Source organism: Pezoporus occidentalis, unplaced genomic scaffold (assembly GCF_034315485.1).
Source record: "Pezoporus occidentalis ecotype Australia unplaced genomic scaffold, CSIRO_AGI_Poc_V1 ctg10, whole genome shotgun sequence".
NCBI classification, from domain to species: Eukaryota; Metazoa; Chordata; class Aves; order Psittaciformes; family Psittacidae; genus Pezoporus; species Pezoporus occidentalis.
In genome coordinates, this window is record NW_026912779.1 from 2,138,713 (window position 1) to 2,715,428 (window position 576,716).

At 43.6% G+C, this 576,716-nt stretch overlaps 5 protein-coding genes and 4 long non-coding RNA genes across 25 annotated transcripts; 5 read left to right on the plus strand and 4 right to left on the minus strand.

Annotated features, from left to right (window-relative positions):
- Positions 1-257: 257 nt before the first annotated feature.
- Positions 258-14,934, plus strand: CFAP36 (cilia and flagella associated protein 36). Its single transcript, XM_062609382.1, has 10 exons — positions 258-405; positions 4,589-4,653; positions 5,274-5,375; positions 6,224-6,338; positions 7,286-7,373; positions 8,249-8,300; positions 11,139-11,265; positions 12,097-12,266; positions 12,680-12,835; positions 13,812-14,934. Exons 1-10 carry the CDS (start codon positions 288-290, stop codon positions 13,896-13,898), a joined length of 1,080 nt encoding a protein of 359 aa, XP_062465366.1. The 5' UTR covers positions 258-287; the 3' UTR covers positions 13,899-14,934.
- A 911-nt stretch (positions 14,935-15,845) lies between these two features.
- Positions 15,846-41,045, minus strand: PPP4R3B (protein phosphatase 4 regulatory subunit 3B). 4 transcript variants are annotated; one of them, XM_062609347.1, is made up of 16 exons: positions 40,653-41,045; positions 39,561-39,616; positions 32,978-33,076; positions 31,100-31,720; positions 27,736-27,813; positions 26,836-26,952; positions 25,742-25,858; positions 25,290-25,421; positions 24,281-24,383; positions 23,199-23,240; positions 22,380-22,538; positions 21,546-21,715; positions 20,044-20,183; positions 19,432-19,595; positions 18,772-18,974; positions 15,846-17,530 (listed from the first exon to the last, which is right to left on the minus strand). In XM_062609347.1, the coding sequence occupies exons 1-16, from the start codon at positions 40,792-40,794 to the stop codon at positions 17,435-17,437; spliced, it is 2,439 nt and encodes an 812-aa protein (XP_062465331.1). In that variant the 5' UTR covers positions 40,795-41,045; the 3' UTR covers positions 15,846-17,434. The 4 variants fall into 4 exon arrangements, with proteins under 4 accessions (XP_062465331.1, XP_062465352.1, XP_062465341.1 ...); XM_062609368.1 differs by having other exon boundaries at positions 18,772-18,896; positions 19,432-19,616; XM_062609357.1 differs by having other exon boundaries at positions 19,432-19,616; positions 40,672-41,044.
- Positions 41,046-45,753: 4,708 nt separating this feature from the next.
- On the minus strand, positions 45,754-65,020 carry PNPT1 (polyribonucleotide nucleotidyltransferase 1). The gene is made up of 29 exons (XM_062609332.1): positions 64,649-65,020; positions 63,622-63,682; positions 63,264-63,338; positions 62,398-62,503; positions 61,439-61,488; positions 60,894-60,957; positions 60,759-60,806; positions 59,952-60,065; positions 59,510-59,696; positions 58,962-59,013; positions 58,348-58,405; positions 58,085-58,181; positions 57,886-57,988; positions 56,974-57,044; positions 55,501-55,537; positions 54,518-54,584; positions 54,334-54,423; positions 53,435-53,488; positions 52,648-52,754; positions 51,923-51,994; positions 51,765-51,828; positions 50,269-50,352; positions 49,759-49,842; positions 48,703-48,809; positions 48,565-48,620; positions 47,973-48,051; positions 47,508-47,555; positions 46,991-47,149; positions 45,754-45,933 (listed from the first exon to the last, which is right to left on the minus strand). The coding sequence occupies exons 1-28, from the start codon at positions 64,990-64,992 to the stop codon at positions 46,994-46,996; spliced, it is 2,535 nt and encodes an 844-aa protein (XP_062465316.1). The 5' UTR covers positions 64,993-65,020; the 3' UTR covers positions 45,754-45,933; positions 46,991-46,993.
- A 3,449-nt stretch (positions 65,021-68,469) lies between these two features.
- Positions 68,470-71,958, plus strand: LOC134158153 (uncharacterized). 3 transcript variants are annotated; one of them, XR_009962620.1, is made up of 2 exons: positions 68,470-68,529; positions 70,615-71,958. It is a non-coding gene; the product is annotated as an uncharacterized LOC134158153 (long non-coding RNA). The 3 variants fall into 3 exon arrangements; XR_009962619.1 differs by having other exon boundaries at positions 68,479-68,533; XR_009962615.1 differs by lacking the exon at positions 68,470-68,529 and adding an exon at positions 69,174-69,765.
- Positions 71,959-86,733: 14,775 nt separating this feature from the next.
- EFEMP1 (EGF containing fibulin extracellular matrix protein 1) lies at positions 86,734-465,219 on the minus strand. 2 transcript variants are annotated; one of them, XM_062609499.1, is made up of 12 exons: positions 465,215-465,219; positions 138,034-138,097; positions 137,642-137,730; positions 134,678-134,726; positions 134,239-134,499; positions 100,408-100,530; positions 96,403-96,522; positions 93,958-94,077; positions 92,418-92,537; positions 90,867-90,990; positions 90,553-90,748; positions 86,734-87,966 (listed from the first exon to the last, which is right to left on the minus strand). In XM_062609499.1, the coding sequence occupies exons 3-12, from the start codon at positions 137,720-137,722 to the stop codon at positions 87,808-87,810; spliced, it is 1,353 nt and encodes a 450-aa protein (XP_062465483.1). In that variant the 5' UTR covers positions 137,723-137,730; positions 138,034-138,097; positions 465,215-465,219; the 3' UTR covers positions 86,734-87,807. The 2 variants fall into 2 exon arrangements, with proteins under 2 accessions (XP_062465483.1, XP_062465479.1); XM_062609495.1 differs by lacking the exon at positions 465,215-465,219 and having other exon boundaries at positions 138,034-138,213.
- On the plus strand, positions 246,938-330,807 carry CCDC85A (coiled-coil domain containing 85A). 6 transcript variants are annotated; one of them, XM_062609437.1, is made up of 5 exons: positions 246,938-247,624; positions 250,203-251,118; positions 310,741-310,817; positions 321,883-322,002; positions 328,773-330,807. In XM_062609437.1, exons 1-5 carry the CDS (start codon positions 247,406-247,408, stop codon positions 328,860-328,862), a joined length of 1,422 nt encoding a protein of 473 aa, XP_062465421.1. In that variant the 5' UTR covers positions 246,938-247,405; the 3' UTR covers positions 328,863-330,807. The 6 variants fall into 6 exon arrangements, with proteins under 6 accessions (XP_062465421.1, XP_062465438.1, XP_062465468.1 ...); XM_062609454.1 differs by lacking the exons at positions 321,883-322,002; positions 328,773-330,807 and adding an exon at positions 311,059-311,346; XM_062609446.1 differs by lacking the exon at positions 321,883-322,002 and having other exon boundaries at positions 246,939-247,624.
- LOC134159044 (uncharacterized) lies at positions 333,793-399,182 on the plus strand. Of its 2 annotated transcripts, XR_009963012.1 has the most exons (5): positions 333,793-334,890; positions 344,935-345,064; positions 394,436-394,515; positions 397,755-398,058; positions 398,823-399,182. It is a non-coding gene; the product is annotated as an uncharacterized LOC134159044 (long non-coding RNA). The 2 variants fall into 2 exon arrangements; XR_009963013.1 differs by lacking the exons at positions 333,793-334,890; positions 344,935-345,064 and adding an exon at positions 388,819-388,884.
- Positions 401,077-411,727, plus strand: LOC134159026 (uncharacterized). Of its 5 annotated transcripts, none has more exons than XR_009963000.1 (5): positions 401,077-401,989; positions 403,474-403,648; positions 403,735-403,806; positions 404,296-404,363; positions 406,934-407,786. It is a non-coding gene; the product is annotated as an uncharacterized LOC134159026 (long non-coding RNA). The 5 variants fall into 5 exon arrangements; XR_009962997.1 differs by lacking the exon at positions 401,077-401,989 and adding an exon at positions 403,093-403,214; XR_009963004.1 differs by lacking the exons at positions 401,077-401,989; positions 404,296-404,363; positions 406,934-407,786 and adding exons at positions 405,341-405,469; positions 411,621-411,727 and having other exon boundaries at positions 403,249-403,648.
- Positions 465,220-488,810: 23,591 nt separating the features above from the next.
- On the minus strand, positions 488,811-570,999 carry LOC134159054 (uncharacterized). The gene is made up of 5 exons (XR_009963015.1): positions 570,886-570,999; positions 544,906-545,007; positions 507,494-507,607; positions 507,238-507,317; positions 488,811-489,092 (listed from the first exon to the last, which is right to left on the minus strand). It is a non-coding gene; the product is annotated as an uncharacterized LOC134159054 (long non-coding RNA).
- Positions 571,000-576,716: the final 5,717 nt, after the last annotated feature.

Consider the following 576,716-nt stretch of genomic DNA (forward strand, 5'->3'; position numbering starts at 1 on the left):
CCCGGACCTCCACGGCGAGCATCCCCACCCGCTCCTCCACGGCGAGCATCCCCACCCGCTCCTCCACGGCGAGCATCCCCACCCGGACCTCCACGGCGAGCATCCCCACCCGCTCCTCCACGGCGAGCATCCCCACCCGCTCGCACCGGCCGCCGCGGCCCTGCACACCTCTACCCCCGCCTCCCCGTTACGCTCCCGCGGCCGCCATCCGCGCTCCGCCCCGCCCCGTGACGCCGGTTGCCAGAGAGCCGGGCGGGCGCTCCAACCGCGGCGGACCCGGCCCGGCTATGGCGGCCGAGGAAGAGGAGGGCGACTTGGAGTGGGTGGTGGACACCATCGCCGGGTTCCTGCGGGGGCCCGCCTGGTCCATCCCCATCCTGGAGTTCATGGAGCAGAAGTGCGACGGTGAGCAGCGGGGAGCGGCCTCGGTGCGGGCACACCGGGGGTGACTCTGCCCGCGGGTTTGTGCGGGCACCGGGCGGTTGGCACGGCCGGGCCGTGGCCGTGGCGCCCCTCGGGAGCATCCCCGCTGCGGGCTCGTCGGGGTTTGCTTAGCCACAGCCTGCGCTTTGGGACCGGTTTTGGGGGGGGGAATGGGGGTGTGATCCGGGAAGGTCGGTGACCCCCCGCAAGCCTTTAGTCGGGCTATGGCAATTTGCGCTCATTAGCTCGTACAGGGGATTATGGCATGAGCTTATAGTGTGGCACCCGAGCGGGTCCTGCGCTCTGCTGTGTAATACCCTGGTGTGCTAGAAAGGGGGTAGAGGCCTTTAATGCTTTCCCATAGCTGAATGTTTTCCCCAGGAAGCTGGACAGCACAATTAAAATCACTGGTCAGTGGGACAGAAGGTAGGAGGCAGTTAAATTCCTGCAACTGGCAGTTAAGAGATGAGAAACCGTAAGTTAATACCTCTCAAAAAATGACAGCACTGAAAAGCCAGTGGCTACCGGTTGTGTTTTGTAGGTCATCCTAGGCATCAGCTTAGCTCAGAAGCAACTCCAGTTGAACTTGCTTTTCTTCCTCAAGAAGAACCTGAGGGAATCACGGGATAAGCTGGGTAGTACAGACAGCGAGAGGGGGACTGGAGCAGACCTGTTGCTCCATGAAAGGGTGCCTGAGGAGACGGGTATAGGTCTCAAACACATGTTTGAGAACACGGTACAGTAGCCCGTGATCTTGCCCACACATGAGAAGTATTAAAGCATGTTGCCATAGACTAATTTAGGATCATTTTCTATGGCTACTATGAGTAAACCTGTCCCTTCAGTATCACCCGACAGGACGTAGGACTCCTAGCAATTTTAACTTTAAAATACAGATGTCATGAAATGAAGGCTTTCGTTTATTTCATTTCATTATTGCTAGGGACTTACCAATGGTTCTTACTATTAACATATTGTACCTGCTTGGGCATACTCCTTCCTCCCCTTCGTCCTGCTGTGGGCTCTGGAACAGCTTCTGTAATGGTTGTTCAGGGGGGCCACTGTCTTCTGTTGTACAGTTGTTCTTGTTAGGGCCCATTAAGAGGTTTTATTTCATAGTCAGTGAAATAGACACACCTCTGATTCAGACCAGCCTCTAAACAAGTAGCTTCTCAGTTACCCTGAACCAGTTCTACCCTTTCCAAGCAAGATCATCATCACATCATAGAATCAACCAGGGTGGAAAAGACCCTTGGATCATCAAGTCCGACTGTTACCTGAGGACTGCCGAGACCACCACTAAACCCTGTCACCCAGGGCCTCTCCCTTGTATACTGGGAAAAGAGAAGGGTGAAGCTGCTGGACTCTTTACAGTGAAGAAGACAGAGTGAAATCTAGACTAGAAGTTTCTCTTGAGAAGTGCTTCAGCACTGTGACGCACTTTGGTTATCATGCAGAAGTTCTAGTTTAGGGACCGAGGGAATCGATTGTCCCTCTCTGGAGCAATGATCTCTCTTTAGAAGGCTGAGGGGCATTTACTGGCAGGAAGATTTGGGGAACCTCTGTGAATTTTCACTTAGTGTGGGTCAGGCTTGTGCAGTGGCCAATGCCCCATGTTGCTTTCTACCTGGAGGAACAAAGGAGAGAAATCCCTTGAATAAATGATCACTTGTGCTACAGATGGGCATTAGGCAACTTTTTTAGCAAAAAAAGCTAAAGAAGTGTTAACTGCAATGCTAGGGTTGATAAGAGGCACAGCTAAAGACATTTGAGATTTCAGTTGCAGATACCTGTGCTGTTTGCTTTTCCTTTCTATAAATGTACGGTGCTGAGCCCATTGCTGTATTTTGTCAGGAAAGAATTCCTTTCGTTCTCCAAGCATTTAGTCTTTGGGCTGAGCAAGCAAATGAGCAACATTTTATAAGATGGCAGTAATTTGTGATTCCTCAAAAATACCATGCAAGTGTTGGCAGTTGGTGTGTAAGGCATTTACCTTGGCACTACAGTTACTTAGGCCAGGGCTTTGCTACGACTCGTAAATGAGTGCAATGGATTTGTATCTGCTGACAGCTTGCTTTTTCTCCCTGGCTTGATTAATCTCCTTTTATGTGGCTGTAAAATTGAAGTGAAATCCGTGGGTAACGTACTTAAGGCAAGAGGGCTTTTCAGTTTTATTCACGTGTTCCAAGGTGTTAAATGAAACATCATTTGGACATAGGTACACTTGAGAATAGCTCTGAGCACCAGAAGATAAAGACAAAGGAATAAGCAAATATTGCTGGGGACTGGGGGAGAAAGATGAGAGTTCCCTCAGGTTTGCTTACCTTGTCTGCAACAAGGAGAATGAGACTTAACACTCATCCTGTTTGAGGGGTCCTGGCAAAGATTTCCAGCTTCAGCCGGAAAATGAGGAGCTTGTCTCCCAGGATATCCAGGTCCCCTGGCTGACCTCAATCCAGTGCTGCTTCAGGCATTTGTTCCCCTCAGGTGATCGAAGACTGTTCCAGAACCTTAAAGGAAATGATGATTACTTGGTTTAGGAGCTATGGCTCAAGACAATCCAAGGTCTCCAGTCAAAGTACTCCTTAATGCCACTTAACTCAGAGGAGATGCTGACTGCAGCTTGCTCTACTTGGAACTTAACTTCATCCCCTTTTAGTTCAGAGCCTGAGAACAGAGAGCAGTTTGTGCAGGCTTTCCAGCCTGCTTTCCACGTTGTCCTGTAGCTGTGGAAGGAGGAGGAGGACTCGGAAGCATCCCTTTGGCAGTGTGAGGTTAGCTGTTGGTGTGGACGCTGGCTGTGGAGTAACATCCCTGTGTCACCCCTTCTTTAGGTGCCCAGGGTGGGGAGGAACAGCAGGAGGTAAAAGGGAACAGAGAAACTAAGACAAAGGTTGGGGACTGGAAGAGCTGTCAGGGAGATCCCCCAGGGGCCAGGAAGAGATGCAGAAGACAATAGAGGCAGTTAAGTGTCTTCACCCTCTTGTTTGGTCATACAGCTGAGATTTATAGTGCTTTTCTACCGTTTGAATTTATTCCTAGAGATTTTTAAAGCTTTTGTTTTAATCCTGTTCTAAAAAAAAAAAAAATTCCTTTGGGCAAAACTGAAACCAAAGCAAATGTTGCTTTTCCAGATTATGCCATTTAAAAAGTCACTCTAAATGGGTGTGAAAGTTAGACTAATCCTCTGTGCATCAGCACGATCTTCCATCAGAGATGGCGGGTATAGGTGAAGAATAAATCACACTCATTCACATATTTAAGCAGAATTCCCATCCTTAAAACGACTTCAAAGCCAGGACGTGGGAAGTGACTTGTCCAACATATAGTGGCTAATCTTGAAGGGGATTGAGGAAGTCTTATTGCTAAGCCTCTGCTTTAATTGCTGGGTTTGACATTACCTCTGTTCCTGTTGACATGAAAACCCCATGAATTAAACCCTCCCAAACCCTAGTTTTCAGTTTCCCTTCTTTTCTGCTTCTTCCATCTATTCTGCAGTGTAGAGACCATTAGCTTGATACTTCCAGTCAAGAGTTTTTAATACGAACTTATATGAATATGATTAATATGGGCTGTACTATACAGATGGCCATTTTGTCTGAATCAGGATAGAGATCATTAGAAAATAACCTACCCGCATCAGGTTTTCTCTTTGGGGTTATCTCTTTTCTGCAGACAGGGTCTGATTTCCTGCATCACTTTCGCTCTTGCTAAATGAATAGCATTTAAAAGAAACTTGGTTTAAGTCATTAATAAATCCTCCATGTAAATACATGGAGAGAGGGAGAAATTTCCTGCTTTATGTCTGTCATCTACCACCTTAGAACAACCTTATGCAAGTTCGCACGGTAGTTATATTAAACCTGATATTAAAAACATATTAAACCTCACTTTTTAGCGTCCATATCTGCTGAATCCTCAACTTGCTTAAAAATCTGCTTCTACTCTGAAGATACGTTTTCCTGGGCTGAAATTTAGTGACATTAAATTACCAGGAGTATATGCTTAACCTGAATGTGTGGAAACTATTATTATTATTATCAGTCATGGCCTGTGTTTTAATATGATCCAATATATAACCTTGTAAAGGTTAATCCTTTAAGGCGTAAGTTAGTCTGTGGTGCATCACTAACTCTAAAATGTGTGTGTGTGTTTTGCCCCCCAGTTTTTGATGATGAAGAAGAAAGCAAGTTGTCTTACACAGAAATCTATCAGGAGTACCAAGCTCTGGTGAGTGTTATTCACTGTGTGGGGTGGGTTTCTAAGAAATCTAATTTAAAACGTTAAAAGTAGGATTTAGATGAACTCCTGATGGGGCTATCTTTGTTACTCAGAATTTTGTAGTATTGCCTGTTATGGGTGTCACTCAGAAATCCTTTGAGTCACAGGAGTCATGCTTAAACACAAGATAAATAGAAAAGAAACCAATGCACAGTCATATCTGTTATGCTGTGTAACGTATTTTTCATTAAAATTAACATATCCACTAGCTAAAATCCTGTACTTAAAGCTTGATAATGTCCATCTTAGGGTGGTGGAATGGGTTGCCCAGGGAGGTTGGGAATGCTCCATCCCTGCCAGTGTTCAAGGCCAGGGTGGACGAGGCCTGGGTTTAGTGTGAGGTGTCCCCCCCATGGCAGGGGGCTTGGACCTAGATGATCTTAAGGTCCTTTCCAACCCAAACTATTCTATGGTTCTGTGATCTTTTCTGTCAAGTTAAAATGCCCAACAACACGATGTCTGACACGTGTAACTTGTGTTTTGTTCGCTAATGAGTCTCATAAATCTTTTGAATTAACTTGCAATAATGGGAGACGAACTGAATTAGTAAGGCTTGTATTTTCTTTCAGGTTGAAAAATTATTAGAAGACTATCTTAAAGAAGTGGGAATTAATGAAGAGAAATTTCAAGCAGCTTTTTCATCTCCTCTTGCAAAGACACATACTTCCCAGGTATTTCCCTTTGTTAAGGAATGTGGAGATTGACTTCTTAGCTTTGTATTTTCACTAACGTAGCAGGGTGGAGGTGAAACTTTGCAAAGTTTTCTTTTTAAGAGTGTAACTGTATAAAAGATAATGTTTTTAGTTGAACTTTGAAAATAATGACAGCTATTTGTGTGGTGGACCCCTTCTGAGATTCATCTTCTATGCTTTATGTTTTCTAAAGCAAACCTCTTAAGCTTAGGGTGTTTCTGCCACTTTTGTTTGCATATTTGTCAGCATTATGTTAGTCTTCAGTCATTCACAGCAACACACTTAAAAAATAGATCTATTCCATGAAATAAAAGACGTTTTCCTCTGATTTTATCATAAAACAGTAAAATCTGTCAGAGAAGCATTGGCCTTGAGAAGAGAAGACTTGGGTGGGCAGCTCTTCCCCTGCTCAAAGAGACCTTTCAGGTATTTTGGGCAGAGCAGTGGGAGCTTCTGCTGCCAGTTGAAGCTGGGCTCTGTTGACACACCTCCTCCTCGATGTGTAACCAGCTTCTTCAGAGCACACATTCCTCACTCCAGCTTTTGCATTTACGCAGGAAGTCACGTTGCAGTTGGCAACTTACACTGGAAAGCTCCAGGTTTTGTGCTAATGTTACTGTAGACATATTGATCTCAAGACATAAACCATCAAGTTATTTTCTTGACCATCAGCTCAACCTGTATGGCTGGAAAAATACCTAGGAGAATTAAATCTAACTATTAAAAACATGCTGCACAGAATTTAAACCTTCGCGTCATTCCAAGCAGCCTGTGTTGGTTATGGTTCCTCTATGATTTTTAACCCTGGGCATGCTTTCTCCCCGCAGGCCATCCTGCAAACAGTGTTGGCAGCAGAAGATTTTAGACTGTTTAAAAAAATGATGGTGCAGAAAAATATTGAAATGCAATTGCAAGCTCTTCGAATCATTAAAGAAAGGAATGGTAAGAAGTGGTGAGCGTGGGGTTTCACTTCCACCTTTTCAGTGTTCTGTTGATGACTCCGTAATCCTTTTGCAACCGGGGATGGAACACTGGTTCAGCTCCAGTTCAAGTTAATGGAAAACATGCAGCTGATGGTACTGGGGCTGGGATTCCAATACTCAGCCCCTGGCCTGTATTCTCAGTGAGAGCTGTCTGTAGTCCTTTTTAAATTAACAGGTTTTTCAGCTCTGTTTGTCTGAATCTCGCTGTGAAACTTGACTTAGTTTGTTGGTACATAATTTTGGTGATAATTTTGGGTGTTAAAGCAATTACATCAGTTCATCAACAGTGGCAGTATCGATAATTTGAATTCTCAATGATGCTGTACTATCTGCTGTGCCTGCTTTGCAGTTCAGGCTGTACAGTTGCATATGAATAACCCAGAAAGCAGAAGTTATGGCTCCAGCATGCTAATACATGCTTCTAAAGAAGAGGAATTAATTTACACAGAGCTTTGCTGCTCTGCTGATGTTTCTGAAAGGATTTTCATCTACCTGCTCCTTTATTTCATGTCTTCAGTTTTACCTTTTTGTTTTGTCTCCTTCCTGCGTGATGATTTTTGAGAATCATTTCTGAATGTCAACTTTCATGTAACAGCTAAATGTGAAAATGGTTCAGTTGGCCACGGCCCAATTGAGTCTGTGGGGAATGCCATGTCATGGTCAATGCAGGGTATGGCTTATGCTTTACCCTTACATGTCTGAACCTTATGGGTCAGAAACCTTTGCCTTTTTGCTGCTAGCAGTGATGCCCAGGATATAGAGTCTTTTTGGAGGCAGTTACATAGAGGAAGAATTGAATGGGTTTGAGTTTGTTTTCTTTCTGTTCGCTACCTGAAGATGATGCCAAATGGACTACAAAATAACTTTCTTTAGAGAAATGCATAAATTTTGCCATGATTTTTGTAGGTGTCTTGCCTGACTGCTTGACGGAGGGTTCTGATGTATTCAGTGAAATTGAGCAAGAAGAAATGAAAATACTGAGGGAGGTTCTAAGGTAAAAAATGAATCAGTTCTACTTTGTCCATTGTTCTACAATAAAATAAAGGTACGTAGGGCATAACTGCTCCAGCCTCTCCTAGGAAACTGCCTTCAGCTTATAGATGACATGAATGTTCTTGGCAAAGCCCTGCCTAAGAGAACATGAATGGTGCTAGATGGTGGGTGTGATCAGGAGTATTTAAAGACTGAGAGATAACTGCTCCACCGTGATGGTGGATGCATGGAATGATGTGCAGCTTGAAGAGCCCCATCATTTCCATTCTCCCTGAATCTACAAGTAGACTTAGACGTGGGTTAGATGTCTGTGGACCAGAGGAGCACACTGGCTGTAACCCATTCAGGGAACACACTACACATCAAAGCCTTGGGAAGACAAAGTGTGCTTTTTCAGTAGGCTTTTTTCCTTTCCTTCTTAGCTGTGTTCAATGACTGTTGCTGTGATCCAAGAAGATGTGTGAGGACTGATACACTTCTACAGACACTCCTCCACTCCCAGTTCACATATATATAAACATAGACAAATAATAGCAGATTAATACATTCACATATTAAATCATGCTGTTTTCCCTCTGTATTCAGAAAATACTTCCCTTCTTGACTTTAACGGAGCAAATGAAACAAGCCCTGGAAATTCTTGCACAATTGTTTTTGCACAGCCAATGACAGACTGAGGATGGTGGGTTCTGTACGGTTATCATAAGTATTTCTATTAAGAGTGCATTTGAATTTAAGTCATGGAAGTATTTTGTATACGAACAATTATTCTATAATGGTTCTGATAGTCCTCAAATATTTAAGCAGTGCTAAATTTACCTAAAAGTCAGTAACAATGAAGAAGTTTTGAGCATTTACTTCTATTTTGTGCTACAGAAAATCTAAGGAAGAATATGAACTAGAGCAAGAAAGAAAGAGGACTGAAGAAGTGAGTATCTTACCTTTCCAGATGAGTTACGTTGATGATTAAGGAATACTCTGATCTTCTGTCCTGGCTGTCAGCTGCATCACTTTCAGGCCGTGTGTACCATCCTAAGCAAACAAAGGGGCTGTCAGGAGGGTCTGCCTGATACTGCTCTTGGAAAGGTCTGTTATGTATGTTTTTCTTGATGGTAGCATTGACACCATCAGCCATTTGGTGCAGTTCATGTGAAAGCACACTCCCACTCCAGTATCGGAATTCCAAAATCCTGCTAACGGATGTAAACCTTTCAGATCCAGAGAACATCTGAATTACTAATATTGTCAAGATCAAAGAGGCTTCAAAGTATAAGCTTCTTAGAGATTACAGCATTCATAATCCTTCAGGAATTTTAAGGATCACTTCATAGACAGTGAAGTTATTCATTAAGTCTGCACAATACTGCCAGAACCTAATCACCAGGAGCCAGAAATCCTCTCCAAATGAGACCCTCACTTGGTCTCAGTCAGAGTAAACTCTATAGAAAGGTGAATTCAGAAAACTGAATGTAAACAGGGATGGGCTCAATTGGCAATTGCTCAGCAACAAACTGAAACTGAAATTGGTTTTTACAAGGGCCTGTAGGGACAGGCCAAGGGGAATGGCTTGAACCTGCCCGAGGGGAGACTGAGCTGAGCTCTTAGGCAGAAGCTCTTCCCTGTGAGGGTGCTGAGGCGCTGGCACAGGTTGCCCAGAGAAGCTGTGGCTGCCCCATCCCTGGCAGTGTTCAAGGGCAGGTTGGACACAGGGGCTTGGAGCAAGCTGCTCTAGTGGAAGGGGTCCCTGCCCGTGGCAGGGGCTGGAGCTGGAGGAGCTTTAAGGTCCCTTCCAACACAAAACCAGGATGGGATTCTATGAAATCAACTGCAGTGGAATAGTGGCAATAAACGTCCCTTTCCCTGGGAGGACATAGACACATAGCTGGAACTGTGGGCTGTTTCAGAAGAGAGCAGAATCACCCTGCTAGTCTTTTCTGCCATTAGGAAATGGAGCATAATACATTTTGAAAGAGAAAACACTTCCTTAAACCTAAACTGACAAAGGAAAGCACCTGCAGACCAAATGCAGCTACTTTGTGGTTGACATCGTGCTGCTAATCCTACTCCCCGGTTCAAACCCGTGGTAGCGATGCTATTGAAAGCAAGTCCTGAACACTTGTGATATTCTACCAAATTAAATCCCTGCCCCAGTGTCTGTCACTGTAGAAGAGTGGTGAGAAAACTCTTCCCTCCCATATTGCAATGACAGTCCAGGAAACGAGTCACCTCTTCGACTGGATTTCTTACAAAACTACTGGGAAAGTCAAACTTTAGGAACTGAAGTTGTATTAAAATGCAGGCTTACCCAAATCTGCATAGACCAGCCAAGAATATCAATGTTCTTGATAAAAAGGCCCACTCAAGTTTACCTTGATAGTTACTGTTCAATAATATGGTTTTGTTAGAGAACGTCTTAATACAACATAATTCAATCTTGGATGGATGCTGGAGGGTTTTGACGTGAATTAGATGGTTGAGGAACAGTGTAGACATTTCCAGGGCAAATCCCAGTTGTCTTTATTTTGAGACGTGGGTTGTGTTGTCCAGGTGTTACTCAATGGAGTCAGAGATTACCCAGACCTGTTGTTCCCATTCAGCCGAGGATCTCTCTGTTTCTGTGGAAACTTCGCTGTGTGGTCCTGCTTCTCCTATCGCACTGTATTTTTCTGGTGGACAACAGAGGTTTGCTAAGTTGGCAAAAAAAGCCCAACTCCAAATTATCTCTTTGGGAAACAACAGTCTACCCAATATCCCAAACTCCCATTGTTGTTTAGGGAACAGGTTTTGAACTAAACCACAGAATAATGACTGTAAGCCAGTAAGAACCATCCTGTTAGTAAACCAAAATAGGCAGTTTGCTTTTGTTCACTTTGACAATGCAGCATGTATGTAAACAGCACTGGTTTATCTACACCTGGGTCGGAGCAATCCCAGGCACAGCTACAGGTTGGGCAGAGAAGAGATTCAGAGCAGCCCTGCGGAGAAGGACTTGGGGGTGTTGGTTGATGAGAAAATGAACATGAGCCGGCTTCAGTGTGCGCTCACAGCCCAGAAAGCAACCGTATCCTGGGCTGCATCCAAAGGAGCGTGACCAGCAGGGCGAAGGAGGTGATCCTGCCCCTCTGCTCTGCTCTCGTGAGACCTCACCTGGAGCATTGTGTGCAGTTCTGGTGTCCTCAACATAAAAAGGACATGGAACTGTTGGAACAAGTCCAGAGGAGGCCACGAGGATGATCAGGGGCTGGAGCACCTCCTGTATGAAGACAGGCTGAGAAAGTTGGGGCTGTTCAGCCTGGAGAAGAGAAGCTGCGTGGAGACCTCAGAGCAGCTTCCAGTATCTGAAGGGGGGCTATAGGGATGCTGGGGAGGGATTCTTCATTAGGGACTGTAGTGACAGGACAAGGGGTAACGGGGTCAAACTTAAACAGGGGAAGTTTAGATTGGATATAAGGAGGAAATTCTTTCCTGTGAGGGTGGTGAGGCACTGGAATGGGTTGCCCAGGGAAGTTGTGAATGCTCCATCCCTGGCAGTGTTCAAGGCCAGGTTGGACAAAGCCTTGGGTTTAGTGTGAGGTGTCCCTGCCCGTGGCAGGGGGGTTGGAACTGGATGACCTCAAGGTCCTTTCCAACCCTAACTATCCTATCTTATTCTATTCCATTCCATTCTATCTCAGAGTTCTCTTGGGAGCTTTCTTTGTGTTGACAGCTGGACTGTAGTGCCAGGAAATGGAATGCTTGGTTTTGTCTGTTTCTCCTTTAATTTAAGGCACGTGATAGAACGAAGTCACCAGCTGTTACCTGCAGTGTTCCAGGAGATTCGAGGGAAGCTGTTAAATCCAAGGAAGCCAGCGAGGGAGCTCCCAATCCTGAAGAAATCCCAAGACCTCGATTAGGTAATCTGCTGGCAAGGTGCAATGCTGAGTGTGCAATGTGATACTGCTTTTGAGTTGTGGAAGACTCCACGGATATAAAGGTTTGAAGAACCTGGCTGGATAGGCTGTGAGGAAAGCATCCTAGCTTTGAAGTCCACCCTGCTTTGAGCAGGATATTTGCAGTGGGAGACCTGCAGAAATGCCTCCAACCAGAGTCGGTTTATTACTCAGTGATGTTCTAAGTCACCTCCAACTGGAGGAAGCTTCTCTGGGCACCCTGTGCCAGCGCCTCAGCACCCTCACAGGGAAGAGCTTCTGCCTAAGAGCTCAGCTCAGTCTCCCCTCGGGCAGGTTAAAGCCATTGCCCTTGGCCTGTCCCTACAGGCCCTTGTCCAAAGTCTCTCTTTTTAGGGGCCTACAATTTCTCCCCTTTTTATTACTAGCTTTCAAAAATCAGATACTGTATTTGCACTCTGAGAAAGATTAAATAATGCTTTATACCGTAAGTACCTCTACTGCAATGAATTATAAATTGTCAAATGCCTGGAACGTAATTTCATATTCAGTGTTCCAATAGGCACTGGCACAGGGTGCCCAGAGAAGCTGCAGCTGCTCCATCCCTGGCAGTGTTCAAGGCCAGGTTGAGACCCAGGGGCTCTAGTGGAAGGTGTCCCTGCCAGTGGCAGGGGTTGGAGCTGGATGAGCTTTAAGGTCCCTTCCAACCCAAACCATTCCATGATTCTATAAATGTGATTTTCATTTTTTGAAGTCTTTGGGTTTTGAAGAGGCATCTCCCTGGTGGAAGAAACACAATTTCTTTATCTATTCCTATTCTTTCCCATTGCTACTTAGAGGAATCTCAGAAACCCGTGAAGGAAGACTTAAAACCCGTCCGCCCATCACCCAAAGGAGCAGAAAGCTCACCTCAGCCATGTGGCACCAAAGGGAAAGGCGACAGTAAGAAAAGGTCAGCTGGAAAGTGTCCCGAAAATGCAGCACAAAAAGCTGGGATGAAAGGACCTGTAAGTTCAAAACAAAGAAGGAAAAACCCCAAACTCAGAACTAGAACACAAAAAGACAGGATGACATTTCGAATATATATTGAAGACAGTATTGCATTTAATTATATATTTTCTGTTCTTTTAATCAGGTGGTTTTAGTTTGGGTTGGTTTGTTTTTAACACAGAGTGCAAACACTATTTTCTGGTTTAATTTGCATGACATTCGGATCATCATTCTAGTTTTAGAATAGAACCCAGTACTCAGCATTTGTCCTGTGATCATTTCTTAGTAGACAGCTCTGGCTTCAAACCTCAACTTGGATTTTTGTCTTTCACCTAGTGATTTTGGAGGCAAATAGGATGTAAATGCTTTTATCTGACAGAACATGCACTCCAAAAAGTGATTTCAAACCCTATTTAAAAACCAATTCCAGGGTTCCTCAGAGGTTGAAAAGCAGGAGTTGAAGCAACGCGAGGACTACCTGAAGAAAAAACGAGACATGCTGATGGCTACAAAGAAAGAGTCAAGAAACAACGTACTGTTACCAACAGACACTGCACAGAAAGAAGAGGAATCACCTCCTAAAGAGGTGAACATTCAAACATGTGTATTGTACCTGGCAGCATTTTCAAGTTACTACCTTTGAAGCAGCTTACAGGCTAGACGTTTCAGTGATTAAGTCAGCATTACCCTGCTTCAGTATCATCAAATCCTCAGGGGTAATTGTATTTATGGACAGCTTAAATGCTGGTTTTCTCCTTGTTTGTTCATTTGAGAGTTTTGTGCCAGTTCCAAATGAAGAAATCCTTCTTTTCTACCCATCAACCACTGCAATAGAAGCCCCATACCATTTAGAAAGACAAAGCACTCTGAAAGATGGATACTGCTGGCTGTCACCTACCCATTTGCCTCCAATAGAAATAAACCCAAGTCTGTATGAGAGTTGGAGGCATAGGACAGGGTGAAAACAGAATCCTGTGACAGGATAAACCCCTACCAGTAGAGAGGTCGTCTTCAGAGGAAAAACAATAACAAAACTGGTTTTTGTTCCCCAATGTTGCGGTCAGTACAACTTAATGCATTTACCGCATCAGGCCTGATGTACATCTGTATGAAAAGAAACGCCTGAAAACTCTCCACACAAATGAGGAAACTAGTAGACCTTAAACCTTACACAAATCAATGCGATACCTGTTGTGTCATTACTCCTCTCTGCAGAGCATGTACTTAAAACCTCGTGTTGCCTCAGGTGTTTCTCAGAGTTGCTGAGCATTTTATCACTCTCAGAACACGCCAAAGTTGGTGGGGAACTCCCCTCACAAGTAAGCAGCACCAGTTCAAGCTGAGGTTAGTCCTTTCAAGAAGAGTGGTACAGTGCAGTGCAGTGGAAAAGAGGCAGAGGGATGCACAGAGCCAGTTCCCCACATCCTGGGATCCACTTCACAAAACACGGGATATAACACGGTTTAACATCACTCTGGAGAGCCCGTGAGGCAGCCTCAGCTTTGCCACCGACAGCACTTGCCCTGTGGTTCACTGCAGTGTTTGTTCACTTTGCTTTTTAGGAGATGTCAGAAGAGAAACAGAAGTTGCTCCAGAAGAGGAAGATGCTGGCAGAAAAGCTAAAGGAAGAAGTTATCAATAAGCGGTAATTTTAAGCAGCTCGTGGCAGACCCCAAGAACATGAGTATGTTTTTAGAGTAAGTTACAGACCCAGCAACTGAATGGAGTTGCTTTTCAGCATTACACTTAGTTTTCTAGAACTTGCAGACGGGCAACTCAGTACTTTGTATGTATTTAAAATTACACCGAAATACACTAAAACCACTTCTTTTCCAGAATGCTGGAAACTCACTTTCACTGGAACATGTTCAGCCGTTCAGTATCACTGCAACACACAGATCAGTTTCTAAACTACTGGCCTCAGACTTCGGTATTCCATAGAGCAAAAGCGGATCCTGAGATCTGTTCAAGTAATTCCTACAGGAACAGCTCTGAGTTAGGAACGTTTCAATTCTAAAATGATAGAATTTGGTTCCTTTTATTCGCATCTAGAATCATAGAATGGTTTGCCTTGGAAAGGACCTTAAAGATCATCCAGTTCTTCCCCTGCCCTGGGCAGGAACACCTCACACTAGACCAAATCACCCAAGGCTCTGTCCAAAACTGTTTTTCATCTGCACGATGTAATAAAGTCCCATTTAACAAGGAAATGCAACTACAACCATCTTATTCTTAATGAAGGTAACACTTGGAGTCCAGGCATTTACATAGTAACTCAGGATTCCATTGGCTTATGTATTTTGGGGGCAGTTTACCAGTCTTTAGTTCTAATTTTGCTATAAATGCAACTAATTGCTTTAGTTGCACGGCTCAGGAAGGTTTCAAAGTGGAAATCCTTTAAAGTTAACTCTTTATAGTGGTTTGGCATTGACAGACTTGGGACAATACCCTTTGCACAATGGCACAGAATCACAGACTGGTTTGGGTTGGAAAGGACCTTGAGATCATCCAGTTCCAACTCTCTGTCACGAGCAGGGACACCCTCCACTAGACCAGGCTGCTCAAGGCCACGTCCAACCGCATCATTGCATAGTTGGCTGCAACACTTAACACGCATTAAAAGAACAAACCGAAACACTTCATATTTCATGTAACTTTTTATTAAAATAGCATTTATAACTGGTACACGTTGGCAGATGTTCTGTTCTTTCCCCAAAAGAGCAGCCGTGGAAGGACTCCAGGCACGGGAACACAGCTGCCCGCAGGCAGAACCCAGCAGCACCAACCAGGTCAGGCTGGGAACAGCACCCACAGGGTGGGGGGGACAGACCCAGGTGAAAAGGGTGCTGCTGCACCTCATCTGCTACAGGGATTTTAGGGCTTTTCCTTAAATGGGACATCTAATGCCACTTTACACAGTCTGCTTCTAGTAACTATAAAAATTCATTACATTCTTATTCTTGCTGTAAAAATCCTCATGTTGGTCTGAGTGTGGTTTTAAAGCTCCTGCCAGTACTTGAGGGACAAGACGTGGTGGTGGTGAGCAGGGGAAGGACACAGTTCAGGCAGAGACCCTCGGAGAGCTTGGTTTGGGTAGTGGTGAAAGCATCAGAACAGTTCAGGTCCACAGACCAGATGACATTCTCCAGCCTCAGGTTAGTAAAGGCACATACACCTCTCGAGTAGCATGTGTGGTGCTGGAAGAAGTTAAATCATCTTTACCACGGGCAGAAGACTCCTCAGGAAGGAAAGCAGATGATCACCAACTCACGATGATGCTGCTGCAGCTCCCCTTTAACAGCAAACACTTCCTTGTGCATCAGCAGCACTTCATTCCATGGGTGAAGGAGTCCCATTCCTGGCTGCCTGGAGCCACAAAGGGCACCACCACTGTCCCCAGGTCCACTCGTCCATCAATGCTCATGGATAGCTTATGCACTGGGAGGAGCTCACACATTCCCTTTGGGATTTCATCTAGTGGTATAGAGTTACTTTCCAAACTGCATGGACAACTAACTTTAAAAATCCTCTAAAATGGCCACATTTAAAATTCAGAGTTAACTTCCCATGTGTAACAAACCAAACCAAAGCAATACTTATGGAATTACAGGGTCACATTTTAATTCCTGAATTTTACAGTTCAGCATTAATATCACCACATGTATACAAATGGTGTAAAACAAGTACAGTGGTATTTTTAATACAAAATAAACTTCTGTTTTATGGAAAAAAAAAACTATACTTCATATCTACACAGACAGCCCATCTTTTTCCAAACAATAGCTAAAACTAAAACTACCTACAAAAAATCTCCAAAACAGAGAAACTGCTTCAGTTTAAACTATTCCAGGAGAAATGGACCCATAACACGTATTACGAGTGATCTATGCGGTGGACTGCAGCTGGTTTTAACCTCTCTGACACGTCAGTTGTCACTGGGAAATCTCCTTTCGCTTCCTCATGATCTCAGATCACACGTGGGCAAGCTAACATTAAAATATTTACAGTTCACTCGCTGCTCTTGGACATAAAACCTGCACTGTTTGCCTCTATCCACTCGCCGCCAACTCACCTCGACTTGTCACCTACGTGGAATGTGCTTTGATGGGTTAAAAAAGCAGCTTTCGTGTGACACCCAGGTTCAGGTGCTGCTTGTGGATCCCGCCTCAGAGCCCGGTGTTCTGTGAGGAACAATTTCATCTTGGTCCAAAGTGACTTTGGTGTTCAAAGCGCTGCTCAGCTCGTGGCGGTGACCAGTGCGGTAGTGCTGCCCATGACCACCTCAGTTACACCTCACCAACACTGCTGCTCCATGGAGAGACAGCTCACCCCACATCCCAGACAGCAATTCCAATCGGGATCCTTCCCACCGCGAAGGCCCGGCGCACCGCTGCCACACGAGCAGCTCCTGGAGGTACTGTGGAAGCGCCTGTTCCTTGGCATGGCTATTACTGGATGTTGAATTGGAAAACCAAGCAAAACCATCTGTTTGGCATCCAGCTTCCATTTGCTCCTCTTGAAAAACACAAATTAAAACCTTCTTTTGAACTGGTTGAAACAACTCGACATGCACTGGAACTGCAGTGTCCCTCCCTCCGACCAACCCCGAGAAATGTCACTGAATTGCTAAGAAACGGTCCCCAAATCTGGATTGTTCTGCAAACAGAGTTAGTTTTCCCTTAAGTTTTAAAAGAGGCATTGCTAAAAGAACACAACGGACAGCACCATTACAAAATTAAGATTACCAGGTTTGAAATTGAAGCTTGAATTGTTATTTTTTTTCTCTCCTAGTTCTGTTAAACACTGGGGAAACCCTGCAATAGTATTTAAAAAGTGTTTACACCCCCTTCCCTCCCTGCCCTCCCGACACCTGAGCCTTTCCTCGCTGAGGAGCCAGCATCCAGGTTCGCTGAATACCAACCCGCTGCTTTTGATTTCATTTTGCTGACAGCCTGAATGGCAGACTCCTGACTTACTAGAAAGATATTCAGTTCCTTGGAAGCTTCGTGTTGACAGAACTAACCCTTTCTAGCTGATACACCGAGTTTCTTTTGCTACTCCTTGTATTATCTTATATACTCATGGGAGAAAGCTTTCTGAATCAGATTCCTTTTTAGCTCTTAAAACAGTTGCAGCATTTGAAACCCCATAGTAAAAAGTTTTTATTCCAAAGTTTTGGTTTCATTTATGAACCCAAACGAGGTCTTTTTCTTGGAGAGGCCTCCTCCTCTTCGTCATCATCTTCATCATCGGGATAATCCACGAGGCCAACCAGGCTTCCCTGCCGATTCAAGAAAGAAGGAAAAAAGAAAACCCCACACTGAAAAGCATAGCCACGAACAGGCAATGTTAGTTCCTAACCCCCACCAACCTGCCCAGGACACCCACGCTTGCTGCAGAAGGTTTCCTGGTGATGCCTTTTTCATTCAAGACCCATTTGTCTTGAGAATGTTTCAGAACCTTGAGGTTAAAAAAAAACACTGGAATCATGCCTCTGGATCTGGCCGCAGGATTATTGAGAAATGACTTTTTAAGCTCTGAGCTGGACAGTCCAAATCTCATGTGCACAAAGCACATCCCTTCTGCTGCCCAGTCGTAGGGGACTCGCTGTTCTGTAGCCTCTTGGGAGCTCACAGCTGAAGACTGAAGCAATGCATGAGTGAGTAAGAGGGAACAGAGGGATCACCTACTGCATTTCATCTGCTTAGAAACCCTTAATAATTCCCCTATGGGGAGGAGCACTAACATAATTCAGAAAAAAAACATCTTGCACACACAGAGCATTAACTGGATAGTTAAAAAAGGGAAGGACTGGGCATTATGTGGAAGATGTGAAATTAAAACTGTGCCTACCAGATCACCAAAGGACTCTAGTCCCATCTAGTACTTAATTAAACCTTACCCCAGACTAGCACGGGTTTAACTAGATAGGACTTTGGATGAATTCATACACAAAAAGAATCACAGAATCCCGGCCTGGTTTGGGTTGGAAAGGACCTTAAAGCTCCAACCCCTGCCACAGGCAGGGACACCTTCCACTAGCGCAGCTTGCTCCAAGCCCCTGTGTCCAACCTGCCCTTGAACATTGCCAGGGATGGGGCAGCCACAGCTTCTCTGGGCACCCTGTGCCAGCGCCTCAGCACCCTCACAGGGAAGAGCTACTGCCTAAGAGCTCAGCTCAGTCTCCCCTCTGCCAGGTTACAGGCATTCCTCTTGTCCTGTCCCTACAGGCCCTTGTCCCAAGCCCCTCTCCAGCTTTCCTGCAGCCCCTTCAGGCACTGGAGCTGCTCTCAGGTCTCCCCTTCAGGAGCCTTCTCTTCTCCAGGCTGACTCAGCCCAGCTCTCTCAGCCTGGCTCCAGAGCAGAGCTGCTCCAGCCCTCACAGCATCTCCATGGCCTGCTCTGCACTCGCTCCAGCAGGTCCTGACTCTACCCATGCCATACCACACCCCATAGGTAAAGCCTCACAATTCTGCTCTGTGCCCTACACGAGGACAGCAGCTTTTGTCCAAGTTCTCCCACCTTGGTGGCTGTCACCGCTGTGGTCAGGGTTGTGTTCTTTGATGAGGAGCCATTTGAACTTGCTGGTGATGTCTGAGCTGCCACAGATTTACTGTTTGCACCGTTTGCACCGTTGGCTGTGCTGGCTGAGTGGGAAAAAGTGAATTTGAATCCCCCAGCTGAAGTCCTTTTTGGAAGATTCTCTTTGTCTTCACTCTCCTTAGCTGAAGGACAAACAGTGTCACACTTAAGTATCCGCTGTACACCATGGAGCACAATCCACATCACAGCACAAAACCCATCTTATTTCTTTAACTCAGGTTAAATCAACAGCTGCCCAGTAGCCTCATGGAGAGCACGCCAGCATTCAGACTGTGAATGGCACAGATGCTGCAGAGACAGGGACACTGCTCACCCAGCACACACAGTACATACAAAGTTCTGCTTCTGAGTGTCATTTAAATTCGATGCATGCTTGGAGCAACTGAAGTCATTACTTTAATCCTAAGCTAACTTGCAAAGACATGTTAGGAATTCATTACCTCCTAATATTCATTATTACAATGAATACCCTTACTCCTTCCTATGATACAGAGCATGTGCAACTGGTTTGTTTACAAGACACCCCATGCATCTGCCACAGAGAATTCCGGCACTGAAAAGCTGAAATCGAGCCAATACCTTTTTTAGTTTCCATAAATTTTTCATAGCTATCTGGAAAATCATCCTCCTGTTTGGACTTCTCAACCGGAGGCACAACAGCTTCACCTTCTTCCTCTTCGTCTTCATTGAACCACATTTCTTCATCCTCCTCTAAGGCTCTTGCATCTCTGCGAAATCTATTGCTACGCAATATAGATGGAACACTGTAAGAGACACAGGACAAGTGATTCCAGTTTTGCCTGCTGGTTAACACTCAGCTGGGATCACAAGTGGCTTCTCACACTTCAGAGTGCATTCAATTCACCTGACAAAGCAGTCCAGCTCCATCCCTGGGCCTAGCATCACCGTAAGCATCACCAAACCCCAGCTGGCAGGAAGGCAGACTGGATCCTAACTGGGAGCGACAGAAGATCCTGCTCTTTGTAAGCTCAGAGTTTTCTGAACATGACATTTAATATACTGACAAATAGGATCTGGACCTCAGGAGGGCCACACAGCAAGTCAGCTGGGGTTTACTCTGACTAGAGAAGCTTTCATCAGCAATCAAGGACCACCCCAATCCCATCCTTCTGCCTTCATCTGCCATTTAGGGAAGAAGGAAAGTTTCAGACTACCTAACCTGGGTCATACCTGTTCAGCTTCTGGTTTTGTCGGTCTTTCTCTTGCTCATATTTTGTCTTGAGTCCCTTGAATGTCTGAACATACTCAATAGATTCAAGTGCATTATAAAAGTTTTCAACTATATGTGCAATAAGGGACTTAATATCTTCCTGCAGAGGAACAGAACAGGGTTTCAGAGTCAAATATTAACACGCAGAAGTTGGGAAAGCTTTACAGTTTAGTTTTAGAAGTAAGGGGATCATTGTCCAGAGTCAAATCATGATTGTAAAGAATGAATGTGAAGTAACCACATTAGTTAATAAATTATTAATTAATAAAAAAGCTAAGATTGAGAATTAACTGTTAATTCCCCCTATAAACAGACAATACACTCAGTACTGTCCCAATTCTAGCTGTGATAGTTTGATAAAACCATGATGCTTGCTCTCTAGGATTAACCTTCTTGAGAGAAGCACGAGTTTAGCTGTGCCCTGCCCTCCACAGAGGTTTAAGCTCTTTCCAGTCCTCAGTAACTAAAACAGCACCATGGGATGAGGTACCTTCTGGTCACTCACCCTCTAACAAGGCTCACCAAATCGAGCAATCTAATGTTCTACCACACTGGAAGTCACCCAGAGACACCACACATTTCCTTCTTGCTGGAAGACAGCAGCTAGGATACCCTAAGACTAAAATCCACCCTTCATTTTCACAGACCACAAAGACTCCCTGAGAAAGCTCCCACACACCGAAACATTTGCACTGACAGGCTCAGAAGCTGTTGCAAGTCCTTGTTTTGCACCCCAACAATACAACCAACTGGGTGCTCCTGCTCAGCCTGTCTGCCCTGTCCACATCCACAGGGTTCCCACAAACACTGCCAGTGGAAGAGCTATTGATTCAAAGCTGACACTGGCCAAATGTGTCGGATTTTAAAGGACAACGATCATTCACATTTACACTCAAACTGATCTGATTTAGAGGCAACAACCACAGAACCTCAGCCTGGTTTGTGTAGGAAGGGACCTTAAAGCTCCTCCAGCTCCAACCCCTGCCACAGGCAGGGACCCCTTCCACTAGAGCAGCTTGCTCCAAGCCCCTGTGTCCAACCTGCCCTTGAACACTGCCAGGGATGGGACAGCCACAGCTTCTCTGGGCACCCTGTGCCAGCGCCTCAGCACCCTCACAGGGAAGAGCTTCTGCCTAAGAGCTCATCTCAATCTCCCCTGTTCTGGCAGGTTCAAGCCATTCCCCTTGGCCTGTCCCTACAGGCCCTTGTCCAAAGCCTCTCTCCAGGTTTACTCACATATAAAATACTTCACTGAATTCCTCAAAGTGTGGTCCAGAAACAAGTCTGTGACGGGACAATGCAGCAAAACAAGCACAAAGCAGCTGACTGGTTCCTCTCTATTTGGATATTCATCTATGGGATTTTTAGGTTGTGATTTTAAGTAGTGATACTCTGTTTCAGGGAAAGATCTGCAGCCTTTCTACCTGAGGCATCACATACATGGAAGAGCTGCTCAACTTACCACTCTGATGAATTCAAACAGCTCAATCACAGCAGAGTTGAGCAGATTGTACCTAGTTCCATTATCCAACAGAGCATTTATAACTGGTTCAAACAGGTTCCCCTTGATGATGTAACGGTTATAAAATTCATCTTTTAGGCCAATTATCCTCCTCATAAAGCGAAGAGCACCTGTATGAAGAAAGAAATTCAAGGACTTAATAACCACATGCCAGGACTCCAAACCTGCTCTTCCTGGAAAGAAACCTGCAGTCATCGAGAAGATGATGTGCCCCAAAGCAAGAGCATTAAAACTCACTGTCTGATAGTTCAGAAGATGCACTGGCTGACAGGTAACCTTTATGTCTTTTTTTGACTTCCCTGTGCATTTGAATTGACCAGGGTCCATTAATTTCTGTTTGATATACAGCAGCAATAAACTTCAGCACAAGCAAAGTTCAATTCTTAGCTCATTCCTGTGCTTTTCTGTGTTCCCCTCCTGGAAGCAGTCCCTAATCTTTAAATTCAGAACGTTTCCTTTGCTCTCCACATTCCTGACATTAAGAAATTACAGTATTTCCATTTAAATAAGACAACTGATCACAAGTGATCCTCAAGCCATCAAGACTTGAGGATCACTGTGGACTTCGAAAGATATACCTCCTCCCACCACAATGGCACTGGTCTACATCAACAGGCATCTGCCACCTTTTCTTCAACATTACTTAACAGCTAGTCAGACATAAACAGCAAATTAACATGAATTTGGAACTGAAGTATAAACTTTTACTCCTACACATTCCAAACAGCACCTAAAATGCCTCAAAGAAGGAAACTGCAACAGCTCCATACTCACACAAGGCCAGAAACGTGTGTTTTGAATTCATCAAGACCAGTACTCTCCTTAGCAAATCTTTGTTCATAATGTAGTTCTTGATGTGATATGTGTGGTGCTCCACACAAAAAGTCAGCAGCTCCAAAATTAAGGCAAGCAGTTGTGCCGTTTGGTAATTATCTGCAGGAAAAGTTAATACCTTAAGTTATATAAAGAAATCAAAGTACTGTCATGCACCAAATCATCACTAAGCTCGGCTGCTCTTCCAGCTCCTGACACTGGATTGCTTTAGGAAATGGGATGTTGGGACAGAACAAAACAACCACCATGAATTTGGCTTTATTTTCCCCTTCAGTCACAAGAATCACCCTGAACTGGCAGCAGGGCTTGTCCAGGACCAGTGGAGTCACTGCTTATGGCAATCCAGACTGACTGTATGCAGTTAACAGGACAGAGCCAGTCAGACCTGCAGTCCTGTGAACCTAGTTAGCAATGGCTTTTCATAAGCTCAAAAAGCCTGCACAGATAAAAATCCAGCCTGTAAAAGCTCAGCGTGCTCCTTAGTACATGTTCTGCTAAAAAAAAATCAAATTCAGTAGCTCAAAAGTAGGTAAAATGTTCAAAATCATACAATTATAGAACGATTCGGGCTGGAAACGACATGAAAGATCATTCCTTCAGCTTCCCATCATCTCAGGTGAAGCAAAGCACTAGCACCTACTTCAATAAAGACTATTTAAAAGATAAAGTGTGGACATACCTAACTTTTTGGGGGTTGTTTTAAATAAAACCACCACACAGAGCAAACAAAACAAGTTTAGAAACTCAGTCAAAACTTACCAGGACAAACTGTATTACTCTTTGTGGACCCAACTACTGCGTCTGACAAAGAGAAAAGAAAGCCAAAAATCAGGAAAAGGTTTTCAAACACTGCCAATATTTAACAGAAGGGGCTAAATGATCAGTTCAAACTTTTCATCGAATCCCAGGTTTCTGTTAGCTGCAGGGAAATAAAGATACAGCAAAAATGCACTTTTTTATAGTCAATTTACACTGCAAAGCTTCGAAGTCAATCAGGTGAAAACACACAATCCAATACTTAGGAACATTATTCCTACCTAGGCTGAAAGAAAGTGCCTGGTCTCAGTTTTTCAAATAAGATTATGAGTTCTACAGACACTCTGCAAGTTCTGTGTTTGTATAAACCCCATAAACCATTTATTTTTGACTTAATGCAAGATGGGTGAGATGAAATAATGTTTTTGCCAACTACATATGGCTTTGATTTAATCTCTGGAAAGAACACTGGGAACAAAGTGACTGAAGAGGCTGTAATGATGTTACATTTCAGTATGCAAAGCACCAGAGGCAAACTGGTGAGCGTTTGTTATCTGCTGTGCCCACAGAGATTCCAGTTCTGCTACTGTGGCCAGGGAAAGTTAGAAAGGAAACAAGAGAAAGGAGTTCCACTTGTATTGCTTTGAAGAGATTTCTTTTAGCATTTCTATATACAGCCAAGGGAAAACCAGTCTTAGCAGTTCATCACCTGAGCACCCAGCACCTGGAATCACGTAACCACTGATGTAACAGGGTTTTGTAAGCTTTCAGATAAAATTACCACTCAACTAAACACACTCTCTGCTTTACAGCAAATATCCTCTAAAATTATACTAGTAAAATAAGTACACAAGTAACAAAGCACATCCAGGAGACACATCTGTCACAAAGCACAGGGTAAATACACATTAATGCTCAAAGCTGTAAAGAAAGCTACTCAAACTCTGCCCACAGAACCCCATCACTGGGGGAACACCAGCTGTCAGCAAGTGTATTCCCAGCTCACACCATGGGCTCAGCCCTGCTACCAGGACTGTAAAGCACTTGGAAACACTACAGGACTTAAAGGGAAAAATGAACATTACCTTTTTCACATTTATCTTCTGCTGTATTGGCCAGAAGTGGTGCAGTGAGAACATGCATACAATGGTTGTAGAAGAAATTGAGAAATTCACTTTTTTCTGTTTTCTGAAACAAAAATACCTTTATTAGACCCTGGCATTTGTATATAACCCTTTAAATAAGAAACAGTAACCTAAGAAATAGCCAACAAAGAATTCTATGGACTCCTTCAGTTCTGGCTGTATCTATTTGGTTGGGCCTGCAACACTGTCACTAAAGAAAGATCTGTTTCTTTATTTTGGGAAAAGATCTGCGAGACATCAAACCAACCCAGCTATCACCAAAACAATCCCCACCACGGATGCAAACATACACTGAAAATACATCAGTGACTCAAAGTGCTTGGCAGAATTTGCTTAAACTGTTCTTAAATGCAGTAATTTTATCCACAACAACCTGCAAACCTTTTTACACTGAACAAGTATCATTTGGTGCATTCTATACAAAATATGTGTATCAATATGGGACTAAGAGTACAATCTGTTTTCTTACACGGAGTGTGCATTTAATTACAAATACATTGGACTTTGGTTTGGATTCAGAATGTCAGCAGCTGAAACAAAGGAGTGATCCAAGTTTTAAAGCGACATCAGAACACGTGTGCCATTTGGACCCCAACAATACAAATAAATCCTTTGGTATGGCACTGCTTGGATCAAGTTGCATCTTAATTGTGCCACTGGTATTTAAACACTGATTTGGTTGCAAGCAAACTCTACCAGATTCTCTTCTTTCACTATGCATCAGCTAAGAGGAGTTATGACCAGACTGGTGCTGTTTCACTGAAGCACAGGACTGCCTGGTTGCATAAATACTTGTACAATGCCACATGCTTTTGATTATCAAAAGTTGATGGAACTTTTAGCTTAAATTCACACTTAAATTCATCAAAAGTGTGATGAATTTAGCTTAAATTCAGCACACCACTTTGCTCAGACATTAAAGTGCCTTTGCCCCTTTGGATTTTCTTACATTAGCTGTGGCCAACATATTCTCTGGATCTATCAGAGTCCGCAAAAGCCCCATCAGCTGCACAGCACCCCCGAGCTCAGGATCGGTGTCACAGATCATCTGCTCAATGACCACGTTGATGAGGAGGATATCCTGCAACAGAGCCCAAGCAAACCACAGGGGAATCAGACACAGTTTCAGCAGCAGAATGAGTTTCTGTATTAGGTTTCTCTTTTTGCACAACCCTTCTCACCTAAAATCATCGTCAGGCTCAAATACAGTCTTATTACTGGGAATACCAACATGCTCAGAAATCTTAGTACTTTAGATCTACATTTTCTCATGTTCCTAATACCTACATTCCAGGGCTAACTGTACCCCACATTGTGCAGAGGTTGGTTTTGCTGTGGGGCTTTTTTTTCCCTATTAGCTCTAAAACTTTAATATTCAAACTCCAAACCACTTCTACTTACATCATCACTCTGCTGAGCCTCTTGCATTACAAATTCTCGGACCATGGATGGACTAAATTCTACTAGATAAGAAAATATATCTGTAGCAGCAGATCTAACTTGCAGATCATCCATTCCCTAATAGAAAAAAAGAGGACAATTTATTAGAGTAAATCAAGTTTGGGATTTATTATCTATTTTCCCACTTTAGAAAAGGTGCAAGGCTTTCTGTGAATCCAACAGCTCTAATTAGGAAGGAATCATTTCTCTCCTACTTGCTGGAATACGTAAGACACTAATATTCTGTACCTATTATCCACAGTTTATTGATTTCATACAAAAGGCCCAACTGCACAAATCAATTCATACAGAAGTTTCTGTGCTCATTTATAGACAAGAATTAATAATTTCCCCTAAAGCACGACATTTTCTCTGATAACTGAACAATTCCTAAGCCTAAAATATTGACATAACAGGAAACATTTGGACTGGTCCAGCCCTGGAAAAGAATAATAAGATTAGGGTTCATCTAATCACTGAACATCTTAACAGCCCATGTCCTTCAGGGAGTTCACAGGTTGTTACTCTACAATATAAACCTCCTTGAATTTACAGTTTCTGAGTCACAGCAGCACTGGCACATGAATGACAAGAGTCAGGCAGCAAGAGCTGCTCCAACCAAAGGAGTGAAAAAACCCATGTTCTCACATTGCTGATTAAGATGGATTAATCTGCTTTAGACCTCTGCAAAGACAGGATTAGGTGATCTTAAGATAGGAACAAGATAACAGGTCAAGATCAGCTAAAAATACTTCTTTGGCATCCTCCCAATAACAACAACAGAAAAGACACCCATCAAGCTGCCACATGAGAAAGACCAGCCTTCAGCTGTCACACTGAGTTTACTACAGACTTCTCCAGTGTGCAAAGTAAAATAGCATTAGGAATAAATATCTTTTGGCTTCTGAATTGGAAGCTGAATAAACTTCAGCTTTCAGCAGAGTGAAACTGTGCAAACTTACACACAGGGACTAAGCAGCACTGAAAACATGGTTAAATGGCTGTGTGTGGGGGGTGTTTACTGTTGTTAACATCAGCTCTAAGTTCTCACTCACCATTACAATTTCAAGGGCTGGAAGAATTCCCAACTTTGCCAAAGTTTTGAAAAATGCATCTCTGTTCTGAGGTTGTAATGTCTGGGAAAACGCACAGAATTCCTTGAAAAAGTTAACCTGCAACAGGGAAAAAGTCATTTAAGGTGTATTTGATTCAAGAAACTCTCTGGAAGTAAGAAACTACTACCATGTGTAACAGGGTTTGTGTACTGGCTGGCATGGTCCTTCCTAGAAAACGGTTTATTCTAGCTCTCTCCTCCAACCTTCACCAACATCAATAAAGTTAAAGACAGTAAAAATGAACTAACAGAAGTTTAAGGGTTGAAACTGACTTCAGAAAGAAACACAAGGACCTTGTGGTGACTCCTTTATCACAGCCAGCACATGAAGGGTTTATCCTCCTGCCTGGTGTGCCTTTTGTTGAGGAGACCAAAGATGCTTCCCTTGCCGAGAGCAAGATTTCAACAAGGCTATTAAAGCTGATAAACATATTGAAAGAGAAATGTTTGTAATATACATATATTCAGGGACTAGTGGCAATCCTCAGTCATAGGACTTAAAAGATCTTTGTTGAATGCACAAAGAATAGTGACAAAAGCAGTGTTCAGCTGACAAACAGAAGTGATGTGGTACATTGAAGAATACTTGGAGGAAACTATACCCTGAAGTCTAGGATGTCAGCTCTGTGCTAGTACTTTCTCAACGATAAAGTTATCATTTAGAACAAACAAATCAGAGTGAGAACTATTTGTCTAGTACATAAAGGAAGACTGAGCTACACTGGAAACGGTTCTGGGGTTACAGAAACGCCCCAGCGACTGCAGCACAGTTTCTGTCCCTATTTGTACGTAATCTTTGTAGTTTAAAGCATTCAGAGAACCACCCCAAGCACTGACTTACCAGTTCACACCGTTTGTCATCGTCTGTAGCTTCATCTGTTAACTGTGCAAAAACTTCAGACAAAAATTTCTCGTCTTCCTGCATGACACATAAGAGGAACAGGATTTACACAATGCCTCTGGAGAGACAAACCACCCATCTCTATGGGATCCCACACTGCAGGAAGGCAAACTTAACTACGATGCTTAATGACAAACAAAACCCCATGCACTAGATTTGGTAGATACGGAGTTTTTCTTCCTTTTCTCTCCACACCTCCACGACTTTATCACAAAAAGGGAAATGCAGGAGCACACACCCAGGAGGATCATTTCCAGTGCATTATTTCAAGATTCACTCTGTGCTGGAGGCAGAGAATAGGTGATAACTACAGAAACTGCTCTCTGAACGACCTCTGATTTGTCCCAAACTACAGACAATGTCAGTCTTTCACACAGTCCCAGACTGGTTTGTGCTGGAAGGGACCTTGAAGCTCATTCAGTTCTAAACCCCTGCCACGGGCAGGGACACCTTCCACTAGAGCAGCTTGCTCCACGCCCCTGTGTCCAACCTGGCCTTGAACACTGCCAGGGATGGGGCAGCCACAGCTTCTCCGGGCCCCCTGTGCCAGACTATCACTTTTGCTCCAGGCTCCCTCCCTGCACCTTCATGAAACCTTACAGGGAACACGTATTTTGGCAAGTGTAAGCCTTTTTACACTCTTAACTTCTTTCTATACCCTAGAAACTGCCAACCAAGACAGTTTTACCTGCTGCACCTATGCTGCTCACACCACAGGGTTAACATGTCCTGTGTAGCAGTTACCCTATCCTGGGTCTGCAGAATCACAAGCATTTTGCCCAGCCACCTATGTGTGTGTGTGCCTAGATGAACACATGATGAGTTTGCTGCAAAAGCTCCCCCCACTTGTAGTTCAGCTTTTTCAATTTGGGAAACTTGAGTATCTCTTGCTTTTCATATTCAGATCCTCTACTACTTATTTTAAAGTATACATAGGACAACGTTTCACTTCTTGTTACGCATTTCAAGTCACACCACTGCTCAGTATCAAGAGGTACTAGAAAACGAGGGTGAACATCATCTCTCAGCTCTTGGGGCACTTTCTGCCTGCTCTGTACATCAGTTTCTCTCCATGGAAACAGTGTTGGCATTCTCTCACATCAACTGCCTCTATTACCTTTTAAAACACAATACAAATCCTAAAGCAAACAGTAACGTTACGCCACAGCATTACAAAATGATGCATCACTGCTGATTCAACTCTGCAAACTTTACTTATGCACTGAACAAACACGAATGGAATAGCAGCATGCCAATAGATATAGAAACGTTACATTGCATAATGCAGAGGGGGATTATTCTCTGTTTTCCTGTGTGCTGCTGTTATAACCTGGTTGCTTTTTAGGCTGTGACAGAAGACAGAATTTCTCCAGTTACAGGAATACCAGCCAAAGGTTCACCATTGAATTATTGAAAATTGTAAAAGGTGGGGAAAGAAGTGCTTTACAGCCAAATGATACCTGGAATCAGCTTCAGAGAGAGCACAACATACACTCACCAAGAAGTTCACTCTGCCTTTTACAGCTTAATTAAGCCTGTTAACAAAAAATAACCCTACCACAACCAACCTCAGACAGGCTACAGACTCCCTGCTGCAGAACACCCGGAAATGGAAACATCTCTTGCTTGTCTAAGGCTGCTGCACAGTGTAGTCCTGATATCCTAAGCACAGGATGGATCTAGGATTGTTTTCCGTGCTCACCCCATGCCCTTCATCCACAGCAGCACTGGAATCTATTGCTTCACAGCACAGGAAGGAGCTTTACTACCACAGCAAACACAACCTGTTACTTCTATAAACTCCACTCTCATAGGGGGCTTTGCTGATGCAATTAGGGTGAGACAACTTCCAACACATTCACCAAACCCAAAGGAGCTTTAGAGTCCTTGTGCCACAACAAAAAGGTGATTTATTCCAGGGGACTGTGAAAACAGTCTTAGACCTGAGGTCCACACTACCATGTAACCCTCCTCCTCTTCCACACTATCTCTCTCACACATGCTTTTTCCTTAGCTTGCAACTCTCAAAGCAGCTCAAAGGATCCAAGTATCAACATTATTTGTAAACCATCACACAAGTCTTCAAAACAAGCAGCCCTATGTGCCACATCCTTTCTCCACTGTGGCAAGGACAGCAGCGACAGAGCAGCAAAGAACTGACAAAGGATTTCAGAACCTTCTCCAGAGAGTACTGCAGGTAACAGGGAACCATAGTGCTCTGTTAAGGCACAATCAAATATCCAGTACAGTAAAGCCTAGACGAAAAATAAAGAACTTCACAGAGTTAAATATCCCTAACTGGAAACAGGACTGTGGCCTCAGGAGACTAACAGTAATACATGCAAAAGAATAAAAAGGGACATCTTTATTTAACACAAAGTCATTAATTCTGCACGTGGGATTTACTTTCTATTTTCTGGCTGAACAGCAGAAAGAAGCTGGAAAGAAGCCCCAAAGCTTATTCAGGCAATTCTCTGCAGTTCTCCAGTTTTGGTTTTTTCCCCAGTCCTCTATGGCATTCTTTAGCAATATTCCTGATGGTAATGTCACTGCTCCAGTGCCCCTCTCCTTCCACAATTTCAACCACTCTCCTCTCATGTATCTTCCTATTTCACAGACTATCCACACTCAAGCCCCACAGCTTTGTGGTATTCTCTCCTAAGGACACAGGCCAGAAACAGAATAAATCCACTTGGGTATCCATCAGTCTGCACAACAAAATGGGAAGTGAAAATACCCCAATTGTCATGTTCACACTCAGCTCTTTACCACGGCTCCTTCCACAGGCCCTCCTGGTTGCCACACCTAACTATTCTTAAGCCTGCTTCTGATCACAAAGTGTGCAGTAAGTTTTTCAATGTAGTAATGTGCTGATCATTAATTAATTAGTACTTTTGGATATCAATATGAAGGAAAAAACCCAACAAATTATATACATATATATATTACATGAACGTTTGAAATTACCATAAAGTAATAGTAGTACAGCAGGAACAGTTCCAAACATGCTCTTCTGAATCAGATTCAGAATGTGTTATGTGTTAAAAAGTTGCTTGTTCCCTAAAATCCTACATAAAACCAGCTCAAAATGCTCAATATGGTGCTTGTGAAGCAAGAACCTTTGACTGTTTCCTGAAAATTTTACCATTTCTAAAATACAGTAAGGGGAAACACTGAAACCGTTACACAAATGAAAACATCAATCATTAACTTACACAGTGCTAAAGAGCTGTAACTGACTGTGAAACTATAGCTAGAGGTTATCTATAGATGATCCATCTATAGCATACTGAAACCCACTTACCTGCAACATACTGACAATCTCAACTTTGTTGAAGAAAATAAAGGAAGTGAGGGTAGAGAGAAAATTCTCTTCAAAAACAGACGGTGTGGGCAAGATGATGTCCTGAATGTACTGTACCCTGTAAGTCTGGTGGATTTTTTGCCTGAGTTCAGAGTCTGTTATAGGAATAACCTCCTTAAATTTTGCGGTTTTGGTCAAGAACTCCCTGTGCCGTTTTGGCTGAGCCAAAGAAGGATCGTATTCCAGGCATCCAACAACATCCATAATACACTCATCTGAAAACATCACCTCAAACAGAGTTGCTTTGTTGAGGAACAAAATTCCTCTAATAATTTCATACAAATGATGTAAGCCTTCGGTGTTCTCCAGATTCTCACACACTTGGAAGAGCTGTAGTAGTTTTTTAATGTAGCCTTCATTCTCCAAGGCCAGTGCCAGCTTTTCCCTACGGATGGGCGAGGAGAGGACAGAGGTAACTAGGTCAGCAATCTCTTCAAGTTTGTTGAGTTCACAAGTAGGAAGGTCGATCAAAGGACTAGTTTCAGGCATTTCTTCTATGTGCTCCTCTTCTGACTCAATGAGGTCCTGCGTAACTTCCACTGAAGGATCCTTACCTTGGACCTAAGGAGAGAGTGTGCACAATTACCCACTCATCCCAAAACACAGATAAAAATCATCAAGTCACTAAACGAAACAGTATGTGCAGAAGCACTTCTATACCTTCAGTTGCATGGAAAACATTTGGCCATGCAGAGGACTAAGTTCACTGACTTTAAGTTCTCCAGTCATTGCTATTATTTGGGGGTTGGAACTGGATGATCTTAAGTTCCTTTCTAACCCAACTGTTCTATGATTATCCTCAACAGTATCAAAACCCAAATAAAACCAAACCCTAACAGCATCCCTGCAGTCACAAAGGCTGAAGAACCTTCAGACAAGCACAGAAAGGCATAAAGAAGAAGGGCATCAGAACACCTTTCGTTTTCTCAACCATGGCTGACATGGTCTGATCACACAAAAACCTTCCTCTCAGACTGGTCACCACCTCAGTTCCAATTTAAAACCAGTTTAAAACCTGGACTATGTATTAGACACATCTACTTGTCGTTACTAGCATCAGTTCCTTTCAACAACAGCACTTCACAACTGGCTGAGAAAACACTGTATCCCAAAGCACACCAAGATTAAACTGCATCTAAATGGCCTAGCTGGGAAACCGGTAGGAAATCAGAGTTGTGTTCCTTTAGATAACAGCTTCACATTGCACCATTTCAAAACCTGAGAGTAAACCAAATTCCAACACCAACGCCCAGGTTTCCTCTTTTAAGTACACTCAGGTGGGATTCCATTGACTTGTTACTTCCAGAAAGCAGAAGATCTAAACTATTTTGTAATGAATTAATGAAGATTGAAACATCCATAACACACAGATATTCAGCAAGACTTAAATCTTGATTAGGTAAATGTCACTGACAATTCTGAGCTCCTACAGCACCTCTTTGTCTCTCAGTGAATCATCTACATCCTTACTCATTACAACACATTTTCAGGCCCACCACGGTCCAACAGGCCACCTGGGAGAAGGACAATTAAAATGCGGTACTTTGGCATTCCCCTTTTTAATAAAGACAACAAACCAACCCTTCTAAAATGCCCAAGACCTGAGTTTCATCACTGCACTGATTTCCAGAAGCATGAAATCCAATTATGAAAACAACAACTTGTGTCAACAGTGGCAACCTATGACCTGACACAGAAAAGCCATGGAAAATAATAGAATATGTGCTTATTTTACAAAGTAGGTTGAAAAATCACAGCACAAATACATGAAGTCACTAAAACATCTGGAAGGAACAGAATATGTAAAGCGAGCTGTACCTGGCAGATTTTCTCCCAGATTTCATCACAACCAGCTTTTTCTTGAAAACTCAGTGCTAAATCATAGTTCTCTGCTTCTGACCAAACAATCAGGGTGTCCTGTTTAAGAGAAAAGCAGAAAAATAAGTGATGCTGAAGCAGGTCCACACTTAGTATCAACCTGTATTCTCCTAAGTCATAGGCTTGAAGAAGGAATAAATTAAAGTTACACTTGTCCAAACAGAATTTAAGACACTAAAACATTAAATCGCCTTTTCTTCCATAAGGGACATCACCTTCCTTTTTTGCTATTTTATGACCACTACCTTACCTATTAGATGTTTAAATACACTTTTTTTCATAGCCAAAACACTTATAATGACATTTTTCCACAACATAATTGTGCGCCAACAGTCGTGGAAAGGGAATGTAGGAGATGAAGAAAACCTGCAATGTAATGACTTAAGCCTTTTCATATTTAGTACAGTAGAAACAAAAACCCAAGATGACAGTGTTTCCTCCTCAAAAGGGTTTAACAGAGCCTTGCCAATGTGAGAAATAATGCCAAACTAATGCTAATCTATTCTCTTCTGAGTTAAACAACATACAGTGAGACAAAAATTCTTACTAAGCTACAAACAGTTGCCAACAGGTATTTTCAAGTGAGCAAGGATTTTTCCTGTTACCACTGGCTCCATCAATCATTTGCACAGTATGTCTGGAAGATTTGCTGGAATTTATGAATAAACTAAAAGTGTTTCTTTATGAGGCTGTATTAGGACGCTTGCTGTAGTGTGAGGACTGTAAGCCTGTGCTTCCACATTCAGATATGTAACTGTCCTGGCTTAACCTCAGCTGTCAATGAAGGACCACACAGCAGCTCACTCAGATAGCTGGGAAAAGGTACAACCCCATGGGCTGAGAGATGAACAGTTTAATAATGGAAATAAAAGATAATAATAATAATAATGAAGAAAAGGGAGGTAACAAAACCAGAGGACTAAACCCCAAGACAATCAAGTGATGCTCAACACAGTTGCTCACTACTCACTGATGCATGCTCAGCCTGACCCAAGCACAGCTCCCATGCAACTCCCCCCTAGTTTCTGTACTGAGCTTGAGGTTCCATGGTCTGGAATATCCCTTTGGCCAGTTCAGGTCAGGTGCTCTGGTTCTGCTGCCTTCCAGCTTCTTCTGCCTCTCTCTCTCTGCTGGCAGAGCATGGGAAAAGTCCTTGACTCAGGGTAAGCAACAACTAAAACATCCCTGTGTTATCAGCATTATTCTCATCCTAAATCCAAAACACAGCACTGTGCCAGCTACGAGGAGGAAAATACCTCTATCCCAGCCAAACCCAGCACACAATAGTTCAGCATCCTGCAGTAAACTCATCTTCATGCCAAACTGTGCAAACAGAACATCTCTCTAACGCTGCAGTACATTTGATGAGCTCCAGCAAAACAGTTCCACATTCCAGCGAGTTTCTTGACTAAAAAAAAACCCCAAACCAAACCATGAGCAAGCCCTTGCTGAATGGTCAATAAAGTAATTTACCTCCCTCATTCACAAAGGTCAATGTTCACCACGCAACTCACAATGGCTTCTAAGTCTTTACTTTCTGCATGACTTCTGTTGTAAATGAAATATTCAAAGTGATATCTTTAAGCTAAGCAACCAGAACCAAACAATATCCCAGTGGCTTACAGATACCTCATACACCTTAGGAAACTGCAGGGGCAACGAGAAACAGACCCTGCCACTGCCCCTTAACAGCTTCACTCCAAAAGAGCTTCTTGGTTCTCTCTGTGCACCAAGTGACAGGAAACCAGGAAGCTGACTGTTATGTGCAATATAGGCGATGATGATTAAGCTGACTGGTTACTATCTGTGTGGTGATGACAATGAAGCTGATTGATTGCTACTTGTAAGGTATCCAGCAGGCTAAAAGGCCAACCCATGACATGGTATCATACAACTACCCTGTCACAATCCTTCATGTATCCACCAAAGACAGGGACAAAAACAATTACTACCAAGTGACTGCTGCTACTCTTGAACCTGTCAGCCAGTGTTCCTTAATAGGTTTTGATCAAAATCAGGTTAGATGCTTAAGCAGATCTTTATTAATGCACTTCTGTGCTTACACAGGTCAGGGAGCACTCTGTATACACAGGGAGCCACTATTTCCACTGGCAGATGAGAGGGGACTAGCGTTTGGGACAGGACTGCTGACAGCATGGACAGCAGAGAAACTCCTCCACCAGCACGGCCATCTAAAACACACACCTCTGCCTCCACTAGCACCACTCTGCAGGTACAGTTATCACTATGGAACAGGCATGAAAATCAGCACTGCTGATATGGCATTAATTCTTCATTTCTACAGTCTCTCTCAATATCCATCTGCAGTTGTGTGTTTTGGAGGGGGAGGATGTCTTTGCCTTTTTTCCTTAGAATAGTTTAGCATAACATCTTCTTACAGCAACACTGTTGAAAGTGCCTACCAACAGGTCAGTAGATCAGCTTCCTTCTCCCAAAACCATCACAGGTCACATGAAAACCATTTGCACAAGTTAAGTTTTTCTCCCCTTTCTCATGCTTATATATTCCTTCCCTGTTCTGGAAAGAACTGAGCTCACTGCACTACGGTTTTAATGCTATTTATGAGAGTTCATTTATACTGCAGTGTCCTACATTACACTTCCACTTCTATCCTACAATCACAAATATGAAGAAGTAGTGTCTCTGCTTTCGGGCTGTGATTCATATGAGCAAATGGTACAGCTTCATATAGCTGCCATGGCTTGTGCCTACAGCTGTCCACCCTCACCTCCTCCTCGCCAACAGCTGAATCTCCATGTGCCCTTTTAGAGCGAGCAGTTGAACTAGGATTCATGGAAAAACAGTAACTGTCAGCTGCAGGCAGTGAAAAGTCCCATCAGCTCCATGGCCAGGCTCTCTTTCAGAGGTTAATCAGAACACGAGTGTTCACAGGTACAGTTTTATGGCTGTTCCAAACCCAAAACCTGAAATGTTTACCTTGAAACCTTCTGCAAAATTACCAGTGCCCTGACGCTTCAAATCAACCCACTTCCAGGTAATGTGAGACTCAAGAGGTGCCTCAATGAACAAAGAAGGACACACACAAGAAGAAGTTCTTATTCACAACCCAGAGTGACTCAGGTAAGAGATAACAGTGCCGTAACTTAAAATGACTGCATGCATCCATCAAGGCTGCACCCGAAATCCGGTGCGAACTCTTGAGTTACTGAGTGGTGCTTGTTACAATGGTGCCCACACACAGCACAAGTCACATTTCTCCAAAAATACTTCTGAAAGATGGTTTAGTCAGAAAATAATTGTCTAATATCAATAGAAAACCTACCCATCTGGCACACACTTCCTGCATGACCTAAGACAACCCACAAAGCCCACAGACAGACATTCTCTGGGCCTAGCTGCTGCAAGAGGCTCCCACTCCACCTGCTTAGATCAGCACCCACAACGTGCCCCACTGACAATCAGTGCTCCTTAATTCCATCAAACACAATAGAAAACCAAAGAGGTGAATTCAGAACAACTTAAACTAAGAGAGGCGTTCAACCCCTCTTTGGTGTTGGTCCTGGTTTGCACAGCATCTGCTCTTCCACACCCCTCTGGCAAAAATAAGTGTTTCAGTGGAATCAGTTCCTACATGGAACCTGCCACACAGTAACACCAATACTCACACTGGCATGAAAAAGGAGTGAAGCAGCCCCTTGGCAACACTCAGGCTGGTTGTTAATAACACCCCTGCAACTGTGTTACATCCCAGCCTCAAGGAACTCAGATTCTGCCTGGAGCAAACTGCTCTGCTGCCACATGAGCCATGGCAGCTCTGCAAGAGGCAGTATTTGCACACACTGTTCATCTCAGCTCTGGAAAGAGGGCACAGCTCAAGGAGTCAGCAGCAGAAGGCAGTGCTCACAGCCAGGATCTCTGCAGCAGTTTGGAGCCGTGCAGCCAACGCAGCTGAGAACTGCCACCCTCGGAGCGGAGCTGGAGGAACAAAGCAGAGGAACGGATCCATCTGACTCCAGCAGAGGACACGCTCTGCTGCCAACAGTGCCAGGGAACAGTAACCTCCAACACAGGGTGGAACAACACTGGGTGTGGTAACAACTTCAACTGCTCCTGCTGGAGCCTCCAGAAGCAGCTGACCTGCTCCTTGGCCAACACAGGGTGTCTGGTGGAGGTGTGAAACTCTCAAAGCCTACACCCTGAAATCCAGGGGCTCGAAAGCTCTTCAGGCTCTAGAGTTCTCTGCACACATGCCATTAGAGATTCTTTCATGCTGTGTGCTGTGTCTAATCCAAGTCCCATTTCTCTTGAGAATGAGGCCACAATGACAGTCTGCCCAGCACCCAGCAGAACTGGATTCTGCACAGAAGCTGGTGACCACAAACCCGATGTGAGAAGGCAGACACAGGCCTGCCCTGTTCAGTTAGCCAATAGTTACAGCATTGCTGAGCACAAACAGCGCAATCCTGGGAATCACACAATGATACCCAGCAACTAGAAATCAGTTGGTTCTCTTTGTTCAGAGTGTTGCTATGCAAATCACAATGTGATAACCACACTGTAAGTCTATTCAAGTGATTCATATGAAAACAAACGTATGGGGAGGGGACGCTTCCTCTCCATCAAGCTGCACCATCTCCTGGTTTTCTCCAAACCCAAAATGATCAGCACCTTAATGACAACCTGAGACTAAACTCTGGAAGTGAAGGGAGAGCTTCCCCCACGCTGCCATTCACCTGCAAGTACCTGCCCTGGGCACATCAGTACAGCCTCCAGGTCCTCAGGCTACCTATGCAACTGATATCAAACATGCACGTAAGGATGCTGAAGAAAGTCCACCCCTCTTCATCTCTGGTTATCCAAAACACTTTGCCTAAATCTTTCCACTGGTTTAAAAAGGATCTGTTCCTAAGATGCCCAGGTTTGAATACACCAATCTTTCAGCAATGAGACGGGAATGCTACATTAAGGTCTGCGTTTTACTGCTCTACTCAGAAAGAGGCACATAAAATTGGAGACAGAGCTCTGTCAACTGAAAGCTGCACGATTTCAGAGGTCAGACAAACCCAGAAGTTGTCTCTGGAAATCCCCAGTCATTATTCCTCTTCAAAAAACCCACCCTAACCCAAACTTCTTCAAGAGAGAGCAAGCACTTTCAATCACAAAAGCATTAGAATCAGTAATAAAAGCCAACCAAAATAAGCCTAAAACTACAATCCACAAAGGCTTCCTCAAGAAAAAAAGACAACAAAAAGCTACTTAAGTCACTTGAAACTTTGCTACCCATTAAGTAAAGGCTTTCAAATGATCAGTTGTATGGAGTTACAAAAACAGGCTGCAAAAGGAGGTGCTTTAAGCTTGCACAGCAACATAATGTGCACTCATATTTCATTACGTATCGGTTTCCTCCGCTAAACAGGAAGCAGCTTGAGGCTCTTGACTTTCAGATCTCTGCAGTGCTCCATAAAGACCACCCTCTGATGAAAGGCCATGACTGTCACCCCAGCTAAAACCACCAACACCTATTGAGTAAAAGGTGGAAACCACAGAAAGCAGCTTGCTGAAAAGCCAGGCCCAAGTCTCCAACCTGCTCCTAAACTAAAGTGAGCCAACCTGCGCTCAAGAGCTTACATAAGCTCTTTCCTCAAGTTCTCAAAGCATGCCTTGTCACCAAAACAAACCAAATCCTTCAAGATTCGTCTCTTTGCGATTTAGAAAGAACAAAATCCCTGTTTTCTAGTGCTGAAACACTTCTGGATACCCTAATGATGGAGAACAATGTGAAATACTGAACAAAAGGATCAGAATCTGCTGCAGAACAAAGGAAGAGACAGGAAGAACCCCAGTAACACTCACGAGAACAATGCAGGCAGAGACACCAAAAATTCATGCACAAAGAGGGAAAAGACATTAAAAGTGACAGAAGCAAAAGAGATTTAGCAAGCTGATTTGTTCAGTGGATGAAACAAAAATGACTCCCAACTGTTCGGCTCCTCTGTTTTGCACAAGGCTTACCCCTAGGAAAGGCAACCACGTGAGTAAGTCTCACCATGGCCACTCACTTCACTCAGGAGAGCAGCAGTTTTCAAGGCTTCAAACAAAAACTGAGAGCAACAACGAAAGAAGTCCCACAAAGACTATCTCCAGAGGAAGAACTCCAGAAGTAAATATGCTGCAACAGAACTGGCCACATTCTACCTTCCTCATTCAACAATTATTTCATATGAGGTGGGATGGGAGAGAGAAGTTAGGCATTTGTGTTTGTTTCTCCCGTAATAAGGTCAGTATCTATCTGGATCACACATAGTCTCTTTAGAGCCTGAAGTCCACAAGGGTTTTTTAGAAGATCCACATTTTCATCTCTAGAATGCAAAGTATCACAGCACATCCAGGCTTCCAAGCAAGTTGTTCACCTATATGGAAACCACCACTGACAATTCCACATTGTGTCACTTCTCTTTTTCCCTGGAAAAGGCAATCAGAGCATAAACCAATCCCTCAGCATCAGTAACCATAAAGGTTAAAGCCCAGCAGTAATACTTGCCTGCTGTTTCTGATATGCAGTATTTGGATTTATCTTCGATTCTAACAGTAGTGAACCTGCAAAAGGTATGAAGAGACACCGAGTTTAACAAAAGAAACATCTGCATACACCTTACAACCACCTCCCATGTGCCACGTGCTCAGCTTCGTCCAGAACCATCTTCCCTAAACACAATTCCTTAGCGTAAGCCAGGTAAGACAAAATACAACAGAAAGACCCATATTAAGATGTATTTTTCTCCTCTAATTTAAAGCCGAATTGTCCGGGCAGTGTTTCTGGGGTGACAATCAGCTTGTTCACAGGCCTTCCAGCAAACCCACATCAACCAGCACCAGGTAAGATGCTGCCCAGCTCAGAAATGCTTTTCCCCACAGGAGCCACGTGGGCCGTTTGCTTTTATTTCCTTCAACTGTCCTTCAGAAGTGAATCATCCGGACACCGTGAGCCGGAGGACTAAACCTTGTGTATGCAAGCAGTGTATGTATCCTGGCAACAACTCGGCAGTAAGTTACACCAGGCTTAGGTGGTTTATTTAGCACATTAGCACCTGTTGGCTGACAAAGCGGCAAGCTTGTACCCCCCCCCCCCCCCCCCCCCCCCCCCCAACAAAGAACCTTAAGGTGACTTTAAAGTGCAACAGAACATAAGGGATGCCCCATAACTTGGACAGAAACGACATTTCTGGGGAAAAACATAAATAAGCAAGCAACTTTTTATGGGAGAAGGAAGAGCACAAAAGAGCAGACAAAAATCACCCTGAAAGAGAACAAAATGTCGCCACACGTAACGAGCTCCTTCAGCCCAAAAAGATGCTGCCGGGTAGGGTAAGGGAGGGAGCTAAGGCACCGCTGCGGCTCACGGGGGAGGAAACCGAACGGAGCCAAGAGCTAAAGGGAATAAAGGGGATAATAACAACAACGATAACAACAAAGAGCCCGGGGTCTCCCCTGACGGACAAGGGCGGGGGGGACAGCGGCAGCCGAGCCCGCAGCGGCGCGGTCCCACAGGCGAGGGTCGGGGCCGGGACCCCGGGGAGCGATGCAGGAGGCCCGGGCGGCCTAGGCCTGCGCTCGGCCCCGGCCACGCTCTCACCGTCCGACTCGGCGCGCACCAGCAGCGACATCCCCTTGAGCCGCTCCACGTATGTGGAGGAGACGTGCCCGGTGCCCCTGTCGTCCCATTGCCGATCCTCGTTGAGGGTGTACACCTTCACCCGCCGACGGGTGTCCGACATGGTGCAGCCCCGGCCTCGGGCCTCCGCGCCGGGGCCCGCTCCGCCTGCCGGAGGGCGATGGAGCGAGGGGGAAGCGGGGCCGCCGGGCAGCTCAGGGGCACCGCGGGGCCTTTAACGCGCCGCTTCCCATGGCTCCCCTTCGGCCACAGAGCGCCGCGGCCACGGCCCTCGCTGGCGCCGCTCCGCCGCCTCAGCAGCTACCGCGGCGCCGCCGCCATCTTGTAACCCGACTCTCGCCGCCTTTCTCTTCCTCCCCGCCCGGCCACGGGCTCCCCTCGCAGGGGCTACGGCGGCCGAGAGCTGCCAACAAACCTGCGGCGGGGAGGGCGGGGCGGGACGGGACGGGGCGGGGCAGCGGCAGGGACCGCCCGCGGGCCCCGGGAGGAGAGGAGGCTGCTCCCAAGGAACACGGGATGGGACAAGAGGAAAGGGCCTCAAGCTGCACCAGGGCAGGTTTAGATGGAGCTGAGGAACAATTCCTGCCCCAGAGGGTGCTCAGGCATTGGAACAGGCTGCCCAGGGCAGGGCTGCAGTCACCGTCCCTGCAAGGGTTCACAGCCCGTGGAGACGAGGCCTCAGCACCATGGGTTAGTGGTGGCCTTGGCAGTGCTGGGCAATGGTTGGACTGGAGGAGCTTGAAGGGCTTTTCCAACCTGGTTGAATCTGTGGTTCAATCACCTCCTCTCCTGGCCTTGGGAGTGCTGGGGAACGGTTGGACTGGAGGAGCTTGAAGGGCTTTTCCAACCTGGCTGATTCTGTGATTCAGTCCCGTGTGTTTACAGCCTCCATGAGAACAGCTTCACCTCTACAAAACACCCTTAAAATTACTATTATATATATAATATATATATATATATATATATATATATACACACACACATACACACCCTGCACACTGGGCATTCCCTAAGGCATCCCCTCTTGCACCACCACCATGGCACACAGCAGTGGGCAACATCCACACACACACCAGGGTGAGGTCTCAGCCCAGTCCATGCTCACAGGGACAGTGTGGAAGTGCTGGAGGAAAAGGTGCCCCTGCACCACAGAGCAGCAGCGAGGCTGTTCTGCACCATTCCAACCCCTCACCAGCAAACACCTGCCCCATGATGCTCAATGCACAGCCATACAGGAGGCTCAGCAGCCAAAGGGAAGATGAAGCTGGTCTGTGAAGCTTCCCAATGAGAGAAATGTGCGTCCTTACAGACCCCGTGCAATGTAAGACAGACCTCTCAGGCATTGTGCAGGCTGTAAATCTTCAGCTTTCCATACAAAAACCAGCCAATTTCCTCTGTACCGAGTAACAAATCATTACATCTCAGCGTTTGCATGGGAACGAGGGAAAAGGACACAAAGGCATGCAAGGAGTCAAGCTGTGTGGAGCACTGGGGACGTGGGGAGGCTTCAAAGTGCCTCACAACATCATCTCAGGCTGGGAAGGGAAGGGAGATGGGAGGACAAGAGCTCCCCAGGCCAGGGCGGGTCCTGTTCCCAGACAAAGCAAGGCTCTTCCAGCATTGCCCAATGGTGAAAGCAGTTCCACCGGTACAGCTCTTACTTACGGGCCTGGTGCTGCTCTGGTGTGAGTTCAGTCTTGTTCTGGAGGAAGGGAAGGAAAAGGTTCACTATGGAATACACCACAATACACAGGCACCTTTCCCTATGTTAAACACACATTCTCTGGGCAGGCTTGGGAAGTTCCCTCTGTTACAGACAGCTTTTGCTCTGGCATCCATTGTAACAGGCCTCTCTCAAGGGTTACTGCCATTCAGCACACTGAGTGTGACAGCCACTGAAGAGACACACTCATGAGCTTTCCCTGCAGACAGTGGCAACTGGAATACACCTCCAAGCCCCATCACATACACATCTCTTCCGCTGCAGAGAAACTGTGTAGAAACAGACGGTAGGGTAAGTCAGTAACTGGACAAAAGGCCACGTTACACTGATGGTTTCACCACCCATGGCTTGGGAGTCACATTAAACAGGTTACAGTTGGGTTCCACATAAGCCTTCCCTGCTATGTGTAAGGCCTCATCTCATCCAGGCTTACATGGCCTGATCTTCTCAAGGTTTATACCCACTGGACCTCAGTGAAACCAACACAAAATCCACAAGAATAAAGACAAAACCCAATGGCCACGGCACCTTGCTGCTTCAGGGTGTCTGCTGCTGCAAATGCTCGTCCCACTCTGCAAGGCTTCTACAAGTGCTCTTTAGCTCTTCACACCAAGTGTGTAAAGCTAAGCGTGACCTCTCCTATTGCAGATGAGATGCAGTACTTCTCCAGGGACACAGAACAGCAAGAAACCACAGCAGCATGTTCTGAAGCACATTCTTACCTATCATGGTGAACAGGAGATACACAAGCCAAGAACTGGCATAAAAACTATTCCTTCTGCTTGAAATAAATCCGTGCTCTCTCCAGGCATGACATCAATGACCTCTGGAAAACCACCATCCCAGAACACACCCAGACTGCACACCCTCGGATACAGGGCTCCTTTTTGCACTGAACTGCATCCAGGCCTCTGCAGCCTGGCATGTTCGAAACTGCAGCATGAGCTTGTCATCTCTGCTAATAAAAAGCAAGTCAGATCTGGGGGGGGGCTTCAGCAAAACAGTGGGTTTTGGTAGGAGAGGCTGCAGACAATGAGGAAATCCTCATTGTCACAACACAGAGCAGCAGGGAGCTCTGATTTCTGTTGTTTTCAGAAGCAAGACAGACAACTCATTCCTAAACCATGTCCAATTTCTTGGAGTGGAATGAAGAGACTGTATCGCTCCCTCTGGCACGTAATCCCAGAAGTACAATTAGGCCAGCTCTTAATGCTTTTACTACAGTACTCATAATATTTATTGCTGGTGTTTAAAGCCACCCCAGCTCCTGATCCTCTGTGCCTGTGTGAATACTTCAGCTTTGTCAAATAAAGGCATTCCTGACCTGGTGGAATGCTGCAGCTGCCCAGCTTCGCTTTCCAAAGCAATTCCTTTCAATGGCTCCATTTAAGACAGGTCATTACAGAAGCTACCTCGGGCAGCAGACAAAAATCACCATTTCAACATGAAAACACAAGGACTGCAGTGAGGCTGAGCTCTCTTTCAAGCACTATCGACCTACCTGCTCTCTGATCACAGCTGATGGCACCAGAGAGCCAAGTACCTCCTGCCACAGCCCAACCTGCTGCTACTGCCTGGGTGCAGCCAGCCTGCCTTCCCTCCAGGAGAGCTCACACCAGCACACTCAGCCTTGGCTCCATTGGAGCTGCTCAGGTGAAGGTAAGCTGGGTGTGCTCCTCCCAGACAGCTCCCAAACCAGGCTGACTGCACAGGTCCTGCCACAGGAACACAGGAGTCTTTCTCCTACTTTATCATTCATGAAACAAAGTCGACCAAGCACTGCAATAGCTGATTTACTGAGACCACCACCTACCACACAAACAGTGCTCCTGTTGCTGCAGGTAGGAAACGCCTTTCCAGGAAAGAATGGGATTCTTTTGGCTCCTAAGTCATTGATTTTCATGGATTCACATGCAAGCATCCTACTGGTAATGTGCTAGCTAAAAAAAAGGCTTCCAAAGTTAGTATTTTATGTAATATTTTAGTAACTGGAGCATCCATCTGTTCTACAAATGGAGCCCCACAGAAATGATTTTACAATAAAAGCAATCAAACCTTGGAAAACCACTTGGATTTGGGAGGTCAGCTTCTGAGAACAGTTATGAGAAGTGGAAACATCTCTGCTTCTCCTCAGGGACACCAGCATTTGCCTACATAATATCATTAACACAGTCCAGGATAAGTAATGAACACAGTCTCAATCAACTAAGTCATAGTAAAGCAAGGACACTGGAATTCTTACTAAGAAACAGGACCCCAGCCTGGTTTGTGTTGGAAGGGACCTTAAAGCTCCTCCAGCGCCAACCTCTGCCACGGGCAGGGACCCCTTCCACTAGAGCAGCTTGCTCCAAGCCCCTGTGTCCAACCTGGCCTTGAACACTGCCAGGGATGGGGCAGCCAGAGCTTCCTTGAGAACACAGTCCTCAAAGAGGAAAAGACTGCTAAGGAAAACCTTTCCCATCTCATATGATGAAAGACACGAGTACAGGAGTGGCACAGTCGGTTCTTTCTTCTTTAATATTGTAACTTAGAATAGAAAAAGAATGAGCAATTGTTCCTGTACATTCACATTTCTCCTTCTCCAGTGCTTTGGTTTTCCTTTCAGGAGGCTCAGAGCCCACCTGCCATCAGGTGGGAAGTTGGTATTGGCTCAAGTACAAACTGGTGAACAGCAGAAGGGTCTCCCCTCTTTCATTTGCAAACCTGTACCTCACAGGAGAAAACCGAGTGGCTCTGTGAGCCCCTGCTGAATGGTCTGAAGGCTACAAGAGGCCAATGATTCCAGAGGCCATATTCCACTGATGGAATATAATCAGTAAAGGGATTCTGACACCCTTAGTGAGGGTGTTTTAGGGGGAAGATTTATCCCATCAGTTGCTTATTCCAAACCAATCATTTTTAATGTTTTAATGATGTATTTTCCAATGAATTCTTAATGAACCCAGATAATAATGATGTTTCAGCCAGGTCCTTCATTTTGTCCCCCTTCTGCTCGGACACTTTAGCAATCTGAACCCTATCACAGTTATCGATGTATTCGTGTGAAACAGTGTCGATCATGTTAAAGGCATCACTTTAAGTCTCTGTGTTTTGCTCAACACTTCAGTCTTGCACCCTGACAAGCCAGTAAAACTCGGCTCAAGCGTGTGTCTCAACCAAGTAACAGGATAATTCCTTTTCCCAGGAATACTTGCTTCTCATCTTTACAGTTTTGAGAGGACAGTGAGAACAACATTAAGCACTGCAATGTAAACTGCTCTTCAGCCTACACAATTCCACGCTCTTAAGAGCCTCACCTCACCCTCGTTACACGTGAGAAAAGCATCGCTTGGTTCTGGGTTTATTTTAAAAGGGTTTTTAATCAATTTGAAGACTCTGAGGTTCCACATCACCTTGAAGCATAAATAGTGTCTGTTTTAACGTATGATTCACTACCATCCAGCTGCAGATCCTTGTGCAGACATCTACAGATTGTAGCAAAGGTCGCTTGGGTTTCCATCAACTATCCCAGCTTGCTTCCTGAAAGAGACAGAAAATCCCCAGTAACCAACTGCTCGCATCAGGGCACAGCATTCACACATTCCTTCAAATCATTCATTCATTCATTCATTTTAATTTCTTCCAGGGCTGTGAATCATTCCTAAAGATTGCCACAGATGGCCTCAAGTTACCACTGGTGCATTGCACTCCTGTGTGCCAGTCTCACTGCGTAACCGGTCTTGGTTTTATGATCAGACACCTTTGTGTTATAGTAGATTCCCAATGAAAACCAATGTAGACAACAGCGAGGGGAAAGGTAGAACTCTTTTTATGGGCTTAAACTAAACCAGAGGAAGTTCAAGTTGGAGATAAGGCAGAAGCTCTTCCCTGTGAGGGTGCTGAGGTGCTGGCACAGGGTGCCCAGAGAAGCTGTGGCTGCCTCATTCCTGGCAGTGCTCAAGGCCAGGTTGGACACAGGGGCTTGGAGCAAGCTGCTCTAGAGGAAGGGGTCCCTGCCTGTGGCAGGGGTTGCCGCTGGAGGAGCTTTAAGGTCCTTTCCAGCCCAAACCAGGCTGGGATTCTATGATAACTCTATTAACAGTCAAATACATGCTGGAAAACTAGTTCTAGGGAAGAGCCTTGGGCATTCCATCAACTGAGATTGCCTGAGAAAGTCTCCACTAAGTGACTCAAAACTTTCAAAACAAGCATCTTCTTTTTTCTTCTCTTCACCTCCCTTCTTTACCCCCCACCTTTAAAAAAAAGGATGGCAAGGAAGAGAAGAGGGAATGCTCCCATGGATGTTGCAGATGAACAAATGAGTTTGTATTGGAGGAAGTAGGCTGTGTAGAATGCCTTAAACTGTCAAGGCACTTGAACCAGTTTTAAATATCAAGCTCTTTACCTCTGCAGCACACGAAAGTGTGTGATAAAGCCATGGATAACTTACAACATGCTGCAACATAAGTGGCAAGCAGTACTTGCACACCACTGAAGGGTAACTGTACTGTAGAAAACCAAGACTGATACAATTCTTCACAACAGCTGTAAAGAAAGCACTGTACTGAGTCACCTGAAGCTGTTCCTATGGCCTTACCTGTCACTGGGATGAAGTTGATGACTGTGGAACGGTGCCTCCCAGGACAATGCTGTTTTTGTCACTCAGGGTTTTAAGCACTGTTGTGGCTGGTGCCTGCAGAATCTTACGTGAGAGCCTCATTCTGCCATCAGTTGGGTCACGTCCAAAGTATTTAACCTGTGGGGAAAACGAACCACTTTCAGACTGATCAACTTGGAGAGCTGGAGACAGAATTTTCCTTGAAAGGTGGTGTTTTGGTCTGTTTTTTCAATATGATGCTAGCAAAGTTATAAACAACAGGCACATTTAGCCTATATTGCTGCTGAATTCATGTGGTACCCTAATAGCAAGAGCTGGACACTCAATAAATCTAACTTGAAATGATCAGACCTTTAACCAGCAGAGAAAGGAAATGTAACAGGGAAAATACTTTCTTTATACACACCAGAACAAAAAAAAAAAAACAAACAATTCACTCAAATTCTACAATAGCAACAACAGTTTGGTTGCATTTTAAAGTTAGAGAAATATTTACCTGAATTTCTTGTCCAACTTCTAATCCCAGGGCACTTGGATGTTTAATCTAGAACACAGTGAGTTTGGGAAGAGGTTATTTCAGTGTGACTGATTGTGTTAGCTGTAAAAGTTCTTTCTTTTAGGGATTCTTCATGCTACACTTCAGACAATCACAGCAACTCAACGCTACCTTATGAACGGCAGGTTTCTAAGTGTTACATAGTAAAGGGACTGCAGATCTAAAGAACCCGGTGATGTGCATGAAAGCACAAAGAATAAAACCATAGTAGACATATAGTTAGGCTGTTTGCAGCTCTAAGTACAGCAGAGGTTAACCAAAAAGGTGCTGCTCATTTAACACAGCTTTTAACATGAAAACAGTCTCCACAATAGCACATGTGTTACAGCTAAAGCAGACTGTTTAGTGAGAACTGATGAAAACCAAATCTAAGCGTCCAGTTTGTCCTTGCTAAGCAGGCATTACCTTTCTCTGATCGAGTTGTGAGTTATGCAGTAACACTGGTGTCATGTTTGGATACAGTTTTACCATCACTCCAGAGTCCCTGCAACAGAAAACAGCACTGATACAGGTCTATGTATTTTACTCTGCATATTGACCCCAAGGCAAGCATTAGAAAACTTGTCATAAACAAGATTTTATTCCTCCCTTTAAAAAAAAATCTTATCTCAACCATAACATGTCCTCTCATTTTTCCTCAGTTGGGAGTGCATGGAAATCAGTTATTTCAGGACTGTGTATTTCAGTAACTACCACCCAAAAGTACATGAAGTTTTTGCAAGACCTATTGGATTGAGAAGTGAAAAGCAAATTCCTACCACATCAGATACAAAGACAAAAAAGCCTTAGGTTTTATTATACAAACATCCCAATAACTAGACAAGCAGCAAAAATAAATAGACATACTAAGAAACAGAGTATTTTCAGCTAAGAAAATATCAGGAATGATGCAGGTGTCACTGATACAGGTTTGGCAATCATTTTACATCATATTTAGGTACCAGGAATACAGCCACATAAACTGATTTCTACTTTAACTCCAGAGCAGGTTTCATACCTTATTTCAGTTATCGTGGCTGTATAAACTGCACCGAACTCCAAATTCACTTCTTGCTGTAGGGGGAAAAGAGAAACCAGTCAGATACATGTTCACCAAATGCAAACTGAAAGAGCCAACAACAGAATTCTCCCTTACATCATCTTTGCAGATGTCACGGATAAACTCTCTTGCTTCATGCATGGCAATAGGGGTGGGGGCAAACACAGAATATGTCTCTTCATCCAGCTGACTTACAGTTACACCTTCGAAAGAGGATGGAATAAGAGGTTTTAGGTGAACAGTGCTACTGCTTCAGCAAGCAGAAGTTATATTCAGTAAAGACTTGAATAGAGCAAAATGATTTTGCACAGACTCATTAAGATCTCAAGAGCAAAAAGGCTTTAGTACATAGGCAGAGCAGCTGCACAGACACTTCAGCATATTCATGATCACACTTGCTTAGCTTTATACCTTGCATTCAACACTATCTTTTTCAAGGCCAGGTTGGACGAAGCCTTGGATGAGATGGTTTAGTGTGAGGTGTCCCTGCCCATGGCAGGGGGGCTGGAACTGGATGATCTTAAGGTCCTTTCCAACCCTAACTATTCTATGATTCCATGATCTGCAAAACTGCCCCTAAGCAACCCTTCAACTGCATCTTCCCTAAGCCCTGAAAAGCACCATGACACATGCACCACACTGGGAATTCCTGCTGTGAGACAAACTGCAAGCACTTTTACAGAGAGAATCTACACAAGTAAGTAAGGTGAAGCTCACCTCACCTCAGCCACATCAGCACTTCAAAACACATGCATCTATTACCCAATACACAGCACAGACTCACTTTGTACCGAGCATTGGAACACCTAATCATACAAGTCTGAAAAGACAGTGTTTTGCAGCCTGCAGCATAAAGCACAAATTAAAACTGCCCTTTTCTCTTGGTATTTCCTCCTGTCTACTTACTAGGTCATTGCTGAAGCACAAATGCCAGTTTCATGGAGATGGCCTATAGAAAAATCTGGGAAGTTTAAGTTCAGCTACTTACAGTTTCTAAAAGGGCATAAAGATGGCATTAAAATTCAGCAATAGCCGTGCTAATAATACCTATGCTACTAAGATGCACTAACCAAAAGCTCCACACTAGCAATATTCATATAGAGAAGCTAATAGCACATTAGGATAGTATCAGAGGAAGCAAGAATGTCTTACCAGTCTGTGCTTGAAGCTTTTTCAGATTATAGCCCCCAGGACCAACAAATCTTAATCTTTTTGATAGTGGAACATGGATAGTTTCTGAAAGAAAATGTAGAAGTACTTTTGAAATGCTTAATATAATCATCTTGTAAGCTGTCACAAACTATGTCATGTTCATTTAGGTTTTAATCTTCTAGAGCTGCTGTACTGGCTGAACATTGATGTAATTACACTGTAGACCTGAAGTGAAAACATGGAACAGAAACACTTTGATGAGTGTAAATTACCTTAAGCCGTACCAATACTGACACCTTTACCCACTCTGATTGTTCCATATAACTTCGGTTTAATTCTGTTTTCTGGTATACAGCAGTTTACTGCTCCCACAGTGGCAGTAAAACCCTCCCAAATTCACCTCAACAGTGAACAGACATTCATTAAAAACCAACTGGTTTAAGCAGCAGCTTATTGCTAAAAGGTAATTATAAAATAGGTGAGTTCATATCAACATACAATGAGCATTACCTACAACGGGTCCACTTTCTTTCCTATTAGGTCTGGGTTTCGCCAGTGTTTGGTTCATAATTTGCAAGATCTCCCTCTTTGCAGCTGTGGGGTTGAGGGAGAGAGGAGGAGGAAGGACAAAGTAAAGAGTTTTGTGTAAGATGAAAATGAATGTATGAAAATAAATGTAGGTTTTGTTATAAAGTAGATAAACATCCATACATAGAAACCTGCCTCCTGCCTAACTTGAGAACGTAGCATGGTTACACCTAACACATTTCAGGCAGTGCATGTTCGCTGCAGTACAACCTTCTGCTCTGAGCATATAAACTCCATCCCTTGAGCACACTCAATGATTCTATGCAGCCTAGAACACACATACAGTTCTGTTTCAGGGTATTATTCAGATGAAGCAGAGTGCTGATAAGCTGTACTTTTGATCAGTTGTGATACACTGGCCTGGAACTTTAGCTGAGCTGCTTCAAGTAAACCACCACTGAATAGGAATTAGGAGTTCTTACATTTTAATAAGGGTCAGAATACAGACAGCAGTAAACTTCAATAGTAAATATAGCTGAATTTATGGTAAATGAGAAAGAGTTTGCTGTTCTTTTTGTACCAGTACTCTGTTAGACTTAGAAGCCACGCAATAAGGTGCTTGCGTGTCAGTCCAAATCCATTTCAGATGCTTCCTCCCCTTCCCAACTTTCACCAACCAAAAGCAATCCAGAGTTTCCGTGCACAAACCTGCATCTCAGCCTTCACTACCTGTGTTACTCATAAGGAATCGAACTGCTAGATCTTAACCATGAACACAAGGTTTTACTTCAGCTCTAAGAACCCACTGCTCAAAAGACATTTAAAAATTGGTGTAAAGTTACTTTAAAGTTAGCCTGGAGTTTATTTATCAGCCCTTTTTACTGATGTATTGCACAGCAAAGAGCAAGCCTTTTTCCCCCAACTTACCACATTTGTTTCAATACTGTATGACAAATATGTTATCAACTGAGGTGGCTCAGTAATGCTGTATCAGTCACACACAAACTACTGCATGCAAATATTTCACAATGTATTACCCTGATGCTCCTCTTTTGCACATTAGTTTGCTATGCCACTGATTTTACTGCAACTTCTCCAAACAAAATACTTGTACCCAACTGGTGACCATTAGAACCATACCAGTTTGTTCTGGTTTAGTAACAGGAACCCCAGGAGCAGTGGACACTGTCACTGGGACCGTGTACAATAACATGCAACTTAACAGCGGTGGAAAGGGCCTGGAGTTTTGGCGACTGAACGCTCTCCTGTGACACAAAAAGCTCTTTATTTGGTATGAAGTGCCTGTATTGAAGTATGACAGGCAACACCCAAACCAGACCAGTTCTTTCTGAAGACAGAAGCTTCTCCACAACAAGAACAGAAAAAAAAAAAAATTATTTAGTTTCATAAAACTTAGAATTTAGTATAATTTATCATATTATATGATGAAATGGGTGCAAATACAAATATGGACCTACCTGTAGCTTGCTGAATAGCTTCCATTACAATTTTTATTGGTATTCCTGGCAGTTTTAGATCAACCTAATAGGAAAAGGGTTAAGTGACATCAGTATGCAAGAAAAGGTTTAGATACCTTGGCACAGTTTCATTTTGGGAAGATTTGATGTTACAATACCTGTAAGGCAGTTATTCCTTTATTAGTCCCTGCCATCTTGAAATCCATATCGCCATAGTAATCTTCAATTCCCTACCAGCATAGACAGAAAGAAAACAAATTGGAGTAACTTAATCCCAGTGCCAAGTCTCACTATACTAAAAGTACATCCTGTGTTTCAATAAGCCACCAAGCAGTTCTGCAGACTTGGAATTGTTTCCAAGACTTGCATGGTTTTCTTCAGCCTTATTTTGCTGCCCAGGATTAACACTGCTTCTTTCTCTCATCATAAATTAAGAGCTTTGTGGACTAGCTCTGAATAACTGGTCCACAGCTGATTTTGCACTATCAGTGGATGCCAGTGTGCAGCAGCAGCAGTGTGATAACATTCATTCTTCCCCCTTTAGCAATTTTCCGTATGTCCATTCAATATACTGTGGCTTTCAGTAAGTTATTCAAGAATTATTAATACAGAGAAAAGACAAAATTGATTGGAAAGAGAGCTTGTGAGGGTTTAAAAGAAACAATTGAGTAATTACAAAAAACTGAGACACATGACCAGACATTTCAGCGAGACTTTTTGAAATAGGGAAGGAATTTGGGAGACAAAAAAGAGAAGATGAAACTATTTGGTATTTCCAGTAGTGCATGTTCCAGGCCTGACTGGGTAAAACACTACACAAAAGGCCATAGAGAGCATTTAGAGAAATAAGCAGCAATAACCACTGCAGTGCTAGGACACTCACCAGGATGTCTGTCAACAAACGATAGTCCTCAATATCTCCATTTTCCGGACTGCATTTGGTAATGAGCCCTATGGCTACACCTGCAACTGCATTTGATACTGGAACTCCTAATAGTGGTAAATAAAAAGACATTTTTATAACCTTTGGTCATTTCCAGATCCTGTAACACATTATCGTGACCAGCAGGTCAAAGGAGGTGATCCTGCCCCTCTGCTCTGCTCTCATAAGACCTCACTTGGAGCATTGTGTGCAGTTCTGGTGTCCTCAACATAAAAAGGACATGGAACTGTTGGAACGAGTCCAGAAGAAGCCACGAGGATGATCAGGGGCTGGAGCACCTCCTGTATGAAGATGGGCTGAGAAGGCTGGGGCTGTTCCGCCTTGGAGAAGAGAAGCTGCATGGAGACCTCATAGCATCTTCCAGTATCTGAGGGGGGCCTATAGGGATGCTGGAGAGGGACTCTTCATTAGGGACTGTAGTGACAGGACAAGGGGTAACGGGTTCAAACTTAAACAGGGGAAGTTTAGATTGGATATAAGGAGGAAATTCTTTATTGTGAGGGTGGTGAGGCACTGGAAAGGGTTGCCCAGGAAAGTTCTGAATGCTCCATCCCTGGCAGTGTTCAAGGCCAGGGTGGACAGAGCCTTGGGTGGCATGCTTTAGTGTGAGGTGTCCCTGCCCGTGGCAGGGGGGTTGGAACTGGATGATCTTAAGGTCCTTTCCAACCCTAACTATTCTATGATTCTATCATATGTAGTTTATCCTATTAAGTGTTGTTTTTTGTACCTGCATCCATTAGCGCCAAACTTCCACCACATGCAGAAGCCATTGAAGAGGACCCTAAGGAGTTAGAATACAAAGAAAAAGAAAGTATTAAACACTGGTCAGAAGTACCTGAACCAAAACTTGCCAGGGATATCCTTCAATGACAGCTTGAAACTTAAATTGTTCCAGAAAATCCTGTGCAGCAGCACTTATACTACCATCAATAACTGCAATTAGAAGGTCTCTGTGGGAGAAGTATTTTAACAAGAAATGGGTAATACAGTTTGAATCTTTCATGGTACCAACACCAAAAAAGCTCAACAGGCATCACTAATAATACTCTAGGTAAAGAATTTGTGGGCTTGCAAGCTGCAAATGGGACCCCCTCTCTCCACTGATCCCTTCTCCCAGCCACCTCATCTCACTGCACTGCTAGTGAGAAGTTCCTCAGGGAACTTCTTGCCACACACACAGGGGCATCTGCAGGGACGTGACATGGAGAGAGCTCTCTCCCAGACTGGAGATGGGAAAGAACAAATACAGACAGCCAGGAGAAGTTACCTCTCAGGCAGTGAGGGTACGAGCTGTGATTAAACACTGAAGAATGGGGCTCAATATATGCTGACTTACTTTCCTCACTCCACAGCATAAAAATGCCCCCAAATACTATTAAACTCAGATTTCCTGTTTACATTTCATACTGGTACTGTGCTGCTACACAAAGTGAAAGAAAGGTCCATTGCTCATGACCATATACATCCTTTTTAAGTACTTCAGGTAACAGAGCTATCAAGATTAAGAATGTTAAAAATGAAATGTATTAACTATAATGCCTACAACTCAAGCTTCTCAAACCTGAGCTTTTTGAAGAACCAAATTTAGTCTCTGGCACTAGGTTAAAAGTCAGAAAACCGTAATACCATTTGACTCCAAGACTTCAGAAGTAACTCGTATTGTGAATGGGAAATCCTGAGGGATAACTGGTTTCAAAGCTCTCTCTGCCAGTGCACCTGGTTATAAAAAACACCAAGTCACCCATAAATAAAACCAATCAGATAAAACGTTACAGTTTAGGAGCACGAGACTGCTCTAGTCTGAACTCACCATGTCCAAGTTCTCTTCTGTTCATACCACTCACTTTGCCAATCTCATTAGTTGCATAAGGTGGAAACTACAAAGTAAAAAATGTGTAGAGAGAAAATCAGCTAGGTTTTTTTCAATGATTATTTTAAAACATACACTTAGTAAAGATCCTTTGAAGTTTTGGAGAATCTTATGGTAAAAACACATTAAAAAAAAAAAAAAAAAATCAAACCAGCACACTTCTATTTCCATGCTGCAGACTGAGTTCTATTAGTCACTCAGTCTGAAACCACGAACACTTTAGGTAGTGATTAGTGAATCATAGAATAGTTAGGGTTGAAAAGGACCCTAAGATCATCAAGTTCCAACCCCCCTGCCATGGCCATGGACACCTTCCACTAAACCATATCACTCAAGGCCTCGTCCAACCTGGTCTTGAGCACTGCCAGGGATGGAGCATTCTGTTTTACTTCCAATAAATAAAGCAGTCACAAAGTAGTTGAGAAACAGCACAACAAGTTTACTCCAATCAAACTTGACAAACAACATATCAGAAAGCTTGTTTCTGTCGTACAGATAACAGGACAAGGTGTGCCTGTTGCCTATATGAAATACTCTGGGCAACTTCAAAAGGCTGAGAGAGATCCAAGATGCAAAAGGACTTATGGACTATTGATGTAGTACGTCAGCTGAACATATTAAGAGTTGACTAAAAATAATATAGCAGATTAATCCTGTTTTCAGCAATAACCCATTCTTAAGGAGCTCACCTAATGTTAAGATATTAAAAAGACTGTATCAGATGGCAGTTTACCTATTATCGAGTGCTTTTTTAGGAAACCAACAGTTTTGTTCATAAAGTGCAATATAAATTCACGTAAGAACTTTAATTCAGAAGCTTTAGCAAATCTAGAGATAATCTGTGTCCTTGGAAGTGATCAGTATCTCCTTTAAAAGCCCTTCTGTGAATCATGCCGAAAGCTGGGACACAGTAAAGCTCTTACCTCATAATGCAGCATGAAGTTTTTATCTTTTATCCCACTAAGAATTAAAAACAAGAGCATGTCAAAAAAGAGCCATCAAACATACAATACAATAAGCAACTTGTAAGATCACATGCAGTTATGCTTACAAATAAACCCATCCAGAACCATGAATCAATAGATTTGCTGATCACCCACATTTTTCCTAAGCTTTTCTATGTAGAAAACAAATTGAAAAGCACAGTCTACAAAGAAAAACCCCCATATGTTAATCATCATCATCATTAAAACAGTGCTCCTGGCTGTTCTGAAGAGAATAGGCCTTGTCAGTGCTACATGCTGGTTTTGGTGTGTCTGAAGGAGCAATAACAAACAAAAAAAATCAAACTCTCAGAACATCAGCATCTTAACTGCACACAATGCAGTACGGACTCAGAAGCTTCAGCACTCAGAAGAACTGAGAATCTCTGTAACCACAAAATAGCTTTTGATTCAAACAAAAAGTGCGCTCAAAAAAGTTACTAAAGTACCAGAAGATCTGACTCAGCAATAAAGACAAAAAGCTCATCTATGAAGAAAGCTGCATCAAGTCAAGACTTGTACACAATTTCATACAGAGGCATTGATGAAGCAACCCACTGACTGCTAATTAAGCTCCATTATTTAAACACAGGAACTGATTTCCAAGAATACCAAAGTTACAGAATAGGGACAAACAGCTCCAGGCCAAAAGAGCGTCAGCTTTGCTTCAGTTAAGATGTAAACCTCCCACACTGGTGGGATGAGATCACTGAACTGCAGCTTTAAAGGGAAGGAGTTTCCCCTCTCAACAGGGTAGCCCTCAGCAATAAAATGTTAATGGTACAAGGACTTGCTACATGGCAAGTTAAATTTTCCTCACTCCATTAACAAAGAACACATTTCACCCTCTGAACTTCTTCATTTTGAGACAAAATGAGAATGTTTAGATAGACTGATACAGCTGGGGGGGGGGGAAAGCCCATCATCCAGTTATCTGCATTTTAGCCTGCTTTCCACTCAAACCAAACTTGAAACAGCACTTCATGGGCTACATGCATCCAACCTATCAAGCAAAACTGCCAAACTTGTGAGAAACGGATTGAGTAAACTCTATCAAGTTCCAAGTGTGATGATAAATACTTGGAATGAAGAGAGAATGAACTTTCATCAACTGTTTTATTTAAAGAGGCTTGACATATGGACACAGTTTTGCAGATTCAAGAGTAATTCACTATTTCCCTTCTGTCTCAGCTGGACTGGATGCTGTTACTTTTCATACTTCCCACTTTCAAATGTGCATCTATGGAATTAATGCCACCTTAAAAAGCAATAGCCAAGATCACTTCAAAGTCTAGTTTTACACATTTTCAGTCCTAATGGATATGGATAGCGAAGATCAAGGAACTTATCAACTGTACTTAAACGCTCACCCTCTTTTTATTACCACTGAGAAAACGCCATAGAGAAGCATACCTCACTGCAGTTGAGATAACGTCCGATTTTACACTTGATTCTATAGAGTCAAATGTAACCGTACAGAGAACCTAAAATAAAAGGACAAAGGGTAAATAAACTGCTCATACACACTTCCATCATTGCCAACTTTTACTGTATATGAAGAATCAAAAAGAATGATTTCAGCAACAAACACGCTGTCATCTGCAAACCTCTTCCTTCATTGCACAAATTTATTAGTATCTGCAAAGATTATACAATCACATTTAAAAGTTAGTAATTTAATGCTTCTTAAACCTGGAACAGTTTGCTCCCTAAAAAGCACACTACTTCATTTAAGAGCCTGGGCCAGATGTCATGCAAAAGAGCAAACCTGTTTATCAGATGGACTGGCAGTATGTGTTATTTTTAGTGGGGACAGCACTGAGGAGTATATCACTGTTTGCCACTCCCTGTGTTCCCTGCAGTAAATCAGATCAATGGCTGACAGTCTTCTACGAAAATGAGCTATAAAAATATAGCAGACCCAATCTCACATACAATTTTACTTTAATCCCTCCAACAACATCTGACACTTTAAGCAAAGAAGAGAAAAGAAGTCTCACTAATATGATTTTTTTGGGGTACAGTCTCCTTATTCAGTCCACGTTACATATGAAGTTCCTTTTAAAAGATGCACAGTTCAACACTGCTCTGCACAGCAATGACCCATTCACTGAGTCACCCATTTTTCTAAAAGCAAACAGGATTATGTTTTACATTAAAAGCTTTTGTTTCAACAAATATCTTTAACATAGAAATCTACACAGAGGGGTGAAAAGATACAACTTTAGGACTTGCTCTCTTCTCAAACCACCTCCCCCCCAAAACAATGAAAGACACAAATCAGCTTTTAATTGATTAAGAGTTTCTGATGTTTCAAGATATTACCTGTGTTTGGCCTCTCTGAAATAAGGCTGATCCATGGAGCATTTTGAACATGTCCACTTCACATTTAATATCTCTGAGGGAAGTCAAATCCCTCCCATCACACCTAAAGTAACAAGCAGAAATTATGAGATCAACGAAACTATAGCCTTGCATAGAAAGTCAACAGAAATGTTATTCAGTAGCAGTTTGACCTCCTTACCTTCTGTATTCATTCAGAACAAGGTTTCGGAAGATATCCTTTGAAACCACATTGAAGGATTCGATGATTTCGTAAGGTTCAGCCTCTGGAAATTTTTCTGGGTATAAAAAAGAAATTGCATCTCAAGTTGGAAAATGCATTTTATGTGTCTTTTACTAAAATAGTTGGGCTATTTTAGTAAAATAGCCCAGCACACTGTAGCTCTAAGTAGCATCAGCTCCAGGTAAGCATTCTCTAACCATTAAGAAAGCAGAAAATCTTACCTTTTAGCTGTTCTTCTGTTTCAAGCCTTATTTTGTTAATTGCTTCATCTCTGGAAATCTAGAACACATGATTTGCAGCCAGTTAACTCTACAGAGCAAAAGAATGCAAGTTGTTGGGTTTTTGTTGGGTCTGAAATTCTGTAAAACTCAGGGAATAAGGACTAGGATTGTCACACAAACACCGGGTTGGAAGGGACTTCAGGGATCATCTGGTCCAACCTTTCTTGACAAAAGCATGGTCTAGACAAGATGTCCCAGCACCCTGTCCAGCCCAGTCTTAAAGCGTGTCCAGTGCTGGGGAACCCACCATCTCTCTGGGGAGATTATTCCAATGACTGATGCTCTCATTGTGAAAGATTTTCCTCTTCTCTCCAACCAGAATCTCCCCAGGAGTAACTTGCACCTCTAATCCTTTCTATGTGACTCCTTGTAAAAAGGGAGTCTCCATCTCCATACAGCAAACTTATATTCTTATATTCTGATATATAAGAATTTACAGAACAATTTACTATAACTACTGCAGAGAAGAGTTCTTATTATCATTAAAGAACTAAATCTTACTACAGCTTCATTATGATATTAATAATTGTATCATGTTTGAATCGACCACTTACTTTATCATGGCCTGAATCCGTGAACACCGCGTAGATCTTGCTGGAAGCAAGACTTTGGGAAGAAAAGAAAGAACTTTTGAAAACACAGCTTATAAACCGCTTACATAAATAGGTTTTGAGGACTAAATGTATGTCTTTGTTAGCAGTAGGAAAGCCCCAGGCTGACATTTATAAACATTACTAGCTCCAGCTGCATTTCCTGCCTGCTCTCCTGCCAGCTCTCTGGAATTAGTTATCACTTCCACCAGACAACATCCCAACTTCTCTTGTCACCCTTCCACAGGAAGGGCATACTAACTTACACTACCTCCACTGGGTTTTCAGGGTGGTTGTTTTAACCTGTTCTTTTCACTAAGTATAAAAGAGAGCTGAAGGCTGTGTTACTAAGGTTCCATGGAAAAACATAACAAGTACTGAACATTCAAAACATGCTATTTTGTTAACCCCCCCCAACTATCTGATCAGAGCTCAGCAAATTAAATCCTGGTTAAATAACCACTTTGAGTCACTTCACGGAATTCAGACCAAATTATTTGGTCTGGACGTACTTCTTTGCACATTCCACAATCTCTTCAGGAGCAACGTACAACTTCTGAACAGTTCTCTTGACAACACCCCGTTCTTTCACTAGCTGCTGAATTCCCTGGATTATATTCTGGGTTTGCTTCACCCCTACTTTGATGGCGTGACAGAAGTCTTGTTGCAATATATTCTCAGCAGTTGCTTCCAACATAACTGTGAATGGAAAGTTAAAAAGTAAGTATTATTTTATTGCTCAAAAGCAATCTAACTCAACTGAAGAAATACAGATTAACATTGAACTGGACAGATACAACGGAATTTACTTTATCTAACCAAAAGTTAAACCTACCACTCTTATTTACTCCTGATACTGTGTAAAAATACAGGTTTCAAAGATGAGGAGAGCTTCAAAGAGACACTAACTTGATTTTCAAGCCCTCAACAGCTATTAATCATTAACTTACTTACCAACTTGATTTTGTGGAGCTCCAGCAACAACTAAATTTAAAGTACTAGAAGACAACTGTTTTCGAGTTGGATTGATAACAGTTTCTCCATCAACCAGTCCTACTCTTACTGCACCTACAAAGAAACTCCAGATTATTATTGTTATAATACAGAAGTTCTTTAAGACACCATTTTACAGTAATTTTTGGGTTTAGATGTATAAGTTTCAAAGCCAAGGGTTCATTGTTAAATAGTAGCATGTTAGCTATACACCAAGAACAAATGGGTAAGGCAGAATTATCTATTCTTGAATTTCTTCTGGTAAGGCATATAATGCTTAGTAACACTATACACAAGGCTGTAAGTCTGCTGGGGTTTAAGTCATTTAGGCACATCTTCTAGAATACAGGCAGGTGAAAGGAAAACACAGCTAAATATTTACTTTGGTCTAGATCATTTCCCCCAAAATATCAACAATGAAATAAAGCTCTTCTTAAGCTTGAGTTCCTGGAAAAAAAAGCTGTATTCCTATCTAGCTGTTTTCAAAATGGTGTTTTTCAAGACCAAGTTTCTCTGAAGAAAAATTAAAGTGAATGGTCTCTATATTATACTATTTCTGGACTATAAATCCATCCAGAAATACATGTAGCACAGGAAAAATAATGCTCTGAATTGCAATAACCCTACCCATTGCAAAATTATTTTTAATACTTGAAACAAAAGATAGTGGACTTCAGATTCAGAGTCTTATTAAAAAGGAAAGCATGAACTGTGGTTTAAGCCTTCCATTATGTTCAAATCATCCATCACTTCAAAATAGTCACTTACCAATAGGACCATTCCATGGGATATCAGATAATGCAAGTGCTGCAGAAGCTGGAATGGAGAGATAAAAATCTGTATTAGAAATAATGGATCATATTAAATCACACACAAGCAGGCAATTTTTAGCAGTCCTCTTACCTCCATTAATTGCCAGAACATCAGGGTCATTTACACCATCTACTGCTAAAAGATTACAAAGGATCTGGCATAAGATAAAAGACAATGAATCATTTTGACCTACACATTTTTATTAGCTGTCAATAAAGGACAATAAAGCAAAATTTTCCACAGATTTATACAAATCTATATTGCAAGTAAAAATTTGATCAGGTATTTAAACTGGAAAGCTCACAGAAAACTCACTAATGTAAATGCATAGTATCATATCATACAATAGAGAGTATTAGCTTTTCTTTCGTCTGTTGTACAGAAGATATTTGAATGTTGTTCCTCTACAACAAAATTTGGAAACTAGTATGTAATAAAAATAATTTGAGACAAGGAAACAACAAACTAAAAAGCAGCATTTCTCTATTAGACTCTTTCAAAGTATAAACCCTTCCTTGATGCTCATGGAAACTGCTTTACTTAAAACACTGCCTAGGTCATGTAATTTTCACTGGCTATACCCAAGATTTCCATTCTGAAGGTAACTATAGTTAACGACAATGAGCACGACCTACCTGTGTATCATAAAAGTAGCCTGCTGGAAAGAGTGGTCTGATTGACCGATCTGCAAAAGAAATAGTCAATGTCTAAGAAGTATTTGGGTTTCAGTAGTTAGTATTCAGTTTGTACTGTAATAACCTCATGAGAAGCTGACAAATGGTTTAAATGAGACCCAAACCAACAAAAAAGGCAGAGAACTCGGATGGAAATGTAGCATGACATATAATCAAGTCTAATATTTTACTCTGCCACACTGAAATAAGAGGTATTTGGGTGAGCAAACAAATCATTGGAAAAAGTCTATGCTTTAGGGTACACACAACCTGTTAGTCAGAAGTACCCTCAATTAAGGGACACAGTCCTCAAAGAAAAGCAACAAAGGCATGTTTCCATGATTTCCCATTAATCTTATTTCAGTCTGAAGCATACAAGACTCTGTGTAACAGCCTGGGCCTTATAGGCCGTTCCCTCTCCTAATTGTTTTCATTGCTGCCTCAAGATGCTGATATATATATATGTAAATGTTGAATTCCAAAGAGCTCTCTTATGCATGAATGGAAATAGCCATGATGAAAATAACTTTTCTAGCAGGATCATGAGGAAGAGAATGAGTGTATACCAATCAGTAAGTCTGCCTCTGTATTTCAGAGTTTAGCTTGGTTGCCTCTTCCACCCATCCAGAGATGGGCAACAGCAGAGGTAACATCTCTACAGTTAGGATGAGATCTTAATATCCACAAACATGACAACAAGCTTTCTCAAGATCCAGGCTTACATATAAAGTCATATGCACACAGCATTGTTTTGAAAATCAGTACTGATAAACAAAAAACCACAAGTTTGTTTCCCTCTGACATTACTGCAAATCAACTCTGCAAACAGCAGTTAGAAATCACCACCTTTTCAAACACCCGTATTATTTAAATATTCCAAAATAGTTAAAATAAATTGTAAATGAAATGTTGCAGCCTACCTATTACTCTGCTTGTAAGAATTTCTTTATCAGTGGAACCAAGCTCTCTCCTTAGATAGTTCGTAGGAATTCTCCCTGCTGCAGCAGCTTTCTGGCGGTAGTCAACCTTTTAAAAACAAAACAGGGATTCCTAAAGGCAACAGATCACTTATTTCAGAGCCACAGATTCATTCAGTTTAGAAGGGACACTGCCAAAGGCCTGTAATGCTCAGAACAGGGTCAGTTCTGAATTCAGATGACATTATTCAAGCTCTATCTTGATGCTCAAATGGACCCTCCCATTCTACATTGAATATAGACTGCTCGGCCAGTCATTTCGCAGTCTGAGCTGTGCAGAGCACTACTGCACCCCAAGTTCAGAGGGATTCCAGGGCACTGCTACAAGTACGAAACAGGCCATGTTCCAGGACAGATCCCTGAGGAACTATTATTCAGCCTGAGCATAAGTCATTAACCCTTAACAATCACAGCCTCCTGAGCCTCATGACCCAACCAGTTTTCCACACATCTGAAATGTAAGAGCTGAACTTGGATGTTGGGTGACATGGTTTAGTGGGAGGTGTCCCTGCCCATGGCAGGGAGGTTGGAACTGGATGATCTTAAGGTCCTTTCCAACCCTAACTGTTCTATGAAGTTCATAAGGCTCCTGTGAAAAGCCTTGCTAAAGTCAACATAGACAACATCCACACTCATCCCTCACAAACAGACATAGTTGTTTTATCAGACTGCTACTCCAAGGTCAAGAGTCTGTAATCTGCTCTTTGCATTCCCCATTACCCCAGCATCTTGAACTCCACTACTCAATCATTACCACTGCTAAGGTTACCACTGATGATCACAAAACTCATTTTGTCGTTTGTACTTACCACTAATGGCATAAACTGAGATGCAGAAGGCTTGGTTTTACTGACTGCTGTGACCATTACTGCTGTGTCACCTAGCTGGATTGAGAAAAAAAAAATAAAATGAAATGACCTGCAAACAAAATAATGCCTGAATCCCTAAACTTATTCAGACTAAAACTCCTGAATATTCTTTGCAAAAAAACAACCACACAAATCCATGCTTCAAACCATTGTTTGCTTTCCAAAACACAGCTGTTGGTTAATGAGGGATTAAATTGCCACTTGAGGCTCTCTATCTTTTTAACAGGCTCTGATGTTCTAACAATGACTGTTCAGATGCAGACATAATGAAGTTGCCCAAATTTCGACTGTTTTTTACCTGAACAACAGCAGATCCATCAGCAAACCTTGCCAGTTTTCCAGAAGATAATTCCATCTTTCTGTGGGAAAGAAATAAACTATTACTCATGGTGAATCCAAACATACTTTCCAGTAAGTTCTGTGTTCATCTACAGCACTGGCTGCATAGAATACAGGCTACGCTTCATACTGGACACAAAAATCCCCAATAGATAGAGAAATTGGAACTCTTTGCCCAAAAGTCCCCTTAAAAGTGCTTTTGGCTCAAACGTCCTACTTCGTCACCTTGCAGCAAAGACCTGCAGCTACACTGGATCTCACCTGAACTCACACGTATGGCTTAGAGGCAAGATATTTTGCTCATACCAAAGATGAATCATCCACTTGTTCTAGGTGGAGGTTGGTCTTCACAGAATCCCAGCCTGGTTTGGGTTGGAAAGGACCTTAAAGCTCATCCAGCCCCAACCCCTGCCACAGGCAGAGCCACCTTCCACTAGAGCAGCTTGCTCCAAGCCCCTGTGTCCAACCTGCCCTTGAACACTGCCAGGGATGGGGCAGCCACAGCTTCTCTGGGCACCCTGTGCCAGCGCCTCAGCACCCTCACAGGGAAGAGCTTCTGCCTAAGAGCTCCTCTCAGTCTCCCCTCGGGCAGGTTAAAGCCATTCCCCTTGGCCTGTCCCTACAGGCCCTTGTCCCAAGCCCCTCTCCAGGTTTCCTGCAGCCCCTGCAGGCACTGGAGCTGCTCTCAGGTTTCCCCTTCAGGAGCCTTCTCTTCTCCAGGCTGGCCCAGCCCAGCTCTCTCAGCCTGTGTTACCGCTACAAAACAAAAGTGCGCACCCGCTGTACCCGCACAAACAGGGAAATCCACTCGGGCACCCACAGAGCCCCTTTCCCCACCTCAGCCATAGCACACTGCCTCCTCCGTGCGGAACTACCCCTGCCCCGTTCCCACAGCGCAGCAGCACTGCCGGCGGCACTTTCTCCTCACGGTTGTTGAACCCGCCGACCCAGAGCCGGTACCGAGAGCCGCCTCCTGACCCCCTCACCTGCCTCCCACCTCCACCGTGAGGGTGCGGCAGGCCCCGGCCGCCACCCGCAGCACGCAGCCCTCCGGCAGCAGCGGCCGCCGCCATCGCGCCGCGGCCCCGCCGCCAAGGGCCCAACCGCGGAGCGCGGCGCGGCGGCAGCTCGTGGTGGCGGCGGCCATGGCGAGACAAGCCCCGCCGGTAGCCACCATCCGATTGGTTCTGGGAAGCGGCTGGAGGCGGATTCCGCGCAGTAAGGTGGAAGCGGATTGGCTTTGGTGCCGGTGGTAGAGTTTCGATTCCGCAGCGCGGAGCCTTGCCGGCGACGGCGGCTGAGGAGGGTCAGGCCGCGCACGGCTCCTCATCGGAGCCGGCCCGGGAAGTCTGAGGTAAAAAGTGACGCAAAAAGCCCCACGGAGGCCCTTGTCTCTAAAGAGACAGCTTTAGAGCTAAAACTAATTAAAATGTGGGTGGCCACGAGCACAAATGGGGGTCAGGCTGAGGGAGGGCACACCTGCACCATGGCTGCAGCCTCCTTCCCGCCACTGGTGCCTCAGGAGACCTTGTGGCACCTTCAGACCCGTGAAGCTTCATCCGGCTGCCACCACCTCAGTGTTGCTGCTGAGTGACAGCAGCCTGGCGTGGGGACGGTGTTACATGTGACAGGTCAGAAATCACAGCCTGGTTTGGGTTGGAAGGGACCTCAAAGCTCCTCCAGCTCCAAGCCCTGCCATGGGCAGGGACCCCTTCCACTAGAGCAGCTTGCTCCAAGCCCCTGTGTCCAACCTGGCCTTGAACACTGCCAGGGATGGGGCAGCCACAGCTTCTCTGGGCACCCTGTGCCAGCGCCTCAGCACCCTCACAGGGAAGAGCTTCTGCCTTATTTTTCGAAGTGCAAGAGGAGGGTTACAGCCGTTGTTAGTGCTTATCACAAAGAATTGCCAGTTAAAGTATTTGTTGCCCTGTTACATGCTCAGAGTGTATCCAAAGGTTACACTTACAGGAGAGTGCTTTTTCCTTACAATAATTGTTTCTCAGACATTATTTCTTAGTTGCACAATGCAAAAAATATTAGTAATTATTGTTATTTATGTCTGGGAGCATAACTGAACAGTAACACGATAGTGGAGACTTGATCACTCCAACAGTGAGAGCCATGTAGGATTAAATGAATACAAACTGTGACACTTCATCCTAAATTCATCTGTCATCTGGAGTTAACAGTTTAAATTTGGGGGATATTTAATATAAAATTGATGCCATTTATTACTAGTTTGTTTCTAATGCTATTTTTATATTACTTGTATAGCAATCTGTTAACTGTATTTTTCTATTAAAGTTGCATGTATAGAAAACACATCATTAGCTGGGAGCACTGTCCAAGTAATCATTTTACTTCTGTGCCAATGTGGTTCTTATTTTTTGGCAAAACACAGAAGAGAGAAATGAGTGATCCAGAAACTTAGGATTTGGCCTGGTCAAAGGGCTGTTAGCTTTAGCCAGATTAGAAGTCATTGGTGCAGTTTTGTTTGGGACAAAAATATTTTAGGTGGCAGAGCAAGCATGTTCACTGTGTGTATGTCTGAATTCACATTTGCTTTGCTGCTGACAAACAGAGGATTGCTTGGAAAGATTTTTGTCATTATTACTTATTAAAATTGTTGTTCTCTAGCTCATGGCAAGTAACTTTTCAAAGCTCTATACTGTTCAAATACATTAAAATGTATTTGATTTTCTAGAAGTGGTAAAGGAGTGATTGGAAGCATTCATATAATACAAGAGACCTGAGCAACACAAGTGGTGTCTTCTGTTAAGCACAGAGGTGGTCAGTGGGAGCTTTTAAAGCCTAAATTCAATGGGAAAGCCAACATACTTAAAGCAGAGAATTGCATGATATAAATGACAAGCAAAGAAGAGACAGCAGGGCAGCAGTTCATGGAGAATGCAAAGCTATATATGTATCTTGAGGTTGCAGAAGTTAGAAAGAATCGAAACAAAGGTGTAGAGAAATACATGGGGATGACTTAAAAGTGATATATAAGTGAAGATCTTTCTAACAGGCACTGTGCATTCACCACAAAGGGCAAAGCCGCACAGAATTAGCATGAAAAGTGTTTTGCTTGAACACTTCTGCTGTCAACAGTAACTAGCACACAACACTTCTGCATTACTATAAATACGTGACATTTTGTCCAGGTAAAAGAAACTGAGGCGTGTTGTCCTCCTGGCTCTGTCACCAGTGATACTACACAATCATAACTATTCTGATGTTGTTCCGAGTTCTTAGAGAAATGCCATAACTTTTAAACTCTTGAGAAGCAGCCATGCAAAATATATGCTTCAGCTTCAAAAAAAGCTATTCATCCACATGACTCGTACCAAAGACTGAATTCTATAGCTGAGATTATGTATGGTTGTAAAAATGTCCAGAATAAACATAACAAAATGTTCTTCAGATGATGCTTTTAAAAGTGATGATCAACCTTGTTATTTTTTCCATTCAAACATGCATGAGAAGAGTTAAACAGTTCACAAACAGCCATAAGCATTGAAAATAGAGCTCTTGACTTAAACCAAAATTATTAGATAGCTTTTCCCACACTCACCAAAATGAGAATCCTGAAGTGTACATGTTCTGTAACCATCATGGGCTTAAGCAGCTCACTTTTAGCCTGTACGTCTGTGCCCCATCCTCTCCAGCTCGCCAAGCATGCTGGTGCAACTTATGTGATAGCAGCAGCAAACTTGTTTATATTAAACTTTCCCAAGTTGTGTGGAAGTTAGTTATGATCCATTTAGTCAAATTCTGTGGCAAGAAGCAGCTACCATTTGGCATACACTCGTCCACTGGGTGCCTTCTCATTGTCCTAATTTCTCCTGGGCTTAATCTTATAGTATAAAATAGAACATAAACTTAAATTGTGCTCCTTAAATGGTTTTGATGGGAAATTACATGCACTTACTATTTTATTTGTTGTATTTAATGTTTAAGTGGAACCCATTACACAAATCTGGCTCTATGAAAGCAACTCATAGGGAATGATAAAGATAGCACTTACCTTAAAATAAAATAAACCCTCTTAATAATAATATTCCTCTTTTTGTTATTGTTGCAGACAAGGACAATGCTGGAAAGAAATAGTGTCTGTTACTGCTCCAACAAAGCTTCCAGTAGTACCCCAGCCATAGCACCACACACAGGTAGGATATATCAAGCTACTGATTTCATTACAAGCTCTGAAGAATAATTAGGGATGTGACAAGGGCCAGCATTAAATAGCCCAGGTGCCTGTTCACATGCGATGCCTGAGCCAGTAACATTTTGAACTAGTAAACTTGTTCCAGTAGGATATATCTCTCTCATTCTAATTTTCTAAAGAAGCCTTAAGAACATACATTGGAATAGCATGATTTTAAAGAAACTTCTTTTCTCTTTCAGTTGTTCTTCTCCCCCTGTTCTTGTCATGTTTAGCTCTACCTGAATTCCCTGCTGTATCTCTTGTGATAGCTTTCAGATGCTGCTAGAATTTCATTAAACTTGCATTAGCTGCAGTGATTACTTGATTAAATCTTACTGTTTTCTTCAGAAAACTAATTTGAGGAGTAATCAAAGCTTCTGTGGCAGGTGAAATCTTTGATTTAAATGGTTTCAGAGTAAAATTAAGAAGGTAGGTTGATTGTATCAAGTAAACTACCCAGCCACAGTCATCTGACTCTTGGCTTGCGTTATCTTTGTGGGGCACCTGTGTCTCATCTTATTTTAGGACAGCACCGAAGGTGCTTTCTTCTTTTGGTAGTTGGGAGTTCCATGCTGCTGTGTTCCTGAGCAGGAAGGAGGTGTGATGTAGCAGCACAGTGTGTGCTTTACTTATGGGAATGGAGCATCAATTCAAGCAGAGGATGTAGGTAAATTTGAACCTGTAATCATCCTAAGCATTGCTGGTCTTTTGACTAAGCTGTAGATGTCTACAACCAAGGATTTTCTAAAGTGGGTGCTTGAATCTGTGAAAACCAGTTACAGATGAAAATCCTAGACCAGTGCTGTGATTTCAGAAGTAAGTTATATTTTTTGCACTGTATAAAGTGCAGCTAAGGTAGAGGATTGAACAATTGTCAGAGGACATTCTTTTTTTCTTTAAGAAAAGTAGTTAGGAGTGTGCATATATACAGCTTATGTGTTTACATCCTATCTACTATACCCAATATACACACTTGCAGTAGACACACTCTTTAATGTTTCTGTTGAGTAAGAAGCTTTCAAGACATTTGAGTCATGACTGTTACTACTGAGAAATCTGAAACTAGTGGAAGAGTTGAGGAAAGCACTTGCTTCCCCCCTAGTTGTGGTAGAAAGCGACACAGACAAACAGACAAGAGAGACTTCTTCATGTCTGTCTGGGCTATCTTTGTCTTATCTTTTGTATTAAGTTGAGGATCAACTGGTTTGATATTTAGCAAACTTTTAAACCAAGGTGTCCTGCTGGTGTATGGGATGTCAGCTTTAAGATACACTTTCTGTGAGGAGAAAAAGACAACAACTGGGAAGTTGGGTCTTTTGCAGCCTCCTGGCAGGTTAGAAACAGCCTCAGCAGATGCATTGAGTGGGAGCAGTCTTAAAACTGAGGGTTTGTAGTGAAAGCTTGTAAATGCAGGTGCAGGGGCTTTACTGTGCACAGGCTTTGACTAAAATGTGTTAATGTGAGCTGGCAGGAGCAGTTCTGTGGGATGATGGGGGGTGTCTGTTTCTAATAGCAGTTGTTATATATGCTGATGGAAACCCCTCTATACTACTTGGAAGGAAGGACATGGTTTGTAGTTCTTCTTTCCAGGAACATTAATGTCCTTGGCCAGGTATTGAAGTGGAGCTGTAGCAGCTTCTGGAAGCCCTGGATTTGGGTCTTTTTTTGGTTTGGTAAACCACCCCTGTTCATTGATCTGATGCCTTAAGTCCATGTTCCTCTGAAATCATTATTCACACATGCTGTGAGATTGTATTAATGAGTATTTCCATCCCCTGCTTAAAGGAAAACTATTCTCTGTAACAAAGTCTCTCCAAGAAGTTACCCTCATATTTCATGCTACTTTTTTGTTGAACTGCTTTCTCTTTGCCCAACTCCCTGGAAACAAGAATATTTGAGGTCAGTGTTTGGGACAGGCAGTGGTACCATATGGGTGCCCTGTTTGTAAGTATGTGTGTATTTACTTACTACTTGTGTATTTGTATACATGTGTGTTTACTTACTAAATGTGTAGGCCTATTTGGTGTAGCATTTGAGAATCTGATAATATTTCTTTTAAGTATTTATATAGTATCTTTGAAGTAAATACCTCTTTTGAAGTGGTAAATATGCTTTGGGGGTAGGTATTGAGCTGGGGCTAAGGCTTGTGCTGAAAGATGCTCATGGACAGAGGAAAGGCATGAGTAGATGGACCTGAAACACTTTTAATTTGTTATGTTGTCATAAATGAGGGCATTTGGGTTGGAAATAGGAGGAATGTCATAAAGTGGGGGGAGAGTTATAACTGGAGTAACTTTTGAAAGCTGGGCGAGTACTACCAGGTGTAAATGAGTGTGGGAGAGTGCCTTTAGCTGAGGCAGCAGCTGGTGAGGGTGGAGGAACAATATAGAGGGAAAGAGTCTTTTAATAAAGAAAAGCCTGCAAGCAGGAAGAGCATCTCTCAGAGCAGTGCAGTGATGGTCCTGGAGGTCTCAGGCAGCACTATTGTTCATGTTTAGAATTCCCTTTCTCTTGTTTTCCCAGCTCCTGGCTGAGAAGTGCCCTGCAAAGCTCAGTAAAAGGCTTTAGAAGTTACCTCATCTGACAACAAAGTTTCTCTTATCTTTGGATGTGTTGCTTACTCATCTTTGGCTTCGGGAGAAAATCAGAGGGATGAGCATCTCCAGTGAGAGTTACTGGTTTTAAACAGTTCTCTGGGTTACAATATGTTTCCTCCAGAGCCTGTGAAGATTCCCATTTTCATCCCAGAGACTGTCCCTTGTGCTACGTGCCTTTGCTGGAGTCTTTTTGGAAGACCCTTGGAGGGGTCTCATCGTTGCTTTCCATGGTGAAGAAATTGATACTACCCTGGGCACATCTGCAGCGAGCTCCCTGCCCAGAAAAAGACCCTAAAATGGGTTATTTCGTGCATCTCTCTCTATTTAATCTTCTGCCGTAGGGTGGCACTGGTGAGCTGACCAAGGGATTCGCTTCTGGTGCAGTCCAAGCGGTGCTAGGGCTGTTTTGTGGTGATTCCTGCAGAGTGCAGCTTCTGCCCACACAACTCCTCCACAGCTTGCTTGGAAACTTCAGAAAATAGACTGAATATTTGTGGAACCCTAGAAAATAAGTTTGTTTTTTCATTGCATATTATCACACCGCTCTCTAATCCTTCACACAACCCCCCAGCTTGGCTCTTCAGTGAGATCAAATGAAACATGGATAGTTTTTCACTTGCAGGGATGAATGAGTGGCACAGAAAACAATTCTTTTATTTGAAATGAAGGGGGAAATCTGCACAAATGGTGAATTCTACAACGTTTACAAGGGACAGTGGTGTCCCCTTTGGGCAGTCAGAGTGAAGAGTGGATGAAGAGCCACTGGTTTAAAAAGGAGGACCTAGAGGTGTGATTTTAAGCTTTTTTCAGGCATTTACATGACCTCTGAGCATTCAGCGCTGTATTCTTAACAAAACAGCCAGAGTTTAACATAAATGCAAAAGCACTGCCTGATAGGGATGATTTTTAGACACCTGTTCTCAAAACTGAATTAGCACCACTTCTAACATGACAAATGACTTTTGTGACCTGTATCTTCAGTTGATTTAGAAAGAAATGCAACTGAACGCCATGTGCAATGCACAGAGCTTCCAGATGTGTGTGCTGGTTTGCTTTTGATTTAGTTCTTGTGTGCCCAAGTTAAAATGATTTGAACTCTGGCAACTTCTCCCCCAGTGTTCCAACCAAGGCCTGAGCACAGCTCAGGGCTCCTCTCTGTACAAACCTGTGAAGCCATGCAGAACTTTGTTGGCTGTGAAGAGCCAAAGGTATAATTTTAACTGATTATGATAGGAATGATGATAAATATCAAGGATACAAATAGCTCTGAAACAACCTGAGACCCTGAATTATTTGCCCAGGGCTGAAAACTGAGCAAATGGCAGTGGCAGACTGAGGGTGGGCATCCTTTTGGGAAGGTGGTTTCTGAAACAGAGATCCCTGTTTGATGGGCAAATAGCTGTCTGGTCCAGCATGCAGTGCAAAGAAAATGCATGTAAAATGAAATACATATGTATTTTATGCGTTGAAAAAGTAAAAACCTGTCATAGTCTGGGATTTTCCTGTGTGGTAACCCACAAACCAGTGGGGCTACACTCACTATTGCCTTAAATCCTTCACAAATTTTAAAGGAATTACACCTTAAGGCTTGATGTCTTTCCGTTACTGCTTTCCTCTTTCTGTTAGGGAGAAACATGAGCTGTCCCTTGCTGTCATGTGAGGAGGCATTTGCCTGATTGACATCCTTTTGGACACTGCTCACTTGGGAGTGTGGATGTGAATTTGGGGTCTGTGCCTGTCCTGCAGCACTTTGTGAGGATGTTGCCTGTTTTGGGGCAAGACAGTGCGGAAAGGCTGAGGGTTAGTGAACCAAATGGATGAGTAAAAGGTAAGTAAGATGATGGGATGGAGGAAGGCAGCAATGAGGATTGATGGCATGGCTCAAGCTGGCAATGGAGAATGGAGTGAAGACGGGTGATTGAAAGGCCAAATGATTGATCTGTGTTGTGTCAGGTGATGGCACAATCAAAAAGGTACATTTGGAACTCTTAGAATCCTTTGTTGAAAAGCTGGTTGTGATGATTTAGCTGTGGATGTGACATATGAATTAGCTATTTAATGATTATTTAGACTTTCGCATTGGACATACTTTCTTTTAGCTTAGTGATTTCACTTTAAAAAGCAGTTTCAAGTAAGAAAATAAAAAAGACAGTGATTAATAGGGCATCTCTAACAGAGCAAAGCTCAGGAGCCTCAAAGGTGCTGGTGGTGCCATGCGGAAAGGCTTTGGTAGTGTCAGAGAAGGAGGATGTAATGTGAAAATCAGAAAGAAGGCAAGAAATGATGGCTTGCCTACAGCTTGTCAATGATTAAAATAGGCATGAAATCCTTTGAATCCTTTTTATTTTTGCTTTCTGTGGAACTCAAGGAAAGAGTCTTTGCAGCTTTGTCAAAAGCTGGCCATTGACAAAGTCTGAACTTGCAGCAGTGCTGTGTGTGGTGGACAGCACACTTGAGATAAAGCAGCAGCCTTACAGCTTGGAGTCCTATGGGCTGTATCTGTTCCCTCTCGTTCCCCGTTGGCATGCTGGTTTGCATTTTTCCCCTATAATTTCAAAGTCAAACTATAAATAGGAGTTGAGAACTGTGGGGATGTAGTGATTGATATGGGGTTTGTTTGCTGTTCTCACCCACTCACCTTATAAAGGAGGTTTAAGCTTAAATTAAGAGCTAATGATGGAGCGCTTTGTCAGCCCGTGCCATGCCCTTGATCTGTTTCCAGTGCATTGGCTCCATCCTCTGCTGTGACAAATGTCATTGATTTCAGTGGGGCCGGTCAAGCCTTTTGTACTGAGCTTTCCAATTCTACCATGAACACAAATATAGCCTCAAAATACACTTATTTTTTCAAAATGACTCCTTGGAATCCCTAAATGTTTACTTTCATTTTTACTTTTGCTTAGGAGACATAATATCTTTTAGCTTTCGGGGCACATAGTAAGAGCTACACCTTGGTATAGGCCCTGCTTTAAAATGAAGGATGAAAAAAGCAATAAAAAGTTTCTAAGGCTGATAAAAAGCATGATTTATAGTCAGGACCCAGTTATAAATCCCATCAACACTTACTGTAGTTATACTTGCACGTTGCTGTGCTGTTGAAAGCAAGGTTGGTAAAGGAATTAATATGGTTACTAACACAAGTTGCAACTAGCTTGAAAAATACCAGTGTTGTTAGTAGTAGAATAGTGATGATGTTAATAGTTATAAGGATATCTGCCATTTAAAACAGTATAGTTAACGTGTTTTAGGACCTGAAATGTGTAGAACAACATATAACATTTTGATAGGGTAGTAGCAGCTGTAGAAGTCAAAGCAGTAGAGTCAGAGGGAATACTTCAGCTCGTGGTGGCATCTGCTCCACAGCTGATAACACTCCAGTGATTCCACTTCAGCCTTTGGTTTATCTCCTTTAACTTCATACTGTGTGTTTGGCTGTGAGCTTTATTTTAGGTGTTGCCTTGTCCTAAAAGCATCCTAAACTCCCAATTTAACCTTTGTAAGTTGTTTGTAAGTCTTTGTGTAGTGGGTGTAAAGGGCATCTAAAGGAAAGGCAGGAGCTTCTCAGTGCTACGCTCTGATTTTTAACTCTGTGTCACTGGACTGCTCTTTATTAACAACTCTCAACATATTATTCCCAGGGCAGGTGATCTATATCACTGTCTTTGGCTTGCGAGGTTACACTCCACTTCTGAAAAACACACCTATTATTAAATGCTTTTTAATTGTTACTGCTGTTTTCAAGATATTAAAATGATTGTGGGCGTCCAGGCAAGTATAAACACACAAACTCAGGGCAGCAATACCTGGTGTATCATGTTAGCTATGTACTCTTGTTTACTTAATCTTCTCAATGATATATTTTTTTCCAATTCCAAGCAGTTGTTGGGTAGTTTCTACTTGCCAAATCCTCACACAGATGTAATTCTGCCCCTGCCGTGATCGACAAACAAGCTGTCATCTGGAAATCTCTTGTATTTTCTTTCTGAACCTGCTTTGGGCTGATACTTGTATTTTTGACAGGACTAGCTGTACAAGTCTGCTAGTAAAACCTCTAGTCTGCTGTGTCAAAAGCTCATGCCATGTAGACCTATCTCCTGGCTGTTGCTGTAACCCACTCCCATCACTCACATGCATGTTAGCTTCCCTGTGGCAGTGACCCTGAAGCTTTGGGTTTTGTGGCCAAGTGTGCAGAAGGAGATGTTAAAAACCCCACCAGGGTATCTCTGATGTTGCCTTTGTGGGTGTGTGTTGTGTTAGAGGCTTTAACTGTACGGCTGCAAAATGTTTCTCAAATGCACCAGAATCAGCATTTTAGTGCTTGAGTTTAATCTCTTCTTTTGAGCTATTTCACTTTCTGCATACCGTACTGAAGCTGATGCCTGCCTGGCAGTGGCATGTGGCCAGTTGTACTTGCACGGCAGTTTCCACATAGAACAGTGGTACAGTGTAAGATGCTGATGGGCACCAGTGAACTTGCAGCCCCTAAGGGTGAAAAGAATCCTCTCTTGCCTCTGCTTTGCGCTCTGTGAAGGAGTTTGGCTTGCCATGCCACACAGTTTTGGGGCTAGGGCTGAGTTCTCACCCCTGGGGAAGGGTTTAAAGCCTCCATGAGGTTGTGAGCATCTCACCCTGAGTGGCTGAGCTGGAACAAAACTGAATTTCTTGGCTGAGTCTGCAAGGTTTGGGGATTGTTGGCCTCTGCAATGGGATCCCTGGCCAGGGCTGGCCCTGATCACCAGTGGCTCCTGTGCCTTGCTTACATGCAGGAGGGATTATGCTTTTGAGGACTGCAGTAAAATACTGTTAAAGGTACATTTTGGGGTCTGTGTTCGGTACCTGCCTCTTCCTGGGTGCTAGTTAATGCTTCCTGGAGGGAATTTCTCTTCCGTGACCAGGCAGCTGGTGATAGCACCTCCTAGCCTGCAGGACACATACTGCAATCCCAAAATGCCTGAGGAGGCTGTTGGGTGTCCATCTCTGTGTCCCCTGACTATGTTGCTGATGGCAGAAGGATGGCATGGGGCACCCTATGTGCCTGGTTGTGCTGGTTTGGGCTGGTGTAGGCTTTGGTCTCAATGCTGAGCAAAACCTTGTGTAGAATTATTCTCATTCAGGGAAATGTGCAAGTCTTGGCTACAAAATTAGGAGCACAAATGCTTGTGAGACCACAGCTGTGCCTCCAGATTGAGCTGATTTATGGGTACACTGCCTCAGCCTCCTGTTCCCTGCAAATTTTCCTATACTCCATGAAAACATGCACCTTGTTCCCATTGTCCGAGTTAGGTGGAGCAAAACCTGCCCTAAATAATACTGTGGAGGAAAGTTTCAGTTGTAATTTGTTGCGATGAGCTTTGCCATATTAACAACATTAAAATTGGTTATTGCAATAGAGTTTGCTTTAGATTTTCTTGCTTTTATTGGCTGTTGTATTCAGTTGATTTACTGAAGTGGAGTTCCTGAATACAGACTTTTAATGTTCTTGGTTTGCCAACCTTCCAAAAGAACTTCAGCAGGTATCTTGAGGCCTGAGAGCTTCACAAATGCAGGAAACAGCACTCTTACTTCGTAGTGAAGACACTGGAGATGTTATTGAGTAAACTAATGATCTCTGTAGCGCAGGTTCACATGCAGATGTCTTGCAAGCTATTCCTCACCAGTTGCTGTAAATCCAGTGCTTTCTGCTGTGCTGGTCCAGAGACCTGAGCATGGACTCTTCGCATGGAGGAATTGATAACGTTGATATTCTTGTAAATGTTTTTCCTTGTGAATCTATTCTTTGCACCAACCTAGTGCTGATTCTGTTATAAATGTGTCTGCTTTTAGAGGAAACTCTTCCAGTGTTACGGGTAGACAACAGCCTTTCTTGTGGATCCTGGACCTGGTCTGGTACAAACTGATTGTATAGGCAAAAACTGTGTGTAGCTGTTGCCATCTTCATGATTTGTGCTCTCCAACCTTTGTTGTCTCTGGATCATGGCAAACAGATGGTGTTCAAGTTGTATTTGAATATCTGACTACACTGGAACTGAAGCAAAATGCATTCAGCTAAGAATACTAAGAATAATGATGCCAAACCCTTTGGAAGTTTCTTTCCTCAGTTTTTCCATAGTCTTGTTTGTAACTTACTTTGTTATACAACTATGCTTCATCTGAATGGCTTAACCATTGGCTTTGGAGATGCACCTGCCCAGTTTCTTGGTGTTTTGTTGAGTTGAATCATGATGCTCGTGGTCACTGTGCACACAAATGTCCCTTTAGATCTTCTATCTTCTTGGTGAGTATAGAACCTGGATTTAATGCAGAAAAACACATCTCCATCAAATAGAGTTACTGTTCTGGCCAGAAAATGCAGTTGTATTTGTGATTTGAGCCCAAGCAGTTGTGTATAAATAACTCTCTTCCTCACAGCAATAACCAGCAGCAACTGCAGGGATCGAGCTTTACATCTAATCCAATTTCAGAAGAATTGGTTAGCAATGGAAGCGAATGGCTGGCTGGTACTTGCATAGAGTCCAAGTTCAACTGTACCTTTGCCTTTCACTGAGCAGACTTACAAACAAGATCTGGCACCCAAACAGGCCTGTGCTAGGCTGGAATTATTCATGTGCAGTCACATAAGTAAACAAATAAGGAATCTGGAGACTTTCTGGATTATTGAGTTTTTCTTTTCATTTGGTATCTGCCTTTTTAACTTGAAGCCACCCAGGATGGTCTTGAAATGAGGCTTTTTATGCTTAAAAGCTCATTTGTTTGTTTCTAAGATGTATTATAACATTGTAATAACCTAATGGGATTTAATGAACCCAGAACAGTCTCGGAAAGGGGAGCTGTTCATTAGTTTGGCCATATCTAAGCGAAGAGGTCCTCTACTTTGCTTTCCCTTTGATGCCCCTGCAGAGTTGTATGGTACTGATGGCTCAGTTCTGCTCTTCAGTGAAATATTATTTTCTTGAATCCCTTGAATTACTTTTGATGTTTCAAAGCCCCAAAAGGGACTAATCAAAAGGTGTGAGCTCTTAAATGGGACCTAATGCCTTTGCAAGGGTGACACGAGGTGAAGAGGGGAAGCGGCAGCACACGGACTGTGCCGCCAGAGCTGCAGAACAGAGAAAATGCTCCAAATATCAGCTGTGTAAGTTGAAATTGCCTCAAGGCAGCTTAATCTTATTTGGGAGGAATTGGCATGGTACGTAAACCAAGCAGAAATGGGCCTTGGCAGCAGCGAGGAGCAGCAGCGTCTCTGGGACAAGCTGTTCCCAACAGTTTATCGCTCGCGTGAGCTCACGCTCGCTGCGTTGCTGACCTGGGGAATGTGGCTTCTGGTTTGAGCTCAGCCTGATATTGCCCTCAGCAGGGTAATCCTGAGCTTTGTTCAACACTGAACTGGGCTTTCAGAGAAAATCCTCGATGGCTGCTTCCTCCCTGCGCTTTGAGGTGCCAGGGAGGCTGTAGCAGTGCCCCTGGGGTGGTGGAAGCAGGCAGCAGCAGCCTTAGAGCTAGAAGAGGGAAGAAAAGAGTCTAATAAAAGTAATACTTTTTCTCAAATACAAGTTATTCTTTGCTTTTTGTCTCAAATATAGGTTATTGCTTTTTGTCTCTATTTTCACTCCCCTGGGATCAGGATGGGGCAGGCAGGTTTTGCAGTGGTCTGCGCATCCCAATATTCACATCAACTTGGGCGGTTTGGTGCCTCAGGACTCATTTCTGCTTTGTGATTGCTTCATGCTGGGACATTGCAGTGGGGTTATTTGGGGGAGAATTAAAAGCTTTTTTGTTGTTCTTCTGGATGGGTTTTGGCACTGGGAAAACCTGTAGCTCTTGCAAAACGTTCAGCATCCCTGAACTTAAACACTATCGTAACATCAGACCTCACTGGATTTTGGCTTGAGGCTTGCATTCGGAAGTATTAAAATGCTTGTGTTAGACAGGAATGTTACCCTTGATATAAGTTTCCATATAAAACCCTCGACTTGTCCTTTCTCCATATATTCCCCCTGCTTGTCTCACCCTTATTTCTTTTTATTGCTGTTTCTGCTTGGCAAGCACCACCATGGTCCCTAGAAGAGGGAGCTTCTGCAGGGATATGGCACATATATACATATATATGTGACATAAATACAAATATAGTTTTTAGTCTTTCTATGGGCTCTCTAGGGCTTTTTGCCCCCTTCTGAAGGAAATATGTGAGCAGTGAGATGAGGCTTTGGGTTGGGGGATAACATAGAGGGGATCCTTATAGACTTCTCCCAGTGTCTGCCTGGCCACCACTGTGGCTTTTCCCCCTGTGGTGGGGCACCCTATCCCTGCCTGGTCTCCCCTGCACCCTCCCAGTCCTGCTGTGACAGGCAAGGATGGCATTTGCACCTTTAAAGCCTCCTCAGCTCTGTCCTGGCGAAGGCCTGTGTGGTTGTTGGCTTCGGCCTCAGCGCTTCAGGGCATGATTTCAACCATGTCTATGGAGACCAATTTTCAACATCAAAACAAACCAGCGTAAGTGGAATTTATATTACCTTTTAAAAACACAAGTCAACAGAACTGAGGACTCTGCTTCGAGGAAGCCTCTTGGGTTTGTTCAGGGAATTACTACAAATATTTTACATCCTTTTTGAGACTCCAGGCAACCTCAGGAAGCATCTGCTGAGGACAGCTGTTGAAATAGCCCAGGTTGCATAGCTGAGCAGGGGGATATGGGGGCCTGCGGTGTGAGAAAGCACCCCCCTGTCACCACATATCCTACACTGCTTGAAAGCACCGTCTCATTTTCAGAGTCAGGCTGATCTTTCTAAACATCTAGATAGTATTTCCACCCAGCACAGTGGTTTCAGCTCGGACGGTGGTGGTCAAGAGCAATCCGAGCAAAAGCCTTGACCTCAAGTGCCTGAGTGTGTGCAAATTTGGGTAAGCCCAAAGGTGGAGAAATATGTGACCATCCAGAGAAGGAAAATATCCCTGCAGCACTGTCACAGCAGTGGAAGGGCTGGATTCAGGTAGAAAAGGCTGCAGGCAAATGTGTCGGGATGGTGCTCAAAGCCTATGGAAGAGGCAAGGTAAAGATGGGCGAGAGTGTGTCCAGGGTGTCCCAGCCCCTCCAAAATGTGCCTTGAGCACTTGGTGCTCAGGCTGGGAACTCAATAATAGAGTTACATAGAACTTAAAACCAGAATCTGGAAATGATACCTGTGTATGGTGTGATTTCCCTAAGCTGATTAGAACTGATGCCATCTCCCACAGCAGAGGAAGAGAAATACACACCAAGCTACTGGACTTAACATTGACAATAACCTGGTTTAGGGATTTTGGCCTAGGTACAAGCATCAAATGATGTCAAGGTGAATAGTGACTTAGCTGCTGAATCGGATAGGAGAAGGCTGTGCCAACAAGCTGCCAGCTTATAGACGTGGTTATGTTGGTACCTCACAGGCGGGTGGATTTAAGCAGGATGTTGGTACTGGCTGGATCCTTGTTTCTTTACGTATCAGCGCTGCATGTATGTATCATACATCTGTAATGTGTATGTGTGCATGATCTTTTAGGGGAGCTTTAATTTCAACCTTGATGGCCATGATGTGAATGAAGCTTTTCCTTACGGTTGTATGCAAGCAGCCTTTTATGCAAAGCATGTGTTGAAGCTTCACAAATGTCACTGTGGCATCTTAATTTCTGCCCACTCCACAAATGGGGGGGGGGGGAGGGAAGAGATTCTTAAACTGAGCAAGGAAACGTGTTCCTGAAAACATCTACTTGTGATGGAACTGAGCAGCTTCAAACCTGTATGGTGGGAATTTTAACACCAGTGATGCCTCTGATCTATATCAAGGGGAAAAAAGGGTTGTGGGAGAGGGGGGGAGCTTCCAGATGGAAGTGGGAAGCTGAACTGGAGCCAGTTTGCCTAGAGACAGAGTGAGCTCTCAAAATGTGATGCTTTTGCAAAGGTTTCGGTGTGGTTTCTGTCTATTTCCCAGCACTAGTGGGGACAGTGATGCACAGGCCTGGCTCATAGGACATGAGCATATGTCAGCTTGATCTGCTCCATGTTTGCAGAGAACAGAAGAAACTGTGGCCTTTTGTGATACGTTAGAAGAAATTACTGCTTGATTGTCCATGAAATTTTAGCACTTTATTGGAGATATTCACTGCATAATTTGTGTTTTCCCTCTTCGGCAAAGGCAGAAATCTTCTGACCCCATTGAAGTTTCATGTTGCTGTTTTGATTCTTGTGATTTGGTTTCTAGTACAAAATCACTGGCCTTGCAGCATGTTGCTTCATGTTTTCCACTGCCTTCCCATCTCTGCCTGTGTTCAAAGCTCTCGTGAAGCAAAACAGCCCTACTCAGTATTGGGAGTAGTCTTTAGGCTGCCCGTGCATTGCAGAATTGACTGGAAACTGGTTCACTGGGGAGGAGAAAGCAGCAAACACAACTTCAGCCTCAGACTTCAAATCACTTCAAGGGTCAATTGATGTCTAATAGGTGTGTCCCGAAATGGCTTTCCTGGAAACACCACTGTTAGCAATGATCTGGTTCCTTCCTCCAGGCAGTGCCTTTAAACTGGGCAGAAATTTAAGTTTTCTTCCCTTGAAGTTGATTTCTGTTGTAAACATTTGCTGCTCAGTTTGCTTTAGTGGCTTTATGGCCACCTCTGTGCTGGGTGCGATGGTTGGTCACCGTGGGCTGAATACACCAACCACACAAGAACATTACTAATGCAAATGATGGATGTAGCATCAAAATGCTTCCCTTGTGCCTGCAGGTGCCAGAGGAAGAGCTGCTGCTCAGGACAGCCACACATTTAATGGATCTGAATTCGTTCAGTTCTTTTTCAGGCTGATCTGAGATTTGTCATCCCCAACATCCTGCCCTAAGAAGGGGTTGAGGAAATGGGACCCAAACTGCATGCTGTGCTTAAGATGTAGTGGATTTGTATGACTCTGTAAATGTTCAACTTCATTCCCTGCTACATCCCAGTTATTCCTGATGCTGAAATAGCTTTCTGGAGCTGTGGTTTCCTTTGAATGGTCTGTCATGACTTTGATACTATTCCAGGAGGTGCTGGTCAATCCAGAGGCTTTTGCTGTTCAAATAAAGCTGGGATAACTTCCCCCCTATGTTCATTACTTTGCATTTATCCACTTTGGTTTTATTTGGCACTTTTTGCTCAATATTCAGAGCATATAAAGGCAGAGGATGCTCATCTTTACCTGAATAACTGGATATCATTAGCAAAATCTGCTGTTCCCCTTCTTCTATCCACTTCTTACTTGGAGGCAGGTCCTTTGGTATGTTGCTCTGGCATAGTGGTATTGCCAAATTCCTCCTCCAGGAACATGATAGAAAGCTTCATTTCGTTTTCCTGCCATGGCATTAACCTTTTTGCCCGTTCCTGTGATGTGTGGGTCACTCCTTGGCCTCACCAGCCTCCAGGGAGGTTGCTTCTGCTGTGGTTGGAGGAGGTTTGATTTGCTGGTCCAGGCATTTGCAAGTCGCTCCTTTTGGCCTCCCTTGTTTGCTTTTACGTGTGACCTTCCAGATCTCAAGAACATTTCTATTTTCCTCATTCGTATACAACCTCAGCTTCTCTGAGGATGACTTATTGATTTTAATAATGCCTTTTACCCTGCTGTTTTGGTATGTTGGCTTCCCCCTCTGCAGCCCGTGCTCCAAGCTTCCCAAATCTGTTTGTTTTCCTAGTTTCCATGCCGCCTGAAAGAATTCCGCTCTTTTGACTTCCCACTTGGGTGTTTGTTGTATATATTCTGTATAGGAAACATTCCTACATATTGCACATAGATACTCCAGAAACACTCCAAGTGCAAGAAGAAAACGTGACCCTCAAGAGGAGGCAGTCGCAGGTTCAGATGTCTCTGAAGTGGCATCGGCAGGGTTTGGACCTTGAGGTGCCTCTGTGGCTTTTTGTAGTTGTGGTTTGAGAGTTGAACAGTATAAATATGTTACTTTTGTCACCCCAGCTGGCAGGCTGCTTAATGTGAGAGCCTCTCTGTATGCTTGTGTTGAGTGTATGGGAATGGAACATGCCTTTGCATAGTGAGCTTATAGACCAGAACTGCAGAGGCTTTAGGGGGTATCTTCTGGGGTGGGGTGGGGAGAAAACAAATAAGTATTTCATTAAAGCTGTGCAATGGGTGAGCCCGAGTGTGTGTTTGCAGGGCAGGAGCTGCTGAAGTCTTGGAGAGCTGCACCTTTTTCTGTCAAAGATCTGATCTGAAGCATGTTAGGAGCAATATTTCCCCTGTTTGGGTATATACATAGGGTGTGGTGACGGAGAAATGTCAGAAATATGAAAATTAAAAATATTAATTATCCAGATGTGTTTCTGGGAGGGAGCAGGGATGCAGAGCACAGAGGTAGCTGCTGGGATTCTGGATCAGAAGTGAAATAGTCTCTCTCAAGCAAGAGCAGAAACAGCACACACTGGGACTGTGTGACTGGTTACAAACCAAACCTGGACCTGCTTGAGTGAGTCTAGAGGAGGCCACGGAGATGCTGCGAGGGCTGGAGCAGCTCTGCTCTGGAGCCGGGCTGAGAGAGCTGGGCTGGGGCAGCCTGGAGAAGAGAAGGCTCCTGAAGGGGAGACCTGAGAGCAGCTTCAGTGCCTAAAGGGGCTGCAGGAAACCTGGAGAGGGGCTTGGGACAAGGGATGGAGGGACAGGCCAAGGGGAATGGCTTGAACCTGCCAGAACAGGGGAGACTGAGCTGAGCTCTTAGGCAGAAGCTCTTCCCTGTGAGGGTGCTGAGGCGCTGGCACAGGGTGCCCAGAGAAGCTGTGGCTGCCCCATCCCTGGCAGTGTTCAAGGCCAGGTTGGACACAGGGTCTTGAAGCAAGCTGCTCTAGTGGAAGGTGTCCCTGCCCGTGGCAGGGGTTGGAACTGGATGAGCTTTAAGGTCCCTTCCAACCTAAACCATTCCATGATTCTTAGAAACCTGGAGCTCACCTAAGTCCAGTATTGTGATCTCCAGGAAGCATTGCTGGGCCTTGGCCACACAGCCCTTTATTCAGTAGCAAGGTGTTTGCTGAGATACCAGAGAATAAATGGGGGGAAGCCTTTAATAAAACTTTGTCATGTTGTTGTGACACAATGTTTGCAGCATTTTCTGCTGAGCAAGTACACACAGTAAATGGGAGGCTTTAAAAAGAGTTAAGAAAACCTTTTACTTGAGAAAAAATAGAATTACTTGTCCAATGTACATGCTCTATGTCAGTGTAAAGTCAGGCTGTATTTTTTTCCCATGCAGAAATGACAAAAGCTGTTGTACTGTCCTTCAAATTTGCTTTGGCAACTGTAAACCAACTCTGTTTTATTAAACAGCTCTCTTTCCTCCTAATATATACAGAAATGTTTGCAGTATAAACATCTTAACTACACATCTGCTTTTCCCCAGATATGAAACACAGCTCCCTCTGCCCTGTTTCTGTTTGCTGGGGCTGATAACTTTTTCTGCTGGCCAGATGAAATCAAACTGGGTTTGGTACCAGATGCAGCACAGTTCAGTTGTGCATTACGCAGGTGTTCCCCCAGCTGGGAAGTGTGGAAATGTGCCATTTCTCCGGGATGATGGTGAGGTTTAGAAATGTGAGGGCGTTAAGAATCATTCTCCCTGTTAACAGTGGGCTTTGTCCCTGGTGGGCTCCATGTGCCGAACAGCTGAGTGGGGCAGCAGCTGTTCTATATTTTAATAGGAGAGTTATAAAGTTAGAAACACGGATGATCGTTCAAAACACAAGCAACTCTTTGCAGCCATGGAAACGGGATTCAACAATAAACTTGCATTTGTGAGCCTTCCAAACAAAATAATCCCACTGCACTCTGTTCAGGTGGTCTCGGGGAAGTGCATTTCTATTTCCTTAAGTTCTGTTTACTCAAAGTCCTATTTTTATTTTTACTTCATTTTTTTTTTTCTCTCCCTGTTTTTTATTTCTCAGAAGATACTAAACTTTGCATGTGAGCCTAGTTTAGATTCTGCTCCAGCAGTGACAGAGATTTATATGGGAATCTTTCCTGGAGTGTCTTATCGATGATGGTCATGCCAGTAGGATACAGTGAAACACTTTGCTCTCATATGATTTCTTGGTGTTTCAGTGTCCCTTTTAACCCAAGGAGCTATTCAAACTCTTGTTGCATGTTTGCTGCAGCTCCATATCCTTTGCAAGGAACATCAAGTCCTGCTTTCCTGGAGAATGGGGTGAACCTGTGGGTTTTCCTCCAAACAACATGCAGGTTTTCTGGCATGGTGTGATGTACAAAAGCTCCTTGTTCGGGCTCTGAACCATCTTCTCATTGTTATTATGGGATTCTCTTGGACACTCTTACTGGATCATGTACCGCACCCCTATCCAAAACAATACCAGGCACCCCCTTCCAACTTGTGCTGCAGTGCCTGGCTTGCTCTGCTTGCCTGCTTGTGTTTTGCTTTGGAGGGGCTGCTGTTATTTCAGCTCCCCGCTTCCATAAGAGCACCATGATTTAAAGGCATGTGCAGAGAGTGGTGCCCACACCCAGCAACTGCCTTTAGGTCTCTACCAACCCATAGCACCATAGTGGCAAGTGGCTGGATCTGTGCTGCTGAGCTGTGTGACAAAAGCTCTGATTTGGCTGTTTTGGGCTGTAAGTGGTCTTATATAGACATGAATATTGCAAACAGATAGCGAGAGAGGTGCTTGGCAGGACGATGTGTGAAAGCAGAATGGGTTAAGCCAAGTCTATGAGCACGATGAGATGTGGAGGAATCAGTGAGCGGAATATGGCTCGGGCACATGTACAAGCTACAATACCTCTGCTGTTCATGCTGTTTGAGAAGTATGTAGATATTTTTTTATATATATAGGATGATCAATTTTGGGTGATTGTCAGTTAAGCACAGATTTAAAAGTGCTGGTGATGTAACTGGTATAAATACTGGCAAAGCATGAACGTAGAGTAACTCCTTAAGGCAGAGTCTGGCAGCTTGGGGATGATTTGTGGCTTCTTAGTTCGCTACAGGGACCATCCTGGTGCTCTGCAGGTCCCAGGACTGAAGGAGGCAAAGCCACCAGGTGCCTATCAAGAGAAAATTGCCCATTTTAAATAGAAACAACAAAATTGATAGTTTCTTGGAATGGGAAAAGCTGAATGACACAGTTTGGGGAATTGAACGTCAGTGTAAAAGAAGAGTGCTGATGCTGGGGAGTGAAGGGGATGCTTGAGGCACTGCTCCTCTGTGAGGACAGATTACATGGGGAGAAAATGTTAGTTGACAGCCTCCCTGCTTGCCACAAGAACTGCAGGGAGGAGGAGGTTGGAGGCATTTTGCTTAGTACATGTGCGGGGTGAGGAGTTGCCTTTCAAACTGAGCAGATTTGTAACGATGATGAATGGGGAGGAATCCCTCTGGGGAGAGGAAGGAGCTTCCTACAAGCCAAATTCTCTGTATCACAGAATTTTCACCATGGAAAACGCCAGTTAAATCCCTCTACAAAGCAACTGGGTTTGCATTGCTGAGCTTCTCTTTGCCAAGGGGGTGAAGGCTACCTGGGGTCTCACCCCACAGCTCCGGGGCCCCAGGCAAAGCAAATGTGACCCAGAGCCAGCACTGGTTTTTTGGCCTGTTACACCCATGTGCTCTGTCCCTTCTGGCAGAAGAAGTATTTGTTTAAAGCCACAAATGAGTGCCTGAAGGAATGATCATTGGATAATGGGGTCCTGCTCTGCAATTTGTCTGAGCGTGGGGGATGTGTCACCCTAAACCAGAGCCTTTGTGGCCTGTTCTAAGTTATACACTGGAGCAAATCTTGGCTGTCTTGTTGCAGGACTTCTGGGTGCCAAGTCCTCCAGCCAAGCTTTTTGCTTTGGGCACATCTCTTGAAAGCAATCGCTGATGGTGATTGACATACTCAGTTTGAATCTGTGGGTCTGCACCCACAGATTTTTTTGTGTATAATGCATGTTTTTGTGTTTAATGCATATGCTATTCACAAATAAATTCTATAGAAAATGAATTTTAAATAGAAAAGAGGCTCCTTCCTGTAAATCAGCAACTATGTGTGAATGTTGTGTATTTATCCTCTTTTAATGTCAGTAAAACTAAAACTCACTGGGAAATGCCTTTGTCCTTCTACAACAGAATTGTGTTTTTAGTCTTCCGTGAACTAACACTGTGTGGACCAACATCTGGGTCCTTCTGACTCTGCAGAACTCAATGGGTCTTTGCTGACTTCCCCAGTAGCTGCCAATTCACCCCTCTAATGTACTTATAAACTACCACGAAAAAAGACTGAATTCAATATGGTAAGAGATCTTTATTAAAAATTTTGTACATCAAAGGAATAACTAGTACATTTTTAAACAAGAAATACGATTTGACATATTACAAAAGGTGTTATTAGTTCTTGAATTAGAAATAAACTTTATGAACACTGTACATGATACATCTGAGTTGTAAGAGCAGAAATAGGACCGAGTGCCTGACAATGATATAACTTACTAAGCAAATGCACTCAATTCTTAGTATAAAACATAATATTGCTGGAGAAAGTAGCATGTTAACTTCTGTCTGCAAACGCTGTGTCCCTCTAACCAGTAACTACCAACAGTGTTCTCAGGAGAAAGTACAGACACACGTGCCTTGTGCGGTGATTTTTCCATTTGGAGTTTCTTTCCTTCTTGGAGTTTTCTTCCTATGGTCTGTTTATCTTGGAGGGAGCAGAATGTTATTCCATGGTATGGTTAGCACAATCTGCATAGAAAAACCCAATGCCAAACATTTCTTACCATCTCGCCTCCAAAACAGATTAGAAAAACCAACTGTGATAGCACATAAATGTCTACAGAAAGAGGTTTTTATTGACTGTTAGCTTTTGTTACAAAGTAGTTAAAAAGAAGAAATACATTTTAGCTTATCAGATAACCATTCCTTGTGTATCATTCATACTATATCATTTATTCTTGTTGAGATTGTCAGTGTAGCTGCATTAGAATTTAAAATCAGAACAACACAGAAGATCACCTTTTAACTGCATGACCTATTTGCCTAGGGAGGGGGTGTGAAGCTTTACAGGAGAGTATGAACATACAGGTCTCATACAAAAGCAGGGTATGTATCTAGTCCAAGAAAGGTAATAAAAAAAGATTTAAATCTTTATACAGAAAGTGACAATGCCCATGTTATACTATGGAACACATCTACTAATTTTGAATTACAGGTGTAATGTGTGGATTACAGGTATCAACTTACTAAACAAATCTTGAAAATAAAACCAAGAGAGCAAACTCTATAAATAAAATAGTAAGTGCTTTCTTTAAGAGAATATTCTTTGGCTGCTTTAAGTGCCAGTGAAGGGTTATTGAAAACCACTAAAATGCATAAGGTCCCACTATTATTGTTAATCTTAACACCGAGCTGGTACGATAATTCAAGCTGTTGACTGTTAACATCTCCAGGTCCACAATGTGTTCTCTTGGTCCTGAGAGTGATTTCACCAGTACAAGCATTGCACTCACGGCGCTTGTTTGCTGAAAGAACAACAGAAAACCACTCAGTTTAATTCAGTTCAACCTAAAACGAGTCCCCTGTTGCATCAGGAGAGGGCTGGGGTGTTACTACACTGTAAAAATGCTCTGTCTCAGCACAGAGATACACAATGCAAGTATTCTTTTAACGTTTTGAAACAGCCATGACTAATCTCACACCTGGCTTTGCTGCAGGGAAAGCTTTACCTGACCAGGGCTCAGAGGAATAAACTGCACTGCAAAATCTGTTCCTGGTTATGCTGACTCTCCTCAAGGACATGGGAATTGGTAATCTATCCCAGGATGGTCTTTATTTCTTAGCCCCATCTATCAGCTTTTAAAACAGAGAGAGAATAAGTAAAACAAGAGAGACCTAATGTCTTTAACAGGGATGTAGCGTGTTCAGTGGAGAGAAACTAAGCCTGTCTCAATGTTCATGCTCTAGAAGTCATGCTCCTCTTGTAAACACTGGGAATTCTTGCAACCGGTGTGCCTGTTGCCATCCCCATCTTGTACTGCTCCAAAGCTCTTTTCCCAGCTTGGGATAGTGCTGCCGGGGAGCACTGACAGACCTTGTCTGTGGCATGCTGCCAGTCTGTTAAACGGCTTCATCATTTACAGGTGATAGTAAAAGGGTAAGCTCCATCTCTCCCTTCACTTACTACGTATCAAACTGAATCCAGTCCATCTGCTGTATCCCAGACCCAGCTCCAAGTTTTTGTACAACAATAAGAATAACTTCCAAGTAAGCCTTTGTTTACCAGAGTCCCTTGCCAGGAATAAACACACGCTTCCTTATTTAAGGCCTGTGACTTCTTGTTGGGTGGCAACAGAAGGTTGGAATTGTTAGTCTGACACTCAGTTTAAAGGCTAGACTGAGATCTAACCCAAAACTAGAGCTGGTGATATCTTCTTCTTTTTTAAGGGGGGGTAGGTATGGGGGCTTGATGTGTAGTACATCCATGGAAAAGCATTGGGTTATAGGTTATACCACAAGTGAGATATCGGTGAGTAATTCCATATTCCTGTCTTGGGGAAACATGGCATAAATAGGCAATGCCATCTCTAGGTATACTTTTGAGATTTACTATCATTCCCTCCATCTTCAGATTTGAGTTAAAATAGAAAAACCTTCCAATGATGTATTTCTGGGTGAAGCTTTTTATGCTGATTCTCTTCTACTGAGTGTAAAGCCCATATACGAAGCAAAAAGGATTTTCCAGGGATTTGCAAATATTACAAGTGTTCAAGAAAATCAGATTTCTTCCCCCCCAAAAAAAAGCTCAAAGAGCAGATGTTAGGGACACTTTCATTCATGTGGATCTGCTTGACTGCATGATACCAACAGGAAATGCTGCTGTCGTCAGTCACTTGAACTTTTGTGGTTTTCTGAAATAGTTGCAGCACTATGGGAAAGTGAAGGTTGGAGTAAATCAGGACACAAAGCCCTTGTAAACTACCCTGAACTTAGCACTCCACAAACCAGTGCCTCATCCCAAGCTGCTCTTGATTTCCTTACTTTTTTTTTGAGAAATGAGAAATTTAAATTGCATATTTTATATTGTTAATACTGTTGCAGCCCAGAACCGCCCCCATGTGCTGAGCTGCACCCCCAGAGCATGAGCAGCAGGTTAAGGGAGGGGATTTTCCCCTCTGGGAAGACCCCCCCTACCCCTTCCTGCAGTCCTGGTCCAGCTCTGGGGCAGCAGCACAAGAGGGATGTGGAGCTGTTGGAGTGAGGCCAGAGGAGGCCATGGAGATGCTGCGAGGGCTGGAGCAGCTCTGCTCTGGAGCCAGGCTGAGAGAGCTGGGCTGGGGCAGCCTGGAGAAGAGAAGGCTCCTGAAGGGGAGACCTGAGAGCAGCTCCAGTGCCTGAAGGGGCTGCAGGAAAGAGGGGCTTGGAGACAAGGGCCTGTAGGGACAGGCCAAGGGGAATGGCTTGAACCTGCCAGAGGGGAGACTGAGATGAGCTCTTAGGCAGAAGCTCTTCCCTGTGAGGGTGCTGAGGCGCTGGCACAGGGTGCCCAGAGAAGCTGTGGCTGCCCCATCCCTGGCAGTGTTCAAGGGCAGGTTGGACACAGGGGCTTGGAGCAAGCTGCTCTAGTGGAAGGTGTCCCTGCCCATGGCAGGGGTTGGAGCTGGATGAGCTTTAAGGTCCCTTCCAACCCAAACCAGGCTGGGATTCTGTGATTATTGTACTCGGAATATTTCTATAATCCTCTGCTAAATACACATGTGTGGCTGTTGGTTCAGAGTGAAAAGCATGGAGGTACCTCATTTGAATTTGACATGGGTATCCCAAGGTTGGTAAATATTCATGATCATTACTAGCGTTGTGTTCATTTGAAAGAAGCAGGCTGATTCTCAATGTAGCGTTTTTAGGTAGAAAAGTAAAAGGCTTTTTAAAATTTGGAAACCAAGCACATTTGAAAAGGAAGACCCAAAATTTGATCAACTTTGGGATGCAATGATACTCTTTCAGGGCCATTTGATGGCTTTGCCAAAAGGCCAGGCACTAGTGCAACTTTTGGTGTTACAACCCAGTGGTTTTTATCCCCTGCTGAGGGTCCTACTCCCACCGATACTCACTCTCAGGTAAAACTCTCCATTTTCATTCCCAGACTTGATCCGGAATGTGTTAATGGTATTAGGGTAGATGGTGGTTGCCTGGATCTGGAAGATGTCGGAGGGCACCGTTCGGTCAGAGCGGATGCTCATGTATTTGTACACCACAGAGTAGGGCAGCTCCCGGCAAATGGTGTTTGATACAGGGCAGACACAGCGGCTGGAAGACACAAAAGGATGAAACTGATAGCTGCAGACACTTGGTATTTGCTTTCTAATGTGTCTCCTCATGTTGCCTGATGAGGATCATTCTACAAAAGACTATTGTCTCCTCTTACTTCTCAGATGTGAGGACATAGGGCTCTTGACAAGGATTTCTTGGGTAACAACGAAATCCTCCGTGGTAATTCCAGCAAATTTCATCCTCTCTGCATTCATTAGTGGTCTCACACTCATTTATATCTAGGAGGAAGGAAAAGGGACCGTATCAAAGCAGATGGAAATGAATTTGCTGCAAAACCAAACACAGTGTCTTCAAAACAACCACCTGCCTGTCTGTTGAAACCCAACAGGTTCCTGTGTTCTTTGTTCTTTACCTGCTCTTCTGAGGCCTGGCTTGAAAGGCTTTCCCTATGCAGAAATGGGATAAATGTGTTTATTAACACATTAAATGTGTTTATTGACACATAAAGTCTGAAGATTTTTTTTTTTGCTGACTAAAGGTATGCTTTAACCGTAATACAGCTGTGGAAATACTATAAAGCTTTTAAGTAGCAAAGTATGATTTCATAGCAGAAGATACCTTGCAGACAGAGGAAAAAGGTTTTGAGGAAAAATTGTGATTTTTCCACCTTTTCTCGTTTGATGGTATAAATGCTTAGTTAATGGCTACAGTTAAACTAAAATAGCTTTGAAAGGAATAAGGAAAACTTGTTTATTGTCCCAAGCAGAGCTTCCTTTTGTGCCTGGGAAAATAACCCTGAATGGAGGTCGGGACTGTCAGACTCACACTGTATTAATGCTCTATTATCCAGCCAGTGCCAGAACCCCACTGGTGTCTACCTACATGATCTCCTGAAATGCACAGTCACAGAAAGGGTTTAGTTATGGAAGGCACAAACCGATGTACGTGGTCATGCTACCCCATGATATTTAGTATTAGCAAATTAATCTGGATTTTATAAAAAATGTTAATAAACCCTGATGTATTTTCTCATCCCTTCTGCCAGCAATTAGCACCTATTTCTATAGATAATGACCATTAAATTGGCTTCTGGATGACAGAAGCAATAGTTCTTGCACTTGGTATGTTGTTCTGCAATATTCTCTCATAAGATACAGAGACATTTAGCACCAGTGAAGAAAACCCAGACTTCAAAATCCTGGCTTTTGGTGGCACCAGAACATTTAGTTTCTAAGCACAGATTATCAAAGCTGCTCAAGTCTTGTGTATTATTTTTCCCTCCTGTTATCAGAAGAAACATCTTTCATTTCTACTGTGGCTGGAGTTAGGAATCTCTATAAAATGAAACATCATATAAAGGCACATTTAATGTCTGTAAAAAATGCTCTAATTTCCTTTTCCAGAGACATTTATCTCATCTCTGAAACTTAGACTCCTACCTAGATATCCAACACCAGTTTTACCCAAGGGTTGCAAGAACTGACACTTTGTCCTAGGAATTTGAAGGACTTAAGAGTTTGAGCTGCAGGATTCAAGCAGGAATTAATACAAGAGATGCAATTAATCATCAAATGCTTTATCAACATATCTTTTGCTAGCATAATGTCACGAGATATAAATATTTAGATAGCAAGCATTCTTAGCCTTGCCTGAAATGGTGGTGTTACTAATGCAGTATTGAGGCTGCTAAGCTGAGGGCACTCACCTTGACAGGTTCTGCTTCCTACTACCTGGTATCCTTCAGGGCAGACACAGGAGAATTTTCCTGGTTCATTGACACACTGGTACTGACATATATAACTTGAAGTTCTGCATTCGTCAGTGTCTGCAGAGACAGAAGAGCTTAACGGTATCGTTGTCTAACTCTTACCTTGTTACAGAACTAAATATACTGGCCAAATTCTGGTAACAGGGAAAGAAAAGAGTTCTGTCTAAAAGGAAGGAGGTAGCAAAGTGCAGAAATGTACTGCTTAACACCATAAAGTTGCAAACAGCAGGGCAAGTTCTGCTGGTGTTTTATCAACAACGTTGAGAACTTTGGATTTGAGGAGGCAGAAGCTAAGTTTAGACTTCAGAACAGATTTGGGAAAATAACTCTTGAAAGAATTTATTCTTTCAGTATTCCAAAATGTGGTTACTTTCACAAACCCCCACAGATGGGAGATTAGTTAGTAAGGCAAAAATATTGCCTTTGTACTCGTGCCCTACGCTAACGGAGTAGCTCTTTGGGGAAGAGGGGAAGGCCTCTTTTTGTCTTCAAATTACAATCAGTGCGTACCATTCTCTTTTGCTTGTTTAAATCCTTGTGTAACCATCAGTCCCTTGCTAGAAAGTGTAATGTGAAACAGAATTGAACAGTATATGCCATTAACTGGAAATGAAATTAAACCTATCAAAACTAGGGAATGGCTTGGAAAACAACCCAACTCCCTCCTACTGCCTCTGAGGTTTGAGCCCAGTTCTTGATTCCATGTCAAGGCTGTCCTTGGAGGCTGCATACTTGCTGCTCCCTGTTCTGTTCACTTGCAAATAGGATTAGCTTAAGAAGCTTGGAGTGGGAGCATCTGTAATAGCTCTGCTAGCTTGTTTAGCAGGGCAGTGGTAAACCAAAAAGCCCTCTTTGGCTCAAAGACTGGTAGAAGGGATATTGGCTTTATGGGTGAGATCATCATGTGTCCAAAAGGAGATTAGAGAACCCCTGTGGAGACTCTGGCAGAGGAAATAAAGTGTTGATTGTATAATCATCAGGAGACGTGCTGTTTGGATACACAGGCTTGAAAGCCCCTCAAAAGCACAATTGTCGCTTCCTTAAAATCAGAAATGGGAGGTTTTATTTTCAGAGGAGCTCAACAACACACAAACTTGCACTTGTTTTTGGTTTGCATTCCTTTCCGATTCATTTCATGGTCATCAGCATTAGACCACACACAAGCCCAATGAGTTTGTGAAATAAGCATTCAGAAGCCTTATTCTTCCCAGCTGTGGTCTGAAACGTAGTAATGTCTGTCCTGCTTTGCACTTACTGTTAAAGAGAGATACCTGTACCTGTGTGTACCTGAGTGCAGCTACTAAGATGTGCATTAACAACCACATTTATAACAGAAAAGCTAAATATCTTAAGGTTTTGGCTATAAACTGCACCTGCAGGGTGGCTCCACTCGAATTATCTCTTAGTTCACAAAAAGACCTCTGGGAAAATCATTTAAACCAAGAAATCCCTCTTCCAAGACACACAAATTGCTTACCTTCACAGTTGATTCTGTCACTGCTCAACTCAAACCCTGGATTACACTGACAGATGAAAGAACCCAGTATATTGTAACACTGTTGTGCACACGGGTTATTGGCATCACATTCGTTGATGTCTGAAAGGAGAAGTTACAGATCTTCATCCTGTGTAGCTGGTATAAGGCTGATTAAATGGGTTAGTCCTTAGTCTGGGTCTAGTGCTTAGCAGGAGCTCAGTTGGCTGTATCAATATAGATTCTGCATCACTGGAATGTCAGATCTATGCTTTACATTCCATGTAACAAAAAGAGTATTTTTCCAGGAATGAGAGTTATTCTAATGTGTGATGGGTTCTTCCAAAAATGTTCAGTGTGGCTATTAAACTCCACATTCCAGGCTCTTTTTTTCAGGTATGAAATGCCAAGTCTCTATAAATAATTGATATAAGGAACACATACTGATAAGAGCTCTCAGCATGCAGTGGTTAGGATTTATTGGAGCTATTTATTACTCTTAAAATTTGTTCTTTTAAATTCCATTACAATTATAACATGAGCCTTTGAGGCCAGTGGAGTTTTGCAATGCTCAAAGACCTAGACCATATTGGGGGAAGGTATGTTTCTGTGCTGGGCTTTTTCCATGATGTGCCCATCCTATGAACATATGTGAGAACACTGGTATGAGAAGCAATTTTTAATGGAAGTTTATATAACTGGAATCAACTCTGGAATCTATAACACTTATTTTCACAGGCTGTTGACTAACTGCTGCTCCTCTGTTATTTAGTCTGTGTTTTCCCATGTATTCCTCCCATATTCCATTCATATTTGTGTGTATCAGATATAATCAGTAGAGGAGAGATGCATTTTAAAAGGTCTTGAGCTCATGGGTTTTGTGAATGCTTATTGATGTCAGCATCCCTCAGTTATTTACAGATACAGCTAAAGGCTGACAAAGATGACTAAGATCAGGCACTAAAACAATAAGGAGGATTCTCTATATGTTGAACCTCCTAGTCTTGAAAATGAATGGCAATAGGGCAAAACTGATTACAAAGGGATTTTTTTCTTCCTCCTTTTAGTTAATTTCTGGCAACAGTGCAAAGAGTATTCATCATGGTAATGCTACCAGAAGGAATAAATAAGCTGGTCAAGAATTAAATAAGCTAGCCAAAGCCACAGCTCTGTTTTCCTTCTGTGAAATATAGACCTGCTTTCAATGTATGCTGAAGTTGTAACACCAATGCGATTGGTATAGTATCAAGTACCACTTCTGGCAGATGACTGTTGGGATGTCAAAGTCTGTCCTGATGCAATAGCCATTCATTTACAAATTTTCTGCTTAAGATTTACTTCACCTTTCCTACTAGGAGTATGCATTATCAGGCTGTGAGGCCAGCAAATCACAGAAGAGGTGTTTTGGTGATGCATTTGGTGAACTTGGAGCTGTCACGGATTTGTGAGTCTAACTGCAAGAATATACCTTGCTACGCATTTGAGCTATGGAAAGGGTCAGATAAGTAACAGCAGGCCACATGGTTATGTACTGTCCATGGTCAATTTTGTACCCTATCATTTGGTGAAAACCAGCAATTCCTCCTTTAGTCCTATGCTGCGTGCCAAGGATAAGATATGGCAACACTTGGAAGTAATGGTAAAAGCTGGAAAACCCAGATCAATTTTTCTATCTATCTATATAAAAATATAATATAGATTTTTTTAGATATATCCATAAAGAACTATCTCCACCACCAGTCTCTTTGTGTTTTATGGCCATTCTCTCTGCACTTCACTAGTTAACTTTTTATTATTACTCTAATTCTTCTAGAACAGAACTTATGATTTCAAACTTAACAGCAGTCTTAAAGATCTCTGCAAGGTTTCCCTTAGTGTTTTACTACTAAAGGGAGGATCAGTTCTAAAGGGTCGCTAAAAGTGACCCTGGTTTTCATTTTTAACATTACTTTATAGATATTCTAATGTGACTTAGATGTTTTCTTTCATCACTAATGCTTATCATGTGCTGAGGATAAGTACACTAATGCAGAGGTATAGCACTGCTTCCCCTGGTTTCCGGTCCCAGCCTTTGTTGCATGAACTGGGAATAATATCGTGAAAGCCAATGACAATGCAAAGCAATCCGCCTCAGCTGAAAGAATGAATAAATCTAAGGTTAGATAATGAATATAAGCCTCCAGGGTTCCAGTTGCCAAACTGCATGTTCTTTGGAAAACTATTGCACCAACAAAATAACAGCTTTTCAATAAGGTTCCAATTTACTCTCTAACCCTCCTGTACTGGATCACCTGCAGAACAGCCTCTCAATACAGCAGCTGGTACGTCTTACTGTTGATAGGTATTTCCTCTAAGTTGGGAGGAAGATACTTAAATTTCAACTGTGGCAAGGCATGTGTCAGCATTTGTCTCTACACTGAGTGTAAGTACACACAGAGGAGTTCTTACCTACACAGGTGTGGTTGTTGGATGCTAACTGGAACCCAGCATTGCACTGACAATAATAGGAACCCGGGGTGTTCACACATCGATGATGGCAGTACGGAGGAAGGGTGCACTCGTCAATGTCTGAGTTACCAAAGGAGAGACATTAGTTCAGATGGAATCATGGCAATTCACTGCTGCTGTCTGGTGTCCAAAGAAACTGGAAAGTTAATGGCACTTGATTAAAAGTGGGGCTGGGGGGGGAGCTTATGTGAGTGAGGTACTGCTGCTATGGGTATTAACAGGAATATAAGGCTGTGTGGAGACCTCAGAGCAGCCTTCCAATATCTGAAGGGGGGTTATAAGGATGCTGGTGAGGGACTCTTCATCAGGGACTGCAGCGACAGGACGAGGGGTGATGGGTTCAAACTGAAACAGGGGAAGTTCAGGTTGGAGATAAGGAAGAAGTTCTCTGCTGTGAGGGTGCTGAGGCGCTGGCACAGGGTGCCCAAAGAAGTGGTAAATGCTCCATCCCTGGCGGTGTTCAAGGCCAGGTTGGACAGAGCCTTGGGCAACACTGTCTAGTGTGGGGTGTCCTTGCCCATGGCAGGGGGTTGGAACTGGATGATCTTAAGGTCCTTTCCAGCCCAAACCATTCTATGATAACTTTAATTTCTCTTTTATAAAATCTGTGTTATGATGATTGTCTTCCAATGAGATCAGTCCACATTCCAACTTCATTTTCTATTCAGTTCCACAGTACTGCTTAGTCTGGTTTATTTTGCATAGGTAAACCCCACTATGTTCTACTTTTCAACCAAGATTTCTCCTGATCAGACGTAACACCAACCAACACAGTGAGTGTGGCTTGCAGCTCTTGTTTTTCCTAAGAATTCCCCCACAGAACTCTTAACATGTACTAAATCTTTTCAGCTCCATTAAGAAAAGTCCAAGTTTTCTGTACAAGAACAGTGGAATGGTGAGGACAGAAGATTAATGGGCCTGAAAAGGAAACAGGTTTTTGGGCTTCCACAGAAACCGGTTTGCTCCCCAAGAGGCTGCTCTGCTCCCATTCCCCTCCCTGCCTTTCCTGCCCACCTTCCCGTGCAGCAGCCACACCTCCTGCCTGTGCTCCCTGGTGCAGGGGAAGGTGGTCAGATTAAAGCTGGTGCTGTCTGAGGCAGGATGAACTTTCCCAGCCTCTCCTTGCAGCTTAGCCTGGAGATGAGGTGGAGCATGCTGCCTTTTTCCAAGTTTCAGCATTCCTAATGTGCACTGGAGCAGGGTTTTCACCTGTGAACCATACAAAATGTGCAACAGCCCATTCTTTTACCTCTCTCCATTCTACAAGGTTTCCTTGTGCTCTGGAGGAGCTGCTGCCTCCGGTTTTGCCCGGAAAGCATCTTATTTCTCAGGGCACTGATGGTTCATGTATGTGCAGCAGCCTTCTTTAGCTGTGGCCTGCTTGAGTTTGGTGAAGAAATCCAGGCCGTGTTCTGTACATGTACACAATGGGAGATTTCAAAGGCTCAACCCTCAGACAAATAAGACCAGTTTGCACTGGAACAAAGGCAGGCACTTCCCATATCCATGCCAGATCTTGAGTTTCCTACCTCCAGCTGTTTCCACCATAGATGTGTTTAAAAAGAGGCCAAGGCTTTTTTTTTTTATATGATGAGGAAAGTGTTTGTTTTAATATCAAGTGAAAAAATAATCTTTAGAAGTTAACCCTTTCTCTGTCAGATCTGAAGTCACTCTTCAGGGCTGAACTTAGCAGAGGAGTCTTTTGGATGGTTCTGAATGAAAAGGCTCATGCTGGAACATTCCTGCCTCTCCGTACAGTAGCGACTGTCTGTAACTCTTATTGCAGAGGGATATTTGGAAGTAGAAAAGGAATAAATCAGGAGGCTCAGTAGGTCTCATCCATCCTTGACTTTTACAGGACTAAGATCTGTTTGAAGCCCTGATTATACAGTACAGACATGAGCAATGCTTTGCTGCTCAGGCACTGCACTTCTGCACAGAAATGCTTCCAGGATCTGACTGTAATTCAGTGGGAGTTTTCCTGGCGGGATTAGGCACATCCATACTAAGCATTATCTAATCAATTCAGCCAAATCTTCACTTTGAAGTAATGTTGGAAAAGTTCCTTCTATCTGCAGCCTTGTATTTTAGAAAGGATTAATTTTGCAATATGTGAACAAGCAAAAAGGAATCAAAAAATAGTGAATTTAGACCAGAATCAATCGTCAGAAATAAACTTTTTTTTTTTCCCCTTTACCTTGAAGCCAAAATAGTCTGGAAAAATTTCTTTCAAATTTAAGGAACATTTCCTCCCATATGGAGAACCTCTATCAAGATCTGGCCCCAAGAACATCTTCTGGCAAAGTGGTTATAAAATCCCCAAAGACAGCCTTTATCCTGAAACACTGACAGCCCAAAGAGTACAGATGGACCTAGAATTTAGGTCAGTGTGTAATATGTAACACAGGTGTTACTCTTGGTTTTGACCTAAATGGGAGAAGGGAATTTTCGCTCTCCAGACATCTTCATGCATAGATTTGGGGGCATAAATGTATTCACATGGGGATGTAAGGGTGTGCTGTTGTGCTGCTTTTCATCTATAACACCTGCTATAACATGTCCTGTGAGACTTTCAGTTAGTACCATGGGTCTTGCCACTCAAAGTGCTGTTACACAGCAGTGATATGCTTTACCTGCTCTAAACATAATGAGATAAACCCCAGCTATTAAAAAGCCCTATCAAAACTCTTCCTCTACCTACATTTTGAACTGCCTGACTCTTGCACTGAGAACTGAGAGAAATTAGACCCATCTGTGTTTACAGCAGTTTGACAGTTGAGGGCCTGATCCTTGTCTCTTAGGAAAGAGATAAGAATTTTTGGGTTGATTTTGACAGCCCTTGGCTCAGAACCCTGCAGAAAGAGCCATGCCCAGAAACTGAAGTTAGTCTAGATGTGGACTGAAGCTTCCCCTGCTTCCTTCCTGCAGTGACTACCTACAGCCGTAGCAAGGCTTTTGGGAAGAGAATATAAATAAAAATCAAAGAATTCTTCAACACTTTCAAGTGCAAGATCCTGAACACAAAGAGGAAAACCTGAAGTTCTGTTGTTCCTCTTCTGCTGAAGACATAAAAACCCAAATGCTTTTCTCCTAGGCTGCATAAAAGCAGTCTTGTGTCTTCTAAGAGGCAGTCTTGACTATCACCTCATGGTGTATATATTTGCTTCTCTTATTTCATAGGTGTTTTTATTATCTCTGACAAACCAAAGCCTTAAGGCTGCAGTGCCTATAAAAGCAATTCATCCATCAAAATCATGATGAAGGAGGTGTTGAATAATGGCTGAAGGAGGACTGCAGGAACAGGGTAATGGCACTTTTGCATAATGTCCCCAAATGAGGATGGAATAGGAAAGATGCAGTGTTTGTACTGCACTTGGATTTCATTTCATGCTATACTTGTATAGGTCCCAAGGGTGCTAATAGTTTATTTGGCACAAAGAATAAAGTGCAGCAGTTTGTAAGTTGCAAATATCATATACCTGCATTCAGAGTTTCCATCTCTTTCATGTGTACTCATAAAGCTGAGCACTGAACCAGACTGTGTGAGGGGGCTCTGCAGGGCTGGGATTAGGGCTGTGTGAAGGTAGAGCTTTATTCTCCAGACCTGGACTCAAGTCTCCCTGAGGTCAGTGGAAAGACATGCTCTGCTTTGCTGCTACAGTAGACTTATGACTGTATCCGGGCCATTAGGCAATACCCCAATACAAACAATAAACACAATGGTAACTGTTAGCAAAATTAATCTTGTGAATATCAACTCCAAGTGTTGATTGTACTTAAAATAGTTTCTAGTTCCATGGTTTAGTGATTAATCCTTGTGATAAAGTGACTACTCCATTGCATTTCACAGTTACATAGCTATTTTACCCATATACTTTATAATCAATATAAAGTTTGCAACTGTAGATAATGACAGAAAATCATTTAGTCCAGAGGAACACTTACCAACACACTGGTCCCCTCGTTTCTGATAGCCTGGAGGACACTGGCAGCTGAAGGAGCCTCTTAAATTGACACATACTTGATCAGCTCTACAATTGTGGGTTCCAGTTGCACATTCATCTATATCTTTATAGGCAAAACAAATGCAATATTAGTCCTAAAGTTTACTTAAAACAGATTTTAGCCGATTGAAATGTTTTATGTATCTTCTAGCTTCCTCTAAGTGAAGGCAGCAAAGTTCAAATATATCCAAAGATGTAATGTCAGGGCTTATTCCACTTGCAGGATGTAAAATCTTATCAGATTTCTAATAACTCTTGATTCTGATTTACTGCATTTGTAACTATTTTCAGATATGGTTATTTTAAACATTTAGACACTTTTATTTGTCAAATACCATTAATATTTTGTACTTAGCACTATAAAACATTCCATAAACTTCTTGCAACTTTATCATAATTTAATCATTTGACTTTTTTTGCCTTGTGTTTTGTTTCCCATGCTGGTTGGTTGTTGAATGCTGAATCACTGCAGAAAACTTCAGCAAGCATAGTTCAGCCCTTTCTCAAGGATGAGTTAGAAATGTTGTTTTGCTGATACTAAAGAGACTCTGGTGATCTCTTCTGCATGGCTCCCATGCTCCATACTTTGGACAGGGACTTGGAACTTGGTATGTGGTGGCCTTCTCAGGAAGAGATCTGCCTCTTGTCATTCCCATGAAAACTTCCCTAATTCAATCTGCTAAAGCCTTTGGAAAGAGTTCAGGTATGTGTGCATTTTTGAAAAAAATACAAGTACTAGACTGATACTTTTCAGGGTAATTCACACTAAATGCAGGTTTCTACAAGTAGAACCCCACCATTCTGATTTTGCCTATTCATTATAACTGCTGGAGGTACTTAATTAGAATTAAACTGCATGTGCTGACAAATAGGTTGCTGAAAATGGCATTGCAGTTTGCTTTCTCATCGGAACATCCCAAATGTTGGAGAGCTTTTTAGTGTAACCTGACACAGTACAGTGAGAGGACTTTTTAGTTTTGGCATTGGACACCATTTGGAGACTCTAGGCTGAATAAACAAATTCCTTCAAACTTATGATCTCCAGTTTACAAATCTCAACTGACCTCTCTATTTGTATAGGCACTGGGGATGTTAGAACATCACCAGTGGCAGATTCTGGGTGGTGCTTTGGAAAAAATGATGGATTCTTTCTCATAGCAAAGGAAAACAATTTTGACCACAAGATTCAATAAAAAATAAACCATCAACAGTTTGAATTAATTCTCAATGTTTGCCCTTCCCCCAAATGTCCAAATATTTTACAGCTATCTTCTCTTTATCACAGGGAAAATAAAGCCCTTTTCTGTTAGGCCCCTCTTTGCATTTCTGTGTAATACCTGAAGCTGCTGTGTTGATGCAGGACTTGCTGACTGTGTTGTTTTGTCCTGACAGCTGAAAAGCACATTCTCAGGTGTAAAGACTTTCAGGGACTAGAGCTGCTGCCTCATACCAACCTGACACATCATTAAACACTCAAGCCAAAGCACGGTGGAGTTCCATGCAAGTCTTTGCAAGGACATCACTGGGCTTTGCATATACTCCTCGTTTCTACAAAAGCTGAGTTAGATGGCTATGATAGTCATAGAGTTCAAATCCTTCTTGTGCAGGGTGTGCAGGAACAAAGGCAGTTTGTTTGATCTTTAAGAACTTCATATATGAGTAAACTTAACACGAGTTGCGTTTTAAGATAGATCAGTTAAAATGCAGTAAGTCCTTATGTTGCCATTTGCATCTATGGCCTGATTTCCATTTAGTTTAACTTCTATGGAGTAATAAGCCACTCCAGCTAAAAGAAAGCAAACTAGATTGACTTATGCACTGAGGGGCTTTGATTTGTCCCAGTGGTAAGTTCAGTTTGAAAGAAAAACCACTATTGAAAAGCAGAATTTGACTGCTGGCTGTGTCCTGATCTGGAAACTCTTGCAGAATTTGATGCTATGGCCCCAGAGACCTGTGTTTAGAACAAACATTTGAGACTGGCTTCAAGGAATCCTTTAGAGCTCTCCTAATCTTATTACTCAATTTAGGATCCTGAACTGGGTTGTGTATTAGCTGTGACTGCCCTGTCTGTTACAGAGTAGTATGTGGTGTGTTCTTGGTGGACTTCAGAAGAGCTTTGTCAGTGCTGTCACTCTGCATGGCCACGGTGCTTTTTGCTGGCTTTTCTGTCTTTGGATGGCTTTCATTGAGATGCAAGTCCCTAGGCAAGCTGGGGAAATGGATACATGGAATTGATGGGAGTTTGTTTGTGGACTTTACTCAAGGTGGGAAGTAAAGGTGGACAGAAGAGCAGCCTCTAGCCTGCATGGGGAAGGGCAGTAGGTTGCCATGCTCGGAGGAGTTCTGCTCACATCTGTGCAAAGAAAACAATGCTGTTAGAGGAAACCTGATGGCCTAAAGATCCTCTTAAAGTGCTTCAAGTAAAATATAGTGGGAGGAGAACTGCAGGCAGCGAGAAAGGTTTCAGTGCTGGAACATTCAGTTCTGACATCTCTATTGCAATAATTACAGATATGTCTACTGTTGTGAGTGATACAAGGGTGAGGAAGCGAGTGGAAGTTTTCAGCACTGAAAATGATGCCAAATGTGAATTGTATTGGTGGGATACCAGAAGCAGCCCAGCCCTTGTGGAGTATGGCAAGCAGCACTGGTGGATTTTGCAATGTGATGTTGCTGCACAGATCTCTGCATCTATGCCTTTGAGTGAGGCCCAGAGAGAAGTCTTCAGCTTCTTGGCACTCGATGTGACCTGAATCATCCTCCATTAGAGAAACAGTCTTTTTTCTAACTGTCCTGAGAGTTACTGGAGCAATAGAGGAGTGGAAGTCATAGGAAGGAAGCAGCTTCGATGTTGGAGGTCTTGGGATGAGGCAGATCAGCTCCAGTTTTCTCTGAGGTGGCCAAGGCAGAGTTGTCTACCAATACACACACACGCACACTTCTCTCCCCATATGAAATAGCATAACCTTACACTGGTGGTGCCAGTGTTGATCTGGGATTCCCACTTACATGTCCATGCTTCTTGAACGGGTAGGCTGTCTTATCTGTCAGGGTCTGACTGCTCTCTGGTATCAAGCTTTCAGATTGTTTTCCCAGTTATGACCTCTCTGTGTGGAAATCCATAACTCCCAGGTCTTCATTCCATTACTCTAAGGATTATTTTCCCAGTTTAAATTAGACTTTTCCAGTCCATTAGATTCCTGCACAGTGCCCTCTGCTTCTGTGACAGTGGTTTGGAAGCTGCATCAATTCCTGCTTTTAGCCTGCATTAAATGCAGGGATGAAATGATGGATATACAAGGCACATGTTTTCCCTTAAATTCTACCATCTCATTCCGTTTGATCTTTCTTGACAAAATCCCCGCACTTCAGTGTGAACAGTAAATGAGGGTATTGAGAATCCATATGTTTGTTTTCTGCCTGCTGCAGACACCCGTGAGCAGCCTGATTTGGTATCTCTGAAGACAGAAGGATCTGGGTGTGATAGAAACTCCCACAGGAAGATCACAGAGGTCACCAGCTTTAATCCTAAGAGCAAGATAAATTTGTCTGCCCTCTCCTCCCCAGCACCAGCGTTTAATCATGTGTGTTACGTGCATGTGTATTTATAATAATTAAAAAAATTAAAACAAGGCACTGCACTGCACACACTTGTGTCTCTGGGGAGAGGGTGAGAGAACAAACATGTGACAGATGTTTGTCATGTTGCTTAATGCACTACTGGAAAGCACTCAAGATACCACAGTGATGAGTGCAGTATAAGAAACAGATCTAGAAAGAAAATAATGGGCTTTTACAAGCTCATTCTTGAGCATCTTTCCTCTGCATCCTCTTGTCCAAATTTAGTGTCATCATGATAAAGTTTGTTCCCATGAGTGTTTCAGAAGCTGATGACATAGCTGAGGCTTCTACCTTAAGCAAGTAGTTTGTAAGTGATGCCTGAAAACACCCTCAACTCATTCCTCATCCTTTCTCATGCCTTAGATTTCATTTCTAGATGTTAAACATACCTATGTTCACCCAGGTAAAATCACACTGGTAACCTGTAATGCAAGTGAACTTCTCTTAGAATCAGAGAATAGTTAGGATTGGAAAGGACCTTAAGATCATCCAGTTCCAACCCCCCACCCATGGGCAGGGACACCTCACACTAAACTATGCCACCCAAGGCTCTGTCCAGCCTGGCCTTGAACACCGCCAGGGATGGAGCATTCCCAACCTCCCTGGGCAACCCATTCCAGTGCCTCACCACCCTCACTATAAAGAACTTCTTCCTTATATCCAATCTAAACTTCCCCTGTTTAAGTTTGAACCCGTTACCCCTTGTCCTGTCACTACAGTCCCTAATGAAGAGTCCCTCTTTTAACCTTACCCTTTTTTTCTTTCTATTTTCAAATCTCAGCTAACATTTAAAAGGTTTATCTATAGGGAGCAGCACAAAAGAGCTGGAAGTTTGTATTACATCATTAAACAACCTGAATGGTATTTGGTTATTGATTCATGCAACCTGTGAAATACAGATCAATCCTTACACTCACTGTAGCTCTGGGTCTGATCTAAGAAGTTGCTGAGATTTTTATTCCCAGATAGTTATTCTCTGGACAGTTATAACCTGTGTACTTGGAAAATTTCCTTTAAAATAGCCTGAGCATCTCTAACAGTCCTTTTGCAGATTAATTTGATTTGGAAATGGAGCTGGGCTACCTTCCGTGTTTTGAGCATTGTAATAATTGAACTCCAATAATGATTCAGCCTTTCAATAGGCCACTCAAAACCAAGCTTCTGATGGGATTTATTTGTACTTGAAATAGTTATGAAATATTAACAGAACTTGTAAAATGAGTTTGGATTGACTACTTTAATCCCCATATGTTGTTTATAGGTGTTACATCCAGAATACTACACTGTAAGAACATGATCATTTCAAAGTACTCTGGGAATTGCAAACCACAGCATTCAGGTTCTCTGACCAGTCTGCATTCAGATCCATGAAGCGTCATGACACAGTCTTTAATTATATGGATCTCATACTCTGCTTCTCCCGCAGGCTTGTGCTCAGTCAAACCATACCATTCCCCAAATGGGTGAGGTGGTGTGGGCCTCTATCAAGTTGTAATGATTACTGCTATCTAAAAACCTTAAATTGATGTAAAGTCAAAGGCAATAGAGCAATGGGGGGAGGAACATTGCAATTGAGGGCACTGGTCTCTCAATGGAATTACATGGAAGCCATGCTGCTTTTTCAGAACTGTTTATGGAAGTCCTCAACTGTACCATGGTACATACGGCCATCAGACCCCAGTGACTCATCCTAACACAATTACCACTGCTTGCAGTACTATGCAGGGTTATTCTAGAAGTTCATTTTGGAAGAGAGCTGGCTTGTTCAGTCTAGAGAAGGCTCCTAATGGAAGACCTTTAGCACCAGTGCTCAAAGGGGCTCCAGGAAACCTGGAGAAGGGCTTTGGACAAGGGCCTGTAGGGACAGGCCAAGGGGAATGGCTTGAACCTGCCAGAGGGGAGACTGAGCTGAGCTCTTAGGCAGAAGCTCTTCCCTGTGAGGGTGCTGAGGTGCTGGCACAGGGTGCCCAGAGAAGCTGTGGCTGCCCCATCCCTGGCAGTGCTCAAGGCCAGGTTGGACACAGGGGCTTGGAGCAAGCTGCTCTGGTGGAAGGTGTCCCTGCCCGTGGCAGGGGTTGGAACTGGAGGAGCTTTGAGGTCCCTTCCAACCCAAACCAGTCTGGGATTCTATGATACTGGCAACTATTTGCAGGTGAAGGTAACGCTCTGATGTGCATCACTTACTGTTTGAAGTTTGCAGGGCGCTACAGCAATAATGTGAGCACCCTGGAGGGCAGCAGAGCTTGCTCCCGTGTTCCTTCACAATATAAATCAACTTGCATTTCATAGTTTTAATTCCACAAGCCTCACTAATAGCTATACCCAGTGATTCCCTCATTTTCCAAAAATGTACCCGCACTCCCTCTTGAAGTGATTTACACAATTATGTCCTTCCACTGCTGACTTTGGCAGCTTCCTCTCCACTCCAACCACCACTTGTGTACAGACGTTTCTCCTGACCTGCTTTTTAGCTATAGCTTTCTCTACATCTAGTGTATGGTTCCCTGGTTAGAGCTAGTTAGTTTTTCTCCTTCTCCACTGCAATCCATTCTGTCAGGCTCTTATCTACATCCATAAAATTCTTTCCCAGTCTCCCTCTTGGAGCTCCAAACCTGGCTCCGTTCCCTTCCCGCTGTGACTCATTTTTCCCAAACCCCCTGACTCATGCTGCTTGCTCACTTATGCAACAGCTTAATCTCTGTAATTTGCTTCGTATCATTATGAGAAGGACATAAATTCATGAGATGCATTTCCCCACTGCTGCAAGCTTTTGTAGGGAAAAGAAAATGCAATCCCCATCTATCCTTCGTCTTATTTTAGCCGCTTAGAGCTTTTCTCCTCTAGTGCATACCTGTGTGTCCTGCTTGGAGCTGGAGAGCTGTGCCCTTAACTAACAAGAGTTAGTTAAGGATAACTGTATCTTTATCTTAACTCCTGTTAGTTAACAGCATGTTAGTTAAGGATAACTGTATCTTTATCTTACTCCTGTTAGTTAACAACTTGTTAGTCAGGGATAACTGTATCTTTGTCTTACTCCTGTTGGTTAACAACTTGTTAGGTAAGTTGGTTAACAACTTGTTTATCTTACTCCAATGTGTGAAGTGCGCTCAGCTTCTTGCTGCTCACTGCTCTCAATATATAGTGGTTTCCTACAGCATGTTCATGCTCTCCCTGTCTGTATAGATTTTCATCTGTTCAGACAAGTCACAGAGTGTTTGTAGGTTGCTTTATTCTGGTCTGTAGCAATCTTGTAAGCAGAATATTCCACCAGATCAAAAAGAGGACTCTTCAAATAAACTTATGGGATTTGAGTTCTTGTTTCTGCCCCTACTGCAGCACTGATGGACCAGCTTCTGAATGCTTTATACCAATCTAATCCCAGAATGAGCCCACTAGTGCCCGTGTTGCACTTGTCCCTGGCTCAAGCCAAGCTGTTCTTCATTTGTTTTGAATGGAAACAATAAATATTTTAGTTAATCAGTTTAAATTTTTTGAGTTCTCAGTGTGAAAGACACCAGAAAATGACTTGGTCTATTTTTCTAATAGATTCATCTGACCTCCAAACACCACTTCCCACATAAGAGATGGCACCAGCAAGTCTGATACCAGGCATACGGTGATCTGCACAGGACTGCAGGTATCCTGGACAATTCATCTCAGGATTCTACAAAACCTTCCACTTTTCCCACCTCTGTAGCTTTCCCTCAGTCTGTAAGGCATTTTATGTCAGTGTTTTTCAGAGCTAACCAGCTAAAGGTAAATTACTTGGAGAAATCAGACCCTTCTGGTTCTTCTATGAGTATGGGCTCACTTTATTTTACCAGATCAAGTATTCTGTCCCTTATTTATGTTTCTTACATTGTTCTTGCAACTGAAGCCAAACTCACTGCTATGTCGTTTCCTGGATCCTCCCTGATCCTTTCTTACACATAGGAACAACATTAGCAACCTCCAAATTCCCTGGTTCCCTCCCCAGCCTTAGCAAGCTATCAACAATTTCTGTCAAAGGCTTTTCTATTTCCCTTGCTACTTCCTTCAACATTTGGGATGTTATTCATCTGGGCTGGATGCCCAGACAACTTTTAACTCATTGGTGTTGGGAGGCTGCGCTTTGCGGTGGGAAATACCAGCACAGAATCTGTTACAGAGCTCCAGGTCAGCAGGTACCAAAAGACTCAATATTTAGGGAAATCTCTCCCTTCTGGAGTGGCAAAACCTCCTAATAGCAAGACCTGAGCTCTAAATGCAGTCACTACCCTGTAGTGTCATGAGGTAGTGTCTCTAGTTCTATATAACTCCGTGGCAGCCCATAAACTTCCTCTTTATTGCTTCTGTTTCTCTTTCCCCTTTGAATTTTCCTTTGGCTCTTTGATGTGAAGTCTATTGGACAGATTGCCCTGGTAACAAGTTGTCACAGTTGAGCGAAGGTAACCTGCACAAATACTTGTTTGCACAGGAAAAATAGATGGTGAGAGCCAAGACCTACATTTTAAGCAAATATGTGAGGTAGAAGGTTGAAATGAATGAGATTTTCATGAAAAACGGCACGACTGCTTTTGGCGTGCTGGAACACTTCCCCTCTGCAGTGAGAGAGCACAGCAAGGCAAGCTCCTTGTGGATTTGTCTTTTAGTATTCCTGGATATCATGGCACAACAAAACAGAAGTCATGCAAAGCATTAACGTAGAAAATGTATAAAGAAGATTAAACAAAGTGCAGCTTAGAGTTTCTTGATGCATGATTTCTGCCTTTGGAGAACTGTTAGCAACTGCCATGAGGCAAGTTACCCAACCACAGTGACTTCATGAATATGGAAGTACAGGAAAAGCATCCTTCTAGTCACTCAACAGAGTTAAGAAGGGATGAAGCTGTAATAGTCAAGTCTGGACTGCAGTACTTTGTCACCATTATGTATTGTCTTTGGTATGTCCAAACTGAATTGACTTATCGCATAGAAAATAGCTAAATGGAGGAGTGAGCCATAGCTTTCAGCACTAGAACATCTCCCACATGTTTGGGAGTGGCAGGCAGCTGAAAAGGGGGGAGGGAAATGAATGAAGGTTTGAATTGATGCATGACTTCCTTTCTTCTCATCTGTGATGCTACCTGCCTTCTCTAGTGTATGCCCCACAGGCTGTAAATCACATTGCAAAAGGGAAATTGCTTTTAATTAGGAGAGAGTTTTGACTTTGAAGGCAGAGATGGCATAAGATGCTTCTTCTATCCTGTATCTTAACATAAAACTGTCTTTAGAACCGTTACATTCAGCATAGCATTTCAGTGGTGACCAGTTGAGGTGCTTAACCTGAATCAGTGCCTGAACACGTATTCTGCTTCCCTGCCTCATGCACAGTAGCTATCCGTGCTTGAAGTGGTGTGTATGGCAAGTGAGAAAGACTAAACGCTGTATTACAGGTTCATGCTGTGCTCTTTTGCAGGCTCCACCAGTACAGCCATGGTTAAACACAGCTTGTAGGAATGTGTCTGATAGAAAGATATTCTTCATTATAGAATCACAACCATAGCAGATCAAATGAATGTGACACATAAAACACCATTCAAGCAATACACTAATTAAAGTGATTATTCCAAATGGAAGTGGTATGGTTCCTATAACAACAGTGTTAGTATGATACAAGGCCACAAAAGCTATTCCTCAAAGACATTCAGCAGTAGGATTTTCTATCCAACGTTACTTCAACATGTATGCTTAAAACAAGAGCAGACATTAATGTATATGTCTGTGTTTAAAGTTGCTCAAAGGGAAGGATACTTTTCTCCCAATGGAAGACCACAATGTTAACTATTGGTCCTCCTGCTCATCAAAAAGAAAAATATTCCATGGGTTTGATCTATATTAATTTAAAATATGTATTTTTTGCTTTATTTGTGCTGAGACCATAAATGGAGCCATACTTGCTTTCAAGTTACAACCCGGTAATTCAGTGCAATATATCTCCAAGTCTCAGAGTGCTTCACAATGCAAGTGGTCACAATGGTAAACTTTGTGATTTACATTGCAATGGCTTATTTTTACTTTCAGTAGAGTGTTTCCTGCTGTTGCTTTCTTGTGACTTGATGCTAGAGGTCTAACAACTTGTGCTTTTTGGTTCATGCCTGCCTAAGTGAGGATCACCCACCCATGATGACCAATACACTTGGACTATACTCAAAAACAACAAGGGTGGATTAAACTATTCCATTATTGCAGATGAAAGAGTTCGCCCCGACATCTGGCATAGCATCTTCAAAACTGATATGGAACACTTCCATAAATTCAGCTTAACATTGTTTTTGTGAGTGTTCCAAAGTATTTTTAACATGAAGAAATAGCATGCAAACCAATTTCCTATTTGAAAGTAAATGTCTCTTTCTTATTTCTAATTCACCCAGTTATTAAAAAGAAAGAAGGGGGGGGGGAACGGGACGGGGGGGGACGAAGAGAGAAAGATGTTCACTTAACTTGAAGCATACTGGTTTGTTTATTTAAGTTAATGGAAAAGCTAGTCAGTGTTTCATGTAAAGCTGCCCCCTTGCTTGAAAGAAAACCAAACAACTGGTTATGAATTATGAATATCTCCTAATAGTTTCCAGAATTATCTGAAGGATGTCTTTTTTTTTTCTTCTTAATTACATACACTTAAAAGTTCCAAGTTCTCTATTCATTCCCATTCTGTTTATTTCTCTCCTTGGAAACCCTCATAAGCATTTTCCTTTCGCTAGGCTTGACTGAACAAAATATTACTGCTACAACCTGTAATATTAGGGAAATAAAGGCCTGAAAGCTCCTTGTGGTTATTTAATTAGGAAGTTGAAGAATCGCTCATTAAATCTTTGCAAGCCTTTTCCCAGCACTTGCACTGGCAGCTGCTGGGTCCCTGCAAAGGAAAACACCAACTTCTACTCAAACTATGTGCTGCAGAGTATGCTTTAAACCAACTTTGATCCTGCAGAAAATCTTGCTTTTCTGGTACATTGGCATGGCTTCAAGTGGTTTAGCCCTAATCAGAGCATTCCTCTTGTGAGGAAGCACAAGACTCCTGATGGTGAGGGAGGTATCTCCGTGTGGGAGCTGCTGGCAAAGGTCCTGCAATGGGGGATGCAGGCAGGTGAAAGCCTGGTTGGTCTGTCTGGCACTACCTGTATGTTCTTCTGACAGTAAGGGCAGCTAGTTATCAACTGAACAAAACCTAACTAACACAGCAAGCAAACCAATGCACTGAGCAGACACTAGGTGATATCCAACCCATGCCTGAAGTACAATAGCTTGATGGTTTTGAGTAGTGAACTTCTGCACACAGTGCTAACTTAAACAGGGGACCTTAAGGTATAAGGGATCTAAGATACAAGACAAAAGAGTTAAAATGCTTAATAAAAGGGACCAATTTTATCAATAAAATCTCCTCCTTCAGCTTTTGCAGGCTGAATGAGCTGGTTTAGGAATTATAACTGTAGTTCCCTAGCTGAGAACATTTAAGTTCAAGTCGAGTTCAATAGCAACTATCAGAAGGAGAAGGCTTATCTAAATGATGATATTGTTTTTAGCACTAATCATCCTATCTGTTGGCAGTACCAACATGCTGCAATCTCCACAGTTCCCTACATAAATAAGCAGATTCCTGAGGCTGTTCCAACTCCAGAAATGCCTTTGAAGGCATTATTTAGTTATGAATTTTTCCTGCATGGTTATGTGATCCTTTTAGCATGTTGCTGTATGTACCCACAGATGCCTTGCTCTGAAGAAATGTGTTTAAAACCTGTTTACTTTCAAAGTACAGTTGGCACCACTGGTCTCTATTTTATCATCTTGTGAAATATGAAGTGAAATGGTTTAAAGAAATTCATGTTCACGCCTTCTACAACTTTTGAATGAGAGAACAATAGAAGCAAAGCATGGAAATAGTACTTAAAATAAGACACATCAGTTGGTTTGGTCCAAAATAGACTCTAGGGATGGGAGGGGATTGGAAGAGCTGGGATAGAAAAACACAATGTTCAGGTTGCGCAGTTCAAGTGAAGTAAAGTGGATGTGCAAACGTTCAGATCTCTGTGGCAATATCAGTTGGAGTATGCCACAAATAAGCTGTGCTGTACAGTCCTGATCTAACAAACCCATCAGGAACAGTATCTTGTAAACTTCTGCCTGGCCTTAAGAAGTCCCATTAACTGGCTCTCTGTTTGAATAGAAGTGGAAAATCCAATTTTCCATGTCATTCTTAACATGAAGAGGGCTTAAAATGAAGTTTTAATACGTTCTTTGTTTGAAAGGGAAAAGCAAGGCACATACATAAGAGCCCTACAAACATAGCTGCTTTTCACTTGCAGTGATAGTTTTTATTATCCACAGATGAGCAGTGTGATCTGGTCAGATCACCATCGGATTTGATGCTCAGTTTTTGACCACAGAGCTCCTATGTACCTGCCTACCTCTGTCTCTTGCTGCTGTTGTTTCTGATTCAAAGTATCATAGAATCATGGAATCATGGAATGGTTTGGGTTGGAAAGGACCTTAAGGTCATCCAGTTCCACCCCCCCTGCCATGGGCAGGTGCACCTCACACTAAACCATGTCACCCAAGGCCCTGTCCAAAAATCAGAGCTGTTGGAAGAAGGCCTAAAGAGCAAGTGCCGAGGTGGTACCGTGCACCCTGAGTAGCCCTGAAGAACATGTCCTGTTGTGGGTGCAGCTATATGGGATGTGACAAGAGCAACACATGAGCCCAAGGGATGTTATGATGGGCTGTGGCAATGTGGGGATGGCCAAGGAGGAAAACTGAAAGAAGTTGAGGGTGTGCAGTCTGTTGAAGATCGTAAGTTGGTGCTTGGGAAGCAGTTGTTCCTTCAAAAACCTGACAAAAAATCCCAAAAACCTTAAAACTGAAAATTGTTATTATTTCTGGCCCCAAACTAAGATTTTTCTGGGGTTTTGCCACTTTTTTTTTCTGTGTTCAGGAACAAAAAAAGACACCAAAAAATGACTTTGTTCTTTCAATGCGCCTGTAATAAATAAAACTGAACATTTTAAACCCAGAAGTTTCCTTGGGAAGAGAGAGCTATTTTTTCGTCCAAAATTACTTTGCCTTAAAACCATGATGGGCTCTGCTCTCAGGCTTGGGATCTCACTTCCCAGCTGCCCTTAAGCAATCAAGTAGAAGTAGCAACTGGGACAGCTCTTCTCTTTTTTCCCTTTGGCTGGGAAGTTACATAGGTTTGCCTCGGAATAGATGCTGTGCTACCATAACCCTGGCGCTTTTCACTGCAACTGACGTTTCAGCAGTGTTTCCTAGAGGAAGGAGAGTCCTCCTGAAGCCTGCTTGCAGGGCTGTGGGGATGGTGGAATGCAGCAACCTGCTTTTGTTTGCCTGAGCGTGTGATTTTTATTCCTTTGCTTTCTTTTTCTACCTTGTGATCTTCACAGCCTTCTGGCGAAGCTTAAAAGGTTACCGAGAGCAGGGAGTGGCCAGCATTTGTTTAGAAAATAAATAGGAAAAAGTAGGCCAAATACCAGTAAAGTTCCAGTTTTAAAATATTAAGCTAACACACAACATTGCTGACCTGAAAAGGTCACTTGAAGTGGGAGAAAGGATGTATTTAGACTGATTGCCAGGCAGGACGTGGGATCTCTCACTGACTTGGCAGTAGATACTTCAGCTCTATTTGCTGTTAGTGCTGTTTCTAATGCTCCTTATTTGCAAAGTTCTTAAGTTTGACAAGATCCATGCTTTATTTTCCAGTATTTACACAGTATTAAGCAAGTGTGTAAATCCAGTCAGAGAGCAACCAAGGTCGACACCGCTCCCTGTTTTCGGCTTCCTCTTTGGTTAGGAGGGAGGATGCTCAGAAAGCTGGGAAAGCAGGAGGTTTGAGGGGTTTTCCTTTGGGGTGTGCTATCAGATAACAAGGTTGTTTGTAACGTGTTTCAACTTGCTAAATATGGTGGAATAGGGCCCTTTGCTCCCAAATTTATTAGTGAGAGAGAGGAAACAAATGACTACTTAAACTACACCAGAGCTGTTACCATTTCTTCAGAAGAATTCATAAGATTTGATGAAAATGGAAGCATCCCTTTCTATGGTCTGACTTTAGGGTACTTGGCCAGCATCAAGGAGAAAACCTAACGCAGCAGATAAATAATTGCTGCCACATCATCTAAGCACATCATTATCACTGCTGGATGAGATGAAAGGTATTTACAAGTGAGAGTCTGCCAGGAGAACACAGTCAGCTCAGGCTTGATCCAGCTCCAGCTGTAATCAATAGGAGCCTTCAACTCAACTGAAGCTTAAAAGAACAAACTAACTTCTTGAAATGTATTACACTTTGCATTTTGCTAAATGAAAGCTGGAGCTCATCACAAGTGAGGCACAGAGGGATCCCGGGCCCAACAGAGCCCCTTGGTTTACTCCACACAATGTCTGATGCTCTTCAGAATTACACTTTCCACTCTGATTCAAGCCCCCATTTTTCTTTCTTCCCTTAAATCCCCAACTTTGACTTGCCTTCTGTTTTTCTTTCCCTATTCCTCTGCATTCTGCCCTTCTAAGTTTTCAAGGTGGAGAATGTGCCTTTGTTTGTGAAGAGCAAAGTGAGTTTATGGCACCCTATTCATTATATTTATGAATCATATCTAACTGGATTTTTCCCATAGCCCAAAGGTGGCTGTTTGCCCAAAGGCAACGCTCTCAGTGCCTGTATTTTCTATTTATAAGGTGTATTTTAGTTTACATCAGGAGCTGAGGGAAAAGACTTCTGCTTGATATCACTTCTGCCAAACGAAACCCACAGAGAAGCTGTGGCCAGAGGAACTCTGTACAAAAGTTGTCCGGGCTCTGTAATTTCGTTCACGTGGGTGCATGGTAGTATACATGAGCTGCCAATAAAAACATAGCTAAAATAGATACAGCCCTGTGCAAGTCTCGAGACGATCTTCAAATGTACAGAACACAGGTAAGGCAGCACTGAGAGAGAAACATAGGTTGGCAAAACACGCTCTGGTGAGAAAATCAGCTTTGCAAGGTGATCATGGAAGGAGGAGAGGCTCCTCTGGCAATCCCTTCTACTCCTGAAATGCCTGAAAGAGCACTTTACAACCTAAGGAAAGAAAATTGCTGTTTTTGAAACTGTTTGTGGTTGTGACAAAGTGCGAGCGCTCCGCAGAGCATGATGATGATGGTACGTAGGCAATGGAGCCAAGGACATGGAGGCATTAACCATTTCAGCCCTCAGAGGGGTGACTGCTATTAGCCATTGCTAGATGTTTGGCAGGCTGGACGTGAGGAAGAAATTTGCTACATTGAGGATGGTGAAACACTGGCACAGGTTGCCCAGAGAGGTGGTGGAGGTCCCAGGCCAGGCTGGATGTGGTTCGGGGCAACCACAATCTGAAGGGGGCCTATAGGGATGCTGGGGAGGGACTCTTCATTAGGGACTGTAGTGACAGGACAAGGGATAACGGGTTCAAACTTAAACAGGGGAAGTTTAGATTGGATATAATGAGGAAATTCTTTCCTGTTAGGGTGGTGAGGCACTGGAATGGGTTGCCCAGGGAGGTTGTGAATGCTCCATCCCTGGCGGTGTTCAAGGCCAGGTTGGACGAGGCCTTGGGTGCTATGGTTTAGTGTGAAGTGGCCCTGCCCAGGCAGGGGGGTTGGAACTGGATGATCTTAAGGTCCTTTCCAACCCTAACTATTCTGTGATTCTATAACCTGATCTAGTTGAAGGTGTCCCTGCTCGTTGCAGGGGGTTGGCCTAAGTGAGCTTTGAAGGTCCCTTCCAAACCAAACTGTTCTATGATTCTGTAAGTCTTTTGGCTCTGGGTCACTGGCAGGCACTGAAAAGCACCAGCAGCACGGAGCCTATTGTGCAGGTAGAAGGAGATCTACTGCAGGACACCTGTTAGTACAGATGCCCATACAGACCAGGCTTTGTGCCTCCAGAGACCTGCAGGAATAAATAGGAATTAGCTTTGTAGCTAATCTGGGGAAGGAAACGAACGGACCCTAATGGGTTCACTGGACAAGTTGTTTAATGCTGTTGTTTGAGATGTTTCTCTTACTCCTGGATCCAGGAAGAAAGAAGAGTGGGAAGTGTTAGCCATCCTTCCTGGAAAGGCAGCATTGAGGCACTTCCTTCCCTTCGTCTTTTCTTCAGGTGTTTTGCTTGGTTTTCAGTCTATTCCATTCCCTCTTTAAAAGGCCCAAGGTCCCAGGTTTTGATCTTCTTGCAAATTGAGTGTATGAGCTAATTGCCAAGGATTTGTAGCCTGTCTCATCCTGGCATTCCTGAGGGATGCCCAGAACATGATCAGCACATTGCTCAGCACAACTCTCTAAGTAGACAGTCATAAATGTTTGATTAAAATCTACTTTAGCCTTTCCATGACCACTGCAGAGGTTAACTGATGAGCACGAGCCACAGGGGAGCATGAGGGCCTCATGTGCTGCTGAATACAGGCCAATATTGGTTGGTCAGAATAAAGTTTGCTCATAAATTCTTGCAGGATGGGAGAAGAGATTTCTCAATTTAGAACTTCCATCAAAGCTATTGGAAAAAGCTGTCAATCACACTCAAGGTTTTCATAGATGTCTTGTAGCCTCAAATGCCTTCCAGATGGATTTAATTCCAGTATGTCTGATTGTCCATTTGGCTTTGCAGCTGTGCAGTACAAGGGAAAAGTCCATGCCATGCCCATGCATCTGCTGGGTGGCAAAATAAATGACTTTTCCTTGTGGAAGTGCTATCTTCTAATAACTGCTGAGGCAAGAGATGAACTGACAGAGGATGACTCCAGAGGAGACTAATTGTATCCAAGTAATTAATGCCAAGAGCAAAGAATAGAATTAAAAGGAAAAGCAAGGAGATAAGTATTAATAAGATGCTCTGTTTATAGTGGAGGAAAAGTAAACATCTACAAGCATGTTACCAATAGGATTAGGGGAAGAACTGCTCAAAACTCTGAGGCTAAAGTGTTTTAAAGTAAGGTGTTTTGGTAATTTTACCACTTCTGTTATTATTTATGCTACTATAGTTTGTGTTACCTCGAATAACCCAAACTATTGCAACATTAAGACTTCTCCCAGGCTAATCAACTTCACATTTATTGTGTAAGCTTCAGACATCTAACATAGTAATTGTATTTCTCTGTGCCGTTGGCCTACAGAAGGTCATGGATAAGGACTCCGCTGTTGTGCTGATAGGCAAACTCTGAACTCAAAGACAGGGCCACTTGCAAGCAACCACAGTGTCAGAATAGAGGATTTCAAAGGAGAGCAAGAACCAGTCTGGCAGGTGATGATGTTTGTGGCCTGTAAAGATCTTTATAAGCAAAATAGAAGATTTCCACACAGGGACTACTGAAGAGGAGGGCAAGATTTTTAACATACTCTAAATGTGAAGGCTTTAGTAGCTTGAAAACTTTCATATATAGCACCTAACCAACTCCATCGACTTAGAGGCTGGTTGTAATTCATCATGCTACCAATAGATACGCAAAAAACTGGTGGAAGACCAATGACAAGATTGGTTTCCAGCAGTTAGCTGAACATCCTCTGTACCTGGATCTGCATCTAAACTTATCTAGGATCTAAGAGACTCTTAGTATGCTTTGGAGAATTCATGGACTGGCAAAAAGATCACTGTGGAAGAAAAGAAATAGCAAGATAGGATCTTCTGAACTGATTTCAAGGTTTCAGAGAAACAAAAACTAAGTCATGAAAGTTCTTGTATTCTGTTATTTTCCGAAGGACTGGGAAGTGTTCAGTGTGTTTTAGGATCAAGTCCAGATTATTTTTAAGGAGTTAGGTCTCATTTTCAATGAAAGGAAAATAAAAAGGAAGCAAAGCATAACAGATAAGTAAGGGCTGAGTACATATTAAACCCAGAAATCTTTTCAAAGCAAAGAACAATGATCTCTTATCTCCAGAACGTTCAGTAAATGGGTTAATTCTGCATATTGACCTCAAACTCTTGGGCTTGATTTATTAGGACTCTTATTTGTGCAGTAATTTTTATTTGTCCCACAAGGCTTCATACTCATTACATGTACATGTGCTCACCCAAAATGTCCAGTAGTAGAGAGCAAAGCCTCTCGAGCCAGAAAATGAGTCTGAGAAGTTCATGGAAAGAACTGTGTGAACACACAGCTACGTGTCATGCTGTCCCAAACCACTCATGTCCACTGCATCATTCTGCTCCTCAGGATGAAGAAAATATACCTGATTTTCAGATCCTAACAATTCACTTTCTAGAAGGGATAAGCTTTTACAGAGGGGATGCAGAGGAGATGATTATTTCAGTCAAGCCAGGCATCACTTCCCACAGAAGTAGCATGAAGTATCTGGTTAGTAAAAGCAACAGTGTTTTTCCATCTGGCACTGTGCACTGCTCACAATCCTGCTCAGAGTCACCATAAATCATAAAGTATCTCATTTCCTAAAGAAGCAGCTTTATTTCATTAGCATTTTGAAACTCACGTTGCAATGCTGCTAATTGTATAGTAATTTCTCCAGGAGCACAGTGTGAATTGCTGTTTTCAGTCACTTTTTGGCACTTGCTGCCAGTTGAAGTAAAGAGGAGGAGAGAATAAAGAATGAAGCAGATACAGAAATGACGTGAAAAGTATCTAAAAGGGACAGTGCTATTAGATGTGAGACCAGATGGATACTCAGCAGAATAGGCTGCAAACTCACTCCCAGCAATGCAACTGCAAGCTGAGTAAACAGCACCATTCCTTCAGATCAAGGCTACTCCCTCCTATACTTCCGAGCATTTCCTACCCACCCGTGAGTAGGATTAGTCTGTGCTTGGCATTACAGGCTTGCTCTGGCAAGTATTTTAGTGAGGCTCTTTAAAATCCGTAGCAACAAGGTGAAGGATCAGTTCATTCCTATTCAGGACAGCGTGCAGGAATTGTGTAAATTTAGGTGCGTGCAAAGATGTCAGTGGAATTGCTGGGATCCATATGTGCTCTAAATGCTGGAACACAACTAAGTGTGTCTTAATATGATACTTCAAAGTATAAACAGTGGTTTTGCTTATTAAAATCAGTCTTGATATACTTCCAGTACTTTAAGAGGTTTGGTGGGCATTAGGTATGAATAAATCCTTGCATTTATTCAGAGCTTTGTGTGTTGAGTAGCAAAGACACCAACCAGTGAAACTGTATGTTCTCCTGTTTTGTCCTGGCTTGTGGATACACATTGATATTCCCTTTTGTTGTTTTTTTCCCAAACTGAAACTGAGATTCCCTTGTAGCAAGAGTTGGGTCATGGGAAGCTGGGAATGACATTCAGCTTCTCCCTAGTTTGCTCCCCCTGAACATGTTTGTGTTCAAACCTAGAGCTGCCCCAGGACTGTGTTCCTTTCACTTATGGAAAGCACTTCCTCACCTTCATCTTTAGTAAGAAAACAAACCCATTTTCCCCACAAATACAGCAGTTTTATACAATTTTCTGTTCTGAAAAGTACACTAAGAAGTAGTCTTGGCAGTAGGTAAAAACCCCAAATGGGTATTTATAGTATTAATATAAATTTAATATAATATCAATATAATCTTGTTGAAGAAAATCAAGAGGGAAAGCAAGCCAAATGGAAGTACAAGCCTGGGAGGTTTTCTCAGGTGAGCTTTTTCACTGCATCTGTGCATACAGTGCCTTGCAGAAGGAAGCTTTCCCCAGTGACTGACAGCCTCTCTGTGCTGCAGCCAGATGAAAGAATAAGTAAGTCTAAATAGTTTGATAGGTAAAATTGAGGGACTGATGCAGACCAGCTAGAGTTATAATGAAAAATGAAGGGGGAAAAATAATCTGTATCTTTAGCACATCTCACTTGTCTGACTTTATCAATCCAGGGTGAACTGAGAGGAAATATTCTGACTGGATACATGGAAAAACCTCTTTCACCATTAGTGCAGCCAAGAAGTGGAACAGGCTGCCCAGAAAGGTTGTGCCCTCTCCATCCACAGTGGTTTTCAAGCCCTGACTTGATAAACCTCCTGGTCCAAAGGTCTGATGACCTCTAAGCTCAGAGCTGACCCTGCTTTGAGCAGAACATTGGACTAGAGACCTCCTGAGCTGCCTTCTCACCTGAATCATTCTATGATGTTGTAAATACACTCGAAGCTATTAACCAGGATGGGGAACTACCTTTCTACCCTCTGGCTTTTCAGATAGTGTTCTTCAGGCAGTAGTTGAGTAAAGTGAGGTTTCTGATTAGAACATTTATGGAGGCTGAGTCACAAGAGGTTTTTTTTTATGCAACCTAAGCACCAAAGTAAATAAATGCAGGACAGATGTGAACTGAGAGGGGAAAAAAAACCCTGTAAAGAAGCCATTTGGTCATCCCTGGGCTAAGTTGTGAAATTAGTGCTAAGAATAGTTAACAATGGCACATAAGCATTTAATTTCTCAAATTAAGGACAAATGATAGGAATGGAAAAACCTGCATATTATCATCCCAGTTTTTAAGGGCTGTTGTCTACCCAGCCCATCCCAACCACATCCCAGCGGAACAGTAATGCTGTCTTGAATCTGAACTTGTGTGACAGAGACAGTGCTGGAACTTCATGCCATAAAGCTGGAGTGCGTGTGAGCTGGGGCATTGCGTGAGCTTCTGCGGTGCTCTGCAGCGATGGCCTCCGGTTGATCCAGGCAGATCCCACGGCTGTCCCGCTTGGAATGTTACAGCCAAATTAAAACAACGTTTTTGTGTCGCCTTTTTTTCCTGGTTTTCATATTTTTAGACACTCAGAATCATTCTTTCTGGCTGAACCCCCCAAACGGCCATTCAGTCAGTGCAAATCCCAACTGGTCCCTTTGGTCTCTTTAATACTTTGCTTTCAGCCTACTGATCATAGCTGTTGGAGGAGTGTGACTCCACCCTGAGGACAAGGCGCTGTGAAATGGCTCCTTAGCCCCTGTTTGGTCACAGATGAGGCATGTGTATGGAGCCCCCGGGGCTCCCACAGCATCCACGAGCCAGAATTTGCTGAGGCCAGTTTTTGGCGAGGTTGGACATGAGAGATACTAAAACAAAGAAGTAAATGCAAAGAATGCTATAAGCTGCTGCTGCTGCTTTTGTCGCAAATACAGCGCTAAACACAGCAGTAGTGTTGTGGAAAGCATGTGCTTGTTAAAGTATGGAAACCCATGCACCACTGAGCTGTTCAGAGCAGGACAGATTTCCTTCTCCAGGCACATGTTTTCCAGAATGGAGCCTAAGTCAGGACCCTGAAAGCTGTTGTAGCACAAAAGGATGTCAGTGAATTGCAGTAGTGCATGCTCTTCATAGGATCATAGAATAGTTAGGGTTGGAAAGGACCTTAAGGTCATCCAGTTCCAACCCCCCTGCCATGGGCAGGGACACCTCCCACTAAACCATGTCACCCAAGGCTCTGTCCAACCTGGCCTTGAACACTTACAATAACAAACTGTGATTCCTATGATGAAAATGTTCTGATATTAAGACCTGGTTTCTTTTCCATATAGCAGTTGAGGGCTGACAATCAGATCAGATCGTTTGTACATCACTTTGTCAGAATTAAACTTCTGCCTGAAATTTCCCAATGGTTTTAACTTTCAATGGAACTTTAGTGGTTTGTGCTCTCTAAAACCAGCCTCAACCTTCTGCAGCCTGCAGAGCGGGGAATGGTTCCACTGCAGTACTGAACATCTGATGTCCACTAGATGGATTAATGAAAGCTTTGGGGAATTTATGCTCAATCACAGGTTGTAGCAGTCACCACATGCAGAAAGATAAAAATGGAACTCAATATGCTTTGTCAAATCAGGCAGCATGTGATACCTCGGAAGGGTACAGATATTGCCAGTCCACTTTCTTACAATTACCCTCATCATGAAATCATAGAATGGTTTGGGTTGGAAAGGACCTTAAGATCATCCAGTTCCAACTCCCTGCCATGGGCAAGGACATCTTCCACTAGACTGTGTCACCCAAGGCTCTGTCCAGCATGGCCTTGAACGCTGCCAGAGATTGAGCATTCACAGCTTCTCTGGGCAGCCTGTACCAGTGCCTCAGCACCCTTACAGTAAAGAACTTCTTCCTTATATCGAAGCTGAACTTCCCGTTTCAGTTTGAACCTCTTGTCCTATCACTACAGTCCCTGATGAAGAATCGCTCTCCAACATCCTGACATTACTTCATAATTAAAGATTGCCCTAAACATATCAATCAGGTTTTCTATTCGAAGTTGCTGCTCTTTAACTTCTGGTCTCACTGTATAAAATGTCTAGACTTCTGTTTAATAAGGTTCTTAGCTTGTTGGCTTCGCTGATACCTTCTAGCAGTGAGTTCAGGAAGCACTCCCTTTCCTGGGGTTCTCTGTACCTTTCAGCATCATAAATGAAGCTTTGAATTGTGTTTCAAAGTGGGAAACAGCAGCTGCAAACCTGCTTTCTCCAACCCTTCCATTATTTCAGTGTGGTTTTGCCACACATCTTTCCCCTTGGTTGTTAAATCTCTCCTCACCCGCCCACTGTTGCTTCCTCCTGCTGTGAGCTGCTCCTCCTTTACAATATCCCCCTTGAAAGAGGCTGAGCAGGCTGCAAACAGCCCCACTCCCGAGCTGTTTCCCAGGTAAGAAAGCCCAGCAAAGTGAAGTGTTTGTGCAGGAGGAAGAGCCGCTCGCAGGCTCCGGCTGCTCCTGCTCCGCTTGCTGGGGAATCCCCCAGGAAGCTTTTGGAGGGTGGAGAAAGCGGAGACAAGATCAGGACTAGAGCTCTAAAGCTGTGCTTAGGGGAAGAGGCTGAGGGTGTTCGAGGGTGTTGCTGGGTGGATCTCCTTGGCTAGTGTCTGGGTTTGGCTTTATTACATGGCTGTGCTTTCAATTTATTTCAAAGGTGCCTGGAGCCTTATAAATCTGCATACATAGTAAGGCAGAGATTCTGTTCATGGTGGATGCTGAAATCTGAGTGTAATCATAATGGAGAGAAGGTTTTGATTTAAATACATAATGAGGCAGCCTTTTCATAAAAATATCTTCTAGAAATGGGGATTTTTCTGTTTTTTAGCCACACAGAACCACAGTTTCTGGTAGAGGAATACTCTAACTTGAAACACACACAGTAACAAAAGCAGCCCCATCCTCAAAATCATCATTTTCCACATGCCTAATAAGAGATTAAAACTCATGAATATATTTTCTGGATTGTTTAAATAATGGTCAAACAGTGTTTTTGATGGGAAAAAGGGGTGGTTTTCTTCTGCACCCACTTTCTGAAGTGCACAGACCGTATCAGGATGGTTATAATTCTCCCCATCATGAGGCTCTCACACTTCTAACACCAGCAGCCCAAGAGGTGCTCAACCAGTGCAGTGGTGTTGACTTGACTTCCCCTGGAGACATTCAAGGCTGAATGTGGTTCTGGGCAATCTGATCTAGTTGAAGATGGCCTTGCTCATTGCAGGGAGGTTGGACCAGATGAGCTCTGAAGGTGCATCCAACCCAAACCATTCTATGATCCTATGATTTTTATCTGCTTATATAGTACCTTCTGCACTAGGTAAAAAGTACTGAGCCTAAAACTTTGGCAATATCTTAGGGTCTTGCAACCACCTTTAACTTCTTTTCTACTCAAGGAGCAAGCTGGAAGATGGACCCAGCTGGAAGAAGGGTCTGTCTTGATCCTTTATATTAAGCCAGATAAGATTGAAGAAGATCTAGATGGCAGAGTAAATACAAGCAGGATGACTTCAGATAAAAATGAGCTTTTATATTACCCCTGGGAATGACATTTGGATTCTGCACACTTTTCTGATCCCTCTCCAACAACTTTTGGGAGATATGAAGTAAGGAAGATATCTTCACAGCCTACAAGGGCAGATATGTGGGTGTTCCACAGCATTGCTTCTTTCTGATGTGACCATGCACTGACCACAACACTGCCCATTGAAATATTACTGCTTTTAACTAGCCCTAAGCATGACAGGCAGTACATTGTCTTATCTGGTTCACCTTTATCATCTAAAAGTTAAGTGGAGAACTTGTTCCTGATAAGAAAGTCTCTTGAGAACAAATTAACCCACTAAGAAAGTGCTTTAAATACAAGATATAAAAGTACAAGTAAGACGTGGTAATGCAGGTGCAAAGCAAAATGGCTTCAAATTTGATGTAGAATTCAGTAAGTATTTTTTAAGGCACTCAGTAATATCTATTTCTTGAAACGATGCTGTCTTTATCAACTTAGGTGAACCTGTTCCCAATCCTGAACTGTATTTGTTGCTTCTAAATGTGTATTTGATCCATCTCTTTTCTAGTGCAGCCCAGGTACCCCAAAATCTCCATGGAGTACATCTAGACAAGAAAGAGATTGCTTTTTCCATCTTTCTGATCAAGATAGTTTTACCAGCGAGGGCAAAAGGCAGCTAAAATCACAGCTAAATCTCTGCTCACTTTGCCATGGTTTATTCCTTTCCTCTGTGCCAGTCCCTTATTAAATGTTAGCTTATTTGCAGCCTCTTTAAAACCATACAGAAAATTATTACACCTCAAAAATCCTTGCATTTTCCAATCCTAGCTACTTCTGTTAGAACAGGCAGCTGTTACAGTAGTGATGTTGACGCTAAGAGGTATGCCATAATTGATATCACTGTTTCTCTGGCATTACGGTATATTTTCATCCCGTAATTTGTCTTATTTCCCCCACCCTGGATTTCTTTAACTCTGGTGAATTTTAAGTATTGAACCCCAACCTTCAGTCTTTGTACAAACGCCACTTTTACACAGCGATCTGACTCAAAGTTCTTCTGGTGCAAGCTACAGCTGAGAGTGGAATTTAGGTGTCAGTAGTCTCTAAATAGATGAGATTATTTACTCAGAGGCCAGCAGAAGGCCAGTTCTTTATAAACACCACTTTTTTTGGCAGTAAAAATTCATGGGTAGACAGTGACAGATTACTTTGAAACCTCAGGCTGAAGATTTTACTGGTGTTGATGGACAAAAACCATTCCTGAAGCCATTCAGGCTGGAACCTTTCAAATCACTGCATGGGCTGACTGCACACGTTATGAGCAGTTACCTGTTAACAGAAATCCCATCCATGCAGGCATATGGGGATAAAAATCCTTGAACAAGTTCTGTTTGTACTCAGGAAACCACATAGAACATCCACTCAGGCATGGACTGAACACGCTCAAGTGCAACGTCAGATTTGCTTTATCATGTCATCCTGGGTCATGACTAGACTAGAAGTGTCCTTCAGATTCAATCCAGCTTGTGAAGGAAAGCTCAGCCATGTCTTCTCCCTTTGAGAACCCATTTAAATAGGCTTAAAAGATACTGAGATATGTCCACTCAAAGGCATGATTTCTTTAATCAGGAGTTAATAAAGACAGATTCAAAGCTTCCCAAAGAAACATCTCTACCCAGGATATAGATACACCTTCATACGCTGGATCCTTTATCATTCCGTTTATGAATTTTACTTGTGGATAGACATTTAGTCATCACCTTGACCAAGCATGTACTATTTTGCCCACCCTCTGAAAACTTGTGTTTTGACATTAAGAAGTGAAAATAAGAAAGCTGAGCAATAAAAACCCCAAAGCCTCCAAAATCCCAACCAACTCCCCCCCCCCCAAACCAATGAAATGAAACCCCACCACCTAACTGCAGAATAGTTCTGGGTCATTTTTCAGGCAGAAGTTACTTATTTCAAGTATTTGATAACAGCAACAGATAAGTGTCTAGTGAATATCTAGTTCTAAAAATGTTGAATTATGTGACTGGGACACCTTATGCCAGAAAATGTCTAATTCCTTTGTGGGCATGAAGAACCTTTTCTTAGCACTGTAGCTTATAAAGGTGCGTGTCACACATGTTGTTTGTTTAGTAACTTTTTCAGCTTCAAAGCTACAGGTTTTACCATATAATTACACATAACAAAGATGAGATTTCTCCTCTATACTTACAACAGGACCAACTTTTAACATGATTTCAGATCAACAAATAAAACACAAATGTGAATGAGCATAAAAGGTATTTACAGTAACTACATGTATGCTGAGCTACATGTAATTGCCAAACTCTCTTGTATTTTTAGTAAAGTTAAAATGTCAGTGAAAGAAGGTTCAAACAGGATTCTTCTGCATTTAATATGTTCATTCAGATTATGTTTTGCTGAATATTGAATTATGATAAATAGCTTTCTCTCCAAAACTAATGCTGCCTGGTTGCTACAAAACCCAAAATGTAGTACTTTAAAGGTGAAAACAGATAGAATCTTTGTGAAATTTCATGCTTTTTACCCATGACCTATATGTGGCTGATTACCTATTCAATATATTCTTGTCATATACAGAGAGAAGAGGTCTTAAGAGCCAAGTTCAGATATTTCAAGCAGGTGGACAGAAGCAGTTGAACTTTGGCAGGTATGTGGTGAACTTCTCTTTGATAAGAACCCTTCAGCTGAAAGGATGCTTAAATCTTGTCTGAATTATTACAGAACATGCATTAATGGTGATAGCCCAGAAAAAAATAGCTTAAAAAGCATCACAGAGGGAAGATGGGAGTAAGTTTTCTGTAAGTATAATGAAAGGAGACAGCCAAACTCAACTTGTATGAAACCAAGCTTAAAAACAGGTAATGGTGGACACTGGTTCACTTGGCTATAGTGCAGGAGATACTCTTCCTTAGTAAAGGATATGAAAGAAACATAAACATCTCACTAAGTGCTATGTGCTACACTGAAGAATCAAACAGACCACTTCTGTATTTGTGGGAAGCTTTGTTCTGCCTGTAGGACTATTTTGGCACAGACAGAAAGGCGAGGAGAAACAGTAGCTATCATCTTCCTTAGAAAGAAATGAAGAAAATCGCTTGGAAAGAGAATAAAATGAGGAAAATAACAGTTTTAAACTTCAGCTCTTGAACCAGTTTTCTAGTTGCTAAATTAGTGCCCTATCAGTAAAAATGCTCAAGAGATGTCTTGGAGCTTGAAAAACTGTGTGTCTGTAATGCTGAGATCCCTCAGAAATGTTCTAGGGTTAGAAAAGGTGACTCGGTAACCCAAACTTCAAAAATGAAAGTAAAACACAGGTAAGAGCTTGTTCATTTTGTATTAAATAATCTGAATCAGGTTTGAAAACAGAGCAAAAAGGGTTGGATGAGAGGAAATTACCCTGGGCAAACAACTGGAGAAAGGAGGAACACCCAACCTTCTTCAGCAGGCTCAAGAACTATACGTAATGCAGTGGCAGCCCAGGATGAAATAACTGCAGACCAGCTCAAAGCAAACACATTGAGAACATTGCTGCAGTTCTTTCATGGAAGTATAGAAGAAAGAATCTATCCACAAAATGGCAATTGTATCACTATAAAATTATCCAAGGAAGGTGCTAAAAGAGGCTGCCAGGGTGCTCTCACTCTGCTGTTATTGCTAGGGAAAGCTTGGTATCAGTGCAATGCTGTTAACCACAATTCATTGACAGCAGGTATTGAAACAGGGAACTGAAGCCAGCTCGTGCTCCCACAAGTCAAGTTTTAAGCTCTTTGATGGTATAGAATGCAACAGATGACAGCTATAGCTCCTTGTAGGGTTTGCTGACTTCTAGGATGCTTATGTCAGTGTTTGCAACAGAGACAGGGAATTCCATGAAGGGAGATATAAATACTCTGTGCCTTTTAATTGGGGTGCTAAGTATACTGGGATGCCCAGTCAGGATCAAGACATAAGCACATTCTTCTCCTTTGCTATCTGGTGTTATTCCTGACTGCATCATGAAAAAGACCTCCAGCTTAGGGAGTGAGATTCTGAAGGAGGACAGATGGCTGAAGGTTTGGACTTTCTTCAGGCCTACTGAATGCATTTGCTATGTCCTGCCTGTCAAAACATTAGCCTCATCAGAGCTACTAAGCAAACAGGCTTTTCACAATCAACAAATCAAACCCCAAAGCGTGACAGTCAATGGGGCTACTGCACAATCCCATTTGTCTTGAAGAAGAAGCCATGAGAGCTGCTAATGAGTTTACTTAAACTTCAAGTCTAGATTAGGCTTGCCTGGATAATCACAGTTCAGGAAGCTGAGGTAAACAACTTTCAGAAGCTTGCCTCAATCTCGGTGTGGTTAGCATATGGTATGAATCTTGAGCTGCAACGTCCTGAGCATACTCCTGCAGGGGTCAGGATAATGGAAAAGGAGTAAGGAACTCAAGGAAGTAAAGCAGCTGCTAGTATTTATGCTCGTGATGGATGTTCACAGTAAAATGGTCAGACAAGAACAGAGAAGATCTATCCAAGGTCTTGACATGACACTCACAGCTGTGCAAATAGCACAGATGGGGAGATGATTCAGAGTGGCCAAAGTTTTTTAAATGCCCCAAAACAGGCCCTAAGGCCCTCAAAACAAGATGAGTTTTTGTGACCTCCCTTCAGGTCCCTCAAGACTATTAAAGAGATGCTCCAGAAAGGGCTCTTTGCAGCAAAAGGCAGCAGTTTCACACATTAACAGCTTGAACAATTGGTTCAGGATGGGCTGATGAAAAATGATCTCTGCAGGATGCACCCAAATGTATGAGGAATTAATTGGCTTCTATGAACACTCAGTACCAAGAGCTGTGAACTGTCAGTTTGTAGCCTTCTGTGGTGGATTCTCTTAGACCTGCAAAATTCCTATGGCTTTTCCCAGTAATTACTATTCAAAGGGCATGGTCAGTCTCTTAACGTGGCTACTGCTGGCCACAAGTATTCTCCACTTGAAGTACTGGAGCAAACATACGTACCTATGAACTGTGCCCAAGTAAGCACCTTGGTGAATTAACGGAGTCCTAAACCAGATAACTAGAGCTTATTTTTCCTACCAAAGCCTCACTCCCCACCCTATCCTCAAACTCAGCAGGTCTCGTGTTGTTGGGAATAACACCTCTGGAACTAAACTTGTCACAACTCAGGCTCTTTTAAAAGTAGCCCTGAAAGCGTTTTCTAAAGTACTCCTTAAATACAAGAAGGGGGAAAACTTGGTGCAATATGAAATATGAAAGGCTCTCCAAAATGTTTCCTGTAAGAAACAGGTGTATTTTGGATACTGGAAAGGGACTCTTCATCAGGGACCATAGTAATAGGACAAGGGGTGATGGGTTCAAACTGAAACAGGGGAAGTTCAGGTTAGATATAAAGTAGAAGTTCTTCCCTGTGAGGGTGGTGAGGCACTGGAATGGGTTGCCCAGAGAAGTGGTGAATGCTCCATCCCTAGCAGTGTTCAAGGCCAGGTTGGACAGATCCTTGGGTGAAATGGTCTAGTGTGATGTGCCCATGAGAAGGGAGTTGGAGCTGGATGACCTTAGGATCCTTTCCAATGCTAACCATTCTGTGATTTTAGGTTATCTCTACATTAGGAAACAGTGTGGGTTCATAAGAGCACAACAGAAGCTTGTGTGGAGGCTCCACTGTCCCAGCACCTACATTTCTGGGAGTCTCTCTAGTCTGGTCCCGGAGCCTGAAGGCTTGTTAATGCTTGCGTGTATTAGCATCCCTCCTGCAGTGCAGTTCCCCCTCTGGAGGGGATCTGGTTTGCATGTGCCAAGACCTCTCAGTGAGGCCATGCACTTCAGAAGCACAGTCTGCACGCAGCCAAGACATCAGTGGTGAGCACCCTGCTTCAGGCATACCAGGTTCTCCAGCCTGAACCCGAGGCAGCTCTGCAGAGAGCCAGGCTGAGTGCACCTGCACTTACCCAGTTCTTATGTCCTTTATCTGCTAGCTGCACATCCCTAACATATACACATAATAGAAAGGGTTTTCTGTATGGAAAACAAAACACGAATTGCTCAGCCTTGCGTCTCCCTCCTTAAAAAAAGGGATCTAGAGATGCAGATTTTAGGCTTATTCGACTTATTTTCACTAAGTTAACAATGTTAACTTACTCACACGAAGTTGACTTCTTTAAAGTAAGTTAACTTCTTAAGGTAAAAGCCTAGATAAGTTGCTTGGAAAGTACTGGAAAGCTTAAAAAAGACCTACCAATGAAGAGACCCCTGAAATGATTTTGAGGGGACAAATAACCATAGCATAGAAAACAAGTTCATTCCTTTCCTCCCCCAACAGAGAAGGAAAAAAGCAGGCAACATCCACCAAGTCTAGGCAGAACTATCAGGAAAAAAAAATCACTTCTCTCTCTCTCTCTAAGAAATCATTGATATGCTGTATTACCATCTGTCTCCCACCTGTATTTTACAGTCACAGTAGCACAAAGGGGTTATAAAGAGACCGGAGAAATGCAGGTAGCTGGTCCAACTGAGGAGCAAGAATGCTTGCTACTTTGCTTGTAATGCCAGCGTGATAGGAAGGCAAGAAAAGAAAGTTCTTTTCCCTCCTCAAGTTTACAGGTTAGTTGGTACCTTGGCTTGGTCTTATTTTCGTTCAAGTGTCGTTAACATTCTAGGAGTGGTTTCCTGCAGACTGGATTTGACAAAATTGAATTAATTGGGTGATTTTCATTTGACTTCAATAGGAGCAGACTCCAATCACAGAGAGCCTAACAACACACTAGAACTCCAGTTCAACCTTGTATGCAGGCAACAGAGTGCAGCTCTTGGACTTTTTATCAGGCAAAAAAGTGGCTGCAAATATTAGCTAACTCAGTAATTTGCTTAAAACCATTTCTTAGTCTGTTTTTTTGCTCTTCCCAGTGGGAATGATGCTCCCACAATGACAGGTCAGAACATTCGAGTTCCTTCCCTAGTGGTGGCAGTTGCCAGGTGTGGGACTCTAACTTAAGGACCAGTTCAGCAGCCCTTTAGAGGTAAAGGCAAATTGAGAAGTAGCAGTGAATTTGGAACTGACCATGGGGAGAAGGGGGGATTAGTTAAGGTCATAAACTCGGAATTTAAGATACAGTTAAAGTGTTTTAACTTGAAGCTGTGTTTTCAAACTCAGGGCTCTGCACATTTTCTGCATAAGAGATCTTACTCCAGAATAACCTCCCCTCATCTTTTCATCAGTTTGGGGGGTTCCTGGCACTTACTGCTCACATGTGGTATTCCTAAGAATTTCCCAGGAAATCTTGGCTACCCAAACTTCTGCCATCAACACACTTACACAAGAATGTGTTTCTGATCACTGGTAGTTGTAAAACTGATTTATATCGTAGGAAGCTGAAGTAATTTCCATGGAATTGTCTTATGCAAGGCACCGTGCTTTGTGATCAGTCTGCATCTGTGCTATTCACAGAGTCACAGAATGGTTTAGGTTGGAAGGGACCTTAAAGCTCATCCAGTTCCAACCCCTTGCCAGGGACAGGGACACCTTCCACTAGAGCAGGTTGCTCCAAGCCCTATCCAACCTGAATGGGGCTTTCATGTGCTGTGTGGTCTCCAATAAATAACAGCATGTACTGCAGGCAGAAAACTCTCAACACTGATAAGTATCAGAGTTGTCACTTGTTTTCTTCAGGTCAGAAGTTAAGAAGGTATTAAGTATCTTTTGTAACTCCAGCATATGGCCATGTTTTGGTAGATTAAGAAATGCAGAGAATCATGTGCCTCTCTGAATGTTTCTCATTCCCGTCAATAGAAATAGGATCCGGCCACACTGCACCGTGCTTTTCCCAACAGTGGAGCTCAGCACATCACTGAAGCCTCCTAAAGCCCAACAGGAGTAGTGTCATTTATGCATGTTTATTCCAAACCAACATGCATGTGTTTGGCCTACCATACCCTCCCTATCCGATGCTTAAAAAGGGAGTGGACATCTGTATTAAACAGAAGGCCCCTCATGTTCTCCTATGATGTCAGTAATACAGCTCCTCAGAGCATGTTATTGTTTTAACCAGAGGTCTCCACACTTTCACATTGGTTATAAAATACTTAGTGCTGCTGGACTGGAAGGAAAATGTCATACATCTGCAAACAATTAGAAGGAGCTGGACTTCATATTTGATTTACTAAACAATAAAACAAGCTTAAGTGTGACTATATGTGTAAGTTACACTCCCTAGGAGCCTCAAGCAGTTATCATAGCACAGTCTTTTAACTATAATTAAATAAATCCACAGTGGGACCATTGCTGATCAAGATTATCTTTTATAAGATATTTTCAGCAGTGCAAAGCATGAAGATCATGAAGTCGAATGCACTCTTTAAGTGCTCCAAAAGTCTTTTATCCTTCCTTTCAAGCACACTGTCCACTACCCTTTTTCCAGCTGGAATTCATTCAGTACAATGCATTTCAACTTTTAAACATTAATATTCCCAGGCTTTCTGCATTCAGATTGAAATTTTGGCATGAGGAAATTAGTAGCAAAACTCTGATTCAGTCGAGCCCAAGATTTCACCATAGTTTGTGTGTCTGAGGGTTTAAAAGTTCTGGTACTATAACAACAGTGAGTTGTTGTTATGAATTAACCAAAGATTTGTGAATTTGATATAAATATTTAGCTGCAAGTTCAGGAAGCCAGAGCATAGAGTAAAGTAATAGTAATGTATCACCACCAGTCTTCCCAACAAAACAGAAACCTCAACCAGTTGTTGGTATCTGAGTTAACCCTAACTCTTGACCTTTATTTGGAATGTAAGGTATTGGTACTACATGTTGTTAACCTTTCTTATGCCATCCCCAATTTATATACCTAAAGCCATTGAAGAAAAAGTGATGTTCATGTTTGCTAGCATTACTGGCATTTTTTTAGTCAAAGCTGTTGTTACATACTAAAGTTGAAGCATGTATTGCAATTCACCAGTGAAGATGAGTGCCAGCCACCATAACAGCATCACCTGAAGGAGGGAGTGCCAGATCAAACCCAGGTTTCAGATCAAACACGAGTTCCCGGTTCTGCTGCTACTTCACTATGTTAAAGTAAGGAAATAAACCCTATTTGCCATCCTTGGCATTGCTTTTTCCCTTGATAAGCCAAAGTGAATGCTCAGGGTTAAGGGGATCACGGCACTGACCTCCTGCGGTAGGTTCTTGGCTTGACATTCTTGAATTGGAGTGACGGAAATGTTGAACATTAGCAGATAAGCCAGAAATGCAACTCTGAGGCTTTGCCTACAAAAATAACTTTGCCAGCCTCCATGATGATTACTGTGCTTCAGAATGACAGGGAATTTACTTACTAGTGATAAATAACGTTCTGTATACACGAATACCAGGGAGAAAGGAACTACCACTGTATATTATAGCTTGCCCTGATTATAGTCACTCAAGTACTGTTTTATATGATTATACTGCTACAGGCCACAAAGTGGAAAAGATGAACCATGGGGTCACGTTTTGCCCTCTGTTTGCACGGGTATCCCACTAACGTGCCTGAAACCCCAGCTTGTGAGCAAGGGGTAGAATCTATCTTTTGTGAAAGGAAACAAAACAGCGGATGAAGCATTTGTTACTTCAGCAAGTAGAAGAGTAAACTATTTATATAAAATAATAAATGAAACTGCCTTAGTTTACAGTAGTGCTTGTGAGGCTGGGTCCTGAATGCATACAATTAACATTGCTAATACCCTGAGCATTTTGGCACTGTGTGTGGTGTATGTACATGCAGATGAAAGCTCTTCATTGCCATAGTTTCAAAGGCTGGCTCGATTATGACTGGAAGGAAGCTGGCAGGGTCTGCACAGAGCTGCTTCTATAGAGATCAGAAGAGCACAAGCTGTTCAGATGTTTGGTTCCTACTACTTGAGCAATATTCCTCATACATAGTAAAAGCACTCTGTTCTTTTGCATTACAGTCTGCTCTAAGTAAATGCTCACATAGTGGTAATTTTTTGTTCCATTCAGCATTCATTTACTAAAAAATACATAGTTTTGCAAGTCTTTACAAATTGTCTAGAACATGACTTGCTGTGCTGCCTGCTTTAGCCAAAGCACTGCCTCTCCTGGACATAATTAATTCAACCCAAAGTGTTTGACTGGAGTTGCTTACTTGCATTAAGGGGTTATCCTTTTGAGGCTGTACAGAGAACAGAACTAATTCTACTCAATACTGTGAAATAGATGAAACAAACTGCAAGTTCTAGTACCTTGAAATATAACAACATGCATGTATTTTATTTATGCATCTTAAGCATCTACATGTCCAGTTTGATGGCACCACAATACATTCTAGTGAATACAAGAGTTCTAGGCTATCGTTTTCCAGGTATTCCATTTGGTATTACACACACTCCAGTCATCCTGAAAGGAAAACATAGGGCAGCTTGCTTACCTTGGCACACGTTGTGATCACTTTGCTCATACCCAGCTGCACACTGGATTTGATGAGTTGGGTTTGGAGGGGCACGGTGAGGGTCAGCTGGGGTCCGTCGGATGACGTTGTTTCGACCACTAGTGGATTCTGCTGCTGCTTCTTCTCTCTCATTTACAATAATTTGCGCTGTTCTGGGTAGACAGAGGTATCCTCCATAGTGGTTAACACATTTCATCCCACCTTTACATGCATCTGGGACTATTTCACATTCATCAATATCTGTGGTTAGCAACAACACAAGTCATGCTTTTAACAGGCGAACCTTCTGCAAGAGCCATTAACACAAAGAACACAATGAGACATGCAAGCACGCCTCCTTGTCCGAAACAGGGGGGTGCAGTGATAATTTGCAAAGACAGACTTGCCATTGGTATTCTTTAAGGATTATTTACTGTACCTTTGCACCGTTGCCTAACAGGATCCCATTCATAGCCATCTGTGCATTGCTAGAGAGAGAAAAAATAAATATTAGGCTACTTGGGATTCCTTATTTTGGAAAAATAATCAAGCATACTTCAATAAACTCCAGGTTGGACACTAAGGGAAATGCAGTGTTTGCATACCTTGGTAAGCTAGAAAAACAGCTATTGGTACAGCACTGCTGGGCAGGAACAACAAATATATACAGAGAGAGCTTCTATTTTGGGAAGTTCCTGAGATATCATTTGTGGTGAGTAGGTAGGTTTTACTGGGGCTGGGAACAAAGTGGGAAAGCATCACTGCCCCCTTGCCTTCTTTCTATATACTACTTTAAAGCATAATTGGCTGAATTCTGGAATAGATGAACCTTTGGATCCAGCTGAGCAGTATGAAAATGTTATCCAAAAAAAAGCAAGTTTTTCTGAATTTGGTTGGAAAAGACCTTAAGATCATCTAGTTCCAACCCCCCTGCCTTCCAATGGGTGAACAGCTCTAATTCCCAGTTCACCAGAGGGACTACCAGACCCCCGTGCTCCATCCTTTCCCATTAGCACTCCAGCAATGGGGAAGGATCCCATGGCAGCTGGAAATTCATTCACATGCTTTGCAATCACATGACTCCAGGAGCTGCAGTCGAGGAAGAACAATTTATATTGGGAGACATACAATAAACGGTTAGTTTATAACAGGACTTAGAGTTTATAACAGGACTACTTGTATAAATAAGACTTTGCAAAATTCAAACAAGACTATACTCAGTAACTATTCATATCAATGCAGACTAGAGCACTGAGGAAGAATTTTAACTATTCTGCCCTGCAGTTGGGTGGGCATCTTCATTATCCCTCTGCCAAAACCCATTACATTTTCTAGCCGATTTTAATCACAAGTGACATTTAGAAACTGATTAGCTAAGTATCAACATGATACCAGCTACTTTAAATGTGTCTGCTGTATCAATGAATCAACTGAGCCATACTATGTAGGTTCACACTCATCTTGTGCTGCTCAGGATATTGCTTTAATGGTCCTATAGAAAAAAGAATGCAGTCAGCTAATGTAATTAGTCACAGTCAAGCGAGCTAAATCTTGTTGCAGAGGAGCTATACAAGGGATAAATTTGCTCTTCCAATGCCAAGATCCACTTGTTCCATGCACTAGCCTCAAGTTATTTTGAGGAACTTGTTACTAAAGGACACAGACTCAGCAATAGGGTTGAAAATATGTTCTTCTTTTGCAGGTGACACCAGTGATCTGCAGCTTTGGAGGCTTTTACTTCCAAAGGGGTAAGTGCACAGCAAATTGTATCACAATTCTCCATCTCTAATGGGATGACTGCATGCCGAGGTGACAACACTAAAGTTACTGTAGCTATGAGAATGGAAGCCCAAAGGAAAACAGCTAATTCATGCACTTACTGAATTGCCCAATTCCTGCTAATGCACAACAGAAGTACTGTCTATTTAACTGCAAGGAGCCAAATCCATCTATTATTGCAGCTGAAGGGATAGAAAGGGATAAAAAAGGATTTGGCTCTAAATGAATACAATGCACATGTGAGAAACAGTAGCATCCTAAGAGTAAAATGTCCAAAGGCTAAGGTTTTTTTAAGTAGTAGTATATGGTTGGAGTCTGATGATCATTGAAGCACCTAAATGCTAAGACCTCTTTGAAAATGGAGTAGAGGAACCCAAATTATAAGCATGCCAGACATTTCCCATTGGTATTAACAGAACTATGTAGATTTAACAGAAAATGCTACTTAGTTTTGTAAAAAGACCACGTAATAAGTGAGCCAAAGCAGGGGGATGGGATCCCTGTGTTAGGCTGGATTTGCAAAAGGTAATCAAATCTGCAGTTTCCACTTATATATAGGGACTTACAAAATAATCACAGAAGCCTCTGAAGAAAAGTACTCCCAACCTCCAAAACTCTATTGCTTCTAAAGCCCAGTGTTAAAGTGTTTTATGGCTGGCTTCTGGATGCTCACTTGAGGCTTCTTTAAGCCCCATCTTCTACATTGAAGTCCAACTCTGCAATATTGACTTGCTTGAGCCATCCCACTGACTTCAGTGGGATTACTTGTGTAAGACACAATCTCAGCCTTTGGCTGTGGTTCTCTGACTTTCTGCATGTGTGCAGAATTTTCTGCTTGTGTGGCATTGCGCTAATGCCTGTACACATATTCAGAGGTCCACCCATATGAAGCAAGTTGCAGGGATTACAACTGTAAATCAGATGTGAAAGTGTGGGTTTTTCCCCAGCCCAAGCCCGTGTAATTGCCACTCCTTCTACGACATGCATTATGCAAGCTGAAGGCAGAACACAGGCAAATTAGTTCAAAAAAAGCTTTACAAAAAGCCCTTTAAACCTCTTACTCTATCACTTGGTTGCAAGAAAAACCTATTTCCAGTGTCCCTGTGCAAATCTATCAAGCCATGCAGAAGCACTGCTCAAAACCAGCTCAGAAACTAAGTCCTGTGGTCACTGCAGGGCTCGGATGCTTCATTGAGAGCAGCGAGTTCTGAAGCACTTACATTTTGTTAAAAGCAGCTTCAAATATCCGAAAGAAAACACCAAAGAATGTTTGACCTAATTATCTGTCAAATTCCATCCGTTTCAAATTCAGGTCCATAGGGACCTTGTCTTGAGGAAAGTGGATTAAACAAATATTAAAGCCTCATAACGTTCAGTTCATCAAGCTCGGTGCACAGACAAGCTTTCAGAGCAGGCAGCTGTAGCCTCTTTTGCTCTATCCTGTCAACTTCAGCTTTAAAACACCGTTTCGGTGCAGGAACGGCTTATTTTATGGTTAACATCGCAGCCCGAAGAACTTTATATTGCATGCTATACATTGGCAAGGAATTTGGTTTTGCTTAAGGGTCGTTTAGCAAAGAATCCCTGCAAAGCAGCAATTACCTCGAGCTCTATTCAACCTTACCGTGTACGTTATGGTTTCCTCCGTTTCCTGCGAATGCACTGTAATAAGGATGAGAGCAGCCAAGAACATAGCTGTCAACATCGTGAACCCTGCAAAGAAAGACAAGCGAGTGAACGGGGGGTGTTTGTACCGGTCTCACCGCCGGGACCGGCTCCTGCCCGGCCGCTACCTGGCCGAGGCGGCTCAGCTCCGCTCCGCTGTTTCTGCGCTGTCAGCGCACCTTTCGGGTGCCGAAGCCATTCTGGTGTGCAAGCTCGCCCTATGCAGTGAAGGGGGGACCAGGGGAGCCCCGCAGGGCGAGAACCTCGCCGGGCACCTGCTTTGCCCCGCAAACCCGCCCCAGGAACCGGGGCACCGCGGCACGGAGCCACCCCGCGCTGCCCGCTCCTTACCTGCGGCGGGGCCGGCGCGGACGGCGGCGGTCGCTGCTCCCGGCGGCGCGTTACCGTCCGTCCGTCCGTCCGCTGGCTCCGCTGCGGTGCCACCGCCCGCCCGCTCGGTCTCGTCTCTTCTCCCCCCACCCCGCGGGCCTTCAGCTAAATAGAACCGGCCCCGGCTCCTACCGGAGCCCCCGCACGCCCCCTACCGACCCCGCGGCGGGCCCTGCGCTCCGCCGGGCCGGGGAGGGGCGGGCTCGGCACGGCCCTGCGCTGCTGCCCGCCGGGGCGCCCTGAGGCGGGGCAGGTGCGGGACGCGCCGCCATGTTGGGTGCGTGAGGGGAGGGCGGCGGGGCCGGGGCAGGACGTGAGGGGAGCTGTGGGCCTTCGAGGGCTGCGGCTGTTGAGGAGCGCCATGAGGCGGAGGTGGGAAGGAGGGAAGTGGTGCGGTACATGTTGGTTTACCTGCCATAGGCGGCAGTAGGTCGGTAGGAACCTGACTGTGGAGTAGCGTCTGTGGTGTGGTTGCCCCGTTGTGTGGAGCAGCGCTGTGATACCGGAGCACTGAGGTGTGGGGACATGTTGATCTGTGTAAATGAGCTTCGCCATCTCCTTACCTGGGATCTTGATGAAGTGGCTCATGCTGGGCGCTGGGCTTGCTCCTTGGAGCATGTTTTGAAAGCGTGTGTAATAAACGGATACTTTTAATTTAGGCTGAATTGTGGCTTTGCAAGCAGTAGTATGGAGCGTCCATCCAGCTAGGCAAGATACCTGGGGTTAAACAGCAGGATTGATGTGTTCTCCTCTCATTCTGGATCTGGTAAATAAAACCCCAGAGCCCTTCACAGGAGAACACCTGTTTTATTAGACACCATGTTGCTTCAGCAGCCATTACTTTTAAAGGCCGCTTCTGCACGTGAAATACTGTTATTTCCCTACCCAGTGAGAAAGCTGAAGGGAGGATGAAGAGGCATGACAGAGATGTAGAAGCATTCAGAGGTAGCATGGTGCTGGTGAGGAGCAGTGTGCCAGGGAACTCTTTCTACAGAGGGATAAGCTGGATCTTTATTCAGGACCTAAGTTTTGCGTCTGGGGGCACTGTGCCGTTTCAGCGCAGCTCTCTTCCTATGGCTGAACATGAGTTCTTTATTTAAAGAACCCTTTTACCACCGTAATGTTGGCCAAGGAGAGCCTGGAGAGCTTGAGATCTCCTGAGAAAATGTCATATTAGGTTGCAGGCCTCTGGCACTGCTGGCCTAGAGAATGGCTTCCCTATATCACCCCTTAAATTCTTAATGCTAAATTGCATTTGATCTTCCATCTGTAAAGTGTCAGTTCTTTTTTGGAAGGTCACATTAACTTTGTCTCTGAACCAAATTGCTTCTTTTCTTACCTGTTTTAGAAACAGCCACGTTGGTCGTTTCAGAATACATTTAACAGTATGTTGCCTGTCTTTTTTCTTAGGTAGTGATGAGAGAAGACAGTGTTTTTCCTCTCCCACTGCTGTTTCTATGTGTACAGGTAAGTAGGACTCTAAAATGTAGGATTTACAGTCCACACACCTCACTGGTGACTGAACTGTTGGAACAAGCCCAGGGGAGGGCTGCGAGAATGATCAGGGACTGGAGCACCTACTGTAGGCTGAGAAAGTTGGGGCTGTTCAGCCTGGAGAAGAGAAGCTGTGTGGAGACCTCAGAGCAGCTTCCAGTGTCTGAAGGGGGACTATAGGGATGTTGGGGAGGGACTCTTCATTAGGGACTGTAGTGACAGGACAAGGGGTAACTTAAACAGGGGAAGTTTAGATTGGATATAAGGAGGAAGTTCTTTCCTGTTAGGATGGTGAGGCACTGGAATGGGTTGCCCAGGGAGGTTGTGAATGCTCCATCCCTGGCAGTGTTCAAGGCCAGGTTGGACAGAGCCTTGAGTGACATGGTCTAGTGTGAGGTGTCCCTGCCCATGGCAGGGGGGGTTGGATGATTTTAAGGTCCTTTCCAACCCTGACTCTTCTATGATTCTATGAAGTACAGAAGCAACAACATGGTGTGATAGAGAAAATTTAGGTTGCCTACGTTTTTAGGACATTTTTCATGCTGGCCTATGTAACAAGTTACCTTTTGATACCTACTCTCCTGCTCCAAAAAAGGTTCCTTTAAAGCCTGTATGCCATTTTTTGCAGGTACAACTTTGAAATGTTAGATTGTCTCTAAGTTATTGACTTGTATTACTGTAAATCTGTATCTGTGCCCCCTAGTGTATTTTGGAATTTGACTGTTTCATGCTTACAGGAAGCAACACAGACGTTTCTAATAATCTAATGAATACAGATAGTAGCATCCATTACTTAACATGCACTGACAGCAGCACTTGGTGAGTGTTGAATGCATTGCCCTATCTGCCATGCAAAGGGGACTGAATTTAACTTGTTGGAGCATGGATTAAATCAAAATTTGTCTTAATTTGCCACCTAGAGAAACACTGTCTCTGCCACACAACTGCAATGGGTTCTTTTCACTCTAGAAAAGGAAAAGCAGGAAAGAGCAGTAACATCCTTTTGGAGGGTGTATGAAAGCCAGTGAGCATGGATCCTATACTTGGCTTCAGACACACTTGTACATTGGCTGAAGTACCATATTCTGCCAGGGATAGTTCTCAATCCTTTAAATGGAGGTAGTGGACTCGGTTCATGATGTTGTAGCTCAGATATTTCCTACTGAGGCCACTGGAAATTTTACTGATGTAAGATAGCAGGATTTAGACCCTTGGAAACGTTGAGAAGGGTGTGAGGTATGTGAATGAGCTGCTCAGCAGCAGAACAACTTATTTACATACCTGAAATGTCTGAAGATGTCATGTAGGAAGCAGTCAAACCATCCATCCTTTCTTGCTGAACACACAACATGGTGTTGCTGAGGCCAATCCTTTGCAGCAGTCACTGACAGTGCTGTCTGTTGAGGCAGCCCTGCGAGGCTGGCCCCTGATTACTTGCTTTTGGCTCCTTCCACAAATGGTGCACTCTATTCCCTGCTGCTTTAGTGAACTTTCTGTCACATCTCAGTTTTTGCTTTCCTTAAACCCCACAGTTTTCGTACATTCTTTAACTCCAATGTGTTTATGACTTAAATGTTCACATTTTTTCTTCCTTGCAGGGCTTGTTGCCCCCCCCCCCCCCATTGTCCTCAAAAACCCAAGGATAGGTAGGCTGGAGGAAGACTGTGTGTGGTTAAAATGTCACTGCACTCCAACTAATTCTGGCTGCTAGAATTGTCCCTGGGGGCCATAGACAGCTGGACATAATTTAGAGAAGGCTGAGATTGATATTAGAGGCAAGCCCGAAAATGAGGAAAACAAAATTGCAGTTTAATCTCTTCTACTCCCAGATCTGACCCCCTTTTCCTGTTTCAAACAGAGCTCGCAAGAACACAAAATGAAGCACACGGAGAATTTAAGCAACTTGTATTTGTCAGCTTAGGGGACTATCATTGTCAATTTAAGATGATTTCTTTTCCCGAGCATGTCGTATCGAGTAACACTGGAGTTGTCTAAACTAAGAGCTGGAATGGTGGAGATGTTATTTTCCCGTTGGACTCACAGGAACTCTCGAACATAAATTATTTTGATAACATGACAGGCTGCCTCTCTGCCACACTGCCTGCAAATGTCAAAATGTTTTCCACGTTTCGACTTGGAAATGACATAGTGTTGGTGAAGGATAAATTGTGAAGAATTAAGTACCTGACTTTATTGCTGATTAAATATGACAAATGTTGAACTTTTATTTGAGGTAAGATTTTGTGAGTTTATTTACCTTCCAGGGAGGTACCTCGAGCATATTGCATGTGGTGTGAGGTGTTACTGTACTGCAGGCTTCATTTGAAAGAACTGTGTCAGCAGATTACTCTCACCTTTCACAGAAAACTAACAGTGAGAGGTAAAAAATGTGTCATATCAGTTTCTGGTCATAGACATTGAAATTACAAGAAGATAAAATGGACCAAAATGTCAGAAGCAAAGGAGACAGAACATAGTTCCTCCTTCTTAAGCCTCTCCTTAAAATGAAATATATGTTTGTTGTTATTACTTGTTTGCTGCTTTGTATTACCATAGTGTGATACATGGGTGATACAAACACATCGTCAAAGAAAACTCCTGCCCCGTAATTCTTGCAGTTTGGTCAAGAAAAATATACAAAGGTCGGATTAGGAAATTTAGTAGCCTGGAATTTCAGCCTTTATTTCGCTCAGGTTATCTCCTGTACAAGAGCTCTTGTATGAGTTTTGTTGTGCTGAGGCCTTTGGCTAACTTAGGCTAACCTGTGATTTCATTTCTAAACGCTGAGCAATGCTCGGAGGATATTCAAGTCCAATGTTGCTGCCATTTTTAATTGGAACTTTTCCTAAAGAAGCAGCATGTGGTTTGGTTGCAATTTCTCAAGCATGCAGTTTGCTTTGCTGCTGCAGTTTGTAGGGATCTGATCTTACACTCTGTATGTCTGTAAACTCCAGCAGAAATTGGAATGCCCAGAGAATGGGGTGATTGTGTTTGTACCAGTCCTTTGACAGTGGAAACAAATGCGAGTGAGAGCGAGTGAATGAGGAAGGCATCTCCCCAGAGCCTGTCCATCTTCCTCTGTTGTACAGCTATAATAAATCAGTAAATCAGAGGGCTTCAGAAGTGTGAGTTTTATCTGGAAGCAACCTAAGAAGTGAGGATGTAATAGTGTGGGGAGGTAGGAGTCCATTTTACTTTGCATGTGTGGCTCATCACCTCTTGTGTCTTAAGTGGTTAATATTTTTTGTGGCCATAAACCACTCCTGTTTGTACTTGTGTGGTGTTAACTTCAGGCTTCCCGTTGAAAAATGAGAGAACATGGTTTACAAGGGTTTTCTCAGTGTTTCCAAAGGCAAAACTTTGAGGTCCAACTTAACAAAAGTTTACTCACAGTCTCAGAATGTCTGTTTTCATGGATTAACCATACAGGCCAAGATGTTTAAATGTGGTGAGAGTTTCAGGTATGACAAATATGGGCCTTAACTTAAATTGCAGCACTATCGCTGTGAAGGTTTTATTTTGAAAAGCAGTTGTACTTGGAATTTTAGCAGTCTTCCTATCTACAAAAAGCCTGGAGAGGGGCTTTGGACAAGGGCCTGTAGGGACAGGCCAAGGGGAATGGCTTGAACCTGCCAGAGGGGAGACTGAGCTGAGCTCTTAGGCAGAAGCTCTTCCCTGTGAGGGTGCTGAGGCGCTGGCACAGGGTGCCCAGAGAAGCTGTGGCTGCCCCATCCCTGGCAGTGTTCAAGGCCAGGTTGGACACAGGGGCTTGGGGCAAGCTGCTCTAGTGGAAGGGGTCCCTGCCTTTGGCAGGGGCTGGAACTAGATGAGCTTTAAGGTCCCTTCCAACCCAAACCAGTCTGGGATTCTATGATTCTATGATCTCTTGCTTGTATGGGTATTATTAACTCGTTCAGTCGTTTTACTCCATGTAGCAGCTCTATTCCATTGCCCTCTCTACCAGTGATTTTCCTTCTCTTTTTCTCATGTCAGAAAAGAGAAACAGCAGACAGGGAAACATGCATCATTAGAGATATGTGGCTTTTATAACGCCAGAGTCATTGTTCCTTCTTTCCTTTTTTTCTGGAAGACCAGCGTTGCTGCATGCAGGAGTTTAATTCTGTTGCTGTAAGTGGGATTCAGCCAGTTTGGTTAAAATGAGAATTGTCTAGAACCTCTTCACAGGACTGCAACCCATCTGAGGGACAGAAAATCTTCCTGATATTCAGGATAGTACCTGGAACATAGAGCTTGCTTCTGATTCAGCTGTGTCAGTGCAGTTCCTTGCTCTGGCTAAGAGGCAAAATAGGAACGCCAGAATTCAGATCCAGTATTACCCAGAATATGCTAGAGACAGTCTTCATCTCTCATTTTGGCTTCTCGTGAAGCTCTGTGCAAACCATTTAATCTATTTAAGTGTTCACACACCTTGTTAGGCAAGTCCTTCAGTGGTATGCTTTAGTGGTGGTCTTGGCAATCCTGGGGTAATGGTTGGACTTGATGATCTTAAAGGTCTTTTCCAACCTCAGGGATTCTATGATTCTATTTCTTGGTACACTCTCTGTGAAATGAAGAAAATCTCACAGGGAAGTGAAGCGAATACATTCACTTTACGTATCCAGGATTTCCAGGCAGTTCATTGTCTTAGGTACCCAGATCCCTTTCAAAGTCAGTGCGATTTGAATGCTTCTCTGTGAGGCTGACTTCAGGCAGCAGTGATGGGGCCTGTCTTAGGGACCTTGCCATTGACTCAGCTGAAAGTAGAATCAGGCAGAACTTCATCTACTGCAGCATTCATGTTTCAGAGAGGAAAATGAGTGTGGGTAACTAAAAACTGTGTCTTCTCTTTATCTTCCCTCCACACAGGACATCAATTTCCCCTTCCTCTGAGCAGGAGGTGTCTCTTCTTGTCTTACAGTCTTTCCTCTTCTTGTTGTATAGTCTTTTTGTTTCTGAGAAAGGCAAACGTGAGCTGATTGGAATAGGACATAGAACACTCCTGAGTTTCAGAAAGTGCTGAACACCTTCAAAGCAGACATCTGTATTTCAAAACCTGAACCTAATGCTTTCTGCAGAACCTTGGGGACCTAGAATGGAGTGTAGGAGTGTGGTGATCTTTCAGCACAGCAAAAATGAGCCACCTCAGAAAAGCTGCTTTGGAAGAAGACCTCAGAAGAACAGATTTGTAGGGCAGAATTGCTGCACCAGCATCAGTACATAGGTTAAACAGTATTTTGGTCTCATAAGCATCTTCTGAACTCTCTGAGTTTGCTTTTCTTTCCCTTTGAGAAGAAGTTATTAATACCAGAAAAGCAGCAGCATTTCTTATTCCTGTTGTGTGGGGGTGAACTTGGCAAACAACCTGCCCAGTTAACCTGTTCATTGCCGTCCAGAGACACAACGTTTCTGGTGAATATCTTCATGTTAATACCAAAGGGTATATATGTCAGAGCACTTTAATTCCCCAGAATATTAAACTTAGTGCTGGTCTGCATGCTGTCGTACAGAAAGCAGAAGAAAAATAATAGTGGGGTTGTTCCTTTAGATGAGATTAAAGGCGATATCCTCTCACCCCTCTTTGCAGATACATGCTGTAGAAAGGCATCAGAATGCTGGAAAAGGCAAAAAGACTGGAAGATGATACAGCTGAAAGCTGGCAATGAGAAGTCCATATCCCTGTATGCTCCCAAAATGTGCTCTGTAGGAGTTTAACCACATCAGGGAAAAGCTTTGCTCTGGGAGTGAGACAGAGGGAGCACCACTGCTCTAAGTCATTGAGGTATCCCTTTTAAGTGGCTGCAGAGCAATGCCAAACATTTCATCTGCGTAATAAGCTCACACATAACTTACAATATATACTTATTTTACGTTATGTGCAACATGGGGATTCTTTTTTTACTAATCAGTTCAAGTTCTCATTCCCTGGAAGCCCAAAGCCCTGACAAATGAATTCCTGCTCATTCACACCTTACTGTGCTTTAAGGGCTATTAAAAGTTAGAAGACTGCTAACACCAGAAGTCATAAAAGCCCCTAATAATCTGATCAACACAAAGAAGACCACATATCCCTCTCCACCCCCATCCAGAGCAGCCCAATGTAGTTCAGTTAACTTGCTTATGTCACTCGAGAAATCTCAGAGCTCTGTTTTGCCAACAATAGTCTCAGTGTGTAAGGGGCCGGGGGGCCTCTTTGGCACCACAGCTGCAGGTCATAAATACAGTTCTGGAGATTATGATATTAAAGTGTCCCTTTTGGAGGCTGCAGAGCAATGCCTGAGGTATTGCCTCCTGCCTCCAAGGAGCCTGATTGCCCCCAGGGCTGTCAGGTGGCAGTGTGGAGCACACTTGGAGAGGTTCCCACATGGGGATTACTTCTTCACAAACATGATATTTCTGCCCTTTCCTGTGTTAGCCAGGGAGTGTAACAGCCTTCCAGTGTCTGAAGGGGGCCTACAAGGATGCTGGAGAGGGACTCTTCATCAGGGACTGTAGTGGTAGGACAAGGGGTGATGGGTTCAAACTGAAACAGGGGAAGTTCAGGTTAGATACAAAGAAGTTCTTTACTGTGAGAGTGATGAGGCGCTGGAACAGGTTGCCCAGAGAAGTGGTGAATCCTCCATCCCTAGCAGTATTCAAGGCCAGGTTGGACAGAGGTTTGGGCAACATGGTCTAGTGTGAGGCATCCCTGCCCATGGCAGGAGGCTGGAACTGGATGATATTAAGGTCCTTTCCAGCCCAAACCATTCTATAATTCTATGATTTCCTGCAGAAGGCTCTTGGACTTTGGTTGAAGTGGTTTGCTGAACATGGCTTCAGTGTACAGAAGGTAAAGGTTAGGTACATGCTTCAAGAAAAGCACTGTGTGCAGACCAAGTCACACACAGCTGGAGCACGAGCCTGTCCTTGTGTCTTTCCACACATTCGTACAACAGTAACAAAAAGAGAAGGGGGCAGGTGGAAAAAATCACTTGCACCAGTGCAAAGGAGGGGCATGTGTTTACCTGGGTCCTACTCACTGTCTTACTCATACTTAATTCCAGATTCTTTTATCCTATTTTATGTCAAAAGGTTTTTGCTTTCCAGCTCCCTTACTCTTGAAAAATGCAATGTTTGACAGCACTTTAAACAGTGAATTGTGCCTGCAGAAATGTTCGCTTCTAGAAGTAACAATTACAGTCTGTCAGAAGTTTAGGCCTTGGTTATTTATGCTCATATTCATCACTCATTTTTCAAATGTATATCTCTAAGAGGGAACAGACTTTTTCCATATAAATTCAGCTTCTGCAAGAAACCACTTGAGCAGGAAAAGCAAAACCGATTGAGCTTGCCTGTGCTTTCCTCAAATCAAAGCAGAACTCTTAGTTCAGCATCTTGTCAGCAAATTGTGGCTGAGTTATTAACAATCTGTCTCAGTTATTAAGTACCTGGAATTTATAAATCTTTCAGGGAGGCATTTAATATACAAATCTCTGGCTGTTAATGGAGCTCCTGACTGCTATCTCTCAGCAAGCTGTGGACACTAAGAAACGTGTCATCTTGAAGATGTAGTAATAGGACAAGGGGTGATGGGTTCAAATTTAAACAGGGGATGTTCAGGTTAGATATAAGGCAGAAGCTCTCCCCTGTGAGGGTGCTGAGGCGCTGGCACAGGGTGCCCAGAGAAGCTGTGGCTGCCCCATCCCTGGCAGTGCTCAAGGGCAGGTTGGACACAGGGGCTTGGAGCAAGCTGCTCTAGTGGAAGGTGTCCCTGCCCGTGGCAGGGGGTTGAAACTGGATGATCTTAAGATCCTTTCCAACCCAAACCTTTCTATGATTCTACGTATGAATTAAGCCTGTTGCTGTAGATTGTTTGATTGATTGCTGTAAAACTCCTTTTTTGGCACTTGTTTCTTTAGGACAGGGGTCAGATTCTGTCTCTGCCTTGTACTGGAGATGTGTTGAACCTTGTGTGGTCTGACTGAGGTGGGTTAAGAGCCTGTTCTGTTTTTGTAACTGTGCAAAATGGCTTTGGGGGACATTTGTAGTTACTGTTAGCTGGTAAATTCCTTGCTTCCTTAAAGGGGAAAGTGCTAAACCAATGGAGGTGACTTCGGCTCTAAGACTGTGGCACTGCAACTATTAAGAAGGACCTTTCCTTATTTTCCCCATGCTTTTATTCAGTTCCCTTTGTTATGCTGATTCAAAAGAAGCATCAGTTCAGGACTGGCACTCACCCTGTGTGGAAGTAGAATGTAACTGGTGTCTGTGAGTGTGTGTGGATTATTATGTATCACAAGGTCAGTGAAAACTAAGGACAGGGGGGCTTCAAGTAACAGGCAATGTACTCTGACAGTCACTATCCAAGCACTTGAGACTGCTCTGCCACTGAGTCCTCACTTCATCTATAGGGACACGTCTTAGAAGGGAGTTCCTTGTGTTTAATACAGTCTGTTCACTTAGAAAGTCTGCAAATATGACATTTAATTCTGTCTTGTTTAATGTTGCTTTTGTGAGGGCAGCACCTAAATCTTGTAGGTAGCACTAGAGGAAAATGAGTTTTCTTGAAACTATGAAATAATCCTATGAATGGGTGAAAACTTTCTAGTGACAGCTGTAAGAAGACTGTAAAACAGTCTTACCAGCTCTTCTTCCTCCAGCTTCCTGCCTTCCATCAAAGATCTTCCTTCCTTCCATAATTAGCAGAAAACTGTAAGAGATGTGTAATTTTGTTCTCTGAAGGTGGAGTTGAGTGGTTTTACAATGTGCCTTTAGAGCTAATAATGATTCAAAGTTAACAGTCACGTAACATTTATTTTAGAGCAAACCTGCATAACAGATAATTCTGTGTAGAAACTCACAGCTTATGCCTTTGCACAGGGCATTAATTTGGATGGAATTAGTTCTTGACACACTTCGTCCGGTTAACTTCAGTTTCCATCTCCAACATAGCTGCTGTTATTTAGTAAAAGCCTCCTGTGATGCAGGAAGTGTGTCTGTGATGTAGGCCTGAGGTGTAGCAAGTTATGATGCCTGAAAGTTGGCCCCTGTGGGCTGGGTTTAAATTGCCAGAACACACTCTGTTGTATAAGTCCCATTTAGCATAGTTAGGTGCAGGGTAAGGAGAGCATCTTCTCTGCAGCAGAACAGATCTTTACTTGGGGTGGATTAACAGTTTGTCAGCTTTAGGTTTTAGGTTATTTTAAGTGTGCACCTTAGGAAGGTAAGTAAGAGCTATTGCAATACTTCATTTGGAGTCAGAAGGTCTTTCACCACACTGCTGCCTATTCAGAATGATTAGAGAAAGAATATCATGAAGGTGTGGGAGAAAGTGGGATGGATTTGTTTGCAGTCATCCTTAGTAGAGAAGAGCTTTGACTTCCTCCTTCATTTTCCAGGAGGAAATGAAGATCACATCGATTTCCTTCTCAAAAAAAGTAGGGGTTTTGTCCACTTTAAGATCTGAACAAGATCTTTACTCCCAGTTGGTGATATGTGACACAGCATCCCTTGAGTGTCAGGCTATGTAAGGCATTAATCACCTTGTGAAGCTCTTAACAGCAGTAATAGATTATTTTATAACTGTTAGGGATCCTAACAGTAATTTTACTAATTTGAATGTAAAGCATTCGAACAGTGTAAGTGAATTAGGAGATAATAGAGATGTTTGCTCACAATTTAACATCTCATTCTCAAGCTATTAGCTGTTTACTGATCTGCAGCAATGAAGTGCTAAAAGCTAAATACTGTGAAATGTTAAACTTTGATGAAAGATACGAAGACAGAAATGGTTTCTTTTGCCAACACTGTGGTCACCAGCAGTGCCCTGACCTGATTACTTAAGCTGATGTTTTTCCTCAAGCTGTCATGAATCAGTAATGATCAAGTTTTGCAATACTCAATGATTCTCTTGTGAATAGCAAAAGGATTTGTTATTGTAGGTTGGTCTGTTGTGAAAAGAAGTGTTCAGCTCTTGCATCTGCAGGCTCTTATACAGTATGTTTTGCTGGTTTTTCACCTATGGAATGCCATAACAGATCTCCTGAAGAGTTCCACAAAATGTGAGGAAAATTCAATCTGGCCTAATGTGGAAGTGACCCCTCTGGTGTCTTTTAAATCAACTTTTGTGTCAGTGTGTTTTTCCATTCATAGTTGGAAGATAGCCAGTACAAGGATTCAGTTATAGGGCTTGACTTGTAGGCCTTCTAATAGGAAAAGGAACTTGTACGACATATTATTGTTATTAGTGGGGTGTTCTCATAGTAATTTAATATAGTAGTTCCAGAAAACATTCCCTTTTCCCTTGAACTAAGTGTGGTGTGGTTGAGGTGTGTTGTCGGTGGGGTCGGGAGAGGGACTAGGTCCCTGAGTGAAGCTGGAAATTCAATCCATGCTTCCTGTGATTGTGGTGGCATAATACTACCAGTAATCCTTGCAGCTCCTGACTGGTTTTTCTGTGAAGAAAGGGACCAAATGAGGGGAACTTCTCAGTTAAAGGCAATGAAAGATGCATTTTAATCATTTAAAAAGAAAAGGGTGGGATGGCAAACCTCTGTGGGGCTTATTCGAAGGATGCGTTTGGTTTTTGTCCATGCAGATCTGTGGCTAGAGCCCTGTGGAAATCAGACTTTGTTTCAAGCTATATGTGAAGTTCCTGTGGAGCCAGCCCTTTCCCAAAGCTCATAGAAGGAATGCAGCTGAGTATGAGGTAAGTGGGACTGCTCTCCCCATGTGGCAGAGCTCCTGTGAGCTGATTGACAGCAATCATTTGTTGGCTGATGACTGAGCCTTAAAGGGGAGAACATATAAACAAGCAAATCTAAATGCAGATGTTGATTTGAGGGCATGGTCTGACACTGGTGGAGCTTTATCCAGTGGATAGAAGGGAAAAGAATAAGAAAGGATAAAGCCAGAGGAAATTTGAAGCAGGCAGTTCTGTTCTGATGCAAATTGCTTAACATAGATTTGTGGTTTTAAGTATATGTGCACATTAAAAGAATGCTGACCTTTAAAACCATGGTTTTCTATAAATTGCTATTGTTGCTGTTCAGTGCATATGGACTTATAAGCAGCAGAAATACCGTAAGCCTGTTGGATTGGGAATGCACCATGGAAACAAACAGCACCCTGGCAAAATAAAGAGCTGTTTCCTCCATGGTGCTCTCCATTAAAAAGTCAACTCGGCATAGTTCCTTCTGAAATCCACATACCTGCCAAAGAGAAATGCATGATAAACTGGTGAATTAGATGGTAACTACTGTGCTTTGCTTTAAAAGAGAGGCGGCTTTGATAAGATTCCTGAGCCGAAGTTATAGGTTGTGGATCCATAATGTAGGAATGCAATGAAATCAATTCCTCCTTGAGATAATGGAGATCTGGAGATGTAGAGCTGCCCTCTAGTGTCGCTATGGCGGTATAAGGTGTGCTCAACTGGCCGGGAAGCAGAATGTGTGCTGGAAGGCAAAGCAAAACGTGCAAATATCTTTGAAGGGATTCTATAGCTGCAATTCAAATGTCAGACCAGCAGTGGGGAAGGTGTAGTATTAGACACAGAGCACAGGCATGGTGCCTTCTGGGGAGGTCTTTCACAAGTCTCATACCCCATGAAGTATGGAAGAGCTCCATAAGCTTTATATCCAGGGCTTGTTCCAAAAATCCTCCATGTGTTAAAGAAGTTTGAATTTAGACTTTTGCTTGAGCTCATTTTGGGCAGAGAGATCACCTGTGGAATTGGAATGGAGCTTCACAGCTAAAGTTGCCCTAATCTGGGACTGTTGAAAGCAATGGCTTTGTCCAGGGTTATTCTTTTCTAGATGAAAGACCTCTTCCCTGAATGCTACATTAATCTCCTTCACTTCTAGTTTGCATAGTCTTCTGTTCTGGTTCATGAAGAAAGGAGCCTTCATGCAGAAATGAGCCAAAATTATGACTCCTCTGAACAGACTCACCTTAAAAAGGAAGATAATGTCTTTATGGAGAGTGCCAGCATATTCTAACCTGGTATATGCAATTAAACTAATTTTCCTCTTGTTCAAACTGTGGTTATAACTACTCCACCCCCTTAGGTCAATTTACTTCTTTAAAATTGCCTGAAAAAGAATCAGAGTAAGTTACATAAGTGATGTAGCAAGCTCTTGCATACAAACGTGTCCTTTGGGAAGCTTCATTTGTTGCCTTGTCAGAGCAATTAACTAACCCTCTATGATACAGTTACTTGGAAAAGCCTGTGAGTTTCTGTAATGGTTTCAGGGGTGCCTTTCCATGTGGCTGGTTAGTGGGGGTTAAACCTTTCTGTCCTGGTACAGCATTTTCTGAAGCTGCTGTTGGACCTTCATTTCTGTGCAAAATGGGGGTTCTGTTTCAATTTGGCAACCTGGCAAGACCAGGAATGCTAAATGCAATGCAATGTCTTAAGGTTCAGGTTCTGGGAATAACAGAGTGTTTCAAATTCACAAAGCGCGTGCCACAAGGGGATTTGGGAGTAGGTGCATTACTGCAGTGTGGGTTTTGAGATGACAATGGATATATGTGCAAGAGAATAGTGAGACACAGAGGAGAAGGGTATGAAAGGCTCTTGTTGGGAAGTTTCTTTGTGTGTATTAATATCGGTGTGCATAAAAGTAGAAGTAAAGATAATTGATTACAAACTGTTTTAACCAATGGTTACTCCCTATGCAGAGCCTTCAAAAGATCAAAATGAGAGGAAAGGCTTCTGCTCAGGGGAGTCAGTGTGAAAAGCAGAGTCTAAGGAGCTTTGATAAAACAGGTTTTCCTTTATCCACACTTACTGGGTACATCTCCCTCTTATTCATGTTTCCTACAGCCTCTTTGGTTTTCTTCTTAATGAATACAATGCTTAGAAGGCAAAAATCAGTTTTCTGGGTGCAGAAGTCCTGAAGACATGGACAGACCTGTGAACATACATGTACACATTGTGAAAAGCACATGCATACATGCCTACACACAGAAAGAGTACATGCAGCTGTGTAAGGGCCTTTGCTCTCTTTGTCTCCATGGGTTCTGTAGAGACTTCTCTGTGCTAAGCTACACAAAGAAGATTTGGAGAAAGCTGAAGGATTAGGTAGCTCAATGGGGCTACTTCTTCCCCCATGTTGTGAACCATAATTACTAAAGATGGTGTTGCTCCAGGTTATCTCTGGGATTAGGAGCTAAAAGAATCCCTTGTAATGTGCTTCTAATGGAGCTGTGTAACTGCAAGTCAGAGTGTGGTGCTGGAAGCCACAGGCAAAGAACTCTTGAGAAAGTCCTGACCTTCTCTAAATCACTTCAAGTGAGACAAAATCTCTTCTTCAGTGAGCTGATGTTGACTAATGTCTGTGACTGTCACCTCCAAAGGCTCCTCTTTTGCTTTTAATGTAAGAATGGACATCTTGGTTCAGTCCTGTTGGTCAGAATGTTCTTTGGCCTGTCCTGAATCTGATTGAAGAGGATGATGGTAGTATCTAACACTGATTTTTGATGTGGGGAGATGCAGATGCTCCACAGAAGCTACTTAGTGATTTCCCAGGCACTTAGAGGCAGCTACGGGATGGACACTTCCAGGGATAACTAAGTCCAGTTAGACTCTGTGGTAATGATGAGAGAGTAGAGTATCTGTTAATTCATATGCACTATACTGATACACATGTCATATTCTTATATTAACAGCCTGAGTCTTTAAAACTTACCAGTCTCTGTGCTTAGGTTAGGCTCAAGCACATGGCAGTTGAAGCTGGTGCACATGCTTGGGGCACTGCTGGAATAGTAGTTCGATAATATCGTGTTACCTCTGTCCCTTCACGTGGGATATTTTGTTTCCCATCTCACAATGCAACATATCCAGGAGCAGGTGTTGCTTTCCTTGCTTTTCACATCTGTTGCCATCACCCATACATAGCTACTTGACACCCTGGTTTCCGTGTTCCCCCTCTGTTACTGTGCTTCAATGTTTCTCATTGATGAAAATTAAGAAAGTAGTTTAGGATATCTGAAACAAAAGAAAACAGTCAACAGAGGAGCAAACAACTGCTTTGTGCTTAGGAACATCTTCACCTTTCATCAAGCCTTCCAGAACTGCTCTGAGGCTGGAACATGAAGCAGTTGCTGGCTCCTCTGGTGTCTGTTTTACTTTGTGTGAGATACTTGATGCAGATTGTATCTTCACCAGACTACCTGTGGAGGTTCATTTGCATGAGAACATCACTTAGAGTATCCTTCAGGCGTATGGCAGAAGATGCAGAATCCCTAGGGAAGCTCATGTTGCCCTGTAGATAAACAGCCAAGAATATAACTTAGATTCCAAGGGAAGACACAGTCTCGTTCAGGCATTCAGTGGGGGGTATCACCTCTGCAGTAGACCTCACTGTGGGTTACAGCAGGGAAAGAGCTGTCAGCGTCATGGGCTGTGATTTGTTTTCTGCATAGGCTTGGCAGGTCTCCACAAACACCAGGTATCTGTCTAACTGAATTTGCAAGTTCCTCCAGCTGCCCTGCGGAGCTTGTAAGTTCCTTGAACCTCATTCCTGCCCCCATGGACGTTACAAGCTGTGACTGCTTTGCCAGCAGAGCTGGTAAGTTCCAAGAACCCCACATAGTGGATTCACAGAAATTACAACCCTGCTGGCCACACTGGTCAAACGAGAAATGTTTTGGAGTTTCCTAAGCTTGAGCTGTTTCTCCATGTAATTTACAAGTTCCAATTGTGCATCTACGTAAAGGACTTTGGCACAAACAGCTGGAGTTGTTGGTGGTTACAGGCTCAGCCAGCACCGTGCATCAGCAGCACTTGGGGAATTTGCAGTGCTGACGGTTTCTCAGCAGAGCTTGTAAACCTGGTGGTCTCTGGACAGAACAGTTCTGAAACTGCCCCTCCTGTTGATTTAGCAGAGGAGATGCTGCTCTTGTGATCCTCGGGCTTCAGGGATGGGGTATAATCTATCACATCATTAAATGACCTTTGCTTTTATTGGAGCCTGAAACTGTGATTCATGGAGACAATAAATTCTGCCTCTCAACTGGCAAGTTCTGAAGCCTCTCAGTGATGTCTTGCTGTGGCAGAATGGAAATATAAAAGTTGTTATCTGTGAATGGGAATATCAATTCTGTGAGGTTTCTGTGGAAGGATGTAGATGACAGAAGTTTGTAGCTTTTGTCAGAAGGTTTTCCTCTGGTGAGACCAGACATGCTGTATTTAGATGGCAAAGAGGGGGATTTTCAGTTTTATAAGGTTAGGGTAAATTGGGCCAAAACACGTGCTACCCTGATGTTTTGTCTCACAGAATTCAGAAGTTACTTATTAACTGTAGTATTGCTTTCAGGAAGAAGTAACACTCCAGTTTCCTCATCAGAGCTGGCATTTGAAGAATCTCTAGCAAAAGAAATGGAAAGATGCTGAACTTTCCTTATGGATAGCATGCACTATATTACAGCAGCAGCTTGGATCTAAGCATCCTACGTAATCTTGATGCCTTTTCCCTTCCTATTCTGTAGACGCCATCAGAAGGTAGAAACAACTGTTTATTTAAGTGTGTAAAACTGTGTAAGTTGCATCTTGCTCTTTCATGAGATTTGGAGTCTGGACTTGCAACTTTAACATTCAACACTGCTTTGTGTGTGTGTGGTTATGTATGTAAGTGTTCATATACAGTATAAATTGACGTGAACCGGCAGAGTTTGCTACATATATAGAAATAATATGGCTGCCAGGATAGATTGAAAAATGATAGGAGAAAATAAGAAACTTATACACAGAGTAAGAAAAACTGATCAGAACAGGATGTTATTTATATCAGGCTAAGGATTTAGAGCCTTCAGTGACATGGAATAGCATTCCTGAGCCCACGACTTAAAGAAGTGCTGGGATGTGTCTCTGCATCTGTCAGCGCCTGCGGTGCCGGAGAAAGATTTGTGTCCTATGATATAAAAGATGATTTCCTTTATCTTACTAAATATTACAGCTAAAATAAATCCTGTGGTCCTGTTTGCTGGTGTGTGCTCACTGAGCAAATGGTGCTTTCAGACTAAACACAGTTGCAGAACTAGGAAGTGTCTAGTTTTATGTTTGCTGTTGGCTCCATGAAGTGTGTGCCACAGTGTGGTTACACTACACACTGCCAAAGGCACTGTTGGAGTTACACACTGCCACATGCACACGTTTTTCTATGTACATTATTCCTAAAACTGTGCTTATGTCATCAGGCAAACAACAGTGAAGATCAGAAAGGAGACTGCTGGTTGGATCTGCATTTCCAGTGCCTGCCTTTGTGTTCTTGCAGATAAGAATAGGGCAGCTCCAAGGATATCACAGCATTGTGGGGAGAGCAAAGAAAATGATTGATCGTATAAAATCTCCTGGAAATGCTTCCCTCATAAAGAGCTGTCCTCTGTTAGCTGACACACAGGTTGTTGATCTTTCCCCTTCCTCTAAAACAGGGAATGTGGCAATATATCTTTATGGCAGAGCAGTTTTTCTGTGTCCACAGGCTCTCTCATTGTGGCTCTGTGCATTGGATTAGTTGAGCTGTGTGCCACTGTAACCTTCTGTGGCCATCTTCTGATGTAACTCCTTCTTCCAAACACTGTGGGCAGTCACCTCATCTCCTGGGTGGCTGCTCTGCACATCTTTTTTCCATTATATTAGTAGTAAATGAACCAGCAGTTGTGAATCTTCAGCATCCCCCTCTCTTGACTGGCAACTCTTCCTCTCCTTCATAATTAGTGAGTGAACAGAATTTGCTGAAAGGAGCAGGAAGGCAGCTCTCCAGTGATTTGAGCTTTGGACTTGATGTGCATGACACTAAAGTTGATTTAGTCAGAGTTATCAATGGATAAAACTTGTCTCATATTTTCCCTTTTTGATTGAAGTCCCACTTTACAAGCTTATTGTATATATACAAATATATATCTGTCTCTCAACTATAATGATTGCAACTGTTGAGAGTAATTAAACTTCAAAGCTATGTTATTACAGACTCAGCAAGAACACCCAAAAGCAGAAGAACTTGCAGTAAAGACTATACAAATCCGTCCTTAACTAGTCTGCAATGGGTAGGGGTTATGTAGCACAGTGATAGCATTTGCTGTACAGAGGATCCCTGCAAAATCTAGACATAACAGACTGCACAGAGGACAGTGCACAGCTGAATGTTCCAGGATTATGATTCTGGGATTTTCTCTACTTCTTTTAATAGCCATGGCTTTGCCTTAAAGGGTGTAGCTGAAAATCATTTTAGATAAGCAGGACTTTTCAGTCCAGGGTTTTGCCTTGACAGTCATCTGTAAAAAATGTGAGCTGGTGTTTCATTCCAGGATAATGAGCAAAAGGCCTGATTCTGCTGTTAGATTTGGGTTTATGAATCATCAAAAAGTGCATTAACCTATGTGTGTGGGTGGCTTGCAGCAGCTTGTGCCCCAAGCTGTTGCTCCATCAGGACTGAAGAGTCATCCAAAAGGGTGGACAGCTTTGTGCTCCTTCCCTGCCTGTGCTGAGAAATGGTCCAAGTGGGAGGTGGATTGACCAAAACTAGGGAGGCTGAGGACCTCCGTGCTAGTTACTCATACCCTGCTGTGAAATGGGCATCTCTGGAGCACAGTTCTTGGGTGTAACTTATGTCAAGAGCCTGATGGAATAAATATGGCATCTAAACATCTCCAAGTATGTGGTCAGGAGAGAGAGGGGCCTGTCATTTAAAACATCTTTCTGCTTCCTGAGATACTTGGGCAGAAATTCAAGAGATGTGTAAACTTCTCTGGAAGGCTTCTCTGTGTCCCTAAAGTAGGAATTACAGATTCTCTTTTTTGATACAGTGACCTGTTTCAACAGTCACCTTTTCTTTGCTCATTGCCTGGGCTTCTTCTTCTTATCCCTATGCTTTTTTGTTTCTTTGTTCTTTCTCCTGTTTCCAGTGGGAATTGTGGAATAGTGTGGTAAAGTCTACACAGATTTTTAGGAACAAGCACTGGTTTTGATATATATGCTTGAAAGAAACTCTGTTGAGCAGAGGTACAAAATGAAGTGATTCTTCATTACTATGTAGAGTTAAACTGTGGAACTCCTTGACTTGATATTGTGAATGCTGCAGCTTACATGGGTTTAAAGACATACAAGATAGTTCATGAAAAAAAGGCTTGTTAGGGATGCTAAATGGGAATGTATGTCTTGGGGAGTTCACCAGCCACAAATTCTTGGAGCCTGGAAGAACACTGGGAAAGCACCAGTGTTCCTGCACCTTGTTTTAGTTACTGACAGGTGAATTAGCTGGATCCTTGGTCTGACACCATTGCAGTAGTTTTTATTGTAGGGAACACATGCCTACAATAAGTGCCTCATTTTATGTTTGTATAGATTCCTAGGAAATTCCAGCCTGGATTTTATTGCCTCCAAAAGCAGTAGGAGCAGAGTAGGAGATTCAACACGTTAGTATGTAATTTCTGGCTTATCAAATACTTCCTCCTCCTTCCCTCTTCATTTTGCTCCCAGGTCATACCTGTCACAAACAAATGTGGTGCCCTGTGATTAACAAACCTGGTGGAGCATCACATTTGCTTGCTGCCCTCTGGCTGAGGCTGACCCAGGGAGTGAGAGCAAGTAATGGAAAGGCTCTCTTTCTCTCTGGGAAGAAGGATTCCTGGGGCAAGAAGTACTGGGTACTCTCTTGACAGTGAGATAAAGATAAGTAAGGAGAAATACAGTTAATGCCATTTTTTGGTGGCTGTCACTGCAGGCTGATGGGATGGTAGCTGAACTGGGATTGAAGTGAGAAAGGGGAGGAAAAGGAGTAATGGAAGAAGAGTAGATGGTTCCTTTTTGCTGCCTTATGTTTCCAGGAGCTTCAGTGAGGGAGCTCAGGAGCTGGCCCTAAGCATTCAGCAGGGAGGAGGAAGGCAAAGAAGTGCTGAAAAGGCAAAGTGAGAGGAGTCCATCGCTGGCTGCTGGTGGGGATGCAGAGTGAGACCTTCTCAAGCCCTCTGCCCTGTGGTTACACTGTGAAACGTCATGCTTAAGTGATGTTTCCAATCATGCATCTTTCTGTTAAGTATGTTTATTCTGTCTTTCTGCAAATCCTCTCTGGGGGATGCATAGGCATTATTGGGGTTCTGAGAAGCTCTGTGGTTTGTTTTCACTGTAAAGCTGCTCCCCTCCCTCCCTGAATCAGCTGAGTTCCCATGGGGGAGGCTTCCTTCCTCACCCACTTAGATCAGTTGCTCTCTGCAGGCTTTGGATGCTCTCAGCCTGATGCTGTGTGCAGCAGCAGCCGTGGCTTTTCTCTGCTGCAGCAACTGTTGCCTCTTGATGCTGCCTCCCCTGAGGGATCATTAGCAGGGTGGAGGCTATTTTCTTTCCTAGAAACAGGAAGAGAAGAAGAGGATGAGAGATGGGAGGCCTAAACAATCTAGAATTAGATTACAGTATGAGCTCAATGACATCAGCTCCCTTCAGTCTTCCCACCCATTTGCTCTCTCACGGAATTTCTCTTTAGGCTGACCAGGATCTGAAGGTACCTATAATACCAGGCTGAGTCCTTAGTGGGTATCTGGGACCAAAGGAAAGGATCTGCCAGTCCCACTCCCCAGTACTGGAAAGTCTAGAGTATAGGAACTTCACGTTGCGCTGCACAGATAACTTGATGATGTTAACAGCCCCATATCACTAGGTTTCAGAGCACTTCAGGTCTACTGTCAAGGGATATAGTCACCTTGAAGACTAGTAAATGAAGATAAAACCTAAAAGGACTAATAACTTTTAGAGCTTTTGTTGTAAGAGCTCTCTCTCTCTGTCCCCCCCCCCCCCTTTCCCTTCTTTGTGGCTATATGGCCACAAAGTTCACAGAGTGCATTCACATTTAGCAAAACTGAAGTTTATGGCTTGTTTAAAAATACAAGTTTTGTTAAAGATTGACCAAAGAAAAGGAAAAGTGGCTTCATAGAGCTAGGAAAAGCAGCTGTGTGCTTTGTGGCTGTAACATTTCTGAGCGGGATGGACTCTTACTGGTTAGGGTTGGCACAGCCTCTGTCTAAATGACAGTCTTGGACAAGAGAGGTCTGTAACTGTGTGCCATGAGCTCAGAGCGTGAGTGGCACAAGGCATTGCTGATTACAGACAGCTCAGTTCTTTCTAATGTCTCAAATATACCTGCTCTTTGATGTATGGACACGGGGGAAGCCACTAAAATGGCCACAGCACCTACTCCAGTGTCTGTCATGTAATTCTGCACATGCATGTGGTGATGGATCACTTCTGCTCCTGTGTCTGCACAGTGCCAGCTGCCCAGGTTAGTGTATCTCCTGCAGAAATAGCTTGTGAGTCAATAAGCATAATAAAAGGGACCCATTTCTCCCCTCTCCAGATAAAATACTTAATGCATATATGACTATTAATTATTACTATTAATTATTTCATCCTTTCATTGCTAGCTTCTTTCTGCAGCACTTATTCCTCACATTTTGTGTATGCTTGGCCTATGGAACTATGCCACTCACTCACACATGATGTGCTGGATACTTTTTTGATGCTAGAAAAGGTCAGAATAAAGTAATAAATGCAAATGTTTGGTTTATTCCCCCTTGAACACAAGTGTTTTAAAACAAAGATAGCCAATATTGAGAATATACATGAAAGGACAGTGGGTTTAAGTCTTGGTAGGCTTGAAATATTTCCCTAGGAAGGGGAAAAAAAGGCTAAGGAACTGCTTTGATTTCTTTCAGCCTGTTCCCTCAGAACCTGAGTGCCGTCTCCATGTGCAGGAATCTGGGATCTGCATGAAGGGAGGAGACTGTAGGCCACAGTTGAATCTGATCCCAGCTACAAACCACCACAGGTGGTGTTGGTTCCCCTTAGGGGCTGGAATAAGTTCTGTGTCACTGCATAAACTGCAGCGTTGCGAAACTGGTGCTTACCTTTCTGACCTTGCAGACAACATCTGCTTACTCAGGCTTCTTGTCTTACTCCTAAAATTACTCTTGCCACAAGCCATGTTTCCTGCCTTTCCGAAGGTGCTCCGTGTCTCTGCATGCACGATGGCGCCTTTAGACTGCTGCTGTGCTATGCAAATTTCTCTCTCTGTGGAATGGTTCACTCCAAGGATTTAACCTGTGGACCTGTGCCAGCACTTCTCGTCTCTGAATACATGGATTCTGGATTGAGGATTTGAATATAGATTTTGCTTCCTACCAGTGTAACATAATGAAACACACCTTTGGGTGATAAAACACCATTTGTAGGGACTGAGCTGAGCTCCACATCCCTGTTCTTATTCAAAGTTTGTGGCCAAGCTAATCTCTAAGTAGAAAAAATGGATAAAACTCATGAGGAGACAGCCAGGAAGTTGTATTTAAAGTCTTTGAGCTTCAGGTCTGAATAAGAATAATGAGTAAGCAATGTCAGTTGACTCTTATATCGTAATTAAGTTCTTAGGCATCCACTTTCCCCTCAGAGAACTGTGGAGGTGAGGTTCTTCCTGTCAGAGTGCAGGTGAGGTTTGCCAGGTTTCCTCTGTGAGCTGTTAATACACGTACGTTCACTGACAGTTTTGATATCCTGCTGTACATCTTCCTGCTTCACTTTATCCACATTCCTGCTGTAGGTTGGTGATCACAGTTTCACATGGGATGAGATGCACTCAAGATAGAGATACAAGACCTCCAACATATCCATGGATGTACTGGAGGGTCTGGATGCTTTGCTCTGAGCCAATGCTCAGCTGACAAGTTGTGGTGCTAATAGAAACTGTCGTGAGGGCTGTGTTCTTCAGGTGAGGTCCAAGTCAAGGCTCAGATTACTTTTGAGGATGCAAGAACCCACAGAGCTGCTAAGATCTGACAACTTAATATTTAATAAGTGACCTATTACTTACCCAGATGTCACGTGCTATTAAGATTGGATATAGTTCATTCAGTTCCTGAGGTAATTGTGCTTTGCTGTGTTCCAGTTCAGTGTGGCTTTTGTTTCATCAGTGAAGAAAAGATTCATCTCTCTACTTTTTCATTTGATCTCATACATCAGTATGTATATTTTGTGCAGATATAATCATAATTCAAAGCAAGTTGTAAATAATTTTGCAGCACTTTTAAATAAGGTATAAGTGACTGTTGTTGTCATTAACTTTATATTTTGGGTATGGCTTATAAATATGAAGAGAAATACACAGTTGAGGTAACCACCTCAAGCAAGAACAGTCTCTTCCTTACATTTCCAATCCGATTCTAATTGCACTGCCCTTATGTGGGAGGGAGTGAGGTGTCCCACTGAACAGCACTAGTACCTTTAGATTTCCCTCTGAAGTTAATACTGGTTGTGAGAGAGCTGCCAAGTTGTTGGTAGGTGGACATTTAGCACATATCTCATTGCAGTATTGCAGCTATTCGTGTTGGAACCTCTGAGATGCTTGTTTAGATGCTGAAGGCAATGCATTAGGAACTGATGGTGACTGATTATTATCCAATCAGTTCCTGATGCAGTATCTGCGACATCAAAAACTCTGCAGTGGTTTTGGTTGCATCCTAATTTTTAGCCTTGCAATGCTTCCGTTTAATGTCTTTTCTTTAAAACTGAAACTTCAGATGTTGAAGCTTTACGAGTGTATGAGGAAGAAAACTGCTCAGTTGCACCACTCAGGATTGTAGGAAACTTACATCTTTCATCCAAGAATTAAGTATTACCAAGAACCATTCTAGCTAGCACTCTGGAGAGCATTGTGCATCTTACACAAGTTTTACTTCATTAAAAACTGTGGTTGGTTGGTTGAATAGTTTAATACAAGTTAGTCAGCAAGTGTGTTCTGCTTCTCAAACTGCAGTAAAGGATGTATGCTTGCAGCAGGGCAAGCATGAGCTGTGAAATTCACGAGAGACTATAACCTTATGCCACAGTGTATGGGCTTTCTGTGTGCAGCATTTTGGCACTGGGAGCTACAGCTCTAATGTTACTGTCCTACTTCTCACCCATTCTCTGGATCTAGAAAAAACACTACATTTGAAAGGGATAATCTTGTTTCAGACCTGAGTCTTGATAAGGAGCCTCTATATTTCCTCTGGATGAGCGTGTGCCAGGTATGTCTGCCCATTTGTTGTAGATGTTACTGTACTGAGAAACACACACAATATAAGGAGTGTTTTAGGAGGTCATTACAGCCCTCAGACACCAAGATTTCTGCTTTCACCCACTTCTGTTGGTAAGAATGAAGTCAGCAATTTTGGAGATAGTCGGGTTTGTATTTCTGTTACACTGATAGGGAGAGTCAGTCAGGTTAGAGCTCCCTGTAATATGCCACAACAGAGGCTGACGCATCAACATCGTCCTGTGCCTCTGATCTGCCAACTCTTCCCACTGCCCCGTTCAGAGTGTGTTTTATGCTTTGTCACACCATAGATCAGTTCTAAGACGTAGTTAATTCTTTTTTAGTTAAAATCAGTGTCTCCTGAGTTTCAAGGCTGAAAATGAGGCCTCATTGAACAGTAATCAAACATTTGACCAAAAGCCGTGTTTAGCCACCACATGTTTTGTTATTTTTTTCTAATACCTCCAAATCTATTTGTAAGAATCAGCAAAATGAACCTGAAATGCATCTTCAGCTTGCGGTCTGTTCTTGTCGGCTGTTAAGAGTGTCAGTCCATAGATCCAGGAGCATATATATAAAAGCTTGTAACTCATTTTGTTCCTGCTTCCATGGCATAGATGCCATGCAGTCTGCTAGGTCTGTCTTAAAATGTTCTGCCCTCTGTGTCCCACAGTGTTCTAGACACTTCCATGAACTTGTGGAAGGATAATGCTTACAGTGAATGGTGGAATGTAAAGAACATTTTGTAGGGGAAAACATATCTGGTGACATCTGGTGACTAATGAGAGTGATAACCGAGTCCATATAAACATCAGGAACACTTTTACATCAGAGGTACTTCCGTTAGCAGTTACTGGGTTAGAAATGGCATCACTCCACCAGGGCTCTTCCAGATAGGGCATTTTCATCTCAGAATGATTTTCTTCTTTAGTTTTTCAGGACTAAAAGGAACTTGTGTCATACCCGTGTTTTCCTGAGTACCAACTTCTGCACATCAGGGAGCCATCTTTTGTCAGGTTCCTTTCATCCTTAGTGGGACATAAATACTTTCTGGCAGACTACAGATGCTCCCTGAAACCTCACAAAGAAATAAAACTGAGGGAGACATCCCTAAGGATGGGCCATCTGGAGCTTTAAGCCGTAAAACTATTCTGAAATGAATATCGTTATGTGCATGTATATAATACTCCTTTCTGCTGGGTATCCATAGGCTGACTAAAGCCATCTAATGTTAATGGGAACCTTGCACTGATTTTTGTATCTTTAGGCTGGGCTGCAAGTTGCAAGCACTGTAAACACGAATGATAGTATTTTAACTGTGGCTAAGGAGCTTAACAGTGTAGGAAAGTATGGGAATGGTATTTGGAGTGTCTCTGCTTAACATGATACTGAATCTGGGGTTCAGCATAACAGGATTTGTGTTTGATTACTTAGTAGCTTGCAAACTTAAATCATCTTTGATATCCAGCCAGAGTCAGTGGTGACTTTGTAGTGGAACTGTGATGATTTCTTAAATTAATGGGGTTGATTTAGAGACAGAAGATACTGCTTTAATTCCTTGTTTGTAATGGTATCTCTAATTACATTTTAAAGGCAAACAAGAGTGAAATGGGAACTACATAAAGGAAGTTGTACAACTCAGTTTCCACACATCACAGTAATGCTTGGTATCACACATACAGACATGATAGCAGTGTTTCTTGAGATGGGAGGTAATCATCTGTTCCTCTCCAGCATGTGGACTTCAGCTTTGAAAAGTCCCAAGGATCCTAACTGGTTTGAGCTGGGACATTACGAAGATCATAAATGTGGGGAAAACTGATTGCAGTCATTTTGGGTAATGGAACATTCAGTGTAGATGGTGGTTATGGTAGAACATGGATCTTTGAACCTGTGACAAGACAGGGATGAGGTGCAAAGCCTGGGCACAGAACTGTGTTTATCTGAAAAAGATGTGACAGATTAAACACTGAAGAGCCATTGTGTGCCCCATAGGTTGGTGCTAGAGCAGTGTTTTCAGAAGGTATTTTTACCTGTAACATGTTCACTGGGGTTGAAATGAGATGTGATGCTAGAAAAAATTGTTAACCCAGTTAACACAGGTACTGTGCTGCAGTGGTGAAGCAGGGAGGGTAGGAGTTATCAAAGCAAGGTCTGGAGCTCAGTGTACTTAATGGTTTGAGTAAACCATGAGGTTCATCTTGTGTGCATGGTGTGTTTGGGTTTTGTGTACTGCAACAGTATCTCTTGGCTGTGTGATAAAGGTGCCACACAGGTCTGCTAATCCATTAGAGCAAAGAAATTGCTGTGTTTAGCATAATCCCAGGTACAACTGTGAGAGAGTTATGAACTGCTCACAGTTGCCAGCTGAGATTAAGCCAATTCACAGCCGTCCAGGTTAGGCCTGCAAGTGGATTCATGTCAGCTAAGCTCCTTCCCTGAATGTCCTACACAGGAAAAAATGGCATAATTCCACAGACAACACCTGGAACTGTGAAGATCTGTCATTAAAACATTTAGGGTCTCCGTGCATCTTCTCTGAGAGAAGTATTATTAAGCAACTCCATTTGTTGAGCTGAGAACTAGTTTATTTGGTGATCTTTGGCATGCCCCAATCTGTGTGTAAACTGATAAAGCAGACTTGTTCCTTCTGGTTCAGCCTCTGCTTATTTGGCTTCTCTTGTATTCTTGGGGAATATAATAAAATACAAATTCAAGGGACTTCTAACTTGTGAGCAAAAAGCATTTATGTAAAGCATGGAAAAATGCTGTGCATGTTTCTTCAGCTCCTTGCACTTACCTCCTTCCGTGCTCCTGTAACTCTGCTCATCAGTGCTTTCAAACCATGGGAGCCCATCTGAGCAGAGAACTATGGCCAAACCTTGCTCTTGTGTTTGTTCCTTATGGAGCTCTGTCAGTAAATCTCCTATGTTTAGAAATAAAATGCCAGAACTGTGCAGGAGAACAGGCAGGAATCAAAGACGTTAGATGTACTGGAGACATTTGATGAGGTTAGAAGTAGATATTGAGCGAGTGTTCAGAAAATAGCTGTAAGAAAGTTTTCTGAAGGATGAAGTCACATACAAGCTTGTTTCATAGAACTGATTACCTGCAGAACATGATAAACAAGATCATTCACTTCATATTTCATCGTGGTTTGTTTTCGCCAGCAGAACATGCTAGCAAGGAGAGTGAACTGCTTTTCTCCCTGCAGGCCCTGTGGGCAATATTCTGCTCGTGGTATCATAAAGACAATGAGGGTCACCCTACCCCAGCCCATCCCTGGGGCTGCAGTGCACTGAGGAGAGCTGCAGAGCGGGTGAAGCAGCAGTCCAGACACCATGTCCACACCACATCTGCTCCATGGGGTTGCTCCTCTGTGGTAATAGCATCCTCTGGCTGATGGAGGGCAGACTCCATGGCCACAGGCAAGTCCTGAAGGAATCTTTCCCCTGCACAAGCCCTCTGGCAAGCAGCAGGGTATGTAATTGGATAGATACTTTTGCAAGCTTGAGGTGCTTTCCTTACCTTGAGGCCCACAGCATACAGCCTGTACCATCAGTGGTGTAAAGCTGTGCTGCTTTTTCTCTGTGCATTGTGCAGCCTTGGAGCATGCTGGCAGGGGAACAACTCAGAAATCCTCAGAGAAAACAGCTTCCACTGGAACAAACCCGGGGCAGGCTTAGCAGGAGGTCTGATTATGTTTGCTCAGCCAGTTCAACAGTATTTGCTGGACAAAAGAAGGCATCAGGTGATACAGAAAGTCCCAAACAAAGTTCCAGATGAATACAGGCCTGAGCAAACTTCCTCATCTGTGGTAGATCTGTGGAAGTGGAGGAAAACTTGTGGCTAAAGGAGAAGCACAAGAGCCAGAAGGTATATCTCTGCTGTTGTTTCTTGTATAGCAGGTGACTAAACACAGCACTACTGAGAATGCTGATTTCTTTGTGTTTCTCCTGTAGTACTTAAACTGTTTTCCACTGATGATAGAAGAGTTAAAACCAAAACCATGTGAGTAAATTCTTGTAGCAACTCTTCTTGCATCCCTGTGTGCAGTGCTCACTGTTATGCAGAGACAATTTTGACATGGCACTGAAATCGTAGTCAAATAGCAGTGGATGGAGGGTGGCTGTTAGATCATGATTCAGTGTGAACCATTAAGGCTTTCAAATGTGTATTTTTAGAACTTTCATTAAGGAAAAGCTCCAAAGGAACAGGAGGAGACCACATCTGGGTAGGAATTTAGGCAAGTATTACTACAACATGGTGTAAATATGGATTAATGTTACATACAGAAGGTACCTGGAGAGGTTAGATGTCTTTCCAAGGTTAAACATCCATTTTCTGCCTCCTGACTTCTCTATGAAGGAGAAACTGTTCCAAGTTCCTGAAAGACTGGGGTCCTCTCACTCTTCTGTGGTGCATGAAAACCTTATGGTCGAATAACATTTATCTTGCTCTAGCACATGTAATCCTGTCATTTAAAATCTATCTCACACTGCAAAGGCACAGAGGGGACAGAGTTATCTCACACAGGCAACCGTCGTCACTCTAGCACTTCCTAATCTTTAACTGTTTGATTCTTCAACCTTGATGATCTTTTGGCACAGCTTTGTCATCTCTTTATACGTGGATGTAAGAAGGTTGTGACATGAGTGTAAGAGTGTCTAAAAGAGTTTAGAACTTGCAACTCAAAGGTTGAATGACCAGGCTTCAGTTTTTTTTGTATTACAACTTGCAGTGAAAATGTCTAATGAGAAGTCCAGATACAAGGAAGGTTTTGCTTACATTTGGAGTTGCTCTTGTGAGACCTCACCTGGAGCATTGTGTGCAGTTCTGGTGTCCTCAACATAAAAAGGACATGGAACTGTTGGAACGAGTCCAGAGAAGGGCCACGAGGATGATCAGGGGCTGGAGCACCTCCTGTATGGAGACGGGCTGAGAAAGTTGGGGCTGTTCAGCCTGGAGAAGAGAAGCTGCGTGGAGACCTCAGAGCAGCCTTCCAGTATCTGAAGGGGGCCTGTAGGGATGCTGGAGAGGGACTGTTCATTAGAGACTGTAGTGATAGGACAAGGGGTAACGGGTTAAAACTTAAACAGGGGAAGTTTAGGTTGGATATAAGAAGGAAATTCTTTCCTGTGATGGTGGCGAGGCACTGGAATGGGTTGCCCAGGGAGGTTGTGAATGCTCCATCCCTGGCAGTGTTCAAGGCCAGGTTGGACAGAGCCTTGGGTGAGATGGTTTAGTGTGAGGTGTCCCTGCCCATGGCAGGGGGGTTGGAACTGGATGATCTTAAGGTCCTTTCCAGCCATAACGATTCTATGATTCTATGATTCTAAATAGTAAGCAGAGATCCCATTCTGTGTGGTGCTAACAGTAAAACAATAACTAATAGATAGTCAGTATCGAAACTTGGGCACTCTACAGGGAAAGAGATCCCTGGGACTTGGTGTTTGTCATCACGATGTTGACTGGGTGCAGCTTCAGAAGAGCTGTGTTACCAGTTCATCCATTACCCTTACTGGTGGCAAGTCTTTAAGAATTTTCTTTTTTTTTTTTTTGTAAAAAGGGAATTTTTAACATGTCCCGTTTCATTTTCCACTCTTTCATCACGATGGGCTCAAAACAGCTCCATGGCTTTAGTGCTGGCTGACAAATCTTTGTCTTGCTTAAAAATATTAGCTAATAAACAGGTAGATGGAAAGAGGTCATTAGAGTGAGGGTGAAAGGCTTTGGGAGGAATCCAGAGCATAAGAATCTAGTGTGAAAGCCTGGTTTGGTTTCACCCAGATTTTATCCAGAAAACAATAAATGTACATTATTGGCACTATTACTCCAGTTTTATGATAAGATCTGAAAACCTGCAGAAAAGCTTGCTTTTCTCTTTCACATGTGATATTTCACTTGCTACAATGGGAGCATTCTGAGGCTAGAGGTGTGAAAGCACAGGTACTGCTGGCAGCACAAGAAGACGAGAAGTATTTAGGATGATGTCAGCAACTTAGAAATACCAGATGAACCCCCAAAGCCTCTTAATCAGAACAGTAACAAAATAAATGGTATGAGAAGAATCAAGGGATTAAAACTTTAGATTAGCCCAAAGTGATGGTAGCACCCTTTTGAGTCAGTTCTTGCAATCAGGCTTTGATTTCTTTCTCAGGGCTGGATTTGTCAGCGTAGCTCCTCTTTGATGCATTTCTTTCTGAATCTGAATGGATGGGGAGGCTGCATGTTATTCATCAACAACATTTTTGGATATACATTGCACTATATTGATATCTCTGCAGGGCTTGGGCTGACTGAATAATTGAAGATGGATTTAAAATGCTAGTGTGGAATAGTCAGACAATTTTTTTGAGAATCATACAAGGTAACTCATGTTTTTATTGCCCAACACATTTTATGGCTTATTAAAAGAGACTGTGAAGACATAGTAGACAACATAATAAAAGTAAGGATAATTTATAAGGATCTGCGTGGGGAAAATGCGTCAGTTCCAATTGCAATTCTGCCTCCAGTCCCAAAACTGATATTTAAGGCTTGTGTTGAAACAATCATGATATTGAAATGAATGGGGCTTTGCTATTGTTTGGAGTTGTTCTGGGATAACAGCGCAGGTTTTATTTGCAGATGCTGACATGCCAATTGTAGCTGCACGCACAGTTATCAGCTGTAATCGTGGTAGCTGCACATGCTTGCCCTCATCATTTGTCAGTTAACACTTGCTTGAGAAGAATAGATTAGACTCATACCTTGATTTCAGTCTTTATGTACATTCCAATCTAGACTAAAGGTGGTGACTCTCCTGGAAGAATAGTGGTTTGTTGGGAAGTGCTGGGAACTAGAGAGTCACATAGCCAGGCTGTTGTGCAGACTAAGTATGCAGCTCTTGTAAATAGGGAGAACAGAGGAGGTGTACAACGGGGAAGTAATAAAATGTGTGAGAATCACACATTTAAAATGAGAGCTCCAGCCATGTCTTTTCCCTGCCTCCATGTCTTGCTCTTGATTGTTCTTCTATCTAAGTAGTATTTGTTTTATGTGCCCTCCTGCTGGAATAGTGCCCTGCACCGAAAACACCAACATCCTCTCTGCTTCTCCTTTCCACTGGAGCTAGTAGTAGCAAAGCAGCAAGATCAGAGGAAGAGGCACTTCGACTTTCCCTAAGTCCACAGTAGCTGAAGTTAAACCTAAGTGACATCCTTATAGCCCAGGTAGGCATTTGGCTTCTCAGCAGGATTGCAAGTGGATATGATGGGTCTTCAAAGTCATGAGTGTTTTCTGGAAGTCCTCTAGCATAGCAGCAACCAAGAAGATCAAAGTCTTTTTATCTAACTTGCAACCCAGATAAAGGCTGCAATTCTGCTTTCTTCTTGCGGGAACAGCTCAGCATCACCATCAATGTCCTTTCAGGCCAAATTTTCTTCCTGTCCAGCTTTCATATGCTTTGTTCAGGTGGAGTGAATTTTCCAGAGGTCTGTCTTCTGGAGTAAGTTGGCACAAATGCTGGTACAGTCACTGGGAGGTGAGCTGGGCCCATTCAGTTCAGTGTTACGTTAACTCTGGAGCACCAACAGGACATGTGGAGTCAGCTTTCTGTGAGCTTTATTTGTATCATCTGTATTGTCCTCCTAAAACTGCACAACCCTTCGGCAGCTCCACTGTGTAGCTCATGGTGTCATCAGCTTTCTGAGAGCAGTGATGACAATAAAGCCATGTGTATGTATGGCATAGGAATATTTCCGTGCACACATAAGCTTTTAGGAATGCATTTCTGAGCAGGATGATTCAGGAACATTTAAGAGTTGTTGCTTTCCTGAGCCATCGTAAATACTTGTCCAACTATGAATCTGTTGAATGTCGTTCAAGTAAGATGAGCTAAAAATTCCCAAATATCAGATAGTTCTAGGAACATTTTTAGTGAGGAAAAAACCTTTTTCCATTCCTGAAGGCCTGCATTGGTATTCCCTTATCTGAAACAGAGCTGTTTCTTTCAAAGTGACTTTTTCTTGCTGTTGCTGTGTCCAAAGCTGGATTTCAGAACATTCATCAACCCAACAGCTCTTCAAAGCATCGTCATTTTTAAGAAGCTGAGCCCATCCAGGAGTGCATGAACTAACCCATGAAAACCCAGTTGTGATTCAGGTTCAGTTAACAGTAGGTGTAGCCTACTACTGGAATATTAACCCCATATAGTTGAAACAGAACCTATAACAACTTTGTCCTTTAGTATACAGATGTTAGCAGTAGTTTTCCAGTGCCCAGTGGGTTAATTTATGTGGCTTTTATGCTTTTTGGTTTCAACTTTTGGCTCATGAAAAGTATTAAGAAAATAGCTTGCAGTCAGCTCCATGCCACTGAGGCAATTTGGACTGAAATCAGCTCAACTCAGCAGAGGTGCTGAGCATGAAGTGCAAACTTTATAATTACAGTGCATGAAGATGCCAGATTGTAGAATCTCTACGGGTAATTGTGAGATTGCTATAAAGACATCACATTTGCCTGCAGAGATTTCCCAGTCTGCGACTTTTATCCAGGTTGAAGAAGAGAGAGAAATCTTTTCTTTCTACTAGTCCATGGGATATTTTACACTGGATTGCTGTTGAAGGAGGCTCTGTTGTGGAAAGACCATATGTAACTCCTTAGTTTTCAAGACTAGATGACTCTATTAATAATAATTGAAACATGGTTTGGTCCTGACACTGCGTTCCCAGTCTGTGTGGATCCCTATCTTCCAAAGGTTGTTTTTTGGATGCCTCACAATCACCTGGGACTTGGTCTGGCTGTACCAGAGGACACCACTTTTCCTCTGACTTTCTGTGAACTTCTTGCCCCTGCCTCTATGAGTTTGTTCTTGGTCTCTATTATAGCAACAGTAATTTTCCCCTTTCCTTCTCAACACTCAATCTGTTGGTGATCAAATGGCAGTGATTCCTCTTCTGTGAACACTTCTCTCTGTCCTTCTTTTGTGTAGTTGTTGGTGTTGGGCAAGAAAGAGACAAGTTTTAGTCTCCTTCAGTCACCACCACTCCTTTGATTGCTGCAGCCCTGTGCAGGCTCTCTGGTACAAAACTCTCCCCTTCAGCCGATGTAGTTCTCGCCTCATTTCTGACTCTCCCACTTGTTATGTCTTGTTGTGCATTTTTCCATGTAAATCGGGCATTCTTTGAGGCCCAGATTATGAATAGACTTGTACTGAGCGGGTGGTTAAGAAAATGAAAAGAACACAAACAAATGAGAGGAGATTAATCCTGGACTGTACCCTAACACTTATGCTAATTCCAGACAGTAAGCGCAAGAAATAAAGAAGACAAAAAGCCCTTCTTTAACCTACTTTAATACTCCTTTTGTGAGCAGCTGTAAAAACCTCAGATGAATTTACTCAGTTCTGCTGCGGAGCTTTCCTTTTAAGAGACGTGGTTTTGCCAATGCAAAGTGATCCAAAGAATTTGAAGGACGAGGAGCAGATCTTTGGTGTCTTTTGCTGTGGCAAATCTTCAGTGTGCTTTAGGAGGAGCCTAAAGAGCACTATTTATTTCTCCTTTGTGTTTTGGAAGTGAAAGGCTGTTTTGTACCCTATCCTTGAAAAATCCATGCAAAAAAAAGCCTCTGTAAGAGATGACTCACAGCAACTGCTTCTACAGTACAAAGGCAAACCAGCTTGTGGCCTTGCTAAGCAGATTATCAGGAGAGGTTGAAAAGGTTCTTTCTAGAGAACAAGTAATTCTTGTCATTTTTGATGATGCCAGTGAAGCACTGGGGAAGTGGGAGTGAACACAGAGACACACATTTCCCCCTCACCACATCCTCAGTATCAGAGAAATGAGCTTGGGCAGAAATAAATTGAGGTTATGGAACATAAAACCCAACTGACAGAACCTGCACAACACCCCTCTATTGAGTCTATTCTAAAAACTAATGAGTGTAGTCAGCCAAATTCCATTTTAAAGGGAGATGAGACTTTGGACTGAAGATGGTGATGCTGTGTTTTGAGACAATGAAATCAAGTATTGTTCATCCTTGAAAGAAACCAGAATGAACTGGGAGACCAATCTGTTGCTGCATCCCTTCCTACCCCTTTGATGTAAGGAAGCCAGAACTGTCTTTGTATGCTGATTCATTTGTAAGCATAAAGAATAACTTAATCTTCAGGCTCTGAGGCTTTCTGATGGGATAGTTAGTGTTTGCCACCTAGTGACTTGAGGGTGATGCATTAGTAAAATCACTACCTTGAAAGCGGGAAAGAATGGATTTGTATGCATTTAACAATGACTTGCTATTGATGGGTTGCCTGTAGTATCTTTACTATTACTACATTTCAGTTTAGGTTGTTAAATGCCTGTTCCTCCATCATTTGACTGAGCTGTACCGCTGGCAGTGAGGAAAACAGAAGCTTCCATAGGGCAGAGCTGGTGCCCGGACTGTTATTTCCCGATGATCTACAACAATGGTCCTTTAGTAACAGCTGGGCCATGTCTTCTTTAGACAAAGCCACCGTGGGGCTGACCCCTCCCCGTGCTGAAGCAGAACTGTTTCCCTGGCAACGCTTAACTAGCACGTGTTTTATTGTTTCAGACTGCTTTCCTGGGCTCTTTGCAGGTGGTGGAAGATGCTGTCTTAAAGAGGGGTCGTAACCTCGTGAACTTTCAGATGTTGCAACAAATTGGGGGACAAAACCAGGGTTTTTTTCTTTCAAACGGATTAAGTAAATCTGATTAGAAAGCCTTTGCAAGGCAGATGTAACCTACGGTTTGATTTTTAGCATTATATCCAGATGCTGATACAAGCATTTCTGCTGACAAAGTTTTGTTGCCAGGGTGTGAATTAAGACCATGTAAAAAAGATTTCCAATAAACACAATGAGAATAGGCAGATATTAAGGTTACTGTGACTTTCTTTTGTCTTTGTTTTAGCTGGGGTTTGTTTCTCTCTATTTCTTTTGCATTTGATATTTCAGATTGATTCAGATTGATTTATCTTAAAAATACACTTGGATCTATCAGATTTCTTAGGTTGGTCTGATGGATTTCAGGATAAATACAAAATTATCTGTGAACACGTAAAGGATGGTGATAAGGAAAAATAACAGTATTTTAGTTGGAAAGTGTAGTAGTATACTTCTGGTATAAGCATATATAAGTAGTATAGTTACAACGCACACATACATGCAGAGTATGCGTTTGTATCCATATGTAGGGAAGGAGAATGTTGTAAATAACAATTACATCCTCATTTTTTCCTATACCAAAATTAAAAGTGCCTTAAAAATGTACTTCCTGCATCCATCCCAAGCCCTGTTCTGTGGGACACAGGAACGTTTTGTGTTACAGAGCTGTTTGTTAAGAGGAGAAAGTTCCAGGACAGGAGTGACATGTGACATAGGATAAAAATGGGGATGGATTTTAATCACTTCAGCAAAATCCATTCGAGATCGGGTGGGATGAAGAGAGAGCTCCCTCTCCTGTCTGCTTGATAACATGTATAGGAGCTATTTACATGTTTACTGTGGGTAAGGTATAAATATAAATAATGTTTAAATGACTTGCTGGGAAGCTTGTGATTAGAGGCTCACATTCCTCTCTTGGAAAGAGTGTTAAACCTGCCTTTATCCTCTTTTTGAGACATTCTGAAATGCTTCTGTTGCATTGCCAGTGGGAATTTGCTTTAACAAAGATGCTTTAACAAAGCAGACAACCTGTTTTGAGCAGTGTGATCTAAAATAGGCACAAAACAAAGCATCGCAAGCTTGTACGAGGAACCGTCCTGATTCAAATGACATTAACTCTCAACCCTAGGGCAGGTTCAAGCCCTCAGGACTGTGGTTAATGATTGATTCTGGGGTTTACTTTTGGGGATCTGGAGAACAATGAAAGAATTGAGGGCCTTCATGGAATGTATTTAATGTCCCATTTCACAGATACAGTTTCCTTAAAGGTGCAGCAGTGGTAGGTGTTCTAGGCCAGCCCATCTGCTCCCTTTGTTCCAAAGTACATACCTCTCTTGCAGCTTGGATACCCCTGGGCTTTAGCTGTGTCCCAGGCAGATGTGGAGAGAGTGAGGACAAAGTTCCTGCTGCTCCAGCTGAGGTGTACACAAAGATTTACAACAGGTACGGAGCAGTGAGGTTGCTGGTGACTGAATCATTTCAGCAGAAGAAAGCAAGTATGTAATTTAGCTGAAACCAGGACATCCTTTACTGAAATACAAGTGTGAGTAAGACTGTGCATTTTCTGAGGCTTATGGTGTTTGTGGCTCTTTATTAGAACACTGATTTTTCAGTTTGGAATTGATTTTTTTCCAGAGGAATTTGGGCATTCCTGTGTGAAGTAGCCAGTGTGACTTCATTACTAGCTGTTGTTTTATTTGTAGACTTAACGCAGGTTCCCTCCTGTATCTGTCCATGAAAGTGTTTTTGCTTGTTTTCTCTCTGTTGCACATCACATTTTTGCTACAGGTATTACTCTTTATATAGCTTGCTCAGTCTTTGTGGTGGACATCTCATGACAGCAGCAATCACTCATCACCAACGCAGGAAATGTCGTAGAACCCCAGACTGGTTTGTGTTGAAAGGGACCTTAAAGCTCACCCAGTCCCAACCCCTGGCACACACCTTCCACTAGAGCAGCTTGCTCCAAGCCCCTGTGTCCAACCTGGCCTTGAACACTGCCAGGGATGGGGCAGCCACAGCTTCTCTGGGCACCCTGTGCCAGCGCCTCAGCACCCTCCCAGGGAAGAGCTTCTGCCTAAGAGCTCATCTCAGTCTCCCCTGTTCTGGCAGGTTCAAGCCATTCCCCTTGGCCTGTCCTTACAGGCCCTTGTCCCAAGCCCCTCTCCAGGTTTCTTGTAGCCCCTTTAGGCCCTGGAGCTACTCTCAGGTCTCCCCTTCAGGAGCCTTCTCTTCTCCAAGCTGACCCAGCCCAGCTCTCTCAGCCTGGCTCCAGAGCAGAGCTGCTTCAAAGGTCAGTCTAGTAAATAACCACAGATGTGGACAAAGTGTCCCTTCTGTAAGTGCTAACTCACTGGCAAAGTCCCTCTCTGGCATCTGCTGTAGGGAGGGGAAAGGGCAGAAAACCAGCTCCTGCACTAGGGCTCCTTGTGCAGAGCACAAAGCAGTTTGATGCAGCCCAGGGGCTTTTCAGTCAGCTCCTGGAGGAGACATTGTAGGGAGCTGTGGGAATCTCACTACCTGGCTGCATGGAGCCCAGGAGACAGAAGAACAATTCCTTGTTCCCTGAGATGTCTGTGTAGGGCATTGGGTTTGTGCTGAATAAGGGGATGGGAATTGCAGCTTCTGCAAGGGAACAGCATGTATGCCCTGGAGTGATGGATGAGAACTTTGCTCATTTTTTACATATGTTTCACAAATAAATGGCTTAATATTCCTTCACTTGAGCTCGTGACTGAGCTGCATAAAATCTTAATCAAGCATTTTTGGACAGATATATTTCTTGTCATGATCTCTGCATGATTCGTTAGCAGACATTTGAATTGGGGAATGGGGACTGATCTGAGGCAAGGTAAGGCAGGGAGAAAAGCAGCAGAAAAAGAAAGAAAAGAGAAAAGCTTACTGTGTTCCCCCCTCTCTTTTTTTATTTGGGGGGGGGGGGGAGCCTTAAATAAATAAGCACTTAAATAAATTAGCCACATTTCAGGCCAGAAGTTTTGCTTTACAGTGACCATTGCAAGAATTAACCTGATTGTTCGTTCCCTTGCTCAAAGCAGGTTTTTAATACACAAACTAGGTAGAAACATTCTGAAACACAGACTGCCACATTCAGAAGGCTCTGATCATCACATTAGTTATGGCTTTACCTTAAGATCAATGTGATATCAATTAATAAGTAAATATGAGAGAATCTTTGACCATGCATTTGTTCTGCTGCAGGTTATCTGGCAGCAGGGTAACCCAAGCCAGTACCCTGTGTGTAGCCACACCGTTCTGCATGCCTGTGACTCCGTTTCACTGTAACCCAGGATTTTCCCTGTTCAGTCCCAAACTAGTTTCAAGTCTTTTCTAACCCGGCTTTGATTCCAGGCACAGCAGTGAATCCACATTGAATTAATTACGTTCTGTAAAGTTCAAATCTCAGCTCAGTTGCTTCATTTTTCATAGCTGAGAATAAAAAGCAAAAGAGGCAATGACAGAGCCTTGAGTGCTGGTTGCATTTTGCTGTATAATTACTATCTCATTAATTCTAACTGTTGAATAGCAGCTGCTAACTTGGTACCAGTTGCTGATTAAAACAATGTCCTTGTTTAACAACTGAATTGATGTTACTTTCGGAAAGCAGTAAGAATATTTACAGTGCTAGAGCAGTGATTAATAACAGTGCCTGTCACATATCCACAGTAACACTACAGCTACCAGCAAGCTCCCCCCCTACCCCCGAATTGAGAAGTCCATACTTACCAGATACCACGGGCACAAGCTGTTAACTGTTTATTTGCATTGCTCCAGACTTCAGCAGTCTGCTCGCTAACATCTGCGGTCACTTTAGGTACTTCTGTACTGGGATAGACGCTGACTGATGGAAGTGACTTCAAAAGGAAAGCCTGCTTGAAGCTCAGACCTTTCTGCCTTTGCTCACAGTTTACACTTGGCTAAAGCCAGCCTCAGGCTGGGGCAGTAATCTAAGGGAAGAATTAAAGAGTGATTGTTCCCCGCCTGCAAAAGAAGGTGAATGGGAAGGAAGAGTTCTCTCCTTGCTCTCAAATCCCCTCTGAGGTCCCCAAACCGCAGCGCTGACACTTAGCACGGGGGCACAACTTCTTAAAGTCAGGCCTACTGTGCCGCCGGCTGCTCCTGGGATGTCAGCTTCCAAGTTGTTTCTTAAATAGAAAAGCATGCATCTGCTCCTCAGAAGTTTCGGAAGCACCAGGAAGATAGCTGGGAATTACAAGGAAAACACGAGTTTTCTATAGGAAACAGCCTGGCAGTCCCCACTTTGTTATTCACTTGATAAGCAGAGTCTTTTTGACAGTTCTAACCTTCTAAACTATAGGTCCTGCTGAGCCCAGCATGAGTCAAACGCTGGGTACCATCTGTCAGAGCTTTAGTGAGGGTTTTTTTTCTTCCCCTCTCTCCTCTTTTACTACAATCTGCTAAGAGGGGTGTGGAATAGGAGTTGCTTTTCTACACTTAAATGAGAAAGTAGGGAAATTCAATCAGAAGCATTAAAGAAATCCTGCTGTTTGCAAAAAACTCGGTGGGCACTGGGCAGAGAGCAAATTATTCTGTGTTCCTAAAGATTTTAACAACAGGTATATAACTTGCCTCGGGAAGTAGGGGAAAACAGCTGAAACCCCAGACTGAAAAGATGGATTGGAAAAACTAAGTTACATGAAAGGTGCTATTAGCAAAGGGGGTTTATGTGGTGCACGGTTCAGAGGTTTCAGCTGCTTCCCCAAAGAAACACACTTAAAGGATACTCCAAATTTCCCATTGATGGACATTTAATAAGAGGAGCTGGCAGAGAAGAAATGCCCCCCCATTGCAGTATGAAAGAATTGCCAAGGGGACATTTTTATGTCTCATTAGTTTATATTCAGCCCTAAACGGGCACCTGGGCAAAGTTTGCTGGAACTTTAGACACGAGTGAGTGTTTCTCTTTGAAGTGTTACTGATAATTCATCAAGGCAGAGTGGTTATTGCAGACATAAGTGCACACATGGAAATAAGAATATAACAAAAGGAGTGTCCTGGATTTCCAGTGCACAGGGCCATATGAGGTGCATCTGCAGTTACCTGTGTGGCTCTGCAACTGTGGTGCACCAGGTTGTCTCTCTGGTGCAGGTACCCATACCTCCTGCCTGCCCAAACTGCTGCTTTACAGTCAGACTCTTGAACCACAGAGATTGCTAATACTTAGGAGAAAGGAGTGGAAAGGTTCTTGTTGTTGATTTTTGAGCTGGTTGTCCACCAGCCTGTGCCTTTTAGGGTAACCGTGGAACTGAGATCACAGAATCATGGAACGGTTTCGGTTGAAAGGGACCTTAAAGCTCATCCAGTCCCAGCCCCTGCCACGGGCAGGGACACCTTCCACTAGAGCAGCTTGCTCCAAGCCCCTGTGTCCAACCTGCCCTTGAACACTGCCAGGGATGGGGCAGCCACAGCTTCTCTGAGCACCCTGTGCCAGCGCCTCAGCACCCTCACAGGGAAGAGCTTCTGCCTAAGAGCTCCTCTCACCTTGTATTAGACCCTGCAGTGTCAGCTCTATTAGCTCCATACTATTAACAACCTAGCATGTCACAGCAGTTCCTAATGAGGATGTTCAGTGGCCTTCTTGTCTTTTCTCCCACTACTTTATAAACTCTTGGAGGTGTTTTGCCTGCAAGAAGCTGCCTTTGTGACTCCAGCTGGACGTTTGTGTCAGGAATGTTTGGGTTTCACATCACATGATTGTAACCAAGCGTAGAAAGAGGCTGTATAATTGTGCATGAAGTTTTGTTCAGTGTCTGAAGGCAGAAACCCTTACATATCTTAAACAACGTGCCTAAGCCTCCTTTGACTATATTATGTTTTTCTGCCTCTACTGAGTGGCATGCCATTATTTCAATTTGCTTTTATTTAGCAGAAGACTTCCGTGGTTAACAGTGAGCACAGACTGAAAATGTTCTAATGCAATTTTATTGCCCCCTTACAGTTTCTGTAGGCACAGCAATTCTGTATTGCCATTTTAAAAGGTCAGCAGTTCAGTTTTAATGAGCTCTTAATTCTGGTCTCCTTGCACTTTTATACTCATGCAATTTGCTTAATACACCAGGAAGCTCTTGGGCTGGTGGCAGAAGCAGGGAGGTGATTCAGAACTCGGATGTTCACTTTGCCTTTTTTTCTGATAAGGGTTATTAAAAGGTACCCTTTTAGCACAAGTAGGTGGTCTACAAAGGACTGTTGTGGCAGATCAAGTAGTGACTCTAATGCCTGTAGCTGTAGATATGGTTGTCTTTGGATGCCAACTGTTATAGCATGGTCAGCAGATTCTCCCACTCTACTGTGCTCTGGTGAGATCCCCCTGCAGTCCTGCCTCCAACTCTGGGGCAACAGCACAAGAGGGACGTGGAGCTGTTGGAGCAAGGGCATGGAGATGCTGCGAGGGCTGGAGCAGCTCTGCTCCGGAGCCAGGCTGAGAGAGCTGGGCTGGGGCAGCCTGGAGAAGAGAAGGCTCCTGAAGGGGAGACCTGAGAGCAGCTCCAGTGCCTGAAGGGGCTGCAGGAAAGCTGGAGAGGGGCTTGGGACAAAGGCCTGTAGGGACTGGCCAAGGGGAATGGCTTGAACCTGCCCGAGGGGAGACTGAGCTGAGCTCTTAGGCAGAAGCTCTTCCCTGTGAGGATGCTGAGGCGCTGGCACAGGGTGCCCAGAGAAGCTGTGGCTGCCCCATCCCTGGCAGTGTTCAAGGCCAGGTTGGACACAGGGGCTTGGAGCAAGCTGCTCTAGTGGAAGGTGTCCCTGCCCGTGGCAGGGGTTGGGACTGGATGAGCTCTAAGGTTCCTTCCAACAGAAACCAGTCTGGGATTCCATGCATCTGTTCCATACGATTCGAACAAAAGCCCATGCTGATGTCATGACTTGTCTAACATCAGGGGGCTGTTATGGTTGTATGTTAAGTACATATTTTTACAGATTCCTTACAGCAATTGCTGTCATCCACCTTGCCTGGGTTTGCTGTGGTATTGCACAAGGACAAACCAGAGCTGAATCCCTTTGTCCCTGGTACTGAGAAAGCCCCTTTCCGGAGGGGCTTCAGCATAAGCAGGAAGGGCACAAAAGAAAGGAAAGGAGAAAGGGGAAAAGAAGGGAAAAGGAAAGTGAGAGGAAGAGAGAACAAGATAGGGGCAGTGAACAATGTGTTCCCAACATTGTCCAGTCAAAGCTGACGGGTTTAATTATACATGTAGTTGTTATCTCACCATTCACCTGTACTGTTCACAAGTGGTGCAGTGTGAAGTGTGTGTTTTCCCATCGTGTTGTAGCTGCGGTACTATCACAGAGCGTGATGCTCTGGCTTCTTGTTCTCTGCAGTCACTTGCTGAGCAACATTCACATTTATGTATTTGTTTTTGCCCTGAACACTGTTGCTGTGATGTACTGTGGGCTGGATTCTGTCTAAGCACAAATGGGCTTCAGGCCACGTCTCTCCAGAAAGAGCCTTGCTAGTAATTTAACCATGAGTGACTGTTACATCTGACCAGCTCTGCTTTAAAGAGGTGCTGCTGGGGGGAAATGGAACATCTCCAGGTAGTGGCTCTTTCAGGCATGGTGAGCATCAGCAGTAGCTTTCCCCCCTCTACATGCACTGCAGCTGCAATAAGCTGCAGCACCTGGTCTTTGCGTACTCCTGCTGGTTTGTGCTGTGACCCAGGGGAGATCCGGGGGCCTTTTAATGGAACAGGAAAAGCTGGGAGAGCACAAGATGTGCACTTTCACAGCAGTTGCCTCTCTCTTCTTCAAAAGGCCACAGTTACGAGGTTAAATCACGTTCTTTTGATTGTAATTAATAGAACTGCATGCGAACTAGTTACACTTCAGCATGCCAGGCTCCATTGTGAGAGAGGGGAGCTCTTCTGTGTAAGCTACTACAGTCTGTGAGCATATTATTCCATTCCTAAAAACTGGTGTTAGCATTTTGGAGCATTTAAACTGGTGCAGCAATCACTCAGAGGTATGTTGTATTTTGTGGTTATTTAGGAAGTGGCATTTACTTCAATAAGCTAACATTTGTATTCCATCAGGATTACTAGATGGTGTGTGTGAAGTGCTCTTCATTTGCCTCTCTTGGCAGGGCAAAGAGACGTTGATTTAAAATAGATATTTAAAACAGTGGCTTGTGTGGGTGAAAAGGGTGACAGGCAAAACACAGACCATTGTATTCCATGTGTGTCTCAGGTGATACAAATACTGCTGCTACTAATGTTACGTCTGAACTAACTTGAAATTAGTAAATAGGTGTGATTGTAAAACCAGCTTATTCTCTCCTTTGTTACCAGAGAAAACTTTCTATACTGCCATGGCTCTGGAACCTCTCACAGACTTACTGGCTCAGTGGCTGGTTTGACACAGTCAGGTTTGGTTTGATAGAGGCTGAGTCAGCCTACAAATACAAGGTTAAAGCACCTGATTTCTAATGAAAGTCAAAACCCTAGAAATTCATAGGAAAACAAAGCAAACTGCATCAAAATGGTAGTACTGTGTGGAGATGCTAGGGTGGATCTGGGGTAGAAGCACCCCATTTATATGTTTTCAGTGTCATACAATGTAATCAAATTATCAAAATTAGAAGGGAGACATGAAACAGAGCCCTTTAATAACAGCTATACAGATCTGTCTTGTATCTAGGGGGGTGAAACTATAGTGAAACCTACAGACTCTCACCCTAATAGGTTCTTTCTTCAACAGTGGCCTGTTCTTAAATCACCTTTTAAGTTAAGGCAACCCAAATGAACCCTTCTTCCTTTCTTTGTAGGCCTGACAGCACATGCTCTTCGCATCAGCCTGAAATCCAGGCCCATGACATGGATGTCTTTACAGTAACAGCAACACAAAAGCAAAGGGAGTTTCAAACTTTACATTCTCTCCTCTACCCTGGAGTGCAAAAGGCAGTGAAGGGTGCCTGTGATATTGCAGAGGAGTGAAGTGTTACTAGCAGGTCTCACATCCTGCTAACCCTGAGCCTGTCAGTGTTGAGTCTTATTTCCTAATGGTTGTGGACAGAGGAAGGTCCACACAGTAGTCACTGCATGTGTGGTGTTTCCTTGGAGGACGGTGGGGTTTGCCCTGCAGATTCCAGTGTATTATTTTCCTTCAGTCTTTTTTCCCCACCTTCATAAGAAAGGATGCTGAAAGAAATTATGGCAATGGAAAAATTACGGATCAGGGCAGCTTCCTGGTGCCTGAGTCGCAGAATAGGGCTGGAAAGCAGTGGGATTTCTGCTGCAATGCCTATAACCCCCTGAGGAGCTGCTGCAGGGCAGGATGTCACTTCATGTCCCTTTGTGCTCTTCGTGTGTCTTCAGAGGATGTCAGTTGATTACACAAGCAATACTGTTTTAGCAGTAGCTTGAATTACGTTCCTGTTGCCAGATCTCCTTCCCCATGTTGGACAGACCCACTTAGTGGTTATTATTTATTACTATTAGATTAGAATTGTGGAAGTCTCTTTAAATTTTAAATACTCTAGGAAAAACCTAACCGTGTCCTGATCCTTTAGCCATTAATTTTAGTGGCATAACTGCCATTAATTGAGTGAGCCAGGAGGCCTCATGCTGTATATATATCAAGTGATGGTTTTAGAAGACAGAAAGTGAAAATATCTTCTCTGGAAAAACCCTCTAATGTGTTTTTCTCTTTTTAAGGCTAAAAATGACACCTTAAAGTTGACTTGGAGAATGAGTCAATTTTTGTTTAACCATTAAAATGGGATTTATGCAATCTAACATTTCTGAAGTGCACTAGAAGAGTTTTATTTTCATTTAATAAGTAGTTAACAGAACCTTAACATTTCCTCTCAAAGTATATTTTCATGGCATTTATAGCACATTAAATAGGTGTTTGTCATGTAGCATCTTCTGTGTATCCCTTAGTCTGTCGTGCTTTATGGGATTAGGCACTCTCTCTGCATTTCTCATGCCAGATGCCCTGAGGTTGCTGTTAGAGGTGATTACATTTACATATAAGTGGGGGAATTTACCCTGATATTTGGCTTTCAGACTTCCACAAATTACTGGCATCCAATTTGGCAGAAGTAAAATTACTGACCTTTCAAATGCTCGTTTGCCTTCACGTGTCCAGTGGGATCAATGCAGCCATTGCTGTCTGTATTTTATACCACTGCAAAATGCTTTGGGGTAGTTGGAGTATCTCAGTTCCTTCCCATGGATACTGGGAGATATTTTTCACTGCGTATCAGGAGTTACTGACTTCTGATAGATTTTGACATTTTTCCTGCTTTGACTTCCATGAGTTGCTTACTCATAGAATCATAGGATCCCAGCCTGGTTTGGGTTGGAAAGGACCTTAAAGCTCATCCAGTTCCAACCCCTGCCACGGGCAGGGACCCCTTCCACTGGAGCAGCTTGCTCCAAGCCCCTGTGTCCAACCTGGCCTTGAACACTGCCAGGGATGGGGCAGCCACAGCTCCTCTGGGCACCCTGTGCCAGCACCTCAGCACCCTCACAGGGAAGCACTTTTGCCTTATATCTAACCTGAACTTCCCCTGTTTCAGTTTAAACCCATTATCCCTTATCCTATCACTACAGTTCTCTTTAGAAAAGTCTCTTTCACTCAAAAACATCCTTAATTAGATAATAATGAGGTAATTTCCTTTGTATATAACTTTTAAACCTGTCATCTCCTCTTGAAGGGTCTAAACATGCAATAGTTTTGAGAAGTAGCTTCTTCAGGTGGTTTCCTTCCAACAGCCTGAAATTTCCCTTAATATTTGTCTCAAAATAAACTTAAAATAGGAGCCCATTATAGAATCATAGAATGGTTTGGGTTGGAAAGGACCTTAAGATCATCCAGTTCCAACCCCCCTGCCATGGGCAGGGACACCTCACACTGAAGCAGGGACACTGCACTGGTAACTAAGAGCCAGTTGCTAGACTGCAGTCACTCAGTGCACAGCTTCAAGCAACATACTTGATGCTTCCATGCTCCTGTTGGAATTTTGTGTATAAGGTGGAAAGGGAATTTTAGCAATTTGAGAGAACTATTAATCATCTCATCTAAAGACAGTCATGAAATTGGGGGGGTGTAGTTTTCATAACAAAGTGTGGTTTATCTGACTTTTATTGTAGCCCAACTAACTCGATAGCTGGGCTGCAATAAAAGATACAGTATTCGATAAAACCATATTGAATGGGGTGGACTAGAGAGAACAGACAGTGCCTTCTAATGATTCTCTAAGTCCCTTTTCCATATCCCCTGTTTTGACCTGAGAGACCTTTTATGCAAATGTAGTCAATCTTGAGCATCAATTCTATGTTTGCAATTCCAAACCTGCATTTTATTGAGTTGAATGGTCAGTGTGGGCAGAAAGGCATGAATTCCCCAATAAAAGGAGGAGTTACTGCTGAAGTAGCTGTGTTTTCAGCAGAGAGAAATGCTGAACATTATGGTCGCCCTTTTATGTACTTAAGAAAGGTTCTCTCTTCTCTTAGACAAACATATCTGCCAAGGATGCTAATTTCCATACTGCCCTTCCACAAACACTAATGTATTCCGGGGGGCAGACTTTAGGCCAATACAAATCACCCCAGTTCCATACCAACAGCTCAGGCAGTACAAACCAGCTGAGCATCTGCTTCAACATACTCAGCTGTCTTCTAATATACTTACAATTCTCTTAACTCACATAAGCCTGTATGGTTTTGGCAGTGACTGTTTAATAAAGCCCAGGCATTAAGAATAAGGATGGAAAGAGAATATTTGCAGAGAGAAAGAGAATTGACTAACACATTAGATTAGAAATAACAGTAAAACTGTGCTTTCCTGTCTTTTATCACCTGTCACTGTTTTTCCTTGTGTTAATGGAACTAAATCCTTTCCAAACTTTTTGTCTCAACAGTCTCCGACTCCCATTTTTCCTTCTGTGTATCCGTGGACATTAATTTGCTATTAACAGCAATGTTACCTGCTAGAACACATGATGTGCCAGAGCAAAATAATAGGAGCAAGTTATTAACACTTCAAGGTTGACCCGCCCTTTATCCCAGAATCCGTTCTGTGTGTCTTCTTATTGATCTGACTCCTGCAGCTTTTTGTCACCTGGGAATTAACAATTCAATGTTTTATTTGACCATTTATCTCTTTAGCAAAATTGTTGCAATTGCTTTGACCTTTGCAAATGTTTATGACAAGGTGTTTGCAGTTTATGGCACTCATAAAAGAGTAAGGCTCAGATCAGGTCTAATATGTGCAAGGAGCTAACCAAGGCTCCCTTACGAAAATATCCTAAGCTAGAATGTATTTAGTTTATTTGCAGTCTAATGAAAAGCAATAACAATTTCCCATTCCAGCAGGACTGGTGCTAGGGACAGCAGCTCATCCCAAGACCACAACCACACCACTGTACTCCCAGTTCCTACTTCTTTTGTGGCGGAAAGCATCAGCTGAAGGTAGAAATAACCTACAAATAGAATTGGGTATTAAAGCTACAATTTGTAAGTAGGCTCACATATGGTTTTTGTTGTTTGCTGTTGATGCCTGCTGGGGGAACACCCATGTTTGCATTACCTAAGCAGTAACTTTGCTCCTGCTGTGTGCTCTTTAAGTCTGTCTAATGGAGTGTGCATATATTGGGCTGAGATTGACAGGTCAAGCCCATCAAGTTTGTGACTTCTAGCAAGGCCTTCCCATAATCACCATCACAGGATGTCCTAACCCTCTGTCCAGCTGCTCGGTCCTGTACCACCAACCCACATCCACAGATACCACTCACTCCAACACATTCCAGTCACACTCTCCCTCAGTTCTCTGCAGGCACTTTGTTCCTGCCCATGGCTGCGGGCAAAGATGATGGTCCCTGCACACTTTCTTCTGTGCAAAAGGGCATGTTCCAGGTAGGAAGGACAGAGAAAGGTAGGAAAGAAAGGTAAAGGGAGCAGCATTGACCACACAGAGGAAGATTTGACAGCCTGGGGATACCATTATCATTTCATCTCCTAGGGCTGGCTGTGTTGCACGGAGGTCAGCGCCCTGTCTAAACCTATCCTGAGCCCCTAGAAGAGCCCATCTCCCTCTGTTTAGCAGCACCACTTAAGATCTCGCTTTTGGCACCCCAATAAATTGCTTATCTGGAATAAATCTGCACAGTAGAATTAATGGGGTCACCCTAGTTTCCTCAGCTGCTGCGCTGGTTTATGCCTCTTTCCTTGTAGGTCTGAATAGGGCAATCTGGAAGTGACTGCACTCACAAAGCCTCAACATTATGTCGTAAGACACTATGAAAAGTGAGTTGAGTGGCACAGCTGTGTGAAATCTCACAGAACAGGACAAACACCTCGCTACCACTGATACTGGGAAAATAAAACCAGTCAGTCACGAATCCTTGAATTCATTTCTTAGCTAATAAAATATCTTTCTGTGTGTTCAGGAGTGACTAACTCTAAAAGCCTGGGTTTACCATGTATATCTTCTCATGTTATCAGAGCAAAATGCAGGTTTGCAGCTTTTCCAGCTGTGCTTTTCCCACAGCAACCCAAGCACATTCAGTGTACTTCCCTGTAATTTTCAAGGCCTGACTTTAAATGATAAGGCCTGAGGTGCTTGGCTTATTCACATCTGCTGCTTTCCTGGAGGTCAATCAAACACTTCTGCATTCAAGAAGTAATGGGGGTCTTACAAAGGAAAACAATTATTTCACTTGAAATCTATTGATCTGGTTTCTGTGGTTCATGTGGTGTTTTGGGTGCAGAACAGTTGCTTGAAACAATTTGAGATCAATTCAAGTGTAACTGAATCGATAGATAAGCATAACTGAAATGCACTGCTCTTGGTTTGTGTAAGAATATATTTTTACTACCAATAGTAATGTGAGAATGCTACGAGTGATCAAAACAGAAGGTTGAAATGAGAAGCTCTTGTGTATTAGTGACAAATACTACTTCCAGCGTCAGATTTCAGTGTAAAGGAAAGCTGAGACATGGAGTGCTATGAAAAGAGGGGTTTGTTATTTTTAAAAGCCTTTTTGTCCCAGCTTTCCAAAGAGTTGGGCTCATTTCTTTTCCATTCTGAGTATTAAGCCATCCAAATCCCCTAAACTTGCCAGATTCAGGGTATTGCACAGAATGTTGCTATCTTTAACTAACGTTGATTCAAGAGGGTGAAATTTGCATTTTGTAATTACATTACTTGCACAATAAATGCTGTGCTGGAACTCTGTGATTTTAGCACCGGGCCTCCTTTCTGTGCTGCCAATGCAGTTTTTCTCTGCCTCGTTGTGCTGTTTGCTCCTGTTTTCTGTTGGGAGTTTATTCAGGCAGAAAATTTCTGGCCATTCAAAAGAAGTTTGGAAACAATGGATGAGGAAAGGCAATCGGGGTATCGGGAGATGCATTTTGACGTTAACTCTTTGTCTGCTGCCAGAGGAGTAGCTGACAACAAGCCTAATGGAGCAGGGGAAGCTTTTGTTAAGGCAGTTATTAACCATGCCACAGAATCTAATCTAAATCTGGATATTTCAGTCCTGAAATTAGAGAGGTATTGCTTTGAGAATCTTTCCTGTACAGTGCTGAGTGCTGATAGAAGCCTGGTGGGCACTAAAATGGGCAAGTTTGATTTCAGAACTATAGAAGAACTCTTTGGGATGTGTAAGAACTCTGTAAGAACTCTTTGGGATCTACAGGATGAAGACATAACTGATTTTCTGAATCCTCTATTTCTGTGGGCAAGGACAGCAGCCGTAGGAAAGTCATGCGCAGTTAATAATGTATAAAAGTCACAGTTTAAAATCTTTTTATCCCTATCTGAGGTTAATTTTGATTGTTAAACAGTAATGCTTTTGCATCCTGCTAGTTTGCTTTCCTGAAGCAGTTATTTGACAGATGATTGGTGGTGGGTATGAGAAGAAATCTGCCCCATTGCAAATATACATTACCATAGAATTTCACAAAAGACTGTTAATGTTTTGGTGCTGTTTAAGCAAGCTTTTGAGTGTGTTATTGCACCTCAGAGGACATTTTGGATGGGCACATGATGCTGAACTGTTGAGATAACCTTGCTTTGCAGGCAGAAATGCCTCTTGTACGCAGAAATACATGCATGAAACACTGCACACAGGGATGAGATTGATTTAGTTCTGTAAATCTTAGTATTGTGAATATTCTAGTAAGAGCAGCAAGAAGAAAATCTAATATAATACGTATTTTAGTGCCTTTTGGATCATCAGTGTGGACCAGCGACTCTGGTTATTCAGAGGATTTTATATTTTAAAGCCATGTTTTCCACTCAGATGTGTTATTAGAGGCAGGTTACCTGACCTGGCTCAGTGCGGTAGTGAGAGGTGTGGCAGAAAAGAGGTGGGCAGGATGTAGTAATGAGCTGGTAGTAGAAGGGGAAACAGAGAGGGCACTTCAAGAAGGGTGATTAGAGTGAGAAGACGAGAAAAATAAACCTTTAAAAAGTGCTGCAAGGCACAGTGAGCATAGGAGACAAAGACCGGGGGAAGAGAGAGTTGGTGGATACAGTGGTGACTGTGAACAGAGCACTGCCACAACCACAGACTGCAGGAGGCTGCACCATGTCTTTGCCACATCATGAGACACTGGCCCAGGGTGCCCAGAGAAGCTGTGGCTGCCCCATCCCTGGCAGTGTTCAAGGCCAGGTTGGGCACAGGGGCTTGGAGCAAGCTGCTCTAGTGGAAGGTGTCCCTGCCTGTGGCAGGGGTTGGAACTGGAGGAGCTTTAAGGTCCCTTCCAACACAAACCATTCCATGATTCTATGATCATTATCCTTGCCCATTGGCATCTGCTCTGCGCCACTGCCAGAGGCAGGACTCCAGGTTTGGTCTGACTGGTTTGGCTGTGCTGATGTGCTGCAGTCCCTAGGAGAGGCTACAGGTAGTGGCCAGTAAAGGCTTCCTGATGTTGTTGAAATTGGGTGCAGGGGCTGTAAGACTGCACAGTCTAGTAATTACTACTAATAGTAGTTGTAGTGTACCTTGGTTGCATCAGTGATGCAACTTGAATGAGTTGTTATAATGCAGTAAAATGAACAAAGAGATTAAAATTTTGCTTGTTGATCTTAAACTTGTGAATCTCAAATTAAGAATGCTGTTTCTGCTGCACTGGATGAAGGTGGAGGAAGCAATAGTTACGATTTGTTGCTCAAGTTATGGTTGCTAAAGGGAGCCACCCTCTACAAGCTGTTGGTGCTCTGTTTCGAGGAAGATCAGTGGTGTGTCAATCTCAGGTCTTCAGGCTGAGCTCACAAAAAGAGACAAAAGTGACTTTTGTTCCAAACCAGATAACACTCAAGCCTGCTGTCAGTTTTCCAGCATTGATAACTGAGCAGTTCCACAGATGACCTGTTAGATATTGGAGTTTTCAGTGAACTGCTGTGCTACTGAACAGGTGTGGACCTGGGGGGTCCATGACATTCAGAAACCTACATTAGTTGGAAGAAATACCCCGTTCACTCATCTCCTGCAATGAAAGCCAACCCTCATCATCCTGCACTTCATAGTTTAGTTTCCCTCTGGAAGTAACTTCCTCTAAACTTAGGGATCATCTTCGTGCATCTCTTACCTCTCGGTGAGTTCTGCTTGAATGACCCCACAGCTGCTGCAGTCAGAACAGAGAGCAGAGATCTGCAGTGTGGACTGGAGAACTGTTCTTGTTACCACTGCCACCGTGAGTGAGGGCTGTGCCAAGCTGTGTGGGCAGTTCCCATGGGCCTATCTCGTGTACAGACCTTCAGGAAGTACGGCTTTGGGAACAGATCTTCCCAATTAAGACTCCTAATCGGAGGAATAACTTTGGAAAGGAAAGTTGGAGTTAATATTCAACCTGGCTTTGTTTCCTTTCACCTTTCTTCATTTGAATGACTAAACTGCGCAGTTAAAATGTGCTACCCTCAGGACAGCAGTACTGTGAGGTAAATGATGCTAAGGAGAAATGGGAATGTCGGTTGTTTTCATGTAACATACCAAGTGGAATATCACAATTCATTTGGGTAATAGACTGCTATGAAGGCTAATTAGAAACTATGAAAGTCAAGAATCACGAGGAGTAGTGACTCTTCGAATGAGCTGGGATTTAAAGCTGACAGAAAATCAAGATGCTGAGGGTCGCAGCTGAAGGAAGGTATCTGTCATAGGTGAACAGATAACTGCTGTACTAGGGTATGGGGCTTTCCTGCATGTGGTTTTTCAGGTGACAGTCAAATAAGCACACAGATCCCACAGTCCACTCCCTATCTATCTGCCTTTGTGGCACAAGGTTTCAAGATAAGAAGGTAGCTTATGAGGCTAGCAGTGATCTCTTCTTTGCCTGTTGTGAGAGGGAGTTATCCAGCCTGTGACACTACAGCTCTGTTGGCTATAGGATAGACCTCGAAGGGATGAAGTGGGAATGAGAGAGGAGCAGTGTATCGTGTGGCTCCCTGTGTGTCGTGTGGGAATCCTAGGCCTCTCTGATCTGCACTCTGCTTGGATAAAGGCCAGGAAAAGCAAAAGTCAGCTCTGAGAAAGTTCAGGAACAAACATCCTTTCCATTAGGCACAAGCCTGTGATAGTCAGAGACTGCAGTAGTCAATCCCAAGGCACATTATGAATATTTCCAAGTCTTACTGTTAAATGGGAAGATTGGTTATTTCTGAGATAATGTGAATTTGTCAGCTTGCTTTATTTGCACGTTTTCCACTCTTACCATCTGGGAAACCTATTTACCTTTCCTTTATGACACTTTGGGTGCCACAGTTTCTCCATCAGCTCCAAGCCAGGTTTCCTAGCTGTTTTTTTCCACTGTGCTAGCAGCAATCACCTGCACTGGTGATGCAGATGGAGCTGTGCATTGCAGATTAAGAGCTGTGAGATACAAAACACGTCTTTTGCTCTGAGAGCACCATAAATGTGCTTTTTGAAAGCCCAGGTTGAAAGCAGCAGCACTTCAGTTGGAATATACTTCTCTTTGTATGACTCACACAACAGTAGTTTTTACTAAAATACATTAATACTCTCTGAAGAGAAGTGTATTGCTGTTGGGTGCATGGTATGGAAGGTGATCCTCTGGTACTGATTATAGTGATTCACTTCAGGCTTCTACCTCTACATGGCCAGCTGCCATTTAGAGCCCAAGTCTGGAGAAACAAACTTGCTTTGCTCTTTAGTTTTTGGAAGGCCTGTTCTATGGTATTTTATTCAGAATAAGGCATCATTCCTAATAACATCAGCTGGTTATAGAATTTGTGACAAGGAAGTCAACACACCCAAGAGAACTAATGGAAAAGAGAGTTTAAGAGTAGTCATACAATCATAGAATGGTTTGGGTTGGGAAGGACCTTAAGATCACTCAGTTCCAACCCCTGCCACAGGCAGGGACACCTTCCACCAGAGCAGCTTGCTCCAAGCCCCTGTGTCCAACCTGGCCTTGAACACTGCCAGGGATGGGGCAGCCACAGCTTCTCTGGGCACCCTGTGCCAGCGCCTCAGCACCCTCACAGGGGAGAGCTTCTGCCTTATAACTAACCTGAACTTCCCCTATTTCAGTTTGAACCCATCACCCCTTGTCCTGTCGCTATAATCCCTGATGAAGAGTCCCTCTCCAGTAGCGATGGATAAGACAGAGACCAGGAAGGCACCTGACACACACACACACACTGTCCCAGCAGGATTTCTTCTTTCCTTCTGTGTTATAGAAAGAATAATTTCTTTTGCATTCAGTGTTGTGAAGAATGTTTTCACACTTGTGCAAGGCCTTCTGAGCATCGAGGTCTCTGCTGCCTGATGACATGAAAGAGCTTTACACTTCAGGTGTCCCACCTGGAAAATACTTGCACTCTGAGGTCATGAGCAGGTGTTACAGAGAAGCAGAGGAAATGGAGAAAACATCAGGAAACAGCTTCAATATTCGGGGGTTTCCAATTGTTCTTTTCACCTAAACACTGTATAATTTTAGAGCTACATGGGCACAGATACAGAGTGACAAATCCAGGCTGTTCTTTGGAGAGAAGTCCCCATTTCTGAAGACCAGATGGTTTTCAGAGATGCTGTTTTGCAGTCTCTGCTCGTTATAAAACAACAACAGAAACCCAAGAGGATGATTGCAAAGCAAACAAATGCCTGTGCAGTCTGTCTTCTCCAAGGCTGTGCCATTTTCAGTCATTGTAGATGCAAAGTGAATCCAAATAACCACTCACAAATCACTAGTGACTCTGGTACCCTGCTATCTACTAATGGAAAAGGCAGCTGAAATTCCTATTTTTGTAGTGTTTTTTACCATTTCTTTTAAATCTATAAAAGTGCTTGTAGGTACATTGCGTCACTGTGGGTTTTAGTGATTCAGTACCAACTCAGAAAGCCTGCATTTGGCTGTAAGGATGTTACCTGAATGATATTGGATAGGATATAGTCTAAACTAATGATGAAAAAGTAGTGAATAGATGTTCCCTGGCTCTCTGGCCTGCCCTTGTCAGCACTTTGTGGTCCTTGTCGTTGCTTAGGAGTCATGAGGAAGCAGATTAATCCAGGGCAGCGGGATCAAGAACTTCCCTGGATCCTTCAGTCTGTCCCTGAATGGTTACATGTTATCCTGAAAGCCCAGATTCTTCAGACAGATAGGACAGGAAGACAGAAGGATGCTCACGACTCCTGTGCCTGTCCTGCTCTGTATCAGCTCCCGTAGGCTGGCTTGAAGGGAGAGGGGTCCTGAACACTTGTAACTGGAGTGAGAGTGAGCATTTGGGACATTCAGAATGTGTGGATCATAAATAGTTGAAAATTCCTCATTTCCTTACAGGAAAAAGACCCACTGCTGCTTCCCAGGCTGCAGGGAAGCTGGTAACTGATGGGAATAGGAATGACATAGAAAGGGGAAGCATTTCCGTCTTAGAAATCTGGTGCTAGTGAAACCTGTGCCTTGTTCTGTCTGGGATGACACTCTTCCAGTGTCACAATTAGAAAAGGGCAAATGGAAATCCCCTTTCCAACAAATTCAGATTCTTAATTAATTTAGTGAAGTGCAAGATTACAGAGCTAAGAACACATTGTAACTATCTGGTTGCCACATAGAGTCATTTCATAGTGGAATTAATATTAATAGTGTCTTTTAAAAACAGCTTTCCATAACATAATATGTTTGGTTCTCTTATACATACGTGTTACGGATGTAATATATATTGGCCTTTAACTCTGAGATTCCTGTGTTTTAAGCTCTTTCTTGATGGACAGTCCTTATAAATGCATTTATCCTTAATTTAATGATATTATTTGTAGTGCTCTTTAATGTGATTTCTCTACAAGAATTACAGCAGCAGCTGTATCTGGCAAAGTGTAGCTTCTGAACAAAGAAAGATCTGCCCTTGTTAAGCACCGGAGAGAAGAAAGTTTCTGAGGTCCTTTGGCTTGCCCCCAGCACACTGTAGTGCAGATGGTTAAACAGCGTGACAGGGCTAGAGTCTGAGAGCTGTGTCTTATGATCGTCTATTTGTCTACCACCTCTTTGATGTGGTAGTGGTATAGCAAGTATTCAATAATTTACATACTGTAGAATATGGCCAAATATAAATGATGCATTATTCTTCCATTTAGCCCCATCTGAATTGATTGATTACCAAATCTTCCCTTTGTCATTTATCAGCATTGTGATTATTTATACCTTTTGCTGAGTTTACAAAGTAACCCATCAATCAAGCAGCTGAGCTGCACTTCCCTGATTTATAATGGACATCTTAATGATCAGTACCTGATCCTTTTAGTATTTATTTATTTATTTTGGTCAACACTGAGCTTGGAAGGAGTAGTCAGAACACAGGAGGCTAAAGCTAAGGCTGGGAAAGATGACACCCCCCATTTCACCCCTCTTTCTTTGCATTATTGACTGTTATTATTGTAATATTTACTTAAAAGTGTACCACAAAAAGTAAACCCAGTGCTGTTAATTTTAGTAATGAGATCAGTGGTGCCCAGGAAGCCACAGGGGATGTTCAGGTTCCAGTGGAAGGAGCAGAGAGCTCTGCCTGACCATCAGTGCTGGGCCAGGGGCTGTGGACCAGGGCACACCAGCTTCTAGTGGTCTGGGTGGCCCATGTACCCAGAGACCAAGCAAACACCCCAGGGCCCTGCCTGATGCCTGGTGATTCAAACCAGCGGTGCAGATCCACTGGCTGAGGTTGCTCTTGCTCTTAGACATTGGGATTTTTATCTGTTGTAAGCTGGTTTAGAATTTGAGTGCATTTCCACTCTTTATGTAGGGTGAGAGCTAAGCACATTCTGCTGGAGACACTGGTATACCACCAGCCTGCTTTATTCCTTTAAATCCATGTAAAATCCTTCTTTACCCAAATTATCTCTCTGGTTTTCTCTGCAGTTCAGGTCTGGCTTTCTCTCCCCCATCTCCACGACATTCCTGAGCTGACACTGTTCCATAGGAAGCCTAAAGAAGGAGATAGGCCAGATACACCGAGCACTAAAGTCTTCCCCAGTTAAATCCTGCAATCCCAGTTCATTCTTTTGAGTGAAGCAGGTGACATGAGTGATGAATTTGAAGCTAGTGAAACAGAGAACATGGGGGTGTTTGCTCTCCTAAACATTTGAGTAGGAATATTATTAAAATTCCTTGAATAGAGAAATCATGGAACAGGTCCTTTCTGGCAATTGATAGCTTTCATGTTTAATCACTATTCACCCCTTTTGTGGTTTGGGCTCACCTAATTGCATTCTCATTAAGAATTGCACTAATATTCAGCAGCACAGCTGAAAAGTGGGGAGATGTACCCGGTGTGGAGCTCTTTGGGCTTTCCCCCTCTCTGCTATCCTTACGAGCATTTGCTGTGCTAAAAGCAAAGCAGATTGAGCAAAAAACCTGAAGGTCGTCCATACAGTTGTCTCAATAGCAATCTGTGTGACTTTAACCCTGTTGAGGAAAAGTAATTACCCTTTGGCTTCTGATGACCTCAACTAACCTTTGTTGAAGGACCAGAGAAAATAAAGGCTGACCAAGAGCCTGCCCTTCCTGCCCTGTGGTTAACCTGCTCTGGGAATGAAGAACACCCTCCACAATAGAATGGGAAAATGTTGCCATGGAAATATCATTGGAAGAAGAAACAAAAATCTATTACAATTAATAGTGTTTTATTAGGTGGCTCCTATAGAACTGTTTAATCCATGGAAGTTGCTCTATCTTAAGATGTGGGGTCAGGAAATTTCAGGAGGAATAAAAGCGGGAGGGAGGGAGGGGGTACGGCGTTAAAAATTCAGGAGCTGTTGACAGAGCTGGGATAGTTTCCATGAGATAAAAGAAGCAGTTAGACATTGCACACTGTAAGTATGGGAAACGGGAGCAAGGAAGAAATGCAGGTCCAGTAATTGCAGGTGATAACCACCAGCTCTCCAACTGGTCAGCAAGTGTGTTGATCACAAACACTTTGGGTTTGTTCTATAGCAAATAACAAGCTTCGTTTTTCTTGTCGCATTTCTTTTCACAGCACTGAGGCCTTGCCTAGAGATCACCAGGTTATCTGCAGAGTGGGGGCTGCTTTTGTGTAGCTGGTGTTTTGCAGATCAGGTTCTACCATGCTTTTTTGGTTTGAATTTTTCCCCTCTTTTGCTGTTTATTCCATCTGACACCTCGCAATACACATCGCATTTGGTTAAATCCACTGCTCCCCTTGGTCTGCATTAGGCTGAGGCTGGTGCTGTTCATTACCCCAGTCAGTGGCAGTTTCAGCTGGGTCTGACAGTGTGCACATTTTCACAAGCAGTTTAGCAGATCCTAACAAATATCCCTGGTTCTTTGACCACACAAAGCCAAAGACTGGGAAGACATCAAACCCATACGTATTGCTGATGGACAGTGTCGCAGTTTCTAAGGCACGATAAAGCATTTCAATCAGGTAAACTCTGTGACATTTCCTTATTCATGTGACAAATCACAGTGGTGTAACTGATGTAGGAAGAAGTTTTAAATGTGGGCTTCTAAACAATTTTAAATCATTGTATTGATTTTAAGATAAAGGAGCAATTTCAGCACGTTCGTTTTAAGACATCATTCTATGATTCTGTACTAACAGACAGTCGTATGCATCCTGGCATTGAAAATGAATTCAAACTAACATGTTTGTTACAACACCAGCCTCCTTTTTCTGGTCTTGTTGCCAAAGCACAAGTTTTCAAAATGCTAAGAAGGTATCAAGTGAAATCCTTTGATTAGTATTACTGATAATCTCACTGTTGGTGTAAATGGGAGCAAGCCTGTGCCCTGACTGTGCATTTCTTCCAATCAAAGCTGAAAGCATGCGAAGGAAATGAGTTGCAGTAAACATGGTATTAAAGTCTTCGCCTTCTTTTACAATGGTAAATGAGATATTTTTTCCTCTCCAATATTTTTATTGTCAGCTTTTATTAATGCAGCTCTGGGTTTTCACCCTGAGAGGACTCGTCAACTTTAGTTTCAAATGGTAACTTGAGAACATAGTAAGCTGGTAGAAACAAACACTGATTTGTACATCAGAAAGACTTGGACATTAAAATCATTTTCTGTATTGCAAATACGGTCATTTTCTTCATTTTTCCTAATTGTAACAACATTATTCCAGTTTTAAAATTCCTTTGCCACTTGACATTTTGAGCACAGAGTGCACTAGTGATAGTGCACCCTGCCCTTGGTTTATAAACCATAAACTTGTCTGTCGCTTTAAAATGAACTGTCTGCCCTATATACATGTACAACTGCGAATTGTAACTGACCAAAGCCTTGGGCAGATTTCTTTAGCTACCTGAGCTTGTATTTCAAGTTACCAAAGCAGTGTAGGTCCAGCATGAAGACAACATGCTTCCGTTCATTTTCAGCAATGATTTACATCTCCCTGGCTCTGAAGCATTGTTTGCTGGTGTAACTCACCTGGTCGTGGTGCTGTGGAGAGCTGTTACCTGTTCTGTTGATCTTCCCACTTTTTCCCTTCTGCTGCTGCCAAGGTTTTCATGGTATTCCCTCTCCATTTCCAAATGCCGTAGGTCCATGGATTCTGGCTGAAGCTCACAACAAAAGTCAAGAAAGTCATCATCATCCATGGAGTTTCTGTTGCTCTGTTGAATAAAGAGAGAGAGAAAACAGGAGGAGAAGAATTACAGTTGTTGCTCAGAGGTAAGCCTCTTGATAACCTCCTCTGTCCTCAGTGCTTGGAGGAGTTTGAGAAACCCCCTTAAATTATGCACATCATATTATTTCTACGTTAGAAGTTGTTAAGGCATCTTCACTTGTGGACTGTGTTCTGTCGTGCTTTAGTTGGTACATGGGCTGCATCTCTTCCCCTTTTAGCTTAACATAATTCTAAAGCCTTAAGTATTTTAATTTATTGAGATTTTAATTTGTGGGATTCCTAAAGACAAAGGACTGAGGGGTGTAGGACCCTTTGGTTGTTCTTGTTGTTCAGGTTTGCCACAAGAAGAATTTTCTGACTGAATTCGGAGCGAGCTGTATGTAGTTATTCTGCTTTATAACGGGTTCCACACTTTCATTCTCTGAAATATATTGTCTGCCATTGCCAACTGAATGGGAAATGAAATAAAAACTCTATTTCTAGTGTATTATTTTGCTGCATTACTGTTATTTTGATATGTCCATACAAGTGTATGTTCTGCTAGGCACAGTATAACTTATGTGAAAGAACTAGGGAGGGAATATCAAAGCAGAATAGTCAGAAATGTAAATTCAGGTGCAAAGTCTGGTGACATACAGTGACATTCTTTAGAAAGCAAGCCCCTATTTATACTCCAGTTAAACATTGGCTTTGTATGTTCGTTGTTATTTTCACCATAAAGCATCCACATGCAATTTGGTAGCTACTGATTAACCTCGCCAGCGCATTATCAGACATACATTGGGGGAAGTCAGAAATGGAATGATTTCTGTGTTATTCTGACCTCATACATTCACAGACATCTATAAAACACAAAGCTTTTAAACATAGCACGAGTCTTAAAGCTTTAATTGATCTCACGTTGCAGAACTGGTGTATTTAACTAGTGGCCTCCTATTGTTCTATAGCATTATCTAAAAATGTTATGCCTTCCAAGAGGAAAACTGACAATCCCATGGGTTAAATGTTGTCCAAATGTTATAGAAAGAAAAGAGAATCGATTCAGTCATCGGTGGTAATTGCAGCAGAAATATTAATTATAACAAGATTACTTCTCAGCAAAGTGCAGTATTGAAAGTACTGAATGAACGTCTGATTCTCAGAAATGTAAATACAGTCAGAACAGCCAAAGCCTTGCAAAATGTGTACAGGTTATTTTAAACTAGACAGGAGGTGTTTTTAATAAAATCATCTGACATTTCTGTAGCACATTACTGTCACTTCAAAGTCATTTTACTAGATATTCATTAACAGTACAGCAGTAAAGCATCGAAAATAGTTTGAATAAGTGTTTATTGGTAGCTGCATCACACAGACACATAAGTAAATCTTTTAGTTTGAAGGTTTTGATTTTAAATCAACAGCAGCATTAGATATCCTAAAAGTTACCACAGTCATTAAATACCTTATAGTGCTGTATCCCTGGTAATCCAATTTACACAACTATATCCTCAGCAGAAACTCCTGGGGTACACAGTAGTTCTCTTCAGTAAGCCCTTCCTGCTTTTTCTTGTCAGGAAGCAGTGATGGTACAATTTTATCCTGTTGATAATTTGACTCTCTTTAAACTAGTTCTTGTTGACCCACTGGCTTGGTCTTTATTAGGGTGGAGGTAGCTGGAAGACTGAAGGACTGCAGACCACATTCTTCTTTATTTTTACTGTACCTTAATATTCAACATAGCATCATTATTCTGAGGCAAAAAGAGAAAAGCTGGTCCATCAGATAATTCCACACATTGCAAGTCCTTCCTCTATGTCCTGCAGTGCTAGAGAAGGGGATTATTGCTGCAGAAGAAAAAGAATATCTGGCCATAGTGTAGGAATAATCACTGCAGTCCAGCTCACCCCCACACCTCTTTCTCTCTCCTTCTCTCTCTCTCCCTCTGTTTGAGGCCCCAGCTGATTCAGTCTGCATCCATCCATACATAAATCATTGCCCTTATTCTATTGGTTACATGGTACATGGCAAGTATTGATTTTTTCCGTTGCCTCATTGCTGGAGAACCCATGGTTTTTGTGAGGCTGAAAATGCAAAATTTTTCTTGCTGGAGATCTTGTCAAGGTACAGAAATGACAAGGCAGGAGGGTGCTGCTGTAAGGTTTGTGAGGCTGAAAAATCTTCCCCTTCTCTGTTCCACTCTACTGTGTCCCAAAAAGTCGGGGCTTGTTAAATCACTGCTGCGTTAGGTAGGCTTATGGGCTAAGCAGCAGGAGAATAAGCAAACAGAAGCAGGGCCTGGCTGTTCTGAGGGAGGCATTGCTTAATTATTCCAAGTTTAATTAGGTTTGAAACCGGAACAAAAAGCCAAAGAATAATGTGGAAATAATGCCATTTCAAGGGAAGGAATGAATCTGAAGCACAGGAGGGTAACATGCTGAGGAAAATGGACATTTGTTTCCCTCCTGCATAGCACAGAGCTGGAATATTGTGCTTAATTCTTGGGGTAGGTCTTCGTGGCATTTTGAAACATGTTTACTGTCCCCTTAGCAGTGTGATTGCTGCATCCAGGTAATTTTCCTCGGCATTCAAAGCTGCCTGGAAATGTCTCACAAAAGATGGCACCTTGTTTCCTCAAAGAAGTGTTTCTAAGGAATAGGAAGATGAGGTGGTGAGGCAGGGTTTGAGCTGTTCTCCTTCAGTAATAGAGGATTCCCTGGTATAAGACTCTCTCTAACTAAAAGCCTGATCCAAAGCACACTGGAGTCAACAGGAATGTTTTCATTGACTCTGTAGGTGCTGGATCAGCTTCAGGTTACACAGAAGCCAGTATTCTCCCTTTTTTTTGATCATAGAATCAATATGTCAATGTGTCAATACTGTTACTTTCCCCCATTTTGCAGAGGAGGTGGAATGGCTCAGGATGGTGGTTTATAGGTGGCTGTAGAATATGACTATATTTAATCAGATCTGTTAACACTGTTAAATGAGATGGATTGAAATGTGTGTGTATTTTCTTTAATGCCTATAATGCAAAATGTGACCCATGCCCACCCTGTGCCATTCCCAATCACTGTGTTTTGCTTCTGTGCTGGTTTATTGCATTTGAAACCCGCTGCCCACTCTTCCTTTCACCTCCACTATCTTTAGGCTCCAGTCTGCCACCAGGTGCTGTGGGCCCTTCATTGAGGTCATTGCACCTGACTTCTGCCAATTGCACATCCAGAGCAGGTGACATTTTCTATCTGCTGCCTGCATGCAGCTCAAACACCTTAAACAGAAATACAGCTTTAGAGCTGTCGTGTTCCTGGGGCTGTAGAAATTGAGCACAAAGCTAAAATGATCAGTAAGGATAATTTGTAATGCGCTTTCTTCCTCCAGATGCGTGTTACAGCTGATTGGAATATGCAATTGAAAAATAAAGGAATCAAGTAAGACCAGTGGAAACATGAATTTTGGATTCAAAATCATTTCTATCCTTTTTGTTATGCCATCAGCAAATGAGCTGCTGGCTTCCCCAGGAATGTATCACTGGAAACTGGGCCTTTTGTCTCGCTGTAAAGCATAACTTTCCTACTGCTTTTGTATGCACACAGGCCAGCTCTTCATTCCATTTGATGGTAACTTTGGTAGTAATTGGAATGAGAACCCTCCTTCTGTCATCTTTGTGACAGTGACTATGTATAGAAGGGTTCGTTATGTGTCTCTGTATTACTCATTCAAACCAATTTTCTGATCTAAGTTCACTCCTTTACCCTTTAGTAGTAAAAAGGGAGGGTCATTTGGCTAAATGAGGTATCCTTTATCAGCCGAGCACCAGCAGTTCAGTGGTTATAACACAAAGAAGAAATACTAAAGAAAAGCTAGTCTAAATTTGAATACTGCCAAGTGTCTTTCATTGGTTTCTTACAGAGTGTCAGGACACAAAATGCTTTCAGAATTTGTCCCAAGCTTTTCCCAGGCTTTTAGGACTCATCTTCTGTAGGGGCATGGTTCCTTGTACATGTTCTACTGCAGCCACCCAGGCTGAGGTCTGGGCTTTCACACGGCAGTTGGCCTACCTAGGTTAAAGCAGTTCTGCTGTAGTCTGTGCTCCTCCTGAAGCAAGGTGTATTTGCATCACAGCTCAGGGTGTTTTGGTTGGAAGCCTGGCAGACACTGCACACATACAACAGAGAAACAGGTTACCTGTTCCTCACCATCACCACTCTGTGGTTTTCCTTTCCTTTGAGATGCTGCACTGTGTTTGCTGCCCGTCTTTTGTGTGGAAGGATGGATGCTGCGCTCAGTGTAGCCGGCACACGTGCATCAAACTGGTCCCCACGGTGCTGACTCAGGTACTGGCTGAAGTAGCTTTTCAGTATGGCTTGAGGAGTTCACTTGTCAAGGGAAAAGGGCAGTCTGACAGCGAGGCAAGAGCTGGTCTCATTCACTGGGGATTTATAGCAGAACTGGCTGCAGAAATCCTGCCTGAAAGTTCCTGATGTCAGAGTGCTAACTCTGGAAAGTTTAATTGTTCCCATATCAGAGGTTATTGTGTGAGGGTCAGAACACCTTAGTCCTAGAAAGGAACATGAGTCACTCGAGAGTCCTGCAGCGGTCCTTCCAGTGTCTGGGAAACCATCTCAGTGTTGCCAGGGTTTTCCAGAAGAAAGTGGAATATCAACAGCATGGACCAACGCATCATCCTCCTTCAGATACTAGAGCAGAGGCCATGCCTGCTGCTCTGCAGGGAGACGGGCAGTTACAAAAAGTATGATTGGATTTTGTGGAGCCAGGCTGAGAGAGCTGGGCTGGGTCAGCCTGGAGAAGAGAAGGCTCTCGGGAGACCTTATAAAAGCCTTCCAGTACTTAAAGAGGGTCTGCAGGAAACCCGGAGAGGGGCTTTGGACAAGGGTGTGTAGGGACAGGCCAAGGGGAATGGCTTGAACCTGCCACAGGGGAGACTGAGCTGAGCTCTTAGGCAGAAGCTCTTCCCTGTGAGGGTGCTGAGGCGCTGGCACAGGGTGCCCAGAGAAGCTGTGGCTGCCCCATCCCTGGCAGTGTTCAAGGCCAGGTTGGACACAGGGGCTTGGAGCAAGCTGCTCTAGTGGAAGGGGTCCCTGCCCGTGGCAGGGGTTGGAACAGGATGAGCTTTAGGGTCTCTTCCAACCTCAGCCATTCTGTGGTTCTATGTTTCTTCCCACTGGTCAGACAGCCCCAGAAAGGGAAGTCAGCTACTCCCTGGGCTGTGACCGCTGCCTTTGGTGGAGGCTGGTGCTTTGCTGGTAGACACATGTAAATGGCTGCACAAATCTTGTGGACATCTGCACCATGCTCCTAAAGCCCATGCTGCACCATTGTTGTGCACCCAGCAGCCAAACCCTAATCACAACCCTTTTCTGACCTGCTTTGTACTAGCAAGGTGTGGTTAGTGTAGCCAATACTGCCAACTTCTGCCTGCATCTCTCTTTTGGAGGAAGGCAAGTGTTGCTTTATTAATTTCCTTGAAGATGGACATGAGAACTAATAACAAAGACAAGAGGTAGAAGGGCTTTTTCCTGGAGCAACCAGTAATAATATCCTTGTGGCAAGCACACGTGAGAAGAACAGAGCAGCAAAGCCTGTTTGTGAAAGATGGAGCTGGGGCAGGCAGGGACCTTAACCATCCCCTGAGCAGTGAGGGCAGAGCAGCTGCCCTTTTCCCCATGACAGAGAGCCCTCAGCTTGCCCTGGGAGCCAGCCCATGCTGGGGTCACACATGGACCGTGAGGATGAGCTGCTGACAGCAGGGACAAGTTAACCCCATCTCACTCTCACCCACCACTTGCCATCCCCACTGAGCACAACTGTAGCTCTGCTAATGAAACATCAGCAGATTGGGTAAGAGCAGGTTTTCATCCTCAAAAGCCTTCATAAATAAGGTTGTGATGTTAAAAAGGCTTGCCAGTATCTCTGTTTCATAGGTGGGGACATTAAGGAACACCGAGAGCTGGCACTGAAGCTGGGAGGATGTTTGAGAGCTCCTGCTTGTGACACACATGTGGGAAAAATTGCTAGGGAACATGTGGAGGTTTGACCCCTCTAATGCTGCCAAGGGCAGCAAGGTCTTTGCTTTGCTTAGCAAGCGTTAGTCACAAGAGCATCTGGCTCAGCTCAGACCTGTATGCTGCACTTTCCTAAAGATGGGAATGAGATCCCAAACTGGAAGAGGGAAGGAAAGAGGAACACAGAGTCCGTTCTGCGGGAAGGCCTCTTTAACTCAGCCTGTTCTTGTGGGAGTGCCTCTCTTACACCCAGCAAATTAACTACACGCGCTGCATCACGCTGCAGGACGTCTGTTGTGGGTTTATGCAGTTTAATAGGAGCAGAATATAGTGCCACTTCATTTAATCCGTGCTGAACGCTGCCTCAGAGCCCAGGAAAGTTATTCAGCAATCATTTTAAATCCCATCCCTGGGAATTAGAAAGGAAAAGAAAAGGAAACAGCTCCAGACTCTACAGTTGGAGCCTGTTGTAATAAAACCCAGGAAAAGGTTCTTTTACCTGAATTTATCGCTTAGCAACCAAGAATCTACCTCCTGAGATTGTGGGTTACCAAGGAACTGGCTGTGACAATTACCAAACAGCTGTCCCAGGAATCTCCATAGCCTTTAACCTCCGTCAGCTGAAGGATGGGCTGATGACAGCGAGCAAACAATGGAAACACACCCTAATATTTTATTGAAGAGCTGAGGGAAGCCACAGCTGTATGGATCACTCAGCCAGCTGGACTGAGCTGCTTCACACTGCGTGGCCTGCCCTCGAGAAACTGCTCTGCAGCCGCTCTGGGTTTAAAGGTGCATTTGGGTCCCCAGCCTCCAAACTTCTTGTCACATCACTGCATCCTGACTCTCAAGATCATAGAATCAAGGCAGGTTTTGCTGTTGGGCAAGAAGGGTAATTGTCAAGCAGGGGAGGGGTGGGGGTTGTTTATCCTGCTGGTGATGTACAGAATTCTCTCATTCATCAATTTTGTTCATTTTGGGGTTTTCTGAATGTAACTTCCACTGAGGATCAGGGCCTCTTGCATTTTCTTTTGGTGGTCAGCAAGCTGCTCTAGTGGAAGGGGTCCCTGCCTGTGGCAGGGGTTGGAGCTGGAGGAGCTTTAAGGTCCCTTCCAGCCCAAACCAGGCTGGGATTCTATGATCAGTGAGAGGGAGAGCATTAAATATCAAATTAATAAAGGAGTAATTTAAAATCAGGAAAAAAGCACAATGAAGACGGGCAAGGTAAAATTAAGGAAAAAATACAGCTGAGCTTGGATATTGAGAAGAACTTCTTTATAATCAGGTGGATTATATCTGGGGGTGGTTTCCCAAAGGAAGCAAGGGAAATTCCCACTGGCAGTGTGTGGGAGCAAGCTGGGAACAGTGTAAAGCACTGCAAATGTCACCTACACTAATGCAGGGTCAGTCCTGAGCAATGGCAATTGCTTCTTTGTACTTCCTATGGCTTTCTCACATTACAGATGCAGGCAGCAAACTTGCAGCAGATCACAAACACAGCATTTTATGCTGGTGCTTCAGGTGCCCTGAGCCTGCAGAGATTGATGGCAAGTTCTGAGTGGCTCTTTTTAGTTTAAAATAGAAACAGGAAAAAGCTTTTGGGAAGTTAAGGGCTCCGTTTGCATTTACAAATCCCAAGTATGCAAGCTGGGGCTGGAATGGCAGCGAGCTTGGGTTCTCCCTGCAGGTATCCAGGGCAAGAGTGTTTGGAAATCAGCTGTATCTTACTACTGTGAGCGTATGTATTGCTTACAGCACATCCTAGTTGAGGTATTATAAACTGCTCTGCCACACTTCTTTTTCCCTTTCTTTTCCTTCTTTCTTCTTTCTTTTCTCCCCCCCCGCCCAGCATGTTCCACATGCTGCAGTAGGAAGAACTGGCTCAGAAAATCCTTCACCAGCTTTCCACTGGCAGCAAGTTCACAAAGGAAATACTCCCCTGGCCTTACGTGGCCAGAATCCTCCTCCTTGGCACTGGAGGGTTCTTTAGCTCTTAAGTTAGAGAAGCTTTAATTTGGCTTCCTCTGGGTTTTTACATCATTTGTAAAGCCAGATTGATAACATTTACCCTTTCGCTGCACACGACTGTACTAACTGCTCAGGCACTTGGGATGTAGAGGGATTTTTGGTTCCTGAAATAGGTTAAACCCCCCCACAGCTTCATCAGCATCATTTCTCCTGATGAAGTGACATCTCCCCTGGCATGAATGTGTCCCACTGCACGTACAGACAGCTTTTGAGAGTGAGCCCATGCTGTCCTGCAGGAAGGCAATGGTGAGGACGCTGACCCAGCTGCAGGTACCAGCACACAGTACTTCTGTTGAGCAGAAGCATGCAATGAGCTGTCAACAGTAACACCTTTTCCCTCCGAACTTAAACCTTTTTATTATCACTTGGTTCAAAGAGAGTGATGATGAATGTGTGAATGCTTTGAAACTGAGCAAAGACCTTGAAAATATTTATTTAAAATAACAAAAATTGAAGCATAGTCTTGTGTTAATGACTTGTTATTGCCATCGTGGCAATCAATGTCTGTACATATCTGCTGTGGGCATTTGGCCAGGCTCGTAAGCTCTGGTGACTGATGTTATGTGATGTTACCATGGCAGGGGGTTGGAACTAGATGATCTTAAGGTCCTTTCCAACCCAAACCATTCTGTGATGTCTGGGGGGAAGTGGCATCGTGGTCACAAGCAACCTGGGGCAGTGACAAGTCCCAAACTTGTCACTGCCCAGAGGGTGGTTCCTTTCCTTCTCTCATGTATCTCTAGAGAGTACCAAAGGTGCTTTCACTCCTAAGCTGAAGGGAAGGGTAGGAGATCACAGCAACTGTCCTGCTTGCCCCCCTTTTCCTGCTAGTCATTCATCTCCAAGGTGGAATTTGCTATAGGAAGGCTTTGCTGGGACATTCTGTCTGTCTTTCGATGGTGGATCACGGTTGTCCTGTGTTCTGGCTGGTAGCTGGTTGGTTACGTTGACAGATGTTGCAATGATTCTCTTGGCACTATTCTGTTGTGCTGACTGTTCAAACAGGAAATTCATCTTTTAGTATTTGCACATGTTAAATGTTTGTTTTAGTAGGAATGGGCTCTGACAGCAGCCTGGTCAAACAGGGTATTTTTGGAGCAGCAAACGCTGGAATTCTCAAAGCCCTCCTCATCCCATAGATCTGCTGATGCTCCCTGAAGTACCACAGGGCTCACTTGTGAGGAGATGGGAGCTTCTGAGCTCCAGGTTGCTGCTGTCTCACTGTTTTGGTGATGGGTGCCTTTAAGGGCTTGATGGCACTCAGTTCAAATCATACCATGGGAGACTTCATGAGGTTTGCTGTATGCCAGAGTCTGCCCTGCCTTTGTTCTCCCTTTGGTTTGTGAAGGTCTGGTTTACTGAACTGGCCTCTTGTCTAATGATGAGTGAACAGGAAGGTGGTTGTGGCTTGTGCTCTACAGCAGAAAGTGAGGATGTGCTCAGAAGTGTGGCAAGAAGTGCTCCTCCCAGCAAAGACTGACTGGAGAACTTAATCCGAGGAAGCTAAATCTCCACCTAAATCCCATTTCAGGTGGCTGCTTTTGACCTTGGTAGGCAGCTTCTTTGAAGGACAATCTGCAAATGCAGGTGTGATTGAATGTGATGCATTTTAACTTCATCAAGCAAACTTCCATGGATTATATATTTGAGGGCTGTTTCTTGTATGCAAAAACATTAGAGGTACCCTGGCTGAGATCTGTTGTGTTGCCCTTCAGAAAACTTTTATAAGGCATCAGAATTTACCGTGTTCACTAAGTGCGGTGTCTGTGCTGAAGAAAAGCACATGATGAGAAGTAGCTACACACAGACTTGTGGTGCATATGGTGGAGGAAAGGTTTAATCTGGTCAAGACTTCTCCATACTCCTTCACCATCACTTGGTAGGTGAGAACCAAGTGGCTGCAAGTCGCATGTGAAAGCTGCTTTGTGTCCTGCCAGCCTTTTGGAGCCGTTTCAGAGCTATTTTGAGGACTGGAGCTTGGAAGTGGAAAAAGGCTGTGTGGCAAGGCTAGGAGATGCATTTCTGAGAAACGCATTCGGTCCCTATATGGTTATTTTTGTGTAGGTTGACAGGAAGAACCTAATGTTGAGGAGAATGTGCTCAGGTGAGTGGGAACACAACACGCACGCGTGTTTGCAACGTGGGTATTTGCACACAGAAGTTATACAAGTGCTTGAATAACTGTGCATATATAGTAAAGATGTTGTCTGATTTCTGCTTACAACACTTCGGGTACAAAATACCTGCTACTGATGAATTTATGAGTAAAGGTCCATTAGCAAGTGAATCTTTGGAAGTGCTACACCTGCAAGAAGGTAGAAGAATATTGAGGATGCAGTGCTGAGCATCACTGTTGAAATATAGGAAATGCAATGAAATCTCCCCATCCAAACCTGACATTTGTGTGTTCTGGCTTTTGGAGTGATATTGTCAGTTTGGAACTGGCATCGATTGTTCATCAATATATTGAATTCTGAAGCTATGTGGTTTGTGAAGGTTTAGTGCCCTGCATGCTCTGACAGCTTTACTGATCCCCAGCATTTTAGATGCTTTCCATCTTGATCTGTTATCTTCTCAAATGTACTCACCCCAATCTCTGAGTAACAAAGTTGGTGCTGGAAGGGACACGCTATTTCCATAAGAGCCCCAGAGGTGTTTTCATGGATGCTGGGTGGAAGTGGGTTGCAGGAAAAGGCACCGTCTTTTCACAGCGCTTGCTTTTGAAGCGCAACCTAATCAGGATTTGGATGCTATTAAAGTAACATTCTTGTGGAAAGGAACTGGGTTTATAAAAATGAAGCAGCTTCTCAGCCAGGCCCATTATGGATTGCAAAAGCAGCTGGGAGATTTGGCCAGGAAATCAAGGCTGGGGTTTTTTTCTTCGTCAGAGTTTGTAAGATATTTGGAGGGACACAACATTTATTTCTTATTTCTCTGTGTTTCAGGCCAGGCCTTGGAAAAACCCATCTGACAGTGAGTTTGTTTGTATATTTTACATTTTTTCCCTAAGTATGCTAGGCTCATTAGCAAGCCTTGGAAAAGGCGTGCTTTGTTCAAGTTAATATGGAAAACAAGATACTAAGGGCTCAAATCTGTCTCCAGAATATAAATAAGCATAGCTTCCTTTGGACCAGATTCTTACCACAGTTATACTGGAAGCCTTGTTTCGGGGGAGAGTTATGAATGTGAGTTTGCTAGGAAATGCTGCTCCTTCAACAAATTTCCTGACAGTGGTCGCTGAGTTTATTCCTACAGGCAATACACATCCACATGCAGAATGAGTGCAGAGCATCCAAAATAGCTGCATGAACAGGACATGGCTTATCTTTGGTGGGAGACACTTGCCCGGCAGGTACGGTGCAGGAGGAGCATGGACATCGGGGCTGTCTCAAATCCACCTCTTTGCCAGGAGAAGGCCCGTGCTCTATTTCCTTTCTGACCCACAGCGCTGGCCAGCAGTGAGCAGGCACAGGGAGGGAATAGTCTGCTGCTGGCTGTGGGCTCGTTCCTCCCTGGAAAGGTTTCCTGTTCTTGTGGATCAAGGGAAAACAAATCATTTTTCCTTGCTGTACATGGAGCAATTCCTTTGGTTGTGGTTTTGCCTCTAGCAGCAGAGAGTACTCTACTGCTGCACATAACCAAGACGTGGCAATGGCAGCTCAACACTGACCAGGCTGGTTTGCTTCATCCGATACCCAGTATGTGACACTGTATGAATACAATGGGATCCCCTTTAGTGCAGTGACCAGAGAAGACACTGCTCAGAATTACGCTTCAAAGATATAAATGAAACAATAAAATGTCTGTGACATTGGGTGAATCAGAATCCCAGAGACGTTTGATTTGGAAGGGACCTTAAGGCTCCTCCAGCTCCAGCCCCTGCCACGGGCAGGGACCCCTTCCACTAGAGCAGCTTGCTCCAAGACCCTGTGTCCAGCCTGGCCTTGAACACTGCCAGGGATGGGGCAGCCACAGCTTCTCTGGGCACCCTGTGCCAGCACCTCAGCACCCTCACAGGGAAGAGCTTCTGCCTAAGAGCTCATCTCAGTCTCCCCTGTTCTGTCAGGTCAAAGCCATTCCCCTTGGCCTGTCCCTACAGGCCCTTGTCCAAAGCTCCCCTCCAGGTTTCTTGTGCCCCCTTTAGCCACTGGAAGACTGTTTTAAGTTCTGCCCTGAGCTTTCTCTTCTGCAGGCTGAACAAGCAGATGAAGGAGACATCTTTAGCTGAGCATCCCCATTTTTATGTTGTTTTTTTTTTTTTTAATTAAAAGATGGGATTTGAGTAGTTTGCATGTATTAAACATCTGGGCAAGCACCACTTAACCAGCTGGCAAAGGGTGGATGTATCCTCATTAGTCAGAATTGATGTTTCCCTGTTATGCCAAAATTCGCTGTTGTTATGCTAAACTGGGTCCTTTGGTGATCTCCTAATTCCAATAGTACAGTGGCCAAATAAGCCTTGATTAAAGTTGTCTTTGTTTTTAAGCCAAGCATATGGTAGCACCAGAGAGTGCTCCACAGAGAGTGGAGCTGTGATGGTACTGGAGAGCTTGGGGTATCTTTAATTGTTGCTTGAGAAAAACAAGGGGTCTTGAAGCAGGGTGTAAACTGCTTCATTTGAAACTTATTGTGGAGCTCAGCTCTTCCCAGTCTTTGACACTGACTTGGTTCTTGAGCTAACAACCAGAAGGGCTCTTCCATGAGTCTGTGCATGACACCAGGTGATTGCTGATGTATTTACACCTGTGGTACCTTATGGCAACCTCTGTAGAATAACTTGGATTATACAGTGCTCTGGCTGAGAGTGATTTTCACTTAAATCAATCTGTGATAGCAGCAACATCTTCCTCCTTACAGAAGGTTCATTTCTGTAGGGCTCATCCGCTTTCTCTACTACCCTTTATCTGAAATTACCTTTTCTACCATCATTCAGTTGCACTGGAGATAACAATATTCTATTTATGATGTTGAAGGACATGCATTTTATTATGGGAAATATAATCTAGGAAAAACCTGTTTTCATGTAGTGCATAGTTGCTGAGCAGCTCTGAAGTTGCAGGAGAGCAAGTCTTTTACTGGAGCAATCGAACAAAGCAGGAGGACTCCCTGGAGCTCGGGGACCAGTGGAATTTGCCTTCCACTTCCCTCTCATATCCTATTTGGCTGGAACTAAAGCAAAGTGGGCTGTTTGAAGAGTACAGGGAGCAGAAGCTGTGAAGTGTGCAGATAGTGGAAGGAATGTTCTGTCCAATATCTGCTTAAGCATTTTGGGAACCCTCCACGTATCTGATGAAACCTTTCAGTAGTCAGCAGAGCTCCTCAGCAAATCACTCCTTACCTCTGGGCTGCACAGCCTTGGAGAACAGTGTGCTTCACTGCACTCATGTGCAGTGCTACATCTTCCCTTGGATAACTCTGCTCCACCTTTCTGGAATAAGCAGATTTCGGAGTTAACTCTCAGTTCTGACTTCAGTGATCAGTTCCCAGCCTATGCTGAGCTGCTGCTGTCTGTGGTTTTATATCATCTGTATGAGATAACGAAGTGTCATTCTTCCTATATTTAACTGGGGAATTGGGACACAAGGAAATTGCCCTGCCCTCCCAAGAGGAAGAGGTGTTTAGTTCCTAGTCCATCTCTTCAGTCACAGATCAGTTGTCTTCCTCATTTCATTTGCTCCAAGGACATTTAAAAGTCTAGTTGACCCTGAACATTGCCACTGTGCTGCAGTTCTGAGTAACCCAGAAAAGCAGGGTTCTGATACGCCAGGTATTGAATCCTTTGTATGCTTTGGGTTGTATTGCTGTCCCCAAAAGGCTGAGGAGGAGATGTCCTTTCATATCTTAAAGAGCCTATCACAACTTTCTGGTAGTCTTTTGAAGCCCCAGTTGCTGGTGATAACCTGGGAATGGAACTTTTCCTGATCAGTTGTAGTTTCTGTGGCAACTTCCCTTTGCTTACACTGTTCAGATCCTCTTGTCTGATGTTTTGTAGCAGTGGATTCAGTTTTGTAGCTCTGCTGTGTGTGCACATCACCCCTGGTGTTATAACATGTTTGTCTTCAATTTGACTAGCCCATTGCTCTCACATGTGCTGTCGTTGCAAAACAAGTGCTTTTGTTGGCCTTCCTCAGGAAGGGATGAGGGATGTAGAAGGGATGTAGAAGTGAAACTTCTTTAGTGCAGAAACGTCATTTCTGTTCTCTGCTACTAACTAAGCATGTGAAAGAATAAAGCTGGATGTAGGGCTGGGCAACCTGATCTAGTTGAAGATGGCCCTGCTTATTGCAGGGTCGTTGGACTAGATGGCCTGTAAAGGTCCCTTCTAAGCCAAACTATTTGGAGTCTATAAAACTCTTTCTATAATAGGAAATGGAATGGTTGGACTTGATGATCTTAAAGGTCTTTTCCAAGTTGCATGGTTCTATGATTCTATGATTCTATGAAATAGACTTTCTTGTGCTTACTAGAGGCTGAACTGTGTTATTCTAACTTGGTATTTGAACATTTTAGCCTGAGAATCAGATGAAGTAAAAGGGTGGGCTGGAAACTCGTGTTTAAAATCAATCCTTACAGTTGTTGCTGTTCCTTTTACAGAAGTCCTGAAAAGATCTCTCCCATAATTACCTCACAACTAATTTGTCTCCTGCCTTTGCAGAAACCTGTACACAGTAATTACTTCTTCAATGCTCTGCTTGCTTCTCTAATCCATATTTAATGGATATGGAGTGGTGAAAGGTTGTCAGCAGACTTGCAAGGCAGTGTTGTCTGTAAGCAAGCTTGATTTGGTGGGTATGCGGGTGTTGGCATTGCTCCACAGCAAAATGTGTAGGAAAGGGAGCTCTGTGGTGACACCAGAGACCAGAAAAAGGGCAGAGGACTGATGGCTGGAGAAGTAAAGCCCGTGTATTACATGGCAGTGAGTGTGCTGAGGTGAGGCACTGATGGAAGTCACACTCCAGGGGCTGCCCCAAGCAGCAGAGGTAGCAGATGTACACTGGTCTGTGCAGGGTGTCCTACTGCAGAGGTGGTGGAGGATGAGTGAATCCCATCCCACTGGCTATAAGCTTAATAAGAGCAGCTCAAGTGAACACTGGTGGCATATAACCAGTCCTGTTGCATCAGGGCCACTGTGGAGGCTGGCACTGAGATGCCCCATTCATCCCTCGTGTCACTGGGGTCCACTGGAGAGCCCTCTCAGGTGAATTCCCTGACTCTGCCCATTAATGATACACTAGGTTGGTTTTCTTCTTTGTCTTGTCTCATTAATTAAGAAGTAATTGAATTAGCTGGAAAGAGGGAGAAGATAAATTACTACCAAGAACTAACTGTGTGCACCTGAGGTCAGAAGGCTCCTAGAATATTCAAGGTGAGAATGGGCTGGACTATAAATGAGATTTAGCAGGAAGGTACCAAGTTCTCTGGAGAATCAAGATGCAGAAATACATGTTGCAAACTCACTCGGGAAAAACTCTAGGGGTATCTGAAAGCCTTTGGGTGATTCCTGTCTGGTTTAAGGTGGGGGGAATAAAGGATCCCACTTACATTCTTTCCAACTCCTGTATTTGATGAAGGGAATTTCCCTGAAACTTAACTTTTCATCTTTGTGTGAATAGGCTTTGCCAGAGAGGTATTTTTCCTTCTGCATTAATATTAAGGTAGTAAATTCTCTGTCCCTGTGTTCACTCGCTTGCCTTCCCTTTCTTTTTTTCCCCTGGTTGCTCTGTAATTTCAGTTCATCTTTCATGAAAACCATATGTTGGATTAAAGGCAGGGTATTATTTTCATGCACTGTAATATCCTCTATTACCTCCTCTATTATAGCACCATGTAAAAGTAATTATTATTCCATGTGTCACTGGGAGTACATTTAAGATTCTTTAGGTCTTCTCTGATTCCTGATGCACTGGTCTCTTTTTATGTCAGCATTAGCCAAGGATCAACATCTTAACTTTAGAACAGACTGTTAAAGATGTGAAAATATATGTTAAAAATCATTAGAAAATTAACAAGGTTAAAATGCAGGAAAACTTGAGCTCATGACAGCTGAATATTTAGTTTATACATTAAAAATCCCTAAATAGATGTAATTAAATAGCAATATAAAGAAAAATTCCAGCCTTAAACACTGATACCTCAAAACAGACAAAAGCAGCAGTTTGCACCATTGCATTTGCTTGGACAATTGTATTTGCTCTTCTGAACAGAGGCTGAAACTAGGTGACTTTTAAGACTTTATGAAGCTTCTGGTTTTGCAGGAGGCTCAAAACGATTATAGGAACTCCATGGGAAGAGGCTTCATTCGATAACTTCACTTTGTTGTTAACAGCCATTTCCCACCAAACCTCAGCTGTAGCTGTACTAAATAAACCCCCTGAAAATGGCCTGGTCACCTCACCATCTGCTGTGCAGCTTCGGGTTTTGTTCTGCAGAGAGACTTGAACTACACCAGTTGAAATCATGGGTTAAGGCGCTGAAATTAGATGGGACCCCTGCAGTCTAATCCATAGGAACCGGCCGATTCCTTGGAGTTCTCTGTGTTTGATTAGTTGTACTGTAATTAAAGAAATTACCACTAGTCTCCTGCCTGGAAGTGATTAACCACCAAGTGCTCATACCTATGTTCTCTAAGCATCTTCAAATAATATAAGGCTTCATTTATGGTCCTTAATAAAGAAACAAATGAAAATCATCTACAGCCTTAATACCGTGGCTTGTGTGTTACAAGCTGTTCCGTCTTGTGCCTCGGTGATGCCTCTTCAGTTGTTTCTGATTACGCTGTGATTTAATTAAAGAACTAAAATGCTATTTGTATAAATGGAACGTGCTGCTTGGTACGGCCATTAACCATGGGGAGAGAGAGGAATCAGATAATGATGAGAGCCACCTAAGCAAACAGAATCTGGCGTGTTGACCCTGCACACTCACGGAGATGTGGATACGATTGCTTGAGTTCTTTCTCTTGGGCTCTCCAGAATCAGAGTTTTCATTCACTGAGGTACAAAAAGGAAAACCAACAAAAAAACCCTCTAAAAAAAAATCCCCAAAGCCTCCCTAAATTCTGTCTGACTGCTGCTGCTGCTTTTTGCAGATTGAACTGCTGTGTTTGATCGGCAGACTGAAAGAGCAACTACATGCAAATTCATCCCACTGTGGGTTCTCACTGGAAGGAGACGATTCATAGACTGCTCCCAAAGAGAATAAAGATGTTGTATCTAATGCCAAGTTCCCCCTGTGCAGGGGTCTGGTCACTGTGGATTCAATGGGGACAGACCTTGTGAGCTTAGTGGCACTCCAGTGCCTGCACTGGGAGGTACAGGCACTGACATCTGGCTCTTTGCTGCTGCTCACCCAGGGTACCATGAGCCCTGTGCTGTGGGTGCAGCATGCTCCTGCCATGGAGAGACACCCTCAGCCTCTTTGATGTGCTACACACCAGGTGCTGGAGCCCAGCCTCAAAATGTATTTCACCTCCCCACTCCCCTTGGACTCTTTAACTTCTCTCCAAGGTCTTTCTAAGCACGAGCAGTGAGTTTTCCCTCTGAGAGCGGTGCAGCACCTGGTGGGATCATGCCCTAGGTCCCTGCCGAGAGCGGCTCTCCCAGCAGCCTGCTCCCCGCTGAGATAACACAACAGTAATGTCACAGCACATTGTACTAAAATTAATCTCATTTTCTCCAGAACAGGGCAGAGAAGGGCTCGTGCGTGGGGGTAAATGAGGAAGGGCTGATGAGGTGGCTTGATCTCGTCTGTCAAATGCTTCCTGGGAATAGTCCTGTGTGTGTTTTCACAATAAATGGATTTCTGGGTAGGTCCAAACCTTGAGCTGTGCCCTGCACGTTGGGGAGGGAGGCACAGGTCTCTCCTGTGACATGCCTACAGTCTGTCAGTAACTGTTTCTACTGTAAAATGAGGATAAAAGCAAGATAACCTTTTATAAAGTGCAAATTAGTACATAGAATCATAGGATCATGGAATGGTTTGGGTTGGAAGGGACCTTAAAGCTCCTCCAGCTCCAAGCCCTGCCATGGGCAGGGACCCCTTCCACTGGAGCAGCTTGCTCCAAGCCCCTGTGTCCAACCTGCCCTTGAACACTGCCAGGGATGGGGCAGCCACAGCTTCTCTGGGCACCCTGTGCCAGCGCCTCAGCACCCTCACAGGGAAGAGCTTCTGCCTAAGAGCTCATCTCAGTCTCCCCTGTTCTGTCAGGTCAAAGCCATTCCCCTTGGCCTGTCCCTACAGGCCCTTGTCCCAAGCCCCTCTCCAGCTTTCCTGCAGCCCTTTCAGGCACTGGAGCTGCTCTAAGGTCTCCCCTTAAGGAACCTTCTCTTCTTCAGGCTGACCCAGTCCCGCTCTCTGAGGCTGGCAAACTGCTTAAAGTCAGTATCATGCTGTGTGATGTGTCTACATGTAACACACAGATGACTTACAGAGTTTCATGAGTTTCTGAAGTGCTTCTGTGCTATCTTGGATGAGACCTCAAAATCCACTGTACAAAATTCCTAAGTTAAAAATTCCATAGTTGGAATTTTTCCTTCTGATCCGCCATAAATTCTTTTGTTCTTAGGTTCTACAGATCTGCAATAAATCTAAGATGAAACAAATGTGTATTAAATATAGATACTGAACCCATATCAGCTTTGCTATTGATGTGTCTGCTGGGTATCACAAGGGAGGAACTGCAGAAGTGAAGGCTTTGAAGAGAACCCTTTGCTGAGCCAAGGTGTTTCATCTGCAGCTGTGTCACAGCACCAAAAGGTCTGTGAGGACGAGTTTATTCCGGGAAATAGGAGTTTAAGTGCTATGGGAGGTTTTGATGGGCTTTTACTATGAAGGAAGAGCCCAGAGATGAACCAGGTCCTGGTTCACCTGTGCTGGGATCCTAGACACAAATCCCAAACCTATTTTAACCACTTGGTGCATCCCCTTGATTTTCAGGGCCTTGAAATGGAGCTCATAGATCCCATGGGAGTGTCATGTGGAAAAGCTAAGCCTTCAGGAAAAAGCAGTAAGAATGGAATCTGTTTAACAGCAGAAATTGGTTCAATGGGGGTAAATGAGTGCTCTTGTACCAATTCTAGAAGGTTTGTGAGAAATAAATGGGTGGTTTAAAACCAGGTTTGGATTACATTTGCTATTAGCTGCTAAACAGGGATTCAAACAGTTGCTGAAGCAGTTGCAGGAGCTTTTATATTTGATCTCAGAATTATACTTCTTCTCTTTTCCTGTTTGATCTCAGAAGCTGTCAATGCCCAGATCCTCTTCTGTCTCACTGAAAGAATATAATGGGCACAAAAATCACCCATCTGTGCACAGCAGCCGCATTTTCCTGGGAATTCATGTGTCACACACTGCCATAGCTCCTCCACAGCCGTTTGCTGCAGCACATTTCAGTTCCATGCACCAGCACTTGTACTGCTCTGTAATATAATGAGTAAATAGAACGTGTGGCTTCATTTACTGCAGCATGCAAATGAAACTGGTGTGCAGTTTCATGCTGAGAAAGCTGCTTGCACAGCATTTGGCATTGACCTTTCATTGGCCTCAGGCTGTAGAAATGAAGTAAGAGCTTAGCAAATAAGTAAATCTGTGTAGGAAGCATTGCTGTATGGTGCAAGACAGCACATGGGGTATCTCCCCTTAGCACTGGAGGTTTGATAGGATTCAGGAGCTGGTGGGTCCTGTAAGCTGGTTAGAAGTGTTCTTTGTTTGCTGAGGTTTTGAGCAGCACGTATTGGCTGAGAAGTGGATAGAACAGGGATGTGATGGAAATAGCATGAACTTCAGTGGGCTCTGAAGTCAAAGCTGGAAATGCAATGGGCTGATGGGCACCACTGAGCCTCTTCTGTGAGTACCCAGTGGCACCTCATACCCCACCAGGGGCTGGAAACAAGAATGAGGGGTGGAGGGAAGTTCCCTGTTGGATCTTGGGTGCCTCACAGAAGGGCTGCAGTTGAGTGCTTCTGCCAAAACCTCTCTGTTCATAGGGAAATAGTCAAGGCAGAGGATACTTGTGGTTGAACAGGCAGTAAAGGTTCAGTCTAGAAGGGCTGATGGCTTGTCCTGTCTCACACAAGGATAGGACACACCAGTTTAGTGGCTAAACTGGAAACTAGGGAAGATCCTCTGCCTGCAAACCACACTCCTTATCCCCTTGTTTTCTCCTTTCCATCTGTTTTGATTGTAAACTCTCAGGAGGCAGAAGCTCTTACCATAAGTTACACAGTGCTTAGAACAGCGTGTCTTCCTCATGGCTGGTACTTCTAGGAATTAGAGCTTTTTCCAAGCGAATACACATCACGGAGAAAGAATAATACTCATCCTTGCTGTATGTCCTTTCCAACATCACCAGCACTGAGGGGAAATGGAGAATCAAGCTACTTTGCTGGGTCTAAAAATACTTCTTCTGGGTCATGTGGAAAATCATTGTGGAGGTTATTTGTGGGAGTTCAAATGTTCAGTTGTTCTGCTTTCCTTTTTCTAGGAATTACTGCATGGCTGAGTGTCAGCCTCTGAACTACTCAAAAGCTCATGAAAAGAACTGCTGTGTTTCCTTTGGAAAGCCTGGATGGCAGCGTAAGGAGAGGGAAGGAAAAAAGAAGTGTTAGAATGTGTTACAGCTTGCCTAGGATTTGGAAGTATAATAGAGTTTAGGATGTGCCTATAGGTGTCACAGCTCAAACTGGGTGAGGAATTCATCTGGGGATAGACCTTATTATTCTTCATGTGTTGTGACCCAGCATGAGGACAGAAGTACTGCTCTACTGCTCAGAGGTGGAAACGTGTCAGTGGAAAATCATGAGGTTTTCCTTGAGAAACAGTGACATTCCTCAAAGGTTAGGAGTGTGCAGTAAAGAAGGCTGATGAGACCACTGTTTGGATCACCTTCAAAGTTGAGGAAAGGCTATTTGATGTGCTTAGCCAAGGGGCATAGCCATGAGGGAATGTTTGTATGGGCCCCGGTGACAACAGGAACCTGTAAAGCTTGACCAAAGGAAGGATGGTTTTCCTGAGAGCTGCTGGCAGAGCCAGGATGCTGGAATAGCGAGACTGCTGACCAGCAGTTCCTGCGCTCTTAATGCTTGCCAAAATGTTCCTTTTTTTTTATATAGTCAAAGGCTGAAAATAGGAAAAAATAAACCAAAACAGTGCTGGCCAGTGCGGAGCAGCTCATTTCCAGATCCTGAACCAGCTGGCAGCCGCAGGTCCCCAGCACTGCAGTTTGCAGCTCTTGCTCCTCAATAAAAGGAAGTCAGAGCTGATTGACCAACAGATAGGTGACTTCTCAGTACACCCAGGCTCTTAAAGCCTACCTTGCTCTTTTGGCTTTGAGTATATGTTTGTTAAAAGCCCAGACCAACAGTCCCCACCCATCGAGACAGGAGCTTCCATCCCTTCACCCTCTTCAGTCTTTTTTTTCAGCACAAAACGTCTTTTTTTTTGAGTCAGAGGAAGCAGTTATGTCATAGATGGGCATTTCTGTGTCCTGGTAACAAGAAAGGGAGAGGTGGGGAGGGCAAACTTAGAGTCATAGAATCATGGAATGGTTTGGGTTGAAGGGACCTTAAAGCTCCTCCAGCTCCAACCCCTGCCACCTTCCACCAGAGCAGCTTGCTCCAAGCCCCTGTGTCCAACCTGGCCTTGAACACTGCCAGGGATGGGGCAGCCACAGCTTCTCTGGGCACCCTGTGCCAGCGCCTCAGCACCCTCATAGTAAAGAACTTCTTCCTTATGTCCAACCTGAACTTCCCCTGTTTCAGTTTGAACCCATCACCCCTTGTCCTGTCACTGCAGCCCCTGAGGAAGAGTCCCTCTCTGGCATCCAAACTTAGGAAGAAAGTGAATGGTGGCAAGCTGCATAGGGATTTTTTTCCTTCAGCTCCATCCTGCCTGTTGTGAGTGTCACATGTGAATAGAGGTAGGGCAAAGCCATTGTCTCTGTAGCCTGGTCATTGCATTATTTATAGTCTGTCTGCATCAAAGAGAAAACTCCAAGGTTCATATAGAACTTCTTTTGTCAAATAAGAGAAGAACCCACTCACCTGTCAAAGCTCATCTGGCTTCAAGAGCTAACATCTCATTTCATGTTCTCTTCCCATGTGGTATGCAAGGATGAGGGGGGAGGACACCACAGCACTTGCTCCTTTGTTGGAGAATCTGTTGCACACAGCTTGGAGGGATCTTAGCCTGAAATTTAACATCTGTTTCTTGACACCTGTAACCATCAGGATCACAGCATCAGTGCTTCTCCCTCTCCTCTGTCATGTCAGCAGACTGATGCTGAAACGTGAGCTGTCACCTTCTTGAGAAGAACAGAGGCAGAGCCAACCTGTACCAAACACAGATCTGAACCACTGAAAAACCCTGTCTTATCCTCTTACTAACTTGCTTGGCTCTAACTTAAACAGGGGAAGCTCAGGTTGGAGATAAGGCAGAAGCTCTTCCCTGTGAGGGTGCTGAGGCGCTGGCACAGGGTGCCCAGAGAAGCTGTGGCTGCCCCATCCCTGGCAGTGTTCAAGGGCAGGTTGGACACAGGGGATTGGAGCAAGCTGCTCTAATGGAAGGTATCCCTGCCCATGGCAGGGACTGGGACTGGATGATCCTGTGGTCCTTTCCAACCCAAACCATTCTATGATTCTATAATTCTAATTTGTAGTCTGCCTTAATGCATGTTTAGCAACAAGGTTTGCAGAGCTGAAAACCCTTTGCCCTATGAAACATTACTCCCATGATATCAAAACCTGATAATAAACTCAACAGCCTGGGAGGCAGAGAGCTGGGTCAGAGGAGAGATTACTTACTTCTAAGGAGAACTGAACTCCGAAGGGGTTTTGGCTTAGTAAAACCGCCATAAGCAGGAGAAAATTAGGATTTTACCAAAGAAATAAGAGGGAGAAAAGTTTTCCTACTGGCTTTTAATCTTCTTGGCTTCTCAAATGTATGCAGGGAATGGAGAATAATTAATGAACAAATTGCAGTGGGAATTGGCTGCATCCTGTCGCATTAGATCTATGCGTGGCATTTGCTTCCCTATCTTCAGCCAAGCCTTCCTGTGTGCTGCTGCTGCTGCTGCTTGAGGATGCCGGATCCCAGGTGGCTGCTCTTCAGCCTTCCAGGCACTGCTGTTTGTAAGTGCTGTTCTCTGGGGTAGGCCCAATCCTGCTGGAAGAGCTCTGGAAACTGGGGGGTTGCAACTGGATGATCTTAAGGTCCTTTCCAACCCCAACTATTCTATGATTCTATAAGAGAAACTCAAACAACCTCACCTACGAGCTGCTGGGGCCTTGGGCTGGATGCTGGAAATTCCATGAGCAGCTTAAATCCTGTGGAAAACTCCCACTGATTTTGCAGGGATTATCCAGTTGTGGAAAGTCATTTTGAGGGAGGTGCATTCCTTTGTCAAATGCCTGGCAACAGCTCTGGGCACCACTGAGGTCTCAGCTCTGTAGTTTTGTTGGTCTGAATTTGCCCTGCGCTCCCACAATGGGGATGTGCTCCCCGGCTTGAGCTTGCACTTCCCATTTTAGTCTAATAAAAAGTAATAATCCAAAAGGAAAGTGAGGCTGGAGTGCAGAACTGTTCTCAGATATTGCACCCCCTGGGCTATATCATGTTTGTGTCTTTGAGCAGCTCTCTGCAGAGATCAGAGTGCAGTGCTGCTGGAATAGCATAGACCCAGCACAAGCAGCTTCTGTCAGGGCCTTTGGACTCCCACGTGAGGAAAGTTGCTTCGTAAATGGAAAATACAATTAGGTATGGTGGTTTTCATTAATTTTCTGAGCATTGCTGTGATTTATACTCTTTGGATTTTAATACCTTATAGTTCTGTTTATAGTTGGTTTGTGATCTCATTCATCTGTGTATTTTCCAAGTGATTCCTGTATTTAATTGGAAGGAAAAGGAAAGCATTCCCCATGCTAATGAGTTTAAGAGCATGGTATCTGCTGTCTGGTCAACATATTTTCTGTGAGAGATTTAAATGCTGCTTTTAAATGTAAGAGTTTGCTGGTAAAAATCCACTTCCTCATGAGCTTACTTAAAAGAAGGAGCTACATTCCCCACATCCTACTGGTGTCTGAAATGCAGAACCCCATCCTCTGTCACTGCACCAGAAGATGTTAGCAGATAAAGTGCAGAGCAGGTCACGGGATTTCTAATTCAGATTAATGACCCCATTCAGTTTGACTCCTAAGCAGGAAATTAGAAAGTGCTAGGAAGGAGAAACCAGTGATTCATAATGTGGGGCTCTCTGTATTGGCAGTTGCACTCATTAAAAGCTAAGATATTGTTTTGATATAAAATAATTGAGCCTGACTTATTTATGGGATACGGCTGTCTCAGCTCATAGAGATTCCTGGAGGAGAGTGCCGGCTCCATGCCCAGGTTGAGGAAGAAGAGGTGACTGACGGCTGTCAGCAGTCCCTGCTCAGGTTAAGTGCACAACTCTCTGCTCCTGCTGCAGAGCTGACCATGGATGCTCTTCTCAAAGAGCCTGAAAGGGTAAACACCACAGCAGTCAAGGAGGAACAGTGAGAATCCATGTAGGAAAGCAGTGAATGTTTGTTGCATCATTTGATATATGCAGTTATGTTTAAGTGGAGGGGTTGTAGACGAGCATGTCAGCAGCCAGCATGGCTCCTGGGTGTCCTGAACTAGGCTTTGCCTGCAGAGGCTGGATGTGAAAGAGGTCTGATGTGCTGTGCTCCTCTGTCAGCCAGTCCAGGATCTGGCTGCACAGTCAGCTTCATTCAGCAGCCACAGTCTTCCCTTGCTCCAGGGGATTCAGCCATCCTCCAAGCTCCTGCTGTTGGGCTGGAAAGACAGCAGAGCTTTTCTGTTGGGTGGGTGAGGTTCTCACTGGTCATAAGTGCTTAAATGATGCTGAGAAGGAAGGACCAAGCCTTCTGGTCACTGCGGGAGTGCTGTAGCTCCCTGATATTAGGGTTTTGGTCCTGCATTTGAGTTCTTTTCCCTACCCAAGGGCATAGCACCCATTTCTGGCCAGTACTGGTTTGCAAGATGGCAAAAGGAGCAGTGATTGAGGACTGTCTGTAATGTACTAGGCAAATCCTTACCAACCAGCAGGCTGGTTGTACAGTGGTGTCACCTTCAGCCATGCTCTACGGAAAAGGGACTACCACCAGCACTGTCAGTCACCAGCATGAGTCGGTTTGCACCTCTTAGACTGGGAATGTGTAGTAGGCAGAGGCACACTGTGCAGAAGACTTCTGGATCACAGGGTAGCAGAGGGTACCAAGTGGTGTGTAGGAGCCTGGCGTGCACAGCATCTCGGATTCTCAGATTGCTAATCCACAAATCCTGTAATAGGTGTGTGGCTTTATTCCGGGTTTGGCTTGTCCTCTGGAAGAACTGCAGTTGCTAGACACTGGAAAGTGGCACCGTGTATGGCTTGATTGAAGCACTGGGGTCAGAGGCCAGCTGCAGTCAAAGGTCCCCACAAACTAACCAGATGCATGGGCTCCTGGGCTCGTCTCCCTCTGTGTCAGGAAGATAAATGGTGGGGTTTAAAATTCTCCCAATGAACCAGCATTCATTTTCCAGCATCTCTTCCTTCTTTATTGCTTCCTAATGAGCTCCATTCCCATCTCCTCCAGCCGCCTGCCTTCCAACCTGCATTTACACCCATGCATAGGGGGAAGCAATCTGAACAAATTAATTAAGTTGCCTGTCTAATGAAATGGCCTTTAGTGACTTCTGAGGGTTTGCCTCTTGCTGTTTAGAGAAACCTCCTGTAAACCTGAGATGGCCACAACCACTGGGCTTTTTCTGGCTCCAGCATTGGCAGCACCACCGGATTTTCTTTGTGTGGCTCCCCGATTGAACTGAGAGCTTTTCAATCTCTGTCTCTATATTTAGAGCTCTGTTAGCTGCACGGCTGTATTTTTACTTTTCATTTGTATGTTTTGGGGGAACGTTTTACTTGCTTGTTTATTTTTTTAGCAATGGAATTTTCAGGAAAGTGCTTTTCAGGGGCACAGCTGTTACTTGGGGGGGGGGGGGATATGTGCTATTCCAGAACTCCATCTCAGTCTGGCCTGGTTGGGGTGTGTTTGCTCTGTCAGCATCTCCATGTGCAAATTCATGATTAGCCTGACACAGCTTGGGGAGATTCTGTAGAGGTGGGAAGGAGCGCAGTGAGACTGTTAAACTTTCCAAGGTTAAATATGGATCTAAGAAATGACTCTCCCACTTCTGACATTCACCAGTACCAGGTGTTGTCTGGAAACCCACGCTGTGTATGAAGCAGTTGGTGGGATGAAGCTGTTTCCTATGACTCCAAGTGTTGCCATCACCCAGTTTAAGCTCATGCTTAGAGAAGACAAATGATGCCAGCCACATTTCTGCTTTGCAGCAGTAATACCTTTTACTCCTCTAACATGTGCCCTTTGCTGCACATCACTGCAGGGGTTTGGGTCTGGTTCAGCCTCCACCTGACTTTTACAAGATAGCTGTTTAATCCAGAATGCCTAAGTGCTGTTTCCTAACCCAGTACTACTGTTACCAGATGAAAGTGCTGTGGATCCTTTCCAAGGAATATGTGAATAATTTGAGATTCCTCTGCTGAAACTGCTTTTACTGAACCTTTTCCCTTTCCAGTCTGCATTGGGTTTTCACTTTGAAGCAATAAATACATACAGACTTTTGGTATCTAATTACCCGGACCATTTTCTTCCTTTTATTCCAGAGCTCATCACTTCATTATACCTGAGAACCAGTGATGCTTCTCTGAAGTGAAGGTTATAAAACACTGGTCTGGTATGAAGTAGCACCTGATGAAACTTCAGTAGTGCTTGATGGAAGATCTAAAACAATGTACAATGGAATGTCAGGGGGAATCTGAATCAGCTTTCAGGGTCAGTTAGCTTTAGTAGCATTATTGCACAATGAGATATATCAGTTTTAAATTCATCTTCCTTGCCCCTCTTAACTCACTGCACAGAACTGTGGCCAACAGGAATGGTAGCTTTTGTTCCTGCTTCTTCCATCACACCCGTTATCATGCAGTATTTTACCATTCTGGAACTAGAATGTGTGGAGATGGGTGATAAATATGGAAATATGAATTATTTTACACACTAGGGCTTGTTGCAGTCCCCGAGTATGAAGTTGATAGTAGAGTCTCAGAAGGAATGAAGGTGATCCTGAGCAAACCAAAAGCAAAATGAGAGCTGATCCTGAAAGTGGTTCCCAAAAATTCTTTCAGCTACATCCTCTTCCTATTGTTATGGGGGTTTATATGCTCGTGGTGTCTTTCTGTGTTCCTACTCTCCCCCTGTGGTAGAAAGGCCATAAATGGCTCTTTGTGGGAGACAAAATGCCAGAAGGAGCTGCTGAAGGCATGGGCTGGGTCTGTGTTGCAGGCAGAGATAGCCTTTGGGAGCTGGACTTGCTACTTTAAAAGCTGCATTGTTGGTTGCAGAACCAGAACAGAAACGGCCATGTTGTTTTGTGTTTGTTGGGTTTTCTTTTCTTTAATGCCCCCCAACCATTTTATATCATCTGAAGTTCTTACAACTGTTTCAGTGCTTTGAACTGGGCCAGAAACTCGTGTAAGACTTGGACTGAAAGAGGTTTTGAACTGAAAGAGGGGAGACTGAGATGAACTCTTAGGCAGAAGCTCTTTTCCTGTGAGGGTGCTGAGGCGCTGGCACAGGGTGCCCAGAGAAGCTGTGGCTGCCCCATCCCTGGCAGTGTTCAAGGCCAGGTTGGACACAGGGGCTTGGAGCAAGCTGCTCCAGTGGAAGGGGTCCCTGCCTGTGGCAGGGATTGGAGTTGGATGAGCTTTAGGGTCCCTTCCAACACAAACCAGTCTGGGGCTCTATTATTCTATCACAGAAGAAGCCCGTTCACACTGCCTCACTGGCGCACCTCCTCTCCACCACGTGGGCACTGCTGTTAGGAATTTTATGGACAATTTTCACCTGAACTCAAAAACTGGCACTAGGACCTAATACAGGAAGCACCTGATGATGCCTCCTGAGATCAAGGCTACCTCATAGTGAGAATAGAGGTGAAATAATGTGTTTAAAGCTGTGCCACAGGAGTAATGGGCCTGGGAATCACCCTAGGACAATGTCTTAAGTACTGAATGATTCAGCCTCATGGTGATGCCATTTCTTCCCAGTGCCTTCCAGTCTAGAAACGAGGGTACTAGACTGCATAAAGAGGGATAAATTCAACATAACCCTCTGTATTTGTTGCCTCATACTGACAGGCCTTAGGAGAAGCAGTCCCCTCACTTGTGCCTCGGAATGCCTCAGGAAGGGACTCTCTAGGTGATGTTATAGTTTTACAAAGAATAATCCACTTCCTTTAGTCTCTTTAGATGGTGAGGAAGAAGCCAACTAAGGAGGGGAACAAAACAAGATGTGCAGAGGAACAGATCATATTTTCGTTGTCAGTTTACTGCAGGGAAAGAAGCCCTGACAACTATATGCTCTACACGTTTGATGTTGGTTCACTTTATGGGAGTTAGGGCTGCAGAGAGTATATATTTATAGGGTGTATTCACACAACTTCTGCCTCACACAGGCTGCTGATTTAGGTGTCTAATTTAGGAGCACAGGCACTCTCTGTAGTCAGTGGAGCCTAAACTGAAGTCTGAATTACCCCGGAAAGGAGGCTCCTTTCTCCGCTGAGTTCACAGCGACCTGAGGCTCCTAATTTAGGCACAAGTCATGTGCCCAGTGTATTAACACCCTGTGGAAGCAATACTTGGGTTAAGTGTTGGCCTTGGCTCTGTGTTCTCTGCACAGGCAGTGAACCCCTCAGAAGATCTCCTCTTTGTCAGCACTGAGTGTGTCTGGAGACAAGGAGTTCTACTGCTTTTCTCCCTACAAGTGCCTGAGAGGAGGATGGAGCCAGGAGGGCCTGGGCTCTGCTCCCAAGGAACAAGGGATGGGACAAGAGGAAACGGCCTCAAGCTGCACCAGGGCAGGTTTAGATGGAGCTGAGGAACAATTCCTGCCCCAGAGGGTGCTCAGGCATTGGAACAGGCTGCCCAGGGCAGGGCTGCAGTCACCGGCCCTGCAAGGGTTCACAGCCCGTGGAGATGGGGCCTCAGTGGCATGGGTTAGTGGTGGCCTTGGCAGGGCTGGGGAATGGTTGGATTTGAGGGCTTTTCCCACCTCGCTGATCCTATGATTCTGTGATGTTCTCTGGCTGATTGAAGCCAAATTCACTTGCACACATCCATGCCCGAAATACCTTGTAGTCCCTGAGGGAAAAGGGAACTTCCTGCCATGGACCAGCTGTGCATGCCTGAGTGGAGGTGGCAGGGCACGTAGCAAGCCTGCAAGCTAATACATGCGTGTTCTGCCAACCATAGATGTTACCTTAGCATGAACAGAGCTACAATTAAAGTGAAGCAAACTCCACCCCAAATCAAGCCCCATGTGTCTGCAGAAGTGAGGACCAGAAGGGGCCCATGAGGCAGTGGCTTCTCCATCTGCCTCTGCCAAGGGCTGTTCCTGTGACCTTGCACAAATTGTGGCAGTGTTGCTCATTCTCCACCTCTTTGCAATGAGAATGATGTTATTCACAGGAGGTGATGTCACGAGATTGTTGTGAGGGGATGTGACTCAGTGTTTGTGTAATGCTTTGAAGATGAAGAGTGCTAAGTATTGTTATTTGAGATGGCAACAAAATAAAACAAAATCTGTTCGGTGCAGCTGTGAAAGCCAAAGCCATTTTCAGTTAAATCTTCCAAGCAGGAATTCAAAATCAAAGGGAAAAGCTTTGCCAACTGGAACTTTACAGCTTGATGGGAAAGTTAGAAAGAGAATTAATCGGGTTTTAAATAGTTGTAACTGTACTGTGATGGAGCGTGATCTGGAGCGCTCATCTACTCCTGGTTGCCAGTCGCTTTGGAACTGTGAATTCAGGCTTGCTCAGGGGAATCTTTTTACTTTGGGAAAGAAAACCAGTTGGGCCATCTTGCATGTCACACTGTATGAACCATCAGAAACAGCCTCACTGCTCTCTCAAGACATGAGACTTTTCCACTTTATGCTGCCTTTATTCAGTGATGCAGTAGATGTGGAAAGCAACAAACACCACCACAGAGCACCTTGAAGGGAATCACTGTCCCCTCCCAGGACATTGCCCCCCCTCCTCTGACAGTGCCCCAAAGGGCTGCTCTGGCCATGATGAGTGTTCTCCTAACACTGCCTGGGATAGCTTTAGGACCGTGTGCTGCCGCTCTGTGCTCTGTGCTCTATGTCTGCTCCTGGTTTGCTCATACCTGTGTCCATAACAAGATGATCTTCCTTTTGGATCAGGGTTATTAGTAAGCAGGCAGGGTTTACTCACAGTGTTATATAGAAGAACTTACTTCTCAGCCTTTATACTCTTCATGACGGCCTTTAGGCTCTCTCGCCTCAGTTTTGGGAACACAGAAGTTATTGTACTGAATGGCACTAAGAGTTCAGCATTCCAGCAGCAGCGGTCAGCGGAGCCGACCTGGAAGCCCATTAAGGACAGCTGTGCTTCAAACTTGTTTCTACCTCATGGCTGATGGTTTCAAATATGATAGCAAAAATCTGCTTAATGCACGTTGTCTATAAACTGGGCATAATAACACCCTTGTTTCCCAGGAGCATTGCTGAGTCCAGATGGTCTGCAAAACTCTTTCAAGGCCCCGAATTAGCAGAGTTCAACTATTTTTACCTACCAGAGACCTGCGTCTGTTAAGGAAGGGTCTATGTACATTGGATTTAGATTTGTCACCTGATGTTCAAAGGGACTTGAACATGTCTCTCGGCCTCTTGTGTTTGGTGGGATTTGTCAATAAGAAGCACCTTTATAAGAGGGTTATTCATTGCCTTCTGGCTTTTACTGGACGCAGTGTTTCCTAGCTAAACCATACTGTTTGAATTTTGCTGTTCTGTGCAGAGGAATGCCTTCAGATCCTATTTTTTGTTTTCTTAATACTTTTGAAGTTACTTGTTCCTAAAATATGACTCTCAGTAAACATTTCAGCGCTTTAATTTGGCTTAAATTTACTCTTGAATTTTGAAGTTCCAAAATAGTTTTATGAGCAAATAAAAAAATGATGGCTCTGGGAGCCTTTCTTTTCAGTATCTTTGACTTAGGCTGAACTATACACACGAGTGACTGCCTTATAAACAGCTTTATATTGCACTCTATTGCAAATCACTGGAACAACATGCTGTAATGGGTTGCAAATAGCATAACGTTATATATCACTGGAAAGGTATCATGTTGATCAAAATGGGCATAGAAAAAAGAACCTTCAATCTAAACTCTCTTATCTCAGAAGTAATAGAACAAAGGCAAAAAGCACAGATCTATTTCTGTTCTCAGAACCAGCACGAGCCAACACAATTCCACTTGTTGAAATGCTTTCTCGGTCATATTCCAAGTAAAATGTTTATTCCCTTGAAAGCTGTGCTTGCTGTGACAAAAATGATGCTGGGCATAAATTGCTTTTTGCTCACGTTTGGAAAGCTGATTCTCTCTGAGAATCAATGAGTTAGCTGTCAGAAGGACGTGCATATCGTATGTTCACAACACTTAGTGGACAGAGCAGTGTTGAAACACCCATGGCAAGCACTCATTACTTGAGGTCTGGCAATATTAAAGGTGCAGCGCAAGACTGACCTTTTCTCCCCTTTTTTGGCATGAAACCTATATAATTAACCAGCTGCTTATATTTTATTCTGAAGTGTAAATGTAGCATTGCAGTTTCAACTGGGTCCTGTAATTCTCGGCACAGCAAACATGGGGCTAGCGGTGCAGTTTCTGTTCCCTCAAGTGTTCTCAGTGCCACAGGTGTGTCTGACCCCAAACACGGAATGCTTGGCCCACAGGGCTCATCTTGCAGCCATCCATGCTCTGTAATTCCATGCTTCCTCCCTTGGAGGCCACTCCACAGGATCAGTCCTGAACTGAGTGCGGTGAGGAGACGCCTCGCAGAGAACACATGGAGGACAGAAGAGCTGGTGGCTGAGCTGGAGTGGTTCTTGTATGTTCTGCCTTTGCTCTTCTGTGTTGATCACCCTGAGATATATACGTTTAACATATATATCCTCTCTTAACCATATGCCAACACTCCCTTGGCTTCATGATCACCATTCAAAGCCCCCTGTGTCTCCGGGTACGCTGGAGGAGGAGGTTAAGGGGAGATCACTGTCAATATTGGTGGTACAACAGCTGGTACCTGTGATGCTGAGGAAAATCTTAACTTGCTGGGTTCTCTACTATGGGAATGGTTGTTCCTTTTGTATCCTGAAGAAGATGGAGAGATTCTATAGGGAGGGGAAAATCCAAGTGGAAAACTGGTGGCACCATCTGGCATGTTCGATTCTTCCTCAGGCTCTAGAAGATCTTTTACTTTTGTATGGGTGTAGCAATCAGCTACAAAAACAGGAAAGAGAGGAAAAGATGGTCAATACTTGTCCAGTATTTCACAAAACCACAAAAATACCACCAAATCACTGAAAGATACATGGGCAGTTTTCCAGTTCTTACCTTGACAACCTTGACTTTCCAAGTGCATTCTGAAACTCCTGAGTCCTGGTTCCACGTGATGCAACTTCTTATGCCCAATTAATAGAGACTCTGCCCCCCACCCCCCCCCAAAAAAAAAAGAAAAAAGAAACCCCCAACCGCTTGCCTGAATCATAGAATAGTTAGGATTGGAAAGGATCTGAAGATCATCCAGTTCCAACCCCCCTGCCATGGGCAGGGACACCTCACACTCAACCATGTCACCCAAGGCTTTGTCCAGCCTGGTCTTGAATACTGCCAGGGATGGAGCATTCACAACCTCCCTGGGCAACCCATTCCAGTGCCTCACCACCCTAACAGTAAAGAACTTCTTCCTTACATCCAATCTAAACTTTCCCTGTTTAAGTTTTAACCCGTTACCCTTTGTCCTATCACTCCAGTCCCTAATGAAGAGTCCCTCCCCAGCATCCCTATAGCTCCCCTTCAGATATTGGAAGGCTGCTCTGAGGTCTCCACGCAGCTTCTCTTCTCCAGGCTGAACAGCCCCAGCTTCCTCAGCCTGTCTCCATACAGGAGCTGCTCCAGCCCCTGATCATCCCCGTGGCCTCCTCTGGACTTGTTCCAACAGTTCCATGTCCTTTTTATGTTGAGGACACCAGAACTGCACACAATGCTCCAGGTGAGGTCTCACAAGAGCAAAGGGGCAGGATCACCTCCTTCGCCCTGCTGGTCACGCTCCTTTGGATGCAGCCCAGGATACGGTTGCTTTCTGGGCTGTGAGCGCACACTGAAGCCGGCTCATGTTCATTCTCCCATTGACCAGCACCCCCAGGTCCTTCTCCACAGGGCTGCTCTGAATCTCTTCTTTAAATAGTTTTGGCAGAAATAACGCACTGTTAGCTGAGGGCCATGTGTGCTTCCTTTGTGTCGGGCGTGCTTTGGGTGTCAGCTGTTTGGTGATCATACGTTTTAATTAAGGCAGGGCACATTGATGTGTGCAGCTTTATTTGAGCTTGTTCCTCCTCATAAGCCTAATGAACTCATTCAGCCCCGCAAGCAGGAGCAAGCCTGTCAGGTACCTTTGCCAGCGGTCGTTGGTAGAGCTCCCTGTGCGGAGAGCGTGAGGCAGCGTCACTCAATGGAGGGAATCGTCCAATTCTATAGAAAACAGCTGCTGTACTTGGTAAAACTCAGTACTTCAAGGGTATATTTCCTTCCTGTAAGGAAGGCAATGCGGGGTGGGGGGGAGAAGGATGTTTCTCAAATGCATTTCTAGGCACAGATGCTTTCAGAGAGGCTGAGATGGCCGCAGCACACCAATTCCTCCTTTCAGGAAGCATCCGTAGGTTTTACTGCAGCACGCATTGAGAGCAGTAACCGCGAGTTACTGCCCTGTAACGCTCACAGGGCACTTCACAGGGCAGTAAAAGCAAACTGCAGGGTTTTATTGTGTGTTTCGGTCCCATTTGGTTGTGTTTGAACAGGCTTTGCTGGGTGGTGTGCCAGAGGAAGGCCGGGTGGAAGGTTTTGCAGCCATGGCTCTGACAGCTAGAGCAGCAGACAGGTACTGGGTGCTTTGTCTTTTCCCTGCCTCCGCCGTGGCTCACTTGAGGCAGTTCTCTTCTCCCTCCCATTTCTGTCTGAAAAGTGAGTGTGATAGCACTGAGGTGTAGGGGTGCTGGCAGCGAGTGGTGCTGGCTCAGAGCAGGGGTCCTGCTCTGTCCGCGTCTACACGTGCCTCAGTTCTCTATCGATGCTTGAGCTTCCTTCTTCCATCAAAGGACTTTGGAAGCTGCCATTTGTACGTTGAAGAGCTCCTTAAACTTGTCAGATGTCTAAACCACTGTTATCAATACCTGCATGCAGACAGGGCGAAGCAGGCCTTGTGGAGGGGCAACCCTGTAAAATGACACTAGGTTCTAGGTAAGCCTCCCTGCCACTAATGGACGCAGCTCTTTATCAACAGCAAAGCGCCATGTCAGCCAGGCCCCCACGTTCACCTGAGGCACAGGCTGGAAGGTGCAAGGTGCCCGTGGGCACCCATAGGGCACCCATAGGGCTGCCTCACCATGGCGCAGTGTCCCCTTGCCAGTGCCGCCGCACGGCTCCTGCCGTTGGCCCTCCGGAAGGGCCCCGGGGCGGGGAAGAAGCCGGGTCTGAGGTAAAGCCCCTTTGCGTTGTGGAGACTGAGGAGGAGGAAGGGGTCAGGCGGCTGGGGAGGCTCCTGGTATGTGTGTATACGTGTGTATAAGTGTGTATAGGGGTATAAATGTGTATGTATTTGTATATAGGTGAGTACACAGGTGTGTGTGTGTCCGTACGGGCCGGCGGAGCGGCCGTTGGGCGGCGGTGTACCGGCTGTGTGCGGGTGCCACCTGCCGGCCGCGCTCCCGCGGGCCGGAGCCGCCGCCGCTCCCCCGCCGGTTCGCGGTGAGGCGAGAGGCCGTGCCCGGCTCCCTTGGCCCCGGCCCCTTTGATAGCCAGGGCAGGCGGCGCAGCCCTTGGCTCCCTCGTGGGACCCGGGGCATCGGCGGAATCCGTCATCCACTGGCGCGAATCGTGAGGAGATTGAGAGAGGAACAAGCGGGAAGGCGGCTCCGGCCGGGGCTCTGGGCTGGCACAGGAGAAAGGTATTTTGAACTGTGGGGGATTACAGTCCCTGCAAGTGGTCAAAACTGGTGTAAATGAGGCCCGTAGTGACATGGGTCACATCGAATCCTGTGCTCAGCTCTGGGCCCCTCACCACAAGAGAGACATTGAGGTGCTGGAGCGGGGCCAGAGAAGGGCAGCGGAGCTGGTGCAGGGCCGGGAGCACAGGGGTGATGGGGAAGGGCTGAGGGACCTGGGGGGTTCAGTCTGGAGAAGAGAAGGCTCAGGGGGGACCTGATGGCTCCCTACAACTGCCTGACAGGAGGATGGAGCCAGGAGGGGCTGGGCTCTGCTCCCAAGGAACAGGGGATGGGACAAGAGGAAACGGCCTCAAGCTGCACCAGGGCAGGTTTAGATGGAGCTGAGGAACAATTCCTTCCCCAGAGGGTGCTCAGGCATTGGAACAGGCTGCCCAGGGCAGGGCTGCAGTCACTGTCCCTGCAAGGGTTCACACGCCATGCAGACAAGTGCTAACACACTGGAATTGTTTCTGAACGTGTCAATGAGTAGCTCGGTTTTGTGGGTTTGGGGTTTTTGGTTTATTTTTAATAAACTTTCACTAAATAACAAATCCACAAAGTTCCTGAAGTCACCGCTGAGGGTTTCCCTACTTCTCGTGCAGTACTTCGCATGGACAGATGAGGCTGCTGTGCAGTTGTTGGTTTCGGTTGAAGGGAGTGATATTTAGGGACTGTTCCCTCCTTGCTGGATATTCTCTGAGGATTCTCACAAGTACCATCTCTGTTGCCTCCCATTAAATCCTTAGGCAGTCTTCCTGGCTCAGTGGGTGTCAGGGTTTGGGGAGCCACAGTGCCATATCCTATCCAGCAGGCACCCACTTTCAGCCTTGTGACATTCAAGCTGTATTTCCTTAATTATTTCCTTAAAATAGATTAAATTCCCTTATGATTATATAAATTCAGTTTGGACATTAGGCTATAGGAATGAAGAGCACTGGAGGCGCTATGGGTAAAGCACTGTCATCTGAAATCCCTGGCTCCACAACTCAGTCCTAAATTTGTATTCTGGCCTTAACCTTAGCATAAGCAAGTGGTTATTTAGGTTGCTTTGGAGGCATGTGATTTAGTGACCAAACTTCTGGCTAATAAAGAAGTTTCCAGAAGCGAACAATAAATGGCAGCAGAGCATATCTGTCAAGTAAGTTTTGAGGACAAAAACCTGAGCTTTAGCACATCTGTCTTTTCAGTAATGAGATAAAAAAAGAACAGAATCAGCTTTGAGGCTCAAAAATACATCTCCTTGTTCTACACGTAACACTTGGTATAGGATGATGATATGTAATGAAAGCACGTCAGCTGTCTGTGGGTGAGCATCACCACAAGGAAATCACTGTCTCCAGGCAGAGCTGTTCTGTGCCCTTATAAATTGAAAGGAAACCAGGTAGTTCAGTGCAATGTATTGTCCTGAGTAGGAGCATCTAGTTACAGTAGACCAAATGGCTTTTTCTTGAAGGGAACATATTGAATGAAGTATATTATTCTTTAGATAATGGACAAAACCCATTCTTTATTATGAAACTTGATGCTCTTTCATAAGCATTAATAGTGCTGGGGGATGTGTGGGTGGGAGAGCAGGTGGGTAGAAATGGTAAATGGAAAAGTAAAATGGGATAGTTATGAGGCTATATTTCTGGTGAAATATTTCTCTGTGTGATCCCTCTTTCCCTTAGAACATTCTTGTAAAAGTACTGTGCATTTCCTGCAGCCTTCGGGTTTGTGCTGCTTTTTGTAAGTGCAGAACTTGTGAAAGGCAGTGGGAAGGAGGTAGCCGAGGAAAGCCTTTATCCAGATGACATCCAGTACTAACAGCAATGGAAATTTCCTCTTGCTCTGGGACAGTGCCTGAATCTTGTCTAAAAATCATCTCTTAGGCTCACAGCATTGCTCCTCTCCAGTGCTCATTCATTCTCTAGGAGCTCTCCCAAGCCTAGCAAGGTAAAACAAACCCTCTTGCTCTTCTAAAAACGTTTTCTGGGTGGTTTTCCCTTGTTAATCTTCTTCATAGGTCACAGAGCTGTAGTAGGAGCAGTGGGTGCTGCACACATGGATGGATTCAGGTGGATTTCTGGGGTGGGCTCCATCTCTGAGTACCAGGAATCATTCCATCTTCTGCTTGCCTACAAAATCTTGTTATTAAACCTGATTCCTACATTACAGCAACCAAATGTTTCAGCTTCAGAGATATGTCTCAGTATGGCAGTAGTGGCCCTGGATTTTTTTTTCCTATATCAACCCACTTGCTTCCCTATTGTTATTATAAAATCTTCCTCAGGGGTACTAGTAAGGGTTTAGGACCATCCTGCTGGTGAGAATTACCAATGAGAATTTCCATCCAAGGTCCAGAAAGCTTTATTAACACAGTTCTTTCTTGTGCAGTGTGTACAGAGATGCTTTTCTGAAGCGGCCAGTTGCATTTTGAATAAACCTTGCCTTCATGGTTGTACAGATTTTTTTTCATGGCTGAAAGTAAATGCAATGAGCTGGAATTATCAGTAGAGAGATCTCAGCAGGTAGCTTCTCTCTAAATGAAAGAAATATTCCATTTTAAAGAATAATAATTATAAAAAATAATTAACACAAGAATGGATATTTGCAGCCGTATTAGTCAGAAGCAAAAGATGTAAAGAGCAAGATTAGAGTCAGTGCTGGCCTTTCCTCTTAGACATTTATGGGTATTTTATTAATTTCAATGAAAAAAGGAACCTGATAATTAAATTTTTAGTAGGAACTGTATTCAGCAGGGTTTGAGTGATTCCTGTTGGCTTTCACTGTTGTGCTCCCCCTTCTCTGTCACCTCAGCCTGTTCACTGGAAGCATTAGATCAATACTGATGTAATAGGGAAGTCATGAGAAGTGTGCTATCGATTTTATTGATTGCAAACATGTAACTAGCACCTAAGAAGACACGTTAGAATGGTACCAGCTACTTAGAGGCTTCTACAACTGCTAAAGAGTTAAGACAGGAGCAGAAAAGCCATTTGAAAGAGGTAGCAGGATGGATAAATGCTTTTGTCCCTCTACACTTACAAGTTCAAACTTAATGCTTGACAATTAGGCAGGGATGTGTGGAAAAAAAGAGATTCTTACAGAAAACTCAAGCTGGGCAATTTGCATTGGTCCATAAAGAAAGAGGGAGAACAGCAGAGCAAAGAGTCTCAGCCTACACATCTAGCAGGGAAAATGCTGCACTATGAATTAATTTTCATTAAAAAGGTATGTGGAGCAGCAGGAGGACAAAGTGAAACGCTCTGCAGATGGAAAGGGCAGTGGTAGGAAGGAATCAGCACAGAGACCCTGGGCTGCAAGTTGTTGTTGTGGAGAAAAGGCAAATGCATTTACCCCAGCAGCCGAGGGAGGTGTCTTTTCATTGTAGGCTGTGTTTGACAGCTACTGTATGTGGGTGCTTATGGCTTTGGGAAGTTTTGGTTTGTTTTTAGTACCTGAAAACCCTTGAAAGCTATTGCAAATATTTAATAGCTGGGAGTTATCCAGGCACTGACATGCCTGTGGACCAGTGGCCTGCAAAAAAACCCAGAAGGAATCTTTTCCTTTCTCCAAAAGGTCAATCCATCAGCCACAAACCCAAGAGATGTTGAAAGGAAGTAAATTTCAACTGTGAGTTTTAAATTGGCAACCGGGGAAGATGAGTTGCCAAAATGGGTCTTCGGTTTGTGTTTCTGAAAGCCTCAGTTCCTCCTTGTGGAAGACTTCCATGGGATTCCTCATTGAGGGCATAGGATGGTTCAGAAACTCAGTAATTACTTTCTAACAAGTTGCAGAGAATCCTTTTTAATTATGCAGAGAAATAAGAAGCCTTTTGTAAACATAGTGGTCAGAGAAGGAGGGTAATTGAGATGTTAATTCTAATCATATGCTCTGCTCAGGCATTGATTTTTAAATTAATGTTATCCATTAATTAGTTAATGCCTGTAAAGTGCCTTGAAGATAGAAGATGCTATAAATTACTACGTACTATTGTTACTATCCTTATCCATTAGGTTTAATTAGTTCTTATAGTTTTAATTGGATTATTGAGATGTAAACTTAAAGAGTATGATTTCAGACCACACTTATCCTCAGAGTGCTGGGGAAGTGAGCAGCTGCAGTGCCAACACATACAAATCAGACCTTGTTTATGTGGATGGAGGCATAAATATGTTTGTGCTACATGAACACGTGCCTCTGATGGCTTCCCTCTCCCCTAAAATTATCCTTGTCTAAGACTAGGCTAGGGTACATCCAGTCTGGTATTTCTACAGAAGGATGTGTCATAGTGCTAAGAATGCCCCTGGAAGACCAGAAACAAGAGGATTATAGCACAACAGTGAGAAGATTCTCAGTTTCCCTGTGGGACCAGCATGTTTTTGTCACCCTTTGAAGAAGGGGAGCTGGCTTTAAACCAACAGCATCTTTAACAGTATCTGGTTGTAGGGTTTTTCTTTCTGTTTCTGTAATAGTGACAAAACCTGCTGACCTTGTCCTTCTTTCTTGCCTGTTGTTCAGAAGGATGTATGGAAAATAACTGTTTCTATTAAGCCTCATTTATTTATTTATAAGTAACTGCTTTGAAGGAAGCATCCAATCTGATCCTCTTGGAAGAAAACCTTTTGGAAGTTTTCCTTTCAGTTTGGTCCAAACTGCTTCTCCCCATCCCCCTGCAAGGTCAGGGACTTTGTGGCTTTGTATAAAGCTGTAGATGCTCTAGTTCCAAAACCTGCTTTGTTTCCAGAACAGTAGTTGGGCAGCTGGCAAATCTCCCCATGCTGCTTGCTACAAGGCTCTTTCTTCTGCATATCTTCACTATGTTTTGGGTTTAGTCCTTATAAGACACTGATTTTCTTCTTCTATCAGCCTACTTCTACTGAGAGATCAGGAATAAGGCTGATAGGTAAGTAACTGAGCAGGGTACCGATCCATACTCCTTAGAAATAATGGGAAGTCACCTGTTGAAGCCAGTGGGCTTTGGGACAAACCCTAAAACGTCTAACAACTGTCTGCTTCCACAGTGCTGAGTTCCTGATCAAAAATGTTGAGATTTGTCCCTTTTTTTTCATAGCCTTCTGTTCTTTGGTCTTATGTAGTGGCAGTAGTTCCTATTTCAGAGGACTGAATCTGATTGCCCCTCTCTTTAGATATTAGGGAGTTAAAATCTTTGATTTAACCTTTGCTGAATGTTTGCTGTGTCAGCCCAAGAAATCAAGTTTCTGGATTAGATCCTCTTTCATTTCACGTGGTGCTGCAGTTGCAAGAATTTCCCATGCAGTGATCTTGCTTTGTGCTCATTGTTTGTCTAATGTTACAGAGAAAATACTCATCCCCTGAAGATTGGGGTTGGGGTTTGTCTCTAATATTTCCTTGTCAGAAGCAATTGTTTAAACTGGAGCCTATCAGTTTATCTTCAGAAGCACTTGCCCTTGGCAATTGTCATACCTCAGCTGTGGCAAACTACAGCAATTTGATTCTCTTTCTTTCTTTCTTCCCCCTGAATATTCCAAACATTACTGCGTGTGTCATCCCTAATTGCTGGGGATTAGCTGGGGTCTGTAAAGTTTTGCTGGAGTTCTGAAGCAATGGTTTGTGCTGTACTTCGGTTAAGTGGCCTTTCTTGGAATCACCAAGTTGTCCCCTCTCTGTTTCACTCAGTTTGAAGCCTCCGCTGTGGCCTGTCAGGCCTGTGCCTTATCCTGTACAGTGGGATTTTCTCTACCAGTGAATTCCTGCTCCACTTAAAAACCCAACCAGGCAAAAAAAACCAACCCTCACTTCAGTGCCCACCTATTAGTGCACCAGCAGTTTCCAGAGTTGGGCATCTCTTCTTGAATTGATAATAGTAGCTAAAAGCAGTACACTTAGAAGTCCTGGTTTAGTTGTCCATTTTCTTTTTGCTTTTACTGTTCATAAGCACATAGAACAAAGTTGCCAGTAAAGCACATATCATAGCAATGGTGTGTTGTACAGAATGTTTTGATACAGAATGTAATGTTAAGCCAGCACTAGAATAGTACAATTACCTAATATATTGAACAGAGCTTAATTAAATATTTAATGGATTCTTCCTGCTGAGAGGAATCAGCAGAATAACTAAAGACTCTGCTCCTGGAGATGAAAGTTACAGAGGAAGGTGATCTGTGGGAATCACTGTTCATTCAGTAACCTCCTGAGCTGCCTTTCCCATCAGTGTACCCCTTTCTTTCAAGTGTGGTATTGCACATTAATATGTATACACGTATTTCAGTGGCTCCAAACCAGTAAAGAATTTCAAAGCATTATTGCATGCATGGCACTCTGGATGCTGTGGCCTGGCCACTGTCTTTGAGAAGTGCTGTAGGTGAACTCAGAGTTACAGTGAGGATATGAGGCTGATGTGGACCGATGTGCAGATGTCTTCAGCGTGTGTTCCTTGGTTGTATGCTTTGCTTTCATTACTTGGTTTCCAGTTCTGTGCTCAAGAATCAATGCATGGCTGGGGAGAACGGTTTTGTTTGTATTTTTAAGTTAGTCTAGTATTTAGAGTGAATCTAGGGAAATCTTCAAAATAATCTTGTTTTGCTTCTCTGTGACTAGGCCATCCTAGTAAAGATGTGGACACCTCAGAATGGGAAGTGAAGATAAGCTGGAAATCCCTGGAATTGTTTCCTACCAAGCTCCATTCTGGAAGCTGTCCCTGTGAAGCAGCAAGAGATGGAGAGAAATTGTCTTTGGTGTAATCCTGCTGCGTGTCTCTCTGGCAAAGGGGTAAGTGATGGACAAATAACCAGTGATTTCCCCAAACCCACCTTACTGCAGACAGCAACTGAGTTTTGGGGAGGTTTGTGGAAACTGTGGAGTCTATTTACAAAATACCCCTGTACCAAGGGAGGAGGTGGGTATGAGGCCATCATAGCCATGTGGCAGCCAGAATGTGTGGGTAGGTGACTGATTTAGATGTTTTGGGATAAATGGAGATGGTTCTAAATGAAAAGTACCATGTTACAGACCACTGTTACAGAGTGTTACAGTGAGATCTGTCCCATATACTCTTGTTGCTGATTAGTTTTATTTAAGCACGCATAGCTTTATAAAAATACAATGAATAATCTCTTTTTCATAAAAAGGGTTAATTAACAAGTTATAACAATAATGCCACTGAAGAGACAGATTAAAAAGAAGCTTTTATCTTATAGAATCATGGAATTGTAGAATAGTTAGTGTTGGAAAGGACCTTAAGATCATCAAGTTCCAGCCCCTAGCCATGGGCAGGGACACCTCACACTAAACCATGTCACCCAAGGCCTCGTCCAACCTGGTCTTATATTGTCTTAACAAGACAATCTTTTGTCTTGTAGATTCAGGGAGATGTTGATGGAGTCTGGAGGCTTTCCTTTTCATTAGGTAGCTGTTTGACATCATGTTTCTTATGAGTTAGGAAGTGGGGCTTATTTGATGTAATGGCTTATGTGAATGGACATGGAGTCTGTGAGTACTTGCTTTTGTGCAGTTATCAAGGAACCCACTACTCCAGTGAATTTGTGTCAGTTTTCACTCATGATACCGGAGCTTAAACTTGAAAAAAGGACATAGATAGAAAGAGGGGAAGGAGAAGAAAAGCTCCTGTAAAGTATTTGGTGTCCAACAGGGCATTTTTCTGTGTTGCTCCTTCCTGACAGTGGTGCCTTTCTTCCTGCATGGTATTGCTTAATTTCCAAACCATCTCATTTTTTGACAAGGATTTACCTCACCTTAATCTCATTCCAGAGCTTGTGGTTACTAAGTATGTTGTAAATGCTTAAAAGTGCACTTTCCTACAGTTATACTGGTGTCTTGAAGGAGGATAGAGATCTCCATCTTCATCCCTGTAGATATTGTACCCGTCCGTATTTGCCACTTTTGTGGGGTCAGGGAAAGCAAAGGATTATGCTGTAGGACATGCACATAGAGAAGATACATAGTCATCTGCTTCCATCAGCAAGAGTGGAAAGAAGCATCTGGCCCCTCATTAACTCCCTAATCCAATATGAATACAAACCAAAGTCCAGTGTTACTGAAACGATGAGCAGGAGTACAATTAAAACAAACCCACAGATGCTGTGGTTATGCCTCTGTGTTGGATCCCAGCCAGAACAAACTGTTAGCTGTAGACAAGTTGCCAAGCTCCTCGATAAAATCAGCCCCATAAAAATGTTGTAATTAATGATTTCATTCTAACATCATTGGATGACTTGAAGTTACTGTTTCAGGTATGATTTCTGCTGAGTTGGAAAGGCGCCTATTCCTGTGTCAGTCACGCAACCACTGGTTTAACCTTGAGCAGTTACAAAGCACGTTCATTTCCATGTACCTCACTGGAAGTACCACACAGGTTTAGGATATTGGCCCAGACCTGCAAAGGCAATTTCTAAGTCAGTTTGAGTGGCAGTATCTTTTCCTGGCACCTCCTGGGAGTAATGAGGACCACAGGATTGTCCTGGAGGAGAGCTGCAAAAGCCTCCAGTCAGTTTTCCAACTGAAAGAGCAAAATGCCCATATAAGAACTCCCAGGACTTTTCATTCTGTGGTAGATTGCAAGTCAAATCTGCAAGCCTGGCTGAGCCACAAGAGCCCCAGCAGGAAGTGCTGATTGCTCTCTGCTCCTCTCATCTAGGGTGTCTTTGGTGGCCGTTGTGAAGGCTCACTTCACCCCATGTTTAATCTGCTCTGAATGCAGGCTGCCATCAACGGGGATGCTGTTGCTCCACCTCTATCCCTGGGGTCCTGTATTCCCTCCCTTGCAGCTAATACAAGTCCTGTGAGCCAGATCAGCGCAATCATCCACTGCAGAAGCAGTCATTATTTTAAGTGGTTGATTTTGGGGTTATGATTGATTTTATTGAGTCCTGAAGCTGATCCAGCTCACCACGGGGTTGCACGTAGCCAGATCATGTAGGTGGCTGTAGGAGAGAGTTCAGAACAAACTTTGGTTTGGGAAAAATTCTTAATTTTGAAAAAAGGAAATAAACTTTTCAACAGTTTAAAGAGGACAAAAGCTTTTATTTCATTTTTCTGACAGAATAGATAGAAACTACCATAGGTAATTAATTAAAGGGTTTAAAGTTTAATCTTTCTGAGGTTTTAAAAAGCCCAATGGTGAACTCAAGCTGAGCTTTTTATTATTTCTGAGATGAGAAACTGCATGTTGCCCAGTTTGAAAGAATGCTGGTAGTTGCACTGGAAATCCGTGTTTGTGGAATTGCTTGTCATCTAGGTTGCAATAAAGCTGAAACGTTGGCAAGAGAAGTGTTCAAGGCCAGGTTGGACAGGGCTTGCAGCAACCGGCTGATGTGGAAGGCGTTCCTGCCCATGGCAGGGGGTTGGGACTGGGTAAGCTTTAAGGCCCCTTCCAACACAGACTATTCTGTGCTTTATGAAGAGGGTTGAAGTATTGCATGGTTTGCCCTCATGTCACTAGCCTTGTCCCAGGGGTCTGTAGTTTCTGCTGGTTCCTCCCCTTTTTCACTTTGTGCAGGTCTTAGTGGTGCAGCAGCTTTGCTGTGGTGCTGTGCTTGGTGTTTGTCTGCAGTGTTGTTTAGGAGAGAGGTCACAAATGAAACTCTCTTAGAGTAGAGAATGGCATAGAGAGGCATTCTGAAATGCCCAGGGCACGTGGGTACAAGAGCTTTGGAAAACCAACCCTTTCACATAACATACTGTCTTTAATCTCACTTAAAGCTGGAACTGTGTTTGTGTATCTCTACCTGTCGCAAATATATTAAGGGAGACAGTATAAATAAACCCTGCCTTAGCAATGGGTTTAAGCCAGAGATTGTGAGTGTAGTTCATGTTGGGTTGTGGACATACGGAAGTGTGGGTTTGCTGGATGCTGGCTGTTCACTTGTGCCTATCATGAAGTCAGGAACAAAAGACAAGGATTCCATCTGTAAATGTTTTGGATATGAAGGTGTCCGTAAGGAAGGATTTTGTTTCTGGCCAGCTTTAGCTCAGTGGTATTATCCATAATATAGTCCCCTGTGTGATGGTAGTGGGTGTGCAATGAAGTAGAAAATATTGTAGGGACTGCCTGGTGTCAGTTTATTAACTTCTATATCTACAAGTAGAAGACTCCATTAGGGAAAGCTGTTCTATATTGTATTGTAAAATGTTTTTATGTGAATGCAGTAATCCAATTTATACTGGTGTAGTGAATAAATGAGGGTCTGAGCTTGTCAAGTTGGAAAATGAAGACTCCTATGGTGAAAGAGCTGAAGGAGGAGTGGATGGATCCTGTGGTCAACAAGTGCTTCACACAGGTGGTGTGAAAGCAGGGATTTGGCTTTTATGTCCATGGGATCCTCTGTGAGTGTTAAGGACCAATAGAAAGAGATGGGATCCACCTGTCCAAATTAGGCAAAAGCATTTTTTTCCAACATTCTGGCAAATCTGTTAATGGGATGGACAGGAGAGAGCTGATGACTGAGAAGTGAGCAAACGGTAGACCAGGCTGGTAGGCAGAGGATGCAGTTATGTGGACAGAAGAGATATCAGGAATTACATACAGGACTGCAGGGTGTCCATGTAAAGCATGGGCACTTAAGTAAGGAGGTGCCGAGAGGACAGCATTTCAGGGGAAGCTCCACTGCCTTTCCTGGGAAATCAGGACAACTGGGTGCCTCTTTGGAATACCTGTATGCTAATGCAGATGGCATGGGGAGCGGACAGGAGGAATTAGGTCTGTGTGCAGCTCCAGGGCTATGATCTCATTGGGATCATGGAGGTATGGTGGGATAGTTCATGTGACTGGGTGCTGACACAGATGGATAGATGCTCTTTATGAAGGACAGGATGGAAAGGAGAGGAGGAGAAGTCATCCAGTGGGAAGGTGTGGAGATCTGCCTAGGGATGGGTGATGAGCCACTGGAGAATCTGTGGGCTGGGATTAGAGACCAGCCAGGGTGGGTGATGCTGTGTTGGGTGTCAGCCACAGACACATGAATGATGGGTAGAAATCTAGAAGCAACAGTAACTAAAATTACTTGAACTTTTCATTTGTAAAGCTCTTTACACTTCCTTCCGATTTGGGAATGACATTTTTGAAGTCTAAACTCTTCTCACAAGTATTTTTGGAAAGTCTGAACAAAAACAGTTTAGCCATCTTTGTAACATGACTGCTATGAAGGCATTCATTTGCTATGACACATTTTTGGCAGAGAGCTCTTGAACAGCTTTAGGACCTCATTGGAAATGTCCAAAAGTGTTCTTAAAATCACTGTGTAATTATGACTGGCTCTAATAATGATTAGAGACTCCTCCCAGGGTTCAGAGACATTAAGTACTAGATTGTCTGCAAGGGGCAATGAAGAGCCAGTGAGTCCTCAAGCACCTGGCTGCATGTTCAGAGGTGAGCAGGACACTGCAGTGAACATGTTATGGAGCTGGCAAACCATGGTCAGCTATGGAGAGCTAATTGGATGTGGGCCCACATTGCTGCTGGCATTTGGCAAACGGCCTCAAACCGCACCAGGGGAGGTTTAGATGGAGCTGAGGAACAATTCCTTCCCCAGAGGGTGCTCAGGCATTGGAATAGGCTGCCCAGGGCAGGGCTGCAGTCACCGTCCCTGCAAGTGTTCACACATGGTGTGCACGAGGCCTCAGTACCATGGGTTAGTGGTGGCCTTGGCAGTGCTGGGGTAAAGGTTGGACTTGATCTTACAGGTCTTTTCCAACCTGGTTGATTCTGTGATTCTCTGAAGTGCTCAGTGTTTGAGCAGAAGATGGACTATCTGAAAGTAAAGTTTTAAAATTGCCAGAAGATGGAATAATTCTATCACACTTCCCACTCTCTGTTTGATCTTGTTACACAAGCGTGAGTGTGAAATTAGATGTTCTCCTTATAGAAGCATTACAGATTAGTTCCGCTTGCTATGGTTTTGGTTCCATTATTAGAGCTACATTTCTCCCAAATTTTGAAAGTTTGACTTTATTTAACTATTTCTAATGGTCACACTTTATGAATTTTCCTTTTGTGTTTCATAGAATCCCAGCGTGGTTTGTGTTGCAAGGGATCTTAAAGCTCATCCAGTTCCAACCCCCTGCCATGGGCAGGGACACCTTCCACTAGAGCAGCTTGCTCCAAGCCCCTGTGTCCAACCTGGCCTTGAACACTGCCAGGGATGGGGCAGCCACAGCTTCTCTGGGCACCCTGTGCCAGCGCCTCAGCACCCTCACAGAAAAGAACTTCTGCCTTACCTCAATCTGCCCTCTGGCAAGTTAAAACCATTCCCCTTGTCTTGTCCCTACAGGCCCTTGTCTCCAGGGTTCTTGTAGTCCCTTTAGGTACTGGAAGTTTGTGTCTATATAATAAACCTGTGCCCCCTGAAGACAAATGTGGAGGAATTGCAGGCTTATGGAGAACGTGGTATTTTCTGAAGCTGTACTTCTTGAATCCGTGCTTTCCATGGCACTCCATGATCAGAAACCACGGAGTGCTACTCCTGAGAAATGCCATTAACACTGAGTTGAGGCAAGGGGGACATTCTTTCCTAAAGCTTTTGGATTAAAAATTATCAGGCATTTTTCAGTCAACAGCTGATTCCATGGAAAGAAATACATGTGAACTTTTAAAATTCCAACATCGTCTGACCTTTCAACTAATATACTGCTGAATTAGAAGAATAAGAACAGCCTTCATTTATTGCTGCCTTTTCCCCAAGCTGTTCTTTTTGAGTTGCATTAAAACGGAATATATTTGGGCATGAAAGATGACAGCTCCTTTTCATGGCCTTTTACAGTATTTTTGTTGTGACTGGTCAGATGCTTTTATCTACAGCTTTGTTCTTTTGAGTGGGGAGAAGTATTCAGAGGATTTAAGGGAGTGATAGAGTTTTCAGAGAAAATAAATATTTCACACAATACTTAGTGCTGGTTGGGAAATGGGATTTCATGATGGCAGAGCTCCATGCTCTGTTGGAACCCTTGTTGACTGTGATGGACATCAGAGTTCATACTGCGGCTTGGCACAGGTTCTGTTTGTAGTAGGGGTGATTCTCCTTTTGTGGCAGCCTGTACCCAAAATGGGGCTTTGGCAAGCGACTGGTAGGAGTGGAAGGTGGTCATACCGGGTCAGAGCAGGGTCTGGCACCTCACTGGGAAACTGGAGGTACATGGGAAGCAGATCAATGGGCAGAGCATCTCTGCATGTGCTTGGGAAGGGAAAATGCGTTGGATTTGTTGGCATAGTGGAAACGCAAAGTGTAGCCTGTGATGCATAGGAACAGAACTCTGTGATGAAATTACAGCTGATAGTCTGGGGAGAAGAACAAAGGACTAAACAGTGTTTGATTTGACCATTCTTGCAACTTTTAAATAGGACTGGAGCAGAAAATAACCCTTGGCTATCTGATCCTGTGGCATGGGCTGCTCTCCCAGCAGGCAAGGCAGAGAGGTGCCTGGGGCAGCAAAATGCCACAGGAGCCACCTGGGATGGTGACAGAGACAGGGACAGACAGGGCAGGCGTTGTGCAGCTCCTGCAGAGCCAGCCCTACTCGTGGGGCTGCATCTGCAGCCCCGAATATCGAGCACTTTACATTTTCCCCCTCCAGAGCCTGGAATCTTTCATGCTGAGTAATTATGGAATACTGAAATTGGAGGTGGCAAGAGCCCATGGAGGGAGGCAGTCTTCTCTGCCCGCAGGGGATTGCTCGGAGTGATTAAAAAATGGGAATTCAACCAATTATGCACCTACTAGTTCCAGTTCATCCACTACGAACTATATCGTATCATCTGTCTTTGTAAGCAGCATGAGTGGATTATCGCGTTCCATTCTCAAATCATCAGCAAGGCGGATTGATGTAGTCTTTGTATCTCCGAGCAAACTGGGACATGTAAACCTCTCGCAGCACCGCCACTGAGTGTTCTGAAAGAGGAAATGCAAACATCCCAGCCCTGATTCCTGCGGGGAGCTCGAGCGACCTTCAGCTCGAGTGAAGAGTTGCACTGAGGGGCTGTGTCTAGTTGTGTCTGGTCACAGCTCTGTACAGCCGAGGCGGCGCTGGCTGCCGGTGATGTAATGCGCCCTCCCCTCCCGCCCGGCGCGGGGAGCGCGCTGAGCGGCGGGCGGCTGCCTCTGCACCCCCGTTTCCCGGTGTAAAGCCGCTCCCTGGAGCACCGGGGCCCGGTCTGCGGGCTGAGGCGGGGGGGGGAAGCCCCGGCAGCTCCGTCCCGCGGGGCTCCCCCGAGCAGCGGCCGCGCTGCGCTCCGCCCGGCCCCCTGTGCTGCGGGAGGCAGGTACCGGCGGTGCCAAGCGGGGCAGTGAGCGGCAGGTGGCGCCCGCGAGCCGTGCGGGGCCAGCACCGCCCCCCCCTCCCGCACGTGTGAAAAGCCGCGAGCAGCCCCGCGCCCGGCACTGCCGCTCCTCCCGCTGCGGCGGGGACCGCTCGGCCGACGGGCGCAGACCGAGCACCGCCATGGAGCGCCCGCATCCCGCAGCGCAGGGGCGGCGGTTACCGTGAGAGGCACCGCGCCCCGGCAGCCCCGCCGCGGCAGCGGGCAGGAGGACCGCTGACCTGTTGAAAGAGCCGGGCTTGTCCCGCTTCCCCTCTTCTTTTTCCTTTTATTTTGTGTTTTTCCTCCTTCCCGACGGGGGAAGTTTGCTCCCCAGCCTGTGGCTCGGCTTCCTCCACACCCTTTCCTCCTCCTCTTCCTCCGGTTTTCCAGGATCCGCTCTCTGGAGCCGGGAGCGATTCCCTTCGTAACCCCCCGCCCGGCCCAGCCGCCGCGGGCGCTGGAGCCGGGGGTGCCCCCGCGGGAGCGGCCGGCGGGCTCCGCGCTCGCCCTTTCCCCTGAGCGCCGCGGCGGTGGGGCGGCCGCAGAGCGGTTGTAGCCCGCGGTCGGCGGGCGCCCCCTCCGCGGGTGCCACCATGTCCAAAGTGGCGTCGGAAAGTTGCGGGACGGCGCCGGCCGAGGACTTGTCCAAGGTGTCGGACGAGGAACTGCTCAAGTGGAGCAAGGAGGAGCTGATCCGCAGCCTCCGCCGAGCCGAAGCCGAGAAGATGAGCGCGATGCTGGACCACAGCAACCTCATCCGCGAGGTGAACCGCCGCCTCCAGCTCCACCTCGGAGAGATCCGCGGCTTGAAGGTAGCGGGGTGGGCAGGGTGGGAGCCCCGAAGTTGCTGCCGTGTCTCGGTGTCCCGCCGGGAGCGATCTCAGCAGGTGGATGTTCTAGGAGGAGCCGTTACCGAGAGTCCATTGGAAAGTGAATAAGTAGCCTTTGAGCCCCCTTAAAAAGCAAGGGTCTGGTTAGGAGAATATACCCAGCTCTCCTGCAGTCTGTGGAGCATGGCTCTCTTATGCTCTGCCTCAGTGTACTTTGGGTTGATAAACCCCTTAAGTCTGGTCACCTTTGTGTTAGACTTCATTGCTTTTGGGGCAGGTTAAACCACCCTGCCTTAAAGTGTACGTGAAAGAGTAGTATGTGGAGCTGTAGAGGTTCAAAAGGTTTTATGTAGCTTAGTCTGCTTTCTGTCACTGTCTTAAGATGACTTACTCATCTGATGGGCTTGCTGGAGAGAGCTGCTCATCTCCAGGCTGCAGAGCAGCATGTGGCAGGTGGTGGTAAACCCCTGGGCTCTGTTTTGGGATGATCAGAACCAATCCCAAGTTTATTGTCTGAAGAAGATGTCTGGTAACTCATCTCCGATCGAGCCATTTTCGATTGTACTGTAGCCCCTGCTACAGTCAGGGGCAGACCAAGTCTGTAATGACCCTTCTTAACTGAACTCTTTTGTTGGATGGGGAGCGTAGTCCCTGATGTTTCCTTCCCAATTCCAAGGATTGGGAAGACAGTGTGAGTATTTATAGATAATTTCCCTGACTTAGTATGTACACGTGTATTATAGACCTAGAAAGTTATCTTAAAGCAGGCAGGACTACAGAACCTTTTATACCTTGTTGCTCTGAGAGAGGACCTTGTCTTTAGGAAGTTCCTTCAGCGAGGTGAGGTTGGAGGGAAAGAGAGGGGAAACAGAGATGTAGATTGGGCTTTAGAATTATTATTATGTAAGAGTACATTAGAAGGCAGTTCTTGACTTGCAGAATGGCTTTAATCAACTAAAAGATTGAGAAAGCATCTTTGATAACAGTATGGCATAAAATAAATAGCATGTGGGGGAAGATTGTTCCTATCTCCCAAGTTCTGCAAAGTAGGAATGTGTGTGTATGTCTCCCCTCCCTCTTTTTGACAATCTGGGGGTAGAAAAGACCCATCCATGATAGTACCTTAGTAAAAATAAAGCTTAAAGTGTTAAATGTAAGCTGAATTACAGCTATGTGTGAAGGTGATATCATATACATTTATGCGTCTTCCAGATAAGTAGCAAAACAGACCAAGATGTGTAGGAAGGAGTGACAAATTCCTCTCCATTCTGAACTGCTTAAGTGATGTTTCACTTCCACCTTTTGTTTAGATGCCTCAGCTGGAACTTTGAAAAGGAATTGGGGAGAATGACTCCCTGAGCCCTGGGTTGGTGCCTGGGCATCCACTCCTTTGTCCTGTGTGGAGTAACTGGTCTGAGTCAGAATGAGCAGCTGTGCCTGATTTCAGTGACTGGCTACCTCCTGCCTCTGAGTGACGGGTTGTGGGCTTCCACAACTGTTTTATTCCACTGTGGGGTCATTTAAAATCCCTTTCACAGCCCAGATTTTAAAGGGTACCTTGTAGACTCACTGAAATGTTTCCTTTGTCAAATATGGGTTGAAATTGGTCAAGTTCAAAGCTGTTTGGAGGCAAAGATCAGATAAACACAGGCAGTAGAGTTACAAAAGCTTCCTTTTCTTAAGAAATAGTGTTAAACTGGTCTTTTCAGAAGGCTAATTTTTTGCCAGTTGTGGCTAATCTCTATTTCTCATGCCCTACATAAGAAGGAATGAATATTTAGATGGGAGATAGGTAAACATGGTCACAAGCCAGTTTAGTAAAACTAGGAGGCTAAAATACTGAAGATGTTTTCTTTGGCACATTATTCTCCTGTAGCAATAGCTTGAACATTTTTGCTTCAGAGCATTTGCTTCACACTGTTCCTCCCTGAGAGAAGGGCATGGAATCATGTACTTCATTTTCACTCCTAACAAAAACCTGTGACAGCCGATTATTTTATTGCAGAGTGGTTGAAGCAGTCCTGGTTAAGTAACGCCTGACAAGGTTCTGTCATGCAAATCTGAAACAAAGCCAAAGAAAGGCTCGGTTTTTCTATATCTCTCAAATGTTCATCCTTCCATGTGAATCTGCTTTAGGGAGCAGAGAGCGTAAATGTTAATAAGAAATTGTTTAAGCAAGATTACAGTTTCTGATGTACTTTGCAGTTCTGTTGAGCTCTAACTTGCAGGTGAATATACCTCAGGGGAGTGAGATCATCATGAGAGAGGTGATGATCTTTGCTAAGTCAGAAACTAAATTATTCTCATGATTAGCATGAAAATGAATTAAGCATCAGAACTTTTATGCTGTATCACAAGTTTGTCTTTGAGCCCTTCTAGATTAGCTCCAGGTTTTGTTTGTTTGAAGCATGATGCTGTCATAATATTGCCAGATCTACACATGCACCTGTTTGTGCCTTGCTTGAATGCTTAGGTGATGAGTTTATAGCAGGCTGTTCGCTAGCTTGTATAATGTTATTCTTTTATATGCTTCTCTGTTATGATAATTTTTCTCTTAAAGGATATCAACCAGAAGCTGCAAGAAGATAACCAAGAACTGCGAGACCTTTGCTGCTTTCTGGATGATGACAGGCAGAAGGGCAAGAAGGTGTCCCGAGAATGGCAAAGACTGGGCAGGTACAGCGCTAGTATTATGCACAAAGAGGTTGCCTTATACTTACAGAAGCTGAAAGAACTGGAAGTGAGACAAGAAGAAGTGGTTAAGGAGAACCTGGAGCTGAAGGAATTGTGTGTGTTGCTGGATGAGGAGAAGGGTGGTGGAGCAGGCAGTCGGAGCTCTATTGACAGCCAGATCAGCCTGTGCCAGTTAACTGCAACAAGTGCTTACATCAGAGATGTTGGTGATGGGAGTAGTACGTCTAGCACAGGAAGCACAGATAGTCCAGACCATCATAAACATCATCCAAGTACTAGTCCAGAGCATCTCCAGAAAACTCGGGGTGAAGGAAGCCCTGAGCATCAGAAACACCGCAGCTTAAGCCCAGAGCACCTGCAGAAGCCGAGGAGCTCTGGCAGTCCTGACCATCACCTGAAAGGACCGAGTCCAGAGCATCACAAAACCATTGTCAAAGCACCTGAACAACAAAAGCACAGCAGCAGCAGCCCAGAAACTATCCCAAAGCATGTTTTGAGTAGTAGCCCTGAACACTTTCAAAAGCAGAGGCCGGGTAGTAGTCCTGAGCATCAAAAGCACAGCAGTGGCAGCCCAGATCATCTTCAAAAGCACACGCTGAGTGGAAGTACAGAACATCTCCACAAAGTGAGGGGTACGAGCCCTGAGCATCTCAAACAACACTATGGAGGGAGTCCAGAGCATCTCAAACATCTCAGTGGAGGCAGCAGAGAAGGTACCCTCAGGAGACAAGTAACAGATGACCTGTCACCTCACCACAGGAGTATATACAATGGAATGAATGGTGGGTCAATACCTTTAGTGAAAACTCATTTTGAAAATTACTAAGGTAGTTTCAGTGCTAATTCCAGCTATTTCTGGAAAAGGAATAATATTTTATGTGAAATGAAATGTACCAAGTCTGGTGTTGGCATTATTCCTTTAGCAAGTGATGTAATCAGAGTCCTTCCAGTAGGTGTTGAGTAGCTTACAAAAGCAGAGGAAAAGTACCTCTTGAGTGTCGGTGTAAGGTACCACGGAGCAGCTCTTGGCTGTGATCCTGTTCTGTGGCTGGTAGGCATAAACTCTCTGTCCCTAGGCAGACCTCTGTGTACATCAGAGAGGAGTTGCGTGGGTTTGAGTCAGCAGAATGGAGGTGAATGTCTTCCGTTTCATTGCCACCTTCCCAACCTCCTCTTTCTGTAGCTTTAAAGATGTAAGAATTTCCTGTTTGTTGCTGGAAGGCTGCTTCTGTCCTTTTCCATAAGGTTTGGAAAAGACCCCAGATGAGCTGGTCTCAATATAAATGAGTCTGCTCCTAAAGCTTCACAAAGCCTTGAGCTTGCATGTGTTTAATTATAATAAATTAAAAATGAAGGAAGATCTTAAGGTTGGGGTTTTGTGTTATTGCTGCATTTTAGAATGATACCAAATAAACAAGGTTCTAAGCACAAGCTTTAAGAGCTGTGTATTCTCTCTGAAATGATTTAAAGTAGTCACAGTGAAGCATTTTGTTAAGACAAACAGTTGCAAACATACTGAAATGAATGAAACACAGCAAAGGAAATTATTAAACCAGAGTTCAGCATGCTATAGAAATAACTTCTTAGAGACTTGGCAGAATTTTTGTAGTCTGCTCCAGTTTGTTTTCACGAAGGAGAATAGCATTGTAGCTGCAAACCTATTTCTCAGACCTTTACTTTTAGATTTGAAATCAAGCTCTGTGGAAAGTGATGATTTTGTCTTAGTAAACTGTCTGGGATGGAGTTCATGTCTTTGTATTCTATAAGCAGCTGTAGAAGTTGTGTTGCAGAATGCCTTCAGCTAAGATAACTCGCTCTGTAGGGGTAAATCCAGATTACTGTCAGGTAAATGCATATGCTTGACAGGGCTGAGGAACCCAAAGTGGCTAAATGTAGAGATTAATTTAATGATTTTAAAATGATTGAGATGAGTGTATGACTGTGAAGACATGCAATGCACAAGTTACAAGTTTGTCTTACAAGAACTTCTGTTAAATACTGTATTTCTTTCTCCATCCAGTTCTTTCTGTTTAAAAGTGACCTGGCTGTAAGTAACATGAAGTATGGAACCAGACTTCCCCACATGGCTTCTTTGTTGCATTTGTAAGGTTCATCAGTCTGATCACTGGTTATGTACAAAGGAGATCTGAGGTTTTAAAACTCATGCACAAAGGGATGGGGTTTCTGCTCCCAGCAGGGTGGACTTTCTGGTGTTTCTTCAGTCCAGATAGTCTTGTCAAGAGCTCAGCCATGTTACTGACTGCAAGGAAAGCAGTTGCTACTTTAAACCCAAGTTGACTGGTGTCCTTTGTGCAGAGTATTTGAGCTATCTGCAATTTGGACCTGGGCCACAAGATGCTGGAGAGGGCAGCTGGCGATTTGTGAGTCTGTTTATTGACTTTAATCAGAGCTTTGCCTGTCCTGTGCTTTATATAATCATTCTTGCAGAGGACTTCTCTCACCAGTAGGATGTCAAACCTCTCTCCTTTCATATTTATATAGTTTGATGCAAGCATGAGGCTTAGTTCTGACTTCTGTCTGACCTTGGACAGTGCTAAAACTCTTGACAGCTTTGCTCTGAGGAAGAAGCCTTAAACTTCAAGAACATACTTGATCTTCACAGCAAGGCTGAATCCTTTCAGAGTGCTTGTGTTTTGCCTTCGCCAGCTGCTGTAAAAGTGTGAAGAACAGTTAATATGGAAGCAGTGGAAGTGGTGACTATTATCACTTGTTATTGCTAACGTAATGTATAGATCTTAATGTGCCTGTTCTGAGTCTGCCTATATACATGAACCTGCCAATTGAGTAGAGATGGAAACTGTGCCTTGTAGAGAAAATCCTGATCTTTTGCGTCTCTTGTAAGGACTGGTGGAACTCTGAAAACAGGAGTTAGAAAGTGGCCTGTATACCTGGCCCTAAACTCCCATCAGGAATATAAAAGGATGCTATTTTTGTTTCCTATCCAAAAATCATGTAGTAAGCATACTATATTGTGTTGGTGGAGCCTAGTTTGTTTTACAACTTGCAGTATGATTGCACATACAGGTGGTTATTTTTAACGGCACTTCTAATCTTATTGTAGTTCTCATGGACTGTCATTTGAGCAGCAAGAGTGACAAATAGCGAAGAGATACTAACACCTTTTGACTCCTCTGTAACTAAAGGAATAAAGTAATCAGAACTTGGTAGGCTCAGTACAAGCCTGTCCCATCCTCCTTGTTCTTAACTGGACCCTGAATCAGGTCTGAGAGGAGTTCTTGTCTTGTCAGCACTTGTGTGACCACAGGGAAGCAATGTATTGAGTAATGTGCAATTAATCTATACTAGAACTCTGGCTGTATGTAACGACATGGGGAATGGAGTGTTTGCAGGGTTCTGCCAAGCCCTTAAGCTAAAGTTAATGCAGTTGCAATTTAACATTACAGTGCCATCAGAAATACGATGTGTAGCTGTTGCCTGCTTTACAGGATATGGTATGTGCATTAATTGTTTGGGCTTCCTGCATATTTTAAGCTGTCATGAGGTATGCAGGAAGTTACTTCAGTCTGGAGCCGCCTTTGGTCCGTAGGCACAGCTGAAGGAATAAAGGATGAGGTGATAACATTTCCTTTCCTAATTCTTCTCATTTTCTATGCTCAAAGGTTTGATCTGAGTATTTTTTTCTTGTATGACATGTCAGCTTTCATTTATAAGATTTATAAAGCTTTAAAGACTTGACTTCAGGGTTCTCCTACATATTTTTCTGCACTGGATGTCCTCAACCTTTAGAGTGACAGAAACTGGGATGAGAGCTCTAAATGTGACTTGATGTTTGTTAACTGAAATCATGTATTTTCGTTTGAAAGCCTTTAAGCAACTAAAACATGGCAACAACCTTCTGCTGTGCTCACACCTAAAGGTTCTGGGTAATGGGCACCGGCTTATTTGGGATAGAAAGGCTGCTGAAATTAGGAGATGCCAGCAGTAAAAAACACTTCAAAGAGAACATTTCTGCAACTGAGAATAATACATGGTGGTTTGACTCTGACATAGTGTGTGGGGTAGAAGTGCTTGGTGTAAATGATCGTGCTTTCAGCAGTTGCAGTCTAAGTGGTGGGTTTTAGTCAAAGCAATTTCTCGTGAACTTTCTATTTTAAGAAGCCCTTTGTTTTACTCTGGGCTTTGACTCTGGTGTGAAAGGAAAGCATCAGAAGGCTTTTCATACGTGCTTTTTGCTTCCTGGTGAGGTTATTAATGAGGAGAAGTAAAACTGCTGACTAACACTGTGTGCTGCTGGAGGTGTGAGGGTTCTTGCAGAACAAATGCAACAGCCCCTCTCCTTTAAGCAAAGATATTTCTAGGCTAAATGGAGACTTGGCTTAACTATTGAACAGTTTCTGCTGTAAAAATGCTGCTTATAAGGAAAATAAACTCAGAAAATGCTGTGTTGGGTAAAAAGGAAACTGCAGCATGACTTCAGAGAGGGAAAACATGTAATAATGTTACCGAGTTAACTGGTAGCCTCTCGGTAGAAACAGCTTACATCCTGCTGGCCAAAGAGTGAAATGATGACATGTTATGGTGTAGGTTGTTTATGTGTTATGTTCCTTAAAGTTATAATGGAAATAATTTGCCTGTCATTAATAGCAGTGTATGATGCCTTGTGTGTGACTTGAGCTCTCCTGATGGCATCCACCACTCTGCATCTGCACTCTGCTGTTGGGAGCCTGATACAGCTTTACTGACTCTTGAGAGGAGCCTGTTGTGTAAGCAGAGGCTACAGGATTGATAGATTCTTTTGCTTGCCATTATGAAATCATCTACTATTTATTCCAGAAGCTTATTATTTGAAGTGTAGAGCTCTGAAACTTTGTCAATCAGAGTCTTTCAATTGAATTCCATTGGGTTTATGTCAAGCTTGTAAACTATCTTGAGCTATTACACACTGTAGGAGAACTGGGGTATATACGTGAATATGTATGTGACTGGAGTGCGCTGCCTTTATTACCCAACTCATTTTTTGTGGAGTAATTTATCAAGCTGAAAATGTGTCTTGCAGTATCAAAACAACGAGCCTACTACAAACTCATACTGTAGGGCTTTGGGAAGGAGTCTGCATTTACAGATCCTTAACTTCACTGACAAAACCAGTAGTGGTTTGAATGTTTTAATATGAGGTGGATCATCCTTCCAGCCAAAGTGCTGATGTGTTAATGGGAAGACACTTAACCTAATTTCAAACACTTACATGGATGTTCCAGTGCTCTGACTGGGAAGTTCAGTGGCTGATCAAAATGGCAATGAGACTGGTGCTGCTGGCAGAGGTTTGGTCCTACCCCTGTCTAGCTGGTGCTAGATAGGCAGTGGCACTACATCTTACAGTGGGAAAAGAGCTCAGCTGAACAACTTCTCACAGGACTGAGTACACCCCAGCCAAGTGTGAGACACTGCCCTTTCTGTAGAGTCACTACTTCCAAGTCTCATCCTTCTTGTTTCCCCTTAGGTTGCATACCCTGCACCATAGATGACTTTGGCAGTAAGGACTTGATGCTGGTTCAGTCTTTCTTTGATGGAAACAAGAATCAGAGTAGGGAATGTAGACATACTGTCTTTAAATGAACACCAGTATAGGAAGGAAGGAGGAAAATAACTGTTACAGATGAGCCCAGGACACCATGTATCTTTGTGAGCAAGGTCTGTGTTAGTCAATGAGTGTGTGTGTTAATAAGGTGGGAGGGAATTGGTGCTAAGTGTACAGCTGCTGCAGTGAGTTAGTTACTCATCCCTCAGCTCCTGTGGCGTGCCATAGTTGCACCAAAGTGTTGATAGAGCCCATTCAGCAGCTCTCCCTTCAGACCTGTGAGGGGTGCCCTTATCTCCTAAGCATTTAACCAGCAGCTCTGCTGGCTGATTAATTTGAGGTGTGTGGCCATAGCTCTTGCTCTGGGTCTCTGCTGGAACTACACCGATGTTTATCCATAGACCTCCAGAAGTGAAAGGTTGACAATAGATCACAGTGCTGTTATCACAGTGCCTTGACAAACACCCTGCAAGCCAGCCCTGTGGCATCCCCTCACTTTGCTGAGATGGGGCTGACACACTCCTACTACTTCTGCTTATTTCATTGCCTGTTGTGACCAATAACGTGGTGTCTGAGCAGTGAGAGGGAGCTTGTTTCGGTACGTAGAGAAGATCATTTATTTCTCATGATGATTGGGTCAAGATGCAAGGTATTTGCTTTTACCTGTGAGAGCTCATCTGGAGCTCGCAGGGCTGTGAGTGTTGGCTGCCTGAAATCTGTGGGCACATTTTGATTCTATTTTATTTCATTAGTGCCAGAATGGAGAGTCCTCACATGAAAGCTGTGTCTGAGCCTGTGCTTGGAGAGAGCACCTTTAACCTGAGGCCAGGACCTCATTTAACACAGTCCTTTGCAGAGCTTTGAGTTAAAAGTGGTTTTATAATAGCAAAATATGGGTTTAGAAATATTACAGTGATTAAATTGTCAGATTCTCTGAACTCTGTCAGTTATAATGCAGAGTTAGAACATCATAATAACTCTTGGTAAATGCTGCTTGTTTAAGGACTTCGACCTTGTAGGGTATATTATGTGTGTTAATCAAAGAGTGTCCTGTCTCTTCTCTTCTAGCTAGCAATGGGGATCTTTAATGTATTATCTTATTAGGAAGTTACCAATGGGGAGTTGCTGTAGGTTCTGCAAGGATTGGAGCTGAACTGGTTAACAAATAGGAAAGAGGGTAGCAGTTAAATAATGTGGGCTTAAACCTTTGTGCCATTCACCCACCCAGCGTGCGCAGACGCTGACAGAAGTGAAGGACAGTGAAGCGTTCACATTATAAGGGCTTTAATGAGGTAAATAAAGCTTTGTGTACCTATAAAAATGACTCTAGCAATAAAAATTCATTGTCCTCTGAGGTAGTAAGTCATGTTTTAATTAGTAAACTGAAGCACAGCTTAGGTCTTATTGTTATATACACAGATATATATATATCTATATAGCTTCTGAGAGAGCATTGAGAATTATCTTCAAGTCATGATCTTGATATAAATCTTGTCTGTGTGTGCTGCTTGAATAGTTAAAGGGTGCCTCAGTTAAGAGAATCTATTAGGACTGGCACACTGAGCTTTGAATTTGCCTTAGTGCAGAAAGAAGTACATCTTAATACACCACCTCCATACTTATGAAAAGATTAAAACCAAGTTATACGGTGCTTGTGCTATGATTGGTTTTGCCACAACCTTATACTTGAGTCTGTAGAATAATTCACTGTGGAACCAACAGTGTTCTTCTCTGTCCAGAGATCACTGTGGTGCTAAGCCTTAGTAAAGACAAGGATAGAGCACTGTACCATGCACTTTGGAGAAGTATTGTAACAGGATGCTCAGGTGTAACTGAACTCTTCAGCCACACCAGCAGATTTAGCCAGATCCTCGTTGCTGTGCAATGACACAGAGCCCAACAACAGTTAAAGTCCTGAGAAGTGTGAAGTGGCCCTTTGGGTCATGCAAAATGCAAGGTAAAATGGGAATCCTTCATGTTTGGGAGATCTGATTCATTTGCTCTAAGGTGAACATCAGCTTCTAAGTAGTAGAAACTGAGGGTGAATTTCACTCCAGTGTGTCATTCCATTGCTGTTAATGGCAAAAGTTTTTGTGTGCCTCTAAAACAGCTGGTCCTGGTCCTTGTTGGGGGTGTGTGTGAAATATGGATGTGTGTTTGCCTATGTATATATATAATAAAATACTAAATGTATTATAAAATACTGCTTGCACTGGTCTGATCCAGTGTGGTAATTTCTGATTACTGTAAGATGGTTTTGGTCCTTATTCATTTGTATGTGGAGGCAGTTTTTCCACACACTCACTCTCCAGCTGTGGCCTATAATATTCCTCGAGGACTTAATACAGTCTGCAGTCTTAGTGCAAACTTAAAGTGTTGTGAAGGGTCTTAGTTATGTTCTTTGATTCCTTCATAAGCATGAATTAGGGATCTTCTGTAGTCTTTGGGGTATTCACAGTAAAGAAATCTGAAAGCATCTTTAGGTAGAGGAGAAAAACATTCATCCTTCTTTCCCCTCTCTGTGCTATTCCCAGGTCTTCTTTTGAAATCTGATCACTTATGATGGGATTTTCAGACGGTGTCATAATAGAAAGAGACCAAATGAAATGAGCAAAGGGAAGGATTAGCCTGGGAGAAGCCTTGGACAGTGGGACTAAAAGCCAACAGGATACACTAGTAACAACAGTAATCCATTTCAGAGATTAGTTCTACAAGTGTAACATGGGGAGAAGGATCTATACTAAATTGTCTTTAAAATATAAACACACTAATGACACTAGTGCACATTTTGTGTTTAAGTCTTTTTAAAGTGCTTTTAATTCTCTAAGACACACAGAAGGGAGTCACATCATCATTTGGGATGTGTGAGCATTTGGTACGCAGCAGGAAAATGTTTTCAGATGGATTGATTGTGAATGGAAAGCTGCTATCTTGAGCTGGGCTGTCTTCAAAGATGAACACTCATGTGAAGGCTGTGAATAACAAACAGTCTTAATTCAACTTGTCAGTTCTACTAGAAAACTTTGGGCATATTTGCAGGGTTTCTCTATATCCTTAGGGAGAGGAAGGAACCAGCAGCTTTGTACCTCTACATGTCAGCAAGTACAGGTTTCTTCAAGCCTTCAGTTTTCATTTGCATGATTTCTGAGAACTTTGCACCAAAATATTATGAATCTTATGTCAAGTTAGAGTGGGTAAAATGGTGACAAGGTTTGTAATACTGACTAGTAGAAGTCCATGTACTAATGTAAGTGGTTATTTAGACTAGTCAAACACAGTAGTGTCATGAGTAAATACACATTGTAGCTGAAAAAGCATCCTGAGCCATGTGTTATGCAGCAGTACTGAATATAGAACCATAGAATAGTTAGGGTTGGAAAGGACCTTAAGATCATCCAGTTCCAACCCCCTGCCATGGGCAGGGACCCCTCATGCTAAACCATGTCACCCAAGGCTCTGTCCAGTCTGGCCTTGAACACTGCCAGGGATGGAGCATTCACAACTTCCCTGAGCAGCCCATTCCAGTGCCTCAGCACCCTCACAGTAAAGAACTTCCTCCTTATATCCAATCTAAGCTTCCCCTGTTTAAGTTTGAACCCATTACCCCTTGTCCTATCACTCCAGTCCCTAATGAAGAGTCCCTCCCCAGCATCCCTATAGGCCCCCTTCAGATATCTTCTAAAGACAGGACAGGTGCTTTCTCAAGGTTATCTAAAATTATTCCGGAGTTTTTATGCCTGTAATACCAAACTTCTAATTTGATCAGTAGAGAGACACCTCCTTCAAATGTTTGAACTCAAAACTCACTGGATTTCATCCACTGCATCTCTTTTAAGTTCCTATGGATTGTGAACGTTTGCCTTGCTCAGCCCTTGCTGTAGGCTCGTGGAGCATGTACTTGAAACTTGGATTCAAACAAAATACATATATCTGCTTTTCACAGAGGCTTCAGGGCTGATTCATCACTATGTAGCTCACATTTAGGTGAAGTTCAGAGAAGCCTGGAGAAAAGCACTGGGAGGTGACCCACATCCCCTCTTGGTTTCTGAGTCTATTTTTGTTTTACAGTGAATGAATCTTAATGATGTTCAAAATCCATCTTAAGGGTTTTGTGGTCTGAAAACATTACCAGTCACATTAGGATGGGTCTCTAAAAATACTGGTTCCTTATGAGAAAGGAAGGTTTTGCTGAAGGCAGCTGCATACGTGAAGCACAGTGTATGAATGCTGTGAGCTAGAACCTGAAAACTGGCTTAGGTCCATGGAAGTATTTGAGCACTTCACTCCTTGTTGGCACCTGATTTCTACTGAGATTGGATGCCCAGACAGAAGCAAGGAGCTTGAATATCCATGTGCTTGCAGTGATCTGGTCACTTGTCTGTTGTTGTCATTCATCTTTTTTGCCTGTTCCATTTCAGCTTTTTTTGTAACCTGAAGTTGAATTTTGAATTTTAGGTTTTTGCAATACTGTGAAGTCCATAAAGAAACCATGAAAGCAACAATATGCTTTTTCCTAACCAGCTCTCCAGCTACCAAGACCAAAGGTTCTGCAGTCTTGACTAAACAGCAGAAGATACCAGAATCTGTGTCCTCCAGGTAGAGGTGCAGAGAACTTCTTGGTTTGCTCCTTGTTATTGGAACGTGCCACCTGGTCTACTACAGTGCAGTCAGTGATGCTGAATGCTACATTTTGATCACTTGCAACCATAGCATGTGCTGCAAATATTTTGGAGAGCTAAAGCATCCTGAGCATATCAAAATAAATCCTAATTTCAGCATTAAGGCCCTGGTATTGTGTGTTTTACCTTCTCTATGAATGTAAGAAAACGGAAAGATCTTGTAACCTTTTAGAGTGTATTGAAAATTTGTATCCAGACTGATAAAAAGGAGTTGCTGGATTGTGTGACAGCATGGCAGTGACTGATCAGACTCTCTTGGAAGCTTGGATCTCAGGGTTTTATCCTCTTAAGTCACTCCATCATCCTTCTTTTGTCAAGAATGAGTTGGGTAGGTGCTAACTCCTTGTATTGATCACACTACTGTAAGTACATCCGGTTGTTGATCAGTGGAATACTGAAAAGGGGAAGCTCAAAAAGAGGCATAGTGCAAAAGGACTTGCTTGAGCCTCTTTTGTGATAACTTTGCAACAATCCAGATTAAGCCAAGTGGTTTGTGCTTAAAAGACAAGTTAACGCTTATCAGCCTATGCCTGGAAATGTGTACTTTGGGAGTCAGATTTCTGGGCAACGTTTTCAACTCCATCTCTGTTGCTTGATGGCTTAACAAAGCCAACAGTGTTGGTCCTGATACCAGTTTGGAAAATGGATATTTGAAGGATCAGTGACGACTGTTTGAATGAGAAACCATTTCTGTTGGCTTTGAGATCAAAATACCTGTTGACTTTATCAACGTGGAAAGATCTATACCTTAAACGTAACAAACCTTGGCTCTGCTTTGTGTTTGGTGGAGGTGCACTTGACAGCTCTGTTTCTCAATAAATCAATATTGGGTGTTAACCCCACATGTCACTTAAACCTCATGTGAGATGTTTTGATGCCCACTGTCCTTGTGACAGGAGAGACAGTGTTGACTGTGAATTTAACATTTTTAATGAAGTGCTTTGAATACCCCCCAAATTTTGTTACTTTTGATTTATTTGTTCTTGCAGTGCTGCTCAGCAATACATCTTCATGCACAGGCTCTTGAAACCCATGGGGAAGGGTCTGTAATGGAAGATGAAAGTGATCAGTAGATTTTCACTGCCTGGAGTGAGCAAAACAAGGTTTATGTTGTGTGCAGAAGGAAATGCTGTTCTCAGGGAACCAGCAGCATCTTAATTCCAAACCCTGAGCCTCACTGGTCAACCATCAGTGTGATATTCAGGTGCCTCAGGAGTGTGAATAGTCAGACTAGTGAGATGGTGAATAAACCAGCTGGTTGATTTGCTCCTTAGCTGCCGTGACTGTCAATACAGTGCTTACTGAGTACTGAGCTTGTATCCCATCACATCTGTGGGAACGCAGTGGGAAAGTGGTAGTGGGAGACAGTTTCTTCACTGCTGCAGAAGTCCGATCAGGAATCTGGACAGGATAAAGCTGAGAACACTCTGGCTTAGCCACATCCAGAGACATTTGTTGCACACATGTTCACAAACATAGATTTCTCCATTTTAATAGTGTAAATCAGAAGTAGCTCTTTGACCTTCAGATTGCAGGCCCAGCTCTCTTCTGCATGTCAACACCATCCCTTTAGCAATCCAAATGCATATCTAATTCAGGTCTCGAGCCAGCTGCAAATCTGTGGTGGCCCAGGGGTGGATGAGATTGTAGATCTTGGCTTGGTGTGATGCTGACTGAGGTGGGGTGCCTGCCTGCTTTCATTTCCAGTGGTGTTTATCCTCCACACCATGCATGATGGGGCCTGGTAGCTGCAAACCAGTAAGCTGGGCTGGAGGTTGACTGTGGAGGTGTGAGGGTTTAGTGACGGCCAGTCAGGTAGGGCTTGGTATCCACTTCATTGCGTGCAGGTTTGCCAATACCTGTTCCCATAGGGTGGGGAGCAGTCTCAGAGATCTGGGCATCCACTAAGGTGTGCTCCTCACTGCTGAGTTGGTTCTCTTTTCCTTCTGTATGGCATCATCAGATCTTGTATAATGTCACCTTGCTCTGGTTTTGTGAACACATGTTTTGAATGAGGTATTGTGCAGAAAACTTAACCCTCCAAGCCACAAACTCTTAAAAAAACCAAACCCAAATATATATCAGATCTGAAAGCCTCCAGAGTAAATGTTCAATGATATCTATTCTAGAGAGGGACTCTTCATCAGGGATTGTAGCAGTAAGACAAGGAGCGATGGGTTCATACTGAAACAGGGGAAGTTCTCTGCTGGGAGGGTAATGAGACACTGTAACAGGTTGCCATAGCTGGCAGTGTTCTAGGCCAGGTTGGACAGAGCCTTGCCTGACTTGGTCTAGTGTGAGGCATCCCTGCCTATGGCAGGGAGCTGGAACTGGATGATGGCAAGGTCCTTTCCAACCCAAACTACTCTATGTTTCCGTGTTTCTGTGATTTTTGTGTGTCTCTGGTATGCTTCAGTTTTGCTGAATTCATGAACCTCTGGCACAGGGAAAGACTCAAAATCTGTGCCATGTTGGCCATCAGATTAATGACATTTTTGCATCTTCTGGGAGCTGCCATTTCAATAGTTCTGTTCTGTTCAGGCCCAGTCTTTTGGGCCAACCCCTTTTGCTCTGGTTTGTGCTGTATAAGCCTGCTTCTGTGTTTCAGTGAGCCCTGTGAGCTTCTGAAAGGTCCACAGCAAGTGTGTGATCTCAGAGGTGGGGACTGTGGTACCAGCCAGGGAGCAGGAGGAGAGGAGAGCACTGCTGTTTTGTTTTGCTTACTTGCTGTGGAAAGCCATGAGAAACTCCTTTTCTTTCTCCAGATTCTAACTGTGGAGTTTGAGCCTGAAGGCAGTCGTGAACCACTTTTGGGTGACTGTTAGGAGATAAAGCAGCTCTTTACTAAAGAGCTTTGGCTTTTTAGCTGGAGATGGATTAACTAGTGGTAGTACTAGCCCTGGAGATCACTGGTGTGTTGACTAGGATAGCATCAGGGTGTGGAATTAGCATCAGTTTACATGCATGAATGATTGTAGCCAAGATAATGGTTGTACAAAGTCAATGAAAATGGCTTTGTGAAGTTGATGTGTATAAAGAGCTAAAGGATGTGCTGTTAACCTGAGTAAACACTTACACCTTTTAGTAGTTCCTGTTTATTACTTACAGCTTTTTATCTGTAGTTCTCAAAACAAGTTACCAATGAAACAAACACTGATCATCATCGGGTGTATGAAGAACCATGAGCTAAACAAATGAAGAGACAGGATGAATCAGCCACCAACTAAACCTTAAATCCAGGTTCCCTGATTATTCCATTGCATCATCCCACTTTTCCAACAGTTTTTTTTTTTACATTAGTCTGGTTCTGAGTGGGGTGTAAAAACTAGGGCTGAGGTTGCTCACATGCCTAGAAAACACCTTTATGAACACTTAGCTTGATACAAACATTTTCAATGTGTTTCCTTTCAAAAGCAACTTTTAAGGCTCTGCTTCCTTCCTTCCTGAGCTTCCTGAAGTATGCTAACCAGGTGAGTGGGGAACAAAGCTATTTTGTGTGTGTAATGCAGCAAGCATATTAGAAGATGTTAATGTACCTTTTGGATTTACAGGGTGCTTAAAAGCATCCCTGCCCATAAAGTGATTTACAGTGAATCCATACATAAAGTGCTGTGGTAGCCTTACTAGAGGAAGTTATATTTGTCTGTCTTGTTTCTTGTGGCCTGTTCTTATTGTTGCAGAGTAGTTGTGTAGCTGTAGTTGCCTTTATTTGGGAGATGAAGATGCTGAGATGAATCAGAGCCATGGTCAGCTATCAGCTGAGGATTTAGAGTTGCTGAGTGGCAATCAAAAAGAGAATCCATCTTTTATCAGGATGAGCTTTGAAAATGGAAGGTGTTACGTGCTGAAAAGGAGGAGAACACAGTATTTTGGCAAGATGGTGATTTGGTCCTCAGTATCAATCAATAGTGTGTTATCTTGTGAATATGCCAGTGGTGCTTAGCAGATATAAATCTCTGTGACAAACCCCAGTCTGCACATCTGTGTGATTTGGCAGATGTGGATAGGAACCAGAGAGCTGGTGTAATTTGAGATGTTTTGGCTGAAAGCCTGTACACTCATTTCTAGCAGGTAGGTGGCTGCTGCTGCTATCTATCAAACGCTGCACTCTGAAGTGTTTACTTCAAGTCTGTGAAGCAGTGGCTGTGTTTGAGGGAAGACTGGGGAAAGGCTCTCACTCTCTGCCAAAAAGATGGAGGTTTCCTGTGCAGAGTAACTGTAGCAGAGTCATTGCTAAAAATGTTTATGAATGGCACCCATCAGAATTCAGGCCAGGATTTTCAGGCTCCATAGGAATGTGCACTCGGTGGGGAATCGGGCTTTGACGTTCAGAAATGACAGCCTAAACATTTCCAGCCCATGAAATGTGATGACAGGACTATAGTAACAATTCTTGTTCTGAGTAGAAAGTTACTGCAATCACAGCAGCTTCCTGCCATGCGAAGAAGTGAGTTTTTAATGGCACTTCTTACCATGAGATGTGGTCTGAGTGCAATTTAGTGTTTCAAACCTGGGCGGAGATTAAAGAGATATTGGCTCTGTTACTATTTTAATCTTACAAACTGGAGCAAACACCAGGTTGTGTGTCCTGAGCATGATTTAGCAATCTGTTAGGCTTTTAATTATCCCCTTCCTAATTAGATTGCTCTGATTATTTGGTGCTTGAAGTAATGGTGTATTTTTAAGTTCGCAGGGCAGTAGCTTTTCATTTTACAGGCATTTTGTCTTTCATGCTGAAGTATGGAAACATATGGTGCTACTTCTGATATAGCACTTGTCTAAATATCTTTGCTTGTAAGATTTTCTGCAGAGCCATATAATTTTCTCCTGTAAAAACATTCCTAATGTATTTAAGCAGTTTTATAACTCCAGCATGGGATTATCACATTCTGGTCATTGTAAACATTTACTGGATGTAGGTCAAGATATTGAACTGTGAAGCCTGAAGAAGAAAAATGACCAGGAAGCAGTTAGAAATGCAGGGGGACCAGTAGGAAATGGAATAGTGATAATTCATAGAAACAAAAGAGTTTATGAGAACACTTCCAGATATTTTGAAAGGGTCAAACTAGTACATTTCTTTTTAAGCTGAACTCTTGGGATATCACTGTCAGTAGACATGGAATCCCGTAACACAGTGTGCAGACTCCTCACATGGTAACTGGTCACATCTCATGCTTTGTGTTCACTTTCTACGTGATAGTGTTTCTTCTGTCTGAGCCATGTGAAGTCAGGCTGCATTAAAAACTGTGCAATAGCAACACTTATACAATTAAGAGAAACTGGAAATGTTTGAAGAGTTTGGTATAGCTGGAAAGGTTAGTAGAATAGCCAGAATACTTTTGTATCCTTTTGTCTACATTGCTAGACTCTTGTCCAGCATGAGAGATGATGAGCAGGAGGCTAACTGGCCTGTTAATGAACTTTAGAAATGAGCAAGAACAGTTCTCTCAGGGAGTGATGCAGATCTAAAACTCCTCTTCTTACACAGCAGTGAGAAAGCAAGGGTTCTCATTAATGTGGTCCTCCTGAAGCAAAGTGCATTGCCAAGAAGTGGGTATGTGATGAGCATCACCTGGATCACCTGCCACAGAGGGAAGCACTGGAAGGCATAGGAGTTGTGCCAGCCTGATGACAGGTCTTATGCTGCCCTGTTGCTTCCCAGCAGCTGTTATCCAGGAGCATGAGGGTGTGATTGGGCAAACTTTGAAAGCCAAGCTGCCAGAAAGCATTCGTGTGTCCTATCTGGGAAGAAGGGCAGGTTGGGTTAAACCAGCACCTGAAGCACTTCTTGCTACTTGGAATCAATGACTGCTTGCCTGTTCCAGACTCCCGAGTACTGTGCTGTAGGACTGCATGTGTGTGAGGATGTGTGTGCTGGAATCTTGCTGCTTCAGCAAACAGAATGGCTCACTGTGTTGTCATGTTGGAGATCATGGTGGAACAAATGAAATCATTTAGGGTTTGATACTGCTTTTATTTATGCAGGTGGCTGACTTCATACACTTGCATGTCCCCACCGAGTTCATGGGCTACTAGAAGCACTTGTTTGTGTTTTTTAAGTGGTATCATGAAAATCTGAGCTGGCACTTAGAAATGTATTCCAGAGGAAGCAGGCAGCAATCCCTCTTGCCCATAATGTTCTGATCTGAAGAAAATCTTGCAAGTTTTCTTTCCTGCCTTCAACAGATTGATATTTGGCATCAAGACTTTCAATCCAGGTTTGAAGACAGTCAAAAAATGACGATGGCCTTTCTGTCCCTGGGGTGCTGCCTTCATGGATCACTCATCTCAGGGCTGGCCCTCCCTGAAGGCACAATATGAGTACAGCTTTCAGTAGCAGGGAAGCATTTTAGACTCTCTGGGCTGCCTTGTAATGCTCTTGACCATCCATATACCTTGTAAAACGCTACAAGGGATGAAGCATCCTCAGTATCCAGGAAAGGAGAGTGAGCAGCTCCCCCAGTCAAGCTCAGAGCATGGAGGCAGAGCACGCTTTCCCCAGAGGGGTTACAGGGGGAGCTGGAAGTGGAAAGCAAAGAGAAGGATGCACTGGACAGGATCTCCTTTCTCCTCCTCCTGAAACTGGGTCCAGAAGCCGACTGCCATTTCTAGGACAGATCACCCAGGAGGTAGTTCTGTAGCTGTAATGGGAGCAGGCTGTGTCTGATGTGGAAGGTTTGAGTTGCACCCTCCTGAGCACAGATGATAAAGCTGCTTATAAAAGAATTTGTAATTTCTGAGGGGTTTTCCTTGAGAGAAAGAAACTGGATGAGGTTGGACAGATTCAGAGTTATAGTAAGGAGTGTGTATGTTGTAAAGTGAAGGACTCTGAAGAAGGGGAAATGTCATCATCCAGTTACCCAAAGTTGGATTAGGTAAACTTGCACTGGTTTTAACAGTAGTCCTGCTTCTACCTAGAAAATGGAGGTGTGGGACAGCAGAATTAGATTATGGAAGCAAGCAGAGCTCCAGCATTTCTGAACTTGAAATTGCTGGGAATGATGCAGGTAATGACCACTTACATTCACTTCTTTGTGTGTGATAAATACAGTAATTGGAGGGGTTTGTTAATGACTGTGCAGGTTTTAGTCAATCACAGATATCAGTTGATATCCTGCCCTCTTGTTCTGTCAGATGAAAAATAGGGCAGCTATTACCATATCTGCCAGCTGTGGTGCAGCTGCTGATGTGGTGGTGCTGATCCTGACTGACTCATGGTGGGTACTCAGGAATTTTACTTCCATAGCATCTCTGAGCTCCCTGGGGCTTTTGGGGTCTTGAGCACCTCAAGGTGCCTACTGCAGTCTTTCCTTGTGGCTGAGAATGGAGAAGTAGAACTGCAGCTACTTTGGCAATCCCAGCAGTTGATAGTGTAGAAATGTGAATTTCTTCTTATACACCCTTTACTCTTCCACCAGAGTTTTCTGTAAAGCACGGTTCTCCTCCTGTACACTGGAAGGCAGAGAATTCTCATTAGGAAACACTGGATTTTTCAAAGAATGAAAAATCTGGTCTGTGTTGAACTCTGCTACTAAATGTGAGCTCTCCTGTTTAACAAGGACAAAGCAAACCATGTTTTCTGTCTACTTTTTTACTCAAGTAATCTTCATTTGTGAAAGTCTTTACTACGGGTCCTTTCATTATTGCTGCTGTTGAAAAATCAGTTACACTGGAGGACCAACTAAAAGTCTAATATGAGATGAAGAACTACAGTTCTCTATCTGTTCTATGGGGCAGAGGTGGTTTCTTGCTGCCTTTTATAAACCATCTAGACTGCCAGCAGGCAAGAATAGAGGTAATCCAGTTATTTGGGTTCTCAGTTTTGCTGATAAACAACTAAGTTCTTTTTATAAGTTCTCTCTACAGCAATATGTATTCTTAAGTATTAGTCAGCCATTGCTCTTCAGAGTGCAAAATCCATTGCACCTTTTCAGTCTGGTGGGATTTGAGGTGAAATTGGACAGATTCAACAACGTGGCAAAAAAGTCCAGCAGTGCAGAAGGATCCCACAAAGACTATCCATGGAAGATCCAGATGGCTTGCAGCACACTGCGGTGTTATAGAGCTGCTAAAAGCATAGTGATGTGCAAGCATAATCAGAGCGATCCATCAGGCCAGGGACACTGCATGTTACTCTGAACTAAAAAAGCTAAATAGCTTAGTAGGTAGGTTTGGTTGCAGTCTTAATGCATCGAGATTTCAGTTTCATTGTGAGCATCCTTGTATCTTTGGCCCTGAATTGTGGCAGTTTACAATAAGCTCTAAGGTAATGCGCTGAAGTGATGCTATTGTCGCTGTGTTTCTCGTTGTAAGTGTAAAAGCAGCATTTGCTAATATGAGGGTATGGTTTTTAAAGGGCAAAATCTTCTTCATTGAAGTTGACAGTACCAGAAATCATGTGGCTCATGGAGCCTGATGCACACTTAAAGTTCAGACCATGTTGATAAGTAAGCTTCAGTTAAATGTGGGGTTGGAAACTATGCTTTGGGCATTGCAAAAGAAGTTTTATGTAGATCAAAGTCATAGATATTATTGGCCAGAATCCTCAAAATGAAGAATGGTTTGTCCCCGTTTCTTACACAACACAAGCCCAGCTGAGAGTCGGTTGTGAGAGGGTTGTCTGTCCTCTGAGTGCTGCTAATACACAGTGTCATCCTCTGAGGGCTGCTTTAATGCAGCACTTGATTACTGTTGTCTATTTAAGTTATATTTTGTTTACACTGGGTGCAGTGTAGTGAGAAATAAGTTTAATTTCTTCTGCATATTGGTAAAAAAATCAGTGCATGTGTCTTCTACCTCTGTAAAATAACAGCCTGCAGTTAAACATGGGATCATATCCAGACCTGACACGGTTGTGGTTTAACAGCCTTGAAGGCTGACTTTTGCCTGTACCAACATCGAGATGTATCACTGCAAATCTACCAGGGACTGGGATCAGACTCTTCTCAGATGTTTGGCTTTCCCCAATTTATTTTTGATGGTGGGTGATGGATTATTCACCGGGAGACAGGGATGCAGGAATTCCTCCTGATTCCTCTTGTTAGTCCTTGTCGAGCAGTGGTTTAAGAGGCAGAACACTGTGTGATTAACATGGCAGCATGAAGTGTCTGGCAGCATGAAGTTCCTATAGGTGCCTGGGCTTCAGGATGAAGAGAAAAATCCCAGATTCACTGAGCAGGGTTCATTTTATGTGTGTCTGTACATAGTAGCATTTATTAATTTAGGGGGATGCTTGGCTTGTTTTAAATCAAATAGAAAATGCTCACTCAAGTGCACAACTAGGACTATAGCTATTATCAGATTGATTAAAGTAAAAGCAGTGAATTAACTTCATTGAATCATAGAATTCCAGACTTGTTTGGGTTGGAAAGGGCTTTAAGATCATCCAGTTCCAACCCCCTGCCAGGTGCAGGGATGCCTCACACTAGACCGTGTTGCCCAAGGCTCTGTCCAGCCTGGCCTTGAACACTGCCAGGGCTGGAGCATTCACCACTTTTTGAGCAGCCTGTTCCACTTCAGTTACAAGGGCTGCCATGCATGGCTTGATACTCATTTAAGTGTATGCTACATAGATAGAAGGCACCACACAACTAACATGTTAAACTGCCAACTTTTAGTCAGGCATTATCAGGGTTTTCTTGCATTTTGTTTCCAAGATCATCAAGAAACTCAGCTAAATGCTCTTACAGGAGCAGTAGCTTTGAAAGCTTTCCTGAATCATTTGTAATGTTTAATTTTAGCCTTATAACTATTTCAAACTATAACCTTAAGCACCTTTAATCTCTCAGTTTGAGTGGTAATTCTGATAGACTTCACATGATCCAAAGGTACCTCGGGGTGAAAACTTCCCTGGAAGGTCACTGAGGAGAGAAATAGATACTTATTTCTTTGAATTGCACAGGGCTAACATGAAATTGCCTTTCTGTTTCAGACAAGCATAGCCTCCACTCTGTATGCTGTATATGTGCTCTAGTACTAAACTCCAGGCAGGACCTGAACCTATTTGTGGGAAAGTCTAGATCTGTTTCAAAAGGAGAGGGAAAGCACAGGAAGGTGCACAGTGTGGTAACCTACAGGTTGTATTGTATGCTCTCAATAGTCAAATCTGCAGGCAGTCTGAGATTCAGCAATATGAGAGAAAGCAGAGTGTTGCCAATCTATTCCTGTGCTGAGGGCAGGAAATGAGACCTCTTTCTGCAATAACTTCATATTATGAAAGTCTGCGTGGCATCCTTGCTGTGTGCAGGCTATAGCTGATGCTTCAAAAGCACAACTGCAAGTGAGTAGCACTGGAGCTGTTCTGTCTTGAACTGTGGTGGCATTTCTGGAGGTTGGAGTAATCTGCCTCTTTCCTATTGACATTGCTTTGGTGACAGCTAAGGGCCAGCAGTGTTTGCTTGCTGGATGGACGATGTTGGGCTGTAAGCTGTTTTCCTGGTAGAAAGGCAGATTTTGGTCACTGATATCTTAAAAGCCACAGTTAGTGGGAATATGATTTTGGCTGGGGTTTGGAGCTCTTAAGGAATGGCATGAAGTATTTAACTGCTTTTTAGGAAACTAGAGCTAGATGGGGAAATGCGATTGTGATGGTTGTTGAGTTGGGGGGGGAGAGAAGCACAGGATTGTGCTACCTTGGATGGGGTTCTGGTGTCCTGCCATTACTCTGTCATCACTTTAGGTGAGGTTACAGTCTGTGGAAAGACTCCTGTTGACTCCTGTCTCTGACAGATGGCCTGTGAACAGGCGCATGAAGCAAGGCCTATGAGCAGGACTTACCTCGCAGTGCAGAGTGAAAGCACAGGCAAACAGAAGTCTGTGGTGGGTGCAGAGCTTTACAGCTCCACATGGAGGAAAAAACTCTCTCTAAATTTATCAGAGACTTTTCTTTTGACAACGTTGGTTTTCCTCATCTCTCAGATCATAAAAAGCCGAGAGAGTTGCCTCGAGGCTGCTTTGGAAGCCTCTGGCTGTCAGCGTGATGAGCATTTCAGATCCCAGTGCTGTGACCCTGTGTTCATCACAGGAACAGACGTGTTGAAACGATAAGCCCCGAATCTTGAGGGTGAATTGGCAACACTCTGTGAATTTGTTGCATGTATCTTAGCTAAGGACCAGAATATCCAGTGTTATCTTGAATGAGAACAGCAGAATATGCTTTTCAGTCATCCCCATTGCTAAAGCTGTAAAAAAAACCAGAAGAGAAATCCATACATGAGTATATATCCTGTTATTTCATACGCACACAGGAGAGAGATTTAAAGTGGAATCAAGGAAATAGTGACCTGGGATAGCTGAGCTTGTTCTCTTGCTGAACACAGAGTCCTTGAAGCAGGAATAAGAACTAAGATAGCCAGGAGCAGCAATTGACTTGGCCACACTTGGGGTGTTGTGGGTTAGCAGATGACATGGGGAGATCAAAGTTCCATTTCCAGCCTGTTTGACCCCAGTTCGATTTTTAGGGGAAATGGAATGTCCGAATGTTTCAAGGTTGGACTTGATCTTAAATGTCTCCTAAGGTTGATTCTAAGGAAGGAGGAAGTTCATATTGCTGCAAAGAACTGGTCACACAAGAATTCTCTTTCTATTTTATATATAAACATATGTTTCATACTTCAGTCAACTCTTCCCCTAAATCGTTGCTTCCTATAGGGAATAAAGTATGAAAAATCAGTGTGTATATAGTGAAGGAAATAGGTGGGGTTGGAATAAAACCTTGTACAATTGGTCACACATAGGATCATAGAATAGTTAGGGTTGGAAAGGGCCTTAAGATCATCCAGTTCCAACCCCCCTGCCATGGGCAGGGACACCCCACACTAAAGCATGTCACCCAAGGCTCTGTCCAACGTGGCACATAATACATCCTTTAGGACAGAGAGGAGAAAATTTCTTCCTCTCAAAACCTGAATGCCAAAACCATGGGGAGAAGGGGCAGAGGGGTTTGGAGAATGCTTAAATTGCTTTAATTTCATTTTTGGTGGAAAGAATAAGGAAAGAATAAATGAATTAGAATGAGAAATTGATCAAGCATGGTTTGAATCCTCTTGGAGAAATATCACCATTGATTTCTAGAAGAACAGGATGCGACCACATGGTTTGTCTGTGCCTCTGCTACCCTGTTGGCATAGACTAAATCACTGACACTCAAAATAAACCCCAACACAACCCAAACCCAACTCGCTACAAGTGAACAAACAAAACCTACTTGACTGCATGGCACTAAATTAACTCCTTAATCTGTACCATGATTGTTGTGCCAGAGCCGTGGGGGTGAGGAGAGATTTTCCTCTATTAGGCATGAGACCAACCCCACACTTGGTGGGTGGCTCAGGACCTGAAACAGTTAAGTCATTTTCGAAGCATCACCCAGGTACATGAAGCTGAGATTTTGATTTATTTTGAGCTCTGAGGAATATAATGTGCAAACCTATTGAGGTTCTACTTGCTGGCCAGAGACTGCTCTCAGTTTAATAAGACACAGCTAAATTTACCATGATGAAGTGCTGCTTCATGCATGAAATAGATGCTGTGGTCCTGTGCTGGTGATTGATGATTTATTACCTTTTAAACTATAGGAGCTACATGCAGAATTAATTTTCAGTGGATTCTTTTATGTTATCACTTGTTTGTACCCCCCTGGAATCTTATATGATTAAACATAACTTTTAAAGAACAAACTCAGAAATAAAATCTGAGAGATATTTAAATTGTGCTTTTCACAATTTTCCCCCTTTCCCCCATGAGATGTTTTACAAACCTAATCTAGCAGCAGCTTATGCTGCAGAAGATGTTTATAGCTCACACTATTCTTGTTCCTTATCAAATCACTGCTCTTATTCTTTAAAGCTCTCAGAGGATTGATTTAAATTTAGGCTTAAGTGTATAGATCACCCCTGTCTGCATAGTCCTTTGTTACCCACGGCAGTTTCTGGCTGCTCTCAGATGACAGACCTCAGGTTGAAACCCCAGGCAGTCCATGTGAAATGCCCACATGGGCCTTGCTCTACTGGGGCAATTTTCAGCTCCAGTTTATGTTCCTGTTTTCACCCTTTAAGTTCTGGGGAGAATAACCTGGTTAGAGAAAGACTGGAAAACTGAGAGGAGAATCCATCCAGCAGAAGATGGAGAGGGGAGAGGTATGGTAGAGGCATCCTGTCTTACAGAGAATGACCAGATGTGGTGTGGTGTTTAACTCTCTGAAAGGCAGGCACCCAGTGCCATAGAGCCTTGGGGTTTCTTCTGGTGCAAACAAGACTTGGGGTTGACTCTTGTACTGTGGGGATTTGAAAACACTGATGCTGCTTCCTTAAACTCAGAGCTACATAAATGTACACAGCTAACCTGTACTGGAAGTCTTGAATACATAAAAGGAGCTGGTGATGTACCTTGGATCCTGTAGGTGAGCAGCACATGAAAGTCTTCTGGAGGAGTAGATCGCAGCTCAGCTGCTGGACAGCTCAGCAGCATCAGGCCTTAGGGCTGAACATGTTGGATTGGGGTGAAATACTTCAGATGCTTCATGGCTTTGGTCCTTGCCCTACAGAGATCAGGTGAGCCCATGACTCTGCTCTGTTCAGAGGCTGGTTCATGATCCTTTATACATAGTCTCCTGTGTAGTTCCAGAGTGACAGAAGGGCTCAGCAGTGTCGGAGCTAACAAATAAATTCTTTATTTAAAAGAAAATAAGCTGTACTTTTGCAAACAAGGCTCTTCTCAGCATTTGTAAGCTGAGCAGGGTCAGTCTGGGTCCTTACCTGGCTTTTTAAGCTCTGGAAAGAACACAAGGGTGTTAGTGATGGAAAAACCATTATATTTTGAGTCAGTCATAAATACTGTGAAGGTAAAGGTTGAAATATTCTACTAAGATCCATTCTGCTTGTTATTTGAAGTCCCAAATACCAAGAGCTTTAAAGTTCTTCCAAGGCTCTCTGCAAACATTGGTGGTGTTTGCAGAAAGCATTGTGTGCAGTGTTGCCATTCACTTCTTGTCAGAGACCTCTTTACGATGCTGCAGTGTACTTCTCACCAGACACAGCACTGTCTGCTTTGAGTGCAGAAGCACATTCACTTTCTCTTCTCTCATCACAGCACCTATTGATTCTCTTTATCAGAGCTGTCATAGAACCCCAGCCTGGTTTGTGTTGGAAGGGACCTTAAAGCTCATTCACTTCCAACCCCTGCCACGGGCAGGGACCCCTTCCACTGGAGCAGCTTGCTCCAAGCCCCTGTGTCCAACCTGGCCTTGAACACTGCCAGGGATGGGGCAGCCACAGCTTCTCTGGGCACCCTGTGCCAGCGCCTCAGCACCCTCACAGGGAAGAGCTTCTGCCTAAGAGCTCATCTCAGTCTCCCCTGTTCTGGCAGGTTCAAGCCATCCCCCTTGGCCTGTCCCTACAGGCCCTTGTCCAAAGCCCCTCTCCAGGCTTTTTGTAGCCCCTTTCGGTATTACAAAGCTGTTATCAGGTCTCCCTGAAGCCTTCTTCTGTCTTCTCTCTTTGTCCCTTGTCCCTGCCACTCTTCAGTGTTATATTTTTGGAAGATAAATGTAATTATAAGCAAAAATGCCTACTGAGGATGGACATGGTCCAGTACTATGTCAAGAAGAGATCATTCCCATTGTGGGGTAAAATCTCCCTTCTCTGTCCAGTTTTCTCTCTTGGAAATGCTGTTTCCCCTATGTTTCCTTCCGCATCTTCAGAAAATTAAGTGCTGAAGTCTTTTAAAATCTATAAGCCAGATTCCTGCCTTTCGTGGCTGGTGAAGTGAGTAACTGCAAGGTGATTGCAATGGCCCATACTCAGATTACATGGGAACAACTGTGGTGCCCTCTGACTGTGAGCTCCTGGTGGCTGACACATACCTGCAGTGCAACAAGCCAGTGAATACTCTGTTTGGTAAAAATCAATCCTGGTTATTCTCTCTCCATCTCCATGTTTTGGTGTCTGTCAGCTTGGATTTATCACAATGATCACTGGTTGGACTTGCACATCGGGCTTGACTGATGAACAACTCTAGATAGGAAAGGGTTTCCTTAAAGGGTGCTTGGCCTCTCAGTCTTCACCCATGGAAAACTTGTAAAAGGTGAATGCATGTTGGTGCTGCAGGAGGTATGGGTTTGTTTCCAAGGACTAAGCTTTGTGCTCACTGTAGCCATAAAGCAATGACTTCAAATTATTGACTTCTGGAATGTGAAGTCATCAAACTTCTTTAATGGGAAAATCTTTTTATATTAGAGAAATTTATCTCAGGTTGAAAATAGTTTTATTTGTCTTCCTCAGCAGCCAAACCTCTGTGGGCTCCTCACTAGCTCTCAGAAATGATCCTAACTTGTTTGTACCGTATGGTACTGTCTGGACACAGCAGAACAGACCTGACTAGATTGGATAGGACTTGGAGCAAGCTGCTCTAGTGGAAGGTGTCCCTGCCCGTGGCAGGGGGTTGGAACTGCATGAGCTTTAAGGTCCTTTCCCATACAAACCAGCCTGGGATTCTATGAAATCTTAGATCTGTTTGCTGTCCCCCTGGTATGGGCTTCCCACATGTCACGTAGGACTTGTCTTCTTGTTCAGTATACTTAAGGCATGAGCTCCTTTCAGAACCACTTTCAATGGCAGAGTATGTTTTACTGTTTGCAAACATTGCTTCGGTTTCTCCTCTGTCTCCATGGTGTACTCATAACTTTCTTTACAACTTAATAATAATAATACAATGTTTTTATTTATTATTTTTATGAATAAGAAGGGAAAATTTGCATGTATCTCATCACAATAAGGTTAAAAATACCTTATGGTTGCAAACAGAACACTACAATTTGTTACTATCCTTTAGGCAGGATCCTGTGATCCCGCTATCAAAGTCTAGATGGGTGATGATCAAACGAGCTCGCTCTTGCAGCAAGTGTTGGATGTGACAGATGGAACAGACGGCAGCTTGGGCTTTATTTTGCTATAAGACAGGGAAGATGCTGTGTATTTCTGTGCTGGTGAAAGTGTCCCTTCTTTGGACATTTTAGCAAAATAAAAGTGGTTCCGTGGGCCACTTGGGGAGAAAAAGGGGTAAAGGAAGCCTTTGGCTGAGAGCAGCGCATGCATCAACAATGTTCCTTTGGGAGTATAAATAATTAGTACAAGGAAAACTTCTAGAAGTGTTGTCAGACAGCAAGGAGCGAGAGATGATCTTGAAACAGGATAAAACCTCAGGATAGAAAACAATGAAGGCCCAATAGCCTGGTCTTGAGATGCCTGGGGGAGCAGGGAAGAGAGGTTGGCTGGAGCCATGCACTGGGCCATATAAGCTACTGTATTTCCAAAAGACACAGGTATCATTCCAGCTCCTGGTAATTCAGACTACTTGAGCATTTCATTTCTACTTTGTAATCTTGATTAAACCTTGACAAAGCTCTCCCTCGCTTAGATACTTGCAGAAGCTTTATGCTTGCCTCCCAAGGCAGAATTTGGATCTGATGCCTACCTGAGGATATACTGCACTTTGTATCATGTGGCCACCTTACACTGAATGCCTCTGTTTAGCTTTTCCCAGTTGGATAACAAAGGAATGGCAAAAATGTAGTAAAGAAGGAATAAATGTCTGTCTTGTGTTGGAAATCCAGACCAAATTTGGAACAACTCCATCCATCCATGTGTTCTAGTCAGACTGCCTCTGCACACACTGAGACTCGCACATGCTGCAGTGGAAGTTTTGGCTCTTCGTCAGGAGGGAACAGAAATAGAGCACTTGCAAAAGCCCCCAAGGCCCCCAAAATCATTTGCCTGACAAATGAGCAAGGCAAACGATTGGATGGAGTTGGGGTTTTCTTCTTTCACATTCTTTTCTTTAGAGAAACCAAACCAAAAGCCTTTGCCAGAGCTGAGGTTTCCCAGGTAGGCAGCGTCAGCAGGAAGCAGAGAAGCCTCTGAAGGGCAGAAGGAGAGTGAAGAAGTACAAGGTAGTTTCTAGGCAGTATTCCTTACGCATAATGCAATGGGTGGTTAAAACAATAAGCAGATTTGGTGTCATGTTTTGAAGATGTACTAGAGCCAAGACAAGGGGAGAAAGCCAGGAAGCACAGGGATGTGCCAAGGGCAATTTTTGTTGAGCTGGAAGACATAAATAGTAGCAGTTTCAAAGGTTGCAGGACACCAGAACCTTAACCTGCTGTTTGCAATTCCTGTTAGGGCTGCTTTGAGTTGTGCTGAACGTGCAGGACCTGGAAACACATCCTGTGTCAGAGTGTAGATCATCAGTGTTCTCTCCAGAAGTCAAATTCTCATGCAGAGCACTGGTCTGCAGGGATTATTCAGGGAGAGACATTCAGTCAGAGGAGCTTGGTAATTGCTGCACCATCGGATGCTGGATGCCACAGTGTGATACTAAGCTTTAGTGATGTTCTGGATGTCATGTAGAAGGGATAGATCAGAAGGGAAGTGTCCAGGAATAGTTGCAGTGCAAGTTGTCTTGGTGCTGACACTATTTTTGGAATCCTTTCCCTTGTCTAGGCAGTATCTTGATGAAATCAAGTAAGACTGAATATGTCTGAGGTTTTGGAGTGGAAAGAGAATAATGATGATGCTTTTCTTGAGGCCAGTTCTTATCTCACAGCCATTTCTTCACTTCTTTCTCCAATAAGAGGTCAGTCTGATTATGGGAGTTAAATAAATCTTATTTAGCAATAGTTGGAAAACAGAGGTTTCTTATTTACTTGTTTATGTATCTTAATATATGTTCCTGATCTCTCTGTCTTCTTCTCAAAAGAGTTGTAACACATGCAAAGACACTGTAATGACGAGGGAAGAAAATGATTCCTGACTGAAGAGCTGTGAAAACTAAACCTCTCATTTCCCTTAGTAGTAGGAAAAGGACCTTGTGAACGTGACCCCAGGCAGCCAGCCCCCTGCAGCCATACAGGGAACGTGCACCAGTTTGTGTTGGTGAGCCAAATCACCAAAGTTTAACATTTTACGGAATGAGATGCTTATCCTTAATGTATCCTTAGCTAATGTGAAGCGGCATAGAAGTGCAACTGTCTTCTGTCTGACTGGGGGTTTGGCTTAGATTTTCAGATCTTCAAACCATTTCTTACATCACATCAAATGACAGCTCCTGTGAAAGCTGCAATGATTTGGATAGCGGCCATCCCGGTGATGCATAAGCTTTTCTTTCATGTCTTCCTTCCATACCCTGACTTTCCTGCTTAATGAAATAAAAGTCAGTTTTAACTGGTAAGCTCAGCCAGTATTTTGTGTAATTCAGGATGTAGACTTCACTAAAGCTGTGTTCTACACAGTAGATGTGGTTGCAAGGGGAGGCATTATGGATCCATAACTCCTCTGTCACTATAGTCAGAAGCATCAATGCCTTGACCTCCATCTGGAAGCAGAGCAGTGCTGATGTTTGTTAAGGAAGTCCAGGTACATGGATCTTGTTAAACCCCCAAGGTGTTTTGGGTTTATTAACTGCCTCATTGTATTACCTCGGCACCTGGTGTGCATCGCTGGCCCCAAACTCCTGCTTTTCTGCCTTCTCTGTAGAAATCTATGCAGAAAGTGTGGTTTTGTGTGTGTCTCAGTGGTGCTGGAACTATGAATGCACTCTCTTTAATGAGCTGACAGCTTAAGCAGGGCCAAACGTGTAGGTTATAGCCTGATGCACAGGGAAGGCCTGATAACAAACCCAAAGGTGATTGATGCTGCAGCAGAACTTTAAAACTAAGATGAATTAAACTCTGGTGAGGGTTTTCTGGGTTTGGCCATTCAGCTTTGAGGTTCAGAGTTGAGGAAATCAAGCTCCATACTGTATTCACAGGTTCTTATACATAAGCAGCTCACCTGGGATCTTTTTAGCCTGACTTGAAATTCCAGCTTGATGGGTTTCTGATAAATAGGCTGCCTCCTGTCCTTTCTGAAGCCTTAGGAAGAAATGCAAGCTGAATGTAAAGCTGCAGGAAGAATAAGCTGTATTTCATTTTTACAGGGATTTTTATCAGCTGCTGGGTTTATTGTGCTTCTACATTAACACCATTAATTTTCAGGTTTGTTCTTTAAAGGTTTAGAACTAAAGCTTATTAAAAGATGACAGATTTTTCAATATTTCCTGGGAATGATAAAGGGAAATTTCCATCAAAGAGGCATCAGTACTGCGTTAAAATAGCATATCCAGCATTTTACAGCTGGTGGGCTTGGTGTGTTGCTTCTGTTCAAGCCTTTCTCTCAGCAGCAACTTGGACTTCATAGGAGTCTGGATGGGAAGTGCAGTTGTCCCTTAACTTCCAACCAGGTGAGGGCATGATGCAGATGCCATAGTGGGGTTAAACAGTAGGACCCATCTCTTAAAACATTAGTCTGCATTTGATTTGCACCTGAAAGTATGTCTAAGCTATGAGTACACAAACTTGTCTATACCCTTCTTGGCAGGATGGTCTTTGCTCTCAGTTTGGAACATGTTACATTAAAGAAAAGGAGGCAAATATTTTCTTACCTATATAGACTAAATCCCCTTTCCTTTAATTTCATTCTACGTTTTGCTATGCACTAACTTAAGGCTGGCCTGTGAACTGCAAGCGCAGGCGTCCCTGCTGGCATCTGTTCTTGGGCTCACTGGCTCTTGCTATATCACTGCAGGAGCAACCAGGGAAATAAATACTTCCAAATTCACACAGAAGTGCTTTTTGCTATCAGCAAAGTATTGACCATGCAGGTGAATGGGTACTGCTTCATTCCTTGCTGGGGTGTGCTCCTAGGGATCAGTTGCCTCTTGTGAGCTTCACTTTGAAGCTACAGAAATCACTGGCATTGCAACTGAGGAGAACTCACCTGGAGTCAACCATAGTCTGCCAGCTGAAAAGCAGGAATCTGTAGTGTATGCACCCATGCAGAAAGTGCTGCTGTTGTATTTGGGACGCTGTACTGTGATCTGTAACATTTACCTCTAGTGAAAAACCTTTCCTTTTGCTTGTTAATCTTTCTTAGCTTGCTTTAAGCTCATGCCACATCACTTCTTTCTGCCTCTAGATGACTGCTACCATATGTCTGTAGGTTCCTAAACACAAAGAATAAAAGGACTTTCAGGCAAGTGATGAGATAAAAATTGACACAGTACATGGCTGGAAGTGGAAATGTTACACTACTGCTATGCCTGCAAGTGCCCTTTTAGCAACTAAGAAAAACTGCCTTTAAATACATGGCTGGGACATGAAAAGAGAGTGACATTTAAAAGAGAACAAAGGGAGCATCTGCAGAATTCACAGCCAAGGTGTGAGCAGGTACAGGAGGAAAATCCCAGTTAAGGTAGCAATTGAACAGAGCTTTTCTCCAGAGGGGCTCTCAAATATTTGTCCTTTCATCAGTCTTTTAGAGGAAGATTCAATGTGTTTGGGAGTAAAACCACACTGTGGATAGTGTTTGCTTAACATGTGAGTCATGCCTGGGAAAACAAACTTAGGCAAGATGTGGTCCATAGCAAACCAAACTGATTCAAGATCAACTTGATCTTGAAGTCATCACTTAACATCACTGTTAGTGGTCTAAATGTGACCCCTGTAGTGTCCAGCTAGGATAGGGATAACTTTAATAGGGTTGTAAAATAACTAAGTCACTTTTCCTAGTGCTAAACTGATGGCATTATCAGTACAGGTGTTGAATCTGAGTGTACGGGGTGGGGAAAGCCCTGTGCACGTGCAGTGGTGGTTAGAAGAAGCAAAGATGGTGGCAGGTTACGTGGGGTTGTGAATGCTGCAGGGAACATGATATTGTGTGTGTTTTGTGTAAGCTTTAATGTGACTAATAAGTGAAGTTCTGGTCATCTCTGTCTTGGGGACAAAGGAGAATTAATTGGTGAAGGACAACTGGAAGAGACTCTAATGTCTGAGGAGAAGAGGAGGAGAAAAATAACTGCAAATAGAGAAAAAGTGAGTAGCTGCAGAAGGCAGATTGAAGCTTTATATTGCTTCTAGCTACTCTGTGATATACTTCATAGATACTCCATGAAATACAATAGCAGAGAATTCAAAACCAGTGAGAGAAACAAGCATGTTATTTGAATATATAAAAAGAAATTAGAACCAAAAGAGATGATACTAAAAGGGTATTTATAACTGGAAAAAAGACTGAAATGTGGACATTGGGAATGTTCAGGGTTATCACAACTGCTTGGAACAAGCTGTGTCCCACAGTGATTACATTTCAAGACTGTTTACTCCTGGCTCCTAAAGAACAGGATGTGTTCCCTGCTGAGAGGGACAAAGTAACCTGCGTCAGCCTGTACTGGGGTGTTTGCTTGTTGTTCTGCAGCACAGAATCATAGAATCGTTAGGGTTGGAAAGGACCTTAAGATCATCCAGTTCCAACCCCCCTGCCGTGGGCAGGGACACCTCACACTAAACCATCTCACCCAAGGCTCTGTCCAACCTGGCCTTGAGCACTGCCAGGGATGGAGCATTCACAACCTCCCTGGGCAACCCATTCCAGTGCCTCACCACCCTCGCAGGAAAGAACTTCTTCGTTATATCCAACCTAAACTTCCCCTGTTTAAGTTTGATCCCGAACTAATCCCTGGCAGAGCAGTCTGATCTCAGAGCAGCGCTGCTGAAACTGCAAGCTGACTTGTCCACTTAAAGGCTGTATTTACCCTTCTGTGGTTAAACACCCATAAATACCCTTCACTTCTCACCACATTTGAGCCCTATCCCATCAATTACTTATTTTTGTGATAGAACAGTGCACAGAGACATGCTTGGTTGTTGGGGATCCTTCTGTGAAGAGTCTGCCTGTTATATGCAGTATAGACACAGCCCCTGTGCAGCCTTTGGCTTACTTGAAGCGAGCTCATCCCGAGGGTGCTCTGATTTTGAAGTCTGTGCACATTAAACACTGTAGCTTATTTTAGTGCAAGTGGATGGTTATAATTAAGAGAATTTGCAAGTAGAAACTTTGTTTAGGCTATATGTGCAGAAGTAATGCCATATGGATTGAATTCTAAAGATACATGCAAACTTCTATATGAAACTATGTGTATGTCTGTATGTAGTGGTAAGGCAAGGGGGAATGGCTTTAACCTGACAAAACAGGGGAGACTGAGCTGAGCTCTTAGGCAGAAGCTCTTCCCTGTGAGGGTGCTGAGGCGCTGGCACAGGGTGCCCAGAGAAGCTGTGGCTGCCCCATCCCTGGCAGTGCTCAAGGCCAGGTTGGACACAGGGGCTTGGAGCAAGCTGCTCCAGTGGAAGGTGTCCCTGCCTGTGGCAGGGGTTGAAGCTGGAGGAGCTTTAAGGTCCCTTCCAACACAAACCATTCTATGGTTCTATAAACATGTGGCTGGACCATTAGGAAAGAGGTTGAATAGATACAAGTATGAAACAAGCGACAAGCTTTCCCACAGCATCCATAAATGAGAGCAAAGGCATTACTTACTACGTATTCAGCAGAACTAAGGAGGGAAGAAGCCACAGGACCAAAAAGGAAGAGGTGGGCAGTATAAGTGGTGTTTGGTGTGGGGTTGTACCCCTGAGTTCTGTTCACCAGCGATGTGATGGGGAGCACTCTGCACTGCTGTGTGTCTGGCAGCTACCCTCTATAGCATGTCTACAACTCCACTGATTTTGACAAAAGGCAGGTCTTTCTCTAGGATTTTGTCTGACACCAGGTGAGAGGAGGGCAAAACATCAATAGGGATGGTTTTATCACCACTAGGAGTCAGAAGGTGCGATAACTTCATGTTAGATCTTCTTGACCTGTGTCATCTGCTGTCCTGGCCCTCTGTTTCTGATGTGGTCATGACTTATTCCGAGTCAAGCCTTAAGAGCACTACCCAAAGATGTTCAAGGACAGGGAACACTCAGTAAGTTGGTTTATACTTTGATCTGCTTCAGTGGCTGGTGGTTGCTGCCCTTCTGCTGCTTTCTCTCTTGGCCCTCCCTGCTGTATCCTCCATTAGCCTGATAGAGCTGCTGGGCTGGCTTGCAGCAGCATCCTGAACATGCCTAACAGTGGGAAAACCGAAGAAGTAGTGTCCTTTTCACAAAGACTGTATATACTAGAAAAACAAGAAGAGACAAAAGGGATGGAAAGGCACTGTGATGATCACCAGGCAGGGTGGTGATCAGTACACTGTTTCTTGTTCATGCACAACTGAGCAGAGGAAACTCTCTTCCTTTCCTCCTGGATTGACCCCCCTTCTTCCATTCCCCTAGCTGCTCACCAGCTTTGGTTTATTTCATTTACCTTAAAGTGAATGCATTTAACTGAGAAATGAAATGAAAAGGGACTAAGGAAGTGATTTTTGACTTGCAGCTTCCTGTAGGGTACAGAATGGGATCGTTGGAAGGAATGTAAATCTTGACTAGAAACAAGTGAGAGGTTGGTGTTTGCTTGCATTTGTCATTTTGCTGGCAGTGTAATAAACCCTGGGTAAGGGACTGGGGTGTTATTGTTCTCAGGTTGATAGAGTCTGCATGGGAAGTACTGTTCACTTCTTTTAAATTACACAATTGCCAAATCACAAACTCAGTGGAACACAAGAAGTTCTTATGAATTTTATCTTTTCATTTTATGATACGCAATATCCTGCCCTTTATTAAACCACCTAAGGGATGGACAGTGAGAATGGAGGAGAAGCTGTTACAGTTCCCAGGGGGCTGCTCCAGCCCTCGTTTATTTCACTTCTCATTTTTACTAAAACCAGCACTTCCCATCTAGGAATGGTGCCATGCTGTCAGACACACGCCTGCGAGGAGATGAGGTGGTAACTGCTCTGTGGTGACAGTGGGTACACAGAGCATGGGCCCTTTGCTGCCTTCTGAGGGACATGGTAAAAACTGTATTTCTGTGTAGCACAAGAGTTGTTTCCCATTTTTTGCCTATTAGCTCTTGGATGTAAGAGACAGGCTGAGAGCTGGGCTTGTTCTGTCTGAAGAAGGCTCAGGGCAGACCTTAGAGCAGCTCCAGTGCCTAAAGGGGCTACAAGAAACCTGGAGAGGGGCTTTGAACAAGGGCCTGTAGGGACAGGCCAAGGGGAATGGCTTGACCCTGCCCCAGGGGAGACTGAGCTGAGCTCTTAGGCAGAAGCTCTTCCCTGTGAGGGTGCTGAGGCGCTGGCACAGGGTGCCCAGAGAAGCTGTGGCTGCCCCATCCCTGGCAGTGTTCAAGGCCAGGTTGGACACAAGGGCTTGGAGCAAGCTGCTCTAGTGGAAGGGGTCCCTGCCCATGGCAGGGGGTTGGAGCTGGAGGAGCTTTAAGGTCCCTTCCAACACAAACCAGGCTGGGATTCTATGAAATGTGATCTAGAAGCTTCACGGCAGGAGAGCGCATGCAGGCTGCAGAAAGATGAGCCATGCTTTGAATAGATTCTAGGTCACAGAGTTTTTTAATTTTATTTTATTTTACTTCTTAAGATATAAATTTAGAAACTCATTAAAGCTTTGTCCTTATGGATTAGACATACTTAAAACAACTACAGGATTTTCTCTGAAGTATATGATAGAATTTGTTGACAAGATTAAGGACAGGCAAAGGGTGTCATCCAAAGCCCACAGAAGCCAGCGAGGAGCTTCACTGACTGAAGGCTTTGGATCTGGTCTTCCTAGTTGACAGTGGGGGAAAAGCTTATTTTACTTCTTGGATAAATAATAATGCATTGCCACTTCCTGGTAGAAACCATGGGCATTGATTTCCCATAGATTTCTGTGTAGTGGTTCATAAGGCTCGTTTTTATAAATGGGTTCTGTTTGCAGATGTAAGCAGTCTCCTCCTGCACTGTGGTACAACTCCCATTAAGCAAATGGTTGTTATTAGCAGGTACTTTTTTAAGCTTGAGTTTGTTTAAGCACTTCCTTAAATTCCAAAGACCTGTAAAATTACAAAATGGGGGAAGTTCTAGTTCAGGTGGCTGAGAAATCCGGGAGAAAATTGGTTTAGAAAGCATCTTAAAAGGACAGACACAGCTCTACAGGTTTGACTGTGTCATTCTAAATACAATTCTGAATATAATTTAATGGAAAGGAAGAGCAGGGAGAAATACAGCTGCATGGAATAAATGGATCTCTTAAATACATATCCACTCTGCATTGAACTGACTTGCCCTGAAACCTTATTTTTAATCTTACTTCAGGTAATAGATCTCTCTTTAGCAGTTTCTTTTTAGAGTAACATCTTAGCCAGGGGAATGCGAAAACGATCATCTCCAAGTCCTGTTTCTGGAGGTTTATAACTCAAACCCTGAAGCATTTACTCTCAGGTGAAAGCCACTGTGTGAGGTCTCTGGTGTCCTGGCAGGGATGTTTTGCTGTGCCACTATGTGCTCTTTGGGTTGCATGAGCTCCTCAGAGCTGGCTTTTCTGAAGCTACCTGTGTGCAGGGCAGCAGGAGGGGAGGCCAGGGGAAAGTTATACAGGAATACTCCTGCTTCTCATGCTGTTCACCATTGGGATCTCAGCTTAAATGCAGTTACAGGGGGGAAGTGCTCAGTATTCTGGTCTGAAGAACCATTTCTGACATGGAGAGATGTCTTTCCATAAAGCTGTGCCTGGTTTCTGATGTCCCTTCCCTGCTGTATTTTGTAATGTAGCCTGTTGTGATTCACAGCAGACAGCAGCTGCACCCACATAACCCTGAATCAGCAAATGTCACTGCATTTTAGGTGCCTCTCATTTACCTAATACCTTTGTAGAGCCTCATGCAGGACTCATGTAGCAGTAATTATGTATTAGATTCTTAGAAGTGTTGCGTTTGCCTTGAGGGCAAGGAAGTCCTCTTAGTTTTGTGTAAATTGCAGCTGCTGGTTTCTGCTTTTCTAAGTGCTGAAAGGGCTCAGGAACCTGGCAGAGGCTGCTCTTCTCACCTGCCTTTGGAAATACCTTGGATATACCTTTGGATTTAGCTTTTGGGATGTACCTAAATATCTAGGTACTGAGGATTACGTGTGCTGCTGATTGGATGGGAGATGCTTTTGGAATGAACTGGGGGGTTCTTGAGGACATGGGCTTTGTGCTGGGAGCTCTGGTACACAGCTAAACCTTTGTACTCTTAATGCCAGCTTCAAAGGCAGTGCAGGATCAGGTCCTGAGTGAAGGCAGCAGATCTGATACATACCTGTATTTGACAAAACAGCTACTTTAAGTTGCCCTTAAGAAAGCACTGGCTATATGGTAATTACTGCCATAATCCCACTCTAAAATGGGAGGCTGTTTTGTGAAAGGAAAAAATTATTGCCTGCAAGTACTTCATTGTTTACTACACTTGCAGTTAAGGGATTTAAAACGTGTATGTGATGCTATTTTCATAAAACTTATTACTTATTTACAGTATCTATTAATATCTTCTTAATTATTCATGCCATGTAAATTTTGCATGGTACTGCCACAAGATATAGCTACCTTCCTGTAAGAACCATTGTACTGCCGTGTATGACACTTAAGGGCAAGGTTAAGATTCAGTCATTCTGGGTTCTATCTGGATTTAAGAAACAGAAGAGTCATGAATCTCAGTCTCTCTCTTTTGCTCCTTTTGGCTTTCACGTGTGTTCTGGCTTTGATGTGAAATACCTGCAAACTGCAGAGTTTGGGCTGATGTGAATCTAACGAATTGTTTAAGCAGTTTATGTCTTCATATACTCATTTTATTTTGGTGAGCTTTTACGTCTCATTTTTACATTGAAAATTAAGAATTTTCAGAAGCCTTGAGTTTTTATGTGGTTCTACCGAAATCAGAAGGGATTTTTTCCTACTGGCTTCAATGGGAGCAGGCACCTGGCTGCCTTTGGAAATCAGACCCATAATTTATTAAACAACAAATCACTGTCAGCTTTACAGTGGATGTCAGCATTTACAGCAGGTATATACAGCATTTACGCTATAAATGTACCCATTAGATTAATCGTTATGGAAGAGTTACTGTTAGCTTAGGGTACGCTGCTGGGCTGCCAGCCAAGGCCAGGCTGTTCAGCTGGGGCTCCTTGCAGTGGGATGACTCTTAGGGAAGTTGTCTCGGTGGCATGGGGCTTGTTCTCCATCTGTGCATCAGCCCAGCCACTGCTGTAGCTCTGCTGGAGCAGGCAGGTTACAAAGCTGTCCCTCTTGCTGAAGTGGTTCCTCTGAAAGGGAGGTGCTGTGGTTTACATGGAAAGCAGGGTCTCAACCTGTGGTTCGCACCCATGTTTCCTGATGTTTATGGTCTGTTCTTGGGGCTGGCTCTCCCATCACACCAGTGAGGCTGTGCCTCTTAGAATCATGGAATCAACCAGGTTGGAGAAGCCCTTTAAGCTCCTCAAATCCAACCATTGCCCCAGCACTGCCAAGGCCACCACTAACCCATGGCACTGAGGCCTCGTCTCCATGGGGTGTGAACCCTTGCAGGGACGGTGACTGCAGCCCTGCCCTGGGCAGCCTGTTCCAATGCCTGAGCACCCTCTGGGGCAGGAATTGTTCCTCAGCTCCATCTAAACCTGCCCTGGTGCAGCTTGAGGCCGTTTCCTCTTGTCCCATCCCTTGTTCCTTGGGAGCAGAGCCCAGCCCCTCCTGGCTCCATCCTCCTGTCAGGCAGTTGCAGGGAGCGATCAGGTCCCCCCTGAGCCTTCTCCAGACTGAACCCCCCAGGTCTCTCAGCCATTCCCCATCACACTTGTGCTCTTGACACAGGTCAGAGTTCCTCTTGCAGTGCCTGGAGCAGTTACTAATACAGTAGTTGTATAGGAAAATGCAACCACATGTATATATTTTGTATGGTACTTATATAACTTGCAATGAAAATCAAATTGTTACGCTTCCAGTGAGCTGAGTGCAGTATTCTGCTAACAGAAAGAGCCACAGAGAGCAGTGGATATGCTGCAGCAGGGCTACACAAAGTGCTGCCATGTACAACAGCTATTGTGCTGTGCTGGTGGAATTCACTTGGCATTCTGTCTGTTTGAGGAGCCCAAGTCAGTGCGTGAAGAGAAAAAAGTGGTTTTGGATACAGCAGCCTGAGTTCCACCTACATCCTGCTACAGGAATCTAAACCTGTTTTAAAGCTGACCCGAAACCATAGGCATGTGTATGTGGTAGAGGCACACTGTGGTAAGCAAACTTAAAACACATCACTTGGCACTTCAAGGGCACATGTGTCAGGTCCAGCCCCTGGGGAAAAGCTGTGGCTCGGGATGTTCCTGTCAGTCGGAGGCCCCATGGCTATGGGCAAGATACTGTGTTTTCAGACTGTTGGCAACTTCAGCGTGGCTACAACCAAATCCTTAACTGACAGCATGTCCTAGGGGCCAGCTGTGTGGACAGGCTGCCATCATTGCATCGTGCTGTAATTTAAAGAAGCTTTAACCTTTTTTTTCCCTAAAAGGGAAGCTGGGAAGTGTTTATGAGTTTCTGACACAGAAGCCAGAGAGAGACCACGGAGCTTGTCCTCTGTTTGTAGGGAAAATTGCTTCTCTTCACACCTGCATGCATTGAATAGTGCAAGTAAACAAATGAGGAGCAGCAGCTTTTCACTCAGTCCCTGCACATTAATAATCTCATCCATACAGCTTCCAATTGGGACATAGTTTATTACAGGAAATAGATGTCATGGACATATATATCATCATGTTCATTACACTGACGAATCTTTTAGAAGCCTTTAAAAGAAAATGTCATCAGTACTTTCTTCCCATGGAGATAAGTCAGTGAGTGAATAGCTTTTGAAATGAGTAACTGGACATTTCCTCTCTGGAGGTGGGAAGAGAGCCCAGAAAGAAATATGGGCAATTCCCCTTTTGAAAGGAGCATTTATACAAAGGGGAGGGTCTGTTCTGGGTCAGCTCAGCCCACCTACACGGTGTGTGTGGAATAGAGGGACATGTGATGGGGCTGGGCAGACATTACCAGTTCCTTGACCTGTGGTAAATGAGGCCGTTCATGACTTCATTCTCCTTTTATTCCTTCCTCACTATATAACAGGAGGTCCTGTAACTCCCATTTGGCAGGGTTATTACTTGCCCCTGTAACAAAGCAGGCATGGTGGGAGCAGAGACATGTGAGGACAGTCACTGAAAACACCCCTGTGAAGCTCATGGGCATTGCTGTTTTAACAGTGCATGTGTCCCATGCTCAGTGACGTGGTTTTCAAGCTAAAACTTCCACACTGGGCAGAATTTCAGTCTGAGAAGCAGTTCTTGAATCCATGGCTGGCTGCAAAGGGGGGATACAGAGAAACACAATGGCAAAAGTACTAACAAAATTTCAGACATGATAGAAGTGACAAACCATGGCCAAATACAGCCCCTTCTTATCATAGGATCACAGCCTGGTTTGTGTTGGAAGGGACCTTGAAGCTGATCCATTCCAACCCCTGCCACGGGCAGGGACACCTTCACCTTCCACTAGAGCAGCTTGCTCCAAGCCCCTGTGTCCAACCTGGCCTTGAACACTGCCAGGGATGGGGCAGCCACAGCTTCTCTGGGCACCCTGTGCCAGCGCCTCAGCACCCTCACAGGGAAGAGCTTCTGCCTAAGAGCTCATCTCAGTCTCCCCTCGGGCAGGTTCAAGCCATTCCCCTTGGCCTGTCCCTACAGGCCCTTGTCCCAAGCCCCTCTCCAGGTTTCTTGTAGCCCCTTCAGGCACTGGAGCTGCTCTCAGGTCTCCCCTTCAGGAGCCTTCTCTTCTCCAGGCTGCCCCAGCCCAGCTCTCTCAGCCTCAGGCTAGTATTAATCTGATAAAACAGCAGCAAAATCAGGCCATCAGAATGAAAAGGCATGCACAAGAGATCTTTAAATCAATGCTGGCTCAAGTTATGTTAGTTTTATGAAAATCATTAATATCCACCCTTGACTGTCCTAAATTTGCAGCTATGTGGAAGGTCTGTATTGGTTTGAAAGCAAAGTGCTATGAGAACCCAGGGATGGAAATACCCGCGTGCTGAGGGGTGTCCTGTATTTGCTAGTGCTCTTGTACACCCTGTCCTGCTTGGTGAGCTGCAGGGTGGGGGACTGGGCTTGGCCTAAAAGAACATCTTGTGCGCATCTCCAGAAGGCTCTGATGAAATCTCTTTATTCAATGTCAGATATTCCATCTTCCAATACTTTCAGAAAAAGCTGAATTAATTCATGGCAGTTGACAGTAGAGCTATTCTCAGAGCAAATACAAGACCTGCAGCATGCTAATATTAAATGGTACATTTTTTAGAGGTTAAATATAGCTAGCTAAGCATTCCAGAGGTGTCTGTGTGTATGATAATGCTTTGGAAAGGGTCCTAAGTGGCACTCTTGAAAATGGACTTTTTTCGCTCTTGAAACTTGCCCTCTGACTTTGTGACAAGGATCTACCTTTATTTGAATGATATTTTGGGGTTATTATTTAAAAAACTGTTTTCCTTCTATCTTAATCTTAAATCTTCATTCATATGGCCTCGATCTTGCTGCCTTTTTTATAGTATATTTGTCTTTCTATGGGTTCTCCAGCTGCAAAAATATACACTGTCTGTCTCAGGGTCAAAGTAATGCTTCTGAGTGTGAAATTTGACAATGTGCATATTATCCCCATGATAAACATGTCAAATCTAAGAGATGTGTTTGACAAGAAGATAGAGGCCAAATTTCAAGGCCATAGAGAAGGAAGTAGCAGTGTAAGGAAAATACTTACTCATTCTCAGTCACTGTCAGACAATGGCAGTAGTGAGAATGGGGTAAAATCTAAAGCCTTTGTTGTGATCCTCAGTGAGAGTTTCTTGAAGTAACCACAGAGTCAAGACTGAGCAAGGACTCGGGAGTTTGCTAATGATGATTGGCTTCATGAAGAGAGAAATCCTATTGCAGAATGTACATACATCATTTGCTCTAATGTAATAAGTAAAAGCTATATAGAAGTGATTTTCCTGGGGGGAAACAGCAATTAACCCATCCTGTTACCACAACCCAGGTACTTTACTAGGGAGGGTTCTGCTGGGGATAGCAATCTTACCTTTGATTGTGTGCAATTACATTATGAAAACTGCAGTTCAGGCAACCTCATCTTTCATTCAGCAGATTTTCAATTTCATGTGCTATATGAGCTTATTGAGCTTAATCTTGGTCTGAAGATTGCTAAAGGTGACATCTCAAATAAACATCATTTTTGTGCAGCCTTTCCACAGAGGAGCTAGAACAAACCAATGACAGACGTGAGTGATCTCCCAGTTAAGAAACACGGCTTGTAAAATTGAGGTGTTCTGAGTAACAACATCCCTAATTTCTTTTATGCTTGATTAACTTTTGTATCATGGTTCACAGGGCCAGGAAGACTTAATTACAGTGTGAAGCGACTCGCCATGCTCTGTTAGACCCAGTTCTTGGCAAGAAGTGTTTAAGGGCTCTTAAATCTGTAGCAGCAAGAGCAGGAGGTAAAAGCCAATTACTGGTGCAAATGTAAACTTGACAATTAGCAGGTAAAGGCTTGTGGTTTGGGAAATGACTCTCAGCGCGGTGAAAGTGTCTACCAATCCAGTGATATTTGATTCCAGGCTGCTGGTGGAGGGAAGCAGATTGTCCTGGGAGAGCTGCCCTGCCAAGCTGCAGAGAAACAGGCGGCCCAGAGAAGCTGTGGCTGCCCCATCCCTGGCAGTGCTCAAGGCCAGGTTGGACACAGGGGCTTGGAGCAAGCTGCTCCAGTGGAAGGTGTCCCTGCCCGTGGCAGGGGTTGGAACTGGATGAGCTTTAAGGTCCCTTCCAACCCAAACTATTCTATGATTCTATGATTTATCCATCTACATCTGCCCAGGAGCACACCCAGAATTCAAGCAGATCACCCTCTGTTGTCCATCACACTGTGTTCACCTGGTTGTGTGTTGCAGCACAAGGTAGCTCCTTCCTTCCTTCCTGCCCTGGCACCATCCGTGTCCAGTGGAGCAGCACTGGGCTGAGTTTGTGCTTGCTCCAGTATCAGTCATCTCCAAAGTGAAATGACCCATTTTACAGCACGGTGAGAGGGGAAGTGATTAGTGGCAGTGCGCCCTGGCAGGGGTGGCAAAGTGGCTGCTCACAAAGATATGCATCAGCAAAGGGAAGTAGACTTTAAACTCCCTTTTAATTTGTGCTGAGACATTAACTGTGAATTATGAACCAGAACTATTTAATGAAATACATGGTCTTTAATAGGCTGGGGGTGTGCTTAACGTGTAGGACAAAGTGTGTATCTGATTGGATTAGTGGCAAATTTAATCTAGTGTATGACACTGCTGATTCAGCAGTCTCTTATTTTACAGGACCAAAGTGACTTTGGCTTGACGTGTGGTCTGTTCCGTGCACCAAATGAACTGGAGGCTGGGTGGTTTTGATTCATTATTTCAAGAGGGGAATTAACTTACTTTGAGAAGAGTTGCAATGTACACTATGGGAAATGATTTTCTTACAGTGTGGGAAAGCTCTTCTGTGACTTGTGAAATTTCCTCAGGTCTGAGCCCGGAGCAGCAAATAACTTGCAAGGACATTTCCCCAGAACATCAGCACTGATTGCACAATTTATGTTTTCTGTGATCTTTTCCAGTCCTGACTCCAAAGAACAAATATTCTTTTTCCTGTAAGGATATTTATTCAAATCAGCAGACCTGAGTGAAGGTTTATAGTGTCCCAGCCTGGTTTGGGTTGGAAGGGACCTTAAAGCTCCTCCAGCTCCAACCCCTGCCACAGGCAGGGACACCTTCCATAGAGCAGCTTGCTCCAAGCCCCTGTGTCCAACCTGGCCTTGAACACTGCCAGGGATGGGGCAGCCACAGCTTCTCTGGGCACCCTGTGCCAGCGCCTCAGCACCCTCCCAGGGAAGAGCTTCTGCCTAAGAGCTCAGCTCAGTCTCCCCTGTTCTGGCAGGTTCAAGCCATTCCCCTTGGCCTGTCCCTACAGGCCCTTGTCCAAAGCCCCTTTCCAGGTTTCCTGGAGCCCCTTTAAGCACTGGGAGCTGCTCTAAGGTCTTGCTTTCATGCAGTAGAGGGGCAGAATCCCCTCCCTGAGCTGCTGCTCACGCTCTGGGGGTGAAGCCCAGCACATGGGGGGGTTCTGGGCTCAAGCACACACTGAAGGTGGGTCATGGAGAGCTTCTCCTCAGCCAACACCCCTAAGTCCTTCTCCTGGGGGCTGCTCTCAGTCCAATCCCCTGTGAGACAGGCAGGATCTGGACATCTGGGCATTATGGACTGAGGCATCTTTCTAGAATTCATAGAAATGGACATTTCTATGTATCCATGTGTCAGCTCTAGGCACAGTTGCTCCAGCAAGCCTTAGGGCATGTTCCCTTGTAGGTACTATACTACTATAGCGTTGAGCAAGAATGTTTGCAATGTGCTTTGGGGTTTGGTTTCAGTTAGAACAGCCGGTTCTGCTGGTAGTTTCACTTACATGTGTGAGCATTTGTATAGAAGTGAGGGGAAATGTTTTGCAGGTGAAGGTTCTGGATTGATCAGAGTGCCACAGCTAAGATCTCACTAGTGCTTACTCTAAACGCATTACGTAGTTGCAGAGCATGTCCTTTCATTTTCAGCTTTCTAAGTGTTATCTTGAGCAGTGAGTTGTGGAAGAAGTGTTGCCAGCTTCTGCTTTTGACACTGTTGATGTGAGTTGTTCAATATCTATGTGATAAGACAAATATTTTTAATAAAACAGATTAAAATATCACTATCGGCAGCACTGCAACTCTTGTTGCACTAAGTGTGGTACTTAACAACTGTGCAGCCATAAGAGCTTTCAGATAGCAACCATTCATGTATTTGTTTTACAGTTCCTAAATATACTTAGCTGCCAGCTGATGAAAGGAACTGGTTAGGTGGGACCAGCAGTGGAGATGTGGGCTTTGACAAGAGCTAGTAGGGAAAAGCAGGAATTGATATTGCATAGAGTTTCTGAAACAGAACTGGCTATTGCCAGCATTTCACAGGGTCAGTGGGAAAGGCGCTGAGTCTCAAGGGATTGCAGACTTGCCTTGGAGGCAATGGGCGACTGTAAGAAAACTGTCTAAAAGAAAGGAATCACTTCGTTTTACGTTTGGAGGGAATTCTTTACCCTAACGTAAGAAGCATTGTGTTCATGGTAAGAATGAGGCAGTAAAGATAAGGTGATTTTCAGAAAATAAGGTTGCCAGTGATTACTTGCTTCCTCTGATTATACTTTTCCAACCAGGTCTGCGCTCCTCTGCCTGCCACAATGAGGGATCTGTCTCACTTGGTAGTTCAAACTGAGGTCAGGTTTCCTTCCTCCTGCTCTGCTTCCTTCTCTTTCTCTTTTCCACTCTGAAAGCTGCAGACCCAAGTGTGAGCCTGTCCTGTAACCTTTTCCTGCCCAAAAGGTCCAATCCTTTCAAGACTTGACCTTTTAATCCCATATTGTTCTAAGGCAGAGCAACGACTTGCATGTTTGTGCTTAGCAAACATGTAAGTGAGTATAAGCATTATGCAACAAACATATAAGCAAGTCTAAGCATTATCATCAAAATATGAAGTGGTGAGGATGGTTTTCAACAAGCAAAAGTGGAAGTTGACAAGAAGGCTCTTTACTGGTGTTTCTTTAAGGAGAGCTGGTGTCCATTCAGTGACCAGTCTGAACTAAAAGGCTGGTCTTTGATCATTTACTGCCCTGGAGCAGTGCCCTGGCCACAAGATCATCGCTGTATTTGCTGTCCATGACTGAAGTTCTTGTGTGAGGTCAAAACCAGTGGGAGCTCTGAGGCAGATCAGGCTTAGAGGAAATGGTGGTGTTGCATATTGGGCCTCTTCTCTGTTGAGCTGAAAGTGGTGTCCTCAACTGCAACAGCATCAGTCACGTTCAGATGGGTTTTAATGACACTCTTGATGTTTGGGTGACAATGATAAATGTTTCATTAAAATGTTGGCCAGGCAGCTCTAATTCTGTTTTCCTTACAAAGTTGTACACTTGGGTAAGCCTGCCCTAACACTGCTACTGAATCTTGGGCTGTTCCTTTCTCTGATGATGGAAAGCAGCCCTTGGAGGGGTCCTGGGAGTATGGGTCTTACTGAGAGGTCCAGGGCTTGCCTCTTAGAGTAATTCAAGTTAGCTTGTAGAAAAGCAAACCAAAACAGTGATATCAGGAGCGCACTCTGCATGTGGTAAGAGCAGGTAATAATTCCCTTTGAGGGGAATACAGAAACCAAATCCTTCTACCTGTCTCCAGTATCAGAAGCCAGCTTGGTGCTCTGTTCAGTAAAGTTAATCCTTCATAGCATCCCCTTATCATTTCCTAAAGGAGCACTTCAAACCGGAAAAATCCCATGGACAGTTAATAACTTCCTCTAGGCACCACATGTATTCTGTGCCACCACAGCACTTCTTTTGCTGTCCTGTACAGTGTAAGTTGTTCCTTCCTGCTGTCCATGAAGCCAGGCCTCTGGTCAAGGAATCCTAGAATCCCAGGCTGGTTTGTGTTGGAAGGGACCTTAAAGCTCATTCAGTTCCAACCCCCTGCCATGGGGGCACCTTCCACTAGAGCAGCTTGCTCCAAGCCCCTGTGTCCAACCTGGCCTTGAACACTGCCAGGGATGGGGCAGCCACAGCTTCTCTGAGCACCCTGTGCCAGTGCCTCAGCACCCTCCCAGGGAAGAGCTTCCGACTAATGCTTAACCTAAATGTCTAATGATGGAACAAATAACTTAGCAAAACTCAGCTGCCCTTGCAAGCATTCCCTTAACAGAGAGTGAAAAGGAAACCTGGGAATATTGTGAGTCATTGGAGGAGACTGATGTGGGAAATATATCCTCTCACTACCACTTTCCAGCCTGCAAAGTGGTTTAGAGACATGTTAAATGCTTTTTTTCTTCTGCCTGTTTGTAACAGTGGGACAACTGTAGGACAACCCCTCCACCCTCCAAAAAGCCCAAATCCAATCCCCAGCAAACAAAGCAGGCACTTCCCGTTACTGCTCCATTTGCTTCCCAAGCACTTTGTCTCCCAAATTCTGCTTGTCTGACGGGAAATGATGGAACTTGCCACTCAGCTGAAGAGTTCAGTTCCTGCCAGCACTGGATCCTGAGTGCTCAAGAAGAGGTTATCTCACATGTCTGAGGACATGCCATGTCCCTGGCCCATGGAGGTGGCTCTCGGCACAGGGGCAAGTAACATGTAGAGGCTGCTCTGCCTGATAATTCTGCTGTTGTTGTTGCTGCAGAGCCTCATTGAAACGTGTTTATGCTACAGGAAAGAAAGCTTATAATTTCCCTGAGCTCCTGGCATGTTTCCAGGAAGAAGTTGTGTTCTGTGTCAACTGTTGCTGGTGTCAGTGTGTTGTAATTGCTGCTATTAGAAGAATGGGAGGAAAGGAGATTCCTTTTCTTCTGCAAGCCTGTGCTTTGAGATTTTTCTGTTAGTCTTTATTAAGGTTGGAAGTGTGTGTTGAGTTTGTGAAGAACGGTCTAGTTAATGCTCTGGAAAAGCCTGTGGAGTTGTTCTCATCTAGGGAATACCAGTGGCTTGCTGGGGGTCATAATCTGTGTAAGATTTCTCACCCTATGTAAGGACTTTGTTAACATTTAACTGTAGAATGACAGATTGTGGTGCTGCAATTCCTATTCAAATACCCCCGAAGCAGCAGGTGGGTGGAGGAAGCATCATTGGATGTCCTCTGGTGGGAGGTTTCCCAGCTGGGGACGATGGGTTTCCTTCTTACATGCAGCGTGATGTGAACAAAGGGATGGAGGGTAAGTGATACAGGCTTTAACCTACTCATTCCATACATGAACATCAGAGCAGGGTTGTCCTGATGAATGGCAGGAAGTAACATAGAGGCATTGGAACTGCTTGCCAGGCTTCAGGAAAACCATAGAAATGGAGACTGGAACCCTTTGCAATAAATTATTACTACAGATCTTCTGTTTATCTCCTAAATCACATGAAAAACATTGCTCATAAACTTCATTTTGGTACAGTTGTTTTTACCAAAGCTTTCTCTGGAGTTAAAAACCCCGCAGACTTCTTTAGACCGTGTCCACTTCCAGCAGCGAAAAGGAAACCAGGCATTCCTGGAATTATTATCAGAATTCCTTTGTCTCCGCAGGGCAGGAAGCCAGGCTGCATTGTTTTAATGGCATTTCTCTAGCCTTAAACCTCTGAGGCTCTCTGTATTTCTCAATTTTCTCCAGAAATTTCAGGATGCTGCCTGCATTTTGGTACAGCAGCTACTCTGACAGCTCATCTATAGCCTTATTCTACCTTCCCTGCCCTCAGCACTGTTGTTTCTGAGCCCATCCTGTGTAATGAAATAGTAGGTGGTATGGTTCCGTTGTCTTTTGAACAGGACTTGCAGTGGTCATCTATGTGTAATATAATCAGATTTGTAACTGGTTTACTCGGAGCTTTCCTTCAGTTTGTAGTTAGAGTCACGTCTGCCTTTTATTGCCCAGAACTCTGGGAATAATTATGTCTTTTTGTCTTCATTCTAGCCAGTCTCAGGGGATACAGTCCTAGTTTGCAGCTACTGGCAGAGGAAGACGTTGGTCTTTTTTATTCTTCTAGAATTTATTCTATTGCACTACATTGCTGTATTTCTATTTCATTATTAGTATTAATCAGATAGACAGCATAGCTGTGACTGTACTGCACGGCCTGCCCAGGAAATGCTCAGCTAAGCACCAAAAGTCCCCCTCTGTCTTTCTGAAGGCACACATTTTTAGTCCTTATAAAGCTACAGAAACCCCTTTCTCCATTATTTGTATGTTTAGGGAGAGGAAACACGTAGATGGCTTTGCCATTAGTGAAGTAACCAGGAAATAAACGGAGGAGACCTTGTTTAAAATACTTGTTTTGTTCCGATGCTGCAGATAAGCAGCTGTGAGAGCTCTCAAGTTTGACGGCTCATGAGTCATTCTAAGCTCTGTCTGGATGTCGTAGCCCCTTGTGCAACCACACAAAGTACCATACCCCTGCAGATGCTTTAAAAACTTGCACTGCTATTGCAACTGCTTATTTATCACTTTCAGGTTCTGGGGTACTTCCAATATTGGACTGATTTAACCCCTGTTGAATTAAATGGTATTTGAAACATAGGAGAAGGTGCCAGGGCAGCCAATGGCAGTGGCATCATTTCATGTGTTTTAAGAGACAGCTCAGTGAGATGTGTAGATTCACCTTGCTCAGTGGCTGATGGCCATGCTGGCAACAAAGGTCACAAATTGGTTTGTGCTGGAAGGGGCCTTCAAGCTCATCCAGTTCTAACCCCCTGCCACGGGCAGGGACACCTTCCACTAGAGCAGCTTGCTCCAAGCCCCTGTGTCCAACCTGGCCTTGAACACTGCCAGGGATGGGGCAGCCACAGCTTCTCTGGGCACCCTGTGCCAGCGCCTCAGCACCCTCACAGGGAAAGGCTTCTGCCTAAGAGCTCAGCTCAGTCTCCCCTCTGGCAGGTTCAAGCCATCCCCCTTGGCCTGTCCCTCCATCCCTTGTCCCAAGCCCCTCTCCAGCTTTTGTGGAGCCCCTTCAGGCACTGGAGCTGCTCTCAGGTCTCCCCTTCAGGAGCCTTCTCTTCTCCAGGCTGTCCCAGCCCAGCTCTCTCAGCCTGGCTCCAGAGCAGAGCTGCTCCAGCCCTCGCAGCATCTCCATGGCCTCCTCTGGGCTCACTCCCAACAGCTCCACATCCCTCTTGTGCTGCTGCCCCAGAGCTGAACAAGATATACAAAGGCTGTTCTGCAGAAGACTGTCCATTACTTAGAGCTCCTTGGAGTTGTATTTGACTCTTTCTCCTAAATGTTTTGGAAGTGCAGTGAAGTGAAAGCACTTCATTAACCTCTTTGATGAGGAGGATGATCTCATCATACTAAAGCCCCTGGATTAGCTTTGCTAATACGGGCAAAAAGTCACATCATTGGAGGGGCTACCAAGAGAGCAGGCAGTAGCATCCTAAGGGAGCTGCCACATCTGCTGTCCCAGGACCTATGCAACCCATACAGAATCACTCAAGAAATCTTTTATGCTGACCAGGAAATGGGCAGGTGGTGATTGAGCATGCTGTTGTAGGAAATCTCAGCTGGTTTTGCTCTAAAGACATTGCAGATACATGACTAGCAAAAAGAGAAGGAGAGCACAAGGGGCTCAGCCACCATTTGCTGGCTCTGGGAGGTACATACATGGTTATACAGTTGTTGACAGCTTTAAAGCAGATGTGTGTAGTGCAGCCTATCTCTACACTATGAGGGTGCTGAGGTGCTGGCACAGGGTGCCAGAGAAGCTGTGGCTACCCTATCCCTGGCAGTGTTGGGACTGGATGAGCTTGAAGGTCCCTTCCAACCCAAACCAGGCTGGGATTCTATGTATGTCTGACAACGTGAATGGGGAAATATGTAAAAGGTGCCTAAACCCTGGGAAGGTTTGGGTGCCTTAAAAATGCAGTGTGGCAGGGTTTGGTATGCAGCACCTGAGTCCCCTCTGCCCTGGCTGTGGCTCTGAGGAAGCAATGGCTGCTGACAGCCTCACTGGAATGGTCACAGAGTCCCAGCATTGTACCAGGACCACAGAGAAACTGGGTCAGATCTCCAGAAATGCAGGAAATGGCAAGATCTTGTGTTAGGTGTGTGCTTGGTCTGCTCTGGCACAGGCATCCCTATGCCCCCAAGGTCAGGCTTGTTTGAGGTACCAAGAACATGCAGGAGACATCCAAAGTGCTGAAGTAGTTTTGCAAGGTGCTGATTCAGCCAGAGCTGGGCATTTAGTCTGATTCCTGATTCCCTCTGGGAGCTTTCCCCTCCCAGGGATTTTATCTGGAGGCATGGATGCTCCACTGAAGAGGAGCCCAGGCGCTTGTGCTACGTTGCCTGGCAGACAGACTATTGAAGATGTGAGTACCTATAGATAGAGACATACTTGCACTGACAGATTGTTGGCTTAAAAGCCATGTCATTTAAATGCTTCTTTTTACTACTCTCTTCCACATTCAGCCAAAAGTCTTACAGAAGAGATAGAGCCTTCTCCTCCGCTCTCATGTAGCTGCCAGCATGAAATGGGTAGTTAATTTTTCCTCAGAATTAGGTTCTGTGCTGAGATTGCCAATGGAGTAATTTCACAGAACGGTCATCTTTCCAGCTCCAAATGGGACCAGGCTCAGTAGGGGCAGGAAAGCACTATTATATGATGGCTCTTTAATGGGCTGTGGGAAGCAAGAGGGTGGTTTCAGTCTCGAGGACATATTTAATCTTGCAACATCTTTTACTACATTTAATAGCCGGTCCTGCATCTTGATCACTCTGTGTAGGGAAATTAATCCAAAGCCCCCTTTCCTGCTGATAATTTTTAATCTTCACTGTGTTTGCTCACATTAGCTTGTCTTCTTCTGGCAGTCCCTCAGCTTCTGCTCTTGCCTCATCATGGGAGCGTTCCTCATTGCTCATCCACGGAGATGGATAATAGCATAAATCTAGCTTCTCTTTTTCCCTTGGAGACCTGCTGGTTTTGTGGTTTTCCCTGCTGTGTTTCCCAGTAAGTATCCATCTGTAAAAAGACAGGATTTGGGGAGGACACTCCCCCTCTTCTTTTCTGGTAGATGGAGTGTCAGTGGTGACCTGCTGTGGTTGGTGCCTCCTGCTGATGCTCTGCCTCCGGGAGGAGATGCCATGCTGCTGCCAAGTGCTCATGGCTGCAGGGAGAGGCTGCTTGGAGGGATATCTCTGCCATGCAGACAGCGTGCCCCGGGCCAGAGGACGCCTACAGCCATGTGGAAAGGCTGGACATTTTGATGCCTTTGTTTCTAGAGGTGTGGATGTCCCCTTTGCCCTCTCTTCCCACTTGGCAAGGAAGTGTATCCCTCCCGGTGGCAGGGCTGTGTGTAGCTGCAGGCTACCTGGCATGCCTTGGGCCTGAGGCAGTGACAAGCAGATGCAGGGAGACTGATGGACAGGTCTGAAATTCAGCTCCTTAGAAAGTAGGACTCATTATTCCCATACAAAATTGTATACTGGCAGAGCTTTTAGCACAGCTAGTAAAGATGGTCTCAGTTTAAGAGTGAACATAAAAGACTCCTGACCTATCAGCATCTTTTCCTGTGCCTCTGAGGCAGCAGTCTCATGGATAATAGCTGGATTAAATCCTGCTGTTGTCCTGGGTTATTATTAGGTGGTACTTTTCCCCTGAGGAAGGGGTGTTGCTGCATTGCTCTGCACAAGAGAGATGCTGCCTCCATGCAGGCTCCCCGGCAGGCATCATGCCACTGTCTGCACACCACAGTTCACTGCAGGGTGCATCTGTTGCAGGAAGTGGAGCAGCAGCAGGATCAGAAGGGAGCAAAGGAGCTAGAAACAGAGCCTAAGACAGTGACTTTACTGTTCCTCTTGCATTCCTGGCTCTGCCTGCTGCCCAGATACCTTGAAGCCATGATCTGATGTTGTACAGATTCTCCCCAGTGAGGCTACACCTCTCTGAGCAAGGAGAGGTGTAAAGGGTGAAGAAAGAACTCGCTGGCACAGCTCGCTGTGTACCGTGGTCTGCAGCCTGTAGACAGTAGGATGCACTCTGCTGCCCCTACACCTGCAGTCCATGGTGTCCACTTCAATGGTGTATGCAGCTACAGGGTCCTTCCCAGCCTTTGCCTCTCCATCCAGACTTGCCCCACATAAACCCAGAATGTGAACTGTTGGTTTCAGTCACACAAGGAGATGCCTTAACAGAGAAGAGGAATGTGGCTTGGCTGTTCCTCCACATACCACATGGCTATCGATCTTTGTTGTGAGTTTTGGCATCTCATTTGTAGTTGTAGCAGGAAGTGAGCTGTTCAATGGCTTCAGCAATGTGAAAGCGTCTATTTCTGCTCTCCCAGGAACATCGCTTGCATTTGGTTCCGAGTCACACAAATCATAACCCATGAAAAGGGATTGTACCGGGTGGATAACTGCCTCTTAACAAGGCAGTGGATGAGCATGAGAGTGATTCACAGGTTTGATCTGGTTCAGAATTCCTGGAGATGTAGTTTTCAGTTTTGGCCTACATTGCAGTCTTCCAAGTAGAAGCCAATGTAATTATTAACTAGAACTTGCTGTACCAATGCTAACTTTGCTACACTGTGTTTCTTCAACATCTGATGGTTGGAGCTTCTGAAACACAATTGTATGTGCTAGGAAAGATGGCTTTGAGCATCTGCGGGGAGTTACAGGGATGGTGACAGACCTTCAGTGCATGTATTCAGCACCTCAGTCAGTTTGACCCTCTGGTCCTCTGCTTTCTCAGCTAATACTGCTGTTGCTGGGAAGCTTTAATTTGCATTCATTGTTTTGTTTTTCATTTTGTTGTATTGCAAATGGTCATTTAACATGGGCACAGGAGAACTGGGAGATGCTGGTTCTGTGGTGTCTTTGTGGATCGTGGGGTCATGTAGGCATGTATGGCTTCACACTGGCCATGTCTTTGAAGAAGACCCAGGTCCTCTTCAGCAAGGGACCACTTAAAAGATGCAAATCAACATGATCAGGAGATTTTGTAGTTTGCTTTCTAGGTGCCAGTAGTAAACCCCTCCCTTATTTATCTCTCCAAGCCAGTATCTTCATGTACCTTACTTTCCTAAGCAAAGCTATACTCAAGCTTGTCTTTCCCCCTCTTCCATTTGATTTCCCACAGGAGCCCATTCCTCTCCTGCTGCTGCACTTCCAGTCTAGGGGAATGTTCTTGCACTTGGGGGACACTCCTAATGAGCAAATGAGAGAGCAGTGGCACAGGGACAAACCCAGGCAGTTCAGTAAGTGGAGCTGATAAGGGTTTTACCGATAATAAAACACACAGAATCAATACCAGAACAAGCTAGCAGCCAGTGGGCAAGCTTTAAGCAATACCGTAATGGGTTTGATTTTCTCAGTTTTCATCAATAACGTGGCCAGTGCATTTAGCACAGCCTGAAGTGGAGCTAACAGGATATCAAGCAGGCCAGGAAGAAAAGCTTTGCCTTTGTCACCTGTAGCTCCAAAAAACCCCCAACAAACCAAGGTTAGTGTTACAGCAGACCATTAACGTGACAGCATTACCCAGCTGTAAGCAAAAGTGTTACTGATAGCTTCAGAGAAGCAGGAAGCAAAAGCTGACCTTGTCTGACATCTGATGTCATTTTTCAGCACTCCTGAAGTCGAATCCTTTTTCTCTATGAGAGGGTTTTTAACTTATTTTTTTAAGCTTTTTTGATGTAGGTGAATTCAGCCGGAAATCTTGTTGTACCCTAAAACTGAACATGCAACAAAACCTCCAACCAGTGCCAACCTAAATTGCTAACACAGAATCATAACCACAGAATCAACCAGGCTGGAAAAGACTCATCCAGTCCAACCATTCCCAGCACTGCCAAGGCCACCACTAACCCACGGCACTGAGGCCTCATCTCCATGGGGTGTGGACACTTGGAGGGCCGGTGACTGCAGCCCTGCCCTGGGCAGCCTGTTCCAATGCCTGAGCACCCTCTGGGGAAGGAATTGTTCCTCAGCTCCATCTAAACCTGCCCTGGTGCAGCTTGAGGCCGTTTCCTCTTGTCCCATCCCTTGTTCTTTGGGGGCAGAACCCAACCTCCTCCTGGCTCCATCCTCCTTTGGGTAGGGAGCAATAAGGTCCCCCCTGAGATGGATCATTAATGCTTGGGCTGCCTCAAGACATTACAAGTATTTTTCCCTGTAATAAAGAGGTGATTTATGATTAAAAGCTGCTACAACTGAGAGGACACTATTTCTGAATGAAATCTCTGTGCAAATGCCTGATTACAGAAATACCATTATTGGCACACGTCTGTGTGTAGCGTGTGCTGAAAAAGGGAAACGTGGCACATGCTGTCTGAGAAATAAAACTAAGTGGCAGGGGTAACGTTGCATTCTAGATGTTTGAATTAGCATATGTAAGCTTTTCCCTTTGCTAGCATTCAGTATTGAGGCACTCAGTGAGCTAGCTAAGCTTGGGTAATTCTATTTTTAATTACAGGGAGAAGTCAAGAAGTGCTGGATCCGTAATCACAAGGAATCTCAGCTTGGGGAGGGAGAATGTCAGACAGCAGCAACCCTGAGAAATGCAGACCCTATCTTAATGCTAATGCTTGGCTGGTTGCTGCCCCAGAACTTCCCAAGTGCATGTGCCTAAGTGGTAAATAGCTCCTAAACATTCTGGTGAGCTTCCTAAAATGTGGCCTTAGGCACATGTCTGTCTGTCTACATGGTAGCCCTAATCCTCATGTCGCTGTGTTACAGGGGAATTCAGCTGCACTTTAATAACTTCTCCAGCACTTACTCAATAGCAGTGTTGCATAAGATGTGCAACCACAAGAGAAGATCACAGAAGACAGGGCTAAAAATGACCTTCAGAGGTCATTGAGTCCTGCTGCCGGGCGGCTGGATGCTGCCAGTATAAGCCCTGGGCAGCTCCACCGGTTCAGAGATGCAGGAGGTGGGAATCTGCCTTCGTGTAAAGCCAACAGTGTGATTTTTTTACTTATAGTCAAGCAAGGCAGCTTAAAGGAGATGAATTGCAGTAATAACATGGTTTAGTCATGAATATTAATACTGAAGTAATTAAATCAGATACTTAGGAATTATAGGACAGGGAGATACTTTGCGTGTCATTGAATCTGCTCCCCAGTTTGCACAGAAACCCTTCAATGAACATATGGAGCTGTCAGTTAATTGGGGGAGGGTTTAAAGTATCCCTTGCACAGCCGTGGTTTTCATCTCCCATTCCTTGAAAGATGATTTAGTTTTCATTGCAGGATGCTGGGTGTGGATTTGAATGACCAAAATGTGATTTGATATGCAAATATTATATCCCTGCCAACACAGTGCAGGAGGAGCAGCGTAACAAATGACTTTCCCCACTGAAGTGGAAATACCTTCACTGAACCTTCACTGCCATACATCACAGTATCACTACACATAACATGCTAAAGTCTTTGCTGAAATAAATTGCTGGCAGTTTCCCTCATTTATACCATAAGTGGTTAAAGTATTGCATTGGGATGTGACAGCTCTCCAGGTTCTGGTGACCTCCTTTAGGAACCTAAAGAGCTGAGCTAGTGGAAGCAGAAACTGTTGATGTGAACAGAACTGGGGTGATGTTTGCATTATCATAAACCACATTTATCCATTTTCTGACCATGAGGACGTGAGGACCAGCTGCTGCTGCTTCAGAGCTGCCTGTCATCCATCATAGCGTCTTCTATTCGTGCTGGCCAGAAGTCACCAGCTAGGCAAATCAAGGCAAACAGTAGTACTTGTTTCTCAATCTAAGTATTTTCAGCTTGGGGGATTTTGTTCTGCTTCTTCCTGTGCTTTGCTTATCCCCTATATTATCAGGTGTCTCCAGAGTTAAAAGATTCTGTAAGTCTTTTTTAACTTCCATGAAGTGAGTAGCATCTTTTGCATTGATGGGTTTGCCCTTTAAGGTCAATCAAAGGGAGGTCTGCAGGATCCCTGTGCTCAGTTTTTGCAGACAACTATTATAATTTGTTATCAGTGTTCTTTAAAAGTACAAAAAGTTGGGATTTTAGTTACTGCATGCACTTGTGCATTACTTTCTGAGTTTATATCAGTCCTAGAGGTGTTGCATCTCCTGCTCTTTCTTTACCTCAGGTGCTTCTCTAGTCATTAGATAAAACTCTTTCCACTGGCTTGTTACTCAAGCTCATTTCAACAGTAGAAGTGTGGATTGAACCTTTGAGGTTTTGCTTTCTGTGGGGTTCTGATCTATTTGCTTTGCAGGGAGCTAATATGTAGTAGAGGACCTCAGTCTTTAAGAGGTTCTCCAGTGCAGTGCCACAGTTGCCTGCAAGTTGTACCTTTCCAGTCTCTTCAAACCCAGAAAAAAGGGAACTATCAGAATGTAATGTGGCATCTTCAACCATTCTAAAATAGCAGAGGATAATCTGGCTTCAAGAACATTATGAGTTACTTGATAGCCTGAGATCAGGCACAGTCACACAAAACCGGATAAAGCCAAGGCACAAACGCGCCTTTGGAGCAGCATAAGAGTCTGATAAAGTTTGACATCAGCCCAGAATATCTACTGGCTTCGAGTGTGGATGTCAAAAGAGAAAGGGATCAGCTATAAATATTGATGTTCTCTAATAACATGTTAGAGTGACGGAGGTGGAGAAGGGGTGTGCTGTCACTTCTTTTCCCTAAAAGCAATGTACTGCTGTCTCTTCAGTGATTTGGAGAAGAGTTTTAGTTTCCGCCGTGGAATAAAGCACCACACGGAGATCCTGTTTTCAATGATGCTGTGAACATGGGAGGCTCAAGTAGGGGAGCTCATTTGGTAGGAACCCATTCCTGAGAATGGGAATTGTTCAAATTGTAACTCCCATAGAAGTACCTGGTGAAGGAAAATGAGATGAAGCAGAAATAATGTAACCAAGAAGCCCAGAAGGGGATGATGTGTGGCTACTGCGGCATCATGTCCCTGCGGTCAGATCTAGTTTAGTTATGGGGCCAAATTGATTGTTTGTGTGCTTTTACTTGAGGCTGTGTTTGATCTGCATGTAGTTAACAGTTTCTGAGCTATTACAGTAGCTGAGCCTTTATGGTGTTTACTACAAACGCTGTTTCCCCCTGGTTGTGTTCTCACACATTTGTGTGTGGAAGTTTATCTACAAGCAATCTACGACTGAAGTTTAAGGTCCTGCAAATAAGGGAGGGCTTTTCTGTGTACCCACAGCTCTGAGCAACGTGAGAGAGATCTGTTTGGGGAAGGATAAAACACAGAAAGGTTTCATGACTAATGACATCAGCTTGGGATCAGCTTGTTTGCACAGGTTGGGTTTCAGAGCAGTGGTTGCCTGACACATTGTGCCATCTCACTAAATGCCTGATTATCAGATAACAGTAATGATAGGGAAGTGATGCTAAGCTTCTGTACTGCTTCCCCTTTGGGATACATCTGTTTGCAGCTCAGATATTGAAGCTGAAGCATTATTATCATCAGTTCATTCTGCTTCAGTTTTAAAGTGCTTAATTGTCTTCTGGCAATTTGCCTGAAGTGACAAGGGGAGCGGTAGCAGGTAACTGTTTGCTGATGGCATTTTAAGCTTTGCTCTTTGTTTAGAGCTCATTCCTGGTCTCCAGGCTGATTGGGAATAGATGGATCGTACAGACCTTCTCACAATTACTTTCAAGATGCAACTTTGATTGTTTGAAGTTTGGTGACAGTGTTTCACTTCATGTCTTTTCAGTTCCTCTGTCTCTTACGTCCTTGACTGGCTTTTCTGCTCATTCTCCCCTCTAAGCTCATAGCATCACAGCATGAATATATTAACAGATACTGAAATATCTATGCATCTAGTCTACGTGTCAAGAAGACTCACATAAATAAGGATTTGCTAGATCAAAGCTGTGGTAGATGACCTAATTTTCTGTTTTAATCAGATTACAAAAGGGGATTTAAATCATTGTTTCACACTTTTGAAGAGTTAAGAGGCACAGAGATTTCAGACCAAACCCTCAGCAGGTCTGACCTGGCACTGGAGCAGAGTTGTGTGATTTGAAGCAGAACAGATCTTGGCTCTGGACTCCCGGCATACAAGTGAAGAAGTAAAACTGAGAGGCAGGCTTTGCCAAGAGGTGCACATCCTATGAGGAGCTATTAAACTGTAAATCAGACAATTACAAAAGACCCGGAGTTGAAGAGAATCCAGAAGGGAGCCTGCATAAAGCAGGCTGGTGGGCACAGCTGGGAAGTTGGACTTGAGAATCAAGTCTAAACCCAAGCCAACACAAGAATGGGCTTGTAACCAGTGAATTCAGAGATGGCAAGTGCCAAAGCAAGCCCCTACTTCAGTCCCTTTGAAAAGGAGCAGGAAGCATCTTATGTGGAAAACAACAAGGAGAAGAGATGAGATGTGCTGGAGCTATTGCCTGTGCTAATGGCCATAATGGTGAGGGAGCTTCTGCTGCTCCTCCCAGCAGTGCTGCTGCTGGGAAGGAGCTGATGTGGTGGGAGGGACCCTGTTGTATGCACTTAATTGAATAAGCTGCTCATCTCCTAAGTGCTCAGCTGGGCTTGGCTTAGTGGCTCTCCAGAGATGCACTCATCACTGGCTATGGAAATCCTTATGCAGCAGAGCACGCAGAACCTCACATTACCTCTTTCATTGTACAATTCTATTTTTAACCCAGTGCCTCACTGTGTATTAATCATTTTGGACAAATTACCACGTGTTGTCTTCATGTTGTGTAAATTCCCACACACTGTGCAGGCATATTTTAGCCTATTGCAGCCTCATAAGAGCAGTGACACCTATATTTTATGGGTGGGCTGGCAAGGTGATGAGGTGCCAGAGGAAGCACAAATTCATCTGCCAGTTTAAAACAATGCAGCTTTGCAGGGTTGTGTCAACTGATAGTACTGCCCCAATACCTGTGGATTGTGTACCATTAACTATCAGAGAGAGAATTCTACTAGTTACATGATAGTAAGGGTACAGATAAGTTACTGGAGTTGACATTGCAGAGCAAGGTGAGTGGATCATGAAGTCAGGAGTAAGTACATGGTGGATTTCCATCTACGTACAAGGAGGTCCAAGAGTCACAACAGTGTTTCTGCACTGAGAAGGTATCTTTACTCTTACAGTCAAGTGCTGCTTTCTCAGGCATGTGCTTCTCTTAGATACAGGGCTTTAATATCAGGAATTCTTTGTGACCTAAGAACGGTGGGATGATAAAGCTCTCGGATGCATTTAGGGATGGATCCTGGATCTACTCTTCTTGCATGAAGTTCTTGGGAACAGAGCAGGCTAGGAGTGATTCATTTTATTTTCTTCATTTATATTATTCCGTGGAAGAAGAGAGGATGGGAAAAATGCAATTTTATGGCATTTATTTATTATTAATTTCATTTATTATTGGGTTCAAACTTAAACAGGGGAGATTTATGTTAGATATAAGGAAGAAATTCTTTACTGTGAGGGTGCTGAGGTGCTGGCACAGGGTGCCCAGAGGAGCTGTGGCTGCCCCATCCCTGGCAGTGTTCAAGGGCAGGTTGGACACAGGGGCTTGGAGCAAGCTGCTTTAGTGGAAGGTGTCCCTGCCCATGGCAGGGGGTTGGAACTTTCAGAGCTCTTCCAACCCAAACCTTTCTATGACTCCATGATTCTGAATTACCTTACGAAGGTCAGTGAGGTTGCCTGTGGATAGAGCAGGCAGGATTCTGTTCCTCCACCAAGCCTGCATCACATAGCAGTGCTGTGAGGGCATGTCCTGGTATGGCACTGCCCTGGTGTGCATGGGATGAGTACACACTGTGAGCAATGCTGTGCCCTGGGCTGTTGTGCTATCAGCCAGGATTAAAACCCTCTCAGGGCCCTGGAGACGCACATCTGGTTTGTAGCATAGGCTTGAGCATGACAGCACATCCTTAGCAGATAATGAGGCTTGAGCCTCCGTGCTGGTGAACTGCTCTATTCCCTGCAGGCAGGAGCATGGCCTGCAGGCGGAGGCTGTGTGTGCACCACCAGACCTACATGGGACTGTGTGGAGAGGCTTCTTCCACTGCATCTTCCTTCGGAAGTCTGTCTTCTCCTTCTGGGCTTTTCAGTGGGATAATGCATTATTCTTGTGGGGTATTTCCAAAATACAGCACAAGCTCATAGGTGGGGCTGTTCAGCCTGGAGAAGAGAAGCTGTGTGGAGACCTCATAGCAGCCTTCCAGTATCTGAACGGGGGCTATAGGGATGCTGGGGAGGGACTCTTCATTAGGGACTGTAGTGACAGGACAAGGGGTAACGGGTTAAAACTTAAACAGGGGAAGTTCAGATTGGATATAAGGAGGAAATTCTTTCCTGTGAGGGTGGTGAGGCACTGGAATGGGTTGCCCAGGGAGGTTGTGAATGCTCCATCCCTGGCAGTGTTCAAGGCCAGGTTGGAGAGAGCCTTGGGTGAGATGGTTTAGTGTGAGGTGTCCCTGCCCATAGCAGGGGGAGTGGAACTGGATGATCTTAAGGTCCTTTCCAACCCTAACTGTTCTATGGTTCTATGACTCAAGGGATGGGTTTGAAGAACTTAAGTCTGTGAAATACCTTGTGTCTGAGTAGGGACCACCTCAAAGCGCAGCAGTTTAGAATCCCAAGCAACAAAGAACTAGGTTAATCCTAGCACCAGTGTTACTCGCAGTGCCCTGGAGAGGAGCAGAGCTGACTGTTTCGTGGACATTTGAGAGAGGCTGTGAGTCCAAGTCAGAATGTGATGCAGGCTCGGACGTGAGCAAACACGAGCAGATCTCTGTGGATAATACGAGTTCTTTTTTTCTGTTTGATTTTTTAGAATCAACCTTGTCCTATGTTAGGCAGCTGGAGGCAAGAGTAAGACAGCTGGAGGAGGAAAATCGCATGCTGCCCCAGGTGGGTGACTTCTCTTGGTGGGAACAGTAGCCAGCAGCTAGACAGCAGCGCTCGGGTCCTCGTGTGTGAGATAAATCAGTGTCACTTCTCATCTGACATTGTTACTACTGCGTTTGAACGCTCGGGCTTATCACTTGGATGACCAAAGGCACTCGCATCTGCTTGTTCATCTTGCTCGTGGTTGAGTGGGGTATTTCTTTAAGGCTATGACAATGCTTTCATTCATCTTTCTCCTTTGCAGGTGTTGGTACCTTGCTAAGAAAAATTCACTGGAAGCTGCTTCTTATAATTAATTAATGTAAGGGTTGGAAATCACAGAGAACTGACCCTTTACATTCTGGTTTTATTCCAAGAGCTTCTTCTTATTAACAGACCAAGTGCTATTTCTAATTAACCAAAATATTTTGCTCTGGAAATGCAAATGTTTTAAGTAATAATAGTTGGGTTATATTAGTTTAATATTTTGAGGAATATAGTAGATAAATAAATGCAAAACTGTGATTAAATTGAATAAATAAGAAAATATGAAGGTAAAGGTTTTTCAAATATGTTTTTTTAAGAATGAAAAGTTTTGAAGTTCATTAAGAATGGATCAAAGACACTTGTTAATTCTTTATATATACACATGCAAGCCAGCACCTTTCTCTTGTATTTTATGAAGTAATCCTTAGAAAAATCCATCAAGTCTCCAAAAGAAGTTGGCCATTGGCAGAAAAAAGAAGTTGCATTTTGTTTAAATCAAACTAGTTTAAATGAAGGCATTGCTTTTAAGGAAAAATGCTCAGCACTGTTATTTGAATGTGACATTCAAAAGAACAGTGGAATGTGTAAGAACTAAAATCCACTGGCTGAGATTTATTCAGTTGTATAAGCTGAGATCAGCAGGAAGATCTCAGCCCTGGGTTGACAATTGCCTTTGGGTAGATTTTAAGTCAAGTGTGGTGGGTTTTTTCCTCACCCATAATGTGACAGTTGGAAGAGCCCCTTTCGCTCTCGGTGACACTGAGCAGTTTATGTAGCACCTTTATACCCTAATTCTTTGATCTGGAAAAGAAGGACAGCCAGAGTGGTTAAATGTCCAACAACATGCTCACAGGCTTCACCAGGAAAGGCAAAGGTTGATCTTCACTGATGAAGAATATGATTTTCTTGCCAAGAACCGTGTCCATGGCCTGCAAAATACCACTGTGGTTTGTGTTGGGTCTGGAACGGCACTGGGGGATGAGTTGTGCAGAACATTCTTTGTGGGCAAGGTCTTTACAAGTGCTCATACGGTTTTTTTGTCTGGGGCTTGAGGCTTTCAGGTGGGGACCCATGAAATGCATTCCCAGAGCTTGCCAAAGACTGGAACACCCACATTGCAAGCATCGAATTAATTGAAAATGTCTGAGATGGGGTGCCAAAACCAGAACATAGTGCTTGTGACTATAGCACTTAAACCTGCAGCTGTGGCAAAAGTAATTGGAACAAAATATGCTGATTGTGGGCATTTGAAGGGGAAGAACTAGGTGAGCAAACCTGCAAACTGAGTTTTGATTTTCAATACAGAGGCCAGAGTTTGCCTTATGTTTGGTTTTGTTGGCACGAGGACCTGTAGGAGAGTTCTGAAAAATCTCCTAATATCTCTGCATACTGATGCTAAGAAAAAGGAGTGATGAGGTTTGTGTTTCCTGACATATCTCACCTTTCCTCCTGAAGAAGAGAGGAAGGAAATGTAGACACCGACGTTCACTTTGATGCCTTTGCATTCAATTACCTCGGCATCACATTTGCATGAGTTCATTTTTGGGCGTTTGTTGTTCCTCTGAGTGACACCGTGAACGTGCTGTGAGCAGTGATCAGGCCCTGTCACAAACACAAGGATGCAGGATGGAAATGCATCAGTTCCAAGCACTGCTTTGATTCAGTTTAATGGCAGGAATGGGAGTTTGTTGGGCATTAAGCCAGACCAAGCGCTTTTGACAAATCAGCTGCAAATACAGGATGAGCTCCACAACTGATGAAGGTTTTTGGCACAGCTCTTAAAGTGTTTTGCCTTAAAATTTCACCAGTGCTTCAGTGAGAAAGTGCCTTTTGCTTTGTGCACAGCACCTCTTTGATGGCACTGGAGCAGTGGGAGGCTTTGGGAGTTGCAGGACTGTGCTTGGTACAAGAGAAGTGACAACTTACACTTGGATGAAGCCTCTGATAGGTGTTTAATGATGAGTCCTTACCTTCTGAGGCTTTTTTCTCTCCTCCTGCCATGCTTTCCTTCTTTTTCCTTTCAATATCCTTTCTTTTTCCCCTTTTTTGCCTATGTGTTGCTCATGAAAATGCACTGGCACCTTCACTGACTCCCTCTTCAGCTAAATCACCCCCTCCATCTATCACTTAGGTGTGGTTCTTTTCCAGTTGCTTTTGCTTTGCTTGTCTCCCTCCACACTGATTTGTTCTTTTCAAAACCCCACAGCCCTCTAATGTAAAGGTTTTATTAATATTTAGTAGCAAGAACATTTCCACAGAAAATGGGTTTAAGTGCTGCCATCACTGCTCAAATGGGTTCTGAGTTTTAGTTCACTCTGCTCTGCTGAAGGGCTCCTGTGTCAGAGGAAATGCAGTACCACCACTGAGTCAATATTTTAGTTTGATCAGGTAATAGCAAAGGTATAAAAATGCACATATTCACTTGAGGCTGCTAAAGTCTCTTCCTTTGTTGCGCACAGTTGTTCTGGTGGCGGTTTATAGCATAGTAGTGGGTTTAAGAGTTATGAGGAGCTATAGATGGGTTGTAGGTTTGCTGTGCTGGTGAGAGCTGTAATTAGCTGTTCTTTTTATGTTGTTCTCTTTTTTGCCTTCTCTCAAAGAGCACGTAACAGGATCCAGACCCTTTCAGTTCCTGGCCACAAGCAGGGTTTTTGTGCAAGAAAGCAGATGCTTTCCAAGATTTATGGTGTGCAGCTGGGTCTTGTGTTGGGAATGCCAAACGGTGCCGGCTGTGCCCGAGACAAGGGCTGTGTGTGCACTGGTGCTTCTCAATCCCTCATGGAGGTGAGGGACTGTGACAGCAGTGATGGAGGCAAAAGGGTCTGAGCAAGAGCATTTGTGGCTTGGATTTCAGACCATAGTTTCCCCATGGGGCTGGGGCAGGAAAGTTCCCTGTGGCACTGGGCTCTGGCAGTGCCTTCTGCTGCCTCACAATGTGCCTGGGACTACAGCATCGCTGTGCATCGAGTTTTGCTGCTAACACTAAAAACCCCCAAAACACAAGATAGCATGACTGGTGCCCTAACCAGACGCAGGGGGTTGACACTGGCTGGATGCCATGTGCCCCCCAAAGCTGCTCTGTCACACCCCTCCTCAACTGCATCAGGGAGAAAATATAATAGAGGCTCATGGGTCAAGATAAAGACTCACTGATTACTGTCAGGGGCAGAACAGGCTGGGCTTGGGGAAACGAGTTTAATTTATTAACAATCAAATCAGAATAGGATAATGAAAACTAAAACCAGATCATAAAACACCTTCCGCCCACCCCTCCCTTCTGCCTGGGCTCAGCTTCACTCCTCGTTTTCTCTACCTCCCCCCCAGTGGCACAGGGGGATGGGGAATGGGGTTGTGGTCAGTTCATCTCTGCCACTCCTTCCTCCTCAGAAGAGGACTCCTCACACTCTTCCTCTGCTCCAGCATGGGCCCACCTTGGGGTCACACGTCCTGCCAGCAAACCTGCTCCAGCACGGTCCCCTCTCCACAGGTCCTGCCCAGAGCCTGTTCTAGTGCAGGCTTCCCACAAGGTCACAGCCTCCTTCAGGCATCCCCCTGCTCCAGTGTGGGCCCTTCCATGGGCTGCAGGGGGACAGACTGCCTCACCATGGCCTACACCATGGGCTGCAGCACCTCCTCCCCTCCTCCTGCACTGACATTGGTGTCTGCAGGGCTGTTTCTCTCACATGTTCTCATTCCTCTTTTTTCTCTTCAGGCTTTTTTCGCTCCCCTTCTTCAATCTGCTATTCCAGAGGTGCTACCACTGTCACTGATGGGCTCAGACTTGGCCACTGGCAGGTCTGTCATGGAGTTGGCTGCATTGGCTCCATTGGAAGCGGAAGCTTCAAGCCACTTTCTCATAGAAGCCACCCCTGTAGCCCCCACTACCAAAACCTTGCACAGAAACCCAATACAGCAGAACGTAGTGTCTATGCATATAGTAATGAAAACCACTCAGCAATAATCAAGAAATTGGATTCAGATCCCAGTGGGAGCTTCCTGGGCGCGACAGATCTGTCATGTCAGCGAGCAACTTCAGATAACTGGGAACAGGAGAGTCCTCCCAGCCCTGGTGCGGTGCGTAACCACTATCCGTGCCTCTTGCTGCGGGAAGCCAGATCAGGATCTGGCATCCCCATAGCAATTAAGTGCAGCTCTCCCTGGGTTTTCATAGGGGTTGTATTTCAGGGCTGATAAGCTCAGCTGGAAAGTTATGGAAATGTGGACATCTGTCATGTAATGACAGCGAATGCATTTGCAAAAGATCTACTTGGCAAAGCACCCAATTTAAATTGCTTCAGTGCTTGTTTCATCGGAGGAGGGAGCAAGAGGCAGAGATGGAGAATTGTCAGAGGTTTCCCCCTTCTAACTCCTTGTCCTTGTAATTGAGCTTTACCTTTAATGAAGGGGAAAGGAAGCGTTGCCAGGATGCTGCTTTCTGAGCGAGCAAACTGCATGGGACAGTGGGGCTGGATGCACGGAGCTGAGCTCCGGCTTCCACAGTGTGCAGCACCAACGCCACGAGGCTGAACCTTCTGCTCTCTTTCAGGGCTTTTCTGCCTGTGTTTCCTCACTCTTTCTTTTACCAGTCTTCTGGTCCTTTTCCATCTCTTCTTGTTGTATCTCTTTCATTTCCACTGTTGTTTCAGGCACTTTTGGGGGGGTTTGACCCAAGAAGTTTGCCTTTTGCAGTATGTTTCACTGTGAAATGGCAGGCATGATCCTTAGGCACACAGTAGTTTATTATTAAGCCCTTCTAACATTTGCATTTCCCTCTTTTTCCCCCCTTCCTTTAGACTGTCACATTTTATTTCAACCCCTTTCCAATTCTTTCAAAACCCTTTTTGCTGAGCTCTGTGTGTTCTATTTTCCCTGTGCATGGCATGGGTTTACTTATAAATCTAATTAGAAGATGGGAACTGTTTGGTTAGCATTTTTTTCTTGTGCAATCTGTGTTATTCACAGCCCAATACTGTTTGTCTCCTCCCTTCCATAGCATGTAGGAGAATAGGGAATCCTTCAACCAAAATGTAATTAAAGCCCATTGAACAAACCCACGGTATCTCATCATGTCATCAAATATTTGCTGAAAGTAAATCAACTGCATCCACCCACCAGGTTCTTTCATGTGCTCTCCTCCTCTGTTTAAATTAATAGGTCATTAATGTAGTGACTTACAACAGCTGAGGCTCTGACCGAGGTCTTTGTCTCTGGGAGCACCAAGCACAGTGCTTTCACCTTGGGTTAACTGAATGGGAAGAGCTTATGGGCTTGGTGTGAATCCAGATACAAATTCAAGGAAAACCCACTTACAACAGGAGTTGCAGTTCAGATGGAAGAACAGATTTGGTTTGGGGATTTTTGTTCCCAGAGTAATTCCCAAGGCCTGGAGTTGCATCACACTCATTTTCTAGTAGAGCCCTAGTAGAGTGGAGTCTAGAAGAGTCTGAACCTTCCAGATCTTAAATAGTGGTGGTCTTTATATCTGTGGCCTCTGAGAGTTGGACCTGCTACAGCCCAGGACCTTTTCCTCTTACACATTCATCAGCAAAAGTGGTTTATGAAGGACCAGCTGAAGATGGTTGCTTCTGAAGCAGCTTGGGCCATTGGAAGGTGTCCCTGCCCATGGCAGGGGGTTGGAACCGAGTGAGCTTTAAGGTCCCTTCCAATCCAGACTCTTCTGTGATTCTATGAAGGTGTGTAGCCAGCAGTGGTTTTGGGCACTCAGAAATCTGAATGTGCTTCAAACAAGTCGTGATGCTGTGTGGATTGTGGCAGCAATATGCACAAGTAGAGGTTTCTCCTGAGCTCTTTGGGAACAGGAGTTCCATGGTGAGTAACTGCAGCAGTGTAAAATTGTGTATTTTAATTGACAGGAATGTTCCTTAATACAATTGTTGCAGTTTTGTGCAGTGTGTTATTAATCCAGCACAGCACCACGCTGCGGTCTGGTGTTTTCTGGTTTCCTTTCTCCTGCCTGCTTGAAACAAGGCGACAAACACAGCCTGTGTTTTCTTTGAGCTAACCATGAAAGTGAGGAAATCAGAAGCAAGCTTCCAACATCAGGTAGTGATTGAACTGGTGTGGCAGTTACCCAGCAGGAAGGATATACTTCCCAGGAAACCACTTGCCTCTGGGATAAAAGGCTGCAGGAGGATGAGGTCTGGGGCGTTTGAAGTAGGTCTCCGATGGTAAGTGAACAGAGCAGTGCCCAGTGGACAGGAAAATCGTGTTCTCTCAGAAGCTTTGGGGAGGTGACTCGAGTGGCCTTGGGGCACAAGGAGCTGTGGCTCTCCCTGCGTGCTGTGCCGTGGGGAGGTTGGGAGTCAGGCAGCAAGCGGAATGCTTCCTCCGGAGGGGCTGGGAGATGAACCGCCATGACTGGAGCTGCACAGCGTGCTCTGCACTATGTGGGTTTCATTCATGACTGCCCTTGTCACCAGTAAAGACTGGAAAATGGTGGGGTTTAGTGGCTCAAGGAGGAAAGCTCATGATTAGTTCTGTCCATCAAATACCCTGTTCTACACAGGGGTCTTTATTGTGGCTGTGACCAGGGCACAGTGCAGGGTTTGCCTCTGCCTCTATGGGAGAATGGCCTGAGTATCCCTCACATTTTGCAGGGAGTGTGAGGGAGGTGCTAAATTTCCATTCATCTCCTTTTTTGTTACGTGATATTGTGGGGCTGAGTCAGATCTCCTGTGCCTTCTATTCACTGGAGTCACGTGCTGGCATTAGATATTGTGTAGATTTACTTCCAACAGAAAATGGATCTACGCATTTAGAGGTTGCCCTCTCTTTTCTTTATGAGAAGCTGTACATGGGATATTATGTGGGTTCTGCCTGCCTCAGGCAATGTGCTTTCTGCAGCAGTGTAATCCACACAGAGTACACTTCGGAGGAGGCAACATCCAAACCATGCTGTAGCCTGGGCACAAGGGCTGGCAGGGGCAGAGGGGGTGGTTGGCAGTGTAGTATGAGTCCATTATTTGTCAGATGTTGATGTTTGCAGCACTGTGTATTCACAATTACTCAATATATTGAAGTTAATACAGATTAATATGCACAGTTAATGCAGATTTGCTAGCCAGGCAGCCAGCAAATGAAAGCAAATGTGAAATTCTGTTTTAGCTTTTTAGAGCTATTGGGAAGAAAATAGGCCTGGAAACAGCCTACCAGCTTGCAGATCAGATTTGCAGTGTCAGGTGATGTGTCCTGCAAGTGTTAAGAAATTAATGCAGGATCAGACAATGGTTTATTTCACAAAATTATGTAAATATGTTCTTAAATTTATTTAATGACTTTATTTAATAAGTAAGTCATGAAGTTAATAGCAGTTAATCATTCTCTGAGGGGAGACTGAGCTGAGCTCTTAGGCAGAAGCTCTTCCCTGTGAGGCTGCTGAGGCGCTGGCACAGGGTGCCCAGAGAAGCTGTGGCTGCCCCATCCCTGGCAGGGTTCAAGGCCAGGTAGGACACAGGGGCTTGGAGCAAGCTGCTCTAGTGGAAGGGGTCCCTGCCTGTGGCAGGGGCTGGAGCTGGATGAGCTTTAAGGTCCCTTCCAACCCAAACCAGGCTGGGATTCTATGAATCTGTGATTTCAGTGCTATGACTTCATCCCTTCTGTCTGATTTGGTTCCACTCGCACAGCTTTGTCACTAGATAATAAGTGGAAGGTTCACATGTGTACACATGGGATGCCTTCTTTGAGTGGCTGAATGTAAGTGCCATGCGTGGAGCCAGAGAATAGGAGGAAGGGAACAGGATTTCTCCTCTCATCCTCAAGGTCCTGCTCAGGATCCAGTTGAAACCTGGGTTGGGCAGCAGCAGAGAAGGGGTTCAGTGCAAGGAGGTTCAGGTTGAGTTTTGGTGGAAGGTTAAACATCGCCATGCTCCCCACTGGCAAGCAGCAGCTGTGATGATAGGTCTGAAAAGCACACTTCTGCTCTCCTAAGGCACCTTGTTTTCAGAGAGCTCCACTTTGGCAAAGTGCCTTTTCCTCTTGTTTTGCTTCGCTGCCTCAGAAACTCATAACACCGTCAGTAGCACTGAAGTGCCTTCAGGCTCACAGGACTTGAAGAACAAGAGACCCACATTCAAGCTGGTTCCATCCCCATCCCCTGCTGCAATAAGCTTCCTCCAGAAGGAAGGGACAGAATAAGCAGGCAGAAGCTATCCTGCCTTTGTGGAGTCGTATCCCCTGAGATGAGAAGTCTCTGAGCTGAAGGATGGGACTTCAGGGCTGCAAAACCTGCCTGGTTTTTAAGGAAAAGCTGATGTCTCTCACCAAGGACAGAGGGAGAAGGATGCCCACGGGGGAAATACTAACTTTCAGTGTCCTACCAACATGTGTTGAAGTCCTGCCTGCTTAAAGCACGGTGTTCACAAGAAGTTTCTCATTCTCATGAGATGCAGATGGCACAGAAGAGGCTGTGAGGATGCCTGGAGGGAAGGAGGCCTGAACTCTGAGAGCAGCACAATTCACAGGAGCTTTGCATTTGCTCGTATTCAAGAGGCTTTAGATGTACAATCTGCACTAATATTCCCAGACTTTTCATAGCAATATTTGTATTTTACCATTCAAAACTGACTAGAAATCTTTGCTGGCTCTGGAGTCAGTAAAAGAAATAGAATACTTTGACTTATAAAAACCCCAAAGCTGACTGAGGGAATTTATCCTAAACCAGAATTGCTCCAATCTGCTTTATTACCCCTTTTCCTTCCCCCTTTCATTTCCTTTCCCAAAGTATAGCATTAAGTCTGCCCGGTCACTAAGAGATCTATAAATCCTGCCCAAAGAAAAATAAGTCCTAAACCTCCCTCCATATATCACAGCAAATTGATAATAGTCGTTCCTGGGGAGAAGTGAAGGATGATACACTGCACGCTGCCCTAAGTGTGTGCTGTTATTGTCAGCCTGGTTATGAGACCCATTAGTCCCCACTCTTGTGGTTCACACAAGCATCCATGGCTTGGCAGGAGGGCGCCATAGGAAGATGAGTTTCTGTATTAAATGCAGACTTAAGGTACCTTTTCCATGGGCTTAACACATGCAGCAGTCTCATTTTATTACATTTTTTAGGGTTTTGTACAATATGTGAGGTTCAGTCCTGCAGACGCTTGCTGGGCGTGAGTCTGATGTGTGTCCACAACTGCCTGACAGGAGGATGGAGCCAGGAGGGGCTGGGCTCTGCTCCCAAGGAACAAGGGATGAGACAAGAGGAAACGGCCTCAAGCTGCACCAGGGCAGGTTTAGATGGAGCTGAGGAACAATTCCTTCCCCAGAGGGTGCTCAGGCATTGGAACAGGCTGCCCAGGGCAGGGCTGCAGTCACCGGCCCTGCAAGTGTTCACAGCCCGTGGAGACGAGGCCTCAGTGCCATGGCTTAGTGGTGGCCTTGGCAGTGCTGGGGCAATGATTGGATTTGAGGAGCTTAAAGGGCTTCTCCAACCTGGTTGATTCCATGATTCTATTGCCAGCAGTTGCAAGGGTTCTCCCTGTGCTCTGCCCCATTGGCAGCATTGGTTACAAAAGCCTGGGTGTATCTTGAGGAAGCCATGCGCAGCAGACAGACCTGCTTTGGACTAGGGTTCTTTCCAGTTACACATTTTCAGGTAGTCTGGATCTGTGCAGCTCAGCTCATGCCATCTCTCTGTGCCCTTCTTCTCCCACAGCCACCTTCATCTTTCCTATTGTTTAGATTATAGACCTCCCCCCAAAGACCGCAACGTGCTTCGTGCTTGCTCAGCGGGGCACATTAGCGCACATCGGGGCACTGATCCTGATCAGAGGCTCTTCCCACTGTCATTATTTTCCCTTCAGAAATGCATTTCCCACACATTCCAGCAGGAATTACTGCTACATTATTCCTTAATGTTTCCTACAGCGGTTCTTTGCTTTGTAAGAAAGGAACTTTTCATCCCTCAGCCTTTGAAACATTTTTCTTCTTTATTTCTCTTTGTTATAAAACAAAGTTCTACATGAAGAATGGCAGTGAAGAGCAGATCAGGCTGAAGGCACCTCAGAAGGATCCCTCCCACTGCAGCTATCACATTGCTGTCCATGCACGCAGCAGGGGTATTTTTAGCACTCCTCTGAAGCAGGCTGCTTGCTCAGGTTACCTCGGCACTGCAGTCGCTCCAGGAGGTGCTTTACATCCTGCAAAGTTTGAGGTGACTGTGCTGTAAGAGTTTATGTAGCTTGTGTTTGTTTGGCAGCGTCCTGAAGAACCCTTCAGGTGTTCACTGGGAGGAGGAGCCCCATGAGGTTGTCACTGTTGGGTATAAAGTGACATCTCAAGCTTAAACAGGGGAGATTCAAACTTAAACAGGGGAGATTTAGCTTAGATCTAAGGCAGAAGCTCTTCCCTGTGAGGGTGCTGAGGCGCTGGCACAGGGTGCCCAGAGAAGCTGTGGCTGCCCCATCCCTGGCAGTGTTCAAGGCCAGGTTGGACACAGGGGCTTGGAGCAAGCTGCTCTAGTGGAAGGGGTCCCTGCCCGTGGGAGCAGGGGTTGGAGCTGGAGGAGCTTTAAGGTCCCTCCCAACACAAGCCACTCTGTGATAAGAATTTTTTACTACTATATCCTAATTTTTGCAGCTATAGTTGCCTTTGAGGGCCTTTTGAGGGTGTTTGGGTGTCACTCAACAGTAGCACTTGTTCTGCCTCATGTGGATCTTGGTTACTGTGGCACAGAAAGAGGGGCAGTTTGGAGCGAAACATGCCTTCAGTGCTTTTCAGCCTTTTAAAACAGAACAGTAACTAACTGACATCTGTTGTAACTAGTTGCCAACCCTTTTCTTTATTAAATAGTCTTTAATTTCTTGTGAAGGATCCCATTAGGATGCCAGGAGGGGCGGAGGGGAGCTACTGCTCTGCAAACGAGGCAGCTAGCGTCAGTGGACATGGCTCAGCCTCCCAGCAGTCTGACTCAGTGGTAAATGCTCTGAAGGTAACGCTCCTCCGGTACAGTCCATGCCAAACGTCCTGTCTGTTCCCCAACACGTGTCGTATTTGTCTTGGCAACATTCCTGTGGACACCACTGGGATGTTACTGTCATGAGTGAGATTGGTGTTCTGTTTGTCACCCATTGCATCTGTGGACTGTGTGTTTCTTGGGGCAGGAATCTGGCCCTTACAACGGGGTCAATGCCAGTTGTAGCTGCTCTCCACACTACTTACACGTGTACAGTTTTATTTTGAACCTGAAACTGGTGGTTTTCCAAACGAGGAAATCTTTCTACTTCACCTAGGATGCCTGCTTGTTCTCCAGTGGAATATGATGGATTCCTGTAACCCATGCAGAGAGAAATACTTTAATGCAAAGATAAAGCCAGTGTGCATGGTCTATTGATGATAAAACTAGCAGGACTTTGGGCTGAAGACCATGCATCATGATCCCAAGGTCAGTGCTGAAACATCTTTGAGAGCAGATGTGCTTTACTCTGAAGTCAGGGTTGGATTGCACAGACCTGTGTTGTATTGATGAACAGCAATTGCCACAAGCAATCAGAGGGGGAAATCTGCAAGTTCTTAACCTCTGTTAACAGTGAAACTACTGCAATTAATGGCACTTAGAAAGCTGTTAAAGATGTGATGGTTTATCAGCTGATCCGAGTCAACCAGTGGCTGAGTTCCCTGTCCTACCACAGCAGGGGCATCAGCTGTGTCTGTGCTCCTCCAGAGAGGATCAAACCCTGATGGTGAGCTGAGCAGAGAGCAGGGACTCCCTGTTCCTGCCTCCTGGTGCTGGCTCTGATGTGAACATGACTGTTGCCTGGTGCTTTGTGCACATCTTCCCCTGGACTTCACTCATCAGCTAAACTGCTTTAATGTTAATTTGGTTAAGTGGGTGTTACTCCTCACCTGTACACATACTGCAGGGACATACTGGTTCCTTGGAGGGGGAGGGTCTGCACTCCTTCAGGGGAGAACTGGAAGGGATTTTGTAGACATTTGCTCTGGTTTGGGGCTTCATGGAGATGCTCAGTGCACAGCAAGAGCTCTGGAGTGCTGTTGACTTGCTGAGTTTATGCACAGGGTGATTATCTTCCACATGGCTGGGTGACATTGACTTCTCCTCCATGAAGCCTGAGGAAATAGGTTTATAGGAGTGATCTGTGCACAAATTACAGCAATCAGATCCCTTCCTGTAACATAAAACCTGGGCACAGCAATGCCTCACCGCAGCCACCTCGCCTGGTTTCCTGGCATCCAAAGGGGAAGCAGCAGCAGCAGAGGGCTTGACCCATCTCCATGTGCACACAACTACAAGTCCCTTCTATAATGACCACTACAGCCCATGTCCCCAGTCAGCAGCACTCTGCCTATGAGTGCACTGGTCTTGTCCTTGTACAGGAGAGGACATGGGATGAACCAGCACCATTCCTGGCTGGTGAGGAGCTCGCTCCAGCAGTGCTCAAGTTCCTGTGTGTATTTCTCATATATTTCACCTGCTGTTGCCCAGAAAATAAAGCTATGCCAAGTAATTCTGTCAAGAGATCATGCATAATTATCAGGAAAAGCCTTCTGTAGTTCTTAAAATTCCCCTTGGCAAAGACACTTCCCTGAGTGGACCCTTTAACAATGTGCTCTTGTGCAACCTGTAATAGCTGGTTGGTGTAAGTGAAATACTGGATCAATGGTTGATACATTGGTTGCTGAAATGGACTGGTAAGAGATACACAGAATTTAGTTCAATATGATGTGAAAGCTCAGCCTCAAGTTTGCTAGGAGGTATTGCAGCAGGCAGAGGTAGATATAAATGATGCTGGTATATTCAAAAAGGAAAGTGAGCTGTCAGCTAAACACACTGCCCTACCTTCCCCCTTCCCAGCCAGGGAGGAGACCCTGCTGGTTCCCAGAGTGGAGCAGATGGGTTTGATCCTGCCTGTCTCTGGGGAATGCAGAGCTCCCACTTGCATCGCTCAGCAGAATCAGATGCAGGAGGAAGAGCAAGCCAGCCTCAGGAGCCTGCTTTTCCTTACTCATTTGGCCATTCGGAATTCCTGAAAGAAAGAAACAGTTGTTGTTGCAAAACCTCATTGTTGGTGCGCTCCCCTTCTGCGCAGCAAGAGATCTAAAGAGCAGGAATGTGTTTTAAAGGGGCAGATCCGGAAGAAAACAGAGGGAGGTCATTGATAAAAATAGTCTGGTTTTCTCCTGAGTAATGAAGAGACTGCAAAAACCAACCCTATCTACCTGTGCCTCTTCCACTGGTGGAGACAGTGGTGAAAGGGAGGCAAAAGCTTTGCCATGCGGCTGGTCTGATACAGGCTCTTCTATGACCTGATCCAACATTCAGGGTGGTTGAAAGGAGAAATTGCCTTGTGCACCCTCATACCGGGGCCTTGGTGATGCTCCCCAGCCTACCAGTGGTTATGGGATTATTCCCTATGTGCAAGTAGTATCCTTAGGGATATATAAGTAACTATTTCATATGGCAAGATGTGTTTGTTTCCTCTTGCAAGTTGTATATGACCATCCTGCCTGCTTGTGCATGGAGGTGCACATGTCCTGCACAGTTTGCTTTACAGACCAGGGTTGTATTTATGGAATGATGATGGTTATCTAGTCTGGCTTCCTGAATAACCATGGGCACAGCCTTACCTGTGAAACTTGCCCTGGGTTTTCCTATCCTGAGTTCAGTGTCACCTACTGGAATCTCCACTGTGCATCTACAAATGGAATTGAGGTATGCTTTAATCAAAGGTCTGAGGGTAAGTATAGGAGCTACTGCAGAAAAGTGAGTGTCCTGTGGTACCCAGGCAAGAAGATTTACTGATCCCCCCTGCCTTGCAATCCAGAGCACTGTACTCACTCTAATTATGTCTAAGTGCAATTTTTTGCTCAGTTGCATATGTATGCCCATACTCAGGAGGTCCCATGAAAGTTTAAATCTACCACTGCTCTTATTTGTGGCTTCAAAACAGATTTATAAAGTAAAATCTCCTTTTATTAAGCATACACTTGCCTTGGAAGCTTAGGAAAATAGAAATCAGCAGGTTATTGTTATTAAAGACTCCTAAAACTCTTACCACTACCTACGTGAGACACAAAAAGCTGTGGCCGGAGCAATGTGCTGTATAAGTTTAAGGTGTTTCATTTTCTATTCCACAATGAGCCTGGAAACACCTGAAAATGCAAAGTACTTCTGCTTAAATGCTGACAATAAGCCCTTGAAGATGTTATATGGAAATCAAGTCAGTGACTGTTTCTGTAATGCAATTACTGGTTTATTTGGAATACTGTCATTTTAACGTGGCGGTCAGTATTGATCACAAAAGTCTATGTGTGGTAATGTACCTGGGATGAAGGACTGTACGACTCAGCTGACCTGGATTCATCCTTTGGAAGGATAAGTCAGCTGCAGTCTGGCAGCCTCAGTTTCCCCATCTGAGCAATGGTACCTGTGAACTTTCCTGCCTGCTCTATTCCTTTGCAAATGATGGATACAAAAGCAGTTTCTAACTAATACATATTTAATAGTAATCCATAAAAGTCCTCGTGGTGTAAGTGATGCCACTTCTAAAATGCTAACTTTGACATGATCAGTTCTGTTTTGTAAATCCCGAAGATACACCTGGATTCTGCCTTGTCTCTTTGTTCCCCAGGGATTGAAAGCTCTGCTGCTGGCACTGAAATACTCCCTTTCCTTTTGACTTCTATAATCTATGTCCGATTTGGCTATTGATATATTACACTTTGAAAACACTTGGTTATTTCCTCTCTGGTTTTGCTTTTTCTTATGTTCATCTAGTCAATGTTAAATGTGGACCTGTGCTAAACTAATTCTAATGTTTCTTTCTTTCGCATTCTCACTGCAGTTCCTTCCTGTTTGTAGCTCACTGTTTTGCTGCAGCTTTATGCACCGTGGGTGTTTTACATGAAACATTTGCCACAGCATCATTTTGCCTGTAAAACCAGCGGAAAGATGACAAATTTCATTTTGGGCTCTATAATAATCCCTGCATAACTTTGGTGCATCGTTTTGATTTGTACAAGAATGCAATTTGGATGTATAATTCATATTATAGAAACTTTATGGAGCTATATGATCATGTTGATATTTCATTAAGATAATGGATGTGGGAATTCTCTCTTCAGGATGTGCATATGGTATTGGTACTACAGCATCAACATATTTGGGAATGTTTTTGCATTGTATTTATATATTTGTCTTATGAGAATGTAGGAATGTGTAGTAGCAGGTTTAGAGGTAGTTTATTTTTGTTCTTACAAAAGGGCTGCAGCAGGCTCACTTGGGCTGGGAGCCAAAGGGAAGATGCTTTATGCCCTGTATGATTGGTGGGGTGGCTGGGAAAGAGGGAGTCCAGAGATCTCCACAAGTATTTGATGAAATACCATGGGCTTTGAGTGCTCCCCATCCAACAGGCAGTGTAGCTGCTCTCCCCTGCAATTGGGGTCCAGCTTTCTGCCTGGCTTCCCCATCCTTTTACTCTGGTGTGTTGGAAGTGAGCTAGAAATTAATTGCCATGACTGTATCATGAACCTTACAACTGTCCTTCATTCAGTCAAGGTTTCGGCTGAAAATCTGAGTGAAAGCTGTGATACAGGGCTATTTGTCAGAACTATTTAAAACATTTAGCAATGCTTAAGCGTTACATTTTCTTTTCAGTGCTTGTAAATGCAAAGTAATTCCATTAGTGCTGCTTGTGACAGGTCAGTGTTGAACTAGTGAACTGATGACATGTACAGCTACCATGATTGTGCAAAGAACTGTACACATGCCAGCACAAAAGGAGCTTGGTGATAAATTTAGCCTGTATCATCCTGTGTTTCTGAAAAGGAGGCAAAAGTCCTGTGATGCCTTCAAGACTCAGGTACCTGTTGCACTGTGTGCACAAGCAGAAGTGGTTGCTGATAACAGAGTTCTCCATTTCCCACCCATAAAAAAGGCATGAGTATTGCTTCTGACCCACCTGGGCAATTCTGCTGAGGCTGCTGGCTTTCCAGGGCTGTCTGGTGTGTGTTTGTCCCCTCCTTGCAATCAGGCTCATTTGTTCAGCTGGAGATAAAGGATTAGTTTATTATTGTGTCAGCATTAGCTGCTTGGTAAATATTGCCTAATGTTTATTGACCAGAAAAGTTGTTGAAAGGCAACGTGTGGGTATAGTGTGCCTCCTCACAGAGCTATCCAAGAGACCTTTCCTTTTGAGAATATTAACTTAGGAAAATCAGCAACCAAACGTTGGAATCTCATCAGACCCAGCCCTCCACCATTTCCAATGGGTCTGCCATAGACAGCTGATGCAGGAGGCTTCACTGAAAACCCATTTTCATGCTTTCACCGTGGCAAAATGTTTCACAATACATCAAACATAGCTAAAAGATGTTTTTGTGATGGTAACTTCTGATTTTAGGCTACAAGAAGCTGGTCATATGGAAAGTTTGCAGGGTTTGGGTTGTGCCCATCCATTAGTATTAAAGACATTTCCCTTTAAAGGACCTTAATTTGTTTGGTCCTGTGTAACGAGATGGTTGTCATTGCTTCCAGTCTTATACTCAGGTTTTCTTCAGCAAAGGCTCAGAGGAACTGGGTTATTTTCCCACCTCCTGCACAGAATCACAGAAGGACCTTGGGGTTGTTCTGCCTTTGCTCATCAGCTGTAGGAGATGCCTTGTCAGGATGTCAGCTTCCCAGGATCCAGCTGCTTTGTGTTTATTCAGTTCCAGCTAATGCCCCCTTTGCTCCTGGGCTTTAAGCACTGTTAAAATACAAATAATAGGTAATGACAATGGAAAACAGTTTTTCCCTTCCTTGACAGTCCTATGGCTGCTGGTTCAGAGATTAATGAGGGTTTAGCAGCCGTTCTGCTTTAGCTGCTTGCTAGTTGCTACTTATTAAACAGAAATAATTGTAAGTTGCTATACACAGTGTGGTGAGCACCTCTCTGGTTTTGGTGGTCCCTGGAAGAGATGCTCAGTGATACATCACAAGCAGCTGATTCTCCTGCTTATAATCAGTCCACCTTTTTAAACTTGCCTAATTGCGGGAGGTGTAACTTCCCTGCATTTCTAATTCTGTAGTTGTAATGTGAGTGCTATGCAGTTGTGAATGGGAGTAGATGTGAGCCTCAGGAAGGCAACCTTTATAAAGTATGGTCCACACAAAGAAATAAATCACTCACTTCTACTGAATTGCAGATTTTGCTCTGGTTCAGCAAAACTCACAGGCATGTGTAGAACAGTGACTACAGGCACACTTCCGCTGAGCTCAAGGAAGAACAAATGAAATCAGCTCTTTTAATGCCTTCCTTGATTGTAAGAGAACAAGTAAATTCTTTGGGAAAGAGCAGAACCGCTCTGTGCGTTTGAAATGGGAAATGTTTAGGCTCCTTTGGACTGAGCTTCGTGCTTCTGAACTGCATTCTGCAAGAGATGCATTGAACAGAGTTTCAGCTGAGGCCTGGAAATGCCCTCAGTCTTGGACCTGAAGCATAAACCAGCCTAGTGATGCACGTGCCAGTTCATCTGTCTCTGTTTATAACCATTTTTTCCTAGAAGCATGTGCTTTCTGTGTTCAGAAGCAGTGTTGTACCCCTTGAGAAATACCCTCTTCTCCTGTTGTGTGGCCCTCCCCTGTGTCCTTACCTGTGCTGCATGGTCTGCGCAATGCGTGGTGTTTCCGGATGCATGTCTGTATGAACAGTGGTACCTCTGAGCTGGTGATAACAACATCTCTTCCATCCCTCCCTTTAGGTTGTGTGGAGGAAACTTGGAGATGCTGCAGGGTCGTGCCCTGGAATTAGACAACATTTGTCAGGCAATCAGTATAAAGGACCTATGTAAAAGGCCCTGAGGAAATCCTCTCACTGAAGAGAGTTTGAACTGCTGATGAGAGCGAAAGGACTGGCTGTGTCTGCAGCAACTTCCAGCTGACGACAGGGTGTCTGTGTGCACTGCAAGAGACTCGGTTCGAAACTGGTTGGGATTCTCCCAGAGGTCTCCTAGAGGAGCCGTGCTGTTGTCCGCATCCCCTGAGTGCTGCTCTCTGGGTATACTGGCTACTGCAACGCTGCCGCCGCATCGTCTGCCAACACACCACATGTAGGAGCACTGAGGTATTCCCACCCTAACTCAAGAGAATCGGGATTCTGCAGGAGTTACATGATATAAGTTTTCTTTTGCTTAGTTACAGTGAATCTTTAGTCAAATCTGAACGACTTTGCCACTGGATTTAATGGAGGTTTTCCACCAGACTGGAGAGACGTTGATAAACTGTGCCTTTGCTCGGCGCACTTATGAGAAAGTCACCTCTTAGTAACTCACCCTGCAGTCTGTAGAGTATCAGTTAATGGTGCTTAGGCAATTTCCAAGTGATTGTTTTTCCCTTTGGTAGAATACCTGCCTTTGGAGGTGCTAAAAGACCATCAAGTCTCCTGACCAGCCAGTAGTGTAGCATAACTACAGTCCTTGTAGTGAAACACAATTTCTTTCTAAATGGAAGTACCGATAGCTTTCTTTTCGATTCACTTTGAAGCACATCTTCTGAAGACGTGTAGGATGTTGGCAGCCCTTTACTGAACAGAAGACTTAGGGATTGCTATTACAGGTCTCAAATCAGAGTGGTTTTCTGGAGAGTATTTTCCAATTGTCAGGATGCTGATTTCTCCTGTTTAATTTTGAGACACGCTGGTTTATTTAACAAGAGCCTATAAGGATCTAAACGATTGCACTGCATTATATATAAAACAAAAGCTTTCCTTGCCAACTGTAGCGTTCTTTCAAAGGAAAAGGTTTTATTATACTCAGAGCATGTCTTTCATTACTATGAGGCAGAAAGCTCTTGTTGAGATTGCCTGAGACTTGACCAGACGGCGCCCTAGATGTGCTTAGTTTATTTTTATCTATGTGTATGATACTAGTTGTGTGTAATGAATTGCAACAAATAGGTATTTTGTGTATATCTAAAAGCAGCGATAGTTTCATGTATGAATGTGCAACAGGCTTGTGACTGAATGCTGTTGCTTAACTTTTTACTATAGCCGAGCATCAAAAAAAGACTAATAAAAGTTAAACATAAAAAATAGGAATGCAACAATTCCTGGGTTTCTGGTTTGTTCTTGGTTACAAAGATTTGAGCCAAAGGCAGAACCTCTGTTTTCTCTGAGCTTGCAACATGCTGTATTCGTGGGCTATCTGCAGTGGAATGTAGCTGGGTTGCTGTACAATCTTTTGTTATCTAGGACTATGATGTAAATCTGCTAATTGTCTTCAGAAAAACAGTGTGTTAATTTGCAGCAGTAATTCTACTGGTTTCTGTTGTTAGTTTTACTTGGTACCATTCAGTGTAAGGCCTCTGATCCGGCATTGCTTTCTCCTTTTGAGGGTAAAACTCCTCTTCAGTCCTTCTCCTTGAGTTGGAAATGCAGAATCTGGCCTTCCATTCCGAAACCTTGCACTCTTGCATCGGTTCTCCTATATATATAACCCAGCCCAAACAGCTCTCTGTTATCTTTACATGTTGTTTTCTCCCATGCCTATTGTTTGCATAGTTAAACTACAATTGTTGTATTCCTATATCTATCTCTATGCGTGTATGAAACGATGTAAAACCCGTACTTGTGCCTGCAGGATGGATGTGCAGGGGCTAACCTGAGGGACACTGGTCTTTTGACATGACACTTGTGTAAATTTTGATACTGTATTAAAACTATTTTTTTACAGTTCTGCATACGAGTGGGTATCAAGTATCTGTGTTCAGTTAGCAACGGTAATAAATTATACCATCTCACACTGTTTGCTCTCCTTTAATGACTGAAGCCACGAGGTGCTTGGCCTCCCATGAGGTTTGCTGGGAAGGAGCCGTTTGAAATGTTCCCTGCTTGGTTGAGGAATGAGCTGCACGTTGTGGGGTTTTGTTCACTTTCTCTCCAGGTGTCTTTAAAATCACTGTGGACTCGCTGCTGTCTGTTATGCTAAAGGAGGTAGGTGCTGTATGTATGATTTATGGACCGCGGGGAGCCAGGGACATGGGTTAGTGGTGGCCTTGGCAGTGGTGGGGTAAAGGTTGGGCTTGATGATCTTAAAGGTCTTTTCCAACCTCATTGATTCTGATTCTGTGCAGCAGCTCCAGGTGGCCAGGTAAGGCGTTAAGTCCCCAGCCCTGCTGCAAGGGCAGCCCCAGGGCATGTGTGCTGGGTTTTCCTCCCTGCTTCTTGCAGTGTGGCTTTGAGGCAAGATGAGGCAACGTGGAGCTCCCGCAGCTGTTCTGCTCAGGTAGGACACACAGGCATGTTGGGGGTCCTGGGGAGGCTGGTTGTGTCCCGCTGTGTGTCTCCTGTGCCCAGTGCATCTCTGGATGCCCCTGAACCAGCCCCCTTCATCCCGCTCCATGGGCTGTAGGGGCAAAAGGAAGGTGCTGTGAAAGGGCTGCCTGTCACTGCTCATGCTGGGAAGCAGAAAAGTAAATTTTCTGGAAGAAACCCAAACTCTGTACAATCAGGATCTTGAAGCTGTTAAATTGTTCTTTGTTGCCCCAGGAAGCTGTGGCTGCCCCATCCCTGGCAGTGTTCAAGGCCAGGTTGGACACAGGGTCTTGGAGCAAACTGCTCTAGTGGAACCCGTGGCAGGGGTTGGAGCTGGGTGAGCTTTAAGGTCCCTTCCAACCCAAACCATTCTGTTCCTCTATGTTTAAATCATGTCGGGGGTCCTGAAAATGTGGCTTACTAAGAGGAGAAAGTGGGTGGTGTGGGGAGAAAGAGGTGCAGTGCTCTTGAGGGTCCTGTAGCCTGCTGATAGGTCTCTGTGCTAATGAATAAAAACTGCTGTGGTAGTTATGGACCTTCATCTCATCCGATCTGCTCTCTTCCCACATGGTTAGGTGTTCTTCAGGAAAACATAATCTTGCCAAGCCTCATGAACTTCTTGTTCAGTTGTTTTTAGCATAATCCTGCTTCAGTTGAAAATCTCCAAGTGTTGTTACAGGGCCGTTCCCAGCTTCTGAACTGAGCATCAATGAGCTGTAAAGTTCATGATGCGAGTGAATTTTAAATAGCTCTTGCACAGCAGATGTAGTGGTGGATTTCACATTCTGGACTGCAGAAAAGCTGCTTTGCTGAAGGATTAGGAGATAAAGAATGGCAGTTTGTTTTCCAGCAAGTGAAAGGTTCCAGTGAAGCCTGTTCCCCAAAGGTTGCAGTTGATGGACATGTTTATGAACACAGCACAAAGCCCTTTGGAACGCTCTGAGCACAGCCACCCCAAACAGCCCCTGCAGCCCCCAGCCCTGTGCTCCTTTGTGCTGCCTGAACCTCTCAAACACCAAATGCCCCTCAGGCTTTCTGTGTCACTGCCAGGTACCTGCCCAGTGAATCCCGCTCTTCCCAGGGCACTGCTTCAGTTAATTCTTTATGTGGTTTGGAAATAAGTCTCTGGGGTGAATTCCTTATACCGATCTCACCCGTGTGATGCAGAAGAAAGTGGCTGAGCCTCTTTTTCCCCCCACTTTCAGGGGAGGGAAAAAATCTTGATACTGTCCTTCATTTTGAGTTGCTGCAGAACAGACCTGCAAATGCAGCTGCCAGGTATATAATGCCAAGACCTCCTTGTAACTCCACACTTGTGTTTTCCAGGCTTGGTGAGCCACGTACACAGGGACCCCAGCCATGCACGTCCCCAGCCAGCTACTAGCTCTGTGACTCTGGTCATCCAAACCTGAAGGTAAGAAGAGCTGACTCGATAGCAGCTCTGCTTGGGATGAGGAAAGAGTTTCTGCATTATTTAATCACCCAGCATTTGCTGGGCTGCCTCATAGTTCTGGTACTTTCTAGCATAGGTAGTAACGACCAGAGGTGAATAATGGGACAGCATTTACCACAGTTGGCAAATCACCTCTGATATCCACAGTATTAGGAGTGAGGGGGAAAGAGAAACTGCAAGAGGAAAAAAGGACAGGTAACCTTCTTGCTAGTAATGACTTTATCCTCTCTTTTGTCTTTCCTCTTTCTCATTTTTCTTTGTTTAGAAAGAACCTCTCCCCCCTCCTCCTTTGCTGACTCCAGACTCTTCATGGTTTTGATTTACCCCAGAAATAGCATGGTGTGACTGAGATTTCCAATATGTGGAAAAGAAACTTCAGTTGTTATGAAAAGCCAAATGCTTTTGGCTTTTCAAAAAGATCAGAGAGGAGAGAAAAGCTTACAAAGACTACATGGGATGCTCCTGAGCACTCCTGCTGACTTTGATGGAAGGTCAGGCAACCCAAAATGGGTAGTGTGAATGAAAATAAAGTTTAAAATAGTCTTATAAATAAATAATAAGTAATTTTAAATAGTTTTATAAATAAATTAAAAAATAGAACTATCATGTTTCAAAAACTTGAGAGATAACATGGACCAGAGACATGAACCTGACCTGAATGTTTCTTAACTGAGAAAGCTCAGACACTTCCATGGGGGTAATTAGAAAATTGAGACATACTCATTGGGAATGATGAAAATACAATAAAACTAGATTGTATTAAATAAAACAATATCTTCTGATATTAATAGGAGGTCTTTGCTGGCCGTGCTGGAGCCAGGCTATGGGGGGCTGCAGCTCAGGCGTTAGTGAGTGGTTCTTTTCACGCTACCGACTGGTGGGGAAGGACCTCAGGGACTTCATTGCCGCTTCCATCTGAAACAGCTTCCTGAACACCTGGCTCCCAAAGAAGTGCCAAAATAATACTAATGTATTATTTAATGTGTTTGTTAGAACATGATACTTACTCTTCACTTGCATCAGAATCTGTCAGAATTATCTCTTCAATGCAGTAGCCATGGCCCTGAAGTTTGAAGCTTCTTTGGTGGGTTTTTCCCAACTACTGTGAATAGGTTGAAGTGAACTTTAAAGTCATTTATTTATAGGTCTTCAGATGAAAAGTAAAGGAAAAAATAACCCTGGGAACCCATTTCCAGGTTCTGAAAAGGAAGACGACAAAGGGAAGGGGGATGAGGACCTGTCTTGCCAGGATCCCGGCTGCAGGTGCACCTTCTTGCAGTGTTTAGGGGACTAATGGGTACAGCTCCTTTTTTATGCAACCCACCTGTGTGTGGCAATCACAGAGGGCTGAGAGAAAGGCTGTGTGAGAAAGAAGGTGCTTTAATGCTTTCACATGTGATCTTATTATGTTTGTGGGTTGGGTTTGTTTAGCACTGCTCTTGATAAATGCCAGGGGACGGGGTTGGCCATGGGCAGTGGTGGTCCCTGGGCCTGAACACCTCAACCGTGGGGCAGGAGGAGGTTGATGTCATGGTATTTTCAGGAAGCTTTGCAAGTCCCTGGGGACACAAGGACATCTTGGCTCAGGCAAGCGCACCGAGCCCTGTTGAGCCGTAGCATCACTCACGGCTTAAGTGCAAAGATCACAGCGTGAAAGGGAAACACTCTCTGGGGGTTTGAGGTGGACTTTCAACATAGGATCCGGTTTGCTGTCGGAGTGGTGGGAATTGGCCAGAGCATCAGTCTGTGGCACAGGGCCGTCGAGCTGCTCTGTTTTCACAGGCATTAGAGCTCATCAGAGAGGAAACACACAATCTAAAAATACATTCTCTTCCTCCGGCCGCTGCAGGGAAGCGCTCGCAGACTGCTGCACGTGCCCATTTAGAAAGGCCCCGAGCACCCCAGAGCCCACCCTGCACAACCTTGAAAATCCCAGGAAAAGCTCACCCTGCAACACGGCAACGTTTCCATGGGAACTGTTCCTCTACTCCTGCTACTAAAACCTATGGCAGGAATGATAACAGGACCCAATTTCTGCACCAAACTACAAACAGCGAATGCTACAAAGGGAAGCGGTAAAGAGCAGGAGTGGAAATCAACAGAACTGATAAATGAGGTGCGTGTCTCTCCACAAAAACCCCACAAGCACATAAACAAAGCCCTTGGGAGGTGGGGGGAAAATCATCTTGATTATAGCACATCCAGCCAACATAAACCCCATGGATTGTGTGAAATCAGGTTTGTTCTTCTGATACGCAGCAGGAAACTCTGTAGCAGATCAAATATGTTCAGGGAGGCTGTCTTGCTAATTGCTGCTCCTAGCTGAGCCAAAGCAAACTATTTAGACAAAGGAGAGAATTCACTTTTTCTTTAGTATTAATTATGAAATAGCATGTCTGGATGGGCTTTCAATAACACTGTGTTTCCTGGGGAAACAAAAATGAAGTTCTAATCCTGTGAAATAATTGCAGAATTAACACCTTGCTCCAGGCTGGAACCCCAACATGTGCTTACAATTAAGTGCAAGATGAGTGAGGTCTTGGATAAGACCTTTCCTTCAATCACAGCAGATTATGAAACTCATTTTAAAGCCCTCTTTATAAGCATTCTTGTGTGTTCTCACTTACACGGGTGTTAAAGCAGCGCATTCTTTCTGTTGTGGCTTTCACATTTCCTCTTAGTATTTCTTTTTTAAGCCTGTTGTTATGGTCATTTTGCTCCTCACTAAAGATTTGGCTTCTCACTAAAGATTTTGCACTAGGTATTCTGGGGCTTGAATGGGGCATTTGGGCGCTTTGTGCTCATTCTGTGCTGCCAAGAGCCTACCAAACACTTACTGCAGGGTTTATTTTCCTCCTGTGCTTTCCTCCTGCTCAGAGCAGCTTCGCTGAATATTAGCACTTGTAGCCACAGACAAATGAAACCAAAGTGGCAAGGAAGAAGCTGTGATACTGAATGCCAGAAGGTTAACCACCTTCCACACCTGGACAACAGGAATGGGGTCACTGATGTTCTGGCTGTGTGGTCGTGGGGCACAACAGAAAAGGGGAGCAATGATGAACTTGTAAGTATGTGCAGCCAAGCTTGTAGGAAGATAGGAGTAGGAACTGGCTGAGGTTGAAGGCTGCTTCTTACCGTTGTGTAATGGCTCATAGTGATCGCTCTCTTAGGTTTAGCTTTCTTTGACACCAAGCTTTGAATATGCCTAGCTGCAAAAACTGCTTCTTGAGGGCCTTCTACTCTGGGAGGTGCCATCTAGAAGGACATCTAGAAGGGAACAAGAGATCACAAATAGCGTGAGGACCTCTAAATCACAAGCTTTCTGGTTCAGTTTCTGCCTCGCTGAACCACGCTGATCCCCTCTGCCCTTGTTTAGCTGCACCACTGTCCATCAGGTCCCTGCAGAGATGTTATTTTGTTGGGGCACACAGTGTCACCCTGCTGCATCGGGGTACTGTGCCTCACTGGCAGGCCTGTGGGCAGCTTTAAACAGTCATAGGTCTTTAGGACTGGAAGGAGAGTGTATGTTAGATGCCTTTTAATGCTGAAAACACTTGGGAGGAAAAAAAGGCACATCATATGTCATAACTATTGAGCCTTTCAGAATGATGCATGAATTAAGAGCCACTACTGAAGTTACGTGCAGCATAGTAAGAGAATAATATATACTATTAGTTTCCTAGTTGCCAGGATCAATACTTAGCTTGGTACAGCCTCCCTTTTGCTGAGGTGCTCCCACGTGCTCTGTGGGTCTGCGTGCAGGTGCACACCTGCACACACCAGGCTTTATTTGAGGGTCACTGACAGAAACAGGCCTTAGGTTAGGTGAGAGTCTGGTGCGTGGTGCAGTTAGAGGGTGTTGTGGGTTGGGTCTGGTGCAAAGTCCATTCTCTGCTATAATGCCCCAAAGGGAGTGTATTTCTTTTCATAAGGCTCCCAACACAGTTTCATAGAATCATAGAATAGTTAGGGTTGGAAAGGACCTTAAGATCATCCAGTTCCAACCCCCCTGCCATGGGCAGGGACACCTCACACTAAACCATGGCACCCAAGGCCTCGTCCAACCTGGTCTTTCTCACTTTCCTGATCAAAGTAATGGAACCAAACACTTAAAAGGAGAAACCAGAATAAAATCACAAGCAAAAAGGTCTGTGACCAACCTGGTTATCTCTATCTTTGCATTCAGTGGCATCTGAATGAGTGATTCTAAAGTAAAACATTCTCCCTTGGGATAGTCTGCTCCCCACAGACAGGTAGAGCACCTTGTGTCCAGATGAGGTAACCTGTAGCTAAGAGGACTCCAAAGCTTCCTGATTTAATCACAGCAAATCAATTATGTGTACCTATTAAACAAAACAAAAGATTTTGCCTCCAGTGATTAATTCTAGCTAGAAATTGTTGTTAAAATATTCATCTTGGTTTGCTAATGGCTTTAAAAAGGGGGGAAAAGGTGAAATAATGATGAATGATTAAACCTTGTCTCCATAAATCCCATTAATTACATTTGGGGAAAAATGAAATAGATGTTGAAGGCAGTATGCTCTCAGATGGCTTCACTAGAAGGGCAAAGCTACATAATGGGCAAATTACTGTTTGTTTCTGTACAGGAAAATAGCCACTCTGTATCCAAAGGGGTCACAAACCCCATTGTTCAGGTGAGTCCCATGGGGAGAACCTGGCCAGCTTGTCCCCAGACCCAGGGCTTAATATGGCAAAGCAGAGCTGCCCCCAAGCAGCATCCTTTGCCTGTTAGAAAGGGCTCTTTGGGCTTGATGCGCTGCACGTGTTTGGCAGCCATGGGCAGGGAGAAAGGCAGGAAGGCAGTGGTGTATTTCTGTAATCATAAATTATGCTGTATGTTACCTGGAGTTCAGTCTCTATAAATCCTGCATTGACCCTGATTGCATGTGGCTGTAATTAAGCTGTCCAACAGAGTGGGTCTGGCTGGTGATTACACACCGGGGCCTGACCGCACGTGACGGCAGGGGAAAGGGGTCAGGCACCTGAGGACCTCGACAAGCCTCTTGTGACCAGATGAGCTGTTACCACAGTTCAATCAGGCTTTGGAAAGCACACCGAAACAATTCCTAACAAGTCAACAGGATAGGAGTGGCCTGCAATCATCTGCAGGGGAAGCTGTTCCACTGGTCCTGGCATGTGCCTGCGGCTGAGTGCCAGCAAGGAGCTGTGTGGACCAGCCTCTTGGGTCTGCAGATGTGCAGGGCTCATCTCTGTGCGCTGGGCACCCATTGCCCTGTGTTTGATCCTCTTGGATCATCCTCACAGTGAAAAGACTTTCCTTATATCTGCCCAGCGTTCCCACTTGTTGCTTGTCCTTTCACTGGGCACATGTGGGGAGATGTATATGCCTTGTGCTCCAGCCCCTTGCCATCCTGGTGGCCTCCACGCACTCATTCCAGTGTATCCATCTCCACCTGGGGAGCCCACGACTGGACCCAGCACTCCAGATGTCTCACCAATGCTAAGTACACTGGAAGCATCACCTCCCTCAGCCCTGTTTGATAAGCCTTATAATGCCGTGGAGACAAAGACTATGTTGGTACCCTGACAGAATGGAAATGACAGGAATATTCATACATAGCATCCACAGAAACGACAGGAATATTCATATATAGCATCCATAATCCATATGTGCTTACGTTAAGTAATAACGTTACTGTGTCCAGCAAAACGTCTCTGCGGGTGCTAATGGAGAACTGAGATGGATGTAAAGGCAGACATGTGCCAGCACTGTGCAATAAACCTGCTGCTCTGAACTCGTTCTGGAGACACAGTCACACTGAAAAAGGAACAGGACTACTCCAGACCACGCAGCTCCCTTGGCCCTTTGAAGCTCTTCCTTGTCTCAGATGATCGGTCCATGTGACCATATACTTGTCTTTTTCCCTGCTAATATCCATGCCCTAGCAGGAAGAAGGAACAATAGAGAGCAGATAGCTTTTGATAGCATTCAGGCAGTGATCTGATCTGCTCCTGAGCCCTGCTGAGACGACAGCAGATAAGGTTTTATCTTTGATCTTGATGAAATAATCGATGCTCAGCATCCTTCAGCACTGCTCATGCGTCGGGTGAACATTTCCTCCTCTGCTTTGGTTCTGTGCTGTTGCCGAAGGGACCGAAGGGCTCGTTCCTGCCCACGTCTCCGTCCCAGGGAGCTGCCAGCGGGTCCTGAGGCCTCTTGCTTGCCTGGTTAGTGCTGTGGGGTGGAGGTTTCATGGCCTTGGGACCAGCTGACCATGGCAGGGCGCCTGTAGGGATGGTGAATGTGACCCTGCCTGTCACCGTGGCACCTACCCTGATGTGAGCAGCAGCCCAGGGAGGGGATTCTCCCCCTCTGCTCTGGAAGACCCCCCCCCCCACACACAGCCCTGATCCAGCTCTGGGGCAGCAGCACAAGAGGGACATGGAGCTGTTGGAGTGAGGCCAGAGGAGGCCATGGGGATGCTGCGAGGGCTGGAGCAGCTCTGCTCTGGAGCCAGGCTGAGAGAGCTGGGCTGGGGCAGCCTGGAGAAGAGAAGGCTCCTGAAGGGGAGACCTGAGAGCAGCTCCAGTGCCTGAAGGGGCTGCAGGAAAGCTGGAGAGGGGCTTGGGACAAGGGATGGAGGGACAGGCCAAGGGGAATGGCTTGAACCTGCCCGAGGGGAGACTGAGCTGAGCTCTTAGGCAGAAGCTCTTCCCTGTGAGGGTGCTGAGGTGCTGGCACAGGGTGCCCAGAGAAGCTGTGGCTGCCCCATCCCTGGCAGGGTTCAAGGCCAGGTTGGACACAGGGGCTTGGAGCAAGCTGCTCTAGTGGAAGGGGTCCCTGCCCTTGGGAGCAGGGGTTGGAGCTGGAGGAGCTTTCAGATCCCTTCAACCCAAACCATAACACGATTCCATGTGGCAGCTCTGATATAGCCACGCTCCGCGTATCTCTCGCGCTCTATACCTCAGCACTGGTGAGGGCAGCAGGGCTGCGGTGGCTCCTTGCTCCTTGCTCCTCTGCCCTCCGGTCTCTCAGCGCTGTTTCTTACAGGACTCCCTTCCCTCCCCTCCCCTCCCCTCCCCGCTGGCCGCCATTTTGTGTGTTCCCATCCGGGCTCCCCTCAGGTGCCTGTGACGACGCGGAGGGGCGGGGCTGCCGGAACCGGCTGGAACCGGCTGGGGTCAGCTCCGCCTCTCCTCAGGGAGCGGGAGGCGCCTGGACGGCAGCGCCCGGAGCAGGTACTGCTCAACGTACATGTGTTTGTATATAAATATATGGATTCTCTGGATATTATATATATAATTATTAGTGATGGAACACCTTGTCCTTGGTGCCATCTTAAGGCATATCAAGGATAAGAGGGTTATGAGGGGCAGTCAACATGGCTTCACCAGGGGGAAATCATGTTTGACCAATCTCTTAGCCTTTTATGAGGAAATAACACGGTGGATGGATGACGGCAGAGCGGTGGATGTGGTCTACCTTGACTTCAGCAAAGCATTTGACACAGTCTCCCACAGCATCCTCAATTGAGGAAGTGTGGACTGGATGATCAGGTAGTGAGGTGGACTGCGAACTGGCTGAAGGAGAGAAGCCAAAGAGTTGTAGTCTATGGGGCGGAGTCTAGTTGGAGGCCTGTAACTAGTGGAGTGCCTCAAGGGTCAGTACTGGGACCGGTATTATTTAATATATTCATCAACGATTTAGATGAGGGAATTGAGTGTAATATCAGCAAGTTTGCTGATGACGCTAAGCTGGGAGGAGTGGCTGACACGCCAGGGCTGTGCTGCCATCCATTATATATATAATATATACGACCTGTTAGAGAGCATATAGGGGAGAGGGAGGCAGGCACAGGATGACCATGAGCCAACACTGTGCCCTTGTGGCTAAGAAGGCCTGGCATCCTGGGGTGTATTGAAGGGCGGTGGTTAGTAGGTCGAGATAGTCCTCCTTCCCCTCTACTCTGCCCTGAGACCCCCTGGAAAACTGCCCCTCTCAAGAAGGACAGGGAGCTGCTGGAGAGAGTCCAGCAAAGGGCAACCAAGATGATTAAGGGAGTGGAGCATCTCCCTTATGAGGAAAGACTGAGGGAGCTGGGTCTCTATAGTTTGGAGAAGAGGAGTGAGGGGCCCTGGGTCTATAAATATATGATGGAGCCAGGCTCTACTCAGTGGCAAACAATGATAGGACAAGGGGTAATGGGTGCAAACTGGAACACAAGAGGTTCCCTTAAACTTACTTCTTTTGTGTGGAACAGGCTGCCCAGGGAGAGGAGACATTCAAAGCCCGCTGGACACATTCCTGTGTAACATTATCTAGGTGTTCCTGCTCCGGCAGGGGGAGATGATCTTTTGAGGTCTAGCATACTGTGATACTGTGATACTGTGATATATAAAGGCAGGCACGGAGGGCACGGTGCCTGCCCTGTGTTGCGGGCATAGCCTCCTCCTCCCTCCCCAAACTGCCCTCTCCCCTTCTCCCCCTCAGCTGAGTGAGTCTGAAGTGAGCCCTGGGTTTGAATTTGGCGGTTTCCCCTTATTTTGTGTCCCAGAGGGAAAAGGCTTTCCTTGGGTGAGATGGTGTCTACATAAATAACTTACTGTGCGTGTGTGCAGCTGGTGCCGAAGACCGAGGAGAACTTCTTAAGTGCACGTTATAAAAGAATGCCTTTTCAGTCAGATTCGCTGTAGTTTAGCTCTTTGCCTTTTTCAGAAACTATGTGAACAGCAAAATCCATGAATCGGAGGGATTGCGAGAGGGGAGGATACTTAGGCTGATCATCCTGTGCTCTTCGTTTGGATGGGGAGGGATTATTAGGCAGACTGTTGGGATTTTTTCCTAGGAGTGATAAAATATATTCCCTAAAAGGTCTCCGACTGAGCTGCCTTTAACCACATGTGTAATTCCCATTTCACACGTTATTAGGCTCTGAATTCTGGTGGCCTGAACAGGAGGAGCTAAAAGGCCGTAAACTAAGGGCTGGTGTTAGAAGTGAGCCATATAATCCATGCAGAATAGCTCTATGGCTTGGTGTCTTCAGATGTGCCCTGTGAGTTTCCATTCTTTACAGGGAAATAAAGGTGACCAAAGGGCAGGAGAAATGTAACTGCAGTGCTGGAGGCTCAGCTGAACTGGAACTGCCCACAGAACCTGGGGTTTATTCTGTATTTGGCTACCCGAGAGATCCATCCAGTGTTTGTGCCCATGACCAAAGGCAGTGCTGGTTTAGCTGGGCAGACACTCCCTTAGAAAACAGGACCCGGTTCTGTTCACGCTTCTGTTGCTGCTTTACAGACACAATCCTGTTATCTGGGATTTCATGGGCATAGATGACTGTAAAATTATCTCAGTGATGCATTTTCTATTCTCCTTTTGGTGTGTCTGTCGTGATTTGCTAAGGGGTAAGTAAATTACATGGAAACTGTCAAATTTAGTCATTAAAAAGGTTTAAAACTCGATTTCACCTTGCAAGATTTTTCTTGTGGGGAAAACACCTGAAGCTCGTTTTGCCTTGAAGCCACATTTACTACAGTTGGTGGAAACGACCTGTCCATCACTGGTGATCGTTGGTAGGTCCCCATCCTTAGCAGCTGCTGGGACTGGCCTGAGGCTTGGGAAGGGAACCAGTGATTGTAAACCTGAAACCGTGGTAGCAATGATAATGTGTGTTGAAAGGAGGTGACAAAGCTGTTCCAAGAGAAGATAAATGCGCTAGGTAGGCTCCTGAACTAATGCCATTTGATGTACCTCAGCTGTAAGCGGAGTTTTCCCCTGTGTCTCTCCTAGGAAAATTTGGTCTGTAAACAGTAGAAATCTAATTGTTGTGATCAAAAGCAGTTGTGCTTTGCAGGTGCTCTTGCTCATAAATGACAATAGTAGAGCTTAGTAGAACAATTAGGTATTTATCAAAGGGATATGGCTATGGTACTTGACAAACTGTACAATTTTAGTTGAATTACAACAAAATACAGCTATGTTGTAACAAAAAAGTCTGTGGTGGAGTGCAGTGGTGTACACTTTGCAATTAAAAATCAGGTTAAAGGAGTTGAAAAAGAGGCTTTCCTCATTTTGAAGGTTAGATTTTCAAAGGGCTTCAGGGAATTTACAGGATCTATCAGATATCTCCCATTTCTGTTTCCTCCAGTGTAACTAATTAATGCAGCTCAGAACAGCTCAGTGAGGGAGTGGAGGCAGAACACGGGTAGTTTTATATGACAGAGGGAATGGTTTTACAGTTACCAGTCTGGGCAAGGTGTTCTTCTGCTCATGAGACCTTAATTTCTGATTGGCCTGTGATTCACTGCATGCTTTGCTGAAGCTTCCTGCTAGTTGGTTCTATGATTCTGCCAGACTTAAGTGTGCTGTCTTTAAGTGTGTGCCTTGAAGGATAAACCTGTGAACCTGCTCCAAGGTGGTGCTTTGTAAACTGATAGTAGAGAGAGGCAAGTCTGCACGGGTTTTACTCCAGGTTTGTGGAGCCTGGTGCTAAAATGCACACTTAGTTTATTTGGTCTTAGCTTAGCGTTTGTCTCAGTATGTTACGTGGTGTAATTTGCTATGGTGTCATTGTGAGGTATTTGCAAGTGCCTGATGGCCTTTCCTTGGGACGCTGCTTGGCGTCTGTTTTTTGAGCTCTCCTCCTTAGGCAAGATCCCTCCAATCTGCTTCTGAATTCATTCATCGTCCTTCAAAATAATTTCTGAAAAGAAAGCCTGATCCCAGGCAGCCTTGGTAATACCATTATTAACAAGTATATGGAGACATGCTGAGAACATTGGGGCTGTTCAGCCTGGAAAAGAGAAGCTGCGTGGAGACCTCAGAGCAGCTTCCAGTGTCTGAAGGGGGCTACAAGGATGCTGGAGAGGGACTCTTCATCAGCGACTGTAGTGAGAGGACAAGGGGTGGTGGGTTCAAACTGAATTTCAGGTTAGATGTAAGGAAGAAGTTCTTTACTGTGAGGGTGCTGAGGCACTGGCACAGGTTGCCCAAAGAAGTGGTAAATGCTCCGTGCCTGACAGTGTTCAAGGCCCGGCTGGACAGAGCCTTGGGCAACATGGTCTAGGGTGAGGCGTTCCCTCCCCATGACAGGGGGTTGAAACTGGATGATCTTAAGGTCCTTTCCAACCCAAACCATGCTGTGATTTTCTGATATATATTAGAAATTCTAATAGATGCCCGGGTTTTGTTTTGTTGCGAGGTTTAAGTGTGTGCGAAATATTTATTTGCATGAAGGAATGCCTTCATCTATTTGAGAGACACATTTAGTTTGCAGGTTTTACTGCTGATTAAAGGTGTACGGCTCAGTTTGCAAAGCGCAGCACTTTATTGTGCAGACAGATTTCTCCCCTTTACCCTCTGGTCTCTCTTCCCAACTTGAGTTTTCCAGGTGTGGAATGGTCTTCACTCAGAGAAAAGAGCATCTGCGTTTTGTTGATGCTCAGAGGAGTAAAACTTTGCAGATGAGAGCTGATTTCAGACCTTCTCCTTTCCTGCCTCCATGCTGGAGTTGGTTTTGTGGGTGTGCCAAGCAAATTGACAGAGCAGAGTGGTGCTGATCTGTGGCCAGAGCACCTCTCCACTCCTTTTATCCTGTAGGAGTATCTGTTTATTTTCTGTTTGAATTTCAGGTTGTCACAGAAATACCATTTATCCTGCAGATGGTGACAAGAAAAGTGTTGTGTTTGCTTCAGCTGTAAGACAAAGGGACCACTTCCCAGCCTTTGCTGTCAGCTCAAAGCAAAACTGGGATATGGAGAGAAATAATGCACAAAGGAGAGTTCTCTGAAGGCCTTTGTCATGCCAGTTCAGTGGGTGCTGTGAAACTCCCTGTGATGTAATTGTGTAGGAGGTTTTGACCACTGTGTGCAGTGCAGCCCTCTGAACCTGAACCTCTATTTGTGTGTCCCCCTCCTGGCCATGGAGCTTGTAGCAACCAGAAAAGGTTGCTGAAATTTAGGAATGTGAATTTGTGGGGGAATTAATTGCAACTGAAGTGTAACACCTCAGAAATGGCACCTGGGAGACTTTAGCATTGGGCAGTTCACAGCTACAATATGTAGTACCAGCGTAAACCCTACCCTTCTGTGTGGTTTTTGCAGGGTCTCATTATTTACCTTGTGAGCAGGAAAGCTGCTGTAAACCTGGCCTAATTCTCTGACACCCATTCTTACACAGGAAAGCTTCCTCTGATGGAAGCCACAGTGCTGAATGGAGAGAAGTACACCCAGGAGAGGAGCACTACACCCAGGTGTTGTCACTGCTCCAGTTTGCTGGACTGTCACCTCAGCTCTTGGCAGAAGCAAAAGTGAGTAGCAGTTCTAAACGCTTGAGTAGCTTTCTATTTGCAAAAGCAGCTCCCAGCTGGGGGGGTCAGCAAGGATGCCCCTACCTGGGGCTGACAAGTGCAAGTGGAAGGTGACAAAGTTCCTCAGCAGCTGATACGCTTCAGAAATGCATATATTTTAATTTTAAAGAATGCTGATTCTTATCTGCTGGTTTGTGCAGTATATCAGTTGTTTGTATAAAGAGGTTTTTATCTACTCAAAGGCTCACTATTAATTTTATTGTGGCTGAGGGTTTAATGAATTACAGGAGATGAGAATAAAGAGGAGAGTCCAACCTTTTACCAGAACACAAAGGAATCGTGCTGATATGAAACTTTTTTTTCCCCTCGGTTATGAATGTACAGTCTTTTTCTTGATTACTAGCTGGGGGAGTGAAAATGTAGAGGTTGGTGACTCAAGGCCATAGAAATGAGTAAATACTAGTACATAAACCTATTTGCACTGAAATATTACACTCTTCCAGAAGATAAGTAACAGTGGTTTTGGTAGTGGTAGGAGAGTGATGGTTTGCTATCAGTCCTCATAGTTTATCCTGTGCAGAGCGTTGCCTGTGGACTGAGGTCACAGTAGATGCTCTCAGGCATCCTGGTGTGGCAGGAATCAAGATTTTGTTTCACACTGAACTCTGTGTATCAAGAAAGAGAAGCCAAAAAGCAGAATTGACTATTGATTTGCTGAGCCTCCATGTTAATACTGCTATAGATCTATATGGCTTAGTCCACTACAGTATCTTAAGGTCTTTAAAGAATCAATGGCACTTGCTGCAGCACTTGTGCCTGCTTGCCCCAGAGGAGCTGCTTTTGTTCTAAAATAATCTATATTTGAAGTTTGAAGAATTTTCAAGTGCCTCCTTGGGGTGGGCAGCTTGGGCAGGGCTGAGCTCAAGCAGCAGCAGTGTGCAAAGAAGGTTTAAGTTTTACTGCTCATGCTCTCTTTTTCTCTGAAGCTTGCGTCACCTGTGGTGAGTTGCAACGCACACACACCTCCTGTAACTGTTTTCAGCCTCTTGGTACCAACCTGTTCCCGTATTTGTACTGTCTTTGTTCCTTAACATGGGGGAGATGGCTGAAAGGCAGTTGGTATGGTATTCTCAGGGAGGTAATTAATCTGCATTTGCAGCATTGCCCCTTTGCAGTACCTATGGGTGAGCGTGCACTGGGGACAGCTGGATGTGATGTTGCCTTGTCTTGAATCCCAAAGGGTTAGCATTAAGCAATGTTGTCAGCATATTTGAGCTTAAACACATTACAGACTTCTAAAAGTGAGTTGGCCAAATTGATGTTACAGAGCAGGAAATAAATAACTGGGGGGTTTGCCTTGCAGTCAGTCTTGCGTGGCCATTTAGAGCTGATGATACAACCACAGGTTGTTAACCAATTTGTGCAGATGTGTTTTGAACCATGTAAAACTAACATTTAATGAAGTGAAACACAGATCAATGGTGAATTTTGTGCAGTGGCTCAGTTGTATTGATTGCAAGGTTCAAAGGCTTTCAGTATGGACCTCTTAAACCTCTATAATGTTAGGGTTGAAATGATGTTTGGCAAATGCTAACGAGGTTGAACAGGCAGTGTGGATGTGTTTGCTTCCTGCTTTCAAAGAATCTGTTGCTCTTCTGTCAGTAAGGAGGGGTGGGAACTGGTTGGTCATGCAGGAGATGCTCCTGGATCAGTTTTACTGGGTTTCAAAGAAAGGGACTTCTGTGCTGGTGCAGCTGCAAAGGCACCACTGCAGCAGTGGTGGCTGCTGAGTATAAAGGTGTTGGTGCTCTCACCCAGCACATGCATTGTGCAGCACTTGTTGCTTCCTAAAGTGATTTTGGCTGTCAGACATGTGGATGCACTTGTACAGGTGCTAACCTCAATTTGAGCATGACAGACTGAACAGGATCACCTTCCTGCAGCATGGCCTGTCCACGCTCTGTGCGTGTGGCAGTAAGGATGGCCACACAAGGTGGCCCAGCCATGGGTGCTGGAGACTGCATCTGTCACAGCAGCTGTTTGGTAAAGCAGATGAGAGGATAATTTAACTGTATTTGCCTTTGGCATGCTAAAATCTGGAACCTGGCTCCAGTCTGGGCCCCTAGTGAGAGGTCTGTAATTTGCAGCCACTCAAGGATGCCGGTGGCTTTTTCTCTGCTCTGCAGATAGGCACCATGCTCAGCCTCAGCTGAGTCATGCACCCCCTCCTGCCCAGCAGTGGAGTGGAAATGGGAAGAGGTGTTATCAGGCCAATAGAACTGCAAAAATAAAATCAATGCAGATCAACCAAAGAGTTTAAATCTTGCCTTGTAATAACTCTGCATCTGACCATCCCCCATATATATTACAATTGTTGCATCATCGAACACTGCTCACTTGCAAATCAAAATACTGTGATGCAATATAGTATGTATGAATATGTGTGCACACATAGAAAATGCCCCCCTTTGTGAATGGCTGTGTGCCTGCAGAGAAACAAACCCAACCAACTTCCATGGCAGGTATGGCAGAGCAGTGCTTTGGGCAGCGAGTGTCTAGGTGATGTGTTTGACCCTGACAGTTCATGCTGTTGTTAGCTGGCTGGATGACAGTCACAAAATTAACACCTGGGTGTAAAGGGCTCTTATTTCATAAAATAGCAGCTCCCTCTCCTGCATATATTCTGACAACAGCAATTAAAACCATAGCAGCACACCAGGGATCTGCTAAATATAGTATGGCCTGAAGTTACAGCTTATGTTTCCTGGATTTTTCTGTTGCGATTCCCCATGCCCTACCCCGTTATGGATGGAGCAGGAGAATTTAAAGGTCAGGTGAGCAAATGAGCTCAGGAAGAAGAGGGATCCCTGCCTCTGCCACTGCAGCATGGAGCCCCCCCTGGCTGGGCCAGCAGTGCTTTGGGGCATCGTAGCTCCTGTGCAAGAAGTACTACTTTCAGAAAACTCTTTAGGAAATGTATAAAGAGGGAGAGTTTTAATTCTTGAACATCTTAATTCAGGCTGACTTGTTGTCACTGCTGCAATAACACATATTTTGCTTGTGCATAGTATTATTCCTTTTACAGAGGCTGAATGAAGGAGAGAGCATTCTCTGTGTGGTATGTGAACGTTTATGGATGGTTTGGCGCTTAGTTTAATAGCTCAGGCTTTTAAAGACTTGACATCTTGTTTGTAGTACCTAAATAGATACATGCTATTTCTGGGAGCTATCGCTACTGCTGGGTTTTTGTGACAGTCTTTATACAGAGTTTCATTTTCAGCGTGGGAGAGGTCACAGCATTCCGCTAACTCAAAATACCTGACACTGACAAGAGAAAACAAATTTCATTAAATAAAAAGGGGGTCAGCAGGCTGATTATTTATAAATAGTGCTGCCAGTCAATACCTGATGCTTTATTGAGCTTAATGAAACTCCTGGTAGCCAAAGTGTGTATTTTAAGAATGCGTTTGACCTTGGGCATCTGTCCTGCTGGGGGATGCTGTCTGCTTGCCAGAGGTTCAAAATCAATAACCTCCAACACTGTCCTGTTGAGGGCTCTTGTATTTAAGGGTGATATTGTAAAATGTGACAATATTCTGCTGACAAATGGCCTGATACAGAGATCCCTGTGGGGAAGGGTGGGCAGGGTTATGTGGTGACTAAAAATGCACTTATAATGAATGAAGGGGGAAAAAAAACTGCTGGGAATGCCATTTTATCCACTTAGTGCTTGGATCTGCTGTCCTTGTGTCAACCTTTACCAACATGGTCTGTGGGTGCCTCAGTGAAATCTAGTTGTTGTATTTCACAAGTTTCATAAGGTTGTTAGGGCTGTGAAAGTCATACTCTTATTCACCTGCTTTTCATAATGTTAGCAAAGGGAAAACCCCTGTCGGCAGAAATGATTCTTGTGTGACTTGTACACAAAACCAAGTTTGTAGCCCCCAAATCAGTTCTCAAGCCTCACTCTAAGGACTGGCTGGACATTTTATGCTGTTGTCTATAAACAGGTTGAAGATGAACACTAGAGAGGGACAAGAGCTTTCTGTGCAGGAAGAACTGGAGATAAACTAGCAATGATTGCATTTATCATTATCAGTTGGAAGAGAATGTCAAGCTAGCAAAAGTGTCTTTCTAGAAAGGCTGAAGAAGCAAAAGGTTGAATTTCTTCTTAATGTTGATACTTAGTTCATGTGAGGGGCTGTACATCAGTAGACAGATGATGGGTTCATTGACATGCAAAGGGCTTTTTTTTTTTGTGCCCTAAATGTTTAAAACTCCAAACTAACCAATGTACTGTACATAGAGGAGCTTCAGTACCTGGCATCGTTTCAAGGTTGTTGGCACTACTCATGGCGTAGACTGAACATGGATTTTCCAGATTCCTGGTTTTGGAACTGGGATGCATATCAAAGTTGAGATGCTGTATAAACTTAATACAAAATGGTTTGACAAATCTGCTTAGGCCAAGCAGCTGCTTTATAACCTGTGTTTAAAAACTTACAGCCTTTCAGAAGAGCAATACCATTACTTTCTTGTAAGCATGCTTATAATGGCTCAAATGTCTATCTGTGCAAATAGACTCTTATGTCTTTAGCTTGATGCAGACTGCCAGTAGGAGAAGCAATAAATGCAAGTGTACAAATAAATGTGTAATTGCAAATCTCCAGAATAACTTATTTTTAATAACATCTTTTAAATGCTTTATGTATTGAAGGGCTCAGCAGGTCTCTTCATGATGTATAGTGTGATTAATTCAAATGAGAAAAACCAGTCATGAGGACAGGCTTTACAGCTAATGAACAGGATACATAAAATATGCTCAGCCTCACTAAGGTATTATTGTCATCTGACATTTTTGCAAACTCCCATGGAATTTATTTTGCATTAACTTCTGGCAGTGCTGATGGAGTTGGTGACTTACTGCCCCTGTCTTGAGACTGGAGCTAATTCTCTGGGCAGATTTGTAGAAGTTTCTTTTGCACAATTCTGAGTTATGCACATTATTAAGAGAATTGCATGTCGGAAAGTTTATCCCAGCAGCATAGGCAGGAGAATAGGCAGTAAATTACATTCCTGTGTCACTGTGGGTTAAGTTGTGAATCGTAAGCAAAGACGGTGGACCTTTAAGTCCCATTTTTTCCACTAATAAGTCTTAAATGTTCATTGCCTGTTTTAGCCATACAACAACAGACTGGTTTGGGTTGGAAGGGACCTTGAAGATCATCCAGTTCCACCCCCCTGCCATGAGCAGGGACACCATCCACTAGACCAGGTTGCTCCAACCTGTCCCTGAACACTGCCAGGGACAGAGTAGCCACAGCTTCTCTGGGCAACCTGTGCCAGTGCCTCATGTTACCTGTGCAATGTGTTTTTAAATGTAAATACTGGAACTTGACAAAGGGGGCTGGTTGTTCCTGACCTGAAGGAACCTTGTTGAAACACTTGTAGATGATGAATGGTAGGGCCTTCCTGATGATCAGTAGCTGCCTTCTGGTAGAGGATGGGGTGGTGTCTCCAAAAAGAAGACATTCCAGAACATTGCCTGTTTGTAGAAGTCTGGCTGCTTTGGGGTTTGGTAGTAAAATCTTCATGCATGAAGAAGAATCAAGTCTCCTTTGCTTTTTGGATGCGCTCTAAGTAAGCACATACACAACCAAAGTAAGTACATCTCTTACTTTGAGATAACACATCAGTAACTACGAATGGTTCTAGACCTGCCTGTGTATTTCCCAGGACTTGGGTATGTAATCAGAATTAGGATCCCTTCATCTGTTTCAGACACTTGATATGAATAAGTGCATTGTTGTACTGAAATAACAGACCATAAGCTATACTTAGCGTATATAAAAACCCAACTTGGTTTTCCCCAATCTGAACAATAATTGTTGCTGGGGAAATATCTTGAAGGGAGATCCCTTCAGTAAAGCCCAGGTTTTTGTCAGCGAGCTTCAACAGTGTTCACATACATACCCCTGCAGAGTACCTCCCAGTATTCTGTACCTGAAACTTGAGTAAACTTATTTAGCAGAGAGCGCTTCACTTCCCTTGCTCCATCAAAAAGCAATTGTTTTTCTTGCTCTCTAGCTTCTAAAGTCATTTTTTTACAGGAAAGATTTGCTACTCTGAAAGAAAACAGGCAGAAGACAATGGAAGAGGAGTTGCTAAAGAGATAGATGACAGACTCAGCCTTAAACCCTGCACTTGCAATTTATTTGAAGCAAACAGTCGGGGAGTGCGAAGACAGGACATCTGTTTTATATTATTCCCAAAGCAACCTGCTTATTCAGCTGCAGGCATCCCCACCTGCTCCTCTAATGAGCTCAGATCTCACAGTATTCCCTGTTCACCCCTTCGAACCTGGACAGAACTGTCTGAAACAGAGGGGCAATACCTAAAATTCAGCGTAGGGTGAACCCTCTACATGCATGCTGTTGGAATCTCTTTAACTCCCACGTTACTGGAGTTGTGATGGCTAAATCAGGCATTACTGTACACAGTCCAAATGTAGGACGTTGAATGTGAAATTAGAGCAGTCTTGGGGCTGGTGAGGAGTTTGGGCTCTGGGCTTCAAGAGAGAATTTGTAGTGTTATCATTTTCTGATGCACCACTGGTGTTTGACATTTACAATCGGCTGCTTATGCAAACCAAGGAATAGCAGCAAGAAAGAGTTTTTTTTTTTCTCCCTGTGCTTTAATTTTATAAAGCAAATATCACAAAGAAATGCTTTGCAGGTGCTTTTTAGCACAGTGAGCATAGTGCTTGGGGAATGCAGTTGAAATCCTTGGCCAAGGCTGCAGAGTCACTGTGTTTGAAAATTCATATGACTTTGGTGAAAACTCTGGACTAAGTACTCACAGCCTGCAGAGGTGTCCGCAGCAGTGGAAGAAGTGTCCAAAATGGTGCAGTCATCTGCTCAGGCAACCTGGTTTGTACTGTGCAGGACAGGAAGGGAATGCCCTTGAAACTTTGCAGAAGAAACAGATCCTAGTCCGAGCCCCTTGGTCTGAACTCCTTTGGAGACTGGTGATTGAAAAATGTGTTCAAATGTATCTGAACACTCTGAGCTGACTTCTCTTGACCTGTACAGCAGCCTAGTAAATAGGGCAGCAGCAAGGCACAAACGCTTTTTGTAGACTCCTTCTCAGGCAGGAACATTCCCAAGATTCTTTCTGTCTGTCTGTCCTTGTACTACACCATTTTTTTCTCTGTACAGAATACACATTCTCAGATGCAGATCTCACATTCAAGGAGAAGGAACTTCTGATGGTTTTCCTATGCTAAACTCTGCTATTAATTTGGCATTTGCTTTGTGTGATGGCTTTTGCCTTTTACTAGCCACTGTTTCCTGGGGTAGTGTTGACAGGAGAGGGTGCATCTGGATTCCAGGAGAGCTCAGTCCAGGATTCTTCAGATATGGGCTGACTAAGGATAATACTGATAATACAACTGAAATTCCTTTTGTTGGCACCTTCCAGTAAACATTCCCAAATAATTTAAAGAACACGATAAACTTAATATACCAGAGACTCTTATCCCTTGTTAGTATTTAATTTCTTTTTTTCAGAGGGTCAGTATCAACACTGCTTTTTGGTGCCAATGCAGTCCTGCTGTGATGGCTGCAGACCATCTTGAGTGATGGCTGGAGGCACCGGAGATGCTTAGCAGCTTTGTGTGTGCCTCTGCTCCAGCAGGAGCCCAGTGTCATGCCAGTGGCCTCTTGCCATATGCCAAAACCAAGTTGCAGTGAGACCATAAGCTGTATGATCAGTTACAATGTGAAATCTGATGGCTCTTGCAAAGAATGGATGATTATCAGAAAGCTTTTCTATAAATGCTGGGTTCAAGGAGTCTGTGGGATTCTCTGTAACAGGAAATTCTGTGTCTCTGTGTTGGACCTGACTAGATGAAACTCAGCAGCAGTAACATTATGAAGGATGTGTGAAAATGTGATCTGCAGAAAGCAACCAGAATGGCTTATAATGAAAGGGGATCTGCAGGTAGGTGTTTCAGTGAAGACCACTGTGAGAATCATCTGTTTTGTCATGGTAAAGGCATATCCTCTCTGCTGCTGTCTCCGAGGAATGGCAGATCCAGAGAACAGAGCTGTGGCTTTCTCTGTTGGAGTGAGCAGGAGCAAATAGCAGCTTTCTCCACAGGAAGAAAACCTGGCAGTGGTTTGATTGCCTGATACACAGTGCTCAGTGTGGAGCACTCGGGCTGGAGCTAACTGCAGTGTTTCCAGTTGTAAAAACCATCTCATGGTAATTAGTTTTATTGGGTTTGGCCAAATGCCAGCTAAAAGATAAAGTAATACAGAGCTATTGGCATGGTGCTTCACAGGTCCAGATATGCTCCATTTCCAATAGCTTTTGGTGTCTTTAGTGACTTGTATTACACAGCCATTACATATACTGAGTCAGTGTAGATAGCATAGTATGCAGCTAAGTGTCTTTTCCACTGCCCAGTTTTAAAATTTATGGTATTTAAGTTGATATATCAGTGGAATTAAGTATAATGGTTTTCTCTTTGTTAATGGGGAGGATATTTCCTGTTAAGGCAGTTAGGCTTGTTGGGGCAGAAAAACTACTGAGAACAGGGAATTACAAAGGTTTTAAACTCAGTTTAGCACCAACTATATATAATTATACTGAAGAAATGGCAATAACTGGAAACTATGGCATGGTAGAAAAAAATTGAATCCTCACTGGAAGAATGCCTTTGCTATTTGTAGCCAATCTCACATGCGTAGTAACTTAGTTACACATTGATTTCTGTAAATGGTACTTTAGCTCACAAGATGGCATTTAGCATATTAAATCAAGTAAAGAGGAATATTGGACAAAGGGCTGTTGGACCGTACAGGACAGTCAGGGTTCTGTTGTCACTTAGGCATTCCTGGCAGTAAGATAACTCTTTACTGGGACCATGAGAAATGGGAGGAGGCTGTTACAAAACAATCTGCATGCATACAACCTAGCTTCTTTCTTAGTGCAAGCACTTGTCTTGAATGTAGAGATGGTCCCTTCAGCCTGGGACTGAGACGTGCTTCAAGAGGAGGTTGTTAGGGGAGTATTTATCACTGCTGTGTATGTTGTGCTTCTTCCATGAATAGGTAGACATCTTCCAGACTCACTACTGTAGTTGTTTCCTCCAGTGAGGAAAAGTGATGTTAAACAACAGAGGTGAAGACCCCTTGAAGCACTGATCCTAGTGGTTAGGAGCACTATAGAGGGGAGAGTTTAATAACAAACTAACAAAATTAACAAAACTGTGACTGAAGTCTTTTGCCTTCCTCCTGAATGACTGAACAGGTTGTTCAATCCTGATTTAGAAATAAGAATAAAAAAGGGGCATCTTCTGAAAGGTTCAGTTGCCATTGAGGTTAACAGTGGCTTAGGAATTTGTTTCCTTGTGTTGCTCACTAACCTTGCCTACAAATAATAACATGTGGCTGCAGAATCTGACATGATAATAGCTGCAGGCTCACAGCATATGCAAGAGGTCAGTACCCTGCACCATGCAGCTAATACCAGTCATGAACAACTGTGGAAGATGCAGAAGTTCAGCATATGCCTGTTAACCACAGGACATGCTGTAAAGTAACTTCATATCCCCATTTAATTCTCTATTACTTTCAGTAAAAAAATTGATTAACTCAGTTGATATCTTTATCGTTATCCCTACCAGTCAATAGTCTCAATCTAGTCTTTCTTTAGGGACAAGACAGTTCTTGATACTTCAGCAGACTATTTGCAGTTATTGGCTTTGTTTAAGCATAGTGATTACTGGTTTTAGGGCTGGTTTAATTCTTGTAATATTCATGTTAATAACAATAACTTTTGGGAAACCCATTAAAAGTCTGTGATGGTAATTTGAAAGAAAGGTCAGATGCACCATTCCCCATTCAATTATGATCAAGTTAGTAACTTTTGATGGATATATTAAATGATGCTGTCATCCCTGGGCATCTCATTGAATCAAAATTAGGCTCCTGTTTTATTCAATGTGTGCACCTGCAGTGAAATGGTCTTCTTGCTAAAGCAGGTGTTTGCAACAGAGGGAAGGTTTGCTGCTTTAAACCGTATTCAGCCAGTGCTGCGGGTGCCTGCCAATAGAGAGCAACCCATAATCTATATATGAATTAAACAAAAACCCTTCATGACAAGAATATTATTAAAGCTGCAAAGTCAGACACTTGGAGGTGAAGCAATGCCAGCATCAAAGTTTCCTGGGTGACCTCAGTTTGTCCCCTCCTTCTGTTGTGCACATACATAATGATGCAGCTTATAATTACACAGCCACAAGTTACTACTTTTTAATGCCATGTACCTGTGTTGAGAACCCAAAACACCCCTTGCTCTTGGGGCTGTGCAGTGCTAGAGGCTTGACTCTGGACTGTTGTTACCTAAGCAAATAAGGTGGTTATGAAGTAACACCAGATTTGTATCTTGGAAAGAAATGTGTTAGGGGTGTTGGGCTTTTATTTCTGCAGTAACTTAAATACCCCATTAAAATCAGACCTGCCACATGAGAATCACAGAATGGTTTGGGTTGGAAAGGACCGTAATGTCATCGAGTTCCAACCCCCTGCCATGGGGCAGGGACACCTTCCACTAGAGCAGGTTGCTCCCAGCCCCATCCAACCTGGCCTTGAGCACTGGCAGGGGTGGAGCATTCACGACTTCCCTGGGCAACCTGTTCCAGTGTCTCACCACTCTCACAGTAAAGAACTTCTTCCTTATATCTAACCTGAACTTCCCCCGTTTAAGTTGATGAGGATGTGAGAGTGGGGCTCCATACTTCTACAAGTGCCGTTGGAAATGCACTGTAGGCTTTGTGTACAATGCTGGGAGCAAAACTATACTGGAGGTCTTTCTGGAGTTTCCCCTGATGTTATGTGGCTCTGTGGCTGTGAGCATACGTGTCTCTCCTGAGCGCTGGTGGAATTCTGAGCTCATTTAAAAATAACACTTGTGCTTTATAAGGAAATACATTTCTTGGGGGATTTGGAGCATCATTCTTGCAAAAGCAAACAGGACAAGTTTCACCGATCATCTGCTTCTTAGACTTCTTTCTATATACCTCTGGTCCTGGGTGGTATAAGAGAGTTTTGGGGTTTTTTAAATGCATGCCAGGAGTGCATTGCTATGATTCTTACAGAATGCAATTGTTTAATACTTGACCTCACTCTTGCTTCAGAAGGCAAAGGAAATCCTGGTATAGAGCCAGAGACAGGGAGTTATAACAGGAGTTAAACTGAAATTAGACATGAAAGATCTTTTTAATCTTTTGTCTGTGGAGCCTGAGAGGTTTCTCCTTCTCCAGTGAAGGCATCATGAAAAGGGAGATTCAACCTCATTGAAAAATGCTTTATTCCTCTCAGACAGAAAAGAGAGAGCAGAAATGTTTTTAAGAGCATCAGTCCTTGTTTCTCTGGTCAGACTGTGCAAACCCGCTGCTTCTAGGTTGATTTGTGAGTTACTCTGCAGTTTAAAGCATCTGGCAAGAGGTGGTCCAAATATCAGCACAGATACTATCAAACCCGGGAAAATCACCCTTTGAAGACATAGGGAAGAATAGAAATTGTTATATAACTTTGTTCATTGAATAGTCAGTGTGAGCATACAATGAATCTAGCAAAGGCTGGATCCTGCCAGAAGTTTGCAGACATGGAGCAAAAATGTTAGGTTATACTGAATCTCACCAGTAGCTAAAGGATGTGCAGCTCGAAGTGAGTGGTGCTCACCTCCTGGGGCAGACTTGGCGCAAGAGGGTCTGCTCACTCTCATAGTTTTCCTCAGCATGTAGTGCTTCTGTGTGAATTATCCTTCACATGGTTTCTGGGAGGGAAGTACCATTCCCAGAGGCAGGATTAAGCTGCTAAAGGTTGTTCAGAGAAAAAATACTGCTGGTTTTATTTACAGAGACAAAAAAGCCTGTGAGGTTTGTAGCATCAGCCTCAGTTTTCATAACTATGGTAACAGCTGGAACCAGGGGGTGCAGGCAGGATGAAAATACACTTGGACTTGTGTTAGGGAGAACTGTGTTCACCATTCGGCTTTTATTCTCTTCAGTTGTGTTTGCTCATGTAGGGCTGTAATCTGGTAAGCCTCCATTTCGGGTAGTAATCTAAGGTGTGGAAGGACATGCCTAAATTGCATAGATCTGAAAACTCACACAGAGCTTTGCTTCTCCAAACTGGTGTATCATTAAACTCAGCAGAAAAGTGTTGCAAATGTAATGTAAGTGAAAGGCATATCAGACTTGTGGTGTAAAGGCTGTGTTTATGAGACAGATGTCTCAAAGACAGTAAATACATGCAAGTTACACTTGCAGCTGAGGAACATCCTTACACCCTTGTAGGAAAGTTTATCACCTTTCCAGGCTTAGAAGTCTGTGGGGTTTATTTTCTGGGTTGAGCTGGTGACTGAAGCTCACATGCTTGCAGTAGACTAACTTGCTGTCACCTCGTTGGCTTCCTGGTTTGCCATTTGCAATTAAAGCTAAATTTGCATGCATGTATTCCCCACAAGACACCAGTCTGCTTGCAAAGAGCTTCTTGAATGAAAGGAATCCAACTTCCCAACTTGTTCCCTTTCTTTGACCTTTTAGGATGGAAAGTTACACGATGCACCAGTCTGCAGGGACCTGCACGCTGCCTCTTAATTGTGCACTGTAATCAGTTGCTTGTTTGCAACCCTCTGCAATGACTTAGCTTTGTCCTCCAGCTGAGGGCATGACAGGAACTGTCTCTGCAGGCAAAAGGCACGAAGGAAGCTGAGGGACCGTTGAAAACCTCTGCTTTGATGCCACAAGGCTGATGGGGCTGTGTAAGCGTAACTTGTTAACTTTGGCTCTCAGCTTATACTTCAGCATGTGTTTTATAGTGTATTGATTGGTGAAGGGAGCATAAAATACTGCATAAACCCATATTCTCTTTGGCAGTTGCCATTACCCAAGGCAAAACTGAACCCAAATAGCTGGGGTCCTAAAAAGCTTTAATTCCCTTATAAAGATACGCATGACCCTGGATTAATTTGAAGTCAGGAGAAATAGGTCCCACTCAGCATTTCACAGGCATTTGCAGGCTCACAGGAGTGAACTTGTGATGTACACCACAATAAACTTCTGCAGGGTGAAACAGGAGAAACATTAATGGCAGCATCTGAGCTGAAGGAACTGCAGTGTTCTGCTTTCGTAAAAGAAGGAAGAGTGAAGGACCTGTACTCTTGCCTTTGCTTTGTTTTGCTTTGTGTTAGTAAAAATAAGTGTATAAGCCCTGTAGAGAAATGGGAGTTGTGAGAAAACACCCTGCATCCAACTGGCAATGGAAGTGGGCTGTTGCAGAAATGTAAAGCACTGGGGATGGTCTAAAAGAGATGTGATATTCCCTGTTCGAGGTGTCCATGATTCAGGTGCTTCTCTGCCTGGTGAACCAAAAACATAACTGTAAAAAAAGGCAAAATAACTATGACATTGGACCAAAGTGTTCAGAAGTTAGTTGAACAAAACAGGACATGTTTGCACTCTGTAACAGTGAAATTATGCTTCGGGAAAGGCTGCTTCAGCCTCATGGAAGAGGTGAGCCTAAAGTGTGGAGGCTCTTTGGGTCCTTCCTGGAATGTAGGCTTCCAGAATCCTTTAGCCTTCTTCTCCGAAAGCAGTCATTCTCCACCTTGATAAAATGTCATGAAAGATAATCTGCATAAATATAATTGCTACAGGCCTGGCTGGATTGAAGCATTTGCTATTATACTTTAGGACACCAAGAAATGGGTTGTGTGTGTTTTCCTTCAAGGCAGAATTTCTTACATTCTTGACAGCTTTTGGAAAAAAAGTTGTATGTGGAGTGCAGATCTTTGATAGGGAAGTGGAAGAGTGAAATAGATGTGAATTATAGCTTAGTTGTTCTGCTTTTTAAAGGTGAGCTCTTAAATTTCTAAAGTGGCCATCCAGATGCTAAAAGGCATAACTTCTACAATTTATTACAGCACATTCTCTCCTTTATGTCCAATAAAATAATACAGACGTTCTTGACAATACACCTCTGTCATAGCATGTAATATATACCTCAAATACATTTCTTCAAACCAGGATACCACAGGGCTGTCTTTCCTTTAGCTTGTTTTACTGGTCTATGTGATGGGCAGAAGTTGGAATGAGTTTTAAAAACTTGATGGGTAGTGACACCACATCAACAAAATGGTAGAAAAGAACATGTAATCCATGGTTTTGAGGTGTTTAACTGGACTGAGGTCTAAACTGGCTTCCTGTGGCTTGTGCTTGACCAGGAAAGTAGATTTATGCTGCAAATGAAGTTTTGTACCTTTTTTCCTTTACTGTTGGGGAAACTGCAGCTTTATATTGTGGAAAGACTGGAGAAACACAAGGACAAATGCAATTGAGTAAAAGTCATGTGCAGTTCTCTGCCCAGGTGAGAAGAGAAAGGTGAACTGACAAACCAGACCAAGGAGTGATTGCTCCTTCTGACACCACACTACCTCCAAAAACTGGGTTTTAAAGCCAGGAACAATGTTGCTTGTAGGAGTAATTCAAGCCATAGCTAATGGGCACAGGAAAGGAGCTTGGCTGGTTATCCCAGACCTGTTTATTACTTTGTGCTGCTTACTCGTCACTGCAGAGCAGATGGCATCTGCATCAAGTACGGACTTCAGAAACAACATGTTTGCCACCCAGGCAGAGTTTTGCCAGCTGTCAATGTGTTTGCTGTACACATGATGAAAACCGGTCCAAATTGTGAGAAGGGAGTGATTCTGTGTATAGAATCATAGAATAGTTAGGGCTGGAAAGGACCTTAAAATCATCCAGTTCCAACTCCCCTGCCATGGGCAGGGACGCCTCACACTAAACCACGTCACCCAAGGCTCTGTCAAACGCAGGCTTGAACAGAGCCAGGGATGGAGCATTCACAACCTCCATGGGCAACCCATTCCAGTGCCTCACCACCCTAACAGGAAAGAACTTCTTCCTTATAGGCAATCTAAACTTCCCCTGTTTAAGTTTTAACCTGTTACCCCTTGTCCTGTCACTCCAGTCCCTAATGAAGAGTCCCTCCCCAGCATCCTCATAGGCCCCCTTCAGATACTGGAAGGCTGTTACGGGGTCTCCACACAGCTTCTCTTCTCCAGGCTAAACAGCCCCAGCTTTCTCAGCCTCTCTTCATATGGGAGGTGCTCCAGCCCCTGATCATCCTTGTGGCCTCCTCTGGACTAGTTCCAACAGTTCCATGTCCTTTTTATCAAACCAGGGATATATCACTTGGTAAGAGTAATTTGCTTTCCTTTTAGTAGTTTGTATTTTTAATGACTTGTGATACTTCTGTATGCCCTTTCATTTCAGGGGGTTCAAATAAATTGGACTAAATTGCCTTCAAAGGGCTACAAGTATAATCAGTGGTTGGGCAGAGTGCTGCACTGGGCATGCAGGGATAGCACAGGGACTTCAGAAGTACCTATGTGCCAGCTCAGTCTGAACACATCAGTTTTAGCCACACAGGAACTTGGTGAGTAATTTCTTTACTTACCATAAGGGAAAGCAATGGAAGTTAAAGTATTGAGGTTCAATTTCCTTATGTTTCAACATATATAAGTAAAAAAAGTATGTATACACTTAACATATTCAATAACCATACATTCTTATTGATACTTAATATGAACATATATAGCAAATATATAATATAGCCAGTACAGTACAGCATATAACATCTTTTCTTACAGTAAAATATTGGCTGTATTTGGTTCACTGCACTTTGGCTGTTAACTGTGTTTTAATTAAGTCTACTGAAAATGTTATTTGTTTCCTGTAACAGTTTGGCAGAGGACAAGTTCCACCTGTTAAGACATTTAATCTCTTTAGAGAAAAGGAAAAAAAAAAGCTTTATTATGCTTTCTAGTGGTGAACATAAAACATCTGAGAAGATCTAGTGTTGGGTTGAAAAATGGACAATTGCACTGTTCCTAAATAAAGGTACAGTGATCCTGCATGTATATGCTTAACTTTGCCTGAGACTGAACTACATTGGGCTACTTGCATACTTAAAATCAAATGCATAGGCATTGTCATCAGTGTTTTAAAACCTAACAAAAAAAAAGATTGTAAAATGTCCTAAAAATTAACTGTTTTTTGCTCCATTTCCTCTCCCAACATCTCTTCCAAGTTTGAAGTGCCAGTTTGGCTGTAACTAGCAACTAGCTTGTGAAATAAATTCTCTTTTGGAGATTGAAAATGCAGCTTTTCATAACCCTCTGCTTGAATTCCTCCTTCAGCACAGTCATGTGTTTCTTCCCCTGTTCTACTGTTGCCTCTCATTTAGAAGTGCCTCAGCCTGATCAGATTTGAAAATACCTTTCCCAAAGCTCAAGACCTGGCTTGTATTTACTAGTGTGAGACCAGCTTTTACTCCTGGCCACATGTACAGTCCCAAGTGCATGGGCTGGCCATGGGCTGAACTGGTGGCTCCCCTTTGGAGATAAATACCAGTAAGGACAATGGTTTTAACTGCTTATTAATAAAACTGGGTCATCAGAAATTATGGGAACAACGAAAGGAACCAGCTTTCAGGGGGTTTGTGTGGAGAGACTAGGGCTTACTTTTGTTGGCTGTAATATGTTAGTACATGTTAGGTGCTTGTATTTTGAGTACTTGTAAAATTAACAACCATTTTATGAGCCCTGTGGTAGATGAATGAATCATGGAATGCCACTGCTTTCTATTCAAGTGCCCAGGAGTGCAGGTGATAATGTACTTGGTGGAGAGTTTGATTGCTTCATTGAGTAGATAAGGAGCTGATAAAGGAAGTTATTCTGGACTCCACATGTCCTACTGGTGGCATAACTTGCCTAAATGCCTGGTTTCAGTGACATGCTTTGTGGTGAGTGTGGCATGCTTCTGGCGTGTGTCTGGAATAAGGTAACTGTATGACAAGCACAACAAGGGTATTTCCCAAATTGTGGGTGATTTTCCTGGTGTAAATGTGCATAGCTCTGTCAAGAGGGCACAGTAAATGGCCCACATCCAAAAACCTTCCAGTGTAATGGGAATTTTTCCATTGCTTTTTCTGGCATTTGGTTTGGGGTCCTCATGCTTGGAATTTGGCTGAGAAACCTCATCGAGGATATACAAAATCTGGGGTTACCACCTGTGTATTTCAATTTCTGCTTAAGAAAGTCAACATGCTGTGTAGTATAACATGTTTCTGGAGAAGGTTTAGTTAAGTAAAATTGTATTTTTTTCCTGTTCAGTCTGCTCCACCATAGCCTGTGGATTTCTGCCACAGGATTTACTGCTTTTGTCTGGAAACACAGAGTTGGATGGCTCTTTCTGTCCTTTTCCTGATGGATTGGCTTGGGAACAGCCCCACTTCTGGGTGGTGCAGGTTAGTGGTGAATTCAGACACCCTACACAATGACCTAGACCTTTGCTTTCTAAAACAATTCTACCTTGTCTTCAGTGGGATGTTCATGTAGACTATGGGTAGGAACATACTTGAAAGGCATTGAAGAAAGTGTTGGGTATGTTCATTTTTATTCTTGCAGACTTTGCAGAGATGCAGTGTCCAGTCAAATGATGTGTGATTGCTTCTGAAAGAACTGTGTGTTCTCACATTGTCTACAGATCCTTTTTCTATAGTAGGTCAGAGCACAAATGCCAGGGAAAAAGCGAATTATTGGTAAAATAGTGATTTTGCTGAGAAAAGTTCAACAAAAAGTAGCAAAACATCTCTCTCCTCTGTCTCCTCTGTCTTGAAAGACTGTTCATTGTTTTCATGGCTGGAGAGAATCGAGAGCCTGTGACTTTCTCCTAAGAAGACTAATAGATTTTCTTCTTTTAGTCTGGGTGTAGCATTTGATGCTTGAAAACACAATTAGGGTGCTTGCCTTCACTTCTCCTCTGCTTCTTACCTTTTGAGCCTGCCAGGAAGTCACTGGAAGTTATTTTGTATTCTGAAGGGAATCTTTCATTCTTTTCCATGTTACATGATATCTTTATCATTTACATTCAGGGGAGTAACAGGGCTGTCTTAAGAGCACGAGGCCACGTTGCTTGGGAATCTCAGCTCTGCACCTTTGACATGCCTTTGGTTTGCAGGTAGTGATTTTTTTAAATCTATTTTTAAAGTATTCTTTTGCAGTAGTACAGAATAGCCCTCCCCATGAAACACAACTCTCTTGTGCTAGGCTTTGTAGCAACCTGAACTAAGAATAAATGTATTTTACTGCTTGTGGGGAGGGTTCTCTTCCAGTTATGTGATGCACTCTGACCAACTGCTGAAAGTAGCCTGGTATCAATGTAGATGTGCATAGACCCTAAATTATCATGTCCTCACTATTTCTGCAGCTATTTGAGAGTTTTGGGGGTATACAGCATGATTGTTTGTGATCTACAGGTTTTTGTTCAGTTGTATTGATGAGGGTACGATGGTGTCTCACTGGGGAAAGATCCTGTGCCCTGACCACTTCAACTGCATTAGCTTGCAAAAACAGTGAGTTCACCCTAATCTTTGTACATTCATGAAGCACTTCCAAAACCATGGCAAGGAGCATCCAGATGGATGGGAGAAGGACTGGCATAGAACCTGGCTCACAGCCTTGGCTAGATGCCTGGTGCAGACATACCCAAACTGTCCCTTGGTGGCTATTCTGACACTCTCCTGTGTCTTCACTGGATGCCAGGACAGCAATGCCTTCCTGTTCTCTCCCCCTGCAAAAATCCACACTGTCCTTTCTTGTCTTTCTCTTCCAGCTCTTTATTGCTTTAGTAATTTTGAAAGGATCCCCTGCTCAAGCTGGAAGAGGCAGTTTGTAATAACAGAGGCAAGAAACATGCATGAGATTTACTTGTTTGACCAGAGATTTGTCTCAGGAAGTCTTCAGAGCCCCAGTGTGAGTGCAGAGAACATTGCAGCCTTGTGGTTTAACTAAAAGCATAGAGGTAAAAACCCAGCAGTAAAACCCCAGCAACCCCCTCTTCACCCTCACAGAAGGAAGTAAAAGCACCAGTCAGATCTGTCTAGTAACTGTCATTTAAGGCACCAGCATTTGGGTCATCACCCAGCCTCTTCACCTTGCAAGCCTCTGGCACTGGACTGTGCTGCCCTCACTCCCATACAATGCAGTGGCCAACCATGGGACCTGATTTGCAACCTCTGAAGGCTGATTTCTCCTCTGCTTTCAGCTGGTTATCTGAGTGTGATTGAGTGTTTAGCAGATGAATCTGGATGTTGCATTGCAAAGGGAAGCAATTGCATTAGGTGCTCTGGGAGAGAGCTGAGGAGCATCTTATATGGCCTTTCCAGAACACTGCTCCAGAGCTGTTCCTGAGCTTATTAGCAGTGAGCCTCTTAATTCAAAGGAGATGCTCCAGAACCACTTGGGAGATAAGGGAAGATTAAATGGAAGAGCATAAGTGCTTGGAGATGAATCCTTAATACCCCTGATTGAAAGGAGGCTGGATTAAATGAGAGTTGCACCTAGGCAGCTTCATTGCAGTGCAGGGATAGCAGATCTCCTCCCTAGCTTCCTGCAGCTGGGCATCAGCTGGCTCCAGGCTAGAGGCAGGTTCAAGCCATTTTGTCATTAAGTGAAAATCTTTTTTGGAGGTCTGCACTTACAAAAAGTAGAGTTGTGTAAGTGACTGAGAGCAACATTGATTGAAGCTCTCAGGATCTGGTGGCAAAAGGATTGTTTAAAGGGTGGCAGGAGTTTTATAAACACACAAGTGGTGGTGAAGATGATGAATCAGAGGAATGCTCTGCTAAAGAATTGTCTTTGTTAAAAGAAGATGCTTTCTATAGAAAGGCATATCTCAGAGCACTATAAAATAGCAGTGCAGTGTGAACAATAACCCTATAATGCTTCTGCTGCAAAGGACAAACCTTGCTGAAATACATGGGCTTCTACAGCTGGCAGGCAGAGTCATCCTGTCTGGGCTGGGCTCTCAGCGTGCCCCCAGATTTGTCCATAGGGATTTCACCTCTTGGAGACATGCTCCAAGGACAGCTGGATGCCAGCAGCTACTGTAATGGTGGGGGGGTTATAAGAGAACCAAGTGGATGGGTTTTCTCTCAGGAAGTCCTCATGGAAACAGACTGCTCTTGACTCACATGCTGCAGCTGCCCTAGGGTGTATGAGCAAGTGCTGGGTGTCCTGGCTGTCCTGGAATACAAAAGATAATCCGAGTATGATGGAAGTGTACAGAAATGGCTCTTTTAAGAGTCTCCCATAAGTAAAACCAAATACTGAACTGAAAGTGACCTCCTCTTTTACCCCTTTTCAAGGATATTTGCTATTTGTAGATGAGATCTGATTCTGAGCTCACCTATTTTGCACTGCTGCAACTGAGGAGCACTCAGGTCTTGGCCCAACAGACCACTGGTGGCAGTCTGGGGGAGCTTTGCTCACTTTTTACTTGTGATATCTGCAGCCTACCTGTTAGTTTTTCTGTGAAGAGATCTGATAAATGTTTCGACATGGGCCTTTTCAGTAAAATGAGTTTGTGTTGGTCTCGGAAAGCTGATTTCTTTGGTGAAGCTTTCAGCAGGGAGGAGGAGCTGTAGCTCACCACTCTTAAGGGACTAATCTTGATGTATTTATTTCTGGTATCCAAGCTGGAGCTCAAGTGTTTCAGGGTAAGGAGCATATTCTGGTTTTTCTTCTTCTCAGGGGGATTTTGTCATTCCCTGTCATATACAAACACCCTGAAATATGCTTTCAGCCACCACTTTGGGGCCTGTTTCAATACTGCTTGTGCCTTTGCTGCAGTCAGCGCCCTGTTCTCTTGCATTGCCTTCCCTTGTAGTCCTTGCTGAAGGGCCACTGATGGGAACATTAAGCAGCTAGTTGGCTTTGTGCTGGTTTTCTTGCATTGTCGTACTTTAGGCCTGGCAGTAACTAGCATATTATTAACCATTGAATGTCAACACTGCAGTGTACTCTCAGAAGGTGCACACACATTTTCAAGACCAGAAATGCATTAAGATAATATCAGTGGCCTAAACCCCCACAAGCCAGGGATTTTGGACTTCAGGATGAAGCTCAGCTTTTTAAGATGCATGTGTGTGTCTCACTAGCACAGACAACCCTCCGCAGGGAGTTCCCAGGGAAGTTTGTTTGGAGCTGCAGCAGATGGGCACAGCCACGTGCTGGGGATGGACTGTGCTGTATTGTTGTCTTTGATGTCTTTGACTGGTGGTGTTATTATGACTAATGTTACTGTCAAGGCGAAATGTAGGGGTAGTGCAGAGAGATGAAGACACTGATCCGATTATAGTGACAGACTATGAAAATAAACCTTTCTCTAAGAGTAGAGTTTTGACAGTTGACTTTTTTAGTGCATTCTCAAAGCTCAGGGTATTATGCTCTTTATTTTCTCATTGCTCAAAGCAAAAGGTTACATGCATCAGGCACACACAGATGCAAAATTAAGTCCGTTAATAAAACAATAATTTTGAGCCAGATATATGCCTTTTCAAAATCTGTTGAGCTTCTGACACTTGGGTCTGACTGAGATGGAGTTAATTCTCCCCATAGCAGCCCTCATAGTGCTGTGGTTCTTATTGGTAGCTAGAAAGGCGTTGATAACACACCAGTATTCTGGCTACTGCTGAGCAGTGCTCACAGCATCAGGGGTGTCTCTCCAGCATTGCCCCTCAGCAGCTGGCTGGGGGTGAGCAAGATGCTGGGAGGGGACACAGCCAGGACAGCTTACCCAGACAGACAAAAGGGATATTCCTACCATATGATGTCTGCTCAGCAATAAAAGCAGAGAGAAAGGAGGGGGGAAAGGGCATTTTTTGTTACAACATTTGCCTTCCGGTGGAACTGCTATCCATACTGAAGCCCTGCATCCCGGGATGTGGCTGGTTGTTACCTGTTGATGGGATGTAAAGAATAAATCTTTTGTTTTCCTTTGCTTCCACATATGGCCTTTGCTTCTGCTTTATTAAACTGCCTTTATCTTGAGCCACAAGCTTCTGTCCATACTGTTTTCTCCTCCCCGCACCCTCCCCTGTCCTACTGGGGAGGGGATTGATGGAGCAGCTTGGTGGGTGCGTGGTGTCCAGCCAAGGTCAACCCAGCACAGCATATTTTCCTTATAATGACAGCCTGTGCCAGAAACTGCATCACTGATTGCCCCAGTGGGAACAATATGCTGGGCTGTCAGGATGGCAGATCAGGGAAGCTTTGGGACCTTGAAAAGACAGCTTCAACTGGACTGGGCTCTGCTCAGCTTTGTAAAGGCAGCTAAATGAGGAGCAGATACCAGAACCAGGAAGTAACAAAGCCTGATTGCTCATGGACTTGTAGAATCACAGAACCATAGAATAGTTAGGGTTGGAAAGGACCTTAAGATCATCCAGTTCCAACCCCCTGCCATAGGCAGGGACACCTCACACTGAGCCATGACACCCAAAAATATGCCCCACAGCTGACTGTGGACTTCAGCACAGCTATGGATATGGTATGAGACTAGAAAGAAAGTCAGCTTGCAGTCACTAAAGAAGGGAAAAATTCCTAATTACATATGCAGTCAATTCTGCTGGTGAGATGGAATTGTCTTTTCTTTTTTGGGAACAAAAGACTCTTGGAGAATACTTTGGGGAAGAAAGGTCTTGACACTTTGGAGAGGCACAAAGAAAAATACCGTACAGTGATTTTTCTTCTTCTTCCCCCCTACTCCCCCTCAAACATTGACTCTGCAGTGCCTGGGCTCTAACTTCTGTCAGCAATTTCCATTCCCCTCCTATTCTTACAGGTGAATTTAACATGTGAGTTTTGTCATTGCCTGGGAAGCACAGGAGTTGTCATGTTTTATCCCAGCCTGGATTCCCTTCTGTTAACAGGTGCTGGGCAAAGAGCACTGGGATTTGAACATCTGTCCTCTGTGTTGTCCAGTTGAATAATGTGCATTGCAAACAATGCTGCTTGCAGCTGGGCTGCCCCTTCCTAGCAAGCGAGTGGCCTAAAGGATGGGCTGGTTTCTGAACTTGGGTAAGAAGAAGGGCTGCAATCCTAATGGCTTTCCACCTGCTCTTCCTCCTCCTCCTATCCCAGACTGGTGTGTCCAGAAGCAGCCATGGCTGGCACTTCAGAGAAAGCTATGTAGAACTTGGCTGTACACACTCATGTTTGCAGCTTGCCAGCATGAGAAGTGCCATCAGGCAGCGTAGCAGGTAGCTGGGTTTAATCCTTTTCTGTACTGTACCTCATACTGCCTAGTGGGACTGCATAATTCCCAAAAGGCAAAAAAAAACATTGAGATGGAGGTGTGTGTGAGACCTGAGGCCAATGCACAGGTTCACCGCAGCCAGGCAAATATCACTGTATCCTGCTCTGCACCTCAATCAGGGAATTCCTTGTATGACTTTTGGCTCCAACTGCTGTGCAAGTGCTGCTAGCAGCCTCTCTGGATGGCAGTGAGGGCAGTGAGCAGGCACCTCGAACCTCAGGCTGAGGCCAGTTGTTGAATACATTCATTATTTATCTTCAGGGGAGAAGTACTGTGCTGTGGGGCAGCAGCTTTGGTCCATGGTGTAATGCTGCTGTTGGATAAAATGACTTCTTGTTTCCACCAGCTGCTGACCTCTGCTGTCTTGTGGAGTTGATTTTCAGAGGTCAGTGAGGTTCTGTGGGGAAAGAAAAGTTGTCTCTTGGCTGGTCTGAATTCTCCATGTGTTGGTGTTCCTTGCTGGTGAACTTGGATGGAGTTTTGCTTTGCTTTGTAGACCAGCACCAGGCAGACATGGGTCTGCTGTGGTTGTTGATGGGATGGCGTTGGGTACAGGCTGGCTCCAGCTCTCCTGACAGTGCAAACACAGCCATCAGCATGAACAGCCACAAAATCTTTACTGAAGTGTCAGATACATTAAACTACATCTTGATTTATGAAGATTCTCTCTAGAGAGACTGTTATCTAACAGAAAATAAAGAACATTTTGTATCCATATTTAATAAGCATGAAGTAAACTATGAACTGCATCAAATCAAACATGGATTCCCTGTTGGATAGTGTTAAATTGATGGTGATTTATAAATACTTTACTTCCATCTTTGTATGCTGTAGGGTGCTGCTTAAGATGGAGAGCAAAGGAAATCTGTATGATACTCCACCAAATGGCTAAACAACATTTGCACTAAAGAACAGCAAGTGGATGCTTTTAAAACTGTGCATGTTTATTCAGAGGCAGGCATAAAATAGGTCAGTCTGCCTCAATGCTTCCTGTTGTTATGGATTGCTTATTAAAATGTCAGACACATTTGTATCTGTTAGAAGTTGTGTTTTTAGAGAGAAGGTGCTGTAGAGGGACTGCCTGGATTATGCTACTTTGGAGTACCCAACATGCCCTGAAGGAAGCAGGGTTTTTTCCACAGATTTCTGTGCCTTTGGATCATCCTCTGCTCCTGTTCTCTCACCATTTGCCTGCTGTGACTCTTGCTGTCATCAGCACAGCTTGCAGGATTTGGGGACTGCAAACAGCAGGTACCAGGGCAATGTGTACGTAAGGGGATCTTTGTACTGGAGTTACATACAGTGCTCACATTGCTGTGTCAAGGAAGTGGCCTTTGCTGAAAGTGCATACCACCTTTCTGCTTGGATCTGTGGCTGCAAGGGGCAAAGGGAGAGGGATGCTGCTTATTCCTGACCAGCTGGATTACTTACTCCTATTTCTCAGCAAAAATGTCCCCCTTTTGCAAGTGAAAAGAGGATGTCACAAGGAAATCTATTTGCAATGCTCTGACCTGCACTCCCAGTGGGTTTGGGGCTAGCAGCACACCCAGTTCCAGCTGTGGGAAGTGCAAACATGCTCTGCCAAGCTTTCCAGCTCTCTGCCAACTTTTTCTTGCAGTTCAGATGATATTTTTGTAAGACTTGTTATAGCACTTCCATTCTATAAGGCAAACCAACGCCATCAGCCTTGCATTAACTGAATGTATGTGCTCAGGGAGATACAACCAGTGCAACAGGATGATAAGATCAGTGGTGGTTCTGGGACTTGCCAGTCTTCAGGTGGAGAGAGTCAGCTCCCTCCACATACAAGCTGTCTGACCTGCTAAGTGCTTTAGGGCACTGCATACAAAAAAGCACCTTTTGTACATGGATTTTAACCCTCTGGAGCTGCTGGCAGGCATCGTGGTGGGATTTAGGAAGTAATGGGGTGCTTGCACAGGATGCATGGCTTTGAAGTGACTGTCTTGGAGGGGACTAGACACTTGCTGCTGTGAGGGAAGGGCCAGGCGGCAGAGCAAACAGCATAGCCTTTATGGCTGAAATCACTCAGTAAACCCATTGATACTTGTTTTTCCTGCAGGTGTTGTAATTTAGGTGTAAGTGCTCTGTTTTTCCTGCTGCTCTGTCATGCCTGTCATTATGGAAATAGCACTTTCTACCCAAGAAGAGCACAGAAAGCTGGCGATTCCCAGGCCACAGCTTTCACAGTTTGTGAAAGGCTGTTTTCAAGTGGGAGCTGATCAAATGCACTCGATGAGGTAGCCTAATTTTACAGAGCACATCACAAAAACGGTTTGATCTCCCCACACTTGGCAGCTCACACACTGGAGGCAGAGCTCTGGGTGGCTTTAGCAGCAGAGCAGACTCGTGCCAGAAAATCCAAACCAGGAGGCTGGAGTGTGACCTGCACTGCTGCTCCCCAGGGCTGTCTTAATGGATGGGACACTGGCCAGCTCATCATGGAGGTGACTGGCTCACCACATGGGGCCAGCAGCAGCCACAACTCCCACAGTGCAATCCCTGCCCCTTTGGTTTACAGAAAGCCACAGTGATTCTGCCCAAAGGCGCTTTTGCAGAAGTCAGTCATGACTGAGCTCCATCTGTGATGGCTTTTCTTAATGTCCACAGCTAGTTTCCCTAAACTGAGACAACCCCCTTGTGCATCCTGTGTCATGTTTAGGTTGTAACAGTGTACTGAAATAGGCAGGTGGAAACAAACCTTGTCCACATTGGCTAACTGCAGATCCAGCCCATGCATTTTTGACCATTTGTATTAAGTTTTCTTTCTTCTTGTTCCTCTTGGATGCACTGCGCTTCCGGTGCCTCTTGCTTGCAGACACACAAAGCTCAAAGCACTTTGCTGGTTTTATTAGCAGCCTTTTTTCCTAGATTACAATAGATTTAGACTGTCTTCAATGATCTGGGGGTCTGCAGATGACTGGGAACAGTGACAGCAGTGCCCAAGTGTGGGAGGAAGCCTCAGAGTTATGTCCTTCACCAAGTGATCGTGGTGCAGTTTTGTTTTTGTGGTTGTGCTTAGCCTCTATGTGGTGATTGAGCATCACAAATTCATATCCTGCTGCATCATCTCCAAGGAGAGCTTCTACAAGCAGCAGGCAGTGTTACTCTGCACCAACAGCCTGCTTGCCTTCATCCTTGTATTTTCATGCTACTTGTGAACAAGCCTTTCTGCTGAAAGCTGTTGAAAACAGAAGAGGTAAAACATACAGAATTGCAATGGATGGCTTCACTGGAGCTGTTGGCTCCTCTGCTCACTGCCAGGGTGTGTCCTGGGCCAAGCAAGAGAACAGGGCTTTGAGTAAGGTCAGTTCATTCCCTGTCCAAGGCCACCGGCGAGTTTCTGCGTGGAGCTGTGTGCCTGTACCAAAAGGATGAGCAGGGCTGTTTGCACGAGCTTTTGCTGGCTACCTGTGAGAAGCCTCATGTCTGTCCTTTATGGTGTATTTTTTCCCACCTGTGGTTGAGAAAAAGATCTTCATTCCTCTCCCGTCCCAATTCCTCCTCTCCCCAGTGCCCACCATGGACAGACATGTAAATTTGAAGGGGTGGAGAATCAGCCTAGCTCTTATTAGAAAGGCTGGAAACCATGTGTTTTTAGAGGGTGTATCCTGGGGAGCTGATGCACTACATTACGTGTGAGCAAAGCTTGACCAGACCTCCCTAGTACTTGTGCAAGGGCAGAGCCCAGGCGTGGGTCCTCCCATATCTGCCTTGACCACTGCCAGTGTCCCTTTGGAGGGACATGCTGGAGTTCAGAAGTAACCATGAAACTGATTGACACCGGAGTACACTGACCTGGCACACTCTGAACTGTTCCTGGCAAGGCAGAATCAGAGGGATTGGATTTACAATCGCTACGGGGAATACTACAGCTTACAGTAAGCCTTATAGAGTTAAGGTACAATGTACTTTATCATATTTTAAGTCTGTAACATAAACAGTGATGGGTTGTTCTTATCTGAGAGCTTCCAAACAAGATTCTGATCACACCTAACAGGTTGTTGTTCCAGCTGAGGGGATAAGAAATCCAAGATAAAATGCTGAAATGGAATGACGTTCCTCTCTCCCTATAGATGATGTACATTTAAGCCCAGATACAAACCTAGATTTCACAGCTGGTTTTTAGCATAGACTAAACCAAAATCTTGGATCCAGAGCTTGGCAGTGTTCAAAGTGCAGAAAATGGTATCAGAACTTACTCTCCCTTCTGGCATGAATGTGTGAGTGAAGTTCACAGACAGAACTCAGTACAATGAAGAAATGCTGTGGTTTACTGGAATATATCTTTATTCCTTCCATTTGTGGCAATGTAGATGACAGGGAAGGCAGTGGGATTGTCCTAATGAAATTGGTGACAGTAATTTTAATTAAACCAAAGCCATTTAGGTTTTAAATAAAACCATTTAGAGTTTGACCACAGTTCACAGACATTCCTTTTCTTCCTTTCTTACACTGCAGATATATCTCTGCTGAAAGGTTATGTGTTTAGCATTGAGTTCCATTAGAAAAAACAGCATTAGGACTGTAGGAGGGTTTTTTTTTCCCTAGCAATAAATCACTAAGAAGAGCTGTATGTGGACTGTTGGGGCTAAAAAGGTTATTCCAATGCTTGAGCAACACCAGGAGTAGGCACACAACACCTTTTGAAATGGTAAAATAATTGGATTGCTACAAGGCACCTTCTATTTTGTTTATTTACCAATTTGATGGTGCTGAGCTAGGGCCAGGATTGTGCTGGTGAATGGAGTGGCTCCCTGGCCAGGGCAAGAGGTCACTGTAGACGTGGGACTGATGCCATGGCAGGGAGGAGATTACCTGAATTAGCCCCCAACAGCCCTATGGAAGTGCTGGTGTGTAGTATGTCCTTAAACCAGGAATGTGCTAAGTCTGATGTTAGGAAAGCTGTTGCCTTTATTATGCTTCCCTTCTTGCAAAACTCACAAGTCATAAGAGCTGCCTGGACAGAGGCAGAAATGTGAGTATTTTCAGTGGAAAACCTTTGGCTTCAGATTTCATTTCCTCCACTGCTCTTGAGGGTACACAATAAATCTTCCATGCTTATTTTCACTGGAGGCAATGATGCACCAGAGTGAGATGTTATAGCTTACCCTGTGCAACAAATATCTGCAATTCACTTTTTTTACAAGCCTACTAATTTTTATGGATTTCCAGAACTGCTTATGAACCAAGGAACATCTGCGTGATGGAAAGGGAAAATAATGCTCCTCCAAAACATGGTAACTTAAAAATATCTGCAGTGAACAAGCAGAAAGACCACTGTGTTTGTATCATAGAATGGCTTGGGTTGGAAAAGACCTTACGATCATCCAGTTCCAACCCCTGCCATGGGCAGGGACACCTTCCACTAGAGCAGCTTGCTCCAAGCCCTGTCCAGCCTGGCCTTGAACACTGCAGGGATGGGGCATTCACCACTTCTCTGGGCAACCTGTTCCAGCGCCTCAGCACCCTCACAGTAAAGAACTTCTTCCTTATATCTAACCTGAACTTCCCCTGTTTCAATTTGAACCCATCATCCCTTGTCCGATCACTACAGTCCCTGATGAAGAGTCCCTCTCCAGCATCCTCATAGGCCCCTTCAGATACTGGAAGCTGCTCTGAGATCCCCACTCGCCTCTTATCTTAGAAGTGAGATATTTTACAGCTAATCCTTCATCAGATGCCATTGGTACTAAACAGCATTGCTGTCTATGCAGGTTTTTGGCTCCAGGAGCAAAGATGTGCCCTGGAAACTTCCAAAATGCTGCTTGTGATGGGCTCAATAGCATCTGGGAGAACAGAAATGGGGACTGTATAGCAAAGCTCATCTTCAGCAAGGAGATGTATACATGGGGACTCATCTTGCTCCTGGCTTGCCCTTTGGATTTTTACTGTATTTGTAAGGAATGGGGGGGTTCCAAGGCTTTGGTTGACATCTCTGGTCCCCTGAGTGACCAGACAATGCAGCACAGCTGCAGAGGACAGTGCAACTGTCTGGTTAAGTGGGTTGTACTGTCAAGATGGCCCAAACTTAGGCCACATTTTGTAGGTGACCAGTGATCCCTGGGTGGTACTTTGTGTCCTCTAGTCTGGATTGGAGATTTTGGCTCCAAGACCTTTGAACAACAAGGAGATGAAATACAGCTTCTTATTGCTCAAAGGGACCCAAAGGTCTTGGAGGAAAATCAATTTACTTGACAGACTTGGCAAGGAGAGCTCTCAGCTGGTGGCTGGCCTCTGGCCAAGCTTTTTCTTTTACAGGGACAGGCAGGATAATGTAGCAGATCCTGTTCCAGAAGAGTGGGATAACACATTTGTGAATGTTCAGGTGACTGAAGGGCTTCATGCATAAGCACTTGGGAGCGAAAATCTGTTTGGTGCTTGCTTTTTGCTCCTGTTGAGCAAAGGAGAGTGTTTGACCCTGTTCTGTGACAGGCATCAGTGCAAAGTCACTTTGAAAAGGGGCAATGGAGAGCTTTGAAATGGTCCACAAATGTTGGGACATCGATTTCTCTCAAAGCACACGAGTTTCTCCTCAGCCCATGGATATACCATGACAGATTTGTTTCATCAGTTGAATTTTCCATTTCTCATCAGGTTTTTCTTCCTGCCTTAACTTTTAACCTTCTTACCACCCCTGACTGTGCTTTGGGTGATTTTAAATGAAATTCCAACATCACTTTCTCAAGAAAAAGCATTGCTGGTATTGAAGACATGTAGTTATTACTGCCATAACACAGCAATGGAAAAATACAACTTTACTTGAACCCTTCTTTGGTTTTACTATAGCTTTGAGTCTTCTTGGGATCTAAGGATCTCTGAAAACCTTCCATGTGTGCAGCCATTGCTCTGGTGTGGTGGATGCATGAGGTTTTCATTTTTTTCCCAGATGAAGTTAATAACTGTGATAGAAAAACCAGGAAGTGGGAAAGGGGAGAGGTTGGTGCATGCTCTTCTCACTACCCATAATGCCAGCCCCTGCCTTCAGCTCTGCGATATGAAGATGGTTTGTTGTAGTGTCGAAGTGTTGCACAAAGTAAAACAGTTTGTTGGTATGCATACCTGATGGTATTTTAAATGAATTCTGTGGTTTATGTTGTGTTTGTAGGGTGGAAGCTGATTTAAATTCCTTAGCCTTTCATTAAGAGTATTCTAGGGGGCTTTCATTCACTGTTGCCTTGAAGCCGTGAAGGACCGAAATAAAGGAGAATCCTGGAATATCAAAAGAAGGTTAACACAGGAATGAAGCATTTCCTTGGTTTGCAGAGAAATGATAAAAACATTCTGAAAGTGTGGGAAGACAATTACAGAGTGCAAATTGGAAGTCCTAAAGTTCTGTTTGGTTTTTCTTTGGACAAATAATGTCAGGATTAATTTAGCAGAGCTGATCCTGCCTTGAGGAAGAGAAGAGAGTAACTGACCTTGTGGGATTCTTCCCGCTTTCCTTTCTACAATGCTGTTATCATTCTAGTCCTCTGGGACCCAAAACTGTGCAACATCTGAAAGCCAGCCTGAGAGAAGGTTACTGAAGGCAGAACTGGTTCAGCCAGGAGTATGAGAGATATGTTTGCAGTTGTTATTGAAGTGTTGCTATTTGACATCATTAACTTGAGCTTTAACAATAAGAAAAATACCTGAAAAACTTCATGGCTTCTTTCTCTTCCCTGGTAAACAATGGGTTCAGGACATACAAGAAAAGCAATTCAGTAAAGCCCTTTACTCCCTATCTCTGACCCAGGCGCTGTAGGGTAACAGATTAACAGCAGGACATGTACTTTACAGCCTCCTTCACTTCCCACTGGCTGCCACGTGTCCCCTGTCCCTGTGTTAACACACAGAGGACAGGACTTAGCTGCCACCTCTTCGATTCTACCACAGTTATGCCAACTAAATAGACTTTTCTGTATTTATTATGGAAGAGTTACTTACACCTAGTGACATTTCTGCTGACTGCTGTTAAAATCCCCTCTGCTTTAAAGTCAGCAGCTGCATTTTAGAGTGACAAACAAAACTGTTATTGAAGAAAGTGTCTCCTGACGTGTTGAATGTAAGATTGTGTAATGGTAAGGAATACAGTCTGCAAAGGTACAGTGGGAAAATGGACTAAAAGCAGAAATCAGATTTAATGCACTCTGGTTTCTTGCTCTTTGCAGTTCGAGGAATTGATAATGGAGAGTTAGTGAGAAGGGTAAGAAAACTCAGGGTAGACACAAACACCAGCACATACACCTCAGGAAGAAAAAGCCAAAGGGTTCAGAAGAATATTCTTTTACTTTCTAGTTCTGCTGCTTATTGTTTGTTGGTATTTTTTTTAAGGGAATAATACATTTCTCTTTTATCTCCTCTTCTTTTTCATCTTCTTTCTTAAATTTCTCATTAGTTTCTGCTAGGGAATTTTGCTAGATCAGATGCTGACAGCCTGCACTGGTGAATATCTATCTGCAGACGTTACAGAATTCATCCCAGCCCCAAATCAGGTTAGAGCAGAAATAGCACCTTTGAACTGCCAATCACGCAACAGAAAGGCAGCTGTTGGCAGCATGTGCCATGCCAGGGGGTTACCAGCAGGGTTGGAAAGACATAGCACCAAGTTTTGGGACATAGAAATGGGGCAAATATGTAGTTGCAGCCACACTTACCCTATATGGTGTTGACAGTCCTTTACCCATTTATTAGGTCCGAGTTCGTTGTATTTGGAATCTGTCCTTTCATGATGACAAAGATGGAAAATGTTGCCGAGTTTAGGTTTGTTTTTTTGCATATGAAACTCATCAGAATAAAGCAGTGACTGAGCTTTGTAAGAAGAATGTGTTGTTTTTGGAACAGGCTCACACTAGCAAGCATCCTGTTCAGGCTTGCATTGCCCCTGCTTCAGTGGTGCTCTCAGCTGAAGGCTCAGGAATGGTCTGTGTAAATAAGGAGCAGGATGCTTCTTCCCAGTACCATTTACTCAAGATACTGTTCTGCTCGCAAGCTCCTCTTAATGAGCTTGCATTGACTTTGGGTCCAGGGAAGGGCAATGCAGCTGGTGCAGGGCCTGGAGCACAAGTGTGATGGGGAAGGGCTGAGGGACCTGGGGGGGTTCAGTCTGGAGAAGGCTCAGAGGGGACCTGATCGCTTCCTACAAGTGCCTGACAGGAGGATGGAGCCAGGAGGGGCTGGGCTCTGCTCCCAAGGAACAAGGGATGGGACAAGAGGAAACGGCCTCAAGCTGCACCAGGGCAGGTTTAGATGGAGCTGAGGAACAATTCCTTCCCCAGAGGGTGCTCAGGCATTGGAACAGGCTGCCCAGGGCAGGGCTGCAGTCACCGTCCCTGCAAGTGTTCACACACCGTGTAGATGAGGCCCTCAGTGCCATGGATTAGTGGTCAACTTGACAGTCCTGGTATAAAAAGGCTGGACTTGATTTGCTTAAAGTTCTTTTCCAACCTAGCTGATTCTATGATTCTGTGACTTGAGCAGATACGTATGGGTCAGAGCTAAATCCTGCCCCTTTCTGACAGGCTCGTGCTAAACTGGGCAGTTTCATTTCAGAGTTTTGAAGGCCGCACCAAATAATCAGTCTACTTTTTCTAGCTCTCCATTAAATTTATCATTTCTCCTGGCTAGCACTGGAACACAGCAGGGAGTCTTTTCAGTCAGAGCTCTGGAATCCCATTTAATACAACAGACCTGCTGCAGCTATCAGGTACAGTGGATTGGGGGTATTGCCGCAGTGTAGGATGCGGGTTAGGCTGACTCTGTCAAGGTTCTCATCCTGTACGTTGCATGCAGGAGTATCTGTGGTAGTTAGTACATTCAGAACAGCCCATATCAGTGAGTGGGGCACTGGCCAACATTTGGCTTTCCTAATAATTCATGGCTCTGCTGATAATTGCCATTTCAGTATCTGTGTCTCATTTATTCTACAAGGAAGGAAGGCTGACAGGGTTGCAGCTTGATTTTTCTTGGTTAGACAAAAAACCATTTGCTGGTTACACAGCATCCTTAGGGAATCCCTCAAAACCAGACAGGAGTGCTCATTATTTTCCACTGGCCATGACCACTGGTCTGTGTTAAGACAATTTATTGTTTCCATGTTTACTGTCAGAGAAGAGTTTGTTTCGTCTTATTTTAAACCCCTTTGAAGCCTGTGCTTAACCTCCCGTGAAGCCTGTGCATAGATTTACCTGTTGCACTCTGGTATCCAAGTAAGATTTGAGCCTTTTGTATGCTATGGGAAGAAGATGGAAATACGGCACTGAGGATGCAGGCAAACAAAAATAGGATTATTGATCTCTTGAAAAATGTATGTGTGCATCTATTGGACCTCCTGCTGTGAAATGAGGTAATGCACACACCTGAATCTGATTCCTGATGTATTTGGGAAGCAGCAGCAAAATGTATGAGGGAAAATAGATACAGGTAAGAGCTGCAATGGATTAAAATGATGTAATCTGCAGAGCAAAATGTGTAAGAGTAAATGGTCATCTCCCAGCATGGGAGTCTAGTTGCAACTGAGGAATTAGGGAGAAAATAAGGAGTGTTTTTTGCACAGAACTAATGCAGGGAAATCGTACACCACAGCTGGTTTGCAGCCCAAGGACTAATTTAATCACAGGAGATAAAATTTCTCCTGTTTCACTGCAGGACATGTAACGATGACTGGCTCGTTTATTTCAGGGCTGAAGTTTATGTGTATAGGTCATACTTTATTTCACAGATGCTTCCTGCAAGCAGGATGTTTGACCTGCAGCATGGTAGAGGTCTGAAGGTGGTTCAGGGAAGCCTCTCCAGTCTGGAACAGAGGAGGCCTTGGAGGGGCTGGTTTGGTGAAGGTCTAGATTCCCAAATAACCATTTTGCTTGCTCTGTTATACACCAAGTGCTGAGCAAAGGGATCTGCTTTTCTTTTTCCTGTTTCTGTGTCTGGTGCCCTTGACCCTCACAGGAGTCACTAGAGAATTATTAGGTACCAATCTATGTGTGTGTATATATCACACACACATATAGATGCATTATCATTAAATGAAGGACTAAGCAATCGCACTGTGACTTAACTGGCTTACAATACAGCTGTATTGCTTTCAGATCTGGAGGAAACCCAGCTTTGGACTCGTGCGTTGCCTGCAGGTCTTCTCCAGCATGAAGGTGACTTTCAGTTAGAGCTGCCTTTACCATGGGGTTACAACTTGGTCTTTCTGGTCTGGTTGAACCACATTTATTGGAATAAAATACATGGCACAAATGCTGTTTTATGGGGTACCCTTAGTGCAGAAAGTGGAAGGAGGCTGGTGGACATCATTGGGATACTTAGAAGTGAAAAGAAATCAGTGATATGTATTTAAGACATAGGTGTGCTAAAGGGAGACAGGAGAAAAAGAACGATTCCTCAATGCTAATCTTCCTCACATACTATAGATGAGTTTAAGGGAAATTCAACCACTTGAAAAGGAAGTTTCAAATAGGAGGATTACCAAAGGCTGTTCAGGATGAAAGAGAGTGAGAACCGGCAGAGCAACGCCCCAGTCCACGCTCCAGTCAAGGGGATGCTAATGTGGCTCTCAGCTATTCAAAGCTGAAAAAGCAATAGATGAGGAAGCTGTATTCCCTGGGGAGGGATCTTTATGAAGGAGGGAAAAACATCTCCATGCTATGCATTAAACCAAGCACTCTGTGTGATTTATTCAAGCAAAAGGCATAAAGGCAACTGGAAATGAGAATATGCAGTTGTAAAGAGCAAGGAACAGGTCAAGTCTATTTTTAGCGTCCATAACATTATGGTTCTGTTTAGCAGAAGAAAAAGTGATAAAGTCCTCCTTAACCATAAGGCAGGGGTGAAAGCTCAAGCCTTTCTCTCCTCTCATTTTCTGACTAAATCCACTTTTTTCCTCTGTTTTTCCCAGTCTCTGTCCTGGCCAGGTCTAAGAAATTAGTATGTGTTGGGTTTTTGTTATAGGCTAACAGCGTTTTTTCTCCAGTGTTTGTGAGGAATGGTGGAAATTGCCCTTCTAGCAGACAGCTTGTGGGACAGGCAGCACAGGAAATGGTACCCACATGGAATAACTAGGGAGCTCATTTCTTCTTTCCATCCTTGTTACTGAGTGCTTGCATTGGTTTATTGCAGGTGTCAGGAAATGTGGCCAGTTTTAAGGTGGGGTAAGGTACAGACTGACATGAAAACTGTGATGAGGAGGGTACGTAGTAGCAGGGAATGGGATTGTGAGGAAAGTGGGAATGTGACTCTGAAACATCTGTAGGGTATTTAGCAGAGGGGATGGAAGGAGAGGTCTGCAAGGCATCACTGCTGCTGCACTGGACACGCGCCCTTTGGGAGCCAGGGAAGGCTTCCAAGGATGGAAAGAGGTGAGGTAGCTTCAGGACTCCTTACTTCTTACTTACATGGAATCATCTCTCTTAGCACTACACTGCTATATTTGGTTTTTCCACACAATAACTGCCGTTTTTGTGAAGTGTGATCCAAGAATATCTCCTCATATGACTCAAATGCCTGTCTCCCAAAGATTGTGTCAAAATCTAATTAATTACACTATCAGATGTCTGCATCATTCATTCCTGTAACTTGGTTTGCTAGGCTGAAAGATTTCTGCTGAAACACATGTAAAATGAGCTAGGGTTTTGATCCTTGCCTTCAGAAATCTTTACTGTGATGTTTTGAATACAGAATCTCTTCAGTCTAAATCTATAGCTGCAATTGAACAGTTGCACTATCAGTACCACTATCAGCATTACAGAAACATTTACATTCCCTGCCTATGGGGAGTACTATGTGAGTGCCATAAACACAGTCTGGTGGGGAGGTAACTCCAGGAGCTCTGTATCCAGTGTTTGCAGCCTGTGGCATTGGCAACTCATATGGGGCAAAATCCCATTGATACGGTTTAATGTGAAGTGTCCCTGCCCATGGCAGGGGGGTTGGAACTTGATGATCTTAAGGTCCTTTCCAACCCTAACTATTCTATGGTTCTGTGACATGCTTTAGTGTGAGGTGTCCCTGTCCATGGCAGGAGGGTTGGAACTGGGTGATCTTAAAGGTCCTTTCCAACCCAAACTATTCTATGATTCTATGATTTTGGGCAAAGCAAGTGGGGAGCACAAAGCCTACAGCAACTTGGGGTCCCTCCCTTGCTACTTATTCCCATTTTTTGCTTGAATTCCTGCTGAGCCTCTGAGTCTTTTTGCTTGAACACATCTGGGTCAGCTTCTGCCCTCAATTAGATGTCAGTTCAATTCTTGCTTTAAGCAGGTTTTCATGAGAACAGCTGAGGGCAGAAACTGGCCCTGGAAAGCTGCTGGAAATAAGAACATTGACAAATCTTATGTATTGTATAAGCAGAGGGGGCAGAAAGGGCAGTAGTCACAAGAACAGCTCCCTTGCCTGTCTTGTTGAAACAAACATCTTTTCTTCTAGGACAAACCCATTAGTTTTTATATAACAAATCAGGCTGTTTTGTTGTTTTAATGGCTTTATAAATGGAATTTGTTAACAGTGACTCCACTGTTGTGATGTTAAATGGTGGTAAATTGGCCTGCTGTGTTGCAGCCACCTCTTATTAGAAGTTCCTTTCCCTTCCTGTGCTAAGAGGCTGGGGTTTGAAAACCTGTGAACAAGGACATCATAGAGAATCTGATTCAATTCACTTTAAAAGCTGAATTAGAGCAATTGATCATTTCATTCTGGTGATCATAGTCTCCCAGTGGAAAAGACTGAAACATCTGTAATAGCCAGACTTGCAGAATCACAGTAAGTGAATCAGAGCTGTTTGGAAACTTATTTGTCAACTCACTGGCAGTTATGAATGTCATAATAATGATTTAAAAAATTGGCAGAAATAGCTTCAAGTCAAACTAAAATGGGAAAGTCTCAGTTTGGTTGCAGGAACATTTAAAAAATACAAGAAAATGGATATTTCTAAGTGAAAAGCCACAGAAATTGAAAGACAGATCCAAAGCTTTATTTAAGAACATTGGTAGAGGTGTTTAGATTACTCAGGTTGGTTTTGACTTTATTTTCAACATGGGACTTGGTGCTATGGGCACAATTCTGTGTCATGATTTGAAGTTCCTGTATTCTTCACAAACCAGACAATGTGCCAAATATGTTGTTTCCCAAAGGTGATGTTTCCTGAAGCCCAACAGAGATCACTGATGCACTTTATTACTAATAGTCATTATTCCTTGAAAGGGAGCAGTTGCATTTGTGAGCAGGTAGATGCTGTGCATAGGTTGAATCCTGAAGGACTTGTTTAGACAGTTTCCACAGAGTTACCCTCCTGCAAGGGACATGTATCTGCTGAGCCCAGAGATCTCCTTAATGGCATTATCAGAGCAACCGGCTCCTCAGAGAGATGCACATTAGAGCAAGAACAGCAGTAAGGTCAGGCTAGAAAACCCTGTGAGCTGAAAACTCCTTAGGCAAGGAATGTGTTGCAGAAGAGTCACAGGCAAACGTCAATGAAACATCAGCAGAACAGCTGAAAAGCAAAATAATGAGTTGGGAAATCTTCCATAATGGTCTCATCTGGAAGTGTGACTGGTGCATCGTTCTGGTACTCAGTGAAAGAACCCCCAACTTCATATTGCTTGTATTTTCTCCGCACATGTGGTTTTCATAGGTGCTGGAATGAAAACAGAGAAGCCTGTAAACCCCTCCATATGTAATCACATGGAAATCTCAGTATAGCTGCTTAGCCAAGGAAACCCCAATCCCTTTCTGCTCATCTGTACTTTTTGTCCCCCCCTTTTTTTTTTTGGTATTACTTTTGCTTCCTTGTTTCTTGTTTTTTGTGTTAAACCAATTGCCAGTAAATGACTGTTCATTGTTCCAAACCTGCACATGACTTCAGCTGACACTGACATGAACAATCTCAGACTCTAAGACAAGAACACCACCAGAACTAAAACATTCCTCTTAGCTAAGCGAGCTTGTGGTGAAGTGTGTACCACTCCTACTGATGTGACACTGGTTTTAGTGTTAAGAATAAGCTCAAACATTTTGCAGCAGCTTCTGTGTTTTCCTTGAAATCGTGCTCCAGAGGCTTTTAAATCCAAGAAGGCATTTTTTCACAAGGGAAAAATATAATAAGTCTTTGTGTTGAAAACAAATTGCTAACATGACCTGAGTGCTTTCCAACCACTCTGAAATGGGAGGACAAAGAAGTCACAGCGCATGTTCATCTTAGTCACCTTTTCTCTAAAGAAGGCACTTTTTGCATTTCTCCTGCTCCTCCATAGGTTTATAACTTTAAATTCGTGGCTCAATTCCAACCAAAGTTCATAAGGGAGAAGAGCAGAACTCTCACAGGTGATTGTGTTGATACAAATTTCATGGAACTAAGCAGATGGAAGTAACCCACTAGAAAAGTCCAGCCCAAATACAAGACTTGAGCAAGGATTTTTCCTAGGAATGACAGTCTTCTTCTGGCAACCTCGATCAGTGTAGCTGGGGGAAAGGGGCTCCACTGGTAGCTCTGTCAGTCACAGAATCATAGAATAGTTAGGATGGGAAAGGACCTTGAGATCATCCAGTTCCAACCCCCCTGCCATGGACAGGGATGCCTCACACATGCCTCACACCATACCATGTTGCCCAAGGCTCTGTCCAGCCTGGCCTTGAACGCTGCCAGGGATGGAGCATTCACAACTTCCCTGGACACCCTCACAGTAAAGAACTTCTTCCTTAAATCTAACCTGAACTTCCTCTGTTTAAGTCTGAACCCATCACCCCATGTCCTATCACTGCAGTCCCTGATGAAGAGTCCCTCTCCAGCATCCTTGTAGCCCCCATCAGACACTGGAAGCTGCTCTGAGGTCTCCACGCAGCTTCTCTTCTCCAAGCTGAACAGCCCCAACTTTCTCAGCCTGTCTCCATACAGGAGGTGCTCCAGCCCCTGATCATCCTCATGTCCTCCTCTGGGCCTGCTCCAACAGCTCCATGTCCTTCTGATGTTGAGGACACCAGAACTGCCACAAGACACAAATCAATATGAAACAAAACTTTACTGGGGCTTTTGGAACAGTGTGGTCCCAAAAGTGTATGGCTGGCTTGCAAGTCTTGTGGCTTTTTTTCTCATTCCAACCCCCCCCACACTTTTTTTTGTGTGTTTTTGTTTGTTTTTTTTTTGAGATAATCTCATTATATTTCTGGGAATTGTGAATGTTTAGGTTTGGAATATTTTCTGATTTCAACAATCTTTGCAGGAAATATGCCTGCAATTAGAATGAATATCCCAAATGAAATCACCTCTGTAGCAAGCAGGGCTTTCCCAGCCACGGGGCCATCCATCTCAGCCTGCAGCCATATAGTCATTATAAGGCGATGTGGGTTTTGAGAGGAAAACATTTACCAAGAAGGGAAATGACAGCACTTCTCAGGGTTAAAAGAAATGTATGTAAATAAAGATACCCTCTGCTTCCATAACCCAATTACAACATTGATGTGCGTGATCTGAAAATTATATGCTGTGAAAATAACACAGCATTACAGATCAGCATCTGACTGGCTCTCCTTGATTTCAGACACATGTAGGATAATTGCATGCTCCAACATAGATCTTAATTTGTATTGTTCCAGAAGAAAAGCCTTTATTTCTGTAAAGCAATTCTAATCCTAGGGCATTAAATAAACAAAAGCCTTTGAGGGAGGCAGAGATAGCAGCAGCTCCACTGGGTGAAAATGGACCTGCATAAGAGACCTGTTCTTGTTCCCCAAAGCACTCTCCGAGAGGCAGTGCCTGGCCTGTTTCTTCATGTGGTAGGGAGCAATAGTCTTTGGCTGGTAGAAGGCCCATGGTATGAATAAGGTTTGGGAAAAGAATGGTCTGTATCATACTGGCCAATGCCAAATTGCTAAGTGAAAATGCTGTGATAGAAGGCGCGAGTGTGGTATTTGCCAGGCATTCCATGAGAGAACCTGCACAGGCTCAGTCCCAGGAGCATCACTAGGAAGCTTTTAAATCCCTCCAGGGATGGTGACTGCAGCATTGCCCTGGGCAGCCCGTTCCAATGCCTGACCACCTTCTAAGTGAAGAAATTTTCCCTAATCTCCAGTCTAAACCTCCCCTGGTGCATCTTGAGGCCGTTTCCTCTTGTCCCGTCCCTAGTTCCTTGGGAGAAGAGGCTGACCCCCACATTGCTTCACCCTCCTTTCATGTTGCCAGCTTGCTGAGGCTGAAGGGGTGTTTTAAATGGAAGAATAAGAGAATTGGCATGTGCTATTGCTATCAGATACCACAGTAAAGCTGAGAAAGTCTCTTCTGTAGCTTATTCACTTCCTGTGGTAATTTTGCAGGCAGCGTTACATGACCATAGCTGAGCTATTATTTTATTTCCAATTCTGGGTAGCACTGTGTATTTTCTGCCTTGTGGCAAAGAAAACCTGGAGCAATGAAATGCATGAACCTGATGGTTTCTGAACATTGTCGATGCTGCCAAATTACACCTTCTGGTGAACAAGCTGAAAGTTCAGTGTGTTCCCTGATCTTTAAAGCCTTTTAAAGCACCACCATCCCCTTCCCCAGCTGAGCCTGGCTGTGCTGTTAATGTATGACAAATCTGGGAATGACTCATCAGCTGTTTGCTACTGTGCACACGTTGGATGTTCGTTGCCCTCGCTGTACAAGCAGTTGCAGATCGAGCCTGCAGTCGTGAGTCAAGCTGATGTTTTGAAGCCAGGGAGTGTTGTGGGGAAAATGAACGTGTGCCGGTGGTACCGTGTGCTGACAAAAGCTGATCCTTCCAGCGGCTCAGGAGAGAAGCTGCTGCTTAAGAAGCTGCTGCATTTTGAACTTAGGAGAAAGAAAACATCCCAAGAACCTAATAGGAATATTCAGTTCACTGTTTTTACAGACAGGCCTGCCTCAGTTCGAATGTTCCAGCCTTAAAAGCACAGGTTGAGCTCAGTTAGCTGAAAGATTCCATTGTAATTCAAATTAAAGGAATAATTTGAACAAATAACTCTGAAGTTGCTGCCTGCTTAAGCACTATCAAGCACGAAGGCAGGACTTGCAGCTGCCTGAATGTGTCTTTCCATCTCCTTTGAGCATTCTACTTCCTTCCTGCGTGGAAAGCAACATGATAAGTTAACATAACCATGGCAGGGAGTGTTGTTTTGCTACATGTTGAAGCAGAGGTGAGGTGGGACCTTACGGCAGGAGGGGTAGACCTCCTTCCCTTGGAGAGTTATGGAACTTGCTCAAAAGTGAGCAAGACAATGGGATATTGCTGCGAGGTGCAGGTAGCAGCAAGGGGTGGCACCATTTCCCGTTGATGGCTGGGAATCATGTATACTTTTGTTGTCTCACAGAATATTATGGAGGTGGCTGGGAAGAACAAGCAGCCAGCACAGCTGCAATGGGTGGAAAGCGGTACTGTTCAGAGGGGACAGGGAAACAACACAGAGCTTCACCAGGTGCAGGATGAGGCCTATGCTTTCTAATGCATTGCCTTACCTTGGAATGTAACTGATCATTTCCTGCTTTCTGGTTCCCAAGAGAATGCTCTGTGATCAAGGCTGGCCGCAAATGGTGACGAACTGTTTGAACTCGATCCTCTTTGAACTGTGCAACCTCTGAGGAAAGCTGGGGAAGTTTAGGGAGGAAACCAGCTTATCTTTTCCTTCTTGCTGGATGGATGCCCTTATTTTGTTTCAGATCCTTCAGCTTTAGTTTTGCTATGGAAGTGTTACTTATTCAGCTTTCAAATATTTGGTCAGCTTATTAATTTTTCATATGCAGGAGCTTTGAATATTTCTCTTTGAAATGCCAAAACTAAGCTCTTTTTTCTTCTTCTCTGGGCAGTGTATTTGGTTCTCCAGCTATGACCTTCTCCCAAAGGCTGCTTAGAAAAATAGCCAAGGACAGATTCTCCAGCTTGTGGACGTCCGGTGGGAGCGCTGTAAGTGATGAAAAAGGTCCCGTTGCAGATACTAAAAGGGATGAAATATTTAGCATGTGAAGGAGAACATCCAAGATCACAGTGGTCAGAGGAGAAAACCACGTGGGCTCTTTATTTGCTGTAATAGTTATTGTTTGAATTCTTGCTGTTACTATTGCTTTACCCTCTGGTGTTGCTTTACCAGGAACAACTTTTTAGGGCAAAAGATGCTAAAATGAACTAAATGTGGAGTTTATTGCTTTGTTTCTTGTATGTAGTATTTTTCTTGCTTTACTTCAGGCTTGCTTCCATTTTTTTTTCCTGTATGATGAATGTAGAAACAGCACTAGCATGGGCTTGTTCTCCTTGCCATGCTCCAGACCATATACTACCTCTTCCTTACAAACTTCTTCTGGATGAATTTATCCTTTCCAACTTCTCCAGCCTTCATTTAATATTAGTACTTTCTTTTTCTTTAGTTGTTCTTTATCAGAGTAGTTTTATCTCACCCACCATCTTCCATTTCACTGCTCTTACCAAGTTTCATATCATAGAATCATAGAGTAGTAATGGAAAGGAAAGGACCTTAAGATCATCCAGTTCCAAACCCCCTGCCATGGGCAGGGACACCTCACACTAAACCATGGCACCCAAGGCTCTGTCCAACCTGGCCTTGAACACTGCCAGGGATGGAGCATTCACAACCTCCCTGGGCAACCCATTCCAGTGCCTCACCACCCTCACAGGAAAGAATTTCCTCCTTATATCCAATCTAAACTTCCCCTGTTTAAGTTTTAACCCGTTACCCCTTGTCCTGTCACTCCAGTCCCTAATGAAGAGTCCCTCCCCAGCGTCCCTGTAGGCCCCCTTCAGACACTGGAAGCTGCTCTGAGGTCTCCACGCAGCTTCTCTTCTCCAGGCTGAGCAGCCCCAGCTTTCTCATCCTCCTCGTTGAGTTCAGATCTGCAGGCTCCAGGCTCCAGCTGCCTCATACAGTGAGTAAATGAAGGTTGCCTCTCATTACATGGTACGCCTCGCCTTTTCCTCTGCTCCCCACAACCTGCTCCTCCAGGCAATTCATTTTACACATCTTTGTTGAGAACAGAGTTGTTGAGAACTGTATTGTAGATCAGTGCTTATTTATTGACTTGTGTCTTGTTATTATTTTGATAGACGGGTTTTGGTGTACTGCATACCCACCCCAGCTCTTCTCTCTTGCTGGTTTATTACCTCTGTGTGGTGTTTCTCAACATTCCAGATGGTGACTGAGCTGTGAGTGCAGGGCAAACCATGCCTCACAGAAAGCAGTAGGATACTGGTGGTTGATGTAAGGCAGAAGAATACCAAGGGCATCTTTGTACATAAACAAGATGTCTAAGAAGCTTTCTGAAAGTGCCTGTGTGAGTTAATATACCAGTTCATGTCTGTGTTCAAAAGTATTTGGGAGCTTCAAATCTTTCAATTGTTTATGTGATTTTTTTTTTGCTTGTACTTGGTTATTCTTTAAAATTAGACAAGACCAGAGGCTCATGATATGCATTTGAAGGAGCTGATGTAAACCTGAATACATTCCCTGATAGGGCTTTTCACATGAACAGCATAGAAACTGAGGAAGAAACTGAGGAAGTGGAAACAAAGCTGCAGCTCCAAGCACGTAAACAGAGCAGAGGGAGTCCAAGGTATCCAGCTTGTTTTGGTGTGACACATTTGTCTTGGGTTCAGCTGATAACACCACTGATAGCACCGATGTTTTCAGGCTGAAAGTCAAAACAACAGCACTGTACCAGCTACTAAGAAGGAGAAAAATGACTGCTACTGCTGAACCCAGGACAGCATTGCAATAGTGATTGCCAGCCCTGAAGAGAAATTCTTTGATATACTGTGTTTTGCTTGTTGTTTTCCCAAGTTCCTGAGCTGTCCCCATCAGTGCAGCTCTGTGGAGCAGGCTGTGCTTTCCTTGTGCTGGTGAAGGAAGAGAAGTGTGAAAACATCCACCTCTGAAACTCCATCACACTGCAAAACCACTGTGTCAGAATTTATAGTGAATACCTGCAAATTCTGGCAACATACCAGGAGATCTAATACCACCCCAGCACAACAGAAATTTAGCATGCAGGCACAGGCTTTACTGGGCTATAATTGGTTCATATTGCTCCACTTTTACAATCCTGCATTCAAATACATTCTCACTGAAAAAGAAACTGATGAATCTTCAATACCAGGAGAGCCTGAGACCATCAACAGACTTTTAATGAGTCTCAGGCTGCATTTCTGCTCTTGCAGGGCTGCTAAAACATGGTCTTGCCCAGGGGGACACTCAAGAGCCAATACAGCCACTTAGAGAAAGAAGTTTGTGGGACCAGTGGAGCAAAGTATGGAAAACCCAGTGCTTAAAAACCCCACTGTGTATTCAGAGAACAGCCTGAAGGAGTTGGCAATGACACAGCACAGGAAAATCAGGCTTTCAAAAGGGAACACTGTGTGTATGCTGGAGCTGGTGAGCTGGAGCCTCCGTAGAGGGGTCTGTCATTGTGAAGCTTTGTGCAGGGGTTGTGAGGGCAGAGGTAGAAATACCAACTCATAAGTAGTTCCAGAAGGGCTACATTATTCTCACATGGCATATCAGTGAACGGCACTTAACTGTGGACAGGTATGTGCACAGAAATACAAGTTTGTGTAATCACATTGCAGCCAAAGAACTCAGGTGTTATGGCATTAGAAGAAACAGATTCAGTCCAGCAACACTGTATGTGAGATAAAGTACTTGTGGGCCACATCAGTGCTTTACAGCACTCCTCTGGTGAAAACTTTAGCTCATAGCAAAAGATATGGTTGACATAAACGTGATTCTATGACTTTAAGGCCCTAACTTTTAGTTTTTCTACTAATTTTAAATGGCTCTTACATTGTGTTTAATCTCACTGTATCTCGCTGGTTTGTGGGGCTGTGTGGTGCTGTTCAGTTTGTGCATGTTTGGAACCAGGGAAAGCATGAGGAAGATTCCCCAGCACAGAGCTGTAGATGAGTCTTGAGGTTCTCTTTCCTCCTGACTACCACAAACACTTCAGCACCTTCATTTGGCTTTCCAGATACGGAGACATTATTGCAATTCGTGTTGTACATTTGTTGATGTACAACAACGTTGTACAGCAAACGTTGTACATTTGCTTACAGCCTAAACAAAAAGTCCCATGCATTCCTTTTTTAGAGCCCAAACCATACAAGTGGCTGGTAGCTTGGTTGACACTCTGGATCCATGAGGTAAATCATAGAATCCCAGCCTGGTTTGGGTTGGAAGAGACCTTAAAGCTCCTCCAGCTCCAACCCCTGCCACGGGCAGGGACCCCTTCCACTAGAGCAGCTTGCTCCAAGCCCCTGTGTCCAACCTGGCCTTGAACACTGCCAGGGATGGGGCAGCCACAGCTTCTCTGGGCACCCTGTGCCAGTGCCTCAGCACCCTCACAGCAAAGAGCTTCTGCCTAATACCTAACATGAGCTTCCTTGTTTAAGTCAGCTCACAGACGATGCTGCATCAGCCACAGCTACAATCAGACCCTTTCTCACAAAGTGGCCATGTAAAGCTCGTCTGTCTAGACAGCAAAATGCCTTGAATCTCAGTAAACTATACTAGAATTCCCAGAAAAAAAGTCTGAATCATTTTCCTGCTCTTTTATGAATTCAGATATCATTCCTATTTTAATTCACCTATTCCCACCTAATGCTTAATTAAGGCAGGTATTCTGGGGTAGCTGGTTTTAATTTCCTTCTAGCTGTGCTTCAATTTCTGTTGTTGCTTCACTGCTGATTTTACTTTCGCAATTGATTGGGAAGGTTTAGGCTTCCTTTAATGTTAGTCTTTAAATACTCGCTCGCAACAGGGACCCTCAAATGCTTATTATATTGGACTACATGATGAGAAACAGTCTGCAGTGCCAGATCTGGTGGGTGATCTCCTCCTGCTGTATATATCTCCACACAGGCACAGATGCTTTCAGTGGTTTTGCTACTTGTATTACATTACCATTGTTATAATTAGTTCCTTCTTTACAAATCTCCCAGATAGCACAGGAGCCACACAAAGTAGCCATCAAGAAAAGATTGTTTCCTTGATAGCTGTATCAAATGGCTCTGTCTCTCTGGCACAGTAAGCTACTGAGCAGTGCCACCACTCAGGCAGCTCTTTTTTCCCTGTGAATATGGAGTAGGAATGAATTGAGGCACATGGAGCTGTATTATTAACCTGCCGTGTCATCATAGTCCAGTGATTACCAGGTCCCTGTCAGCAAATTCAGTGTGCAACATGCTGACTAAAATACAAATGGGGAAGTATAACTCAAGCAACCCAAGGAAAGTTACCTTGGAAATAGTTAAAAAACAAAGGAAAATAAGAATGGGTGCTGCGATTAAGGTAACGTTGTTAACTTGTGATAGTATGGCATATTTTTCAGCTTCTCTTCATCAAAATGACATCTACTGTAATTTCATCAGGGACTGTAGTGATACATCAAGGGGAAATGGGTTTAAGTAACAGGAGAAGTTCAGGTTAGATATAAGAAGAAGTTCTTCCCTGTGAGGGTGCTGAGGCGCTGGCACAGGGTGCCCAGAGAAGCTGTGGCTGCCCCATCCCTGGCAGTGTTCAAGGCCAGGCTGGACAAAGCCTTGGATGACATGGTCTGGTGTGAGTTGTCCCTGCCCATGGCAGGGCATTAGAACTGGATGAGCTTTACGGTCCTTTCCAACCCAAACCATTCTATGGTTCCATGACTATTATGAATAGTCACAACAAACCTGATTGAAGAAGCAAATGAAATGCACAGCGATAGTTCTTTTCCTATCAAACCACTTGGTTTAACAGCATGTATCTAAGCCACCCTCAGTTCAGGGTCAGCACTGCCCCAGTCCTTAAAAAGCACCATCAAGGGCTCATGGCCTTTCCCCCAGGGGGATGAATGGGACTTAAGCAGTGCTGAGCACCAGTCAGTGGTGTCCCAGCTCAAGGCCAAGGGTTCATCCTGGTTTGCAGTGGTTCAGTGAGGGAAAGGTGTATTAGGCCATGAAGCTGCAATACTTGGCAGTAAAACAGGGAAAAAAAAAACATTGGTATAGAGAACACATTCTCAAACCTTGGTTGAATAGCTTCAATTTTTAACAGAACTTGGGCTAGGGAAAGCAAGACATTTATTAAGAATTGTTGTCTTGGCTTTGTTTTTAGCCTTTTCCCTTCATTGTGGTGTCTCAAATGGCAAACTCAAAGGCAAATATGTCATTTTATATTAAACCCTTGTTCAGCCAATGGTCCAGACTCTTCCCTGGGGTGACTTTCATAGCTTTATGCCAGGAACAAATTTGATTAGTCTCAAGGAAGGATAAAAATCCCCCAAGGTCTGAGGCCTGTTACCTCAGTGTTATACTCATTTGCAACTCCTTCAAGGTCTCTCCTTCCTTAACGGTGCTTTGGAAGGTTCAGACCTGGGATGAAGATGACAGCTCCCTGCTCTGAGAAGTTCTTTTTGTCTTGTGGATGGTTTTTTCACCACGTGGAAGTTAAGAGCACCGTTTCCCCTTTAGTCTCCACAGCACTGTATGGATATGAGCGTTCCCCTTTCTTTAGTTTGAAAATGGGTTAGCTTTGACATCTGAACCTGAATTACGCCAACGGGTAACGATTCAGCAATCTTGCTACTAACGCCCACATCATTCACACCAGTGTCAATAGTATCTCCACAACTTCCCCTTCAGAAGGGGAAGAAATGTCCTGATGCAGTAAAATCCCAGTAGGCTCACCACTAAACCCTTGCAGACTTTAACAGCCAAAAGGGAGCTGTCTTGCTGTGTTTCTTGCATGCTTTGTGTTCCCAAACCTGACTGCAGCAAAAATGTGGCACTTGACCTTTTGCTGTTCCACGCCTCTATCTGTAAAGCTGCCAGGTTGTCTGGAGAGGAACCCAGGAAGCTTCTTGTGTTTGTCAGAGATGCAGCCAGGCTGGGAGATGCAGCACTGGAATATTTATGAATACTTGAGAATATTCTCATCCGAGTCTGGGTTCTTTTCCATTCCCATCATCAACTGAGCAGAGCCTGGAGATAGCGGTTTGTAGTGAAGCTGTTGTTAGAAAACAGAGTATGTAAGCAGTAGGGGAGAAGTGTAAAGCAAAAGGGTTTGTTTGATGCTTGTGAAATACTGGAATAAATTGCAGTGCATTGTGTCTGCGTGCGTAGGAAGATACAAATAGTGCAGTCACACCAGGCAGTCCTCCTTGTGATTCTGAGGGGGGACAAGGATGGGAGCAAGGGGGAGGTACTTCAGGCTCATCACCAAAGACCTGCTCTCTTCCTGCTAAACCAAATGTCAGTCTGGATGTATGAGAACACTGAAGGGGAACTGCAGAACATCTTAATTTCTCAAATTAATCTCCTTAAGATTTAATTAGTGAGTGCCTTGCTGCAAGTGAAGAGGATTGCCTACCTTGCAGCTGAACCCAAGTAAGGAAGCAGAGCATCAGTGCAAGTAGGAAGGCGCTTACCTCACAGCTGAGGCTTTGCTAAATACACCAAAGGGACCCAGGAGCTTGCTCTTCAGGGTCATTAAAGAGTTCAGCCCCTATCAGGAATGAATCCAGTGGTTGCAAATTCCTGTCCCAGTTCCTACAGGGATGTAGGTAGAGTAAGTCTGATCCGTAACAAGAATCATGGAACTACAGACCCCCCCTAGCTTGGTACTTGTGTCATGCTGACAGACATCTCTGTAGCCTGGTAAAGACACATAAAGACTATACAGCTCTCTCTGTGATTCACTGTTCTTGCAACTAGAAAGTTTTCCCTAATATCTCCCTTGGATTTCCTTTTCTGCAGTTTCAGGCTCTTACTTTGGTAGTCTTTTCCTTTAGCTGAAACGTGATGAAGACAGTGAGGAATTAGCATCTAAGTTACAGAGTAAAATGCTTTAAACTCTTTCAGGTGTGTAATGCATGCAGGGAAAAGGAACTATTTAAAGCCAGATAAGCTGTTATTTAAATGATTTCAGGAAAATCCTTGGGTTTTGTGAAGAATGAAAGCTCCAGCACAGTTAAATACAAGGGCTGGTGAACACTGCAAGAGCAAGCATCACTTACTGTAAATATTATAGCTTCTAACAGCATGAGATTGTTTGTGTCTTTCATCCCTGCAGATGCACTTTAACTTATTCCATGTTAAAAGGTCAAATTTGCTTCTTTGTTTGCTATTATGTAGATCCTCGCAGTTCTTTTGCAAATGCAACCACCTAAATAATTCATGAGAGCAGAGACACCAGCTGTCAGTGCCACATCCAGGTAAGTCCTAATTCATGACAGCCTTCCCTTTCTTGAAGACCACAAAGGACGTAGCTGTGCAGTGACTATGCCAAGTTGTGGTGTGTTGCTGGAGGCTTCTTTGACTCTCGGGGTAAATCTGGCAGTTGAAGACAAGAATGGAATAGGCAGAGAAAAAGTATTGATCAAAGGGAATTTTCCCCTTGACATAACCTGGAAAATGGACCTTAGGTGCTAACTTGGGATCAAACCAGGCAGAAATTACACTGGAAGAAAATATTGACAATATATCTAAAAATAGGAAGACTGTGCCTGTTGTACGAGCAAGTTTGGGGATGTCAGGCATAGCAAAAATCAATGCTGTAATAAGAGGTAGAGTGATGGCATATCAGAAGAGGAGCTGTTACTCGCTGCCTCATGTGGAACCTGACAGCATGTATTGGAGTGTCAACTGGTCCTGAAGTTACAGACATTTGTATCTGAAATGACTGTCACTTTGGAGGAAGAGCTTGGCTTCCTCCTCAGCCAGGATGTAAAGGCACCTGGGATTCACTTGTCCCTAGCACTGCTTTATCTTTGGAGATGCTGTTGTGGCAGAGGGGATTTGCTGGAAATCACTCTTGAAAGCGATGAGCTGCCTGGAGCTGCCTGCTCAAGAGTTTTGGACCCGTCTCCTCGAGCACAATCCAGTGATAGAAATCTGCAAAATGGGAAATTCTGGAGGTCAGTGACAGTATTTGACTCTTTACAGGAGGGCCTGCATGCTCTTCAGCTGGGAGATCCTAACACGCTGAAAGACATCGTATTGCTGGATGAGCTAACTGCCTGACTGGGGCTTATCAGTCTGTCTTTGATTTCTTCCTCTTCTCTCCAGTCTGTGCAGGTCTAACAATAAGGGAATCTGGAACAGCGGTAGGAACAATGTAAACTATTTTTTACCTCCTCTGAATAACAGGGAAAAAGCAATTTCCAAGTGACAGGAGTGATCAGCACAGTTTGATTGCAAACTTAGAGCAGCTGTTACATTAGCTGGGGTTTGCATGCCTCGTGTTTATTTGCATACAGATTTGACAATGTAATTGTCTACTGACGGGAAGAACATTGAAAGGAAATAAGGAAATAAGATAACATTCCTACAGTCTGCTTCTGTATCACAGCCAGAATTTAGAATCTACCATTCTGCAGCAGAAGTTGAGGTTTTTATTCTACCAAGTGCTACTTGGTCAGTTAGAAGCCTTGGAGCCAGTTTGATTCAGATTTACTGGGGCCTACAAGGATACTGGAGAGGGACTCTCCATCATGGACTGTAGTGACAGGACAAGGGGTGATGGGTTCAGACTGAAACAGGGGAAGTTCAGGTTAGATATAAGGCAGAAGCTCTTCCCTGTGAGGGTGCTGAGGCGCTGGCACAGGGTGCCCAGAGAAGCTGTGGCTGCCCCATCCCTGGCAGTGTTCAAGGCCAGGTTGGACACAGGGGCTTGGAGCAAGCTGCTCCAGTGGAAGGTGTCCCTGCCTGTGGCAGGGGTTGGAGCTGGAGGAGCTTTAAGGTCCCTTCCAACACAAACCAGGCTGGGATTCTATGATTCTCTCTTGTAATGTAGACCCAAAGTAAACTTGTGGGACAGAGTGAAGGCCAGATCACCTGCAATCCAGCATTTAACAACACTTCACATTTAACAATATGCTTTACATAATAAAAGGTAATCTCCAAGTAAATGAATGTAAGGCATCTGTTGTTAATGTGTTTTATTTAGAAGAGTGTTCCTACTTCTCACATTGCACTAGATGACCCATTCTGCATTGGACGAAACTCAAAACCAGGCAGCGCTTTGACTTTAAGATGCAGCCCAACTCTGCCAGCACATTTTAATACTGCCTGCAGTGGAATCAGGACTCACGGCAATCACGACTGCGTTTGAAAGATTTCCTCTCCTTGTCTGCCCTACTTTTCTGTCTCATCATAATTTAAAAGCCTCAGCATCAGGCTGATTTTGGAGACATTCAGCAGCGAAGGAACTGGGTTTGATAGGAAAATGGGCTGGGGAGAGGAAGAAGATGACTGTTTCTCTTGAAACTCTGTCCTGAGTGATGTTTTCTGTTAGAATCAAGGTCAGGGTCAGCTGGTGGGAGTGTGCTACAATTAAAGTAGTGAGAACCACATTTAAAGATGAAGGGGATGCTTTGAACGTGTCTCTTATTGAAAACCACTGACCCATCTGTTCCTTGGCTAACACCCTGACAAGCATTTTGGCCAGTGACATGACAGAGCTGCTAATATGAATCAGCAGAATCTCTGTAGGCAGACAGAGTATTGGAAATGGTTTCTTTTCCTGTGTTTCCAATTCATTTTAAATACCACTCCCATCACACCAGAGACATCAAACAAATGACAGGCAGGAGATGAAAAGAAAAAGTAAAGCCAGACTATGAGTAAGTGTTAATTAAACCAGGATTTGGAATAATCATAGTTCTCCTTTAATATCTGTTGCATATTTAAGACCCATTTTGAGTTGATTTACATAGCTGTTTGTAATGATTTCTAGCAGATATTTCACTGTGCTAGTGTCTGAAATCTGTGATTCTTGTCACTGACTGCACTGCTGCCTTTGATACTCTGAACTCACGTTAACTTGACGTTAACACACGTGTGCTGAAAACGATGGCTTATGACTTGGAAATCAGCGTGTTACACGATACCTGTCTGCTGACAGTCCTGGGAATGAAAGTAACTCCTATGCTCAAAAAGCCACGTTTCCTTTCCTTTGAATTAGCAGTTCCTGTAAGTTGACAGCCTCAACTTTTAGGATAAAGAAACCACATTAATATTTATAGTATTGCTCAGGGGAAAAAGATATAATTGGTTGCTGAGTAGAATTTGATCCCAAATTGGTATGTCCTGTATGTTTGTGTGTGTTAAACATACAAATGTATGTTCATGTGTACATATAGATATGTGGAGATACAGCTGTAGATATTCTGGACTGCTTTGTATGTATAGATATATGGGAATGTGTGCGTTTGCCTGAATACACATACCTCCGGGATGCATTCCTATTTATCATCTAAATATTTAATAGAGTTATGCAACTCTACGTAAGTGTAGAAGCCTCCTTTGATCTGAGGTAGTTGCTGCCAGTTGTTGTGATTTATTTTAGAAGGTTTGTGCATATCAAGCTGTGGTAACTCCAGCTTGTTTTTGTTTCATTAGAATGTTTAAGCCCTCAAGATCTGTTAAGCTGGTGTTTTGTTTTGGTTTTCAGGAACTAAATCCCCCTTGAAAGAGCTAATTTAGCCACTGAAGTGGATCATCAGACAGAGCATTAAGACCATAAGTGGTTATAGCAAACAATAATGTCAAAATCTAGTCACCAGTTTCCCTTATGATTTGTCCTGCAGCTTCTGCACAACTTCATCTCACTCGACGCAGCCTGTGAAGGACCAGGTTTGCTTCTTCGCTGGCTCCACTGTGGCAGCAGCAGTGATGGGGAAGCCAAGATCATCATCATCCACCAGTGACTCCACGCTGGAAGGTGCTGCCTGGAGTTTCCCAGCGAGTGGCTTCTGGTGAGACTTACTCCCCCACCATCAGCACTTCAAGTTGAGAAGGCAAATTACAGTGGTGATAAAGTGTGTTTTCTATAGTTCTTCAGTTTTACAGCTAGTGCTGTGGTTTAACAGCATGGTGGGAGCTAGGGTATAAATATTGGCTTTTTCTTCCCAGAACACATGTACTTTGATTGATAGACTGATTTATTTTAATAGGATTAGGGTTTGATGTATTCTTTTTAAAAGAAGTGTACTGATGGAACGATTGACTTTCTCCCGTGTAGGGAAGCCTCACAGCACCAGGTCTGGGTTGAACAATGCTCCAATGAGCAGCCTCCCACCATGGGCATGTCTGGAGTGAAAAGCTCTACCTAGGTAGGAAAAACCCCTAAAACCCTTACCAAGGTTCAAAAAGGAAGGGAGGCATTAGTACAGCATTCTCATTTTACACGGAGTTTAGCCAGGACAGGAGGAGGAAGCAGCCAGACAAATATGAAACACTGTAAGAGCATTTCCTAATCAAAAAATCTAGGATTTGGGAATAAAATAATGTAAGTCTTCACCAAAAAAATTCTGCCAAGCAGCTCCAAAGCATGTGTTGGGTGAAGTTAGCAGGAATAATGCTCTTAGTGCTGGGAAGACTTGAACTGAAGCATGTGAGGTTCTTGACAGGGGAATTTCTGAGGGTACTTACAAACCCATCTTAATAGTATCATTTCTGTTTGTGTATTGCTTGGGAAATTGGTGATACCTGAAACATTACAATGCCTCTTTTCTTGCAGAATAGCAGCATTGCACAGAATGAGGTAAGGCCAGAAAAACAAGTTAATGATCTTCAAAGCTGCAGATTATCACATTCACTGCTACCTACCTGGGGTGGCTGAACCCAAGAGTCAAGGTCAGAGATTTTAATTAATATTAGAAACATTAAACTGCACAAATAACTTATTCTGTAACACAAACTCAGTGCGCTGCACCTGAATGACAGGAACCGGGGGCATGAATCCAGTGGGGGTTCTCTCTTCATTAAACAAGCCAGCCACTGGTGGTGGTGGTGGTGGTGAATGCGGAACTCCCAGGCACAGATCCATAAGAACCCACTGGTTACTTCCATCCTGATTTTCTCAGTCTAAATGTTAAAAGACCGCTGTGTTTCCAACATACCTGAGATTGTCTTGGTCTTGTTTGTGCAGGTGAAAGGACAGTTTTGGCCCCTTCTCACCTACTCTGGGGTCCTGCTTTGGGCTCTAGTGCAGGCCATTTTTATTATCAAAGGAAATGAAAACACGTTTATTTAGCAAACTGTGGCAGAGAACAGGCTCTCTGTTTCCTGGTCTCTGAAACACAAATTTGACCAGGATCCATGTGTCCCTTCTCGTTGCCTTTACCCAGGGATGAGTGACACTAAGGTAAATGCAAGGTAAGTGAAGGTAAATTTAACGCATCCCAGATACCAGCTGTCTCCTGCTTCTGCAGCACACTGGAAATTCGTATCCGGCTAAATTTATCTATTTGTATAGAAGAAAACAGAAATTGTGATCTCAGCCTCAGCCCAAAAATACTGTCTTGGTTTTTTCCTTAGAAAGCCCTGCATGTGACTGAACTGAGGCTATTTTCCACTCCCTTTTCTGTAAGCCTTCTTCTAGAGATGCCTCTTAAACGGATGAAGGTCCTCCAATGTAATGACTGCCTTGCTGAAAAGGAAGACTTTCTCCTATTACTTGTGATGGGGATTCAGTTGTCACTCACGAATCACTGTCAGTGCAGTCTTCCCTCTGTGGAGCCCACTTCAGGAGTGTGGCCCTGCTTTCCTTGAAGGATCTAGAGTTTCATTATATTGTTGCAGGCAATTTTTCCTGCCCTTCAGTGCAGGCTTAACTGGATGTGCAAAATGTAAGTGTAATTACAGCTGTGGAGGAAGCTCTGCACAAATAGTTTGGCTATTTAGGGCCATAATTATCCAGACTGCATTCACAGAAATAGTAGCTCTATATACAAATCAGTCCAAATGCTTTCTAAATAGCTTCTTCTAGTCCTCCTAACCTTCTGCATTATAGAGCCACAATGAAAAACACCTTAAATGGCATCCATGGATGCAGCTTGCCTTGCTGTGCAGGAAACAGCAGTAGTGCAGTCTTCTGAGACACACAAAAAAGACCAAAGCCTTTTGTGTGTGAAGACCTGAACTTGGAGCAAGTCCTCCGTGACCACAGGAGGCCCCAGTTCGGCTGCAGGTGTGGGGAGGTGGCACAGCACCAGCCAGGTCTGTGGGGAGAGCAGTGGGGTGGGTGTACCTGTGGACACAGGCAAAGGAAGCACTTGGATCCATTCAGTTTTCCTGAACGGATGGAAATGGCAGCTCAGGGTAAGGCACGGTCCACTTCCCTGACGTGAGACATGTCTTGAAATCTTAATTACATCTTGTACACATACACTGAACACTCACCAAAATCAGACTGTTTTCAAAGTCACACCTCAGTATCTCTTTGATAGCACTAGACCAGAGAATAGAATTGAAACAGAGTTTCTACCACAGGACCATTTAAATGGCTTGTCCAGCTCCTTTCCATAAAGCAGCTCACCCCAAACCTAAGGATTATTTTAAAGAGCAAAAAAGATCCAAGAAATTTCAGAATAAATATTGAACACAGTCTGACAGAGCAGACATGAGCTTATCTATGGAAAGCCACAGATGTCCTCCTGCCTCTGCCAACTCTCCCCCAGACATGGATGGAGCCAGTGCTTAATGCAAGGATTTTAATGGCAAAAGAAAACTCTGCAAGGCTTTGGGATGTGATTATGAGACTGGGTTTTGTGACTGTTGTTGGCTGGGGGAAGAGGGGCTGGAAATGACTCTGAAGATAGAATAAAACAAAGGAGACATTAAAAGAAGATGCAAAATAGATGGGGGTGGGAGGTAAAAAAGATTCTTAAAGGAAAAGATTGATCAGAAGGGGGCTGGGGGTGTATGGCTGCAGGTGGGAATATGGGCACACCTCTGTGTTGTACTGTTAAATGACAGACCGGCTTTTAAGTCCATGGACGGAAAACTTAAGCTTGGAAGAGGACATTTTGGAGCAGAGCAGTTTCTTCCTTGGTAGTGTTTTACCTCCAACTATGTGTAAAAATGGTGATAAAGAAGTTAAGAGTTGTCATGCAATCTGCTGCTCTGAAATCCTTACTTATTTGCACTGACAGATTGATGGAGCTCCTGTCGGGCTTTATGCAAGAAAGCACACACCATCACAGGAGCTGTCTTGTGTTTGTGTGAACCTTAGCTGTGTTATCAAACAGCAAGCACTAAAAACAGGAGGGAAAGCACACTCCTGACTGGAAGGTTCATCAGTTAAATCACAGTGGAGTGACTACGACTTGAATCTGTCTGGTTTTCACTGTTTATTTTCTGTGGGCCTTATTCTGATGTGAATTAGCTGATTCCAGCAGCCAGATTTATAATAAGAACAGTGCAATTAGGCGAAGGCCTCTGATAGCCACAGAAGTGTTAAAGCCGTCAGAGAAAGACTAAATGATCCATTATGTTTTGGCAACTGCAAGCTCATTTCCTACCTGCTGTTCATTTTGTGGTCATTATGAACCGATTATTCCAGATAATGTGGGGAACAGTCCATTTATGAGAATCCATCAAGAAGTCATTATTCCACTAGAAGCTGTGTACTGGGTTTTAAGCAGAATTGGAGGGATGGATTCACAAACACCTTGCTTTCTTGAGCCTCTTTTTTTGAGGGGGAGGGAAGAAGGGGCTGGCGGGCTGGCACCACACTCTCCAGTCTTGGCTGACCAGTTGTCTTCTCTAAGACACAACAAATGATGGTGAATATACAGCATTTTATACTTACCCCAGGCACAGGTTACAGCAGTGAGGTCAGGAGCCTGAAAGCACCGACACCGGAGAAGCAGCTCAGTTCCTTGACTGCTTGGGCAGTCACAGGTGAGATAGATATATACATTTATCTCTCTATAACATCTCTTATCTAGCATCACATCTATCTGTTCCTAAAATATGCCCCACAGCCTTACACATGGCAGATACCCATTGTCAGTGCTGCATGCTGGGGGCCTAGCTCTGAAGAGCAGCTGGAGGAAAGCTGACAAGTCTGAATTGCTCAGAAGGAAGGTGAAACCATGCTGCTCCAGCTTGGCAAGATTCAGCTGGGTGAGCTGGATTGCCATCTAAATGACAAGGTCACTGGGGAACTAATGCTGCAGTAGTTCTGCTGCTCTGCTATGCTGTAATGCTTTTTGTGACTTGTTGGTTTCTTGTGATCATGAGGGTCAATCTCATGAGACACTATCAGGGAGCAATGTGTGAGAAGTGGCTGGTCATGTGTATGGGGTGCATGGGACAGAATGTGGGCATCCCCCCCTGCTTCCCAGCCAGATTCCCCCTCAAGAGTCTGGATTCCACTTCTTATCACTGCTTATTTATTTCACAAGCAAGTTACCAACCAAACTGTTCCAGATCCATTTTCTTTCTAGCAAGCTGTAACTCTCATTGACTTTCCCTCTGGAGTCCAGTTGATTTCTGGAAGTCAAAATATCTCCGGTAACATGGAGGATATCGGTTATGTGGGGGCACTGCGTCATTTGTTAGCAGTGGCTCCTGTGTGTGGAGTTGACCATTAAAACCTGTGGTTCCAGGCTGAGGTGACAGTACATACAAAGCAGCGATAGTTACCTTTGCCTCATCTCTTCAGCACAGCCAAAGAACAAGTGAAGTAGGAAATGTTTGCCTCCGAGCAAAAGCAGACTGAAAGGAGCGTTACGTAAAAAGCTCTGTGGATGAAGGCTCCCACTCCTGTTAGCAGCTGCTTGAAGGCAGCTCAGCACAGTGCTCTCACAGCCACAGCAAATCTCCTCATTATTGCTGGAGCCCTGCGAGGCCCCTGCCAGAGGTCAGCTGCAGCTCCTCTGCGCTGAGCTGTAAGCACAGCAAGTGCTTATTTTTACTCTGGTGTCCTCACAGAGGGGATAAACAAGTGAGAAAGCAAAGAACCCGCACACTGGGCTTTAGTTCACCCAGGAGAGCTCCTGCTAAAGCCGTGCAGCTGCCCATGGGGAGTAAACCAGAGTGGTGGATGGGAGAAAGGGCAAAAGCCTGTGCTGGTTCACTGAACCCGGAGACGTGCTTGTGTAAAACCAGTTGAGGGTCCCAGGTTTGTCCTCTCTGCTCTCACATTTGGTTTTTTCATGCTGTTTTCTTCCTTGCTCTGAGGCTTTAACTTGAAGGAGCTGCTGCAGTGTGCTTTTTTACCCACATCCATTGCTTTCCAGGGCCAATTCTCCAAACATCCCCCTTGCATGCTTTCAGCAAAGACTGAGTTGGGCCCAGGCTGAATCTGGGGCCTGCCTGCTCTCCAGTGAGTGCATGTACTGAATAATTACTGACCTTTTTGTCCCTATACCTCGATACAGGGATGACTACACCGGGTCACCTCCTGGAGGGACTCCTCTCTGAACTACACTTACAACATGACCAGCATAAATGATGGCAGGCCTTTGGGGGCTTTCATCAGTACAAAGAGGCACTGCAGACACCTTCCTGATGGTAAATCACAACATGCAGTAACTCAGTCTCTCTCTGCCTCTGGTACTGAAAGCTCAGTGTGCTGGGGTTGGTTTTTAGGTTGGTTTGGGTTTTTTAGGCTACTGCTTCATGACTCTTCTCTTTCACAGCCTGAGAAGCCAGCTTGTGCCCTGAGGCAGAGGTGAAGGGAGCAAAGCAGCTGACCTCTGGATGTGTGCAAGGTAGGAGGGGTTTTGAGACCTTGGGGTTTGACTGGACATGGTTAGGGGTCTGCTTCATGCCAGGGCAAACCCTGAGTAAAATGACCACAGCATAAAGCCTCTGTAGAGCCACATAGGAAACCTTTTCTCTACAGCATTCCACTGCGCAGCATAATCGTAATGATACTGAGAACAGGATTGTGCTGCCTGCTGTCCTGGGAGAAAGGCTACAGCCAGGCCGAGACTAAACGAAGACAAAAAATCCAGTGATGAATGCAAGTCTTCCCAGAAATGTTTTCTGGGAAAAGGCAGCAGCTCAGGTACACACCACAGCAAAGAGCCCCTCCAGGGCAATGCATAACCCTGACAGCTTTGGTGTGCTTATGGGCACAGGGACTGATGTGAGGCCCTTGAAGTCAGGGTTAGTGTGTTTATCCACATGCTGACTCAGAAAGTACAACTCTCAGCACCTGGAACAGGGTTTCCTCATGCATTTTTTTCTCTTTCTAGTACATTGGCTCTTCTAACAGAAGAAAAGCAGGTGAACCCACAGGCTCTCTTCTGCTTCTAGCAAAGGTGTTTTCTGAATTCCTTTATATTGGGCACTTTAAACTGGACCTTGCATCAGGTCCTGGAAAGTTTGTGTTCAAAGTGATCTCCCCAGTTCACACCAAGTTACTGTGGGTAGCTCAGATGGAATGAGGATGATCAGGGGCTGGAGCACCTCCTGTATGAAGACAGGCTGAGGAAGTTGGGGCTGTTCAGCCTGGAGAAGAGAAGCTGCGTGGAGACCTCAGAGCAGCTTCCAGTGTCTGAAGGGGGGCTATAAGGATGCTGGGGAGGGACTCTTCATTAGGGACTGGAGTGATAGGACAAGGGGTAACGGGTTAAAACTTAAACAGGGGAAGTTTAGACTGGATATAAGGAGGAAATTCTTTCCTGTTAGGGTGGTGAGGCACTGGAATGGGTTGCCCAGGGAGGTTGTGAATGCTCCATCCCTGGCCCTGTTCAAGGCCTGGTTGGACAGAGCCTTGGGGGACATGGTTTAGTGTGAGGGGTCCCTGCCCATGGCAGGGGGCTTGGAATTGGATGATCTTAAGGTCCTTTCCAACTGTAACTATCTATGACTGTGGCTATGACTGTGGGGACATCTCACCATGGTGTGGCTTAGGCCAGGGACAGGGTGGGAGTCCATGGTGTGCCTGGGCAGGGCAGTTGAGGGTGAGAGTTTGCACACATGTGCTCAGGTAGAACAGAAATGCATACACAAACAAGACAGGAAACTAAACCTGGTTTTTAAGATGCTTCTCCTTTTAATAGGTACAGCACTTTACCATCGCAGTTTTCTCCATGAAAACTTTGTTTCCTGTGGGTATCAATTACCTGAGCTTGTAGAAAACCTCCCTGCTAAAAGCCAGGTGTTTAAAGGACACAGTTACTGCTGAAGAAATCCTACAGAACCTAAATAATGGGGTTGTGTGGATTAAGAGACCACATTTCATGAATAGTTCCAAATAAAGCAGATTTTGGTGCATTTTTTTACATTTTGTTTCAGAGTACCAGCAACTTCCATCTGCAGAAGCAGGTAAGGAAACAGAGGGTGGTGAGGGATGGATGTCACCAGTGCCCTGTGGTACATCCAGCACAAGGTTTATGGCACTTTGGAGCTGTGGGTGTGATCCAGGTCAGTAACAAAAACTTCCCAAAGCTCTTACAGTCACAAGGTGCTGGGGTGGCCACCTGAGTCCAGACATCAAAACCCTTCCCTTTTTAGGCCAACACAACAAAACCAGGGTGTTGGTGTCACCGGTACCTGCAAAACTAAAGCAGGCCTTTCTGGTCCTGGTGCGCAGTCTGTTGGGGTGTATACAAAGCGTTTCCCCTTTTAGGGGTGCAGGTTGATTTTGTGTCACTCTCCAGAAACACGAAGTGCAGCTGTTGCAGGGGCAAGGAGAGCAGCACAGCTTCCTGGGTGATCTTAACCCCATGATCTTGGCTGGAGCACTGGAGCTGATGCAACATCTGGAGAAAAACCACACTGACCTCAGGCCTCTCACTGCACAGACTGGCAGGGTCCCACCAGCTGGCTCCTACCAGCTGCCTGCCCTTTCCTTGCACGAGAAACCATCTTTCTTGCTACGAGGCAGACATCTGGATGGGCAGTGCACAGCTGTAGCCTGCAGCAAGGGCAGAAGCTGTCCAGAAATGTTTCAGGTTATCACTGCGGATGAGCAGAAGGGAACACCCACCCCGCATTGCAAAACTGAACTGGAAATGGGAGTGTTGGTTGTGCTGTGAGGTATTTTATACTGGGCCCCACATCACCTCTGTGTAAGTAACAACTGACAGGACAAGAGGAAACGGCCTCAAGCTGCACCAGGGCAGGTTTAGATGGAGCTGAGGAACAATTCCTGCCCCAGAGGGTGCTCAGGCATTGGAACAGGCTGCCCAGGGCAGGGCTGCAGTCACCGTCCCTGCAAGTGTTCACACCCCGTAGAGATGAGGCCTCAGTGCCATGGGTTAGTGGTGGCCTGGGCAGTGCTGGGGAATGGTTGGATTTGATGATCTTGCAGCTCTTTTCCAACCTAATTGGTTCTGTAAAGTTTAAACCTTTCCCAACCTCGTGATTCTATAACTGGTGGGTGCCCAGCTCACCTGGACACTGCAATGTGGGGAGAAGACACTGCTCTCAGGCTGCTGGGGCCTCATGGTGGGGATACCAGCATCTCCAGCTTGCAGAGATGAATGCACTGACCTGGTTACTCAGAGGTATTGTGTTAAGTAATCTCTGACTTTGGCCTTTGCTGTCAGGACCTCATACGCCAGTGTCTTTTTGTTTCAGGAAGAACGTTCCTCATAAATCAGGTCTCTCCTAAAGGACTCAGGAAAATACAATATTATCTCAATTAAACAAAAGTGTTTTCCTGCAGCTCTGTCACTCCAAATGGCACAGAATGACAGCTCAATGGGCGGCCTGTAATTCAGATGGGGCAGTCAAAAATGCTTTATCTAGATTAAAACCCTATTACTCCCACTAATGTAATTTTCAGTGTATGGCAGGGGACAAGCAGGAGAGAGGGTCTGCGTGTATGCTGCAATTAACTGTTACTGATTAATCACTCATGTTCTTCTCTGTCTGCATGAACAGTGTTGGGTATCTGATCCAAACAGCTCCATCCAGGGTCACTGGAATGCTGCACGGTGTGTTGATAAAATGCCTGTTTTTTTCCTCCCTGGCAAGCCAGGCTGGTACAAAGGAGCAGAAGGGAAGGATAAACACACAGAACATGGTCTCAGGGAGCAGGTGGGTGGGTAATTCACCACACAGATTGTAAAGCCCTGTGCCATTCTGCTGTCGTATTACAGTAATGGGAGATTTATGTGAGCGGGACTTGTGCTGTTTGCCAACAGCAGCCGTTGCCTCGATTGAGCCTGTTGCTGTCGGGCTGTCATCATTTAGGGTGCATTAGAGACACTGCGAGAGCAGCGATGTGGAGAGGGAAGTTAGGATGCTATTAGTGAGTTGCATATGAAATTAAATGGGAAATGAGCAAAAAGCCCATCTCACTGTAGCACAAAAGTTCTGTCTCTGCATGGAAATAAAATCCTTTCTCCATTTGCACTCTGTGTGCTAGCACGCTGCACAGCACCGGGTGGTGGTCCTCATGCATCCAGTGTGGGAGATGCTATTTACAGCATTTGGAAAGGCTGTTTAATTGCCCCGTGGGTGTCATAAGCTCTGTACTACCTCCCTCCCTCTCTCCCCCAGTGGAGAGACAGACAGCAGGAGCAGTGCAATAGTCTGCTGCTGACCTGTGCTACCACCCTGCTCCAGGACATTGCATTTGTATGTATTATAAATATAATGTATATTATGTAAGGATGGATGGAGGGACAAAAGGGTGAAGGAAGAATGAATGAAAGGACAGAAGGACAGACCTATGAATGGATGGATAGATGGGAGGATGGAAGGAAGGACAACCAGCAAAAGGCAGGATGGACAGAAGAGAGGATGGATGGATGGATGGAGGGAGGGACAGAAGGATGAAGGAAGGATGGAAGGAAAGGTGGGATGAAGGAAAAGATGGGATGAAGGAAAGATGGATGAAGGGATGGGCAGGACAGAAGGAAGGTAGAAGGGCAGGGTGGCTGGAAAGAAGGATGGAAAGTCTGATGGAAGCAAGTCCAGCCAGAAGAACAGAAGCAAAAAGGATGGTAGAAGGGCAGACTGACTTACAGAATAGCAGATGAAAGGTAAGCATGTATGGAAGGACAGAAAGACAAGGTGAAGATGGACAGAAGGAAGTACAGATATAGAGTCACACCAAAGAATGAATGCAAGGAAGGAAAGATGATAGAAGGATGGACAGAAAAAGCTGGACAGATGGAAGTAAGGCAGGAGGGAAGAATGGACAGAGGGTGGGACAGAAGAATGGATGAATGAACAAAAGGGAAGAGTGACAACTGGAAGGACGGGCAGGAAGCCAGATGAAAGGATGGAAGGAGGGAAAAAGTGTGAGATGAAAAAATGGAAGGAATGAAAGGATGGATGGATGGAAGGTCACAGAATCATAGAATAACTGATGGGAGGGAAGATGGAGGGGTGCAATAACAGGACAGACATAAGGAAAGAAACAGGAACGAAGGAAATGATGGAAGGGTGGAAGGAAGGATGACTGATGGTAGGCAGGAAAGATGGATAGAACAGATGGATGCAGTAACAGGGACAGAAGAGAGGATGGACAGAAAATGGGAAGGAGGGATGGGGAAGAGGGGTGTAGTTCAGACAGAAGGATGAAAGGAATGACAACATGATGGAAAGAAAGATGAATGGGTGGAAAAACAATGGGTGGCAGGAGGGAAGGACACAGGAAGGAAGGAAAGGTACAGATGGATGGAAGGATAGCAGCAAGGAAGGCTGTATGGAAGGAAGTCAGACAGATGAAATGGACTGGCAGATGCAAAGCATGAAAGAATGGAAGTATGAAAAGACAAGTATGAAAGAAAGGACAAAATGGAGGAAGGTAGGAAGAAATAAAGATGGACAGGAGAAGGGAAAGACACAGAAGCACAGAGAGGAGGGATGGACAATTGCAAGGGAAGAAGCAAGGACCGAACAATGGAAGGAATAATGGATGGATGGAACAAAGGAATGACAGATGACTAGAAAGACAAGTAGAAGGAAGGATGGAAGGACAGAAAAAAGGGAGGATAGTGGAAGACAAAGATGGAATGAAGGGTGGTAAGGAAAAGTGGAAAATAAATGTAAAGACAGATGGACAAAAGGAGGGAAGGAAGGACCTGATGGATGGAAGAAGGGCAGTACGGGTGCAAGGAACAAAGGACGGAAGAAAAGAAGTAGGAATAGATGAAGGGAAGGATAGAAGATCAGAAGGAAAGACAGAAGGACAGAAGCAAGAAAAGGCAGATGAAAATAAAAGCTGACATAAGGCAGGCGAGAGATGGAAGGGTAGAAGGAGAACAGACTAAGGGAATGAGGATGTGGGGAAGGAAGGAAAGAATTGTAACAGAAGGATGGATGGTACGAAGGGTGGAAGGAGGCCGTCATGAAATGAGTGGTTTGGGGTTGCTCAAAGGATGACCATCAAAGGTACCGGTGAGAGCAGGTTTAATGATTTCTGCAGGCACAGCTGTTACATGGGTGTAGCATACACAGGAACACTGCTGTAAAACTGAGCTAAAACTGATTAATACTGAGAGCACATGCACGGGGTGGGGGGTGATGGGGGTCTCTGCACCCTCCTGTTGAGTCATGAGGGTCAGACTTGACCCCTCTTGCTGTGCCAACTCCTGATGGAGCCCAGGTGCAGCTGGGTCTAGTCTTAGTCTCAGACCTGGTCACGAGCTTACACCTGAAGGGTTACAGGTGTCATTTAGCAGCAGGTTGCAGTTTTAAGGTGGATCTTGGTCAACAGGATTCACTACAGCTGCTAGAACCGTGTGTACATGTGTACAGGTGCCTGTTGAAACTTCCCCTTGGACAGATGGACAGAGGATGAGTGGAATGATGAATGGAACAATGGATGGATGGAAAGTATAGATGAAAGGAAGAAAGGCCAGATGTATGGATGGACAGATGGAAAGGATGGGTGGATGGAAGGACACACTGAAGGAAGGGTGGGAAAACGAAGGCAGGAGGGACAAAAGGATGAATGGAGGTGATGGATGGAAGAAGGGATGGGAGACAGAATGGATGGAAGATACAGAAGGAAGGAAGAAATTAACTACAGGAAAGAATGGTGGATGGAGGGAAGGGAAGAACAGAAGGAATGACTGAGGGACAGATGGAAGTAAGAATGGTAGAGGGAAGTGAAGGAATGTAAGGACATAAGGAAGTTTGAGGATGGAAGGAAGAATGGAAGAGTGGAAAAAAGGATGGAAGGTTGGAAGGAGGAGAATACAGAAGGACAATGGGAAGCATGCAAGGACAAAAGGAAGGAAAGCAAACTGGTTGTAATAATGGAAAGAAATGGAAGTAACCTGGAAGCAAGGAAGGACATGGGATGCAAGACGGGTGTATAAAAGGAGCGAAGGATGGAAAGAAGAATGAGAGGACGAATGGACAGCCAAAAGCACGGTCAGATGGAAGGACACATGGAAAGAATGAAGCAAGGATGGCAGACAGGAATAAACCATGGAAGGACAGACGAACAGGAGGGAGGGAGGACAAACGGAAACATGGGCAGAAAGAAGATGGAGGAAGAATGGAAGGAAGGATAAAAGAACCAATGTAAGAAAAAAGGGCAAATGGAGGGAAAAATGGAAGGACAGGATGGAGGGAAGGAGGGGAAGGAAGGAAAGAGAAAGAAGGGAACCTGTTGTTTAGCATGTGAACCCTGTACATCCTGCACCACTCCAGCCCGATGACAGCACAGGAGATGCTCTTGTTCGTGATGTGATCCTTCCAGATGACCTAAGAGAGTCTGTGCCCTGAGCTGCGAGTAGGTTAAGATGAATCATTTCAACTTTTCTCACTACTCTCATTCTGTGTTGCACTGACAAACATTCTCAGCCATTAACAAAGGCACAGTGTTAGTGGGAAGGTTGTGCAAGTGTGCCATGAGAGGCACTTCCTTCCTCTTGCATAGTGCTACTCTGCAATTGTTTCAGGAGAGAACAAGCCAGACATTTACATTACTTTCCCCAATAAAACCAGACCTTGGCAGTCATTAGCAAGCCACCCATGAGAGCTGGTGCCAGAGCAGTTAAGGCAAGTTTTGCAAAGGACAGTTTGGATCGGGGCCTGAACAGCTTCAACATGCTTTTAAAATACTCACTGTAATTCATCTGATGGGTGGTCTGGGAGAGCAGGAGTGACTGAGCTGCCTCGGCACCGAGCCTGCTCTGGAGAGTTTGGTTTAGTTCTCAGGTCAGCCACAGGCTGAACTACTGGACATGACATGAGCCCTCTTTTCCCTCTCTAACAAGAGATTATCACTTCGGTTCCTCACACTGGCAAGGAAAGACAGAATTCATTAACCTCTGGGTGTTCTCAGGTACTCTGATTGCAAAGTCACACACAAATGACAGTATAAAGTAGTGGGTTGGTCTAAGAGTTTACACAGCATGCAATATCCACATTAAAACAAGCAGCTGGTAGTAGATGTGGTAGTGGTATCTGGGAGGAACTTGAATACCCACAAGCTCCTTCACTTAACATTTGCTCATTTGTGTTTGGTTATGTCAGAGACACGCTGTAGCTGTGGATCATCACAGTTCTTTATAACAACAATCCATAGAATTATAATCTATACAATTATGATCCATAATTCTCTATAATCACAATTTAATTTCATCACACCCACTTCCTGCAGACATTTTGCTGTCAACAGACAGAAGAAGAAAGTGCTTTGGAACCCACATGCCAAGTTTGCAGTTATCAGAAGCCAAAGTACCTGCTGGGGTGAGGACGGTCCCCAGGCACTGATCCAGAAACCCCTCCAGCAACAGCTGGGGGAGCAGGGTCCTCCCCGTAAGGTGTTTGAACAGATCAAGCAATTTATCCAACACTAAAAAGGTGAACCTCCTTTTTCCAGTTTCTCCCCAGTCTCCATCCTCTTTAAATACAAAAGTGTTGAAATCCCAAACTCGTAATCTAATTAAACCTTGACCTTCGGCTCATTTCTGTCTCTGCTTTACGTTTTACAGTCAGGCAATGCCTGTGAATAGGTCAACTCAAAACGGGGAGCAGCACGTGGTAGGTCCAAACAGGAAACAGGACGAGCTCCTGTTTTATGTCAAGGACCACAGAAGGAAAAGCAGGTAAAGTGCCAGCATTAAAGAATGTTTTCTAAACATTTTCATTCCACTGATGACACTTTATACAGCAGTCTCTCTATTTCGGTTTTGCTCCCACTAATGACCTTCCAGTTCTGTGCTCTTACTTGAAACAGTAAGAATGAGCCCCTAAATAAACTAAACAAGCAAATACAAATGTCCAAGGGGATGCTCCTTGGCACATTCCTGCTGACTGCTCTGCCCTATGCCCAGAGAGCAGTGGCTGTTACAACCTCCACTGTGTGCACAGGTTTACACCGAATCACACACAATCGTGTTCCTCACACAAAACTATCACCCTTTCAAGCAAACCATGGAGCAAAGACTGGGGAAGCTCTACATCCATTCTGAGCCTTGCATGAGAAATCTGAAATGATTTACAAAGGAAAACTGTATCATGGAGACATAAACTGTGTGCATGCTCCATTTCACATCCTTGCATTCTTAGGTTAAACCCCCCAAGTCCTGGCCTGACCTCTACACCCACTGGCCACTCTCCTCATGAAGCTCCACGTGACCTGCAGTAATTCAGCTACATTTATTTTCAGTAGCTGATTTTCCCATTAAAGCCAATTAAATCTCTAACCTGACTTCATCCTGGGCATTGCTTCTCATTTTCAACATCCCGTGATTTCGCTGTCTCCCTGAAAGCACCACTCGGGGGGTTGCACGTGGGGGGATTGCAGCCCAATTCCCTTTTTATTAAAATGGAAATCTTTGGAGATCTCCTGCAATGATGAATGTGAAAAGCTGAACATCTCCACACTTAATATATTATAAAACCTCGTATGAGTTTGTGATGCTTCCTTTGGTCATGACCATTTCGTGCTTGGAAGCAGTGGGCCTGACATCAGACCACAGCCCTGTTCTAGGGATTGCTCTATCCAAAACACTGCAGGGAGGTACTGTGCTACCTGGGTTTAAACTGGTTTTGGTCTATTCTGGGGTGGAGAGACGGGAGTATTTTCAACCACAAACCCATGTGACTATTCGGGGAACACAATTCAGTGACCATTCCGTTTCCTAAGGGAAAGAAATGACCACACTGGAAACAAAGCAAACTCTATTCCAGCCATAGGCTCTGCAGCACAAGTGCCTGGGCCTGGGCCTTCCCCTTCCGTGTGTCCATGCAGCCGCTCAGCCATCGGTCTGTCTGCTCTCCCCAGACAGGGAGGATTTTGTGCACAGGACACAGGTTTAGTGGTGGAGAACAGTTGGGACTTGATGATCTTTGCCAACCTTGCCGATTCTGTGATCCCATAAACCATGACTTCATAGAACTGTGACTTCAGCAGCAGCAGCAAATGCACCCGCAGCACTTAGCTGCAATAGCCACCTCATGCCAGTGAACTCAGTGACACACACACGGAGTTCCATGGGATGAACAAAAACATGTGAGAAAGAAAGATTGGATCTGGAGTTTCTCTCTGGTCTCACTCAAAAGCACTTCAGTCACAAGTAAGTACCCACCATCCACTTGCCTGCATGGAAAACTCTCAGTGCAACACAGACCACACGCCAGAAGTTGCCAAAGAAACAGGACCCATGGATGATGCTACTTGTTGGTTATTGCATTTTGTTATTTTTCTGCACCCACATACACCTTACAGCTAGTGTTGTCCTGCGTGGGCTAATTCCCATGATGGCATTGCCCATCAAGGGCCCAGGCATGGATTCGCCACCTGAATTAAAGCCTGAGCCACTGTCATTTTAAAACAAGATGTCTAAGAACTGTACTGTACCTTTTCAGTAGGTTACTTTAGGTTGCCTTTTCCCCACACCAGTAGCCAAAATACTCACTGGCAGATCTAGTTCAAGTGTTAAGTACAATATTCCTCAACTGTGTGTGCTCTGTGAAACTGGAAGTATCCAAGGAAAGATTCTGGAAGCAATTCCCCCCCCCCCATGCTGTTCTCTTGATTCACAAGTCTCAACTTACTGTGTGCTGGCTACACAATCCCAGCCCCTTCAATGGGAATCACTGACCTGAGGAAAGCTGGGATTTCAACCGCACTTCAGGGAGCTCACCACTCCCTGTGTGAAGTCACCTGGAGCTGGGTTACACTGTCCCAGAGCAGCTGAGATGCCTTCAATCTGTTCTGCCTGCATTGCTCATGGTTGGGGTAGGTCTCCAGGCTCCACAAATTACAACTCCTCCATGGGTCACGTATGACAGACAGCTTTTGACTCCTGGGGTTTGGTGTTAGGAAGAGAATTCCAGATTTAAATCTTATTCCTGATTTCTCCCCCCTCCCCGCCCAGGTTTGGTCCCAGCTCCAGGCATGATTTGCAGAGAGACTCAAAGCAATGACCTTGGGTTGAGCTGGCCAAATGAGCACAGCTGAGGGGGATTGTTTTTCCCATCAGTGGAGCTGTCAGAATGGTTTTGCTGATCTCTGGGTGTGTTTTCATTCCTCCCCTTGTTTGCCAAACGAGAGGAGGAATGTGCCACATGACAGGATGATGGAGGAAATTAAATTAATAGGAAATGAAAAGCACAAGTTGCTTCAGCACATGGAGACCACCTTGCACTTAACTGCAACCTGACTATAAGAAATCCTCCCCTGTGCTTCCCCCCTCCTCCCTCCCTTCCTTTCTCTGTTCCTTTAGAAAACCTTAAAAGCCTCGAATATCCTGGGTATCATCTGATGTAACTGTAAAACTTGAGATGCATCCAAATAAATACCTTGGGTCTGAGCAAACCTGAGCCATGTGATGTGTCCTGGTCGAGATGGATCGTCTCCTCTTTGAGGGTTATCTTCTGGCTGGGGCTGATCTTCATAAAGAACAATTAAACAGAATCAGACAGAACACCAAAGACAACACCGTGTTCTTTAGAGAAACAGGTGTGTGATCAGCTCAAACAGTCAACAGAGGCTCACAGACATTCCCAGGATAACCAGCCTGGAATGTGCCCCAAGTATAATCAAAAGCTTAAGCATAGCGAGGTAGAGGACACAGAAGGAAAAGCTGTGGGAGATGGGGCTGATGGAGCTGCTTTGCATTTTAAAGCTGAAAGACACTGAGATCTTTACCTGTGTCTGTAAACACACATCTGAGGCCTACCTAGTGCCAGCGGCAACCATATCCCTGGCTTTACTGGAATGGGACAAACAAACTAGATACAAGGAACCAGTTTTCTTCTGGGAGGCAAAGGATCTGCTGCTGAGAATGTATTTTACATTTTCCATCTGCTAACAATGATCAACAGCCAGAGTGAGCACTCAGATAAAGGAAGAGCTTAAAACCAGCCTCAGCACACACACACAAACCCAAAAGGACTGATTTTGTAACCCCTCAATTCCAGGATCAGAAATGGCTCAGACAGTGCAGTTACACAGTGTAGCTCCAATTCTGTTGCCCTATACGGGACCATGGACATGAACCTGGAAAAACCAGCAGGATCATCTGGCAAACTGAGGGACAAAACAAACGACCCCTCCCTTTGCTTTGCAGGCACAAATCAACACTGCTGGCAGAAAGCATAAACCATACCCGAACGTGGTGGCACCATCTGTCCTGGACATGTACTTCCCATGGTCCCACCAAGCCTCTGAGCCCACACTATGGAGCAGCAGCAGGTCCATGTGGGGTCACTGGACCTGCTGCAGGGATTCCGGGAGCTGGAGAGCTGAAGGACTGAAAAAGCAGGTTCTGCAACAGTAAGGCAGAGCTGACCTGTGCACAGTCTGTGGAATGGAGCTGACTGACTGGAATGTAAGTGGGTTTAAAAACTGGGAATTACCAGGTGAGCACTGCACAGTCACGTGTTCAGTTCTTGAGCTGCAGAGCCGACAGGGTGTAGTACGGATACTGTGGTGTTTTCATCCTCCTGCTGCTTAAATCTAACCAAAGATTGCAGCCCACGTGTTCAGCCCCTATTAGTAACGTTTTTAAACTGATTTTGTAGAGCCACTTCTTGTATGTTTTACTTCTATACATGCTGACAGCACTTGTGGTGTGAGGTGTGAACTCACCTGAGCTCCAGAGGCAATACTTCTTGAAGACACCCAACCAAGGCAGTGACAGCTGATGCATGAAATGTCTACACCACGTAATGCGATACGGTGACAGGAGGTTAAGGAGTGTTACTACTTGGATCTGTTCCCTGTCCCTTTATACTAGTAGAAAGCACAAATGCGTTTAAATCAGAACCACAGGGCAGTGATCAATGTTCTAAAGTGGGTTTAAAATTAAGTATTTATTTCAGAGACTCTCCCCTCCCAAAGAGGGGAATTGGTTTAGCAAATGGATTAATTCCATCCCAAGCAAAGAACCCACCCCGACCCCTTTATTTAATCCCATAGGGAAATATTAACCAGTGTCTTCCACAAGCTCCCAGGAGTTCACTCCATCACCTCTCTGGCAGCTTCCAGAAAACACTGGAAAAACACCTCCTGCAGAACTCAAACCTAATGGTTGATAAAAAAGGAAAGAGGAGTTTGCAGACAAAGAAACAACATCTTTCTTTGTTGACAGCAACAGAATGTAACTTGTCACCAGGGCTGGTATGCTGCATTAATGGTTCTCAAGTGCAAACACAGCTGAATGCTGTAAATACTGATGTGACTGCCCTGGGCTTGGAAGGGGGCCATAGGTGACACTTCTTCAGGTGAATACAAAACTGCCTTCACAGTGTTTCTCCCACTTGAAATTCAAATATCCCCTTTTAATTGGAAGCCACCAGAACATTTACCACCAGGAACAATTTCTGCTGCTGATGGAGCAGACAGAGCAGGGAAGAACACTCCTACGTACAAGTGACAGCCACAGCTGTCAACATCTGCGTACAGCAAAACTGAGGGACAGATCTCGAACGTGTCAGAGTGCTAACGGATGCTGCGGTGAGTTTGGGGTTTTTTATGTTTTAGCATCTGAGGTCTTGAGGCTCCCAATGACAGCCTGGTTGCCACGGTTACTGGTGAGCCGGACTCTTACCTCAGTCTGAGGAGCCACAGTTCAGTTTCTCATCCATACTGGATGTGTCCACATGGACATTCCCTTAAACCTCGGCATGGACATTCCCATTCCCTCAGCAGAGGCAGCGCCACAAAGCAGTGGCCAACACTCAGGTCTGTCTTTACAGGGAAGACTGTTACAGGAGTCCTGACCCTTCCACAGAAACGAAAAGATACCACCCCAGCCCCAGCAGCCTTTAGAAGCTCCTCAGAATTCCCCCCTACACAGCATGTGTTAAATTAACTCTTCCGAGGAAGGTGAGGCTGGACAAACCCTGATGTAAGCACTGGAGTCTTCCTCAAGAGCTCCTGTGACCACTTCATGTGCCCGAACAGCTGCTCCCCAGTTCAGGGAGCTGAAATTGGTCCAATCCAGCACATGCACTGGGGTGACAGATGAATGGGGCTTGCTGAAAACAGTGCATGTGCCAAAAAAAGGAAAGTCCATTTAAGTCTTGGAGAGAGAGAGCTGAGAAGGTGATGCCTGTGCAGGCGATGCCTCTGCAGCTGCTGCCCAAAAAGGCTGCACTCAAAAATCAATGAAATTGGGTTTAGATAGGATAGAAAGCAATGAGGGATTTTCAATGACCCGCTGTGCAGGGACTGCAGTAAGGCAGAGAGTTAAGGGAGTTCCATCTCCTGCAGTCCTGGATGGGCTCGAGCCTCTCTGTGGAACTCTCACAAGCAAAAAAACCCCACCAAACCAGGAAACCACCCCACCACAGACGTGTGCAGCACTGCCAAAGAACAGGGGCAAGAAATGATTTTCCACTCACTGCAGGTGGGAACCACGGCACAGAACCGGTCAGGCCTTACCTCTCCTCTGACACCACTGCATTGGGTCCAGTGTCCACGGACACTCTGAATGGAATGGTGTGGAACAGAGATGTACAGCACCATGCAGTGAGGCTGCAGTGTGGTAGCGGCAGCAGTTCTAATCCACAGGATGTCGTGATACCATTTCCGTTAGTTCTGTCATTCCTGAAAAGCAAAAAGAAAAGAGAATTAAAGTAACCCAAGGAAGTGAATGCGAGACTTAAATTTACCCAGGAGCAGTTTTGAGCCATCCCACTGCACTGCATTACAGTGGAATTGGAAGGTCACAAGCAATTTTAGACCATGATAGCTGGTTTTCAGCAGATAAACTCTAGCTTATAATTTAGCAAAGGTAACACATACTTTTGGTTTTGAAAAGGTAAGAAGCACAGTGATAAACAGGAGTCTTCCACCTGTCAGGTACCGCTTCACAGCTCACAAATGGGACACTGGAAGATGAAGTGATGTGACCAGGTTCATAGAGGAATCTAACAGAGCTGGAGGCTGAGACCACAGCATGTGTCTGCCTCACTGCTACCTGCGCTGCAAGAGGAAAAGCTCCACCTGAAGTGGCTTGGAGAAGACAACAAACAATAGGTCTGCAGGGGAACAAGCAAACAGGGAAAGTAAAATGCAAAACAGCTTTTAAAAGTATTTATAATGCAAGAGAGTTATTTTCAACACGTTTCAGGAGTTGATGGCGCTGGCTTTGTACGGGGGATCACTCAGGATTTCTGAGCAATCTGTGCTGAGGAGTGCAGCAGCAGAAACGGGACATCACACACAGTCAACAGTCTGGTGCATAAGGGGCTTCAACACCCAAACAAAGGGGAAAATGCAGAAACCAAAGCCAAAAGTACCTGACAGGGAAAGACTGTATATAAAAACTGTGTCCTAAATGTAACTTTTCTACATTTAGGACTGAAGAACATGAGGAAACCGAATACTGGCCACTGCTTTCCATGCTTTAGCTATAGTAATGCACATAATTTATGCTTAACACCAATACAGTGCTTCATATTATACAGCAGATAGATGGCATGGGAGAGACATGAACATATAAACATCTACATCACAGAAGAATCTGGAGGCTGTGCCCACGCTCAGGAACCGTGGTCTAGGCTGTTCCAAGTTAGCAACAAACATGACTATAAACTGGTGTCAAGCAGGTTTGAAGGAGCTAGTGCCATAATTTCCCTGAAATCTAGAATACAGTCCCCCTCTGAAGAGAGTGTATTTAGAGTACTGAGAGGAAAAATGCAACCCTAGTATATAAATGGGAAAACATGGTTATTTTATCTTCTCTGTGGGCATTACAGAATGTTTGCTGGATAAACTGGCTGGATTTCTCTAAGTATCTGCTATTACTGGGATAAATAAGGTTTTATTTAAGTGCAACACACAAGTAATAAACCAGCATTTGCAGAGCAGCAGCTATAATGAACAAGGCACTCCAGCTCCAGGCAAAACATGAGTTTTCCGAAGTTCATCTTCAAGCGACATTACTGAAACGCATGTTCAGGATTGAATCCCAAACCCCTGCTCGCCAAATGCTGGCGCAGCGTAAGTACAAACGACCTGGATTTCTAATTGGTGCATACTTTAAAGAAGAGTTTCCCTGCAAAGATCTAACAGATACAGAAGGGAAAATGCCAGAAAACAAACTCCTTGACCTACTTCCAGAACAGAAGAAACAGGCACAGTGCAGTGTTTTAATGATGTAGGAATATTCCAGCAAGGACTCACTCCTACCTGCAAGTATCCTCAATCCAGCTCCTGAGCCAGGGGGTTAACTCTTGGCAGTGTTGTTCTGTAGGTTTGTGCCATGCTCTGATAAAGAAATGACAATGTTTTATTCAGACAAAAGCCACACCACATGTGTGGGGGACCGGTGCAGATTTGAACTGGACCCAGAGGTGTGTAACTAACATCACCCAGGATGTCACTGTGCAGCACAGCTCCATGACTGCATCCAGCCGGGGGCAGGGAGGACAGGGAGCCAGGCAGAGGGAAGTAGATCTATTTCCTAGATTTCCTCTGCCTTGCAGGTGGAAGCAGCACCCAGGAGCTGGAGTTCCCTTTACAAGGCAATCCCTATTGCTTCAGCTGTTTACCACTCAGTCTGTCAAGTCTTCAGGACATGCGTTTTAATCAGATTCATGATGGATGAGAACCAAGATTACTGAGTGGAAACATAAACCAGCAGCTTTCAGAGTCAGAACCTTCTGGCTGCACCAAATCATTTATAGCTTAAATGTTTGCTTCCCTCAGGTTTAACAGCCTGGGGGAAGGACGACCCCTGCACACATCCATTGGGAGGCAGGAGGCTCAGTCCAGCAGAGCCTCCCTCCCTTGTCCTGACTTTCAGTCCGATTCAAGCATCATTTCTTCTGACATTCCCACAATCCTGCTTTCAGTGGTCATTTCCTTTGCTCTTCCTGGTCCATGGAAGCTGCATTTCTTTTACAACCCTGCTACCCAGCACCTTCCTGGGCACCTGAGTCCAAGCCATGTGGGCTCAAGAGGAAGCCAAACCCTGCCTTCCTGTGGGTGTCAAGTGGTTGCTCTAAGCACTGGGTGCTCACTGGGCACCCACCAGCCTCCTCCCAGCTCACGCATTTAAAGAACTAGCCCCAAAACAATTACACGAGCTTTTAGAGGGTGAGGCAGAATCCCTCTCATCTAACACCGAGTAGAGCTCAGATGGTTACTGGCTCAGCCTCTTCAGCTTTGACATTTATGGCTGCAGACCTCATAAAGATCCTTGTGGCCATCATTCTGTAAACTTCTTGTTCAGCTCTGATTTATAGGTTGAGTAAATCCCAGCAAAACGGAGCGGTAAAAGCAGTTTGTGGGATAATTTACTGCCTCAGTTTAGGTTAGGGGTTTTAATAGTTATTTACCTTTATATTTTAGATAAAGATTTGTGAGCAGCCAGTTACACAAGGCAGTGTGAGTAGCTCTGGCAGCTGAGTTCAATGCATGAGCTACCCTTAGAAGGTACTGCCTTTTTCTGACACAAAATGCTGCAGTTAAATCGAGAGGCCTGTATCTTAAAACAGAGAAAATATGATCCAGATAATCTGTGTGGAACACAGCTTTTGAGGATAAAAGCTTCCCAACAGAAGAGGGAGAGATCATTACTGCGCATTCCTATAAAGCCAGGGCTAGTTTTCCTGTGGGCTCCATTGAAGCTGTGTCAATTTACACCAGCTGAAAAACCACCTCTGAGGAGTTCATTACACCTCTGCCTCAGCAATGCATCGCTCCAGGATTTGAGCAGTTGTCCATCTGACAGACTCGTTATCCTCTTACTCCAAAATGGTACCTTGGATCTCAGGACTGGGTGTGAAGCGGTGATGTTACCTGCACCAGCTCTTTCCTCCTCACATTTAAATGTGCTGCTGTATTCCCTGCAGAGCCTGGAAAACTGCAAACATTTATGCAGCAGGAATAAAGGGACGCAGACTGGAGGAGGCTGCTCAGAAGAGCCTCCTACAGCCCTGGTTTGGTTTTTGGGCTCCTGAGCTGGGCTCTGCTGCCCCTCAGAAGGAAAGGCCTTTTATTGCTGCCAGGTTGGGTTTTTGCTATACTCAAAGTCAGATGAATAATATACACTGAGTTTTGATTGATCTTGTGCTTTTTTTCAGTTTTCCAGGGAGCAGGAACCAATTGCAGCTCCTCACTAGAAATCACTTCTGCTTAATTCCTGCAACTACTTTGAAAGCAACTCAAATTCTAGATGCTAAATCTCAAACAGGAGCCTTTGTGGATCAGAGACGCTCCAGTCACAAGATACATATCCAGCTGGGTGAGCATAACTTTGCATTTTCCTTGTGGCTGGCTGGTGCAGTTCTGGACTAGGAATCAACTGTCTAAATAATTTGCAATACTTCATGTCGTGGCAACATTTGCTGCTTTTAGGCCACTGATGAAAAGGGTTCAGCATTACAATATAATAGCCCCCACAAAGCAACCAGAAAAGAAACATAAACCCTTAGCCCTAGAAGGGGCCATGAATTTCCTTGGTTCTAGTCATTACCTTCCTCCAGTCCCTCTTCCTCTGCTTAGATCAGCGCCTGATACTCTCCTGTTTGCTGCCACAGTGTTATCTTGCCAGCCTGCAGTAGCTATAGAAAATAAAAGCTTTCAAATGTTACAGGATTACAGCATTAGGCATTTTATGTGTTGGCATACGTGAGCATCAGGCAACAAGCATATGTGGCTGATGACATGGAACCTTCCAGAAGTTACACTGAAATGAGCCTTGATTATCCTGCAGAATCCTGTCGTGACAATACCCGCTGGCTGAGCAGGCAGCCATGGTTTGTTGGGAAGAGTGTAGTCTGGCACTTCCAGTCACACATCTTGCTCAAACAGCCACACACGCTTTACTGGTGCATATGTAACATCGCAGTCAGAGCTAAGGTTATTGTACATCCACTCCCACAGTCTGAGGTTTTATCCTCACTCTAAAGGGATTTTTCTACTTCTGATTTCACATATGGTCCAAATGCAGAAATAACGTTATGATAACGTTAGGGAGATCTGGGATGTGGTGAGACAGCACAGAAATGTTAAGCCTACATTTATAGAATACAGTTAACAGTAAACTATCACAGTCATCCTTTCTAGTCTCAAACTTTCCTGTTCCTTCCAGGAGATTTAGAAACATATTTCAAGTCAGAACACTTACAGATTGAGCATTCTGTGCCGTATTTTTCTCTCTGCTTCTAGAAGAGGCCAACTGCAAGCAAGCTGGATGAGACTTCTTGCCACTCTTCTGTCTCCTTGATCTCAGTGAGTGCTGCAGGAATTCCCCATCTCTGTATATTCTGAATGGAGATTTGCACTTTGTCTTCAGTGTTGCTGGAAGCGGATCTCCCATCCCTGTGGAAAAACACAGCGTGATGCTTCACAAGCAATACCAACTGCAGTGCAGCCATCCCGGCACGTCCCTCCTCTGACACCATGCAACAGTTCAGCCCACAGATTGAAGAGGGCTGTGTGTCTACTGTGTCCCAGAGGAAATTTCCTCCCATACATCTGAAGTTCACCGCTAAAGATCAAGCTGATGGCCAACTGCATTCCTCTGTAGATGCCAAACTGACTGACTTTCAAGTATTTACGACCTATTATACACAACATTGCCCAGTCCCAGAAGTCAAGGATTTGTGCTACCAACAGGGTAGTAAGCTATTGAATTCCACAAGGGCAGAGTTCTGCTATGCTGAAGGGGAGGGCAATGGAGGGACAGGAGATTTGCTTTTTAAATAAGAGTTTGATAGCGATCCACCAGTAAGCTGTCAGTCTTTCATCCGTATTATGACCACGTATCGTGCTTGACTTTTCTGCCATTATCTACAATGTATGATTCAGGCAAAGCTGTTCATTTTGGAGATGGGAAATGCAGTATTGTAAAGGTTGGAGACTTCTCCTGACTCTGCCATCCCCATTAGCTGAGTGCTGAGCATGTTATAAATAATGCAGAGCTTCATCCCCCTGCATTTTGTGAAACCCCAACGTACTACAGAGTAACAGAAGGGAAGAAACGAGTTTCTGTAAATCCCTCCAACTACTATAAACTACCTGATCGATAACTTTTGTAATCCACTGAGCTGCACAAATGATGGGCTGTGAATAATTTAAGGCGTTTGGGCCGTTTTGACACCAGATCTGCCTGGAACAGTTCAGTTTTTCACCAGCACATTTGCTCCATAGCGTTTCTCCTACATAATTTGTATGCCCAATTATTGCTCCTTAGAGTGTTTGTGAGCCCTTCGCTGTGTCTATGATTAAATTTGAGCTCTTTCAGACAGTTTTAATTGCGTGCATCCATCAAATAGAATAATTTCCTTTTCTTGACATAACCCTACCGACCAAGTATCTTTTGACTTCTGTTTGCAATCCACTGCCTAATCCAGAGTGATGATTAGTAATCTCTGTGATTTGTATACTCAGATTTAGAAGGGCTTGTTGATCTCTCAACTGGTTATTTGCTTTCCTGGATAAAGACAGGTGTATTATTAGCTTTAATTAGTCTCTGAATTGGGTTTTTTAGGTAATTAGGATAGTTCAGTGTTCATTTAAGAAGTTACTGTCCCCATCTGTCCACTTGGTATGATTCAAGTACTCTGTATCAGATTTGTGGTAGCACAGGCAGTGAAGGATGTGCCCTCAAGTATTCAACCTGATTCAAAACCTCCCTCTTTTATTTCACCATTACTCTAGTAAGGTCCCATTCATCAGAGACAACAGCAGGTCAACAGCTTTTCAAGCGGGTGGGAAGTGTTCAACCCCCCTTAAATCAGGTTTTAGGAATGGAAGAGTCTTTGTGCCTGTCCATAGGGCACTAAATTCCTTTTAAATCTGATCAAAGTCTCTGTGGCAGAGGCTCAGCAGCGGGGAAGCCAGCTGAGCATTGCTCATTGCCATAGTACTGTTTCATCAAGTTGCCTTATAGAGCTCTCCCAGAGACACCAGGACAATCTACTCCAAAATGTGACAGTATGACAGGGCTGAAAGACTACAAGATAACACAGAACTCAGCTTCCATCACTACAAGTAAGACACAATGCAAAAACATTCCTTTCCTAACACAATGGATATTCAATTTGCTAAAGACAGTATTGGCTCAGGGTCAAGGAAGATGCTTCAGGAAACCAAAGAACAAACCTTTACTACATATAAAATCTGAAATTCTCTCAAGATATTCAGAAAATGTGGCACTGAATATCTGAAGATGAGAATGGATGTTGTAGTAATGTCTTTTTAGAGGAGAAAAAGTGTTCACCTTGTCCAGTTGTGTATTTTGTATATATAGTTTGTCTATTTTATTATATATTTAACAAAAATACACTATGCTCCAACTGGCAAATTCAAAGTTACATTTCTAAGCCAGCTATTGCAGTACTTCTAATCCTCCTTCCCCCAGGTTTGCCATTAATAAATCAAGGATATCTGGAGGACGCAGAACGACTCTGAGTCAACCCTGAACACACAAAATTCAGAACAGAGCTAAACAGTGGCAGGATCCTGAGTTTTCTCCTTTTATGTATGAATTCTGTTAAGGTCAGCAATGACAAAAAATCCTTCAAAGTGTTACCTAAGCGTGGTAGGCAGAGAGGGATGAGGCAGCAAATGGATACCCACATCACTACTGACCTCGGTGTTGGCAGCCTCAGTGATGAGATGGCCCTTGAGACTGCACTAAAACAGCAGATATATATATTTATACATACATGCATATATACATACACATGTCTATGCTTGCATTACTTTGCACGTTTCCTGAAGCCAAAGCCAACATCCTCATAGCAGCCTTCCAGTATCTGAAGGGGGCCTATAGGGATGCTGGGCAGGGACTCTTCATTAGAGACTGTAGTGACAGGACAAGGGGGAACGGGTTAAAACTTAAACAGGGGAAGTTTAGATTGGATATAAGGAGGAAATTCTTTCCTGTTAGGGTGGTGAGGCACTGGAATGGGTTGCCCAGGGAGGTTGTGAATGCTCCGTCCCTGGCAGTGTTCAAGGCCAGGCTGGACGAGGCCTTGGGTGATATGATTTAGCGTAAGGTGTCCCTGCCCACGGCAGGGGGGTTGGAACTGGATGATCTTAAGGTCCTTTCCAACTGTAATTATTCTATGATTCTATGATTCTATCAACTGATGGTCTAGCATAGGTCAGCCTGCACTACTCCTCTGATCTGTGTTCAAGACATTTTCATCAGAATTGATTCACAGATCCTTTTCTCAGTTCCGCTGCAGATGAACAAGTTGAGTGATGTTAATGAACTTATACAGGCACAAAACAATAAATAAATGTTTTACTGTTTTATAAGTATAAAACAAAAAACCAAACCAGTACAAGAAGGGAATAGAGACTGTTTTGAGAGTGGTCCCTCTTGAAAAATTCCATTATATTTAAATTTTAAAGTGTTAGTAGTAAGAGACATTTATAGATGACTATTGGCCATTATCAACTACGAAAATGACTTAGAGATGTGCAAATCAACAGGATCTCAAGTTTAGTTGGTTTTGGACAACTGGCTCTCTGCTCCTTCCAGCTTTTATTACAGTGCATTTGCACGTGTGTGTTTCTTACCTGCCCTGTGTTTTTGCTTCCAACAATGTGTGAAATTGGAGACTGAGGGCAATTTTCTTGCATTGTTGGAGGATCAGAGTATCGACAGCCTGGTTTTCTAATTGTAACTCAATCTTGTTTCCTGCCTCAGGGCTGTCATTTACATTTTACTTCAGGATTATGTTGTACCATTTCTGGCATCTCTTCAGTAACACAGTGAAGCTGCCTTTGGATCCTGTTCACTAGAGCTGGCTGAAACTGTTCAGATTCAATGGTTCCCAACGGAATGTTTTTTTCACTGAAACAAGCCCCTGTCTCTGAATCTAAACCTGCTCCAGATTTATGGATTTGCAGGAGACAAAACTTAAACTCGAGCGCTTTGTTTAGGAAAAAGATTCCTGTTTCTGTGTTATGGGAGTGAACATGAAATGGTTCAATTATTCATGTCAAAGCAGCTCGTCCTCTGAAGCTCCATTTCAGTGGAGGAGAGGGGGGAAATGGAATATATTTGTTTAACTAAAGCAACTGGACAACACTAGCATCATTGGGAGGGATTTGGTTTGGTTTATGTCCATTTCAGAGCAGAGTTTTTCAGCAAGCTTTGCTGTTTGAGCACCAGACAGCTTTATTTTCCCAATGCTTGATTTTCCTCACATTCATTTTCGGTGCTTTGCACGTGGATGCAGGATGTGTGTGCTTTTATTAATCTTCAACATACTCAACTCTGCACTAACTCACCCTGGCAGCTGATCAAAATCTGGTGAACCAGATGATTCAGTGTATATTCCTAGTAGGGAATAACGGGAGAATTAACTCAAGAGAATTAATTCATTTAATGAATTAAAAATGGGTATCAGCATCTTGTTGAGTTCCTGGAGCAATGCCCCATTTAGCAGACAGTTCATTTTCATACTTGTAAGAATGCAATGAGTTTGCAGGTTAGACAGGTCAGTTTAGCCGAGTTAAGCATTGCAGAGAAACTATTCAGCTTTTGCAGTGGAGACAGATGCGTGCTATTAAAAAGTCTAATATGCACAGATGTTTGTGTATTTAGGTAACATCAGAACTGACTTCATTCTCAACCTTTATATGGAGAAAACAAATGAAAATAGCTACAGGAAAGCAAATGCTGTTAAGGTCCTGCAGGTATTCTTAGTATTTGAAATGATCTTACAAGAAACCATCATGCATTCTGAGTCCAGAGGAGGCCATGGAGATGCTGTGAGGGCTGGAGCAGCTCTGCTCTGGAGCCAGGCTGAGAGAGCTGGGCTGGGGCAGCCTGGAGAAGAGAAGGCTCCTGAAGGGGAGACCTGAGAGCAGCTCCAGTGCCTGAAGGGGCTGCAGGAAACCTGGAAAAGGGCTTGGGACAAGGGATGGAGGGACAGGCCAAGGGGAATGGCTTGAACCTGCCCCAGGGGAGACTGAGATGAGCTCTTAGGCAGAAGCTCTTCCCTGTGAGGGTGCTGAGGCGCTGGCACAGGGTGCCCAGAGAAGCTGTGGCTGCCCCATCCCTGGCAGTGTTCAAGGCCAGGTTGGACACAGGGGCTTGGAGCAAGCTGCTCTAGTGGAAGGTGTCCCTGCCTGTGGCAGGGGTTGGAACTGGATGAGCTTTAAGATCTCTTCCAATACAAACCAGGCTGGGATTCTACACATGCATCTGTTGATGTATACTGTGTTGATCTGAAATCTATTAAAACCCATTTTAAACTAGAGACTGCTGCAGTGTATGTAGTGAAACTCATGGCACCCATCTAGGAAAAATGTACTGACAGGCAGCCTATTAGTTTTAAAAATACTTTACAGCATTTATTTTGGTCACCTCAGCAAATCAAATGTGTAATTGCTATTTGGATTATTACTCTCTAGAGCCAGTCCTCACTGAAAACACTGACTGTCAGTAGGTTACTGAAGGGAATCTGAAACTGGGATACTACAGTACCCAAATCACTCCTGGCATCACTTTTCTTCTCTGTATCCTGAGGGAGCAAAAATAGGTTTCCCAGTTTTCAAAATGGGCTTTATTCACCATCACAGTCACAAGTATATTTTGCTGCATAGCCTGAACTTAAGTAGAGTTTATCCTCTTGTAGTTTGTTTTAAAGAGAATGCTTCCTTTCTCTCTACTTTCCCTTCCTTCTTTTTTCTCTTGCACCTTTGTACTAGGATTTCTGTGTGTGCAGACTCCTCTTGTCCTGACAGGGAAGCTCTGATCTGCAGCATTGAGAGCTGCCATCTGTCAGATTAAACTGATGCTGGAAAAGCCAAGAACCTTATTCCAAAGAGTCAGAAAAAGGAAATGGATAAAAGCAGATCTAGCAAGAAAGATCAATACAACTCTATGCAGTCAGAGAAAAAACAAAGGGAAGCAAACCCAAAATGTTCATGTGCCTGTCTGCTGCTTTCTGGGGAGTGCTGGGTACCTCAAACACGGACAAGACTCGGGACTGGATGGAGCAGCTGAAGGCATCTTACTGCACACTCTTCCAGCTTGAAGATTTCAGACTTCAGAGCAGAGGGACTGGGCTGCCAACACCAGCAAATATATTCTGTTTCCTGCACACAGTTAACTTAACTTTAACCCATTCAGTTTTCAGCAGTACTTGGGGCAACGTCCTAGGTCCAAAGTGAAAATATCAGATGCTCATATGATTCTTTCTTCCCTACAAGGCTGAAGCATTCGGAGATCACATCCCCCTTCCATCATTCCACACCGTCCTGAGATTTCAGTAGATGGTATCTTTTAATTTCACTTGCATTTCTAAAGGATGTTTTGTTTTGAAGATTTATTCCTTGAACCTTTGGGGAGGGGATACCAAGGAAATATCCTGGTTATTTTTCCAAGCTCTGTTTATTGCAGTCTGGCCAATTGTTTTATGAGTCATCTAAAATTATCCTCTTGATGAAGCCAAAATATTACCTACTCTCCACTTAAAATTGTTTCTTGCAGGATACATTTCAGAATCGATTTTTACAGAAGTTAACTACTAGCTCAAGATATTGGAAGTCTCAATTATGTTCCTAACCACAGGAGTTAATGCTCTTCCTTTGAGGGTTTTCCCTTGACATCTTTTGGAGGAAGTTACAGTTCTATCAGTTTCCCAAGAAAAGTTTCAATTTCCTCTAAGTATTTCTGTCTAATAAGGGGAAAAAAAAGTCATTTTGATAGGGTTCTGTAGAATCACTTCAATTTGATTTACCAGCTCCCCGTGACACAGCTGTGGTCAGTCTGGCGTGCCATGGCATAGGCAGACTGGGCACTGCCTCTGCTTTCTTTGACAGAGTTCAGCACTGGACCTTACACTGTGAGACCCCTTTTAAAACATGTTTCTCATTTAGTTTTTCATAACATGCCTTCAATACCCCTATTTCTTTCACACTTTAACCTTTCAAAATCATCTTAGTTAAGGAAAAGATATTTTTTTTCCTCCTGGAATAGGAAATAAGTCAAATGTTTGTATAATTCCAGATACATATCCTAGTTCGCTCTGTGTGGTTGTTACCTGAGAACTAAATAACCTGTAATTCTTTAGTAATAAAGACTTAGTCTTTAAACTGATTGAGTTTTCTTCACTTACATCTATTACCTTCCAGTTACCATAATTACCATTACGTGGACCCTCAGCTGTGGACTTAAGGCCCACCATATTCCACATGGACCACCAAGATGGCTTTTTCACACTGAGCCTTCTTCAGCAGAAGGAATTATTATAATTGCTCACCTAATCCCCAAATCCACATCTCTGGATTTGCCCCTAGCTTTGCAGAGAAGTTGTGTATCGCTATTGATCTTCTCTGGCCTCTTTCTTAACTGACTGGAAGCAAATCTCTCTCTTCACACTTTCACTTAATACACAGAGTTCTATTAACCCCCCCCCAAACAATAAAGCTGGTCATAACCAAAGTGTTGTGTAAAGGAGATCAGTCAGAGTAACCTACTGGCAATGGATTTTCAGAACAGGTTCAGGGTAGCAGCAGAGTCTTGTGAACAAACTCCCCAGCTGCACAAATTAAGACAGTTTTTCCAGACATCTCCATTAGCATAGGCAAAATGTGCTGTGCCTCAGCTTTCCATGCTTACAAGACTATTTTCCATCTTCCATCTGCCCAACATGGTCTAAGCCATTTAAGGTGCAGGTTCTTCTAGGCACAGGTACCCCCTCCTTAAGCCAGTGACTGTTTGCTGCTGGTACAGACAAACAGATCTTTGATAGAGCTTTCTGAGCACCAACTGAATAAAGACAAGAAGTAGCATTTCCCATCCCATTCCTGGATACAGGCTTGGTTTCCTCACGTCCTTCTAGCATTGCCACATCATTTAAATATGGGTCTGGGGACCAAAGTCACTTTGGAGACGGAACCTCAGATCCTGCTGCCTCAGCATTTCTAACCCTATTCCCTGTAAACAAGGGAGAAACTGCCTTTAATGAGAACACTTAATGCCAAAACTGTCACCAAGTGCTAATGTTTAACTCTCTGGTGACATTATTAAGCATTTACTCAATTTTGGAACCACAGGCTGACATTCTCAGAAGATATATCACCTTCATTAACAGGCAGAGAAAGGCAGAAACTGAGCTTGCAAATGAAATCTGCCACTGATATGTTAATATAGTAGCAAATACTTACACTGTGTCCCTGCTTGCTTGTTCTAGGACTTCAAAGAGGTATAGCTTTTTAACATAGGGGAGCCAAGCTGTGCCGTAGTCTTCCCTTGACCCGTGGTACTGGAGTTTGTTGTTGTAGTAGCCAACTCATTATCAGCATTAAAGTGTTTTTATAGAGCATGGGGAGCTGGATTTAAAACCACAAAAATCACAAAAGCAGAATTGGCCTTGCAAGTATCAATGTTGCTACATTAAAAAGGGTATTTATAAACGGAGCATACAAAACATCACAGTGATCCAAATACTTCTCTGTGTCTCAAAACCCAGTACAGAGGGATCACTTCTGCCCTTATCGTTAAGGTCTCTGGTTTCTTGTTTTGAACAGATACTGCACGGGATTACATCACAGGGCAAAAATCTGCCTCAAATCTCATTTTAATGTTGCGGTCACTCTTCTTCACTTCTTTCAGAGCTCTCCACCTCACAGAACTCATTTCCCAGCCTGGTGCTGGAGACTGCCTGCATGTCATGAGGCTCAGCCGCCAAAATGTCAAACACAATGAAAAAGCAGCAAGCCATAATGAAATCAGCCATAGGGACTTTGAGAGGGCCTCCTGGTTAAACTCCAGCGACTCTGCCGCCTCTCCAGCTACAAAGAGGATCTCTGCCTGCACCAGAAGGGCAAATTCAACACCACCACCACCACAGGATGTGAATAACCCGAACTGACAGCACGTACACACCGGAGAGGGCCGTACCTCCAGGTTATTGTCACTTCCTGCAAAGTGAGCAACGCCAGCTTGTCAGATTGGGCACCAAAAAAACGTAAGAGTCCACGCTGTGAGAATCATGCATTTCTGGTTTGGGCATTACAGACTGCCTATATTAAAAAAGGAAATAAAACCAGAGTTCCCCATATGAATGTGGAAATTCTCTAAACTCTTTTCCTCTCCCTTCCTATTACTTTCTCTCCCCAAACACACACACTAAAGAGTCCAAAAGATGCACACACAAGGTCCTTTGTTGGTATTAGGCTTCCCTGTCCTGGGGCAGAGCAGCCCAGGGAGCTCAGAGCTGGAGCAGGTCACAAGAAGCAAGGAGACAGCAGATCTCCTACACGACCACTGCTCCAGCTTCAGGACTGGCACCCCACACCCTGGGGTCCCTGAGGAACAGCACTGCCATCCAGATGGAAGCAGGCCACATAGGAGTCCCATGTATGCATTCATAAGGATATTTAGGGCAGAGAATGAATGGGTGATCATGTCTTGTGAGAGATGCCAAGAACTTGACAACACCGGTGGTATGTATGACCACAGAACCTCCCTCTTTCTCAGTTCTATGGAACACAAACAAGTCCAGTGTAAAGTCTTACACCTCAGGCCCTAGCAAGCAGTTCTGAAGAGGACTGAAACAGTCTGGTATGGTTACTTTTCCTGCCATCATTTGCTTCATGCCTGTGTGCCACGAACAAAAATGCCAAGGGAAAGTAAATGGGTCCTTATGAACATGCTTATGTTAGGGGCAGAATACTGAAGATTATCCAGCAATACAGTCAACTTTCCATACCCATGAGCGCCTTGCCACCTCCCGTACAGAATGCCATTTATTATGCGAGTGCCATGCTATTTAATATGTAAGGATTAATTTGCCAAGACATAAATGGGCACTAAGCGGAATAAAAAGCCTTGGAGAAGGAGGAGATGCATGGTTGCAAGACACTTGAGATGTGAGCATCGAAGAGGCTCTGGTTGGTGAACGTGCCTCAGAAGAAGGAAAATACAATGAACCCAACAAAACACAGGCTGACAGAAGAGGATTAACAGGATGCGATGTACATTCATTGATTTTAGTGCACTTTTCACAAGAATTAGCTTCATTTTATATTAATGATCAATACATGCAGCCTGACCAGAAAAATATTATTTGTATTACTCACCACGAAGGAGGAATTGCTCCAAAGGAAAGATAATCCATCATTTGCAATTGGCGTCCCCACCTTCTGCAGATATAATCAGTGCTAAAGTGGAAGGAAAGCCTCTTACATCCCCGAGCATCAGCTACAAATGCTCAGCACCACTGACCTCCTAACTTTTTTGCTGGCCTAACTGCTAAACAGTTGCTTATTGGAAGTTAGTATGTGCTTCTGCATTAGCAAATGGAAACTTCTTTAACTCAGCTTCAAGTTCTGTGGGCAGGCTTTACAAGAAAAATAACTTAATTGGGAGCTCAGAAAGAATCTGCTGACACAAATACTCCCTTGAAAGCCAAGATCTGTTACCTCTGTGTGAAACACCTCTGTGTCTCTCCAGATGTTCTGTACTCTGTTAAGGACCTGGATCAGTGGTCTGTAGGAAGCTGAACTGTGCTAACATTTCCTTCTCTGTAATTACGAAAAGCGATGTGGATCAGTAGGACTGACATGTGGCAAAGTGCTAAAACTGCTCTAGGGAAGGTAATCTTACTGTTTGTCTAATTGTGACAAGGGAAGGATTACAGAGGTGCAGGGAAGTTCCTGCAATGATTCACTTTAACAAAACAGCACACCAGAAAAATGGCAAAAAGGGAAAAAAAATAAAATTTAAAGAAAATGAAAGCTATTCTCACAGAAAGTGGGAAAAAAACACCTCTGAATGAGTCAGTTATACTGATGCTAAGATGGCCAGTACTGAAACTGCAGTTAAATCACAACTGGCAGCTTTATGTAGTCTAAACAACAACTGAAAAGATGCTGTGGAGGAGAGAGATGATCATTTTTAGCCATAGTATTTTCCTGCAGCCTTGCTGTAGGTGCCTCGCATCACTGATTTGGATAGATGAAGACTGTACAACACAGCACGAGTGGCAAAGCCGCCTGCAGAGAGGAGTGCTCTCCCTCAGACAGAGCTGCAGCACAGCCAGACACAACCAAAGCTCTGCTCCGTGGCCAGGTAAGGGCTGGACACACAGACTGCTCCTGGTGGAGCAGGGACATCCCCACCACCAAGCCCCATGGATGCACTAAACCCACTCAGGGGCTCTCAGAGCACTGCAAGAAACCTGTTGCTGCTGAACTCTGCTATTTAAATGGGATGCTAAAGTGCCAATCTAACACTGGTGAGCACGCAAGAGATCTGACTCCTGGATTCAGCAGGGCCAAGATTTTGTGGTATTTTTCCTATTAGAGAATAAATGTGCTCAAAGCTGTAGCATTTTCTGGGCATGGTTGATAGTTTTCTGGGTACTCTGGTATTTTAAACACCACTTCTGGAACCACTTACAGCTGAGGTAATTTAGTTGGACAATAAAACTACACCTATTCATGCCAGCTGAAGAGCTGCTCCCATAAACAACAGCTAGATTCCTCCTAGCACTCAATTATGGATTCAGTGGATAGATTTTAAATATTAGGAATTAAATAATGTTGGTGGGTTTTTTTTCAATAATCAGAATTATGTGAAGGACATTTTTGCTGCCATTGCTTACATTTGTTCCTGGAACAAGTAAACAGTGTTTGATCCTCCATTAAGGAGCAAAATGAGAGACTAGAGAGCTTTTCATGCTGTAGCACAAGAGTTTCAAGCAGTATTTTCATATTAAAAACTATTCAGCTTAATATGCAAAATTCCCTTCCCAGTAATTAAGTCCACAGAGACTTCTGATAACTTCTAATGCATGTAAGTATTAGCAACTGTACAAAAGTGAAAGATAAAAAGGTGATTTTGCTCTTTATGATAAACACTGTGGTTTATTAATAATGTCAAAGGTGATGAAATTCAGGCACTGTTGCTCTCTACTAATAGTAAAAACATCACTTTACAGAGTTGGAAACCTTACTTTAAAACAACATGCCCTGCAATATTTAACATGTTTATACCATAAAATGGTAGCAGCCAGCTCTCCAGGTGATTTGCCAGTGTCTTCAATGCTGCCTAAACATGAGCTCATCAAAGGCCTTCCTGAAGAAGTGTGGATGTATTGATCTCGGTACAGTTCTATCTGAAGCCAGTTCAACGGCTTTAATTTCATTTAGCAATGATGTTAGTAGATGTTAATATTCAGAACTGAACAAGTTTGTTACGTTGGGGGGGGGAAGAAAAACCTCTTTAAAATGGAGGAAAATATTCAGCAGGAAAATAACTTTCCTGTTTGAAAGTACTTAATTCCAGAAGGGAAAAAAGGCAAACAGGTATGTCTGTATGCAAATGGCTCTCAGAGAACCATAAAGTTCAGGTTAAAAACAGCAGAAAAACCTGGCTCTTATTTTCAGAGGAATATTTCTTAATTTTTACTCATCCAAATCACCAGAAGAACCATGGCCTGTCAAACTGGCCTTCAATTTTAAGAAACCAACCTTCATAGCCATCATTTCCCTGTTGTCATGGGAATCTCTTCTGATTCTCCCTGGTTCAAGAGTACCACCGCTCCTCTTGGTGGTTATTATTTTGCAATGCAGCAATTAAATGAGGAACTACTCATCCTACGATATCAGAAAGTTGGGGCTGCTCAGCCTGGAGAAGAGAAGCTGCCTGGAGACCTCAGAGCAGCTTCCAGTGTCTGAAGGGGGCTACATGGATCTTGGAGGGGGACTCTTCATCAGGGACTGTAGTGACAGGACAAGGGGCAATGGGTTCAGACTTAAACAGAAGTTCAGTTTGGATGTAAGGAAGAAGTTCTTTACTATGAGGGTGCTGAGGCTCTGCCACAGGGTGCCCAGAGAAGTGGTGAATGCTCCATCCCTGCCAGTGCTCAAGGCCAGGTTGGACAGAGCCTTGGGTGACGTGGTTTAGTGTGAGGTGCCCTTGTCAGTGGCAGGGGGTTGGAACTGGATGATCTTAAGGTCCTTTCCAACCCAAACCATTCTATGAACATATTAACTTTGAAGGAGTATTAAACAAATATGAATGAAAAAGTGAGATAGGAACAAAAATGGAATGAAAGTTGAAGTAAAAAATGGCTGAGAAGAGGGCTTTTCAAGACTTAGGGTTTTCAAACTGATGTTCTTTATTTTTTTAAACCTCTGAGACCTCCTAGCACTAACTCACACTCAATAAAGATGCCCCAAAAGACTTCACTGCTCCTGTATGGTGGTGCAATACATTTTACCAGACTTCTCAAGACCAAAACTGATTTCTTTCATGTCACAGTCATAATGAAGAAAGAAAACAGAAACAAGAAGTTATTCTATGCCTAGCTGCATGTGTGACATAAATACCAACACTGGCACTTCAGATGAGGGAGACTGCAGAATTCTTACATTTACTTCAAATATGCATGGTTAAATTAAAACCCTCAAACTTCCAATGCCTGCACCTCCACCTCAAGTAACAGCCAAGGAATTCCCATGGTAAACTCTTCCAGTCATCAATTAGCTATCTTCTTGCAACACAATATACAGTTTCACCCTGGGAAAAACTCTACTGACTTCAGCTTCTTTGTAGACCTTTGCTTGTTAGGCACAGGATTACTATAGTAGGAGTTACCTCCCTCTTGGGAAGGTGCTCCCATAGCGACGTTAAGGTATCTCTTAATCCACTCTTTGGTAACATAGAATCACAGAACAGTTAGGGCTGGAAAGGATCTCAAGATCATCCAGTTCCAACCCCCCTGCCATGGGCTGGGACACCTCACACTAAACCATCTCACCCAAGGCTTCATCCAACCTGGCCTTGAACACTGCCAGGGCTGGAGCATTCACAACCTTCCTGGGCAACCCATTCCAGTGCCTCACCACCCTAACAGGAAAGAATTTCCTCCTTAGATCCAATCTAAACTTCCCCTGTTTAAGTTTTAACCCGTTACCCCTTGTCCTATCACTACAGTCCCTAATGAAGAGTCCCTCCCCAGCATCCCTATAGGTCCCCTTCAGATACTGGAAGCTGCTCTGAGGTCTCCACGCAGCTTCTCTTCTCCAGGCTGAACAGCCCCAACTTTCTCAGCCCGTCTCCATACAGGAGGTGCTGCAGCCCCTGACCATCCTTGTGGCCTCCTCTGGACTTGTTCCAACAGTTCCATGTCCTTTTTATGCTGAGGACACCAGAACTGCACACAATGCTCCAAGTGAGGTCTCATACCCGAGACTGTGTACATTTATTTTTAGATACATATTTCCTATGTCAGCAAGACCTATCCTGACCATGGTCTTAGTTTGCAATTTTCTCCTCTATTTTCAAATGAGGATTTGCTCACATGCCATTGCATTTATTGCAAATTGCTGTGGAGTTTGTGGGTATCACAAAATCAACACCACAATAATACTGAATAAATTGGGTTTGACTTGTGTTTTGAACACACTCTGGAATAAAAGCACCAGATATTCATGGCTCATCTCTAGCAGGTGGGGAACGCCACACTGAAACAGATGTTGGATTAGATATAACCATGGATGAGAAAAGCAACATTGTATTAGCATCAGGTTAATGTTTTCACACATTTCTGCATGACATTTCAAGATATGCAAGGACTTGCTGAATAAAAGCTCTGAAATACATCGTTAGTACTGCTGAATGATGGCTATGGAATTGCTTAGTCACAAATTTCTTGTACATTAATTCTGATTTTTCTGTCTCTGCCCACTGCACACAAACAGCAACTAGAAGGGTTGTTTGACAGAGGGGTTTTTGGACAAGATTTAGTAAATCTGTTAAAGACACTGAGCTGTGAGCTCTGTGGTTCCCTCATTATTTTACTGCACCACATGAAGCCTAATTTTGTGGAAACCAGAGCTGGTGTGTCACACAGCTTCACATGCTGGTTGGAGGGACACCTGGTTTATAAATGCTGGAGACTGCAGGTGATATTAGATTGGACCTACACTGAAGCTGCACTTCTGCATTAGTGAGGTAATGAAGAATGAAAGAAGTGCACTTAGCAAAGAAGAAGAAATCTCTCTCAAAATTCAGCTGTGTGCATAAGCAGCAGTACTTTAAGATAAAACATTTCCAAAACTAATTTAATCTACTTTTAAAGTAGTTCATTTCCTTGGTACAATTTGGTCTTAAATGCACTGCAAAAGCTGTGCATAACATGTTTTGTGTGACCTTTTCCAGGAGAAGTAGACCCAAGAATAGTTTCCTGTAGCTAGCCAAATCCTGGGGACAAAGTAGGTTGACAGGAAAAGCTGGCCAGCATTCCTTAATGAAAGATCCCACTCTAGTGTGCTCTTTTGCAAAAGGACTTTTCACTATGCACAGTGTAGCTTCTGTAAACTGTCCAGCATAACATCGTGTTCTGCTTTGGGGTTTATCTGCAGAAAGAAAGGAGGGTTTAGCCTATTTAAGAGTGAGGCAGGGAACTGATATGCAGGTAGGAAAAGAAAGGAATTGCTCAGAAAATCTGAACAATTTTCTTTCTTCCTCTTCAAACGTATCCGCATTTGGTTACCTTGAGCCAACTTGTATTAGTGTTCTTACACAGTCAGGATGTGTTCTCCCTCTTTGGAGGCTGATGTTACATCTCTTTAGCCACTTACAAAATAAAGCTTGGTGAATGAGTATTGATTCCCTTACTTGGAATAACAGGAGTGCAAGTGGTTAATTTCCTGACCTGCTGAGCTGCATAGAGAAAAATAAGCCCTTTCCAAAAGACTGAGTGTGAGTAGACATGCTTAACAAAACGGGGGGGGGGGGAATGCTATGAGAGCTTGAACTTCTGAGTGACACTTGTGAAATATTAATCCTTGTTGTCAATAAAACAGTGAAATATAAATCAAGAAACTAGGCACATGGAGGAAAACAACTACTTGTTGTATCTAGCAACCATGATGTTAAACGTATTTCTCATTCACCAGGTGGGAGCAAGGCCTGGCCAGGTGCCTGCCACGTATGGTACCCTCGACACCACAAAATTCCTGTTTTCTCCATACAATTTCACATTCCATCCTCACGAGGAATGTCTTGGTGATTCAGAGAGGCGACTAGGTTGCATTCCTGTTATTCCAAGTAAGGGAATCAATACTCATTCACCAAGCTTTATTTCATAAGTGGCTAAAGAGATGTAACAGCAACCTCCAAACAGCGAGAACACATCCTGCGTGTGTAAGAATATTACTACGAATAGGCTCAAGGTAACCACCCAGCAAGAGCTGTTTACTAAAGCAAATTCATTTTTAATCAGAAGCTTGCTCCTTTTAAAATGTTTGACTATTTTAAAATAAAGGAAAAATACAGCCTGGAGAGAGTGATCAAGCCCAGACCCTACTGAAGTCATGTAGAAAACAGTTTATTGCACAGATACAACTTAAAACGTTGGACTTTGATCTACTGCTATGGAATAAACATGTTACAGAGAGAAAAATACAGAAGAAAATCCCTCTAAAGACGGTCTCTGAGCTGGACTCTGACCCACTGCACATACAGACAAGTGACATATCAGTTGACTTTTGAGATACACTTGGCAGGTTATACACATTTCAGATCAAAGGGCTTTGGCTGGATGGAATAATACTCTGTATTTGCAGAAAAACATACGTCCCTGGTTCCTCCTCTGAAGATCTCCAAGAGCTAAGCATCTAATACTGAATAACCTTTCCTAGAAACCCTCTGTAGCTGGTACAAGAGTCACTGACAAAGACAACCTGAACCACAGGAGAAGGTAACATCCTGTATCTCCACTCACTGAGTTAGGAACTACCTTATTTCTAACTCCAGAAGTTTACTGCTCTCTAGAGCAAGTTCTGTTAGCATGAATACCCTCTAAAAGCAAACCCCTCTACTGCTGCAGCAAGCGAGACCAGCATTTGGTCCCAAACTAGCTACAGACCATTTCAGGCTGTGATTTTCAGGCTGTTTTGCTCAGAATTGAGCAATACCTCGGTTGCAGTAATGTCCATTCCCCCTCCTCTTCCCCCTCAAGCTGTTCTTCAAACCGCATCACTTTCAGTTTTGTCAAGGACTGAGATTTTTATACAGAGCTTTCAGTTGGCTTAAACTTTCGAGTTCCCCAGGATAAGAAATCAATAACCATTTAATATTTAAGCAGCTTACAAGCAAGGATTGAGCTCTAGATGTGGCAGCAATGTTTCAAGTATAGAGAACTTTTGAAAATCAAAATGCTAGCACTAGCAAGGTATTAACATGTATTATGCTCATCTCTATTTTAGGACCAAGTATCTCACAGGATAAATCCTTTTAATGATGCCTTCCAGTGCTTACATTTTCCCCCGCATCCTGTTTTGTTCTGGATTAGGCAAATCATGATTTGGGGCAGACCACCAGCAATATGGCTTTAAGAAAAAGATGACTCAGAAGTCAAGCAAAGTCTAAGTGGCAAGTGCTTCAATTACCTCTTCCAGTAAAGCAGGTATTTTTGATCCATTAATCCCCAGAAGATGATCCATATCTGGTTTGTTCTCCCAGGATAGATTTTGCTGCAGGTCAGCTCCTGAGAATATCATTCATGACTCTGCTGAAACAGAGCACTTAAAAGAGAGTTTATGTGCCAGCTGTCTAAATGCACCGAGATAATATGGACAGGTTGGGAGTTTAGCATTAAAAACCCACATACTACGTAACAATGCAATCTATAGAGAGACTATATATGATACGCCTTCACACACAGATGTATCTTTTCATCTCAGAGGAATCACTAGCAGAAAATCAGCTCAAAGTGCAGGTAAGGCAGGATAAAGAGCTTACGCAAACCCCTAAACTGACCCCAAGTTAAAGAGTCTTCCTCCACATCTACATATATGTATTGGCACGCAGTGATATGTACAGGTAGATTCCAAACATATTTTCACTTCCAGCTAGCAGCTGAGAAGTAATCCCTGTAGGAACAAGTTAAATAAGTATAAATACCTATGTAATTCCTGCCTGAAATCTTTCAGATCATGGACAAATTAGGCAGAATAGATAACTTCTCATATTGATACAGGAAGGCTTAGAAGCCAAATAATCCCTACTCCTTTTTAAGAAGTATAAATACTTTAGCAGTGAACACATTCTTCAGTTTTAAGGGAAATCAATATGCTATTTATTCAGAGCCTTTAAGAAGAGGCTGAAATGAGAACTGTCTGGGGATAAAGAGCATGGGGCCTTGTAATCCTCAGCTTGCTTCTTTATCCTGAGAAAATGCACTTATTTGTTGCAGGTTGAGGCTGCTCCACAAACATCACTAATCTGGTGACCGTGCAAATGACCAGTAATGCCCTGAAAACTCTCATTCCAAATGATTTTTGTCATGTATCAGGGCAATGAAGACACTGCTGCAACACAATGGACTGATCAATTGGCATCATCCCTTCTTAGGTGATAATTACATTTATTTTCCTGTAGTCTCCTCATGGCAAAACCCAACTGAACTGAGAGTGAAGGAAACGGTCGATTGTGATTCCTGGATGATTTCTGCATGCCCCCCTGGGTCTGCCTTTCTGCTAAGCTCCTACTTAGGAGTGAGCTCCTCGGAGCATGTTCTCTAAAATGCACTGTGATACCTGCTTGTGAGAAATTCCTCTAATTCTTATAAATGGTTTTCTAACACTGCTTGGTGACTTTGACAAGTATTCATCAGCTTTGAGCAGTTCCAGACCCAATCAGTTTGCTCATGAGGACTCTTCATCAGGGACTGTAGCAACAGGACAATGGGGAATGGGTTCAAACCTAAACACTGGAGATTTATGTTAGATAGAATGAAGAAGTTCTTCCCTGTGAAGGTGCTGAGGTGCTGGCACAGGGTGCCCAGAGAAGCTGTGGCTGTCCCATCCCTGGCAGTGTTCAAGGCCAGGTTGGACACAGGGGCTTGGAGCAAGCTGCTCTAGTGGAAGGTGTCCCTGCCCGTGGCAGGGGTAGGAAATGGATGAGCTTTAAGGTCCTTTCCTACCCAAACCAGTCTGGGATTCTGTGATCTGCAGAGAATTGGCCATTCTTTACTGAGTCTGTAACAGGATGGATTTTCCCAGTTCTAAAAGCAATCTCAGAAATTCCTCTGGGTCTCTGAGGACATGGTATGATCTTCCAAGGGAGGTGAAATGGCACCTTTATTTAGCATTTACAGGAGTTGAATAAGAGGTAGTTAGCAGCAGTCTTTTACATGAGCAAATACCCAGTGACAAGTTGTTCCTAGTAGTATCCAGCCTCTAACACATATTCTTCAAGGAAGCCAAGCCTGACAGGTCATTTTTAACGTGGAATCAACAGAAGAGCAAGAGCAACCATCACACACATTACTGACAAACACTGGGGAGCAAAATTAGGAGAGTCAGAGAGACCCAAAAGCCAAGACACTGCTTGCCTGACAGTCCTTCTGTGCATGCCAGGTGTGATGGAATGACAACGTTGTACACAAAGCCACCAGCAGTCTGAGGAGGAAAAGCCCTGCATGCAGCCACTGGATTCTTGATTAACACACTCCAATTTCCAGCTATTCCAGATGTAGAAAACAGAGATCCAGATCCAATTTTACACTGCTTGCAGAGCAACCAAAGTCACAATAAATATCCCCCCCAAAAACCAGATTAGATGAGAAATACCAATAAAAATTGATTTCCCTGATACCACTGCCTGCTCTCACTCAGGATTTAAGGGGTGTTACTTCTGAGTGTGTGTCTGTATAATACATCTGTGGAGGCAGGTGACAGGAGGCTGGCTGCTGCTCACACTGTGTCTAAGCACGGATGAGGATTTAAGCTCTAACAAGTAATTTGGGGTATGCTAAGCATCTGCCTTTGCTGCTGAACTATGCTGGCTGCCAGCTCTCAAAACTGTATGTAAAGAAAGAGTGGATTATTATTTCCTTTATTAAAAAAAGGACACTAGAGCTGCTGACTGTATATCTCTGCTCTGGACATACTTGTGTATCTAAGCACTTAGTACCTGTATTCATAGTATTATGAGCAGAAATATTTCCTCCAGGCACTTGCTGACTCACAAGGCACAGGTAGAACATATTTGCAAGGAGGATGATCTATGCTCTTTTTCTTTCAAATTTAGAGCACAACTTATATCCATAATCCTTCTCCAGTTGCTGTCTAAGCACAGCTTGGGGAGTGCACTTCAGAGATAACACTTGGATCTCTGCAACCTACAGTGTTAAGAACCAACCCACATAGACCTGGAGTTTGTAATTAGTAACAGATGCATATGTTAAAGGTGGCTATACTCAGGGATGATATATTTGAGATCACTCCATGTGGCATTTTTGGACAGAGCTCTTAACTACAGAGATTTACCAGTAGGGTTTTCCAAAAGGAAATCTGTTACTATTATGTTTACTCGTCAATTACTGCAAATGAAAATAAACAACTTGCTTACTTAAAGTCATTATAAACCTTGTGCTAAGAAACAAAAATTAGGTTAACCAAGCACAACTCTTTTCTTTGCCATTTCCCCACTGGCAATTTAATTAAATTACATCTTGCAATTTTTAAGTATGCTTCGCCTAAATTATTGATTTTATTATAACATCATTATTGAGCAGTCTACAGTTCTGTAAGAGTTGCAAAAGCCTTCACAACTCCGCATTCTCACCTGATTTAAAAGCAGATGAACACATAAAAATGATTTTACTTGATACTTTCTTTGTGAATGGTTTTACCTGAAACATCCTTCCTATCCCCACCAGCTACAGAGGCATTCTGCAGATGTTTTCTCTTACTCAGATATTTGCCAGCTTTGTCAGGAGCAAAATGACAATGAGGAATGCAAACCCACCTCATCATGGTGGGCAACTGCATTGTATTTACTTGGACTATGACAGCCCTTCCAGAGAAACAGGAAAGAGGAGGTTTTTAACATACAGCTTCCTTTCTGCAAGTTATTATTTTCCTGTTGCCATTAAAAGCACCTGATGACCAGACCTGTCTCTTCTGAAATGCTGTCCTTACTCATGTTAGTTGGATTTCTTTTGGATTTTTCTGAAATCTTTCAGATTTCCTCTTTGATGCCCATCTGGAACTTCAAATGCTTTTTATACTGTAACAATCCTCTTCAGAAGTTCCTGGGTCCTTAAGGAAAGCTCAAAGCTGTGTACACACAGGTTACAAACTCCTGAGCTCCCAACTCTCCAACAGGTTTGAGCTGATTCACTGCTAAAAAAATGACAGAGCTGCATAGGTTTAACCTCTCCTATCTTCCTCCTCCTCCTCAAATGATTTAACTGCTGGGTCATCTGAATTATTAACTCCAGCTCTCTTCCTGCAATCAAACTTTAAATCAGAGCCTGTGACCGTGTACACTTGGGTTGGATTTACTGCTGTTTGGATGCATATTGTTGTATTCAGCTTTTCCAAAAGAACTGGTGTTTTATGGTTTTGACCTAGCACAGCCCCCGAGATGTCTTTTTTCATCATCTCTCAAGTATGTCAACTAATCAGCATTTCTATTTCGTGGTTACAATCTCCTAGCAACTAAACTTTACCTTAAACTGATTCTCACTGTTTTGGAGACCCTGTGCCCAGAGCACGTTACATCTCTTCCTCAAACACACTTCGTACTTTTCCTTATTCTCATTTTGATTACCTATAGGGCTTATGTTCATCATCTTGCTTGAGATAAAACATCGGGAATATGCTAACATTTAGACTCACAGTACTCCTACTTCTGGTTGTTGCCTTGCACATGATCCATGAGTTGTCATTTAGCAAACCCTTCCCTTAAAGGGGGAAAAAATGCAAACAAAAAATTACTCTGGAGGCTGAACTGCACTTTTCTGAGTGCCTCACAAAGAGCATTCTTGTGTCTCAACTGTCCCAACCTCAGAAGCCTGCCATAACCGGAGTATTAGTTTTGTCAGGATGAAGGGTCCTTTACTCCTCAGAAACTTGCAACCTCTCCAACAACAAATGCAGCTAAAACTCTCTTCCGGACAAGTTAATAGTCCTTATGGGTCACCCTGACACTGAAATCAAAGACATGGAAATGATTATTTAGGGGAGTCTGGCTCCAGCAGACCTCAGTGAATACGGAATACTCATGTCTTGATACCGGCTCACAATTTATCTTTGATTTTAATGATGTGCATGGAAACTTACAGCATCTCTTGGTCCCTCCACCTCCTTTTTTTCTAGCTGGGCAAAGAGAGTGGCAGATCCACCTGCTTTGTGTCCAGTCAGAAAATCAGATGCTGAAGAGATAGTAAATTCAAAGTCTATAATGCTGACAGCCTCATGGAGGATACCTGCACCTAACAGTAAGCCAGAGCAGCCTACTTCACTTGATCATTTGTAGTTCAGGTTGCCAGGACTTCGGATCTTGTCAGTTCAGCCATAAGCAGAGAACAGCTTTGACCTACCTCTCACACAGTCCAAGGCATGTAATGCACAGATGCTGATTGGGTGGAAGCATTAGCTTCACCTGGATACTACACACATACGTATTTAGGCTTATTCACATTTATTGAGCCCTGTTTCTTCAAACTCTCATGCAAAAAGAAATGTTGTTTGTGTAAAAGCTAGAAAGATAAAGTGAAAGACTTGTACAGTACCAGCAAAGTGGCTCAGGTAGTCATGACAACCACGTCGGTGCTCATAAAACTTCTCTTCATAATCTTTTTTGCACTTTAGATAACACACATGCAAGCAGTAAAAAATGTAACTGATCTACAGCAACACAACCAGAAGTAAAACCTTCATAACATCCACAGTGGAAGCTGATACACTGACACTTGGTGTCATTATTGACAACAGCTTTGTCCAGCTCCCACAGGGGCTCCTCAATGTGCCCAGGCTTAAAAGAGTCAAGAGCCTTACCCCAGATTTAGGGGTGAGCAGGGAAGGGAAGGAGGGAGAGGCCTAACATTGCTTTTAAGGTATTAAGATCAGACATTAAATACACACAAGCATATTTTAAGTTATTTAAAGGTTCATATACTTATTATTTCCTTCAGCACCTGATACCAGAAGGGCTCTGCTGCTCCAGTCCAAATCCAAGGAACACATTCTGCATGAGTTGTGAGTTCCCACAAACCATCCTTACTTCAGCAAGAATCAAAACCCATGTTTTTCTTTCAGTCTTTTATGCTCCTTACTTTTTCACTTTGTTTTCAATGTGGAAATTTAAAATCCCTCTCACTCTTACCATTCCCAGGTGGAAACCAAAGCATGCCTGAAATAAACCCCTCCCTCTACCCCACAGAGGAGTTACTGGATTTGCTTCCAGCAAGCAGGGAGTGCCTGCTGGCAATAAGGCAAGTCACCATCTTTCTAATCATGTGATAAGCTCAAAAGGAAATTGCAAAGCTTTATATACCTGAGTCTGCCGAGGCGTCATGTGTTGCTTCAAAAGAATAAAAAGAAGATTTGGCATCTGGAGTCTTCAATAACTGAATTTCCTTTCATGTAAAATTGCTGTAGTTAAGAAGTATCATTTACTGAGGAAAAAACCCTAAACTTCTCTTTTATAATAAAAGATCTATGGTCAACATGTCATTTTCTCTTCTTTCAGCTAAGAATAATAATTCACTGACACCCATATAAATCCCCTCATTTTATATGATACTGAACTTACAAGGTCTCCATCATCACCAGTCTTGGGGAAAGAGCTCCATCTTCTGGGAAACAGTTCTTCAGTGGTCAGGGAGGGACAGGTTCTGATGGATCATTGCATCTCTTCTCCAGAATCACACAGCAAGTATCAGGGTTTATCAGAGAGGTCTATCGGTGCATGACAGCTCATCTCACAAATCAATCTCCTGTGAGCTGGTTTGTAGATGGCAGGACTGTTAATGGAAAGAACTGGGGCTGAGTAAATAGAGTCTTACCAGATAATCCACTGCAATAGAAGCATCTCACACAGTAAAAGGGGCATTTTACCCAGAAGCTCCGTGTTGAGGTGGTTGAGTAACCCAAATCCATGATCAAGCTGGTATAAGATACAAACATCCTTCAGATGACCTCTGTCACAAGCAAGTTCCATAGCTGACATGATAGAAATGATAAGAAATAGCTCTAAACCTCCAAAATTAGTGATACAAAATATACACTTACCAAGTTTAAAAACAGCATAGCAAACACCTGAGAAGGCAAGATCTTCTCCCATAGGTTAAACACTGGAAGCCAGTTACCAATTCTACTTATTGACTTAAACTGTATCATGATTTGAGGCCCTATATTTAACAACGGATATAAATGGCAGTTTTGGATGGAAGCTTTGCATTTCTTTCCAACTCAAAAGCATCCACACAGTGAATTTTCTTGTTCCCATTCATCACAAATACTGTGTTACACAAAGGCTGTGCACATGTTCCATACACCGGTGATGATGAGGGAACCTGTGAGGTTGAAATCGCTGACCTGAAGTTGTTATTTCATTAGATGCGATTCTGCTTCAGCCATGTAAAATCTGACTAAAGTCAAATAAGCAAATAAGGAAAATAATTTTTCTATGAACATTACTACAAATTGTTGAGAATTTTCTGTTAATTATATGCAATATAATTACTTTCAGGGTTAAACAGTCATTTTTATGCAGCTTTCAACAGCACTGGGTAACTAGCTTCATCTGTAGATTCCTGTCTACTTGCTCATTAACTACAGGAAGAAGAACTTAAAATACCTTCAAGGGGAACTGATCTTATTAAATGCTTCCACCTTTTCTTTTTCTTTCTCTCCTCTCCAGAAAATAACATTCCTGGCACTAATACAATGAAAAGTAAGTGCCTGGTTGATCCCAGGGAGCTGTGAATTGTGCTCCTGGACCAACCTGGAAGGAAGGGGACTCTTACGAGCTAACAGATGAGGATAAATAACCATTCTTTGAGGAAGATGAGGACAAACAACCATACACAGAGAATGCTCATGATATAAACCTGCCTGTACCACCACCTACCATCATTTAAAGGTGGGGGTTCTACAAGGACACCAGTAAGAGTACATTTACCATTACTTTTGGGGGTATTTCTGGTGGGGCTGCGTGTGTGTGTGTGTGTGTGTCATTTGTGGGTTTTCTTTAATGATACTTTCAGGCTTTGATGTGTAGTTTCACTTTTAGCACGCTGATTTACCTCATGGTGAAAGAAAACCCCCAAGCTGCTTGTACAGCAAAGAACCTATTTGAAGATGTTAGCCTTTTCTCCTGATTGCGGAATGTCTGTGAGCAGAACATAATGTCACCACATTGATTTAATCGCAGGTGATGTTTCATGATTTTTCTTTCTCCCCTATGTGAACTGAATGAATTGTGTTGATCTCCTAAATCACAGCAAGCATTTTCTCTCAGTTGAAGCCAGAAGACAAATACTTCAAGAGCAACTATAAATCCTAGTTGGGCTGAGAACATCACAAAGACAGCTTCTGCCATAGGTGTTGTCTAGAGTCTCTGCTCACAGCACGAGATGAACAGAGCAGTTTCACTCTACAAAGGAATCTCCAGTCTTCATAAAATCTTCCACCCTCTTGTCTCTGTCCACTCCTCCAGCTTATAGACAAAATTAGCGTCAGTATTTTCACTAACTCCTATTTGAATCATTATTCTCAACTTCTGCTGAATTTGGGACACTGCATCTCACTTCTGTGGCCACCGGGACCAGCTTTTGACGCCTGTGAATTTCAGACAGGTTCTGCCTTTCTGCAAGAGCTTTCCAATTTCTCTTTTACCAAAGCAACCACACTATCCACGAAGTCTAACAGAGCCTGATTTAGTAAGTCACTTTATTTTACCCCATTTCTTTAACCAGGGGTTTCAAAAAGAGGAATAGCAAAAGGAAGATCTCCTTAGGTGCCTACGCAGACTTCCCTCCCCGTCTCTCCTTCTGGTATTTAGTTATGGGAAGGTTGGTCTCAATGACTGTTCAGGAAGAATATGGTAGCTGCTGCTCCCTTTGCCCAGAGGTGTAGCAAGGGCAACGGAGGAAATGGGCATCAAGTATCTGCCAACCCCCTTGGAAGCTGCAGCCTGGCATGAGAGGCTGTTGGCTCACTGTTGAGATGTGTGCCAAGTCATAAGCAATTGCCCTGGAGAGAAGAGGGAGGACAAGAAGGGTAAGAGAAGGAGATACCTGGACAGTATATGCTGCAAGTGCCAGAGAGCCTCCTTTCAGCACTGGCTGACGTGTTATCCCCCGCTGTGCCGTGCCTGGAGCCTCTTGTTTCTGCAGACCACAGCGAGGCACATCTGCCTGTGCTCCAGAAATAGCCTCCCAGTACTCAAACAGACCCAGCATCCTCCCTGCCCACTATCCCAGCCCTACCTGGGCAGCCAAACACCATCCTCATGTGCTGTTAGTTACAAAAGCAAGTGCTGTGTCATGCAAAAGCTTTGGGTTTCTTTACGCTTTCTCTGCAAAGTCAGGGAGAGGTCGGAACTGCCTCCCTTGCCATCCCAGAATAACTTTTGCTGAGCTTTAATCAATGAACTTGAAAAGATTTGCTGATCCAGACTATAAAATACAAATTTAGCTGCTGAGCTGTGGTGCAATCAGTTCTTTGTGAGCAGGGAAACCCCAACTCCAACATAACGTACAGAAACAGCAAACCCCACTAACAAGTATTTTATTAGTACTCCATAGTAGTGCTGAACTGTTCTGGTTGTTTCTAGAAGCCATACACTTGCATTAGAAGGCAGCAGTTTGCTTTCTTTATGTTTATTATCCATATGGGCAAAGAAGATAAAGAAGAAAATAGGAAAATATCCCTGCCACTGCTAAAGCAGCTATACTGCTGTAGTACAGGCTGGATTGCAGTGTTTTTCTGTACCTTTTAATGACACAACTCCTGAGATGTCACATTTCATTTAACAGCCTGCGTAATGGTTGGGATGGTGTCACGTAAGTAGTGAACAGAAACTGAGCTTTTAAAATGACAAATCACCCTATTTCTGGGGATTTAGGGCAGAAATTGTTTCCTCTCTCAGAGGCAAAAATCACTGTAATTAACTTTTTCTCCCTGTCGGTTCACGTAATTTGTTCTTGTTAAGAGTATTATGCCTGAGGACAGTGTTACCTCCAGCCTACAGCCATCACACACACAAAATCACACTTAAAACACTGTCTACCAGGCCTGGTTTCAAATCTCCCCTTTTCCAGGGATGTCCCAAGGGAAATTTCCATCGGCCCTGTGCCTGCAGGAGCCACGTCTGCTTGCTGCCAAGAGAACTGCTCAGGGGGCTCTCAGCAAGGTTTACTGCCTGTTTTCTAGGGAGTGTAAATGACCTGGAGCATACTGAAGCACTCAGCAGACACAGGCTTGATGCTGTCAGGGAATAAGCGTGCGTATGTGCCGCACTGAACGCAGGGGGAGGATGTATTTGAGGAGAGCTGAGCCAGTACCCTGCTGAGAACAGCCATACATTGCTTTCCCATCACCTCCTGCACCTCCTGTACTCAGCAGATGCGAAATCAGGTGATCAATTATGAACAAGACGACCTCGAACATCTACCCTGCAAGTGCAAGCTCTGCGAGGGCCTGAGCATGTACCTGCGACATAGGGAATGATGCTGAAAGGAAAACGGCAGCACAGTGTTGCTCCTGTTGTGTCAAATCACCCATCTAAGGTTCCCGGGACTCTGCTGTGGGAAGCACAAGCTGTCCTGCAATGCATCAGCAAATACACCACAGAGAGAAAAGCACAGACAGCACCCCACTGGCTCAAGGTGCAGCTGACATGTGGTGTAGTTTGCCTCATCTGTGAGTAATTTCATTGCCTGGGTTTGCTTTGCTGTTCTTTTATGAGTGTGACTTCAGAAGAATGATAATGAATTTTACAATAACCATGGGCTCCTTTTCAACTTTTCCAGGCTAACACGAGAGGCCCATTCTGAAGTACATCCACTAGACTCAAATGTAATTAGGTGCATTTAACCTTCTCCCTTTCCCAGCCTCTAAAAAGGGTTTTCCTCAGAGCATGGGAAATGAAATGAAAGATCCTCCATCACATGTAGGTTATTAGCTCTCTTATACCGCTGTCTCTTCATTTCACATCCCACACTGACAACTCAAAGGCACCCACACTTCCCAGAGCTTCCTTTTGGTAGCAGCAACGGAGATAGGCTGAAAGGGGAAACTAAGGCACGGAGAGATGATTTAAGCTGTCCTAAACGTAGCAACTGAACAGAACAAAGTACAGATTATAAAACTCCTGAGTTTCCATTTTATTGAGGAAACACTTGACATTAAACCTCTGCTAGTGTAAGATACATATCCCATGGCACTGCTCCCATCAGGAAGATCTGCCTGACCAAAATCTGAAGTAGGTGAAATACTAGGATTTGGAACAGAAGTCTGAAGGTTCAAACTGAGGCAGTGGCGCTTCCTACCCAAGAATTCAAAGAGGAGAGAGACACCAAACAGGGGCTTCTTCTGAAAGAGAACACCAGGAGGACATGGCACCTGGGGCAGAGCGGTTGTGTTGTCCATGTCCTAGGAAGTCTCAGCAGCTGGGGAAGAGGCTGCATCAGCTAGGGAAGATGCTGCTGCTACCACATGGGTAGCTAATGTTTAGGAATGCCTGCGGATGGTTTTCTCCCTATTCCTGCAATCCAGTAATCTGTTTACATGTAACCCCATAAAGCAGTGCAACAGCTCTTCCTGCAAGGCTGGTGACTGCTCTAAATGGTTTGCTTGCAGAACTAGGTACTGTGCTTTCAGAGTGAACATTACAGATTGAATCATGTGCCTCCAGAACTGGTGAAAGTGTTGTTATTGACTCTGAGGGATGCAGGGTCAGACCTTGTATTCAGTATCACATATGGATGGAACCTTACCTTGCAACCACAGGAATGAACAGTAAGCCTTTCCCTTCCTCCTCTACCGCATTTCTCCATAAATATTGATGACTACAGAACAATAGCTTTAGAATTCAAAATACAGGATCTTTGTTGCCAGATAGAGAATGACAACACAAAAGAGAGAAGCTAACACTTAAGTTATTCAATAGGCTATTTATAATCATTTGAGGCCAGCACGACGGACTCATAGAGGCTGCACTGCAGCCATCCCTCCATACTCATTAAATTTATCTCATTTTGACAGATTTTCAGCAAACTCTGGCCCAAACAATTATAGCAGTTCTTAAATCCTGAAACACCTGGAGGTAAGCGGTACTGTCTCTGAGCAGAGCTCTTCTAGAGCTGGAATAGCATCATCTTGCCGTTTCTTTGAGATGAACTATTGATGTACATGAATACAAGGTATTAGAAACAGCAAAAGCAAAGACTTCATACTGAACAACTGCTTTTAGGCTATTGGAGTTCTGTGGGCTACTCAGGCTCCATGAAGTTTAAATACTTACACAGAAAGTCGGTACAGTGTGGCTGGGGAAAATGCTCTAAGTGACACACTGGAGGGGAGAATTAATCATGCACAGCTGACTGCCTTTTGTTAAAGGAAAAGGATGGCCCCTGTATAACTTGCACACAGCCCAGCTCTGTGGCTCCTTCTGTGCTCCCTGTAATGAAATGCTGCTGGCCTTCTGAGGGTGGTGGGGAGGTAAGATTGTTCTTTGCCTTGCAATAGCTCCCAGAAGTAGTTACCTGGGTACAATCCTCTGTGTGTTATCCCCAGCATTTTCTCCCCTGCCTTTCTCATTTTTGCGTCTAAAAGATGTTCAAGTAAAGCTTGGGGAGAGTTTGCTGCCGAGGTGTTTATTTGCAAATGTATCTGGGGCACTTTCCATATAATACTGCTATGGAGATAATGGATACCAGACCCTTCTTAAAATGTAGCGACCAAAGGATCTGAAAGCCACTGACACCGCAGTAATACTTGGAAAACGGAAGGAAAAAAGGAAGAACACTACAGTTCAGTCACATCCTCTGCTTAATATTCCTGATGCCAACCTTATGAAGTTTAACCATGCCAAGTGCAAGGTCCTAAACCTAGGTCGGAGCAATCCCAGGCACAGCTACAGGTTGCGCAGAGAAGTGATTCAGAACAGGCCTGCAGAGAAGGACTTGGGGGTGTTGGTTGATGAGAAAATGAACATGAGCCGGCTTCAGTGTGCGCTTGCAGCCCAGAAAGCAACCGTATCCTGGGCTGCATCAAAAGGAGCGTGACCAGCAGGGCGAAGGAGGTGATCCTGCCCCTCTGCTCTGTTCTTGTGAGACCTCACTTGTGAGCATTGTGTGCAGTTCTGGTGTCCTCAGCATAAAAAGGACATGGAACTGTTGGAACAAGTCCAGAGGAGGCCACGGGGATGATCAGGGGACTGGAGCACCTCCTGTATGGAGACAGGCTGAGGAAGTTGGGGCTGTTCAGCCTGGAGAAGAGAAGCTACGTGGAGACCTCAGAGCAGCTTCCAGCATCTGAAGGGAGCCCATAAGGATGCTGAGGGTGGACTCGCCATTAGGGACTGGAGTGACAAGACAAGGGATAATGGGTTAACACTTGAACAGGGGAAGTTTAGATTGGATATAAGGAAGAAGTTGTTTACTGTAACAGTGGTGAGGCACTGGAATGGGTTGCCCAGGGAGGTTGTGAATGCTCCATCCCTGGTGGTGTTCAAGGCCAGGCTGGACAGAGCCTTGGGTGACATGGTTTAGTGTAAGGTGTCCCTGCCCATGGCAGGGGGTTAGAACTGGTCCTTTCTAACCCTAAGTATTCTGTGATTCTAACTGCTTGCTATGCCAAACTGAAGGGAAGCAGGAATGATGCTTTACAGTAAGATGCTATAAATAAAGCACTTTCAAATATGGGTTGTTTCACTACCATTTTGTTTATGGGAAGGTAATAGCTTGTGAAAAGTTCCTCTGCTACCTTCATTTGGATGTCTATAAGCAAAGTGCAGAGTGACATGCTCTGAAGACTTCTATAACTGGCATTATTGCTATCCTAGTCAACCTTTTAAGGGAGAAGAGGCTTTCTCTCACTTTTTAAAAGTAATACAATCTGAGGGCCACTTACCTCCCCCTGTAACCTTCATCTGTACATATGTTTCTCCAGGGAAGTATAAATCATAGTCTTTGCGTGTCAAATAGCTTAGTGTCAACAGAGCAATGAGTCATATATAATAAACGATACAGAATCCCAGGAGTTTTGTGGAATTGGAACAGTAGCGGCATGCAAACAATAAAGCAGAAAAACACCCCAAATGTGCTTTTCCTGCTCAACCAGTTCATTTTGGTTACTAAATGGCCCCAGTGAAGCTCGCATCTCCTTTTTGTCTCATTTCTTACAAGGGTTCTGACAGAGGAGCTCTATTGTCAGGCATGGCAAGCCACTAACTGAATATTGGAACAGATTCAGAAAAAACTGCATTTTGCATGGTTGTAACATGTACTGGTATCAGTCAGGCAATTCTGAACAATTATATTTACGTGGTTTGTGTAGGAAACCTATCAAGTAACCTCTGGATCCAGGGAACCAAGCTGGGCTGTTGAAATTCTTGACTGAACTACTGAGTGACATGCCCCTTCTAGATGGTTCTTGGTCTATCTTTAGTGAATAAACCTGAACAACAGAACATTATAACAGTGGTTTGCCACTTGCAAACAATTTACAGCAGTGAAGCATTGATTTGAAAAGTCAATTTTCTCTTATGCTTACCTATGTACCATGTTCTGCTTAAAAGGAGGTACTCTGGATTTGCACGGCCTGTAGCACTCACTGAAAAGTCAACCAAGCTTTAAAGTTATTTTCACTCTTTATAGTGTTTTGAGGAAAAATGAGGAGACCCAGCACCCATTGCTCAGATCTGACACAAGACACAATAAAACCAGCACGATGAGAATGGGATATGTTTCTCAGATTACTCTCCATGCTTACTGAGTATGGCTTTGACAGAGCATTTCCATCAGGAGAGCCCAGTGTACCATGAGCTTGCTGCAGCCTGTAGGGTTTTGCAAGAATAAATCTGCATGGGAGTTCACAATGAGTAAACCAAAAGGCTGGCAGCAGCTATGCCAGTAATTCACAAGTCACTCTGGGTTTATAAAGATGTAAAAGGAACTATAACTAATGCTGGATACAGCCAAGATAACCCTACAGCCTTATAGCTGCTGTTTACAGAGAAACACTGACCACAGGGGACCTTTTCTAGGCTACGGTTTGACTTCCATACGTGTCTATAGTGTACAAGAGCAGCACAGACAAATGCATCTTAGTGCAACAATGATAAGGAGTTATCCACAGGATTAAATGCAGTTTTGAAATGATATATATATACACACACACACATAAAAAAGAGATATACTGTCCTATCCTGATGTTCTATGTATCTACCACAATAATTTATCTTCTAAGAATACATGAACTGGAAAGATGCAAAAGCTAGAAGTGCCAGTATCTTGAGTTTCCCCAGGCAGCCTGAAAGGCCCTTGTCTTTTGAGACTGCTTGATTAACAAGTTTTGATAGCTGTAACAAGCAGAGACTTTGAAAGCAAGCAGAGGAATATGTGAATGCAGATCACAGTGGAAGCAGACAGTTCAGGACGTGTTTAAGGCTTGCAAAACCTTGAGGATTTCTTTTCTGTTTAAAAGACATTTCAAAATGTTAATTTTACACACACACAATTTGTCTTGTACCCAAGTGCTCAGGTCAGTCAGTTACTTGTGCCACAAACATGCATTAACTGGAGCAACATGGGGAAATACCTGTGATCAATAATACAGACCCTGGGGGCACAAATGAGAAACTCAGCAACAGACTGGCTGTACCTGAAAGAAGTAACTAGTAAATCATTCTCACCAGCATGGAAGTCTGGTTACTTAACACCATGGTTTAGGTTAAGTCTTATGAAAGAGAAGAAAACAAAGCTGACCAACATTTTCCCATTAGTGACCTAAACCCCATGAAGAGCCAAATACGAGCTCCATGATAACAATACACCAGAACTGCACACGACTTACCCAACTGAAAATGCAAAGTCAAATGCTAATCTGTCTTTAAATAAATCACGATTATATACTATTAAGTCAATTTGCAAACCAAGCTTCAAAAGATGCATAATTAACGAGATGTCTGTTCCACATTTATCAGTAAGAAACTATTTTCAGCTCTCCTGTGTTATCACTTTTCCTGCACTGTGTCAGACATGGACTCCTTAACATCACCTCAAAGATTCTCTGCTCTTATATGACCTCCTGAGATCCCTGAACTATAAAGGTGACTCATCCCCTCTCCCAAGCAACACCACTTGTCTTGAGCACATATTATTGCTCCGTATCTAACTACAAACCCATATCTATACTTGGAGGCCTACTAATACCCTCTTGGGTGGTAGCAAGTAAAGCTGCTTTGGGTGTCCTATCACGATTTCCCCTATAGATGACTAAGAAAAATACAAGGTCCCTTTTTTAAGAAGACAAGCTGAGAAAATTGGGGCTGTTCAGGCTGGAGGAGAGAGGCTGTGTGGAGACTTCAGGAGCAGCTTCCAGGGTCTGAAGGGGGCCTACAGGGATGCTGGAGAGGGACTCTTCATCAGGGAACGGAGCAACAGGACAAGAAGTGATTGGTTTAAATTGAAACAGGGAAGCTCAGGTTAGATATAAGCAAGAGGTGCTTTACTGTGAGGGTGGTGAGGCACTGGGCACAGGTTGTCCAAAGAAGTGGTGAATGCCCCATCTCTGGCAGTGTTTAAGGCCAGGCTGGTCAGAGCCTTGGGCGACACGGTCTATCTAGTATGAGGTGTCCCTGCCCATGGCAGTGGTTGGAACTGGATGCTCTTACGTCCTTTCCAACACAAGCCATTCTGTGATTGCACTAGTGATGCTGGCTAAGCTGGGACGTGCTTCCTTTCCCACCCAATCCTTTGAGGAATGCACTCTGACTTTTTCAAACAGCAATGCCATGATGGCAAGCCCATCCACTGAGGACGAAACACGGATCCACTGAAGAGTTCAGGCTGGACACGACCTCAGCACCCACCTGGTCCTACACCCTTCTCCCTGTCTTTATAGGCAAGGCCTGTGTTTGGAAATGAGACAACACTTAAAAATGAGATGCAGCAGCTCTTGTTCCTCAATCTCTCAGTGTGGGTGTAAATCCAGATTAATTTAATTGACTTCAGTGAAATCCTTGCAAAACATCACAGACGTAAGAAAAAAGCCTAAGGATGGATGGGACAGTAATATGCTGCAACACTGGTAAGAAATAAATCTAGCAGTATGAGTGGGATTGGTTTACTTAAACCTTGATATGAAGTAGTACTTCAAAGAATGAACTCTATAAAAGCTTCAAGTATGTGATTATGTCTCATGAAAACCAGTGCAAACTAAGGCTATACCTTCTAATAGGCATGCTTCAAAGTTTTTTTCCTTTAACCCCTCTTACTTCTTTTCTTATTACAATTATCTACAGTTTTCCACCTGTTCCATTTTAGCCCCATCCCTTCCAGGACTTACCTGACACATTCTGAGGAGCACTGCTTTACAACAGCACATCAGACACTTCTTTTTGAGTCTAAAACTTGCTCTCTTTTTCTTTGTGGAAAGACCCTGAAAGCTCCTGTATTTGCTCACTGAAGTGACCTGTTACCCCTCTTCTTGCACACTGATGTCTGCCAAATACCTGTGTGAGCTGTCAGCCTTGGTGCTGGTGGCTGGAAGCTCAGCAAGTCACACCAGGTGGCATGTGAAGAGCAGAAGATGATGAAGAAAGCTTTGAATATGGTGCAACCGTCAACACTGCATGTCTGCACATGCCGAGCCCACGCTGAAGTTACCACAAGTGTATCCACTGCTCTCCAAAGGCATTTGAAAACTGGAAGTATTATTACATTTGTAATAATGTAATAATTACGTTACATTATTTCATTTGTTCATTTCCTTCTGTTCAGCCTGGAGAAGAGAAGGCTGTGTGGAGACCTCAGAGCAGCCTTCCAGTATCTGAAGGGGGGCTATAGGGATGCTGGGGAGGGACCCTTCATTAGGGACTGTAGTGACAGGACAAGGGATAATGGGTTCAAACTTGAACAGGGGAAGTTTAGATTGGATATAAGGAGGAAGTTCTTTCCTGTTAAGGTTGGTGAGGCACTGGAATGGGTTGCCCAGGGAGGTTGTGAATGCTCCATCCCTGGCAGTGTTGAAGACCAGGTTGAACAAAGCCTTGGGTGAGATGGTTTAGTGTGAGGTGTTCTCTGCCCATGGCAGGGGGGTTGGAACTTGATGATCTTAAGGTTCTTTCCAACCCTAACTATTCTATGATTCTAAGATTCTATGATTTGTGGGGGAAGATGAAAAGAAATCAACAAAAACCATCACAAAACCAGCCTATGAATTAAAGTGATGTTTGGTTAGCGATGTAAGAGTTGCATCCCTCCTCTTGTGAGCTGCACATTTGAGCCTAATACTCTTACCTGCTACAGTGATACTACACAGATGGCCAAGTCATCAATTACAGTCTGATTAATCTTATCCTAATAGAAATGAAGCACTGCACAGATCCCCCAGTTAACTCCCAAGATGTCCCAATGTGGAATGGCTCTGGCAACTCCAGCAGCCCCTGAAGCTTCAAGGCATGGCTTGAGAAGTGATTTCAGTAGCCCGCATTACTGACCTCCTACACACAGGTGCCATGAACAGTTCCACACTGCAAGTTACCCACTCTGTGAAACAGACACTAAGATCTCCTGAGGAGGCTGCAGAAGGTGAGAACAAGTCCTCTGCCATAGGTCCATCTGTAATTGAGGGATGTCTCTTTACAGCTTTTAACAGGAAATGTAATTCCCCAGACATGCAAACCTGATTTCAACACCACATTTTGTTATCTCGGTCCAGTTATACAACCTCCCCTCTCTGCAAGCAGAGCCGTCAGCTTTGTGCGTGTGGAATTTTCCTCTAATTCTTAACAGTCTTGAAAGTACAGTTTGTGACCAATAATTAAAAGCACAGCTTCCAAGGCTGATGTATGTCCCGTTCACATGCTAAACATTACAGGCACCCTCCCTGTTCTCATTCCTGTGAAGCTTATTAAAGAAGTAAGACCTAAAATCAGCAAGTTTCCCTGTGTTCCACCATCTTTGGGATAAAACCAAGAGGCAATGATAAGGCATGATAAGTTCTTTATCAGATTAAGAAAGAAGTATTTGCCAAGAAGCTGTCACTACTACTGCTGTTCTAAGCCCAAATGCTACTTAGTGTCTCCAAGAATCAAAACAATAAATTCCTCCTGTTTAAGTACATTTAAAGTGCTGCATTTCCATCAGATTTGAATTAAGTCAAAACAGGGCAGCTGAGCTATTGAGCAAGACACCAAAACACTGAGCTAACTGGAACGGAAGAACTAACATGTTCTCTCATCTATGACCCTCTAAGCTCCCAGTTACTTTTGAAAACCTCTTTGAAAGGGCAGTACCACTTTGGAGAAGGATGCTCCAGGCTGGTGTGGATGATCCCATCAGTGCAGTATCCCTGCCATTTCTGCAGCTCAGTGCAGTTCTAGCTTGATGACTGGTTGAAAAAGCTATAGCAAGTGTGTGTTTGGATCTTTCTCTCAAGCCTCCTCTACTGTTTCCCTGACTCTAAATAAATAGGTATTACAAGTATCCATAAGAAAAGTCTCAATTACTTCCTGCTGCCACCCTTCCACCCCTAGAACCCTGAGAGCTGCTGGAGCTCTGCGACGTCCTGATGGCTCCTGTGGCCACACTCTGGCAGAGATCATCTAACCATAACTACCATTGTGTTTATGATAGCGTCACGACTGCTACTATTTCAGGGACTGGATTATGGTTTGTATTACTCATGTCCCACACTTCACCTGCTGGTAACTACTCCCCTGACATCCACATGGTTTTCACATTCTCCAATTTATTCCTTACCATCTGCTAGTCAGATGTTCCAACCAAATAAACTTTTACTGTTCCATTTCTCTTTGATATATGCTGCTTTGCCCTTTTGTAGCTCCTCTGATCCACTCCAGAAGATTAACTTTGCATGCAAACATCCACGCTGTTTTGGTTGCTTTGGTTTAAGTGAAAGCCACAGAGAAGTCAGTGCATCTTTGGCTGGAGAAGGGGAAACCCAGGCAGAGCTCACACAGGCCATCGATCAACTGTCTGATTCGCAGACTTCAGAACTGCTAATATAACTGGCACTTCCTCCTCTAGCAGAAGGACATTCCTAGACATCACCCCTTCTCCTTCAGATCTAGTTTTGCAGTGCAAAGAGAAACCCAATTTACCTTTGGGAGAGAATTATCAGGTGCTGCAGCATCAGTTATCACTGCAACATACAGAACACTGACATCAGTTTAGCCCTGTGGGAAGTATCCGTAGCTGGTGGGTGCTACTCTTCTCCCTTTGATTTCAGTGGCCTGCACTGACAAGTCACATCCTTGCCCGAAGTATGTCCCAAAAAGCAGAACTGGCTCTCAGCTAGGAGGATCACCTCTAAGTCCTTTGTGGTTCACTGCTCAGACACCAAGCAGCACATTGTGGGGCTGACTGCAAATAAGGAATGTGACAGTGTTTCTCCTAAAATATAGAGCCAAATTCTGCTTTCACATATGCTGCTGTCACCTTTGTGCTGTAAAGAGATTCTAGACTTGAAACACTGCAGATAAAGGTCTGATTTAATAGACAGAGCAGCCCCTTAAAGCCATCCACTGAGGATCTTAACATTCTGAAAGGTGCCCATTCATGCTGCACTTCAGTTGCAGCATGAACTGAAGGCAACCAAAGCATTACCAACTGTCACAACTTCTCTGCCAACTCTGAAGGTTTCTCATGCAGTTACTCGTCCTGTACTCATTTCCATGCCATCAGCAAACTGAACATAAAGCCCACCCAGGGAATATTAGCATTTTGCATCTTTGCCTGTTATACTCACTTCAAGTGAGTATAACACTTCAAAACAGCTCTTTGCAAAATGACAGCCTAAGCCATCATCTAAACCCACTCTGCAAACCACTGAAGGATTAGGGCCACAAGGTTTTCTAATGAGGGTTTGCCTAAATGGCATCACCCATCTGTCAAACCCGGCTGCACTCGAGCTGCTCGCTGAGCACACGTAGGACAGGTAGCACAGCTCTGGGCTCCAGCCTTGGAGAGGTTGGGAAATAAACATTGAGCCAAACAAGAGCGAGGCTGTTGACCTCACTGGAAGCAGGCAGCCAAACATGTCTTAAATAAGAACATCGCTGCTTCCTGAAGGGCCCTTGATATATTTTCCCCAAAAGCCTCTTTTATCACTAGTCACTGCTTCATTTCCTGCCTGTTGTTCTGAAAGGACTTTTCTTGGTGTAATTCAATAGTGAAAGACTAAACCCAAGCAGGTAAATCAAAGGCACATGACATTCATTATAGTAATCTTTCCCTCATACCCTCACGTATAACAAGTAACCTCTGCAAAGTTTTGACAGAAAAAAACCCACTCTGCAGTTGTTTAATTTCCTTTTCTTTCTTTCTGTCAGGAGAGTCGCTGGTTTATGGGGAACGTGTTCTTCTGGCTTCAGATCAGCACGCTGCATGTACAGTGGAATGGCAGAACAATGCCAGCACTGTGGTGCCAGATCTGGATGAACTGGACACAGCAACTTAGAGATACAAGACAGTAAAATGCTCAAATGCTTCTTTGATCAAAGGGTTTTTGCAGCATGGTTTTTAATCCCATCAAATCCCCATAAAGGTGAGAGCTGGTAGCTCTGAAAGCAGCTTGTTACATTCTGGCAAGCCAGAGTGTCCTTTGATATTTTCAAGAGCAGGGATACTGCATATTAAAAAGGTTTGGATGTCTGAGAAACAAACCAAGAAAACTCCTTTGCAAGGGTATTTTGCAGGCTCTGAAGGTCTGGTATCAAGTCTGGGGCAGCACAGACACATTCCTACACTGAGTGACCTTTGCCAGGTCTGTAAAACTGCTGTTCTCTTTCAGAAATGGTTTCTGGCACACAAGGGAGAAGCAGACAAGTCTGAACTAATTTAAACCCAACCTCCTTTATGAAGCCCAGTTTTTGTGACATCCCTGCATCATGGCATTTGGGTTAAATCCATTCATCTGGAATTTCCCATGTGTGTCTCCATTTTGACTGAAAATACTGAAATTGGATTTGATATTTAGGAGAATCATTTCTTAACCAGCACTCAAACACACCAAGTTTTCCATTTTAATGCCATTTAAAAAGCTTACTGCAGCAGCAACTTGGATTTGCCTCTCCAAGTGTACTTCATAGGACAGAGATGAATTTATATAATTGAGATTAAACACCTTTGGACAGTTGGATCACTTGCTATGAAAAACTCATCTCTGCCAATGCTTAACTAAAGTTCCTGCTGGAATGTGGGCACCAACACCCGCTCACAGGCAGAGCTCTGGTGTTCTGCTTCTTGCAACTCCCCAGATTAAATTCCCGCAAATGCAAAAGTTAATGTCCCTGGAAAAGCTGTGTGAAAACAGAGCTGAAAAGGGGTTACTTAGAAATGTAAACATATGGCTGAACCACATGAATTAAGGACCCTATTAAATAGGGTTTCTAGATCTCTCTCTACTGCAGTTACACAGTCTGTCACGACAGCAGTTTGGGAACTTGTTCTCTCTGCAAGGGTATAATTAACTATTCATTCCTCCTTCTTATTGATTTGATTAGTTGGAAAACGGTTATGTACTTCCTAAGGCACCGAGCTGACTTTGGTGATCGTGACTGTGAAGAGCTTTGAGAACGCACAATCACAATTGCTGTTGCTATTATTGTATTATTCCTCGGAGTGCATCCTAAAATTTATCAACGTTCTCATTTCTAAACTGATGACATGTGAGCAGAAGTTGTACAGCTAGCTAACAGGTCTGCATGGGGAAAGGTGGTTCTCAGGAAGAAAAGGCCATGAGAAATACAAAGGGATGTCTGGAACAGTGAGGATGCCCCATTCCACATGTTGGTCTCGGAGCCAGTGCTGTCAGCAAGGCAGCCACACGCATATGGAAAGAGGCCTCTGGGTGACAGACAGCAGCAGGCAGGTGGGTGCAACTTTGTTTAAGGATTTCATTAGTGTCTGCAATGCATCCAATTACTTGCTATTAATTTAAAGGTTGTTTGATTCTGGTATTAATTCAATAGCCTTGAATGATTTTCAGAAGTATCTGTCTGGGTAGATATGCATGGGAATCTAATACAAAACTACTGCCTTCAGAAAGGCAAGTGGGGCTATCTGAACATTCAGCCTGGTTTGGTATGCAGTTCAGCAGCAAAAATTACTGGCTGGGAATTCCAGATTACTCACAGGCAGCTTTGACTTACGTGGTTCCATGTTCGGGCAGATGGGAGACAAAATGGTCTGGAGGTTTTACAAAAACACTTCAGGTAATGTTCAGCCAATTTATTTAATCTTAAATTACTCAAAGATCCATAAAATTCACTCCTGAAAGTTAATCTAATAGTTGCATTGCTGCATGGGGAGTAATTACCAGAACACATTTATCTGGTCATTAACTGGTCATCTAGACCATACCCTGCTGCATGTTAATTCCTGCCTACGTTGAATGTGGTAAAGAGAAATAAATAATTAGAAAAGATTCATTTCTTCATGTTAATGCAACACTTCAGCCTCTGCCAGGAAACAGCAGCAGTCATTACAGACTATCAAGGGCACCATTTATGTGCTTGAGCATTATGGAAGTGGGATGCAAGACAAATTTGCTGTATTAATGAAGATGAATTATGCTTTAAGAGTTACTCTTAGCACTAAGATATTAATCTGTCATTACACAGAAACGTGTTATGCAGACATCTTGAAAACAGGCTTTTAACATGGCAAGAAGCATTTTTGGCCGTAACAAATTTGCTCCCCAAAAATCTGGCTCTGAAATAACTTTTTCCAACCTCAGTTGAGGATCTGGCTCCTATTTTTGGTGTTGTTTAAAAAAGCTACAGCTTGGACTTAATGTGCACCCATGGATGCAAAGAGAACTTTCTTATCCAGAGAAAGAGGACTTCTCACCCAAAAAGTCCCATTGCAAGATGAGTGCTCATGGAGAACCTGATCTAAAGCCATCCAAAATGAACAACCACTTATGGCAAAAGCAGGTCTTGAATTATACTTCGTGATCCACATAATTATGGTCTGTAACCAGCTAAGTAGGAAGTCTTTACAGTGCCATCATCTATGAGACCTTCCTTCCTTAGAGGGACTTCAGGCATCACACACAACAACTTGTCATTTTATTGGTGCTGTGGGGAGCTCATCTCCACTGGACAGAGGCTCCTCCTTAGCTCTGAGCTTCTATCACCAGCCCCAGGTCCATGATTTCCAATTCTGCCATTCCTCAGGAGTCAGGTGTCAGTGAACGCCTGGGACTGGAGAAGGGCTGAGAAATGGAGAGGTTAAGAACTGGACAATACGTTATTGAGGAGGAAAAGCCACACTGCATCATACCTAGCCTGCGGGAGACTTTAGGGATGAAGCCAGGAGGAAGTTTAGGGGCTATTTATAATAGTATTTCCCGATCCTCCCCCAGAAAGAGTTAAGAATGAATTTTAAATGTGGAAGTTCTTCAACAAGTACCATTTTTCTTTACAAAACAATTACCTCTAATGTGAGTGATGAAGTTTTGGAAGAGAAGGGATTTGCTAGCTGGTTTTATTTGTTTCCCTGCCCTGCACAATGAAAACACTCCCCCCCCCTTTTTTTTCTTCCTCTGTAAATAGAGCCACACTTTCAATATGAAAAGTACCTGTGACAGAAAAAGTTCATAACAGAAAGAACTGAGACAAAGTGTCAGCTACATTAAACATGAACAGCCTATAGAAACCAAACTTATGTCTATTTATACCAACCCAAAACCTAGGAGGAAATTTTATTTTCTCTTCTCTTCTCTATTATTAAATCAGATAGTCCAAAAGGATTTTGCTCAAGTGCAAAGTTCTTGTTATTCCTTTTGCACTCTGCTGGCTGTACAGCACATCTGGAAATTAAATGTGAAGTTATCACCTACAACATCTATGCGGTGCAGAAGTCAAATCAGGAGTCTATGGTTTACCACTACTTTATCTAAAGCTAATTTATGTAAGCAGAACCTCAACTGCTGGATGAAGTGGAGAGTACAAAGTTCAGCTCCCCTATTACATTCATCTACTTTTTCTTGGCAGAATTACTTTTTCCAATATTACTTGGCTGACGTGCAAGAAGAATCAAGGTCTCAGCAGATATATCACAATCTGGTTATTGCTTAAGTAGCTTATAGACACACCAGGATTTTCTTCTGCCCATCCTCTGCTCACTCCCGTATCTGTCTGACAAGAAATCAAGTTTGGAGATTATTTATTCTAAAAAAAAGTGATCTTTATTAAAACCCTGACATGCCATTTTCCTGATATAAGCAACAGTAAAAGCATCTCATGTCTTCTCAGCAGCATCCCAGTTTGGGTATTTTGCTTTGGGGGCCTTGCCTAAGTTGTAGCAGAAACTACCACAGGCTGGATTTCAACCTGCAGGAAGTTTTGGATTTCCTGTGCCTCAGAGGGAATTCCATGGGGAGCTCAGGTAAAGCGGGTGGAAAAGGGACAAAGCCAAACCCCGAACATGAAGAAACTCCAAGCTTGTGAGACTGTTGTGGTTTAAGCACAGCCGGTAACTCAGAACCACGCAGCCGCCCACTCTGCCCCTTCTTCCTCCCCACAGGATGGGGAGGAGAATCAAAAGAATGTAACCTCCACGGGTTGAGCTACAAACAGTGCAGTAACTGAGGTGTAACACAAACCACTCCTGCTACCACCTATAATAATAATGATAAGCGAAATAACAAGGGGAAATAATACTATTGCTCAGCACCCTCACTGATACCCAACCCAACCTGATCAGTGATCTGGGCCTTCTGGGTAACTCTCCCCAGTTTCTATCCTGGCCATGACATGATGTGGGATGGAATACCCCTTTGGCCAGTTTGGGTCAAGTGTCCTGGCTCCGCTTCCTTCCAGCTTCCCATGCCCCTCCTCACCGGCAGAGCATGAGACTGAAAAGTCCTTGATCAAGTCCTTGATGCTTCCATGATTCCATGATTCCAAGTAAACATTACTTAGCAACAACTGAAAACACTGGTACTGTTCTCAAGCTAAAGTTGAAAACACAGCACTGCAGCAGCTACTAAGAAGGAGAAAAATGACTGCTACTGCTGAACCCAGGACAGAGACTAATCATCAAGTATTACTTGATTAAACAGAGTTACAGGACTCAGGGTATCACTGAGGTATTAACATAACACCAATGGGATTTAACTATGTAGAAGATTAAAGTCTAATATCAATTTTTAGCCAGAATGCTGAAGTGTGAGAAAACATTTGGGGTTTGCAGTGATCAAGGCAGCTCCCATCCCAAAAAAACACCACCCCAAACAACTGAAGAACCCCCCAAAACAACCCCAAATCCAAAACCCCCACATTCCAACAACCCTTCCCTTCTTTTGCTACACACCTTATGCAGTCCTACCTAGAATAATTCGCTTTATACCTCTTGAGCAAATAGCTGGTCCTAAAGAATTTATTCAAGGCAGTAAATAACTGTATGCCAAGTAACTGACTTCTCTGCTAGAGAAACTGGTGGGACTTTTACTGTGTTTAAAGTTTAGTTGATTTGCTGGGTGGAAGCTAAGTTGTTATTCCTGAATCAATGTGGAAAGGTGGGGTTTTGTATGTGGTTACTGTAGTCTAGGAGCTTGAGGGTTTTGCCCCTGTCCTGTCCCCCTGCCTTGCTTTACAGCAGAAAAATAAGCACAAAATAAGCACAGGAAATGTTTTGCAAAATAAAATATAAAAATCTGCTCTTGAATTTATCTGCTTTATCTATTTTTGTTACCCTGAATTATAAAAGAGTGCTCTTTTCATAGCTGCTCTCAACATGCCTTTATTAGCACTATTTGTTAACTGCCAATTTTCCTTATGCAAACCCAAGCTTATGAATGCTGAAGGAAACCAGAATGGGGTAAAACTCGGCTGTATGAGATGCAAACTCAGGCTGAGGAAGTAGCAAAGGTTTCTGATGGAAGCCTGTCAAATGGTAAACCAGTTGAAGAACCACCAAGGTGATCTCCGACTGACTTCAAGCTGCCAAGCAGTGACAAACATGGAAAAATTAAGTCTATGAGCATTATATTCAGCATTCAAGCTGCTGTACAAAGAGGCTTCACCACCTCATTCAAAATGCTGAACAAGAGCTACCAGAGCTGTGTAACAGTCAGAAACTAAAACTGGTTTGAAAAGGACTAGAAGGGTAACTGGGGAACAGAAGGGAACTGAGAGACTTTGGCTTGATTAGCCAAAATAAAAAGTGATGGGATTGCTGCTCTAAGTGTGACTGAGGTAAGCTCTGAAGAGGGAGAACAGCTCCATAAGGTGAAGTATGAGAGCTACAAGCTTTCCCAAGAGGGAATGCTCCTGACCACCACTGCAGCAATCAGACTGTGAAATAGCCTCCTGCAGGGGCTATATAGAAGAAAGAAGGAAAAAAGGGGGGTGGGGGGGGAGGAAGGGGAAAAGAATCCAATCCACTGAACTGTGCCAAAACACAACCTCCTCCCAGTAACTGCTTGTAAAAAGCAGTCCACTTAAATGGGATGCTAGCTGCAGCAGCAGGGAAGTGAATGTGCTTATCCACCAAGTCCCTCGAAGGCAGCATATTGCTAACAGCTCCCAGGAAGCTCAACTGAAACACATGAAGTTCAGGGTGAGAGCACCAGACACTTGGCTCTACACTGTCAAAATGCCTTCAACATCATTAATCAGAGCTTGGCATTTTCCATTTTTCCCCATGACCAGGCATGTATTTGCAGAGTATTTAAATCTCCCCAGTTTCAATATTTCAGGATGACAAAGGCTGAGCTTGCAATAGGAAACTATTGCATGGTTGATTAGCGCTCTGATAAATGATTCACAAGTCAGCATCCTCCTACCTGCTGCACAGTATAGCTCTTCAGAAAGCCCATTCTGTGTATGTGCCACCACAGTTCCCACAGAACTCAGTAAGAAGTGGCTTTTTTTCTGTTAGAATGAATATAAAAAATAAGAAGTGAAGATCAATGAAATGAATTACTGGTTCCTGAATTATCTAAAAGAGTCAATGTGCTCCTGAAGCAGTAGCTAGGTCAGTAGATACGATAAGGAAAGCTCACCATGGAGCATGCAGATGATGAGGCTGGCACAAGCACTTGCAGGCAGCAGTTGCTCATGAAGCAGGAAGTCCAGAGGTGGGTACTATGCAAGACAGTGTTTGCGGTTGGTGTTAAGCACATGGCCATGAGAAACCTCTTGCAGGGCATGACTCTAATCTCCTACCAACACTAGAAAAGCCATGAAAACCCTAGTAGGCGAGCCCAAAAACCACACAAAGCTTTATAAAGCCATCTACAGGCACTTCTTTGTGCTCATCTTAGTGATTACTACCTTCAACATTTTCTATCTTTCTAAAGGGTTTGAGCATTATTTTCCATAACGCTACAATTTCCAAGGTCACTTCAAGCACTACTCTCTGAGGTCAGTGCCTGGTACCTGATTTGTTTTGGCCTCAGGTGTTAGCCCACACAAATTAAACATGCATTTTCATTCTTGTTTCCCGAAGCAGCAGAATGGATTTTCCCCATGAACAAATCTCTCTAATCAGTTTTCCTTTGTTAGAAGCATGCTTGCAGGCAGAGGGTGAGGCCCTGTTAAGAGTAGCAACACGGCTTTCAGGCACGCAAATCTTTCTGTCTGATAAAGCAATGGCAAACTTTAAGCAAAATGCAGGTTGAAGACAGCTACTCTTAGGTGATGATTATACAACTGCTACTAAAAAGCTGAGGTAAGTAACAACAATACCAGTTACAAATGACCCACAGCAATCACTGTCCTGTCCCTTCTGTCGTAATTCCCTACCCTCTCCAGGGCTGCTTATGAGAAAACTAAACTAAAGAACACTTTTTCTTCCTTATTTGCTGCTCAGAAACCCTCATCTCATGCCCAGCTAATTGAAAGAATGGGATCCATTAATTCAAAAAAAATACTATTACTGTAATAATTACTATCATAATTATGCTGACTTTAGCATAATTTCTCAACCCTTTATGATGCAAATTCATGCTCACAATTCCACCAGATTATGGGAAGCCCAACAAATCGTAGTGAATTACCTAGGAACAATTTCTATAGCTGTCTAAATCAGTCCATGGGTGATGTGTGTAATTACTCATTACATTTATCAGGCATCTGTAATGCTCTGCAATCACTCCCCATCCCCAATGTACTGGGCTGTACCAAGTGCCAGTCCACTCTACACTGTAATATATATCCATACAGCTCACAGCATTGCAGTTCATAACACACCAGTGAGGGCCATGCCTGGGGGGAATACCCCTGGCTTTCAGCTGTAAGTGCTTTGGAGGGTGCAGCACTCCCTGGTTGCTCACAGTTGACATGTTTTTAACCTCACTGCAGTACCAGGAACATATTTCATGGCTAACGTCAAAACGAGCACATTTGTTTTACCAGTTGAATGATCAGGGTCTGTAGGGACACCATTACTGAAGACAATTACAGGATTACAGTGTCACAGAGTAATGAAGAGTTGAAACCGATCATCTCCAAACTGATTTTACTTCCAAAATGAAATGAAAATAATTTTGAGGGGGGGAGACAGACCTCTCTGACGGAAAACTAATGGTTTTGTTTTGGCATAAAAAGCCTGTGGTTGCATTATAAAAACTCTTTCCCGAGTGAAAAAAAAACCCTTACATTCATATTAACAGGGTCTAGACTTTAAATTGTTGGTTTTTAAACATCGTGAAAAGGATTAAATAATGAATTCAGTTCTTATATTGGTGGCAAAAGTGTTTCTGTAATATGACACGACGAAGATTTACTCAGTGAACAACAATTAAAGCTTCATTCCTTCCTAGTTATTTCAGAGGATGCGATCTAATTGCCATAGATTAAGACACAAAGGAGAACACCTCTCTACAGGATTTATTTCCAGCATTCTCAAGCCAATAGGTTAAACAGAAAGAATGAAGTTAAAAAGAGCTTTGACCTGTTGTCAGACAAATCCCATTAATTTCCACTGTCCCATTTATAGAGAACAACTATAATTGGCAAGAACCTCTTGTTACACTCTGGAAGAATGCAGGGCTGGAGAGCAACGGAGTCTAACGTGGCTCTTGGGACTCAACCCATCCGCAATTAAGGAGGTGCAAAAGCAATCACTGGTGACACTGCTGGAGTCTCACTGGTGAATCCTTTGCTCAGCTTACAGCAAGTGATGTATTAACGAATGCATATCATATAGACCTATGCACAAAACTGAACTAAGGAGAGATGAAAGCAAGATGGAACTGGGGGGAAAACCCTGAATCGCCTGAGAAGCCTTTAGATACCTCTTAGTTACACTGACATTCCTTAACATAGAATCTATTATTTTCTGCTCCTGTCTCTGTTATTATATGTTGCCTGGATAATGCTCATCAAAATAAGAATTTGCTTCATAACTAGCCACTAGTTAATTTAGTTGCAGAAACAGAGGAATGAACCAGGGAAGAAGATGAAGAGGTGAACACCGGGCCAGCAATTCTGCTGTCAGCTCATGTTTCCCTTTGCCAACTTTTACTACCTTGAGAAGTCTCTGAGCTCCAGGTGAGGTGTATTTTGAAAAGTGACAAAGACAATAACTGAAAATTAGACTGAGAGTTTAGTTTTTGACCAGATTTAAAACATCACCTCCCCCTAGGAATGATAAATTGCCTGAAAATAAAGGCATGAACCAGCGAGATGCTGTACTAGAGGCCAGACTCAAGACACGCAGCAGACTCGGGTATGCAGACTCAAGTTCGAATTCCCTGTGTGCTGGCAAGCTCACTGCAGGAGAGGATGCACTGAGAGGCATCAGGTAGGCTGTTCAAGCTTTACAGACTGGCATAGGTGCCAACTGCCTGAATAAAACTAGAAAGAAAAGACGTACATGGAAAGCAATCATATATTGTAGATACCTCTTTTAAAAATGCAGTGAGAATTACATGAAGGCTGGATTCTGAGGAGTGTGTTGAGCAGTTGAATCCTGCTTCCTTCCCATGTATTTGTCTATCTAAATCCCAACTACGATGCTCCTAACTGTGCACTGCTGTGAAGTAAGTGGAACTCCTTGACTGACTGTGGCAGGCAGGGTTTGGCTGCAGGCCTTGCTGTGGATTAGCTCAGATTCAAGAGAGGGGGGTGATGATGAAGGTTAATGAAAGGATTTAACACAGGTCATTTCAAAAAGGAGCTAAATAGGAAGCAGCAGAGCTAAAGATGTGACTTGAGACAGCAAAAGCTTCAGGAAAAGTTCAGTCTTTTTTCTACAAAGACATTATCAGGGTATCGGATCCATTATTTTATCACAATTATTCTGCAGTATTTGTCCTGTAAAGGGAACCTGTTGGATCTGCCAACAGTTTCCTCAGAGATCAGCACTGAACACAGCTAAAGCTGTAATGTTTAGTTGTGAGTCTTCTAAAACAGGTCAGCCAATATAGCTCTAACTCTGGTTGGGATGACTGAAGAATCTCTGAACATCTGCAGTAAAGTTTGTTTCCATGGATACTTCTACCACTACCACTTCTTCTGTGAACCTGTGCTCCAGTTAAAGTCCCTCTCATGTTTGCCAGAAGCTGCACAATTTTATCAAAATAAATCAACAGCAGGAGGTATTTGTAGGAGTGTTTTGCAATGCTCGACCCTGAGTAATATTAAGTTCAAAGCAAAGCAACTGTGGCAACAACCCAAACTGCTTTATTTGGCAAAAAGTAGAAATAAGGGAAAAAAAATGATGGGGCAGGGGGGATATAGGGAGGAGGAGAAAGATGCTGTTAATGTCACTAAAATTCAAGCAGCTGCTTAGAACCATGAAATTTTAAAGTAAGGATCAACATGTTAGTGTGTTTTACAAAAACACATGGGAATCTTTACTTAAAAAGGAAAAGAAGGGTATGAACTTCAAGCAGGAAGGACAGATCCAGCAGTGTTTGTTGTCATGTCGACTGATACAATTTGATTTATTCTCCAGTTGGTTATTAAAGGTATTAAAATGTATCTTGATGGAACAGAAATGATCCCAAACTATAAAGCATGTGAAAAATAAAAAGAGCAGAAAGCAGATAATCATTCTCAGATCTGAAAATAAAGATGAGCATTAACTAGAGCTGAGACTTTATACAAGAATTAGGGTTTTAATTCTTGGAGAATTAAACAAGGAAGAAGTTGCTTGCCTAATGTGTTGCTAAAATACTGACTAAAATACAGGTAACTGCCCCCAGGTAGGTTCACTTGTACCTTACATAGATGCATAGTGAGGAGGGACCACACTGCAGCTCTACTGCAGTATGCAGGGCAGATTTTCAGGTTCTACTCCCAGACTCTCCCCCAGCTCACTACATGGTCGCTGGCAAAGAAACAGACCCAATATTCAAGCACTTGCTGAGTTTGCAAGCCAGGTGATATTGTATTTAATGGTGAACAGAACACACAGAAAGATGCCCACCTCTAAATTTCTGCCAGTTTGGTTGCCTGTCCAGTGGACAGTGTAACAGGAAAACAGAGTGTTTCAGCTCAGGGGAATTCCAGAGCAATGGAGACAGGAATGTAGTGACTGTAAAGAGAATGACAGCTGTGAAATGTTACTGTGGGGTTCTGTAAAGGCTGGGGAATGCTTTTGCCAGAACTAAGTGCTCATGGAGCCCTGCAGTGCATGCACGTATCATCACTGTCACTATTCAGCCTTTGTATCTCATTATATGGACACTCACGATACCTCCATCCCACATATTTCTCTGCATTAGACTGAGCACTGCAGTTTTGATCACCTTTATGTATACTGGAGATTGCCAAGTGATTTAAACAACTGGATCTAAACTTTAAGGCAGTATTATGGGAAATTAAGTGGTAAAGGAAAAAAAGATTAGACACTGAGTCTGCTTAAAATATAGGCAATGAAATGAAAAGGTTTTTGTGGTACAGAAGGGTGCATAACTTGGAGGAATGGCTGTTAGACAAAAGAAGTAACTTTTGCTGGCAGCAATTAGACCATAAAATAGCTGCATGAAAATGAGGAAATGTAGGCAAAAGGACAGAAACGCCAACCTACAAAATAGCACCTTCCATACAGGATGCGACTGCATCTACACTCTTATTTAAGGGACATTTCAAGCCTCACATCATCCATTTCAAATGTTAATTTTACTGTGTATCTGTCTGTGCATCTGTTTTTACAAAGATGCCACTAAAGATTGTTTCCTTTTCATTCTTGTGCAATAGAGCTTTGTAACATTAAGTGGAACCAACCTGCCAGAAACAGCTACAAGAGAAATCAGCTCTTCAGCCCCTGTAATGAAAAGCATAAACCAACCCTAATTAATTTCAGGCTACAACTGAAGTTAGGCAAAAAGGCATCATTTCATCTGATTTGGTTTTAAAAAAAGAGAGAATCCATCACCTTTGTTTGTTCCAAAACACTGGAACAGCTCTCAAAACACGGAATATAAGATTGTCTCATTCTTGCCAGCTGTTCAAATAGAAAGTTGCCATATCAGAGTCTGAAATGCATCAAGACTTTCAAATGCTCATCCTACCAGCAGGCTTCTCAATAACAGGAAGGTGCTGACAATCCAGGAGTGCAGCAGGGGCTGTTTTCTGCCCAGCTGGAAGCAGCTCTGTGGAAAGGGACCTGGGGGTCCTGGTGGACAAGAATCTCCATAGAAGTGAACAGTGTGCAGCTGCAGCAAAGAAAGCCAACAGGATGCTGGGTTACATCAACAAGGGCATCAGCAGCAGGGATAAAGATGTCATTATCCCACTCTGCTCTGTGCTTGTCATGCCACCATGTGGAATACTGGTCTTTTCCAACCCAAACCATTCTGTGATTCTGTGTGGGAGAGGGTGAATCTAATATCACCCTTTAAAGCCAGTTCTCACTCTGAAGCTGCATCTAAGTGAACACTGATGCTGCTACTTCCAGAAATGGTCACTACACCCAGTGACAACCAAGCAGATGAAATAAAATGCAAAGAAATGATTTCTTACAATAAAGTGTTATTACAAACTAGGCAAGATGTTGGCATTTTGAGCAGTCAGATCTGACAGCAAAATAAGCAGAGCAAAAAAGTTGTTCAAAGGACATATGTGTAGAAAAGATCTTCCTCATTATGTTGCAGGATTTTCAGTAACAAAATCCCCAATTCTGCTACCTAATGAACCTTGGGTTTCAAATATCTTACTGTAGCCCATATATAACTCTGAATTGCACTGTTTTGCTCTTTCAAGCTCCCATATTAATTTGACTAGATCCTTTGGGTGTTTTGTTTTTCCATCTTAATTGCCTGAAACTTATTTATTTTGCTTTATTATGTTGTGCTTCTCGTTGCTATTTCTGAGACAAGAAAACATACTAATTTTGTGCTTTTCCAGAGGATTCAGTGAGATGAAACACATCAGCTGGGAGCGTATCGAACAAAATTGCCAATGAGATGATGGACAGCTACTGAAGAGCTAAGAAGCAGATGGCTTTTGTTTCTATCCCAAGCAGATAAACCTCCAATTACAATACTCTACAATGCTATGGTTATTCTAAAAAGAAAATGTGATCTCCATTTGGATGATTAGCCTATAAAGATCAGACTGTTTAAAACTGGGCTCATCTATTAATCAGTCAAAGAAGATAACACCAATCTAACATTTAGGCAGTAAAAGTCAGTGTTCGATCAGCCCCAGGCTGCACTGACCATGTTTTATTCCTCCAATACTCCCCAAACACAAAGCACGTAATGCACCTGTGAACAATCGCAGTCACAGCCACAAGTTGGGTGGAGAAGTGATCCACAGCAGCCTGAAGAGAAGGACTTGGGAGGTGCCGGTCAATGAGAAACTGATCATGAGCTGCTTCAGTGGTCAAAAAGCTGTATCCTGGGCTGCATCAAAAGGAGCGTGACCAGCAGGTTGAAGGTGTTGATCCTGCCCCTCTACTCTGCTGAGGCCCCACTTGGATACTGTGTGCAGTTCTGGTGTCCTCAACATAAGATGGACATGGAACTGTTGGAACAAGTCCAGAGGAGGCCATAAGGATGATCCCATATGAAGAGAGGCTGAGAACATTAGGGCTGAGAACATTGGGGCTGTTCAGCCTGGAGAAGAGAAGCTGCATGGAGACCTCAGAGCAGCTTCCAGTGTCTGAAAGGGACTACAAGGATGCTGGAGAGGGACTCTTCATCAGGGACTGTAGTGATAAGACAAGGGGTGACGGGTTCAAACTGAAGTTCAGGTTAGATACAAGGAAGAAGTTCTTTACTGTGAGGGTGGTGAGGCACTGGAACAGGCTGCCCAAACCAGTGGTAAATGCTCCATTCCTGGCAGCATTCAAAGGCAGGCTGGACAGAGCCTTGGGCAACACAGTCTACTGTGAGGCATCCCTGCTCATGCAAGGAGGTTGGAATTGGATGATCTTAAGGTCCTTTCCAACCCAAGCTGTTCTGTTATTATATGATTTTAATTTAAGGGATAAAATATATACACTAGCCCCTCCCCCCCCTTTTTTTAAACAACAAATATGTATCAAGGAATCCTTAACTAAGAGATGACCTCATCTCTTAAATCCCATCTCCAAACAGGATGACTGTGGTCTCAAACATTATCTTTATTTCTTGCACTGAGGGCAGCTCTGATATTTTCAAATAGTAAGATAAGTTGAAAGTACTTTGAACAACAAATGCCACCATGCCATGAAAAATAGGGTGAAAAATCACTGACGCGCCTGTTTTGTATATAAAGGTCAATGTTTCTGATGTTTGCAGACTAAAAGACACTGTTGTACGCAAACAAATCAGAAATTAATGAGGATTTTAATGGAAAGGAATGTATCTGCTCATGTCTGGAGAGTAGCAGTGAGCTATACAATTTGCATTCCATCTTTCTTTCAGCAACTACTCCGTTAGAGTACCAGTCCCCTTATAGCTCTTGAAGATTTATATGCCTCAGATATGGAAGGAATTTGGTGGTAGTACCCAGAAAGCCAACAGTATGAATAAGCTTCAGAAACACCTCCGGAGCAGAGCAAGGTAACTACTTGGGGATCTTCAAAAGCAAGCGTGAAAACAGCAGTCCTAACTAAAATGGTAAAGAGCCTACTCCTGACACCATACAAATTCTCCTTCTACAACGCGTGGCTCTGGCAGACACAATTAGATGCCAGTCTGAAGACATCAGCACTTCAGTTAACTCCCCTCTGTATACACATTTACATCCAGTGTGCTTCAGCCTGCCTCTGCACATCGGTGTTTGCAGTATAGGAGCCCTATGCTGTTCCTGCTCATTACAGAGGCAAACAGTGGTGAAGAAATGTGAGTCTGACAAGTGTTTCAATTGCTTTATGATCCAAACTTTTTTTCTTGCAGCACAGTATCACTGATCTGATCTCTTTGCCCACTGAGCAGAGCATCTGGATCTGATTGCCCATGTCTGTTTTCTAATCAGTCTTTGTTCTAATTTGCTTGATTATTTGCAGCCCTTGTGCTCTAAATTCAACACATTCAAATTCAGCTTGGCATAAGTTGGTTATTTTTATATCACTCCAAAGACAACAGCAGGCAGCTAAGATATCACTTGTTTATAAAATGACACCAGAACCCTGAAGAAAGAGTGGCTGGAAGGAGCTTCTACATTACTACATATAGTAATGGATATCTTCCTAGACAGTCACAGTCAGGGAAGGCTGGGAAGTTTCTTGTGTGCTCCCTTGTACAGTCACCACTCTGTCCCAGGCTTTGCAACTCTGCCTTAACGGACAAATGACCTAAACCTGCAGGCTTTCAGAATGCCACTTTTCAGTAACGTTAAACTTAAGAGTCACAGAATCCCAGATTGGTTTGGGTTGGAAGGGACCTTAAAGCTCCTCCAGCTCCCACCCCTGCCACAGGCAGGGACACCTTCCACTAGCGCAGCTTGCTCCAAGCCCCTGTGTCCAACCTGGCCTTGAACACTGCCAGGGATGGGGCAGCCACAGCTTCTCTGGGCACCCTGTGCCAGCGCCTCAGCACCCTCACAGTAAAGAACTTCTTCCTTGTATGTAACCTGAACTTCCCCTGTTTCAGTTTAAACCCACCACCCCTTGTCCTATTGCTACAGTCCCTTGATGAAGGGTCAAGTTCAAAGACAGTGAATTGACTTCAGGATAAACGTGGCCATACCCCTCTACTGGAGGAGCTGCACGGGTAGCCTGTGAACACAACTGAGAAAAGAGACCCCCCACCCGCAGTGAGATCAAGAAATAACCCAGTGCTTGCAATCTTGTGCAAAGGGAGAACATTTCCATTTCCTCTCCAGCTTCAGCACCGAAGGCCAGGATTCCTCATCCTTCACACTGGCAGGAAATTGGGTTTGCTCATGAAAAAAAATAATTAGTTTTGCCAGCTGAAAAAGTTAAACTTACACAATGTTTTGGACCCATCTATGATGGAAACCATCTCCTAGTATCTCCCATAAATGCTACAGGTGAAAGTTGCAAATACTCTATTCTTGAAGAAACCTGAGAGCTGATACTCAAAAAAGCAGCTATGATTTTTACTCCCGAATTTGTACATAGCCACTTTATCAGAAGCATCCAAATCACTTCAAATGTATCACTGAAACTATTAACGCACCCTGTGTCCCTGTACATTTGTTTGTTCTACAGGGGTTGTGTTTAAAAAGGTGAGCACACAAGCTGCACATGATGCACTGAGCAGTGATTACACTAGAAACTCTGCATTTGATACAGTATAATGAAACTAGAAAGCTACAGTGACTGATTCATCTATTATTGCCACTTGATATATGAAGTACTTTTCATATTAGAAAGCCATGCCTCTCAACTACATTGCAATTACACTGTACGCTATAGTAATTCTCAGCTACATGTTAAAACTCTCTAGGTATGTGAATGAGTGGTTGTCATACCTTTTCAACACTTAACTAAGAGGTAACTGCAATTAAATCATCCTTATCACAAAAGGGGCTTTTTGGAGTAATTAATGATGATTCAAGTATAACCATACTGCCCAGATTAGCCATTTCATTGGCAGAAAGGGACTAAAGATTGAGTCAAAAATCTGCACACAGGTAGGCATAAAAATTAGGGAATCACAGAATCAGCTGGGTTGTAAAAAGTACTTTAAGCTCATCAAGCCCAACTGTTACCCCAGGACTGCGAAGATCACCACCTCATCTACACAGTTTGTGAACACTTCCAGGAATGGCGACTCTACCGCTGCCCTGGGCAGCCTGTTCCAATGCTTGAGCACCTTCTGTGAAGGGATTTTTTCTTTATATCCAATCTAAACCTCCCCTGGGGCCACTTGGGGCTGTTTCCTCTTGTCATAGAATCACAGAACAGTTTGGGTTGGAAAGGACCTTAAGATCATCCAGTTCTAATGCCCTGCCATGGGCAGGGACACCTCACACTAAACCATGTCACCCAAGGCTCTGTCCAACCTGGCCTTGAACACCACCAGGGATGGAGCATTCACAACTTCCCTGGGCAACCCCAGGGATTAGTGACTGTCAATGAGAACGTTATCCAGGGTTAGCACAGTCCCTAATGGCTCCCTAAACCCTTGGCATTAGGGACTTGCACATACTCAGCTCACACGTGCTGACCGTTACACTGTTTTATTATTTGGGCAAAGCTGTATTTATTCTGTACAGAAATACATCTTCATCTCCATTGATAAAGGAACAATATATAGCCAATGTCTGGCTAATGTTAATCTCCCTCAGTAGAGTAATAACAAAACTAATTTAGCCAATTAAGAACAATAATAATTGCTGTATCTATAGCTAAATAATAGACCTATTTTATCAGGACACTGACATGACTGGCTGACCAGGAGGATCTCAGGGTAGAAGAAAGAGGAATGGCTTTTTGAGAGCAACAGCTATGCAGCACTGGGGTACAAATAAAGTGGGAAACCAATTTACTGCACTCAGAGAATTCAACCACCTTACACGAAATACTGCATCTCACCATCACAGCATAAAGACACTTATTCTGGCATATCAAAGTGAACTACAGGAGGATCAATCTGGTGGCATCATTCAACAGAATGATACTGAGAGAAACATGACATTAAAGCCAAGTGCTGCACAGGAAGAAGCATTCAGTGAATCACCAGTGATTCCCCCTGCTCTGCTGGATCCCTCTTCACCCACAGGTACCTTACCTTACCTCTTACAGCCCCAAGGCATGGCCTAACTGGAAAGGTATTGGAGGCTCACAAGTCATAATTTATGACCAATATTTCTCTTAGACATGTTGAGATTAGTTCCATCCTGTAGCTCTGATTACACCATATTTCTAGGCAAGAGACTGAACACAAATACCCTTTGAGGCTATAAAATACCTCTTCATGGTGTTTTACTCACGGACTTACTGTTCCTTTGTTGAGATTGAAAATCAGCAAGATATAGTCATGGAAGTCCTTCAGATTACACAGAAAGGCTTAAGCCTTTGGAAAAAGTCACCGTTAATTTAAGTGCAGTGTCAGAACTGGCTCCTCCTTGGGAAAATTCACCAAATACACATACAGCTATCATCTTTCTTGAATTACCTTCAGAGCAAGCAGAGTATGACCCTCTGAGTGAAGCCTTGTGATTACAGTATCTAGATAACATTACCTCTCTTCTTCATAAGTGGTGAAAAATCAATGAACTTGACTAAATTTATTTACTTCAACCTCAGCACTTGTCAATAACAAACAAATTATTCTAGCTGGAGCTCTATTTGGTGAGGTATGGATACAGTCAATAACTCATCCGTAAATGCTAGCTCAAAAGTGAAGCTAAATCACCGTCTAAATCACTGCCTCAAACTATGTGTAGTTTGGATGTAGTGCAAATGCCACATCTGGGTGGGTTTTCCAGAGCCACTAGCATCAACATAACTTTACCTCCGCTCCTGTCATTCCAGCTTTAACACAGACTTCTCTGTAAGTACATTTAGGCCAGTGCTAGCTATCTTGAGTCCAGAACCCAGGACTGCTTCCCTCCTGGCAAAGACCTTTGTCACTGGGACAGAATTACACTCCTGTGTTCTTAGCCTAGCTCTCACATTTGTCCTCTTCACTGTTGTACTCCTTACAGCATGGTGGCAAGAGGCAATTTAACATGGTGCCTGTAAGTCACACTTCTGGAGATGCAAAAAAAGAGGTTCAAGTCTCCCATTTTCTCAGTGTGTCCTTTAGGCCATTATATAGAAGTAGACAAGGCCACAGTCTGCTTTAAGAGAGAGTAACCCAATTGTCCGTAACCAGAAAGACAAACGAGGTGTTAAGAAGCAACAGCTCTTAACACCTAGCTAGAGTTCTAGACTAGAATTCTAAGTCAATTAGTAGGTAAGTACATCTGCCTGGGAGGGAAATGATACATATATGTATATTAAAATATATATATAACTATATATATTTAAATATATATAACTTCTGGTTAATGAAAGAATGCTGGTATTTGCTTAAGACACACCTCATGCCTCTTGATTTCAGAAACATTTATGAGTCTTGGTGCCACCAAACCCAACTTTTCCAAGTCAGCAAACACAGGTGCCCAACTTGGTATTGTGACTCAGATACCAACACCTGAGTCAGTGGCACTGGTTGATACAACAAAGCGGACTGCAGCTCTCCCAAGAGCCTCCTTGGGTCTTGGACAACACCTGCCCTGTTCTACTCAGTCCTGGGGCTGGGGCTGTGCTGTCAGCAGCTCATGGGCCACTCTGTGCCAGAGGCATAACTCAGCCTCTGCTGTTCCCATTGACTGCTCTGAGTAGCTCTGGGAACAGTAAGAAGAAAAAGGGGCAGGGGAAAAGATCAAAATACTGTCTTGTCCTACAGCAAACTGGCACAGAGCCATCAAAATCCATGGAACAAAACTCATTTAACAGCACCAAAGGTTCATAGCTTCTGTCTGCTGAATAAATATTTGTAACCTTCTAAAATACCATAAACCACAAATTCTCTTCCTTGTAACCTTTTAAGATACCATGAGCTACAAAACTTCTCTTCCCTCCCAACAGCTCACAGTGTAGATAAATCTCTCCATGTACAAGCTCATTTACAACTCAAAGTACGCTTCCTCCAACACGATACGTTTAGGCTGCTGTTTGGCTAGGAAAGCTTGTGCATACAATGAATGATATACTCCCTGTGCTCAAGGAACCAGAGCTCAATTATACTGACTTCTGTGGAGTAATGATTTTGTCCAAGGTGTTTAAGGTTAGTCACGTGTGTAAGCACCTTGCTGAACCAAAGCATCCATCAATTGTGTCTAAGGCTTTTGAGTAAACTAATCCTTCTCATGTCCTGCAAACAAACCAACGTGCCAGCACCTTGTGCTGTTTTCTCTTGAAAGAGGCAGCAAAAGCAAGGGGTCTGGTTTGTTGCCATTTAGTTATTAAAAAGAGGGAGCTCCATTTCTGAAGATCTCCACCAAGTTTATAATTTTAATAAATGCTGAGGAAATGCTTAAAATAATGTGATGTAAACCCCAAATCTTGTAACCCAAACACAAGCCTTAAATTGTGGGTTGTGGCAAATTCCAGTTGGTTGGGTTGGGTTTGGGTTTTAGGTTTTTTAATCCTTCCCTTCTAGCTGACAAGAGCCAGCACAATGGAAAGCAGGGGAAAGCTGAGGAGAAATACACTTTCACATTAGAAGAGAATGGAAGGACAGTGCTGGCACAGGGCTGCCAGAAAAAGAAGAGTTCTGCCCATCTCTGCCCTGCAGTTGTGGGACATGGATGAAGAGGGGTGAATTGCTACCAAACAGCCTCAAGACTTCTGTTTTCAGCCCATCCTAGTACAAGGATGTAAATAATTACTTAAATATTGGCCAGTTCAAATGACAGTTAACGTCACTGTCAGATGTCCTTTTTTCCTTGCCAGAAACACATTCCATTAACATAAAAATCAGACATATAACATGCAGAAGAATTAAATAATTAGTTAGCTCATGCAAACAGCATCTTGACACTATTAACCCTGCAGCTACTAGATACTGGTTTGGGACACAAGATTTAAACCCACACCCTCCTCCTTCAGATTAGGACTTTCTGACAGTTCATATTTAGAGTTTATTGCTGATTTCTAGCCTGTTTTCCAACTCTCTAATGATTTAAAAAAAAAAATCCCTCCTTTTCCAGGTGTTCCCATAGAAGCTCTGAGTAAGCATCTCCTGAACTAACTGCAGGTCTATAGCCATATAAATCAGAGCCGCAAATTCGTGACCTTGCTGGGATCAGAGACTCAGGATGGGATAGTTTGCAAAGAAGATGACGTAATTTCAGCAAAGTTAAGGCAGCAAAAGGAGCTACTAAGAATAAACTCTTCTTGCAACTGAAAGATTGAAATTATACCTTATTCCAAGAGTGGTTTTCTTCTCAGTGCCAGCTGAAACAACTTCATTGCCTAGGCAGAAGGGGTCACATCCTATTAGAAGGTGCCTTGCACACCCTGCAGACACATCTGTAATTGATAGTGTTCAAGCCTTGTTTACTGTGAACAAACCACAGCAGATCCCAGACCTAGAAATTGCTAGGAAATTGTCATTTGCTAGGTCTGGGCTGAGGCTCCTGCTGATGGTAGCTCCTAAATAATTGAAGATGAAGAATGGGTCTGATGCAGCTTCTCTGTTGGTGATTACTTTAAAAAAAAAAAAAAGTAAGATTTCAAAGCACAGTCCTTGAAAGTCTCTCTGCCTTATTACTCGAGACAAGATGACAATGGATGGAGTCTGAAGCATTGCGAAGTACTCATTCTTGCTACAATATCCTTAAAAAGATGCTACCTAAGGGCTTGGAAACTTACTCGGGAGCTGAAATATGGTTGAACTTTTATTTAAGGCCATGTAAATTAGTACAAGATGGAAAATAAGTCTTTAGAAATTAAACTGATTTCTTTGCCGGCTGCTTGTGTTTGGCTTTACCCTGACATGGAAAACCTGAATATTGTGCACTAAAGAGCTGCTATATTTAGGCAGAACCCTGCCTAGATATCTCTGCCAGTTATTAATGCTGTCGGGCATGATAAAGTGCTGCATCATATTTGTCTGCATTTGCTGCTCTCCTCATTTAAGCCATTTGGGCTAAAAATTCTCACATGGAGTTTCTGCCTCAAGCTTAATCAGTTAGAAATGTTAGGAAAGAGGGAAGCAGCTGTTGCCAAAGAAAGAGCCCAGCTCTATAAACTGCTTCCAACCCCTGGCCCAGTTTCTCTCCCAAAATGAACTTGGGTTTTTTTTTTCCCCTTACTTCCCTTAGACCTATTTTTGGGAAAGATGCACAGGTTCAGCATGGAGGGTCAGGGATATCCAGCATGCCTTGCACTTGGAGAATCCATCTCAATTCTGGATTTATTTTGCAAATATAAGGGCAAATTATTAGCTTCATTAGTCTGATCTTACTAATGCCAATAGAGACTTCCATTTCCATGGGAGCAGACTCAGAAGTTTCACTGATGCTGTTATCCCACATCCAGAGTAGTCTTTCATTTGAAGTAATTTGCTGTTCAAAGACCACAGACACAGGTATTTCATACTAAAAACAAGGGAAATCATCTTCCTTTTGTTTCACTGCATCTGAACAAGCCAAGACTGCCCTGTTAGTTTTGTTAAGATGCAACAACCTGAAGCTGGTTCTCTTAAAGAGAACTTCAAGATGAGCAATCCCTTCAATGGAAGGTGCTATAATTTACCCACCCTTTACATTGCTGTTTCCCTCTCTTCTGCAAAGGGCCTTGGCTTCAAGACTACCCATTCTGGAAATCCCAAGCCAACATTACACACTTACAAGTAAGATCTGTCCCATCTGCTGCATTTCCCTTGTTTTACAAAGCCAAGTGACTGCTATGAAGATTCATGCTTAGATTTTTTTGCAGCTCCAAATGTCAAGGGGTGTTTATGACTTCTGAGTTAAACAGTAAAATTCCCATCTCCTAATGACTCCTTTTTAACACCCAAAAGCCCCTCAAGCTTTAGGATGAAAGCTGCCTCTTTACCTGCTATGTCCCTCCAAGGGCAGTGAAGGAAATCTGCCTCTTTGCTGTTTTGGAGACAGGGGAGGCCAAGTCCTCCTGCTAAAAGAGCATCTCCATGGAAACAAATAGCCACACTGCCCCTCCAGCCTGAAGCAAGTAGGACCAGGAACAATTACTGCAATCCTGATGCTCCTCCATTAGGAGGAAAAAATCAAGCATGGCTTCACAGTGTTTGGTTACTCCCCACACTGTTGTTCTTGTACCACAGACAAATTTATCTGTGGAGGAAGGGGCTGTGGGATGGGAATGCTCTTGGTCCCCTAACTTAGGGGATTTTCGTTTTGTTTTGGTCATTTTAGTTTTCTAATGGTTGCCAGGGTGAGCTCAGCTGCTCCAGCCAAACTTCATGTTTCTCCCTGCTGGTCCTGGCAGTTCAGTGGGAGGCAAGGCTGAATACTAAACATGATTAGCTGCTCCACAAGGAAATTAATACCAGCTATCGTCCACTTAGTGGAAGCCACTCACAATTAAAAAGCACTTCTGAATGAAGGGACTTGCAGTCAGGAATAAAGATTTCCCTTACTGTTGTTATCAAAGGACACATCCACATTCAAATCTAGTACTGTGTGGACAAAATGTGAACAGCAGAATTCAAAAGCAATTCACAAAGCAAATCCAAGTAATTTTTACCACCACAAAGGGACAAAACCAATCAAACCAAAGAAACCCAAAGCCAGCCAAAAAAACCTAAACCAACCCCCCAAACCACCATTTCAGTTTAGAGCAACTTCATGGAAAGCAAAGCCAGATACTTTTGGGGTCTCTGCTAGCGTTAATCACAATTCCCTCCACTCCATAGAAAACTGAATTGTTTGTCTCCACGGTTTAAAGAACATTAGAAAGTATTTCCAGATGGAGAAACTGACCAACCAGCACTCAGAAGTTCCAAGTTTCCAGCTCAGAAGATCCTCATTTTGCATCAACAATGTTTCTACTGAAAAGCTGAAGGTTTGGGGGAGTGGGGAGTTTTCTGGAGCCTCCCTCCCTACCTCAAAACTGTATTTTTGGCTGCAAACCTTTCTCCACTGAAGCACAGATTATATATAGAAATATTTGGTTCAACTTCTACCTCTGCCAATGCCTGATACAATTTGAGGCCATCTGAGTTGGAAGTGGTTTTGAGTTTCTGGTGTGATGCCCTCCTGTATCATTTACTCTCCATGGCTGATTGATCCTCCCCCATTCACACATTAACTTCAGCTGACTGGTTTTTATGAAGAACACTCCCATGTTCCTTGATCTGCTTCCTGTTTAAACAGCAATTCTTTGAAGAACATTCTTTAATCAATTCATTGCTACATAGGCAATGGGATTGCTGCCTTTAAAAATAAATAAATAAAGCTCCTGCTCCCCATGGGAAGGCAGGAGGGTAGAGCGAGAATTTATGATGAGAACTTGTAAGGGGAACAAATAAAACCTTGAAACTGGAAATGGGAGGCAAGAAAGATGTTTCAGCAGCATATCTTGATCAGAAGACAGATTTTTTTTTTGGTTGAACATCTAAAGCCAGGTATTGGTCTGCAGACATCTATAGAGTCCTGGTGAAATAAATGCAGCTAAATCAAATGATACCAGCTGGCAATAAATCTCAGCTGCTGACATAGCACAGCATGCTCTGAATGCTACAGCTCTGCTGCAATAACCCTGAAGGCCTCTTTAGTCTGGACATCCATACTTCAAGGCCTGAATTATGCCACGCAGTTCACTCATATCTTTTATGTGGAAACAGAAGCAAGTGAACCTGCCTGCAAATAACATCACAAAGTGAGCTCAACAAGTAGTTGTCCCACTCAGAACAAAGACGACTGAAAACTTTCCTGTCTGTGTTGTACAACAAAATACACCTAAAATAAAGGCAAGCAGCATCATTCATTTCCTGGCGTTTGGTGGCAAGTGGTGGGACACTGGTAATGGTGGCCTGCCTCTGGCAGGGTGCTGAGTGACCTCATACTCACTGTGGTTCATGGTCATTTCTCAGCAGGGAAAGATAACAGCCTGCAGGCTCAGGCTGGTGCTGAGCACAGTGCAGTGTTGTCAGGCAAGGTGCTGCTTTGGGCTCATTCTGCTGTTCACTAATCACATCTGGTGCATTCAGAGGGAGTATGAAAAGAGATGAGAAACACAGACAAACCACCGTGATGGTGTTGCTGTAATCCAGTGCCAAGGATCTTTTCACTTCATGTTCAGGAGAGCTGCTCTTGATAGTGTTAGCGCTGTGCAGAGCTGTCACATACCCCTTGCCTTGCAAGATCTGTTAGTGTGCGTGGGGCAGGGGGGAGAGAAAACAAACTAACAAACAAAAAAAACCCAAACCAAACCCCAAACCCCATTATGATTCGAGATTTAAACCTGACAGCCTATCAGACAACTTGAAAAATGATTAAATATCTGGCTGTTCTTCACATGGTGTTCTGACTGGAGGTGTAGGGAAAATGATTTTCTTTTAGGACCAGGTTCTTCCACATTATATTGTGCAAACCTCCCAAGGGAAACAGCTGAGAACAGAAGGAATTACATGGAAAGGGAATGAAAGCTTATTTGGGTATGAGCTGACACATGCTGGATGTGGCAGATGAGAGTATAAGTTAGGAAAAGTACCATTTGGGAGAAAAGATGTCATGAATGATATCACATGATGTATATATTGATACGTATATATATATAATTTATATATATATATATATGTAATTTATATTACTTAAAGTATTTTCTCCTGCATTTGCTTTGAAGTCCAGTGCTTAAAAGCCTTCTGAACAACTATGAACTTCAGAATGAAAGAATGGCTGCATTTTCCTCCCCAGAGTGGAGGAGGGAGAGTGGCTTGCTTCCCACTCCACACCCGCAAGGTAAGTGCACAGTGTAGCAGTCCCTTCAAGCCAAGCTCTGTAATTGCAGCTTCTGCCAGAGTGAGGGGTCTCATTCAGTGAGAGGGAGAAAGAGGCAAATCCTATGGCCCCAAGCTTTAAGGGGATTCATTACCATGCAAAATGGCTGATGAAGCAAGTCTTCAGAATGGCTTTCACTCCCAACAGCACCTCATTAGGAGCACAAACTGTCATGATAAAGAATGCAAATGCATTCCAGCCAACCTACCCTCTTAATGATGCCAGGCACAGTTTCTTATGTTAAATAATGCATTTTCTCAGCCACAGCAGAACATCTCACCTACTTTCAAGCTTTTAGAAAAATCACAGTATTTGCGTAATCCCCATCATATCAAAGAACATTTTTAATATCAGCTGGAGGAAAGGGGTCGCTCCCATTGCTGGTAGCTTTCCACCATAAAAGTGGGTATCATTTGATTCTACATAAACCAGAGTGCAACTTTTCTGGGAATACAGATCTCCAAATACGACACACTCAACAGAATCTACAAACACACTCATGTATCAATATAAAGTTCATAGCTTGAAGCCATCTACCAACTGCTTTATCTCTAAAGCCGCTATTTTACACACACACTTTTACCTTGAACACAATCCTCAGGTTAATATTAACTCCCCCAAATAATTGATTTTCAGCTCGTAACCAAGACGTTCTGTACATTGCAAAGTGCACTATGTTAGCTAAAGATGACAAGGACATTTCAGGATTTCATACTGTAGTTGCTCTTACCATGATGGGAAAGATCAGCAGCATGCAAACACACTGACACTAAACACACTGAAATGCAGCAATACAATTTATACCACAGAACAACAACTGATACAGCTAAATCAAGGAAAACATTCTTAATCCTCATTCTCTAATATTAAACTCCTTTAGTTTGGAGATATCAGGAACCCGACAGGTTTTTTTATACCTCCTCCCATACTGCAACACCTGGAAGTTTGCATTTGTCCCACGTGTACTTGGAAAAAAGTCAGAGGGTGCAATCTTGAAACCTGTTGGCTGCAGCCTCGGAGCCCAGGGAAAGCAAGCAATCCACACAAAGGACCTGCAGGATCTATTCTGTTCTGCAAGGTCACAAGAAGGTCTTCAGAGAGCCTAAGACTGCTGTTACAAACAATGACAAGATTCTGCACAAGGCCCAAGACATCTGTTAAAGCCCAAGGAAGAAGTCAAACTGGCAGAACTCTTTCATTTAGAAAGGTAACTTGTACTGCATAGACAATTCCCAATTGGGTAAGAAATACAGCAGCCCCTGTTCAGAGCAGACTGCAGTCTAGGAGCTAATACCTAAAATGCCTTCACCTGAAAAGAACTGCATACGCGGAGAAATAAAGGCTAGATTAATCCAGTGTCCCTGTGATGGAGGAGGAAAAGGGGGATGCCTGGTGTAAGATAAAGCAGTGAAACAGCTGAAAATCTGAGCTAATGATCCTGTAATTGTGTTTCCAAACTGCCACCCCATTTGGATCAAACCTTTCTGCCATGCCACAGAAGCAGATATTCTCTGAACAAGCTGGCTCCAGCAGCTTTGATGCAAAAGTTTGTCTTGCGATTTATTCCTTCCATCTGATGATAATTTCTGAGGGAAAGCAGAAATATTGAACTTCCATCAAAGCAAGCTAACATAGCAGTAATGATTTCAGGAAGAAGGATTATGTAGATCACTAGCTTTCAAGTCCATGACTTGAATCACCAGTGTGATTGATGCTGAAGGGGCTCAGCCTCCTGCATCTCAGCATAGAACATGGAAACTGCAATTTCAGGGAGCAGAAAGACTGATTTCAAGGATACAGGCTCTTTATCACTGACTTGTTGGAGCTGCAGGTGAAGAGCTTTGGTACAATCCTCTTACTGGCTGTGTACAAAGGAGACTGCCCACAATTAACACAACTGGTTATCAGGCTTGCTAACACTTTTCTAACCCGGAAAAGAACCTTACAGAACGTTAGCCAAGGTGGCTGGGATTTTAAGAAAGACAGACAAAAATACCAGTTAGGTCAACACCTCAGAACTAACTGGTGAGAAAGAGCCTGGAGATGGCTAAACTTCGTTGTGAGATGCGGCTAAAACAGAGCACTATCGACACCAGATAAGAAGCAGCACATTTTATCCTCCCTTAAGACAAGCATATTCCTGAGATCAAGTGCCAGTTGGTCTGTAGCTGCTGAGGCGGCTCTTCAAACCCAGGGCTGATCCCAGTTCCTGCAGAGCAGCGTTTTACACTGGCAAGGAAAGTTAACTCCTCAAGCCTGGAGTAGGAGGGGGGCAGTAGTGGAAATTAAGGTGAGTTGAGAACCAAGCTCCCCTTTGGGAAATGCTGGACTTGACTACCAGCAATGCCAGGGGTCCTGAAGAAATGTAAGCCTCTTGTACACCTTGAATCTCCCTTTTAAGTAACGGGCAACACCAGATCTTGATCCAGCACAAATTCAAGTACCTCATTAATACAATCGCTCAAAGTCACTCCCCATACCTGCAGACAAAGTCTATTTTTTTGGGGGAAAAATATGTCTATATTATCACCTCCATATTCACAAATAATGTCTTACATTTCTAAGGATATAACTGATGCCTGGGATTTATTGTAACAGTAAAGGCCACTATTATAATGACTTTAGTAAGAGTCATGAAATATTGTGGAAGTGAAGAACTGCAAAGTACTCTGGCTCATTTGACTCAGGAAAAGGCACTAGATTTGCAAGTCAAATCAGTTGAAGATATTATATAATTGGATGAATAATCAAAAAATGCTCATTAAAGCATCAAAAAGATGCTGATGCAGCAGAATGCTTTCCTCTGACCTTCATTGTTTCGCATTGTCCATTTTGACTGTTTCTTGTCCCTGCCAAACAGAATAAATTCAGTCCTTAAAATGATCACCCAGCAGCACTGCCCCTTTCAGCTAGTTCCACCATCCATTACAATGCTCTTTTATCCTTCTGTAAGCAATGCCTGCCCAGAGGTGGGAATCTTGTGAGTTCACCCTGTTTCCAATGTTAGAAGAGGTCATAAGACCAAGATGAAACTATTCTGGTGAGCAATTACATAAAAGCAAGGAAAAAGCATAGCATTAACTTGCCCTTCTACCCGTGTCACTGACATCAACTGCTTGGCTGTCTGCAGTTTTAGGGCCTAAGATCAGTGATCCAGATGATCCCTACTTAGTCCCACATACCCCTCCTCTGCACATACAAACACGGCACCACAGGCAGGTTCCCTAAAACAAATACCTCCTGGATGGCTGTACATTAACATGCTGGCATCCAAACCAAACTGTGAACAAGTATTAAGGTTTTTAGGCCAGAAGCCAAAACATTAAGTGCCCTGATAACAAGATAACAAAACTATTTACGATTCACACCACAGCTGCCTGCATCTAAATGCAGTCTTCTGTGCTTTGGTAGGCACTCTGAAGCTCAATTCTACCGTAGAGAGAAAGAAACACAACCAAGCCTTTAACCCTCCAAACCACAAAAAGGCGATTACAACATAACACAGCAAAAGGAAGGTAGAACACACGTCACTTAATTAAGTTTTAAGCAGAACTTGAGGACTGACATCTAAAATGGCCCCACTAAGTGTTGAGGACCCCATAGCTCCTGACACCGCATCGCTTGAAAGTACCACTAGTATCTACAGCAGTGTCCCACCCAAACTCCCCTGGCCTCCCCCAGGGCTTTGCTCAACTAGTCACCACCTACCCATGCTCTAAGCTTTCTATAGTTTTGGTTTAATGATGTTCAACAGTAAGATAAATACAAGGTATAAGAAGGGTACTGTCCAGTTTGAGAGGGAGAGCAGTGAAGTCCCTGAGCACGTGAGGGGCAGCAGGGGGCTTCTCTGACAGATTCCTGTTCAGAGGTGCTGCTCAAAACTGGTTCTTACCAGAAGTGGTATATAAAGAAGGAATATAAAGGATGTGAATGATGGCACTAGTTTTTACTTATATAAAACAGTATTATTTTTTCTTTGGTGTTTCCATTATGTTTCTCTTCAATCCAGGCGCTAGGAAAACAAGGCTAGGAATCAACAGCCAGACACGGGGCAATTACTCTTAAAATGGTTGTTACAAATTTTTTTTTCCCCCAAATATCACTAGACTTTACCATACACAGTTGATCACCAAGAAACTGAACTACTGTGGTCAAAGTTAAATGCATGTCTTATACCTGATGATGTGAGATGACAACCTAAATAAGTACATGCACAGCTATTATCGTGTCATCATTTCAAACCTCATTAGGTGTGATAGCTTTGGGATTTCAGATTTTAGTTTAATGAAATATAATCTTAATGGAACACTGTGAGGTATATTTATAGTTATGTATCAGTTTGCCATTTGGCTTTGCCCCCAGGGAACGAAAGGGTGGTAGATACTTATGTTAAGCCAAATGACAGAAAGGAAACTCTGTAACAGAAAAGAAAAGGAAAGAATAGAAAACAACAGCACCACAGATCTGGAAGTAGCACAAGGAACTGGGAGCACATTTTAAGTCTGACCTCTGCCCATTTTCATGGTTTAGAACAGGAGTAGCTTAGATTTGTGGTTTCTGTAGCAGAAGAGGAGGGGAGAGGTTAAAGTGCTAATGGGGAATATTTTTGTTGTGATAAAACATCTCTATATAAAAAAAACTTCAATTTAATATTAGAAAAAAGCATTTTATAGGTTAAATACTGAAGTTTCAAACTCAGATGTTACCTAATCATGTGCCTACCAATTCCCTTTTATAATGTATTGATAGGTGTCTCAAAACAAGCTTTGAGTACAACTCCACATTAGCAATAGTTCTGTACAAAGCTGTTCTGACTTGGCTCCCCACGTCAAGCACATTCTGTTCAGTCAAACAGCTTCATGAAAGCTATTATCAATTTTCAGACTAGTGAAATGATTTCATATCCAAAACGAACACACACAGAAACCAGTAACGGTCCATTTCATTAGCAACACATGCAGAGGAAGAAAACATTGACAAGGGCTTGCACGTATTTACTCACTGTTCATTTACAAACATCATAAATGTTTCTGGGAAATCTAAAGTTTTGCCAGGAGTGCCATTAACACAATTGAAAATCTTCCTCTAGATACCCATCCACCATCACCCCCAGCTTAGCTCCTAGACTACAGTCGTCACTGCCTGGTTCTTTTGCAAAGTAGAGTATAAAAGCAATAGATAGATGGAAATCCCACTGCGAACACATCTCTTTCTCTCAGTTTTCCATTAATAACAATTTGGAGAAAACAACCCTCAACAAACAAACAGCCCACACAGTCCATGTTAAAGAGCCACCCTTCTGAGGGTATTCCAAGCAAAAGCAAGTGTTTCACACAAGTTGCTCACTAGGGCACACTGACTGGGGCTTAGGACACCACCTACAGCTCAGATGAAAGCAGTTTATTATAGTTGCTCTAAAGAAATGTAACTATTTTAAGAGATCAAACCATTACAAGCCTGTTAACATAGGTATAACCCGCAGCACACCCATAGCCCATTCAACTGAACCTCATAAAGCATAAATATACGTGGTGTCAACATAAATTTTTTCACATCTAAATCAAAGATACAGCACTATTTCCCTGCCTTCTCCCCAAACCCAGCTGCATACACAAAGGTTGGCTCAGCCACAAGCTCCTACCTGCCTCCTGCCTTGCAAAGAAACAAATCCCATCTTGCAGCCCGGAGAGAGCGGAGCTTGTGTAGGCCAAGAACACAAGTACCCCACATGCTGACCAGGAGAAAAGCTCTTTGCAGCTGCTGGAAGGGAAGTGCAGCCAGGCAAGAGTGAGCTGAAGCTGGGGAGGACCCTCAGCTGCAGGTGATTAACAACTTCACGAGCACACTCAGGGGACAGATGGCTGTGTGTCTGCACAAGAGCTGCCTCTGTGGCCTTTCAGTGGGTTATGCTACAGCTGAGCTTATTTATTTGATTGGAACTCAAACATTTTGTTCGCCTGTTGTTACACTGTAGTTTCATACAGTTTTTCTACCATATCCATATAGTGGGTTTAATCCATACGAAGAAGTTCTGTTATGCTCAATGCTTCTTATGCACATGAGGGAGAGAACATACGGTTTTCTACATATGATCCTTGTACCAAATGTCAGGAGTTGCACAATACTAATGAGCAGAAAAGGACTGCTTTATTCTCCACTTCCGTTTTGATTCACTTTAGCAAGGACTAAAATTAGCTCTAACAATGCACCCCACACAGCTTTTTCAAGTGCTATTTGCATTTCGTATCACTCTACACAAAAGACAAACACACTTCTACATATACGGGATAAAATCCCTTACCTGCAGCTGAAAAGTGGGCTGACCAAGGTACACGTGCAAAGCAGTGAGTTTAGAAAGATGAGAAATGCCCCAAAGGCCACTCTGTTCCCTTAGCCCTATGCTAAAGGCTGATCAGATGTCCAAATACCCCTGCAATCACTAATGGCAGGTAGGGAAGGTTTTTCGTATCAGAGAATTGTCATCATGTACATTAACAAAAGGGATTAAACAAAAATGGAGAAAAGATCAATGAAGCAATGCAAGGATTTCACGGAGTCCTTTATGCATATATCCCAAATGGACTGGGCAGGTCTGCGGCTAAGTGAGACAACCAAGTGTAGGTTTACTAAACCCACACAGAGCCACATGTGCCAGGTAACCAAGAATCTGGAGGTGAGGTGATCATGCCTTCTTTGCATTTTCTGTTATTTCCTGTAGAAAACCACACAAAATCTACAGGCTTTAGTGGTTTCTATTGCTGGAAAGCCATTCTCTGTGTCACTATTCCCCTTTCACCCTTCAGCACATTCAATGTCCAGCTAATATCTCCTGTCCTTAGTCTGAAAATACTTCACTGACCGTTTCCTTAACATGGCACAAACCTGAGACCTTGATCTGCTCTGCTGAAGTCACTGGAAATTTTTCAGCCCTTCAGTATGGCTCAGGAGAAATAAAGCTGTCTTCACTGAACCATCTGAGATGAGTTTTCTCTGCCCTTATGTGTAGCATCGTGGATGCTGCATTCACAGGGATTTAGGGGGAAAACCACATGAATATTTTGCTCAATGAAAGCATAAATGGTACAGGTAACGCAATGCCAAACAGCACTGCTCAACTCTGTATTGTAGTCTTTAATTCTGTCTTGGGGGACAGAAGGCCATTCAGTGCCTTACCCAGTAACTGGAGATAGTACTGTGAACAGGAGGAACCTGTGTGCAAAGGTTTCAATACATTCATTGCCACAGAGCAAAAGGAAAATGAAAAATAGTCCTTAAAAGCCAAAAGAGTTCAAAAGCAGTTTTCCTGAGACAGAATTTGTTATGAATAGCTAGTACTAAGACAGTAAATGCTTCACTGAAGAAAGGTTTCAACTAAAAAAGGTATGCCTTTATTCCTTTTGCATGAGCTCTGACTCCATTCTGTTGATTCTGCCTCTGTCTATGTTAAGGAAAGTAAAATGATGAGTGGAGCTGGGCAAGTTTAATAGCTGGGCTCAATTCCTGCATTTTAAACAGTTCCTTTATCTGAAGGACATCTGCAAATTGAGGAATCAAACTCGGAATCTAAGCAAAACAAACTTTGTGGTATTATCCAACAGAGTGAAAAAGGCATGAAAATATCCTGTCTCACTCCCATCCCCTTCCCATGCGAACTCATGTTGAAAGAAAATAAAATCCTTCTATCTCAACTAAAGTCTGCCTTCTGGAATGTATTCTGAAGTAATGTGCCTCTATTTAAACCAGATTTGCTTCTCCTGTGTCATGCTGAAGTAATGTCAAACATGGATCTGACTTGAATGACATTACAGAGCTGGGGGTAGTTTCAGTGCTTGCACTGCCAAGCTGGACTTAACTGGAATCAGAAAGTCTTGATGGTACAATCTGAGAAAAGCACTTTTGTTGCTCTGATGCTTACAGGCTAGAAAATCCAATCATCAAATTAACATTATGATAATCACCATAATAATAAAACCATAATTCAAGTAAGTTAGTGCTTCCCTAGAGTGCCAGGATCACCTTCTGCTCGCTGATGAAGACTGCTGCAGAATCCTGCTTTGATCTCCATCACTATTGATCGTGTGGGATATTTCACTGATTCACTGAGGCTGTACCCTCAGTAAAACTTATGTGAATTATTAATAACTGTGTTGATTCTTATTAACAAAGAGACCGATTTTTGTCAATCTGTTACTAGTCACTGTGCTACAGGCGCTGACAGCAGCTGCAAAAACACCAAACATTTATTAATACCATCAGAACAAAGGTTGAGTATAAAAACTGGAAACTCACTCAAAAGACCCCTGGGCATATAGACTTTATCCAGTTTAATTTTGTATGCACGGGCATTCCCATAGAACTCAGGATTTATACACTGGCTACTTGCTTTGAATGAATTAGCAACCCAAGTTCAATTCTGCTTAGAAAGTCAATGAAATTCACAGCCATGCAACTGATGCCCTGTTCTTAAAGACTGGAAGTATCGTATTTGTGTATCAAACTTTATTGACAGCAACTCTGTGCTCAAGCCCAGGGCTGAACTATGTGGCAAGGGGCTATCAATGAGGATGCTAATTCACTGCAACAGATTAGAGGGGTCTGTGAGTCTCTCATTTTACAAATGTAACTATATGATATACATCAGCAGAATTCCTAAGGGCTAGCAGCTCTGGTGTGCCATGGGGCTGGATACACTCTCTGTGGGGAAAGGGGTCACTGCTGCTTCCACTCAGCTCTTCCTGACGCTCTCTACACAGCTACTGAAAGTAAAAACTAGTATGTCAAGCACTTGACAGGATAACCACAGAAGTCATGGTCAGACAGGTGCCTGTGAGCATGTTTGAGTGAAAGCCCACCTATGGAGCTGTAAAGCATCACCTTTGAAAATTACCTTTTAAAAGGTCATTTCTCTCCAACCTTAGGGGCTGCTTAACACAGCCACTGTCTTTAAAGGCTGCAGTGTTCAGAGCTGTTCTTCCAGATACATGCTGGAAATCCAACCATGGAGCAAAACACAGTAAGCTGAGTGCAAAGATAATCATGCCCCAGTGCCCTCTGGCCTTCAGGGCTTTCTCCCAGGAATTGAGTTCACAGAGGATCCAGAAGCTTTCATCACCCACCCCTCCTTGAACTTATGAGGACAGTCACAAAAATCATCTTAAGACAGACTGCTTTTTATGTCATTAAAGCACTGCTGTTCACTGCACCCAATCACAGCAATGTTTGTACCCTATATATACAGCATCTCAGTGCACCACCTATTCCACAACATCATTTATGTTGGAAAAGACCCTAAAGATCATCAAATCCAGCCAATGAATGCTTCCATTCCAAGGTGGAGTTCACTGGCAGGATGTTTATACATTAACTGCCAGTATTTCACTCTGGAGACAGAACTGGCTGGCTATTCTAATGCCAATCATCCACTGACATAGTGAAAACAAACTTTTATCTGTGCTGAGGTTTGTTATTCATTCAGAATTCTTTGCCCACCTGCTTGATTGACTTATTCCTAATCAGAAAACAACCTTTTACATTGTTAAGATGATGAAATATCATAGATGGAAAGAGGGGGAGTCGAGTTTGCTGCTCACCATGAACATGTTCCTGATGTAGAAACACAAGGTAGCCTCATAATTTAAAAGCTGACTGAAGTTTAGAAGCTGTGGACTCAGTTCTCAACTGTGATTTACCCTCACTCCAATGCTTGTTCTGCCTCCTTCATAGCATCACAGAATCAACACCTCACACTAAACCGTATCACCCAAGGCCTCGTCCAACCTGGTCTTGAACACTGCCAGAGATGGAGCATTCACAACCTCCCTGGGCAACCCATTCCAGTGCCTCACCACCCTCACAGGAAAGAATTTCCTCCTTATATCCAATCTAAACTTCCTCTGTTTAAGTTTTAACCCGTTACCCCTTGTCCTATCACTACAGTCCCTAACGAAGAGTCCCTCCCCAGCATCCCTATAGCCCCCCTTCAGATACTGGAAGGCTGCTATCTTCTTTGATTAGGCATTGACCATGAATGGACTATTTTCCCCTGGGAAATAGGGAGAGAATCTAATACAGTCTGGATCTGAACTCCACTGCTTCTCCCTGAGAACAGTTCCACAGAAAGAGACAGTTTTCTGCATATCACTTTTTTCACTGCAGTTTTTTTTTCAACTGTACAGCCTTATTTAAGCAAGTATTATTTATTCCTTTCCTTCCTTTTTCATACAGGAGTCTTGTCAGCCTGCCGTGTTACGAGCACCAACCACCACAACAAACTACACTGCAGAAAGTGGTCGATATTCATGTTACCACTTTACTGCTGTAGACTTTTAGAAGTTTTCTTGGTAGAAACTGAGTTAAAGTAACTGGGCTGAGCATAAGGAAGGAATGAAATGACTCCACCATTTAAAAAAGATAACCTCTGTTTGGAATGCTAAAAAGCCATTACAAGAGGCTGGGTAGACTGAACGGGAAGAAATAGATTAATAGATCTCCATGTGAGTATAATTGATTTTGGGCATGTACTCTACAAACCCTTCACCAATGATTTATCTTCATTTGGTGGGTATAACACTGAGTTCAGTCAGATCCTTAGAGAGACATCCATCAAAACATATCATAAACAAAAAGAAGTGATACTTTTGCTTTCTATTTTATCTATCCCTTTTCTTTCATATGTGACTTAATCAAACATAAGATCACTTTTCTTCTAAAAATGAATAAATCTCTGTTAGTTATTGCAGTAATTCTAGGTCAGCTAACCCACCAGTATACGTAACAATTGCATTTTATTATGATCTTCCTTTTCTCTGGGTTTATGGCAACTCACCAGCCAAGAAAGTGAGGAACAGAATGGCTTGGAGAGCTGAACAGAACTAACAACTGTCAATTCATGTGCCCATGCACAGCCCTCAAGTTACAGTCTGTATACAGAATACCAGGCATTTTCAGTATCTCCAGTCATATCAGCCAGTGGTGAGACCCAGCACATCACACACTGAGCTGTTACTGTCTAAGCCAGCTCCAAAGGTGATACCGCATCTCCACTGCTACAACTCCAGCTCTCCTCAGACTCTGCACTCTGAGAAGGGAGAGTTAATGCCATATATAAACTGCTGCTGATGAAGCTTAAGCAATCTTTTATGCTGTAGCTATTTTTGTGCAAGGAACATATTCTGTAAGGCTTAATACTTGGTACTTTAACAGGGCTCATCATTCTGGTAATGAACAAAATAGGAGAGACAGCTATTAATAAAAGTTGAGCGCCTGAATGCCTCCAGCATGCTCCTTCTGTCTCCAAGCAAAAGTGCCATGGGAAGGAAGCCCCGACCAAGGCTTTCTTCACCTTCCTCCAGGAAAAACTGCTGAGGAAGACTTTAAAAAGCAGTTTCTGCAAGGGAACCTTGCAGACATCTTACCCACAACTAGCAGCATAGCATGGCACCAGGCTTCATTCCTACTGCTACAGCCTTCAGCCTCCAGTTTAGCCCTGCTTAAACCCCACACCAATACTCTTGGTTGCTCAGTGCAATAGGCTGGACCTACATTTTGCACTCTGCTTCTTGCTTCTTATACAGAAAAGCTAAGGTAGAAAGACATCTTTGGTGATCATATAGTCCAATCGCCACTCGGAGCATGTCAGAGCAGGTTGTATCCAGGGAGCATGTTACTCCAGACTGCTTCCAGTCGGGTTTTGAGTATCTCCAAGGATTTCTTTTTCTTCTCCCTTCCCCTTCTGCTTCTCTCCCTTCCCGCTTTTCTTTTCCTCTTTCTTTTCTTTTCCTTTCCTTTCTCCATTGCTTTTCTTTCTTATTTGCTTTCCCTTCCCTTTCCTTTTCCCTTCCCCCTACCCTTCTCCTCCCTGTTCCCTCACTTTTGGGACCTAAAAGAAAGGTGTGTTTAAGCATCAAAATGAATTCTTCTGGAAGAAAGCAGAATCCAATCTGATTTCTAAACCAGAAACACTGGTTATGATCATCTAAAGAGTTAGTTGCAGAAACCATACTCTGTGACTTAGATGACCAAATATTTTGCTCTAATGGAGATTAACCATGGAGAATAACGGCATTCAACCTTTAATCTGCAATTTTGTACAGACCAATACATCTTAAATTGACAATTTCAAAAGGCCAACCACCACTGTCAAAACCTGCAAACTATTAAAATAAACTGCAACAAACAACTATTTCTTCAAGGGACTTGCCATAAACTAATCACTCAGCTGTCTCATGTACATATGGGGCCATGTACAGCTACACAGTGCCCTGTTAGTACTCTACAAAGAGGCATTAAAATATCAGTTTTATTCACCACAGAAAATCTTCTATTAAAAATGATGGCTCCTGCCTTCTATTTTATGAATATTTAAAAACTGTAAGTGCTCTTTTTATGTTCTTCATCATTGCATACTACAGTTCCCTTAGTGTTCAATGTGCTGATTTATCCCTACTGAAACTGAAAAATAATAGATAAGAGACCCACAGCATTATTAATTACCACAGGTGTTAATCAGATGTTACACACTGGAACAAGACAGATGGGGAGACAAACAGCAGTAGGACAGACAGGTATGGCTGAGTACCTTGCACTGTCCTGTAAAGACAGATGATGCATCATTGTTTGTGTAAGCTGATAGAGAATGACCTTGTCATAGAAGACACACTGTGGTAAGAAATACTGAGACAAGTACGAGACACTAAAAACACATTAGAAATGTAAAAACAAAGAAGCAAATACTTCCTCAGCTCAACTGAGTGCATTAACTGAAACAAATGAAACATGCCAACTGAAAGAAGGAACGGCATCTGTAGTGTGTGACAATGATTGCCATTTGGAAAGCTGGCTAGATGGCTTCCCACAGCTCCTGTTCACTTTGGCTAATTGTCTCCCAGCAGTATGGAATGAGAACATCAAAGGTTTCTCATGCCTTTGGTTCTCCCTTCCCTTTAATTGCTATTTTGTTTTTAAATCACTGGCAGATGTGGAGCCTGGTTATGCGTTCTGTACTAACCAGGCAAAATAGGAGCGGCAATGGGAAGCAAACCCCAAGCCCATCCATCCCAGCTCTGTCCAAGCCCATGGTCTGTAGGCTCTGCTCCATCTCACTACTTTGTCAGCCCCCTGCTTGTTGTCATCGATGCCATGTGGTAGCCCAGCATCAGGGGAGGATGGTGCTTGCCAGCAACCTCCTGGGCAGGTGTGCTCCTCAAAGAAGGTAGTACTGGTGTGACCGGATCCAACTTCTCCCTTCTTGGACATGTACATGGGATAACTGAAAGGTTACCATGCTGTGATGCAAGTTAGGTGAACAATGGGAAAGGCAAGTATTTTGATACTTTGTGCAACTACACACTTGGGTTTGCAGGAGTAAAATGAAACAATTTAATGGAGTTCCATAATGACATAAAAGTGCTGAGATATCAAGTACCCAGAGAGCCTTTGTGCTAAGATAAACAAAACCCTTCCAAACCAAGACTTTCTGATGTGAGATAAAACAAAAAGAAAATAAAAAGAGAAGAAAAAGGTTAAATATTCACAATTTCTTTTAAAAAAAGCTTTCCTTTGCTATGATTAGGTTTGTGGCCAGGTGTGTGTGCAGATACCCCAGTTTCTGCCTTTATCATGTCATTTGGTCAGCCTCCTAAAATACTCTGCAGTTGAACAGCACTTCCTAAGAAAGCACACTGATACAGGGGAACTGCACTAAGGCAGGACCCTTAACCTGAGCCTCTTGGACACAGGCTGGGCTGGAGTTGTTTCTGCTTTGCCTTCAGGAGTTTGCCTTGAGTACACACGTTCAAATAAGGATTTCTTGTGCTTTGTCTTAAGAGACCACAACGCAGTAACACAGCTCCTGGCACAGGGAATGAGTTGAAACTGATCTAGCAAGCACTTCACGTGACAGCATAAATCCCCAAAGCAGAGCTTGACTGCATCTCTTGGATGATGTTATATACAGCAGGAAAGCTCTGTATCATTTCCCCTGTTGCTGTTCTGGCACACCTACTTGCAGTCCTCTAAGAAATGAGAGAAAAGCAGTTTTCCCTGCCAAACCTTTACAGGATTGTTCTTATTTCCTATGTAAGTAAGCTGAGGACTTGGTGCTCCTCTGTCCTGGCTATCCCATTACCATGACCTCAAATCCCAAAGACAGAAACAAGAAAGAGCAAAGGAAGTAATTCCCTTGTACTGCTTGCCTTGTACAAATTACCTCAAAACTGGGAGTTTATTTGTTTCATATTCACATAATATAGTAGATGAAACTCGATTTTTAGTTACACCTAAGTGAGAATTTGCCCCTTTCTAACAGGAAAGGATGTGTAGTAATGAGCTATGTGGCTACAGCTGCATCACTGTAGCTACACACCTATGATGATACTCACATCATACTAACCAATGCTGTCCGAGGGGAACAAACTGGTTTCCACAGGTGCCCTGTCCTCTGTTCATGCTCCTTCCCTCCTTAGGTAAGCATGATTTAGCCCACTGGTTTTGCCAACCATGTGCTTACAAGAAATAATAGGTAAACAAAGCCCTTGGTTTTATGATCCTCATTTATCACCCTAATTGCCACTTCCCATCTTGAATTAGACACTGATACAAACTCTTTGTGTCAGGCAGCAGAGAGCTCTGCAAGTTTCAGCAGCAACCTATGACTGATGGGTTTGAGGGCCATGAGGATGACCAGGGCCTGGAGCACCTCCTGTATGAAGACAGGCCAAGAACACTGGGGCTGTTCAGCCTGGAGAAGACAAGCTGCATAGAGACCTCACAGCAGCTTCCATTGTCTGAAGGGGTCTGTCTACAAGGATGCTGAAGGGGGACTCTTTGTCAAGGACTGCAGTGACAGGACAAGGGGTGATGAGTTCAAACCGAAACAGGGGAAGTTCAGGTTAGATTTAAGGAAGAAGTTCTTTGGCAGTGAGGTTGGCGAGGCACTGGAATGGGTTGCCCAGGGAAGGGGTGAATGCTTCATCCCAGGCAGTGTTCAAGGGCAGACTGGACAGAGCCTTGGGCAACATGATCTAGGGTGAGGTGTCCCTGCCCATGGCAGGGGGTTGGAACTGGATGGTCTGAAGTCCTTTCCAACCCAAAACATTCTATGATTCTGTAAGTCGGACAGGCCCACACATACTGTGACCAGCTTCAGTTCCCAACTGCAGCACTAAGCCAACAAAAGGATTATTCCATACTCAGGTGCCAGGAGAGACTTCGTTGTGGCCATCAATTTTAAGATTCCTATCATGGGACAAGGAAATCCTGTGGTGGACTCTGTTACCTTCCAGCTGAGGCTGACCGGAGCCTATCTCTATTTGTCTCTCCATCTGTGCTATGCTTGTAGTTGATGGAGCATGCAATAAATGCTTAAATTCTGCCTCAGCTGAAAAATACCATGTCAACTGCCTATTACAGCAAGCAGCGTATTCACTGTAGGGATTTCAGGGTTTCTATTTCCTTTTCAGCCTTTTCAGCCAGAGAGAAGTTATCACAGCTTCTCCTTCTACCCTAGAGGTATTTTAGTGCTCCATTTATTAGGTACTAAATACATATTTAAGCAAAGTATGGCATGTTGCTTTCTACCTGAGTTGTTTGGATAAGGAAGTGCTGCACTTGATAGAAACCTAAAGAAGACAGTCTCCCATTACAATACAGTTAACCCACATCTTTATTCCTATAACCATGTATGCTGGGCAGAACTAGTACATAATTAAGCCACCAGCCTTGGCAGTTATCAGTAAATAAACACTATTGTGCTCCAGAAACTTTCTCCATGCTCTAAAACAGGTAAGGTTTTCCACATTACCTCCAATGATTTGCTTTCAAGGTTTCCTGTGCCATTGATTTCCACTGGGCCAGAAAGCTGCTAGGACTCCACAGTGTGCATCTTGACAGAAACATAACAGTTCTTAAAATATGTTTTCTATTACCTGCCCATGGTATTTAGGTTTTCTTCAAGGTTTGTAATGCAGCCCTTTGTGACCATTTATTGAAATCATTTTCCAATATACCTTGAAAATCGCAGAAAACAGATATAAATGGATAAAGCAGAGAATTTTCTCACAGAAACATGGTGGGATGGCTCCTATGACTGGATTGTTGGAATGGAAGGCTACAGGGTCTTTAGAAAACACCATCAGGCGGGGAGGGGGAGTTGCTATTTATGTTAGAAATAGGCTGGAGTATGGAACTCCATCTGGGGACACGTGAGCAGTCAGCAGAGAGTTTGTGGGTCAGGGTTAAAGGGAGAACAGCGATGGGAGACATTACTGTGGGGATCTGTTACAGACCACCTAATCAAGAGGACTCTGTGGATGAAGTGCTCTATAGACGGATAGGAAAAGCCTCACTCTCACAGACCCTTGTTCTCATGGGTGACTTCAACCACCCTGACATCTGTTGGAACAATGGTATCGCCTGGCACAAACAATCCAGGAGGTTCCTCGATTGTGTGGAAGGACAACTTCCTTCTGCAAGTAACAGAGGAGCTGACAAGGAGAGGTGCCGTGCTTGACCTCGTGCCCACCAACAGGGAAGGGCTGGATGGAAACGTGATGCTCCAGGGCAGCCTTGGATGCAGCGATCACGAGATGGTAGAGTTTGAGATCCTCAGGACAGTGAGAAGAGCGTGCAGCAAGCTCACTGCCCTGGACTTCAAAAGAGCAGACTTTGGCCTCTTCAGGAACCTGCTTAGGAAGGTTCCATGGGATACAGCCCTAGAGGGTAGAGGGGCCCCAAAACTGTTGGTTGATATTCAAGGATCACATGCTACAAGATCGGGAGTGTTCTGTCCCAGCCAGAAGGAAGTGCAGCAGGAGGGCCAGGAGACCTCCTTGGATGGATAAGGAGCTCCTGAGGAAAATTCAAATGAAAAAAGAGGCTTATAAAAGGTGGAAGCAAGGACAGGTGGCATGGGGAGAATACAGGGATGTTGCCCGGGAAGCCAGGGACCAGGTTAGGAAAGCCAAGGTCCAATCAGAATTAAACTTGGCTAGGGATGTGAACCATAACAGGAAGGGATTCTACAGGTATGCAGCAAATAAAAGACAGACTAGGGAGAATGTAGGCCCCCTCAGGAAGCTCTCAGGAGAACTGGCTACATAGGATTTGGAGAAGGCTGAGGTTCTGAATGACTTCTTTGCCTCGGTCTTCACTGGTAAAGGCTCTGACCAAACCACCCAAGTCTTGGAAGGCAGACGCAGGGACTGTGAGAATGAAGACCTTGCGCCCACTGTAGGAGAGGAACTGGTTCGAGGCCATCTTAAAAATCTGAATGTGCACAAGTCCATGGGACCTGATGAGATCCATCCGTGGGTCCTGAAGGAGCTGGCAAATGAAGTTGCGAAGCCGCTGGCCATCATATTTGAGAAATCCTGGCAGTCAGGTGAAGTTCCCGATGACTGGAAAAAGGGAAATATAACCCCCATTGTCAAGAAGGGGAAAATGGATGACCCGGGGAATTACAGACCAGTCAGTCTCACCTCTGTGCCTGGCAAAATCTTGGAGCAGATTCTCCTGGCAGGCATGCTAAGGCACATGAAAATCAACAAGGTGCTTGGTGACAGCCAGCAGGGCTTCACTAAGGGGAAATCCTGCCTGACCAATCTGGTGGCCTTCTATGATGGGGCTACAGAACTGATGGACAGGGGTAGAGCAGTTGATGTCATCTACCTGGACTTGTGCAAAGCGTTCGACACTGTCCCACACGACATCCTTGTCTCTAAATTAGAGACATCAATTTGATGGATGGACCACTCGGTGGATAAAGAGCTGGCTGGATGGCTGCACACAAAGAGTTGTCAATGGCTCAGTGTCCGGCTGGAAACCAGTAATGAGTGGTGTCCCTCAGGGGTCGGGGTTGGGACCGGTCTTGTTCAACATCTTCATCGCTGACACGGACAGTGGGATTGAGTGCGCCCTCAGCAAGTTTGCCGATGACCCCAAGCTGTGTGGTTCAGTTGATACCCTGGAGGGAAGGAATGCCATCCAGAGGGACCTCGACATGCTTGTGAGGTGGGCTGATGCCAACCTCATGAAGTTTAACCATGCCAAGGGCAAGGTCCTACACCTGGGTCGGAGCAATCCCAGGCACAGCTACAGGTTGGGCAGAGAAGAGATTCAGAGCATCCCTGCAGAGAAGGACTTGGGGGTGTTGGCTGATGAGAAAATGAACATGAGGCGGCTTCAGTGTGCGCTCACAGCCCAGAAAGCAACCGTATCCTGGGCTGCATCAAAAGGAGCGTGACCAGCAGTGCAAAGGAGGTGATCCTGCCCCTCTGCTCTCCTCTCTGGAGACCCCACTTGGAGCACTGTGTGCAGTTCTGGTGTCCTCAGCATAAAAAGGACATGGAACAGTTAGAACAAGTCCAGAGGAGGCCACGAGGATGATCAGGGGCTGGAGCACCTCCTGTATGAAGACAGGCTGAGAAAGCTGGGGCTGTTCAGCCTGGAAAGGAGAAGCTGCGTGGAGACCTCGTAGCAGCTTCCAGTATCTCAAAGGGAGCCTATAGGGATGCTGTGGGGGACTCTTCGTTGGGGACTCTAGTGATAGGACAAGGGGTAATGGATTAAAACTGGGGAAGTTTAGATTGGATATAAGGAGGAAATTCTTTCCTGTAAGGGTGGTGAGGCACTGGAATGGGTTGCCCAAGGAAGCTGCGAATGCCCCATCCCTGGCGGTGTTCAAGGCCAGGTTTCACAGAGCCTTGGGTAACATGGTTTAGTGTGAGGTGTCCCTGCCCATGGCAGGGGGATTGGAACTGGATGATCTTAAGGTCCTTTCCAACCCTGACTATTCTATGATTCTAATGCAATGGTGTATTGCTCCAGACTATCTCCTTGGCTTCATCTTCACTTAAGCACAGAAACAATAGAGTCGAGCATAAAGAAATTGGAAAAGCATCAGTTTAAGCAAAACAAATTACTGTATTACTGAATAACATGAAGAATAAATAATACATGTGCAGTTTAGAGAGAAATGTGAATTTGTCATAGATCTGATATAAATGTAATCATTATCAACTTCACAATATCTTAAGATTACTCTTCTCGTGTAAGGTCTTACCAAAAATCTCACATTAATCTAATAGGGTTCTCTGAGTTTGGAGGGGAAGAAGCCTGCCTCCCACTCAGCAAAGCAGGCAGAAGAAGCCTCAAATGGAAACCTCCAGCTGTTACATTTGAGGTATGAAGCTCACCACTTAAATTATTAGACATTTATTGCAGCAATCTCAGGATCTCTATGACAATTCCAGCAAACGCTCTCTAAATCCTGCTGCTGCACAGCCATGCTTCAAATGTAAAACCTTTGTGCTGATTCCTATCAATAATTTTTGGAGTGAGAAATTACTCCTTATGATTCTATTCTACGTTTTATTAAGAAGAGGGGGCTAGCACTGAAACACATAAAAAAGAGTTAAAATTTGGCCTATCTGAAACAGAAACAAATGCAAGAGTTCACAGTGATGTCGGGGTTTTTCTCTCCCTCCCCCTTTAGGGTGATGAGCATCCTCTTGGCCTCCTGGCTAAGCCTGGCTGCATCAGTCTAGACATCAGCTAGAGCACAAACAACTGGGACATTGAAGAAACTAATTCTCTGGAGATCTCTCAATGCATTTTAGCTATTTTAAAATTAAGAAGTAATAATAATAATTATAGCATAAGCATCTTCCGTTCAGGTCTTCTGGTGCACTACCAAGCCTGTGCTCAGGTTGTTACACCTTAGCACTGTTAAAATAACCAGCAGTTCTGCAGAAGCACAATTAACCAGTACCTGTTGAAATGCTTTCCTTCCTTCTCCCCATTGCCTATACAAGATCATTAGGAACTGACTGGTTTGGCCCAAGATGTGTAGATTCAGGAGGCCCAAACTGCAGCTGAAGCTGCATCACAGACAAAGTACCATGGCAGAATTAAGGAATTCTTCCTTACATTTCACTCTGTACTAGCTCAGCTGTATAAATAGCCATATCATGTAACAAGGTTCCACACAGCTGAAAATCTCAGTGAAGGTAAAAAGGTGAAGGATATCTGAACCACTCCTAATGTCTGCATTATTCCCTACCACAAATAGGTATAACTTTGTATTTGCCAGCATTGTCAAACAGGCTATGAAGTAGGACCAAACATACTCCAAGATGCATTAACCTGCCTGTTTGCTCATGCAGTGTGAATGGGAATACACAAATGTCTGCCGCCAGTAGAGGCACAAATAGATGATAAACACCTCTCTAAGCATGTTTGATTTCATATTTGCCTATTTGTTTATGATTAGCAATAATGGTACCATTGTATAGCTATTGTATTTTTAGTTCACAAGCCTGAAAGGCCTTCAGAGTTGTCTGTCAGTGTTTACAGTACAGGTTCTAAACATCCTTGTTTGCACATGCTCTAAGCAACCCCGGAGGAGGAGCTGCAGAGGAAGTCTGAAGGTTCAAAGCAGTAACCTTCTTCGCAAGATGCAGGTCACTTGCCACCAGAGCAGTGTCCCTGTGAGCCACAGACATACCGTGGCACCAACAGCTTGGTGGAGCTGCGGAGGGTGAAGAGCAGAGCAGAGCAGCCTTGGAACAGCTCTCTGCTAACTGAGGCATCTAAGTCAGATTTCCTTAACTCCAATGCATTACATCAGCCACAAGAGCATCCTCTGACAAGATTAACACTTAAAGATACCTCTCCCTCTAGTACTCGATAACTCTCTCATAAATTAAGAGCCCAAAACCCAGAAAATCCCCCAAAAGAGTACTGCCAGCACTCCCCCTCTTGCAGACACCTCTCAGTCCCTCTGTCAGGGCAATGACCACATGCACTGGCAAGACAGGGGCAAAGTCCTTTAAACGAGTCATCTCACAAAAGCTTATTTTCTCTTTCTGAAACAGGAATGAGAGGAAAGCCACCTTCCCTGTTTGCAGCGATGCCTGTTTCCATGGCACCCAGAGCAGCAGCCGATGGCCCTGTTATCACAAGAACTCCAATAAATTTCAGCAGATTGCTGGGAATTACCTTTTTAGTTTGGTGGTTTGGGTTTATTTTTAACCTCAGATGACCCTCCAGTCCTGGAACTGCCAATATGGTCCAAAAGTCTACAGCAAAGTTAAACTCTTCAGATGACAGTTTGGATGGGAGGGTTTTTAATCAAGAAATAAACCAGAACATACCTCCCTCAGAGAGAGTGAATAAACACCCCCAATCTTATCATTTTTTCCTACTTATCATGGACCTGACAGAGCTCTAAATATGATTGTCTGATGAACCCTACCTGAGCAGCATCTGTCTTGCTCAAGACCAAAGAGGAGCCACTGATGGCTTCGAAGACAGAACATCTTCTCTCTTTAATTGTGCTCCCAGAAAGCTGATAAGCTGACGTGCTGCCCTGAAAAGAGATTAATGAACACGGGCATTTTACACTCAGATATACTTCTCATCACTCTGACATTCATTTCTGTAAAACCTCATGAATATGGAGAAGTGTCTTTTCCTTCTTTTAGGATCTTCCAGGCTCAGGGATTTCTAGATGTTGTTTGTTTCTAAGGTATTGATTCTGTGGTTTCCACTTTGATTTTACACACAATTGTAACTGACTGAATAGTGCTTACAAAACTGAAAAGCAATGGAAGCAAAGTAGCTTTGCACAGATCCAAAGGTAACTGTAAATATCTGTTCATTATCCTGGTGTCAGCCTACATCACACTGTCCTGTAATGCAATATGTGCATTTATCCCTGTGGTACCAAACTGATTTCAAAACTGAGGAGAAAACAGAATTCAAATTCCTGTAAGGAAAAAAGAAGAAAGCAGTACTCATCTCTGTGTCTGAGAATTCAGTACTAATAAAATAACTTTGTGCTAGATTTTAAACACCTGTTTGCCAGAGATGTCCTTAATAAGGATCATTACCAAGTTATTACATCAAAGGAATCAATAAACATTGGGCCTGAGTAAGTGCATTTTTGGGTTGCCATCAACTATGGAGCAAAGCTACCATCAAATTGCCTGCCTTAGCCATGGCAGAAGAAATACCAGTTATCCATGTCCTGCTCTCAGTCCAAGACCCTTTACTGCATCTGCTCCACTCCCTGTGTCCCAACACCTTCCAGATGTGCCTTGTGACCCCTGCTCAGGAAATAACTGCTCAAAACCAATCTTCTCCCAAAGAACCTGCAATTCAGTTAATGAATAACAAAAATAACAGATCCTGCAGAACCACAGGACTAAATATTCCTAAAAACGTGGCTTCTTGTTACACTGTGACACACACCCCCACCCCCCCACCCCCCCCCGGAATCTCAAAGAGAAAACCTGTTCTTCCCCACATTTAGGTATTAACATTTCTGTCTGTAAAAAACACTTGCTGAAAGTAACTGTCCTACAGTTAATTACAGAGAAAAATCCACACAAGTAAAATCACATGAGCTTAACCAAAGTATCAAACTGCATCTCAAAAGAAACAGCCTTTTCTTTGGGAGCCATAAGAAGGAATATGTGAACAGGGAATAAAGACAACAGGGTGAAACCGCTTCATCACTTCATCACTGGAGTTACTGACAGATCATTTTAATATGAAAAATAGCATACAACACAACTGTAGAAGATTCCCTTAGTGTTTTGGGAGACACTGCTGTAACATGTCTGTGTTATCACTGAAAATGCACTCTGGCATCCCAGGCCATATGGTTTGCATCCTCATTTCCTGAGGAGCTGCACACATGTTCTACAGAGGGACAAGGAGCGTATTCGAAGAAAATACAGCACCAGCAATCTCAATTTCCTTCACAAAGTGCTTAATAAAATGACAGATTATTCCACTTTAGCACATCATTATAATTCATTTTACAGCCATACTATTTGCAGGCACAGACATTAAAAGGCCAACAAAAATGCTTAGGAGGTATTCTCTCCAGTTAAGAAGCATGACAGAATTCACCAAGCTTACTTCAGCTGCTCGGGAATCATTGAGAATGTTCATGAACGGAAGTGGGGAAGGAGTCTATGATTTTTGGAAGATGGAATTTATGTCCTCTGTAACACAGACATGAGAATCCTCATTGACTGGTATTTTTTGCTGTTCCCAGCAGTATTTCCACTCCCTGCCCTTGAATGGACTTTTCCCCCTGCAGATGCAAAGCCCTCTGCACACCATGTCCTGTCTACAGGTGCTGGTGGGGTACAAGCAAATATACCATTTATTAAGCATTTTCCTCCAAATATATGGAAGGAATGCCCAGGCAACTTATTCCAAGGCCTTTTTTGTTCAATAGTCCTTGACAGACTGCTCACAGCTGCTGTAGGCATAGAGGTCCTACTTTTGAGCCATGTAAAATGTGCCCCTCTGCTGATCGAGCTTCAGCTCTATGTTACATTGGGGTTTTTGTGTGCGTGTGTTCATTTGACAGACTGAAGGACTGAAACAACCAAGAGACTAGTATTTGTTTTGGTTTAAAAAGCCACAAAACCCAGTTTTGCACATCACTCACCCTTGCAGGGTGCTCCGTCCTCTGTTGAATGATACTGTGATGCAGTCACCAGCCAGGATTTGCTGCCATTTTTCTCATGACACCTTTACTCCTGACTGAGCAGGATTGCATCTAACACCTCCCTTTCACACAGCACAGCCCTTACCCACCCCACTGAAAGGATCACGGTCGTCCTGTTGATCTGTGGCTAGCTAAATGACAACAAAACGCATTGTCTGTCCCGTCCATCAGGTTGCTCACTGCTCCCTGGTGCTACGAGGACTTGAGATGAAAAATACAATTTATAGTTTGCCCTGGAAATATATACGTTGAATGTTTTAAAATGCATTACTGTAACAAAGTGTATTAAATACCGCTGAGGGAATATCGAGCAACTCCAGGAAAAATGAGTATTCTACCCAATTCCCTCCTTTGTGTCTTAGGCAGGTAAATTATTAGGAATTTGATATTAGAGAGCAAAACATTTCAAGCTTCCAGATGATGACAGTAATAAGATGTGACAACAACTGTAATTTGTGCATTAGAATAGATCAAAAGAGCTGTTTTAAAGAAGTGATAGTGGCTCATTTACAATGGCAGATGTGTGACATTTTGAAGGCCTGCGATATGGCTCTGATTGTTCTGCACTGCAATCGTTAAGGCCAGGGGCTCTTTCAGCTGCTAATGCACTTAATCATTGACATTAGGAACATATTTATTGAATGGGGCACATATTTAAGGACCTAAAATAATTATCAAAGAGCCTGCTGGATTTGGGGAAGGGAGAAAGAGCAAGAAAAAAAACCCAAACAGTGAGAGTTTGAGAGCTGTCCCACAAGTGTAAGTCTGATACCGCCATGAGCTGCACCATTGCCAACAGAACCATGAACTTCACTTTAACCATGGATCTCAAACATGACACAGAGCAGAGGCACCCTAATAATCTGGGCTGAGGGCAGGGAGGAAGGGAAAAGGGCTGACAGCTAGTTGCAAAGAACAGTAAATCCTCCCATCCATCTCTGTTTCATGCACATCACCTGTTTTATCTTCTTTCTTTTCCCTCTCTCCCTCACAGCAGCCCTGCAGAGAAGGACTTGGGGGTGTTGGTTGATGAGAAAATGAACATGAAGCGGCTTCAGTGTGCGTCACAGCCCAGAAAGCAACCGTATCCTGGGCTGCACCAAAAGGAGCGTGAGACCAGCAGGTCCAAGGAGGTGATCCTGCCCCTCTACTCTCCTCTCGGGAGACCTCACTTGGAGCATTGTGTGCAGTTCTGGTGTCCTCAGCATAAAAAGGACATGGAACTGTTGGAACAAGTCCAGAGGAGGCCACGAGGATGATCAGGGGACTGGAGCACCTCCTGTATGAAGACAGGATGAGAAAGTTGGGGCTGTTCAGCCTGGAGAAGAGAAGGCTGTGTGGAGACCTCGTAGCAGCTTCCAGTATCTGAAGGGGGCCTATAAGGATACTGGGGAGGGACTCTTCATTAGGGACTGGAGTGACAGGACAAGGGGTGATGGGTTCAAACTTAAACATGGGAAGTTTAGACTGGATACAAGAAGGAAATTCTTTCCTGTTAGGGTGGTGAGGCACTGGAATGGGTTGCCCAGGGAGGTTGTGAATGCTCCATCCCTGGCAATGTTCAAGACCAGGCTGGATGAAGCCTTGGGTGAGATGGTTTAGCATGAGGTGTCCCTGCCCATGGCAGGGGAGTTAGAGCTGGATGATCTTAAGGTCCTTTCCAACCCTAACTATTCTATGATTCTCCTGAGGGTTGGGGAGAGGCTGATTTGTCTCTGCTGCTTCTTTCTTCAGTCTTCATATAGGAAATTAGTTCCTAAACCTACAACTTCAAACTGAAATAAATGTTTGAGACAGTGAGAGAATTAATTCTTTGTGTTTGATGTGTTTTGCTTCTCATCACTGTGATTTAATCCAATAGAGCTGCTCCACACAACTGATGTGATTTATCAGGATTCTCTAGCAGCTCATGTTTTCATTTTGAAATTGTTGTCTTATTGATTAAGCTTTTCATATGCTTCATGTTTACTTCTTTGTATTGTCTCCAAAACACTTGCCACACTTCATTTTGTCTATAGTGAAGTTCCATTTCTATATTATAAGATGTAATTCTATATAATTATACTATACAACATAAAATGAATGCAAGGTTCATGGTTGATTTGAAAGATCAAAAGCAAGACTTAAATTCTCCTGGCTGAAAGTGACTTCTGAAAAAGTTAATTACTTCTCTTTATCTCTGATTTACCCCTTACAGCTTTCTGCTAAGTTACAAGAGAACTGAAAGGATCTGACTTTTCACTCCTGGCCATAGAATGGCACAGCAGAATATTAAAAGCTCAAACTGTGTGTGAACCTTGAGGAGTTACTGCTGCCATTTTATGAGTACCAGGAACAAGTCCTGCTTTCAATTATTTCTGAAGTTACTCCACTGAGTCTGATCCCCTACTGCCTTGCATAATATATACATTTAAATCTATACAAAGTGGGCTAGAAAGCACTCCTGCTCTGCTCTGCACACATTTCAGCTTGACATGACAGTGATAAAGAGTCACAAGAGAGCCACTTGATACTAAAAACGATGCTTTAGGCTAATGGAAAATATTATCTATAAACCTTATGTGTATTTGAGGAGAGCTGGAGGGGAAAAATAAGCTGTATTTCTAACCTGCCCTGTCAAGGCACCTGGTTACACTTTTCATTGAGTTTAATGGGACATACTTGGTCTGTCTTGAAACCAGAGCAGAAATGTAACATCGGTTTCACAGAACAGATTATTAACTTCTCTTATGATTTCCAGGATGGTATCAGCCCTAGAAAGTCACAGAAACACACAGCTGATCTGTGGCTAGAAGAGATGAAGCACAGTTGGATTGCGTGTACGAAGCAGAGACAGCAGAGGAGGAGGAAAAACACCAGTTCAGGTGTGAACCACTGCCTACAGCCCTTTGGCTTTCTGCAGAGCAGGTCCATGCCACAGGTGGGCATCAGGGGAAGGAGAGATCCTGAAGACCATCCCTGGGGGATCCAGCTGGAGTCTACGTCAGCTGCTGGGGGTCAAGGTGGAAAGAAGCAGCGGTGCTGTCTGCTGAGGCCCATTCACTTTGGGCTGCCCAAGCCCTCAGCACTGCAGGGTGCCAGTGCCTGAGCATTGGCTGTGGGGTCCTCTAAAGACAGGCTGAGGTTGCCCACAAAGGTTTACAAGGTTTACAACTGGTTCCAGACTTAGCTGTTCTGGACACCTGAGCTGGAGCACTTCCTGCTGCACATCGTATCTGATCCTTAGAAGGGAGCAGTGTGTACAACGAAGCCCTCGTGTACCTGTACAGAAAGGAGGGGAAAGTTCTCGTGGGATGTGTTGTGAGAACATCTGTTGCTTTTACAGGCACTTAAAAAATCAAAGACATAGAGGGCTGATTCATGGTTTTACAGGTTCTTGTAAGAAAACTCTGAAGGGTGGTGAAGGTTTGTGCCACCTGTCTGCAGCAGCTCAACAACACAACCTCTGAGCAGCCGATGGGCTGACACAAGCCCATCAAACTCTCACTACTGTCACTGCCTCTCCCACATCTTTCTCCCAGGGCTCTGCTGCTGTCAGCAAGTTCTGCAGTAACTTGTGGCTTTCCACATGCCATTCAGGGTGACTGAATCCCAAACCCCTTCCCTTTCCTCCTCTTGCTCACAGCAAGCCTGAATAGCTTCATGAACCCTTCACCATGCACTCCCTTCCTCTCCTAACTCTAATCCATGGATACAAGTGAGGCAACCCAGAACAGATAGGCAATTGCCAGCTGACAGCCTGAGATGGATAACTGAGCACCCACTAGCTTGCTGGAGCAGAGACAGAGTCACAAAGCCAGAAGACCCTTCTGGCAGGAGGAAAGAAACAGCAAAGTGTCTGCCAAGTGCTCACATCAGTCATCTCCATGCCCTAACACCTGATGCTGCAGGAGAGCAAGGATTCTGGCATGTAACACATCATTAGGCAACATCGTAACATTTCCATCAGGATGAAATGTTTTAACATTATCTAATTTGGTGTGGCTTAATAAACAAACCAGAGCAGTACAGGATGCTATAATGCAATCATGTTGCATTAACATGCCATAACTAATGATTTTTATCCAGTCTATAGAAAAAGAGGCAGCATTAAAAGTTAGTTGCGTTCCCAGCATTGCCTGCTCCTCCTTCCTCCACCCCCAAAACCAAGAGCTCTCTTCTGCACAGAGAAATGTATACAGATAACTCCAGACATCCACGTGAAGTTGAATTCCCAAGAAATAAGACCACAGATTCCACAAAAGTATCATGGTTTTTCATGTGACAGGATACCACTGGAATTGTAAATACTGGAATAGCAGGAGCTGCTTGCAATGGGATGTTTAAGAGATTCAGTTGGCCTCTTTGTTTTAGTTTGTTAATTCTTCCTGAGCTGATTTGAACAAATACTATTTAACCACTACTTTATGCAAATACATTTCTATCTACCACACTATCTTACATACTGCTATTGCCGTCTCACAGTGTAAACAGTCACATAAATTATATAGTACAGCTCTATTTCCTGATCCAAGAGGCACTGAGAGAAAGACAGAGCTCCAGAAGTGTCACATCACTTGTGACAAAACTACTGACCCTCATTCACAGTGAGAATCCTTATCTCAGTGCATTTTTCCTTAGGTATTGACACATTCTGGGTGCAAACGTGCTTTCCCATCTGGACAACAGTAGACTTGGAGAATGGGACAGCTTTTGAGACGTCTCCTTTTAAATGATATGGAATTGTTGGTGTAATAAAGAGCTGCAAGATATGGGGTAGCTTCCACTTTACTAAAATCACAAGTGCAATTTAGCATAATAATTTTACATTCTGCTAGGGTGAGTAAAAGGGGACACTGAGGAATTTTTAAATGCATGGATCTGCCTATCTCTGCTTGGGTTTGTGGCTGATGAGATTTCAGATTAGCACCCATGACCTATAGAATCAACCTGCTTTGAAGGTGTATCGCCTACTTTATGGTAGAGATGGTTTTAGACAGAAAGAAGAGCCAGGCTGAGGACCTTGTTGGAAGTGGGGGCACTGGCAAGGAACAGCAGTTTTCCTGTGCTGTGCTAAGGAACAACTCCTGTCAGCTTGCTGAATGGCAAGTTTTTGGAGCACCACTGTCATGGCCTAAGCCCAGAACCATGCAGCCACTCGCTCACTCCCCCCTTCTTCCTCCCCTTGCCCCAGGAGGGGTGGGGAGGAGAATCAAACGAATGTAACTCCCATAGGTTGAGGTAAGAACAGTCCAGTAACTAAGGTATAACACAAAACACTACTGCTACCACCAATAACAATAATGATAAGGGGAATAACACGGAAAAAGAATGTAATTGCTCACCACCCACCAACTGATACGAAGCCCTACCCGAGGAGTGATCTGGGCCTTCTGGGTAACTTCCCCCAGTTTCTATACTGGGCATGATGTGCTGTGGTATGGAATGCCCGTTTGGGCAGTTGAGTTCAGGTGTCCTGTCTCTGCTTCCTCACAGCTTCCATGCCCCTCCTCACCTGCAGAGCATGAGATTGAAAAAGTCCTTGATCGGAGTAAACATTACTTAGCAACAACTGAAAACATCTGTGTGTTATTAGCACTGTTCTCAGGCTAAAGCAGAAAACATAGCTCTGCAGCAGCTGCTAAGGAGGAGAGAAATGAGTGCTACAACTGAACCCAGGACAATTAGGTAACAAATTCCCCATTTGTGGAGGGGGACAGATTCACAGCAGGCTGACAGTAAAACATGTGCCCCACAGCTGGGTAGGTTCTTGGTCCCTTAGTAAACAAGTCACATTTCAAATCTGATCCAAAGCATTCTCACTCTTCCTTATCCCTTTGTATCTTTTAGCCTGTTATGAGCATAGAAATGTTACACTAATTTCCTGCCAGAGCTTTGATTATCTGTCCCTGTATTGCAAAGAAAATCTCTCTGCTCTTACCTTTACCTTTAAAAAAAAACAATTTTTTCATCTTCTGTGTAAAGTTATTACTTACTCCATTTTCAACGGTTATCTTTATTTTTCTATCACTGGAGCCAGAATTTCTTTTGTCCAAGAATTAAATCAAGTGGAAAGTCTGGACTGCTAAAAAGTTCTTTAAGGACCTGGTACAGAGAACCCAGAACACATTCCAATGGTCTTGAAACTTCCTGAAGGGGTATAAGCAACAACCCTGAAATTTACTGTTCTAGGCAGCACAGGACAGAGACAGTGACGGAGCATTCCACCAAAATGCCAGACTAAGAATTATTAGCAACCCTATTGAGGGAAGAGCAAAGTTCCTAGTATTTACTTTGCAAGAATAAATGTGCGAAACTACATATTCTGTCTGTGAATTGCCTTTTACTTTTACCGCCCACTATGGAGAAACAATATGAATTTCCCTGTCATGGAGCCCATGAGCCACAGAAAATGCAATTTCACTATAACAAGAACTTTTAAACTCTCCCAGTTTCAGGCAAGAGCAGCACATTTGTTAAAGGATTTACTTATAAAAGTCAAAATAATTTATTCTTCAGACTGTAAATGTCTGCTCAGACATTCTTCTGGCACACAACTTCTGACTTTAATATTGAGGCACTCTTCTTTGATCTCTAGGAAAGACAGAAGAGACGGTCACTACACAAGGTGTGGGCTGAAGCACTGCTCTAGCCTGAGGATGTCACACACACAGAGCACCCCCGGCAGAAGCCATTTGGCCACCTTGGGGTCTACAAGAGCTGAAATACATAGAATGGTTTGGGTTGGAAAGGACCTTAAGATCATCCAGTTCCAACCCCTGCCACGGGCAGGGACACCTCACACTAGACCATGTCACCTAAAGCTCTGTCCAACCTTGAACACTGCCACGTACAAAGCATTTACCACTTCTTTGGGCAACCTGTGTCAGCACCTTACCACCCTCTCAGTAAAGAACAACTTCCTTATATCTAACCTGAACTTCTCCTAGTTTAGTACACACCCATCACCCCTTGTTATAAATTTATACAGTTTATAAGCTCTGATTGATTCTAGTGACTCTTTACTGATGGAGGAATGTTGGACTGGGGATTTTTAGTCAATTTGTTGATTTTATATACACACTGTTCCGCTTCCACAGCACAGTGACACACGGCTCTTCCTCAGGTCCAAGTCAAGTTTCAAATCCCCATTGCTGAGGCAAAGGGAAGCTCTGATTGCACCATTCACATTTCACTGAAAATGGCAATTCACTTGAACATTTCAGAGGCACAACACTGACACAAAACAATCCCTTTGGGATTCTGTAAGCATCTGCAGGACTCTGACTTACCAGCATTTGTGATTTGCTAAATCAGGGAAGAGCTGCAGGTAGATGCTTGGAGGATTAGGCTGTGCTTTGATAATAAGAACTGACTGCAGCATCTCAGGAAACAGTGGAAGTCATTCTATAAATAGTGAAGGTTTCTGTTACAGAGATTAAATCAAGATGCCATAAATAAGGAAACCATTTCAGAGGAATGCATAATAAAGAAAAAGTCATTAATAATCTCTCACTGCATGCGATACTGGGAAATAAATGTGACTGAAACTAACTATTTTCTGCATCTGGAGAGAAACTGTTACATTCTCATTGGTTTGATATGAATGACTAGTAGTGAAAATGATAAGGAAAACATACAAGTCTATTAATAATACACACTGTTGTGGGTCTTCTAAGGCTTTCCTAAGTCTATCACAGTGTTCTCATAATTACAATCAGCTAAATAGCTGGTGAAATGAGTGATGCCATTTAAATTACAAAATTAAAATGTTTGAACTGTTTTCCTGCAGATTTGGAATGGCTCCTTAAAGGCTGTGAAGTGCCAGCAGAGTGCCAGGATTCTCTATAGTCAGTGATTGTCTGCTGTTTGCAATCAGTCTCCAATTTGTCATCCTGCTTCCAATAAAATATTAATGTAATCAGATGAAATTATTTCCCTTCCAGCCCCACATTTGGTTTGGAGTCAGTGTTGTGTTTGCTATTGTTCTAAATGAGAACATGGTGCTCCAAGGACGTAAGAGATGGGGAGAGAACAGAAGGGGACAGTTAAAAAATTATACTTGAAGCAGCATTATGAAGTACTACAAGGCATTATAAAGGACTTCGTTATTCTGGCCTAAGGTACTGTAGCCTAAAAATACCAATCCTGAAACCTCAGAAGCTTGTTGAGACAACTACCACACTGCTGCTTTTGCCCAAACATTAACTGTGCTTTAGTTAACTGAAACAGGGGAAGTTCAGGTTAGATATAAGGAAGAAGTTCTTTAATGTGAGGGTGCTGAGGCGCTGGCACAGGGTGCCCAGAGAAGCTGTGGCTGCCCCATCCCTGGCAGTGTTCAAGGCCAGGTTGGACACAGGGGCTTGGAGCAAGCTGCTCTAGTGGAAGGTGTCCCTGCCCGTGGCAGGGGGTTGGAACTGGATGAGCTTTAAGGTCTTTCCCAACCCTAACTATTCTAGGATTCTATGACTCTATAATAAAGCTCTAAACAGCAAAATTCTGTAAAGAAATTAAGTTACCTTAACAACACAGTGGCACAATCAGTCACCATTAGTGGAGCTACAGATTTTAAGTGATTAAAAATGATTCTCAGATAAAAATGGGGATTTTGGCTAAAAATGTTTCCATTAGAAAGATTCGACCTTCTTACCCATTAAACCTGAACATTAATCTGGAGATGTAAATCAAGTTACAATTGAACAGAGACAATTACATCTCAATTTTGGTTAACCGTAAACTCAGGTTTTATGTATAATACAGTTATTTTGTGACCTCAGGCACCTCATCCAAAGTTCTTTCAATTTCTAAATGAAAATAGTATTTTCCTGCCTTTGTAAGGAGCTTTGAAACCTTTGCTGAACTGTTATTATTTATGCCCACACCCCTGCAAGCATAACTCACCAAGATGGCTGTGTTGGCACATCTGAGCCTGGACGGGATTGTGAACAAAATATTTACTCTATCTGTACCCAAATAAATTTTGCTAGAAATATCACACCAGATGACTTAATAACACTTTGCTTGCTTGCTTTTCAAACAGAATCCTAAATAAGGCTCTGGATCCTATAAAATATGTTGACTTTCTTCACAGAAACCTACCCACTGCAATCCAGGAGTCTGACTGGTCACATACCTCAGTTAAGGCTTAAGTACACATCAGAACTGTAGGGAGCATAAAATATGAAAACAGCCCTATTTAATCCATGCAAAGTCAACACTTCCTACATCAACCTAACCTCAGTGCCTTTGTCCTCACTCCTGTCCCACTCCCACCATAGTCCTTGAATCAATGTCCTATTAGCTTCAGTGACAGATGAACAACGCCCTCTTTTCACTCATTACAGGCTCTGGCTATCCCCTAAGAAGAGCTGTCTGATCTCATTCTCTGTGTTTTTAATGTTCCACTTAATTAATAAGAAAAGGAACAAGTGTGCTGACCGATGGCAGGGTTTGACAGATTCAGACTGGCAGTGATGACACCAGTGGATATACTGTCTCATTTATAAAGAGAAAAAAAAAGGGGGGGAAAGACTGGAAATGTGTAAGCATGCAAGAAGCTCTTTTAGCCTCTACCCTAGCAAGTTATCAAACTATCTCCCCCTCAAGGTCTGTAGGCACTGCCCTATTGCCAAGGGACAGCTATATTCTAATTACCATACGTGAGTGAAGAAAGAAGATGGCATTTAGCCACTAAGTGCAGGGCAAAAGAACACATCCAGTTTCTTGCTAAGCACTATGACAACACAGCCACTGCTATGAGGATGTTTGTGTACCTACAGAAATGCCCTTAGAGGCTTTTCAGTGAGGCACACTCGAGTGACAGAAGTCACTCACTCATTTCCTCCTGTGCAAGAGATGGTGTGGCTAACAGCTCTGACAACCACAGGGATGAGGTGTGCCAGGCTGAAATATGGGGGTTCTTTTCCTTTTGCATTTTCCACTTGCACAGTTCAGGTGCTGCTTCCCGCCCCAACTGCAGCCATGGCTCACACATAAAACAACCATCCAAGGTATTCTGCCAGACAAACTGACTCAGCAAGTGTCAGAGCCAGACTTCTAAAGGGTAATCACATAAAGCTGCAAATAGAAGAAATTCTCCCAAGCATCAAGCACCTCTCTCCCACTGAAATCAGAGAGCACAGCCCTACTACTGGAGCCCAGAACACCTCTCTGGGTTTGTCTGTTGGTCCATACCCACCCAAGCTTGGTGCAGGCAGCCCAGCACTGCAGAGGTCTATGATGGGGCTATAGTCTTATGCATTATCAGATTTCACAGCTGGGAAGGATTTTCTCTCTCCTAAACTGCCTATGCAATTCTGAACACAGGGCTGAAAAGGGGCACCTACAGTTTATCCTGCATCATCACTGTTTGCTTCATGTGACATAAGGGTGTTGGATTGGCATACAAATAGCAGTCCTCTCTGGGAGTGAGGTATTTTTCTCACATCACTAACTACTGAGAAAGTGATAGAATATTCTCTCCTCTAAAGAATGTGATTGTTCTTTCCCATTCTAAAGCCTCCTGGGTTGTATTTCTTACCTAGCAGTGAGAGAGCTGAGGAGTTTTCAGATGGCTAATGAAAGCCAAATACGTATGTGAAGGTCATGTGCATGGTCACCAGTGAACAGCTCTTTCTGCACTGCAGCTGAAATCAGCCATCATCAGGCTCATATTTTAGGTTTCCTCTTCAAGTTTCCAGAGAGAATATTGCTCACAGAGATGCAAAACTAGACACAGAAACACAGTGAGTTGGAACACCTTCTGTATGAAGACAGGCTAAGAAAGCTGGGGCTGTTTAGCCTGGAGAAGAGAATCTGTGGAGCCCTCCAGAATAATTACTGAACATGATTTAGAAATTAAACTTGTATTTGAAAATGCAGCATTGTTCACACAGAGCAGAAAGGTGTAAGGTTAAACTGACTTTTAGGGTAAGGCACAACTGCACCTGGTATGCAAGGAATGCACTCCACAGTGGTTACTGTAACAACATTGCTTGATGGAGGATGGGGTGGAGATTCTGTAGCCCAGCTCTGTCATAACACAAGCAGAGATGGGAACTAGGTGGTACTGAAAACTGATAAGGACTGGTAAGCTGCATACTTGCTACCCTGAGCCAACAGTCTGTCATCTTTTGACAAAATGTTGTCCTTTGTGTGAACTTTGCTTCATTATAACCCACTTCAATACAAAAACACACCTCCATCTCCAGTGCTACCCACCTCCAAGGTGAGACCACCCCTCTTTGAGCATGCTCTTTGAATTCTTTTTGGTATATCTTTAAAAGCAAAGTGAGAGAACTTTACTCCAATAATAATAAAGGTATGTGTGACTAGAGTCACTCAAGCTCCACCTTGAAGGTGAAAAATAGTATAAAAATGACCCAAGGAATGGCGAGTTATCATCATGGACAAGTCAAGGAAGATTCCATCAGCAGATTACCCTTGACTCCTGGGACTGGTCAATGGGCTGGACTTTTCTTCCCCCCTTGTCCCCCCATAGGGACGCCTTTGGGTAAGACTTGCACTGTATCAAGTGCTTCGCCAGGAAAATTAGGAATCTCTATACTTTGTCACATGTTTGTACAACTCACAACCCTATTATTTGCATGTGCTTTTTGCAGACAGTGTATTGATCACTGGCTATCCGTAAGAACCTGTAGCTGTTGCTTCAATAAACTGCACTGTTTAAGTAGCTAATCGTAATAGTTTTCTCACTGAACGTGACCAAATCCTTCAGTGTGGCCATGTCAGTTCATGAGCACGATCGGGCTGAAGGTGCAGTGCACTATTAGTGTATCCGGAATCGTGATTGTTCAACATATGGAACGCAACTGGACTGACAGTGGTAAATTGGGCATCACTCAGAATCTAAGCCCAGCTGCCCCCAGGCCCTCTAATTGCTGAAGAACAGCTGGAACACAAGGGGGTTTATTTTCTGCCAAATTGTCTTGCCTTTTAACACAACAGGAAAAAAATATCAAGTAATACATAGGCAACTTGAATTGCATGACTCACATCATTTGGTACCTAAAACCTCATCCATTTCCTTTTGTAGAGTCCTTTAATTGAAAAAGAACTCACCTAGACAATTAACAGGCTTTTGGTCATACGAAAGAGTACTTAAGCAGGCAAAGACTGTTCTTTGAGGAAGCATCCAAGTGCCTCATTTTGACATCCTGTTAAGATGCCTGGATGTGGAAGTTAAACGTGTTAAGCACTTTTCAAGTCCAGGCCAAGCAATGCTTTTGAGTCTGAAGGAGCTCGAGGAAAATGACCTGCTATTTTCCTCTATGAATTTAAAGCACTGCTACTCCCCCACTAGGTCTGTACACTCCAGGCCATCAGAAGCAGAAGTATTTCACTGCTGAGTATTTAACAATGAACTAGATGTAATACTTTTGCTCTGTGCAGAGCAGACATTTACTCTGCAGTTGCTGAGTACACCACTGTTATTTGCCAATTGAGCAGCCTAAGAATTACCTGTGAAACCAATTCAGACCAGCTCCTTTCAGCCAAAGTCATATGTCTGAGTAATATGCAGATATTTACTGGCTGGTTTTCTCCGTCAAAACACTCAGTGCTCCTCACACTCTGTCTATCTCAGACATGGCCTTTCTACTTTATTTCTCTCAACAGCTTGATTTTCCTTCAATTGCTCCTGCCTCTGTGCCTTACTCTGCACAGGCTATTTGAAAACATAAATGGTTATCCAAGTGGTCTGTTACCTGTTTACACCTCATGTGTTCCCAGTTGCTAATAGAGTCCAGCTACTCTCTTCCAAGAGGTAAATATCCCACACAGCTAACAATGAGGAGCTCGTTTCAGTGACTCTTCTCACTAGGGTTAGTGTTAGTCTTTATAACATCAAATAATATCACTTACACTGCTAGAGAGACTTTCCCCTAAATAATAGCTATCTAAAGTGTCACACTTCCTCAGTAAAAGGGATTTAGGAACATTAAAGAACAAAAAGAGATGAAAGAAAAACTGCTGTCTGCAAACTGGCAAGAAATAGCTAAGGCTGGTGGCATGTGTAAATCTACCTGTGGTTTATTGCATAGTGAAAGAGATTTCTGGAATACTTCAAGAATACTCCAAGAGGTAGCAATGTGATTTGAGATGAATGAAAATGAAACATTGTGTTGCTTTCTCTGAAATCACACTGTTTAAGCACTGGTGCATTCTGTCTTCAAAGAAACCTGTAATCCCATCCATGTTTGCCTGCTTCTGTGCATGCCATCAAAGGAATGGTGGTTTACGCAGGGTACTACTGATACTGGTCTGTGGTAAAGCCTCTGACAGAAACACAAGACTGCAGTTAAGAGAAAGTGAAGCTGCACAGAGTTACGCACGTACTTTAAAACCTCCCGACATCTATGTTCAGTTTCAAAGCAAACTGATGTCAGGCCAGGCGCTTCCCCATGAAGCTGGCAAGGAAAAGGTAAACTTAGATTTAGTGAACTATTTCTGCAGAAGACTGCTTTATGCTTCACAAGTATTAGGATTCACAAGGGATATCAGAATGGAGCCATATGTTTAAATATAAAGACATATGTTGGATACTTTATTCAACATGAAGTCAGAATCCCTTAGCTGTGCCTCAGAAAAAAAGGTTACAATGGTGCAAGAAACGTATCCTGAAGTACTTTAAAGTTACTCATTTATCATGGCTTTCTGGTGTACCAAAATCACTCAAAAAGAAATGGCAAATGGTAGTGAATGGAAAGAAATTGTATTACTGTAAAATGATTTTAAGACATTGGTTCATAGCCTGTGCCATTAAGAAGATGGGCCATTAAGGCTGTGGATATAATCTCATGGGGATTTCAAAAGTTATTAATGGAAGGAAGGAAGATAAAGAGCTGATTCAGACTCAGAAGTTGTTAGACAGCAACAGATTAATTGTCTGGACAAAAATGCAGTAAAATGAAACAAAACAAAACACTAAAATAACTGAGAGGCAGCTCCTCCTGTTCAATGCAGTTTCAGTTTTACCACCACAGTCAATCTGCCCCTCAGCTTTCCCAGCCCTGCTGTCCACAGCTATTCCATTACACACTAATAACAACCAACCTGGGGTGCTTACAATGACTGTGCCCAGCTGGTAAATCACTTGTTCTAGCATATTCTTTGTCAATTTTTGCCCTTAATACATGTTTGACCTGACGGTCAGACTACCCACTGACCCAGACTCATCAGCATGAGTGAAAACAGACCACCGTCAATCCAGGCTCAGCTGGCTTGCTGGAAGTGTTTCTTGAAGCAACAACTAAATCTCTCTGCAAGTATCTTTTCCCAAGAAATAACTGTCTGCTTGTTGTGCTCAAATAAATATCTTTGATTGCCTGTGTGCAACTACTGGTTTTACAGAGTTAGAGAGAGAAAAGAGGAATTTCACCATGCCTGGCATACACTTTGGAAAAGCTAAGCCTCCCAAAATAAAACCACACAATATGGACTTCATTGCCTGCTCCCTTCTGCTTGCTCTTACGTGCTCTTAGGTTTCAGGAGGGCCAAGGAGAGCTGCTGTGCTCAGGACTTTGCTGTTCCTATCTCAAGAGGTATAGCAGATAATGATGCACTCCCCACCTGTGTGCACAGTGTGCATGACCTGCACAGAAGCACAAAGAAAGGGAATGCCACAGGAACAGGTTGGCTGCTTATAATTTATAGTCTGGATTTGTAGGCAGAAGAGGTTTAGATAAAATGCAAAAGCACCAGCATTTTACACTGCACAGAATCAAGGGCTAAAAACTGCACAGCTCTATCCAAGTAGATTTAAATAGGATGGGTATTACAAAGCAATCCTTTCTCTCTGTGTACACACGTCTAGCTCTTACGTGTTTGATTCCACTGAAAAAGGTTTTCACATAATCTTCATAATAGTGCTTTATGGGATACCATGTTTACCAACACCACAATCCTGTTAAACTCTGCTCCCCTGAATGCAAAGTGAGTTTTATCATTAATTGCAGTGCGAGCACGATTCCACATTTGGGTCATCTTTCATCCTTAAAAGAATTACTAGCAAACATTCTGATCTTACTACTCTCCATTTTCCCAGTGCCAGTCCATGTCCTCTGTGTGGTAAGCTCATCAACGTCAGGCCATCAACTGCTTCTTTACAAAGCAATGCAAGTCCCATTCATATTGAAACTGAGCCTACGTTATGAATGTTCTCGGGGTTTACACTAAAGATTAATCTGGTATCTATTAGTGCTGTTCCATGTAGTTTAACTAATGGCTCTTCAGATCTTCAGACTAATGGTTTCTTCATATGTTTTTGCAGAGAAGTATTTGCCACTAGCTTCATAGAAAATTAGGTTCATGAAATAAACGTGTATTATACTGAAAGAAAAATCAATGAGGAAAAAAACAACTGCATAGTTTAAAGGCCTCCACTGATTGAAAAGTGCACGCTTTATACAAATAGGTAAATGGATATGATTTCAGCTGGATTTCTAACTTTTTTGTCTGAAATCTATTAAATATTTTGAGTTACATCCCATTTCTCTGTCACTGTTATTTCCAGGTAATATGGTATCAGTCTGACAATTGTTTCACCCTCACCCTCCCTTGCTGCCCAAGTGGACAGATAGGAAATTGGCATTATTAGCTACACAAAGAACCATGGCCCTGAGTACATCAACTAAAATACTTGGCTAACTTAAACCTCCAATACACCAAAATGGTGGCAATTTATTCCTGATTCATAGGGGCCAAGATGAACATATACAGGGTGCAGTTCTGGTATCCTCAACGTAAGGACATGGAGCTGTTGGAGCAAGTCCAGAGGAAGCCACGGAAATGATGAGGGGCTGCAGCACCTCTCGTATGAAGACAGGCTGAGAAAGTTGGGGCTGCTCAGCCTGGAGAAGAGAAGCTGCATGGAGACCTCAGAGCAGCTTCCAGTATCTGAAGGGGGCCTGTAAGGATACTGGAAACAGACTCTTCATCAGGGACTGTAGTGATAGGACAAGGGGTGATGGGTTCAAACTTAAACAGGGGAAGTTCAGGTTAGATATAAGGCAGAAGCTCTTTACTATGAGGGTGGTGAGGCACGGGAACTGTGCCCAAAAAAGTGGTGAATGCTCCATCCCTGGCAGTGTTCAAGGCCAGGCTGGACAGAACCTCGAGTGACACAGTTTAGCGTGAGGCAACCCTGCCCATGGCAGAGGGGCTGGAACTGGATGATCTTAAGGTCCTTTCCAACCCAAAACATTCTATGATGATGGAACACTGTGAATGAAGGGTATGAACTAAGTGTTGTCACTTGCAGCAGTGCTTCCTAATATACAAGTTTTAATCACTTATATTCAGGCATTTTAACTAAAAGCAGTGACTACATTAAACTTTTAAATGTAGATGCATTGAGGATGTGAGCACCTATTCATTTGAACAGTGTGCACAACAACTTAATAACATCATTACACATTATAAATACATCGCAGTACATGATAGGCGTGCTGTGGTACATAGAAAATTGGATTGCACATCTACCCAAATTATTTGATGAGACTTCATTACACCAATTACCTCTGTTTTATTATTTATCTTCCCACTGAACTGTGCTTGCAATTGCAGAAACTTAGTGTCATTACTGTCTAAGCCTAACTTCCAACCAAGAGAACAGAGACAATTTCAATATAACATAGAAAAAGCACTTAACTGTAAGTCTGATAGAGAAAGCGGTTTGGGATGACACACAATTTTTCCGTATCTATGTAAACCAGTCATGAAAAGTCATTCAGATGATGATGGAATCCCATCTCTTGCTTTGATGACGCTCACATCTCTGGACTGTCCTTTTATGTGTTCTCTGAGGGAGAAACCCACCAGTTTTGCCCTCTTTTCTAACTCCAGAGTCCCAAAATTGGCACATGGAAGGCCAGTAGACATTCCATTCATCTTTCACTAACACAGGTTAAACTTCCTTGCCATAAAAATGCTGTCCTGCTTCCCCCTGGGTACAAAAACTATTTGCTTAGATGCTCACAGGACCTCTGGTGCAACCCCAGCTCTAAAAGGAACAGGGCTGCAGGTTCTAACATGGTTGTGAAAGGTAGAACAAATGGGAGGGAAACTACTAGACAAAACCCGTGTTTCTGAGCAGTCTGGTACTGGGCAGACCTCAACACTGCCTGGTTACTGGGAAGGAATGCAATCCAGAGGGACCTTGACAAGCCAACCTCATGAAGTTTAACCATGCCAAGGGCAAGGTCCTACACTGCGGTCGGAGCAAACACAGGCACAGCTACAGGTTGGGCAGAGAAGAGATTCAGAGCAGCCCAAGGAGAAGGACTTGGGGGTGTTGGCTGATGAGAAAATGAACATGAAGCGGCTTCAGTGTGAGCTCACAGCCCAGAAAGCAACCGTATCCTGGGCTGCATCAAAAGGAGCGTGACCAGCAGGTCCAAGGAGGTGATCCTGCCCCTCTGCTCTGCTCTCATGAGACCTCACTTGGAGCACTGTGTGCAGTTCTGGTGTCCTCAGCATAAAAAGGACATGGAACTGTTGGAACAAGTCCAGAGGAGGCCACGAGGATGATCAGGGGCTGGGGCACCTCCTGTATGGAGACAGGCTGAGGAAGTTGGGGCTGTTCAGCCTGGAGAAGAGAAGCTGCGTGGAGACCTCAGAGCAGCTTCCAGTATCTGAAGGGGGCCTACAGGGATGCTGGGGAGGGACTCTTCATTAGGGACTGTAGTCACAGGACAAGGGGTAATGGGTTCAAACTTAAACATGGGAAGTTTAGATTGGATATAAGGAAGAAGGTCTTTACTGTGAGGTTGGTGAGGCACTGGAAAGGGTTGCCCAGGGAGGTTGTGAATGCTCCATCCCCGGCAGTGTTCAAGGCCAGGTTGGAGGAAGCCTTGGGTGACATGGTTTAGTGTGAGGTGTCCCTGCCCATGGCAGGGGGACTGGAACTAGATGACCTTAAGGTCCTTTCCAACCCTAACTATTCTATGATTCTACATGGGGACAAAGAGGGTTCAGAATTGTTTTGTAATTTCCTGCTGTCCAGATCATCACTCACATAACTTTATTTTTATCTTTCAGTCTGCAAACTAAATTTAATTGATATGGAAATGGTGACTCTATCAAATGTGAAACCTCACAACACTACATTTAAAAACCAGGGTAGACTCAAATCCTACCAGCGAACTGGCAAACACCCTGTATGTAAAGTACCATACAGGTATCTCGGCTGGGGTTTCTGGATCTCTCACCTCCTCCTTGCTACACCTGAGCTGTACTAAAGCCCCCCAGTTTAACATGAAAATATGTTCTGCTCTGCCTTTATACAACTCAGCAAGTCATCTGCATGTAACCCTATAAAGAACGCACATGGAGAAATTAATGTTTTCCATGGCGTAAGTGCAAAGCAAGTCATTTAATGTCTGCCTGTTATGATCAGTCAAAAGAGAGGAGAGAAATCTATGATTTTGGTCTTAGAGACATCTTTATATATTCCTTTAACAGATTAAAATATCTTTTCTCATTTCCAGTGTAACTTAATTTCTTCACTTCTTCCCTAATTTTTCCATTCTTTGCTGATAACCATCCCTCTATTGCTAAGTGAAAGCCTCACCCGCCTCAGCAAAATCCCCAAGCAAAATGCCTTAAACTCAATCAATAAAGTGAGTTTTACAGAACATTTGAATTAATGAGGCACTGATAAAAATTCACTGGTTTCACTTTACATGCAAATGGGCTCTAATACGCTGGATTCTAGGTACAATCCTTATGGCACTAACAAGAAGTAGAGGGCTGAATGCTAAATGGTCACATTGTGCATTCCAGAGGTAGCTACCACCTTCAACAGCTGACTTATTCCAGGTAGCCAAGCACACCCAGAAAACCAGGCCAATACAGACATTCCCAGCAAAACTGACCTTCAAGCCCTGTTTGCTGCTTACTGCTTAATAAACTTTTGTAGTGGTAGCAACAAATACATCTAAGAAGCGTCCTCTAGTATTCAGTACTAAGTTTTTTATATATATATATCTGCAAAGAATAGGAGACGTAAGTTTTGCTTCCCCTTCATTCATTATCCCTTGGAAATAAGAGAGTATAAAACCAGTTACTTGACTACACTACAATGGTGCTGCAGAGTCAAACAACCTTGCCTGCTTAAACTACCACTTAAGAGTTACTCCCTTCTCCAGCAAGGAGATGAGACTCTCGTCTATAGCTTACCACAGCCCATATTAATGCACGGATTAATATACAACACATGTTTCTGCCTTGCTGCTTCATCTATCATTCAACCATGGCCTTGACCCTGGCTGCAGTGAGGCTGGCACCAAGAAAGCAGTCAGGCTTCCCCAATTGTCTCTTGAACGCAAAGCCCAACCTCAAATGCAGATCTCTGTCTGCCTTCTGCCACATGCAAGAGCAGTGTGAAGTATTAACGTTCACTGACAGGAAAAAAATAAATAGAATTATTTACTTTAAAAAAACCCTTTCACAAGAGCAGAATCAACTGTGAACCTTACTCACCAAGACCATTTACCCTACAGCTCACTTCCTATTAAGAAGAGATAGATGTGATTGATATTTAATAGGAAACCTGGCAATGCTGTTTGAAAGATGCTTTTGTCCCTGGTTGCTTTTGCATTGAGAAACCCACTGCTGCCAAACTCCTCAGTTTGACAGTCGCTGGTGGAATAAATATTAAATAGTTAATATTAAATGGATTAAACTTGGAAATCCTCCTTTTGTCCCCTGGTTAGATGGAATGAGAAACAGGATGATGCTGTGCACAGCTCAGCTGCACTTGCAGCCTTTTGATTTTGCACTTTGGTTCAGCTTTTTGATCTTTGATTTCCATGTCTGTTTTCTTGCCTGACTGACTGTTAACAGCAGTGTGGGACACCTCTTCTTGCTGAAGGAATTCACCAAGACCTAAAGCTGCCTCTCCATTTGTGCCTTGTCTCCCTTGATCCCACTTTTTCACATCTCATGCAACACAGAACATGTTGCCAGAATTGCCTTGCAAACATGAAATGATTTAATGTAGCATACAAAATGTCATCTATGCAATTCTATGTAAAATGGGAAAAATATGCAAGCACAGAGAATTATCCTTGGAAGACTTCCATGGCAAGATTTTTCTTTTACAAACACAGGCTCTATTGCACCCAAGGGAAGTACTGGGGGAGTTTCTGCTTCCAATTCCTTTATTCTTATGAGGCATGACTTTTTCACACTGGGCCTCTGCGTTTCTGCACGACACCTGATAAAGCAGCTGATGGAGACAGAAAAAGAGGTCTGAGGCTTCTGGGGTGAATCTGTAGCTTTCTGCCTCCCCATTTTACTCTGTGTGCCTGCAGCCTCACCTGGACCACAGCATCACAGATACAGCCCAAGTATCAACAGGAGGGTTCAGCTAGGAAAATGAAGAAAATCCACAGGCATTAGATAACTGTAAGTAAAATCATATGCATAAAACTGTATGCAGACATATAATGATGTCTGTGTATATATATATGTGGAGAGAGAGGGAGAGAGTCAAAACTTACATTTAGACTGTATTTATAATGCCTTGAGAAACAGCAGCCTGCTAAGAAGAAACTGCATTACCAAGTATGCGTATGCTTGGGAAAAGGTAAAGCATAGGTAGATGCTGCTTCCTTCATACGCATTTCCTAACAGTAGAGAAAGAAGAAAAAGTGAACAGAAAAAAAATCACTTCCATCAACTCTGTTCCAAACATCTGCCGACCTGTGTGATGTTGACTATAGATCTGCATGAGATCATGACGATGATGCCTCCAGAGAAATAAAAAGATGAAGGCTCAGAAGAATATTTGATGGCCTATGAAAGGTTCAGGCCAGTGAGACTCAGAGAAACAAGAACTGCCTGTGTACCAAAAGCATGGTTCTCTCTGAACCAGCAGCACTGAGAGCCTGGGTAATCTCAGTCTACTAACAACTCCAACTGCTACTGTCAAAGGTAAAGCAATACGTTTGCTAAATAGGTGAGAAAATTCTTTGTGACACTGCTGCTTTTCAGGAAAAAGCACAAAACGCCACACCTTGAATCCTGTGTTCAGCTCTGGGCCCCTCACTACAAGAGAGACATTTAGGTGCTGGAGCGGGGCCAGAGAAGGGCAGGGGAGCTGGTGCAGGGCCTGGAGCACAAGTGTGATGGGGGAGGGCTGAGGGACCTGGGGGGTTCAGTCTGGAGAAGGTTCAGAGGGGACCTGATCGCTCCCTGCAACTGCCTGACAGGAGGATGGAGCCAGGAGGGGCTGGGCTCTGCTCCCAAGGAACAAGGGATGGGACAAGAGGAAACGGCCTCAAGCTGCCCCAGGGCAGGTTTAGATGGAGCTGAGGAACAATTCCTTCCCCAGAGGGTGCTCAGGCATTGGAACAGGCTGCCCAGGGCAGGGCTGCAGTCACCGTCCCTGCAAGTATTCACACACCAAGTAAACAAGGCCCCCAGTGCCATGGGTTAGTGGTGGCCTTGGCAGTGCTGGAGTAACAGTCAGACTCGATGACCTTACATGTATTTCCCAATCTGGTTGATTCTATGATTCTATACCTGTTTAAACACCACCAAGAGTCACAATACAGCAGACAACTGGTTTTCCAAGTATGCGCAGAGGAACCAATACTTTTAAGGGAATCAAGGTCAGTTTATGAGTCATTAAGCAGCTACATTTTCAAAACAACTGTTTTTTTAAATGCCCCTCAGTGAAACCTCATCCTTTTCTTAGTCTTACTAAGGAAAGACATTCTGGCTTTCTTCCAAGAGTCCTTTGGCTTTTAGTGGCTGAAGAAGCAGGAAAAGAAAGAGGAATGGGAAGGATCACAGCAAGGAGGAATCCTGGACTTGGCATATCATCCTTTGCCATCACACAGCACCTGCCAGCACAGTACTAATCCATGTGTCAGACCATGTCCTTCCTCCTGCTCTTTCCTGAGGGTGACAAGTATCTTTATCCACACAGTTCTACAGCCATCTGTTAACCGGGCAGCAACACCACCCTGAGCTCCTGTTAAGGCCTCGCCTGGGTATTTGAGGCCAAAGGATAATTAAGATGCCATCTGAAAGACAGACCCACAACAAGATTGGTATGAGATGGGTGAACCATTCCAAGGTCAGTTCCCACAAACAGCGCTAATGATCTGCTGAATAATGAATCAGAGAAGAGCAGCAGCTGGTGCAGAAGGCTCAAGCATTAGTGTGAATACAGTCAGTTTGCCTGCCAAATTAAAACCAACACAAGCAAACTATCCAGTACCTTAAGAAGGTATTTTCCGCTTAAATGGCAGTGCGGATAGATCTGCATCTCACAAGCTGTTTCCCTTACATCTAATAATTGCTTTGTGTAAAATAAATCTCTCTCTCTTGTTTCACTTTTTAATGGCTGAAATATTATCATAAAGGTACTGAAAGTCTGAGAAAGCAATTAGTACTGGCTTTTGCTGGGCTCTTGTTCGCTCTGGCAAACAACTGATTGTTTCACACAAAGATCAGAGAACGATGAAACACCTAGTCCAGCTTCTCCCAGATCATGTAGCACGGATGAGGCATATTCCGACTTGGATAAATGCACCGTAAGAAGATGTGGGGGACAATCTTTTCCATCAAATGTCAATAAACTCGGTCTGTTCCTGAGGAAGTCCTCCCTAGAACAAACCAGGAACACACTCACTATTTATTTTACCAGGTAAGATATCCTAAAAGCTAAGCACTAGGAGGGGAGGGGAGTGGTGTTTGGTGCTTTTCTCAAAGCTTCAATTAGCGAAGTGTCCTGGGTTCAGCTGTAAGTTATTTTTCTCCTTCCTAGTAGCTGGTACAGTGCTGTTTTCAACTTTAGTCTGAGAACAATGCTGGTAACATACCAAAGATTAGAATTCATTAAGATCAGATAAAAATCACTACCTTGATGCATCTTTTCCATTTTTTTTCCATAAAATACCACTGAGAGTCTAAATTGGCAGAAGGACTGTATTTCCAGAAACACAGAATCAAAGAATGGTTTGGTTTGGAAGGGACCATCCAGCTCCAGCCCCTGCCATGGGCAGGGACACCTTCACCTTCCACTAGAGCAGCTTGCTCCCAGCCCCTGTGTCCAACCTGGCCTTGAACACTGCCAGGGATGGGGCAGCCACAGCTGCTCTGGGCACCCTGGGCCAGCGCCTCAGCACCCTCACAGGGAAGAGCTTCTGCCTAAGAGCTCATCTCAGTCTCCCCTCTGGCAGGTTAAAGCCATTCCCCTTGTCCTGTCCCTACAGGCACTTGTCAAAAGCCCTTCTCCAGGTTTCTTGCCAGCCCCCTTTAGCTATTGGAAAACTGTATCCCTGGAGCCTTCTCTTCTCCATGGCTTCTCCATTTAGCATGACATCTCCTTGGGAGAAATTATTACTTTATAATTCAGCAGTACAGGATCTTTAACCGAAGTCCTTATAACCAAGTGAGTCGGTGTGAGATGTCTAACATGCCCCTTTAGACCTACTACTCTTCTGCATTAGGCAGCTTCCACCACATCTTGAATTCCTAGGCTGCAAGAGTTCAAAGTGAAGCCACCCTGATAGTGCGTTACAGTGTCACCTGGCTCTGACACATTTTACACTGTAGGAAAGAGTATTATATACGGCTATTAGTAAAACTATCACCCAGATATCACTCCTCATTGAAGGCATTCATGCCTTTGCAAACTGAACTTTACAAACATACGCAGCTAACAGTGTGATTTGTGATTACAACCCAAGAAAAAAAGGAAAAGCCAAACATAAATAAAAAAGATGCAATTTTCCCTCTCCCTCACCTCTGTATTGTAAAAAGAAATGAGAGGGCAACAGCTTATAGCAGCAAAGCCTTATCTCCACTCCTCTGTGGAAAGTTTGAAAGCCTCAGAGTTTCAGGTCTCAGTTTTCTATTTCCAAATGTAAAGCTGTATCTGCATGGTACAACTCCAACCCTGTGAGCTGAGTAAGAAGGTTCTTTAAATAAGGCAAGAGAAACAAAGCTGCTGTTGTCCATTCAGTTATTCAGCTCTTATCCCTTGGGGCTAAACTGCAACTCTTGCATACACAGCTCTGCTTCTCATTTTAACAATTTGCTTATCTTTGGGCACTGTATGAAGTTTACTGTTGGAAATCTGGAATTTCAGAACTCAGAAGGTGCAATCATTCATTACCTTGATGTCATCCACTAATCCAAACCGTATTTCTCATCTGCTTACAGGGGAGTCCAACACCACTCCATCACACCTTACCTACGTGAGTGATTTCTGTTCTCCCTGCCATCAAAAGAACTGTGCCTCTGCTGCAGATAATGCCCTTTTTTCATAAGGAAGAATGAAAACCAAAATGAGGCAGGGATGTAGATGCAGAGAGAATAACCGTAAGGAGTTTGTGTTCTCTCTCACTGTACCTTGCAGATTACGGGTGATATTTGAAGCTTCAGAAAATGTATGTGGAAGTGTCAAATATTTGACACTCTTCCCTTTCAGAAGCAAGATACAAAGCACATTTGTCATATCCCATTATGAAAAGCACCTAATTCAACTGATGTGATAGAATGCAAATTGTTTAAGTGGCCACGGCCTCCCTGGGGTGTAGCAATGGCACTGCAGGGAGCTGATTACTGAGGCTTCTTGTACACAGCGTAGCACCGAGGAGAGCTCTGCTAAGGGGGGTTTTCCTCCCTGTCAGGTGCTGTGTTGAGCTGACTTTTGAGTTAACATGAATTATTCATGTCCCTTTTATCAGTTGTTACCCTTATTTTGTCCTCTGCTTGATTTTGGTTCCAGCTGCCAAATTCCCTGGTGTCATTCAAATCTGAATGATAAAGTGATATCTGAGGCACATTTGAAGTTAATTTCACTTTTGTTAACAAATTCATCCATTTCAGCACTTTAATATTAATACATCCTAGGGTTAAATTACAGGAATTAGGATGGTTGTTCTATCATCATAAAGAATGCTCTAAATTATTTCTGCTCCCTTGGAATTCTGAAATTATTTCGACTTTTTAAATCCCAAGAATTATTTCTAAGACACAATGAAATTGTCCAGTGGCTTCCTTCTGCCTTTTCCTTTGCTTTTTAGTTTGTAATAATATTCTTTAGTAAGTAATGCCCATTAGCTACATGTACAACCCATTGTAAAACAGCTAAAAGAGAGTACAATCTACTATTATAATCCTATCACAGTAAAAAATGTTTGGGATTTCCTTTGCAAAACGCCTTCTAAAAATTGTGTGCACAAGAATTTTCTATTATGAGCTGGGAGACTTTAACAAAATAAAGCTTTCAACTCCTTTTTTTCAAAATATAAAACCATGCAAAATTATACTATTTAATTAAATTTATAAGGTGCAAAATCTAAGGACAAATGAACCATTTTTCATGCAGCTACAGAGAGCAGAAGCCACTCCTCTTTAGACTTTCCCTGCCATAAAGGAATACATTCAATTCAGCAGAGCTGATACGACATCTGTAGTATGTGAGGATCTGTCCCAACACCTTACATATGAAGCTGTGACCCATGTAGCTGTGTGTCAGCTGTAGTTAAATTTACCACTTTAACTGCTACTTTTTCCTCAATATTTTAAATACCCAGAGAAAATGCTCATGGTATCCCTTCATCCCTCTGCTGCTTTCCAGTCCCATTACAACTGCAGTGTAACACTGGTGTGAGTTAACTGAGCAGTTACGTACCATGAAGTACAGTAAAATGAATAGCAGATGCAGAGATGTGAGAGTCCAGGAGTGCTACAACAAAGAAAGAAGACTGGAAGAGACAAAAAGAGCTGCTATAGTTAAGATTCATAAATCTTTCAAATTTGGGATGAGACCTCAGTTCTGAGGAAAAGGTAACTCCAACATTAGGAACTACTCCTCAGTATTTTATCCCACTGGTAACACCTGGTTGAAAGAGCCCCAAACATCTGCAGTAAAGGTCAGGGTCAAGCACCAACACACAAAAAAAACAGTTGTGCAGACCTTTGTTTCATGAGATTCCAAGCTTGAAATTGCCATCTCCAGTAAAACTGAACTAGATGGGTTTCTGTATGCTGCCTCAGAGCTCCTGACTGACAGGGGGACGTTGGGAAAACTTGACAAGGCCGAACAGCTGAGAAGCACAGATTTGAAAGCAGAAGGTGGCAACCGGAGGTGTTGGAAGAGAAGAACAGAAAAAAGAAGACAAGTGCCCAAGTCACAGGGGAGAGAGAAGAGTTTGGAGAAATTATCCATGGCTGATTTCTGGCAATGAAGGCAAATAATGTGTGGAAACAAGGCTGCAGAGCTCTTTTTGAGGGGCACATGGTCCTTTCAGTTTGCACATGCTTCACTAAGAGCACAGCAGCGATGACCTCACCAGATCCCACTGACAGAAGAACTCCATCTGTGGAAGAGCAGAAAGGGGGGGGGGGGGGGGAGAAAAGGCAACTAAGATATGGGAAATACAAAGGCTCTGGTATCAGCCACAATTAACAGCTTCAGCAAAGCAACCAAAGTGAAAAGGAAAGCCTTCTTACGTAAGTAAATATAAGAGATAAAATGATCTTGTCTCTCCTGCTGTCAGCCTGCTGTATACATTTCTCATGTAACGACTGACACTTGAGCAATAGTGAATTTAGTAACTAGTTTTCTTTGCTTATAGCTGTATCAGTCCAGTCTGGGTATGCAAATAATACATGATGATATTTGAAATGGCTGTAGCCTTTATTACAACATCATTATAAAATGCAGTGAAATTCTCTTCTGTGCAGCCAGTCAAGTGCAGATAGCTAAGTGTTCAACAGCTACTTGCAATGAGAATATGTGATCAGAGGCAGCACTGCTAAAGTAAATGTAACAGTCAGAAGTCATGTACCAGTGCCTGCTTCTGAAACAGTGCAGCTTTCTGGCTAGCACTTACTCTTCTGTGTTTGCTGGTGCTTACAGAATTGCCTGAGAAGCCACACTTTCTTTCAGGGAGATCACATCAGGATTCAGGAATTGGGTGTTCCTTCACTTCGGCCTCCAGCAAGCCTGGGGTTAGCGACATGCTCCTTACACATACCAGGGCCCTCACAAAAGGCAGGATTTTCTTTTCAAAATGAAAAAGTCAGAGCAAGCTTTTGGAAAATGATGCACTTTGATCCTGTAGAGATTTTGACTTCACATTTCTGCTGCTCAGAAGCCTGGCAGGATCTGGCCCATAGGTTAAAGTATCTCCCACTTCTCCTGATGAAGCTTGGCTGACATGCAAGAAGGAATATCAGATTTATGTCTCCACAAGGAGCGTGCACAAAAGGTAACACAGCTCTATAGCTTACAGAGAGCATATAACTAAGGGCACAAGTACACAGCAGGGAGCAGAGGGATGCAATGGTTCTGATCTTTGCTCCCTAGTGTATTCATTCAGCCACTTTTGAAAACATAGATAAAAACTCTTCTGAGAGCAAAGGGTCTAGGACTTTGTTCTAAATCCTTCCTTACAGCCTGTTTATCCATCTCTCCCGTGCCCCTGGGTGAGTAAACCTCTTAGTGCTTTCTCAAGGGTGGCCAGCTACAACAGGTCAATAGAAGTGTCCCTTTCTAAGGAAAATAAATCAATAAACTTGTCCCCTGCATTCAAACAAATCATAAATAAAAAAGCCATAATCATGCAATTAATCCTTACAGAAGCTGCAAAATTCCAGCCCTTAAAACCAGGCCTCAAAATATTCAAAAGGACAAGCGCAAGTCCCTGTAGCCATAGTTTCTCTTCCAATCCATTGATCAAAACACTGCCCTTGCCAGAAGCTCAAGGAATGGAAGGTAAGGGGAAAAAAATGCCTCCTGAGTACACGTCAAAGTGTTTCTATGTGTGCAGATGTCCTCCCTTTTCTAGCATAAAGCAAACATGTTCTTACATAACTCAATTAATGCGCAAACATGACAAACCTACTGGAAACAAAATAATTGTGTTTTTCCTTTCTTATATTATGATATATGCCAGAGAGATGAGCATTCTGAATGCAATGCTTTATTAGTCACAGATGAGATGGTTGCCTTTCTCCAAGTCATTAAAGTTTCATGTTTGCAGCTGCTGATCACCTAGCACTACATCTTTGATGGCCTGCATTTTCCCTTATATGTGACAATTCATTAGCTGTTTGCTTATGCCATTTCCCCAAGAAAGTTACACATTAAAGTAATGAAGATACGTAAGTATATAAATGAAGACTTTCTTCCCTATGAGGGATCTTGTTTTGATGGATATATTAAGGTATTTTTACATCTACAGAGCTCTGTACACAAGCATTTCTCGTATCCCAAATATACTCTTATCTCTCCAGTAAACATGACCCACATGATGCAGTATGTGCCTCAAATGATACAGGTACAAGACGTGGTCACTACATCCTCTTCTCAACTCACTGAACAACTCCAGACCACTGAAAGCTGTTATCAAGCCTACAAACTGAAATTTTTCCTAATGGAGAAATAATCCAATTTCTTTCACAAATAAAGTTTATTCAAATGACAGGTTTTAAAGGGTAAATGCTCCAGTATCAAATACCCTGTTGTACAACTCTACCCATACACTCCTCTGTGGAAATTCTTACCATTTCCACATTAGACATATCCTAAATCTTCCCTGCAGAACTAATCTGAGCTTTAAGACCAAAGCTAAGTTTTTCATCATTTATTATTCTAAACTGATGCGGGAGGAAGTGGGAAGATGATGGCAACGACCTTCTGTAAAGCTGCTGCGCATCAATAATGATTGCTGACATCCCATTGACAAGAAATTGTACAAGCAAAGGTGATCAGAATGTACGAAAAATATTCTTTGAACCTGCCTCTTGTGGCATATCATCAACAGCAGTATTAGATTCATTGTCTAACACCTGCAGTACCAAAAGAAGCAGAAGCAGTAACACCTCCAAAACACAAGCAGGCAGAGCTCCTGTACATGCTCAAGAGGCAGATGTGTGGAGCTACAATGTGCTATTTCAACATAGCTGCTGTGTGAAGGAGTGCAATCTACACTGCACCCAATGCCTGGGCTTTGAAAATGATGATAAGGGGCTGGAGCACCTCCAGTAAGGGAGACAGGCTGAGAAAACTGGGACTACTCAGTGTGGAGAAGCTTCATGGAGACCTCAGAGCAGCTTCCAGTGTCTGAAGGCGGCTACAAGGATGCTGGAGAGGGACTCTTCATTAGGGACTGCAGTGATAGGACAAGGGGTGATGGGCTCAGACTTAAACCAGGAGTAGCTTAGGTTAGATACAAGGAAAACGTTCTTTACTGTGAAGGTGGTGAGGCACTGAAACAGGTTGCCCAGTGGCAGTGTTCAAGACCAGGTTGGACAGAGCCTTGGGCAACATGGTCTAGTGCAAGGCTTCCCTGCCAATGGCAGGGGCTTGGAACTGGATGGTATTAAGGTCCTTTCCAACTCAAACCATTTTATGATTCTATGATTCAGTGATACTCCAACACTGCTGAAGGTACTTTTGCCCCTTTGCAAAATATTTATGGAGCAACTGTCTCTTCTTTGCAGAATATTCTTTATAGAATCATGAATAGTTAGGGTTAGAAAGGACATTACGATCACCTTATGCCAATATTTAAAGCTGCACATACAGATGTGTTGTATACTTATAGCAAGTACAGGAGACCAACAATGTCTCTGAGACTGTGCTAGAAAGTAATCTTTCTACATCAACTTGGGACAAGCAGAGCTTTCAGAAGCAACACGCTCACGCAGAAACCCAGCCCCGAAAACCATGTCATCCTTTTCCCACCTGTGTGACCATTCTTCTAGAGCATTTCTTTCCTAAAAAGAACACGTTTCTTCTTCAAAATTCCACTGTCTCACTTAGTCTGCCTTAAAACTTTATCACTTGTACATGTATGAATAGAGCAGGCTTTGCCCAAAAAGCTGGAGACTCCTCTAGAATGACAAGTTAACTCAGACCTCCAAGAAATATTAATCTCCAAGTCAAGCCACTAAAACTGAAGCAACATTAAATTTACCAAGCATAACCAAAGAGCCCTGCGGGAAAGAACCACCACAGTGGATAAACCAATCAAATACTAACCAGATCATGGCCTTTTTTTCTCCTTGTGCCTTTCAAGGTATTTGACAATATAACTATTATTCCTTCTGAAAGTCTGCTGAAGTTGTAGTTAAAAGCCAGTTAGGGCTATTCTCAAAAGCTGTGCAAGAATAATCCTATTTACAGCTAATACTTGAAGATGTAGGGGGCCTACAAGGATGCAGGAGAGGGACTCTTCATCACGGACTGTAGTGATAGAACAAGGGACAATGAGTTCAAAAAACAAGGGAAGTTCAGGTTAGATACAAGGCAGAAGCTCTTCCCTGTGAGGGTGCTGAGGCGCTGGCACAGGGTGCCCAGAGAAGCTGTGGCTGCCCCACTCCTGGCAGTGTTCAAGGCCAGGTTGGACACAGGGGCTTGGAGCAGGTTGGCCTGCTCTAGTGGAAGGTATCCCTGCCTGTGGCAGGGTAAGAACTGGATGAGCTTAAGGCTCTCTCCAACCCAAACCATTCTATGATTCTATGTATAGACCTTAAACTAATTTGCTGTCCAAATCCAAGACTTCATCCCCTGTATTTTAGGAGAGATATGTGCCTCTAATCACCTGACAGGATATACAGTAGGCCAGCCAACACTGAGCAACACAAGATGTTACACAGGCTCCATACATAATATACTTCTTTCTGATAAATTCTGAATTACTTCTGGAATCAAATACCATTACACCGTAATGCAGAACTGAAAGGAATCTCCTGGGCTCGTGAGTGCAGTGTGCTATTGTCCAAGACAATCTCACCATACCATTTTTCTCCTAAGGGCATTCCATTAAAAATTACAAGAAACATCTTTAAATACTAAACCATCTCCTGAGTATTAAATATTTTAATATAATTTAAATTGTTTCTGTGATCACTATAAATATTTTTCTTTAAATCAGCTTGTTAGTATCTGAGTGGTTAAAGGCCAGGAATTCACAAGCATTTTAAGCTCTTAAATAACTTGAAAGGGTTCCCTATTAAATATTGAAAATACTGAAAAACCCTTCCAAAGTATAAAATTACAGCCCTGGTTAATGAGGATGGTAGAAGCAACACCCTCTCCTTCCAAATTACCCTGTTTTCCTTGTTCAGATGTGTAATTTATTATGGAGTGAATAATTCATGGGTACCATGAGACCTTAACCAATGCTGCACAAAATCAGCTGTGAACAGCACACTGGTTGACCTTTCAGTCACTTTGCTGTAAGTTGCATTCACTGTCCCAGCTGTTTATGTTTTACTGGTACAGTCTTCTGAAACCTGAAATCACCAATATTTGCCACACTTACCCAGGAAAATAAGAATATATAACATATGCTTAAATCTATGAATGCAACAAATAGGATGGTAACAGACACCTTGCAAAAAACCTCAATCCCCAACCTCATACCCTTGGTATAACCTCATACTCCTAAGTTCACACTACTCTGAATTTAGCAGCTTAGGAGAAAACAGCCAACTCAAAGATACCCAACATTCCCTTTACCTCAATCTTCCATGTAGTCCAAAAGAGAGACAGAGAAAGGGCAAAAAGTTGTTGAAGAATTTAAGACATTAATCCTAATGGCAGCAACACCATTATGTTTGAAGTCAAGAGAAATCTCAAATACACCACAGGTTTCTGATTGCTGACTCTGTGAAGCACATTAGATACTGATAGAGGAACAAAAGGCATAAGAGTAAGGGAATACAGATTCATTTCAGACAGTGGTCTGACCCATCACCGTCTGACTTTATTAATAACATCTAACAGTGAGTTTGGGACTAATTTTTCTCTTTTTCACACTCTGAACCCCAACAATGAAAAGCTGTAGCCATAGTAACCCTGACGGTGTTATTAGGGAGGACTGCTTGCATCCACTCATGGAAAAAAAAGTGGGTTTAAATTGAAACAGCAGCACTGGAATAGCAAGGGTGGGGGCAAGGTGTTTGCTACTGTGTCGTAAAAGCAAACACATCCAAGGACCAATTCAGCATCAGCTGCCAATAAAATGGGCAGGTTGTGACATTCTGTATCGCTGCTATTTCTTTAACAATTCAGGTAGTTAAGTCCAAGAGACCAAAAGGCAAACAACATTGCCTGTGATCCTACTGACATCAATGGTTCACCTCGCAGTGGTTTCAGTAGGGACAGGATGTGGTTTAGGGTTTACACCTGTGGAGAGCAGGAAATGCTTTCTCAGTCAGAAGTACACTGAAAAAAGAGCATCTACAGCTGCACAAAAATCCTGACTGTATCCTGAATGTAGGAGAGTTAGTAACACCAAAGGTGAGAGCATCCTAAACTCACTGTAGCAGATCCAACAAGGGTCACCTTTCAATATCACCTGGTAATAACAACATGGGTGAAGATGAACAGGAAAATTCCTCTCCCTCCACAGAAACCCTTTTACAAGCAGTATCTGTGCATTTGGCACATCAGTTAACCAACTGCATTTTCTTGCTTCATCACTGCAGTCTGAACACCACTGTAACCCCAATTATATAGTGACAGCAGCATTAGGCATTTGTTAGACATGACATCCTCTACCTTCCTTCAACACGACCATGTCCCTACAGAGTACATGCAGAAGAGAGGCCCCAGATACTCGAGCAAGATAATATTATTGACACGATTGTCCACAACAGTCTTACAACTCAAGTACTTTCTTCAACTGTGGAAGATCCTAATTGGCAGCAGCAGCAGCTAACACCAACATCCAAGTGATCCCCCTGGAAAAGGCAGCTCAAGCTGTTGGGAGGCAGAGGTGCAGCTTCCCCAGCGACACCAACGACCTGACAAGAGCAGGTTTGGTATATGTTCCATGCCTGACATACCTCAAACAGCCACAGTCTGATCCCTATTTGTCAGCACTGCTGTAAAGACAGAACTGCTCGTGGCTCCCATCCAAATTTAGTAAGGCTTTTTAATCAGCAAACCCAAAATCAAACAGCAAAGCTCAGGAACACCTGCAGTGATGCCCAGCATGGTACTGGCTTTTCCCTGCCTTTATTAAAGTGTTTCTGAGAATATGCCCTGATTTCTGTTAAAACAGTTCTTTTGCATATTCCCTGCTGGAGCAAATGGTAGCTCTATAAATGCCTCAAAAAAAGCATTTAATTCAGATTTAATAGGGCAGTAAAAAAAATGTATGGGTTCTAAAAGAACACTTACAGCAGTTTAATGAGTGCATGGGAGAAATTTGGGCAGAAATATTCCAGCAAGACAATGCAGTGCCTGGTTTCGAGTTCATTATCCTCTGAGATAGACTCACTTAGTTTACATTTGTGATTAAATTTGCAACAGAAGTTGCACCGCAACCCCCTGTTTTTCAACGTGAATTAGCAAAAGGAAAAGCAGAAAACCCACCAGTGCTTCATCAGCTTGTACTCAGTGTGGGCATTGCCTGGAAACAAGCCCCTAGAAGCTCATGCACTTGTAAAAGCCAGGATACTGCCTCTCGCTAGCCAAGTTCATTTACAGTAGTTGCCCCATTGAGGATGTGCTTTTATCATCAATCCAATCATGCAAAACCTATCACTGTGCCTGTGTCTCCTGCTCCACCTCCCTCCCCTTCCTTTTAGCATTCTTCCTTTTTAACCCATCTGCAGTCATCTTCACTCTGTGTCAATTCTTGGCTTTTGTCCATGCTTTGAGCTCTCTTCATTCCCCATTTTTTTGATCATGGAGGCTATTTCTAGGCCTAATCCTAAAGCTGTCCTATACACAGGGCTACAGCAAAACCTGCCCTCCTCTCTGCAACTGAATTGATCAGGTAAGTGCAGTGATAAAATTCTTCCTTGTCTGTGCAGACAAAAAAAAATCCCAAACTTCTGTCTAAACTGCCCACAGGCTCAATCACTTAAAGGAAAAGAATAGATGGAACAGCACAAAAAGATGATGTAACAGTGTCAGACAAACCCCTTCAAAGCCAAACTGCAACACACTGGATCTTGGGGCCAGCTGCTGTTATTATCCATTTAGAGCCGGTTGCTGCTACTCCTCCAGCATGGATTAGGTCCTGTTCTGTACTGCAACTCAGTGTGAGCAACAGTTGGGCTTTAAGCACCTAATGGCCTCTCATGCCGGAAGACCCCTTGGTGACTCTCCCAAGGACCATCTGTGATTGCTTCACTTCACTGGAGAGAGCATCTGAGATTGTGTTTAACATGAGAGTCCTCAGAGGGCAAAAGCTTGATTTTGTACTCCTGGTTTTAGCTGATACAAAAGACATTTGTCTTTGGCTCCTTCCACAAAGCTCAGCAATGTGTGCTGCCACCACAGTCACCCCGTGGCACACTTACACTTCAAGCCACACAGAAGATGAGCTCAGGGCTTGTTTTCTCTGTGCAAAAGCTTGATCAATCACAAGGACTGACCACAAACATATCTGTGAATCAGTTGCCTTCCTTCATATCTCTCCAAGCAGGGCACCAATGGGCCCTCTCTTAAGACTGCACCTGAAAATTCTTGTATTAAACTGTGTTGGCTGATACAGGTAATAAATGCATTAAAGGACTTATTAGGGAAGATGGGGTTTAAGATACATACTTTTGCCATTGGGTTGTTTTATGTATAGAGTTCAATTTGCAATTCCTATTCCAGAGAGAATGGGAAGGTGCATTTATAATCATGTCCTGCCTTTAACATACTCAGAGGAAAGGCACCTAAGTGCACAGCATTACGATCACTAGCATGTTTTTGAACTGGCTAATTGGATGAAACCTCAGGGAAGAAAATGTTCAAATACCTTTGGAAATGATGATTTTTCTTTTTATGACTGAGTATGTTTATTTTGGGCAGTAGTACAAGTAGTCTAGGAGAAAATGGGAATACAAAAATATATAGGATGTCTACCACATAATGGCTCCTTGCAGGAGGAGGAACAATAAGCACTTAATAAAAATGCAAATCTAAAGTCATCTGAGGAGCAACTTCTGCCATAATTTCACAGGGAGAGACCAAGTGCAGCTGGGTTAACACCCTGAACTTCCTTCAAGAGATGGGCTTTCAGCAGCAGTTCATTCCCCTTCACCTAGAAAGGACTGAGCTGAATTATTTATGTTTTGGAAATCTTTGGCAGTCCATATTCATCACTCTGACACAGGAGATACAGTTACTGCATACTGTTCTAGCTGGTGGAACTCACCAAGCTCTCCCCACACATAAAAGGCAGCAGCAGGATGGAGCCTGCTTTCAGCCTGCTGAATTCTCTCCTTGGCCCCATGCAGGAGCAGGCAGGCGAGAGCACCTGCAGAAAGCAGAGCCGAGGGCAGAGGAAGCGGTGCAAGCAAGGACAGAGAACTGGGTTGTTGGCTTTGACTCTGGGCAGCGACTGCTGGAGCTCTGTGCAACAGCACATGAAAGGACCTAAGGACTATTTATGGTATGGTGCTTTCTTATCTCTTGGGTGTCTTTCAATACACATGATCCAAATGAACGAGTTGTCTGTAATAATTAAATACTGGAACCTATTTAACTGATCCTATCACCAAGCAGCTAACAGGAAGCATAAATCATCTTACTATCTGCTTTTTTAGTGTAACAAAACCCTTTCCATAGTTTTTAGACCTGTTGTTTACATCAGTAGGGAAACTTCAGGTACAGATATCTTGCACAAAGAGCTGGTTATGATTTGTACTGTGGATGATGCCCAGTCTTCCTGGGCTGCAGCAGCACCTTTGCTTTTAGAAATGAAGATTAATAGAGTGTAACTTGGTAGGCAAAGCTTGAGCCATTAGCCTGTGCTCAGACCAGCTCCTGAATGCAGATTTGAATTTAAAAGAATGACTTAAGCACACCTGGCTGGGAGCAAAGCAGGCTGCTTGTCAGCACTATGACTGCTCAGTGGAGCCAGTGCTATGAGGAACAAGGATCTGCACGCTTCATCCATATGCACAAAGCTACTACAGGGTGCACTCAGCATGTGACTTTGCTTTCTCCCCAGGAATCCATGGGGAAAATAATCAGGACTAAGTTAAAGCTCAAAAAAATCATGATATCACATCTTTGCTGAAGCACTGCAGCTCAGAGCACCGTATGGAGTCCAAGACATTTACATACATCTACCAAACTCTTTCATTGGCAGTTCAAAAGGCAGCCACAAAGCAAAAGAAACTTGTACTGGGATCTGATGTTGTTTTTCCTATTTGTCCTCAATTCCTCCATCTGCCATGAAAATAGGAAGTGCCCAAACATGTAAAAGAGTGATCTCACCAGGCAAAGGTGCTTGACAGTGATAGTGACACTGCGCATACTGTGTCAGCTTGTGAGCTGTCACTGGAGGCAGGGAACTTGACCCAGTTTTCACTGCTGAGAGTGGGGCACTTTTAGTGTACTTTTTTTCCTCTGAAAAGTAACACAAACGACAAAAGTATTTTTCTCTCTGTGCCTTGGAAAGAAAAGGTGACTTCTGTAATGTCAGCTCTGCAAACTCAGTCTGACACCTGAAAATAACACCCTGATATTTCTGGCTGTGATAATATCAACAGCAGCAGAACCGCAGCATCTCAGCCTGTGCTGGACAGACACCAAGTTTAGTCCTGAGGAGGCTGGTGTCCTTGGACACCCTCCACCACAAGAGCGTGCCTGGCCATGTGCAGAGGGAGAAGGGCTTTCCAAGAAGGAATTCAGGCTCTGTGTTGACCCTTGATCTAAGCCTGCTGCTGGTAAAGCAGCCCACTCACAACAAGTTTCTACTTGGAAAATGTATTCCTGGTGAACTGTTTAAATGTTGGGGCCTGAGCGATCCCAGAAGCCACACACTTTGCCCAAGACTACCTGTTCTAAGGGAACAGATGGTGCTCACCCAAGCAGAAGCTGCAAAATGTGTATGTTATCTTTTTTGTTCATTTGTGGCTTTTGGTCCTATCTCTTGTGCTCTATTTGAGCCCTGCCCCACAGGCAGCAGGCAGCTTCCTCCTGGGCATTCCTGAGATCACCACTGTCTTACCCATGTTCAGGACTCAATGAAGGGTTTAATATACACAACATTGTTTCCTTCACTTCATCACATTCTAAAGAAGTGACAGTTCAGCTCAGTTTTGCTCCTGAGCTGACCCATGGTGGAGGACCATGGCATGGCCTCATATCTCTATGCCCATACATCACACTTCTACTTTGAGCACACTCCTGTTGGAGGCCAGGATAAAATCTCACATCTGTTTAGAAGAGCTCTGAGCAGCAGCAAAGGACCAACCTACATGAACAACCTCTACACCAGGTGAAGGACTGCTACATCAGGGACAAAACACATCTGGGCCCTTCTGTAGCTTGTGGTATTCTTGTTTGCCTGACACAAAAAAAGTTGGTGGAACTCAGCATACAAGGCAAAAATGACATCTTGCCACTTTTCTACTGTTGGAGCAACACTGGGGAATGGCTTTGCTCTTTCTAAGCTGGGTATGATACATCAGCCATGAATTTCTGCAGTGCAAAGGTTTTTCAAGCCCACATATCCTAGACATAGTGGTGAAACAGCAGCCAACAGAGCAATGCCAGCCACTCCTGCCAGTACCACTTTCTTTAAACCTCTGAAATAGTGCAAAGAAGTAATAGAGCCATCAGAGGTATATTTGCATTCAGCCTTCCTGTGCTAACATCCCTGCTTTGATAGCACAACGGTGCATTATAATGGTCTGTCACTAAAGGTCTGCATTTTGCTCCTTCTCTTGTTCACTGCTCAATACATAATCATATTTACTTTTCACTGACTTACATTTAGATACTCTACCTGAGGTGTGTTCCAAAGAACTTGTACCCGTGAGTAGTCTCCCACAAGGCCAAACTTGTCTTTTGAGAAGGATCTGGTAACAACTGGAGTGGGCTGCCTGATTCCCAACCAATTATTTATTCAGAGAAAGCTGTGCCTGTGAGCAGACTGCAAAGTCCTCAGGTCTGTTTCTCACTCGGAATTACTCATGGGTTTTCTGAGTGACAGGTAGTTGGGCTGCAAAAATGTGCATTTCGCAACTTTTCACCCAAATCAAGCTCAGTCACTCCGTGATCTGGGAACGTGACAACCCATGCAACAAGAAACACAGCACTGCGCTGCACTTGGGATGCTGAGACAATGTATTGCATATATCATTACATACATGTATGTAATGCAATACATGTCCTGTAAAAATACCTAAAGATGCTCAGATTTTAGGAAAACTGTTGGGGTTATTTTTAGTTAGACTGTACCTGGACAGCTTTGTCGTGTATTTCTGTGAGGGGAATGCCAGCAGGTCTACTTCAAAGTGTCTCAGCTTGACACAGAACTGAATTGAGCTTCATGGACATAGCCTTTGTAATCAAAATGAAGGGAGAGCCAAAAGGCAAGAATGCCACCTGGAAGTGACCACTTGTTCCCCGGGTCTCTGCAAGCAAACTACCAAGTAATGTGACTCCAGAGGTTACAGGCTTGGGGGAAGCAGAGACACGCCTGTACTACAATGAGCAATGAACCTGCCATGTAGTGCAAGCCACTGGAGAGAGGATTTTCCACCATCTGGAAAGCCAAACAGTCCTCATCATCAACTTCAAACTAAGAGCAGAGACAGAACTAGGCAGAGAACACCATGCTCCGTTTTCTTGGAGTAGTTTGGGTGACAGAAATTATGACTGGTGCTGATGAAAATGTTAGAATCAATAATATGGTTCCACCTGAAGCTACACGGATCAAAACAGGCTTCTTGGACTTCAAGAGGGATGTGAAGAACGATTTCCAAAGAAATCATGATCTTAACAGTTTTTACATCCCAAAAGAAGGTATGCTTAAGAGAAAGTTAGCACCTGACATTAAAGATGATACATCCTATTTTGCAATTAATCTAAACACAGTGGGGCAGGATCCTGAATGGATGTGCATCATCATGTTTACTGGAAAAACACAAGGGGTTCAAACTAGCAGGTTAAGGTACAAAAGTCGGAAGGTAGGGACAGGCAGAAGGAAGACTGTTGCTTGGTACTAAACTCTGGCCTCCTTTGTAAATGAGAGTTGCAGCTGATCAACTTTACTTCTAAGGTACCTTTGGATGGAGATTTCCATTTAGCTAAGAAAAAGCAGCCTGCACAGGCTGTATCTCATTTTCTTGAGCCTTGTCTAAATTAAAACTGGTTTTTATTCAAGGAAAGCAATCGAGACAAAACAGTCAAAATATTGTAAGAAAAAAGCATAAATCTTCACTTATTAGAGGATAAATTATCAACTATTCTGAACAGTCAATATCATAATTGTAAGTGCAAGTAACTAACACAGAACTGACACAATGTATGTTTTACATCTGTTTAAAATCAAATGATGTGTTAAAAGATCCATCCCATACATGATGCACATAACCAAATACCTGCATGACACTTTATGCACTGGCAACATCAGCACATCCTTGAAATAAGCTATAAAGGCACAACATGTTGGTATCTTCTCATCAATGGTCCACAAGAGAGAGGATACTTAATTTAGTGTATTTTTATTTGTTAATAAGTTTATGCTATAGTCTGATCTGTTTAAATGCTGGTATTTGCTGCGCTGTATTTTGGGGGTTTGATTTTGCCCCCAAAATATCTTTATCTTCTTATTCCAAGAACTAGAGTCTTTACATATAGATAATCACCCCAAAATAGAAGTTATCCAACACACGCTTCTGTCCGTGGAGGATGATTATCAAGGGGAAGACTGGGTTTCTTTTCCAGTGGCAACCTGTAATTCAACACTCAATGCTTTCTTCTGACATGTAATCTCATTAACCACAAACATGCATTTCACTGTTCTTTTCCTTAAAAATACACAGCAAGATCCCTATTCCAGTGAAGTCCACCAGAAATCTGGCATGTACTTTCACTAAGGAATTCAGTATCATAAGGGAACCATAAGCAATATCATCCTCTATATGATACCTCTTATATAAATTTATCCTGCAGATTTTTATTGCACAGGAATAACCATTTTGGAGACTTAGTTTCTATAAACTGTTATTTTACCAAGCTCTCTATTTACACAGACGTAATTTGCCAGTCCCTTTGTTCACTCAACAGCATCCAATTATCCCCTGAACTCTTTCACAGAACATTTCCCACTTTGGCATTTCCTCCTGTATTGCTGCTAACCTTTCTGTTAAGACTCTCTCTCAGGTCCATTAATAGCTCTGGCCTTTAGGAGCTGCAGACCCACTGACAATTCCCACCAAGTCCTTTTTCCATGGCAGTAGAGCTTTCCTCCCTGTGCACTTGCTTCTTCCTCACGTGGCTCCTGCTACACCCCAGTCTTTCCCGACTCAAGATAACTAATATTTGGTCACACAGTCAAGGTATATTTGAGTCATACTTATTGCTGCCTGACGCACTCTGTAAAATTTTACATTTTCATTCCTACAAATTGCAGGCTATGGCAGTGTGTACCATGTAACCGTGGATTAACATTCAGTCTATTTTTATTTTGCATAAATGCTAGCACTGACTTGGATTCACTCTTGCTTTAGCATGGGGGAGGAGGGAAAAAGAGGATGAAGACAGGCTAAGAAAGTTCAGGCTGTTCAGCCTGGAGAAGAGAAGTTGTGTGGAGACCTCAGAGCAGCCTTCCAATATGTGAAAGGGGCCTACAAGGATCCTGGAAAGGGACTCTTTGTCACGGACTGTAGTGACAGGACAAGGCGTGATGGGTTCAATCTTAAACAGGGGAAGTTCAGGTTAGATTTAAGGAAGAAGTTCTTTACCGTGAGGGTGGTGAGGCACTGGAACTGGGTGCCCAAAAAAGTGGTGAACGTTCCATCCCTGGCAGTGTTGAAGGCCAGGTTGGACAAAGCCTCGGGTGACATGGTCTAGTGTGAGGCGCCCCTGCCAGTGGCAGGGGGTTGAAACTGGATGATCTTAAGGTCCTTCCCAACCCAAAACATTCTATGATTCTATAATTTTGGAATTAGTGATGCCCAATTCTGCTCTTCCAGAAGGTAACTTCAGCTGCTGCAGAATCAGGCCAATGCTGAATGTTGTAAAACCTCCCTGAATTGTCTTCAGTATCTTTACAGCAACTCTAACTAGATCCAGACTGATTTCCAAACATCTTAATTGCATAAAACCTGAGAAAACAAGAAATATTTCAGTGTTTTTTACAAACACAAAATAAAAACCCAACTACCTGAATTAGGATGGGGGAGATTCCGTTTATTTGAGGCACCAAGAGGTTCTGAAATTGTCCTTAATAAATACTACATCTTTAAGTACTAATCCACTTTTAAAGATACACTTTGAGTGTTTTCTGTCTGTTTTGGAAATGCCCCTCTCTGGCTTCCCCTGCGGATAGCATCCGTTTCAAACTGGCTATGAAGTAATGCAAAGCAACGGTCTATATGTTAAATGCCAGGGTACCCTCTAGTGGTGACAATGCTGGATCTTCTCAACGGGACACAAGCAGTCCATTTGGGAAGGACCCAGCGTGTTCCCTGCGTATTAACTGCCATCCCGGATGCACGCATTTGCTCTTTATCCAACATTTACAGTTTCTTCCTTCACCTTTTCATTTAATTTCTTTCCTACTTGCTGCTGCTTTACCTCCTGTGCTTTATTTTTCACCTCAGAACACCCATACAGAAATTCAAACTATAACTTTCCCTAAACATGCCAGCAGGTTTAAGGAATCAGTGGAGTAATTTGAAAGCATCAAGATGTTTAAGAAGTGCCTTTGTAGCCACATTGGAGACATTTTATTTGCAAATCTGATGCCAATTTAACTAAACATCTGCATTTTGATTTTACCAGCACAGATTAACTAATTAATTAGCAGGGGGAACAAACGCACATCTGGCGCACTAAGTAATCATAGAATCATAGAATGGTTTGGGTTAGAAAGGACCTTAAGATCATCGAGTTCAAATCTCCTGCCATGGGCAGGGACACCGAACAGCAGATCGGGTTGCTCCAAGCCCTGTCCAACCTGGCCTTGAATACTGCCAGGGATGGGGTAGCCATAGTTTCTCTGCGCACTCTGTGCCAGTGCCTCAGCACCCTCACAGGGAGGAGCTTCTTCCTTAAATCTAACCTGAACTTCCTCTGTTTCAGTTTGAACCCATCACCCCTTGTCCTATTGCTACAGTCCCTGACAAAGAGTCCCCCTCCAGCATCCTTGTAGCCCCTTCCAGACACTGTAAGGCTGCTCTGAGGTCTTCAATCAGCCTTCTCTTTTCCAAGCTGATCACCCCTGTCTAACTGTGGCTGCAGATAACAAAGCTTAACATTGCCTCTGCTACTGCATTTACTAACCTCAACACCAAAGAAAACTGAGTAATCAGAAAACAGACCCAAAGAGCCAATGGAATACAGACCCTCATCACTGTGCAAATGAGAGCTCAGGAGGAGCTGAGGATGTTTACTCACAGAGTACAAGGGTTTCTGTACAGCCAACATGCTCAGTCGCAAACTACTAACTCTGCAGCTTCAGCCCCTTCCTCAAGTAGAGCTGTAGGTCAGCAGTGCAACACTGGGGGTTCGTAGCTCACAGGAATTACCATGCTTAAACTCCTCACCAGCATTTACATAAATGCCTAAGCTTTCCTAAAAGTAATTTCACACCACTGCAGGTGGTGGCAGGTTGTTCCACTCATTAATTTCAGTTGATAATTAAATGATTATTTTTTTATATAATTAATTAAGCTTCACTAGTATGGGGCTGGTTCCCTTCTCAAACGATTTATCTTGTGAAATCTTACAACCTTCCTCACAAAGATTCACACCTCTGTGTGTACGTACAGGAATATAAAAGGACTGCCAGCTGCTGGTTTTGCGCTCTGCTATCCTGTGGATTCATTGGTGTTTAATCAAAAGGAGAATTTCATTCTATACATTGCTGCACAATAGCAAAAGGCGGTACATGATAATCGAAGCCGAGGCTGAACAGAGCAAAAGGAGGGAGAAATCCACCTCTGTTCTTCACCTTGTTGCATCTTTTGCTTCCAGTGAGAGGAAAATTTGGCATGGTTTCTTGTGGGAAATAAAGCCCAGAAGCATTGCACGCAAATGAAGATGGAAATTTGCTAGTCAGTGGCGGGGTGCTCCTTGGGAAGGGTGCCTTGGTACAGAAAGGAAAATGAAAGCATTGGAGTATCTGGGAGAATGAGAGGGATGCTACTGAGGGCAAGCCAGGAGGCAATGTGAGTGCAGGCTGCCCACATCCCCTTGAAGCAAACACATCGACCCACATCACCTGAAGTTTTTTGTTTGTGAGGCTGGACTGAAAATTTCCCAAACTCTCAACACTTCCCAAGACATTTTACATCCTGCCAGTGCTCTCCTGGAAGTTTAATGCTCTTACTGCCAGTCCAAGCTGTCAACAGAACGTATATTTGTTTTAACCTAAAACTGATTTTCAAACCACTGAATGACCTCAGGTCAACTGAATGAACTATGAGGTTTTGTGTAAAGTTTAATTTTTCATATTCAGAAATAACTGATAGAAAATCTGAAGGTGGTTACAGCAGGCACAGGAATTGCTGGACACCAGTCACTGTCTGATGAAAGCTCTGTAATGTGGGAAAAAGACTGAAGAAATGAGTTTAAATAATGTGTTTGGACTCAGGCAATATCCCAGAGCAAGTGTGATTCCTTTCACTTCTGACAGTTTGAGGCAAACAAAGGTCAGAAACTACTTGCAATTTGGGATACTAGAATAGCTTGCCAGTGGAAAATCAGATATTAATGGTATTAGCGGTTTAATCTGACTTAAGTCTTTCACCTTGCTAAGGAAGCATCTGCTGATACTGTAGCTCTAACTTATTTTGTTGATTCCTGTCTCAGCTATGGAATAGTGTGAGCTTCCCAGCATCCTTCCTCAGACCTGCAGGCTATTTTGGAGGGAACAGCTCCAGCCCCATGCTTTTGCTCCCAAAGGAACAGGCTGACACAAGTGGGTAACTGCCCAACTCTGCTGTCTGACTGATGCAGCTTTCTAACTTCTCCAAATGTACATGTATGACTTAAGCCTTATTGGCAAAATGATGTCCCCTTCCCCATCTATCTCGCTCAGCCTACACGTTCGGACTTCCCTTCTGTTTATTTCCAGGTTCTCTGGCTTCTCTGTGACTATTTTCAATGCATGTACTTGTTAGGATTACATGTAGTCCTGAAAGTATGTTGTTCTTTCTAGTTTTCTCAGTGCTACATAGGTGTCCCTAAATTCAGGGTTTTCTTCTTTTTCAAGGCTCTACTAGAAAACCTCTGTATTGCTAGTCTCCCATGATCCATACAGTGAGGAAAATGCAGAATACTTTTCTATACAACAACGAGAATTTTAGTGGTAACTTCTTATTGTAGGACTTAGCTATGTTTAAAACAATGAAGTTACCTCTGCTATATCAGTTTTTAGGTAAAGACCATAGTGAACAAACTTTTGAAAGTCAGGTTTCAGACTGCAAGCCAAGAAAATGTTATATATAAACAGAGATACGGAAATTATTTATTACTGTCACTGGGCAACGTTACATAAACCTTTCTGCATTCTTCGTACCATCTAAGAACAAGCACAATTCTCCCTTGCCTCATACCAAGTGATCTCACAGGGCAGACATGCTGAATTACGAGCCTAAACAGACATCAATCACAGTGGAATTCCACAAGTCATTAGCTTTAAAGTGGGCAAAATGTTAAAAACTGTTAAAATATGGGGAGGGGAGAAACAGAATAACTGACAAATGGGTTGTTATATAATTACCATCAAAATTGCTAATACATATCTTGTTATAGCTCAGCATCAGCAAGACTGGCAGAACCATCCTAAGAAATTAAATGTTTAAATGCTTAATAATTCTCATTCATTAATGCTAAGGAGCTTGAAACAGTTCCCAGTACCTAGCACAGTGATGCTGGCAAAGCAGCTTCCAACCCTGTGAAATGTTCTGTTTCTGTGAGGCTGTTTAATCAGTATTAATATACTTCTTATTCACTGAAAGGCAGGAATCACCAGAAAGACACTTGGTATTTATACAGGAGCAATGTGTGTAATTTCATCAGAAACACACCACGCTTCAGTATTCAGGATAACACTGCTAAAGGCTTCCAAAAATCTGTCCCATCCATATGAATACATGTCTTCCAGAGCTTTCTAACTAATCTATATGTATCTAGTTTGAATTTAAGGCAAAGCCTAAGGAAATATTATTTCTATTATTAAATGAGTAAAAGCTCTATTTCTTCAGTATAACATGATCCACAATACAGTAATTTCTCTCTTGTTAAATGAAACATTCAACTTAATGAAGGAAATTCTCAGAGAAGATCTGATTTCTGTCAGCCAATAGCAGGCACCGAGGCTCTTTAACAAAATCAGGGCATTTTGCAAGCATTCGACTGTAGCTTTACGGTTCATTTGCTCTGGCAATCTATGTTTGGTCAAAAAATGCAAGTAAAGATGCAACCAGGCAATGAATCAAGGCATGAACGGAACTTGGTAAAAACAGAGAGCAGGACTGAATACCTTCTTGTACAGTTCCTTGAAGGGCTCCTTCTAGGTGTTAGACATTTGCTTTGGTTTTGCTGAACCCACTGGCCTCTGCTCACTTGAAAGCTGAAGTTTTCAGCAAAAAACCTGTGAAGCTTCAGCCTTAAACAAGGGCTTTCTCAAACACCTCTGAAAAATGTGGGCAATGTGCATTCATGACAACCAATCTGATTTTGGTCAAATTTTATCCAGGGAAGAGAATGTCCCTGCAGGAAAAGGAACATTTACAACTGGTCTTCACTGTGAAATACAGAAGAAAACGTGCATCTGAACCTGCAATTGGTTACTGTTATTCTTTTTACCCCAAACTTTCTTTCAATAATAGTAAAATTGCCCTTGTTTTCATGCCAGACTCCATTTTCAGGTGTGTGATGGCACGGCAAAGCCCATAGCTCTCACCTAGCCACCAGTGTTCCCCAGAAATGCAAACGGAGAATTTTTCACTGTGGCAGGATGGGTCTGAGATGATCCATGTGATGCTTGGACAGCATCTGCATGAGGAAAGCAGCAAGAGGAGACTCGGAGCTGGAAAACCCACTCCACGCTGTAAAAAAAAACAAGCCAAACCAAACCATCCTCAAAATGTGTGAAGAGCAGGTTTCATACTAATCTAGTATTAGGACACTGATCTAGTGATTAGGACATTCTCCTAGGAAGAGAATTTATGTGTCTTTTATGGAAAGCCATTGCTAGATAAAATAAGCTAGTCCTTGGAGATGGCAGTGAAAAGTCAGTGTTTCTTAGCAGATGGTACAGCACACACAGGGCCTGCAGAGGCTTCACCAGGTTTCAGCTGCCACCCAGTGCCCCAGAAAACCCAAACTACCAGACGAAAGCATACAAGCACAGCAGGTAGTTCTGTGTCAAGTAACACCTGACCTGACCACAAGACAGCCTCTGTTTCTATCACAAATACTTCACAGTACAAACCCAGAAGTCCAGATTGCTACACATACCCCACTAAAAGATAAGAGGATCTGATTTTGGTTTTATTTTTATAGGCCAGCACAAAATAAAGTGTGAGGAGCCCAATAAATGCAAGGAGCATGATGCCATGGTTACCAGCAACATGAGATCCCTGGCTGAGCAAACTGGCTGCAGGAATGATTTCTGTCTAAACAGAATTACTCAATTATGTTAGCTGTGTGTCTATAAAACGTGATGCAATTGGATTTCACAGATGCAGCCTGCGGTTTGTGTTTGCGCTGTCAGTGTGTAGACTCCTCAATAAATACTCTTTTGCTATGCTCAGCAGTCACACTGCTTTCATAACCACTTCCCCTATTACACCAGCTTTGCACTGACTATCAAGAAATGGACTGACAATGAGCTGTCTGCAACTGTCATTCTGTTCTCAAGTCCTCTCCTATATAGTTCCAGGTGAAATAAAATGTGCCAAAAAGAGACTAATTTTTTCCTTCTCTAATGGAAAATACACATTTACCTTGCATGACATAGCAGAGTCCAAACAAAGCATTGGGATTCTGGAAACCTGAGTGTTGTTCTTATCTCTGAAATTAAAAGCTAGAGCAGGTTGCTGAGTTTTGAATACATCCAAGATGGAGATTTCATAGCTGCTCAGGGCCCTTGTTCAATGTTTTACCAAGCTCCCTGAAACAATTTTCCATTGCCTAGGTTTCTAAGATGAAGCAAGCCTCATCGTATCTTGCTTTGCTTCTATTTTCACAACTGCAAAGTGTAAATAATATTGGAATCATCTTTCTTAAAGAGGTCAGAGGTCTGTTGACACATGGCACTTTTCAGTTACTCATTTCTACTTACAAGATTCAAACTTCAGTGTGAGAACAGCAATTTTGAATGTTACTGTGCAAAAGCTAACTGCTTTTTCTAGAAGTAGAGGAATTCCTAGATCACTGCTGTGTGCAGCTGCTGGCTGCAGCTGCGACACATTAGTTTGGACGTCGGGGAATTTGCACCAGTGATGTGATCCCAGAAATGAGACTCGCAGAGACTGGATCATTCCCTCTCCTGAGATGGAGGTTTCCTTCACTGAATATAGCAGCAGTCAGTGCCTACATATCTCTCAGAAACAGTTGAGAGACAAAAAGCACTGCGGATGTTCAACAACCGAGCAACAAAGCAAATCCTCTAGGACTCCAAGGAGGAGGCAAGATCATGCTGTGAGTCAAGCACTTATTCTTGGATGAGGATGATACGAAGTGAAACTACAAGCTAGTCACGATTACTTGAACATTAAACAGCTCCATAAAGTACTGATGGCATGAATACAGTCGAGCAGCATAACTTCCAACACCAGGACAAAGCACTGCTGCCTGACTTTGAGCCTCAGTAAAGATTGTACAGGACTAAAGGACAAGCTATGTCCTTGGAAAACACTGTCCTGAACAGGAAGCATTCATCTATGTGCTTGCGTTAAAACTAGACAACACATGCAACCTAGATTATCTGAGGGTCCACTTCCTTAGTGTCTATCGGAACGTGGAGCACAAAATTACCTTGGGGATGGCAGAAAGTGCATTTGACTAGTTAATTCAGTTCATGTCACAAGCAAATTGATTATACGTATCACACTCGAAGAGCAGCACTGCTGGAAGTGCTTATCAATAGAGTTGCTGCTACCCAGCACTCTAGTGATATGGATTTTATATTCATAAAGTAAATTACTAAACTGGCCTTAATCCCTTCTTCATGCCAACACAGTATCACAAATTAAAGGATCTACACCCATTAATAGGTTGTCACCAGCAGAGTCAAGCGGACAATTTCTCCCTGTCTCTTGAGATGATGGCAAAAATAACATTTAGATATGGTGGTAAACCCCCAAATCTTTCAATATAATTACAAGAATTTTTTCTTCTGAGTTTCTGCCTTAGGAAAGTAATCCTGGATGGTCTCGGATTAATCCAAATGGAGGCTAATACAAATATAGCTGATAGGCATCGTTTGGTAGGTTTTGATAAATAGTACTTTCATATCTCATTTCATGTATTTTTGTGATCCTTATTCCTTAAAAGCCTTTAATAACACTATGAAAGAAAACCTCTGGAATCTCTCTCTTCTCTCCTCCCTTCAGCCACTCCACTGGCAGCCTCTGTGGAGGATGCTTTCTCAAGCTGCAGATGCTGGTCACAAGTTAGGGAGACAGGTTATGGTATCTCTCCTCTGCTGCCAACACACAAAATTTACAAGCACTTCAGTTTCCTTGGTGCATATAAACTCAACTTCTGCTTATTCCTTCCCTGTCCCATAGTCATAGCAAACAACCTCTGCATTCCCCTTGACCTGGGACAGGTGGATACAGTGAATGGCAGACTTATCAGAAGATTTTTTTGAGAAAATAATGTTTTTCATGTTTTTGTCATTTTCTTTTGTTCTTTTTATCCCTGAGCTAAATGTGGTGGTGTAAGAGAGTAAGTTAGCTCATGAGTAAGAGAAGCTGTAGGATGTGGGTAGACTTCTCACTGTCTCACCTCATTTCAGTCTTTGATAGGAATTATATAGAAGGTATCAAGGAGAAGGTGTAAATTTGGAGTCATACTCTTCTGGCAAGTTCTATTTAAACTCTATTTAATGTCCATGGAATGGATGTTAGGGAAGCAGAACAGACCATAAGAGGGCTTACAGGAGTGCAGGTGGTCTGACTTGCATAATCTCACAGACCACTGCCAAAATAAGAAATTATACGGAGGTACTTAGATCTTAACAAAAAGATGGTTCATAGCCCATTTGCAATACTGAGGTGAGACTTAGAAACCAAAAGAGACAATTATTCCCTTCATGCTTTGATCATCCTTTTATAAGCCATTCCCACTGCCTCAAAGAGTAAATTAGGGAGAAGGGCATTAAAGATAGAAAAATAATAAAGGAAGAAAAAAGGCAAAACATGAAAGGATAGCAACAGCACAAATACTCTCACCTCCTAATAATCGCTTTCAGTTTTAATCCCTCACTGGCTGAGAAAAGACTGTGTGGATCTATAAAAGTGATAATTATACACATTTTGGAACTATATTAAATACAGTTTTAAAAAGCCAACAATGAGGAATTTCTACCAAAGTGATGATGAATGCTCAAGTAAAATGAAGACAATTCTAAACCTTACTGTGCATCCTTCATTATCTGGTTTGCCACAAAGTAAAAAGATGCAATTAATCCCTCATTTATTTTTCTTTTCCATTCCGTGTCTACTAGAAGCACCTCTAATATCAGGACTTCCAACAGTAAACTTACGGAGTTTAGTATTATTGCCATACACATGCCCTCTCCTACAAAATTGCTCTTACCTGATGAAACTACAAGTTCCTTAGCTAGCACAATGCTTACCCCAACAGATGCTACCCCAAAAGATACAACTCCTGATAATGTTTGAGGCTGTTCTTGCAAAATACCAGGAGTTGCAAGTCAGCCCTGGCTGGGTGGTATGTTTTCTCTGCTGTGTCCCAAACAGGAGAAAACTTCACCTCGTTTTTAGCATGCATCTTCTTCTGATTTAAATGAGCCAAGTACCCATTAAGATGCACACATATGAAGATGTGCGTATGCGCATATGGAATTGTATTCAGGAAAGTGCCCAGTGTTTTACCTCCTGAAAGCTAAACAGTGTGCATGTATACGAATTAATCTCAATTTATATACTTCTTGCTTTCCACCTAACCCATCTGGAGATAGGGGAGCTATGTATACCAATTTATCTTTTATTCAATATGTGAAGCAGTTTGTGCATTTTTCTAAATAGCTTTTATTTAAAGCAAATATACCCTATGGTAGCATCACCGTCTTGGAAAATAGCTATTTTAACAACTGATGTTCTTTTCTAATGAGAAGAGCAGCAACAATGGGATCTGATGTGTCAGGACTCAATCTTTTGGCAGAACACCATGAAGCAGGTATAGGAAACCATACTAGAGACGTGGCTGAGATGTTAAAGACATTTTAAATAGTGAATGTTCAGTGAGTACAAATATATCTACTTTATCAAATTAGCAGATGTGTCATCTCTTTTCACTTCTGCTTATTTTGGGTATTTCTAATGCACTCACATAGTTGAACTTAAGTGCTAGACAGTAATTGTATATAGGACTGTGTGTGAAAAGCAATGCTTCCACAATCACTCCCAATGCACATACTTAGATTTTCCACTTTTTCTGGAGGTGGGTTGTTGTTTGTTGTGGCTTTTTGTCAGTTGTGTGTGTGTGTGTGGGGGGGGGGGGGGGGGGGGGGGGATGTTGTTTGGGTTTTGTTGTTGTTGTTGTTTCATTTTTCCCCTTTTTCTTCTACATCTTTTATATCCTTTGCTTTGTCATGGCTGCAGACAGATTTTTTTGGGACTTGACAGCATATGTTAAGAGATGTCTATAATGTGACTTTAGATGGTTACTTTGGGAACCTAAAATGATTTCTTCTAAGAGACTTGTTCCCATCTCTGCTAATCTTCAGTGGAAGCTTCCTTTTCTTCACCACACTTCACTCAGAATAACTATGGCAGGAAAGCCCTGTTAGCTGCATATAATATTTCAATGTAAAAATCCCCCAGCAAAACAGTGCAACTGAAATGACTACTGCTCTTCACAAGTTGCCTAACGCACCATCTATAAGCTGCACAATAAAAGCAGCAACATAAATGCTTAAAGACTCTAGTATAGTTCAATAAAAAGAAGAAAAATAAAAGAAAATCAGAGATGCCGTGAGATAACAGAGAACTGGAAATGAAAGCAGCCAACAAGGTGTTGGTTTGAAGCACTGTGAAGGCACCAGACATTGCACAGTGTATAGTTAACACAGCAGGGCAAAGAGACCAGAGGAAGAGGTGGTGTTTTCTCACTTCTACTTTACCACCACAACAAAATAACAGCTCCTACCAAGCCACCTCTAAATAGGAACATCTACATAAACTACACACTTATCGCACAACAACAAAGAATGAATGAAGAGGAGGAGAATTTTTTTAGGCTAATAAAAATCAGACTTTGAAACCAGACACTTATGTACAGTGACTCCTTAGTACAGAAATACTTGGGTAAGTGTTCTCGCCTTTAAACTTCTCATCTCCCCAAGAGTAATTTTCAGAGCTCTGGCATATCAGCGTGGGAAGAACGTGGCTCATCACTACTGCCACCATTCCACAGGCAGGATGGAGAAAATTCCAGTAACACAAAAATTGGGATTTCAATTTAACATTTCTCTGGGAAAAGCATATAAGGTGACACCTTTCCGCGGGAGAAAGACAGGATTTGTTTCTGTAGGATATGCTGCATTTCTTTGTGGAAGCTGTTCACTGTCCCACTTCACCACACATCTGGCACTCCCTCTACAGACTCTACTCCAGAACTGCACTGTGGCAGCTCACAAGGGAAGAAAATCATGGTGTGTTGATACCTGGAGATATCCAAACTCCACTTCTGTTCTCAGTTGCTTCTCTATCCAGATTGTCACAATTCTTCACAAATAAAACACATAAATAAACCACTAATTTTTGAAACACAAAGTCAAGATTTACTCCTATAAAAGTCAGGCACTAAGCAGAGGTAACATAGCTGTGATGTTTCAGAGAATTGAGCACTGAGCTCTTGCAGCTCGACTTAATCTCCTGACTCCGACAGGTCTAAATTCAGTTATATCAATCTTATGTAGATCACCAAAACATCAACAGCTCATCCAAATTCTCCCTGCAAGATGGTGTGGGTGAGAGAAGTGTCAAGGATATACTCACTATCAGAGATGACTAAATGAGATGATCTCCTAATGGAAACTTAACTGGGGCTGGGGGGATGGGAAGACCACTGGAAAATAATCTGAACATGCAGTTATGGTGATGCCTATAGCACATGGCGTACAAAAGTGAAATGAATCAAGAAGAAAGCAGATGTGATTTACATAAAGAATATATATTTCAAATCAAAACTGACCCTCACATGATAATTTAATCAGAAAGTTCTGATTTCATCTGCCTGATATCCAAATGGGGTACCAGAGATGTGACAAACAGCTTCATTCTGTGGTGTGAGCAGAACTTTTAAGATTTCTCTTTAAATACCAGAATATTTCTCAGCTGGTGAAGATTTGAGACAGCAGCTTCAGATGTCAGTTTGCACGCAACTGTTCTGTACCACAGCCACGACACAGGTAAATATCTGGCTGTGAAAATGAACTGTAATCCGAAACATGGAGAAGCTGAAGGGCTTGACCACAAAGCAAATCGGTTGCAAGAGAATGAAGGAGAACACAGGTAATCTGCCTGTTGTTATTATAAGGAAGTTATTCAAGAAAATCATCATAATTTTCAATTTTCCCCTCTGTAACTGAAGAGGAGCACCATTCAGTGCACCACCACCTGCATCACTCAGACAGAAGAATTTTCAAAGCTGATTTTCAATGAGATTTTCTCAAGCTTTAAATTGAGCCTCTGTGAAAAACAAAGATTCATTTTAAGCTGGAATAGTCAGAATCCTCATGGAAAAACTATAAAAGGTTTTTCTTTGTGTTTAGATATCCAATTTTTTTTTATTCCCAATTAAAAAACATCTATTTTCTGTAGGATTTTTGGCTTCCCACTGTATTTTCCTCTGCAATTTTCACTGGGAAAAACCCCAAACTAATTACTTGATGATCTCCAAGCATCAAGATCACATTTCCTTGCACATGCACAATGAGAAACGTTGAATAAAGCCTGAAAGATACCTTTCGTTGCTGGGTACTTGGCAGAACTGACTGAAATTCACATCTGTTGTCCAGTGGCAAATTTTGGTAATTCAGTATCTATTTTCATCCTGAATCAAGAGGAAAACCTGAAACATTCATAGATTCTATAGAACAAAATGTACTTAACAATTCTGCCACAAAGAGAATTAACTTTTCAAAGGCACTTAAATACTATTTCTCCTTTCTTAGGTATACCTTCTTCTGGAAGTTCACATAGGGACTCCTAGCTCCGATTTTCACCAGTGAGATATTACATCCATTGGGGGGTCCCCCCCCTCCCCCTCCCACCAATTCCTCTGCTATTTTAATCAGAACTAAAAAGAAAGAATAAAAAAAGAAAAGCAGCAGTTACTTATACGCAGGGCTCTTTCTACCCGCATACTGCTACTCTTTAAAATTAAGCCTTTAGGTATCAAATAGAAATTTCAAGATGAAAACAGAAAGATTTACACATAAAAGTAACTAAGTGACCATTAATCATGAAAGTCAACATCACCTGAAGACCCAGATTTATTTTTTTATAGTAAAGAATTGAAGCTAAATCTTTTCCCCCTCTCTCCACAACAGTATTACTTAGGGAAGGCTCTTTCTTTGGTATTTTTTTTTCTAGGGGAGAAAAAAACCCAATTAATTTTTGACCCAAAGCAAAACAGGAACAAACACAATTCTCATGTGGTTCATGGAACAGGAAAATTGTTTTCTTTCCCTTTTTTAATACATCTTTTTAAACCAGGTCTACAGGGACAAGCTGCAAGCTCCAGTAAATCTCCAAGTGCCTTCACAGTCCTGTATTTCCCACTACAGCTCATGGACTCACATTGTCCAAAGGAAGCCTTCACAGCATAAAACACCATACCACCCTCAGATAACTGAAATAACAAGAGAAAAGGAGAAACTGACCAACACCTCACATGAAACCACGAGCTAAGCAGAAAGTGTAATTCAGCATTAAACTTAACTGAAACTCTCGGTTGTGCTTAGAGAGTAAAATACCCTGTTTCCCTGTCGGAGTGATATGTGTCAGCCAGTGCAATGGGTGCACAGGTTTGTATGGACGTGGAGATGAAGACCACATCCTTGCATACACATCAACAACCTTTAAACACTGCACACAAGTTTGCATGTTTGGAATGTCATTTTCAATTAGCAAAAATGAGGAAAAAGGATTTGAGGCTTTTCAGGAGTCACTTTTTTCTAGGGGGATATCAGAGAGGTATGTGCAGAATGAGCTTCAGAGCCTGCCGCTGCATACCCATAGCCAAGCAGAATTAATCTCTATAATTAACAGTGCCAAGGTCAGCGATATAAAGCAGATACCATGAGAAAGTTCAACTGTGCTAGAGGTTCTCCCTGTCAGAAAACAGGGAGATAACCACAGAGTATTAGCAAGCTGTCTTCAGTGATGCTTTACATTAAAAGCAAATAATAGTTCTTACAGTAGGGTCACTTTTTAAACTATTTGAAAATGCACTATGAATAAGAATATTAACAGATTCAGCATAAGTGACAGGAAATGTCTAGGAGAAACAAAATGGAACTCAGTCACTCCAAACTGATTACCATTATATCTGGGCTCCTGTCAAGAACCAGCAATTACCTACATTTATCCCAGAGGCATTTGCATCACTCTGTTAATGTATAAATAGAGATGAGCATAGGGTATCTTGTGCTTAACTACATCAGTGAGTCACCAAAGAGGGAGAAGAATATTTTTTTTCTTGCCTGTGTAGGCAAGATATTATCTATTAGCAAGTTAATAGCAAGACTGGGGAAACTTAGAGAGAGAAAGCTTTTTCACCATAAGGCTGGTCAAACATGGACAAGGGTCCAAACAAGCCATGGGATCTCCTTAAGTTCTGCCAATAAGGCCCTGAGTAATCTGACTAAACTTAAAAGCTGGCCCCAATTTAAGCAAAGGGCTGGACTAGAGGTCTCCAGAGATCTTCCAAATTTAAAGTATTCTGTGATCCTAAGTGCCAACATGGTCCAGAACAGACAGGCACCTCCAGGAATATGCAGCATCTGAGAACCTACCCAGAACTGTGCTCAGGCTCTCTTTCCTTTTCCTTGAGGCTGAGCAATCTTTGTTTTCTTGCTGGTAGACTGTTTTAAAGATGCTCTGAGAGATGAAAATACATAACTATAAATAGCTCTCAGACTTTGGGAAAGTTGTATTGTATAGAGACTGCAAAATACTGTACTAGAAGCATTATAAGGGGTTTAGGGACTAGGGTGGTTAGGGAAAAGGGAAAATGCATCATACTTGTAGCAATACCATTGAAATCCAATTCTGATGCTTGCATTTATCTCCACAGTGTTTTCTAAACAGAAATCAGATATTATTTTCCTTCTGCACAACAATAAACAGTAATAATCAGCAACAACATCTGGGCTCTGCTCTTAATAGCACTTTCATGCAGCTATAATGTAAACTACAGAAACTGAAATTGGAAATAAACCAGGAATGTTGATTTGACACTTGGAACTTGACTACAGCTGTGCAATTTTAAGTCTTTTTAACTCCAGATTTCTGCAGTTAGGTTGTGTTTTTACAATAACACATTATTCATACAGAAATATTTTCTTACTCATCATCACTTATGTTTTGGGGTTTTAAACTTGTTTTTCCTATTCCTTTTTAAAGAAGGCTATAGAACTGAAGTCACTTCAAGATTCCCTGCATGCAGTATCTCCACCTGCTATGAATCAGGGTGAACAGAGGTATACAAGCTTCATTCCACATGACCTTCAGAGTGACCTGCAAGGCTGCTGCTGTCTTTGCTTGGTCTTTAACACCAGGCACTTATAACAAAGTAGCAAGCACAACCAGGGATGGTCACATTTAGGTACAGCACTGACATTTTAGCTTGCCTTATCTTCTACTTACCTGACCACGCTTAGAAAGGGCACATACTGAAAACTCTCAGGGGATGACTTCCTCGTGTTTCTCTCACTGGCAGTGACAAATCAAAGCCTGTGCAACACTTCAAGTAACACACTTCAAGGAATTTCTTTTCAGTAATAACAATGTAATAGCATCTAAAACTTAAACAGGGGGGAAATACAATCCTGTTCTGATGCCAACCTTGTCACAAAGCTCTTTGGAAAGCCATAAAGCAGAAGACACTGGTTAGAAGATGCTTTACCTCATCTGTAACTTAAATGCAGATGCAGCTGTGAATGCGTGGTAGTGCTTAAAGTATTCCTTGCAGAGTAAATTGTGTCTTTGCACATCCTTTTATACAAGTTGTACCCCTGGGAAGATCCACACACCTCATTTCTTTTACCTCAACATAATATTGATCCACAAAGACTTCTGGGATTGTGTCTGCTTCTCCGTATATTAACAACACGGTGAGTTTTTTTTCCTAGGGAGAAGGTACAGTTCATAGACTTGGATATATACTGTATTGAATCTCCCATCAAGTAACACCTCGATGCTCTTTGAAAATACCTTCAGAATTAACTCAGTTGATTCTGGGGGTGTGCAAAAGCCACTGTTCAGCATTTACTCAGCTGACAAACACTGGACATTGTCCAGCACTGTCTCCTCTCTCACTCCTGCCTCTTCAGTCAGACTTAGAGAAAAGCCTTGGGGGTTTTATTCTTGTTTCATTTGCCAGCCTCCTCCAAGAAACCTTCGTTCGTGTTCCCTGGCAGCACCTTACAACTCTAGTCCTGGTCTCACAGCAGCTACAATAATACAATTCATAATAATTCAGGAAACAAGTTAATTAGCTACAAATGTATGCAGTATATTTGAGTACTTACACATAGCTGAGATTAGTAAAGAGTTTACATCAAGTCTCCTATTTTGTTATCCCTTGTTCTGCCCAATTAACACATGATGCATTTCCTTCTACCTTGAGGTTAGATGTCTGAAACTTTTCAGCAGGGAATTACAAACAATTCACATTTCTTGACTTACCATTCATTGTTTCACTACAAAAAAATAAAAATACAAACATTTGGTAAGTCTCAAGATTTTTGTTTCCCATGAAATCAAATAATCACTAGAACAGGCTGACCTCAAAATCTCATTTATTTCCATGGGTCTGAAAAAATGATTTAATAAATCTGGGTCAAACACTGCTTTAAGATTAATGAGATTTACTGTTGACTTTGGGTAATCAGAACTCCACTTTAGATCGCCACCAGTTTAATAAATTTGAAACAGTCCTATCTGCTCTACACAAGCTAATCATTCCTCTTTTTGCTAGCACCAAGCAACAGTAACTATAAATTAGGCAGATGTCCATTTAGGTTTATTTACATAGCAACTTCATAGTAAAAGTGCATATATGACAAATACATTGGGAAATCACTGGGAGAGGAAGATATTGCAAAATTACAGAGCTTATTTTGTGTAATTACTGAGTTCAACTAGTTACAGAACATTAGGGGCTTCAGGCTGAAAGGACAAATTTCAGCATGAGGTTTCAGACTTAGTAAATTACTAAATTGAAAACTATGGGAACCATAAAAAGCTGCCTGGAGTGCACGTCAATAGGGGAATTTGGAAAAATGATTCGCAGCACAGAAATAAAACCAGAAAGGGATCAAAGAAACAAGGAAGCAACAGGAGGAATTCACTGCATGTCATCAATGGCTGGACCATTCCATCATGCAACTGGCAACTTTCACAGCACCAATCCACACATCAGTAACTACGCAGATTTAATGCTGCTTACCAATGAAAAACGACAACATTTAGCATTAAATTGGGGGTGAAAAGGTTAGGTTTGTCATGCCCACATATGCATTATACAGGTGCTGAATTCAGACACACCACTACCTGAACTGCAGGCGGAAACTCTGGAAGCACTGCATTAATGGAATTAGGCAGCTACATACAAACCCAAGCATGGGCCTTGGAGTCTCAGCAATCACACTTGTATCTGTGTACTGTTCCCAAAATGTTGTCCATATGTTACTTAACTTGCAAAGGGCTTTTAGTGGAAGAAAGTTAAGTAGTTTGACAGAGCTTGTTTGAATATAGTACCTGTGGAGCAGGCTCTAAGTATCTATGTTTAGAACAAGAGTAACAAGGCATCCCAGACTTGTTAATTTACTGACTAATCCTTCAACTCCAACTACTCATTTTCTGACCCGGTCCATTATTGCACTTTCTGAAAAATACATGCAGGTGGGAATCCAATGTGGCACTTAAGTGAGGGAGAAACCACTCAGGAACATATTTATGGCACTAATTAAAGGGGAGGGAGGAAAAAACACACAAAAACTCCACAAAACCCCAGTGATTTCACTAGTAAGTGCCCAAAATTCAAATTCCACAGCTGGCAATTGCAGAGAAGCTCCTCTGACTCCCTGCAGATTTCTTTTCAGCAGGAAGTTTAATTAAGGTGTTTCCCCCCCCTACACACACACAAGAAATTCCCTCTGCACTTGCCACACAGAGCGATTCTTTCATTTTCAGGAACAGGAATTCAAAGGAATCCCTGAAGCATATCAGAGTTAGGCTTGTGCTAAGTATCAATCATAATTCTCTTTTTAAAGATTCTATTTATCTTGTTTAAAACTAGAACATTAATCCAAAGCTAACCACTAGCCTCTGCATCAATGAGACAACTGAGGAAGTTAACGTAATACATAAAATACTGCAATAAACCGAAGTTTGCCCTGCGGCGCTTCAAGTTCCCTTTCTAAACTAGTCCAGGGAAATAGCAATTGGGTCACTCTCATTTTAGATCCCCCAACAGAAAAAGGCTGGTTTTACTAAATTTGATAAAGAAGCCTAAATTACTGGTTTATTAACAGAGTCGTTTAACTTTGCCCCAAAAGTGAATGTCAAGGTTACCTTGAGCCCAGAGCAATGTCAATAAAACAAGGTTTATCAATATCACTATGCCACATGGTACAACAGAAAACATGCAGGAGAAGAATTCTATTCCCTCTAAAATCCAGTGCTCTGCCCAAAACATGTATGACAAAGAACCAGAGTGGGTACAAAAAGAAAGCCGTAATGGCAATACCTTCAAGCAGTTCTGTAATGATCAGGCACACACCGATTATTTTTCTCTCCCAGACTTGTAGAGAAAACTAAAACACACCACTGCTTTTAATTTAATTTTTAAAAGGTTCATTCAGATTTGAAGTTATAGAGCTTTTTAGACATAGCACTGACATTAGCCACAAAGCACGACAAGTTTGAAGAGTCACAGCATCTAGAACACTAATGCCAATGCCAATAAACCCTCTCTGCTCTTGTAGCATCCAATAGAACAAAACCAACCAGGTATCAGAGGTGATACATACACCCCTCAGACACAGGGAAAGAGGAAGACTTTGAGAATGGATCAACACAACAGTTATACCTAGAAGTGTTACTGATTTTATGCTCATTCGCTGATATAGGTCAGTGATGCTCCAGTGAAATAAATACTATGACGCAGCAGCAGTCGGCATCATTCCCTCTAACCAAAGGGAGCCAGAGAGTTCCCTGCAGACTAATTCAGCCTGCTCAGGAGAATAAAATACAGCTACACTGCCTACAGCTTCTGAGCTGGCTCAATTACAGCACGTGCTAATGTGGCTATGCTGCTCCTGGCATCCAAACAAGCTTCCTCAGCTCTGTCCTGCCTCACGTACTCACAAAAGAGCATGCATTTCAGAAAGCTCAGCTCAACTCCAGCCAGAGACACCAAACATAACAGCAGCCCATCTCAGTAAGGGGCTGAACACCTTCCAGCAAGGGGCCACCCACAGCAGGAACTGATAAAACCCAGCAGCAGAGTGTGCAAGGAAGGGGTCCTGACTAGGACACAAAACTGCTATGGAAAAGCTGCCAAGGCTGCAGAGCTGAGGAAGGTCTCAACCACATCACAAAAGTGCTGTTCTTCCCTGGGAATCCTTATCAAAAATGCTGATACTGTAAGGAAACCTCACATGTATAAGTGCTCATCAGCACAATCTACTCAACCATATGCCAGAGGCTGTATGAACACCATAATCTGGGGGATAGTAAACAGTAACTTAAGAAAGATGTGGAGTGGGGGAAGTTATAAACTGGCAGTGGTGGAAAAGCAAGCTGAGATTTCAGTTAGGGAAAAGGATATAAGAAATACGTTAGGTCACTAGATTTGCTAGAGACAAATTTGTCTAAGATTATTCCATTTATCCTAGTGCTCCTCTAAGTACATAGGTCATGGCCACAACATGGGAAAGATGTTCCGATTATGAGCTGCAACTGCACCAGTCCACCATTAATAAACAGAAAAAGCAGCTACAGCCTTACTCTATAACATGAAGTGCACCTACATATGTGCATTATACAGAGCAGCTTTACTCCATAATACAATGTGCGATGGGTAACTATGTGTCTGCTCCCTATGTCACCAAAAAGCTGGTATAGGTAACAGTGTGCCATATTAGAGAAGTCAGAACTGCGAAAAACCTACAAAAATAAGTCTATTCTACAAATTAGAGAAAAAAAAACACTAAAATCTCCAACACCTTGAATTCATTTCCCATAGGGAACTTAAACATTTTCAATTATCAAAACCATGATGCACCTTGTGATGCCCATCACATCATTTCCTCTTCCTGGGCTGTCTTTATCAGTCTCCATCATCCACACTGTTTTCCTACAGCCAACCTAACAACCTCCCATTTCCTCTGGAGTTACCTCCTGTACAACTGGACCCAAGAAACTGAGTGTTTCAAGCGTTACAAAGTCAATTTCATCCAGCATTCACTTTTGCTTGTGGACGTTGCAGATGATCACACTTCAAAACCCCATGAGCCTGCTTTGTGTAGTTTGGTCTGTGGGCTTCTTGGGGTTGCTTTAACACAAAGCCCCTCAGAGGCACAGACACCGGCTCAGCCTACCCACCAGCTGTGCTGCCATGAATAAAAATGAATAAATACCGACATATTAACTGTTAGGATAACAAAACCTAAGGCATGTTACCAAATACCCGTCACTTTGACAGGGAAAGGCCATAAAGAGACAGAGCTCACCTGACACCACAGTCCAGGAGATGTCTGCACCGCTCACCAGCAGATTCGCAGGCACGAAGTTTTCCTCACGCCTCTGAAGGAATTAAATGTATTCCAGGCACGGGAGACCATGGAAGACCATGGAAAACCATGGGAGAAGCCTTCTACTCCGAGGACCAAGCTCCACTCCCAACTACTCGCAACTCACCCCGTCACAATCGCTCTGTGAGGTGACCGGTAACGGCCGCCTCCGTGAGGAGAGCGCGGGCTGCCCCCTGCTGGGCGCGGCCGCTCATGGTGGTTCGAGATTGTTCCAGCGGGCTCCAGCAGCACCGACCCGACCCTCAGCACCACCGCAGGGGCCGAAACAGCGCCCAGCAGCGGGGAAGGTGTTCTCTTTGGAACGGGTAAACGCACGTTGTCTTACGTTGTGGTACCAGAGGAGTTTTATCTGTATGTATAGAGAGATTTATATATAAACCTGTATATATATAAGTTTCATTTATATATATATATACAAAAGTTTATGTAGTTTGCGCTGCCCCTCCAGTGGGAGCACCCTTCTCAGCTGCACAGTTGAAGGTTCCAGTAGCTACCGAGAGCTCACACTAGACCTTCACTGTGTGTATTTGTCTATATAGATATATATATATATATTACAATAATAATAATAATATGTATAAATAACAAAACTAAAGAAACAAAACTAAAGAAAAACTAACTAAATAAAACTACACTGAAACCAAGGTCTGGGAGGGGAAGAGCTGTTTCAATCAAGGCTTCCCTGTTGTCCATTTCTGCTGTTTCTCTGTTCTTATTTGCTTCTCTGGTAAAATCCGTGGTGAGATGTATACAAGTGCAAGCACAGGTTAAGTAAGCTCAGCCCGGCCCCCGATAGCACATACAATTTATGGTGGTGTGGTTTGTCTTCTGCCTAAGCTTGCAACAGCCAAAATAAATCCAGAGTGGGTGATTTCGGTAAAACCCCTCATGGCAGGGATGGAACTGGGTGATTTTAAGGTCCTTTCCAACCCAAACCATTCTGTGATTCTGTGAACCCCAGCAGAGGTTGCCCAGAGAGGTGGTGGATGTGCTATCCCTGAAGACACTCAAGGCCAGGCTGGATGCGGCTCCAGGCAGCCTGAGCTGGTTGAAGATGTCCCTGCTCATTGCAGGGCGGTTTGGACTATGTGACCTTTGAAGGTCCCTTCCAACCCAAACCATTCTATGATTTACTGTTCACCTGCTCTAAACGCAGGCACTGAGGGGCTGACTTAAAAGCCAGAGTGAAAAATGGCAGTCACTTGTTGAAATAACACAGGAGGGGAAAGAAGATACAATTACTTTCTTGATTGCTTGGTTTTCCTCTTCTTTCCCATTCTGCACTGTCAAGTAACGCCTGCAAGCCAAAACCCAGGCATTTTAAAGAAAAATAATAAGTATGTATGAGACTCTCCAAGTTGCAACTTACTTGTTTTGGTCAGCTTCATGCCAGAGACCCCTCTTTCCTATCAACAATATTTGTAGATGGGTTTCAAGGAGGCTTAGCTGCAACCATTAAACATGGAGCCTGTTGGGTTAGATGAAATTATGTGGGACTAGAAAGACTTGCAGGAGCCTTCTGATAGCAGATTAAAACTAAAACATTCAAGTTAATATGAAAGGATGTATTTTTTGTGTTTTAATCACCAAACCTGAGGAAAAGACACCAATTTACAACGGGTTCTGTTTTATAGGGAATACGCATTTCCCAGGGATTTGACTGCAACACCTAACTATTTGATATGGTTTGGGGAGACAAGAGAGCTTGCCTGCTTTTGTCATCCTCACACCAGTAGGGACTAGAGCCCGCTCACCTTGAAGTCCATCCTTTCCAAACCTAGGCAGCATGACTGAGGACCGCAGCTTAGAAGGTGGCAAAGCCAAAATTCAGTAAGCAACAATTTCAGCTACATCAGGAATTTGGGCCATTTTAAACAAGTGACTTGGGGGTCAGGGAGTGGGGTTGCAGACTGAAAACCCCTCAGACCCCTTGCTACCCTATTGACAAGCTCTCTGGCTTATGTTCAGGCCTTTCTGACGAGATGGTCACATCTTCTTCAGCAGTGTCAGGATGTGATTTGAAATGTGCATTGCTTACCCTTTCTGATATATTATACATACAACTCAGCTGCCTCATAATGCAGACGCAATCCAAGCACAGTGGTTTTAATACAAACATTCATTAGAAAACAGCCTGTCTGGTCTCAACCAAAACAAACCATTTTTTCTCTCCTTTTTATAGCTTTCAGAAATAACCTTATGCAAAAAAGTGATTATAGTTGTAATGATAAAAAATGACGGGAAAATGACAATAAGTAATGTAGTATCTTTTCGGAGCACATCAAGGACTTTGAAGCTTCACGTGTGAAGGAAGGTCTTTTTTTAAACCCCATTGAGCTGGGTAATATAAGGTGTCTAAATGAAAAGAAAATATTATCTGTCACTGCCATAACAGCAAGAAGATGAAATCATTTATATAGGCTGCAAGCAGAAGTGCTCCTGAAAGAAATCAGCACTGAATAAATATTTTTGGATGAATAGTATTCATCAGTAGCATAAGGGGAGGAAAGGGGGAAAAAAAAAACATGTATTGAGGATGAGAAACATAACAATTGAAATGAAATATTCCAAATACCTACTGAAATGTATTTCTAAATTTGCTAGGATGATTTTACAAATAGTTCCCCCTCATCTTTTATTTGCATGGAGACAGCCAAGGATGCTGCAGAAACTGGATCAGTGTTCCAGACTCAAATAACCCATCCTGAGACAAAAGCAGCCACACTAGCAGTTTCTGCCTCTTACAGTTCTGTTTCCTGTGCTGTCACCAAGTACCTGAATTGCCATGTAGAGGGGATATTCCCCTTCACCTTCTCCATCCCATTTCTGTAATACACAGCCAGGGTGGGCTGGGGAAGCCTGGGTATAGCCTAACTTCTTCTGAACCTGCTGTGGATGGCCTGACGTAGCCGATACAGCACAAATGCCTGCTTTGTAGAAAAAAACTGGATAGAGTAAAACTTAAATCTTTAGCAGTTCAGTGAAGCACTGATTCTGCCAACAGCATGTTAAAGAGGGAGTCTCATTAGAGACTAAGGAAGAATAGCACAGGAAGCACTTTGAGGAAATTATGCACAATATAACTGCCATATGTTTTTCCTTTTCCCTATTGGATGGGGGACACATAAACCATACAAACAGTGTACGAGGATAGATACATTATACAGACTGATATTGATTCTGGGGAGTTTTATGCCATGTAAATCAAGACTTGAAATGGACATAGAAAACTTCAGGCCAAAAACCAAACTGATATGAACTATAACAGTTATGATCAAGTAATACAAGCAGATTTGCTTTGAATTTTGCTTGTTTTGTGAACAGAAGCAAGGCTGCTGTTTTGCCCCTTTTGCACTGCTGTTGGGTGCACCTTCTTTCCCTTGCTGCTCAGGACTGTGATTTTGGGCAATTTGGAATAGAAAATGAGATGGAAGCATTCACCAAAGCTGCAAGATAGCTTTATGAGATCTGAAAGTGTAGGAGAGGTGGTGTGGAGATTTTTATTCAGTTTTCTGAATGCAATCAAGAGCTCTGTCCTCTGATTGTGATTCTTTTCTTCAGCTTTAAAAAGTAGCGCTGTGTTGTCTGATTAAGTTTGAAATTATTAATCTGGTTTGCTAAAAATTCTATGTATTATAAAGGAGAAACAGAAAAAACTTATTTTTAAAGTTATTTATTTTTCTTTAAAATGAGGCTTGCTGATTTTCACTTTTGCACCCCTCCTAAAACACTGTTAATCTAAAGATACCTGATCAAAGGAAGGTGATCTCCATTTTTCAGCAGCTGGAAAAGCTTTCTTGCTTTAAATCCTTTCACCAAAGAAAGGATTGAAGTAATTTTGTTTCAGGTTTCTGAGAAGGTTTCTTCAGGTTGAAGTCAAGTAGGAGAGATTTCAGCCCCAACAATGAACACTGAATGTGCAAATTGTATATTAATCATTAATGACTTTAAACCAGTTCTGCTTCAACAAAAATGTACCTGCATGCACCAGGCACGCAAAGCAGCCTCTTCTCTGCCACTGCACCGTACTGTGGTATAGAAAATAGCAGAGCATGGTCTTAAAGAGGAGGAGAAACACTGGATATCTTCAGTGTCAGTGTGATCAAAGGGATCAGCTAAAATACTCATTGTGTGTTCTTTCTGTTTGAAAGCTTTTTCTCAGAAGGCAACAGATAACTCAGACAGGATTTCATCTAAATTTGCAGAGATCATTTATATTTGTCTAGCTTGTTACTGCAGATATCATTAAGAGAAATGCAGTAATACTTCTGTCATTATCCTGACAAATCCCCAGGGAATGTAAATGCCTCGCAGACAAAATCCTTTCAGATCAAACCCAAGGTAGGTCACTAAAGAAATCTGGCTGAACACTCAAGCCCATGACGCCACCCAAACTTGCAGTGACTAAGTGATGAATGGCAGCACAGCGGTCCTTGGTAAACACACAAAGACTTATCAGCCTTATCCTGACAGGTTCTCTGTTCCATGAAAGCTGCCAAAACCAAAACATCATCGCTGGAGAAGATTTCTAGGATTTGGCCACAAGTCAGCAAGGATTTTGACTCTTGTTCTGCTTCTTAACATAGAACAGCAAAGACGGCAGGCATCACAGTCTGTTGACTCACTCCTTTTCTGCCTTTCTAAGTATAGTTCTCCTTGCACTACAAAGTTGTTGGATACTTGAATTAATATGCAAAGCTTGATGGGATGCTTATAGTCCCCACAGGCATCATTAGGAGGCCAAAAATAGAGTGAAGGCAGAGAAACGCCTGTGCAGCAACAAACACCGCTCCATCGCTATCTGCATTACCTTCCAAGATTAACAATTGCCTCCTTTGGCTCCATCCTGACAGGCTACTACAAGGCTGGCTAACCTAGCACAGGATGGAAACATTTTTTACCTGATATTGAGAGCCAGTTGTCTAAAACAGGTTTATTAATTGCTTACCTAGACGGCCCTCTGGAAGTTTATCATGAGTGTGCAAAGGAAGGCAAATCCAACAAAAGGGGAAAAACTACCCCCAAAAAAGCCACCAACACCCCCAAAACCTGAACCAACAAAATACATGCACTTCATATTTAGCCTTTCCTTTATCATTTCTATCTTAAATCAGGCTGCATGTTTGTATTAACAGCCAGGGTATGAAACATGAAGTAGGACTGGAGTGAAAGGTCCGAGATCAGCAATGCCTCCCCAGAGCTACAAGGCTTTGGTGCCCTTACCCAAAGCAGTCCGTAAGAAAAGCTCTATCACCAGCACCAGCTACCAAAAGGAGGCAGATAAATAAATATTCATTCTCACTGGGTTCCTCCTTCTGATCCTTGGACCCACTTTTGAGTACTGAATAGAATCATGACTGAACCTGCTTCAGAGCCTGAGGATGCAGAGGGTCACTACAGTCTGCAACCCAACTGTTGGGTGTTTTCTCAGCTAAAGAAAGGTTCAAAGAATTTAAAAATAAGAAAACCCTGTTGTCTCATCAATAAATACAAGGGTTTCAGCAAAAAGTGCTTTTACTTGCAACAGCAAATCACTGAGACTGCTACTTTTAGCATCAACAGAAATCGAAACTGGCAACAGCAGCGTTTTACAGCACCTGCTTAAAGAAGATTGACACTAGAGACCAAAAAGGCTCTCAGTTCCGTAAACCCACACAAATTATTTCATTGATGCTGAGACTCCTTTTCAGCCCAGGATCACTCAACTTGTTCTTTCCTGATAACATTCATGGATAAGAGTAACCTGCACT

Coding starts and splice junctions, on each gene's coding strand:
- CFAP36 (XM_062609382.1), top strand. CDS start 288: ATGGCGGCCGAGGAAGAGGAGGGCGACTTGGAGTGGGTGGTGGACACC. Junction 7,374..8,248: donor ATACTGAGGGAGGTTCTAAG/GTAAAAAATGAA, acceptor TTTGTGCTACAG/AAAATCTAAGGAAGAATATG. Junction 12,836..13,811: donor AGGAATCACCTCCTAAAGAG/GTGAACATTCAA, acceptor TTTGCTTTTTAG/GAGATGTCAGAAGAGAAACA.
- PPP4R3B (XM_062609341.1), bottom strand. CDS start 40,794: ATGTCGGACACCCGTCGGCGGGTGAAGGTGTACACCCTCAACGAGGAT. Junction 21,716..22,379: donor ACACACGTTTCTGGCCTTGT/GTGAGTATGGAG, acceptor TTCTTCATACAG/GTGCTCTTCGCTTTATGAGG. Junction 17,531..18,771: donor CAGCGGTGACAGCCACCAAG/GTGGGAGAACTT, acceptor TTGAATCGGCAG/GGAAGCCTGGTTGGCCTCGT.
- PNPT1 (XM_062609332.1), bottom strand. CDS start 64,992: ATGAGGAGCCGTGCGCGGCCTGACCCTCCTCAGCCGCCGTCGCCGGCA. Junction 54,424..54,517: donor CAGAAGAGAACTTGGACATG/GTGAGTTCAGAC, acceptor TTTTATAACCAG/GTGCACTGGCAGAGAGAGCT. Junction 48,621..48,702: donor GTGACATCTGCAAAGATGAT/GTAAGGGAGAAT, acceptor TTCCCCCTACAG/CAAGAAGTGAATTTGGAGTT.
- EFEMP1 (XM_062609499.1), bottom strand. CDS start 137,722: ATGTTGACAGCTATGTTCTTGGCTGCTCTCATCCTTATTACAGTGCAT. Junction 90,991..92,417: donor AGGAAGCAGAACCTGTCAAG/GTGAGTGCCCTC, acceptor CCTTCCTCCTAG/ATATAAATGAGTGTGAGACC. Junction 90,749..90,866: donor TATGTCCTCACATCTGAGAA/GTAAGAGGAGAC, acceptor TGTGTCTTCCAG/CCGCTGTGTCTGCCCTGTAT.
- CCDC85A (XM_062609437.1), top strand. CDS start 247,406: ATGTCCAAAGTGGCGTCGGAAAGTTGCGGGACGGCGCCGGCCGAGGAC. Junction 247,625..250,202: donor GAGAGATCCGCGGCTTGAAG/GTAGCGGGGTGG, acceptor TTTCTCTTAAAG/GATATCAACCAGAAGCTGCA. Junction 310,818..321,882: donor AAAATCGCATGCTGCCCCAG/GTGGGTGACTTC, acceptor TTTCTTGTGAAG/GATCCCATTAGGATGCCAGG.